This window comes from Panthera tigris, chromosome B4 (assembly GCF_018350195.1).
Source record: "Panthera tigris isolate Pti1 chromosome B4, P.tigris_Pti1_mat1.1, whole genome shotgun sequence".
Classification (NCBI taxonomy): Eukaryota; Metazoa; Chordata; class Mammalia; order Carnivora; family Felidae; genus Panthera; species Panthera tigris.
The window spans coordinates 88,365,296-88,942,011 of record NC_056666.1 but is presented as its reverse complement, the minus strand read 5'-3'; the positions used below and the strand labels follow the sequence as shown (position 1 = coordinate 88,942,011).

Genomic DNA, 576,716 nt, shown 5'->3' with positions numbered 1-576,716 from the left:
TCTAAAAAGGCCATTTTCCTTTTTTTTTAAGGGTAGAGGTGGCTACAATGCTGAAATTAACCTGTTTTGGGCGGTAGGCAGTGCCCCTAAATGCTAGTTTGAAACGTCTGACAGCTGACAGATGAATGCCCAAATATAACCTATGAAAATAAGTTTAGAGGTATCACATTCAATTATGAAAACTCAGGGCTACCAGTATACTTGGGAAGTCATTGATTATCTATAACTTCTACTAGGTTAAACAGGATAGATTTTCTCTCATTTTTAAGTTTTTTTTTGTTTTTTTTTTTTTTAACGTTTATTTATTTTTGAGACAGAGAGAGACAGAGCATGAACGGGGGAGGGTCAGAGAGAGGGAGACACAGCATCTGAAACAGGCTCCAGGCTCTGAGCTGTCAGCACAGAGCCCGATGCGGGGCTCGAAGTCATGGACCGTGTGATCATGACCTGAGCCAAAGTCGGCCGCTTAACCGACTGAGCCACCCAGGCGCCCCGATTTTCTCTTATTTTATCCTCACTGAAAGAATCTCTACACTGCTTCCAATGCCAAGTTCAAGAACTCCCACTAACCTTATGCCTTCTTTATCACTGGGCTTTACTCATTCCTCAAATACTGATTCATTTCTCTCCAAGAAGATATTATTCTCTTCAGTTGCTATATATATATTTATTTATTTGTATTTTTAAAATAGCTTTCTTGAGGTAAAATTCACATATAAAATTCAGCCTTTTAAAGTATACAACTGAGTAGTTTTCAGAAGAGTCAAAGTCAAACAACCATCACTAGTTTCAGAACATTTTCATTATGTCAAAAAGAAACCCCACGCCATTAGCAGTTAGTCCTCAACTCTGTCGTCCCCTCAAACCTCTGGCAATGACTTATCTGCTGTCTCTATGGATATGTCTATTCTGGACATTTCATATAAATGAAATCATATAAATACTGTGACCTTTTGTTGTCTGCCTTCCTTCACTTAGCAAAATGTATCCATGTTACAGCATGTATCACTACTATATTTCTCTGTTTTTTTTAATGTAAGCTCTAGGCCCAACGTGGGGCTTGAACTCATAACCCCAAGATCAAGAGTCACATGATCTATCACCTGAGCCAGCCAGGCACCCCTATGTCTTTTTTATGAACAGATAATATGCCATTGTATGGATATACCACATTTTGTTTATTCATCAGTTGATGGATACTTGGGCTCTTTCCATTTTGTGACTATTATGAACACTCGTGTCCAAGTTTTTGTGTGGATGTTTTTAATTCTTCTAAGTAAATATCTAGCAATGGAATTGCTAAGTCATATGTTTAATTTTTGGAGGAACTGCTAGACTGTTTTCCAAAGTGGCTGCACATTTTTACAATCCCACCAGCTATATAAAGTGCTCCAACTTCTTCACACCCTTGGCAACACTTTTGTTTTGTCTTTTTGATTTTGGCTATGCTATTGGGGATGAAGTGGCATCACTTTGTGGTTTTGATTTGCATTTCCTTACTTACTTACTTTTCTCCATTGCTCATTTTTAAATTGGGTTATTTGTCTTTTTATTAAGTTGTCAGAATAAAAGTTCCTTATTGGGACCTCATCAAAATAAAAAGCTTCTGCACAGCGAAGGAAACAATCAGCAAAACTAAAAGGCAACCGACAGAATGGGAGAAGATATTTGCAAACGACATTATCAAATAAAGGGTTAGTATTCAAAATCTATAAAGAACTTATCAAACTCAACACCCAAAAAACAAATAATCCAGTGAAGAAATAGGCAAAAGACATGAATAGACACTTCTCCAAAGAAGACATCCAGATGGCTAACAGAAACATGAAAAAATGCCCAATATCACTTATCACCAGGGAAATGCAAATCAAAACCACAATGAGATACCACCTCACACCTGTCAGAATGGCTAACATTAACAACTCAGGCACAGCAGACGTTGGCGAGGATGTGGAGAGAGAGGATCTCTTTTGCATTGCTGGTGGGAATGCAAGCTGGTGCAGCCATTCTGGAAAACAGTATGGAGGTTCCTCAAAAAACTAAAAACAGAACTACCCTACGACCCAGCAATGCACTACTAGATATTTATCCAAAGGATACAGGTGTGCTGTTTTGAAGGGACACATGCACCCCCATGTTTACAGCAGCACTATCAACAATAGCCAAAGTATGGAAAGAGCCAAAATGTCCATCAATGGATGAATGGATAAAGAAGATGTGGTATATATATGTATACATACAATAGAATAATATTCGGCAATCAAAAAGAATGAAATCTTGCCGTTCGCAACTACAAGGATGGAACCAGAGGGTATTATGCTAAGTGAAATTAGTCAGAGAAAGACAAATATCCTATGACTTCACTCATATGAGGACTTTAAGAGACAAAACAGATGACCATAAGGGAAGGGAAACTAAAATAATATAAAAACAGGGAGGGGGACAAAGCATAAGAGACTAATAAATATGGAGAACAAACAGAGGGTTACTGGAGAAGGTGTGGGAGGGGGTATGGGCTAAACGAGTAAGAGGCATTAAGGAATCTACTCCTGAAATCATTGTTGCACTATATGCTAATTTGGATGTAAATTAAAACAAATAAAATTAAGTATTATGTTGGAAAAAAAAAAAGTTCCTTATCAGATAAATGATTTGCAAATATTTCCTCTCATTCTATGGGTTGTTTTTTCACTTACTTGATGTTGTCCTTTGAAACACAAAGTTTTTAATGTTGATGAAGTTCCAATTTATCTATTTTTTCTTTTTGTACTTGTGCTCTTAGGGTCAGATCTAAGAGAGCACTGCATAAAGGTCTTTGGTTTTGAATAGATTACTTTTTAAAAATTCTTGTATGATTAAATTGTATTTACACAGATCTATAAAATCATGTAAACAAACGTACCCACATCTCGCAAAACAATTAAAAATTCAGACTCTGGTAGTCCATAGGCATTAGATGGCTCTTCTAAAACAGTGTATAAACTTCCGCATGGACAAAATTCCATAATAAGTACTTTATGTCTTGTTGTTGTCTGAAAAAAAAAAAAATCACTGATTGGGACTCAATATAAAAATAAGTTTTTATTATATGCCAATAGTTATCTAATTTCACTTAAATGTGGAATTTATTACAATGATGAAGGCACTGTGAACTGCTTTACCTGGAATTTGTTAAATATTTACTGACCATATGCACATAACAATCAACATCTTGTAAATTCCTACTGGATTTATGTTTGAAGACAATGAAAGCTGGCTAAATCTGAATTAGAAAAATCACTGCTACACCGTTATAATGGTTCTTTGAAAACTATCTTTAATTCCTAATACATAATAGTACATTTAGGACACTAATCTTCTAACAAATCTCTTAACACCTGAAATTCTTCTCAGGACAAGTACTTTTACTTCAAGGAATAGAGTTCTAGCCTTAAAAACAAAAAGATGGCAGAATGGCTGAGTGGTCCCTCTTGTAGCAAAGTTCTAGTCTGCTCATTTGTTTTAAATGTTGATTTTCATGTACCACCAATTGTAAGATATACCATCAATTTCATAACAGCTTCAGAGGGAAAAACAATTCATAACAATTCATAACCAATTTCATAACAGCTTCAGGAACTTGAAAATGTGATTATAAGTCTTAAAATCCAGTATTTATCTCTAATTTTGTATCCTTTTTTTTAAAATTTTTTAAAATGCATTATTTTTAAATTATTTTTAACTTTGTTGTTTTTTTTTTTTTAATGTTTATTTTGAGAGTGCGCAAGTGGTGAAAGGGCAGAAAGAGAGGGAGGGAGAGAATTCCAAGCAAGCTCTGCACTGACAGCTTAATCTCACAAACTGTGAGATCATGATCTGAGCCAAAATCAAGAGCTGACACTTAACCGACTAAGCACCCCAAGACTGTTGTTTTTAGACAATGAAATAATATATGTTGATTGTTGAAAATCTGGGAAATATCCATAATTCCATCACCAGAGATAATTACGCTAATATTTTGGTGCACTTCCTTTTAGCCTTTTTCCTATATATCGAACCACACTATAGATACATAACACTATTTGTACATGATACCTACCGTACATTCAGGATCATACTGCATGTATGTTTTAATCCTATTTTTCTCACGTAATATTATACACAAACATGTTCCCAGGTGATTCAAATTTTGGTAAACATCTCTTCATTACTGCTTAACTACTGTGTAGCGAAGAATAAATTCTACCCCAAGAAAGGTCAGGCCTTTGTCTGCCCTTGGCAACTGGGAGGTGATCACTAGACCTCTGGAGTATCTTGTGTGCCAGAAGTGTCTTTCTTTGGGAGCTCTGGCCACATAACAGTCTAATAATGTAATTTATAATGGGGGTTTTAGGATGCACACATCCACTTCAACTTCCAGAGGAAATGGAGACTGAAGGGGTTGGCCTGAAACTCTGGAAAGGGCAGCCACGTAGGCAGTATGTGATGGAGTCCCAATAAAAAGTGTAGACATCAAAAGCTCTAGTGAGTTTCCAAGGCTAGCGACGCTCTGTGCATACTGTCATACATCAAGGCCAGGAGGGTAATGTATCCACGAGGACAAGGAAGACTCATGTTTGGAATCCGCCTACGAATTTCTTCCTGTGACTAGTTCTAAGTCGTATCCTTTCGCTACAATAAAACGAACTGTAAGGATAGAGCTTTCCCGAGTTCTGTGAGTCCTTCAACCTTCTAGCAAATTACCAAACCTGGGGACAGTCACGGGGAGCTCCAGACTTGACCCGGTCAAGTGATGACCAAACAGCCTCAGGGACCCCTGAGTTCACAGCCAGCGTCTGAATGAGCACAGTCTTGTGGGGACTGTTCTCTCCAACTGTGCAGTATGCCAAACTCTTCTGCAGCAGCTGGGGTCAAAAAGTCTTGAACAGAGGAGGCAGTCTGAAGGGCTACGCTCTTAGCATGGAGTATAGCAAACTGAGTATCTATCATATATTCTAACTTATTTAACCATTCTTTATTATAAACAGGGCAGTATGAACATCTTTGTGCATAAAACTGTAATTTACATTTCTGATTAGTTCCTAAAAGGAAGTACTCACTAAAAATGAAATCACTATTATAAGGAGTATAAACTGCCAAACTATTATTCAAAAAGTGTGATTTTATTGATTACCCATGTCTAAGGGGATTAAACTAGATTTCTATTTCCATTACTTCTAATTTTCCTAACGACATTCTTATTTTCATTGTTTCTCCCTAAAGTCAGTCCTATCCTTAACATACTGTATTAATATATATAGTATATACGCTCTATGTTATATAAATTACTGGATTCCTAGGATTTTTATCCTTTTACAAAGCCTTCTTTGTATTGACTCGTTACTTTCAGAATTATGATGATTTCATGGGGCACGTGGGTGGCTCAGTTGGTTAAGTGTCCAACTTCAGCTGAGGTCATGATCTCAGGGTTCATGGGTTCGAGCCCTGCATCAGGTTCTGTGCTGACAGCTCAGACCCTGGAGCCTGCTTCGGATTCTGTGTCTCCCCTTCTCTCTGTCCCTCCCAACACTGCACACTCTCTCTCTCTCTCTCTCTCTCTCTCTCTCTAAAATACATAAACATTATAAAAAAAAAATAGAATTATGTCAATTTAACTTCACTTAGTTTTTAGTAAAATGCTGGTAACCATATTCTATACTCTTATTTCTTATGCCACCTTTTCTGATTCCATGATACTTCCATCGTTATATCTCCTCAAGAATCTTTGAGGACACAGTATTTGGTTATATGAACTGTAATTTTCACCATTAACAAAAAACTCATTGTTTATAAAACAATTTTTTACATTGGGTCATTTCTAAATTGCAATAACTACAACAAACATGAGAAGATTAACTAAAGTGTTACTACTTACCTCCTCTTCAATAGCAAATAATTTGACAATATTTTTGTGATTGAGTTTTTTTAACACTTCAAATTCTCTCATTTGAACATCCACTGGACGAAGGAAGCTTATGTTATTAAATACTTTGATAGCAAATAAGTCACCAGTTTTCTAAAAAAAGAGAGAGAGAGAGAGAGAGAGAGAAAGGTTTTATTTAAAATATAAATATTTAAAATATAAAATATAAATATTTTATTTAAAATATAAATATTAAAATAGAAATAAAATATAAATAAATAAAGCTGCCATCAGAACTAGATAGCAATTTACCTTTCTTATAGAACACCTAAATATATATTTTTTATTATTTTTTTTTTTTGAGAGAAGGGGAGGGGAAGGGGCAGAGAGAGAGGGACAGAGAGAATCCCAAGCTGCCAGCACAGAGCCCAAGGCAGGGCTCAATCTCACGAACTGTGAGATCGTGCCCTGAGCCGAAATCAAGAGTCAGATGCTCACCAGTGGAGCCACCCAGGTGCCCCATAGGACAGTTAAATATTTTTAAGCATAGGTAATTCTATTAGGGCTCTTCATTTGTTTTTATTTTTATTTATTTTTTTGAGAGACAGCAAGTGAGTGAGGGACAGAGAGAGACAGAGAGAGAGGGAGGGAAGGAGAGAGGGGGAGAGAAAGAGAGATTGAGAAGCAAGGCTCACCAAAGTGGAGCCTGAGCTCACCTGATGTGGGACTCAAACTCAGGAACTGTGAGATGGTGACCTGAGCCAAAGCCAGGTGCTTAATGACTGAGCCACCCAGGCGCCCACTTCACTTGTTTTTAAAGCTAAAATCAGTCAATCAACTGCTCCAAATCTCTTTCAAATGGTATGCTTTGGAATGAAGAAATGGCTATTTTCTTTCATATTAAAAACACTTCCAGAGGTGCCTGGCTAGCCTAGTTGGTATAGCAGGGAACTCTTGATCTTGGGGTCATGAGTTCAAGCCCCATATTGGGCCTAGAGCCCACTTAAAAATGAATGAATAAATGAATGAATATTGGGGGGGGAAAAAGCTTCTGTTATGATACATGAGGCAAAGATAGTCCTTCACATGTAAGAAAAAAAAGAGCTTTAATAATACCAAATGTGAAAGTATATTTTAGATAAGAAAGTGGGGGCAGGGGGCGCCTGGGTGGCTCAGTCAGTTGAGCATCCAACTTTGGCTCATCTCATGGCTTGTGAGTTCGAGCCCCACGTCAGGCTCTGTGCTGACAGCTCAGAGCCTAGAGCCTGGAGCCTGTTTCAGATTCTGTGTCTCCCTCTCTCTCTGCCCCTCCTCCACTCACACTGTGTGTGTGTATCTCTTTCTCTCTGGCAAAAATGAATAAACATTAAAAAAAAAAAATCAAAAAGAAAAAAAAGGGGAACTCACAAGGGTTTCTCCTGGGCCTCATAATTTAAAAACTAAACAAAACAGAAAAAGAGAGATTGAAAACCACATTCCACATAGGAAATTTCATTAGGATCTCAAAGTAATGAAATTAATTGTTAAGAAACACCCCCTCTATGCAACACTGTGTGTGTGGATATGCGAGTGGAAGTAGGAGTTGGAGTCGGTCGGGTTCAAGTAGAGTATCGTCATTGGATTGCACCACTGCTGCCTTGGAGAACTTTCTGCGACTTCACCTAGATGACGAGGGCAGATTGTTTCTTCACAAAGCCTTCTCTTAGAGGATCAAAGGTATTTCCTCTTCTCTGTGGATGTACCTGCAGCACCCACTCTCACAGCACACTGAAGTAGATTACACAGAAAATGACAATGCACCCTTCTGGCTGGGAGGGACTTTTCGAGGTACAAACATAAGCTTCATTTCAGATACACATTACCTATGTTCTTCATATTAACCTGACTTTAAGCTCTCTTCCAGACCCTCCCATCTCCTTCCAATCACTCTAATCTAAGCAATCTCCTTGGTGGTCAATCCAGATTCTCGGAGTTAAATCTTACTTTTCCCATAATGCAAGGTTGAACTTCCCTGGAACAAGTGGAAAGATCATTTCCTCTTTGAATTTGGGGTTTGAGCACCACCTGCCTAAAGATATTTCATGGCTTCCCATCTGTCAGGATCTCTGTGCTCTCTCTATAGCTTTCCCACTGCTGACAGCCACGATCACCTCAGAACCTCATGATCTTTTTTTTTTTTTTTTTTAAGTTTTATTTATTTTGAGAGAGAGAGAGAGCACGAGCAGGAGAAGGGCAGAGAGAGAGACAGAGAGAATCCCAAGCAGGCTCTGCACTGCCAGCACGGAGCCCGTTCTCACCTACCAGGAGATCATGGCCTGAGCCAAAACCAAGAGTCGGATGCCTAACTGACTGAGCCACACAGGCACCCTAGAACTTCTTGACCTTTTTCTCACTCAGAACCTCATGATCTGTTTCTCACCTCAGAACCTCATGATCTTTTTTTCTTAAAACCATTTAACTGCTTCACAATCTCTCTTCAAGATCACTATTTGGAGACCACCATCTATGTGCCGTGATCACAACTCCCTCACCCTTGTCCTCCCCTCACACCAAAGACACATATATTTTTTTCCAGAGAAAACGTCCACTGACCATTTTCAGACAATATGAAAAGAGAATAACAACTGAACCACAATCAAATTACAGTTTTTCCATTTGTTCAACCAGAATAAGAACACTGTCAAATCTATACGACCCAACGTGTACCACCAAGATTTTGCTTGAGGATTCCTGTCTTCAACGTAGTCTAAAATTAGGATAATCCTATCAGAGGAGCAATCAGGGAAAATAATATAATGTTGCAAAGTGCCCACTGAGTTCAAGGCTAGCATTTTCCAAACTTCTGTAGTCTATATCATAACTGTGAGATTATTGGCACAACAGTTGGGAATCTATTGTTTTCCATTTATTCAACTGCACAGTCATCTATCATTCACTGTCCCTAAGTCAAAGGGAATATGAATAATATTTAGAGATCTACGTGTATATATAAAGTTGACCTCAGAAAGACATGAGGGTTAGAGGCGTCAACCCTCCATGTGGTCGAAATTCCACGTATAACTTTGACTCTCCAAAAACTTAACTACTAACAGCCTACTGCTGACTGGAAGCCTTAACAAAAACATATATTTTGTATGTTATGTTTCTATAACATACGTTGTATGTTACATTCTTACAATAAAGTAAGCTAGATTAAAGAAAATGTTACTAAGAAGTCATAAGGAACAGAAAACATATTTCCAGTACTATACTGTACTTATTGAAAAAAAATCCACATGTCAGTAGACCCACACAGTTCAAACCTATGGTGTTCTCGGGTCACTTGTACACACATATGCAGATCACCACATCCTTCCTACAGCTCTCTTCCCTTTAGCTCCCCCATGGGTATCACACACACACACACACACACACACACACACCCGTCACACACATTAGTAACTATAAGCAACTCCATGAAAAAGACAAAGTAGGTAACATACTCTGAAGGACAAATAGTAAATTTGGAAACCTGGTCATTCTAGGCAATAACATGAAAGGGCTTACCTAATATCATGGTTAAAAAATCCTTAAGCAGTTATTAAAAGCAAGTAGGATTTTCGGGTATAGCCCTAATTCTTTGAAATTAATGTCACTGAGAACAAACACGGTTTCTTAAAATATATCCCTGGGAAGAGTATTATGGACTGAATACTAAACTGAGTCTTCACAATCTTTTAAGTAAATTCCTATGCCTCTCAAATCCTTATTTTAGGCTTTCTGACTATATTGGATAAAGTACATTTTTGTTTCCTTTGAGGAAGAATTTGGGTTGTTTTAGGGTAGTCTAATCTGTCCTCATTCATTCATTCAACATTTACAGAATGCCTACTATATAGAGGAACTTAAAAGGAGGGCACTGAGTATCTAAGTAGGGAAAGAGGACCAGAATCAATGAAATATTTACGAGCACCAGGCACTTTAAATATGCCTCACCCAATCTCTATCACTATTGACTACCTATCATTCTATCAGTCTCCAACTGACAACCTTGCTACTAAACCCAAAACTCTCTGTGGGAAGGAACTGTGCATCATTTGCAGTTATGTTCACCAGGTTCATCACAGTGCCTGTCACATACCAAGTGACTATTAAAATCTGTTAATGTGGGTCACAGGAAGACAGACAATCAGATGTAGTCTCAACGCTAAACCTTGTGTCGCCAGCCACCTCTTCTTCTTCTTGGCACAGGGCACAAAGCAAAAACAATCTCTAGGATAGGAATACCCAAAGTTGATCACAATGGACACAAAGACAACAAATTTGATCAAGGACTCAGTACCAGTGGATAATTCTGGAAGACAGAAAAAGGCTAAAAGCTCTCTGTAGGACACTTCTGATTCATTCTCTATGAACCACAGAGACTGTTTACAGTCATAATCTCTCCCCAGAGGAAACAGTCCCTCCCCTCTGAATGCTTATCTCACTGTTACTGACAGAACTGATTGGTAATCACCAAGGCTACAGGAAAATATGAAGAAATTCCTCCTTACTAAAATACTTAAAGCTCTGGTTTCTCAAAATAAGAATTTAAAAGGCTCTGAAAATCAAGCTCAAAACAAATTCAAAGTGCTGAAAAATTTGTGGATTATTTGCATTATAAAGGAATTTTCTACTCCAGCTTCCCTCCCAGAACAGCTCTAATGATCTTAAATTTCTTCAACTTCTTTATTTTCTAATTTTTAAAAATTAGCATTTATTTATTTTTGAGATAGCGTGTGTGCGAGCAGGGGAGGGGCAGAGAGAGGGAGATACAGAATCAGAAGCAGGCGCCAGGCTCTGAGCTGTCAGGACAGAGGCTGACGAAGGGCTCGAACCCATAAACCGTGAGACCATGACCTGAGCCCAAGTCTGATGCTTAACTGACTGAGCCACCCAGGTGCCCCTTACATTTCTTCACTTTAAATTATGTTAATTATCTTTAATTTCATCCTCCAATATCGAATCTGACAGAAAATCTTTTTGGTTCTTTAAGTGCCTCCAAGATTAGCCCTCTTATTCTATTTTCACTTCCACTAACAAGTTCTGGCTACCTCATACCTTTTAAACGTGGACTCCTTGCTGATAATCTCATTTGATTCTAAGCTACCTTGCAGGGTGCTGTTTACCGGGGCATGAAGCTATAGGACAGCATATCAGCATCATCTGTGGATTCCCCTCAAACCATACATCTGCCTCCCAGTATTTCTCCCTCATCTGTAGTCCAGTCCGGTACACCGACATACCCAACTTGTTAGGGAGATCACTCACTACCACCGGAGGCCTAGGTTGGGAAAAGAATCAGGAGGTAGAACATGAATCTTCCTAGTCTCTTTATTTTCCCCACTCTCAACATATAACCTCTGCCACCACTGGGCAGACATCACTGACTCTGACACAAGCTATACTTGAAATAACCACACGAACAGGTACTCTCTTTAGACAGTATGACCAAAAACATCAAGTCTTACATCTTAGTACAAGAGTGCTTCTCAGAAGAGTACATACACAGTGCTAAAAAGTCTTCAGGGTTTTCTTTGAACCAACCTTATGCCTTCCACGAAAGACATTTGCAGTAGCTCCTTGGCCTAAAATATCAGATAAAAGCCACAGATGATTAGAGGTGCTCTGCATCTCGGCTTGGTCAGGAGATCCTCTTATTAAACTAAGAGAAAAAAAAAAAATTGCATGTTTGTTTTAAGGGAATAATACATTTGAGGAACAAATGTTAGATCCTTTTAGTCTCAAGTAAGATCACCCCTTAGTTATTGCTAACTTGAAGCACACAGTCTAATGTAACAATCTAAGTTTCCAACAACATTAAAGGCTAAAATGCTGGCTGGGCTCTGAAAAGAACATTAATTGATGACATATATTCACTTTAATTCATTTATCACAGGGCTACAGAAACATCTATTTCCCTTCTAATTTTACCTCTGTCAGAGTGATACTGGCCACTTCTCTCCTTCAAATGTTTTGAAAGATTGATCAATGATGAATTATAAAGTGTTTTAAAATAAAGCAACAATGTACAATATAACAGACAGTAAAAGAATTACTTTGTTTCCTTAAGGGCAGGGTTACACAATGAAAACAACTGTTGCCATGGCATAACATTTCCATAGCTTAAAATTTCATCTGCATAGCACCTGACAATCAAAATGGAAAGGTGCAAGGTTTTTTATACCTGAAAAGTTACTAACTCTCCTGAAATTAATTTAAGGATAGTTTCTCCAATCTCCAAGTATAAAAACAGACACATACTAAGTGTATATTATCAAGTCTTAAAAAATGAGCAAGTGGAAGCTATCTATGCATGCAAGTGCAGGCTATTATATATTAAGTAAAATCTCTGTAACTTCTGCTTAATTTTGCCATAAACCTAAAACTGCTCTAAAAAGTTGACTTAAGAAAAAAGCAACACCCCTAGCCTTGTCCTTTAATACTGGAAAGCTATATAACTATAAGGATATTAAAATATTGGAGCTCCCCATTGGAATAAAAATCAGGTATGCTAAGTAGCATAAACCCTAGTCTCACCATGCCACCTTAAATGTGCTGTAATATCAGATCAAAAGGGATCTTAATACCCCTCTGAACTCCGTTAGAATTCGGTGATGAACTAATGACTGTCAATATTCCAAGAAAGATTAGGAACATAAAGAATGGCCAATTTTCAACAATCTTTGATATACTAAGATATATAATTTTACCACCCATCTAATTTAGATAAGGAATGTTATATACAGCACTTTACTGCAAATAAGCAATAAAAATAAGATTCATTTTTTACAAGTAAGGGATACACCTTTGTCAGCTGAGGTAGTAACAATAACCTCCTCAACTATCTTTTCAATATTTACAAATACTTGTCAATAATGAAAACCGTTCCCTAATTGCTGTAACTGTGCTGAGATAACTGTAATGGAAAACAGTGTCATTAGGTACCTATATGTACCTAGTGAATAAATACAAACACATTGATCAGCTCAGATATCTGCTTCTCTACATGAAGATAGCAGACTAGTTTCACAGTCATCAGGGGGAAATGTCTTTTGGTGACTACCTTCCAATAAACCCACAATAACAGCATGCTAAAACATGACTCAGCACATCCACAAGGTGTATGCTTTATAAATCTTGATACACACAGGCAAGCACTCAACAAGTATGTTACTAGTGAGTGACTCTGCCTTAAGCCTACTTCCTTACACCGTCCAAAAACGAAAGTTATTATTCGTCCATAGATGAGAACAGGTTTGGTGACAGGCATGCGGACAAAGTTCAAGGATTTTCAAACTCTACCACTATGTTAAATAATTCAGGGTTCTAGAGTGGAAAAAACAAAAAAACAAAAAAACAACAACACTCGGTTTTTGGTTATGTACTGGACAGTTAACGGGTAGACCTTGTTTTGAGGCCACCTACTGAAAAACACCTGGGAAACGGACTGGAAAACAACCCCGTAAGGCATTTCCCAAAGGGAATGTTTGGGAATTTACATTATAGGTGTATATATTAATAAACGTCTGCTTCCAGCTTCCGGTTAGTCAATCCCCGCCGTCATCATCACTAAAACCCAAACGAAACGTCTCTTTTGAATCATCTGAAAAACCAATCCATTCAAACAGTGACGATCGTGTCAACGCTCATAAAGAGGGGTAGAAGCGGTCCAACTCCAAGGAAAAGAGGAATCCGTCTCTGCAGCGCGGCCAGGGCCCAGACCCGGTAACGGGCACGGCCTCTTTCTTCCTGCCCAACGTCGCTATACGCTGACCCGGGAGGGCCCCGGTCAGAGGGCCGGCCAGGGGGCGAGGAGTAGAGATGGAAGGGACCGGGCCCGCGCGACCATCCCACCGGGTTTCGGACGCCCCAGACACCCGGGGTGGGGGGGGCGTCCACCTAGTCGAGGTCCGGGGAGGGCTCGGCCTCGGGTCGTGCAGGGCTTCTCGGGTCGCCCGCCCCGCCCCCGCTCTGACTCAGCATCCCCGCTGCCCACAGGGGGCGGAAGCGCTCGGCGCGAGCCCGTGCCCACCTCGCTACCCGTGCCCCGCGCGGCTCGGCCCCTCCGCCCGCGCCAACCCCACTTACCGCGCCCGGTCTCCGTCGCGCCACCGCCAGCGGGCTCCCGCGGCCTCCTTGCGCCTCGGGACACTTCCGGCTTCGCGAGCCCTGGCCGCGGGCCACGTGACCGACGGCCGGCGCGCGCCGGTGCGCGTGCGCACGCCCGCCGGACCGGCCCTGGCCTCGGCAGCCTGACGCTGGTGCTGTGCTGTGTGTCTGGTGCGGCGGCTGACTTCCCGAGCCTTTCTAGGGAGGGGTGGGGAGGCCGGTGGCTGTCTGGAGTCCGAGCCGGTCCACACCCTCTGCCTGTCCCCCCCTTGCTCTCCGGGTGAAGCTGGGGGGGGTGGGGCCTGCGCAGTGAGCAGTTTCAGATTCCTACAACTGCAAATCCCGCCCAGTTCTCGAGAGCCAACGGCAGAGTGCGGCGTGCGGTGGTAGTAGGGAAGACAAACAGCGAACTCCTGATCGCAAACACTCAGAGTCACAGGTGTGCAGACTGCTAGACACGAGAGAGGCTGTCACTGGGGAATATCATCGTCTGGAGGGATCGATCTGGAGCCGCTTTAAAGACCGTAGGCAGCCGTGGAGCCCCGTGATCGCCTCAGAATAATCCGGGCGTAATTCTTAGTGTAAATGAGCTCACTTCTTATATATTTGCCGTTGTGGGGTGAGGGAGTCCGCAATGTCTTCATTCTCTCTTTAAGCGGTATTTTGGAAAATGGCGATGTATTTTGGAAATTAGCAGTATTGGAGAACTCGGCTAAAATCCGGTCCTGAATATTCGTGCCTCCAAGATCTGAAGCAGCGGTTCCCTAAAGAGTGATCCCCTCTGCCAGCTGACTGCATCGCAGCCTTTCTCAACAGATGGAGAGGCCACAGAGACTCCTGATGATCCAGGGCTAAACTTCTGAGAGAGGAAAGAAAAAGGACTCTTCCCCGGATGAGAACTACGGCAACCGGGAATGAATTAGGAAACCAAGGCAGAGTGGTTAAGAGCAGGGTCTTTTGAATGGAACAGATCTGGGGTCGCAATCTCAACGCTCCCCACCAAATACTGACTCTAAGCATGTTTTTCCAAGTCAGTTGTGTCCTTTGCACAATGGAGATAACAAAAGCCCACAGTAATGCGTTATTACAAAGGAAGTTACTTTATTAGACTTTTAAACAATGCTTAAGTCATGGAACCATTCCAACAAATGTTTACTGCTTACAATTGCAACCAATTTCAGTTCTCTTGTATCTAATGACAAGAAGGGGACCTGTTCAGGTTCCTTAACAACAGTAAAACCCACAGCTCAAAAGTTTTATGGGAGAAAATGTGATTAGCTGAGCCAAAGGCCTTGATTCACATATTTACCACATAAGTGATGCATATTGATATACAACAGTATTAAGTGAGCCAGCTTATGGTTAACTAAATTTAAGACTTTAAATAAACTGTTAGGCACAGAACTAGACCAGGTATCTTAAAATCCTTGTGGTTCTGTAGTCAAGTCACACAAATCTGTCTTTTGGCTCAATGACCCCATCTGTTAAGAGGTGAGATTCACTCTTGTGACAATTATTTGGGTGCTTGTTTTTGGAAACTACAAATAAGGTAATTCATGATGAAGCAGAGGTACCTAATTGCTATGGTACTCCCTAAATAAAGTGCTCTGGATAACTTCAGGGAAAAAATGGGAATTATTATACATGATTATAGAACATGAAGTTTAACTTCTGTTGCAGACTCTTAATTTCCATGTCTTGATTTTGCTTGGCTCTGAACACACGGGAATCTTTTGAAGGGCTTTAAAGAGACAGGGGAAAAAGAGGTGTCACCTTCACATATACGGAACTAATAGTACAGTGGCCATAGCTAGCATGAAGCCTTCATGAGCAGGTACCGTAAGCTCATTTCACACTTTCACAGATGCAAAAACTGGGGTAGGGAGAAATTTAACTTGCTTAAAACCACTTCTAAAAACCAGTGACTGGCAGAACTGTTACCTGAACCTACTTACTCTGGATCTGGAACCGGTCTTAACTCTTAACCACTACACTATGTGACTTGTTAGTACTTTGGAAAATTAGTGCTCTGATAACAGATGCCAATGGTCTTTCCCACCGTATAGGAAAACTTATCAATGAAACACTCAAGCTTTCGCTTTTTAACTTTTATGTATTTTTTTTTTTTTTAAGTAATCTCTATGCCCAACATGGGGTTTGAACTCATGACCATGAGATCAAGAGTCATATGCTCTATATGACTGAGCCAGCCAGGTGCCCCTCACTTATCTACTTTTGAAGATATTTTTATTGAAATATACATTTCACCGATCTATTCTGACAACTGTTAATTTACTTTAGTACCTTTGTCCTATGATGAAGGAAAATGTTTAAAATCACTTATGGAATTAACCCTAGAAAAAGATTTACATATATCATTCAGAATAGTTTAAGGGAGTTTATAGACTACACTGAAGCCCATCGTGAAAACCATAGGGGAACCACATGGGCCAAAGTTTGAAAAGAAAAACCAAACCAACAATCCCCTAAAATCTTCCTTAGGCTTTTAGAATTTAAACTTATGACTGCAGCAATTTAATTCTCCTGTTCAGTTTGTCCCTCCTTTCTTAGTTTTCCAATACTACTTACTACTGATACTTTTCCTCTTGCTTTCTTGCATAGCCATGAATAAAAACAGCGGTAAGTACTTTTAGTAACTAAATGGGCAGCTACTCGTAAGCCTCATTAACACATAGGTATAGTGTCCTAAGTAAATCCAATAAAGGAGGGGGAAATTGGATTTTAAATTCTATCAACAGATTGAAACATGCTTTTTCTAGCATCTTAAAAAAAGTCTAACAGGCACCTGGGTGGCTCTGTTGGTTAAGTAACCAACTCTTGATTTCAGCTCAGGGTTTGTGAGTTCAAGCCCCACAATGGACTCCCATGTTGACCATGAAGGGCCTGCTTGGGATTCTCTCTCTCCTTCTCTCTCTGCCCCTCCTAAACTCGTTTTCCCTCTCTCAAAATAAGGAATATAAAAACAAACAAAAAAAGAGTCCAACAGAACTATGCTGCATATAACGTTTTGAGAGCATAAATAAATCATCCATAAGCCTAAATGTGCAATCTTTAAATGGGAAATCAGGGAGAGATAAGAAAATAAGACTATTTATAATAATTCCAAAAAAGACATGGTAGATTTCACTACGTAAAATTTATTTTTTTTTATAAAAAGTGTGTAACACTGACACCTACTCTTAAATCAGTTAATTTATGAAACCATTCTCTTTTGTAGAACACACATTGGCATCGAAACAGTTTAAAGAAATGTAATGGCTATCTACAAAAAATTAGTTTTGATTTGTTGTATTCTCCCAATATTTGGAGTCTGCACACATAAAAGGAAATTAACATGTTCAAACATATTTAGCAATTGAAAAAAAGCACAGTTTTCCTGCTATGTGGTCTTTATAAAGGATTTAACATTTCCAGTAAAAAAAAAAAGGGGGGGGGTACTAAGATAACCGTGCTGTATCTTTTAACAGCATTTTTATATAGAACAATTTGAACTGGCATGCAAGCAACTTCTCTTGTTGTCACATACCTGTATTCAGAGAAAATTACACCCATTTTACAGGAAAAGTTCCAATACATATACTGCAATAAGCTTAAAGCAATGTTAAAAAGACCAGTGTGAATGGCACACAAAAACTGCTTCTTTATAAATTATTAACTGGAATTCTTGATCATAAAGTAGGCACAGGGAGATCCAGTCCTTAGGGCTTTGCTCTCTGGAAGAATACCTGGAAATAAAGTATCAGTACAATTAGCACTGGTGTCAGAAGGTATCACGTGAAGAATGGCTCCAAGTCAGTAAGGCTAGTCACTCTTTTACGAAATAGTCACTACTCAGAACATTTTACATGCTTCATAAATCCACACATGGTACAAGAACTTTTTTTCTGGACAATTTGACCAAATCTAGTGGTAACTTATGTTGATGTTGGCCGGGAAATTAGTGAAACTATGGTATGAACTCTAAGGCTAGGAGAATCAAGTGTGCACAAGAAAACATGCTCGGACACCGTTTGCTGACTGGCACACTGTCAAAGGCAACGCTGGGAAATTAAATTCTTAGGAAGAAATAAACACATCAGAGCTAAAGATAACAGCTGTTATCCCTTAAGGAATTTATTATTCATTGGATTATAAAACAATACTTGCAATTCACCATTGGAGACAATGAATGAATAGGCTAGAGGCTGCTTTGGGGACTGGCCCAATAGTACATACTACCTTCCATATTCCACAGTCAGGTACATGCTAAGTGAGCACTAGACAGACTAAATAGGCAGCAAACTCACTAAGGATAAGGACTGTAGTCATCACTGCATCCTTAGCACCTACCAGATTGGGCATTCATTGAACAAATCTATTGACTAAGTGAAGAGAAGGATTGGTATATGAGCAAAACAGAGCCTTACAAAGAGGCCATGCTTGAGGTAAGCCTAAAAAAATGGGTAGAATTCATAAATGAGGAGGGTTGCTAATAAGGCAGAACTGTTGAAGAACAGCAAAGACCACTCCTGCAAGAGAAACTAGAAAGACAGTCTGAGATCAGAATATAAGAAAACAAAATAAAAAAACAAAAAGCCTGAATGTCAAACTAAGAAACATGAACTTGTTTTGTAGTCAACTATATGGTTTATGAAGAATGAGGGGAATGAATTTCAGAGGACTATTCAGTGTTTCAAATAGGCCTGGCTACAAGGGAAGGGAGATCAGTGTGAGGTAACAACACATACTGGAGTAGCAGCAGGGGAGACAAAGTGAAGAGTGAGGAAGAGAGAATCTATAAGATATAACACCTAAAGAGAGTAGGCACACAAGAAGGAATCCACTTTTCCCAACAAGAATAGTGCTCTCCCAGAGATAATACTAGCACTGAAGAGATGTTGGGCTTGGGAGCAGACGTTGTATAAATGCAGCTGCATGAATTAGTATTTTTGGAGCACAAGCCTGCATCTGCTTACAGATACCTTTAATAGCCAGTTACAATTTGTTTTAGTCCTTTTATCCAGTTTGATCAGTTATTTAACAGAGATTACCTCTACAGGCACTTTGCTTTTACAGGGACATGGGAGTGGGGAGGGTTCCCAATGATAACCAGTAGCTCCCGATCATCTTCTCACAAAACTCTCGTCAGTTTAAGCTGACAGACCACTACTCTAGGGAAAAAAGTGGCAAGGGAAGATGTTATAACCGGAGCCCAAGCATGACACACTTTACTTCCTCGGCAAAGGCCCTGACTTAGGAATTTTACTGAATGCCTCGGACAAAAAAAACCTGGTAGCCATTCATTAAGTCACTTGCTACTAACATATTTAGCATAGTGTTCTGGCCTCCAATTTTCTGAATGAAGGTAATAAAAATAAAGAACACGTCTTCATCCTGTCACACTGGAATTTTATTTCCAGAGCACAAGCTCTTTATAGGCAAGAGAAGTCACTCGTACAGATATCTGCAGCAGTTAGCACAGTACCTGTTACGTGAAAAGTCATGATGCAGTACTGAATGACTACCTGGGTGACAGCAAGACAGTTCTGCCTTACAAATTTAAATTGTCAATATGAATGCCAAATAAGCATTTGGTACTTCTTGCCAACTTGGCGAGTTTTTTAAAAAATTCACTCATTTTATGAATGTAAAAAGAGCCTTGACTGCCAAATCAGAGAATTTGTTCTGTTCGTTCTACAACTCAGAAGTTTCAAAATAAGATACACCAGGTAATTCTTACTTTTTATATTTTTAGTTCCTTTCTTTCATTTCAGTAGGGTCACACGTTCCTTTTTTTTTTTTTTTTTAATAATATATTTATTTTGAGAGAGAGAGAGAGAACGAGAGAGAGAGAGACAGAGAGTGCGCATCCCAAGCAGGCTCCATGCTATCAGCACAGAGCCCAATGCGGGATTCGAACTCATGAAATGTGAGATCATGACCTGAACTGAAGTCAGGAGTTGGACACTAACCAACTGGGCCACCCAGGCACCCTGGGGGCACATGTTCTTAAACATGACTTGTCCCAATCCTGTAGCTCCTATCTAATTACATCACACACTATAAAAGGAAACTGGCATTTTCATAGTGCGTTCAAGCATATACACAGTGTGCTTACCTCACTTTTTATGATCTTTTCTAAGAGCTTAGTTGAAAGGGACTTTATAGAAAACTCTGAAGTATTAACATCCAAAACCGCAAATTCTTGGAAGTCGGTTTCAGAACAAAGAGATCCCCAAACAAGTAATAACTGGTAAGACTACAGTATGACACAGTATCCTGTAATATGTATTGTCTCTCAGCTCTAAAATATTACCTAATGATATGAATATGTGTAAGTTTTCCAAATACCTACCTTTAAGTAATTTTTAAAAACTTTAGCATCAGGCTGCTGAAGCGCTTGACAAAACTCCTGGGGGGCCCAGATGGGAGGGGAGAGAGAGAGAGAGAGAATGAATTGTAGTTGTATTAAATTCACTGTAAATCAAATCCAGTTTTCTTTTTTAAACTGTGATTTAAAAAATCTATATAACTGAGCATCTTAACCACCATAATGCTATACATTAGCATTAACTATCTGCACACTGTTGTGCAGCAGATCTCTGGAACTTTTCATCTTGCAGAATTGAAATTCTATACTCACTGGACATCAACTCCCCCTTTCTTTCCCTACCAAGCCCCTGGCCACCACCATTCTACTTTCTGTTTCTGAGAGTTGGACTACTTTAGGTACTTCATGTAAGTGAAATTATGCAGTATTTATCTTTTTGTGACTGGCTTATTTCGTTTAGCAGAATGTTCTCAAGGCTCCCTCAAGATTGTAGCATGTGACAGGATTTCCTTCCTTTACGGCTGAATAGTATTCAATTGTATGTAAATACCACATTTTACTCATCTACTCATCTGTCATAAGGTGCTTCAAATCTACAGTAGTCAGATAACAGGTCCTCAGCAAAAAAGGTTCTATGGCATTTCAAATGTGATAGTTTTCAGAGACTGCTTTCACTTTTGAGAACATGGTTCTCCCACAAGATTGACTCACGCCTGAGAAGGGAGAGTGGGACAAAAACTGCACTGCTGTGGCTGTTCTCACCCAGTAAGAGCAGTAACTGAGCAGAGCTAGACCAAAAGAAAAAGAATTAAGGCGCTCTAACAGAATTCTGAAAAAGTGTTGTCACGAGACATATGAAAAAAAAGGAAAACTGGGGATGCTTATCTTCTATGATCAAATTATTAGACAGAAATATAGTTTTCCTTTACTTAACCTGGTATATTTCTATTTTTGATGTGCAAGAAAGTCACTGCTTTCATTAAAACATTACCTTATACTTATATAACAAGTTATAGCTAAGAAAATTCATTAATACCTCTAAAGTTAAAGATAGCATGTTATGAAATGAGACCATAAATTCATTAATGATTACTCTTATGTGAGATCTATCCTATTTTTCATTCAATTTTTTCAATGCCTTTCATAAAATAGCATGATAAAAACTTTAAAAAAACATTTTTTTTAAACGTTTATTTATTTTTGATACAGAGAGAGACAGAGCATCAACGGGGGAGGGTCAGAGAGAGGGAGACACGAATCTGAAACAGGCTCCAGGCTCTGAGCTGTCTGCACAGAGCCCGACGCGGGGCTCGAACTCACAGACCTTGAGATCATGACCTGAGCCGAAGTCGGACGCTCAACCGACTGAGCCACCCAAGCGCCCCTAAAACTTTTAAAAAACACTGTTGCTGAAGGAATTCTTAGAATCCCTTCAAGAGAGTCTAACTCTAGTTGTAATCAAAACTCTGATACCTCAATTAGATCTATGTGCTACTAGGTAAGTTGGGGTAACTACATGCCAAGAAAATAACTGAATACCATTATAAAAATTACTTTGTGATATATAAAAATGTAAGACTGCATTCCAGATACTTACTTCAAAATACAGTTTCAGGTTTTAAAAATTAAGCATTGATAAGCTTGGCACATGTAAAATGAACCACCCAGCACAAATCTTCAGAACAGGTTTGTGTGCTAGGGTGCCCTTTGGCAGTCTGGGGAGCCCACTGGACTTTGGTAGTTTTTTTTTTTTTTTTTTTTAAAGCATTGTGTTTTTGTTTTTAATTCATTTTGAGCGGGGGGTGAGGGGCAGAGAGAGAGAATCTCAAGCAGGCTCCACACTGTCAGCATGGAGCCCGATGTGGGGCTCGAACCCAGGAACCAGGAGATCATGACCTGGGTTAAAATCAAGAGTCGGACACTTAGCCGACTGAGCCATCCAGGCACCCCTAGAATGTTTTTTAAAATACTGGGTATCTCAGTTGGTTAAGCGTCTGACTTCAGCTCAGGTCATGATCTCACGGTCTGTGAGTTCAAACTCTGCATCGGGCTCTGTGCTGACAGCTCAGAGCCTGCAGCCTGCTTCAGATTCTGTGTCTCCCTCTCTCTGCCCCTCCCCTGCTCACGTTCTGCCTCTCTTTCTCTCTCTCAAAAATAAACAAACATTAAAAAAATTTAAAAAATATATACATTTATAACACACGGGATTAGAAAGGAAACTAATTATAATGACTTCTGGTTATCAAAAATATTTTTGATATGTGGTGGAACAGTAAGAGATGCTGAGTGAGACGACAAGGTCTAGGGGTGTTAACTTAAAATTTCAAAATCTTGGAGCGTACACAGTATTTTGAGATTCCTGGAACAACTAATGTGAAACGAAAACATCTGTGATTTCTACCGGGGACAAAGTCACAGACAATGGGAATGGTATTATGATTTGTCACCTACACCATGGTAGGAAATTAAATTTCTGGTTAAAGTTTAGTGAAAATAAAAATACAATTTTTTCCCATTCAATTTCACATACCCCCGAAGTTTCAACTCTTACTATCCTGTATACAGTAAAACATCAAGTTGAATGCAGCTTGACTTTCTTGAATCCAAATATAAATTGAACTACACAGTCATATTTCTTTAATTAAAGTAAAAGGAATCTGCTGGGACAACTCTTACCTGAATTATCTCTGGAGCTACTTGCAAGGAAGGCAGGTATTCTTGTTGAAGATACTGAACACATTCTGGGCCCTAAAAATTAAGATAATTATAACTCAATTATTTTCTTCCTTGATATTAAAATAATGCATAAAAATGAATTAGAACAACACATGTATACTTCAAACACAATATGGCATTGTGATTAAGAACAGAGAGTCTGGAGTGAGATTGCTTTGGTTTGAAGTCCAACTCTGGCAAACTTCTAGTAACTTGAGGTTACTTAACCTCTCTGAGCCTCAGTTTTCCCATATGAAAAATGGAAGTTATTGTGAGGAGTGGATGAGTTAAGAAATATAAAGCTTTTGAATAGTGCTTGGCGGAGTGCTTGGGGGGGGCTCAAGCATCCAACTCTTGATTTAGGCTCAGGTCATGATGCCAGCATTGTGGAATCAAGCCCTATGTCCAGCTCAGCATTAAGCGTGGGGCCTGCTTAAGATTCTCTCTCTCCCCCCTGCCCCTCTCCCGCTTGTGCTTTTCTAAAAAAAAAAAAAAAAAAAAAACCCCAAAATGTTAACAAATCTATGTGTAAGATGAAAATGAAGGGGCACAGAGTACAAAGCTCACCCGTTTGAGATGAATTGTTTTCAATGTCACCGCACATTCAGACAAAGCCTATAAACAACAAGGTTGAGAATTTTAATACAGTCAATTTTTGGTTAGTGATCCCACTTGTCTTTTTATTTCCCTGGCCACTGCTCATTAACAATTACTTCCAAACAAGAGACAGAGGAAGGAAGGTGACCAGCATGTGGAGTAAGTGGGTTGGAGAGAAAAAGGGAAAAAATACAAAAATGCTGTCTTAATGCAGTAAATCAAATGACAAAAACTAGCTTTTACTAGGTTTTGGGGAAATGGTTAAAGGGCACTGCTTGAAATTAAGTATTTTGAAAGTAAGAGCTAGGGAAACTATTAGTTGAGCAAGAGAAAGTTACTTTTAATGGTTAGGAAAATACCATTAAGAGCAAGGTTTAGAATGAAAGCAGTGGAAAAGTGTAACTTAACCAAGCTTTAAAGAATGTTTGTATAATGTATCCTTTCCCAGTCCTTGAAAAAGGACTGTTAAAGTTGAAGGAGCTGTATTTTATATTCTAAACTTCAGTATCAGGATTCAGTAAGAACCCACAAAAGATCCAGAAGAGATCAACCTTTTAAAAGTGAATCCTAATTTGAAATTTAAAAAAAGGTGGGGGGTGGGCCAATGAGACTAATATAGTCAATCTGGCATTAAGTAAACTGTAAATTAGAATACATGAGATGTACACAAGGTGAACAAAGATTCCGAGGTGCTTACCAATACTGTTTGTGCATCTGCCAGGTCAAAGGTCTGTTTTAAAGGTGCTAGGAAACATGCAGGGACAATGTGCTTATAAACAAAATCAGCAAATCCCACTGGTCCATCTTTACCTCCTGTCAAGAAAAGTCATATGTTCATCTTGCATAAAAAGAAAGTCAACTAATTTTCATGAGGGGAAAATCAACTCCCAGCTCTCGTCCATGTTAATAGCTGGGGTTCCACTTTATCTCTAAGAGTCTTAGGAAACAAGCTGTGGAATGAAGTGTTTTGTTTTGCTTTAATCATCTTACCCCAGAGTTCTACCAACTTGGAGAGGATGATAAAACACGTTTTCTGGGCAATTGGATCTGGATATTCGACTGCTCCTTGGATAACAGTAACCAGAACTCGTTCTACATTTTCTGCACCTGAAGCAAAATAAAAACTTGAGTTTAATTTTTAAAAGACCTAGAAAAGCAACCTGAAGCTTTCACTTCATATAGTGTAACAAGACAAAAGCATTTACAGAATTGGTAAGATCCCTCAATTTTTATTAACTTGGCTAAATTTTAAGCATAAAACATTAAAAAGTAATTATTCTCTTGTTATCCTGACCTCTGGATTTCTTATATAGCAAAATTCTCTATGTTGATCCATATAGTCCCATTTATTTTTAATTTCAAAATGGCAAGCTGGCCAGTGCGACTCAATTGTCAGATCAATGCTGGTAAGTTGCCACCATGCTATTTATACTACTAAAGAACCAATTAAAGAAGACTGCCCTAGGGGGCTCCTGGGTGGCTCAGTCAGTTAAGCATCTGACTCTCGGTTTCAGCTCAGGTCATGATCTCGCTGTTTTGGGGGTTTGAGCCCCGTGTCGGGGTCTGTGCTGACAGTGTGGAGCCTGCTTTGGATTCTCTCTTCCTCCTCTCTCTGCCCTCCCCCGCTCATACTGTCTGTCTCTCTCAAAATAAATAAATAAACTTAAAAAAAAATAACTAAAACTACAAATCTTAAAAAAAAAAAAAAAAACAAAAAAACTGCCCTAGGAAAAGGGGAACTGAATACAAATTAATTTTAAGGTCCTGTGCATGAAATAGATTTTCACCTTGATGATAACGAACTGTCAACCCAGGTGCGAACATACAACCACCTTAGAAGTTTGGTATTCACTTCAATGAGCTCTTACTCCTACGGGCGTGCAACTGCAACTGTGACAAGGCCTCGAGCAGACAGTATCAGCACCCCCACCTTGATTTGCTATGACTTCGCTCATTCCGCTGCCTGTGACTGTTTGCAGGAAAGCAAAGTAACTCCTTCGCAACATTTGCTTCTCTAACGCAGCAGACTGGTCATTTTCTTCTGCTGGTCGGAGCAACACTTCAAAAATTGCATGAAGCAGAGGCATGAACATTTGCTGTAAAAAAGGAGATACCTGTATCTGAAGATAAAAAAAAAACTATTACTACTTCAGAAATGAGTAAGATAATTAATATGAAACAGAAAAAACATGTTTTACATAGTCTTTATCCAGAATTTAATATATTTACATAATTTTGTTAGCAAATACCAATGTCAAAACAAAAATCTACATTGAACATGTGTATTATTGAAATCTTGAAAATTGTTAACTCATTGCCTACAGCCCAAGATTCAGGTTAAAATAATAGGGACTCAGACGTATTTCACCATCAAGTATTGCCATGGAATATATTCAAATTTAAATTCTCAAGAAACGAATTCTATTTTGCTAAATTTTTAGCAGAATTTATATGATTGGGCTTTCAAGGCTTTACATGCTTTTTGGCAAACTCCTTAACATCTTCGTCTCAATTTCCTCATATATAAAATAGTTATCTCTAGGGCTGTTAGGATTGAATGAATGAATGTACAAAAAAAGGCTTAGAATAGATTTTGAACACAGAAAGCACTGTTAGTAAATTTTATTACGCGGCTTATATTTGCCTTAAATCTCCTTGTACAATAAAAGTGACTTTAGTACACTGAATTAATTTCAAACTCCTGCTTGGGTACCCAAGTTACAATCCTTTTTATTTACCCCTAGACCGTTAGTACTCAATGTCATTTTTATTTGCTCTTCTAAAAGAGCAGACTAATAGTTTTCTTTTGCAAAGAGCAGAAAAAATGTTTTTACTAAAACATTTATTAAGGATGTCCTATGTGCCAGGCAGTGTGCTAGACAAGGGTTGACAACAAGACCTATGGCCCATGCCCTCAAGTGACTTATATTTAAAGAAAAAACAAGCTAAGGGGCAAATGCCAAAGTATGTCTAATTTGTAAGTCAGGTGATTCTCTGAGCTCTGAAGGTCTGTGGTACCTTAAACTTGGCTGTAATCTGGTTGATAAGAGGAATGAACTCCTGGAGGTCTTTTGCTTCACAATCTTTGAGCATGTGTTCTGAGGCAGATGGGATGAATGGAAGAACTTCTTCCTCTAGGCAAATAATCATGCGATGAAGGAAAGTCCGAACTCCACTTCTGAGAATATCCTTTTGTAAGGGGCAACTGAGTGCTGGCAAGAATGTCTGTAAACAGTCCAGATAAACTTCGGAACAGCCACATTGTTTCACAGTCTGCTTGTTGCTGAAAGCTTTGCTGGTTCGACTACATAAGCAAAATCAAGCAACTAGTTTTAGCTTTATTCTTTGGAAGTTTTATGGAGTAATTAAAAATAATGCACAATTGGGGCGCCTGGGTGGCTCAGTCAGTTGAGGGTCAACTTCAGCTCAGGGCATGATCTCGCAGTTTGTGGGTTCGAGCCCTGCATCAGGCTCTGTGCTGACAGCTCAGAGCCTGGACCCTGCTTTGGATTCTGTGTCTTCCTCTCTCTCTGCTCCTCCCCCACTCACGCTGTGTCTCTCTCAAAAATAATTATTGTTTAAAAAAAAAAAAACACCCAATAAATCACACAATTGACAGAACTAAGAAGCCAATTCTTTTTTTTTTTTTTTTTTTTTAAGTTTATTTATTTATTTTGAGAGCAAGCGAGCAGGCAAGCAAGCAGGGGAAGGGCAGAGAGAGAGGAAGAGAGAGAATCCCAAGCAGGCTCTACGCCGTCAGCACAGAGCCCAATGCGGGGCTCGGACTCACAAACCATGAGATCATGACCTGAGCAGAAATCAAGAGCTGGACACTCAACTGACTGAACTGCCCAGGTGCCCTGCCAATTATTTATTTTCTATGTCACAACTGCTTCCATCTTCGGCTAATACAGTTATTTGTGTACTATCGCTTCTAGCTACCATTCCAGAATAGGCTCAGGTTAAACGAATGACAGGTCATTAATACAAGCTTTCTAATGAAAATCTACTTAAATGTTTTACTAAAATCCTGATAAAGCAAGCAGAAAAGAGAAAAAAAATACACTTACTATGACTGGGCTATATTAGACAATCTGCAAACTACTGACTTAAATTTAGAAAACAGTCCTTAGAATTCAAGTTATTTATATATCCTAACATTAGCTTTTACACTGAAGTATTCTGTAGAGCAATTTCCAATTAGCAACCACTCCAGCTTTCATACGTTATTGTCTGCCAATAAAATATATGGGCAAAGAGGAAAAAAAAGGCAGTTGGGGTGGTCTTCAGGACACAATGCAAGAGCTAAAAAGAAACCTCAAGACTTCATCTTTAAAGAACCAAGACTGATCCAGGGGTGCCTGAGTGGCTCAAGTTGGTTTAAGTATCTAAACTGATCCAAGATGTCTCCACATGTCATTAGTATATAAACTCTTCAGTTAACCCCCCTAAATATACAATCAATTTATACCAAAGAAGTGAGATGATCAAGGATTTGGATAGTTATCAAACCAGAAATGCAAAATGTTATGTGACCTAGTCCCTTCTTCAGTTAAATCTTCTACTTTATTGGATATAGAGAAGAAAGGTTTAGATAATTTTCTGGACAATCCAGTTTTCAAAACATGGATATATGTGCCCAATTATTTTGTGTGTGTGTGCGTGTGCACCCAGTGCTAAAAGATCCAAGTAAATGGTTCTTGATGTATGTTCTGTGTGTGCATACTCACTTTACAATCTTAATTGCAATCACACTCACCTGGCAAATCCAACGGCATGGTTGAGACAGTCTGCTAGTGATGCCTGCCTTTCTTCATCTTGTGCCAGCATCAACTTTTCTAACAGAATTTTAAACTTCTCCATTAGTGGGGTCAACAGATTTCTCATTAATGCTTGTTTCCGTTCGGCAGGATATTCACTATTAACAATCAGCACTCCAGCTGTCTCATAAATAAAGAGTTGATCATCGCTGCTCAACAAAGACTGGTAACCATTCTCCTAGAAAGAAATTTAATCCTACTGGTGTTTATCGTTGTTCAGTTCCCCTCATTTAAGTACAATTAGTGCGATAGGGACAGGAGATACAATCTATCACATCAACTCATTATTAAAAAGTAGATCAAGTACTTACCAAAAACAAATTTTCTCCCAGCACCACATAATGGAAAGAGAATGGAATTTGAGGTCAAAAGATCAAAGGTCTAATTCTATCCTTGATAAAACAGTAAACTGTCATATAAATTATTAGTTAGCCTTCTAACTTGTTCTCTTTTGAGAACAATCTTATTTGTAAAACTGTTATGAGGCGAATGAGATGTATAAAGGTGTTGTGAATGTTAATACAAAGATCACACAGGTAAATATTTTGAGGAGTATTTAAGAATTGAGTAACAATAAAAACCACACAATAAACACACCACACACACACACACACACACACACACACACACACATACACACCAGTTGTTACTTTAGAATGTATGAAAATAAGACTGCATATGGAAGAAATAGTTCTCATTCATGCACAGGTAAATATCCCATACACTGGTCAATTCTTACTAATGACTTTTATTATTTTTTTACATTACATTAATGACTTTTATTACTTTTTACTTTGGAAGGGATCAAAAGGAGGGTGAAAATACCAGAGTGCACTCTAGATCCAACACTAAAGCTCCCTGTTAAAAAATCACATGGGGCACCTGGGTGGCTCAGTCGGTTGGTTAAGCATCAGACTGTTGATCTCAGCTCAGGTCTTGATCTCACAGTTTCGTGAGTTCGAGCCCCGCATGGGGCTCCACACTGACAGTGCAGGGCCTGCTTGGGATTCTCTGTTTCCCTCTCTCTCTCTGCCCCTCTCCCTGTCTCTGTCTCTCCCAAAATAAATAAACCTAAGAAAAATTACATAAAAAGGGTTCCCGGGTGACTCAGTTGGTTGAGAGTCTGACTCTTGATTTCGGCTCAGGTCATGATCCCACAGTTTCATGAATTAGAGCCCTGTGCTGGGCTCTGCACTGACAGTGCAGACTGAGAGTCTCCCTCTCTCTCTGCCTCTCCTCTGCTTGCACTCTCTCTCTCTCTCTCTCTCTCAAAATAAATAAACTTAAAAAAATTTACATAAAAATCTAGTTTTAGAACAAATTATGTGGTGATTTTATATAAAAGAATACCTCATTTATTAAAAGAAGCATGTCCCCATATAGAAGTAGCTAAAGCATTTAAGTACCACTAGGACTAATCACTGCTTTAAGGGTTAAAAACACCAAGATAAAGCAGCCATATGGATATTAGGTCCTGGGGCACCCGGGTGGTTCAGCTGGTTGAGCATCCAACTTCGACTCAGGTCACGACCTCACAGTTGGTGAGTTTGAGCCCCGAATCAGGCTCACTGCTGTTAGTGCACAGCCCACTTCAGGTCTTCGGTGTCCCTTACCCAACCTCCCCCCCTTCATGTTCTCTCTCTCAAAAATAAATATTTAAAATAAAAAATAAATGAGTTAATTAACGGTACTTAAAAATGGGTACTCATGACCCTATTAAGCAGACAACATTCAGTAAAAGCCTCTAAACCAAGTGTTTTTATATACTAAAAAGGGATTGCAGCTATAGTTTAAGCCCTTATTTATACAAACAGTATAAAAAAAAATCAAAGATTTCTAATATGTATAAGATGATATTGCTACATAAAACTTTCTGAATGCCTAGGTCTTATAAGGTCACTGTAAAGCTGCCAAGGAAAACTGGCATTAATTAGGTGAAGTTCTTTCATATATAGGTTTTTGCAATATGCCAAGACAATTTAAGCATATAATTCATTAATAATCTTTCATTTAGTGAAATTATGTAACCACTGAACCCTAAGTTTTGATATTCAATGAAAAGAACAAAAGTATTATTTTATGTTTAACACTTCTCAAGTGGAAGCTTTAGTAGGAACTTTTATCAAATTGAAAAAAATGAGTCAACGTCAGTATACAAAAACATGTAGAGGTCAAAATATACTTACAAAGTATCTCAATTTAAATCTTTCTGATGAAATGAATACCAAAATATCAACCAGCATTTAAACATTTTTAGCCAAAGCCTTAAATTACTCAAAAAAAGTCACTCTACTGGTAGTAGTCACTTAGAATGGCTAATATGATCATATACTAAATAAGAAATAATTTAGAAATTAAATTTTTCCTTCTCCGTAAGATACTTCCAACATTTAACAGTGAGAACAGACCATATCTCATTCTGCCAAATTTATCAGTCAACTCCTGATTATTTTCTATCATTATTTTATTAATTCTAGTACTATGTTTACTAATCCTAACAGAATTTTGGTAAACAGAAGTAATTAACCCTTGCACACACCCTCTTCCTCTCTGCCACCCTGACCCTTCATTAAGAAAACTGCCTACAAGGCATTAGCATTAAAGGCTAAAGGCACGTATGGCTTCAATGATATTTGGAGAGAATCTGTAATTTGGAAAGATAGATACTTACAGGTGGAGAAAGCTCTAATAAATCTTGTATCCTATTCAGAATATCCTCAATGAAAGGATTCATTTGTTTACTGAAAAAAGGCAAAAGAAGAAAAAAATCACAATTATGTAAATAGTGCTCAAAATACCAAATCCCCCTTTATAAAGGGCAGAACTAAAAAAAAAAGTTCCGTTCTATGTTAGTCAGTGTAATCATTAAGACTAGCTATGATTTTTTAAAATTATAACCTTATAAGCCTTAGGATGAATTTTCATACGCCCCCCCAAAATGGTACTAGTAAAAAAAAAAACAACAAAAAACAGATTAGGTTAGAAAATTTATTTCTAAGAATAAGAAATATATTCTTTAGAATTTCAAAGAAGGCATACAGGTATAGCACCAATAAAACTGTTGGCTAAATAAATAATGCCATTACATCTGACTTCAGCTCAGGTCATGATCTCACAGCTCATGAGTTTGAGCCCCACATCAGGCTCTGTGCTGACAGCTCAGAGCCTGTCACTTGCTTTGGATTCTGTGTCTCCCTCCCTCTCTCTCCCTGCCTTGCTCATGCTCTCTCTCTCTCTCTCTCACAAGTGAATAACAAACATTAAAAAAAAAAAATTAAATAACTAATGCCGTTAATGACGACAGCTGTTCTATATAAAGGTATGCTTTACTTGCAAAGTACCTGGGGCTAATGAATAGTAAATGAAGTCATTATGATACCAAAAAAGAACATTTCATTAAAAAAAAAGCCTTAGAACAAAAAAGAACCAAATCTACACTAGGTTTTTAGAAAATAATTTATAGGTCGTATTTAATAATCTTAAAAAGGACACATAACAGCTGATATTTCGTACTTACTTTAGAGACTTGACAAATCTGGAAAACAGGTAAGCAGCTCGGCTCCGCACTTTGGCACTAGAATGCCGCAGACCCCTATGATCTAAGAAGGCCATCTAAGGAAACGGAGACACTTTCACTACTTCTGCACTTACTTACGGCTTTTATTGTTATTGTCACAATACATGTTTGTTCCCATCAAATTTTACTTCTTAGCTCCCAGAAGGCAGGAACCTGGTATATTTAACAAATAATTCTTAAGGACACCAATAGGCCCTGGAGGACTTGTTTTAGATGACTGATTAAGCCAGAAACTGTCTATTTTAAAGAAATAGAGGAGGGGTCGGTTTCAGTGTATTCAAGAGTTTCTGAGAGCTTCTGGCTCCAAGAAAATGTATACAAATAGACTACTATCTGCTCATTAGCAGAAATACCTGGAAAAAAACCCAGAAACTGAGGATAAAATATATACTTACTAGGACACATGGAATGTGCTGAGGTTCAACTGTGAAAAACTTTTCATATCTAACAACAGTTTCGAAGAACTCCAATGTCACAGATGTATGCTGATAGGAACTAACTCCTGATGTTACCAACTGGAGCAGAAAAAAGTTAAGACATCTGTCCTTAATTCATTGTAACATCAAAATACCCCAGTATTAACAGATGCTAGTTAAGGAACTCCCATTAGCTTGCAGTGAAAACAGAAAATTATGTTCAAAATAAATGATCTGTAGTATACTTACAGTTCGCATCATATCCTGCAAAGCACTAGCTTTTGAAACATCACCTGAGAAGTGAGCACCATGAGATACTGGAAGAGCTTCTGCCAACATATACAGCAGTCTTATTGCTACTTCAACCTCCATAAAACGTGTAGTCTGCCAATTCCTACCAAGAGAGAACATGTACATGACATCTGCATATAAACATTCTATAGAACACCAACAAAAGCCTCTTTAGTTATTAAGAAATCATAGTAATGGTTAATTTTAACAGGCAACAAAATTACATCACAAAATTAGAGATGACTCGTGATACATTTCACTGTTTATGTTCCAAAAGCAGTGTTTTCCCCACAAGGATCATCATAAATGGAGACAACAACGACACGGACGGAGCTAGAGAGGATAATGCTAAGTGAAATAAGCCAGAGAAAGACAAATGCCCAATGACTTCACTCGTATGTTGAATTTAAGAAACAAAACAGACACAGGAAAAAGAGATAAAAAGAGAGAAAGACAAACCAAAAAACAAAAGAGAACTAGAGAATAAACTGATGGTTACCAGAGGGGGGAGGGGGAGGGGATGAAATAGGTGAAAGGGATTAAGAGTGCACTTATGGTGAGGAGCACCGAGTAATGTGTAAAGCTGAATCACTATAATGTACACCTGAAACTCATATAACACTGCAGGTTACCTATACAGGGATTAAAAAAAAGATAATTGGAGTCAAATGCATTGCTTCAGATACAACATAAGACCTTGGTAAATAACAAAGATTAATAAATTACACGAATCATGCACTGTAGACCATCATCACGGAGAAAAGGGAAGAGGGAGACCACTTACAAAAACAGGCACACACTTACTGCAGTGTAGAACTAAAAACTCTGCGAACAGAAGCCAGCAGTAGCTCCGGTGAAACTTGAGCAAGCCTGTCCAACAACAACTTCAGTTGTTTTCTGTATTCTACAAACATGGCTTCATCTTCACCCTAAGACAGATTTTTAAATTCTCGTTTTAAAACTTAAAAGACCTTAAAATTCATGTAAATGGTTCATTCTCATACAGTTTTCTGCATTTGTAAATTTAATATGTACTTTTTTCGTTAATATTTATTTATGTAGGAAAAATTACTACGTTTAGTAGCCTTTCCTCCCCTGCTCACAACAAACATTTCTGAACACAGCCCTAGCCCTCAAAAGCCTAGAGCCAGAAACAGTATAGGGAGGAGGTTAAGGACAAGAACCTAGAGGCAGAATGGATTCACAATGGGCTTCACAAAAGGTTCACCACCTTATTCATACTCCTTGTATCTTGTAATATCTTATAAAGATATTGTATATAACAAGTTTTGTACTAAAGTGTGCAATTTGTTCATTATCATCACCATTACCTTTTTATAGTCCAAAGTTTTTGAAAGCCTCAGATGGGGAATTGAACACTTAGCACATTGCAAAATAGTATAAACCACGCTTGAGTTGATAGAAAGTACTTGACGATCCTTGTGTGTAAAATAACTCACTGGCAACCCTGGACAAGACTTGTAGCTACAAGAAGTCCAGAGAGTTAAGTGCTTCATTCCCACTTTCCCATAGACACTTATGATCTGAGGTCCACTGACAAGGTCTCAACTCATCACTTCTATTAAATACAAAGTGAGATATGATCAGCAATTGTATTGTCAATATTTTACGAAATTCAGTGCTACAATAAGTGTTTTAAAAAGGGATAAAATACCAAACAGGCATTTTTTGAGGGTATTATGAAGGATTATGAGGCTTCTATTAATTTCACCTAAGGTGGAGGTCAATATAAGCAAGAGTGTTAAAATGTTTGTTTTATTTAAAGAACTCTAAGCAAAACTGAAAATGTTAATTTGAGGTAAGCGAATAAAACTGATTTCTTCCCAATGAAAATTCTTACCTCATTTTCAAAGTTATATTCTTCATCGTAAGTCAGTTTTTTCATAACGGCCAACATGATTGCCTAAAATTAAGAATAAATATCTTGGGTCAGTTTCCTTTGACATATTTTGAAGTTGTTATATTTCAAGACAGACTGCAGTCACAAATTCTGGTATCACTTTATAAGAAGCAAAAATAAGTCAATTACCTCTACATTAGCTTTTTGCTGATCCGAGAGCACTGTAAGCTGTTTAAAAAAAAAAGCAAGCAATAATTTATTAGGTTTCCTAAAGTCGTACTCATCAAAATGTTTTTTTCATCAATTAAGACCTTTTAAAACATGCACACAACTTTTGTGGAGGGCAGTTTGGTAGTACCTTTCTGCATTTAAAATGCACCTAACCTAAGATCTAGCAAGTCCATTTCTAGTAAATAACTTGACACATAGATGAATTTCAACTCTAAGGATTATTTATAATGTATTCAGCAAAGAAGTTTACAGGACAGTAAAGTATGGTCTTCCCTTATTTTCAAACAAGGCAAAAAAAAAAAAAAAATGCTAGAAATCCATTAAGAGACATACAGTGGAATTACCAATAGTCATTTTAACTTTCTTCACGTCTTTCCGTTACCTAAAATTTCTTAAGGTATGTATGCAGACATCTGTTATGTTTTCAACAATAATACAGAAGCTAAACTCAGTTTGGAAAAAAATCATTTTAAGCTGGACTTGATTCAACTAATCAAATGTAAATAAAATAGCAACGGTTTTCTCATCTAATTACATAATGAGAAGTTATTAATTTGTTTTTAATAAATCTGCCCTGCTGTGTGATTAAAAAAAAAAAAATTTACTTATTTATTTAGAGTGAGAGAGAGAGAGAGAGAGAGGGGCAGAGAGAGAATCCCAAGCAGGCTCTGCATTGTTAGTGCAGAGATGTGGGGCTCGATCTCAGGAACCATGAGATCACATCCTGAACCAAAATAAAGAGTTGTATGCTTAATCACTGAGCCACTAGGCACCCTAGGGCCTGCAGCCTTTTAAAAATTACTAACTTCTTGAGGAGCTGGGTGGCTCAGTTAGTTAAGTGTTCGACTCTTGATTTCAGCTCAGGTCATGATCTCACAGTTCGGTTCGTGAGTTCAAGCCCACTGATAGTGTGGAAGCTGCTTGGGATTCTCTCTCTCCCTCTCTCTCTACCCCTCCCCCTGCTTGTGCTCTCTCAAAATAAATAAAATTAAAAAACCCTTTAAAACAACAACAACAAAAAAATCAGCAACTTCTCAGGGCACCTGGGTGGCCCAGTAGGTTGGGCGTCTAACTCTTGATTTCAGCTCAGGCCATAAACTCATGGTTTGTGGGATCAAGCCCCATGTTGTAGGGCTCTGTGCTGACAGCACGGAGCCTGCTTGGGATTCTCTCCCTCTCTCTACCCCTCCTCTACTCTCTGTCTCTCAAAAATAAACAGGGGCACCTGGGTGGCTCAGTTGGTTAAGCCTCCAACTTCCACTCTGGTCACGATGGCACAGTTTGTGAGTTTGAGTCCCACATTGGGCCCTGTGCTGTCTGTCAGAGCCTGGAGCCTGCTTCAGATTCTGACTCCCTCTCTCTCTGCCCCTCCCCATGCTTGCATGCATGCTTTCTCTCTCTCAAAAATAAATATTAAAAGAAAAAAATGAACAAAAATAAATAAATGGCTACAAGCCCTAACATGGAGACTATTACTGTCTACATTTTAAGTCCTTATTGGAAACAACTCTGTAAGGAGAGATTTTTAATTGTAAAAAATTATTTATAAGTAACGTATATTTAGTTAAAATAATGAATGATGTTTAACAAAATTTCTACTATATTTAAAACCAAGCACAGGGGCACCTGGGTGGCTCAGTCGATTAAAGTATCCGACTCTTAGCTCAGCTCGGGTTTTGATCTCAGGTTCTTGAGTTCAAGCCCTGAGTTGGGCTCCACGCTTGGCATGGAGCCAAAACAAACATACACAGATTCAAAATGAAAAAATAACGTAAACCTACAGCTAATTCTGGAGCTTGTTAAAATCTAGCAAATTTTAGATTCTGGCCATTCTCGTTTTCTGGCTAAGAAGTTGGAAAAAAAAGAAGACGGAAAGACATTAATATTTAACAGTAAATGTAGCTAGCTAGTAGAATGACAGGTATTTTCTTTTTTCCTATATTTTTCAATTCTCTGTGGCTCTTCTATATTATGTACTGGACAAAAAGATTAAAACAAGGACTTACCTGTTTCAAAATATGAAGATAATCATAACAAAATCCAATAATATTAGAAGAGATGTCATCATCTTCATGAATTAGTAGCTGCAGCATCAGGGCCACTTTTGTTTCAATAGCTTGTAGTGCCTCTTGAGCATTCTTGATATCCCCATTCTTAATTAATTTAGTCCAACTAACTATCAAGGACTGTCCCATTCCATTTACCAGTTTAGAAAATCTGGCCAGGAAGTCAACATCTTCTTCCTACAAGCAATCAAAAGAGACCTCAATTTAAAACCTCCCACCTAAGAGTAAGAAGAAAAACTCTATCAACTTTAGTATGAGTCAAGTGACAATTCTACAACTTGATTTTAAACTTAACAGAAATTTAACTATTCTACTACCTGGACTGGAAACTCATTGAATTCTTCTACTATTATTGGCCATTGGTACTCTTCCAAGCAATTCTTTCCAACGGTTGTGTGCTTCTACTGCCAACGTTATAAAAGCTTAAAAAAAGAGATCTGTGGTTTCAAAACCTTCTGTCTAAATTGTTTGATTTAGTAAATATGCTATAACAGTTAATGTCACACTACAGTATAACAATCTGTAACAGTCCTTTCTGAAACTATGTGAGCCTCAACTATGCTACAGAAAGATAGAACTGCCATTATAACCACCTGCCTAAGGTCATACCAGTGTTAAGAGTCAGAACTTAAACTTCACATTATTTTCATTAATTATTCTTACGATGATTCTTTAGAGATTTTAGTTTCATCATTTTAGGTCTTTTACCGCAGACTAAATAAGACAATTGTTAGCAATGTAAGAAAACACTACTATTCTTCTGTCGGCAAGGATAACGGTAGAGCTGTACTACTGACATACCAGCAATTCAAAGATTCCTTAGTAATTTTTTATCACTGTCACAGGCAAAAGAGAAACCTTCATGGGGCGCCTGGCTGGGTCAGTCAGTCGAGCATCCAACTTCAGCTCAGGTCGGGATCTCACGGTTTGTGAGTTTGAGCCCCACATTGGGCTCTCTGCTGTCAGCACAGAGCCTGCTTTGTTTCCTCTGCCTCCCTTTCTCTGCCCCTCCCCCACTTGCACTCTTTCAAAAATAAACATAAAAAAAAATCTTAAAAACAAAACCCCTCCATATTCTGTTTCTAAATTACTTATTTACCACACTCAGAGCCCTCACTCTGTTGGGGCTACAACGTACATAGCTCAAATGAATAACAATCAAAAGTATGGTGAAAATATAACATTTATAATGGGGTATAGTTTTGGTCAAAACACACTGCCATTTATATAGGATATTCCTTGCTATTTAAAGGACAGACCAATGGTATCAGATTCAACTGGGAGTTTGTTAAAAATGCACAACTGCAGGTACCATCCCAGGTCTTCAACTTTAAGAACTGGTATAAGTATGTATATATATATATATATATATATATATATATATATATATATATATACACACACACACATATATATTATAGATATATAAGTGTGTATATTATATATGTATTATATATATATTATTATGTATACATTATAGTATATATATTATATATATGTCATAATAAGTATTATTATATATGTAATTATTGAACATAACAATATAATTTACTGTCCAAGGCAAATGCTACAGCGAACATTATGGCTTTCTGAATACAGTGTTTCCTTATTTACAATCTCAAGGAGAGTTTACAACATTGGGGAAAAAAGGAAAAAAGAAAGCGTATTTAAATTAATACCTGTCCTACTTTGTTCTAACAATTTTGAAAACTTAATACGTAAATTTACCGACCTGGTCAATGCTGAAAAACCCAGCAGACTGTAATACTTGACACAAAGATTCTACTAGTTTCATTTTATCAACAGGATCCATTCCTTTATTTACAATTTCAAATAAACAGTCACATGCTTCTTCCCGTAGAACTTCTATTGACATATGACCTAGCAGCATATTTATAAACCTGGCAACAGCAAAATAAAACTGTTACAACATTTTCAAACACATGAGTTTTACACACTGTATTTTGTAGACTTAAATCCTGATAATATATGTATACTTACCTATCATTGGCTATAAGGGATAAGTCTATCCAAGAGACGTAAGCCCCAACTACCTCAAGGCACTGACATGTCACTTCTGAATTAGTATACTGATAATTTTGTAAGATTTGGTACCATGATTCCACTAAGTTTGGAATGCACTGCTCCCTCATGGTATCTTTTATTAGAGTATTCCTACGAGCCTCCTAAAAAACAAAATAAAACACCTTATGCATCGAGTAGATTACCACACAAAATAATTTTTGACATCTGAATAGTTACACAAATTTCCTCACTACTAAACCTCCAGACTTGTTAACACATTCCCTGCCACTATTTTCTATTTCTCAACTCTAAAATCATATCCTGTGATTCTTTTAATTTCCTTTTTCTGTTGCATTCCACAGCGCCAGATTTCTTATTAGACATAAACCATAGGGGCGCCAGGGTGGCTCAGTCAGTTAAATCAACTTTGGCTCAGGTCATGATCTCATGGCTTGTGAGTTCGAGCCCTGCATTGGGCTCTGTGCTGACAGCTCAGGGCCTAGAGCCTCCTTTGGATTCTGTGACTCCCTCTCTCTGCCCCTCCCCTGCTCATGTTCTGTTTCTCTCTCTCTCTCTCTCTCTCTCTCTCTCTCTCTCTCTCTCTCTCTCACAAATAAACATTAAAAACAATTTTTTTTAATAAAAAAAACCCAACTATAAATAAGCATTACTTAGAAATCTAAAGCGTATGATAAAAGGTACTTATCAATATTATACAAACATGATTATTTAACCTATGTAAGAGAGTGGAAATTTGTTCTTAATTAAAATTTTTTTGAGTATAGTTGACTTACAATATTACAGCAGTTTCAGGTATACAACATAGTGAATCAACATCTTTATACATTCTGCAGGAATGGTAATAATTTAAATGCATAATAATAACCTTTACAGTTTTAAGTATTTCTGACATATGACTTTATTTTATACATTTGAATCAAGCAATTTTTTTTAATGTTTATTTATTTTTGAGATAGGGGCAGAGAGAGAGGGACCACTATAGTGCAGAGCCCAATATGGGGCTCGAACTCACAAACCGTGAGATAATGACCTGAGCCAAAGTCGGACACTTAACTGATCCACCCAGATACTCCTGAATCAAGCAATTTCTATTGTGTCCTTTAAGAAGGTGAAGGGTGCCTGGGTGGCTCAGTCAGTTAAGTGTCCAACATTGGCTCAGGTAGCGATCTCACAGTTCATGGGTTCAAGCCCCATGTTAGCTCTGTGCTAAGAGCTCAGAGCCTGGACTGCTTCAGATTCTGTGTTTCTCTCTCTCAAAAATAAATAAACATTAAAAAAAAAAAAAAAAAAAGAATAAGGAGAAAGTGTGGTGCCTGGGTAACTCAATCAGTTAAGCATCTTACTCTTGATTTTGGCTCAGGTCATGATGTTGCTGTTTTTTTGTGAGATCAAGACCTGTGTCAAGCTCTGCACTGACATCACAGAGCCTGCTTGGATTCTCTCTTCTCTCTCTGCCCTTCCCTGCCCACGTGCTCTCAAAATAAATAAACCATTAAAAAAAAGTGAAAGAATAAGGAGAAAAGTTATATCAGATAATGAAGAAATAAAGACTAAGGTGATGGGCTGTGTAATTGAGAATACAGAAGAAAGGGCACAGATTGATAAGCAACGATACCTCACTAACTATATAGCAGGAGTAAATACAGACTGCACTGCTTCAAAAATTCCTAAGAGAACCAATTTGTGTAGTTCATTGGAGAAAGTACTTGCCTCATTACAAAACAAATGAACAAAAAAACCCAAAAACCACCAAAAAAACAAAAAACAAAAAAAAAAACCTCTAAAGTAATACTCTAATTTCAACATACACTTGGGGGAAAAAAGCCAGTTCAAGTTCCTTTGTAGAACAAAATTAAAAATGGGTGAATTTATAATCATTGCAAAAATTTGGGGATACCTGGCTGGCTCAGTTGAAGAGCATACAACTCTTGATCTTGGGGATGTTTGAGCCCCATGTTGAATGTAGAAATTACTAAAATAAATAACAAAAAAAAAAAAAAAAAAGAAGAAAGAAAAAGAAAAGAAAACGTGTCTCCAGGGATGCCTGGGTGGCTCAGTGTGTTAAGCATCTGACTTCAGCTCAGGTCATGATCTTACAGTCCATGGGTTTGAGCCCCATGTCAGGTTCTGTACTGACAGCTCAGAGCCTGGAGCCCAGTTCAGATTCTGTGTCTCCCTCTCTCTCTGCCCTTCCCCTGCTTGCACTCTGTCTCAAAAATAAACATTAAAAAAAAATATTTTTTTTAATTAAAAAAAAAAAGAAAATGTGTCTCTGAATAAAAGAGACATCCCACTCTTTTTTTATTATGTTCCCATCACCTCCTACAAAATCTTCATTAAAAACTAACAATTACAGGCACTTGGGTGGCTCAGTTGGTTGAGCATGCAACTCTTGATTTCAGCTCAGGTCACGATCTCACGGTCTTGGGACTGAGCCCTGCATTGGGCTCAGCACAGAGCCTGCATGGGATTCTTTCTCTCTCCCTGTCTGCCCCTCTTGCGCTCATGAACTGGATTCTCTCACGCATGCTCTCTCTTTCAAAATGGATAAACTTAAAAAAAATCAACTAACAATTAATGGGAAGTTACTTGCCTCTGATGTATGCACCACATCACGATCCACCAACTCGGAATCAATTGCCATGAGGATTCGGAGGTACAGATCTACTCCCCTTGGATTTAGGTCCACTACTGAGAGAATGTCAAAAAAAAACTTGGGCCATCTAGTGAGATATTCTGTAACAAAAAGCAAGGCGAAGACTTGGGCTGCTTTATTTCGTATAAAGGTCTTCTCTGGTTGGGGATTCAGCATCTGACAAACAGAGAAATTGTCCTTGAAATCAAATGTAAACTGGAAACTCTCATACTGTTTTCCTATTTATCATCGATAGGCAAAAACTCACCAAACCTCTACACAGTCTAGATTAGCTATGCAACAAATATGCTTAAAAATTACCAAAGTATTTAAGTGATTACCCAGGTGGAAAAGAGTCAAAGATGGTTACTTCTCTTTCTCACACTTTTAAAGTTTCACATGTAGAGTTTTACTACTTACTCCTTTTACTAACTGCTTTTCTTCTAGCTGTTTGCTCTTTAAGGAAAATAAAAATTCCACCTACATAACTACTACTTTATATGTTAAGATTAGTTAAAATTAACAAAAAAGAACACAACATGAACAAAAAACTCTAAGATTCCCCCCCCCCCCTTTGTAAAGAGGCTGTCCAGGAGGGCTCATGTTTAAAAGTAAACAAGTATCTGTTTCTGTCAAGTAGTTAAACAACAACAAACTATTTTAAAACCAAGTTTCAACAATGTGTCATGGAAAGCATGACAGTTTCAGTTATTGATATAATTTTAAATCATTGCTAGGCTTTCTTATACCCATGATCTTTGAAATCAGCACTTTCTAAAAGAGCTATGGGATCAAATGGAGGATAAATGTCCAACATTTTTGAGGTAAAATTTTAAACTCTTACAAAACTAAAAATTTAAATATCTGGCAATTTGAGGTACGGAATAAAATTACTAGTTTACCTGAGCTTGAAGCCAAGAGATGAGCGTCTCCCTAATTAGTTGTTGCTGAACTGTAGTTAGTTCTGAGTATCTGTCCAAAATAGAGAAGAAAAATAGTAACGCCTGTATTTGGTGTCTGTGGTTTAAAAAGTAACAGCCTCATATATTTGAAAGGGAAAATCTATGTAACACTCAATTACTTAAAACTCCCTAAAATAAATTGAGAATGCTTCTCATCATGGCTTTAAAGAAAAGACGGGTGGGCCTGGTAGGTAGTATATCAACCACTGATCTTAGTTTAAGGTTCAGCTCATGTGAAAATAAAATGGGAGCTGTGGAATTTTTCAAATGGAAATATGGCTATGTTTTGAGGTCTGTGACTTACAAAATAAATCGACAGGCAAACCAAGGGTCCTCTGAGCAGTGATTCACTGTTTTCTGCTTAATTGAGGCAGGTTTCTAAATGCAAACGGCCACACTGCCACTAACCTCCAACAGAGTTATCATGTAGAAAACAGGTTTGCTGTTGCTAGATCTTCTGATTTTTCCAGAGAAGCTTGAAATCTAATTTGTTGTGTGAAATGTCTGGATTTTTTATTGTAACCAATGAAGTCAGTATTTTTAAAACACTTTGGAATAAATCAAAACACATCTATAAACTGGATGTGACTTATGCACTCTCAACCTACAGCTTATATTATGATTTTCCCAGAAAAAAACTAACTTAGAAAATGGTCTCTCCTCACAAATTTCAGAGTCAAAACAGTGAGAAAAGCCTTACTTGTATTTAACTTGATGTTCCAGTACTTGAAAGCAGAAAAACTTTATGTGATCATCACTGAAAAAGAAAAAAGGAAAACCAGGTTAGAACAGAATTTAGAGAAAACAAATCAAAAGTAAAATACTAGTGAAACAGCTGAAAAGTTTCTCAAAGGAGACCTTTGGCTTCCTTTCTACCTCTTGATCTCATATGTTACACAGATATCCATTTGTTTAGAACTTCAATATTATACAATGATGAATATTTCCATTAAATCTGATAAGCAAAATGATGACAAAAATTAAGATGCAGCTTAAGTATACCGCTTTGCGAACAGAAGGGATTCCCCCTAAATTCTAGATGTTTGGATTCCTGTAACAACTCCTACACTTTACAACAGAAAGGCTAGAATAGGGGTAGAATAACAAATGGTCAAATACCCAGAGATTGATTCCAACAGAGATTAGTAACTGAAATCATACTTAAAATTCAACCCTAGACAGCTCCATTGCACCAAATCCAAAACGAGCAGTGTCACTCGGACTGGTAGTTCAGCCTCAAAATTTCATACAGAAAACCAAGTTACAGAGATACACTGCCCTTGTAAGAAGGGAGCAAAAATCAGTTATCTACCAGTTTTCTACTCTCAAGGGTCTCTCTAGGGGTGATGCAGAGCTGCAGTGAGTCAACTACAATCTCTAACAAAATCCGTTTAGAGAACAACAGGGGTGCCTAGGTGGCTCAGTCGATTTAAGTGTTCAAGTGGGTTTCAGCTCAGGTCAAATGGTCTTGCGGTTCGGTTCGTGAGTTCGAGTCTCCCATAGGGCTCTGCGGTGGCAGGGCGGAGCCTGCTTGGGATTCTCTCTCCCTCTCTCTGTCCCACCCCTGCTCTCAACTCTCTCTCAAAATAAATAAATAAACAAAGCAAAACCAAAAATACCAGCAATAACAACAATCTGTTCATGTAGTGTAGTTTGTCTGGGCCAGCCTTAATCATTGAACAATTTTTCATATCTAAAGCTAACTGGTAAATACAAGGATAGGCAGTATCTTAATTTAGACTACATGAATTAACTAAACAAAATAATTTCACACACAAGAAGTTGAAACAATCTTTTAATTAAGTTAGGTTTAATTACCACCTCTTCTGAGAACTTAAGGTTTCTATCCTTACCATGGATGACACTGAAGCCTTAACTGAACTATAAAAGACTTAGGTTTCCACTGGAAAATATACTACAGAAATCCTTTTAAAAGCCAGATCTTATATCCTCTAAGGCATATAGATGTTCTCGAAATAAACTCTAACGTGGAGTACTTGGTTCCAACCGTCAACGGTGGCAACTCACAGCCACAGCACGTCGACTATGCCAGCTAGAAGCCATCACTAACACCCAGGGGCATCTACTGCCACCAGCAAGTTGTCTGCTTACCCTAAGTCAGCTGGGTTTCCCTACGCCCTACTATGTCAATTGTATGTCTTTTTCAGTTAAGTAACTTAGTTAACCATTATATAAACTAATGAAATGAGTATGAAAGTTCCTATTTTTGTAAAGATTAAGCTGAACGCTTTAAAAAGACTTCACAGGAAGTCACACTACAAAAAGGAAAAACCTTAGGACACTAATTCAAAGGGATACATGCACCCCTGTGTTTATAGCAGCACTATTTGCAATAGCCAAGACATGGAAGCAGCCCAAGTGTCCACTGAGAGATGAATGCATAAAGAAAAGGTGGTATAGATACACAATGGAATATTATTCAGCCATAAAAAAGAAAGAAATCTTGCCGTTTGTAATGACATGGATGAAGCTAGTGTATATAATGCTAAGTGAAATAAGTCAGTCACAGAAAGAGAAATACTCTGTGATTTCACTCATATGCGGAATTTAAGAAACAAATGAACAAAGGGGAAAAAATAAAAGCGAGATACATAAACCAAGAAAAAGACTTTTAATTATAGAGAACAAACTGATGATTACCAGAGGCGAGGTGGCTAAGGGAATGGGTTAAATAGGGAATGGGTTAAATAGGTGATGGGGATTAAGGAGGGCACTTGTCATGATGAGCACAGGGTGATCACTATATTGTACACCTGGAAACAATATAACACTGCATGTTAATTAACTGGAATTAAAATAAAAATTTTTAATAATTTTTTTTTCCTTTTTAAGTTTTTAAAATTTATTTTAGAGAGAGAGCATATGCCAAGCCAGGGGGAGGAGCAGGGGATTGGGGGGAGAGGAGAAGAGGGAGGGAGGGAGAGAGAGAAAGGGGGGGGAGGGAGGGAGGGAGAGAGAGAAAGGGGGGGGGAGGGAGGGAGGGAGAGAGAGAAAGGGGGGGGAGGGGGGGGAGGGAGGGGGAGGGAGAGAGAAAGAAAGAAAATGAATCTGAAGCAGGCTCCACATTCGGCACAGAGCCCGACACAGGACTCAATCCCCCAATCCTGGGATCACAACCTGAGCCAAAATAAAAAACTGGGACACTCAACTGACTGAGCCACTCAGGCACCCCTAAAATAAAATTTTTAAAAAGGGGGCACCTGGCTGGCTCAGTCAGTTAAGTGACTGACTGGCTCAGGTCATGATCTCACTGTTTGTGAATCTGAGCCCCAGGTCAGGCTTTGAGCTGATGGTTCAGACAGCCTGCTTGGGACTCTCTCTCCACCTGTCCCCCACTTGTGCTGTCTCTAAGTGAATAAACAAACAAAAAGAAAAATTAAAAAAATTTGATTATAAAAGGAAAATCCTTCTGCATATTTGATGTGGGCTAGATAACTAGAAGACTTGGAGAGGTGGGGCTAAGTAACTAAACCATCTAACTTCTTCAATCCACTGGAGAGCCAAAGTGGAAACTGTAGAGGATGCATTATAGGTGTGATCAATGTAAGAATGATGAAGTGAATGGTAGTGGCATATACATAAAGGAAAGAGCTTGATTTAATATAAAGAAGCTGCTAAGTGAATGTGTATACACTCTAAATTTTTTTTATACTTTAAATTAAAATAAAAACTTAAGATACATACAATTTATGACTACCTCCTCTGCCAACCTTTTAGAAAACCATCATAAGGAAGTTCTTACTGCACTGTATTCCTGCTGGGATCTGCTATCGGGTGCAAAAAGCATACGGCAAAAGACAGACTTACTGAAAAGTCAATCCTGGAATGGCCAAATTTTTAGTTTACTATTTTTCTCATTTCTACACTGATTGGTTTTCCAAAACACAAGCCATAAAATGTTTTTATGGAAACGTTTTCCAAATACAGGCAAATTTAAGAGTCCTATCAGGTTCACAGAAATTTAAATTCCTCTAAGTCATGCAAATTTTGTTTTAATTACCTGTATGTCCTTTGGGCCAGAGCTTCAGCACACACTTGCCAGGCATCTGGGGAAATCTTTAACTGCTCAAAATAGGCCAGGGCCTGCAAGATTACAAAGCCGAAAACACATGTGGAATGGTCAATCTCAGTGACTTACTGATACTAAAATATTTTATGAGTAGCAAACCATAAACAAATCAATCCACCTAAAAAAAAAAAAAAAAAAAAAAAAGCTAAAATACTGGCTTCTAAGTATGTGCACCTTAGTGATCATTCCTAGAAAAAAGGTTATGTAAAAAGCAAATTCTATTAGTTAGATACTGTTTCCTTACAGCAAAGAAGACAACACAAAAATGCCCTGCAGACCTCCGTGAATAATTAGGAGCATTAAGAGAAAAACCACAAGTGCTTTGTCAAGTGCTGTGTTCCTGAGGTATATGTAATTATAAAATGGTACATAAAGGGCATTTTTCCTATTTAATAGCAAATATGCTATTAAAGAGGTGATTACAAAATGAGTCTAATTACATGATATGAATTTTGGAGAAGTACTAACAATTGAAAAGCTTTAGGAAATGTTTCATATTTCTCTGCTTGGGAATTCAGGGCTTTGCTCAAAAATATAGTCAAGATGGATGAAGCACCAAGTCCATGTGCTCCTTACTAGATTGCTGGGAAAATGGGAAGGACTTCTGCCACTCTTCCAGTAGCCTGTTTCAAATGGCATCAATGACAGATACAGATGTCACGTAGGACAATGGACAAATAGTAATCCTAGCGAGCTGTGAAAAGTACCTCAAACAGCCAAGAAAATAACACAAAAACAGTGCTAGATAATTTTAAAGCTGATATAAACCTTGAAATGACTGATATAAACCTTGAAATGACGTAGAAAGAACATTACGTATTAGAGGAACCTAATTTTAATTAGTAAATATTTTTAAAGCTATGGTTTGTGCTCCAATAGTAATGAAATAAATTGTATAGCTCTTGATCAGCAATAAAAAAAATGACAGAATATCAGTACACTGCACATATTAGGTTGCGTAAATTGTTTTAGTTATATATATGAGTACATGTGTGTGTATATATGTGTACATGTGTATACTGTGTGTATGTATATATATACATACATATAAAATGTGTATATATGTACACATATATATACATACACACAGTATACACATGTAAAAAATATATTTACTTGGGGCACCTGGGTGGCTTAGTCGGTTAAACAATCCGACTTCGGCTCAGGTCACGGTCTCGCAGCTCGTGGGTTCAAGCTCCACATCGGGCTCTGTGCTGACAGCTCGGAGCCTGGAGCCTGCTTTAGATTCTATGTCTCCCTCTCTCTCTGCCCATCCCCCACGCATGTTGTCTCTGTCTCTCAAAAATGAATAAATGTTAAAAAAAATTTTTTTAAATAAAAAATGTATTTATTCATATATGTCTGTACACACACACATACACACAATCAAGATGTAAAATTTTTCCTTTAGGTTAGAGGTTTAAAAAAAAAGCCAAAAAGCTACCATATTTAAGTGATATTCTTTTATTATAATTGTATCAGTGAGGGATTAGGGAATGGGTTTTCATATGTGGTCTCACTGGCTGCTCCCACAAGTATAAATAATGGCTCTCTTTGAAAATTAAGACCAGAAGAACCCAGGCTGCTGCAAAGAATCTAGTTCAGTTGTTGTCTAACAATATTCCATGAAACGTTGGGTTTCCTTTAGGAACATTTATTGTCCCATTTAAGGACAAGGTGGAAGTCAATCATGTACGTTGCATTACCACCTAATGTATCACTTACCAAAAAAAAGGCGGGGGGGATTCAGTATATCACTGACCTACCAGTTTCTTTAACTAGTAAGTTTTAAGCCAAAGACAGCGATTCCATTAAAAAAGTGAAAATAACTTGAAAGTTTTCAGTTTTTAACTGAAGTCTTTTAACTCTGAATCCATGCATTACCAACATTTTAAAATAAAATTTTGTGGCAATGATGAACAAGTCAAAGCTTTTATCACCTATTTCTTTTATTTCATACCTTTTTTCTAATGCTCTAGATTGCTGCTTCTAAGTGGCAACAGAGGCACTTCAGCTACTGCCCCTGTAGAAAAACAGAACTATAGCCAGACAACTAAGAAATGGGGTTGGCACACAGTTATCTTACAATCAAACTGAATTAGTGTCCCAACTACTCATTTCCAGCATCAGAACTATTAGAACTCACTTTAAGATTCCTTCTTTTTTATCCTAATTAATTCCATTACTCAGGATGGCTTAAGGGGATCAAATTAAGCCTGAATTTGGATGCTTAATATATGCCTATGACTGATGGAACTCAATTTTATTGATAAAAGCGTAACTTTATATTAAAACTACTAACAATGCATTAGGTTTACTTCTCCAAAAAATAAAATAATTACACATTTAAAAAATGTGTTGGGAGAGGGTACCTGGGTGGTTTGATCTGTTAAGCATCTGACTTCGGCTCAGGTCATGACCTCTCAATTTGTGGGTTTGAGCCCTGCTTCAGGCTCTGCTGACAGCTCAGAGCCTGATGCCTGCTGAGGATTCTGTCTCTGTTTCTCTCCGCCCCTCCCCTGCTCACACTCCATCTCTCTTTCTCTCAAATATAAATAAGCATTTAAAAAAATTTTTTTAATCTGTTGGATTGTGGTATTTAATAAAAAATGAATAATTTCCAAAAGGGATCATAAAAAAAAAAACAACACAAAAGACTATAATAACAAATACTAAAAGGCTTTTAATCATAGCCATACAATACCAAGGTAAACATCTATGATACTTCAACTATGTGACTAAGGGTTTGAAGATAAGGCAGCTTAAACTCCTGTGGAAAGAAATTTGTCTACACAGAGAAAACGTGATTTTAAATGTCTTTTGATGTCCTAACTAGTTTGTTAGGTATCTTGTAACTAGCCAGATATTTAAATCTCAATTCCTGTTATTGCCCTCAATGTGGAGGGCTTGTTACTTATTCAACAGCAGAGGCATGAAACTGTATTAGAAAGTACTTGGTTTTTTTTTTTTTTTTTTTTACTACTGAAGAAAATTCTGCTTAAAATTTGTTTTGTTTTTTTTTTTTTTACTACTGAAGAAAATTCTGCTTAAAACCACAAAAACTGCAATACTATTTAGTGAGATTGTTAACCTCATTTAGCTCATTTGTAAAAAATATCCTTTGCTATGAGAAGTGGAAAGAGAAAAGGATTCTCCTTCCACTTACCCTATACTTCAAAACACCCACATCTTTAACAAATGTAATTATAGGCTTGCTCTTTAGATTCTTCTTTTATCATTCAGCTATAGCCATGATTACAGGTGTAGCCTACATTATGTTTAATTGTCCAAATATCCCAGCGCCCCATGGATTCCTTGTCATCTGACCATTTTATGTAACCTAAGACATGGCATATTCTAACTGCTAATTTACATGTCTGCCTGGACTAAATAACAAGGATGTTAAGTATCATTAACATCAGACCAAGCCAGGCAATAGAAAGATAAAATACGCATGTCTGTCACTATGGAAAGTTCTTCGAAGAGTCTTTGCATTACAACTTTTAACTAAATAGAAACAATGACTGATGTGACATAAAGAGCTGCCTTGAATCACACATGGGATTTCAATACTTGTTAAACCAACTTTTAAAACACAAATCACAATGCTCACTGTTTGTATATTCAGAATATATTCAAGTACATCAAATTTGTCTCCATTCATGTCTACTCAAATGAAATCTTCATCAGATGTATTTTTTTTTTTAATTCAAGTTCTCTAAAATGCAAATCTATAGTAACCTTTAAAAAATGATTAAGCTGACTTAACTTACCCTTTGTCTGAAGTCTGAATCAGCATTTGGATTTAGCCCTAAAAGAGCCTGTTCATCCATCCCTGCTGCTATTCTTGGAGTTTTCTGATTACAATAGACGTGCCCTCTGATCCCACAGAAGAATCCACAAACATCTGCACAGACACACAAAAAGTTGAAAGAAAACATTTGATAAACAAAATTAATGCTTATCCAGAATATCACAAGTGGATAACATTATGCAAAGAAGTTTAAATGTTAAAAGAACTTTTGAAAACTATCCAAAATTACAACTAAAGGAGCCCGTCTTAGAAGAAATACTAAATACTCCACAAATGTGTAATTTCTAAAAATCTAACATGTCATTGATGTTCTCAAATTTTTCTTTAAGATCATGAATATAGGAAGTAACTCATCTCTAAACAGAAGTATCTAATTTATGCAATATTATTACCTCCAGTACTTAAAAGTACAACTGTGTGACTACACCAAAAAATGACAAGCCTAGATTATCTTATTATACTAATTTGCCCCTTTCCATTTGTCAATATCACAAACCTTAAAAAAAAATACAGAACTCAGAATGGCTAAATAGTGACCTCAGAGTTCAATATCCTTACTGGAGTGTCTACCAAGTACTTCAAGAGAAGTCAAAAGAGAAGTGGAGGAGTGAAAAACCAGGCATTTAACTTTTAAACAACAGACTCTCTTGACAGCCACTTTTAGAAATGTTATTTCACAAAACATTTTTTAATAGTAGCTATAAAAATTGATAAAGAACTTAATACTGACTAGTCTTAAGAATATTTAGTCTCTGGAAAGCAATTCACTTTTTCACAATATATGGTCTAACGTTCTCAAGTAAGAACATGATTAAGTCCCAAAAGGCTACTTGGTTTTTGATACAATGTACAGTTGAGGAAACAAGGAACAAATTCTAAATAATGTGAAAATCACATTTATCCTCTCAATACCTATGAGGTAGAAAAACCAGGACTACTGCTCACATAAAATGGCTGTAGGGCTTTTTTTTGGGGGGGGGGGGAGGGGTGTTTTAATTATCATAAACCAAAGAGAAGATCAGAGCCTAAAGAAGCCAAGAGACTAAAGGCCCGGGATGGGGGTGCACAGCCTTTCTGGGAGTGGTGAGGCCAGGATCTGATCTAGGTTAGAGGACCCAACTACAATATGCTTTTCTGTCTTCCCCAGGGCCTGCCTGCAACAAATGATAAATCGGGTTATGTGCTGAGAGCCCTTGGAGAGTAAAGTCCAGCCCCTTCTTATTTCTAGATACTTGCAGACTACAGCAAGGCAGTGTAGCACCGCCCCCCCCCCCCCCCCCCCCCCCCCCCCCCCCCCCCCCCCGCCCCAGGATTAAGGTGCACACACTTTTGAATGACTATTCTTCAGCTGAACCCAGCAAGGCCAGTGGTATTTGGCCTTTCATCTTTGCACTCACTGCTCTTTTCTTGTTACTTTGTTAACCCCTGCCTGTCCTTCAAAACTCAGCTTAGATGTCACCTCTTTCCAGAAAACTTCTTTGATCCCTATTGTCCAATTCTCCTAAACTGGATTAAATGCCCCTCTTAAGTGCTGATATGTTGTCGCTGCCTCCTTGTTTTCTCTCCATAATCTTGAAGGGAAAGAACTGTCTCAAATATTCACCATTATGCCTCTAAGACATAGAACATAGGCTTTGGGTTTGGAAATACCTGGATTTGTACTCCAATCTAGTAATTTTCAAACTGGGGCCACATGGACAACTAGGAAATCTGAAAAAAAACAGCCCTTTCTATGAAGTGGGAAAGAGACCATCTACCTCATAAAGCTGTTAAGACTTCAATGAGATAAGACATGTAAAGCATGCCTGGCACACAGTGGGCCCTCAACAGGTTATTTAGAATTCAGAGCTTGCCACATGGGGGAAGGGGACTACTTGGAGTAGTCTAGATTTATCATATACTAAAAAATGGGCATTTGAACAGATTGGAAAACACAGGTTTTCTTCCCTCACCCCTGCAAAAATGAAAATTTAATGATTCCTTGGAAAACTGCATACTCAGAAAATCTGAGTTTCTGTGAATTCCGTATTAAAACGTCCTATAAAATCATCTTGAATTTAGGGAAAATTGCTTAAGCTGAGTCGCTTTAGTTCTATCAAGTGAAACAGCACTGGTCTTAAGAAAAAAACTGGCCAGTAAATAACCTAAGGAAACATAAACTTGTTACCGTTGTCGGTACAGAAAGAATCCCCCATAGAGAGGCACTTGGATAAAAATCAATATGCAGTAGAACATAAATAAGCATAAAATGCTAAATTACCTACGTGTGTGTGCAAACAACTGAAAAGTTACAACCTGTGCGAAAAGGTAACCATTCCCTCAATTAAAGGTTGTGCATGAACACTTAATGTTCTAACAAGCCACGGACGTGCAGGCTTAACATTTGTTACAATGCGATAAACATGTCAATTACGCATCCAGCAAATGTTGTGGAGGGAAGCAAGCAACATACTTAAAATACTGAGCCCTAACTATTCCTTGATAGCCATTAAAAAAAAAAAAATCAAACAATCTGGGAAAGTTCCTCCACACCTACTAAAGACTGTTCAAAGACCAGGACTGAATCTTTCCAGTCTTTTACCACCACACTGACAAGTCGCTTTAATAAAACGTAACTTCCCCCAGTAACAACTAATTAGCACTTTCAAAAAGTACTTGTTTCTTCTAGTTATAGGGAACATCACGCTTGTCTACTCCTGCAAAACTGTGAAGGGAAGAGAAGAAATGGCGTGTCTGTGCTGGCAAAATTACTACACAGAAATACTACTTTTCTCCTTTTTGTCCTGGGGCTGGGGGGTGGGCAGCGAAGCAAGTTTGAGGTCTCCGCAGTTGAAACTGGTAGGACACGCTATTACAAATGAGGCTGGCCACCTTTAGTACATCAGGGGCCACAGATGAAGCCGACCCTCCTCGGCCGGCCTTGCCCCCTCCTCCCCCACCCCGTCCCTCCCCGAAAGGAGCCTCGTGGCAACTCGGGTGATGAAACACCGGGCAACGGGCGGCCACGCATTCGGGACGCGCTCCGCGGCGACGGCCGCGGTTCGTACCCACCCCCACCCAGTCCGCCCAGCCTTGGGGCGCATCTCCCTGGACGGCCCCCGGCCCGCACCCCAACCCTGGCGTGGGGGCTCCCCGGGCCAGTCCGCCCAGACAACTTCCCCGCATTCCCGAGCGGACCGAGGTGGATCCGGGTCCCGCCGCCCCCAAGCTTCGAGTCACCTTCCCTATCACTCCATCCCGCCTCCCCGCCTGCACTCCCGAGGGCTGGTCAGCGGAGCGGAGCGACGCCGCACGCAGGGAGCGGGGAGAGCGGCCCTCGTCCTTGTCGCCGTCGTCCTCCGCCACGGCCGCAGCGCTAATGCCGGAGACAGAGCTGGCTGGGGCCGCGCGCCGCTCCGCGTCCCCTGACGCCTTCTCTTGCGTGGCGCCGGACCGGCAACCTAGCAAGCAGGCGGGCGGGGTCGGCGCCCCAGGAAGGGAAAGAGCGCGAGGGGCCGGCTAACGCCGCCGCCGCCTCCGTCGCCGCTGAGTCAGCGCTAAGCGCGCTCCCCGCGTCGGCGCCGCGCGGGCCAGCTCCAGCAGCCTCATGGAGAGTGCAGACGGCAGCCCGCGGGCCCGGGCCGGGAGCCTACAACTCCCGGCATGCACGGGGCAGGCGGCGCTTCCGGGCGCTCGCCGGGCCTGCGGTGCATGCCGGGATGGGGTGTCCGGCGCGAGTCCCTCCCGCGCCGCTGAATCCTGGTGGTCCTAGCCGCAGGGTAGGGCGCGCTTAGCACGCTCCATAAAGGCCTCCTCACGTTAGCTGGTGGATTCGAGTGCGGCGCTCCTGAGATCCAGATGACGTGATCCAAACCGCATGTGATTCAGTTTAATTGCTCTTCCATGGTCCCACGTGTTTAGCGTCTAGGAGCGTGAGGATCCTCTCAGGGGCGCTGAAAATTCTTAAATTCCACTTGAAACGTACTAATATATTGTCATTGGCGAAAAGGAGAGCATTCTTAGGGAGTTCTGCTCTGCTCGTAGGTTACTTTTCTGGTAGTTACTTCGTTTATTCGGAGGCAGTATTGGTTCCAGCTGCCTAGATTTGAATCCCAGCCACAACCCCAACCTCTCCACCCCACACACTTGTTGACCTCAGTTTCAGGCACTTGACATTTTCTGTGTTTCAGTTTACTCATTTGTAAAATGGGGACAATAATAATACTGACCTCAAAGGGTTCTTGTGAGTATTCAGTTAATATATGCTTTTGCACACAATAAGTGCTCAATATTTAGGTTTCATTGTTGATTATTCACTATTGAATACAGACTAGGCAATAGTCACTCAGACTGAAGTGACAATTTGGGAGGGGAAATTCAGAAGAGATGTATAATAAAATTAACGTAACAACAGCTACATTTATTTAGTGACCCACTAGGTGCAAGACACTACACCACTCATATATACAATATTTTCTATCACTGTTGCATCGCGTTTGTAACTTTAAAATGTCCTGCAAAGATTCCTGTCCTAGTTCAGCGTATATCTGGAGTTTAGCACATAGGATAATGCCAGCCTGTAGTTAAAACTCAGTGAGTAGATTATTGCATAGATCCTTATATTACCGGTGTTGGTCAACTATGGACTATGGGGACCCGATACTAATCCTAGTCCAAGTGGCTCCAAAGTCTTTAATATGTTTGGTTTATTCCACTTACCTACTATCTACAGCTTATCTAAAGTTTATCTAGTAATATTGACCCTTTATGGTAGTTCAATAATCTAGGATTTAAAGAATCTCTCAATTTTGAAAACTCACATTATTTTGAAACCAATAAAGAAGCACCTATAGGGAGGCAGGCTGGCTGGTTCAGCTGGTAGAGCATGCCACTTGAAGCCCCACATAGGGTGTAGAGATTACTTAAAAATAAAAATTAAAAAAAAAAAAAAAGCACTTGGTGGAATCTAATTGAGGAGGACCCAAAAGGGTTATTAAATCTGACAACTTTATTTAAAAAAATTTCTTTTTAGTATTTATTTTGAGAGAGAGACAAAGCACAAATGGGGGAGGGGGAGGGACAGAAAGAGAGGAGGGACACAGAATCTGAAGTAGGCTCTGGGCTCTGAGCTGTCACCACAGAACCTGACGTGGGGCTCAAACTCACAGACCAGGAGATAGTGACCTGAGCTGAAGCAGGATGCTTAACCCACTGAGCCACTCAGGTGTCCCTAAGTCTGACCACTTTATAGTCTAGTGTTCTCATTTCAGACTAACATAAAATGACAGTTATCAAAATGTTGATAAATAGGGGCACCTGGGTGGCTCAGTCGATCAAGCAACTGACCCTTGATTTTGGCTTAGGTCATGATCTCACAGTTCGTGAGTTCCAGCCACACACAGGGCTCTGAGCTAACAGCAAAGAGTCTGCTTGGGATTCTGTCTCCCTCTCTCTCTGCCTCTCCCCTGCTTGCACTCTCTCTCTCTCTCTCTCTCAAAAATAAATATATATTTTTAAATGTTGATAAATAACACCATCATTATTTTAACTTAAAGCATGTATGCTTGCATTAAACAAATTTAAAGCACGTATGCTTGCATTTGGCAGTGTTTTCACAAATTAATTGCCAACATTTTGGAGCATTTATTATGTGGCAGAAACAGGTTCTGTTTTGTTTTTTAAGTTTATTTATCTTGAGAGGAAGAGAGAGTGCTTGTGAGCAAGGGAAGGGAGAGACAGAATCCCAAGCAGTCTCCGAGCTGTCAGTGCAGACTCAGGGCTCCATCTCATGAACGATGAGATCATGACCTGAGCCCAGATCCAGAGTTGGATGCTTAACTGACTGAGCCACCCAGGTGCCCCTGTGCCTAAAACAGTTTTAAGTGTTCATATGTTAACCCTCACAACAACTCTATGAGGTAGGTACTGTCATTATCCCTATTTTATAGATGAGGAAACTGAAGTACATAAAAGGTAGCAGAGCTGGGATTCAACCCCCCCTTCATATGTACAAGAAAGTTATTGCTAGGTGGTGAGATTGCAGAGGATTTTTTTTCTCCCTTGTACATTTTTGGAGTTTTAAAAATCCTCCACAGTGACCAGATAGTATTTTCATAATCAGAAAAAACATTAAAAAAAAACAACCAACCTGACTCTAACAAAAGGAAAAATGAAATTGTTTCATTCACTCTTTGAACATTTATTGAATGCTGTCCCTTATGAAACTTTTCCAGATTTTTTCAGCCAGGTTTGTTTAATTTCTCTGATGTTGCTTTTTCTTAACCTCTTTTGTCATGAATATATTTTAATATGTTTTGTTTTGTATTAAAATTGTGTGGTTGTCTTACCTATGAGTCAATTCTTGAAGACGGAAAACTCTTATCTTGATTCTGTGTATGGATAGTAATTTCTCAGTAAATATCTGTGAAATGTATTGAGCTGAGTAAAAAATAATACAATTGTGAGCTGCTAACCACAGTGTTCTGTGTCAAATTCTGTTCTTCATCTGCTTCATCCCGATGCTTGTTAAGCCCGGTGCCATTGTCATCAAAAGCTCATTCATTCATGATGGGTTTCCTGGCAGAGAAAGAAGTTGGAAAATAGGTCAGGTAAGCTGTCTTTACTGGTCCTAGTGCAATCATTGGTTTCTTTTAGAGGAAGTGGGTGTGTAGCAGGAAGCCTGAGGCAGAAGAGAACATTGAAGCATTATTTAGTAAAAGAAGCAGTTTTTAAATTTTTAATCCAAAGCACTGTAGAATCCCTTAGGCTTCATTATAATGACATCTCTCCTCCATGTCAGTTGATTGCTAATTGTTAACAGATATTTAAACAGTCAGTATCCACTGATACCGAGTAGAAACACCCAGAGATTCCTAAATGACACCTTCAAAAATTCAAGTTTTATTTTCCTACTACAGATTTCGAGTATCTTTCTATGCATACTGTCTGTCTTTAGTTTGAAACTTGGAGATGGGAACACCTGGGATTCCCTAGATTGAAATGTATTTCTAGTCTGAAATCCTTACAGGGTTTTTTTTTTAATTTTTTTTTTTTAACGTTTATTTATTTTTGAGACAGAGAGAGACAAAGCATGAACGGGGGAGGGTCAGAGAGTGGGAGACACAGAATCTGAAACAGGCTCCAGGCTCTGAGCTGTCAGCACAGAGCCCGACGCGGGGCTCGAACTCACGGACCGCGAGATCATGACCTGGGCCAAAGTTGGCCGCTTAACCGACTGAGCCACCAAGGCACCCCTCCTTACAGTATTCTTATGGCCTATGGCCCACTGATCACTTATCCACCAAAAACACAACTAAAAAAAAAATGACATTCTTTTGTCTGTGTATATATGTAGATTAGATTTTTTTATCTTGAGCCTTAAAGTTTAAAAAGTTAGGCTAGCATACAACAGAGAAGAATTTGGTATTATTTTGTACATGGGGAACCAAATGACCATATATATACCAAGAAATGACACACTAGTTCAATTTATTTATTTTTTTAAGTTTATTTACTTTTGACAGAGAGCTAGCATGCTTGCATGAGTGGGGGAGGGACCGAGGGAGGGATACAGGGGATCTGAAACGGGCTTCATGCTCATAGCAGAGCCCGATGCCAGGCTCAAACTCATGAACCATGAGATCATGACCGGAGACAAAGCTGGACGCTCAACCGACTGAGCCATGCAGGCGCCCCTCAGTTCATTTTTAAAACACTTGTATAGTGTTTACTCTGTTCCAGGTACCTGTTATAAAGTACTTTAGAAACATCCTTATATTAATCCTATGGGGTTGGTACTATTACCCTCTTTTCACAGATGGGGAAATTAAGGCACCAAGAAATTAAAGTAACCTGTCCAAGATCATTTAGCTACTGAATGTGAGAGATGAAAATGGAACCCAGGTCATCCGGCTCTACAGTCTTGTGCTCATAACTACTGTCCTTTCACACTAATTGAATTGACCATCCCTCAACCTAAGGCTACTCTGTTCTGGTGAAAGTTCTTCTGGTTAAGAGTGCCTCTGGGGATTAGTTCTGGGTAAGTAATGTTCCATTACTTTTGAAAGATTCATCAAGAAACATCTACTAAGCGCTTGATTGCAGCGGAACTGTATTAAATGCTTTTTGAGTTTAGATGGACTTAGAAGATAAAGAGTAATTGCCTATCTCGGATGTATTTTTGTTAATTATCCACATAAAGCTTACCAAAAGATAAGGCAATACAAATATGAAAACATGTCTATAGTGCTTTTAGAATTCATAATTCATTGCATTTGATCCTGACACCAACTTAATGGTTGGCCAGGCAAGTATTGATAGTTTCATTTTATGGATGATAAAACTGAGGTCCAAAAAGGTTAAGAGACTTTGCAGAAATCTCACTGATACTGAGCAACGGGGTTCGTGCTGTAATCCAGTTCTCCCGACTCCAAAGCTAGTGATCTTTCCCCTATCTTAACCCTGTTTCCTGCAATCTGAACTTTGTCGTTACCTTGGCAACAGTATAGAACACTAAGTGCCTGGAAACAATGATACTGCCTTTTCTGTGTACAACCAACTCAAAAGTTCCACTGAGGTCACCTTAACCCTTGATCCTTTTGTCAGAATCCCTTCTTCATGTGCTTACCTTAATGTCTGTTAAGTCTGAGAGCCCTTGTCACCAAAAGTGCATTTATAATGGGTTTCTCGGCAGATAGATCAGGTACGCTGTCTTTTCTAGTTCTGGTGCAGTCGCTCTGTTTCTGTTAGTCCTGAGGCTGGAGCAGAAGCCTGACAAACACCAAACAGCAGCTGGCAGTGAGGCCTTTTCCCCTACTTGGGCCTCACATTTCACTTGCCATGTGGTCATTTGCCTCTGAACACTCTTGTGAGGCAACTATTTGGCAAAGGTAAAAGGCCTTTGCCTTCTGTTGGTTTGAGGCGACAAATTGTTCAGAGTGGTTTAGATAGGGAATAGTCTTTATTTTAGACGAAACAGCCATGCTTCTGGGGCTCCCTTTTTACCCAGCTATGAAGTTATGAAGGTTCTGACAGATGTACAAACAGATTCTAAGAAAACTTGGAACGCTAGCTAGGTCATTTATGATTTTGTCAGCAGGTGGCACTTCTCTCCTTAGGCACTAAACACAACCTCTCCAATAAAAGAAATACTGTTTTGTTTTGTTTTGTTTTGCTGCTAACCTCAGACTTGGTTAGCCACCCAACCATTTCTCCTCTGTTCCTTTTTTGCAGTGTTTTAGTCCACAATATCTGTGTATTTTAATTTGTTTATACTTTTTCGATAAAAGACATGAAGTTGCTTACAGCATATAGTATACAACAGTAAAATATGAGGAGGAGAACATGAACTGCAATAAAGAATATACAATTTGATTCTGAGTTGTTGGTAGCTGGAACAAAAATACACATAAATGTGTATCATTTCTTTGGGTTAATGAGCAGGGAGAGAGAATGACTTCCCCAGAATTTGAAATTAAAATGAAAGTTACTGCCTAGGGTTATGAGAGGCAGGTGTCTGCTATGCCCTTCTCATCTCACTAACCTAAACCGATAAGTGATCTGTAAAAACTACTCAGTACTTTTACTGTCATGCAGCTTCAAGGCTGGGCAATCAGCATTCCTCAACCCCTCGTGTTCCATTTCCTTAAATGCAGGCCTCACCCATTCATTTATCCTACACAGACCGGGCTCCGCCGGTCTACGGGGCTTTGTCCCTGGACACGGGGAACACAAGCATCCCCATTAGGCTCTGGCGTGCCAAATTAACGTATAGGATTTACTTCAGAGAGAGAGCTTTCAATTAGTTGGACAGAAAAGGTGTGTGTTTATACTCATGAAACACTAGAGGACTGTATCAGGCAATGTTATAAGCAAATGCTAAATCCGCGTGGTTGCTCTTAAGAGCGTCCTAGGGGTGTTCTGCCTGTTAAAAAATAAATCGGTAAATTTCCTCTCGTTTCTAACAGAAGAGCAGTTTAAACTTGTGGATTCCCTCATCAGTACAGTCTGTTAGGAACGGCGCGGTCCCCCAGAGCTGGGGCAGGCGGTGGGGAGGGGGGGGGTTCGGGCTGCTGTGAGCAGAGGGCGAAGAGAGCCGCTAAATATCCGCCCCGCAGCCCCCGGGGATGCGTGATGATGATTCACCTGAAGGACCAGCATCTCGCCCGGTCCATTGTTGTCTGAGGTTGGCACGAGGATGGGCGGGAGGCGGGGCCGGGGCCGGGGAGGGTGCTCCCGGGAGCCAGGCCCCGGGGTCGCGCCCCGAAGTTGGGGGCCCCGCGCACTGCGCCCGGGGGAGGTGGCCGCGGTAGGGCGGGCGGCTTTGTGGCGCGCGCGGGTTCCACCGCAGGCGGCGCGGAGGCGGGGCCCTGCACAGGCGTCCGCCAACCCCCCGCTTTCGGCCGGGCCGCGGCCGCCGCACATGGCCGGCTCCGCAAGGGCCGGCTTCCCTGCGCACACTAATAGCCGCCTGGACGCGTTCCTGCGGAGGCGGCTGCCGCCCGAGGTCTACGACGCCATCCGCGCCTACGAGCCGTGCATCGTGGTGTCCGACTCGGAGAAGCACACCTTCAAGTACGTGGTCCTCAGCGATCGGCTCATCTACCTGACCGAGAACCCGCCCAAGTCCATACGGCGAGCAGTGGCGCTGCGGGACGTCGTGGCCATTGACCTGGTGAGGAGCGCGGGCGGGCAGGCGGGCTTGCGGGAATCCCTTCTTGGGTACCTCCCCCCCAGGTTCCAGGCCTGCCGCACGCGGGAAGAGGGAGGGGAAGGCCGACCTTCCCTATCCCCCTCTGGACTCCCGTACTTTTCTTTAACTTACTTTGGGACTAGCAGCCACACAGGAAAACGGTGGATTGCTGTATGGACGCCGAATAAAAATGCCCTGCCCATTCTCATCGTGTGTAGCGGTCAGCCCTTGTACCCCCAAATAGGGATACAGGTTTGAGAACATAGCCCCCTATCAAAACTACGCTTTAAAGTCATTTTTTTTTCATTAAGCATCTAGCCTGTGCCAGGCACTTGTTCTAGACACTGAGGATGCACAAAGGAAATAGGGCCCCTTCCTAGAAACTGTTGTGGGAGAGATAAAAAGCCAAAACCAATGCAAATAAATGCAGTGTGCTAAGTACTTTATGCCTTGTTTATTTTTTTTTAAATCAGCAGTGCTTAGAGCGTGTTAGGTGCTCAGTATGAGTAAGTGAATGGACGAATGAATGAATGAATGAATGAAAGAGATGTACACAGGATGCCCGGCAATCTCACACAGGTCACTTGATCCAAGCTGGGCCCAGGCCATGCTGGGAAAACTTCTCGCAGAAGATACAATCTGGCACAGCCACCCCTTGTCCCAGTTTTAGTGTTCTGCTACTGTATCCCTTCCCTCCAGGAATAGATATACCTTATAAATCAACAAAAGATTGTAAGCAGTCTCCTCTCCAATTACTGTTTTTCTCCCCTTGGCTCCCTTTAGCTCAGCTGCTCTCCAGGTGTGTTCTTTTTTCCACTGGGGACAAGTGTCTAGCCTAGTTTCCCCCCCCATCCCCACCCCCCCTTGTCTGAGTCTCTGCATCACCCAAGGGAGAAGTTGGTGAACTCTTAATGGGGCTGTTTTGCAAAGACAATCCTAGTTTGTTTGGAACACATCTGTAAAAAAAAGGATAAAATTAACTGAGAAAAAAAAAAAAGCTTTCTTTTTTTTCTTTTTAAAATAGCCCTGTGGGCTAATATCACTGTGCAAATTTATTTGCTTTTTTTTTTTTTTTTTTTGAGTAAAAGTTTGAAGCAAAACTGCCTTCTTCCTTACTACCACTATTTTCATTCTCTTGAACTAAAATTTAAAAAATTTCCTTTACCAAATGTCTTTAAAACATTAAATGCTCAGCTTTGAATACTGTCTGCAGTGTAAACATTTATTGTTTTGACAAAATGTAATGATTTTAGGATACTGTGACTCTCCCCAACAAGAAATACAGTATATATATTTCAGTAGTTGCTATAAATCTTTCTTTTTGAGCTGTTAGAATCTGAAAAGTGCAATAAAGTTCCCTAGGCCTCCAAGCCAAGAATCCTACAAAAAGGCATACCAATTTATTTGGTCATGCTTTATGTACATAATTTACCTTTCAGGCTTATAGAAGAATGTGTAATGTCTATAAAGGTGCTGAACAGATCTATGATTTTAGCACTGCTGACAGATTGAAGGTCCATCTTTCACGATATAGTTTAACTGCGGTTAAAGTTGTGGTAGGCAGAACATTGCTGGAACCTGTGAATATGTTACATTACATGGCAAAGAGGAGTTAAAAGTTGCAGATGCAATTAAGGTTGCTTGCTATCAGATGACTTTCAAATAGGGAGACTGGGGCATCTGGGTGGCTCAGTTGAGCATCTGGCTTCAGCTCCGGTCATGATCTCACGGCTTGGGAGTTCAAGCCCCGCATCGGGGTCTCTGCTGTCAGTGCAGGGCCCGCTTCGGATCCTCTGGCGCCCCCTCTCTCTGCCCCTCCCCAACTTGTTCTTTCTCTCTATAAATAAACAAATAAATAAGGATATTAAAAAAACCCCAAACCTGTCCAATAAAAAGCAAAAAAAAGAAGCCTACACAAACAAATAAAATAGGGAGGTTATTTTGGATTATCTGAGTGGGCCCAATGTAATCACAAATCCTTCAAAGTGGAAAAGGGGGGCAGAAAGAGGCAGGCAGAGCACTGCAGCAAAGAGACTAGTGGTTCTGAAGGAGGAAGGAGCCAGGAGACAAGGAATGTGGACAGCCTCTAGAAGCTGGAAAGGGCCTGGAAACAGGTTTTCTCCTAGAGCCTCCAGAAGGAATGCCGTCCTCCCAACACCTTGAGTTTAGCCCAGTGAGACCCATTTTGGACCTCTGACCCCTAGAACTATGAGAGAATAAATCTGTGGTGTTTAATGCCACAGAGTTTATGGTAATATGTTACAACAGCAAATGAATACAGAATTGTTTTCCTCTTAATATTTTTTAAAAACAGGTAATCATTTTTTAAAAGTATTGTTTCAGTGAGAAATATAATCATGCCAAGTACAAATGCCTTAACGATCCCTTTTTCTGAGGTTTTATAAGATAATTCTAGGGTTATTATAGTTCAGTGGCTTGCATAGCTTCACAGGGTGTATGAAAATGGGTGTCAGTCACAGAGTTGCTTTCTCTAGCACCAATTACTGGCCACAGATGTAGCTAATTGTCCCTCTATGAACATTAAGTCCGAACTTAATACCATAATATAGAGAATTTTCCTGATTTCTGTGTTATATCTCATATAGTCATCTCCTATCCGTGCTAAGTCAGTAGTTTCTTAAATCACATGATTTCGGTGCCAGGCACCTTTGTTTCTTAGAACTGGTTTCTCCTACCTTGAAAGATAAACTGTTTAATCTTTTTTTTTTTTTTTTTTTTTTTTACTAGGGTGCTGTCCTCTAGGGCCAACTATTTAGACATCCTTTTCCATTCTCAAAGGTTTTCTCATTTTACTGTAAAAGTTTGTCTTCTTGTTATTTAACTTTCAATTGGCTCAGGTTTCCATTCTGCCTTTGTTCTAGCTGTCACAGCAGTAAACTCCCAAGCAAACCAGTCCTTTATGCCTCTGGGCCCCAGCCTTCTTCCCATGTTCAGTCAGATTCCTTATTTAGTTCATGTCTTATGTTACAGTTACACCTCAGAAAAAAAAATTGCAAATAAAATTCCATTTTCTCTCCTAAAGAAAAAAAATGGAGGGGCACATGAGTAGCTCATTCAGTTGTGCTTGATTTCAGCTCAGATCATGATCTCACGGTCCGTGAGTTTGAGCCCTGCATCAGGCTCTAAGCTGATAGCATGGAGCCTGCTTGGGATTCTCTGTCTCTCTCTGCTCCTCCCCCCATGGCCTCTCTTTCTCTCTCTCTCTCTCAGAAATAAATAAATAGACATTAAAAAATTTTGAAGGTAACAGCAGCAAAAAGTTACACCAGAACTTGGATTGGATACAAATGAGATTTCCCTTCCAGCAAAGATGTGCTTAAAATCCACCCGGAGATCTCAAGTGTTTGATATGGTCCATGTCCTAAAAGAGAGTTTCTAAGGTTGCTTGGGTGGAGCTTTTATAAAAAGGCTGACGTTTTCTTTAAAAGTTCCTTTTGGGGGGCGCCTGGGTAGCTCAGTCAGTTAAGCATCTGACTTCGGCCCAGGTCATGATCTCAAGGTTCGTGAGTTCGAGCCCCGCGTCGGGCCCTGTGCTGACAGCTAAGAGCCCGGAGCCTGCTTCAGATTCTGTCTCCCTCGCTCTCTGCCCCTCCCCCACTGTTTCAAAAGTTGCTTTTGGAAGAATACTCTAGAGTTCTGCTCTTGTTGTGGGCATCAAAACACTTCTTCAAGCTCTTCCAAGATTAAGCACATATTTTTCAAGTGTGAGAAGCAACTTTCCAGAAGTGAATTTCCTATGAATTCACTCTCCTTCAAAGCCATCCCATCACCTACAGAGAAAAAAAAATCCATCAACTCCAGCAGCCTTGCCTGTAGTCTCTTGCCTGTCTTTGTCTTTTCACCACCCTTCCCAGCGAATATTGGCTCTCCAGTCGTCCCAGGCTCCGTGTGGCTTCCTCAACCGGCCACAAACGCACCTTTTACAGCCTGGCCTGTTTGCTTGTCTTGAACATTTTCTCCTCCTTCAAGGTTGTTCAGATCATCATATTTATAATTCTCTTCCTCTCCTCCTTCTCTCTCTCCTTTTAAAACATGTAAAAACAGGGGCGCCTGGCTGGTTCCAGTGAGTAGAGCATGCGACTCTTGATCTTGTGGTAGTGAGTTTGAGCCTCACGTTGGGCATAGAGTTTACTTTAAAAAAATGTAATATTCTTAGCTTGAAAAGAAACAGGTCACGGGCTGTGCTGCAGGGGCCGCAGTAGTTTGCCAACTAATCCCTGCTTTCCCCACTAGTATGTTCAGAGCCAACACATCTTCTAGGCTAAGCCCCAGTCATTCTTTCTCTGAGCTGTTTTTCCTCCTCTGAGCTGATGAGGGCAGGCCTTTTGGTCTGTTTTCTTCATTGCTGTATTTCTTTCTGGCTCCTAGATAGACCAGATGGTCAATACATATTTGTTAAATATTCAACATAATCTGTTTCTTCTGTTTCTGATTTGATGATCTGCAATATACATTGGGCATTTCATAATATATACATTTTTAAATGTTTATTTATTGAGAGAGAGAGAGAGAGAGAGAGAGAGACAGAGACAGAGAGACAGAGAGAGAATCCCAAGCAGGCTTTGGTGTTGTCTGCACAGAGGCTGATGCGGGGCTCAATCCCAAGAACCGTGAGATATGTCCTGAGCCAAAATCAAGAGTTGGATGCTTGGGCGTCTAGGTGGCTCAGTTGGTTAAGCATCTGACTTCAGGTCATGATCTTGCAGTTCATGAGTTCGAGCCCCGCATCAGACCCTGTGCTGATAGCTCAGAGCCTGGAGCCTGTTTCACATTCTATGTTTCCCTCTCTCTGTCTGCCTTTTTCTCTCTCTCTCTCTCAAAAATAAATAAACATTAAAAAAAAAAGTTGGATGCTTAACCGAGTGAGCCACCCAGATGCCCCTAATAATACATTTTTATTTTTATTCAGGTTTTGCTGTCTACCTGTATAGATATGGTCCAGTTATTTAACATCTATTCTGTGCCTTCCTTAGATTGTTTTTTTTTAATATATGAAATTTATTGTCTAATTGGTTTCCATACAACACCCAGTGCTCATCCCAAAAGGTGCCCTCCTCAATACCCATCACCCACCCTCCCCTCCCTCCCACCCCCCATCAACCCTCAGTTCTCAGTTTTTAAGAGTCTCTTCTGCTTTGGCTCTCTCTCCCACTCTAACCTCTTTTTTTTTTTTTTTTCCCTTTCCCTCCCCCATGAGTTCCTGTTAAGTTTCTCAGAATCCACATAAGAGTGAAAACATATGGTATCTGTCTTTCTCTGTATGGCTTATTTCACTTAGCATCACACTCTCCAGTTCCATCCATGTTGCTACAAAGGGCCATATTTCATTCTTTCTCATTGCCATGTAGTACTCCATTGTGTATATAAACCACAATTTCTTTATCCATTCGTCAGTTGATGGACATTTAGGCTCTTTCCACAATTTAGCTATTGTTGAGAGTGCTGCTATAAACATTGGGGTACAAGTGCCCCTATGCACCAGCACTCCTGTATCCCTTGGGTAAATTCCTAGCAGAGCTATTGCTGGGTCATAGGGTAGGTCTATTTTTAATTTTTTGAGGAACCTCCACACTGTTTTCCAGAGCGACTGCACCAATTTGCATTCCCACCAACAGTGCAAGAGGGTTCCCGTTTCTCCACATCCTCTCCAGCATCTATAGTCTCCTGATTTGTTCATTTTGGCCACTCTGACGGGCGTGAGGTGATACCTTAGATTGTTTTTGAGAGGATTAAATTAAATAAATGTAACTCACTTAAAACAGTACTTGGCACAGGTAACAGCCACATACGTGTTATTATTGATAATCTTTATTCACATATATTAAGTCTGTTAGGTTCACTATGAGTCTGTAAGATAGATATTATCTTCTCTTTTCATATTAGGGCACTTGACTTTAGAAGATTTAATAAGTTTGGAAAGAAAATAACTCTTTGAGCATTGATTATGTATTAAGTGTTTAAAATTTTGTTTATTATTTAGAGAGAGAGATAGAGTGTGAGTGGGGGAGGGGCAGAGAGAGAGGGAGACACAGAATCTGAAGCAGGCTCCAGGCTCTGAGCTGTTAGGCTCAGAACCTAACGTGGGGCTCAAACTCACAAATCGTGAAATCATGACCTGAGCCAAAGTTGGATGCTTAACTGACTGGGCCACCCAGGCGCCCCTGTATTAGGTGTTTAAATATACTGTCTTGTTTATTCTTCTTGAAAATCTGTCCAGTAGGTATGTCGAGTTTAACGTATTCAAAAACAGAATTCCTGATCTCTACCCCTAAATTTGTTCCTTCCTTGGCTTTCCTTATTTTAGGAAATAACATCATCTACCAGCCTTAATTCTTTCACTCCCTACATCCAACAATCACTATACCCTCTTGATTTGTGTAGAGGAGGAAAAAGTTTCCCTTGACCCTCTCAGGGTCCCTGGCTGAGTCTGAAAATTAAACTGACAAAGACAGATTAACAGGAGAAATGCCTACACATTTATTTCATATAAATTTTACATGATATGGGAGCCTCTATAAAGGTAACAAAGACCTGAAGAGACAGGTCAATCTGTGTGTGTTTAATATTAGGATAAAGAAAAAAAATGGGATAGCACAAAAAAGGGGGTATGACTAAGGATAATAACCTAGGGAAAACTAGCAAGGTCTGTTTGTTTGGATTTCTTTCTCTCAGTGTCCTTCTCTGGGTATAGGGAGGGCACCTCTCCCATGAGGGTCTTATGACCTGCTTCAAGGGAGCAGGGTGGAAAAAGATCAGAGAGAGTTTCCTGCATCTGCTGTTTTCTCAAATTCCTTCAGCTCAAAATATTCAGTATACCAAGGTGCCATATTTTGGGATAGTATGTTCTGATCCTTGTCACTTCTCTTCCAAAATATATCTGGCCAGGACCTTTCTTACCTTTTTTACTTATGCCACTTGTGCAGTCCCTTACCTCAACTATTGAAATTACCTCCAAACTCATTCCTCTTCATCTAGCAGTTGGGATGATCTTTTTAAACATGAAGTGTGAATTAAGTTATATCACTCTTCTTCTTTGTATTGCCTATAAAAGCCTCCATGATATGACCCCTCTATCTCTGACTCATCTCCAACTCTTCCCTGAGCTCTTTTTGCTCTTCCTTCTTTCCTCAGGGACTTTGCACGTGCCATCCTATCTGGAACACTTCCTCCAGATCTTCGGAGAGTTGGTTCCTTCTTGCTAGTCATGTTTCCAAATTCAGTTTCACCTCCACAGGGATGCCTCTGATGACCCCTCAATCTAGAGTACCACTACCCATCACACTTACCACATCTGTTTGTTTCAAAGCACTTAACATTACTGGCATTATAAGATTAATTTGTTTGATGACTTATTATTGTCCATCCCCCATAGTAAATGCAAGCTCCATGAGACCTTGTCTGTCTTGTTCATCCCTGGGTCACTGTGCATTATGTTGCCTGACACATAGAAGATGGTTAAAAACTATCTGTCAATGGGAAGAACTGGAAGAGTAAATGGATGCTCAGATACATCATACAGTTTACCTCTCAGAGGGAAAGATCCTATTTCCTTATTCCAAGTGTTGAGGGACCCTGGAGACTTGACAACTCATCACACATAAGCAGTTAGCGGAACAACCAGGGCAAAGTCTCAGAGGGTCTCCTGATGCTCAGGTTCAGCTTTTTTCATGCTTCCTTTGTGCTTGTATGAGATGATCTCTGTGTTGTTTACCTGAGTCGTGCACTTTGGTAGTAAGAGTTATGGAAGATGAGACTATATTATGGATGCTTCTTTTCTTCTCTAGCTTTTTTTTTTTTTTTTTTTTTGATTCATTTGCAGCCTTTCAAAAGTCTCACTGTGGAAGGAAGAAAGAGGTGGTAAACTCTAATCCATCCTTTTTTTTTTTTTTAAGTTTATTTATTTTGAGAGAAAGAGAGAGAGCACGAGCAGAGGAGGGGCAGAGAGAGAGAGAGGAAGAGAGAATCCCAAGCAGCAGAGCCCAACATGGGGCTCGAATTTATGAACTGTGAGATCATGACCTGAACCAAAATCAAGAGTTGGACACTTAACCAACTGAGGGCCACCTTTGGTTTCTTAATAGTTTGCACAAAATAGTTTGGATTTTGCATTCGAGTCTTGTTCTTGGTTTGTTTGTTTTAATATGAGGTCTATGCCAAACGTGGGGCTTGAACTCATGACCCTGAGACCAAGATCTGCATGTTCTACTGAATGAGCCAGGCAGGCACCCCTGCATTCAAGTCCTGAGAAACTTCATGAGGGTGTGCATTTTGTCAGTTTGATTCACTGATGTACCCCCCAGTGCCTAGAATGATAGTGTCTTGGTCGGGATAGCCTAGGTTAACTGCACTAACAAACAACCCCAAGGTCTTAGTGCTTTAACACAACATAAAGTCCATCTCACCCAAGTTACTTGTCCACTGTGGATTAGCTTCGTTTCAGTCACAAGATATGTGACACTTAGTCACCCATCTTAGTATCAGGGACTCCATCTCAGCCATATGCTTGCTTAATCACCAGGCAGAGGGAAATTAACTTGGAAAATTATGTACTTATTTTTAAGCTTCTACCCAGAAGTGACACATGTAATTTCTCACATTTTATTAGCTAGAGTCAGGCACATAGCCCATGCCTATCTTAAAAGGGGGCAGGAAAACGTGATCCTACCATATATGCGTTCCACGTGTCTGAAAGAGAGAAAAGGAGTATTTGAACAGCTCTAATGTCTACCTCAAATTGCTGACATTTTATTGAGTGCTTACTATATGCCACTCAGCCTCTGTTCTAAGTACTTACCCTGGAACTTCTTTATCTTTACAACAACCCCAGATAATATTGTATCTAGCTTTACCGATAAAGAACCTGAAGTACAGAGAACTTAGGCAACTTGCCCAAGGTCATCCTCTAAGTGGCAGAACCAGAATTTGCACTCTTGGAGTCAGCCTGCGGCATCCATGCTTTGATTCTCTAAGCTTTGATTCTCTAAGCTATACCTGCCTCGGTCATAGCAGGTCATTAAAAAAATAATAATAAGTTTTCATTGAATATCCAGAAGACTCTAAGCTTTTTGAAAAGAGAAACTCCATCTTACATTTTGCATCTTTGAGTTTTGCACTTTGCAGTAGGAACTCAGAAGTATCCATGATGAATTGAACTGGATAAATTAGAAACTAGATGCTCAACTGCCAAAAGCCTAGGGTGCGTTTATTCTCTGAAATTAAAGCTGAAGGAAGAAATCTGAATCGAGACTATGAAAACAAGACTAAGGGATAAGATAAATATAGAATTGTTCACAAAATTTTCAGAAACAAGAAAGAAGTACTATCAACTTTACTTCAATTGAAAAACAAAAAATAAGGGATCTCCCTTAGGATTTTAAAAGTAGCATTTTAATAAAAGTAAGAGAAATCAGTAATCAGTTGCACATATAAATATGGCCCCAAATGATGTAGATACATTCATGAGTGATGTATTATTCTTAGAGGTGGTCAAAGAAGTAGAGATATTTTCACATAAAGCCTTATTCATTTGAGGTAACACAAAAGAGCATTCTCTTCTCTCCCCAAATGCCCCTTGCTGCCATCATCAGAGACAAATACCACGCTGAGTAGGCCATGAATCTAGCCAGTATTGCATTACTGAGGTTCTTAGGAAGAATCAAAGGTCATTAACTGTAATAGATATCTATTGGCTATGCACTAATGTGTTAGCCTTGTGTCAAACACTTTAAATCTTATTTAATCTTATTAACTCTATGAGGAAGATGATATTGTCTTTTTTTCCCCCCTGGATGATAAAATGGAGGCAGACAAAGGGGAAGTATATATATATTTTTTTTTTTAATTTTTTTTTAACGTTTATTTATTTTTGAGACAGAGAGACAGCATGAACAGGGGAGGGTCAGAGAAGGAGGGAGACACAGAATCTGAAACAGGCTCCAGGCTCCGAGCTGTCAGCACAGAGCCCGACGCGGGGCTTGAACTCACAGACCGGGAGATCATAACCTGAGCCGAAGTCGGACACTTAACCGACTGAGCCACCCAGGCGCCCCAAAGGGGAAATATTTGCACAAGGTCATATTCAGAAAACATTGGAGCTGGAATGTAAATTCAGGTCTTTTGACCTTACAGCCAGCATTCTTGAACCATTATGCACACAGTAACAACTGACTTTCTACAAATTCCTGCTTTCCAAATTCCTTCCTTTTCCTTCTTTCTTTCTTTCCTTCTTTCTTTCTTTCTTAAATTTTTAAAAATTGTAGTTAACATACAGTGCTATATTGGTTTCAGGAGAATTCAGTGATTCATCACTTACATCCAAATTCCAAATTGCTTTAGAAGTTTTTAGGTTTTGCAATAGAGACAACATGGTCACCTCAGTTTGCAGATTACCTGGCTCCTGGGCATTGGCTGTCAGGAAGGAGAGGATGAAGTTATAAATAAAACACCTTTTTCATTCCTCATACCACCCCTCTGTATTCAAGATTGTTGTCCTTCAAAGCTCACACTGGTGTCATTGCTGTTTCTGATGCCGTTCAAGGACAGGTCTGGTTGCAAAAACGCAGACGGATGTCGTATCCTCTTCACAGGGTCGAGCCTTGAAAGCTTTTTTCCTTTTAGTCTTAGCTGTGGCTCTTGTCCCAGAGACAATGATTTTTCAAGCCGAACACTGAAATAGTCTAGGGAGTCTCCAGTATTATGGGGCTGTGCCCAATTCTCCAAACTGGTTATTCTTTTTGGCATATGTGGGTGGATCATTCTTGCCAACAATATTCATAGATCCCAAAAAAAGCTCATCTACTTAGATGTCCTTAGGGATTGATACACTAAAGCCCAGGTAGAGTATAATGGAAAAAAAAAAAAAACCCACCTGGTGGAGGCTGCAGTTTTTTAATTATGTCAGTGGAAGAATTTGCCAAATGTTAAATGTAAAAATAGCTTCTACTAAGGAATAAGTTTGTGTACAGCCTGACATAGGTAATTGCTAATGTGGTTTAATTTGAGGGAAATCCATTCAAGATATCTCCATACATTGATAGGCTATCTCATCAATACCTTTAATCCTACCACTGGCCCTCCTTCAGATTTGCTCTGAAATCCTCGTGGAACAAGTAATTCATTAAATTGAAATTTGAGTGAATTAATTTATTACTTGCTTTCCTCCAGTTTTTGGAGACAGAGACGGGAGAGTTAGAGCTTGCTGTCAGAGAGGAAGTTAGGTCATCAAAGGACCATGGAAGTTGAAAGATATCTCACAATTTAGCTCTTTTGGGGACTTACTTCCACTACTTAATGTCCTATGAAATAAAATGATCTCCAAATTGTGGTCCAGTACGTGGTGTCTACCTTCAGATTTTCCCTTTTGAGTTTTCCTCTGGTTTATGTCTTTTTTTTTTTTTAAGATTTTATATTTAAGTAATGTTTACACCCAACATGGGGTTTGAATTTACAACCCCAAGATCAACTGACTGAGCCAGCCAGGTACCCCTTAAAAAATGTCTCTTTATAGTGGGTTTTTTTTTTTAATATATGAAATTTATTGTCAAATTGGTTTCCATACAACCCCCAGTGCTCATCCCAAAAGATCCCCTCTTCAATACCCATCACCCACTCTCCCCTCCCTCCCACCCCCCATCAACCCTCAGTTTGTTCTCGTTTTTAAAAGTCTCTTATGCTTTGGCTCTCTCCATAGTGGGTTTGTTTGAATTAGGATTCAAATAATGGTCCCCACCAAATTGTGTTTGGTTATCTGTCTCTTAAATCCCTTTTAATCTATGACAGTTCTTCCTTCCTCTTTCATTTTTCTGTCAGTTATTTGCTGGAGAAATGAGATCACTTTTTCTGGAGAATTTTCCACAATCTGGATCTGGAATCCTTGGGCATGTCCTTCATCCACTATAGTTGCTTTAAACTGGGTAAGATCCAGGGGCAGTGTTTTGACAATACTCCTAGCTGGTGCTGTTTATTTCCTATTACTTCCCATCAATAGTCACATCTTTTTATCTTTTTGTCTTTTTGTGCTGGTCAAATGTGTGGGTTGTTCTGTCTCCTGGACCCCTTTTTAGACTAAGAGTATCACCACCCCTCCTTGCCTTGTTTTTACATGTTGAAGAGATGGCCCTTTTTTTTTTTTTTTTTTTTTTTTTTTGTAGAATGTCTCCTCTGGATTTGCTGATTATTTCTTCCTGGGGCTGTTTTCCTCGAGAATACATATTTTAATCAGGTCTTATCATAATAAAGTTCCTGTCTGCCATCACTTTTTAAATAGAGAAACTAGGGGCGCCTGGGTGGCTCAGTCGGTTGAGCGTCCGACTTCGGCTCAGGTCACGATCTCGCGGTTCGTGAGTTCAAGCCCCGCGTCGGGCTCTGGGCTGATGGCTCAGAGCCTGGAGCCTGCTTCCGATTCTGTGTCTCCCTCTCTCTCTGCCCCTCCCCCGTTCATGCTCTGTCTCTCTCTGTCCCAAAAATAAATAAAAGTTAAAAAAAAAATTAAAAAAAAAAAAGAAATAGAGAAACTACTAACTTTGTAAATTAAACAAACAAAAACCCTACCTTTCCTACTGAATATGGAATAGGCCAGGTGGTAAATGAAGGGATTAGAGCAATTCTAATAATAATAATCTCTTAAACCTGTATTTTCTAAATAGGGGGGAAAATGACATCATGAAAGTCAAGTGTCATCATTTCTCTCAGTGATACTTTATTTAGAATTTTCTTGAACAAGGGAGATAACTGAATGGGTAAATGCTTGTGCTAAGGTCTTCTGTTAGATCTATAACTCTCAACTCCAGTGCCTTTTAATCTTTTTTAAATACATTTCTGTGGATTTGGTTTGTAAGCATTTTGTTGAGGACTTTTACATCTATATTTACAAGAAATATTATTGGTCTGTAGTTTTCTTATGATGTCTTTGTCTGGTTTTGGTATCAGAATAATATAGGAAGTGTTTGGTCCTCTTCTACTTTTTGGAAGAGTTTGTGAGGGATTGGTGTTAATTCTTTAAACATTTGGTAGAATTCACCAATGAGACCATGTATTACTGTACCTTTCTTTGTGGGAAGTTTTTTTGTTACTAATTCAATCTCTCATAGTTCTATTCATATTGCTGTTAACGGTCTACTCATATTTTCTACTTCTCTTGAGTTAGTTTTGGTAGTTCCTGTCTTTCTAGGAATTGGTCTATTTTATCCAGGCATTTTAATTTGTTGGTATTCAGTTGTTCATAGGATTCCTTTATACTTTTTATTTCTGTAAGGTTGATACTATCTCCTTTTATACCTGATTATAGGTATAGATTGAGTCTTCTCTCTTTTTCTCTTGGTTAATCTTGTTAAAGGATTGTCAGTTATGTTGATTTTCAATGAATCAATTTTTGGTTTGGTTGATTTTCCTTATTGTTTTTCTATTCACCATTTCACTAATTTCTGCTCTAATTTTTAGGTAGGGTATTGAAGTTTCCAGCTGTTATGGTTGAGTTTATTTCTCTCTTCAATTCTTTCAGTTTTTGCTTCATGTATTTTGGGGTTCTATTCTTAGGTACATATATGCTTATAATTGTCATAACTTCTTGATGGATTGAACTGTTATCATTATAAATTGTCTCTTGTACAATTTAAAATATATATATTTTAAATATATATATATATTTTAAATATATATATATATACATACATATATATGTATGTATATATATGTGTGTGTATATATATATATATATGTTTTTATTAAGTAAACCCCATGCCCAACATGGGACTCGAGCTCACGACGCTGAGATCCAGTGTTGCATGTTTTACAACTAAGACAGCCAGGTTCCCCTCTAGTAAAATTTTTTTTTGCACTGAGTCTTATTTTGTCTAAGAGTACTATCACCATTTCAGCTGTCTTTTGCTTGCTGTTTGCACAGTATATCTTTCCCATCCCTTTACTTTCAACCTATTTGTGTTTTTGACTCGAAAGTGAGTCTCTTGTTATAGTACAAGTGAATCATTAGTCAAATCATGTTTTTAAAATCTATCCTTTCAATCCCTGACTTTGAATGGAGTGTCTAATCCATTCACAGTAGTATAATTACTGATAAGGCAGGGTTTACATCTGTTCTATTGCTATTTGTTTTCATATGTCTTTTTCCCCCTATTTCCTCCCTATTACTGCCTTCCTTTGTGTCAAATAGGTATTTGCTAGTATCCGATTTGAATTCTCTTGTGACTTCTTTTATACTATGTATTTTGGAGTTTTTAAATTAATGTTTGCCCGGGGTATGTACAATGTACATCCTACTTTATAACAATGTAGCTCAGATCATTATCAATTTCAATAGTATACAAAAATATAAGTCTGTTCCCTCCCCACTCCTTTGTGCTGTTATTATCATACACGTTACAGTTTCTACATTAAGTGTCCATCAACACAGATTTATAATTACAGCTTTATACAATTATCTTTCAAACTAGACAGGAGAGGGGCACCTGGGTGGCTCAGTTTAGCATCTGACTTTTTTTTTTTTAAGTTTATTCATTTATTTTGAGAGGGACAGAAACAGCACAAGTAGGGGTGGGGCAGAGAGAGAGGGAGAGAAAGAGAGATTGAGAGATTGAGAGAGAGAGAGAGAGAGAGAGAGAGAGAGAGGGAGAGGGAATCCCAAGCAGACTCCACACTGTCAGTCTGGAGCCCAACGTGGATCTCAAACTCACTTAACCAACTGAGCCACCCAGGTGCCCCCGAGACCAGCTCTTGATTTGGGCTCAGGTCATGATCTCGCAGTTTTGTGGGTTTGAGCCCATACTGGGCTCTGCGCTGACAGTACAGAGCCTGCTTAGGATTCCTCTGCCTCTCTCTCTGCCCCTCCTGCATTCTCTCTCTTTCTCTCAAATTAAATAAACTTAAAAAAAAATTAGGGCACAAAATAATGAATTGATCTATAAGAATTTAATTAGAATAGTATATACTAATTAGTTCGCTGTCTGCCTAATGGCTTTGGGGGGACACTTTATTTTCTATTTATTTATTTTTTGACCTCAGTCTGTACTTTTTAAAAAAAATATTTATTTAAATTATCCCCACACCCAACATGGGGCTTGAACTCATGACTCCGAGATCAAGAGTCGCATGCTCCTAACTGAGCCAGACAGGTGCCCCTCCTTTCAGATACTTTAGTATCTTCCGCTCAGAAGTTTGCTTTTAAGTGATTTTAATCCTGATCTTTGTACATTATTTTATGATAAGTTCATTTTTTCTCAGGCTTTCTGAACCTGAGATTCTCTTTCATGTTTTAATCCCTCTTTGATGTCAGGCTTTTGATAGGAATTCTGCAGGTGGACAATTCATCAGAATGCGTAAGAAATGAGAGCCACTTGAACAAAATGGGTCAATTCAGGAATTAAGAAATTTGGAATTTTTGAGGGTTGTGTGACATTTGTTATGACAGGAATCATGTTTGTAAATAAAGTCTTTCTTCTTAGTGTCTCACAGTGAGAATACAAAAATCCACGTCATGGTGACACTGTTTTGCCTCCTAATAGAAAGAAACAATCTTATTTTCTGACCCACAGTGCAGTTAGTTTCTCGGCATATGCATGTTTCATTCTTTGTGTGTCATTTTGTATAAGTCAAGAGCACAGGTTTCACTTTGAATCTGGTCTGCCACATACTAGCAGTGCAACCCTGAGCAGGTCTCTGAGGATTCAGTGAAATCATATGTATAAAGCACTTAGAAGAACATATAATAAGTGCTCAATAAATGTTAGCTTTACTGTATTCTATGTGACACTGTTTGAACACTGAATTCTTCCTCTTCCCCCATCTTTACTCTGGAGAGGATCTGGCCACAAGGATCAGAATCCTTATGAATCCTTTGAAGGGGAAGAATGAAGGTGGGCTGGCCCTCTCTGACTCTTATCTTGGGGAAAGGGCAAAACTGCTAGTGCCCAAAGGAGGCAGAACCAGTAGTCTCAGCCAATGGCCTTATGGCTGGGTAAGATCGTCCTACTGTGTAGGAGGTCTCCAAGACTGCCCTTCATGCTTGATGATTCAGCAGAAGGACTCACAAGATTCAAATGGTTGATGATAAGGAGAAGATTCAGATTAAATTCAACAAAGGAAAAAATGGTGCATGAGATAAAATCCAGGAGAACCTAGTGCATGCTTCCAGGTGTCCTCTCCCATCAGAGTACCACGGATGTACTTAATTTTCCCAGCAATATGTGCATCGTACTACCAAGTTCAACTGAGCCTTGGTGTACAGAATTTGTATTGCAGATGGACACAGGCACATGCAGAGCCTACATGAGTGACCTCAGCTACTCAGACTCCAGCCCCCCTTCCACCTTCTTACCCTCACCCCCAGAAAAACCAGGTGTTTACTACAGATTACACTGTCAGAATAAATTTATCTGCTCAAACTGATACAGGATGGCCCAATACACACTTGTATCAGGCTGTCAGAATATTCCAAGGCTCATTGATTATCTCCTAAGATATTTTTAAAAGATTTTTCCCAAGGCCCAAATCTTACAGTTGGAGTACCACATGGCTCCAAGTAATAGTGATGGTGGTTATATAGTAGGAAACTTTCTCAGGGGCACAAAAAGTCAGGTCAGGCATTAGAAAGTGCTAGAGGGGTGCCTGGTGGCTCAGTCTGTTATGCATCTGACTCCTGATTTTGGCTCAGATTGTGATCTCTTAGTTCGTGGGATCGAGCCCCGCATCTTGCTCTGTGCTGACAGTGCAGAGCCTGCTTGGGTTTCCTCTCTCCCCCTCTCTCTGCCCCTCTCCCTGCATGCTCTCTCTCCCTCTCATTCTCTCTCTCAAAATAAATTAATACACATAAAAAAAAAAAGGAAAAAGGGGTACCTGGATGGCTCAGTTGGTTAAGCTTCCAGCTCTTGATCTCAGCTCAGGTCGTGATCTTGTGGTTCATGAGTTTCAGCCCTACATCGGGGTCTGTGCTAATGGTGTGGAGCTGGTTTGGGATTCTGTCTCTTCTCTCTGCCCCTCCCCTGCATGTGCTCACTCTCTTTCTGAAAATAAATAAACTAAAAAAAAATTTTTTTAAAGATAAAAAAGAAAGTGCTACAACTTACGAATGGTCTTAGAGTTTTTATAATATTGACTGGAAGAATTTAGGAGGCCATCTACATAATTCCAACTTGCCAACCTCAGTTTCTAATGAGAAAAGATAAGCTAAAGGTACAGTTTATATTAGTGGAGAAGTATAAGTATAGCACTGGGTCAATAGTAATTTCATGCAATTGTATTTAAAAGAAGTGATTTATCGGGGCACCTGGGTGGCTCAGTCGGTTAAGCGTCCGACTTCGGCTCAGGTCATGATCTCACGGTCCGTGGGTTCGAGCCCCGCGTCGGGCTCTGTGCTGACAGCTCAGAGCCTGGAGCCTGTTTCAGATTCTGTGTCTCCCTCTCTCTCTGACCCTCCCCCGTTCATGCTCTGTCTCTCTCTGTCTCAAAAATAAACATTAAAAAAAAAAATTTTTTTTTAAAAAAAGAAGTGATTTATCAAGTAAATGTAAATAGTTTGATTTAATTGTATATGAGACTTTGTATGTCAGCGAATCATAGAAAAAAGTCTATTCTGGGGCACCTGGGTGGCTCAGTCAGTTAAGCATCTGACTTCAATTCAGGTCATGATCTCACAGTTCGTGGGTTTGAGCCCTGCGTCGGGCTCTCTGCTGACAGCTCAGAGCCTGGAGCCTGCTTTGGATTCTGTGTCTCTCTCTCTCTCTCTCTGCCCATCCCCATTCATGCTCGCTCTCTCTCTCTCTCTCTCTCTCTCTCTCTCAAAAATAAATAAAAAACATAAAAAAGAGAGACCCAGCAATTGCATTACTAGGTATTTATCCAAGGGATACAGGTATGCTGTTTCACAAGGGGCACATGCACCCCAGTGTTTATAGCAGCACTATCAACAATAGCCAAAATATTGAAAGAGCCCAAACATCCATCAATGGATATATGGATGAAGATGTCGTGTGTGTACACACACACACACACACACACACACACACACACACACACACACACACTGGAGTATTACTTGGCAATCAAAAAGAATGAAATCTTGCCATTTGCAACTATGTGGATGGAACTAGAGGGTATTATGCTAAGTGAAATTAGTCAGAGAAAGACAAATATCATATGAATTCACTCATATGAGGACTTTAAGAGACAAAACAGATGAAGATAAGGGAAGGGAAGCAAAAATAATATAAAAACAGGGAGGGGGACAAAACATAAGAGACTCTTAAATATGGAGAACAAACAGAGGGTTACTGGAGGGGGAATGGGCTAAATGGGTAAGGGGCATTAAGGAATCTACTGAAATCATTGTTGCACTATATGCTAACTTGGATGTAAGTTAAAAAAATAAACTAAAAAAAAAACAAAAAAAGAAAAAAGAGAAAAAATTTCCTGTTTCCTGATTTGCGGTTCTAAAATTATTTTCATGGAGATATTCAGATATTTTTTTTAAACTTAAAAAAATTTTTTTTTAACATTTATTTATTATTGAGAAACAGAGACAGAGCATGAGCATGGAAGGGGCAGAGAAAGGGGGAGACAGAATCTGAAGCAGGCTCCAGGCTCTGAGTTGTCAGCACAGAGCCCGACGACGTAGGGCTTGAACTCACAAGCTGCAAGATCATGACCTGAGCCAAAGTCGGACGCTCACCCAACTGAGCCACCCAGGAGCCCCAATATTCAGATATTATTATCTGTATTAAAAGGTGTCTGGGTAAAAGCACTTCTTTCAACTTTGATAAATAGTCCTAAAAACATAAATTCAATGCTATATGATACAATGAATAATCTTAACTTATTTCCCACGTAAATAAGCTAAATATTTGTTTACAAATAAGATTTAAATTATTACTACTTAGCTTATTTTAAACTATTTAAAGTATTTAAGCTTACTTAAAATAAGCTACTAAAGCTTATTTCTAAGACATAAAGTTAGAAAATTTTAATTTTTTCATAAAAGTAAACTGTACCTCAACATGGGGCTCAAACTCATGGACCTGGAGATCAAGATCAAGATCAAGATCACATGTTCTACTGACTGAGCAGCCAGGCACCCCTAAAGTTAGAAAATTTTAAACAAAGTAGTTCTGTAGGAGCATGACATCTATCATCTACCTACCTATCTACCTACCTACCTATATCTTTTCTTGCTTTGGGGCAAAATAGAAACTCTGGCTTTGAATTTCCTAATGATGTCTCTGGTGTAAATGCAAAAATTTGCTTTTCAGATAACACTAGGTCTAAAATAAATTGCTAACATAGGATTGAGTTCAACTGTGTCCCACTGAAGAGCTTTATTTTCTTCCTTCAGGCACTGAAGGCATATTCTTTGGACCAAGTCTCCTTGCCTGACAGTGGAGAAGCCTCCTAGTCAGAAAACTTTTTACCTCCCATGGATGTGTAAATTAGCCTTGCTTAGCTCCTGGGTGGTCCTCTCATGCTTCACAAACATGCTGTGGTCTTTACAAAAGACTGATTTTTTTTTTTTAATTTAAATGCAAAAAACAGAGTGAGAGTGAGAAACGACCTTCCTTACTCTAACGTTGTCCTTGTAATTCAAGTCCAAGTTGAATTAAATGTTTCTGTAAGAGTTTGTTCTATCTATAGTATTGTAGTCATACTATAATCTCTTTATAGTATATATACATATATATATGCATATATACACTTTATACTATAATCTCTTTATTTGCAACTGAGATTGTGACTGTTAGATGAACCAATAAGAGAATGGAGCAAGTGAAAAGTGATAGATCATTATGGCACTACCACTGTTCACCGTTACTGTCCGTTTATCCGATGTCATCCACCCTTTTATAGAATACGATGTGTCCCCTTGGCTGTGTGGCAGTCATCACTATAATCATTTACCACCTCCCTTATAGTGGGAGGCCTCACAGTGTGCACAGAAATGCCTTTTTAAAAGTCATGTTGCCGTAGACTGCCTTCATGCATCATGCTAGATATTGTCTTCACTGCCCACCCCCCTTTAGTTCTTTGGTGACAGAGTGACACATTTGTGCTTTAGGACTATGAGATGCTAGGGCTACCAGCTGAAATATTTTAAATATATTTTTTTTTCAACGTTTTTTAATTTATTTTTGGGACAGAGAGAGACAGAGCATGAACGGGGGAGGGGCAGAGAGAGAGGGAGACACAGAATCGGAAACAGGCTCCAGGCTCCGAGCCATCAGCCCAGAGCCTGACGCGGGGCTCGAACTCACGGACCGCGAGATCGTGACCTGGCTGAAGTCGGACGCTTAACCGACTGCGCCACCCAGGCGCCCCCCAGCTGAAATATTTTACAAATCAGTGAAACAACTGTCTTTGTCATAACATGTAGATGATTCTTAGAATTAAAATAGGTAAAACTAAATTATGTACTCATTGTACTTACAATGTTAAAAGACAGGCCCCAAATGGAGACTTAACCTAATTCCATTTTCATCTCTCCCAGAAATGGAATCTTAAACCAGTGAATCAGGAACCTCCTGATGAGCACTAGTTGGGTAATCTGCCTGCTAGACACTTACTATCTCCTAAAGGAAAGTAACTTTGCAATAACTAACATTTTTGCCAACTATAACTTCCTTGTTCCCACTCCCTTCTGCTTAAAAGTCTTTTCATTTTGTACAGCCCCTTGGAGTACCTTTCTATCTGCTAGATTGGATGCTGCCTGATTTGAATCGGTTTTTGCCCAAACAGACTCTTAAAATTTTTAACATTGCTTCAGTTTATCTTTGAACAAATCTCACCACCCAGAGATAACCACAGTTAACCACGTAACATTCCAAACCGTGTTCTGTGCACTAACACATATGGAACCACATTCCACATATCAGTCTGTAATCTTATTTTTACTTTACAGCATGTCATGGATGTCTTTCCATGCCAGTGAATACAGAAAATATTTACACGAATAAATGCCACCACAGGGTATTTAAGGAAGGTATTATGTTCTTTTTTTAAATACTTTTTTTAGGGGTATGTAGGTGGCTCAGTTGGTTAAGCATCTGACTCTTGATTTCCGCTCAGGTCATAATCTCACAGTTTGTGAGTTTAAGCCCAGCATCGGGCTCTGTGCTGATAGCTCAGAGCCTGGAGCCTGCTTCTGATTCTGTGTCTCCCTCTCTCTCTGCCCCATCCCCACTCATGCTCTGTCTCTCTCTGTCTCAAATAAATAAACATTAAAAAATTAAAAAACAAAAACAAGAAACAACCTAAATGTCCATCAGCAGAAGAATGGGTAAACACACTGTTGGGATTTAGAAGCATTAGAGTAGTACTATGAGCAGATAAAGAACAGGAACCTCTTGGGGAGTCTGGGTGGCTCAGTCGGTTGAGCATCCAACTTCGGCTCAGGTCATGATCTCGCAGTTTGTGAGTTTGAGCCCAGCATCGGGCTCTGTGCTGACAGCTCAGAGCCTAGAGCCTGCTTCAGATTCTGTGTTGCCCTCTCTCTCCACTCCTCCACCACTCATACTCTGTCTCTCTGTCTCTCAAAAATAAATGTTAAAAAAATTAAAAAAAAATTTTTTTTTACATTTATTTATTTTTGAGACACAGAGCACTAGTGGGAGAGGGGCGGGGGGGGGGGGAGAGGGAGAGAGAGAGAGAGAGAGAGAGAGAGAGAGAGAGAGAATCCAAAGCAGGCTCCAGGCGCTGAGCTGCCAGCACAGAGCCCTACGCAGGGCTCAAACTCACAAACCGTGAGATCATGACCTGAGCCAAAGGTCGGATGCTCAACCGACTGAGCCATCCAGGTGCTTCCAAAAAAATGTTAAAAAATTTTTTTTTTCAAATGTTTATTTAGTTTTGAGGGAGAGACAGAGCATGAGTGGGGGAGGGACAGAGAGAGAGGGAGGCTCAATTTAAAGCAGGTTCCAGGCTCTGAGCTGTCAGCACAGACCCTGATGGGGTGCTCAAACTAAGGAACCGTGAGATCATGACCTGAGCTAAGTCAGATGCTCAACAGACTGGGCCACCCAGGCGCCCCAGGTATTATGTTCTTGAATGACAAAGCTAACCAAACTCGGTGACTATAGCAACTAAATAAAAAAGGGATCTGGCCCTACTTCAGTCTCAAGTGAAAGAATTAGCAAAATTTGACTGAAACTCCTACACAATAATGAATCCAGCTGTTTGATTACTGTTTGGATTCCAGCCCTGTTTTTTTTTTTTTTTTAATTTTCTAAAAATATTTTTAAAAATTTATTTATTTATTTTGAGAAAGAGAGAGAGAGAGAGAGAGAGCAAGAGAGAATTTGTGGGCGGAGGAGGGGCAGAGGGAGAGAGAGCCCATGCAGGCTCCACATTGTCAGCCCAGGGCCCTGACTTGGGGCTGGATCTCATGACTGAGAGATCATGACCTGAGCCATTATCAAGAGTTGGATGTTTAACTGACCGAGCCACCCAGGTGCCCCTAATTTTAATTTTTTTTAACATTTTTTTTAATTTTAAGTAGGCTTCATGCCCAACATGGAGATGACCCTGAGATCAAGATTCATTGGCTCCACAGACTGAGCCAGCCAGAAGCCCCTCCAGTCCTGCTTTTAGAATAGAAACACTTTTATTTTTCCCTGACAAAATCCCTACCTCTGACCACTAGTTAGGGCTGTGGTCTTAAACTTTAGTCGTTTTTATAACATTGGCCTTGGAAACCAACTGCCTTATCTCGTAATTCTAGTTCCACCTTTTACCAGTTTTGTAAACTTAACATCCTCTGAATGTTCGTTTTCTCATTGCAAAATGGGGTTTATAATAACTACCTCATATATATAGTACTATATTTTTGCCATGTTCCATAAACTGTGGAATTATTATTCAAATTATTATAGGTACTTTTTCTCCTCCCCAGACTTCTTTTTTAACGTTTTTTATTTATTTTTGAGACACGGAGAGACAGAGCATGAACAGGGGAGGGGCAGAGAGAGAGGGAGACACAGAATCGGAAACAGGCTCCAGGCTCTGAGCTGTCAGCACAGAGCCCGATGCGGGGCTCGAACTCACAGACCGCGAGATCATGACCTGAGCCGAAGTTGGCCCCTTAACTGACTGAGCCACCCAGGTGCCCCATCTCCTCCCCAAACTTCTAATAAGCAATTTGAGGCAGACATAATTACATATTTATTTATACTCAGTCTCTACTTGAAGCCTAATTATTACCAGATTAATATTAAATACACTTGGAATCACAGCCAGTTAGACAAACGTATGTTTTAAGGAACACTCTTCTCTATAGACTCCAGAAGGACTGGAAAGCTAACTGTAAAGGAAAGTATAAAACATAGGTGAGTATTTGATTTCAGGGTACAGAAGACATTTCTAAGCATAAAGGGAAAAAATAGGACAAAAGTTGACAGCTGTATCAGTTAGAAATTTTAAGTTTCTATTTGTTTTAAAAAAACACACAGAGGGGCACCTGGGTGGCTCGGTCGGTTGGGCGTCCGACTTCAGCTCAGGTCATGATCTCACAGACCGTGAGTTCGAGCCCCGCGTCGGGCTCTGGGCTGATGGCTCAGAGCCTGGAGCCTGCTTCCAATTCTGTGTCTCCCTCTCTGTCTGCCCCTCCCCCGTTCATGCTCTGTCTCTCTCTGTCTCAAAAATAAACGTAAAAAAAAAAAAAATTAAAAAAAAAAAACAACACACACACAGAAAAGTTTTCTATGAATTACAGCATTGTACCATAACCTCAAAGACAATGAAAGGCATAGATAGCCTGCATAGGTGAACTAAACTGAATACCTACTGATCCCCCTTCCCCATTTGAAAGTCTTTCACAGTTTTCCCTGACAATCTGTCCCACATCACCCATCGTAATAATCTCAAAGAAAAGATCACTCACTCACAAAAATAAGGCTCTTCAGGTTGACCTGATTATTTACATAGGTACAGCAAGAGTGTTAATTTACCAGATAGGCCTCCTTAAAAATACTTTGCAAAAACTTTTGTCTAGAAGTTTTTATGAATGTCAGGTTCGACTTTTAAAAGCCTTTATTACTTGCTTTTCCTAGGCTAGGAAATCAGGCCCAAGAAGCTCCACCAGATTTCTCTTGTAGTACGTATAAATTTGAGTGAATTTTGAGGTCCTGAAAATTTGTTGATTGCCTGTCTTGCTAGGAAGTGGTCTTCCTAATACCTGTAAGCCAGGTCTCTGGGCTAGTTTTCCTGGGAAGGCGTGTAAGGACTGGTACCATAAGTACAGCCAAGCGTTTGGCCCTTAAAATGGATTGCCATACCTGGTTAAATGAGTGTCCTCCTTCTTTTTTTTAATGTTTATTTATTTATTTTGAGACAGAGGGAGACAGAGAGAATCCCAAGCAGGCTCCATACTGTCAGCACAGAGCCTGACACGGGGCTCAAGCTCATGAACTGTGAAATCATGACCTCAGCCAAAACCAAAAGTCGGACACTTAACCGACTGAGCCGCCAGGTGCCTCAGAGTGTGCAGCTCTTGATCTCAGTGTTATGAGTTCCAGCCCCATGTTTACTTAAAAATAAAATCTTAAAAAATATAAATTGAAAAACAGGGGGCTCCTGGGTGGCTCAGTCGGTTGGTTAAGCATCCGATTCTTGATTTGGGCTCAGGACATGATCTCCCTGTCTGTGAGATCGAGCCCGGAGTTGAGCTCTGCACGGAAAGCACAGAGCCTGCTTGGGATTCTCTCTTTCTCTCTCTCTCTCTCTCTCTCTCTCTCTCTCTCTCTCTCTCTCTGCCCCTCCCCCGCTTGTGCTTGCATGTGTGTGCTCCCTCTCTCAAAGTAAATAAACATTAAAAAAAATCTTAAAAAAATAAAAAATAAAGTATTAGATGTTAAATTTTCTTATTTTGGGGGGAATTATAGAACTTTTATTCTTATATAAGTGCTTATCTCTATAGGTCATCAAAACAGAAGTCTGTTTAATTAATTTATTAATATCCTCTGGAAAGAGGAAAATGTAACCCACCAATGTAATCAGAGGTAAAGGCTTTTCTGAATTGCAGATACCTAGATAAAGAGCATATAATTTCACAAGAAACTATATGTAAACATAGAAACACAATTTCACTGGTTCAGATACATAACAACTGTTCTCTTTATCAAAGGGTGGTAATCAGTTGCATTTTACTGGACACAATCAACTTGTATCAGTATGAACTAATAATTTGCACTATTACCAGTTTTCTACAACTTAGCGTGTTGTTGGTTTTTTTTTTTTTTTTTTTTTTTTCAAAGTAACCTCTAGACCCAACATGGGGCTCAAACTTACAACCCAATGATTAAGAGTCACATGCTCTACTGACTGAGCCGGCCAGGCACTCCTACAATTTACAGTGTTTTAAAACAGCTCAAAGACAGTAAATGATGGAGAACAGCTAGATCATCTTTTTTTCCCATTTCAAAGCCTTTCATAATTTTTCCTGGCAAAGGCAAGAGACAAATATAATACAGAGTTACATAAAACAAAATCTTAGTCATATGTATAATAGGATTCTAATTAAAAAAATTTTTTTTTAATTTTTATTTATTTTTGAGAGACAGAGACAGAGCACAAGTGACGGAGAGGCAGAGAGAGATGGGGACACAGAATCTGAAGCAGATTCCAGGCTCTGAGCTTTCAGCACAGAGCCCAGTGCAGGGCTCGAACCCATGAATTGTGAGATCATAACCTGAGCCAGAGGCGAATGCTTAACTGATTGAGCCGCTCAGGCGCCCCAGGATTCTAACATTATAAGCATATCTTTGAAGGTCTCAAATACCTTAAGGTGTTTCTGAAAAATATTGCTCAGAAGAGGATCCTTTACTAATTATAAACTTAAAAAATTTTTTGAGAGTGAGAGAGAGAGTGGGAGGGAAGTAGGGGCAGAGAGAGAGGGAGAGAGAATCCCAAGCAGGTTCTACATTGTCAGTGCAGAGCCTGACAAGGGGCTTGAGCTCACCATGACCTGAGCCAAAAATCAAGAGTAGTATGCTTAACCTGTTGAGCCAGCCAGGCACCCCACTAATTATATAAACTTTTATTATTAACGAAAGCACATCCTTTGAACACCTCTACTGGACTATGCTTTGTTACCTTGGTTTGAATTACTCTATATATTTGAAAATAATTTCAAAAGTTAAATTCGAGTAGATCTTGATAGCTTTTCGTTAATTTATCTTCCTATTTTTAATTCCTCTGAATTAGATTTTTAAATTATTGCCATTATTTGATATTTCCTTCCTATATTTGTGAAAAGAGAATGATGAAATTGAATGATCACAGGAAACATTTTTATACAAATTGTAAGTGCTTGCAAAACATCTATAGAGGAGGGGCGCCTCAGTGGCTCAGTCCATTAAGTGTCAGACTTCAGCTCAGGTCATGATCTTGCAGTTCACGAGTTTGAGCCTCTCATCGGGCTCTGTGCTTACAGCTCAGAGCCTGGATCCTGCTTTGGATTCTGTGTCTCTGTCTCTCTGTCCCTTCCCTACTCATGCTCTGTCTCTGTCTCTCTCTCTCTCAAAAATAAATAAACATTAAAAAAAAAATTAAAAAAAAAGTCTATAGAGGTATTCCCCCTGATGCTTGGATTAAAGGTTTTAAATATGCCTCTGGTGATTCTCTGGCTCTACGCTTAGCTTCTCAGTCAGATGCTATTGCTGCCTACCTGTCATAAAAAGGGAAGTAGAGACGATCTAAAAATCCTAAGTATTTATTGAGAACTTTTCTCTTTTTAACCAAGAATAGAATTTCTTAAAAAAGAATAGAAAATGGAGTACTTTGGAGAGAAGAGAAAGCTATTTAGGAGCAGGAAACTTCCAATAATTCACACTTAGATGTTTGTATTCACAGAATCTTTGTACACTGTTCCCCGCAAATGGACATTGTGTACTACATAGAAAAATCCTAGGTTAAACCCATTAATTTTACATTTTTAAGATCTTTTAAAAAATCTATTTTCAAAATGAAAATGGGGAGGGATATATTTTAACACACAAAAACACAGTTTCTATTTATTTCACAATCCTATAGTGTAAACAGTTACTTGAGTTCTGCTGCTGAGCACATTTTTAGTAAAGACTAAAACAAACAGGGGAAGAATTGAGAAACCTGACCAAGAGAAAAGATATTCCAGGAGGGAAAAAAAAAAAAGAAAGAATGGAGTTTAAATTTGCCCTAAGCTTTAGGGGATTTATTATCACAGGATAAAGTTGTATTTGTCCTCAGTCAGTTCAATTTTTTTTTTTTTCCAGATTGATGATTACCCACAATTTCTGAGTCCACCAGACAGAGAAACCAACCAACATATTCGTATCATCTATTCTTCAACTGTTTTGAAAAAAGAGTGTGAAAAATCAAAAGGTGTCAAGAAATTCTCATTTCCATTTCATCCATCTCATTTCCATTTCATTGCCGCTTCTAACAACAAAAAAGGTATGTAATATATTTCTTAAAGTGACACAAGAAAAGATGTATTTCGTTATGAGACAAAAAAGAATGTTCTTTTTTTTCCTCCCCAGCTTTACTGAGGTATGATTGACAAATTACAATTATATATAAGGTGTCTAACGTGATGTTTTGATACATGAGTACATTTGAAATGATTACCACAATCAGGCTAATCATCTCACATAGTTGTCATTTTGTACGTGTGTGGTGAGAACACATTTGAGATCTATTTCCTTTGCAAATTTCAAGTATACACCATATTATTGTTAACTTTGTTCACCATGTTGTGCATTTTGGTCTCCAGAACTTATTTATTTTATAATGAACATCTATCTTTTGACTAACATCTACCTTTTTTCCCTAACTCCCAGCCCCTGGTAACTACTGTCTTACTACCTGTTACTATGAGTTTGTCTTTTTGTGCTGGTTTATTTCACTTAGCATGATGTCCTTCAGGTTCACCCATGTTGTCTCAAATGGCAGGATTTCCTGGTTTTCATATTTAATTTAATTTATTCATTTCTTAAGTACTCTCTACACCCAACATGTGGCTCAAACTCATGACCCCAATATCAAGAATCAGATGCTCTACTGACTGAGCCAGCCAGGCACCCCAGGATTTTTTTTTCTTTTTTTAAAGTCTAAATGTGTGTGTAAGGATGTCTGCTCCACCCCCCCAATTTTATTTTATCCATTCATGTATTCCTGGATACTTAGGTTACTTCCATGTCTTGGTTACTGTAAATAATGCTGCTATGAATATGAGAGTACAAGTATCTGAGATAATGACTTTATTTGCTTCGGATATAAACCCAACAGTGGGAATGCTGGATCATATGGTAGTCCTATTTTAGGTTTTTGAAGAACCTCCATACTGTTTTCCACCGTGGCCGCACAAATTTACATTCTCACCAACAGTGCACAAATGTTCCCTTTTCTCTACATCCTCATCAATACTTGTTATCTTTTGACTTTTTGAGGTTAACTATCCTAACAGTTGTGAGGTGGTATCTTGTGGGTTTGTTTTGTTTTGTTTTGTTTTGTTTAAATTTGTCTTTGAGAAAGAGAGACAGAGAGAGAGAGATGGTCAGGGAGGGGCAGAGAGAGGGGGAGACAGAGAATCTGAAGCAGGCTCTGCGCTGTCAGCGCAAAGCCCAATGAGGGCTCATGACCTGAGAAGGGGTCGGATGCTGAACCAGCTGAGCCACCCAGGTGCCCCTCACTGTGGTTTTGCTTTGCAATTCCATGATGATTAGTGAGCTGAACCATCCATTCTTGGCAGCATAGTGCCTGGGCAAAGCTTGCCATACATGAAGATATGTAGAAAATAACCAGAAATATTGTGAACCTGGCTTTAGGAAAACTCCTGATGGTCATCTCTTTGAATCTTGGCTCCCACAAGCAAGGGAAGCCACAGGGTCCTACCCTGAAAAATATGGTTTATTATGGTTATTAACAGCATTCAGTCTTCATTCAGAAGTATTTGTTGGGAACCTTTTCACCCAAGAACTATGTATGCTTCACACCTAGACAGAAAGATGAAAGGCCATCTTTAATTTTGTTTTCAGGGAGCTCAGCATCTGATGCAGATGATTTTCCCACTGTGCCCAAGGAGATCTAGAAAATTCACAGTGGGATGGAGCGAGAAGGGGAGGATGAGGAGTCAGGGCTCCTGGCGCTCATACAGCTCAACTAGAGCTTACTTGCTTTTATGCTTCACATTTTGGGCTTTATGTTAATGTTTCTGATGAATATGTTTTAAAAACCTAAAGATGAATAGATGAAAATAGAACATATAGTTCAGCATTACACTGTTTATTTCATGGTCTTATTTTATATATGTATATGAAATGTGTATGTACCTAAAGGAGCCCTTTAAACTATCAATCCCCATAATTGGGAGTTGGTAAAAAGCAGAGAAGAGGAGGATGGGCTTTGGACCGGCCAAATCCACATTTGAATCCTGGCTCCCACCTTTCCCAGCTGTGTGACCGTCTACAAGTTACCAGCTTTGTGAGCTCCAGTTTCCTGGTCTCCATCACTAGCTTCACAGGGTTGTTGTATTGCATGAAATGACGTGAGCAAGGCAGGGCACACAGCAGGAAAGCAGTCAGCTGTTAAGACGGCATCCTTAGCGGAGAAGAGGGGCAGAAGGAAGTCTGACAGGGCTCCTGGATAAGTCCTTCCACTTCTGGCCTCTAGCCAGAGTAGCCAGACCAACCCACACCAGCCAATTCATTCTTCACTAGACTTCACTCCAAGTCAGACTCAGAATTCTTAGAGTATTGAATAACTACAAAGTGTGAGAAAACTGTCCAGTGTTTGTACACTCTCATGGATAAGCACCTTTCCACACTGACACTCTATGGCATGGCAACAATTTGTAGGAGTTGTAATTAGTCTTATTAAATCCCTGGTTGCTCACCAGGTCTCTTGTCACACTAATTAGGGAACCTAACTGGCGTTGGTTGCCTTAAATGCATATTTATCCTTGTCCACGAGCATAATTATTCTTGGATTTTTTTTCCCCCAACATGTATAAGAAGATAAAAACACACATTAAAGAAGCTGATGACAGGTAAAAGTTTTATAAAATTTAAGTTCTTAGAAACTTCGCAAATGATGTTAAAAGCAGTGAAAACTTTTTAAAAAACTTAGCTTGTGTTCATGTGCATGGCTGGTTGTTCATAAACTTATAACTTTCCCCCTCTCCCCCTTCCTTACTTTATTCTCTAAAGGTTCCATCTAACACTTTATACAATGAGTTTTGAAAACACAAACTGCCACTGTCACAAGGAGTCATACACAGCCCACCTTAGAGAATAAAAAACGTCCCCCCTTTCCAGCATGCCAACAGTAATGTGCTCTGATTCCTGTTCTCTGCCAAGCTGCTTGTTCCCTGGGCTGGGTATGACTACATACCCAGGACCCTCATGATTCACCTCCCAGACAGTCTGTAATATGTGGTCCTGAAGCAAGAGAGAGGCTCAAACCTGTCTGACCATCTACTTGAAAACAGTCATTACTGTAGCCATTAGTGTTAATAATGATGATATCATGGCTAGAGAAGTAGCACACATTAACTACTGAGCATCTGAATAAAGATAATTATTAGAACTTACTCCAAACCTCTAGGGCGAAAGCCTAGGGAATATTTGTGTCATGTGGCAAAGGAGCTTGCACTCAAAGCAACTGGATTGTCTTAACAAAGGAAACTCAAAAGTGCAAATCATTTGTAGTAAAGATACTTCGTTTATTCACTGCATTTGCAACAGGATTCCTAATTAGGCCCTACTTTTCTGGAGATATATAGAAAAAGAGGCTTTTCTCTATGTGTCCTTATATGGGTCATAGGTAGCACTTTAAATTGTACTTTTTATGTGTAGCTGGAAGAGGATGGTTGTTTAACTCTAAATGAACAATGCTGATGGGAGTAGAGCGACAGTGGGGCACTCACTAGCTGCTAAAGCTCTAGAATGAATTGGGTTATTAGCCCTTTAGTTTCAGGTACATTCTTGAACAGCACCTTCTAGTAGAACTTTCTGCAATGATGGAGATGTTCTGTATGTAGTAGAATTATGTCTAATACAGTAGCCAAGAGCCAACTGAGCCACTGAGCACTTGAGATGTGAGTAGTACTAACTGAATTTCAATTTAATTTTAATTTTAATAGCCACAGCTGTCTAGTAGCTATAGAAATGGTCACTGCGGTTCTAAAAGCATAGAAAAGACCTTAATGGCTTTAGGGTGTATTTTGAAACACTGGCAGAGCATGAAGTAGACGAATCCTCAAACCAGAATGAAACATAATAATTTGATGAAACATAAACTGAACCTAGGTTTTATATAACTATATGAGATTTTGTTTTATACCGAAAACCTATATATTTTCTAAAACCAATGAGATGGGAAAAACTAAAGCGACAAGGCATTGATGAGTCTCTCAGGTTTAGTGGATAGTTTTTACGTAGGCTTGGCAGTCTTCCTCATAGGAATAGGGTTTTGATAAATATAACTGGACATCTTGCAGGTAAGAAAGCACTGTTGTGGTTTTGTGTGTGTTTGTAGCATCCTTTCTAAAAAATATTCCTCAGGGGCGGCTGGGTGGCTCAGTCTGTTAATCGTCTGACTTGATCTCGGCTCAGGTCATGATCTCACAGTTTGTGAGTTGAAGCCCTGCATTGGGCTCTGCACTGATGGTGCAGAGTCTGCTTGGGATTCTTTCTCTCCTTCTCTCTGCCCCTCCCCTGCTTGTGTGCTCGCTCTCTCTCTCTCTCAAATAATAAAAATAAACTTAAAAAAATGTTCCTCAGCTGACCAGCACTACTGAGCATGCCATCAGATATCCACTGTGCTAAATGGTGGAAAAACTTCATACCTAGGCTACTGAAGAAGACTGTAAACTGCTGTGTGCACATTAGAGAACATATTGGAACAGACAGAGGATAGGTCTCGTCTGTTATCTGTATTCAGGCTCTCTTGTCATTATGGCCTTGTATCTGCCAGACTCTGGCCACTGGCATCCAGGAGATCAGAACTCCTATCCGATGCAGACACAGAGACCATAGCTGTACTTCATTTCTCAGTGGAGATCACAGCTGATCCTGAGATTCTCCACACCATTGTTACAAATGAAATTTAAAACTAACATAAAGAGGCAGGGGCATAGGCACTAAAGTCATTTTTGGTCATAACCTTTTGATGACGTCACACAAAAAAGAGAAAGTTCAAGGTTGGTTAGTGAACTTGGATGAAATGATGTTTAAGAGACAACTCACGTTCATTGTTTAGGGAATACGAACTTCCTAATAGAAAAGCCTCAGTGATTTCTTGCCCCCTTCCAGTATGCTGACAGTGCTGTGCTCTGTTTCTTTCCAGCTCTCCTCCTAGCTGTTTGTCCCCTGCAGGAGGTACTGCTATATCTCCAGGACCCCTGTGGTACACCTCCCAGACAGTCTGTAATGTGTGGTCCTGAAGCAAGGGGCTCAAACCTGTCTGACCTCTGCACCACAAGCGCTAATATGTTCTACCTAATTCCAGCAATGACCAAAGGCATTATTTGTATCACATTTAGTACCCACGTTTGTGAAATGCCTACTATTAGAAGTGTCTATGATGACTGGGGTCTTAGACTTATGTAGAGGGTTTTCACTTGCAAGTAGAAAAAACTGACTCATTTTGGAGTCTATGTAATTAGTAAAAATTATTCACTTACAAGTAGGAAAAACTGATTGATTTTGGAGTCTCCTAAGGAATCAAGAGGGGAACAGAAGGACCCAATAGTGGAAGACCAGAAACCCAGAGGCCTGTTCCTGAGCCTGAACAGCCTGTGAGAGACTTTCTTCTGGATGCAGCTAGTTTCAAAGACTCCTAGCTCAGCCTCTCACATCCAAATGTCACAAGTCTAGAGGGAGACATTGATCAGCCTAACTTGGATCAGAGCCAACCCCTAGACCAGTCAGCTATGGCTTGGATAGGGGTGGATTCAGATTTTGTGGGGACTGAAGCTCATACAACGTGCAGAGCCTTCTTTAAGAAAAAGAGTTAAAACACCAAATAGAATGACTGCAGCACTCCCAAGATAGATAGGCAGAAGAAATCACAAACATAGAGCGTTTGTGGACACTCCCAAGAGAAGAAGTGAGACAGAAGGAAAACTGAAGTGGGAAGAGCCTGTGGTCTTGAATGACTGTGGTTAACATGTCTTCCCTTTGTTTATAAAGACATTTGACCATTGGCACACATGGTCAGGGCTTCTCCTAAGACTTTGGAAGGAACTCATACAAATGAGGGACCCTAGAGCTGAATCATCACTTACTTCATCAGAAGGAGCAGTCTCTTTTTTTAAAAGATGGGCACCCAGGTGCCTGGGTTGAACATCCAACTTCGGCTCAGGTCATGATCTCAAGGTTCATGAGTTTGAGCCCCTCATTGGGCTCTGTGCTGACAGCTCAGAGCCTGGAGCCTGCTTCGGATTCTGTCTCCCTCTCTCTCTGCCCCTCACCTACTCGTGCGCGCTCTCTCTCTCTCTCTCTCTCTCTCTCTCTCTCTCCCTCTCACAACTAAATAATTAAAAAAATTATTTAAGAGATGGGCATCCATACTGTGGAAGAGGACAGTTCCTCAAAGAAAGAAGGCTCTGAGAAGACCACATGACAGATGACCACTACAGTTTGGTCCTTCCCCTGCAGCTGCAGTTTCCTACTTTTTTTTTTAAAGATTATATTTTTAGGGGCGCCTGGGTGGCTCAGTCGGTTAAGTGTCTGACTTCGGCTCAGGTCATGATCTCATCGTTCATGGGTTCCAGCCCCGCACTGGGCTTTGTACTGACAGCTCAGACCCTGGAGCCTCCTTCAGATTCTGTGTCTCCCCCTCTCTCTCTCTCTGCCCCTCCCCTGCTCATGCTCTGTCTCTCTCTCAAAATTAAAATTTTTTTTTAACCTTTATTTATTTTTGAGACAGAGAGACAGAGCATGAACGGGGGAGGGTCAGAGAGAGGGAGACACAGAATCTGAAACAGGCTCTAGGCTCTGAGCTGTCAGCACAGAGCCCGACGCGGGGCCTGAACCCACAGACCGCGAGATCACGACCTGAGCTGAAGTTGGACGCTTAACCAAATGAACCACCCAGGCGCCCCGCTCTCTCTCAAAATTAAAATAAAAACATTTAAAAAAAATTTTTTTTAAAGATTTTATTTTTATGTAATCTTTACATCCAATGTGGGGCTTGAACTCACAACCCTGAGATCAGAAGTCACATGCTCTATAGACTGAGGCAGCCAGGCACCCCTCAGTTTCCCACTTTTTAACAGAATTTTTGTCTCAACTCCCCACGTGATCTACAAATCTCATGAACTATACTGCACCTCAAGGGGAATGTGTTGACATCTTATGTCTAGACCAGAGCAAGCTAGAATGGACTGTACCCTCCAGCTATCTTTTTATTTATTTATTTATTTATTTATTTATTTATTTATTTAATTTTTAACATTTATTTATTTTTGAGACAGAGAGAGACAGAGCATGAACGGGGGAGGGTCAGAGAGAGGGAGACACAGAATCTGAAACAGGCTCCAGGCTCTGAGCTGTCAGCACAGAGCCCGACATGGGGCTCGAACTCACGGACCACGAGATCATGACCTGAGCCGAAGTCGGCCGCCCAACCGACTGAGCCACCCAGGCGCCCCTCTAGCTATCTTTTTAAAGACCCCATCCAGCATCACCTTTGGCCCTCTGAGGTGAGAGGGTTCTTTCTCCCAGGCATGAAGGGGCCCTGGCTCCTCTCAGATCCATGACAGTGACGGAGAATTGTGCAAAGCGTTCAAAAGGAATGGGGTCAAACTCAGTGAAAGCACACTTAAGATTTTGGTTTCATATTATGTAAATTTTACCTCAAAAGAAAAATAAACTGACAAAAATTAAAAGGGAGGGAAGAGGACAGAGAAACAAGCAAACCGAGAAAGGAAGCAGCTGACAGCCAGCGAAATCCCCGAAAGGAATTCTCTGTGGGAGCAGGGCTTTCTCGCTTTTCCCTCCCTGGCTCTCTGTATGGCGTGCGCATCCCTGCAGGGATGGGGAGGTGGTTTGACGGGGCCACACCGAGGTTCCCTTGGAGCCTAGAAAGTAAGGCTAGTACTGACCTCTTGAAATGGCCTGTGGAAAGGCCCATTGGGTTCTTGTTCCAAACACTTATTACATACTGTTATTATTTGTTCCTCCAAGCAAGCAAACGAAATACACTTACATAATTGGGAGGACATGATAATTTTCTTGATGCAAGTTATGATCTGTTCTCTGATTTTTACTTTAAATTAATGTTTATTGTGTAACTACTCTGCCAGGCACCACGAGTCACTTTTATACACATTATCTTATTTTCAATCACAGAATTATCTTTCTTAATTAATTAATTAATTAATTAATTAATTTTTGAGAAAGAGATAGAGACTGCCAGTGGGGGAGAGGGGCAGAGGGAGAGAGAGGGAGAATTTTAAGCAGGCTCCAGGCTCAGCATCAAGCCCAACATGGAGTCAATCCCACAATTCTGGGATAACAACCCAAGCAGAAATCAAGAGTTGGACACTCAACCGACTAAGCCACCCAGGCGCCTTTCATCTTCATTTTTATAAAGTAAGATACTGGGTCCAAAATGATAAAGTAACTGGTAAAGTCTTGTAAATTGTAATGTTTTACAAGGGTCTGAAGTTGAGTACATGTTTTAACATCAAAGCCAAAGTTCCTTTTGTTCCATCATGCTGCCCAGCTTATCATTTGGCTTGTTTGTTTTGTTTTATTTTTTAATGTATGTTTATTTTTGAGAGAGAGAGAGACAGAGTGTGAGCAGGTGAGGGGCAGAGAGAGAGGGGGACACAGAATCCGAAGCAGGCTCCAGGCTCTGAGCTGTCAGCACAAAGCCAGATGTGGGACTCAATCTCACAAACCGAGAGATCATGACCTGAGCCGAAGTCAGATGCTCATATGACTGAGCCACCCAGGTACCCCTGCCCAGCTTATAATATGGGACTTGCAAGTTTTTGTGGGGATTTATGAGCAATCATCAATTCAGTACATGTAACTATATCTTCTTCATAAAATCAAATTATGTAAAGTATTAAATGATTTTTTTCTTTTTCTTTCTTTTTTCTTTCTTTTTAGTTGAAGAAGAGATTAATGGCCCTGTCTTTTGGAGAGGCAAAGAGCCCCGAAGTTTGAATGAATCCTCTCTCAGGTGAGATTTTGTTCAGAGCATGTTTTTAATTTGCTGACTAAAACTTATTTTATATTTCAATTTGCTCATTTTAATGCTTCTTCTCTACTAATGGCTTTGGACTGAGTTTTATTTCATATATATAATAATGAAGAAGATATTTGGAAAGAATGTTCTTCTAAATTCAAATCCAGTTAGTTTAGATAGTAAAGTATAACATTTCTTATGTCAATGAAATATATAGATTTTACGATATAAATAAATAATTTATTAAAATTAAATTCAAATACATTCATAATCTCTTGTTCTGTGTAGGGCATGATGTTAGGCCCTGTAAAGGATAGAACGATGAGTAAGGCATAGTTCCTATCTTTGAGAAGCTGATTTCAACCAGAATGTGTGACATTTGCATAAACATAGATAACACAGAGTACACATATTAAGTGTCTTCAGTGAGTTCAAGCCCCACATTGGGCTCTCGATTGTTAGCACAGAGCTCACTTCAGACCCTCTGTCACTCTCTCTCTGCACCTCCTCCCCTCTCAAAATAAATAAACATTAAAAAAAAAATAAAGAGGGGAAAGGTAATATTCAGTTGTGGGGAGAAGTCAAAATGCCAGAGTATGGTGAATTTTCAGTGCACACAGAGAGGGAGATCTTGCAGCTGGAGGGGATAAAAAACAAAAGAAAACAAAAAAAAGAAGATAGAGGCAGGAAAAGTAGAACATGTTTTAGGAAAGGTAAGCAGTCCACAGTGATTTAAAAATAGAATGGGGTGGGGGGGGGGGCTGGCAGGCTCTGTCAGTAGAGCATTCAACTCTTGATCTCGGATTTGTGAGTTCAAGCCCCACATTGGGTGTAGGGATTACATAAAAAATAAAATAAAATAGAATAAAATAAAATAAAGTAAAGTAAAAAAAAAAAAAGTAAAAAAAAATAACATAAAATAAAATAAAGTAAAAAAATAAAACAGAACAGGAATACCAGGTATAAGGTTAAAAAGTAAAACTGGGTCCATGCTTTGGAGAGTCTTAAAAGTCCAAGTGAAGACTTTATGTGTCATTTTGTAGATTATGAGGAAACTATTGACAAATCATCAGTTGTGCTGTAATCCATTTGAAGAAGGAAAAATCAGAGGTTGGTGGGAAGTAATGAGAATCTGAACTGGACTAGTGGTAAAGGGAATAAAGAAAAAAGGATGGATGGAAGACACATTTCAGAGGCAAACTCTACAAGACCGGCAACTGAACATAAGAGACAGAGACAGAGAAGCCACTGTGGTTTCAAGCCAGGGTTATGTCCAGGTGATGTCCTTCAGAGAAATAAGGATGACAGGAGGGTTCAAGCCCAAGTACTGGTTTAGACAGGTTAAGCTTGAGGTCCTAGTAGGCCTCAGCTGGTGAAGTTCATCTGGCAGTAAAAAATTTTAGCCTGGAAGGCAGGAGAGAAGGCTGGATGTAAATTAATTAATTAATTAATATTTTAGAAAGTGAGAGAGAGAGAGTGCAAGCAGGGGAGAGGGACTGAGTGTGTGTGTGTGTGTGTGTGTGTGTGTGACAGAGAGAGAGAGAGAGAGAGAGAGAGAGAGAGAGAGAGAATATCTCAACCAGGCTCCACGCTTAGAGCTGACCCGATGTGGGGCTCAATCCTAGGACTCTGGGATCAAGACCTGAGCCGGAATCAACAGTCAGATGCTCAACCGACTGAGGGATCCAGGTGCCTCCGGATGTAAATTTAAAAAGGATGTCCTGGGGCTCCTGGCTCACTCAGTCAGTAGAACACACTGATCTCAGGGTTGTGAGTTCAAGCACCACACTGGGCATACAGCTTAAAGAAAAAAAAAAATTACAAACAAACAAACATAAACAAATAAGTAAAAGGGAGCTCCATAAGCTGCAGAACCTGAAGTATGATTCTGTTGCACACCTTAAGTATCTAGACGTTAGGAGGAGGAGGGGAGCACAGGATCCGAAGAGCTGCAAGTCAGGAGAAATACTGGCATGGAGAAGATGAGTGTGGGTTGGGGACCTGAAAGGTCATGGCAAGGGGGAAATATCCAAGTTAGGAAAACATTGCAAAACACTATAAAGGAAACATGAAGCCCTAATTGGGAAGTGTCCACAAAGCTGTGCTTTTCCATACAGTGCATTAACTTAGGTTATTGAGGGGAGGGGGGTGTTTTTCCACTGCACTTTCTTTCAGTAACCTTTTCTTATTAAACAAGATGACCTACAAAATCTCTTCTAAACCCGAATTTCATTATTGTAACTTCCTTTCTCACACGAAAAAAAAAACTTGGCTTAGGAAGATGGATGCATAGATACGTATTGGTTGATCGACTGATGTATTTGTTTATTTATTACTAAGAACACATCACCAATTTACAGAATTTTAACTTTACGACCAACTATTCTGGACAAGAAAACTGGTGGAAACTTGGCTACAGTAACTAGCTCTCTTAAAGGTTTTTAAAGTTTAAGGAGTTACCTTCAGAAATGATCTCTTGTGTTCCTGTCAGTGTTCTCAAGGCTTTGGAGGTTCTGATTATATTTGAAGCTGGAACATCAGGAAAACTTAACTGGCTAAGACAGGACTGACCAGTAAGTGTTCTGTTCTGCATTGCAAACCTTAGCTCAGAAAGCACTCTGAGACCCCTTGTAATGCTGGGAGTCGGGGAGGGGCCAAAGAGCTTGAACCACTGAATCCCTCACCAGGGTTTCTCAGCAGAGTGCTGTCTGGCATTTTGTGTGGGACCCCTCGTTGTCATGCAGAACACCTGCCCATTGTGGGATTGGAGCGTCCCAGGCTCTTGTCCACCAAGTGCCTGTAACACTCTCCATTCATTGTGGCAACCACACATTTCCACTGGAACCACCCCTGCTACTTCCATCTATTGGCAAAGCTTGTTTGTATTTCCCCCAACCTCTTTCTCCCTTCTCTCTGCAATCCTCTCTCTCACCTTCCCTAGTAAGCATCCTTGCTCTTCCTAGAAATTCTGTGCGTGGGTTTTCATTGACACCCCAGTGTGATAACGTAATAATACAAATCTAAGATGGTTCCTCCTTAGGGGCACCTGGGTGGCTCAGTTGGTTCTGTCGGTTCAGTGTTGGACTTCGGCTCAGGTCATGATCTCAGGGTTCATGAGTAATAGCCTCACCTTGGGCTCTGTACTGACAGTTAGGAGCCTGCTTTGGATTCTGTTTCCTTTTCTTTCCACCCCTCTCCTGCTCATGCACACATGTGGTGGCTGTCTCTCTCTGTCAAAATAAATAACTAAACTTAAAAAAATAAAATAAAATGGTTCTCCTTTCAGTGGGACTTCTATTTTAGTAGGCATGGAAACCAGAAGCTCAAGGAGAAAAGCTTTATTAGTATTTTGTTTTATTGAGGTTACACTGACACACAGTAAAGTGCAATGAAGTATACAGTGTGATACATTTTATCATATGTATCACCATAATCAACATCTGTTGCTCCCTGGCTGCACTGTGGCCTGCAAACTTTGTCAAGGCAGGAAGCTGGAGCAGTTGTTAGGTCTCACCTTGTTTGTTTTCCTACCTCTCAGAGATGACTGTCTTTGTTGTCCAGTGTCTAGCGTCTTTTTAACAACATTTCTTTTTAAAAAATATTTATTTATTTTTGAGAGAGAGAAAGAGAGAGCATGAGAGCGAGCACAATGGGGGAGGGGCAGAGAGAGAGGGAGACATAGAACCTGAAGCAGGCTCCAGGCTCTGAGCTACTATCACAGAGCCCGATGTGGGGCTCGAACTCAAGAACCATAAGATCATGTCCAGTGTCCAGGGTCTTAAAAGCTGTTTTTATTTTTTTGTACGTTTTTCCCCCCAGTTTCTTTTTCCTTCCTTCCTTCCTTCCTTCCTTCCTTCCTTCCTTCCTTCCTTCCTTCCTTTTTCTTTCTTTCTTTCTTTCTTTCTTTCTTTCTTTCTTTCTTTCTTTCTTTCTTTCTTTCTTTCAGGTGAGAGGGCATATCTAGTCCCTGTTACTCCATCCTGTCCTGGAACAGAAAAAAACAACCAAACAACTAGTAGAATTTTAATCTTTACACTAGTATATACGGAAGGGGATGTGGATTGGTTTCAAATCCTTCCTGGAGCCAGGGATAGCTGCAGAATTTTCATAAAAGATATTCCATCAAAGAGTGCAGCAGAAGATGGGGGTGGTTAAGAAACTTTTCTTCCTTTGGTTTTATGTGGTAGATGAATTTATTTTTGGTGGTTTGCTGGGGCTGGGAAGCTTAGGGAATGAAGGGCAGCAAAGCCTGCTCTCCCCTTGGCCTCTGCCTTTGGGAGCCTGCTGTTTTAAGGCCAATTCAACTTACCAACTCCAATTCCAGACTATAATAATGAAGAAACCGTGAAGCTCAGAAGGACCTCAATTATTGGACTTGCAAAGGCCCACTATTCTGCCTTTTACAGGAAGGTAAAACCACACCCTTTCAGGCAGCTTTTTCAACAAAGCTAATGTCCAAAACAGGTTAGTTAGAGAGTCAGTTCTATAGGAGAGCTCATTTCCCTAACTACCCCTGCTGTTTGAGGTTAGATGGGCTACGGGGCTTGAACTTGCTTGTCAGGGAGCCAGAATCTGGGATGCTCATTGCTGCTTCCTGGTGTTGTTGCTGCTTTGAGATGAATAATACCCTCTTTTATTTTTTTTTCTTACATTTATTTATTATTGAGAGAGACAGACAGAGAGAGAGAGAGAGAGAGAGAGAGAGCACACAATCTAAACCATGAGCAGGGGAGGGACAGAGAGAGAGAGTGGGGAGAGAATCCCAAGCAGGTTCCGCACTGTCAGCACAGAGCCCGATGTGGGGCTTGAACTCACGAACCTTGAGATCATGACCCGTGCCGAAATCAAGAGTGGGGCCCGTAACCAACTGTGCCACCCAGGTGCCCCGAGATGAGTATACACTCTTAACGCGTGCTGGCTGGGCCACGTGAGGAGATAGCGCAGAGCAGGGTGTGGGAAGAAAGCTCACCTGGGATAAGAGCAAAAATCTATGGTTTTTTCAAGTCTGGCCTCAAGTCAGAATCTCTCAAGGGTTCATGGCAAGTTCAGACTTCTGGCCTCCACCCCAGACTACTGAGTCCTAAGCTTTAGGGATGGGACTCAGCAGTCTGTTTTTGGTAGCTCCCGAGATGATGCTGTTAGCTAGCCACCACAGTTTAGGAAATCTTGGCCTAAACAGTCAACGTACTCCTGAATTACTGAGATTCCTGCGTTCTGTACCCAGGACATGTCTATAATCCCTCAACTTCTGTTTTCACTGCCAGTCCTCTGGTATAAGCAACTCTCCTCTCACCTGGATTTGCAACACCTCTCTCTGCTCTCCCCCATCTCCACTGTCCGTACCTGCTGTGGTTGGAATGTTTGTGTCCCTCCCAAATTCCTGTGTTGAAATCCTAACCCCCAAAGGTGATGATATTGGTAGATGGGCCTTGGGGCAGGGGGGTGGGGGGTGGGGTGCTTTAATCTTGAGGGTGGAGGCCTCATGAATGAGATTAGTGCTCTTGAGAAAGAGGCTCCAGAGAGCTCACTAGCCCCTGCCACCAGGTGAAGACACAGCCAAAAGGAACTGGCTGGGAACCAGGAAGAGTGTCCTTACCATAAGGCAAAGGCACCCTGATCTTGGACTTTCCAGCCTCCAAAACTGTGAGCAATACATTTTCTGTTGTTTATAAGCTACCCAGTCTGTGGCCTAACTGCTTTGAAAGTAGACCCAAACAAGCTAAGACAGTACCTCTCCACCCCTGTCTGAATCCATTACTCACCTTAAAGCCGAAATGATCTTTTTGCAAATGTCTCTTTGCCCCAAAAATAAAACTTTTCACATGTCTGAACAGCCCAGCACGCCCTGGCGTTTGCTTATGTCTCCAGCTTTATCTCAAGTCACTTTACCCCTTGCTTATCACACTGTCTAGAGCACCTCAAGCTTTTTCCACCGCAGGGCCTTTACACTTTATTTCCCCTCTTAACACTGCTTTTCATGTGGCTCACTCTTTCTCATCCTTCAGGTCTTCGCTTGAATGTCCACATCTCAAAAAGGTCTTGCCTGATCACCTGTCTGAAGTATATTACCCTCCATGGGTCGCCTGGGTGGGTCAGTTGGTTAAGCTTCCGACTCTTGGTTTCGGCTTGGGTCACGACCTCAGGATTTGTGAGTTCAAGCCCTGCATCAGGCTCTGCACTGACAGGGTGGAACCTGCTTGGGATTCTATATCTCTCTGCCCTTCCCCTGTTCTCTCTCTCTCTCAAAAATAAACAAACATAAAAAATGAGGTATACTATCCTCCAACAGATGCACACAGGTTTTATCAGAGTACTCCCTTTGTTTCATAGCACTTTTATAAACAATTACCTATCAATTGTTTATTGTCTGTCCTCCCACTAGAATGTGAGCCTCACAAGGACAGGGACCTAGGTATTCTTGCACACTGTATATTTCCAGTGCTTGGCCTAGTGTCTGGCATATAGTAGCTGCTTAATATTTGTCGAATGATTAATCGTGTTCTTTACGACCTAGCCTGGCTTGCATTATATAGGCTTGGGGAAGCATGATCTCATCTAAATCCATGTAATAACAAAGCATGTTTTGAAGGGGTTGATGCATTTCCAATGTTGCCCTAAGTGCTGTGACTTTAATTAGTTCTGGGAGGAGGGATCTCTCTGCTGTCTCATGGTACTAAGTGAAATTCCTGACATGACTTTCATAACTAGAAATACTGAGGGAAAGGCAATGCCACTGATAGCCATCCACATGCTCTCGGACTCAATATTCTTCATTCTACACTTTGGCATACGAATGCCCCAGTTTTTCTACACCACTCTGATAGTCTCATTATTTTCCTCTAATTTAGAAAAATAGGTTTCTTTCCTTTCCTTTTCTTCCTTCCTTCCTTCCTTCCTTCCTTCCTTCCTTCCTTCCTTCCTTCCTTCCTTCTTTCTTTCTTTCTTTCTTTCTTTCTTTCTTTCTTTCTTTCTTTCTTTCTTTCTTTCTTTCTTTCTTTCTTTCTTTCCTAAGTTTATTTGTTTTGAGAGAGGGGCGGGAGAGAGGCAGAGAGGGAGAGAGAGAATCCCAAGCAGGCTCTACACTGCCAGTGCAGAGCCTGAGGTGGGGCTCAACTCGCAAACTGAGATCCTGACAAAAGAAGCTTCTAATTAATGTTTGCAGTAGTTGTTTTAGTTTATTGTGGGGGTCGGAACTCTATTAGAAGTAACAGAAATCCAACTTAGGTTAAAAGGGGATTTTATTGGAATAACTGGGACCAGTCATATAGTTCAATGCTCATTCAACAGATGTATATAGAAATAGACATAAATACAGAGACAAATGTAGATTTGTCTACCTACCACTCTAATCTGGCATGCTTTAATTGCTGGGCTCTGTATTCAATTTTAATTATTATTATTATTTTTTATAAAGGTTTTCACTTTTTAAAACAACGTTTATTTATTTTTGAGAGAGTGCAAGCGGGAGGGGGTCAGAGAGAGAGGGGGACAGAGGATCCAAAGTGGGCTCCACGCTGACAATGGCAAACCCGATGTGGGGCTCAAACTCATGAACAGTTAAATCATGACCTGAGCTGAAGTCAGATGCTCAACCGAATGAGCCACCCAGGTGCCCCTTCACTTTTTTTTTAAAAGTTATTTATTTTGAGAGAGAGAGAGAGAAAGGGGGGGGGGAGGCACAGAGAGAGAGAGGAAGAGAGAGAATCTTAAGCAGGCTCCACGATGTCAGTGCAGAGCCCCATGTGGGGCTCAGTCTCATGAATGGTGAGATCATGACCTGAGCCAAAATCAAGAGCTGGACACTTAACCTACTGAGCCACTCAGGTGCCCCTGTATTCAATTTTAGATGTTCAGTAGTGAGCAAAGTCAGCAAAGGTCAGAAGCCAAACAGCAGAATGTAGGAATGGTTTGAGATTGAGGCACAGCTGGAACTGGGGACTTGAGTGGGCACAGAACTTTGTATTGTCTGATGTAGGTGGATCAGCCTCATTTTTTTCTCACTGAATACTATGTCTTTTGAGGCACAATAAACAAAGTTATTAAATTCACATTTTGCCCGTCTTAAATTCACATGTCACAGCTCCCATCACCAGATAAAAGCTAACTCACACACCTTGCATAAAATTTAAAAATCCTGGGAAGGTCGCTGATGCCTAGCTTGAATAAATGACTCACTGATGAAAAATGGCCACCACAGCCAAGAGGTCAGTCTTTAAAAGCACAACAGCTTCTGTGTGCTCCATGTGTGGAGGGAAGGAGTAGTTTCCAAATAAAGGGGCTGAGGAGGGAGCTAGGTCTGCTATCCATCCCATAGTTTTCTAGCACTATCATCTCCATGATTAAGCACAGGAGTCAAAAGCATAAACAAAGAGCAGGCTGGGATAAAAAACAGTAATTAGAGGACTAAAGAATGTTATCATGTGCAGAGCTTTGAAACACCTCTGAGGTGTAAAGTTTTAGGCCTAATTATGAGAAGCTGCAGGTCATAAGAAGGATGCAGTTACCTTGGGACATCAGACTTACATAAGTATGATTGCTTTTTAGGGCAATAGTAAACAACAGGTGTTTTAACACCTAAGGGATGGAAAACAGATTAGTGATCTCTGATAATGAGATTCAGTATTTAGGTTTCTCTGTCTTTAGTGTAGCTCTTCATTAGTGGATAGTTCTGTGTTCTCATATGCATTTTACAGGAGAAAACCCAAGGAGATATTTCAAGTAGAAACAGAGTACTGTGACCTACTTAAGAGTTCCCTAAAGCTGCAGGGGGAAAAAAAAGACTGCATATTGCTTGCGAGTGTAAAGAAACAGAGAGGAAGGCTGAGATCAATAGAACACTTTTACAGTGCCAGCTCAGAGGAAGATTTATACAAATTTAATTGAGTTCACCTTGAATAATCCATGAGGAAAAAGAAATTGTGCCAATGCTTAGCCCTCAGATTAGGTCTGGTTTGCCCGTACCCCCTAGGGTGGATTCTGATCTGAATTTACATCTATCTATAGCTTCTACTGATATTTGGCTATTGGAAATTTAAAAGGAGAGTTTCTAACCACAGTCCATGGCAAGTGAAAGGCTGAGCTTTTGGAGAAACTGATCTGTTTAATAAACAGAAGTAGAGGGGCACCTGGGTGGCTCAGTCGGATAAGTGTCCAACTTCGACTCAGGTCATGAGCTCATGGTTTTTGAGTTTGAGCCCCACATCGGGCACAGAACCTGAAGCCTGCTTCGGATTCTGTGTCTCCTTCTCTCTCTGCCCCTCCCCCACTTGTGTTCTGTTTGTCTCTCAAAAATAAATAAATGTAAAAAAAGAAGTAGACCTGACAATCCAATGAAATGAGAATGTGCTACGCCACTAGCAAAACAGAACAGGGGATAAAACCCAAGAACATGAACCTTATATTTTTCTCTAAGAAGCAACACTTCTTGATAGAAAATAGAGAAAGGGAGTTGTGCAATTTCTCTCTGTCTAGCACATAAACGTGCAAGTTCTGCAGCTACACTGGACCTCAAATCTGGACTGTGCCTTCGGTGATTTAACCTTCCCAGAGTTCACTCCTCACGAGTAGGATGGAGCTCCTGATAGTACCCTGCTCACAGGGATGATATGTGAGGTCTAAATCATGTACCTGTAAAGTGCTTAAACTGTGTGTGACGCTTAGCCCTTATTAAGACTTAGCTCTTTTGTTATTGCTAATTACCAGTATGTCAGCCACTGAGCAATAATTTATTCAGCATCCTCAGAATGCTTGATCAGCTTTGGGACAGAATAGCTTTCTTCTTTTCCACTGTCACTAATAACACTACTATATGTATGTATGTATGTATCCTGAGGCGGGGGGAGGGGGGGAGAAGGGCAGAGGGGCAGAGGAAGAGAGAACCTTAAGCAGGCTCCATGCTTAGTGCAGAGCCCATGATCCTGGAATCATGACCTGAGCTGAAATCAAGAGTTGGACACTTAACTGACTGAGCCACCAAGGCACCCCAATGCTACTGTATTTAAAAAATAAAAATGCTGTTGTACAATAATTTGGCACAAGGTACCATCTATATTAGTTTTCTAAGAATTTCTTGCACAGTAGGTTGTTATAATTCTATTGGAGGACCAGTCCCTTGTCTATGCAAATATACTATATGGGTAAGTATATGAATCCAGAATGTTTAGAAACTCAAGAGAAAGGATTTGATCAAGGCCTCCAGAAATAAGGGTTTTTATAAGTCTTTATGTCTTCATTCTCAAAATTGGCTCTGAAAACATTAAATAGATATATTCTTGTGCACATAATTTGCTCACAGCTTATCATTATTAACAAAGATTCATTGCTCAATTACACATTTATAAAAACATAAAGATCCATTTATTGAGCATTGGGGTGGAATCAATATTCATTCTTCTCCCCCATCACTCTCTTCCTCTTCCTTTTCCCTCCTCCTTTATGGACTTGTCTGAAAACTTCCCTGGGATAGATACTCAGGAGCAGAATTGCTTTGTTCATTCTATATATGAATTTGCTTGTTGGTTTTATTTATCTTTTTTTTTTTTTTTTTTTTTTAGAGCGGTGAGTAGGGGAGAAGGGCAGAGACAGAGAGAGAGAGAGAGAGAGAGAGAGAGAGAAAGAAAATCTCAGGCAGGCTCCATGCTCAGCACGGACCCAACACGGAGCTGGATCCCATGACCCTGGGATCATGGCCTGAGCTGAAATTAAGAGTCGGATGCTCAACTGACTGAGCCACCCAGGCACCCCTATTTTTTTAAGGGTTTTATTTTTAAGCCTAAGGGTTTGGCAAGGGGTGGCTGTTTAAGTGGGATGGAACTTGGATGAATAAATTGGAATGACCACTTTAGATGGGTGTGTGCACATGTACCTGCAACACTGAGCTGTGGGCTGGAACTCAACACAGTTCATAATCTTGTACAGATAATAAATGAATTTTATACCTGTTTTAAAGTTAATTTAAGGACTAATAAAAACAAAGTGGCTTTCCACTTTCATGAAGGTTCCAATCTAATAAGGGAGACAATATATTTTAGCATAAAATGATAAACCAGTAATTCAAGGCCATATAGGGTAATATTAATAGCTAAGCACCTACTGAGTGTTTCCAGTGTTACAAACACATTGCATGTATTTTCTTATTTGATCCTCACAAAAAATTTTTGAGATTGGTGCTATTATAGGTTCCTATTTTAAAATTGGGACATTGAAGCTTAGGTCAACCCAAGTCACATTACCCCTGAGGGGCGGAGCCACGATTGGAACTTAGATCTCATCATATCCTACAACTTCTTAGCCTCTACCACTTGCTTCCTCATGCAGCAGAGTAGAGGAATGGTCATGGTAAGGTGGAGAGTGGGCACGGTGAGGGTGGAACTCAGGATTGATTCTGAAAAATGTGCTGACACTATTGGAAAGACACTGGAAAAATCAGAGTATTAGCAAGATGTGAATCAGAAAAAAAAAACTTAAGAAATCTCACTTCAAAAAAAAAAAAAATCTCACTTAATATCTCCATGTGAATAATTTTTTCTTCATAGGATCCACCAGAATTGCCCAATGAAAGAAGAGTCAGGTTTCAAAAGCAGAATGAAAAGTTCTTACATTGGAAATGTTGGGGTTTGGTGAAGGACAGGCACAATACTTTAGATATAGAAAGTGCTTCTTTAAATGACATTGGGTACAGTTTTATTTCTGAAAGCAGAAAAGTATAATGAAGTATACCCTACCTCCACTAGGCCAATGGGTAAGCAAGTGAGGTTAAATCACTCCCTTCTCTTAATAAGCATTCCTTTTGGGGCACCTAGGTGGCTCATTTGGTTGAGCGTAATCTTGATTTCAACTCAGATCATGATCCCAGGGTCATGGGATGAAGCCTTGTGTTGAGCTCCATGCTGAGCATGGAGCCTGCCTAAAATTCTCTCTCTCCCTCTGCCCTCTCCCTTCCTCTCTCTCTCTTTCTAAAATTAAAAAAAAAAAAAAAAAAGTATTCCTTTTATGTGAAAATATTTACTTACTTTCAAAGTCTTAAACTGCTGCAATTGGGCCACCAGATTCCCTTTGTCCCTTACTGTTAAGTTATGAATATTATGTTTACCGCTACATTCTACCTGACAGGTACCACCAAGAGGTCAGCACACCATCCACAGACTCAACCTTGTGTCTTCCTTCAGACCTCAAGGAGCCGTCTCTTCATGGCCAAAGTGCCTTTCGACCCTTACCCACCCCCTCCAGGAGGAGCTGTCAATCCACATCAGCTACGGGAAAGGTTGTCACCTTGCCATCTTGCACAACCAACACGAAAGAACCCAAGGCACTGTCAGATCACAACGGTTCTCTAAGTGAAGTCCCTTTAAAGGGCAATGGGAACGGAAATGAGTTTTACTCAGGAAATTCCTCCCTGGCTTCCCCTTTACAGAGCAACCCAAACCTAGAGAAAAAGGCGTTGGAACTTCATTTGTACATTATTTCTACAACCTCATCGATATTTCTGCACTTAAAAAGTTCGTGGACCAATTATATTATAGTAAGTGTCCTCATAAGGTAACTTTGGCTGGAGTAATTTTTAAAGCCAACATGCCTTTCCTGCTTTCCAAAATTTAGCTTTGGAATTTAATAATATTATGAAAGACAAACACACTGGACAATTAAGGATATGATTCTGTTCAGGCTATTGCAAGATGGAAAATGCTTATTAATGAGTGTCTTAAAGAAACAGGGATGGACCAGGGGTTTTACAGAGGCAGGTAAACAAGGGAGTCTCCTGGCAATCATGGAGAAGGATGGACAAGGTCTTATCTTGGAATATTTGTGAGCAGGGTGGTCTTTTTCAGTTAGCTGGGATGTTTTCTCAACCATTTCTGCTTTTAGAGAGCACAGAACTCAGATAAAGTTCAACACTGTCAATATGTCTCTGTATTTCTTAGCTGAGCTATTGAAAGGAGGTTAATCAGGGTCATTGTCATAGGAGCAGATAATTTTGGAGTGATTTCCTCCAAAATAAGGTACTTAGAATTTTACCTTATTTTAGAAATGAGGAAAATGAATATTTTAGGTGACTTACTCAAGATTATATAGTAGGTTTAGAGACAGAGTCAGAACTCTCATGTGTAATCTTTTTATTACACAAGGATCAGTTTAAAAATAAGTAATTTATTACAGGAATAACATGATCCTTTTCAGTTATCTTCAGTGATATATAATTTTTACTACTGACCTTATAACACAATAATATTAAAAAATATGACAGGCTCTTTTCATTCAGAAGAAGCTAAGGAAGCAAGGGGTTTGATAAATGGCTAAAAACTGAAAGACTGCAGAACAGCTCAAGTTTTTTCTCATAGCATGGTTCAGAATGGTCAATTTTTAAATTACATGTCAAATGCTCAAAATTTCTCCTTAAATTCTTACTTTTATTATTTTTTTAATATTTTATTTTTAAATAATTTCTATACCAAACGTGGGCTTCAACTTACAACCCTAAGATCAAGAGTCACATGCTCCAGCAACTGAGTCAGCCAGGCGCTCCTAAATTTTTAAACAGCTTTCTCCAAATTAAGAATTTAAACAAATCTTAAATAGAGGGGGAAACTCTGATCTATTAATAGGAAGCCACATATGTTCTAATAGAAAAACCAAATTTTGATCTATCTAAATGTTTCAAAATGGCCGTTTATATTTCCCTGAATTGACTAACTCCGGGTTTTAGTACTCCTTTTTAATTCTGCAGCAGAGACATGATTGGGGCAAGTCAGACAGGCAAACTCATAGCCCTTCTGATAGTAAAAGCAGTAACAATAATGGACATGTATTAACAGGTAGGATCTGCTTTGATGCTTTCATATGTTAATTCATTTAATCTGCACACAACCCTAGGAGGTAGAACTGTTATTCTCATTCCATAGATGATGAAATTAAGGCACTGAGAAATTAAATGATGTACGCAAGTTTGCACAATTACTGTGGAGCCAAGATTTAATTTTTTTTCTATGACCATTGAAATAAATGTCAGTGGAGGGGGGTTATCTTTGAGTTGGTAGATGCTATCATTAAAAAAAATTTTTGTTTTGATGTTTATTTATTTTTGAGAAAAAGAGAGAGACAGAGCACTAGCTGGGGAGGGGCAGAGAGAGAGGGAGACACAGAATCCGAAGCAGGCTCCAGGCTCTGAGCTGTCAGCACAAAGTCCTATGCAGGTGGGAATGCAAGCTGGTGCAGCCACTCTGGAAAACAGCATGGAGGTTCCTCAAAAAACTAAAAATAGAACTACCCTATGACCCAGCAATTGCACTACTAGGCATTTATCCACAGGATACAGGTGTGCTGTTTCGAAGGGAGACATGCACCCCAATGATTATAGCAGCACTGTCAATAATAGCCAAAATATGGAAAGAGCCCAAATGTCCATTGATGGATGAATGGATCCATGATGGATGAATTTATGAATGGATAAAGAAGATGATTACTCAACAATCAAAAAGAATGAAATCTCACCATTTGCAACTACGTGGATGGACTAGAGGGTATTATGCTAAGTGAAATTAGTCAGAGAAAGAAAATATCATATGACTTCACTCATGAGGACTTTAATATACAAAACAGATGAACACAAGGGAAGGGAAGCAAAAATAATATAAAAACAGGGAGAGGGACAAAACAGAAGAGACTCATAAATATGGAGAACTGAGGGTTACTGGAGGGGTTTTGGGAGGGGGGATGGGCTAAATGAGTAATGGCACTAAGGAATCTACTCCTGAAATCACTGTTGCACTATATGCTAACTAACTTGGATATAAATTAAAAACAAAATACAAAATAAAATTAAAAACAAAAAAACAAAGTCCTATGCAGGGCTCAAACTCACAAATGGTGAGATTATGACCTGAGCCGAAGTTGAATGCTTAACCGACTAAGCCACCCAGGTGCCCCAATAGATGCTATTATTAAAAATGTTCCATCCCTTAGGGTGCCTGGGTGGCTCAGTTGGTTGGGCGTTCGACTTTTGACTTTGGCTCAGGTCATGATCTTGCAGTTTGTGGATTCGAGCCCACTGTCGGGCTTTGCATTGACAGTGTGGAGCCTGCTTGGGATTCTCTCTTCCTCTCTCTCTGCCCCTCCCCTGCTTGCGTGCACTCTCTTTCTCAAATAAATACACTTAACATTAAAAAAATAATGTTCTATCTCTTGAAAGATGGAAAATGGGCAAGCAAATATTTCATACATATGATGAATCAGGTTAGCATTCATTCTAGTAAAAATAAAACATTAATTCAATATAAATATTTAGAAAGTTATGACTTTTGTGACACCGTTTCTTTCATCATGTTATTCTTGGTGATACTTCCATAAGTTTTAGGAAATTAAAAAACAATAATCTCCTAAATCAGTCAGATGTATCTTGGCTAACTGATCTCTTGTGCTTTGAGATCTAGAATGATTATTCACATTGAGGTAGGGAAATGCTACCGGGAAAAAGGAATGGACATGTTAACTCTCTCTGTATTTTCGGGGAAAATAAACCTAAACCATCCAGTGAGAAATTAGCACTCATTCTGATTTTAAGGGTTTCCAAAGAGCCAAGTCTCCTTCAGTGATCCATTTTATCTGTAACTTTCACCAAAAATAATTACATCTGAGTTCTTTAGCATCTCAAATTCTACAGAAACAATACATGGCAATTCTTTGCCATTTATATGTTGTGAAGATAGGTGCCAGAAAGCTAAATAACTAAGGAATATCCCCAAATTAAAATTCTAGATTTAAGGTAACCATTCACATTTAGAAAGGAAAAAAAGACAGCTTTTTTTTTTTCCTTAACTTAAAACAATGACAAAAGTAGTTAAGAACAGGGGTGCCTGGCTGGCTCCGTTGGTAGAACATTTGACTCTTGTTCTCAGGGTCCTGAGTTTGAACCCCACACTGAGTATAGAGATTTCTTTAAAAAAACAAAAGTAGTGGGGCGCCTGGGTGGCTCATTGGTTAATCGTCTGACTCTTTGATTTCAGCTCAGGTCATGGTTCAGCTCCTTTGCTCATGCTCTCTCTCTCTCAAAAATAAGAATAAATAAACATTTTTAAAAAATAAATAAAAAACAAAAGTAGTGAGAAAAAGCACATACTTACCCCACCCACTCACCATCCTGCTCTGATATTAAGGAATAAGAAAGGGGTAAGTTTGTTTGGAGTTGTAAATCAGCAACGTTTCAGAAATTCTTTCGAACCTGTCTGTTAAGCCTTAACATAAAATAAAAGATTATTTAGAGGACTTGCTGAACACTACATACCAACTTATTTTCAAGACCCAGAATGAATGGAAAATGGCAACACTAAAGATTTGAGGGAAAAAATAACCCTATTAATAGGGGAATAGTTAAGAAAACTATTGTATAATCTATGCTATGAAATACTAGGTAATCATTAAAAAGATTGAAGTAAACCTATATATAAAGAAATGGAAAATTGTCTACCATATATTAAGTGAAAAAAAAGTTCCAGATTAACATATGTGATGTAATTTAGCCAGTACTAAATATATATTATAAAAAGATATCATCTAATATGTATAAGATGTATGTCTTTTGTTAAGTTTATTTACTTTGGGAGAGAAAGAGGGTGCACTTGTGTTTGAATGCACACTAGTGCAGGAGGGGCAGAGAGAGAGGGAGGGAGAGAGAATTCCAAGCAGGCTCTGCGCTGTCTGCCTCAGAGCCTGCCTCCGGGCTCGATCCCACGAACCTTGAGATCATGACCTGAGCTGAGATCAAGAGTCAGACGCTTAATGAACCGAGCCACCCAGGCGCCCCTATAGATGTATGTTATAATTAATATGTTTTTATATACCTGAAAGGATATAAACCAAACTGATAATAATATAGTAAGGTACTTTGTTGTTGCTGTTGTTTTTAATTTCAGTATAATTAGCATACAGTGTTATATTAGTATCAAGTATATAGTAAGGTACTTTGACTACTGGGATGGGAGGATTAGGGAGAGACATGGAACTTTTATCTTTTGTTTATGCATTTTTGTACTGTTTGATTTTGATAGATAATTTCATTTTATAATGAGCAAGTGTCATGTTTAAAATTATTAAAAACTATATAAGGAAACAAATACTCTGTGGTATTATTTACATAAACAAATCATGTACTATAGCATGGATTAAGGAATAGATATACAGTATTGACTAAAAGTAGGAGAAATTGATTTTCAGTAAACAAAGATTCTAACTATTCCCACTTTTTTCCTCTTTCAGAAAGCTACTCTTTTACAAGACCCCCTACGTGCTGGTGAGCTCAGTCCTATCGGAAGTCAAAAGCCATATAGGTAAGGAGTGATGATATGCTAGAGTTGCGTGGGGGACTGTTCCCTCATCGCTGCCTCTCGTAACTCCATGTGTTGCTGACCAACTCTCTGCCCTGAATTTTAGGTCTGCAAACATAATTGCCCACTGGCCATCACCTCTTGTAGGTCTTAAAAGAACTTTAAAGTCAGTATATTCAGAACAGAGCTCAGCATCTTCCTTCTGGGACTGGACCTTCCTCTTGTGTTCCCTAACACAGGGCCTGATGTTGTTATCCCCAGATCACCTAAGCCAGAGTCCTGGAAGTCATCCTTACCTTCTCTTTCCCCTACACCACCACCCCCACACCCAGCCATTCACCACATGATTTATTGCTTTTCTCTAATATATTTGGATAACATCTACTTCTTTGACTGTCACATACTCAGCCCAATTACCTTTGTTCTGAGCTCCTCCAGTATTTTCCTAGCTGGCTTCTGCCTTCACTCTCTAAACCATTCTCCATAACAACAAAGAAATCTTTCGGAAGCACAAATTCGATCATGTAACTCCCTCCCTTAAAGTCTTTGAATGGCTCTCCATTGCCTTTAGAAAAAGGTCTAAACTTTACAGCAGCTTATAAAGATCTTTCTGATGTGTCTTTTCATCTTTCCATCTTCAACTGTTGTGTCCCCTCAACTCCTGCCCTAACCTCCTGATCCAAATGATCTCACAGTTCTCAGAAGGCTCCCTGGTTTTTTTGTTTGTTTGTTTGTTTTTTCCTCTATCCTGGAACCCTACTCTCTATTCTTCTTCTCCTTCATGAATAACTTCAACTCATCAAGACTTAGCTTGCTATCCCTTTCTCTAAAAATCATTTCTCAGAACTACATTAGGAGGGGCCCCTCTAGAACATTCTGTGCTTACCATCTTTTAGGACTCAACAGCCTATCTTATGATTGCTTATTTGATTATGTGCTGCCCTATTATGTACTATGCCCCTTAAGGGCCAAGACTGTACCTTGATCATTGGCACACAGTAGGCTGCCTTTATGGAATGAATGAATAAATTGTTAAAACAATTAAACATGAATCTGATTTAAAGTGTGGGTATATTAGCTTTCAAAAGGAATGCGGTCCTGACACATGTGGCAAGATGGATGAACCTTGAAGAAATTATGCTAAGTGAAAGAATCCACACATAAAAGGACAAATATTGTATGATACCACTTACTTATAGGAGGCATTGAGAATAGGCAAATTCATAGAAACAGAAAATAAAAGAGAGGTTACTAGGAGCTGAGGGGAGAGGGAAATGGGGACCTACTGTTCATTAGTACAGAGTTTCTGTTTGGGAAAATGAAGAAGTTCTGGAAATGGATAGTAGTGATGGTTATACAACACTGTGAATGCACTTAATTTGTATACCTAAAAATGGTTACAATGATAAATTTTATGTTATATATATTTTATTTCAGTTTTAAAACAGGTAAGGTGTGTGTATACGTGTTTACGGGAATAGATAAAACAAGATTGGCAAAATGTTAAAAATTATTGAATCTAGGTGATAGATGGGGTTTCTTATACAATTTTCTCCATTTTTGTGTATGTTTAAAAATTTCTATAATAAAAGTTTTAAGAAGGCTTAAGAAACATAATAAGCAAATATAACAAGTATCTTATTTATATCTTGATTTCAACAAACCAAAAATAAAAGACATTTTTTAAATAAGTTTTTTAGTTTATTTATTTATTTTGAGAGATAGAGAACAAGGGAGGGACAAAGAGAGAGAGAGAGAGAGACAGAATCCCAAGCAGGCTCTGCACTGCCAGCATGGAGCCCACCATGGGGCTTGAACCCATGACTGTGAGACCATGACCTGAGCCAAAATCAAGAGTCCGATCCTTAACTGACTGAGCCACCGAGGCGCCCCTAAAAAGACATTTTTAAGACAATGGAGGACATCTGAATGTGGACTGGGTATTAGCCCATAGCAAAGAATTATTGATAATTTTGACAGATGTGACAATGATGATTTTGTAAGAAAATGTTTATTTTGAGGTATGTTCTGAGGTATGTAGGGGTAAAGTAAGGATGTTTGTGATTTAGTTTTTAAAAGATGGTAATACAGACAGCTTAGAATTTCTATGTTTTCATATGTTTACTGCAAAAAAGTATCAGTTTTAATTTTAGTGCTTTATTTAAAGTGGTTTTAAAACTAACTGGATAATAAAATAGGCTTTATCTCTCTGTATGTGTGGCTTGAAATTTATCCTTGAAGGCCAGAAAGAGAGTTGAGTTCTACCACTCTCTTGACTCATGAAAAGCATATTTCTTACAAAGTTAATTCCCGAAGGCAACACATTTAAAATGCAGTGATTTAAAATGCACTATGAAGAATGTGGTCTATGTACAAGATATATAAGACAGGTCTCTGCCTGCAAGGCACCTTCAGTTTAAAAGGAGTAAACATTCTTTGGGTTTCAAATTAGAACTCTGTCACAAATGTGAGTCCTGTAACATCATGGATGTATAGGGACCATTGTGAACATACACACAGTGCTTCTGAGATAATGTATGAAAAGCCTTTTCCAGCTGTAAATCATTATAAAAATGTATTATTTATGTAGAATATCCCCTCCAAAAATGAAAACATATGGGAAAAATAGAGCTTATCATTAGATCAAGAATCCTTCTTGCTACATTATTTGAGTGAATTTATATTTTCTAGCTGATGAAAATATAGAATATCTGTTAAAATTAATGTAACATTTCCCCTTATTCCTAAATTGAATAATGGAGTCTTCTGGCGCTAGACTTTTTATTATTTAAATTAGCCAAGTAAAGTTTATCATCATCTATGTAAAAACAAATATTCTGGGCAGAGAAACTGTGATTATATCAATGTCTCTACAGAAATATAGACTCCTGAATCTAACTTGTATTTATGATGTATATGAGACCTCAATTTACATATGAATTGATTTTTAGTATGAAGAGATTAGTGTGTTTTTTCTTATGAAAAAAAAATTTTTGTAAGTTTGGTATTTCAGTCTATTATCATAGGTGCCAAAGGAAAAAAAACTGTCCCTATGTGAATCTCAGCAAATTGTCGACTAATGGGAAAAATAGGAAAGTCAATTGGAAAGTAATTCTGCTGGTATGCTTTCTGAGCTTGTGGTTTTCTAAGCTCACTTGTTTGTGAAAACTACATTTCTGCTGTTTTTGGAGTTCTCAGAGAACACAGGGATTTTATAGTATTTTTTAAATGAAATGGGATTGTAATTAGAAGTGGATGTATAGGGAAGTGGGGTCTCAAAGCTCATTCGTATTTTATTTACAAACTATTTATTAAATATTTACTGTGTGCTAAGCACATGTAGTAACCAAAGTATCAAAATGATGGGGTATGTATGATAATACCTATTTTACAGATGGGAAACTGAGGCACACAGAGAGTAGGTAACTTGCCCATGGTAATTACTCAGGTAAAGAGAGGCAGATTTAGAATCTGAACCCCATATTTATAATCATGTTCTTCTGCCTCTGACTTCTACCCCTGAATTCTTGATCATTTCTCTTGCAGACTCTCCACTGGAAAAGGACTGTTTTTCAGGAAGTCTTCCTGTTTTTGTTACTAAGAGAGGCTCAGTGATTGGATAGAAGAGAAAAGCATAGTGTTTTTAAATAAAAGGGGAGGTAGTAGGCAAGAGCCAAGATTCCGTGCAGTAGTATTGGGATAAATGGCTGGTATTAAGGTTGGAGTAGGTGGTAAAAATATTTTTACTTTGGGGTTCCTGGGTGGCTGGGTCTGTTAAGCGGCCGACTTCGGCTCAGGTCATGATCTCGCAGTTCATGGGTTGGAGCCCCACGTCGGGCTCTGTGCTGACAGCTCAGAGCCTGCAGCCTGCTTCGGATTCTGTGTCTCCCTCTCTCTCTGCCCCTCCCCTGCTTACGCTCTGTTTCTCTCTGTCTCTCAACAAGTGAATAAAAATGTTAAAAAAGATTTTTTAAAAATATTTTGACTTCAAGTCAGAAATTTTAGGAAGTTTCCACTGACCTACACAGAATATGAAACATCTCTTCTACCACTACTTTGCACCCTGCTCTTCTGAATCACTAGTTGTATGAACTTGGACAGGCTACTTAACCTTTCTAACATCCCATAAATGTAACAGTAATTCCCAGCCATACCCCCTTCGTGGGACTGCATGAGCTAGTCCATGAAAAGTGCCCAGGACAAGTACACGATCACAACAATGGGGCAAAAGATATATAATATATATATATTAATTATATTATATAATTAAATAAATACATATTATACAATTAAATAAATATAATTATATTTATATATTAATATATAATATATAACACATATATAATATATAACACACATATATAACATATAACATACATAATACATATTATATATTATACATATAATATATAATTATAATATATAATACAATATATAACATATAATGTAATAAACATAATAAATATATAATATATAATATATGTATATTATATATGTGTGTTATGTATAATATATATAAATTATATATGTGTGTTATATATATGTTATATATATTATATATACATTATTTATAATATATAAGACATGTGGGAAAAGTGCTATAGGAGAGGGTCCTCATTCATGCTGGAATTAGGGAAGGCTTTAAGGGGGAGGTGTTACTCTCTTCAGCAAAGCCAGCTTTTCCTGAAGTATCGAACGTATGCAGGTCAGTGACAAGAGATGAATGCATGTGGTACTCTGACATGGCAAGAAATAACTTTGAATTCCACAGTGGAACAGTGATTGCTTTTCCAACTAGTCCAGTCTCATTAGGGAGAACCTCTGGGCTTGGTGCCCAAAGCGGGAGCTCTCTGAGACATGCTCATCTGCCTTTTTGTCAAAGAGAGAGCAGGCCTCAGGCTGGGAATGTGGCGCATCAATGTAGAATCTGTGTTGCTTCCCTGATGTTTTTACAGTTACCTGCTATTTATGGCACATGACACTGGTTCTCCTTGTAAAGTAGTGATACAAAGTTTTCTTTGTGAATAATCTCTCTCTCTGTCTCTACACACACACACACACACACACACACACACACACACACAAAGGGAGTTGATTTAAAGAAAAAATATTAAGCAAATAATACTCCATTTGGCTCAGGCAGTATGGTAGATGGTATGTAGCAAACTCCAAGCTAGACTATGAAAGAGAGACAGAAGTTTGCTAGGGACACTGAGAGCATTGCTGACGTGGATACAGCTTGAGTAAAGGGGCACGGGCAAAAGTATGCCTGGAGAGTTATAAATAGCTCAATCTGGGGAAAGCAAGGTCCATTACTAATGAGTAATAAAACTAGAAGCACAAAACTATATTAAAATTCCATTAGAAACAAAGTCTTACAAACCTGTCAATAATTGTTGATATTCTTCAACTGCCGTTTACCATTTTTTACATGGAAATTTTTTTCTTGTGTTTCTGTAGATCTGAGGAGAAAATTAAGCACTTCAGTCAACTTAAATCTGAACTTTTCCTTAAAGACAATACGTTGAGGAAGATACTTTGTCTAATTACAGAACTTAAAGTAGCAGCCCAGAAAAACTTCATTCTGAAAAGGCTTTTCTGGAAAGTAGGTGTTTTGTTTTATTTTTAATCTTTGAAACTTGTTCCAGCTATTTATCGAATGCAGGATATTTGAGCATGTAGTAAAATACAAATAAATGTTGTCTTGTATTTGGAGGCTGTATTTTAAAATGTTGATGGAAATTTAATGCAATCATGACTCAGTATTTGAAATCTTGTGACGTAATCAATAATGTATATGTGTGTGTCGGAGGGGAGATGGGGAAAGAGAATGGTAGCAAAAAGTACCTTATGTGGGTTGGTTTGGCAACCACATGTATATGTGTGTGTTGGAGGGGGAGCTTCTGGGATGCAAGATGTATGGGTACAGAGAGTGAGATGAGAAAGTAGATTTTAAGAAGTTTTACCTTCAGGTAACCCTACAATATAAGTACAATTAAAACAAGTTACTTGTGAACGTAGGACTTTTTTAAAAAGGTGACTCCTGGGGAGTCAAATCAACCTAGCTCTCACTCAGCAAGTTATAGACTTACTCTGTAAGACTTACTTCAGTTTCATGGGCAGGTATTCAGAAGCCCTGGTGAGTACTGATATGGTGCTAACGAGGGGGTGAGCCCTGCCTCGGGTTGAGCTCCTCTTGATGGCTATATGTTGTATCCTAATTCTGGCCAGTGGTTTCAGAGTTGCCAACATTTTATTGAGCAGCTGTAAAGTGCACAGCTCCCCAGCCATACAAGACAGTCCTGGTCTTAGATTCGAAGGGCTTCACATGTAGGACGACCAACCATCCAGGTTTGCCCACACTTGGGTGACCAACTGTCACAGCTTGCCTAGGACTGAAGAAGTTCTCAGGATATGGGACTATGAGTGCAAAAGCTAGGATAGTCCCAAGCAAACTGAAATGGTTAATTACCCTAATTAGAGGGCGTATTAGCTGCATAGAATATTATGTCAAATGTCCCCCAACACTGAGACAGGCAACAATGATACTGTGCTACGTAAATGCTTGAACTGGATACACCCTGTTAGGAATATAACATCTGGGTCTTGACTCCAAAACTAAAGAGGATTGTAGAGAATATAGGGACAAGCATCGAAATGACCACACAAGGTGATTATGAACATGGAAATGCAGTTAATGTGAAAAGGCTAAGGAAACTGGTATTATATCACACCCAAATATAACTCTCCAGTCCATCCCACACGTGGTATCAGTTTAATCTGTAACTCTGATTTTGTGTCCTTGCGCACTCAAAAACTTGTGGCTCTCCCTTCGAAGTACAAACACGTTGGCTTTAGCATTTAAGGCTCTCCACTAAGGACTTCTGTCACAGATTCCAAATTTGGACAGGCATGGCCCATGCAAGGTGGGTTTTCAGGAAGGGCCAACATCTATATAGGGCAGGCACTGGGCAAACGAACCCAGCTGTAGATGCTCCCAGGGAAGGCACAGAGCACCGGCAGGGAGAGTGACCTCTACACAGAGAGTGTGCAAAAGAGATCAGGGCATTCCAGCACATGCGTAGGTTATACCCAAATGTCTGCAAAAACATTTGACACCAGGAAGATCTGCTTGTTGAGGGTCTGGCAATAGAGTGTTCATGGAATGAGGTAGGGGAGGTGGCAAGGATATAAAGATTGTCCAGAGTAAACCTAGCAGCTGGGAGAGGACTAGCAAAGGACTTCACACTGGGCTCACAGATGTCCACTTAGATAAACCAGACACAATCGGGGGACTGGATTTAAAGCAGATGTCTAGGTAGGAGAACTGAGGTACCACTTACAGGTTAGACTAGCAAGAAGGGTGTTGATGTTGAATATCAGAGCGTTGGCCTCGAGGTGTCTTCAGCATGTCCAATCTTCCAATGTTCCTGATGCAGATGGCCTTGGCTGTGGGGCCAAAGAAAGATACAAAGAAAGAGAATGAGGCTGGGCCTAACCCACTCAACCCCACACTTCCTTGCTTTCATCTCTTTCCTCTAAAAGCTCCAGCTTCGGGGGTGACTTGAACACCTTGTCCTTCCAGCCCCTCCTCGTTTCCCCTGCTGTTATCTCTAGGCTACTCTTTCTTCCATTTTCTCCTGTTAAAATCCTACCCATCCATTCTTCAAGGCTCAGCTCAAATGCCGTTCATCTGCCTTTCCTGTCATCCTCTATGGGGAACTTTGGAACCCTCCTCTTTCTCATCTGTTTTGGCAGTCCTGTACCATAGAACTTTCTTTGATGTTCTTTAATCTATGCTGTTCAATAAAGTAGCCACTAGCCACAATGAATGTGGCCAGTGGCTAGGGAAGTGAAATTTAAAAGAATGTTTATTTATTTTCAAGAAGGGGGGGGGGATTGTGAGTGGGGGAGGGGCAAAGGGGGGGGGGAATCCCAAGCAGGCTCCATATTGTTAGTGCAAAGCCTGACGCAGGGTTTGAACTCACGAACTGTAAGATCATGACCTGAACTGAAATCAAGAGTTGGATACTTAACCGACTGAGCCACCCAGGCGCCCCACCATTTTAATCGATTTAAATTTAAGCACTGCCATGTGACCAGTGGCTACTGTGTTGGACAATGCAGTTCTATGGTATCTCAGCACCTTCTAACAATTCAACAAATATTTATTACATGCCTGCTTAGGCCAGGAATGGGAATAGGCATTAGAAATGTGAGCATGAGTAAGACACAGTTCCTACCGTCAAGAATTAGCTCAGAAAGTCTCCTTTTTACTACAGTTTTTGGCAAATTTTTAAATTTACCCTTGTATGCCATAAGCTTCTTCAGGACAGGCATGTGTCTTACTCATCATCTTTGTATTCACCCTAAGGTCTAACGTGTGCCATGCGTATACCAGGTCCCATAATCAATTCGTATTGAACTGAAAGTTTATTGTCTTGTGAAAAAGTAACCTGATCAGAGATCTAGGAATAAAGCATTCATGTTCTGTTGCTTAACTGAAAATACTGCAGGGGCGCCAGGGTGGCTTAGTCAGTTAAGTGCTCAACTCTTGATCTCGGCTCGGGTCATGATCTCACAGTTGGTGAGTTTGGACCCTGCAATGGGCTCTGTGCTGACAGTGCAGAGCCTGCTTGGGATTCTCTGTCTCCCTCTCTGTCTGTCTCTATCACTCTCTCAAAAATAAATAGATACACATTAAAAAAAAGAAAATATTGCAGCCTTCTTTAATGTAATGTCCTTAGATGGATTAAAATAGGTCTTCTAATTCAGTTGTCAAAAATGAGAGGCCAAAATGAAGAGAGAGGGAAATAAAAGTTATATGGGCAGTCTCCCTATTTGTGGTCTCCCCACACTTAGTGGGGTACCTCGTTCTCCTCCCCACCATGCTACCAAGACCTGGTAGCCTTATGTTCTCTCTAATCCACAACCACAATCTTACATTCATTTATACAAAGTTAACATATATAACTAATAAAAGTCAACATTTTTATCTTCCTTTAGGAGCTTTTTTCTTTAAAGTTATTATGGCTTTAAGCTTAAGCCATTTCTCTTTTTATTAATTTTATTTATAATATTTATAATATTTATATTATTATAATATAAAATAAATTATATATAATATACATAATATATTTAAATATAATAATTATATTTAAATATAATAAATTATATATTATATATAATATAATATATTATATATTATTATGTATTATAATATATAATATAAATATAATATATAATAATATTTATAATATTATTTATTAATATTTATTTCTCTTTTATTTTTGCAACTTTGTGCTGGGCTCCCTGGTGAACATAAGGTTGTGTGAAACTTCCTCAGGAACCCACACTGGCGTGGGGAGATTAGAGGCATCTCAAATTTTTGGTTCCTGAGTAAGATGATAAAAAATCATACATATAATAGTTTCATATAAATAAAATTTTACAAATATATATAATTTTATATAAATATATTATGTACTATACACACACACACACACACACACACACACAATGTCCCCTTTTGAAATCAACTGTATGGGGTATAATTTTCTTTAAGGTAATCTTTTTTTTTTTTTAAACAATTTTCTTACAAGTAAATTTTAAATTATGAGAACATTTTTTCATAGGTCAACTAAATTGTAAGCTTTAGGATTATGGACACCATGTTTGTTTGTTTGCTTTGCTCAAGATATCTCATTACCTAGTACAGTTCCTGCTACATAGCTGATAATCCGTAGTTATGTGTTCAATCAATGAATGAGTGAATGAAAGAATTCTCTGTTCATGTTCCTTCCTAACCCTTTATTTTTTCTCCATGAAGTTTTTTTTTTCTCAACATTATTTTTTATTGTGGTACAATACACATAAACATAGAATTTACCATCTTAACCATTAAAAGAAAAAAATTTTAATGTTCGTTTTTGAGAGAGAGAGAGGGAGAGAGCACAAGCAGGGGAGGGGCAGAGAGAGGAGACACAGAATCTGAAGCAGGATTCAGACTCAGCTATCAGCAAAGAGCCCATGAACCGTGAGATCATGACCTGAGCTGAAGTCAGATGCTTAACGGACTGAGCCACTCAGGTGTCCCTATCTTAGCCATTTTTAAATGTATGGTCCAGTGATTTTAAGTAGGTCCTGCATACAGTTGGAGCCTCTCCAGAACTCTTTTCATCTTGCAAAACTGAAACTATACTCATCAAACAATAACTCCTCATTCCCCCACTTCACGCAGCCTCTGGAAACACCATTCTTCTTTCTACTTCTATGAATTTAACTTCTCTAAATATTTCATGTAAGTGGAACCATCCAGTATTTGTCTTTTTGTGACTGGCTTATTTTACTTATCATGTCTTCTAGGATCATCAATGTTGTAGCATATGTCAGAATTTGCTTCTTTTTAAGGCTGAGTAATATTCCATTTATGTATATAACACATTTTGCTTATCCATTCTCCATTGATGGATACTTGGGTTGCTTCCATGTTTAAGCTATTGTGAATATTACCATTATGAATATGGGTGTGTAAATACTTCTTTGAGACTCTTTCAGTTCTTTTGGGAGTGTACCCATTAGTGGGATTGCTGAATCATATGGTAATTCTATTTTTTTCTCTTTTAAAAAATGTTTTTATTTATTTTTGAGGGAGAGAGAGACAGAGCACGAGCTGGAGAGGGGCAGAGAGAGAGGCAGACACAGAATCTGAAGCAGGCCCCAGGCTCTGAGCTGTCAGCACAGAGGCCAATGTGGGGCTTGAACTCACGGAGTGTGAGATCATGACCTGAGCCGAAGTCAGATGCTCAACCGACTGAGCCACCCAGAAGCCCCTACACATACTATCTTATTTCAGCCCCACCAGGTGACATTAATTCCATCTTAGACATAACCTGAGTCATACAGTGTGTATGTAATTTGCCAAATATGACAAAGCTGACCCATGGCAGAGCTGGGATATGAACTGAAAGAACTAGGCACCAGAGTTAGTGTGCAGAGCCACCAACCGTGCTAATTTACCAGGGCAGTGAGTAAACAGCAGCCCTTCTGAGAGGGTCTGCTATGCATCCTGCTCTTTCTCCTCTGGTCCCTCTCTCCACCTGCCATCCTCAGCCTCTTCTCATGCCAGATCACCTATATACAGGCACCCATAATACCTGTCTAAACAAAGAGTCTAATTTGTCACTAGGAAACAAAAGTCCTGGGGAAGAAAACGAACAAGAGAGGGACAGAAAAGAGAAGCAATTACATTATATTTCTAATTAGTACCAACTTGCCTGATTTCATGGGCCAGTGCTTACTTCATGCTCGATTTATCTCAAGAGACGGCATAGAAGCACAAAAAATTTGGTTCCTGCACTCTTAAGTCTGTGTTTATTTTGGCAGAGATGGAAATATACTGTATTAACAGAATTATTAGTATCATTCTCCACCATCTTCATTAGGCTACACCAATGCTGTGAGTTTGCTTTTAGGTTAGTAAATATATATATTTATTTATTTTACATTTATTTATTTTTGAGAGACAGAGAGAGACAGAGCACAAGCAGGGGAAGGGCAGAGAGCAAGGGAGACACAGAATCCAAAGCAGGCTCCAGGCTCTGAGCTGTCAGCACAGAGCCTGATGCGGGGCTCGAACCTGTGAACCATGAGATCATGATCTGAGCCGAAGTTGGACGCTTAACCAACTGAGCCACCCAGGCGCCAGGTTAGCAAACATTTTTAAAAGTGTTTTTCTAGCCCTTATTTCATTGTATCCTCACAAAGGCCAAATTACTTTGGAAAGACAGGAATTAGAGTAGCCTCCATTTAATATATTATTCCCAGGTAAGTAAATGACTTGCCTGAGATTAAACACCTACTTCTAGAGGGCCTTCAATATTAACGGGAGAGCCAAGCCTATTAAGCATCTCTCAGCATCACCCCTAGGCTTTAGCTCTGGCTCTGTTCACCAGAACAGTGGTCTGTTTCCCGGTGGTAAGTAAAAGTGTTTTCAGTTCGGATTATGCTAATATTAATGAGAGATATTTTGTTCGTCCCCAGAGAATAATTTCTTCATATTTTTATTATGTAAAGATAGAGTTTTACCATCTGATACCTTATTTACCATCTTCTTTCCTGCTTGCTTTCACAGACCAGTGACCTTTTCTATTTCCTAGTGAACAAACTTCGTGAGTACTTGCCAGAGTCTAGGGATAAGAGCACACTTCAAAATAGAAGCCAAAGGGCTGATGAGCTGGTGTAAGTATTAACTGGATAATCATAGATTCTTTTCCCCCTACAGTGTTAAAGATGAATGGAAGGCACTGGACAAAATACGTACCATATTAATGATAAATGGCGCTGCAAGTTTTGCTTCACATAAATTTTTTAAAATAGCATTCGTTTTGTTCTACTTTTTTTAAAGTTTATTTATTTATTTTGGGAGAGAGAGAGCACAAGTAGGGGAGGGGCAGAGAGAGAGAGGGAGAGGGAGATTCCCAGGCAGGCTCCTCACTCTCAGTGTGGAGCCTGACTCAGGGTTCGAACTCATGAACCATGAGATCATGACCTGAGCCAAAATCAAAAGTCGGATGATTAACCAACTGAGCCACCCAAGCAGGTGCCCCCATTATGTTCTACTTTTTAAAGAAAGGCTATACAAGAGACTAGAATATTGGTTGTCCCAAAGGAAAAAAAAATGGGTGTCTGGAGGAAAGACACCTTTCACTGTCTGCCCTTTTTTACCTTTGAAATTTTGAGCCAAATATTACCTAGCTGAAAAAGTTAAAATTATTTAAAAAAATTTTAAAGTAGTGTGTGATTATCAGAAAAAAATGTTAAGGATAAAAAAACAATATGAAAATAACTTAATCCTGACATTCAGCTATTGATTCATTCAACAAATATTTCTGAGTGTTTACTATATAGCAATCACAGAGTGGTCAACCAACGTTGACAATCTGATATACAGAATTTCCTTCTCGTACTTTTTTTCTATATAAATTACCTGAGAGCAATTCTATCAAGGATTACTGATTTTGTGAAATTCTGGACTTGTAATGCAATCATGCCATTTCCGTGCTTTTTTTCCTCTTTGTTTTCTAGGGCATGCATTGAAATTATGCAGACTCTGGGACTGATGTTCAGAGAAACAGAAACTGAGTCATCACGCCTGAAGACATTGGCAGCTAAGAAGTAAGGTTTTTTAGAAGAAGACATTGGGACCTTGTAGTTGCAACCCATTAAGTACTCTATTGAGTGTCTTCCAAAACTGATAGCTCTTTTACTCTTGTAGTCAATCCCCTTGTAAGTATATGAAACTCTTTTGTCTTTCCACTTCCTTCTGTGATGAACAGATCAACTGGCACATAGTGAGCACTCTCTGTCTCTCTGGATTATTAAGGGCACAAAGATTTTTTTTGGCATAATTTTATATTTTGTCATTGTCTGCTGAACTTGAAAGAGACCAAATGCCCCATCATACATTTAAAGCCAGGGCTTCTTTACTAGAATTTTATAGAGTGCCCTTATACCCACACAACAGAAAGACTATATTGCAAATGCAGGAGTTATAGTAGCTTCATCTAATATATAATTGTGTGACTTTGAAGTGAATGATGTTGGGGGTTTATTAACATAGGGTAAGCTGCTATAATAAAGATATGCTAAAATATGTGGTCCGCAGAAGATAGAAATTTACATCTTTTCACATACTAGTCCAGAGTACATAGTCACGCTTTCCTCTATGAGATCAGCCAGAGACCTAGGTTCCTTCCCTTTTGTTGCTTGGACATCTTTTTTTTTTTTTTTTAACGTTTATTATTTTTGAGAGAGAGAGTGAGACAGAGAGCAAGAAGGGGAGGGGCAGAGAGAGAGGAGACACAGAATCTGAAGCAAGCTCCAAGCTCTGAGCTGTCAGCACAGAGGCTGATGTGGGCTTGAACTCATGAGCTGTGAGATCACGATCTGAGCTGAAGTCAGACGCTCAACCGACTAAGCCACCCAAGTGCCCTGCTCTGACTTTTTTTATTACACTGTGTTTGTCTTCATGATTGAAGCTGGCTGACCTCTGAGACTTCATTAAATCCTATGGAATGGAGGAAGAGAAGTAGAAGGCAAGCAAATTTCCTTTTTAAAAAGAAAAATGCTTATGGTGTAAGTTTATCTATTTATTTTGAGAGAGCGCACGCACAGTGGAGAGGGGCAAACAGGGGGGGAGAGAATCCCAAGCAGGCTCCATGCTGTCAGTGCAGAGCCCAATGCAGGGCTTGATCCCATGAACGGTGAGATCATGACCTGAGCCGAAGTCAAGAGTTGGAGGCTTAACTGACTGAACCACCCAGGAGCCCTGCACATTTCCTTTTTAAACAAGGCGTATATGATTTTTCTGCTCACATTCTGCAGATGAGAACTTTAGGCATAGGCCCATATATAGCTTCAAGAGAGCTTGGATGTGTCTGTAGTTACATGGCTATGTACCTAGCTAAACTTTGGATGGTTGGATGTGTCTGTAGTTACATGGCTATGTACCTAGCTAAACTTTGGATGGTGATAGGGATACCTATTATTAAAAGAAAGAATGAAAGAATGTAAAACAGGGGGACAATAGCATTCTTTGCCCCAGAAAGTACGTGTTTGCACATTTTGCATATTATCTGCTTGACCTTTTTATATGATTTATAGATTATGAATTACATGCTAGGCCAATGTTCTGACTAAAATCTTAATTTTTTTCCACCCTCATCAACTGTTTATCTAAATTTTCTCTAGTAGAAAGTAGAAGAAAAATGAGAGCATGGGCTCTAAAACATTTGAACCAGGGAAAAGAATAAGAACTCCTAGTAATTTTGTTCTGGCTATTTATTAGAGAACTTTATAAATTAATTTTAATGATTATATTCATTAACATTTCTTTAAAAAAAATTTTTTTTAACATTTATTTATTTTTGAGACAAAGAGAGACAGAGCATGAACGGGGGAGGGTCAGAGAGAGAAGGAGACACAGAATCTGAAACAGGCTCCAGGCTCTGAGCAGTCAGCACAGAGCCTGACGCGGGGCTCGAACCCATGGACCGCGAGATCATGACCTGAGCCGAAGTCGGACGCGTAACCGACTGAGCCACCCAGGCGCCCCTATTCATTAACATTTCTTAAGCAACTTGCTATGTGCCAAGGACTATGGGCATACTATACTGTATACCAGGGTGGTCAAACATTTCTGTAGAGGGCCATAGAGTAATCATTTTTGGCTTTTCAGGCCATATAGTTTCTGTTGTAAATACTCAACTTAGCCACTGTAGCAGAAAAACAGTCACAGACAATATATAAATGAATGGGCATAGCTCTGTTCCAATTAAGGAAATTTATAGAATTTCTATTTATAGAAATAGGCTCTGGGTTATTTGGCCTACAGGCTGTAGTTTGTTGACCCTGCTTTACAGTGAACAAGTAAGACACACTCTATTATTTTCTCTATTTTTTTTTTTAAGTAATCTCTATATCCAACATGGGGCTCGAACTTACAACCTCAAGATCAAGAGTCCCATGCTTTACTGATTGAGTCAGTCAGGTGCCCCCTATGTATACTTTTTTTTTTTTTTTGAAGTTTATTTATTCATTTTGACACAGAGAGAGAGTACAAGTAGGGAAGGGGCAGAGAGAGAGGGAGAGAGAAAGAATCCCAGCAGGCTCTGCACTATAAGCACAGAGCCCAATGTGGGGCTTAAACTCATGAACTCTGAGATCATGACCTGAACCAAAGTTGGCCACTTAACTGACTGAGCCACCCAAGCGTCCCTATACTTCTTTATGTAGTTGATAGAACTGCCATTTCCCCAATCTCCAGGACAGAGATCCAAGATTATTTCTTACATTTCTGTCTTTTGACATACTGAATTATTGCAGAATCACGTTACCTTTTTTATACACTTTTTGGTCCTTACCTTTCTCTGTCCAAGTTGAAAAACCATCACTCTTACTAACCTCTGCTGCAAAGTGTTGTTTTAATTGTTCTTTCTTAATTTGGTTTGGACACATCAGCCTTACTACAGCAAGTCTCTTTCCTGATACGACTAATTATTTTCATGTACACTGGTGCACATATATTGCTATAATACAGTCTGGTTGTAATACTAACTTTTAGATATGCATAGGGTCCTGTCATGTTACCCATAGCATTAATTAGCACAGTAAATGTTTAATATAACTGCATTAGTTTTCTATTACCCTGTAACAAATTACTGCAAACTCAGTGACTTAAAACTCTATAAATTACTTATCCTACAGTTTCTGTGGATCAGGAAATCTGGGCATAGCTCAGTTGGATCATGTGCTCTGGTTTTCACAAGGCAGTGGTCAAGGCATTGGCTGGGGCTGCTGTCTCATCTGAGGCTTGGGGTTATCTCCCAAACTCATTTGGGTTTCTGTTGGCCGAATTAATTTCTTTATAGCTGTACACTCATGATGGTTTGCTTCTTGGCAGGAGACTATCTCTGAGCTCAGGGAAGGCCTAAGCACTCCTTAAAGGGCTCAGCTCGATAATCAGGCTCACCCAGGATAATCTCCCTTTCATTAACTCAAAAGTCAACAAATTAGGAACCTTAATCATGTATGCAAAATCCCTTCACCTTTCTCATCTAACATAACATAATCACAGGAGTAATAGCTTAATATATTCACAGGTCCTGCCCATACTTAAGGGAAAAGGATTATTTAGGGTATATATAAAAGGGGGTAAGATATCTTGGAAGCCATATTAGAATTCTGCCTACCACAATAACATAGACTGCCTTATGAGACCATGAGTTTGCCTTTCAAAGTCTGTATAAAAATATATTACAATGCATTCAAAATTCTTACACTGGAAATAATAACAATCTAAACAAAAGTATCACAACTGTTGGCACCATTTTTTAAGACTGTAATGTCAACCCCATAAGTCGTCTTTGTTTTTGGGGATGAAACTACCATATAGATTAAAATTTTTTCTATTATTGACCTAGTGGATTTTAAATAGTGTTGGCAGAAGGAGTAGATTCCAAATTAAACTCCATTTGAGCAAATAAAAAAGCATTTAATCATTTCTGCATTTTCCTCTTAATTTGTTCCTTAAGTAGAGATTTTATTAGTTCAACTCAGTTCTGTGTATTTCTTCTCAAAATGTGCCATAATCCTTTCATATTTTAATACTGTCATGCTTGAATTCATATATTATCACAGCAAGTGACCCAGAATTTGAGTTTCTTCCCTTAGCCCTGGATATATGATACTTTTAAAAGAAGATACTGCTGAAAATAAAGGACTTTAATTAAATGTAATAGAAAATGGAATGCCATTTCAAACTTAATATCAAGAAAAGCTTCTAAATGGAATGTTTTGTTGATTTTGGAAGGATCTTCTAAAAGTAAGATTGGCTATTTTAAAACAGCCTGAATAAAACATTAGCAAATATCCTGTAGGACATATCCTACTTTTTTGAGAAGTGTGCTGACATGATTCTTCTTTTGTAGATATGAGAACTGACTTGCTCTTTGAGTTGGAGAAATGAAGGGAATCCTATTTTTATTAAAATTTTGGTTAATCATGAACTTGTAATCATGGTAATGATTTAAGTGATTGTAAAAAGGCTAAGAAACCTCAGGGTGCCTGGGTGGCTCAGTTGGTTAAGATCAGACTTCGGCTCAGGTCGTGATCTCACAGTTTGTGAGTTTGAGCCCAGCCTGCTTCAGATTCTGTGTCTCCCTCTCTCTCTGTCCCTCTCCTACTCATGCTCTGTCTCTCAAAAATGAATAAATACTATTTTTTTTTAATTTAAGATACAAAAAAGATTATGAAGCCTCAAATATTACCAAGCAGGGATTTTTTTAGTCTCCTTTATTCCATTACAAAGAGATGCTTATGGTTATAGAGGATTTTTATATAGTCCTAGCTGTAAATTCTTTTACTATTCCCATCTGTCGAAGCTACTCTGGCACTGTCTTCAGTTAGGCAAGTGATTTTCCTAATAGCCTGCCTTCAGCTCCTTTTCAACCATATATGGATTGCATGACACGCATGAAGATGGTGTTACCAAACCTATCGCCTCAGAATCCTTGCTTTGCATTGTGATTTTTTTTTTCGCCCTTTTATTTTCAAATAATAGTGTGTATTATTCAAATGTGTAGTAACAATTTAAGTGAGTTATTAGTGTAGATTAATGGATAGTACACCACTTTGGAAAGCAAAAGACTTAAAGTTTAATACTAGTTTTATTAACTAACAGTCTTCAGTGGAATAGTAAGCCTTTGAAATGCTTTGTTAAAAAAATAATTCTATCCTCATGCACTGTTTTCGGGAATATAAACTGGTGTAGCTACTCTGGAAAATAGTATGGAGGTTCCTCAAAAACCTAAAAATATAAGTACCATATGATCCAGTAATTCTACTTCTTGGTATTTATCCAAAGAAAATGAAAACAATAATCCGAAAAGATATATGCACTATAATTACTGCAGCATTATTTACAATACCAAGATATGGAACCAACCTAAAGATCCATCAGTAGGTGCATGAATAAAGAAGAGGTTATAATATACATATATATTATACTGGAATACTACTCAGCCATAAAAAGAATGAAATCTTGCCATTTGTAACAATATGGATGGACTTAGAGGGCATTATCCTAAGTAAAATAAGTCAGACAAAGACAAATATCATACGATTTCACTTACATGTGGAAACTTTAAAACAAAACAAATGAACAAACACAAATAACAACAAAAAGAGAAACTGAGTTGTAAATACAGAGAAGAAACTAGTGGTTGCGGGATGGAGGGGGGGATGGGTAAAATAGGTGAAGGGGATTAAGAGGTACGAATTTCCGGCTATAAAATAAATAAGTCATGGGGATGAAAAGTATGGCATAGGGAATATAGTTAATCATATTATAGTAACTTCTATGGTGACAGATGGTAACTATACTTATCGTGGTGAGCATTTGATGGTGCATATAATTGCTGAATCATTATGTTGTACCCCTGAAGCTAATATGTTAACTGTATTTCAACCCAAAAATTTTATAAAGGGTTCTAGAGTCAAAAAAATCTGTGTTCAAATAAGCATTTTAAGAAGTGTTTCATATGGTGGTTTCTTTGTCTCAGAGATATACAATGCATGTGAGCATATTAAAGCCTCTGAGAAGTCCAGTAGTAAAGATATGCAATGAATTTGGTTTAACCAAGTATTTACTATGCCTCTTTCAAACAAATAATCTATTTTTTTTACTATAATATTTCCTGGAATTAATAGGCCATAAAAAGCCCTTTGGCGGGGGGCAGGGAGGGGGAAGCCCTTTGGGAAATACTGATTCAACTGAACTCACCCAAATTTCCCTTAAGTCCAGACTTACTAAGCTTCCTAAGCTTTGTGAACTTCTAGACCTATACTTGCTTTGAGCCAAAAGACAAAGAAATTATATTTTGAATTAAATTTTTTATCACTACTTAATTGTCTGCATGTCCAAGGCTCCAAAAGTTCAGAGAATGGTCTTCAATGTTTTATACTTTTTTAAAAAAATGATATGCATGTGTCACATACACATGTGTTTTTTTTTTTTTAAAGTTTATTTATTTTGAGAGAGAGAGAGCACAAAAATGGGGAAGGGGCAGAGAGAGAGAGAGAGAGAGAGAGAGAGAGAGAGAATCCTTAGCAGGCTCTACACCACCAGCGCAGAGTCTGATGTGGGACTCGAACCCACAAACATGAGATCATGACCTGAGCCGAAGTCAAACGCTTAACTGACTGAGTCACCCAGGTGCCTTAATGCTTTATACTTTTAAATGTAATTATATTCAGTGTCTGCAAACTTGGCTTTACTATTTTTCTTTTCAAACTTTATTAATTGCCTTTTATTTTTTTTTAGGGGAGCATTATTTAATCTTTTGGTAATATTAATTAGTGAACCTCAGATTCCAAAATCTTGTCCTGTGTTTGATATCCAGTTGGTGGCTGATTCAACTTTAGTTGAGATGTCTTTTGATGCTGAGGTAAGATGATAAGATAAGAATTTTGGGGTAGACTAAATATAATATATAGGGGTGCTCTGGATTTCTGTCTTCTAATGTAGACCATGAAATGGTAGAGACTATAAATATAATTCAGAGTAAATATTTTACCATTAACCTCAAAACTTAGATAGCTAGTCTATCAATATTAATACATCCATTTTAGATGTTTTAAGTATGTATACTAAGGAAAATAATTAGTATTCAGCATGTATTAGATAAATCTGCTTATTTGTCTCTATACAAAATATTTATGTATATGTAATTCCATAGTAGGGTCTAATGGTAAAAAAGCACTCTCATTAAGAGATTTTAGGGTTAACTCTCTTGCTTTAGTTTTTCATCTCCTTAGCTATCTAAGTAGTGCAAACTCAGTGAGAATTACTTGTTTTTCTAAAGTTTTACTAAAACATTAGAAATATCAAACCACCTAGAAAGCACATATCCTGAGAGAATAAATCAGTTTATTATTAGTTTATTTCAAGCAGAACAACACATAATTTTTTTTAAAGGATGGGATACAGGGGTGCCTGGGTGACTCAGTCAGTTGAGTGTCTGACTCTTGATTTCAGCTCTGGTCATGATCTCATGGTTTGTGGGATCGAGCCCCATGTCAGGCTCTGTGCTGACAGTGTGGTTCCTGCTTGGGATTCTCTCTCTCTCGGTCCCTCCCTCACTCATGTTCTCTCTCCCTCTCTCTCAAATAAACTTAAAAAAAAAAGGATGGGACATGGTTTGATAGTTCTTAAACATACAGTTATGTTTTAGAAAACTCTTACATGTTTTCATTCACTCAAGAGATACTTGTTGAAAATCTGTTATGAGCTAAACAGTGTGCTAGCCTGTGGGGGTACAAACAAGAAGCAAAACAGATACAACCTGTGCCCTTACTGGTTTATAGTCTGGTTAGAGAGACAGATGTTAATTCAATATAACATGAATATAATATTCATATGTCTGAATATTATAAGTCTATAATGGAGTGTCTATAATACCATTTTTAACAGTGGAGTGAGTGGATCAGGGATTAAAGAGTGGGATAGAAACAAGACTCAGGCAGGGCTGAGAAGTTAGTGCAGGAGTCCAGGTGAGGAACGATAATAGGACAGAGGGAAGCTATCCTTGACCCCTGAAATGAGACCAGGCTTCTTTTTAGAGTTCTCCTAACTTCCTATTCTCTTCTTTCACAGCCCTTGTCTCAGTTAGCAACTACACATTTATTTATTTGATCATTAGATTATTGTTTGTTCTCCACTACCTTCCATGAAGTATTATCCATGTCCCTGTTGCTACCCATTGTATCCCCAACACTTAGTATAGGGTCTGATGCATATTTGTTGAATAAATTAATGAAGAAAAGAGATGGTAGTTGTAAAGAGGATAGATTCCAGTAATTTTTAGGAAATTGCACTCATAGGTTGATGTGAAAATAAATTGTGAGGATTAGATGAATTTTAGATTCTGGCCAGGGTGTCAAATAAGAATTATAGCAAGAAAAGTAGGTTCAAAGGGGAAATAATGAAGGGCACCTGGGTGGCTCAGTCAGTTACCTGTCTGTCTTTGGCTCAGGTCATGAGCCTGAGGTTTGTGGTTCGAGCCCCGTGTTGGGCTCTGTGCTGACAGCTCAGAGCCTGGAGCCTGCTTTGGATTCTGTGTGTCCCTCTCTCTCTGCCCCTCCCTGCTCGTGCTCTCTCTTTTTCTTAAAAATAAGCATTTAAAAAATTTTTTTAAAAAGGGGGGAAATAATGAGCTTGGTTTGGGATTAGTTGACTGGATTGCCATTGGCATTTTTTTATATTAAATATAATTTATTGTCAAATTGGTTTCCATTCAACACCCAGTGCTCATCCCAACAGGTGCCCTCCTCAATGCCCATCACCCACTTTCCCCTCTCCCCACCCTGGCATTTCCATATAAAAATATCTAGTGGGCAGAATAGATAGGTCTGAGTTTCCTGATTTTGAACTTGGTGATCTTTTGCACGCAGGCTATTCGTGAAGATCATATAAATTTTGGTTCCAAGGTCTAACAGTATGAAATTTCAAACTGGAGCTCGTTCTTGCAAAGAATACTGTCAGGGAAAATGTGTTGGCCTGTAGCATGCCCACACAGTTCTCATGCACCAAGTGCTAAAAGACAGCCTCACTAACTGGAGTTCTTGAGAGCAAAAACAAAAGTCTCTAAGCCCTATATATACCCATTTTACAGAGGGAGTTGTAGTTCACGTTGGGCATAAGGCTAAATTTCCTAGAGAATCTCCCACCTTAATTCTAGGGGGCATATTTTCAATACTCGAAAGGATGTAGGGTTGTTGATCTGAATGATTTTGCAAACCAAGTGTGCAGTTTTTTGGGTGTTAGTATTCTGTGGGCCATTGTATCTTCTTCCCTGACCCACTCTCTTAGAAATTCTCTAATGTGTAGTCTTTTTTGACAATAAATTACATTAAAAAAATAAACTTTAAAAAATATATACTTTTTAATTTTAGAAAGACAGTGAGAGAAAAAGAGAATGAGCATAAGTAGGGGAGAGGGGTGGGGGGGGGGAGGAAGGGAGAGAGAGAGAGAGAGAGAGAGAGAGAGAGAGAGAGAAAGAGAGACAGAAAGAGAGAATCTTAAGCAGGCTCCATGCTCAGTGCAGAACCACAATTCTGGGATCATGACCTGAACCAAAATCAAGACTTGGCTCAATCAAGGTTGAGCCACCCAGGCACTCCAAGTAGTCTTTTTATGGGAGCCTTTTTTTTTTTTAGAATGACTGAACCAAACATAATAGGAAAAATGACCACATTAATTATATTTTCTGTTAATCAAAAATTCTTTTATAAGTACCTAAAGGTAACCAGGAGAAATTACCATTTTCTGGCTCTGCCAGTGATATTGCGTTGACTATTATTTAAAATTCTAGTTACAGAACCTTATCAAGGAATATACAGATACAGCTACGGCACTTTTATATGAGATATTTCTTGTCTTTCAGCAGGTACGATATATATTATTATACATATTATATTGTATGATTATTATATATATCATATGACTATTATATTTCTGTGATTATATATCAAATGATTAATAATATATCTTTAATATGCTTGTATTAGAGATGGTCTCCAAAATTGTCTGACTTAAATGATACTACTTTTGCTCTTAAGTATTCATCAGCTTATTTTCCTAAATACTGATTTCATCAATCAAGATAAAATGTATTTGAGAATGAATATCATGTACAACTCAAACTTCATGAATGTAACTTGTTTATTTCTGTGAGTCTTTTAGGGAAATCTTGGATTGGGACCAGAAGAGTTTGCTATTAGCTGGATGATGTCCTTCCTACAAAGTCGTCCTCCCTTCGTAAGTACCAAGAAGCAAAAACGAAAGCACCACTCACAGTTAATTATACCGGTGCTCCAGTGCTTAATTAATAAACATAAATTTTCCCTATAAGTAGTCACAATTAGGAAATAGAAGCAAAATGTAAATCTGATGACTGTATTATTTAATTAAGGTAAAGCGCTTTTTAATATTTGGGGCCTGAGTGCTTACAGGACTGAAATTATATCTTTTATTTTTAAGTTTTTAAAATATTTATTTATTTTGAGAGAAAGCATACACGTGCAGGCATGAGCGGGGGAGGGGCAGAGCGAGAGGGAGACAGAAAATCCCAAGCAACAAGGGGCTCAATCCCACCACCGTGAGACCTGAGCCAAGATCAAGAGTCGGACGCCTAACCAACTGAACCACCTAGTTGCCCCTAAAATGGTATCTTAAGTATGATCTTTATTTCATGAAAAACCTAAAATATATCCTGTAGAAAACAGAACACATTAAAATATTGGCTGTATATGTAAATGAAAAAATGAACATTTATCTTAAACAGCAAGTATGAGTTGGCGAGTATGAATTAACACTTGGGATCACTGGGGCACTCTGTCCTGTCAGCCATCATCCTAGTCCCTAGTACCACTGACTCTCTCTCTTTGAAAGTACAATCACATCTATATAGTCTGTCCTACCTTCCCACCAGACTGGTTGGAGGGATCTATTTTAAAAAATCTGATTATGTCATGTTTTGCTTTAAATTTCTCATAATACAAATCAAAACCACACTGAGATACCACCTCACGTCAGTCGGAGTGGCTAAGATGAACAAATCAGGAGACTATAGATGCTGGAGAGGATGTGGAGAAACGGGAACCCTCTTGCACTGTTGGTGGGAATGCACACTGGTGCAGCTGCTCTGGAAAACAGTGTGGAGGTTCCTCAAAAAATTAAAAATAGATCTACCCTATGACCCAGCAATAGCACTGCTAGGAATTTACCCAAGGGATACAGGAGTGCTGATGCACAGGGGCACATGTACCCCAATGTTTATAGCACCGATTTCAACAATAGCCAAATTATGGAAAGAGCCTAAATGTTCATCAACTGATGAATGGATAAAGAAGATGTGGTTTATATATACAATGGAATACTACTTGGCAATGAGGAAGAATGAAATCATGCCATTTGCTGCAACGTGGATGGAACTGGAAGGTATTATGCTGAGTGAAATAAGTCATTTAGAGAAGGACAGATATCATATGTTTTCACTCATATGTGGATCTTCAGAAACTTAGCAGAAGCCCATGGGTGAAGGGAAGGGGAAAAGTTGTTATAAACAGAGAGGGAAACAGAGAGGGAGGGAGGGAGGCAGGCAAACCACAAGAGACTCTAAAATACGGAGAACAAACTGAGGGTGGGTGAGAGGGGAAAATGGGTGATGGGCACTGAGAAGGGCACTTGTTGGGATGATCACTAGGTGTTGTAGGTAAGCCAATCTGGCAATAAATTATATTTAAAAAATAACAATCATAGAAGTAGATTAAAACAAAAAAATAAATAAATCTCTCATAATAAAGAGATGGCATGGGGCCCCTGGGTGGCTCAGTCAGTTAAGCCTCTGAATCTTAATTTCAGGTCAGGTCATGATTTCACGGTTGTGACATGGAGCCCTGTGTCAGGCTCTGCGCTGACAGTGCAGAGCCTGCTTGGGGTTCTCCGTCTCCCTCTCTCTCTGCCCCTCCCCTATTTGTTCTCTCTCTCTCTCTCTCAAAATAAATTAAAAAAATAAAGTTAGAAGAGCCTGGCTGTCTCAGTCAGCCAAGCGTCCTACTTTGGCTTGGATCATTACCTCAAGGTTCATGGGTTTGAGCCCATGATGAGCAGCATCAATAGAAAAGGCAATACCTTTATTGCTACTAATTTAATGGGCATGCAAAGGGACCTGCTCATTAGAGCTTGAAAGGACACTAGTGTTCCTTTCTGTTCTCGTAGTAGCTTAACTAACTGAGCCACCCAGGTGCCCCTTTGGGGTATGTGTGTGTGTTTAAGTAATCTCTACACCCAACATGGGGCTTGAACTCATGATCCCGAGATCAAGAGTCACATGCTCTACCAACTGAGCCAGCCAGGCCTCCTTGGTTCGGTTGTAAATGACTTTTGTGTGTGTGTGTGAGAAGCAGGAATTCAAGAAGTTCACATTATTGCTACTATTTCCATTTTCATTGCCCCATCAGAAATGATCGCAGACATAGTCTCAATGAAAACCCCACCAGCTAGGGGCGCCTGGGTGGCTCAGTCAGTTAAGCGTCTGACTTCGGCTCAGGTGGTGATCTCGTGGTCCGTAAGTTCGAGCCCCGTGTCGGGCTCTGTGCTGACAGCTCAGAACCTGGAGCCTGCTTCTGATTCTGTGTCTCCCTCTCTCTCTGACCCTCCCTCCATTCATGTTCTGTCTCTGTCTCAAAAGTAAACGTTAAAAAAAAAAAGAAAACCCCAGCTAACAGTGACATCAACATCACTTGTTTGTGTCAAGCCTGGTTTTCCTGGGTTTCTCACTTGGTGTTTGTCAACGTGTTGTCTGTGGAACAAAGCCATGGGAATTGTTTATGGTAAATACCTTGAGGCGGGTCTTAGGATTCCACATGTCTAGTGAGCTGCCTAGGTGATTTTTATGCATACTAAATTTTGAGAACTATAGCCTTGGAGGAACCCTCTTTGAAAGTTACAGGAAATTTATTTCTGTGGGCCATTTGTTCTTCACAACAGAAGAGAAGAGAGACTATCTTCTCTCCTGGAGGAAGCCACAGGCCTTTCCAAGCTCCTCTTCTGTCCCCACTCCTGCTTCCAATGTTCTCCTTTTACATTAGAACCAAATTTCCTTGATGGTCAGCATTTATTCTGATCCTGCTTGAGGGGGGCGATCGGTAAACCCAACTGGTCTACGGTCTGGTGTTCTCTTGGGTACCGTTTCAGTGAGAAACAGTGCAGTATTGGTGTAAGGGCGGTGAGGACTTCAGCCTACTTGTATAGGTGAGGCCCCAGCTGAAACAGGTGCCTTATGGGTGGCATGCAGTCTACATTGTCACTGTTTTTTTCTTGTTTAGATCACCTTCCTGGCCAGTATTGTGAAACAGGTGGTAAAGGGGCTTGGAGCTTCATTTCAGCTGCTAAGTCCCAGCCAAGCCGTTCTGCTGTATCAGCAGTTTTACATCCTCAAGAGCTGCCTGCGGTACAGCCAGACTTTAGCTGAGTATATTAGGAATGACTACAGAGAAGAATTCAGGTAAGGAAAATCTGAATCTCATCTTCTTTCTGCAACACGGCCCGATATTTAGAAGATGGAAGTGATGAGGGCAATTCTATTTTTGTTTTTAGTAATATTTCACTTTGATCCGTGGTAAAGTAGGATTTGGGGGAGCTCTTAAACCACTGCCAGTGGAAGTGTATTCCCAGGCTAGCAGAGACTAAGGAAACCTCAAAGTCTCTTTGAAGAGCCGAGCCTCCCTCATTGTCTTTGTTGCAGCCAGTGAGCGCCTCACGGAAGTAGTAATGATTTTAACATGCTGTGAGTAATTAAGAGTAACAAACCCTACTGAAGGGGATGATAAATTAGGGAGTGTGAATTTAACGGCACATTGGGAAAAAAGCAATTGATAAAGGAGAAACAATTAATGAGTGTGGTTATTATTGTCTGTTTCCTTTACCCCTCTCTTGCTCAGTAACAAAACAGTAAGGGAGAGGAATAAAAGCGCTGGTTTCATCAGCCAGCTTGTTCTGCGCCTCAGGGGTTCCTACTTCTATTTATAGGCTGGCAGCCGCTCAGCTCTGCATTAGCACCTATCAAGGAAAAAACCCAGCTTGTGTCTGACTTAAGATGAAAAGGGTGCAGCAGGCACAGCTTTGCTACCAGTTTGGTTGCAGACATGAAAGGATGTGGAGGCATACATTATGTTAGATTGGCTTTTTAAAAATTTTCAGCCCAATTTGTGGACCCTGGTTTTCCTCCATGTGGTTTTACACCATAGGTCCCACTCTGGCTTCTATAAAACGGTTTTCTTTGGCCTGTCTGAATTGGTCCACAAAGCTTATTTTTTTTCTGTTTTTTGTTTTTTTTAACGTTTACTTATTTTTGAGAGACAGACAGAACACAAGTGGGGGAGGGGCAGAGAGAGAGGGAGAGAGAATCCGAAGCAGGCTCCATGCTCTGGGCTGTCAGCTCAGGGCCTGGTGCCCGGCTCCAACTCACAAACCATGAGATCATGAGCTGAGTGAAGTCAGAAGCTTAACCTGCTGAGCCACCCAGGTGCCCCCGCAGTTATTTTTTAAGGTATAGCATGAAATTCACCATTTTGAAGTGTGCAATTCAGTGGCTTTCAATACATTTCACAATGTTGTGCAACAATTACCACTATCTACTTGCAGAATATTTTCATCACCTCCAAAGAAACTTGGTACCCTTTAAGCAGTCACAACCCATGCTCCCCTCCCCCCACCCCTGGTGACCACTAATCTGTTTTCTCTCTTGTGGATTTGTCTATCCTGGACATTCCACATCAACAGAATCATACAATATATGGCCTTTTGTGTCTGGCTTCTTTCACTTAGCATAATGTTTTCGAGGTGCATGCATGTTGTAGCATGTATCACACAACCCAATTTTTAAATGATTAGCTACACACATTTAAAAATCTGCCAAAATGGCGTCACATTCCTGCATGACAAGAGTTGGCGAGAGCTCAGCAGCAGCTGCCCTCTGGCGTACTTGTACTTCGTTAGTGTGCTACTTGCCTCCTCTCTACTCTTAGCCGACCCTCCTCCTCATCGGTTACCTGTGGGCATTTAGGTTTGTGATCCTTGTTGTAAAGTAGTGATTTTCAATTTGCATGCATTAGAATCACCAGAGTAACTGAAAAAGTACTGACACTCAGGTGTCACATGCAGAACTTCTGTTCATTTTGTCTGCAGTGGATCCTGGGTTTTGACATTGAAAAACAACAACAACAACAACAACAACAAAGACTCCCCCAGATGATTCTCATGTGCACCCCCAGGGTTGAGAACCTATCTTTTAAGCCATCAGGGGAGGGCTAACGGTTTTCTCCTTCTCTTTCTTCCCTTGGCTTTTCCCAAACTTTCACAGAGGCCATGGGGATGAATCCTACTCTTCCCTCCTGACTGGGGCCTCCAGGTCACCACAACTTGACCCTTTCGTTTCAACTTCCTGTGTGTTGTCTGAGGAAACCAGAAGCAAGTCGCTCAGCACACACTGTGGCGAGGACAGTCCTGGCTTCCCTAGTAATGCCTTCAGAATGGATACATTATAAATGAAATCCACTTCCTTTGCTGAATGAAGTGAAGTGTCTCAGTCAGCTGAAAGGCACACATAGCAGAGATGTTCTAAGTCACAAACAGGGGAGATCAGACCGCTGCGGATACTGGCTGAGTCTTAGGTTTAGACCCCCATCCCCAACAGCCCTATGCCCAGTGAGTATGTGCATACTGCTGCGAGCAATGTGAAAATTCTTGCTTTTAAAGCTATTTTGTTTCTTTTCATGATTTGCAGGTACTTTATTCACATGCCAGCCTTGGAAAAAAGGCTCCCATTGTGGTATCCTATTACCCAACCTACCACTCAACTTTTTCATGAAGTTCTGAAATTGGTTGAACAGAAACAATGTGTGGAACGTTAATAAGAATCTCAAATGTTAATCAGGAGTCAACCTAATATTTACAAGAAGACTTAAAATTTTGACTTATTTAATATCTGGCTATCACTGTGTCTTACAAACAGATTTTATTTAAAGGTTCCATCAATACCCATAAGAGAAGTCTTTAAATAGTCGTTTATCTGCCACAAAAAAATAAACTTTAAATACGATGACATACGTAAAGTGATGCTAAAAAATGAGTGTTCCTCTCAAAAGAAGTTTCTAAAAATAAAAAACTATAAAGAAAACAGAGGCCTGTGGAGAGTAAATGTAGAAAGTGCAACCTGATGAGTTTGTTGGTGTGACAATGGAGAGTGGTGTGAACCCACTGAAATACCCAAAGATAAACCGTGTGGGGACTAGAAATTGCAAGGTGGTCATGAGAGAAATGCTGAGCAATAGGTAGACACCCCTGCCTGTCTACCTGTAAAAATCCCAATGAAGTAAGTATTCACCAGAGAAAGAGCAGAAGAACACAGGCACAGACTAGAAGAAAGGTCAGTTCTTCATTTATCACGGGGAAGGAAGCTTGGGCTTTCTTCACAATTAAATGCATTCTGGTGCTCAGTTTCAGGCACTCATGGGCTAGTGTGAGACTCTCATAGAGTCTCTGTGCAAGAGAAATTGTCTTTAAGCAGTTATGGCTCTCCCAACCATTTAAAAAAATGTCTTCACTTTATCTTATGGCAATAAACTAATCCAACAAAAACTCAACTTTGGTGTCACTGTGAGCTGTTGAACTTGGAATTCTAAGAACTTAGGAAGTGGGTTCTCTATTTTGACTTATCATGCCTTGAAAGAGGATCTGAGAAAAAACCCAAAAAAGAGCCCGCAAGCCAGATTTTTCTGTGCTGTGCATTAGAGAGAGAATTAAACTCACTGAAGACATCTTATTACTGGTTGTGGCTGAGCCATTAACCAGGTATTTGACCTTAAAAAAGGCAGGTCTCCTTTCTGGGCTTCCTCTGCTATGTGGAAGGGTGAGACAAGATGTTCTCCAAGCTCTTATCCAGCTCTAAACATTCTCTGCCTGTGACAAAATGCTTCTTAACACTCTGTGATGGGGTAGTGCATTTCTCTGCTATCCAGCTCAATGGGTGATTTCACGTTGGGATTCCAAATAATCCTGCTTTCTTTGGACCGAACGTTTCTCTTTCAGCTGTCACCAGCATCACCCCACAAAGCATCCAAGGCTCCTCCACTATCACCCATCAAAGACTACAAGACTTCTAGTTTCTAATCTGGAGGTGGAGATGGGGGGGGGGGGGTGCGGAACAGAATGGTGTTTATGAATGTCCTGAGCTCTTAGATGAGGGATTGCTCCCAAGAGACATTCAGAAGAAGCTGAAAAGATTCTTGGGATAAATGCAAGCAATACTTCAAACTGGACTAATGATGGACAGTGGGTTGACTGACCCCTGGTGAAGGGTGGAACCCACAGAATGACAACGAGAGGACGATCAGCTCTGCCTCAGCTTCTACAAAGTGCCCCAGCTCTGGGCTAACAGCAGTGCTGGCTCCTGAGAGGGCCTGGGATTCTCTCCTGCATGTCTTAGGTGCTTGAAGGGCTCCTTTCTCCCACTCACTGTTCTCTTTTCTCTAAGAGTATACTTAATCTCTGGGAGCCAAAGCTCTGTCAGAATGCATCTGAATCTCTCCATATAGGACTATGTCAGTGGCATTTTTGAAAGCTAATGGTTGAATAATTTGTCATCCTGATTTTCTTATGACATTTGTCTATGCGTGTGCACAATGTGGGAGGGCAACCCCAAAATTAATACATACTTTAAACGGTTATCTTTCCACAATTCTTTCCTACTGTGTTTTTTGCATTAATGCCAAAGCCAAGAAAATCACTAAATAATCCATCTCTGTAAGTAATCAGACACATTTAACCAATTAAATATGGACTTCAACTACAAAATAATTACTTTTAGGAAGTCTAATTGTAGAAACATTTTGAATATGAAAATCACATATATAACTTTTTACAAATACAAAGGATCACCAAAAAAGTAAGCACATAAAGCTAGTTTTCAGGCTGGGCTCAAAATTCTAGACTCTTTGACCACTTTTATAACACAGGCATTGCCATTTATCACCTGCACTAAGAGTAAACTCACAGTAATCAGCTCTACTGTTACACATGCACACACACACACATATAATAGGGGGAAGAGCATGGGTTTTGAGGCCAAAATGGTTGAGTTTAAATCTTAGCTCTGCAGCAGTTTTGGACATTGGGAAGTTACTTAGCATCTCTAAGCTTCAGTCAAAACAAAGATAATACAACCTATCCCACTGGATTGTTAGGAGATTTTAATGCGAAGATGTTTGTAATACACATATCATGGTATGTGGCATGTAGTAAGGATTTGGTACATAGTATTTATTATTATCATTACCATTATTATTACTAAAATAACACTGAAGCTGGCTGAGAACTTACAGACTAGTAAGTACTGGCCCTTAAAAAAATAAGTACTGACTTTATTATTTTTTTTGCACCAATGTGGGGAATAGCTACTATACTAGCTCCTCTACTCAGAGACCCCCTGATCAATATAGTATTGAAGAACAGATTAATTTAGTTATTTTTTAAATGTTTATTTATTTATTTTGAGAGAGAGAGGGAAAGAGCATGGAAGTGCAAATGGGGGAGGGACAGGGAGAGAGGAAGAGAGAGATTCCCAAGCAGGCTTTGCTTGTGCAGAGCCCAATGCAGGACTCCAACTCACAAACTGAGAGATCATGACCTGAGCCAAGATCGAGAGTCAGACGCTTCACTGACTGAGCCACCCAGGTGCCCCAGATTCACGTGCTTATTAAATAAAAACTTCAATTTTCCATTAGTAGGAGTGTGATTTAATTGACAAGTGACTATTTCTATTGCTTATCACCAGGAATAGTTGGCTCTAATTGACACTGCTAATATAAGAGCTATGTGGGAAATACTCTTCCCAAGGGTAGACAGAAAGCTTTTTAGTTATGGAAACTTTTGTCAGCCTTTGTCTTACACAACTAAGCACTAACGGATCAAACTGATATACTGTATTTATAGAGTTCCTAATTGATTCACACGTAGTGTTCACTTTAATGAAATCTAGATAACCTAGAAACTATGTAAAGAGGGAGAAGCTTGAAGACCCTATAATTGATAACATATTTTACATGTTTCCCTATTGAATCTCACTCATGGGCAGTATCACTTCTAATAGTGTATAAGAATGCTTGAGAGTACAGTAATAAATGTGCTCTGAGGCATTTGATAAAAGTGGTCAAAGCTTGTTGACTAGTGATAAGCTCCAACCTGTGACATTATATATTCTTTCTCTGAGGTTAGACTCACTTGTTTTATAGTTAATATTTTTGTAGCATAGAGAAGTTCAGTGATGATTATAGAAGGGAATATGGAAATTTTTGAAGAAATTGATGGGAATTTTTGAGAAACTTTTAATACTATTGACTATCTGATTTCTTTTTGTTCAGTGTATCTACTTGTAAAATGCAATGCTGGCTTGTAAGGTCCACTTGGACTTGGGTTTCTCCAGAAGGGAGACAGTCGGCAATTCTCCATCCAATCAGACCAAGCACTCTTGTATCTGCATATCTGTGTATGAGGTCTGAAGCTTTTCTCGTTTGGAAGCAGCAGGACTCCTTGGCTAGAGATCTTGGTAGTATGACTTTGTGGCTTAAAGTTCAGATGCTAGGGCAGAAAGACCTTGTTTTCATTCCTCCTTGCCTACTTTCTTGTCACCATCCCTGTGGCAGGTTAGTTAACCTCTTTCAGAACTTCCATTTTATCAACTGTAAGATAACAAAAAGCCTACCTTAAGGGTTTTTGTGAATATTTATTCATTCATATATAAAGAAATAATTCTGTGGCTACTATGTACTGGGATGAACCATATGATATTGCCATTTCAAGTTCAAAATTGTCGATATCCATAATTTCATATGGTTCAAACAAAAACCCTTTAACAAATTGTAGCTATTATCGTAACAGAAATACTAACTTGCTTGATGAACTTATACTTTAAATATTTACCATTTATTCTAATTTCCCAGATAGCAGGACACTTTGTTATAACCTGGCTTATTTTTGCAGTTTGGGTAAACCTCAAACCATCGAGTTCAATTACAAATTATTGAGGAAGCATAACATACTTCAACATGTTCAAATAAAATTTTATATTTGCTTCTTGCGTCACCCCAAATAAAAAATGTTCTTCTACAGTCTTCTCAGTGAATGGTATTTCATTCATCCCACTGCTCAGAAGAGAAACTTGAGAACCTCTGTGTTTTCTCCTTTCTTTTCATTCACCCAATGCAACCTATCAGCAGTGCTTACTGGAGATGCCTTCAAAATATATTTGGGATCTACTGACTTCCCAGAATTACAGCTTTCACCCTGTCCAAGCCTCCAGCACCTACTGCAACAGCCTATTTATTTAGTCTCCTTGTTTTCACCCTTGACCCCTTTCTCTAAGGCAAGAGTGATCTTTTCAACAAGAGAATTAATACATTTATGATTTAAAAACTTCCTATTACCCAGGATGAAATCCAAAGTCCTTAATGGTTTTCAGGGCCCTTCATGACCTGGCCTCTGACTAATTCTGTGACCTAACCCAATTGGTCTCCTCACTTACTTCTCCCCAAACACACTGGATTTTGTGCATCGCTTTAAATCCCCAAGTCCCTTCAAGCCCTGGAAACTTGCACTAGCAAATCCTTGTCCCCCAGATCTTCAAGTGTTACTTCAAATAGGACTTCTCTGATCACTCCAAAGTAGCCTCCTACCCACCTACATCACATCATAATGGATTTGTTTCCTGGGTATTTTTGCAATGTCAGAATTTAAGAATGTAAGCTGTTTGAGGGTCTGGCCTTCATTTGTCCTATTCAAGATGATAACCCAGCAACTGGAATGGTGCCCGGCACAGTGTGTGAAGGAAAGGACTCAGGGAATGGGCGAAGGAGGCCGAGAGAGGCAACAGCACCAGCCCCAGTGCTCACCTCCCATCAAAATCCTGAGAGACCCCGAGGGAGGCCTGTACGAGAACCACCCGGCCAATCTACAGAATTCTGAGATACAATAAAAGACTGGATTTTTTCCCAGTTTTATAGTAAAAGTATAATTGAGAAAACTGTAAGATATTTACAAGCTTACCATGTGATGATTTCACGTGCCTATACACTGTGAAAGGATTTCTCCCCACCCACCCATCTTCTCACATATTCACCTTTTGTTTTTTAGATTTTTTTATGTTTATTTATTTTTGAGAGAGAGAGAGAGAGAGAGAGAGAGAGACAGCATGCAAGCGGGGGAGGGGCAGAGAGAGGGAGACACAGAATCAGAAGGCTCCGGGCTGTCAGCACAGAGCCTGATGCAAGGCTCAAATCCACGAACTGTGAGATCATGACCCAAGCTGAAGTTGGACGCTTAACCAACTGAACCACCCAGGTGCCCCCATATTCACTTTTTTTTTTTTTTTTTTTTTACATTTATTCATTTTTGAGAGACAAAGAGAGACAGAGCACAAGCAGGGGAGGGGCAGAGGGAGAGGGAGACAGAATGTGAAGCAGGCTCCAGGCTCCGAGCTGTCAGCACAGAGCCCAACATGGGGCTCAAACCCACAAACAGCGAGATCATGACCTGAGCCGAAGTCGGATGCTTAACGGACTGAGCCACCCAGGCGCCGCCCACCCACCCCCGCCATATTCACCTTTTTTAATGAGAATATTTAAGTTCTACTTTCCTAGCAAGTTTCATTTATACAATACAGTATTATCAACTATAGTCACCATGTTATACATTAGATTCTCACACTTTCTTCATCTTACAACTAAAAATTTGTACCCTTGGGGCACCTGAATGGCTCAGTCAGTTAAGCATCTGACTTCAGCTCAGGTCATGATCTCAGGGTTCATGGGTTTGAGTCCTGAGTTGGGCTCTGTGCTGACAGCTCAGAGCCTGGAGCCTGCTTTAGATTCTGTGTCTCCCTCTCTCTCTGCTCCTCCCCCACCCACACTATCTCTCTCTCTCTCAAAAATATACATTTAAAAAAAAATCAAAAAATAAATAAAATAAAAGTTTGTACCCTTGAAAATTTGGAGAGGTAGTCCTCTCCCTCTCCCTATTCTCCCCTGTTCCCTAGCCCCTGGCAAGCACTTTCTACTCTGTTTTTATGAGCTCAACTTTGTTTTGTTTTTAAATAAGGGTTGTTTTAAGCTTCTGAGTTTTAGATTCTTTGGGGGTTTTTTTAATTTATTTTTTCACATCCAAAGTATTTTATTTTTGTTTTTGTACTTTACAGAAACTTTATTTTCAAATAGGATACATAATGCAGATAAAAACTTAAATACAAATATTTAGGTAGTATTAAGTACCCTACCCGTTCTCACTAATCTTCATTTGTTATCAATCATTAATTAATCTAATCCTTGCTATTTTACCAAAATTCAACAGAAAAATAATCAAGCTCACCTTCACAGGAAAGAACTCGTTTATTTTTCCAGTGTTTCCAGCTTTCTTTTCCTTTCCTTACCTAGAAGAATGATAGAGAGAAAAAAATTCATATCACAGTGTGATGCTGCTGGTATGAATAAAAAACCTTTCACAGCCATCAGCAGTTTCCCTGCTGGCCAGCTTCTAAGTCTCTCCTACTCCCCACTGAGTGGTTTACTAAATAGCAATAGATAAAACAATCAACATTTTCATTTATTTTAAATAAACTTACACATTATGTCAATGTTAGTGCAATTCCAAATTAAGTAATGTACCACAGTCAGGTACTCTAACTAGCTGAAGTGTTTCACTTGTCTCTATGTTTTTGCTATTTTTTCCTACTTTGTTAAAATCATATAAATTTTCCCTTTTGTCACTATAAATGGATTCAATAATCTTCTGAAGAGTTCTTCTAGTTCCTTTATCTTAAAAAAAATTTTTTTTAATGTTTATTTATTTTTGAGAGAGAGAGAGAGAGAAAGAGAGCATGAGCAGGGGAGGGACAGAAAGAGAGAAAGAGAGAAGAAGACACAGAATCTGAAGCAGGCTCAAGGCTCCGAGCTGCCAGCACAGAGCACGACTTGGGGCTCAAACCCACAAACTGTGAGATCATGAACTGAGCTGAAGTCGGATACTTAATCTACTGGGCCACCCAGGCGCTCCTCTTCTAGTTGCTTGAAAATGGGATTTGTATCTGCCTAGACACAGCAGGGTCCACATCGTCCCTATCCCTCACCACGGAGAGGCCCTCGGAATCACAAAGTACAAATAATAGCTGACTGCTTAAATGCTCCTGGTATGATACACACCAGGTACCATGAGACTGAGTGTTCCCTCAACCCTTCCTCTTCCAGAAGGGACTGGTAAGGGAAAGTTGTCAAGCATGGAGGAGACGAGGTGTTTGAAGGTTTACTGGTTAGATATCAGAGACTTCTGACTTCTGGGTTTGGGGAAACCTTGGGTCAAAGCATTTTCTTTTCTTTCCACTTTTTTCTAGTCTGCTTTTCCTTCCTTGTTGCCTTCTACTTGGAAGATGACTCTAACCCTGAAAAGCTAAGAGGAGCTCTGGGCAGGACAAAAGAAAAGGAAGCAAGATTATTTACCCCAAGATTTGGAAAGAAGCAAAGAGGACCTCTAAGTTTCCTTCTAGGTGGCCCATTCCTCTGAAGGCCCCAGGACGGGGACGGGTTTCAGGGCACAAGTTATTTCTATAAGATTTTGGAGTTGACAGAAGCACTAACTCACTTCCTCCCTCTTTCTACTCCGGAAAGGTATGGGGACAGAGTAGTAGTGGTGTTGGACAGTGACTGGGGACATGGTGATCTGTTTGTTTGGCCAGTGAGGAAGGCAGTGAAGGAGGTCAAAGGAGGTTGAGGATCAAGTGACCTAGAACCACTGTGGGTTTTTGTGGGCTATCCGGCAGTAACTGCCATTGTTTACAACACCGTTTCTACAGGGAAATTATTTTGTCGGCTGCACAGCTGATCTACAAATGAATCTGAAAAGGGCACATTTTATAAAGGGAGTATTTTGCTTCTATCAGCAACTACACCACCAGAGGGCATAGTTGGGTTAGGAAGAAAAAGATCTAATACTAAAACTGCTCTAAGCAGGAGAATGGACTCTTAAACTTTTAAAATTCCTGTGGACCTTCAAAATTAAATTATTTTTTGTGGTTATGCTTCTTTAATAGGTACTACATAAATATAGGTGTAAGAAAGCTCCTTATGCTCTTATTAAGTCAACACAAATTTATTTATTTATTTTTTAATGTTTATTTTTGAGAGAGAGAAACAGAGCGCAAGCAGGGGAGGGGCAGAGACACAGGGAGACACAGAATCTGAAGCAGGCTCCAGGCTTTTAGCTGTCAGCAAAAAGCCCGACGTGGGGCTCGAACTCACGAACGGCGAGATCATGACCTGAGCAGAGGTTGGACACTTAACCAACACAAATTTAGGACTGAAACGTTTGTAAAATTAAATACAAATTAATATTTTTAATGTAATGTATGACATTTTGCTGAAACTCCATCTCCTCTTGCAAAATGAATACGGTACAATATACAACACAGGCTCTTGAGTTCAGTATCCTGCTATCACACTTTACTCTTCTCTTTCAGAACTACTACATGTCTTTTTTTTACAGGCCATGCTGTCCCCTGACTTGGCTTGGCTTGGCTTGAACATTTCCCTATCTGGAAGTGAAGTCTGATTCTGTTCTCTTTTTGACGAGGGACAATTAAAATTTTCCCACTCGGGACAAACAATGGATTAGCGCAAACAATGCAAACACAGCCATGTCACTGAAATGAAAACAAAACTTCAAACTCTCTGAGAAACCCCATAGACTTTCAAGTTGAAAACTAGTCCCCTCCCCTGGGAAGAAAAAAAAACAAACACAAAAACCAGTCCCCAGTTTGAAAGGATCTGTTATAGAGGATAAGAGGCTCGGTGGTTTATGCCTTTTTCTTCCCAGTACCCGTTTCATTTATAAAAGTGTCTTCATTTGGATGATAAAGTGTAACATTAAAAAACCTGGTTATAAGCTAGTCCTGTCATGGAGTTTTAAGATCAGCAAAGACCTGTGCCTTAGCAGTAGGAATTAGGAAAGAAAACACTTCTTAACGCCATATACAGAAGTTTCATAGGCTTCTCCCAGAGGCTTATTTAGCCCAATATGAGTGAAGCTTTGAGGGTTAAATCAAACTTTAGACATGTTCTGATCCCTTTTGTGACTCAGAGGTCTCAGAGGTTCCCCCTGCTTCCCACTCTCCCAAAACACCACCTTAAAATTTAAGCAGGCTATAAGAAAGGAAATAAAGTAAAGGATTTCATCACACTTAGGATCCTCTGATATCTGAGAGCATATAAGGTCATTTTAGGGTAGGAGGAGTGAAACTTCTGAAAGAGTCACATTTACTCAGAAAAGCTGGAAGATAGGACAGGAGTTTTGTAACCGTATGACATAATTTGGCTAACATTGTGCATTGGGTTTGCTATACAAAATGATTCCTCACTGCCAAGTCTCAAGACCAAATTCAGTTGCCAACGTGACTTCAGATGGTTCAGTATTAACAATAATGAAAAAATGCCAGGAGTGCCTGGGTGGCTCAGTTGGTTAAGTGTCTGACTCTTGACTTCAGCTCAGGTCTCAATCTCAGGGGCGTGAGTTCAAATCCCATGTTGGGTTCTGTGCTGGCCGTGAAGCCTACAAAGGAAGGAAGGGAGGAAGGAAGAGAGGGAGGAAGTGACAGAGGAAGAGAGGGAGGGAGGAAGAAAGGAAGAAAGAAATGCCACAAAATAGTGAATTTTAAGGAGACCAAGAAACACTTCTCTAAAACATAAAGTATCCTGAGTGTGTGTGTGTGTGTGTGTGTGTGTGTGTGTGTGTGTGTGTGTGTGGTGGACCAGATCCAAGAACCAAAATGGTCCACAAACTGAAATTTGCTGAGATCGTTCTGTTGAAGCAACGCTGATGAGAGCATCCTGGCAAGCTGGAGTCCTCATGCCTTCAGAACACGACTATCACCGGCATTATTTCATACTTAATCAAGCCCCAACTGGGGCAACTTGTCATAATGGACAGGATGGGGAGAGAGGGAAAAAAGCACCATCTGTCTCTGGCATATGTGCCAGGGGCATTCAATGTGGGGGAAATGTCTTAAGTGGTCTGTCAGAAGGTTTAGGAGGTTCCCTATGATTTTCAAGGATCTTGCCCCAGAGAGAAATAAATTCAATTCAATAAGCATCTTTTCTGGGTTAGTTGGGTACTTAGAGCATACAAAAATAAACAAAACAAAGTCCCTGTTCTAACAAGCTAAGTTTTCTAAGCTAAATTATTTGAATACAATCTTCAAAATTTTTGCCATATCATCTATATTTTTATTTACTCAATAATTTTCTACTATCTCTACCTACTTTAACCATGTCCTAAAGGATATCTGGGAAATCACAGAGTTGGTGATCTAGATATATATTTTTAAACACTAGTATGTACATACATTTCTAATGTACATTTTTGTTTTATTATTTTTTATAATTTTTTTTTCATTTTTATTTTTTGAGAGAGAGAGTGAGTGCAAGCAGGGGAGGGGCAGAGGGAGAGAGAGGAAGAGAATCCCGAGCAGGCTCCGTGCCCAACACAGAGCCCCACACAGGGTTCGATCCCATGACCATGAGATCATGACCTGAGCTGAAATCAAGAGTCAGACACTCAACTGACTGAGCCACCCAGGTGCCCATCTAGTGTGCATTTTTAAATAAACACAATTTTGGAGGTGCCTGGGTGGCTCAGTTGGTTAAGCACTTGACTTCGGCTCAGGTCATGATCTCAGAGTCAGTCTGTGGGTTCAAGTCCGGCATCGGGCTCTGTGCTGACAGTTCAGAGACTGGAGCCTGCTTCAGATTCTGTGTCTCCCTCTCTCTTTGCCCCTCCCCACTCTCACTCTGTCTCTTTCTCTCTCTCAAAAATAAACATTAAAAAAGAAACCCACAGTTAAAATTTTTTTAAATGTCTTTTCATTAGACTACCTAAAATAAATAATCTTTGTACCCCTCCATGAGAATGATAATAGTGAGGAATACTCAAAATATTTTATAAGGGCAGAACAGGTCAATGATGGAGGTACATAGAAAGTGTTACAGGAAATCACAGGAAATCACAGGAAGAAGGCCTCAAGGAGGCCTACTTATAAGATTTTGTATTTAAGGAGGCTTTAAAAATAACTAACTCTACGATATTTTTTTAACACCACAGAACATGGAAAATGATAAGACTTGACAAAGCTTGGTGGTTGGTGAGTGCATAGATATTCCTATATCATTCTCTTTACCTCTCTGTATACTTGAAACATTTCACAGTAACAATAATAAAGTGTGTTTGGGATTTGGAGAAGAGAAAAAGCATTCTACGTAGAAGAAAAATAAGAATGAGCACAGAATCCTGAAATTCAGGCTGGGTGGTCTGGTTCAAAGTGCTGGAAGACAAGGTTGGAACATTAAGATGCTATCAGATCATGCCAGACCCTGGTTAAATGGTCCTAAGAGTCTGTGGATGTCGGAAACCCCTAGAGGTTTCTGATGAACAATATATGATCAGAGTGGCAGATTAGGAATAGAACTCTGGGAGAAATGTGTATGATGGGGAGAGCCCAGATTTGGAAGAATGTTATAATAATGATCCAGATAAAAATATATGGTGGTCTACCTAAGTTCCATAATATCCTGATGTGTTTCCTTATTCTGCCAGCTTGCATTCTATTTTTATTAAGGAAAAAAAATCCTGGGCTCCTGGCTAGCTCAGTTGGTAGAGCATATGACTCCTAATCTCAGGGTCATGAGTTTGAGCCCCAGATTGGGCGTGGAGCCTACGAAAGGAAGAAGAAAGGAAGAAAGAAAGAGGAAGGAAGGAATAAGGAAGGAAGGAAAGAAAGAAGGAATCTATTCTTACCAGGCAGTCATACTTCCTCCTTCCTACCCCAGATCCTTTGTAGTCGAATCCAACTATATTGTAGACCAGGGTTGGGAAACTTTCTCTGTGAATGGTCAGACAGTAAATATTTTAGGCTTTGCAGGCCATATGGTCTCTGTTGTAATTACTTCGGCGTAGTGAGAAAAGCAGCCACAGACAATACATAATGAATGGGTTTGGCTATATTTCAATAAAACTTTATTTATAGAGACTGAAATTTAAATTTCAGAAAATTTTCATGTATCATGAAGTGTTTTTCTCAACATTTAAAAAATGTACAAACCATTCTTAGTTTTAGACTATATAAAAATTGGCTGCAGATTAGAGTAATGCAAAACAAAACCACAAGGAGATACCACTTCTCACCCCCTAGGTAGCTATTATAAAAAAGATACTTAATAGCAATTCTTGGCAAAATTGGAACCCTCACACACTACTGGTAAAAATGTAAAATATCACAGCCGCCTTGGAAAGCAGTCTGGCAGTTCCTCAAATGGTTAAAGATAGAGTCACCATATGATCCGGCAATGCTACTTCTAGGTATATATACGCCCAAGAGAAATGAAAATATGTATCCATGCAAAATATTGTATACAAATGTTCATGGCAGCATTATTCATAACCAAAATGTGGAAACATCCATATAATAAATTATTTGGCAATAAAGAGAAATGAAGTATTGATGTGCTACAACATGGATGAATCCTGAAAACATGCTAAGTGGAAGAAACCAGGCATAAAAGACCAAATACTGTATGATTTCATTTACATGGAATGTCAGAATAGGCAAATATATAAAGACAAAAAGTAGATTAGTGATTAATTACAGTTAGGGGAGACAGGGGAAATGACTGCTTATGGGTATGGGATTGTTGGGGGTGTGATGAAAATATTATAAAATTAATTGTGGTGATGGTAGCACAACTCAGGAAATATATTAAAAACCAATGAATTGTACACTTTAAAAGGGGGAACTGTATGGCACATGAATTATATCTCAATAAAGCTGTTAAAGAAAAAACGTAACAGGCTCCAGGCTACTTGGTCCTGAATGTGGAATTTTGCCAACCTCTGCTACAGATACCAGATAAACTGGTTCCTTTCAGAAGCTTACTTCAGGTTCAGCTACTTAAATCTGGAAAATTCAATTTAGAAGAGCAGGAGGATGACTAGTCAGATAGGCTTTTGTTGTTGGGGCTTGCTGGGGAGCAGATCTACATGTGTTATAGATGTGTGATACAAACAATGATGAACTCCCTCCGACTCGGTGGTTTGTAATTAAATCCGGGAGCTCAGTCCACATGCTCAGATATACCCAGACTCATGTTATTTTCAGTATTGGCGTCTTGTATAGACACCAGGCTGTGAAGACCTTCACTTGGTCCCAGCCAAGCTTCTCAGGGAAGCAATCATTTTGTCCATCTCTCTTCTCTTACTTAGACCAGCAGGCTAGTTAGCTGAAATTCCTCAACTTCCCATGATTGAAAAACAAAACTTAATCTCATTACCTCTTTGGAGAGGTAATGTGAAGGGGTGATGAAAACATTTAATCTAAATGTTTCTTCTTCTTACTTAAAAAAAAAGTTTTTTTAAAGGGTACCTAGGGGCACCTGGTGGCTCAGTCAGTTAAGCTTCTGAGTCTTGGTTTCAGCTCAGGTCACGATCTCGCGGTTTGTGAGTTCAAGCCCTGCATCAGGCTCTTCACTGACAGTAGGGAGCCTGCTTGGGATTCTGTCTCTCCCTTTCTCTCTACCCCTCTCCCACTTGCTCTGTTTCTCTCTCAAAACAAACAAACAAATAAATAAACTTTTAAAAAGTGGGGGGGGGGCACCTAGCTAGATGAGTTGGTGAAGCATGCAACTCTTGATCTTGGGGTTGTAAATCTGCGCACCATGTTGGTTGTAGAGATAACTAAAAAAAAAAAAGAAAAAACCTTATAAATAATAAAATAGTAAAATAAAAACTAGTGAGGGTTTGACTGGAGAAGTACTTATTTTAGGAATAATGCTTTTTTTTTTTTAAATGTTTACTTATTTTTGAGAGAGAGAGACAGAATGTGAGTGGGAGAAGGGCAAAGAGAGGGAGACACAGAATCTGAAGCAGGCTCCAGGCTCTGAGCTGTCAGCACAGAGCCCGACGCGGGGCTTGAACTCACAGACTGTGAGATCATGACCTGAGCTAAAGCTGGACGCTTAACTGACTGAGCCACCCAGGTGCCTCTATGAGTAATGCTTTTAAGAGACTTGGAAAGTTGTATTCCAGGACTGCTACCCAGGCACTGGTCAGAATTAAGACTGTCTTAAATTCTGTAAAGGACAATCTTATCCACCTCTTTATATCTTTTGTCTTAAATCCTTAGAATTTCCCAAATGAGTTATTACCTTCTTCAGGAGGGCTAGACATTTTAGGAAATAAAGCATAGAGCAGGGTTTCTGCTTTCAAGAGGGAAGTTTCTCAAATGACTTCCAGGCTCAATTCTGGGATAATTTATGCTCCATTTCCTTTCTCTTTATGCCTTACAGGTGGTGATAGCTAATTTAAAAAAAAATTGGAAGAGAATCTTTGTTTTTATCATTATGTGTCAAGAATAGGTCATCAGTAGAAAGAAATGTTTAACATTATGCAAAAACCACAGCCCCAAGAGTCTCTCTGAAACCCTTTGCCTCACATGCAAATTGATGAATGGACGGAACTGCAGCTTTTTAGTAATGCAGGCAAGAACGAAGGAATGAATGATCACCGGAGTTAAGAATTTAACAATACATACATACTTCAGGAAAAAATACTCAAAAGATCTTCTTTGAGGAGAACAAGATATGACTTTTAATAATGCTAATGATGTCACTAAAAGAACCAAGTAAGTCCATGATCATTTAAAACACAATGAGCCTGGGTGGTTCCGTGGGTTAAGCATCCAACTTCAGCTCTCACGGTTTGTGAGTTTGAGCCCCGCATCAGGCTCTGTGCTGACAGCTCAGAGACTGCAGCCTGCTTCAGATTCTGTCTCCCTAGCTCTCTGCCCCTCCCCCACTTGCACGAGTGCTCTCTCTCTCTCTCTTAAAAATAAACATTAAAAAAATTAAAACACAAAGCGAGAGTCTGAATGAATGCTTCAATATCCAACCTGCAGAATTAACTAGAAAGAAAATGTTGACAAAGATACAGTTCTGATCTAATTCTGGAGCTCCAATAGTGTTAATATATGAGAACATTTTTGTTTTATTTAGAAAAATGATAAAATTTGCTGGAGTTGTAGTACAGTAATAGCAAAATTAATTACTAAAATTATTTCAGCAACTAGTAGCTATTGAGTATCAAGCGTGTGCTAATCACTGTAACGTTTAATAAGACCCAGTGCCTTTCTTTGAGAAGCTAACTTTATAGAAAGGGGAATAAATCAACCACAAAAATAATTATAACTTAAGATGGTTGATAATAAATGAACACGAGGTAAAGTTTTGTGAGCCATAAGGAGAAAAGGCTTATGTGTTATTGAAATAATCAGTAAAATTTTCATGAAGGACATGGCATTTGAGATGAGAAAACAGTCACATTTTCATGGTCTGGGATGTAAAAGAGCATGCTAGGCAGTGGTATGGCAACAGAAGTACCAAAGTGGAAAAGCAGGAGAGGTGTTTGGGAAACGGAACAGCTGTTTTGCCAGAGTGTAAACTACTGTATATATATTTTTTTTTTTGGAAGAAAGACAGTAGGAAATACAGTTGGAAAAGGAGGTAGGGAGCACCTGGGTGGCTTAGTCAATTAAGTGTCTGACTCTTGATTTCAGCTCAAATCACGATCTTGCGGTTCATGGGTTTGAGCCCCACAATGGGCTCTGTGCTCGCAGTGTGGAACCTGCTTGGGATTCTCTCTCCCCCTCTCTTTCTGCCCCTCTCCAGTTTGCACGTATGAGTGCTGTCTATCTCTCTCTCTCAAAATAAATAAGTATTTTTTTTTAATTTTTTTTTAACGTTTATTTATTTTTGAGACAGAGAGAGAGACAGAGTATGAATGGGGGAGGGTCAGAGAGAGAGGGAGACACAGCATCTGAAACAGGCTCCGAGCTGTCAGCACAGAGCCCGACGCGGGGCTCGAACTCATGGGCCGCGAGATCATGACCTGAGCTGAAGTCAGACGCTCAACCAACTGAGCCACTCAGGCGCCCCATAAGTATTTTTTAAAAAGTAGGCAGGAGTCACACTGTGACGAGCTTTTCATTCACTCACTCATTCAACAAACATTCACTGAGCACTTGTGCTAAACTCAGAGGTAAAAAAATCAACAGAGGAGACCTGAATGCTATAACCACATCAATTGTGTATTCATTGACTTTCACAACTAGAGGTCTAAACATTCCTTTGATAAAATGAAGTCACATTACTTGTATGCTCCCCAAATTTCATACAGAATTAGATCAGTTTATCAACAGTGGCGGTCTGAATCTATGCAAAGAGAAATGCCTTTCTCTCTGTCTCACAGGGTTCAAAAGTAATTTTGAGGAAGAAAGAAACACATTTGCAACCAATTATACTTTCAAGTTACACGCTAGTTTCGAAGAACTAGGGCAAATTCCTCAGCAGGTTTGGAAGGATTTAACCTGTTCCTCTCTGGGAATAGTGACTGATACAGCCCTTTCCACAACAGGCTGGTCCTGCATAGTTGGTCCCAGGGAGGGTGATAGCATTATAATGATCATGTCTCAGTGGCTGACCCACCAAACTGGTCACATTTGGGCTTTATCAACAGCTACTGCTAAAGAATTCCAAAGACAGGGTCACCTGGGTGGCTCAGTCGGTTAAGTATCTGACTCTTGATTTCGACTCAGGTCATGATCTTACATTTCATGATTTTGAGCACTGCATCGGGCTCTGTGCTGACAGCGCTTGGGGTTCTCTCTCTTCCTCTCTCTGTGCCCTTCCCCTGCTCGCACTCTCTCTCAAAATAAATAAATAAATAAATAAAAACATTTAAAAAAAAAAAAACTGCTTTAAAAAGAAAGAATTCCAAAGACAAATTCTTGCAGCTGATTTCAGTCTTGAACATGATTAGAATATCTATCCATATGGCGAAGGTGGCACAGTTTGAAGATCTGTTGAAAATGCAGGAACTCAGATTTTATTATTTTTTTATTTTTAATTTTTTTAACGTTTATTTATTTTTGAGAGACAGACACAGAGCACGTGTGGGGGAGGGGCAGAGAGAGAGGGAGACACAGAAACCAAAGCAGGCTCCAGGCTCTGAGCTGTCAGCACAAAGCCTGACACGGGGCTTGAACCCACGAATTGTGAGATCATGACCTGAGCCGAAGTCGGACGCTTAACCAACCAAGTCACCCAGGTGCCCAGGAACTCCGATTTTAAAGTACCAAACCTGGGCATGCTGGTTATTAAAATAAGGAGGTGTGTCCACGTTTAAACACTTTTAAAAGAAAATGTGAAATAACAAAATGTTAAAAAACAGAAAACGTAGAGCAATTACATAGATGACAATTAAAATGAAATGTGAAAATGTATTAGGGAAAAGGCCCTAGTAAAAGATTATCATTAATTCAAGGGACTATAATAAGGAGACTTCCCAGGCTGAGTGTGAATTGGGTATAAGGCGGGGCTAGGGGCTTAAAAAGCTTTCTCAGTTTGAAGCCAGAATCGGTGGAATGCCCTGTCCTTAGGGCTTTAACTCAGGCCTAATATCAAACACCACAGAAACTGCCAGAGTTGTGTTTGCACCCAGGAAAAAGTGCTGCGCGCAAGTCCTTACACAGTTTCCGGGCCTCGAATAGCCTCACTTTTCTACTTACCACTCACGTGTTAGTCTTTCAGTAATACAGTATCTCCGAGAACCTAATCACCGTCCCTTCACCCCCTCAACCTGAAATCCACACTGGGCCAGCCCAATCAAGAAAATGGCCTACTTTTGATCCCCCAGACAAATGTAGGAGCCATTTTTAAGATCAGATTTCTGCCGGGTGACATTCCCTATAGACTGGAAAGGAAGGCATAGTAGAAACACCATTTATTTAATTCAGTCAATCAGTGTACATGTTTGAGTGCCTAATATATTCCTAGCATTGTGCTTGATGCCATTAGGGAGAGAAGTGTCAGAGGCTAATAGTCAGGAATACGGGATGAGCACAACTAAATAAAGAAGGTACAAGACAGTACATGATTAGCTGTGATCTCTCCCCTTTGTATGTACTATGCTAAGAAGGCGCCCTTGTCAAACTGCCTTGCTACCATGGTGACAGTTACTAAGAAATGCACAGACCCACATATGAACTGGTTAGAGAGTTCTGGTTGTTGCTGTTGTTTTTAAATATGTACTTTCTCCAGTCAAATGAACGGTTCTTAATGTTGGTCTCCAATTTTCTCTATGGATTCTCTACATTTGAGTCCTGGAAGAAAAGTGAACCAAGAGTATGTGAACCCACTGTGCTGACCCTGCAGAGTCTGGGAGTTTTCCTGCTGCGTTAGATCAGACTTTAACCCTTCATGTGTTCTTCGGAGTGACCTCAAGCACCCCAGGCTTCTAAGAAATCCATCCAATCTGTTAATATATAGGTATATTCCCCAAAGTTAAGAAACAATTCTGGATCATGTCTTATTCTAACTTCTTGCTTTTGTCTGTCTTGTGGTTTCTATCTTCCCTGTGCCCCGCTTCATCCTAGCTGTGACCACTGTCCCCTCTTCATTTATTCCCCAAGCACCATTACATATAAGTGGTCATTTATTATTATTTTTTTGAGGGGGAGGGCAAGTGAACAAGGGGCAGAGACAGAGAATCCCACAAGGGACAGAGAGAGAGAGAGAGAGGAGAGAGAAGCGGGGTTCACCCCAAGTGGTGCTCGTGCTCCCTGAAAGTGGGGCTGAAACTCACAAACTGTGAGATCATGACCTGAGCTGAAGTCAGATGCTTAGCCAACCGAGCCAACCACCTATAAGTGGTTGCTTATAACGGACTGTTAATGGAAGTCCGGAAACAAGAAAGGAGGAAGTATAATACAGCACAAGGAAAGAAATATAAGTACCTAAAAGTTCTTTGGCCATTTTCAACATGGGGAATTTCTCACTGTATTTTCTTCTCAGGGTGCTGCCATTTTGCTCAGACTTCCTTCTCATCTCTTTTTTAAGTTCTTCAAGTCCAATCTCGGACGTTCTATTATTCAAGGCAACATAATTTTTGTTGTCAAACCTCCCCCCCATACCGACTACCCCAAAATGCCAACTTTTTTTTTTCCTTCTCAAAGGCTCCTTTTCCCCCAGAGGTGAATGTTGCCATTCCCCTAGTATGCAAATAGCAGCTAAGAATAGCTATCTTAAAAGTTATTTATTTTCTTTCCCTGGTCACATGCATTTTGGCTTAACTCTCTCATTTGATCTGTATTTAAGGTACTATTTTTCTTGAGGTTGTCTGAAATACAAATGTAAAGTCAAGGTTTCAGAATCATTTTGAATTGCACATAAGCCATTTATTGGTTTATTTATTGGGGGAGAATTCTAGTTCTTTTTTAACTCATTTTCTAATAAATAATTTCTCAAAGATTCAGAAAAGCTACTGAATGATTTGTGAGTTTCTGACCGTACTGTAAGAGATAGGGAGAAGAATAAAAACAGGTTCCCTGTAGAAAACTCCCTACTGTATCTGGCATTATCCACAGACCAAGAACCCTTTTACGAGTACCCAGCACAATTTTCAAAAAAGAAACCTTTCTTTATTCAGTCACAAATGTAGATGCTTAGGCAGTGACCACAACTTTGCCTTAAGGATAAGAATCTTATCTCAGACTACAGAAAAGCTTCCAAGGGTGCGGAGGGATGATTATCTCTAAGGTAGCCCTAAGTTATATTTGAATGTCATCTCCAAAGGAAGGTAACATATAACAATGAGTATGGCTTCTTGTGAAGATGGGTATTTCCCTTTGGATGGATCTCAATTTATATAAATTGATTTATATAGATGGAGATTTACAGAAATCTCCATCTATACCTCTATGAGGCTGTTACAAACTGTGCTGAGCACCAGACAAGGTACCATGTAGATATGAGCAAACACTGAAATAAAATCGAGATCCTATAGGAATCCTACTTAGAATTCAGAGGCTAAGAAGTAAAAATTATGGAATGAAAAACAAAGTAGAATTGCTTCACAGAGTTCTGGAATTTTAGAACTAGAAATATTTTAAAAATCATTCACTGATTTGCAGAGAAGGAAACGAGAGCTCAGAAGGGTTAGTAGTTTGCCTGAAGTCACACAGTGAATTAGCAGCAGAGTCCACAGATAATCAAGAGGTTTATCTACCTTACCACATGTAACAACCATTAAGCATCAATTCTTTGCAAGGAAATATATTGCTTAAGAAAACACATGTAAAATGCCGAGCACAATGTCTGGAACCACAGCTGTCATCACAATCAACATCATCGTCATCGTGGCTAAAAGTACAGATTTTGATATTAGACCCTGATGTGAGTCTCAGCTCTGTCACTAGGTGTGACTGTAGATAACATATTTACCTAAACCCCAGTTTCTTCATCTATAAAATGGGAATAAAAATAGTAGACGCTATTAGCGTCTACCTAATAGAATAGTTGCGGGGATTATATATATACTCACTTGAGCATATGTACATGTACACATACGTTGAAACTGTTCAAACATTAGCTGTTCCACAGTATTACTAACCTATGTAAGAATACAGAGTCAAATTGGAATACACACATATAGAGCATTGGTGGAGTTTCTCTTTGCTCCGACCAGGAAGTTAATATTTACTGAGCATGCACTCTGTACAGATACCAGCACACAAGAGTACGGAACAACAAAAACAGGAGAAGAGACGCTATTTCTGATGTTATATTATGGTAACTATTATTCTCAACAAATATACACCAATTACCTACATGTTAATGAGTAAGACTGAGTTTGTGCTTCCAAGGAGACTGCAATCTAGTGGAGGAAGGAACCAGGCTGTTATCATACGGAGTGGTACGTACATGGCTGAGCCAGAGCTTAGAGCTATGGGAGCTCACGGAAGGGCATCCTATCTAGGAAGGGAGGAGGTCAGGAAGGGAGCATCAGAGGAGGTTTCTCAGATAAAAGGATAAGGAGTTGGCCAAAGTGAGAAGGGTTGGAAAGAGCCTGAAGCCACAGACCAGCTGTGGCGGGTGCCCTCGGGTGGCTCTCAGCATCCACTCCAAACCCCTAGTGTGCTTTCTGATCCTGCAGGGGCTAAAGAAGGAAAAACCACGTTTCCCCTCATCTCCGTGCAGTTAGGGTTCTGCTTTTGCCAGTCAGAAGCACTTGGCAGGTGGATCTGGGGCTGGAGTCATTCGCTTTGTTGCTGCTGCAACAGAACACCTGTTTGTTTCACCTGTGCACCCACTGGGCTTTCCTCAGCATTAGTTCAGTGTCCAGGTGCCAACTCTGTGGGTGTTGAGAGGTCGTCACAGGGGAAGCAGTGCTTCCTGATCCTCAGATCACAGCTACAGTGACAGGTCTTTGAACTCTAACTCTACAGTACCCACGGAGTCCACTGACGGCCACCTCTCTGATGGTTGCAGAGGTATCGGCTCTCCCAGAATAGCAGTCTTGTGCTAGGAATCACTCCTGGAGACCCCCGGTGACCCAACCACCCTTGCCAATGATTTGCTAAACTCCTGACTCCCTGTATTAAATCCCTTTTTGCTCAAAATGGTGTGAGTGGTTCCTACTTCTTGCACCTAATACACCAAGAAAATACAAAAACTGTGAAATGGGCCATGAATAATACGGTTTGTGGGGTTAGTAAACTTCTGTAAAGGGCCCAGACAGTAAATATTTTAAGCTTTGTGGGCACTTATGATTTTCACCTCGCCTTCCTCCCCTTCCCTTCTCCAGGGCTAAGTATATTCACACTGCAGCGATCTCCAGAACATTTTCATTTTGGCAAAACTGAAACCCTACACTTCTTAAATAGTAATTCCTCATTCCCTCTCCCTCTCCCCTCTTGTCTCTGGCAACCACCATTCTACTCTCTATCTCTATAAATTTAACTACTCTTGATACCGCATATAAATGGAATCATACAGTATTTAACTTTTTGTGACTAGCTCATTTCGCCTAACATAATGTCCTCAAAATCCATGCTGTAGCATACGACAGGATTTCCTTATTTCCATTGTAAGGCTGAATAATATTCTGTTGTATGTCTGTGCCACATTTTGTTTATCCATTCCTCTGTTTATGACATTTGGGTTGCTCTCACTTCTTGGCTATTGTGAATAATGCTGTTATAAACATAGGTATGTAAATATCTCTTCAAGATCTTGCTTTCAATTCTTTTGGATATACACCCAGAAGTGGGATTGCTGGATCATATGGTAATTCTAATTTTTAACTTAAAAAAATATTTTTTAATGTTTATTTATTTTTTGAGGGGGAGAGAGAGAGAGTGAGAGAGAGAGCAGGGGAGGGGTAGAGAGAGAGGGAGACATAGAATCTGAAGCAGGCTCCAGGCTCTGAGCTGTCAGCACAGAGCCCGATGCAGGGCTTGAACTCATGAACCATGAGACCATGACCTGCGCTGAAGTTGGACGCTTAACCGACTGAGCCACCCAGGCGCCCCTCTAATTTTTAACTTTTTTGAGGAACCCCCACACTGTTTTCCATAGCAGCTGTACTACTTTACATTCCTACCAATAGTGCAAAAGGGGTCCAATTTCTCCCCATCCTTGTTGACACTTACTATTTTCTGGTGTTTTGATTATAGCTATCCTAATGAGCATGAGGTGACATTTCATAGTGGTTCTGATTTGCACTTCCCTAATGATTAATGATGTGATGTCAAGCATTGTGTCATATACTTGTTGATCATTTGTATATCTTCTTTGCCCATTTTAAAGTTGGGATATATGGGGGTGCCTGGCTGGCTCAGTCAGTAGAGCATGCAACTCTTGATCTCAGAGTCATGAGTTCAAGCCCCACACTGGGCATGGGTCCTACCTAAAATTAAAAATAAATAAAAATAAAAGGAAAAAATAAAATTGGGATATATGTTTTTTGTTGCTGTGCTATAGGAGTTCTTTATATAATCTAGGTATTAAGCTCCTATCAGATATGCGATTTCTTTAGGCTGCTTTTTCACTTTATCACTCATGCCAGTTCAGTTTTAGTCTGTGCCCGTGAATGGCAGTGTAGTCTGGAGCAAACTGGCAAGCAGTCTGGCCAGATCTGGAGCCATCTCCCATCCTAAAGACACTAGGAGGAATGAGCCAGAACGTCTCTAACTTAAGACACTCTCACTATGCTATCAAAAAGCATCCCCATGCCTTCACTTTGAACCAGAACCAGACAACCTGAGGGTTTCTGGGGCTGCAGAATTAGAAACAGTCTCAAGACCGGGTGAGTAAGAAGCAGTCACGGAGGTAGACTTACCAGATTCGGGTTTCACGTTGTCAAGTACCTGTCACTAGAAAGCTGGGATCAAACTCAAATACGATTTCGTTATCTAGTTTGCAATTTAACACTGCTCTTTTTACTTCAAATGGTAGTTCAGTTCAGCTTCTTTGACTCTCCATGTTCATTCTGAGAGAATAAAATATCCTAACTCTGGAGATACTAATGATTTCCAGTCAAATATATGGAGAGTTACTTCTTGACAATCTAAAATGCATCCCAGTTCACACAGTACATGCTCCAAAAAGCCCTGCAGATTCTGTATTAGTGGATATGACACCATGGCATGGTGCATTTGCCAAAATATCCTCTCTGGAGAGATAAGTTTCTCATGTATAAAAGGCCTATTTCCCCTTCCAACTACTATTGTTTTTTGGAAAAATTTGAGAAGACTTATGTGTGCTATTTCTCTGGTCTCCACAAGAAAAAGAAAGTGGGAAGGTTAAGCATAGAGCTGCATAGGGTCAAGAAGAAGAAATGTTGTAAACGCAGGATCCTAATTCTCTTCCTCCCTGATTTTCATGTTAAGTTGTTGCTATTCAGGTTTTTACATACAATGTTCATCACTGCGTTACCTCTAATCACAAATGTCAAGAACAGTTGACTTTTTTTTTAATTTTGGAGAGAGAGCGTATGAGCAGAGGAGAGGGGCAGAGGGAGAAAGGGAAAGAGAAAGAGACAGAGACAGAGAGAGACAGAGAGCGCGAGAGAGAGAGAGAGAGAGAATCTTAAGCAGGCTCCATCCACACTGAACACAGAGACCCATGCGGGGCTCGATCTCATGACCCTGGCTGAGATCATGACCTGAGCTGAAATCAAGAGTCAGATGCTCAACTGACTGAGGCACCCATGCACTCCAGGATCAGTGACATTTATAAATGATTTTAGCTGTAAATTACAGAAAATCCAAACACAAGTAGCTTAAAAAAAAGTTATCTTTCTCATCATAACAAGAAATCCAGAGATAGGTCATTGCTGGCATTGGTTTAAATGCTGAATTTTCTCAAAGTCAAAAGCCTTGAATTTTCTTGACTTTCCCTTCAGGGATGAAAGATGGCTACTACAGCTCTAGACTTTCCCCGGCTCACAAAGCAGAAAGAATAGACAACAAATACCAGTTTTGACTGTCTCATTTTATTTGGAAGGCAATACACGTATGCCTCCCTTTCCTGGAATTTCTCCCTCAACCTCAGTAATCTTCGGTAAGGTGAAGAAAACAGAACATTTGGGAATATTTGGTTTTCCTATCCTATAGGCAGGCAAGTAAGAGGAAAACTGGGAATGGGTGTTGGTCTGTTGAGTTCTAGGGTCTGCCACAGTGAAAACCAGGAAATACCAAAACATCTGAGAATACAAGATTAACGGAGTATGATGTGCCAGATGAATCCCAGGAGACTGTTAAAAACTGTGGTACAGAAACATACTTAGGTACATGCAAAATTATTCCTAGAAATGTTATCAACTAATAAACAAACATACAAAACACTCGATAAGAAATCATCAAATTTGTTGGGGTGAAAAAAGTTTAGACAGATTTAAAAAACTTGAACAGTTATATACAAAAAACCCGGAACTCACGTTCTGAAAATGCTGACTTAGGTTGGGTTTTCTAGGAAACAGACTGAGGCAGGGAGGTGCATGCAGGTGCTTGATTTTACTCCAGAGTGCTTTCAGGAACAGCACCTCTGAGGGAGGCAGGACGGGGCAGAGGGAGGTGAACCGCAGGGCACTTGCCACAGAGGCTTTAAATGGCAGGTCCCATGGGGAATTCTAAAGCTGAATGTCCCAGATTGTTACAACTGAGGGACTCTGCCTTGTACCTCACAACTGACCAGTCCCTGGATCTGAGTCGCCCCCAGGGACAGACTGTAACCCAGGATGAGGCGGTTTCCTTCACAGAAGGCAATTTTGGAGAGAAGCCACCGTGAGTCATTAGCAGCCGACACCCCTGGCAGCTACAGCTTGGGATCTGGGCAGCATACCACACAGCACCCACTAGAAATGTGAACCCTGATTATCTCCGGGTTTGGGGATTGAGCTCGGCTTTCTCTCTTTTTTAAATAGTTTCCAAATTTTCCACAACAGAGTATTGCCGTAAGAATTAAAAATGACTTAATTCATGTAAAGCACTTTGCACAATTCCTGGAATTTGTTAAGTATTCCATAAGTTTAGTTGTACTTATTTCTTATTTAGAAGTATATACATATAGGGGCGCCTGGGTGGCTCAGTCGGTTAAGTGTCCGACTTCGGCTCAGGTCATGATCTCACTGTCCGTGAGTTCGAGCCCCGCGTCGAGCTCTGTGCTGACAGCTCAGAGCCTGGAGCCTGTTTCAGATTCTGTGTCTCCCTCTCTCTCTGACCCTCCCCCGTTCATGCTCTGTCTCTCTCTGTCTCAAAAATAAAGGTTAAAAAAAAATTTTTTTTAAAAAGAAGTATATACATATAAAACACTATGAAGAGAAAGCATAAATGCGAATATTGTCAAGAAAAAAAGTATGAAGTAGGATTAAAATAATAATAGACTTTGCTGTTCATTTTGGCTTATTTTGTTTTATCCGTGAAATTCCTTCTTCTGATATCGCTTCTTCCTAGCATTGTCCCATAGAACTTTTTTGTAATAATACAAATTTTGGTATCAGTGTCATCCAACAGCCACTAGCCATGGTTGGCTACTGAGCATTTGAAATGTGGCTAGTGCAAATGAAGAACCAAATTTCAAATTTTATTTAGTTTCAATTCATTTAAATGTAAATAGCCACATATTGCTAGTGACTACCAAATATTGGACAATGCAGTTCTATACCAATACTAATCAATGGTTATTTAGAGAACAGATCTAAACTATTCTTTCTCTCTTGAAGCTTGGATGAGTTCCCTTAGTTCATCACCCTGTATAATCTCCTAATCTTGATTTCAAAATCACATTATATTTAGAAGTGTAGAAAAACAAAATGGGAAGAGTTAATTAAGTGTAAAAAAAAAAAAGTGGTTTTTTTTCCTTTTCTTTTGTTTTTTTAAGTATACTCTACATCCAGCATGGGGCCTGAACTCATGACCCCAAGATCAAGAGTCAGTCACATGCTCTACTGACTGAGCCAGCCAGGCGCCCCTGGTCAGACTTTTTTTTTTACATACAACAGAGAAGGTAATTTAGTTGAAAGTTAGATGCTAAAGAGCTATATAATGTATCGCTAATTGTCTGAAATTTTTTAGTAAATAATCTGAAAAGAAAATGAGAGGTTGTTCTATATGAAATATCTGATTCCTCTTGGTAAGCCAAAAAAGACTTCTCACTTAAATCATATCTTTTTTTCCTTTAAAAAAAAATGTTTACTTATTTTTGAGAGAGACAGAGAGAGAGAGAGAGAGAAAGAGAAAGTGCATGCGCACGCACACATGAGCGTGAGCAGGGGAGGGGCAGAGAAAAAGGGAGACAAAGAATCCCAAACAGACTCCATGCTATCAACCCAGACCTCGAGGCAGGGCTTGAACACATGAATCACAAGATCATAACCTGAGCAGAAATCAAGAGTCAGACGCTTAACCGATTGAGCCACGAGATGCCCCTGAAATCATATCTTTCAACCATATTGTCAATATAGTACGGGAGACACCTACAGAAACAATTTGAGAATGCCTGAATAACAATGTGGAAGTCTTACATCTCAGGTGGGAGGCCTATGCGTATGGGGATAACTCCCTAACAGCAGCCATGCTTGAGAAAGGAAAAAGACACAGATTTTGGCTTGCATTTCAGCCTTGCCACTTACTGGCTGTGTACTTTGGACACATTACTTAATTACTCCACAATAAAATGGTGATAACTACACCTTTGAAGGTTTGTTGGAATATTAGTGATATGTAAAGCACCTGGCACACAGTAAGTGCTAAATCAATGAGTTTTATTATTATGTCAATATTATGTCAATAAAATAGAACAGCAAAAGTGAAGTGAGTCCAAATGATTTAAAACTTGAGTGATAATTAACTGGCATAATCATTAAGTTGTAAAATTATTTTTGGTATATGTTACTTTATTTTTTTAATGTATTTTATTTATTTATTTTGAAAGAAAAAGAGAATGCGAGCATGAGAGAGGGAGAGGCAGAGAGAGAGACAGAGAGAGAGACAGAGAGAGAGAGAGGGAGAGAAAGGGAATCCCAAACAGGCTCCATGCTGTTAGCACAGAGCCTGATTCAGGGTTCAATCTCACAAACCTGAGATCATGACCTGAGCTGAAACCAAGAATCAGATGCTTAACTGACTGAGCCACCCAGGTGCCCTGGTATATGTTACTTTATGTGTCTATTGGCCACACATAAAACACAGTCCACTGTATCAAATCAATGACAAAAATGGATGCTTGACTAAATGAATGAGTCATCACCTTGCCTGTTCTTAATGGTCTTTTGCCCCCCAAAAGGGTTGTTGTCACTAAAATGGTTTTGTCACTGGTACTGTCAGTAGGGAAATTTTCAAGCTGTAAAGAGCTTGAAACACAACTGTTTTTCTAGACTTAATAGGAGAGATCATGGCTGAAATTAAGAAACAACTTCTTGAGCAATACTACAAAGAAGCACTTTTAACGGCTTCCATCCTGAGACATTTTTAAGAAGATAGACAATTCTCCAACTGAAAATGTCATCCTCACCTATGGGAGCCAGCCTCCGGGGTAGCCTCTACTGATCCTTCTTTCCTAGCATTCATGCACTTCATTACTCTCCTGCCCAAATTCAATCAAGGCTGGCCCTGAACATGGTCAAGGCTATGTCATAAAAGGCACTGCAGCTTCTGCTTTGGTCTTTCAGATCATCATTTCCTCTGGAATAAGCCAGTTGCCACGCTGTGAGAACACTCAAGCTATCCTGTGGAAAAGCCCCTGTGGCCAACAGACGAAGCCAACTTCTCAGACATGTGAGAGAATCACCTTGGAAGTGGATTCTCCAGCTGCAAATAAATCTTCAGATGACCACAGCCCTAGCCAGCAAGATCTGACTTCAACCTTCTGAGTCTGAGACTGAAACAGAAATGCCCAGCTGAACCCTTCCTGAGTTCCTGACTCAGAAATTGGGAGAGATAATACAGGACTTTTACTGTTTTAAGCCACAACATTTTGGGTTTGTTTTATTATTTTTAAGTTTATTTATTTTGAGAGAGAGAGACAGGCTGAGGGAGGGGCAGAGAGAGAGGGAGAAAGAGAATCCCAAGCAAGCTCCATGTGGAGTCTGGTGCAGGGCTTGAACCCATGAACAATGAGACCACAACCTGAGCCCAAATCATGAGCCACGTGCCCAACCCAGGCACCCCTGTTTTTTTTCCTCTTAAAGTAATCTCTATGCCCAACAGGGGCTTACACTCACAACCTTGAGATGGAGAGTTGCATGCTCTACTGACTGAGCCAGCCAGGCTCTCCAAATACTTTTTTTAAAAAGTAAACTCTACCCCAACGTGGGGCTTGAACTCACCACCCCAACATCAAAAGTCATATGATCTACCAACTTAGCCAGCCCAGTGCCCTGAAGGTGTAGTTTTGGGGTTATTTGATATGCAGCAAAAGATAGCTAACGTACCATCAATAACAAACATTTATCACTACTGTACAAAGTATCCTGTTTATAGGCTGAACCATACGATCATTCAAGGTAACTTCTTGCTTTATAATGTTTTAACAGGTTGACATGTCATTGATTATCTTTTCCTATAAAATTCTTATGAGACAAAGAGAATTAGCCAATCAAATGTTCAGCAAGTATCCATTAAGTTCAAGGTATTATACTAGGTGCTTTGCTGATGAAAAGGTATGATGATGCTATTGATAACAACAGTAAAAATAATGATAGATATTACTAACACCTATTAAGCATGAGCTTATCACAGACACTGTCCTAGACACTGTACATATATTCTCATTTAACCTTAATGTATACTGCCAAATGTTTTCCAGAAGGTCATACCAAGTTACATTCCCATCTGCAATGTAGAAACACAAACTCACTGCATGATTATCAGCACTTAAGAATTAAAAAAAAAAAAACAAAAAACAAACCTGATAGGGGAAAATTGAATAGTTCAATCTGCATTTCTATGATTACTACATCTTAAAATGTTGAGCATATTAAATTTTTGTCTGACATATGTTACAATGTTGGCATTGTGTTTTCTTAACATTTTTATTGTCAAGTCAATCTCTTCCTAATTTCCTCCAATTCTTTTATAATTAAAAGGCTCTTTCCTATCCCTAACTTCACTTGCATTTGTATTCTAGTTTGTTTATGGTTTTGTTTTTTACACATGTAGTTATTATTTTTTTAAGTTTATTTATTTATTTTTGAGAGAGAGAGCACACGAGAGAGAGGAGGCAGAGAGGAAACCAAGCAGGTTCACACTGCCAGCACGGAGCCCACACACAAACCACGAGATCATGACCTGGGTGGAAACCAAGAGTCAGATGCTCAACTGACTGAGCCACTCAGGTACCCCTGTAGTTATTTTTTTGATGTTTTATTTATTTTTGAAAGAGTGTGTGCATGAGTGGGGGAGGGGCAGAGAGTGAGGAAGACCGAGGATCCAAAGGGATTCAGCGCTGACAGCAAAGAGCCCAATGCGGGGCTTGAACCCACAAACCATGAGATCATGACCTCAGCTGAAGTGGGACGCTTAACCGACTGAGCCACCCAAGTGCCCCTGTCATTTTTTGTTGCAGGACACAGGAGTTTTTGTTTTGTGCTTTTTTTTTTTTTTTTCCCGTCACAATCATGTCTCCTTCACTATCAGTTGAGTAAGTTTTCCTTTCCCCTACTGATTTATGATGCCACCTTTATTATCTTAGATATTCTTATATTACTTGGGTATGTTTGTGAGCTTCATGACCCTCTTGCACTATCTGTTGGTTTTGGTGTTAGTACTACACTTTTTTTGATTACTAACTTCTACTCATTCATCGAGAACCATCACATTCTCCTCCTGGAAGCCTCCCTGATTCTTCCCAAAAGATATGACGGCTGCCTCCTTTTTCACCTTTATAACACATAAAATTCTGCCTTGTGTTGCAGTTAACATGGCTGATTGTACCCAACTATATTCTTGAGAGCAGGGAACAGGCGCACTATATATTCATTAAAACTAAACTGTTGGATTTGCATGAAAAGGTGGTGATAGCAAAATAGATCTAGTTTGACAAAAAAAAAAAATGAAAACAGACAATTCCCTCATTTCAACAAATATCACTGTACTACCCATTATGAAACAATTATAAAGGTGAGTGAACGTTAGATTCTGACTCCGGGAGTTCACCACTTAGGTCAAAGAGGCATATGAATACACGTGATTCAACAGTGTGACTAGTGTAAAATAATCATGCACAAGGAAGAAAGGAAAAAACTAACTGAGCAAGTAGTGGGCATAATTTCAGAGTAGTGGACATACCTATAAGCTGGGTTTATGGTGTTTCTTTTTTTTTTTTTTAATGTTTATTTATTTTTGAGACAGAGAGAGAGGGAGAGCGCGAGAGCAGGGTAAGGGCAGAGAGAGAGAGGGTGAGGGTAGAGAGACAGGGAGACAGAGAATCTGAAGCAGGCTCCAGGCTCTGAGCTGTCAGCACAGAACCTGAGGCGGGGCTCCAGCCCACAACCCGGGTGATCATGACCTGAGCTGACATGGGATGTCCAGCCGACTAAGCCACCCAGGCACCCTGGGTTTACGGTGTTTCTTAAATGTCAAGGAATTTGTAATTAATCTGAATGACACAGGGCTTGCAATTCAGAACCTTCAACAGAAGTTTCATTAATTTATCCTTCCTGGGGGCGCCTGGGTGGCTCAGTCGGTTGGGCGTCCGACTTCGGCTCAGGTCATGATCTCGGGGTCCGTGAGTTCGAGCCCCGCGTCGGGCTCTGTGCTGACAGCTCAGAGCCTGGAGCCTGTTTCAGATTCTGTGTCTCCCTCTCTCTCTGACCTTCCCCCATTCATGCTCTGTCTCTGTCTCAAAAATGAATAAACGTTAAAAAAAATTAAAAAAAAATGTATCCTTCCTGGAAGACCTTTTGAAGGAAGCCTAACGTAGATTGGGTAGCATGGGCAAGCTGCATAGCTCTGCTCGGAAGCTGTTCCCTTCGCGCGAACCTGAGATGCCTTGTGCAGGATACAGGTGCGAATTACTGCAAAGTGTGCGACTGGGTGAAAATGAAACAGGGGGATAAGATACAAACCTTTACCGGTATCAGGTACTATAAGCCACGTACTTGTGTTGGTTTAAAAGGCATGAGAACCGACTCCTTGTGAGAGAGCACACCTCGAGCCACTAGCCTCATCTTCGCGCCCCGCCCTCAGGCCCCAGGCGAGCCCAGGCCAGATGTTAAGACCAAGAACTACGGACGTCAAGTCAGCGTGACGTCACCAGCACTGACGCAGTCTCACAGGGAGGGGCCTCTCAGCTCACCTCAGAACGCAGTCAGGTCCGCGGAGCAGCGAGTTGACCGTCTCGTGTTCTGCCCTAAAGATCCGAATAGTCAGCAGTACGGGAGCCGAAGCGCCGAAGTTGCTCAGGAGCTGAAGACGGGTCACTTCCCTCCTTCCTTGGCCCTTACTGGTGTCCTCTCTAAGGCCCAGGCGCGGTCCAGGCGGCAGCGCGCTCACGAGCTCGCCGCTTGCGGCGTTCGCGCGCACGCACGCTTGTGCGCACGTTCCCTGAGAACCCGGAAGTGCGAGGGAGAGGAGAGCCACGTGGGTGGAGCTGGATCGCAGCTCGCATGGGGGAGTCTATCCCGCTGGCCGCCCCGGTCCCGGTGGAACAGGCGGTGCTGGAGACGTTCTTCTCTCACCTGGGTATCTTCTCTTACGACAAGGCCAAGGACAATGTGGACAAGGAGCGAGAGGCCAACAAGAGCGCGGGGGGCAGCTGGCTGTCGCTGCTGGCGGCCTTGGCCCACCTGGCCGCGGCCGAGAAGGTCTATCACAGCCTCACCTACCTGGGGCAAAAACTAGGTACCTCCGCCCCGCCCCCCGTGCCCTTTGAGGAGGAAGGAAAGGGGGTCTATTCCCCGATCGGCAGTGGCTTGGGTTCCCTGTCTCTGTCACTTCTAGCCTCAGGCTCAACTTGGCACTCCCAATTCTCCCACCGTTCCCTTCCTTCCCTCGGCTTCCACAAACCCCGCCCACTGGCCTCTGCTGCTGTTAGATTGGCCGCCCGGGTGGATGCTCTTTGCAGGGCTGTGCCACAAACCGATGGGTGTATCCATTTTGCTCAGTGCATGGATTGGTGCCATAAATGAGAAGTTAAGCAAACTGTATGTCTTCACTCTTCTGATCAGTGACACTGTGGCCAGAGGAGCAAAACTTGCCAACACAACCTAGTTATAATTAATGAACACTTTTATCCGGCCTCTTAAGGTTAAGGCCCCTGCGAGTTGCAAATGGAGTCCTACCCCCTCTTCCTAGGCTCTCAATAAATATTTAATGAATGAGGAAATGAATACTGGACAGGAAAGGCAAGAAATATGCCTAACACTAGCAAGAGGGGACTTACGGGGGAAATGGTAAACACTCTTACTCCGTCATAAATCTTGCCCCTGAAAATAAGATGCAAGAGCAACTGATTTTCACTACAGAAACAATTAGTATGAGTAGATCAGGAGGACATAAAATATGTGAAAGCCAAAGGCTATGCATACAGAATATTACGGCTTACAATTATCAGCAATAAATACTATAAATCCCAGAGCTTTCAAAGTTGTGTTAGTATTTTGGCCTATGTTTACACCCTTTCATTATCAGAAAGCACAGGGTTGGGTATGAGTGAAGAACACGTATATACAATGTAGACTAGAAAGGTAAAATTGAGTGCAGATTCCATTTTGATTGTTAACCCCTAGTTTCCTTACATTTCCTGAAAGTGGGCATGTACATACTGCTGTCAGTAAACACCCAAGGGGTAGGGCTTTCTCAGATCTTAACTTCTGCCTTAGCTGTTCAGGTAATGACTTATTTAGTATGTTGACGTATTGGCAAAAACTGGTCAGATAGATTCACCTTGTGTGTTTTTCCACCCCTTTTTACAGTGGTACTTCTCACAAATTTGCAGTTAATGTTGCAGTATTATTATTCCCCTTTCTACAGATTGGCAGATTGTTTGTGCTCACTGGTGCAGGTAGTTGACAGATCTCAAACTGGAATACCTGCTTTTGAAGTGTCAGATTGTGTTCTTATCCATGTGATTTATAAAAAATTGGCATATGTATTCTACTTTAAATTTACCTTGTATATACAGTTGACCCTTGAGCATTAGGGGCTTGAACTGCCTGGGTCCACTAATACGCGGATTTTTTCCATAAATACAGTACAGTAAATGTATTTTCTCATCCTTTATGATTTTCTTAACATTGTCTCTTCTCTAGTTTATTATAATACAATACATAATACTGTATATATATATATACAATATATATATGTACAAATAGATGTACAAATATAACATACAAAATGTGTTAATCTACTGTTTATGTTATCAGTAAGGCCTCCAGTCAGTAATAACCTATTAGTAATTAAGTTTTTGGGGAGTCAAAAGGTATACTTGGATTTTAGACTGTGTTGGGGGAGGTCAGCACCCCAACACCCTCCTCTGTCACCCCCAGCTCTGTTCAAAGGTCAACTGTATTTAGAAATGCAGAGGATTCTGGCTGTAAAATTGAAAGTGGGTAATTTTCTGGCAGTTTTTGTTATTTTTAGATTCCCCCACTTCATGAAGAATGGTAATTGACCCCAGTGCCATGATTCTTTTTAAAGCACATGTATGAGAATTTGATAAAACCCATGGACTTGTATATGGAAAATATATGTGTAATACAATTTTGCATATAATCTGAGAGGGTTCAGTGGATTTCCTAAAGCCTATTTATACACCCCAGCTTAAAAATCTGCTATTCTAGTTTAAGTTGTATGTGTCTGGTTGGTTTTTGGTAAACAGAACTAGCTGCCTGTGTGTAAGAGCATGTGTGAGACCATCACTGTCCCTGACTTGGTTCTTTGCAATGGCCCTTATTATGTAAAGTGACTAGTTCTGCACAGACGCCCAGCTTGCATGCATGAACCTGAAGGCTGCACCTTGAAACTGACCCAGGAGCAATTTACAGTATGAAACGTGCCCTGGCATGGCTCAGACTCCCAGGTGATCTGTCACTTCTGAGTAAATGTTCTGAAAATGGCATGTTTAATCTCAATGCCTCATAACTTATTCCCATGTGTAGTAATTGTAGGTTCCAGATTTAAAATTTTAACTTTGCAGATATCTTACGGTTTTTTTGATACTGAGAGTGTTTGTGATAATGTGCTTACAATATGATTTTGTGATTATTTTGTTGACTCCATTTTCTTAAAACCTTGGGGGAAAATTTTTGTGTTGCCACTTAGACATTCCCATGTTTTTCAAATACTTTGCTAATTAGAATGTATGGTTTTCTTTAAAAAGCAAAACAAAAAGTTTTATGTGTATTTTTAAACATTTAAAACATGGTTCAAAAAAGTGAGTCTTTCTGACTTCACTCTCACGACTAGTGTTCATCAGAGACCTTAGCAGAGAATCCTGTTTATACATGCACATGTCAGCAAACACTATAGGTAAAGGACAGGCCTGACAGGGAGCCTTCTGTTCCTGTATTGGCTCAGTTCTGGAAAACTTTGGGTGGAGTCCTTCCTTATCCTGGAGCTTTCTCTTTCCTTTGAGGGGAGAATATACCTGTTTGGGGATGGCTTAAAATATGCCATCTCAATGCCTTTGGAGAATTTTAGGTCATACTTTTCTCCCTTTGGTTTCATTACCAGAGGGTTTCCTCAACCTCTGACTGTTGGAATTTAGCAGGGTAGAAAATGCCTTAACTTGAGAACTGATGTTTACAAATTATCATTAACAAGAAGCTGTGGGACAAAATACTCAATTAGATATTTTACATACTCCTTTAATATATTTGTTATGTGAAATTTTATCATGTGCGATGGACCACTGAAATCTTGAGAAATAATGAGGATTCAATACATAGAGCCTTCTAGAAATAATTCAAAATAACTGTATTTTGTAAATTCAAAAAATTGAAAAGAGGAAGGTGTCTGATGTCTCTGATTCCTTGTTTCCCAGTATGAAGGAAGGCCCGTCCCCCTTGGATATTCCTTACCAGGATAGTCAACAATAGGATTGTGCTCCTGAGAGATTGGAGAACAGAGACCTGTTTAAAAGAAATGCATTGGTGGTCTCTCCCTTCCTTATAGTGTCCCTTGGTTTTACATATTAGTGATGGTGTTTATTGATAAGCTTTTCACAGTATTTTTGTATTTATGTGGTGTTTCCACTCCCTCAAATAAGGGTAATCTGACAAAGGAAGGTATCCCTTTTTCACCAAGGCCACACTGTTTAACAGCGGAGGGGAGTACAGTTGAAATCACCTAGCTATCTTTCAAATAGATGCTATTCTTTTTTACAGTACGTGAAGCTCCCAATTTACCATAGAGTTTTAGAAGCTCACTTAGTGGTTACAGTTTTCTTATATCAGGTATGAATGGAAGGGAAGGGGATTATGGTTGTGGAATATGTGCTTTGCTCCAGGCACATTACATACCAAATGTTATTTCATTTTGTCTTCTTAGCAACTCTGTTACTAGCTGCGTGTTAAAAAACAACAACGAAGGCTCAGAGTGGCTAAGTCATTTGCACATCACACAGCTTATAAATTCGGAAGCTGAAAGTTGGAACTAAGTCAGACTTCCAGAGCTTTTAGATTTTTTTTTTTTTAAGATTTTGTTTTTAAGTAATCTGTACACCTTACATGGGACTTGGACTCACAATCCTGAGATCAAGAGTCACACACTCCACTGACTGAGTCAGCCCAGGGATTTTGCTTGGTACTCTATTGCCTTCCTCAGCTAGGAGATTTTTTTCCTGAACTTGGACACAGAGGTCTATTTATTCCATACTGTCGCATCACAAAATCTGCCAAGTTAGACTGAATACAGGCAGGGAAGGAAGGCAAACCCTTCAGGGTACAGTCCTGTGTGGGATGTTAGGCTGGGGTCAATCCACCTGTACCGCATAGTTTTTGCCGCTATTAGCAGGAGGAATGATTTGAATGCTAGTCAGTTTGTTTAGGCAGTATATTGAAGAAAACATTTTTTAAGTATTAGTAGTTTATGGAATAGTAGGAAGGTGACAAAACTTCTGGGTTTGCCCAGGGCTGACGGGGTTCCCAGGACATGGGACTAAGGGTTTTCCGAGAAGCCAGACCTTGAGTGCCAAGACTTGGAAAGTCATGGAAAAACTGGGACAAGGTGGTCACAGTAGTAGGAAGGGATGTAAGATTCATTTCTTGAAACATAAATGGGGCCCTAAACTAAAAACAGCATTGTGAGATGTTTCATTTATTAAGGGGATAGTTTACAAATCCCTTGATACATAATTTTCACTCCTAATTGATATGTTTAGAATAGTGATAAATTTCTTCATTAAACTATTTTGTGTGTATCAATAGAAAATTTAAACTGTCACCCATTTCTGAGGTTTTTATATATTCCTGAGAATTAGTGTTTAAACTTGCCCTATTTCTTTTCATTTTCCTAATGTCTTACCTGTGACCCTTTAGTGGGGTGCAGAATTGCTTAAGAAAATATCTATGAAGCTGAAGCTGGCTCTATAATTATTAGAAATAGAGCTCATCATGCATTAATACAGAAGTAAGGAAATGCTGTCTGTGCCACTTGATTCTTTTTAACTATTGAAAAGGATGTATCTTTTTTTTTTTTCTTTCTGATTTGCTTTGGAACCCCTGAATTACACCAGCAGTTATTTATAATTGCTTCCTGCTCTTAATAATTCACAGCATGGTGCTTATTTTGTTATAACCTATAATGTCAACCTTGTCAAGAGTACTAAAGATTTCAGGGCACCTGGCTGGCTGTGTGTGACTCTTGATCTCGGGGTCATGAGTTCAAGCCCCATGTTGGGCATAGAGATTTTTTTTTTAATTTTTAATTTTTAATGTTTACTTTTGAGACAGAGAGAGACAGAACATGAGCGGGGTAGGGGGAGAGAGAGAAGGAGACACAGAATCTGAAGCAGGCTCCAGGCTCTGAGCTGTCAGCACAGAGCCCAATGCGGGGCTTGCATTCACGGACCATGAGATCATGACCCGAGCCAAAGTTGGACGGTCAACGGACTGAGCCACCCAGGCACCCCAGGCATAGAGATTATTTTAACAAAAGGACTAAAGGTTTTCTTTTTTCCCCTGGGACCCCAGTAGTCTGTGTTCTTGTGTAAGGGAGATACACATATGTGTATTTTCCATTTTCTGGTATGGCTTAAAAGCTAAGGCAAAGGAAAATGCAACTCTAATGCAGAAATAAAATTTCCTGATTTATCAGGAATAACAACAGTGTTTTCCGATCGGGTATTCTTTTTTGTTTTAAATATATTTATGTGGAAGGCGGGCTATTTAGATCCAGGTTGATGTCACTTACTAGGTCAATTATCCTCTGAAATAAATGTGAATCCTCATTGAACCGGGGTGGGGGAGAATCGGTACACGGGTAAGGAAATCATACACAGGTGCATTGCCACACTAATGAGTCGCACCAGGCATTCTTTCTTCTTCCTCGGTGAAATTACGAGTCGCAAAATATTTGAATTGGTGGCTGATGATAACTTACTGAGCTCAGTAGGCTCCACTCCTTTCCGTGTGGATGCTGGGAGAGCTTTTGTCCTGCTTTCTCTTCCTTACTTGTCATATGCTAATGTCATTTGCCTACCAGGGGGCCAGTCCTTCTTCAGCAGGAAGGATTCCATCCGCACCATCTACACTTCCCTGCACAACGAGCTGAAGAAGGTGGTGACTGGCCGCGGTGCACTAGGTGGGACCGCCCCTCACGTGGAAGAACTGCTTTCCCACCTGTCAGAGCAGCTTTGCTTCTTCGTTCAGGCCCGGATGGAGATCGCAGACTTCTACGAGAAGATGTACACCCTCAGCCCGCAGAAGTTCATCAATGCTGAAGAGCTCGTTGGCCTCTTGGACACCATCCTCAAGAAGTACAGCTCCAGGTGAGTGTAGGTGAGGAGGGAGGGAGGGACAGGCGTGGCAGCGTCTCCCTCCCATCAGACGAGGTCTTTCCCCCACACTCGTGAAACCCCGTCGTTAAATAACCGTGAAGCAGAGAAATAGTCGTTTTACATTTTATACGTATTAATTAAGCACCAGGTGTACCTTAGGTGCCTTCTTTAGGCGTCATTAAACACCATGCCGGGTGGATACTTCTCCAAACAATGGCCAAAGACCAAGAGTGGAGAAATCCTTAAAAGATGTATTATAACTGATTTTGCTGCTTATAGAAGAGTTCACACGAGCGAATTGTGTATAAAATAATGTGACTTCTTAACAAACCATTATTCAAATAAATGTCCCTTTCAAAATAATCACCTTGCTGAGTCATCCACTCATTCCTGAAATGTAACCATTACTTAACACGTGTTGGAAACTCCTTTATAATTGCTTTCAGTGCCTGTGGCATAATTTTGGTTTTGTTTTTAACTTCCTTAGTGGAGACAGGCATCTGTACTTTTGAGGAAGGCATACTTGAACTTTTTTGATAGTCAAAAAGCTATTTGTAGCCAACTTAATTTTTATTATTATCTTTTTTTTTTTAAATTTTTTTTTTTAACGTTTATTTATTTTTGAGACAGAGAGAGACAGAGCATGAACAGGGGAGGGGCAGAGAAAGAGAGGGAGATACAGAATCAGAAGCAGGCTCCAGGCTCTGAGCCATCAGCCCAGAGCCCGACGCAGGGCTCGAACTCACGGACCGTGAGATCGTGACCTGAGCCGAAGTTGGATGCTTAACCGACTGAGCCACCCAGGCGCCCCATTAATTTTTTTTTTTTTTTTAAAGACATTGACCAGCTGGAAAACCTGTCTTTGAAGGCAATTGCTACTTAAAAAAAAAAAAAAAAAAAAGAGCCTGGCTACGTGTAATGTATTGCTCACTTCCTACCCAAAAAGCAATACCCAAGGAATTTGAGAAGCATTGTGTATTATTATTCAACTGTAGAAAGGAATGGAGTACTGATACATGCTACGACATTGATGAATCTTGAGTAATTATGCTATGTGAAAGAAACCAGTCACAAAAGATCACATAGTGTATCGCTCTGCTTATAGGAAATGTCCAGAATAGGCAAAGTCATAGACACAGAATGTAGCTTACAAATTTATAGACACAGAAAATGGTTGTCAGGGGTCAGAGGGGAAGGTGAGAATGGGGAGTGACTGCTAATGGATATTGAGTTCCCTTTTGGGGGGCCATGAGACTCTTCTAAAATTAGATCGTGGTGATGGTTGCACAACTCTGATTAAACCATTGAATCCTATACCTTAAAAGAGTATATTTTGGGATGGCTGGGCGACTCAGTCAGTTAAGCATCCGACTTCGGATCAGGACATGATCTCACAGTTCGTGGGTTTGAGCCCCGCATTGGGCTCTGTACTGACAGCTTAGAGCCTAGAGCCTGCTTTGGCTTCTGTGTCTCCCTGTCCCTCTGTCTTACCCCACTTGTGCTCTTTCTCTGTCTCTCAAACATGAATAAATGTTAAAATTTTTAACAAGTGTATTTTTTTTGTATATGATTTAAATAGCAAAGCTATTATTAAAAAAACAAAACAAAAAACAATGATTTCATAGCATCATGAGTTTGAGCCCCATGTCAGCCATGCTGACAGTGTGGACCCTGCTTGGGATTCTCCCCCCGCCCCCCGTCTCTCTCTCTCCCCCTCTCTGCCCCTCCCTTGCTCTCCCTCAAAATAAATAAACTTTAAAAAATAAACAAAACCATGCAATAAACACACAAATATCTTTTCCCTGAACTCATATTATTAAAACATCACCATGTTTGTTTTATATCTCTCTCTATAAAATTTTATTTACCATTCCCCCCCCCCCCGGCATTGTTTGGAAGTTATATCATCATGACACTTTAACCCCAAATACTCAGATTATATTTTCTGAGAACTATACAAAACTGTAGCATAGTTTTCTCAGGAAATTCAGCACTGATTTTCTACCATCTGCAATAAATAGTCCATATTCAGATCTCTCCAATTGTCTCCAAAATGTCTTCTAGTTATTTTTTATTGTCATGTATTTTCTGTTTTATGACATTTAAAATTTTTGTTTTATTTTTAGTAGGCAATACATTAATATGGCTCAAAATTTATAAAGTACAAAAGAATACATAGTGAAACGTGCCCCTGTCCTTCATCTGATTCTTTTCCTAAAAGGCAATGAATGTTGTCAGCAAGTTCTTCCTACCCTTCTAGAGAGATAGTCCATGGATATAAAAATACACATTTTCTTTTTTTAAACAAATTTTACATGTTAACAAATTTTCTGTTTGGAAATACTTTATTTCTTCCTAAAACCTGATTTGTACTTTTTTAAATAAAATAGTTTTTTGAAATCCAAAAACAAAAGTACAGTTGGAGATAATGATTCTCAAGGGGAAGAGATCTCACGCGGTGATTCCCAAATGCTAACGTGAAAGTGGTTTGCTGAACCATTTGGGAAGTTTAAGAAAACAAACCATACCTGGGCCTCCCCACTACTTACCCCAAGAAGGTAAGATTTAATGATTTTGGACTGGTTGCCCAGAAACCTATGTTTTAAAAGTTCCCTGTGATACTGAAAATAGTCCACATGAAAAAATTGTTTGGATAAACCAGAAAAGGTTGCCAACACTGGGATATACTAGTACTGAACCTTAACAGAGTGTGTGTGTGTGTGTGTGTGTGTGTGTGTGTGTGTCCTAGGAGTGGTTATTACTATTTGCCTATTTTCATTTTTATTTTATTAGATTTGTGATCTGTCATCTTTTCAAAAAGTATTTATTTATTTATTTATTTATTTATTTATTTATTTATTTATTTTACTTAGAGAGGTGGGGGGAAGGGGCAGAGAGAGAGAGGGAGAGAGAGAATCCTAAGCTGATGTGGGGCTCAAACTCACCAACTGTGAGATCGTGACTAGAGCCCAAATCAAGAGTTGGAGAGGACTCAACTGACCGAGCCACCCTGGTGCCCCAAGATTTGTGCTCTTTGAACCTTCTTTGAAACATTCCACTTCCCAGAGCTTTGAGAATTTCTTCCATCTCCTGCAAAAGTCCAGCTTTCATTCTTGAAGCTCTTAGGGCAGTACTTGGCTGTACCTCTCATCTTTCTGAGTGGACATGGATGGAATCTGATGGATCTGGGTTGCAGTGTCACTTAGGGTCAAGGTGTTTTCATCCACAGTCTCCATCTTCCATCCGTGCTGCCTTTATCTAATTAGTAGGGAGTTACTGATTATAGATACATCCTAGCCTGAAAATTATCTCATTTAGAAGGTTTGGGTTACGTTTGAACAACATAAATTCCTTGGTTAAGAAATTCTGCAAAGTTGAAATTCTGTATAATATGGTGATTTGGGGAGGGAAGTAGAATTATTCTAGGTATAAGTTTAGCATGCTTTGCCCTTTGCCAGGATAATATCCATTTTTCTGTAGACTTTTTGATTTGGCATCTGTGCCACACAAAACACATTTCTTTCATGGTTCCATTGTTCTAGAGAAATAATTCATGTTTTGGTGTTCTGTTGTATTGAAAGAGTTAATCCTTTTCCCAAAAGACCCAGTTTATCTTTCAGGGAATGTTTATTTGTCCCAATATATCTGATTCATGTCAGAACGCTTATAAAATATTGTGTGAATCTTTTATCTTTCCAATGATGAAATGCTTTTGTATTAAAAAATTAACAAGCATGACGTATATCATAGAGTCTAAACCTCTGGCCCTGATTTGAGATGCAGATCCTATGTGAGTTATAGCAAGGTCCAGTCTACTTTCAGAGACAAATGAGAAGGATATTTTGTTTCTTTTCTTTGGAAGTCGGTTGTGTTCAGAGTAGAAAAGTGTTAAAGGTTTCCTTTTTTGGTGAACTTATTACAGTATTAAGCAAATGTAAATTATTCCTTCAGAATCACAGTCAGTTATGATGCTGCATTTCAAGTTGAATAATTAACATGAATCATATGAGTTTTTATTTGTGTGCCCTTTAGAAGGAAAAATATGAATTTAGCTCATGCAGGATCAGGATGTCTACTGATGAAGTTTTGGGGTGGTCATGTGGGTTCGTGGGGTCCAGAGCCAATGACCCAGAAAGAATTCTTGAAGATGACTTTGATGCAAAAGATGATGTTATTAAAGCATGTGGAGAGGACCCATGGGCAGGAAGAGCTTCATTGGGATGGTGATGGGTAACTTGTTATACACCCTCAGGTTGGGAGGGGGTCAGGGATAGAGTATGTCTCTATGGAATTTTAGAAGCAAGGTTTCCAGGACCTTGAGGGGCTAGCTGTTGCTAGGGAAATGCCATTTATTACTATTTAATAAAACCTCAGTCATGAGACCCTTTGGATGTATATCGGGACCATAAGCTTAGAGTATGATTGCCAGCATATATCTTGAGGCAGTTGAGATAAAGGAAGTTGACTTACAGGATCCTCGAGGTTGGGATAATGTTAAACTAAGGTTCTCTTTTGCCCCCAGCACAGTGTCATCCTTGAGGCAGCTGAGCTCCTAAAGGGAGGCCATTCTGCTGGTCTCAAGGACTTGTCAATGGACCAAAGGCAGTAAGGGAATTTAACTTTTCATTTGCCTTAGTTTCCCACATCACCATGGCAAGCACTTCAACCCCTTTCCTTTGTTCTTGGACAGCCAGGAGTATCTGGGGAATATCATACATATTCCACCCTGGGGTGGGGGGTGGGGGCAGTGTGTGTCAGCCTATATTTTGCCCTCAGCTTGCCCCAAGCTTCCTCATCACTACTATTCCTTGAATACTTTTGAGGCAAGGTAGAACTTGTTTTGTTTTTTTTCCCAAGGAAGCATCAGTGGAATATTTTTTGATTCTGTGGAATTCATTTTGAATTTACTGACCTGTGTTAAACAGTGCGCATAAAAGAAGATTCTGGCTAATTTTTCTGTTTCATAGTTAAAGTAAAACTAGAAGATAGGTTATAACTGCAAAATATTTACTCTCCTAAATCAAGAGTATAATTTTAAGAAGTAATTCTTTCAAAGGAGTAAGCAATTATTTATGCATTCTAGACTGCTTTAAAAAAATCCCTCTAGTGTGGCAGTAGTAATATATCATTAAGTGACTTACATCCTTTAATTATGATTTTACAGTTAGATTTTAAAGAACTTTTTTTTTTTTGAAGAGTTTCCTTTTAAGTAATCTCTACACACAACATGGGGCTCGAACTCATAACCCCAAGATCAAGAGTCACATACTCTACCAACAGAACCAGCCAGGTGCCCCAGAGAACATTTTTTTAAATTGAATTACATAAAATTTTTGTTTACATTTTAGGGAGCACATTTTTTTTTATCTGAATGCTTCAGATGACAGGATTCTCACCAAGGGCAGAACTGTGATTTATTTAGGCCTTGCACCCTTTTTCCTTCAAAAAAAGATTTGTGATAAGTGAAATTAACCGTTGGTTGTGTGTGTATCATTCAACAAGCTGACTTTTCACTCACTGAAAATTTCATGAACAGAACCACAGTGCAGTTTCTGTGGGACACATTCTACCCTAGGCATTCAACAAGCCTTTATTTTTTTTTTTTAACGTTTATTTATTTTTGAGACAGAGAGAGACAGAGCATGAATGGGGGAGGGGCAGAGAGAGAGGGGGGGACACAGAATTGGAAGCAGGCTCCAGGCTCCGAGCCGTCGGCCCAGAGCCCGACGCGGGGCTCGAACTCATGGACCGCGAGATCGTGACCTGAGCTGAAGTCGGACGCTTAACCAACTGAGCCACCCAGGCGCCCCATAACAAGCCTTGATTTTAACAGTGAGGACTACTGGCCTTCTGTGATCTTGCCCCAGTCTCTCTTTTCAAATTCATATACCTCCCATCAAATGCCTTAAATTGTCCCCCAACTTTTAGTAAAAAGGAAGAAGCTTCAACGAGAATTCTTTGAGGATTTTAAGCAGAAGCCAAAAAACATTCCATAATCGAATGTATTCCTGATAAGTATTTGCTATTTCCTACCTTGGTCCCTTATTTGTTTTGCCTGGAATGTCCTTGAACTTCGAGGGGAAGAACATATCGGTTCCTTCTACCCTTCTAAATTCTCAGCAGGGGGCCCTTTACAAAAGACAAATTAACATGAGGAAAACATACCAGTGTATTTAATGTAAGTTTTCCGTGGCAGGGAGCCTTCATAAAATAATGAAGACCCAAGGAAGCTGTGAAACCTGTGTTTTCATGGTACATTTTGTTATAAAACAAGATTCAGCTGAGTACATTTGAAGATGTAAGAGTTGTTGGGAGATGTGCTAGGACAAAAAAGGGAATGAGCCAAGTGTAGAAGGCTGGGGCAACCAGCAAGGCAAGGCCTGTTCTTTCAGATTCCTCTCTGTATCCCTGGTCTTTGGAGGTAAGGATGCTCCTTTGCTTAGGGTAGGGGGAGGGCACCTCTCACTTGAGGGTTTTATGACCTGCTTCAGGGGAGGGTCAGGAAGTCTTTCCTGCACATATTCCTCAAATTTATTCAGCATAAAATAGTCAGTATACCAAGATGCCATATCTTGGGGTAGTATGTTCTGAACCCCGTCATACTGCATCATGTATCAGTTGCTATTGCCACAATCATTCTGTATAACAGACCATCCTAAAATTCACACTTACAGGCTTGTGAGTCTACTGGAAGTTGGCCCGACAGGCCTGGCTTAGCAGGGTGGCTCTGCTTAACACTGTTGGTCTCACTGGGCTTGCCTTATTACTGTCAGCTTTGGGCTTAGTCTGCTCCACATGTACGCGTTCATTCTGAGCCCGAGGTTAGCGGGGAGGCAGCTACACGGTGGCTATGGCCCAAGTGCAAAAGAATAAGCCCAGCCAAGCTCATTTGAAGCCTTTGCTTGCATCACATCTGTTAACACGTGTTTCCTTTGACCAAAGCAAGTCATGTGGCCCAGGCCATAGTCCAGGGATGGGAAAGTGCACTCTGCCTCTGGCAGAAAGACTTGCAGAGGGTGTGGAATTGGAGGCGATTAAGAATGGGGCCAGGGGGGAACCTGGGTGGCTCAGTCGGTTGAGCATCTGACTCTTGGTTTGGGCTCAGGTCGTGATCTCATGGTTTGTGAGTTTGACCCCATATGGAGCTCCACGCTGACAGTGCAGAGCCTGGAATTCTCTCTCTCTCTCTCCCTCTCTCTAAATAAACTTAAAATAAATGAATGAATGAATGAATGAATGGGGCCAGAAATGTAAGCCCTCACCTTTACCTGGCTAAATCCTACCTGCTCTTTAAGCTTCATGGCTCAATTCAAATTCTGTCTCCCTTATGGGCTGCATAATCTTTCAACCAAAAGAAATTGCTTTTTCTAAAATCTCATTTTATTTTGTATCTCTCATAAGAGATGTATTACTTCCTACTTGTATCGATTTATAAGTACCTCCTCCTACCATGGAAAGTCCTATAAGGCAGACCTTTGGCTAATGCATCTTGATATCTTCAATGTATTTGTATCTAAAAACTAGTAGAAGTTTTTTTTTTTTTTAATTTTTTGTTTAATTTGAGAGAGAGAGAACGTGGGGGGGGGAGGAACAGAGGGAGACAGAGAGACAGAGAGAGAGAGAGAGAGAGAGAGAGAATTTTTTTTTTTTAATGTTTATTTATTTTTGAGACAGAGACAGAGCATGAGCAGGGGAGGGACAGAGAGAGAGGGAGACACAGAATCTGAAACAGGCTCCAGGCTCTGAACTGTCAGCACAGAGCCTGACGTGGGGCTTGAACTCACAAACTGTGAGATCATGACCTGAGCCGAAGTCGGACGCTTAACCGACTGAGCCACCCAGGCGCCCCGAGAGAGAGAATCTTAAGCAAGCTTCGTGCTCAGTGCAGAGCCTGATGCAGGACTCGATCTCACAACTATGAAATCATGACCTAAGGCGAACTCAAGAGTTGGATGCTCAACTAACTGAGCCATCCAGGAGCCCCACTAGTAAAAGTTTTAAATGAGAAGAGACTATAGATTTTTGTTCATTATGGTAAAATATACATACTATAAAATTTACCATTTTTTTAAATTAAAAAAAATTTTTTAATATTTATTTATTTTTGAGAGAGAGAGAGAGAGAAAGTGTGAGCAGGGGAGGGGCAGAGAGAGGGAGACACAGAATCTGAAGCAGGCTCCAGGCTCTGAGCTGTCAACACAGAGCCTGACGTGGGGTTTGAACCCACAAACCATGAGATCATGACCCAAGCCAAAGACGCTTAACTGACTGAGCCACGCAGGTGCCCTTGAAATTTACCATTTTAAAATGTATATAATTCTGTGGCATTCAGTACGTTCACACTGTGCTACAGATTGTTTTTAATCATTTTAATCTGACTCCTCACATGCATGGGACTTGCATACTTCTTTTGGAAGGAATTCCTTGATGTGGATTTGTGAAGGAGAGAGTTCTCTCTTACCCGCTTTCTCTCTGTCCCCACTCCCTTTCTCTCTTTCTTTTTTGGCTTTTTTTAGAGCAGATGTTCTTTGCAAATAGTTGTCAATTTATTCTGTATTCAGACTCTTCCAACCTCGCTGCCATAGCTGAGGTATATATTTTGGATTACGACAATTTAACAGATCCCCCTATAGTGTGAGTTGTAAATAGGCATGAGGCACAGAACAGAATGGAAATGGGGAAATGATACATCAGAATGCTAATCTCAAAGTCTTGGCAGAATAACTAACATGAATTTTTGGCTCTTCTTTAGGATGAAAAATAGCTTCGAAATTCACATTCATCCTAATAAATGTGGAACATATAAACAGTTTTAGTTTATGTTTGTGGAAGAGCTTGTTCAGAATTCTTTCTGAAGATTAGTACAGAGAATTCATGTTCTTTCAGAGAGAACGTTGGATATAAATGATGATTTCCAATGAGGCAGAAAAATGGAGTATTGTTATTTGTGGTAGAATTGTCTTCAATCTCATACCGTTTTCCTATTATTGACAGTCTTTACTATGTTCTGAGTTCCTTGGCAAATTTTCTCGATACCCATGATTATAGAATCTTGTGGTGTTTTAAGGTCATTAAGTGTCAAAGGGCCTAAAGGCTAAGGTGGTAGGAACATTTCTTACACTTCAAAGGTTTTGAGACGTGCTATAGTGGGGTTGTGTGTGTGCATGTGTATTAGACTTTCTTAATGTTTACTTCAAGCATGTAATCTTTGGAGAGTCCAAATTAGTTAATTAATTATTAATTAAGTATATGAGCTGGGGATTTGAAATCTGGTTTATGTCTCTGATTCCCGCCCCCCCCCCCGACTTTTTTAAGTTTATTTATTTCTTTTGAGAGAGAGCACAAGCTGGGAAGGGGCAGAGAGACAGAATCCCAAGCAGGCTCCACACTGTCAGCGCAGAGCCTGACATGTGGCTTGAACCCACGGACTGCAAGATCATGACCTGAGTGAGCTAAGATCAACAGTTGGATGCTTAACTGACTAAGCCACCCAGGCACCCCATCTTTCTGATTCTTTGAATGTATTATTAGACTAAAACCTTCCACTACCCATGTTTTAGCTTCCTTCTCTTGAAGGATATTGAAGGGAAAATACTGGCGATAGAAAAAAAAAAATAATGTGTGGTCATGTGAATAACTACATCCTACTTATCACATCAGTTTCTATCTTAAAATATCCAACCTAATATGGACTCTCTAATTAATTTTTAATAATCCCTCTAATTAATGTTTAAATGGATTTTTTAAAACTCTAGGTCTATTTGTGATGATTTTTTTCCTTCACTTTTTAATTGATAACCAGCATTTTCCTCTTCAACGGGGGCCAAGAGAGCCATATGAGAAGACTCTGCCTTGTTGACAGTGAAGCAATTAACTTATGTGGGTTCAGGCCTATAAATCATTTCCCATGGTGCCTGGGGCATAGGATATGCTCAGTAAATGCTAGATCTTGCCCACATATTTGAAATCAGGGTCACTTGCAGTTGCTTTGGATCTTTAGGAAGAGTATAAGGGCTTGGCGTTGGCTCCTGGAGAAGGAGAGAGCATCAGGCCAGAGAGACACTAATCACCCCCTGGGCATTTTTCAGAAGAAGACTGAGCAAGAAAGCTCTACATGGTCCATACAGAGAGGACCTTCCTTGCCATTGTTACAGAATTTTATTTAGATCACAAACAACAGAATCAATGAGGCAGAAAGTAAGATTCAAATCTTCACATAGTTGGTTTACCATGTTTACTGAATCTCTGCTCTGTGCCATATGTTTTAGAGATAAAGGAGTGTAGGAAGTAGGCAGTGTTGACTTGTCCTCAGGGAGGAGCTCAAAGCAAAGGTGACCATGTGTCCCAGTTTGCCTGGCAAATTATGCAGTGAAGCTACTAACGTGGAAGACAGGTATTAAGAAACAAGAAGAGTAAATTGGCTGACTAGTGTGGACGTGAACGGAGAAGACCTTTCCAAGGAAATGACTCTGAATAGGAAACCTGAAGCATCAGAAATAGGTATTGATGGGAAAGGGTCATGTTCTCACTTGCCTCAGGCTCTTCACACTTCGCCTTTTCCCCCTGTTCCTGAAGGGGACATACTCCCACTCCTCTCCCCTCCCGCTGCACAATTTTACTGTTAGAAAAAATGTTTTACAAACAGCAGGTAGCAGTCCATGAGTCGTAAAGTTAATTTAGTGAATAGTGATCCAATTTAAAACAAGTAAATATTGAAATATTAGATTTTTTTTAAATTTAGCTACTACTTTGTTTTTAACTGTGACTAAAATATGAAGGAGGGGCGCCTGGGAGGCTCAGTCGGCTAAACATCCGACTCCTGATTTTAGCTCAGGTCGTGATCTCATGGTTTGTGAGTTCGAACCCCATATTGAGCTCTGGGCTGACCGTGTGGAGCCTGCTTCGGATTCTCTGTCTCCCTTTCTCTCTGCCGCTCCCCTGCTCGTGCTCTCTCTCTCAAAAGTAAATAAACATTAAATATGAAGGAAATTTGGGGACTAGGATTGAATAAGAGCTTACCTTCTGGAGTTACTATGGAGTTACCATAATAGCTTGTGGAGTTACTAAGCACATTAAGTAAGTTTATATGTGTTACGTACACATTTAAGATATGTTTTAGTGACTTTGTTTTTCTTTTTACCTATGCTTCTTTAGGACTACATCCTGAAAAAGAGGATGCCTTGTTTTGATATTTATGTGAGTTATATAATTCCCAGAATGAATAAAATAGGTTAGGAAAGAAGTACAGCTAATTTCATTTCTTTGTATTTGAAAGGAAGGTAACCATGACTCTCATGTTCTGTTTAAATGTCAGGCTATTTCCACAGGAGGATATGATGCTGACATAACTCTGAGACAGTGAAGTTACGTCAGAACAACTTTTTAAATAAATCGGCATGCAGCCCTTCAACCTTTCCTTCCCCTGCCCCCAAACATAATGTTACTTGTCTGGCCACAGTGTGTTGTTTTGAGGGTAGAAAATGTCAATGTGGAGTAACATTTCCACTTATTTCTATTAATTTCCCTTCCCCTTTAGATTTCACCACCCCATCCTCAGTCCTTTGGAAAGCAGTTTCCAGCTGGAAGTCGATGTCCTGAGTCATCTCCTGAAGGCCCAGGCTCAGGTCTCCGAGTGGAAGTTCCTCCCGTCTCTGGTGAACTTGCACAGTGCTCACACCAAGCTGCAGACTTGGGGCCAGATCTTTGAAAAGCAGCGGGAGACCAAGAAACATCTGTTTGGAGGGCAGTCTCAGAAGGCCGTTCAGCCCCCACACCTTTTCCTTTGGCTGATGAAACTCAAAAACATGCTTCTTGCCAAGTTTAGCTTTTACTTTCACGAGGCATTGAGCCGACAAACGACTCCTTCAGAAATGAAAACGTTGACTGCAAAAGCCAACCCAGACTTCTTTGGGAAGATTTCCAGCTTCATCAGGAAGTATGATGCTGCCAATGTGTCCTTAATCTTTGACAACCGAGGTTCCGAGAGCTTTCAGGGTCATGGCTATCACCACCCCCATTCCTACAGAGAGGCCCCTAAGGGTGTGGACCAGTATCCAGCTGTGGTGTCTCTGCCCAGCGACAGGCCGGTCATGCACTGGCCCAATGTCATCATGATCATGACAGACCGCATGTCCGACCTGAACAGCTTGGAGAAAGTGGTCCACTTCTATGATGACAAAGTTCAGAGCACCTACTTCCTAACCCGCCCAGAACCTCACTTTACCATTGTTGTCATCTTTGAGTCAAAGAAATCTGAAAGAGACTCCCACTTTATTTCCTTCCTCAATGAGCTCTCACTTGCCCTTAAGAACCCCAAAGTTTTTGCAAGTCTGAAACCTGGCTCCAAAGGCTAGCAGGTGATTTGTGTGAAAGGTTTTCAAGACTGGAAATTGTGTTCTTAATTGCTCTAATGATCTACTGTGGTCTATGATTAGAATTTCCATCTATTCATGCTTCTCCCAGAGCTAAATTAGAGACAGATCCTCCCTAATTGTGTCGCACACTTTATAAGCAATTAAGGCCAATTGAATTAAGTATCCAAAGAGTAATCTAGGAAGTGATCATGACTACTGTGTATAACCGTGGTACAGCGAAGTTCTTTCGGTACTTTCTCCTATTTTCCTGTATTTCACGTAGACTGAATATTTATTAGCCTTTGATTTTTCTTTCCACATGTTTTATATTGTTCTAAACTTTCTGTTTTAATGCAATTCCAAATGCTTTCTCCTTTCCCTTCCTTCCGGGATGAGTAATTGGGATAAGATATTAAATGGCCTTTCCAGAATCAAGGACTGTACGTTTTCTATCTCATAAATTAGCAAAGTTAACATAAAATTATTTTATGATTCTCATCAACAAATTAATATTTTGGATGCCAAAGCTAGTGTCTTGGTGAAAAATAGCCATCAGTTATTGAAATTAAAGGTGAACCAGAGTGGTCCCATAACATCAGGTGTTTAACAGTTCAGAAGATCTGCAGAAAGTTTAATAGTCATGGGCTCTTTTTTGGGGTGATCTACACACCTAACTGCATTTCTTCTTACCCTTGAAAAGTTTGAATTTTTCATTCTGTTTGAAAGTTAGCAGGAGCCATTACGTGGGATTTCTTCATTCTTCAGTATATTATCTGCTTGGCTTTCTGTTTATCACCTTTCTGCTGAAAGGCACGTTCATGTTTGACTCCACTCTCTGCTTCCTCTTCGGCTGGAAAAGCATGTAGTCTTAGTTTTTCGTCCACTTTCAGACATTCATGCAACTCAGCCTGCTTTTATAATGTCAAAATGTTGGTCTTGATACCTTGTGCTTGCTAAAAATCAGTTGTGTGTGCCAAAGACCTCTTCATAGTTGAATAATCAGATGAGTACTTAAGCACATCAGAACTTGAGTTTCATGCCTGTCTCCTCCAAATTATTTTTAGAAGCGGTGATGTCTCTTAACACATGCCGCCTTCACACTTTCCTTCCGCAGGTGTTCCTGGGGTAGTAGATGGACCCCTAAAGGTATAATGGGCCCTGGAGGACTTCACTTCTAGGTTATTGATTACGAATAAAAATAAGCCACAAAGAGTAATTGAGTTGTTACTATCTGATAGTTCCTTCAAAACTTGTGTGTGACATAATCAGATCAGTCCTGTTTCTCACGATGGCACGGAGCCCCGGTTTTACTGGGCCGCCACAGCAGGCAAGCTGGCAACATGGGCAGAGCCGCTCCCAGTCTGTGCCAGGAGGCCAGCCCACCTTGGTTGGGACTACCTGGTGGAAGGACCTACTGGCCCATTTCCTTTTCCTTTTCCTTTTCCTTTTCCTTTCCTTCTCTTTTCTTTCTTTTCTTTTTTCTTCTTTTTTCTTTCTTTTCTTTTTCTTTTTTCAAAATAAAAGTCCTATGATTTATAAAAAGCCAGTTTGCTTTAAATAGAAAGCAGCGATTGACTCCTGCACTTTATTCACTCTGGTCATATAAAAATCCGAACAACACTGAACTTTTATAAAAAACTGGAAGGAAACAATTAGAACTAAAAATTCAAATCATTTTTCTTCCTTTTTGTATTTTTCCGGGAAAGTGAAAAATATTCCTTGGTGTTCACGTATTTTTTTTTTTTTTCTAGAAAACAATCACCATTAGCCTTAATGAAATGATCCCCCATGTACCTAAAGAGATATGCTTCAGTGGAACTTGGAGAAGAGTGTAAATAAAACAGACAATATGATATTTAAATAACCAGTCCTTGCCTGGGAAATGTATATTTCCTATGTATTTGAAATGTATATTTATTTTTAAACATATTTTGGTTCAAGCCAAGAAACAAAGTGATTCTACTCTGAGACTTGTCCTCTAAAATCAGTAATGAGATGATCTGTAAAGTCTGTGTTTTGGTAATGGGAAGAGTAAATCCGCATATTCTCTGAGGACTGTTTACCTGGAAATTGTTTCTGGGGTGCCTGGGTGGCTCAGTTGGTTGAGAGTCTGACTTTGGCTCAGGTGGTGATCTCACAGTTCGTGAGATCCAGCCCCATGTCAAGCTCTGTGCTGACAGCTCAGAGCCCGGAGCCTGCTTCAGATTCTGTGTCTCCCTCTCTCTCTCTGCACCCCCTCCTCCCCGCTCAAAAATAAATAAACATTAAAAAAAAATGAAAAGAAATTGTTTCTAAACCACAACTTGATCAGTTTTTATGCATAACCAGGAGTGTGGTCAACACTTACTGAGTTTGCCAACAAGCCCATCAAGGAGTGTTCATTTTTCGATGTTGTTTGGACACAGGGTGAACATTCACAGCTTTGTCCTCTTGGGTCCAACCTGGTATCTGACTATATCATTTCAGGGTTTTAGGGAGTGTGTGAAAATATAGCCATTGCCCCTTATAAACAGCTTTGCTTACCTCGGTCTCATTTATCCATGGTCACCCGAGGTCTGGAAGCTGAAAGCCAATTCCTCCTCCTGACGAATCATCAGGAAGTCAGTAGCAGCCTACTGCTACCTCACAAAGCCTGTGTCATTCACCTCACTTTATCTCATGGCGTTGGTATCGTATCATCTCCCATCATCACAGAAGGGTGAGGACAGCGCAATCAGATTTTTAGAGAGAGAGCCCACATTCATATAACTTGCATTACAGTACAATGTTATAACTGCTCTATTTTATTACTGGTGTTAATTTCTTACTGCGCCAACTTACAAATTAAACTTTATCATAAGTATCATAAGTATGTATGTAAAGAGAAAACCATAGTATATACAGAGCTTGGTACTGTATACAGTTTCAGGTGTCTGTTGGGTGTCTTCAGCGTACTTCTTGCAGGTAAGGGGGGACTACTGCACGGCTTCTTAACTAAGGATTCAATACCCCCGATATTGCTTTGTATATTTGAACACATTGTAGAAAATTTACTTACAAGAAAGAAAACGGTTGGTAACTCACCGCACTCCCGTAGAGTCACTCATATGATCTGTAAAATGCATCCACCTTTTGATCGAGCAGCAACCTTGGCTTTTGTTTTTTCTTTCTTTTTTTTGCTTGTCAGCCTCTGGGCTTACTTCCTTATCTGTAAAATGGGGATAAGAACATATGGGCTGCCTTTTTCAAAGGATATATAAGAATGGAATGACATCATGCATGTAAAAAAGGCTTTGGAGCTTACTTGGGTTTGAAAGCTGTATAAATAAAAGACGGACCATTCTTTCCTTAAACTCAGTACCTCTCCTGTTCTCGTCTTTCTCTTCAGATCTGTGGCATAAGTGTGCTTAGTCATTATGTCTGAACAGTACTTAAAGAACTCGCTTAGAAGAGGAGGCAGATAAATGCCTAACCAACTCACCCTCCCCTCTCTCCTTATTTAAGGGATAGGGTGGTTCTTTGTTTCCAAATTCTTATGCTTGGTTGATAGCATCATTCAGTTCTATATTCTTACTGATATTTTCGGGGGAGGAGGGGATCTAGGTGCTCTTTTAATTACCAAGAGAGGTGTGTTAAAATCTAACTGTGATTGTAGAGGTCTTCCTTTATTTCTGCAGCATTTTGCCTTTTGTATATTGAAGCCCTTATTAGGCCCATATACATTTACAATTCTTCTTTCTCACATATTGACCATTTATCATTGTGAAGTTTCCTACTTTATCTCCATCACTACTCCTTGCTTTGAAGTACATTTTGCCTGATATTTTTATGACCCTTCCAGTTTGTTTCTGCTGACTGTTCATATGGTATGTCTTTTCCTATCCTCTCACTATTTGTATCTTTATTTTTAAAGTGTCTACAGCAAGAAATAAAGAGAGAATACTGATTACAAAGAGCAATAGCCAACTCTGCTCTGCAATCTGACAATCTCCACCTCTTGACTGAAGTGTTTAGTTTATTTCATACCTATGAAGTTTTTACAGTCAGGACTTTGCTGATGGTATCTTTAAGCTATCAGTGATCATGCTTTTCTATCTTTTTTTCTTTATGTTGGAAGTTAGATCAAGAGGTTTGATCAGATTTTTCTTTTTCTTTTTTTCCTTTCTCTTTCTCTCTTTCTTCTTTCTTTCTTTTTTTGTAGTGACTATTGTGTATTTTATTTGGAGGTAGCTAATATGTGGCATTACCTGGATCAATTATATCACTACAGGTTACAAAACAGTGATATTCTAATTATGTCATTCCTTTTTCATTTGTTAGGTGGAATACTTCTATGAGAATAAACTTTACGTCTATTTGGTTATATTAAAGAACAGTTCCTATAGAAGGGCTTGATTCTTTTGCCAGTTTTTATCTTAATTTTTTTAAGATTTTATTTTATCATGGTTTTCTTTTTCAAAGATTTTATTAAAGGTCTTTACAGAGCAAAAACAAAACTCCAGATGCAGCTGCCATGGAGACCCTGTTAACATTGTGGGTACTGGCTGCGGCATGGCAGGGAGCTCTGACTTCCCACCCTTCTGTCCCGAGATGGGGTTGCTGGGGAGTATTTCATATTTGGGTTCCACAATGCTCACATGATCTGGCAGGGGATTCTTACCACTTGGTCAGACTTACCACTTGGGTCTGACGGAAGCATGCTCTTCACTTTGACACCCAGCACGCCCTGTCTGAGCAGCATATGGCACACAGCAGTGTCCATGTACTAGTTAACAGGGTCCTCACTGTGAGTCATCAGGCCATCCACAAACTTCATGGATTTAGCCCTCTGTCCTTGGAGTTTCCCAGACACCACAAGCTCACAGCCTTTGGCCCCACTCTCCATGATGAACCACAAGACACTATCGCGGGCCCTCCACACGGTGAGGCCTCCTAGGAGTTTATAACGTAGAGACTGCCTGGGCAATAGCACACAGACCTCCTGTGGCCACCTTTTCAGCATAAAGCTCTATGCTGCCCTCGGGGAAACCAAACCTCTGCTGAACTACAGGGATCACCTCTTGGATCTGCCAGCCTGTCTCACCCAGATCATTCCGTGCCCTGATAGCCAAGATACTGACTTCTGTCCTGGTTGATGTAACTTGGACCTCAATCCTGGAGGAGCCGCCTTTAGCCAGCTCCTGAGTGAGAAACTCGTTCAGTTCAGCTTCGAAGACGCCATCAGCGATGAACTTCCTCTTCTCGGAAATTTGCTCTGCCATCTTGCTGCTGTGTACCTCTGAAAGGCAAGGCAAGATTTTATTTGTAAGTAATCTCTACACCCAACGTGGGGCCCGAACTCACAACCCCAAGATCAAGAGTCTCATGTTCCACCGACTCAGCCAGCCAGGTGCCCCTCTTGCCACTTGTTCAAATAATGAGTTAGGGGCACCTGGCTGGCTGAGTCGGTGGAACATGAGACTCTTGATCTTGGGGTTGTGAGTTCGGGCCCCACGTTGGGTGTAGAGATTACTTAAAAAAATAAAATCTTAAAAAAAATAATGAGTTTGTTGTTTAGGATCTTCTACAGACACTGGGGAGTTTTAAAAGAAATGTCTAAGAATTTATGAGGATTTCTGCCTTTTGCCTAATTTGAAACAAGGCAGCCATCTTTCCCCTTATCACAAGACACTTATGTAAATGTTATGATCTTCCTTTATTTCTTCCTCATGGTTAATTTTCTTATCTCTTAATTACCGTTGATGATTTGCCTCTGCTTTTTCCCTTCCTCCCTTAGTTTCTCCCTTAGTTTCTAATATCTTTCTCACTAATTCCACTTAGTCACTTTTTCCCATGCCTCAGGAAGCCAGGGCATACCCCTGTGGTCTCTGACCCAGTTTTGAAAGCATTTGAAAGTATTAACTTCAGGTTTTTAAAAATTTATTAAATTTATTTTTTTTTCATTTTTAAAGTTTATTTGAGAGAGAGAGAACATACAAGTGGGGGAGGGCCAGAGAGAGAGGGAGAGAGAGAGAATCCCAAGCAGGCTCCACACTGACAGCATTGATCCCGATGCAGGGCTCAAACCCACAAACTGTGAGATCATGACCTGAACCAGAACCAAGAGTCGGAAGCTCAACTGACTGAGCCACACAGGCACCCCTCAATTTTTTTTAAGTGTATCCATTTATTTTGAGAGAGAGAGAGCGAGAGAGAGCACAGAAAGGCAGAGAGAGGGGCAGAGAGAGAGGGGGGGCAGAGAGAAAATCCCAAGAAGGTTCCACACTGTCAGCTCAGAGCCCAACATGGGGCTCAATCTCACAAACCGTGAGGTCATGACCTGAACCAAAATCGAGTTGGATGCTTAACCGACTGAGCCACCCAGGTGCCCCTCATTTCGATTGTTTTTACAACTAGTTAGTCTTTTTTAGGCACTGAGGAAGGAGGGGAAATATTCAGTATTGATACTAATGGGTGACCGTGGTTAAGCCCAGCCATTTCATGAGCACACGAGACATTTAGCCAACTACAGCCAAGGAGTGCCATATGTATCTAGCAGGCTGTTTGGCATTTTTTTCATTTTTGGTGTGACAGGATATGGCAGTGCGGACACCTCTTGACCCAGAGCCATCCTGGCCTCAGCCACTCCAGGCTAGGCCAGTGTTAGAGGAATCCCTAAAGAAGAATCAGAGGACATGAATGGCTCCTTTCTAGTATTCAACTTTCATTCATTTAACAACCATTAAACATCAACTATGCTAAGGATGGAGATACAGCAGCCAGCCTTGACAAACACGGGGCCTGCTGGGCTTGTGCCAGTGGTGAGGTGAGCTGGCTGCAACGCCCCCTGCAGGCCAGGAGTTGAGAGCGCTTAAGCAGGGAGGCAGTGAATAGTCTTCAAACTTGTTTTACTTGTGTACTTTTCTATCAATTTTGGAAAAGCCAGGACACCTCAATGAATTTTTTTTTTAAATCTGAAATAATCATTACATGTAAATAGTCTCAAAAGATTCATTTTATTATGTATTGTAGCTGTTGACATTTCAAATGAAAATGTTAATTGTTCTTTTAAATGTATCCAGTGAAATCTTGCTACAACAGAGGCTTGATAGCTACCATTTTCCCTATTTGAAAATATCTTAACAAGCTTTGTAATATTATATCACTCTTTTTGCTCCTTCAACTCCATTCTACTTCTCCCATAGAATTTTATCCTAATATGAATTTTATTTTCTTAAAAGTATTATTGATCACCCTGTTAAACACTGTCTCAGCAGATTACATATGTAAATGTTCTTTCTGTTACCACAGGGCTCTTGGAGTTTGATGACCAAATGACATATGTACTAGAGACTTTATTTGAACATTTTAGTTAAACTATCTCTTTCAATTAAATGAGTGTGTGTTTGTGATGACCTGGTTAAGGAAACCGATCGTCTAAATGTTCCTTTGTTTGGTGGGCAGCGATTTTTACACTCTGCCGTAATATCCCATGTTGAGAACTGTGCAGGGTTTGAGATTTTATAAGTTAGCCTGCCACAGTTTCATGGGTGCTGGCAGAAGACAAGAGACCATGACTCACAGCAGTAGCAATAGCCAGAATATGACCATTTTTGCACTGGTTCCCTGGGCCCCAGTTTCCTCAGGGTCAATGGGGATGGGCCCAGATGGATGTCTGCTCATGCAATAGGCTGCATTTCAGGAGAAGAATTCTGATCTTAGGAGACCAAATCTTATGTAACGGTCAGTAAGCATGCCTTCCATTTACCTGAGGGAAACATTATTATTCTGCATAGTCAGTATATTCGTTTGCTAGGGTTGCCATCTCAAAGTACCACCAATTGGGTGGCATAAATGACAGAAATGTATCATATCTCAGTCCTGAAGTCTAAATGTGTGAAACCGAAGTGTCGGTAGGGCCGTCTTCATTCTGAAGCCTGCAGGGAAATCTTTTCTTGCTTTCCTAGCGGTTTGCTGGCCATTTTGGTGTTCCTTGGTTTACAACTGCATAACTCCCATCTCCGCTTTGTCACCACATGCGACTCCCTCTGTCTCTGTCTTCACATGGCTGTCTTCTTATGAGGACACCAGTCATATTGGACTAGGGGCCCACCCTACTCCAGGATGACCTTAACTAATTACATTTGCAACGATCATATTTCCAAATAAAGTCACAACCCAAGGTACTGGGGATTAGAACGTTCACATCTTTTGGTGGGGAGGGGACATAATTCAGCCTGCAACGGTCATCATGTCTGCTCTTTGGTCTCAATAAAGGGAGACACTCTGTTCCAAGGATGTTCTTGAGGACACAAACCTCCCTGAAAGACAACCCAGAATCAAGGACAGTTAGCGCCTCGCTCTCAAGACCTGCGGAAGCATGAAAACCACATGGAAAACTGACTCTGAATATAAACTTCTGGGTGAGGAATGAGTTTGTTTTTATGTGGGAGAATAGCAGTTATGAAGAAGGAAGAAAGAAGTACCTTAACCTAGTAAAGGCTTCTTCAGAGCCTCATTCTGGGAAAGAATTTATACAAAAGCTGAGGACCTAAAAATGATTTCCTAAAAGTGATCCCTGAGCGTGCATATCTTGAGAAATAGTCACTACTTCACCCCAGGTAGTATAATCCTCGTCCGAAGATCACTATTACAAGAGAGTGGCATGTGTATCTGGGCTGCTGGTAGCCATATCCAAGTATAGCTTGAAGTCGGTGTTGGTGTTACGATGTCCCTTCCATTTTCTTGAACTCTTCAGAGAAGTCTTTCCTGAAGGTTGCAGTTGGGTTGAGCAGGTTTATCAGAGAATTAAAAGAAGGGTCTCCGCTTCTGCTTAGAAGCAGAATAGGAGGGGGCAACAGACAGTAGCTGGGGGCAAAGATTTCTTCCAGAAAGTGTAGGAGGTAGTTTATAGCAGAGTGATGGACAGCCTGTGCACATCCTGTGCATGGACTGATGAGGAGACAGACCTGTGGCTGAGGCAGCAGACAAGTGGGGTGAGGTCCCGACTCCCAGAAATTGTGGGGAGAGGAATTTGTCAAGACTCTGGAATCCCTGCAGTTAAGCAGGGATTTCTTCCTTCCTTCCTTTCCTTTTCTTTTTTTTTTTTTTTTAAGTTTATTTATTTATTTTGAGAGAGAGAGAGCACAAGTGGGGTAGGGGCAGAGAGAGAAGGAGAGAGAATTCTAAGCAGGCTCCACACTGTCAGCACAGAGCCTGTTGCGGGGCTTGAACCCACAAATCGTGAGATCATGACCTAAGTCCAAATCAAGAGCTGGATGCTTAACCGACTGAGCCTCCCAGACACCCCAGGAGTTAATAATAAATACGTGTGACTTCATTTTATGCTCCCATTGACAAGGTCTGGACGTGCTAGTTAAACTTTTCGACCAAATTGTAGATGGCTAGACTGATGCGGAATCATACAGTTCCACAGGAAATCATTAATGCAGACACAGTGACTTATTTGCATAAGTTTTAAAACTCTGCTGTCAACAACAAGGCCACTTTCTGAGATGTGCGTCTGTAATCATCCCGCTTAGCAAGTACAGGTGACCTTGCACAGCTGGAGAAGGTTATTCTCTATGTATTTTTTCATGTTATTTTTAGTTTTAACACCAGCGCCAATCTCCAGGAGCAATACTGTTTCATTTTATCAAAGCTGAGCCTCTGCAGTCTTGCTTACTTTTCAGAAGGACGATGATATTGAGGAAAAGAAGAGAAGTTTCTTGTCTCTGGCAAGGAATTAACTCCAATGAAATGGGATGTGCAGCAGCTAAAGAGATACCTAGCTTCAACAAGTTGTGTACATTTGTCAAACTTCAACTACCCACAAGTAAGAATCGTAACAATATGGGACAATTGTCAACCACTTAGATGCCGATAAAATTCTTCTTGGGGGAGGGGTGCCTGGGTGGCTCAGTTGGTTAAGCGACAGACTTCGGCTCAGGTCATAATCTCAGTTTGTGAGTTCGAGCCCCGCATTGGGCTCTGTGAGCTTAGAGCCTGGAGCCTACTTCAGATTCTATGTCTCCCCCTCTCCCTACCCCTCCCCTGCTCATGCTCTGTGTCTCTCTGTCTCTCAATAATAAATAAATGCTAAAAAAAAATTAAAAAAAATTCTTCTTGGGGGAAGTTACTAAATGTTTGGTAGGATGACTTTGAGAAGGTCTGTGGAGTAGAACTGGTCTGGTTACCTACAGGGTTTTCCTTTGGCTTCCCTGGAGGAAGAACTGGGGTGGATGGGAGAGGGGAAAGAGAGGTTCACTGGGTGTAACAGAGAGAGAAGGCAGGAGGCTGTGCCCTGCCCAGTAGAATGAAACAGATCCTTAGATGCACCCCTGCAAAGCAGGCCAGAAATGCCTAAGGGGAGGTCTTTCAGGGGACTAGTTGAGAGGCTTCAGTGAAAACCTCTCCCTTCCCTATGAAATTGTTAGTAACTCCTTATACAGACTTTTTTGAGAGGTCAGGAAGGGGAAGGACTTCAAAGGAAGGAAAAAGGACAGGTGACGTCTAAGTTACACGTTAGTATCGGCAATATTTTCTTTCTTCTACCTTTTGTTCCTGAAGGTATAATAAGAAAGGAACAGTGACATGTTCTTTCATTATCAATAAAGACTTCTTGAATTGTACATCTAATCAGGGCTTGTTGACTCATCAGATGATGATGGTGACTCACATTTATCATCCATATATATGGATTACATTGGAAGGTGATAACGGAGAGAGAGAAAGGCAAAATGTAATAGGTCTTCTATTATTTCCCAGCTCTATGGAGCTATAGTTGCAAACATATGCTAATTAAGCTTACTTGGAAACCACTTTCCACATACTACCTAACAAAGGTAATTCGTTTTAATAAAAAAGAAAAAGCAGCTATTTTCAAGGCTTTTACTTCCCTATTCAATCTGTGGCTACAACTTTTAAATTTCCTAATATCTTGGCCTCTTCTGATTATTTATTATCACTTTACATATATCACATTGAAAGTATTCTTTGTCTTAATTATCTGGAGTTAACAAATATTTAGCGAGGGTCAAAAATGCATTTTATTGGTGCCATTTGCAATGACCTGGATGGAACCAGAGTGTATTATGCTAAGCGAAATCAGTCAGTCAGAGACAAATACCATATGATTTCACTCATATGTAGAATTTAAGAAATGAAACAGAGGGGGGGCGCCTGGGTCACTCAGTTAAGCTCTGACTCTTGATTTCAGCTCAGGTCATGATGTCATGGGTTGTGAGTTTAAGCCCCATGTCAGGCTCTGTGCCGACAGTGTGGAGCTTGCTTGGGATGCTCTCTCTCTCTCTCTCAAAAAGGAGAAGAAGAAGAAAGAAGAAAGAAGAAAGAAGAAAGAAGAAGAAGAAGAAGAAGAAGAAGAAGAAGAAGAAGAAGAAGAAAAGAAAAAATAGATGAACATGGGGGTGGGGAGAGAGGGAGGCAAACTATAAAACAGATTCTTAACTATAGAGAACAAACTGAGGGTTGATGGTGCGGAGATGGGCAGGGGATGGCCTAAATGGTTGATAGATATTAAGGAGGGCACTTGTTGTTATGAGGACAGGGTGTTCTGTGTAAGTGATGTATTACTAAATTCTACTCCTGAAACTAAACAAAACAAATAAACAAATAAAACAACCTTGTTTAAACTTAAAAAAAAAAATGCCCTCTATTAGAAAATGCTAACAATGTTACTGACATTTTGATCTTGTTTTATTTTTGTTTTGGAGCTGACAGATTTGTGTTAAAATTTTTTTGACCTCTTTGGGGTCTGAAGTCTCTAGAGAGGCTCTATCAGAAGCAGCGTAATTGCAGAATCTTCCATCTGGCCGACCAAAGATCGGGAGGGAGAGTAACTGGAACTAGCCAGTAGAGGGCAGTACCGAAGCAAGACAGGACTCCTGAGTTGGCTCCCTTCCCATCCTGGCACAGTCAGTGCAGTTTGCTTCTCTGGACAGTGGAAAGATGAGCAGTGTGGGAGTTCTTGTAAAAATGACCATTTTTAGTCTTAAAAGTTGGGTTCTTAATGACTGCTCTTGTAGAGACAGGTATGCAGGAAGGATTTGGTTCAAGAGATGAGTCTCTGCTGTCATCTCCATTGAATTTTGACCAAGAAATTCCAAACTCTTTCCTCATCCGGTGACTGTGTGATGAGCTTCTCCTGACTCAGAGCCATTCACAAATGACTGTAATCTCGCTGCTGCTTCATTGCTGAGACTTTTGTTTGTTCTGAGACTCATGCCTCTTCCCCAAATCATCAGACAAGAGTATTTACCTTGCTTGGAGTGTTTAGAAGGATGAATAAGGAGTACTTCTTCACATTTCTGGAGGGGAAAGAGGGTCACATACCCCCTGAGTGTGTAGGGACAGTACATGCTTTCTCCCACAAAAATGCCCATGACCACAAACAAAATTTGCTTCCATAATGTCAAGGGTTCATGGAAACCCCTGTGTGTCCATGTGTCCATAAAAATCTCAGTTGGGGAAAAGCTCTTGCTGGAATCCAAACGAGCTATAATAAGTCTTGAAGGTTAGGACCATGCTCTAAGTAATTACCCCATGTCTTCACCTAGACATCCTACAGGCAACTCAGCACTTTCCTTGTCCCAACTTGCTCTACCTGGCACCCCTTGATCTTTTCTTGGTATGATTCCTGTTCCAGTGACCCTCACTTAAAACTTCAGAGTCACCTTTGATTGCTTTCTCTGCTGTACTCAATGTCAGTCTTATTCAACTCCTTCTTTATGTTTTCATTTTCACCCTCGTCACTTTGGGCTTTTATTAGTCAATCCTGGATTAGAAATTTCATCTCTCACCTCCCGTTTCTTTGTATTCCAGTCTATCCTTCTTTTACTAGGCTATTCTTTTATTTTATTAAGTTTATTCATTTTTGAGAGAGACAGAGACAGAGTGTGAGTGGGGAAGGGGCAGAGGGAGAGGGAGAATTCAAAGCAGGCTCCAGGCTCTGAGCTGTCAGTGCAGAGCCCCATGCAGGGCTCAAACCCATGAACTGTGAGATCATGACCTGAGTTGAAGTCGTATGCTCAACCAACTGAGCCACCCAGGAACTCTGGGCTATTATTTTGAAATTCTGGTTTGATTGGGTTTCTCCTGCTCTGATTCTTGCCCCCCTCCTCTTCTAAAAAATCCTAAGTAGCTTCCCAGAATCTGCTGAAAAAAAGTTAAGTTCTGATAATCAAGTTCAGCCTTTCTTCTTTTTTCTCTTCCATTGTTTCCTCAAGTTGCAGGCAAAATGAAGTACTTGTGTTGTCCTGTATTTTCTTACCCTTTAGCCTTTGCTCAGAGTTCACTTTGTCTAGAATCCTTCTAGGTTAGGGGTTCTTAACATTTGTGTACAATGGGATCTCTCTCGCAGTCTGTGACGCTAATGGGCACTTTCTCAGAATGTTTTCAATGCATAAAATTATATATTCAGAGTCGCAAAGGAAACCTATTATACTGAAGTATAGTTATAAAACACTTTGTAATCTGTGATATTATATGTGTTCTTATTTATTAAGGCATTTCTAAATACAGGTGACCGTGGAACAATGTGGGGGTTAGGGACCCCAACCCCCTGCACAGTCAAAAATCCACATATGACTTTTGACTCCCCCAAATCTTAATTGCTATAGCTTACTGTTAACCAGAAACCTTGCCAATAACATAAACAGTCAATCAAGACATATTTTGTATGAGGTATTATATACTGAATCTTTACAACAAAGCAAGCTAAAAGGAAAAAAAAATGTTACTAAGAAAATCATAAGGAAGAGGGAATACATTTATAAGACGGTCCTGTAAAAAGCTCACATATAAGGGGATCCACACCATTCAAACCTGTGTTGTTCAAGAGTCAACGGTAACAGCATCTAGCATTGGTCCTGATAATTACCATGGTCGTTCACTGCTCACATCTGCAATGGAAGAAGATGCTAACTTTTAGTTAGAGATTAATGAAAATAAAGATGTATTTCTTTCCCCACCCAATGTCGTAGACCCCAGCTTGAAAATCTCAAACTTAGATAACTGGTTTTCAAACTGGAGTAACTCCTCAGAATCAGCCGGCTCTTAACACGAACTGCTAGGACTTGTTTCCGATTCACCAGGTCAAGGGTAGACCCTAGAATGTGTGCTAACACGTCCCCAGGTGTTGTTGGGGTTGCAGGCCCAGGTTCTACATTTTGAAACCCTTTACCCCAGACTAGATTATTACTTTCTGCCCTCTTTACCTACCCAAATCCCATGCCTCTTTGAACCCAGGAAAAGGCCACCTTCTGTATTGTTTCCCTTGTCACCCCTATCAGAAGAGATCTCTTCCCCTTCAAGGACCCTTGCCCAATTCATTCATACCACTCTCGTGGCATCTGGCCTTCTGCTTTGCTTTACGGCCACTGGGGTACAATGTGGCTGGCCCCCACCGACAGCTCCAGTCTCCTGAACTATTTGTGTTACTGGAAATGCTGTATTTCAAACCGCCACGAAGATTCCTTCTTGCACTCATTAGACGGTGAGCTCTTCTAGGGTATGACACGTGTCCTATAATTTGTGGAAGGGAGGGAAGGAGGGAAACTGTAATGGAGAATTCTTCATCGGGGAAATCTATCTAGCAGCATAGAAGTTACTAATGGAAGAAACACCCTAGTTTACTCACATAATACCCTCTCTGGGTGCCATATGTTGAAATATCCTTTATCCTGACTTTAAAAGTTATGACATCTGGGGCCCTCCAGCAAAATTTCAAAAAGATATCCACTGGCCCGTGGCAATCACATAGTATAAGGCCTCACCTGGGTCGCCGGTAAAAATAAGACTGTTGTGTAAATCAGCGCTATGGGTGTGGGTCTGATTTTTTTCTACAACGGCTGCAGTGTAGTATTCTGGAGTTATTATTGATGACAGGGTGAGTCTATCGGGGCCTTTACTACAGTTATCTATACCTGATCAAACCTCCTATCCAATGAGTATCACTTGTTTAAAATCAGCCTAGGAGGAGACACAGAGTTGTTTGGCTAAGTGATGAGTCGCAGGATTCTGATTTCACCCGTCTACTGTTTAGTTTTTCACATTCTCTCTCTCCTTTCTCCTCTTTTTCCTCCCTCTGTCTTTCTTTCCTTTCCCCTTAAAAAAATTTTTTTTAATGTTTATTTATTTTTGAGACAGAGAGAGACAGAGCATGAACAGGGGAGGGTCAGAGAGAGAGGGAGACACAGAATCTGAAACAGGCTCCGGGCTCCGAGCTGTCAGCACAGAGCCTGACGTGGGGCTCGAACTCATGGAACGCGAGATCATAACCTGAGCTTAAGTCGGACGCTCAACTGACTGAGCCACCCAGGCACCCCCCTTTCCCCTTTTTTAAACCAGTGCCTAGGACAGTGATCATGTAGGCTGGAGGTTGATCTACAGGGGCTTGTAAGGTTCCTTCCAAATTGAAAAGCCTGAGACTCTATAAAACAGATCCACAAGAGGCATCCTCCCTTGCAAGGAAGAAATTGTGTTTGTGGTGTTAATGGTTCCTATGCTTCAAATTTCATTTATTTGGCATAGACGATGGCTTTGTGAAGCAGAATCATGTTCTGAGAACCCAGCTCAGGTTTTCTGCGTCTATCTTGCTATGTTTGTGTGAATTACGAAAGCTTACTCTGTTGCATTCAAGTCATGAATATGAAGATAGTACTTATGAACGGCAATATGATAAACATTTCAGGTAGTGCTTTTTAGCCCTAAATGGCTTTGAGAAGACAGAATGCAGCCTGTTAATTTTAGCCATTTTGCCTGTATTATTCCTTATCTTGCGTCAGAGGGTTTCCCTTGGACAGTAAACTCTGTTCTTGCTGTGGGAAAGGGCTCATTTTATTAGTTATCAAATTTCTTTTTCCCTGTGAGGTATAGTCTTACACATTTTACTCAGCATTTGTGGGTTACATATGTTCTCTCGGTCCTAGCTCTACATCAGTATCTATTCTCATGTATGCATTAAAAACTTTTTTTTAAGTTTATTCATTTTTGAGAGTGAGAGAGACAGAGCACGAGAAGGGGAGGGGCAGAGAGAGAGAGGCAGACACAGCATGCGAAGCAGGCTCCAGGCTCGGACCTGCCAGCACAGAGTCCGACAGGGGCTCGAACCCACGAACCGCGAGATCATGACCTGAGCCGAAGTCAGACGCCCAACCGACTGAGTCACCCAGGAGCCCCTCATGTATGCATTTAAAGTGAATTATCCTCTTAATTGTGGCCACACAGGAAACTACTATTACTGATTCTTTCCTAGGAGGGAGAAACTGAAATTTCCTGAAGGGCATAAAACAGATCTGAGAATAAATCCCTGATCTTCACGGTGGCATCCTGCCAGGTGATTCCGCAGCTACTTTGAACCCCTACTTTCCTGGGAAGGTGCAGTAACAAAGGTAGTTATGTTTACTGAGTGTTATGTATTAGGCAAAGCACTCGATAGGGCTTGTCTTAATCTGCCAACCATTATATGTGATAGGTAAGGAATAAATCCCATTTTTCAGGTTAGGAAACTGAGGCATGGTGTAGTTAAGTAGCTTGCTCAAAGTTTTATAGCTATTAAGGAGACAAAGCAGGGACTGGAATCTGCCTTAATCTGACTCCAGAACCTGAATTCCTTTCCGCTTTATTTCATTTCATTTTAAGTAAGGTCTACACCCAATGTGGGGCTTGAACTCACAACCTCGACATCAAGAGTAGCATGCTCAAAAGAATTTCAAGCTCTACCGACTGAGCCAGCCAGGTGCCCCTAAGCACCTGAATTCTTAACCACACCTTTATAGTGTTGAGTGGTCTAGCTTACAGGGAGGAGTAAGGTAGGTGGTCTGGACTTGGAGAGGTTTACCATTGAAGTCCTCAGCTCAGCTAGCTACAAACGCTCAGCTGAAGGTTGCCCAATGTATGTACCTCTCTCTTTGGTCACATTCTGAATATTCTAGATGGATCTGTAGCATTCCACGTGTATGAGTTGACTGTAAGGATGTGTGGCTGGGTCTGGGGGCTCTTTCCCAGTGCCGGGCAGAGAGACAGAGCTCAACTGTTTGTTGAGTTCAAACCCTCTTTTTTCTAATCCCTAACCAAGCCAAATTCCCTTTTACAATCGCTGACCCAAACCAAAAGAATTGTTTTCCATGTATAGAATAAAGTAAAACTCTATGACATTAATAAGGGAGCACAGTCTGCCTTACTACATGGTTTAATGACCTAAGGATTTATTTTTTGTTTTTTATTATTTTTTTTTAAATTAAAAAAAAATTTTTTTAACGTTTATTTATTTTTGAGACAGAGAGAGACAGAGCATGAACAGGGGAGGGGCAGAGAGAGAGGGAGACACAGAATCTGAAACAGGCTGCAGGCTCTGAGGGGTCAGCACAGAGCCCGACGCAGGGCTTGAACTCACGGACCATGAGATCATGACCTGAGCCGAAGTCGGACGCTTCACCGACCAAGTCACCCAGGCGCCCCAGGATTTAGTTTTTAGTAACTCCCTTAGGTCGAGTGTTGTCAGGGGTGCACAGCCCCGCCCCCTTCCCCAGCGGCATCTCAGACACCCTGCCCTGGGACAGCCCATGCCTTTTCCAGCATCCTGAATGCCCTTCCTTACCCTGCACCGTGTCACCCCCACATACCCTTTGTCCTCACCCTCATTTCACTCAGCACGTCCTCTGGCTCCCCAGCCCTTCTCATGCCCTGCCCTGCTCAGTTTCCTTTGGCTGTGGGCTCTTCAGTTCCTTTCCTTTGGTGCCCTGATCTCTCTTATAAATGGGTGGCCATCCATTTCTAAGTGACTCTGCCCTTCGCTCTTTCAACTTCCTGAGGCCAGGGGCAAGCCTTGTTTTGTTAACCTTTGTATTTCCTGGGATATAACACGCTGGGATATAACAAGTACCATGGCAGTGTCTGAGAATGCTCGAGGTGGCCCCCCACCCCCACCACTATAATTTCCATCATCCCACACAAAAGAAGTCTATTTTTGGATACAGATGCATGCCATTTCTCAATCTCAGGTAAAACCGAAGGTAAGCTCCACGAGGGCAGGGCTTGTTGTCTCCTCACTCACGCACCTCGAGCACCTGGAAGGCTGTCTTCCAGGTGGCAGGTGCTCTGAAACATCTGTTGAACTAACAGAGGCATCTTAAGAAAACTGCATTTTCATTGCTCTGTGATATTCAGTTGTGTGTGCTCTGGAGACAAGTCCCTTCCCTTCCCTCCCAACACCTCACCTTCTAACTACACTGTGCTTTTCAAGCCCTCACCTTTAGAAACTTCCGGTGTTGCCCACGTGTGGGTCTCCACGTATATTTTATGAGATCCCAGAGCTCGAAAATATCAAGGAAGTTTCCTGACAGTACACACGTGGTAACGGCGTGCTCCAAACTATAGAGAGGAGGGAGGCTGGGAGTGGAATGGGTTTCCCAAGGTAACTTTGCTTCTAAGAGCAGGAACTAGGAATGGTTTATGAATACATAAGCAGTTTGCTTTGAGCAAGTAACCAAGCAAGAATACGAGCTGGAAAATGTTTTTCTTTCAAAAGCTCCACCGCATTTTGAAAAGGACAGCATTTCTTCGAAACCATCGCTGCACTGAAAATCCCAGTTTACGTGCATATATAAATAAGAGCGCTGCCACACGCACGGATCTTTTTCTCCCTCTGTTATTTTCCAGGAGGGCCACTCCCCACCCTCAGAGTTTCCTCCCAGTTCAGCTTCTCAGTGGCCTCAGCAGAGAAGGCAGCTTGTTGTCATCAGCGACCAACATCTGGTTTTAGCTGTGGCTAGCGTGCCTTGTGATTGTAACAGAGGGGATGTCACAATTAAACTGCAAGGCATGGTGAAGGGCGTGGCTGTCAGATATTGCCACACTTCTGGAAAATTAGAAAATAAATGCTCTCAAATTTATCACTGACACGTGGGAGGGTAATTATTATACACTTCTTGAAATCATCTCATTCCAAAAACAGTATTTGGTTCGGGGAAGCACAGTGGAGAACTGAAACATACTGGAAGGCTGGAAATAGGTCAACGTGATTGCAGAACAGCCTTTTCAGCATTGTTGTGCGGCTTCTCATGGCTCCCGTTGGTCACCCAATCAGAGGGCTTGTCTTTAGACTATGCTATTCAACTCGTTACTATGGCAATGATGGAGTACTAGTTGTCATGGCGATGAAATGGAAATTTGGGGGACCAATTTCTTTAGAGGACGAGGATTCATTAAGCCCTGTCTTTCCTTCTCTCCTTAAAACTGGACCATATTACGTAGTACTTTCAAAGGGGGTACAATTTCAAACTCTGTGCATGCATTTCAGGATTTATATTACCTTTTCTTATTCTTGGGTCACATGGCTTAAGTCTTTTCAACTCTGATGAGAATAGACACCCTTCCCACCCCCACCCCTAGTCTTCTATGGCTTATATCAAAGAATGACATTGCAGAAGCTAGGTTTCTTTTCATCACTCCAAAAGTGTTTCTGCCAAACTCCATTGGATTCCTCAAAAGTTAATCTGGTATGAAATGGTATAAAGTCAAAATAAATATAACGGACTGTAAACGATAAAGGACATTTTTTTCCTAGCCTCACTGACGTATTATTGACATAAAAATTAGGTGTACGGTGTGATGATTCGTTATGGATATCCACGGTGATTAACACATTCGTCCGCTCACATAGTTGTTTTCCGTACGTGCGCGGTGGGAACACTTAAGATCGATTCTCTTGGCAAATTTCAAGTATGTCATACATGATTAGTAACTCTTGTCATCATTCTGTACATCAGGTAAGGATGAGCTTACTCATTTTCTAAATGAAAAATTTATACCCTTTGACCAACATCTCCCCATTTCCCCCATGCCCAGGCAACCCCTATTCTAGTCTCTTTCCGAGTTTGATTTTTTCAGATTCCACATAATAAGACTTACCAATGGTAAGTAAATATACTTTTGGAGGCAATAAGGCTTACCAGTGGTAATATAAATCCAGAAGGAGACTTACCAGTTCAGTCCAATCACCTCCTCCTCATTGACGTATTTATTAAAGTCATACTTTGAGAAGCGACCGCTGGCTCAGTTGGTGGAACGTGTGACTCTTGATTTCAGGGTCAGAGGTTTGAGTCCTATGTTGGGTGTAGAGACTACTTAAACATAAAATCTTTGCCAAAAAAAAAAAAAAGAAAAATCGTACTTTGAAGCAAATCCATTTGAGAAGCAGCCAGGAGCCTGGCTCTTTTTCTCTCCTGGTGCTGACAGAGGTTTCGTTCTTCTTTGTTTAGTCTACTGTACGGGATCATCAATGGGAAATATGTGTTGTTCTCCTGTTACATAGATATGATTGACCTTCTTCTTGAATGCTCCTGAGGAACTAATTTAGATGGTCATTTTGGATTTCTGGAAAAGAAAGAGTAGTCAGATTAATGGTTTGGCTCAAGTTGGGGCTCATTAGAGAATTTAGAGAAAACATATTGGAAAAAAATCTGAATTCATGGACGTTTCCATTTTCTGAGATTACTCTGACGTATAAACAAGAACTCTGTGTGGAAAAAGCTTTTTGGTGTATTTTTATTTGAGTTTGCTACTATAAAAATTTTACATGTTATCCTCAACTCTGTTGTGCAGGAAAATCTCCTGGTGAGTGTGTAAAAGGTAGGTTGCTGGACCCTATTCCAGACCTTTTTTCTTTTCCTTAAATTGAGGTATAGTTGACATACGACATTACATCAGGTTCAGGTATAGATGAGAATAATTTGATATTTACATATATTGTAAAATGATCACCACAATAATCATTCCAGACCTATTGATTCAGATTTTTTGGGTGGAGCCTAGGAATTTTTGTTTTAAATGTTTATTGATTTATTTTGAGAGAGAGAGAGAGAGAGAGAGAGAGAGAGAGAGAGAATGTGAGCAAGCTGGGGAGAGGCAGAGAGGCTGGGAGAGAGAGAATCCCAAGCGGGCTTCAGGCTCAGCGCAGGGCCCGACGCAGGGCTCAATCTCACAAACTGCGAGATCATGACCTGAGCCGAAATCAAGAGTTGGGCACTTAACCGACTGAGCCACCCAGGCGCCTCTAGGAGTGTGTATTTACACAAATAACCCAGATGGTTTTGAGGCAGTCTGTGGCCCAAATGGCCATTAATTAACTGCAGTGGGAAGAAGACTCTCTCGGGTGAAGAATGTGGAGGGAATCATCCTTCCTTTGTTGTTTCCTCCATCAGTCCACCCAGGAAGGTGAGAGCATCGTTTAATCTAGCCTGAGGAGAGCACCTGAGCTTTCGCGAACACCCACTGGGATCTTTACTCCAGATAATGGATGGAAGTGGTACCATTAGGTCTTCCTTCAGTGGATGTTGCCGGTGATACTTTTCTCCCTGACAGATTTTTTTTTCTTATAGGTTGACTGGAAGCCCTAAACACACCAAGTCTGCCCCACCAAGATGAGTAGCTTTCACCTCTTTAGTGCCTCTTCACTTCCTGCTGGAACCTTCCAGGCTGGCATCATACGGCCATCATTGGCTTCACCTCTTTTGGCTGAAGCCATTTGCCATAGGTTTTTTGGAGGCAAAAGAAGCTCTTTATATAAAGCCCAATGACATTACTTAGGATACAGATTCATCTCCTCTAATAGAGACAAAAAATAATAGTACTCCAGTCAGATAGAAATGGCTCTTCCTACCTGGTTGCTCTGCTATCCTCAAAACGTGGCTTTCACGTTAGGATCTAAAGATTCACAGTCCTTCCTTCCTTCCTTCCTTCCTTCCTTCCTTCCTTCCTTCCTTCCTTCCCTCCCTCCCTCCCTCCCTCCCTCCCACCTTCTTTCCTTCAAGTGCAGTTTTGGGGGGTCGTAGGTATGGGCTGTGAAATCTGGGCTCAGGAATAGGGGAGAGGTGGGTGTCTTCACCTCGTCATTTCTGTGGCATTACCCCGAGGAGACTCCTAGCTAGACAGCCATCAAGCCTAACTCTCTGGCAGGTTCTCTGAGCTAACTATTTAGTTTTTAAGAAAATCCCACTTTTGCTTAAGTTATTCAGAGTCATTTTCTTTCTTGGGATGATGAACTTCAGTACTCTTTGTGCTTTGTACGGACTTACTGATCACTGACAAGAAGAACCTTAAGGAGGGGGATGGGTCACAGGCCCAGGCAAACTGATATCCAAATTTCCAGGGAGATCCAGAGCCTACTTCAAGAAGCCCCAGAGGAGTCGGACCCAAGATTCGATCCATCATTCCCCTTGGTTATGGTTATCACTTGCTGGACTGAGGAGCTAGAAGTTTCCTTAAGGCAAACAGCTCCCTTCAGCAGCAAATTAAGCCCATTTCATTTGTTCTTTAGAAATGGAATATGCTCGCCATGTTTAAACTAACTTTAATGGAGTTTCCAGCTATCAGCAAAGTCTCATCAACAGCATCTTCTTCTTTTTCTGTAAGTAAGTACGAAAGCATTTACTGGAAAGAAGAAAGGAATTTCTCATGTTCTATCCTTTTCTCTTGCAAAGAAAAATACAGCACCAACATTAGCTTTGATTAGAGTACAATCATGGCCCATGTAGGAATAGAGATCACTCTGAAAACCACAGGCTTGGTAGATAATTTCAGAAACCATTAATGCCATTTCTCTATTCCTGGATTTTTAAAATGGATCATGCAAGTAACATGAGGGACAAAGGAGGCACGAAAGAACCCAGGAAGCAAAGCAGAAATTGGAGATTTCCAAGAAGTGTCCAAAGCCCTCTCTTAGATTGATCAAGTGTCAGTGACATTCCCTCTCTCCCATCCATATATTAAAATAATACTTTAATTTCTCTTTTATTGCAAAATTAGTAAATTTGTCATCATTACTAAAAAACAAACAAAACACAACACATATAAGCAGAAAGGGAAAACAAACAATCACCTGAATCTCACTAGTGAAGATAATCACTGTTAATGATTTGGTGTCTGTATTTTTTTTTTTTAACGTTTATTTATTTTTGAGACAGAGAGAGACAGAGCATGAACGGGGGAGGGGCGACACAGAATCGGAAGCAGGCTCCAGGCTCCGAGCCATCGGCCCAGAGCCCGACGCGGGGCTCGAACTCACGGACCGCGAGATCGTGACCTGAGTTGAAGTCGGACGCTTAACCGACTGAGCCACCCAGGCGCCCCTGGTGTCTGTATTAATCCGAACGCTTGCTAGTGACAGAAACCCAACTCAGACTACGTTGAGTTAAAAAAAGGAAAGGTATTGGCTTACAGAGCCGGTCAACCCAGGGTTGTACTCCATCTTAGGCTCATCTGCATTCAAGGGCTCACACAATTGCTTCAAGATTTGGTTCCACTGTCACTCTTTATTTCTCTCCTGATGTCTGTTTCCTTTGTATTGGCATTGTTCTCAGGCAGGTTGGAGGACGGCCCCTACAGTTCCGGGCCTATATCCTAGTGATTTAGCAACTTCAGGGAAAAGAGAGAAATGATTTTCCAAAAGTAACACCCAAGTCCCAGGATCAATCCTAATTTGGCCCACTTTGGGCCGTGTACCTACCCTCAAATCATTTAATCCTGTGAGAGGGGCAGGATTAGGTCCTGTTCCATCTACACTTTCAACCTGTCGTATGGACTCTCTACCTTCTCTATAAATCTTCCAACCTCCATAAAAGAACATCCAAGTGCCTCACTGTGCTCTGAAGGCCCTCCATCATCTCGCCCTTGGCTCGTTTTTCTGCTTCCGTTCTGCCCTCTTTTCTGTCTCACTCTGGGCTCTTGCTGGTTCTCTAAAATTTCATCTGCAGGTCTGCAGATCTCCCTGTGTTAGGCTCACCTCATAGTGCAGTCAATTTCTGAGCCTTGGAGAAGTTCTTTAGTGCATATGAATTTTCCCGCTAGAAGACAACTTTCTCCAGATGCTAAATAAGTTCCTCTTTGTCTTCTTTCTATCATCCAATACTTTGTTGCTATGTTGCCTCCCTTGACTTTGTTGCTATGTTGCTATGTTACAACTCCCTGACTCTCTCTAACCCTTGACTTTGTCTTTTTTTTTAAATATAAAAATGCCCCTAGGGGCACCTGGTTGGCTCAGTCAGTAGAGCATGCAACTCTTGATCTCTGGGTTGTGAGTTCGAGCCCCACATTGGGTGTGCAGCCTACTTAAAAAAATACCCTTTATTAGAGAGGTGTTAGGAGGTAGCAGAGGTAAATGTCTGTTTTCGAATCACCGCCTTTAAACAGAAACATCCTTGAGTGTCTTAAAATCCTTTCTGTTTAAATCACCCCGAGTTGGGTTTTGTGACTTTCAACTGAAGGCCCTGACTGATACATGTATTCAGAAAGAATATTCTTCCTCATAAAGGTAAAAGAGTTGTTCTTGTGGGTAAACAAAACCCTGAATGGTTTTTTTTTGTTTACTCATTCATTTATTTATTTGAGCATGAGTGGGGGAGGGGCAGAGAGAGAAGGGGAGGGAGAGAATCCCAAGCAGTCTCCGCACCATCAGCGCAGAACTGATGTGGGTCTTGAACTCATGAATCACGAGATCACGACCTGAACCGAAACCAAAAGTTGGACGCTTAAGCGACTGAGCCACCTGAGCACCCCCTGCCAAATGGTTTTTTCTTGAGTTTATTTATTTATAATTTGTATACCCAATGTGGGTCTCGAACTCACAACCCCAAGATCAAGAGTTGTGTGCTGTATTGACTGAGCTAGCCAGGCACCCAAAACCATGAATGTTAAAGAAGTGAGCGACGCTCTAGACCAAGTTACTATTTAACCAGGGAGAATCTCCCAAATTCTGCAGACCACAACGGTTGCCTATTTATATCAGAGGGATGGGAACATCACATTTGCCACCTCAAGAAGAAATGGCTTGGAAAAGACACAGCTAGAACTTAACCATGGTGGTTTAATCACTTCAGTCTTTAGGGGCAAAATAGGAGACAGTGTTTCATTTTCTCTTAAAAGTATTTTAGTTTTCCTTATTTTTAATGTATTCTTTTATTTTAGTGAGAGAGAGAGAGAACGAGCATGATCAGGGTAGAGGGGCAGAGGGAGAGGGAGAGGGGGTGGGAGAGGGAGAGGGAGAGGGGGAATCTTAACCAGGCTCCACATTTAGCATGGAGCCTGACAAGGGGCTCAATCCCATGACCCTGGGATCATGACCTGAGCTGAAATCGAGAGTCGGATGCTCAACTGAATGAGCCACTCAGTGCTCCCGGTTTTTCTTATTTGAACACCAGCAACAAAACCGTTCAAGGAAAAAAATTAATATGCTCAGAAATTAGGAAAACTTGTTTACCATGGTGTGAAGCAAAATACACAACCACGGGGTGCCTGGGTGGCTCAGTCGGTTAAGCGTCCGACTTCGGCTCAGGTTATGATCTTGCAGTCTGTGAGTTCAAGCCCCGCATCGGGCTCTGTGCTGACAGCTCAGAGCCTGGAGCCTGTTTCAGATTCTGTGTCTCCCTCTCTCTCTCACCCTCCCCTGTTCATGCTCTGTCTCTCTCTGTCTCAAAAATAAATAAAACGTTAAAAAAAATTAAAATACACAACCACAAATAGCTGACTAAAGAGAGAAAACACTGACCCAAACAAGGAAAATTACCACTCATAATAGCTCATGAATTCCCACTTAGAAAAAGAAAAGCAATAATATACTTGTTTAGGATAGAAGTATGCTCATGAAGAGTAAGTTTTATGGCCAGAGAACCAAGTATCCCAGGGATACAGGTGGGTAAAAGGAGGTTCAAATGTATCTGATTATGAGAAAAACCACCTATGGGCTCTGGGAATAATTCACATTAAATAGAGAAAATTTCAAAATAGGAATTCATATGTAGGGCAAATGCAGGTCATGAGTTTAAAAAGTCTAGTGGAATTGAGAAATACATTTAGAATGTTTATAATTGAGTCTTGACAAGGCAGGATGAGGGGGGAAAGTTTCTCTAAGACAATCACCAGGAACTTCTCGACACGGAACTATGGGTCACAGTGAAGAGAGAAGGTTACTGTTAAGCCGCCCAGTTAGAAGGTGGGATACATCCTTTCTCCAGTTCACTTGCCTGAGCCCCAACCCCCAGCCGCCAGACACAGTAGAATTTCCAAAAGTGGATCTATTCCTTTCCAGGCTCTCATTCTTCCCCCCCGATAGAGCTCCTTCTGGATTCCGAGTACTTACGGGATGTAGAAGTTGTCTGGCTCCTTCCAGTGTTCACATGCTGAGTGTGGCAGGCAGGCCCCAACAGCTGAGCAGTCGCCGGCCTCAGAGAGCTGTGCCCAAGCGCAGTGCCGGACCGAGGCTCTGCCGTCGAACCAGACGCAGGCGCTAAGGCAGCAGCGTCCTCTGAAGGAGCAGTGTGACAATGGTCACAGCTGACACAAGCAGACAAAAGTCCACGTTGGCACAGGACTCCGATGTCCCAACAGTGTCAGTGAAGGAGTAAAGGAGCATTTCAGTAAAAACAGATGCTAAAGGCAATATACTGCGATATATCTATTCCATCGCCGGCCTAATGGGTGAAGGAAATACCTTTCCTGAACTCAGCGTCTGTTTGGGGGCATTTGCCATCCTGTCCAACTGTTAGGACAGATGAAATCATTGTCTCGCTTCTGGCTATTCTAAGGAAAGCCCTAGAGAGTTGGCTTAAAATTCAATGTTATTTTAAACTGTGCAAGATATATCGACTTGTTAACATGTAACTTTTCTGTTTGTCCTTTCGCCATTATATCGTGGATACGGAACCCGAAAGGGAGAACGACGTAAGCTCAGGTCAGGATAAGCCCAGGTCAGGAGAAGCATTCCCACGAACTAGAGAATTCTGGTCTTCTTCCTGAGTTAAGGAATCTAGGACCAGGGAATGCATAATAAAAACAGGAATGTCAACTTTCTGCATGCAGCTGGAGGCAAGACTGAGTTCATAATGGTTCTAGGCCTTTGTGATTTACATGGGCGTCCTTTCCCTTTTCTTATTTGTAAACGTACCTAGTATGGACCTATCGTGTGACTTAGGTCTTCATGCCTCACTCAAGTTGGCTTGTCTTTAATCCCTGTGTAGCCACAGTTTTATTGGATCTCTGCTGAGAAGAGGCTTTTAGGATGGATGTTTACATTGTATTTATCAGGAATTTGGTCTGCTCTGATGAGCAAGACAGTTACAGACATTTTAAAAAAGCAGTCAATAATCTTCTAACATGGAAACACATCACTTCACTTCTCCACTCAACCCGCCTATGATGACTTCTCATGCCATGTGGAATAAAATCCAGACTCCCAACCTGGGTCTGCACGATCCAGCTCCTGTTATATCCGTTAACCTGTCTTGTTCATGCCCCCGCCCCCATTCGTGACATACCCACCACACTGGCAGTTTTGCTGGTCCTCCAACATGAGGAACTTATTTCCGCCTCAGACTTTTCCCCCAGCTCTCTCTACCTGGAATGATCTTCCCTTAGATTTTTACATGGATGGCTCCTTTTTTGATATTCAGATTGCTGCTCAAATGTGAACGCTACGGAGAGGATGCCCCAACAACCTGCTAAATAAGCATCCTGGATACAGGCTGATGGGAAGATAAATTCATACTGCCCCTTAGCAGGGCAATTTGGCAATAGCGACCCCGATCACAAACACACATTCCCTTTGGCCCAGTAATCCCACCCCTAGAAAAGTATCCTACAGATACATTTACATGCATGGGAAATGACATAAGTATAAAGCTATTTGTTGCAACATTATCTGAAGTAACAAAAGATTGCAAACTAACTAAATGTTCCTCAATAGGGGACAGGTTAAATAAATTATAGAACATTCATACAATGGAGTACTTACTTAACTTCACAGCCTTAAAGGAGAGTGAGGAAGATCTCCAAGTCCTGATATGGGAAATGTCCAAGATATACAATGAGGTAAAAAAAAAAAAAAAACAAAGTGCGTAACAGCATGGGTGGCATCCTACCATTTGTGCAAGGAGGGGCTAAAATAAGAATAATTCATGCTTGTGTTTGCTTGCTTATATAAAGAGACAGTAATGACACACAAAAAAGCATTTAGACAGGTTACCTAGGCAGGATGAGTGGGGAGATACAGGTGAATGGGGGGGCAGGGATGGGAAGGAGACTTTTGCTGACTATCTTTTAATATATTTTTGTCTCAGGTTCATGTGGCTGTATTGCCTTTTCTAACCCATTTTAAATGGTTTTATTCTGCAATAAAATAAAACAGCACTTCCCAATCTCCCTTTACTCTGTTATCCTGCTTTATTTTCTTCATATAGGATTTACTACTATGTAACAGGATATAAAAATGGAAGCTCCATCAAGGGACCAAAACATCATATTCCAACGTGTGAGACCAAATCAACATGCACATTTTCAAACAATTTCATTAAAAGCCTGTGAAAGCCTCACTCTCCTCTAGTGGTATACAGACTCTGGATATTAGGAGATTGATTTATGAAGAGGCTTTTACAGAGAAGCGTGGGTGTGCTGTGAGCACCCCTCAAAGGAGAAGATTGGGGTGCCTGGTGCTCACTTCTACTTTAGTGAGAAGGGCATCAATGGGCAACCCCCCAAAAGTTTGATACATATCCCCTACAGTTGAGGGACACTGTGGAGCGGAGTCTGACTTTCTTTTTGAGATCTCTGGGGTAAGGTGCTGATGAAGTGGCAGTGTGGGCTCTCTGCACTTCCAGGGGCTGCAGGGCATAGAATGCATGAAGTGGGCCAAGCTCTATGCAAAAGAAGGCTGAGTTAGCGTCACCTTAGGTCTTGGTCAAAGGACTGTCTGGAGGTGAGAAGAGAACCTAGCAGACCTGAGCTGGTTTCCCGCCTGTTGAGGAAGCAATAAGCAAACAGCCAGAAGAGAGATGCATCAGGGGACTTGTGGGGGGAGATCCCGCAGAGACCCATGGGGTCGGGCTTCTCCAAAAACTCACCAAAGCACTTCTCTAAGGAAAGAGCCCATGTTTGGCTCTGGTGTAAGCACAAGGCCAGTTGAAGCAGATGGTACTGATCAAGTAAGAACTTTCCTGCCCCCTCTTCTCTTCTAGGTCTTGGCTCCCCCTCTGTGGCTGACCCCAGCTGGAGCTGGGGAAGAGAATGTTCGTTCAAATTAAATGCAAGATTTACATGGGATCAAACATTATAAACGAGTGAATTAAGACTGTTTATAACTTAAAATGATCATAAGGATTTTTATCGCCTAATAATAGCCAGAGTCAGTGTCATGTCAGAGACTAGGGCAGGTGGCAAGGGGCATGTCTTTAGGTCGGGGGATCAGGAGAAGGCTCTTTGAAGAAGCGATCTCCATGAGGTGAGAAGATAAAGCACCCTGACATCCCAGAAAGTTCTAAGAATTTCCTAAGCAGAGAGGACAGTGCTTCTGGCCCCGATAACATTACATAACATACTATTATACCCTCCCGGTCTTCCCCTTCCTCGTCGGCTGCTCCTCCCAGTTTCCTCAGCTCACCCCTCATTCCACCAAAGCTCGGCAAGTTGGGGCTCTACTGCGGCCTGATTCTGGGATCTTGCCCCTCTTCCCTATTTCTAGGAGTTCTCCTCCAGTCTCACACCTTTAAATACCAAACTAGCATCTTCTGACCAGAAATATCTGCCCTGAGTCAGATCTGCTGCCCTCCTAGATGTCTCCCCTTGGAAGTCTAACAGCCATCTTACACATGTCCAATCCTGAATTCTTGGTTGCGCGCCTCTTGCTGACCTCTTCCTCTCCCTGATTTTTCCTAAGTAAAGGTCCCTATCGCCCACCCAGTTGCTCTGAAACGAAAACCCGGGAGTCATTCTTGCTTCTTCCCTTTTCTTTATCCCCACATCCAAGTTGTCTGCAAACCCTGTTGATTTAACTCTAAAATGTAACCCCAAATGCATCCCTCCTTCTCCATCTGCAAGGCTACCTGGTCCACGCCACTGCCATTTCTCACTGTCGTGCTTAACCATGCTATCCTACCTCACTCTTGCCATCTCCTTCCTACGTCCCCACCACCAACTGATTCCTACAGCATCCAGAGTGATCTTTTTTCTTACTGTTGCACAAAACACATCACATAAAAATCACCATCATACCAATTTTGCACGTACACTACAGTAGCATTAACTATCTGTACACTGTCATGTTTTCATCTTGCAAAACTGAAACTCTACACCCACTGAACAGCTTCCCCACCCTTCTCCCCCAAGCCCCTGGCCACCACCACTCTACATGCTAAGACTTTGACTACTCTAGGTACCTCACCTAAGTGGACTTGTACAGTATTTGTCTTTTTTTTTTTTTTAATGTTTATTTATTTTTGACAGAGAGAGAGAGAGACAGAGCGTGAGCAGGGGAAGGGCAGACAGAGAGGGAGACACAGAATCAGAAGCAGGCTCCAGGCTGTGAGCTGTCAGCACGGAGCCCAATGCGGGGCTCGAACTCACGGACTGTGAGATCATGACCTGAGCTGAAGTCGGACGCTGAACCGACTGAGCCACCCAGGTACCTCAGTATTTGTCTTTCTGTAACTGGCTTACTTCACTTAACATCATGTCCTCAAAATCTGTGCTGTAGCAGGTGACAGGACTTCCTCCCTTCCTTTGTAAGGCTGAATAACATTCCATTGCATGTATATGCCACATCCTTTTTTTTTTCTTCAAATTTATTTATTATTACTGTTTTAGTACTCTCTACACCCAACGTGGGACTCGAACTCACAACCCCGAGATCAAGAATTACATGCTTTTCTGACTGAGACAGCCAGGCACCCCGGACACATCTTCTTTATCCATCCATTTGCTGATTGACAGATTGCTCTCATGTCTTGGCTGTTGTGAACAACACTGCAATAACATGAATACACAAATAGCTCTTCACAATTCTGTTATCAGTTCTTTTGGATGTATACCCAGAGGTGGGATTGGTGGATCACACAGGAGTTCTATTTTTAATTTTTTGAGAAACCTCCACACTGTTTTCCACAGTGGCCGCACCACTCGGCATTCCCACCAACAGTGTATAAGGATCCCGGTTTCTCCACGTCCTTGCCAATGCTTGTTATTTTCTTTTTTCGTCCCTTCCTTCCCTCCCCTCCCTCTTTCCCTCTCTCCCTTTCTTCCTTCTTTCCTCCCTCCCTCCCTTTCTTTCCATGGCCATCCTAATAAGTGTGAGGTGATCTGTCCTTGTGGTTTTGGAGAGTGGGTGGAAAGCGGTGGGTGATGTTGCATTCCTTAGATCCTTCCGATGGCTTTCCTTGCACTTGGAAGTCTGTTACTTACTTTGGCTCCAAGGGCCTCCACATCCTGGTCTCTGCCCACCATCCATCTCCATCACCGGTTCCTCTCGTTGCTGGGCTCCAGTCGTGGTGACCTTCTCTCCCTAAGCGCTGTGACCCGGCAGAGGTGGAGGGCATGTGCACGAGCAGCTCCCTCTGGTGCCAAATCTTTCTTTTCACGTGGCTACTTTCTTCCCATCATTCCGACCTGAGCTCAGATTTTTACCACCTCAGGGGGGACCTCCCAGCCGTCCCATCTGAAGTTCCCCTCCCAGACGCCCTCAATCCTATCACCCTTGTCCGCCTCGCCTTTGCTTTCTACAGGTGTTGGCACCTGAAATTGTTTTGCTGACATAGTTGTTGGCTTGTTTATTCAGTGCCTGTGTTCCGACCAGGAAATATACCTCACGAGACCAGGAAGCGTGTGCGTCTTGTTCAGTCACGGCCTGTGGAGAGGGCCTGATGGGAGGAAGCATGGAGGAGAAAGGGACGGCCGCCCAGAGATTTGGGGCATGTGTCATGAAAGACGTAACATTTTAGTTGGGTTTTCAAGGATAAACATTAAGTCAACAGGCAGGTATTCGAGCGAGGTCGGGGACACGTTAGAGTAAGGAATGACGTGAGGTAGGCTGAGGGACAATGAGGCCCGACGCGTTCAGGGGAAGGTGCCGTGACTGGGCCGAAAAGTAAAGGTTCTTGAGAGGAAGTGGTGGGCAGTGGGGTTGACACGGCAGGCCGCAGAGGACGGCAGACAAGGAATTCATCGTCACTGTGGTTTCACCGATTTACTAGTCAGCTACGCGTTAGGTGAGAAGATACAGAGAGAAGAAGACAAAGTTCGGGGCCTGCGGTGGGGAGTCACGGGTGGCTTTGAGGAGGGGAAGGGCAGGAGCATCATCGAGGGGGCAGGATGCAGCAGTGTTACAGGCACAGCCCCCGGGGAAGCAGACGGCTCAGAACTAAACCCTGGCCCTGCCCGTGGCTAGAGTCTATGATGACAGGAACCCCTCTGTAGCTCTTTCTCTTGGCTTTCCTGTGAGGGCTGAACTATTTAGTATTTGTAGCATGGAGTCTGGCACTCAATACATGTTAGGTGTTATTAACATGTTTATTTCTAAATGAATTCTAATAAATTTTTAAAAATGTATTGAAACTTTTTTTATTGTTTATTAATTTTTGAGAAAGAGACGGAGGGGCACCTGGGTGGCTGTCAGTTAAGCATCTGACTTCGGCTCAGGTCATGCTCTCACAGTTCGTGGGTTTGAGCCCCGCGTCGGGCTGTGTGCTGAGAGCTCAGAGCCTGGAGCCTGCTTTGGATTCTGTGTCTCCCTCTCTCTCTGCCCCTTCCCGACTCATGCTCTGTCTCTCTCTGGCTCAAAAATAAATAATAAAAAACATTAAAAAAAAAAAATAAAAGGAAAAAAAAAAGAGAGACAGAGCACAAACAAGGGAGGGGCAGATCATGCCCTGAGCTGAAGTCGGATGCTTAACTGACTGGGCCATCCAGGCGCCTCTCAATGTATTTTCTTTTCTTTTTTTTTTTTTTTTAATTTTTATTTAAAAAATAAAATTTTTTTTTAATGTTTATTTATTTTTTGAGACAGAGAGAGACAGAGCATGAACAGAGGAGGGTCAGAGAGAGGGAGACACATATCTGAAACAGGCTCCAGGCTCTGAGCAGTCAGCACAGAACCTGACGTGGGGCTTGAACTCACGGACCGCAAGATCGTGACCGGAGCCGAAGTCGGACGCTTAACCGACTGAGCCACCCAGGCGCCCCACTCTCAATGTATTTTCTTAAGCAGCTTTCATGTCCAGTGTGGAGCCCAACATGGGGCTCGAACTCATAACCCTGAGATCAAGACCTGAGCTACGATCAAGAGTCAGAGGCTTAACCAACTGAGCCATCCAGCCACACCTATTAACATGTTGAAAACAATGCCTGGTAAGTAGTACATGTTTGCTTGTCCAATGATCGTTAGTTTGTTTTGTTTTGTAGAAAGCTGCTTAGCCAGAGTGTAGACAGTTGTTGCAAAGGGGAGACAACGGACCCCCAAAAACTATGCAGGAGGCTAATGCAAGAGTTGAGGCAAAAGGGAGTGGACACAGAATGAGGTTAACACAAAGCAAAAGTCAGTAAAACAGATCGGAAATCAGAGGCGCAGCATGTATTTTGGAATTAAAGCAAGTGGCTTTAGTTTTTAGGTCTGTCAAACTTAAGGTGCCCGAGGAAAGCCTCGTTGGCTGATGTTCAGCTGAAACAACAGTGATATATCTGACACTTAGGACAGAGAAGTGAGTAAAAGCGGGAACTTTTCACTCTGGAAGTGTGAGTGTGCACGTAACAAATACCCCGAAGAATGTAGGTCGAACCTATCATTTACCTGTTACATCGGCAAAGGGACACACGATGCTATTTTAAACTCGCATATCCTTTCATGTTGCTGGGAGTAGTGTGAACGTGTGCAGTCTTTCTGGCAGCATTTGTCATGAGTCTAAGGGAATGCTTACAACCTCTGGATCAATGCTTTCACCTTTTGGAGTCCATGCTAAATTTATGGTTCAAAAATGCAGACAATGACTGTGTATGGAGCTGCTCACTACAATGTAATATTCAACAGAAAAAATGAAACCTGCAAATAGGCTCACTCAATGATAAGAAAATGACAAAGTACATCACGGTATGTTCATATGTTAGAAAATTTTACAGCCATTAAGAAAAATCACATTCGCTGACACTTCTAATGTGAACTGACGTGAGGGAGAAAAACCGAACAGGGGTACACAAGTATATATAGAATATGAATTCAACTGTGCTAAAAATAGGCATCGTTCAAGATTAGAAGATAATGTGTTAAATGTCACTGTGGATTATTTCTCTTTGGGAAACTGAGGCATGGGTCGCTGATTTGATGAGGTCCAATAAGTGAGTTTGAATTAGGACAAGATAACAATTTTGTCTTACTTAAAATTTCTTTCCCTCTTCAAACGCATCTGCTGATATTCAGTTACTAATGCAATAATCATCTTTGGCTCAAAGACCACACCTTCTATTACAAATCCTGATCATGTTGCCTTTTTTTTTTTCAAATGGATGTAGTCCATAAAAGGCCTAGAACCCCAGATCTCATTTTCTAGTTAGTATCACATCGTTGTACAATTTCAAATATGCCACGAGACTATCGATGACGCTTTCCTCTCCTCTAGCTTATAGACAAGACCATCCACTTTTATTTAGAGGGACATGATTCGTACGCAAGATATTCCCTGGGTATGTCAAAGACAAAAGATTAACACGATGCATTATCGCTGAGAGGGTAATTCATCGATAGTCCTCACGTTAGCCGAACACCCAAGCAGCAAAAGAAAGGCATTCACCCCCAGGGGCACACCCGATAGAGAGCTGATGAATATGATGAATGCGCCTGCTAGCCACCAGAATTAGGTTGCAAATATCCTAGAGCTGGAGATGTTGTGGATCATGTCATAACTTCCTTCAAGACACTAACGCTGAACAAAGCATGTTGTTTCAGGACTCCAGGAGGAGTGCTCACTTGTGCTCTCTTTCTCATACATACATACACGCACATGGACATTTTGATATCCAGCCTTGTCCCAGATCTCCAGCTTCTTTTGTTGAAGACTAACCTTGATGAAATGACTGTTTTAATAAAAGGCAAGCTTTCTACTAGGTAGAAACACCTGAACGTCACTATGATTATTTCAAAGGTATATTGACCATATTTCCCCAAAGCCAAATGGAGACATATGGCCAGCAAAATGGAACTTGCCAATGGAATTTGCCATTGTTTTTGGCTTTCCAGGACTTTTTTTTGGCACTTTAGATCATGGTTAGGGAATTTTCCACATTAGGAATCCCAACTACCTAAGGCAAAAGCCAGAAAATGTCCTTTTTCTGCCTTGCTAATATTCTTACAGGGTGCTGGCTTATGAACAGTGGGAGCTGACAACCAGGCACAGCCACATTTTGGGACTCTAATTCTGGAGTGAGGGACGTGAGGAGGCAGGCGGACATGGAGAGGGTTGTGGCAGGTGGAGGCCTTTGGATCTGAGGGTGATGCAGGATAATGGGGTCTCTCCTGGAATAATCCTATAGTCCGATTTGCCCATTCATTCCTGTGGGGAAGCCTCTAAATCCAACTCTGGTCCTAAAATGGTTCTACCTGCTTTTGGGTAGGCCCTTCCAGTCAAGGGCTTAGTTCAACATCATTCCACAATGTTGTGGGACAATATTTCCTTTAACAGGTGGCTTTCCCCCCATTCATTTGTCCATGTTTAAAAAAAATTTTTTTTAAAAATATTTTTGAGAGAGAGACAGAGACAGAGTGTGAGCGGGGGAGGGGCAGAGAGAGAGAGAGGGAGACACAGAATCTGAAGCAGGCTCCAGGCTCTGAACTGTCAGCACAGAGCATGATGCTGGGCTCGAACTCACGAACCACAAGATCATGACCTGAGCCGATGTCAGACCCTTAACTGAGCCACCCAGGCGCCCCTCATTTGTTCTGTCCACGTTTAAAGATTTCTGCATCCAACACCCAAAGTTTAATCAGGAAATATACAAGAAATACTGAGCAAATTCATGAAATAGAATTCAATACACCAGTCAAAATGGAAGAAACTAGTTATATGTAACAACATGGACAAATCTCACAAACATTTCAACAGAAGGAACCAGGCACAAAGTGTATATACTATGAGGCCATTTATAGAAAGTTAAAACTATAGGCCAAAGCAAACCATGATGTAATTCATGAAGATATTACACTGGAGAAGCACAAGCCTGGCCAGATCTCCTCGGTAGGCAGTGGATACTGGAGATCTTGATCTCAGTAGGTGGTAGATGCAGGAGAGTATTACTCTGTGCAAACTCTTACACTAATGACTTGTGCACTTTTCTGTGTGTATTTTATACTCCAATAAAATCTTTTTTTCCCCTTGATTTATGTGTCATTAAAAAAAATTCCACATCTCTTACCAATATTCAATCCTGTACATTGCGAATGATTTTGTAAAACTCTTTATTATGTACTGATAGACCTCAAGGGTTAGTTTAAAAAAAAAAAGTTTGAAGGAAAAAAATACCAGCACGTGGGGCATTCTAAACAGAATCTCTACCTAAGGATTGCATTTCAGGATATTCGAATGAAACCAAAGATCGCCTTGACAAGGTCTACTATGCCAAAGAACCCTCTTCCAGGGAAAGGTTTCAATCTGGCTAGTGTTTAAGAGGCTTGCTTGCTCTCCCGTAATCCCCTTTCCTTACTGCACAGGGGTCTCCAAGCCATCCTCTGAAAAACTCTGGCTTCATGATCAAGGCCCTGTCCACGAAGTCTCATTTCCAAGTTCACAAATAAAAATGCAAGTGAGACAGAAACATTAAAAAAAAAAAAATGTTAGTTTCCCACCATTTAATGCAACTCAGCTCTCCAGGGGGCTAACAGTGATTAGAAAAAGAAAGGAAAGGAATGAAAACACCACGGAGAATCACTGAGAAGACAAAGGCAGCCAGAACTATCTTATTTATTATAAAGATACACCATGAAGAACAGACCTGACTGTATATTGAAGCCTGGAATGGTACATGCCAAAATGTACAGTACTATACATAAAAGTGCATTGTCACAACAGATTAACAAAACATTTCTTTTCTTCCAGAACTGTAAAAGCATCCCCCAAATTTCCGCCTCAGAGCCAAGGAACTGTAACGGAGGCAGCACAGATCACAGGTGACATGTGGGCTGCAGCAGCTAGAGAGACAGCGGGAGGGAGGACACAGGGACACTGTAGACGGGAAAGGCACAGTCACGGCTACCAGCAAAACGAGACAGTCTGATGACAGACAAGGATGCAAGACGGACGATACTGAGCACCGAGGTACAGGACGGGACACAGAGAAGCAGGGAGAGCGTGGAGGAAGTTTCCGCTCAGATAGGTAGTAGGAATTGGGGCAGGGGGGCCAGGAGCATGAGTGGAAGGGTGGAGGGGGCGCTCAATGGGGCGGTAGGAATTGGGGCAGGGAGGCCAGACGCAAGAGTGGAGGGGTGGATGGGGTGACAGTAAAAAGCAAGGCTAAAACTCCTCTAAAATAGAAAGGCACTTTCACATGTACATACTACAGATGTACATTGACACGATTAGTAACAGTCACAAGCAGGAAGCTACCAGTACTGCAATTGATCAAACCGACAGGAAAGGACAATACTGATTTAATTACGTGGGCAGGAGTTACCCTTAATTCCGTAGGTAAATTTTAGCAGTCTCTCCTGTTACACAGCCACTTACTATACTTTAAACATCTATAATAACCATCACACTACACACTGAACTTGGATGAATGCTCTAAAGGGGGCATTCACAAATGCACGGTTTATATATTTTCTTTTACTAAACAGTTTCTAAGATAAGCATTATGGAACCCAGTACAATTATTTAAACATACAAAAGTCCCTATGTAATTTAAAGATACAGGTACCCATCTCGATTATACCACATAGACTATTTTTTTTAAAGAAAGTATACTAGGGTAAGTGAAATCTCAATTTCCAGTTTGTTTTACTGATCTGAATAAAGGGGTGCCAAAGTCACCCTGCACCAAGCCTGACACCTCAGCCCAGCTGGAGGTTTGGTTTTCAGCTCAGGTGACTGTCTGGAGTAGGGAGCTCTATTGTACACACGGATGAGCCTTTGCATCTAAGTTGCTCCGGGACTGTGGCCTCAGCGATGGGCAACTCAGAGCAAGGCTCATCCGAGTGCTTTTCCCGCTTTTACGGTGTCTCACTACTGTGGTCAGGACGAGAATGAATGCGATCCCAAATCTGAAGTCTTCTAAATCCTCAATAGACCTATGGGCTCTTTACTTTTTTTTTTTTTTTAAGTTTTTAAATTCCAGTTGCTTAACATACAGTGTGGGCTTTTTGAATTTTAGAGGCTGTACTTATCACATTAAAGTTTCTTCATTTTGTAGACCTCGTGTCATTCCCAAATGCTGGGGAGACCACAATCCTTCCTACTCTTATCTTTTCCTTAAATTATAAGCCCTTTTTGGGAATGGCAAGAGTACAAAGAAAACTCGGTTAATACAATGTGACCCGTTTGCTCTACATCCGCTGAGAGCTATTCATGCTTCCTGCAGTAGATTAAGTGGGAGCCTGCTCTAAATTATTCTATGCATGGCTCAAGGGGCACCAAAGTCAGATCATGTTGTGTGAAAACGTGCAAAACGGTTGACTGATAGCATTGACCCTGAACATGAATACAGAGCTCTGCAAAGGGCCACTGGACTGGTTCAAATAATTTACAGAACACGCATCAGAAAATGTGTATGGAGTACCTTTTCTCTCTCTTATCAATCAGTCCTTTCCCAATACCCCTGACCCAAACCAAAAGGTCAACTTGTAAGCCTACTTAGTGAGTTCTATGGATGGGACATGAACAGAGTTATATCAGCTGTGAATATATATTCTTGCGTAAGCGGAGTCTGATCATCTTTGTAGAACCATCGTCTGCCCATCATCAAAATGACCCCCTTGCCAAACTGTGCACGAAGAACAATATGATCCTTGAAACCGGGGGCATAACATCTCAAGGATTCTTCCTTTCCTCCCCACCCTTTGCATGCTTCCTCCTCCCCACTAGATGTGTGGCTGTAGAGAAGGCCATGCACTAGGCGAATGCACCAGAAGCTTTTAATGAGCTTTCAGGGTGTTATTTTGGATCCTCTGTGAAGTGGCCACCTTGTCTTCTCCCTAGAATCTGAAGACTTTTACCAAAACAAAGAAAGAATAGGTGAATCCTTATTCCCTGTGAGGTCATGTCCTTCTATGGGAATTGGAACAAATAAAAAAGACTGGAAAAAAAAAAAAAAAAGAAAGACCTCAAGGTGTCACAGGGGTATAGGGAGAAGAGAGAGAGATGGGTAAGGCAGTGATGGGGGAGCATTAGAAATTTCCTGCAAGAAGGCACAGCCTCTGAGGCCCCAGAGCAGCCACCTAAGGGAGCAGAGTCCTAATTTGGTGGTTGGAAAGGCAACCCTCATTTCATCAGCGGTGTAAACACTGAAGAGGGGAGAGTCTGGGCAGGACTGCCAGGGAGAAATCCGAAGACATGAACTTGTAGGAGTAAGATCTAAGTTAAAACTTGTAGAAGACACCCCTCTGCCTTTTTGAAACCCTCTGTTTACATCTTACTCTTGCACCATCGATGGAAAAACCGTTTTTAACAATCCTTTTCATTTCAATTTCTAAAAGATTTAAAGTCTCCTCCTCCATTACTTCCGCCTTTATTCTCGGCTTCTGTTTCCCCATCTAGCAGCAGAGAACTAGAAACCCAAGTGGACTCTGGAAAGAACTGGGAGGTTATTCAGCAAGGTTTCAATTTCCTAGGAATTTGGGAAGATTGTTTAAAAGGGTGAGTGCTACTCAGAGCTCAATCCTGGCTGAGTCTCCATGGTGTCTAAAGTTGATGAAGGGCCACTAAAGCTCAAGGGAAATGGCAGGGGGGTAGAGAAGATGCTGGACTGGGCATCGTTTTCACAATGGGCAAAATGGATGCTTCAGAAACCTCAAAGATTTAAAAGCTTACCATACCTGGATACTTGGAAAAAAAATCTCGATTCAATCCATCTGTGAAGTTAGGCCACTGGCTGGCAATCAGAAGTGTGACTTTGAAAGGTAACCCTATGTCATTAATTTAATCTCTCTTTGCGTTACAATGATTAGACTGGCAAACTGAGGGAGAGATCCCAGGAATGATCTTGATTTTTTAGTACAGATCCTCATTCTTTCCTGCCTGAGGCATTCACCAGCGGGCTAACAGATTCAAGTCCATACTGTGCAACTCTTAGGTGGGCAGGCAAATGGCTTCCAGTTTGAAACCAAAGCTAGAAGGAAATCAATGGTGGTCGAGAGGGGTTAGTTCTGGGCCACCCATTTATCTAAAAAAAAAAAAAATTCTCTTTAGCATTAAGTTCAAGGTCAGAGCAGAAAACATGCTCCTAGGTTTACACACGATATAAGCTGCTGCTGGCAGGAGTGGTGATTTGTACCTTAGTAAAAACAACTGAATTCAAAGCAACCTTTTTAAGACAGTGGGAAAACACAGAGAAAATGGTTTCTGTGCCAGGATGTCAGAGAAAGAGGGTACCTTACGGAGCTCACCTGACTATCTGGGTTATGTTGAGACCACCTGAAAAGAAAAGAAAAAAGTCATGGTTCCAGGGTGCAAAATTGGAAGGAACTCCTCCTGGAACCATGTGACCCCCCCCACCCCCCCACCTTGGCCAGCATGGCTCTTACTCCAGTACCACAGCCAGTTCTTGGTTGGCTCAAAGAGGCCAATGGGAGAGGAGAGCTGGGGAGTCACCTTAGGATCGTCAAGCCTCTGTATCGGGTTTAAAGGAACCGAGGTCATTTAGTCAGGAGAGAAGGCTGAGCGAACCAAGGACTTGTGTGCTGCCCACGTTCTCCATTTCCACAGGAGAACACAGGGGTTTAGGGGAGCTGGAAGTATTTTCTAGGCAGTTTGTAACAGACCTCTGAAGGAACTTGTGGAGGAGTGTAACCAGGAAGTCTTTACAGTTAGACCGTTCTAGTCCTTTGTGAATGTAGGGGACGGACCTGGAAGTCTTCGGGGGCCTGACCAGGCTTGAGGAAGAAGTCACCTCGATAGCTCTGGAGGATTAGCTTTCCCCTTTTCTAGGTTCCGTTCAAGAAGTAACTGCAGAGGGTCCGACCCCTTCCTCTGAGCTTTTAATCCGGACCCAGGGAAGTGACTCGTATGAAAGAGGCAACCATGCAACTCATTCAGGCAGTGGGCTGAGAGTCCCACTGGGCACGTCCCGCCGTGACAACTGCAAGCCTGGGCACGAGTGGGACCTCGTCCCACTGCACGGACTCAGAGGTACTTGCTGTCAGCTACCCAACAATGCCGTTACCACTTTCCAGCCATTCCCCCCAAGCGCCACAGACCAACACTGGTTATACTCCACGGCCTGGGACTCAGACGCTTGTGCCTTTGGATCCAGACATTTCCGACTCACCCAGGCTACACTAAACCTGAAGCGCCGAACGACGCGGAGAGCAGAGTGGTGTGGCCTTCGTGACAAATGGTGCAGCATTGGATTTTCAAGTAAATCTAAGTGTTTCTATTGTCTTTAAAATGACATATGTCCAGTTACTAAGAAAAAAGGAAGAAAATTACAAAATACAAATGCCCGTGTTAATTTAGCTAGTCTCCGACATTACATTCAAGAACATAGAAAAGCCAAAAATCTCCAGTTATAAGCACAAAACTAAGGAAAGTTAAAGATCACTGACTTTTGTCAATGATCCGTTTTTTGTTTTGTTTTGTTTCTTAAATCACCGCCCCATAGGACCTTGCTCATCTGGAGTTTACATCGTGCAAGACTTGTCTGTTGGACCTTGGGAAGGTGGGGCCGGTCCCACGGTAGGGTTTGTTTTTGGAAGAACGGCAGGTTTTGGCCGAAGGGCTGGGGGCTTTAGCTGCACACCCATCCTGGGTGCCACCATAGGCTTGAAAGTACTCATTGTGTCGCTGGAGGAGCTCGTGCTGCGTCGGATCTGAGGCTCGGAGCTCCTGAAGGCAACGTTGTGCAAAGGGCTGAGAGACTCTGTGGACGTGGCGGGGGTGGGCGCGTTCTTCACTTGTTCCAAGGTGTCCAGCACCACATCGGGGGCGTGCTTTGCGGTACTCTGTCTCTCCAGTTCTCGGAGTTCGTTCAAAGCAGTGTTCATCGTCTCTTCAATATCCTGTTGACAAATCACCAGAGAGGCAGAACAGACTGATAAATTCGTACTAATGTATAGAAGCACACACACTTCAGCTCAAAGCAGACAGGCCAGCAAAAGCAATCGTGTGTTAAGTTCACAGTCTGTGGAATGTGTACGCATGATGATGGCATCTCACACGACTGTTTAGGCTCTGCATGTTCAGGAGACCAAGATGCCAGGGTGCCTGCAGCCGTATATCAGACATCTGCCGTTCTAAGGTGCTAGGTAGCCTTCTGGTGATTTCCACCTTACGTGCTGATTATACAGAATTCTATTCCAGCTTATGGCAAAAGACAGCTTCAATTTAGACACTGCTACAGTTTCTCAAGAAATAAATGGGAATGGGATTGAAAAGCAGGCTTCTTTCATTGATTTAACAAATAATTTTGGGCACTTACTATGTACTTGGCTAATTCCTAGCAGTTCTTCAAAATTCAGTTTAGGCTTTCCCCTGATGCTCCTGTCCGATGGTCTCACTGGAAGAGGTCCCGCCCTGCAGGAGGGCATTTTTGTGATATGGTGTGTGTGTGTGTGTGTGTGTTCAAATGTCACAATAAAGGGGTGGCATTATTGGCACTTGGTGGGCAGAGGTCGTGTATACTAGATATCTTGCAGTGTCCTGGATAGTTTATATGCAATGAATTATCCCGCATCTTGTTTGCCGTTTTTTTTTGGTTTTTGTTTTTCTTAAATTTGAAAGAGAGAGGATGAGCAGGGGAGAGGGGCGGGGCGAGAGAGAGAGAATCCTAAGAAGGCTCCACGATCAGCATGGAGCCCGACGCGGGGCTCGATCCCACAACCCTGGGATCGTGACCTGAGCTGAAATCAAGAGTTGGACACTCAATCAACTGGGCCACCCAGGCACCCCTTCTTCAACTTTTGAATGTCCTTCAGACATTCATGTAGGTGAAAATTCTGTTTACGATAACCTGAGCCCAGGCCCTGTCTCTTACATCAATATGCATTTTTAAAATGTTTATTTATTTATTTTGAGGCGGAGAGAAGGAGTGCAAGCTAGGGAGACAGAGAGAATCCCAAGCAGGCTCCACGTTGTTAGTACAGAGCCCAATGCGGGGCTCGATCCCGTGACCTGTGAGATCATGACCTGAGCCAAAATCAAGAGTTGGATGTTAACCTCCTGAGCCTCCCAGGTGCCCTGATCAAAACACATTTTTAATTGTTGTATTTATATGAGATTTACATGGATTATATATGTAGATGAAAGCACCTTACTATGTCCATTGTTTTCCAGTGTAGTCAAGCATTAAGTGAAATACATTTAATTGTTTTAATATTTATTTCCTTGTTTTTTTTATATTATATTTAGAGCTTCATATGTTTTTTTCAAATTAGGTATATCATCTATCAATGTATTTCAGATGGTAAAGAGGGAATTACAAAATATATGTTTCAAAAAAGTAGACTGTGCTCCACTGATGGATGAATAGAGAAGCAAAATGTGGTATATATGTCAATGGAATATCATTCAGCCTTAAAGAAGAAGGACATCTTGCCACACGGTACGATACGGATAACGCTTGAGGACGTTGTTAAGTGAAATAAGAGGCCAGTCACAAAAAGACAAATACTGCCTGATTCATTTATATGAGGTAGTCCCCCACTCATAGAAGCAGAAAGTGGAATGGCGGTGGCCAGAGGTTGAGGGGGAGGGGAGAGAGGAGAGTTGTTCTTCAGTGGGTATAGGTTTTCAGGTTTCCAAGATGAAAAAGTTCTGGAGATCTGTTTCATAAAATGTGAATATAGTTTACTGAACTCTAGAGTTAGAAATGGTTAAGATGGACAATTTTACATCATGTGATTTTTTGTATACGCAAACCCCAAAGGCAGAATGTTGTGTGAGACAGACGGGGTGAAGAACCACTGCCCTAGTCTGACTGACATGTCTATTCTCTACTCTCCCAAGGCTTTTTTTTGTTTGCTTAATTTTTTAATGTTTATTTATTTTTGAGAGAGAGAGAGAGAGAGAGAGAGAGAGAGAGAGAGAAAGAGAAAGAAACTGAAGCAGGCTCCAGGCTCTGAGTTGTCAGCACAGAGCCCAATGCGGGGCTCAAACTCACGAACCGAGAGATCAGTTGGACACTCAACCGACTGAGTCACCCAGGCGCCCCTCCCAGGGCTTCTTTCGCTCACCTGGAGCATAACCCTTACGGCGCTGCGTAATGGTAATTGATTTTCATACCCATCTCCCTCACAGGCTTGTCAGCACCTTTGGAAAGCAGCTGGCTATTGATTTAACGTTGCTTCATAAAGCCTAGCACAGGACCTGGCGCACAGTAAGTGCTCATAAAGGTTTGCTTAACGAATAAACCAAGATACAGTGACCACATATGGATATTGTCGTTTTAAAACAAGCCCCATCAGGGACTGCACTGATTTGTTTAATAAGAGAATCTGCATGTTTTTGGTATGAACGCCATGATGGCGGGCTTACTTGTTCTCATGGGAAAATCTGAAGATGAGATGGAAAGAGAAATAAAGGACACAGCTGGAGGCCATTTTGTGAGGATGACATCACTTTCCAAGTGATTATTTTCATATGTGATTTCTATTTGATGCTAAACATATGGATTTTTTTTTTTTTTTACACAAGTATTTGCCCCAGAGAGATGGCAGAGAGCCTGGTTTATCTGTTGAGTTCTGTTTTGATGATTTACAATAAAAGGATTTCTTGGTTCTAGAAGCAAAAGGGTTAAATAGATGTTGTTATGCCTTCCCACCCCCAAGCTCCTAACTCCCTACATCCTGTTTCACCTGCTTATTATAAGCAGTGAAGTTACAGATTTCTCAAATCGTTAAACTCAGCTGTAATCAAATATCGCTGGTTCTGTATAGATCTCAACGGGCCCTGTATGGTACTTCAAACAGAGGAAAACCAAAAGGTCAAGTCTTTTTGATTTTTACTGAGAAACTGTTGTAGATTTAAAATTGGTTTAATTTTTAAAAAACACATTAAACCCCTCACAATCTAATTTACATCCAAAATTTTCTTTAGTTAGGACAGTGAAAATAGCTTGGAAATTTGTCCCATCAGTGGTCTCCTTGGATACTCTTTATTAAAAATAATCCATTTTAAATACTTCCCCATGTTTGTTTCATTTTTTTCTCATTCACTCTCTTTTTTGATTAATTTAGTTCGCCTTTAAGCTTCAGATAGATAGAAGATGCTTTAGATTAAAATGGCAAACCCTGAATCTATTCACCTCTTTTGTCATTGGTGTTAACCATATTTTCTGATGGCCTATGCTGGGGGAAAAAAAACACTAGAGGAAAAATGGCAGAATGATGGAAAAGCCATTAATTTTGTTTCACCCTCACTCTGTCAATTCTAATCATTAAAAAAAACTACAAAGTCCTCTGTACTAACTGTTGAGAAGTAAACAATGACATAGGATTCAGACTTGATGTTCTTCAAACAGCTAACCATTATTTCTCCATTTATTTATTGACTAATCCATTGTTTGTCTTAAGTTGAAAGGGTCATATTTATCATACACTAACATTTATTTATTTCTGGGCTCTCCATTCTTTCTATCAATTTGTCTATTTTATTATCTTTGGCACGCATTCAGGATCCAGTAGGGCCGGTCCTTCTTCATTATTATTCTTTTCCAGACTTTTCTAACTATTTAGCAATGATATGTTTAAATGCCATGGGTCCTACATTTCTGCCATGTTTCTATTTAAATCAATATGAACCTGATCACCTGGGTCCTTCCAGTAACAAATGGTTCTTCTAAAGAGACCCTTAGTCCAGGCTTTAAAGAAGGAGCTCATTTCTTTTGTTTTCTTTAGCTGGTTCTGTACAAAACAACATGGCTACAAAAAGGAAATCCTGCATACCTCCTTCATCATACTCCAGGTACACAGCATGCACCATTCCATTAAATGCATCCTACCTGAGCGATCGTCTCTGGGTCCAATGGCTTATGGTCATTGAAGCCTGTGTATTGCCCTGATGATGTGGACCTTCTAATAGGAGGGCTGTCAATCTTCTTGAGGGAGTCGTGTCGGCTGATATTGGTCAAGCTCCCATGGCCGGGCCGGCGTCTCCTCTCAGGACTGTCATTGTTGAGGCCACGGTTCTGCAGCAGGCCCCGGGGGTGACTGCCCAAGTTTGGGGACCCCAGGTCAACGGAGGAGTTGGAAAGAGGATGTGGGGGGTGGAGGGGACAATGGCCATCACTGGTCCTGCCAGGACGCCTTACTGGAGGGGGTGGCTCTCCTCTTTTTCTCTGCCTAGACATACACAAAAAGAGAGAGAAAATAGGAGAGCTTATCACACTGGGTAATATCACAAAGCTGCGGGTCCTGTGGCTGCTCAAAGTCCTTGGAAAACTGGAGGTTCAGCAGCTTGATGATCAGATTCCACCTACCTGGCTAAATAGCCGTCCGGGTGACGGTCTGTTGGGGAGTTCATGTCCTTGGATGAAGACTTGTCTTCAGTGACTGGCCCACTGCTGGCCTCACTGTCAGCTTTCTGGCTCAGAGTGTCTGAAAACGTATCATCCCTGAAACAATGAGAAGCAAGAGTGAGGGTCTTTTGCTAGATGAATGGGAACAAAAAAATAAGTGATGGGATTTACATATTATAAGTCTTTCTTACCAACACTTTTTCATTATAAAAATAATACAGTTTCATTGGTAAACTGGAAGATTCAGATATACAAAAAAGAGCAGTATCACAATCACCCATAATAGGATGCAACAACCAGACACAACTACTGCTAGAACTTTAGAAAATATCCTTCTATACTTTTTATCTATGCCTGGGTACATATCTATGATGTCTGCATATATATGTATGGTATTTATACTATAGTTACTTATATGTTTATGTGGCTTAGATATATATCACTGCATGTATGTATAAAATGCACGTAATATTTCTTGGATTCCGAGACACATTTTAACATCTCTAAAATTAGGTTGAATGATTTAATCATAATATGCATTTCATGTGGTATATTTCTCTTTCCCTTGAAAAACTGCTCTTAAATTGCTGTACTAGGAAATATATTCACAAAATAGGAATTATATTGTACGTACAATTTTGCAACCTGTTTCTTTTACTTAATTGGTTATAAGCATCTTCTCATCTCTTTAAATATTTTTAAATTATAGCAATATTAAGGGGTGCCTGGGTGGCTCAGGTGGTTAAGCATCTGACTCTGGATTTTAGTTCAGGTCATGAACTCATGGTTTGTGAGTTCAAGCCTTGCACTACTGGGCTCTGTGCAGAGCCTGCTTGGCTCTCTCTCCCTCTCTTTCTGTCCCCCACCCCCAAAATAAATAAATAAACCTCCCAAAAAATTATAGCAGGGGTGCAGCAGTGGCTCAGTTGGGCAGCTCAGGTCATGATCTCATGGTTCCCAAGATCAAGCCCCATGTCAGGCTCTGTGCTGACAGCCTGAAGCCCGCTTGGGATTCTCTCCCTCTGTCTCTGCCTCTCCTCAGCTTGCACTCTTTCTCTTTCCTCTTTCAAAATAAATAAATAAGCATTAAAAAAATTACAGCAATATTGAAAAAAAAAAAAAGAAGAAGAAGGCTGGAGATGATTCTCTTTAGACTTTATTTACGTCAGTATCTTCCCTCTGGGGAATCTGAATTGAAACAGTGGTCAGACAGCAAGAGATGATAACCTCTGGTTTTGGAACCAGCAGTGGTTACTACAGCTCTATTCTCTGCAAGGATTATTCTTCTAAGAGCCTGAAAGTTTCAAAAGGCATCTCTCCCTAGCCTTTGCTCCAAACCTCCTGGTGGTGTTTGCAAAATGAAAACCTGCTGGTCCTGAAGGACCGTTAGCAAAGACCCAATAGCAAGGCAAAGAACTGTTCCCAGCTCAGAGGTCTGGGCTCTGCGATCCCTTCTGCTCTGTTCCTGAAAGACCAAGGTCAGTTTAAGGACAGTGGCTGGAATCTTCTGATGGGAGCACTTGGCGGTAGAAGCTGGCACTACTCACATATCCTGCACCACTATGTACTGATGAGGCACGAGCCCATCAATGCCGTTGTGTCTTCCTTCCCACCAGTCCTCAGACGCGCGGTGATACAGCAGCAGGGAGGCGCCCTTCTTGAAGGACAGTTCTCTGGCGGATCGCCCAACGTAGTCAAACTTGGCTATCGCTTCTATTGGCTCACATTCTACAAAGAACACACCGGGAAACAAAGAGGGACCAGAGCTGTTAGAAGAGCATGAAACACTAGGTGAAAGTTCCATATGAGGCCTTGGCAATAAACACGGCCATTTAAATATCCAGACTGAACAAGGTAATGAACAAATCATCAATGCAGGACAAAATATGGCTGTTAAAAGAGGTACAGAAAAACAGTCTCTTGCTGTGGTCAGTTTTTCAGGCAAAGAAAAATTGAACATTGGACCTTAATTTCCACAGTCTCTTACCAGAGGTATAATGACAGTTTAATAAAAAATATTTAAAACTTTGCAACATGATATATGAGATCTCTCCTTGGGCTGTAATATCCTCCACAATAGCTCCAATAGTATTTTGACAATGATGGAGTTCCTGTGTAACATGTTAATAACCATGGATAACATGGGAAAGTCAGTATCCCAGAACACGAGGGAGTTTAGGCTTTATTTGCTTATTCAAAGAAAAATGAGGTTTATAAAAATCAGTACATTAAATATTATGTGAGTACATTTAATTTCTTCCTGTACTTTTCTGGCATTATCAAATCTTCCAAACTGCCACCAACAGTAAAATAACTTTGTTTTCTCTAGTATCAGTAACAAATTCTAGTTACCTATGAAAAAAGCACAACTTAGACTGTCCTGTACCCAAATTAAGAGACCAGATTCAACAATTATGTTATCCAGAGATCAAAAAAGTTTTTTTTAAAGTTTATTTATTTATTTTGAGAGAAACAGAGACAGCACAAGTGGGGGAGGGGCAGAGACAGAGGAGACAGAATCCCAAGCAGACTCCACACTATCAACACAGAGCCTGACATGGGGCTCGAACTCACGAAACTGTGAGATCATGACCTGAGCTGAAACCAAGAGTCGCTTAACTGACTGAGCCATTCAGGCGCCCCAATTATCCAGAGATCAAAAGATATTCAAGGGAATTATGGTGAGTGAAAAAAAAAAACCAGTCTCAAAAGGTTATATACTGTATGATGCCACTTATACAGCATGTTTGAAATGACATAATAATCAAGATGCAGAACAGATTAGTGGTTGCCAGAGGTTGGAAAGAAATGGCCACGGCTATAAAAGGGAAGCGCACAGATGAGTGCATGAAAAACTGGTGAAACGTGAATATGGCTGATGGGTTGTGTCAATGTCAACTTCCTGGCTGTGGTATTATGCTACAGTTATGTAAGATTTTACCATGGAGGGAAGCTGGGAGGAGAGTACGTGGGATCTCTCTGTAATATTTCTCACAACTAGATGTGAACCTACAATGATTTCAAAATTAAAAATTAAAGCTATTGAACTAGAAATGGAATTTCAGTGCTGATCTAATTCTGATCACAACAGTTGAAGGCAATTAAGAGGACAAACTAAACAAAACAACTATAAGAGATGCTTTTCATCATTGAGATTTTGCAAAAAGCCCTTTGATTCGGGGGCTTATGATCTTTCCTCCCATCTTCTACCATCCCCCGCCCGGTCCTTCATCCCTGCTATCAACAACAGATAAGTAAACTTCTAATCAATTATACACAGAAAGGGCCAATACAAGTGCTAAATGTTTAGAGAAATGTATAAGCAATGAGCAATACCTCAATTTACTATAAACTGAGAGTGTATTACTTTCTAAATAGTCTAGAATACATGCACATGTAATAGATTAAAACCTGTCCATCTGTTAAATATTTTCTCAGGAAATTGTCTTCTATTTTGCTTGGTAATGTACATTCCCATTTAAAACAGTTAATTTTTCCCAAAAGATTCCTAAAGTATCTTTAATATCTTGTATGGAATAACTGCATAAGAAATCCTTGGATAGTCAACCAAGCTTCTTTCTCACTCAAATCCCAGACTTCAAGCTGTATTCAAAGCCGTAATCATCAAGACAGTATGGTACTGGAACAAGAACAGACACTCCGATCAATGGAACAGAATAGAGAACCCAGAAATGGACCCCAAAACATATGGCCAACTAACCTTTGACAAAGCAGGAAAGAATATCCATTGGAATAAAGACAGTCTCTTCAGCAAATGGTGCTGGGAAAACTGGACAGCGACATGCAGAAGAATGAACCTGGACCACTTTCTTACACCATACACAAAAATAAACTCAAAGTGGATGAAAGACCTCAATGTAAGACAGGAAGCCATCAAAATCCTTGAGGAGAAAGCAGGCAAAAACCTCTTTGATCTTGGCTGCGCAACTTCTTACTCAACACGTCTCCAGAGGCAAGGGAAACAGAAGCATAAATGAACTACTGGGACCTCATCAAGATAAAACCTTCTGCACAGTGAAGGAAACAATCAGCAAAACTAAAAGGCAACCAACAGAATGGGAGAAGATATTTGCAAACGACATATCAGATAAAGGGTTAGTATCCAAAATCTACAAAGAACTTCTCAAACTCAACACCTAAAAAACAAATAATCCAGGGAAGAAATGGGCAAAAGACATGAATAGACACTTCTCCAAAGAAGACATCCAGATGGCCAACCAACACATGAAAAAATGCTCCACATCACTCATCATCAGGGGAATACAAATCAAAACCACAACGAGATACCACCTCACACCTGTCAGGAGGGCTAACCTTAACAACTCAGGCAACGACAGATGTTGGCGAGGATGCGGAGAGAGAGGACCTCTTTTGCATTGTTGGTGGGAATGCAAACTGGTGCAGCCATTGTGGAAAACAATATGGAGGTTTCTCAAAAAACTAAAAATAGAACTACCCTAGGACCCAGCAATTGTACTACTAGGCATTTATCCATGGGATACAGGTGTGCTGTATCCCCACGTGCACCCCCATGTTTATAGCAGCACCATCAACAATAGCCAAAGTATGGAAAGAGCCCAGATGTCCACTGGCAGATGAATAGATAAAAAAGATATGGTATTTGTATACAATGGAGTATTACTCGGCAATCAAAAAGAATGAAATCTTGCCATTTGCGACTACGTGGATGGAACTGGAGGGTATTATGCTAAGCGAAATTAGTCACAGAAAGACAAATATCTTATGTCTTCACTCCTATGAAGACTTTAAGACACAGAACAGATGAACACAAGGGAAGGGAAGCAAAAATAATATAAAAACAGGGAGGGGGACAAAACATAAGAGACTTAAATATGGAGAACAAACAGAGGGTTACTGGAGGGGTTGTGGGAAGGGGGATGGGTTAAATGGGTAAGGAGCATTAAGGAATCTACTCCTGAAATTGCTGTTGCACTATATGCTAACTAACTTGGATGTAAATTTAAAAAATTTAAAAAAAAAGAATTTCAAAAAAAAAAAAATAAATTCAAATGTTCTCTGGGCCACATAAGGCAAAAGCATAAAAATCAAAAAACACATTAAAAAAGCTTAGGGTTTACCTTCTATGAAAGAGCCTAGATGAATTTCAGCTATGCATTTACAATAAAGACAAAAAATTGCTCCATCTTTTTGCTAGTGGTTAATGTTTAAGGGGAATATTTCATATGGCAGAATCACAATGCTATGATTTACATGTAGTATACTTCTCAGCAAAGTAGGTGTAAGAATAATTTTAAAACAACAGTTTAAGTCCTTTAACAACTGACTATAACTTTTAGATCGCATGTTAGCATGCTAGTATTCCCTCCTAAAATTATATTATTAAAACAATATGAATAACAGCTTTATTAAATATCTACAAACCTGCTTCATAGAGGAGGGACTATAACTTTATATTTAAAGAGAATGACTGTATAGTTTGTCCTCAAATTGCAGATAAAGAATAAGTCAGAGATGACTGATGCCAATTTTTTTTTAACACCAGTTCTCCTTTAGGAACAGAAATAAACATGCCCATGGTACAGGGGACATGAATAAACATATCCAGGGAGGAAAGAAGACACGCCCATTTGTTAAAAAGAACTTTATGACATGCAGTTCTCAAATTCCTATGTGAACATGCCCATGTAAAGTTGAATTTCATTTTACAGAAAAAAACAATGGGAAGATACCAGCCCACAAAATAGTGTACAGTTTACGTACTTGTCAGAGGGAAATGAAGAAAGAACCATTAATGTTCTTTAGACATTAATTAGACATTAATTAGACATTTAGTCATACACTGTCAATGCGGGCCAAGGGCTATTTAAGACTATTTAACAGATACTTATGTATTTTATCCTAATTTCATAATCATGCACTCTAATGCTTGTTATCTCTTTTTATTTCTTGAAACAACTAGCAACAGGATTATCAGACTGTTTATTTAATTCAAATGTGGAGAGATTATGAAAGAATGACCAGATGAATCAGAAGTACATTTTTATTGGTAATTCCATATCAACTAGTAATTCTGAGCAATTTCATTATTTTGACTCTTTCTACTCCTCAGGGAGTCATTCCAGAGCCAAGTGTGAATCAATAAGCTACTTCTACACATCTCAGTCTACTCACTGCAGAGCAAATCAATCTTAGGGCATGGCAGAGTCACATGGTCCTTTCGTAGAGAGTCACATGGTCCTCTAAGATCCTGCAGAGACTCTATAGAATGCTGCTGTTATCAGTAACAGTAAGAGTGAACACGATACTTCATTTTCCTGCATGGCTATTATAACTGTGCAATGGGGGGCGCCTGGGTGGCTCAGTCGGTTAAGCGGCCGACTTCGGCTCAGGTCATGATCTCGCGGTCCGTGAGTTCGAGCCCCGCGTCAGGCTCTGTGCTGACAGCTCAGAGCCTGGAGCCTGTTTCAGATTCTGTGTCTCCCTCTCTCTGACCCTCCCCGTTCATGCTCTGTCTCTCTCTGTCTCAAAAATAAATAAACATTAAAAAAAAAATAACTGTGCAATGGGGGACAATTCAGTACAGCTGATTTTTCTGACTGCCCAGAACTATCAAGTCTTAGATTTCCATTTCTTGTCATTTTATACAAAATGCTAGTACATCACATTTTCTCTTGGGCACCTGCTGTCCCTGGCACTGTCCCTTCTAGATCTGTTACCCACTGCCCTTGTAGGTGCTGGTTTCGTTCTATGACAGCCTCTCTTTCAGAAACAAAAACTATCCTTCTCTAGTGATATCATGACAGACAAAAGAAAATACAATACCCAGGGGATCACAAAGATAATCAATACGCTAGTTAATTTAGTTACAGAACTTTACAGGTTGGCTGTGGGCAAGGATATCTATCCTTTGTACGCAATGCTTTCTTTTCCAGCAAAATCAGGTGAACATGGTTAAAACATTATCAAAAACACAGAGCTCTCAGCAAAGCTTCTCTTTTGTAGTCAAGAGGTAAGAACAACTAACAGATGGCATGGTGGGGAGACTGATGTTTAGGAAGAGAGACGGCTGGGGCTTTGTCTTAGCTTTTCCTGCCACTAGGGAAATACTCTGAAGGAGACAGAGAAGTCATCGGTGAGAAAGGAATAAATCACACGGTGAAAGAAAGAAACTCGAGTAAAAAGAAGGGATGGTGGCAAGGGTAGGGCTCAGAGACTTTCAAAAGCAACATCACAGAAGTAGAAGCTCTCACTGTGAAGAATTTCTTCTAAATGAAGTTCTGAAAATGTCAGTTCATCCTACTTTTAGAAACAAACTTTTTTTTTTTTAAAGCAGAGGGTGGACATGAGACATCCTGATTACCCTCTTGCTGAAATGAATGAAAAATCTTGGGATTAAAAAGAAATCTTTGTAATTGCATTAAGAAGCTACCACCGTAGTGGGAATATCAAAGACAAAAAACTCAACGAAATGGGAACGCAGTGAGGTAAACAGAACACTAGAAAATGTGAGTCAGAGTTTGCCTTGAGGGCACTTTCCCTGCCGGGTTAACTTAAGCTTTCATTTTGGACAAAAAACGAAATCAAGGGTCTACTCAGTTTGGACAATGTAAGCCCCCTCCACAAAAGATCACGGCTCGCAGTGTCACCGTGAATTCCTAGTGCTAGAAATCATCCTCCCTTCCTGCCCTCCATACTTCTCCACAGACTGTATACATCACCACTGTCCCCTCCCAGACTTAAAAAAAAGAATCTATCTCAAACCTTGGAACAAATCATCTCCAAGAACCCCAACTACATTCCAGTCCTCAGGCAGGTTTGCAGTTAAAAATCACACAACTTGGGTGGCCTGGAAAACCTGAGGCTAAAAATTCAATATGGTCCCAAGTTGGTTATGCCCCAGGCAGAAGTAAATGAGAAGATTCTCTGGAGGAACACATAAAAATTTACAAAACACTCTGGAAAATAAGACTCAATGAGCAAGAGACAACAAAAACAAATCCAGGAAGAATGCAGATATTAGAATGATCAGAATCACAATTTATAACGATGGAAAGGATTAATATGAGGAAAGAGCGAACAGCTACAAAGAATGATTAAGCAGCAGATAGAAAAGTGAACCAAACAACTTGTAGAAAAAAACAAAAAATATAAATGCAATGGATGGCTTTAAAGCAGATTAGTCACAGCTGAAGAGAAAATAAAAGGATCATGCATATAGCTAAGGAAGTACTAAGAGAAAACTGACAGCTTTATATGTTCATATTAAAAAAAGTCTTGTATGGCCACGGCTGAAGCACCAAGCGGCCAAAATGATGTTCAATCTTTTGGTGACTTCTGAATGGAGCAAGAGCCACAAAAGGCATTCCAGTGCATCTTTCCACATTTGCGGGAAGATTATGTCTTCCCCTCTTTCCACAGAGCTGAGAGAGAAGTACAATGTTTGATCCATGTCCATCCAAAAGGATGATGAAGTTCAGGTTGTAGGAGGACACCACAAAGGCAAATTGGCAAAGTAGCCCGGGTTTACGGGAAGAAATATGTCATCTACGCTGAACAAGTACAGAGGGAGAGGGCGCACGACACAAATGTCCATGTGGGTGTTCACCCAGGCAAGGTGGTTATCACTAGACTCAACCTGGACAAAGACCTTGAACACAAAGCCAAATCTTACCAAGTAGGAAAGGAAAAGGGCAAATATAAGGAAGAAACTAATGAGAAAATGAAGGAATAAAGTAATCTTATACATGACTTTAAATAAATACTGTTAAAAAAAAAACCTGTTAAAATGAAAAAAAGTGTTGGGGCACCTGGGTGGCTTGGTCGGTTAAGCGTCCGACTTCGGCTCAGGTCATGATCTCACGGTCCGTGGGTTCGAGCCTCGTGTCGGGCTCTGTGCTGACAGCTCAGAGCCTGGAGCCTGTTTCAGATTCTGTGTCTCCCTCTCTCTCTGCCCCTCCCCTGTTCATGCTCTGTCTCTTTCTGTCTCAAAAATAAATGTTAAAAAAAAATATTTTTTTTTTAAATGAAAAAAAGTGTTGAAAAGTTATGTTAAAGATTAAACTTGTTAGAAAAAGGAAAAAAATGATCTGTAAAGAGAAAAATATAAACGTGTATTGAGAGACATTCAATATGTTTGTCGACTGGAAGACTGAATATTATAAAAATATCTATTCTCTCCACATTAACATACATAGAATCAGTGCAACTGCAATCAAAACCCAAGAGGTTTTCAATTTTTGTTTAAGAACTTGAAAAACTGAGTCTAAAATTTAAGTGAAGTTGTAAAGATCAAGAATTGCTAAGGAGAACAGTCAAAGGTCTTGATTTGCCAAATATTAAGATTTATTAAAAAGTATCAAAATTAAGAGAGGAGGGATAGACAAGTAGACCAGTGGAAAGGAGAGAGCCCAGAAACAGACTTGTTCAGAGAGGACATGTGATTTGTGCAGAGCTGTGTAGAAAGAACAATTAATGTTGGGACAATAGTGCATCCACATGGAGAAAAAGGAACGGACCCCAACCTCACACCATACCCCCAAAGAAATTCCTGGTAGATTAAAGACCTATGTGTGAGAAACAAAACCTGAAAGGATTTAAAAAAGAATATGGGGGAATTATCTTCATTACCTCTGGGCACAGAAGGATTTCTTAAAGGAGACACAAAGGGAAGCAACCATGAAGGAAAAGATTGGTAACTTCTTTAAAGTCTCCTTGTTTAGCAAAAGATGTAATAATAAGCACATGAAAGACAAATTACAGAGCACAAGATATTTGCAAAACATATACACAATACCAGACCCGATCCAGACCCACAAAGAACTCTTAGAAATAAGAAAAAAACCAAAGCCCAATCAAACTAAGACAAGCAAAAAAAAAAAAAAAAAGCCCAGAGAAACTGTCAGTGGGCAAATGGGACTTAAATGGGCAAAAGACTTGACAGAAATTTCACAAAAAAAGTGAAGCATGTAAAAGTTAGTAAAGTATAGCTACCTATATGAACTGTATTTTTTATTTTCTGAATTCTGACATCCAGGGCCTGGGTGCCGCTCGAGGGACTATCCCTCCCAAGGTTTACCAATTCCTACAGATAGTGTAAATCACTCGCCTGGTGTGCTTTTCAAATACAAACCCACCAATCCAGAGCCCCAACACCCCAACCACCTCCTTGGGGTCACTATCCACCTGTCCTAATCTCCTGCTCCAGGTAATCTCCTGACAAGAGACAACACCTATAACCCAGAGCCCGCTGAAATTATTCAAACTAGCCAATCCGAAACCCGCTTACCTTGCCCTGACTGTTGCTTCCCGTGGAAACCACAGCAAAGACTCCTGCCTACCTGCTCTTTCTACGGCTGCCTTCTGACCCACCCTGGTGCATTTCTCTGTGGCCACGTGAGGCATGATGTACCTTTTCTCTTGGGTACTGTAACAAAGTAGCTTTTCAGTGGTAATCACCTCCTGATCTGTGGCAGTTACTATACATCAAATTTTTTATTAATACTCTATATTGCAAAATAACACCTTCATCAGTAATCAGAGAAATGCAAATTAAAATCACAAGATACCATCACACTGACAATACTGGCAAAGATTATAATGTTTGATATTGATACAATAAAGTGTGGATGAATACATCCAACCGGAAGACCAACATATTGCTGGTGTGGTGTATATAATTAGAACTCTTTTCTTTTCTTTTTTTTTAATGTTTTATTTCTTTTTGAGACAAAGAGAGGGAGACAGCATGAGGAGGGGAGGGGCAGAGAGAGAGGGAGACACAGAATCCGAAGACAGGCTCCAGGCTCTGAGCTGTCAGCACAGAGTCCAAAGCGGGGCTCGAACTCACAAACCGCGAGATCATGACCTGAGCCGAAGTCAGACACCTACCGACCGAGCCACCCAGGCGCCCCTAGAACTCTTTTCAAAAATAGTGTGGCTTTATCCAGTCAAGTTGAAAACATGCTTACTCCTAGGTGCGTATATCCTGGAGAAACTCCTGTTTGTTTGCAGTACTGCGAAAGCATACACGTTCAAAATATTCATAGCAGCACTGTTTTTAAGGGCAAAAAATAGAGAACACCTCACATATTCACCAATAACAAAGGAAATACAATGGGATATCATACAGTTGTAAAATAAAATGATTATAACTGCACGCAACAATGTGGGTGAGTCACAAGAGTGTAATACTGAGTGGAAAATAATCATGACAAGTCTTTACAGTAGGATTCCATTTACAGAAAGTTCAGGAAAACAGAAAATGAGGGGCCCCTGGGTACTTCAGTCTGTTGAAAGTCTAACTCTTGATTTTGGCTTAGGTCAAGATCTCAAGGTTTGAGGGTTTGAGCCCCGCTGATAGCTCATAGTGCAGAGCCTGCTTGGGATTCTCTCACTCCTTCTCTGCCCCTCTCCCATGCTCTGTCTCTCGTTCTCAAAAATAAACATTAAAGGGGGCGCCTGGGTGGCTCAGTTGGCTAAGCATGCAACTTAGGCTCAGGTCGTGATCTTGCAGTTCATGGGTTGAAGCCCCGCATCGGGCTCTGTGCTGTCAGCTCGAAGCCTGGAGCCTGCTTCGGATTCTGTGTCTCCCTCTCTTTCTGCCCCTCCCCCACTCACTCTTTGTCTCTCTCTAAACATTACAAAAATTTTTTTACTTAAAAAAAAAATAAACATTGAATAAAAAAAGAAAATGAAACAATAAACCATGTAAAAACAAACATATAGTGGTTACCCCTGAGGGAGTAAGGAAGGCAATGGTAACGGAGAAGAGCAAAGGTGATGCTGTCTTTTTTCTTAAACTTGGTGGTGGTCTGTGGTGTTCACTGTAATATTATTTTTCATATCTTACATACATTTTATAAATATTCTTTTGTAGCTACTGAATTCTTAATATAAACACTTCCCAAAAAAGTGGGTATTAAGATTAGTCTTATAATGGTGTGGGTCCAAGGGCATACCGTCTTCACTGGTGTGGGGCTCCGTACCAGCGTCCTGATCCACTTCCTCCAGCGTACCGTGCTCACTGTATGGGCTGTCACTGCCAAGTGCAAACAGAAATTCATATAAAGCCAAAGGAAGAATTTCGAAAATGAACAAGTGCTACTCTACGTAAAGATGTAGGACTTTGGAATGGCAAAAGAGTCAGTTACTGGAGAGCCTTTCCATTAGACGCTGGAGCCTCCAAGGATTATCTGGTCTTATGGGAGTCTAGGTCCTTCATCTTTGGTCATTCGTATCCACAGAAGTGAAAGTTGGCTGAATTCTAGCGGAGTGCGATTATTGTGCTACGGCTACACCAGTTTTTGTAAATTCATGTCACTATTCCTTACTGCATATAAATTGATGGCTCTTTGATTTCTGCTTTGAATCGACTGTAGTATCTTTCCCATCTTCTGACACGTGTTCATTTTAGATTCGTGAGACTCACGATTTTATTCTTTTTAAAAACTTACCCTTTAACACTACCACACTCCTCAAATATGTGCTGGTGAATGGGATGCATCTACCACAAAGAGAAACCTGACATTGCTGTAAAAGCCCACTTAAGTTGCTGGTGTTGGCGAGAAAGAGTAACTGCTTTTTCACTGACTCTCTGTTTAAAATGAGCGATTGCCCGTGGAAACACTATGAATGGGAGAAGGACACAATCAAGCACAGGTGACTGGCTGCAAGCCTCCTTATTAGGGACTTTACCCTGTTTGTGGAAAAGCGGTGACCACAAAAGTTGTAGGATACAACACATCAGATAATATTGACCGGACCTCCACATACCGCTCTTTGATAAAAGGAGTAAGAGCAAAACTTACTGATACGGCCCTGAATATTTGGAAGTGCTAAGATACTGGCTTTGCAGTAAGTATGACTCTGAAGATAAAATTATGCATCTCGCCAGGGCTGAGTTTTATACATTTATCTTCCTAGAGCCAAGATCAGTCAGTACCTTGCACATAGGAAGTGCTCAAGTGAATATTTTTAAACTCGAATTTCACGTGTAAAATTACCGGCTACATCACAGAACAGGAATCTATCATGATTTGTTGTTAATTTAGAAAGAAGTGCTTCTGGAAATAGTTAATCTTCAGTTTTCTTAAGGCATAAGCCAATTGTAATGTGTTTTAAGCCCATTATTATGGTTTAGGTGTACTTTCAGGTACTTAGGATCTTTCAGCTACCTTCTACTTAATCCCTGGTGAGGCAATGGGATGTGTCCTGAGGAGGTCCAGAATGGGTTTACATAGGTCTCTTTCCAGCTGCTCCTGGATCTGAGCTGCACAGAACAGTTTCTGAAGTGGGCTGGGAGGCAACTGTTGAGTGGGAAGGGTCATGTGGGCTTTGGAATCAGACAGACCTGGGCTGCCTGCAGTTACAATTAGTCATTGGACAGGCTTCTTGGCCTCACTTTACTTGGTAGAGTGGTTAGTGTATAAAGTGATCACATGCACCAAGGAGCTGGCACACAGTAGGGGTTCAAGAATTAAAATAAATTTGCTTAAAACGACCATTACTACTATAATTGGTTAGGATAATATTTATTAGTAAGAATGGAAATAAGAATGAAAACATATTTGGTTGAGAGGGCTCCTTTAAAATGATAAACTTGAAATACTTACAGCTAAAACTATTTCAGAATGAAACTGAAATCTGTCAGTTCGATCAGTTATCTTTGATATAAAAGTAAAATTAGTACAGCTCTATATGATACGTTTCAAAACCACTATTCTCTACAGAAGTTACAACAGGGTGGATAGATCTTAAAGGATGTCATCCTTGAGGGAAAAGGGAAGGGATGAATAGGAATTTCCCTAGTGAGAGGCCATGCTGTCATGGGTCTTAGTATTCTCATCTAATCTAAAGAAGGGTTCCTGCTGCTTCTTTTTTTAAAAAATTGGAATCTTTGGCAACTAACAGTCAATTCTTTTTCTTAATTGGATTGATATGTATACTTCCATGATTTTTCATGGGAGGGAGGGGAAAGACTAAATGCTTGGACTTACCAGTAGTCATCCCCAGCCATACATTTCTCATAAACAGGGCCATCCAGCTCTTTAGCATCCGGGAAAATAGTTTCATGGTGGATGATGATGGTTTTGACAATTTCATTCACATGCGCCTGACAAGACACTTGATCCTGTATTTCTGGGACGGGCATCAATGTCGGGCCAAAACAAATGGCCAGGTTATAAGGGTCCATCATGTTCTCATCGCTGTACTGTGAAAGGCTATGAAAAAAAGAAAAGTTATAAAAGGCGAGAGAGAAAAAACAAAACTGATTTTTTTTTAACGTTTATTTTTGAGAAAGAGAAAGAGAAAGAGAGAGAGAGAGCGCGCGCGCGCATGAGTAGGGGAGGGGCAGAGAGAGATGCAGACACAGAATCCAAAGCAGGCTCCAGGCTGTAAGTGCAGAGCCCAACGAGGAGTTTGAACTCATGAACCACAAGACCTTGACCTGAGCCAAAGTCGGATGCTTAACCGACTGAGCCAACCAGGTGCCCTGAAAACTGATGTTTAATAAAACACTTTATATTTTGAAAATAGGGATCCAAAGCATTTTATTTGGTTTTTGTTATTAGAATAAGATGATGTTCCATACTACTTTAAGTTGGCTCAACAAATTCCAAAGGAAGTAAAGCAACTTATAAACTTTCAACTAGAAAGAAACTGAAAGGGGAATATAAATCCTACTTACTTAATTAAGTGGCATTTTTCAAAGCCACAAGAGTTTAAGATAATTTCTATTACAATGGAGACCAGGATCAAGTAAATGAGTTTCATTTGTAAACACTATGGTCAGGCTCTAAATGCTACTCAAGTAAATCCGGGAAGGTCAGTAGTGAGCTCCATAAAACTTGATGGATGTCGTCAAAATTGTCCTCCCACTAATCAAAAACATCTCAGATTTCAGTTTTTTCCCCATAAATCTTGAGGAAAGCCTTGAGGAAAACAAAGCCCCTTTTCTTTGTAACCACTGAAAGAAGGCAAACAACTCTGGGCTTTATGATGTGTTTTTGGGTAAGACCACCAACACTACCCTGTCAATGTCAGAAAAGACACTGTTCAGTGCAAGAGAAGGGGAAAAGAATCCCCAGTTATCTCATTCCTTTTAAAGCTGGCAAACAACAAACTTTGGGGAGATTTCTGGTTGCCTCAAACTAATTTCTAAATTCGACCCCATGGGTATCTGTGAGGTATTTTCCACAAGGGCCTCAAAATAAGTCCGCTCTTTTTCACTCTAACATGTGCACAAAGTGTTGTTCTAGGGAGAAGCTAGAGACGTTATCTTTTTGTGAAGAAAATGTCAATCTTGAAAGGACATGTAAAATCCAGGTGAACAGATGACAAATGGAAGAAGGAAAAAAGAGACTCAGCCACATTTGTGGGATGGTGACAGACACAAAGACATTGAAATACCACATGACCTGATACCTTACCCTTTTTTGGAACTGATAGCCTAGAAAGTCGAAAATACAAAAGCATTATCTCCTCGGCTAACATATGTCTTTCCCTTCTGCCATTTCTCAAGCAGACAGTCTTTAAAAAAAGTTCACAATAAAGGGGACGGTCATGTTACACATCATCTGGAAAACGGATGCACGGAGGACAAGTGAGATTCAGAGTAAGAATGGTCTAATTTTCAAAAGACACACGTAAGCTCAACAGGGAGAGTCACAATTCATCTTTCTGGGTCTTTCATTTAGTGCTGGCTTGAAGAGCAAAATCTTCATATAAAAATGTGATATCCAGGATTCAACTTTACAATTAAAAGAGAATAGGTTATTTCTTTTCTCAAAATTCCTGTCCCACGTGTCCTATCCTAGAGGCTGAGGCTGGTCTCTGCATGAAGGCAGGTGTAGCAAGCCAGGGGCATCTTTAGGCAGACATGCTGAAAGTCATGCCAGCCGGCTGACTCCTGGCACATTTGCTGTTCTGTTGAGATACATGGTGAGTTTGAGTCGGGTTTTGAGAACTTTCTTTTAAAAAAGTTTTTTTAAAAGTTTACTTATTTATTTTTAAGAAAGAGACCGAGAGAGCGAGTGGGGAGGGGCAGAGAGAGAGAGAGAGAGAGAGAAAGAGAAAATCCCAGGCAGGCTCTGCACTGTCATCACGGAGCCTGATGCAGGGGCTCGAACTCATGAACCATGAGATTGTGACCTAAGCCGAAAACAAGAGTTGGATGCTTAACCAAATGAACCACCCAGGCGCCCCTGGTTTTGAGAACTTTCTTGATTTATGGTCTGCTTTCCTAGTCTACTGTGGTTTTTTGGTTCATGGTGGGTTTTGCTCAGGTGTGTCTGGAAAATTCGGTGGGGACAGCATGCAGAGGGCCAACAGCAATGCAAAAGGCACTTCATACTGCGGGAAGTGAAGCAATTAAAGGTGAAGACAGCAAGCCTCCAGATTTTTGTTTTTTATGAATTTGAGGATTTAATACTAATGAGGGAGTAAGATTTACACACACACACACACACACCCGACCCAAGGTCACTGGGGATGGATCATGAACACCTTTGCTTCAACAATTCCATTTTCAGCAAAGCAGGTCAAATTCCTGAATTCATAGAAATTCAGGCTCCTGTCCACGTTTCCCTATTTCCAGCTTCATTATAGCAACAGGAGTGCGTATTTGAGCTGAGTGCCTTGGATGTGATTTGCCATCAACTCTCTCGTTCAGGCCCCGAAGCCCACTGTCCAACAGGCTCTGGCTCATGAAGCTCTCTTGAATTTTTGTCTTAGGCTCTTCCAGAGCTTGTAAATGACAGCAGCTTGTTGAGATGTGACCCCACCTTGCTTTTTGGTTTAAGCAGTCAAGAATGCCTCCAGCTGGTTGTCTACAGATGCAACAGACCTACAAATCCCCCTCATCTTCGCCAGAAAGGGGCAGAGCTCTTCAGGTGATGCCTCCACATAGAGCCGATTCCGCAGCAGCAACTCCGTGATGCCCTGGTGCCCGTGGAAAGCTTCCTAGGCAAGGCTGCTCAGCAGCCCGCTCAGAGGTTTGGAGCCCTCGAGCTTGCCTGCCATAGTCAGCAAGCCTTCAGATTTTTAAAGCTGCCTGGGTAACTAGGCTTATTTAAAGGCAAAATTTATAGCCATCTACTTAACCTACATATAGTGTATATCCATCTCTCTAGATACTGCTTATTTCCAGTGGCGACTTCTGTACAAATGGGTTCCTACTGTCACTTGTGCATATTTTACTTCCTTGCAAGCATTTCCCCATGATACTTGGTTTCCAGGGTCAATCTGACTGGGTATGATTTCAGAAATGGTTAGCAGGATTGTAGTAAGTCCTCATGGCTTCTGAGAACTTTAAACGTCTAATGAAGTAGAGAAGAGAACATATCCTAATTTTAGGAAGGGAGAATCTGTGCCACATGGAGAAGGCATTTCCCTGAGCTTACTCCCCTTAGATCATTGAATACCAAGGGGACTCTCAGATATGAATTGAGGAAGATAGTCTTATAACGGGGCCCATTTTTGTTATTATAAAGTAATGCAAATGAAAATCCAGTTGCCTAAATTATAACAATAAAGTTTCTTTGAAGATAAGGCAGTGATTCGGGGCGCCTGGGTGGCTCAGTCGGTTAGGCGGCCGACTTCGGCTCAGGTCACGATCTCGCGGTCCGTGAGTTCGAGCCCCGCGTCGGGCTCTGTGCTGACAGCTCAGAGACTGAAGCCTGTTTCAGATTCTGTGTCTCCCTCTCTTTGACCCTCCCCCGTTCATGCTCTGTCTCTCTCTGTCTCAAAAATAAACGTTAAAAAAAAAAAAATTAAAAAAAAAAAAGAAAATAAGGCAGTGATTATCTTAAGGGTTCTGTGACATTGTCTTAGAGACTTTTAGAAGTATCTTCTTCTTGATGAGGTCTCATTATATTGAATTTGCAGACACTCTTTCTTGGATCTGTATATAATTTGCACCTATAGTTGCACTCCTCCCTTGACTACAACATCAAAAATCACAGACATTTTCTGCAGTGAGCAGGTGGGTTGCATCATTTTGACAAAAACATTCATGACATTAGCTTTGGAAGTTGGAAAAACATGTATTTCACTGAACAAGTGTTCTTTTTAGTAATATTTGTATATTTTTGCATGTAAGGCCACAGTTTCTGCATCTTTCATCTATCATGCAATGACCTTGATCTGCTGAGGAAAAACATAACTTTGGTCTACATTTAATCATCTCCTCTTCGACTCTGCTGATAAATGGGACCTAATGTACATTTTACAGAATCGAAGAACAAAAACAGAATTCAGAGCAGTGCAAACGGAATGGAAGACAGGCATTTTGGCAGAGCATTAGGGTACTTACTGATTGAGGAAGGCAAAGAGGTACCTCATCACGATAAGGACGGACCTAGGCAAGGTCAGGAGGAGTTTGCGGATGTGAAGCGCCCTCTCATAGAGATTATCTATTCCTACAGACAGAAGAGAACATGGTCAGGATCCTTTCATCTGCTACATTTAAAGTAAAACACTGAGTACCAAATTTCATATCCGACCATAAGCAATCCTTTGGCCCTAGGTGGGATGTAACTGTAATCAAGACAGTGAATCCATGATCAGCTTGGGTGTAACACCATTTCTGAGTGTCTCCTTTGACCCATCACTGTTTTTTCTGATTTCCAAGGTCTCGAGCAACTTAGCGTCTTCTAGGTTTAAAAATAATTTTTCACTTGCTGTTATTTCTAGATTTTGCATTTGATATGGTTTCAACTCCTTTTTGCTTCATGTCAACTAAAGTAGCTTTTGGGGATATCTCCCTTATGATTTAATAATTTATCCTATATTTATTTGTCTATTACTATGATTCAGGCAATGTACCAGGCTTTGAATCTCTCCTTCCTCAAAATTATTGTAGTATTTTAATGATATGACTTTTTACCTTGTGTTATAATACGTCATCAGTTTTTCAAACATGTATTTTAGCAGAGCCTACTAGGTTTCAGGTACTGAGTTAGGCATTAGAAATACGTTAGTGATTTGAGGGGTGACCGGCTGGCTTAGTTGGTGGAATGTGCAACTCTTAATCTCAGGGTTGTGAGTTCGAGCCTCATGTTAGGTGTAGAGATTACTTAAAATTATGTTTTATATTAAATCTTAAAATAAAATCTTAAAAATAAATAGAAAAAAAATACATTAGTGGTTTCATTCTGGCTCTCACAGAACTTATACCATGGTGTTTACAATTTTTTATTTCCTTATCCTGTTTTCCCTGAGAGAGCTCCCTGAAGACAGGGGTACCTGGGACTTCCCAGTATTATTATATACCTCTTTACTAGGAATACAAATTGCCTAAAGCTTCTTAATACTAAAGTGCTTGTGAACAGCAGCAAAAAAATACTAATAATCCAGTATTTTCATAATGGTCTATATTTTACATTTTCACATTTGTTATCCAGTTTAATGCAGATGACAATACTAGGGAGTAGGTAAGCCATGTAATGCCATCCCCACTTAATGGATTAGGAAAATGAGAACTGGGTAAGTGGCTTACCCCAGGTTACCTGGCTGGAAGGGTGGAGCTGGGACTAAAACCTATTTTCTGTTTAAGTCTGGTTGTCTTTCTTGGATTTCGACGTACTTTAAAGTACAATATATTTTTTTAAGATTTTGTTTTTAAGTCATCTCTATACCTAATGTGGGGCTCGAACCCACAACCCCGAGATCAAGAGCTGTACGCACCACCAACTGAGCCAGGTGCCCCTTTATAAAGTATACCTTTGAACACATTCAATAAGCATATGTCTGAGAAAAATATTTATTTTTTATTTTTTAAATTAAGTACACTCTATTCCCAAAGTGGGGCTTGAACTCAAGACCCCAATATCAAGCATCACAATCTCTACCAACAGAGCCAGTCAGGCACCCATGAGAAAAATATCTCAAGGAATATTTCAGAAACATTTTTGAAGTTTACTCTAATTTCATATTACTACATTTACTCTTAATTGCGCTTGAGGTATTCATATATCCTACTCAAAAATCTCAGGCTGGTTTTTTTTTTTTTTTTCAGGCCTTCATTTCTGACACAATAGCCAAAAGACTCTCCTTCTACTAGGTTTTTGACCTTTGACCTTATCCCACCCACAAATGTGACCCTCTCTACTTGGTTCTCTTCAATGGCAAACGTGTCTGGTCTCGAGGTCAGGACCATCCCTTCTAGGAAGGTGGTATTTTCACTTCATTTTTCAATTTTCTGTGGGACATAAGTTCTGCTGCTTCTATCTCTGGATATCTCACTGCTGATTTCCTAACTGAAGTCTTCATTATTTCTAAGTGGGACCATGATAATACTTTCCTAATTCAGTTTCCCATTCCAATTCCTTTAAAAGCAGTGGTTCTCAACCTTGACTTGAAATCACTTATGACCTAATCTTAAAATTAAATATTGAGATTTCCTAGCATTTATTCTCAGGTCCTTAAAAAATTGCATGCATAAGTGACTTTCGATTCATGCCTCAAACCAAACAGTTACAAAGTTTAATATATTTATGCAAATTATAAATTGAAATGATGACTTATTCTGTTAATGGTCTTCTGACTGGCAATACCGTCCACTCTTTTCCAGCCATATAATGGTTATTCTTAAAAACAAAACAACAACAAACACTTCTGCCATTGTTTACTGAGGATCTGGGTTGTTTCAAGAGTTAAGTCTACTGATTCTCTAGGCTAATCCTCAGTATAAGGTTAAGGTCAACTGTCAGAGAGAGCTAGTTTTGGGGTCTTAGAGGGAAAAAAAGGAAGAATGTGAAAGAACTATATTTTTTTCTTAAAAAATTTTTTAAAAAATTTACATCCAAATTAGTTAGCATATAGTGCAACAATTTCAGTAGATTCCTTAGTGCCCCTTACCCATTTAGCCCATCCCCCCTCCCACAACCCCTCCAGTAACCCTCAGTTTGTTCTCCATAATTATGAGTCTCTTCTGTTTTGTCCCCCTCCCTGTTTTTATATTATTTTTGTTTCCCTTCCCTTATGTTCATCTGTTTTGTCTCTTAAAGTCCTCATATGAGTGAAGCCATATGATTTTTGTCTTTGTCTAACTAATTTCACTTAGCATAATACCTTCCAGTTCCATCCACATAGCTGCAAATGGCAAGATTTCATTCTTTTTGATTGCCGAGTAATACTCCATTGTATATATATACCACATTTTCTTTATCCATTCATCCCTCGATGCACATTTGGGCTCTTTCCATACTCTGGCTATTGTTGATAGTGCTGCTATAAACATGGGGGTGCACGTGTCCCTTCGAAACAGCACACCTGTATCCCGTGGATAAATGCCTAGTAGTGCAATTGCTCGGTCAGAGGGTAGTTCTATTTTTAGTTTTTTGAGGAACTTCCATACTGCTTTCCAGAGTGGCTGCACCAGCTCGCATTCCCAATGAAAGGAACCATTCTTAATGTATTATTAATCTTTAATCTTTGCCAAATCCCATAGGGGGCAAGTCATTTTCAGGCTGGAAGAGGACACAGGCAATTACTTCCAAGAGGCTTAATTTTAATTCACGATCCTCTGGTTTCTATCTCTCAGTTCTAAAGTTAGTTCCCGTACCCTTTAAAGGTAGTTTCGAAGCTTTATTAAAAAAAAAAACAAAAACAAAAAAACCCAAAACAACCACATCTGGGGAAACAGGTATTTGTTCATTGAGTGGTTAATTTTCTTTTAATTTGTTAATTTTTAAAGAAGTTGTTATTTACATGCCAGTTAGTTAACATACAGTGTAATATTAGTTTCAGGTGTATAACTCAGCAATTCAACAGTTCCACAGAACAGGTATTTAGATACCAACCTCACAGCAGCATTATTCATAATAGCCAAGAGGTAGAAATAACCCAAATGTTCATTGATGGATTACTGGATCAACACATGTGGTACATATACACAACGAACCATTACTCGGCCTTAAAAAAAGAAATGACATTCTGATACAACATGGATGAACCTTGAAGACAACTTAAGTGAAATAAGCCAGACACAAAAAGACAAAGACTGTAGGGTTCTACTTACATAAGGTACCTGGAATAGTCAGATTCACAGAGACATAAAGTGGAACAGTGGTTGTCAGAGGCTGGGGGAGGGGGGGGGCGAGGAGCGGGGTAGTTACTGCTTTCCGGGTATAGAGCTTTAGTTTGGGAGGATGAAAAAGTCCTGGAGATGGACGGCGGTGATGGCTGCGGAACATGTATTTAATAAGACCGAACCGTATGCTTCAAACGGAGAAGATGGTACATTTTGTGCTATGTATATTTTACCACAATTAACAAAATAGGTCAGGGGAGGGCACCATGAGATGCAAATGAAGGATTTCAGGAGAGAGAAGCTACAGGCATGTAAAAAAGTGACACCAAAAACGCCAGAGAAGATCACGGGAGGCAGGCGTACGTTCTCTGCAACTACAGGAAACGTAAATCAAAGCAAAGCGGAATCGTTGGCATCCCTGAAGTGGCAGCAGATCTATCTATCCCAAAGGCCTCGGAGCGTGATGGTTGTGAGCAGGACTCAGATATTACCTGGCTGGTTGCTCAACAGGCCTACGGCACACATCCTACAGGAGTCTCGCTCTGGCACAAATGACTCATTTACTCTCCCAAGTCCAGTTAGCAGGTCAAAATTTATGGTTGCTGCGGACGCTCTGATTAATGTGCATTCCCAGCTGGCTCTGAGCGCAGTAACTCATGATCTCTCACCGTTTTCTGCTGCGTGAAAAGACGGATCTTTTCGTCCCCTCAGAAGAGTTGTCAGAAAGGAAAACCAGTATTTCGTGTGGGTCTCTTTTAAGCTGGCCTTTGTTTCCACAATTCGGAATCTCATGTAATTAGGTAAAAGTGGCATTCGTCCAATCTTGGTCACAGGCTCAGAGCTCCCTAGGCTTATTTATGTTCTTTTCCTGGCACTGCACAGTTCCCATGTCAGCATCCCAACTTCACAGCATGGGGGTTTGACAGCTCTGTGTAAATGTGTGTGAAAAACTCACCACAAAACACAGTTACTTGACAAAATGGCAAAAAGCTCAAATGGCCATTACTCTGAACATACCAGTTCTCTGTGCGCTATGTGCAAAAGTATTTGTTTGTCAGTAAACAAGTAATAAATCACAAGATGCAAGCTTATCCCCAGGTATGACAAGAGGGAAGGAAATTAACGGCCATATTCAGAAATGGTTTATTGAAGAGCAGGTACACAAATATTTCTGAGCTCCACAGCTCAACAGGCAGTATTCAAGGTGAAATTCCCAGCCCAATGCCATTTTTAGGTTCACTGTCAGGTTCCGAAAATTGTCAAGGTACCAATCAATTGTGTGCACGTAATAGTGTATGTGTGTGAATGAAAGTGAAAGAGAAAAACAGAGAGATGTTCTAGTACATTTAGATGAATCTTAGCCTAGCCTTGAGATGAGTTACTGGCTGCTCTTCTGGGTGAGAAACGAAATGCTTGAAAATCTTCCTAATTAATCATTAATAGATTGAGTTCTGTGAATTAAACCATAACGTTCTCTCCTAAATAGCAACAACTGTAGAAATAAATAAATACAAAATGTTTCTCCTCCTGCTGAATGATCAAGGTTAGTAAAGAAACAGTCTTAGATTAGGAAGCTTCACTTACTCAGTTCAGAGACTAAGCCCGTTCCGTATTTTTAGGGGTAAAAGGAACCCCTAATAAGGCATCAAACAGAAATTTAGAATTCAGACAGAAACCATCACGTATGCTACAAAGCTGAAAGAATTTTCAGCAACAAAAACACACGCTGGAGAACCAGGAAGACAAAACAAGAGATTTTTTTCCATGAAACAATTAGAAATGGGCAAATAGATTTATGTACTAAAAGGCTCATCATAGTATTTTGTTTAATTGCAAAATCACTGGAAACAACCTAAATTTCTAAAACTAGGATGTGTTAAATAAAAGCCATTATATGGTCACTAAAATCTTACTTTATAAAATACCTACTGACACAGGAAAACGTTAATAACATCATTAAATTTGAAAAATGGCTTTTAAAGAGCAAATGATATAGTACCATTTTTAAGTAGATATATTGAGATATAATTCATGTATAATTCATATATGCAAGGTATACAGTTCAATGGTTTTTAGTATATTCACAGTTCATCAATCATGATCTCAGTCAGTTTTAGAACATTTTCATCATCTCAAAAAGAAATCTCACATCCATTAGCAGTCATTTAGTATGATCCCCTTTTATTAAAAGTCTGTGGTATATCCATACAATGGACGATTGTATTTGGCGATAACATAAAGTGCTGATACATGCTACAACATGGGTGAACCTCGAGAACATCGCTAGGTAAATGAAACCCGTCCCCAAAGACCGGAGATTGTATAATTCCATTTATATATTAAGTGGCCAGAATAGGTACGTTTATAGCAGGTAGATTCATGGTTGTCTGGTCCTGGGGGTGGAATGAGTAAACGGGGTATGGTTGCTAATTCTGGTTTCTTTTTGGAGTCATAAATATGTTTTAAAATTGTGGTTATGGTTGTATAATCCTGTGAATATACTAGAAAACATTGATTTGTACACCTTAATGAAGGAATTGTATGGTATGAGAATTATATCTCAGTAAGCTGCTTTTAAAAGTAGATAGGTGGAGCGCCTGGGTGGCTCAGTCAGTTAAGCGGCCGACTTCGGCTCAGGTCATGATCTCGAGGTCCATGAGTTTGAGCCCCGCGTCAGGCTGTGTGCGGACAGCTCAGAGCCTGGAGCCTGTTTTAGATTCTGTGTCTCCCTCTCTCTGACCCTCCCCCGTTCATGTTCTGTCTCTCTCTGTCTCAAAAATAAATAAACGTTAAAAAAAATTTTTTTATAAAGTAGATAGGTATAAAAAACTTAAAAGAAAAGTACATAGGTATACGTATAGGAAAAAAACTGGGAACATACCAAAAAGGTTTACATTATCTATATGTAGAGGAGTCACAGCTGGTTTATTTTCCTAGATTATTTTCTAATTTTTCTACAGTGATCACATATTAATTGCATAATACAGTTATTTTAAAAATGTACTGGCTGGTTATTTGATGATTTTAAGAAATTACTGTTATTTTTTGAAGGTATGATAATGGTATTATGGCTATGCTATATTAAAAAAAAAAAAGAAGAAGAGAAGAGTCTTCACCTCCCAGATATTCATACACACAGAGGAAGTGATGTAATGTCAGAGGGATGATGGAAGGGGTACAGGTGGGATAATTTTGTTCAAGAAATGAAAACTGTTCAAGTTAGGTGATTATTTATACTGGAGTTCATTGTAATTTTCTGCATCTTTTTATAGCTTTATAAGTGAAATTATGTATAATAAAAGAGTCAAGGGGTGTTTGGATGGCTTGGTTGGTTACATGTCTGACTTCAGCTCAGGTCATGATCTCATGGATTGTGAGTTCGAGCCCCATGTTGGTCTCTGTGCTGACAGCTCAGAGCCTGCTTTAGATCCTCTGTCTCCCTCTCTCTCTGCCTCTCCCCTGCCTTGCACACACACACTCTCTCAAAAATAAATAAGCGTTTAAAAAAAAAAAAGAGTCAAAAAGAAGGTTGACTATGAACAGAATGGATCATTCAGTTCCACTTTGGCTTAAAAAAAAAAAAAGTTGTGTGTGCCCACGAATACAAAAAGAGCAGAAGGAAATGCAAGAAAATGTGTACATACCATTGAGTCTCTGAGTAGCGGCATTACGTGGGACAATATTTTGTTTCACATGCTTTTTGTGTACTTGTCGAGTAGTCTCAAAGACTACATGTTGGTATTGTGGTAGGTAAAAGACCCCCTTAAAAAGGTTTCCTCATGCTCAAGTAGTCACCTGGATAACAACACATAACGTAAAATAAAGTGCAAATGTGTCCTCTGGTTTCCCAGCTCCGAGGCAGCCAGGAAAGACCACAAATTGCTTGAATAGCTCTTGTAGGGCAAGTCCAGTGGACTTCTGCCCTAGGGAATCTCAAGGCCATGGTTTATGGCCATTCTAGGAGCTGCCCAGAATGTGTGGGCACACTCTGGAGCATTTACAAAACCATTCACAAAGTGCATGGTTTAAAAAAAACCAAACAAAAACAATCCTCGGTGAGAAACTGAGACACTACCAAGTACGTCACTTCAAATTTAGATTGCACTGGAGTCGACCAGGTGTTCATCCGGGTAAGTAATTTTTAAAAAGAAATATGCAGCGAATTGGGGAATGAATAGTGCACATTAAAAAGAGCGCGTGCATGCGTGCTAATGCCAATTTTCTTTTACCGCGTATATTTGCAAGCTTCCAAGGAATGTAGTATTTACGGACATGGAAATGGCACAATAACAACTCACCATTAAAAAAAAAAATCTTCCCCCAAATTCTCCAAAAAATAAGCAAAAAGTAGTAGGTAACCAGACAGCTATGTAAACTCTTAAAAAAGATGAAAAGTGAAGATTTTTCTATACAAAGTAAATACCACATGAAATTACTTTAGTAGGAAAAATCAGTCCAATTATAGCAATGCCAGGAGAAGATGACACAGATATAAACTATCAACCTACATGAGATCTCTCTCTCTCTCTCTGTGCTTCTATTACATACTAACTTAGACTGCATTTATTTGTAAACACCTTAGCTCTCTTACTACTTTTTTAAACCTCTTGAATGCAAAAATCAAGTCTTTGAATCCCTAGAAAGTTTTGCACACTGAAGGCAATTAATCAATGGTTCAGATGATCAAAAACTGTAATGTCAGTGAAAGGATATAATGATGAATGACATATTATACCACTCTCAAAGAATTGATTGAAAATCCAGAAAAAAATACGGTATATACATCAGGGTCACACTGGTATGAGAAAAATGCTTGCCTAGAGATAAATCAATAATAGCTAGAAATCCTCTCCTTTTTAAGAGATTAGATGTTGGAAGAAAAGGGGTTGTTATAAACAGTGCCACTGTATGTTCTTGAAAAACCTCCTATTCTGCAAAAATGTGCACTAAAAATAACAGGACTTCTGGGGAAAAGTAGGGTTGGGACACACTGCTCAATACCTATGCAACTTTGTAACTCTAGCACTAACAGTAAGTAACACTGACAGTACTACCTAAATGACTAGCACAGTTAAATCTGTAACTAACCAGCATCTCTACTCTCTAGCATCCTTCAAACCTGGGACTCCTGCCTTTTTTTTTTTTTTTTTTTTTTTTTTTAATGTTTATTTTTGAGAGAGAAGAGAGAGAGAAGGGCAGAGAAAGAGGGAGACATAGAATCCAAAGCAGGCTCCAGATTTCGAGCTGTCAGCACAGAGCCCAATGCGGGGCTTGAAGCCACAAACCATGAGATCATGACCTGAGCTGAAGTTGGATGCTTAACTGACTGAGCCACCCAGGTGCGCCAGTTCAGATTTTCATAATCACAATAATATTTTTTGTTCAATGAAAGTATGAAGTGATTTTACAACACTAACTGACAGGGCAGTCCAACGCACTTTATCCCACTGGTACATGTAAACATGTATGTTGATAAGATGTATGTACCTAGAAAACCACCGAGCCTCGTAGAGTGCTTATTATTTTTCCAGATTTAACTTTCTGGCTAGGATATTAGGAAAGTCTCTGAACAAGGCCAAAGGAGAATTCCAGAAGTGTGACACCTCCTTTTCAGTTCTTTCCAGCTGGGTCATAGGCCTACTGTGGTGACTCAGGCTATGTAAGGGCCTTGGAATGGACACACAAGGCACAGTTCTGAACCCCACACAAGACATCAGGCTGTGTGAGGTGGGGGTGGAGACAGAATTACGCCTGGTGAGTTCATCCTCAACAAGAGCCAGGCTTTTAGGCCTGAATGCCGACAAAAGAATTCTGGTGAAATCTTGGTGGCATTCAACGACTATGAGTGATGTACTTACTGTGTACCTGGAATTAATGATGCCATGCATTAGGGCTACAAAACTGAATAATCTGTCAAGACCTCGCAGGCCTGTGCAGCTCACAGTAGGCATTTCAGTGAACATACTCTTTGCTAGGCACTCCTCCTGGTATTTCACATGTATAAGCTCATTTACTTCTCAGCCCTGTGATATGTGGTCTGCTGTTCTCCCTGTTTTATTTTTGTGAAATGTTTACTTATTTTGAGAGAGAGAGAGAGAGAGAGAGAGAGAGAGAGAGAGAGAAAGAGCGAGAGAGAGAGAGAGCGCGAGCACACAAGTTGGGGAGGAGCAGAGAGAGAATCCCAAGCAGGCTTCGCACCGTCAGCACAGAGTCTGACATGGGGCTCGATCTCACATACGGTGAGATCGTGACCTGAGCTGAAATCAAGAGTTAGACGCTCAACTGACTGAGCCACCCAGGCACCTTTATTCTCCCTATTTTATAGCTCATGAATCTGGGATGCAGAGAGCTTAAGAAACTTGCCTAAGGTCACATAGCTGGTGAGCAATTTGAACCCAGGCTATTTGAGTTGAAAGCCTACATTCTTAACCTCTTCCCTGAATTCTCTCTGTAGCACAGAGAAGGAGGGGTTAAAAAGGCTAATGTGGGGCATTAAGAAAAACGACAGACCTATGTACACAGTGGAACGTTAGTAGAGGAGACAGGGACTAATTCTGCGAGGGGGTATGGGAACGACGACATGCCGAAAGGGTGCCGGGCCAGCAATCCTTCAAGCAGATGTCACATGGCTACCAGGGACAGTAGACCACACGGCGTGGGCAAAGGCACGCAGATGGGCGATGGCCCGGAATGCTGCAGCTTGTGGCGTGCTGCTGTTGATAAATGAAGTACACAGCCCAGGGGTGGCAGAGGGAAGTGTGGACAAGCAGAAAGAGACCAGATAGAGAAATGACTCGGTTCTATGAAATGGTCACACCAAGGAGCTCATCTTCTGGTGGAAAATATTGAAAGAGGTTTTAAACGAGAGTGGTGGGAACAATACGACCAAATCTGCACTGTGGGGTCTAGCCACGGTGTGAAGGACAGAATGACACGGGGAGGCGGTGGGTAGGAGGGAAGAGTTGGCAAGATCTAGAAGTAGGGACTGACTCCACTTGGCAGACTGTTAACAGCAGTCCCAGTGGAAGCCAAGTCACTGGGACTGGGAGTGGGGAAGGAGGGATGAGCTGGGAGAGTTTCTGACGGTAGGAGGACTTGAGGATTGGGGGGCGAACCAAAGGGTGGGCTGGGCAGGTGGGGTACGGCGGTTTCTTGATTGTTTTTTTTTTTAATTAATTAATTTTGAGAGAGAGAGAGAGAGAGAGCGAGCACACGCATGAGGAGGGGAGGGGCAGAGAGAGAGGGAGAAGGAGAATCCCAAGCAGCCTCTGTGCTGACAGCCCAGATGAGGGGCTTGAACTTGAACTACGAACTGTGAGATCATGACCTGAGGCCAAACCAAGAGTTGGACATTTAACTGAGCCCCCCACCCCAGGCGCCCCGAGGCAAGCTTGATTCTTATGCAGGCCCTCACTGTGGGATTTGAATCAGCTCTAGACCCTTGCCTGGGAACTGGGGCTTTAAAAAGGCATCCTGTGGGGCGCCTGGGTGGCTCAGCTGGTTAAGCCTCCAACTTCAGCTCAGGTCACAATCTCATGTTTCATGAGTTCAAGCCCCCCATCTTTGGATCCTCCCTCTCTCTCTGCTCCTTCTCCACTCACACACACTCTCTCAAAAAGAGATAAACATTAAAAGCCACATGCATTTTTATTTTTATTAAATTTTTTTTAACGTTTTATTTTTGAGACAGGGAGAGACAGAGCATGAACAGGGGAGGGTCAGAGAGAGGGAGACACAGAATCTGAAACAGGCTCCAGGCTCTGAGCTCTCAGCACAGAGCCCGACGCAGGGCTCGAACTCACGGACCGCGAGATCATGACCTGAGCCGAAGTCGGCCGCTTAACCGACTGAGCCACCCAGGCGCCCCCACATGCATTTTTAGATGTACAGAACTCGGTACGGTTAACACCTAATTCTGGGCATCATTATTTCACCTTTCCTGTAGTGTCAACCCACCCCCCCAACCCCGCCTCTGCCGCCCGAGTAACACAGTAATGCTGTTTACCTGCTGATGATTCTCAGTTGTATGATACATCATTCATAGTCCCACAGCACCTTCGCCTATTAGCTGGGGATGCCCACGGACAGATAATTACCACCTGGTGTCTGCACTGTACTGATGGTCATTTATCTCATTTTACTTCAGTTCTCGACGTAATGTTCCAAGATGGGTAAGTTACTCCACTCTTAAGATTGGTGGAGAAAACCAAGAACCAAGAGCCAAAAAGAAGTTACATTCCATGTTACAACTTCCCCTTCTCCCTTAGCTGTCGGTTGGCACCTGCCTTTCTGCTTTATTCCAGTCACTAAGTGGGACGCTCTCGGGCTCTATGGAACTTGCACATGTTCGGGAGCAAAACCCACTCAGCTCAGGGCGAGGCCACAGCTGGAGGATGACTCACATCGTATCCAGAAAGAAAACAAACGGTCTCAAAAATCTGGTGGTCAAGGGGTAGTGGTTAGGGGAGGATACGCGGAGGGGGGGCCGCTGCCTTTCCAGGAAATTGGTGAGTGAAACAATTCTGGTGCGAAAAGACTTTAAAAAAAAAAAAATCCACTTACTGATACAAGAAATCAGATCGTTGAATCTTTCCTTAGGAAAGAGGGGTTTTCCAGCCCACGGAAATACAGCTTCAGAACGCCAGCAACGGAGTTAATATCATGGTTACTCTGGTCATCAGCCAAAGGGTTTTCACCTATATAAAAAAAACATCAGTTACATGCACAGTGCTTCTGTTTCTTCCTCTGAATAAAGATATATTTCTGTACTCACACATGTTTCTATATATACATGTATCTTTTAATTTCGCTTTATGAAAGATTATATAGTACTAAAATTAAACTAATTGGTTTAGATATCCCAACCCATGATTAACCTAAAAATAGTTGGTTAAAATAAAGCTTTTTAAAAAATCTCAGGCTACCAAATAATCCCTTACAAGTTACCCATATCTTAAAATAAAATATTGTGGCACTTATAGTTAAAATCTAATCCTAGCTTGACATGAATTCAAATACTACATTCTGTTTTTTATCCTACTGGAAAAAGACACAATATAGATACAATATCAGAAATATTATAGGATGCGCCTAATTGTGAATGCCTACAATTATACAAACATTTCCCAGTGGCACGGTGCTGTTCACGGCACATTTGAAAGCTGCCTTCAGCAGTGGGAGATTCTGAAATCAGATAGAGGAATTTGAAAATGTACCCTTACTAGTACCGAGGGATTTGTATAAAAAGTACAAATTTACAAAATATATCCCAAATATGAAATTATATCATTCTTTATGGTAAACAGTTTTAAAATTTACATAACTGGCCTGGCTATTCCACGTCCCTGAGAATTAAACTGAGATAAAATTCTTGAGAAGCTCAACATAACATGCAGCCTTAAGTCAAACTCCATTTTTTATTCACAGGTCTGTTCTGAAGTTCACAAAAATTGTACACTGCGTTTTAACTTTTTTTTTTTTTTTTTTTCGCCTCTTGGGGCAGTTTATTTTCAGGGACCTGGGATTCCTTTTATCTGGGAAATGATTGAACACAAATTCACAATTTTTTTTTTTCTTTCCCACAGAAAGAAAGCCTCACCCAAAGAGATCACAAACAAGTAACAAAATACCAGGGGGATTTCCAAGGAAATATAATAAAGCATTTTGCCTGTGGTAACTGGCACAGAAAGTGACGCTTTAGACACTTCAGCTTATGCTGAACATGGTTCATAGAAGAGACTGGGAGCATGTGGCTGCTGAGAGAGAAGGCTGTTCTGCTCCACACATCGTATCAGAGAACTTAAAACAGAAAAGACAATCTGGAGCCAAGTTGATCTCTTCCACCAAGATTTCAAACTTTCAAGGGCTCTGTGACAAAGGAAATGAGACTGAGAGAGAGAAGCCCTGTCTCCAGGCCATGATACCCCTCACTCTGCATGTTCAGCCTGACTTTCAAACAGATGAAGGAAGGTACAGATTTACCCAGGAGTCCAAGGACACAAATCATCATAATTGGGGAGCATCAGTAACTAAGAGCCATCACTAACGAGTTAGGCATTTGCAGTGATTATACCACATCCCCACACCAAGTTGGAATCTTGCAGATGAGGAACCTGAGACCTAAAGAAGAGATGAGTAGCTTGACCAAAATCAAATGATTAGTAAACGAAAGAGTCTGATTTGATTCTGGGTCTGCCTAACACTAACGTCTACGGCTTTGCTAATTATAATGTGTGGATTAACAGTTCAGTAGGATTTATTTGAAGCCAATTATGAACAAATGTAAGGTCACAGGGAAGGAGTCTGGGGGTGGTAGTAAGAGGGAGGAAAGCATTTCTGACAAAGGACACAGACATGTAGCTGGGATGAGTCACCTCCAACGCCTGCCAAGTAGGCCCAGGGCTATCGGGCTATTCTTCTAGAACCCTCTCACGTGCCACCTTTGAAACATGCTGAGGATACCAATGCCAGTCCTAAACCAGGATATAAAGCTCATACGTTTTTGTATACTTGATTACAAAATTTTATGATTTTGGCTTCATTTCTCAGCTATTCCAAATAGCTGCCTATCTCAGCATCCAAAATGAAATGAGAGGTTCCGGACATACGCAGAATGAGCATGCCACTTCACTCTGCGGCAAATGATGGCTTTTTAACATGGTTTCTTTGTAGGTATACACAGGCAATTACCTCTCTCAAATGAATTTTTAATATCATTGACTTCCACCTGGGAACCAGACACTCTGAAAATCCCCTGATGCTGAAGACCTAAAGAGAAAAGAAGAGGAAGGGGATGAAAAATTTCCATCACAGCCTCCAGGTTCCCCTTTCCCCAGTAATCAAATGTTTAACGGAGAGCACATTCACTGAAATATTTCCAGTGATTATTTTTTTTTAAAGAATTTCAGAGGTGCTTGGCTGGCTCAGTTGATGGAGCAAGTGACTCTTAACCGGGGGGGTTGTAAGGTTGAGCCCCACATTGGGTGTAGAGATCACTTAAATAAACCTTAAAAAAAAAAAAAAAGAATTCAATAGTTTAGGGCTTACCATAGAGATTGATGAACCGAATACAGCTTTCCACAATGAGGGGGATAATCTGTCCTGAGTCCTGGGTAAAGAGATGGAAACCACTTAACCACAAAAGAGAGGCATAAATCACACACAGTAATAAAGCTCGCAGTTTGACCCTACTTAAAGAGTGATTTTTACTCTTTTTAGATGATCATTTCCAAATACATCCCCCTCTAAAATATTCAACAAAGGCCAAAAATCAAATTATATTTAACCAAAGGTAGATTTCAGTTCTGGAGCAAACCAAATTAAATACATTTAAGGTAATTCTGTTTCAATCTACTCTGTTGTATCTGGAGATGTCAATGCTAATTCATCTCTTTTCCTTATATTTAGGCTCACACATCAAAGTGAATATGTGAATCATTCATTTTTTTTAAAGGTTATTAGAAGTAATTAATCTAATGGACATAAGAACAACTCTCTGTATTCTAACCTTAGCATCTTAGGACTATCTTAGGTGGCCATCTTACGGCCATCTTGGCCACCAAACACAAACATTCAGCCATTTTGGGATCCTCTCTGTGACATCCCTGAGAGTACACTACCATTTGGATGACAACAGTTATTTACAAAAAAAAAAAAAAAAAAAAAAAAGCTTATATGTTTCCAGATGCAGGATATGAGGATTGCTTTATAGATGATTATAATGTGTCATATATTTATTTGGTCTGCATCAGAACTTACTCATCGATTTTTCATCATTATTTTTACACGTTTTAAGGATTATGAAGAAACTGCACAAATGCACATCCCATTAAATCTTGCTTTCTTAGGAAGGGGCAGTTTTTTGGCCTTCTTTCCCCACATCTTGTAATCCAGTCAGTGCATTCTTCACTCTATAGTCAGTGAACAAATGTGAACTCTGGAACTTTTTAAAAACATGTACAGGATGACAGAGGAGATCAAGGAGCTGCTGAGGTCACAGTTAGACATGTATCAATGCCATGCACTCCATGTAGTTAAAGAAGGTTACGGGCTGTGGAGTTATTTTCTGTGTACTTTTAAAGACTATGCTCTTTTACGAATCAGATCTTTATAGGAAACATGGAGATTCAAAATGATTAGCAGACATCAGGTACTAATTCATGAGGAATTTTATTCTGAAACACAAGAAGAATTTGGTTGTCTTAATATATTAGAACAATTCAGAACCCACTAACCTTTCCAATTAAGCAAAAGGGGAAGGCTTGGGGACAATGCAGCTGAGCAATTTAAACTATTATTCCTAAAATAGGCAACATACTTCTCGAGGAATAGTTTTATTTTAGGTTTTAAGACCATCTAATCAGTCTGTAAACCAGTTAATGCTTCAATTACTTTTGGAGCCTGCATTAAGTTCCTCTAATTAGTTAAATTGTTTTAGGGATGTAAACTTTATTAATTTCTTAGAGAAGGTCCTTAAGGATAAAAACTCTTTTTAGTGTGACTAGTTGGCTCAAGAATAGCAATGTAATTACATCAAAACTTACTGAATATGTGAGGGGATTTTTCTTTAAGATATGTGTGCTTTAAGGGAAGTAACCCTTATATGAACAATTCATTTAACACCGTACTCTAGAAGAACAACAAATATTTAAAGGCAAGTGATAAAAGGAGAACATTAGTTTGCACCTCTGCTGAACTTAGTATTAAAAGCATAAACAAAGAATAAAATGTTATTAAAAGAAAAATGTTTGCACAAAGAGAGTTCTCCATAAAATGTCTTAAGTTTTTATATGATTCAAAAATATTTCCATCTTCACATTTACTCAGGTAATTGCTAATCTTGTGCTGATCATCTGTATTCTATTCTGATATAATGAATTTTGTGGTCAAAAAATAATTGTGTGTATTAATTTAATTTCATGGATGCCAAACGTGTTGGTAGAAAATATTTTATAAGAAGTGAAACAATGGGCTGTGCCCCATCTATCATTCAAATAGATCCCTTTGTGCCTCAATTTTCCCATGGGAAAAAGGAAAAGTGGTTTGCTCTTGTTGTCTCACGGTGGTATTGTGGGGACGTCAACTGATCGAGCAAGTCTCAGAAGCACAGAGATCTCTGTATCCATTGTTTAACTGCTAAGACCTAAGATTGTTTACATGCCACCTGGGACACCAAGGGGCTCACATAAGTGAATTTCCCATAACAGATGGTTTGCTCTTTCTTTAGTACCTAAATTCGGGTTCTATTAACTGTTCTTAATAAAAAATCTCTTTAAAAATGTAACAGGAGTTGTCCTATCGCCTTAAGCAGTCATTCTTGGACTGTGTTACCCAGTGCCATGGGATCACACACTTGTCTCTTTGAGCTTTCCTCTATCCTTCCTCTGCACATCTCAGCGCTCTCATCTCATCTGCCCTTTTCTCCATGTCATTTGCCCCCCCCCCCCCCCCCCCCCCCCCCCCCCCCGCTTACAGGCCACGGGCTCGGAAACTAGCTAATCAAGTTTGACAAGAATTTTATATTAAATTAGAGCCAATCAGGCTCTTTGGAGGCTTACGGCCGGCCGTGGGTTTGTGATTGTGATTTAGGTTGTCCGGTGGCTTCTCAATGCCAAGGTAAAGGGTTCAGTTTTAAGGCAGCCAGAGGTTTCTAATCTCTGTGTGTACGTGTGTGTATGTATGTATGTATGTATCTGTCCATGTGTACATGCCATATGCACACACACATTTTTTTAGCCATTAGTGCACATATTTGATACAAGATCTGTCTTAAAGAAACTAAGCCATCTGTAACATATTATCGGGGAGGTTAGTAATGATGTAGTTTCCTACCTAAGTTTAGTCTTCTGAAACTGTCGTAAAATGTTAGCCACGAAGAAGAAAGCTCTTCTCTTTTTTGTCTAATTTACATGAGGGTCCACAATCCAGTATTGCTGTGCATTTGGTATTTAACACTGGTTTGCCTTAACAAGAGCCCTTGACTTGAATTTGGTACAACTGACAAGTATGTAATGTAAAGACTATTTATCCAGTTTTGCTAGAGAAGACAATTCTTCCTCAATCAGTGTTTGATTTCTGTAATCCCTTTTGATAGTAAATAGGTAGGAATCTATAAAGAGTGAAGCCTGTCTTTAAACCTAATTTCCAACTGCAAACATTGTTCTTTTAAAGACCTTAAAAATCTAACTAAAGCCAAGCATGATGATGGTTTGAAAATGATACCAAGAGCAAAAGAGGCTGTGCCCTCGCCTCCCTTTGCACTATACCTGATGTCTCGTGTGCGAGTTCCTTCGTCCTCGGCTAGAAGCATTATCAGAAATACAGGATGAAAAAGAAGACAGAGTAAACACAGCAGAGATACAAGATATAGACCACAGGGTCTTACAATTTATCCAATATAATGAATTCCTCAAGTCATGGGAAATCAAGACTCTTGCTGTTCAGAGCTACCCTAACAATGTACTTTAAAAATATATTTTGTGCCATCTAATTTGTGCGAGTAAATATTTTACACTGTTAACTAACTCGAATTTAAATTAATTAATTAAAAAACACACAAGACCAAAATATTTTATCAGGTAGCTCTTTTCCTTTTTGCACAAATTATGGCTTTTTTTTTTTTTTTTTTTAAATAAAGAGGGCTTTCTCTTTTGCCAGCATAATGCTACCCACATTTATTTCCTCTTCTGAGGGCACTCAAACCAAATATTCTTTCCTCTCTGACTTCAGGAAATATTATATTGATTTTCTGGGAAAGCAAAGAGCCCCAGGACAGACTTGGACATAATGACCTGCCTCTTCTTACGAGAGGCTGAGACCATTATAGGCAAGAAGCGTGGAGATCAGCCACCCAAATGGCTGGTGCCAGTACCTTGACGAATGTTTCCAAATCCCCATTAAACAACTTAGCATTATACTGTGAGCGGGGTCTGGACTTCCTGTGTTTCTGGGGCTTAGGGGGAACATTTGGAGGCCTAAGGGAAGGGAATATAATTACTGAGCATGGCAGAAATCAAACAATGAATGAAACCCCCACAGGTGACATCAAAATTACAAAACAGGAATTCTTGTGTTCCCTCCCCACCCCCACCCATGGGGAAAACAGTTCTTCCCATTTCCCATTTACTTACTTTTACTTATGTGATCAAAAGCCATACAAACTATTCATTCAGAGTACTCTTTTCTTATATGCTGTATTTGATATTTGTTTGCTAGATTGTTTAAAAATGGAATTGTGAGCTATCTGGCCAAGTGTTACAAACTCCACTTGCTTACGGGTCACACAGAAGACACAATGAGTCATAAAAATTAGCGCTCTTGACAAATCCCAGTATGAGAAAGTAAATATAATTATTTTTAGTTACAACTAAAATATCGCATCTTTTCAATATTCCTCAGATATTAATGGGGTTTTAGTTTATGCAAAAGTTAACTATCAACGGAGTCACAAGTGAAAAAATGAGTTTGGTTTCAATGCTCTTTCAGGGCAGTAGATAGAGGCTCATATGAATTATTAGTTCTTTATAACAAACTGTCTCATCACTTAAATATTTGTAGAGCATTAGGATGCACCCCTTATTCTGTTCTGGACTCTCTCCATCTCCAGTCTGTTTGCCTTGGTGGCTAAGTTAGGGTCTCTAACATACACATGCAGTGTTCTGCATGCTATATTTAGACCCTGCCTCATCTTGCCCTGTAGTGCAGACAGGGAACTTCTTCTGTTCCTCTTCCTTAAGAGCAAAGAGAGCCAGAAGTGCCTGACTCAGCTTCTTCAGCTGTCCTGAATGGAATACAGGGAAAAATAGTCCCAAGAATTTTCTTCAGACCTTCCTATTTTAACTCCCTAATTGGAAGGCTTATATGAGGGTGTACATCACACTTGAAAATCAGGTCAAGTCCTTCATTATGCTGCCAACTGTCTGGGAAGAATTACCTTTTTGGTTCATCAAAGTTCAGAAAGGCCAGTTTAGAAATAAAATCCTAAGAATATGAGGAAGCCTGACTAGATTTGTAAGACATTACACCAATCTATCAAGAGAGGTAGGGGTATAAATTTCATTTAAAAAAAAAAAAAAGATGAGTACTGGGTGTTGTATGGAAACCAATTTGACAATAAATTTCATATATAAAAAAAAAGAGAGAGGTAGGGGAGCAAATTTGACAGCCTTCCACAGCCAAATTCTAAGACTCGACTAGCAGGCGGGCTCAGAGGACTGATGGGGTGTGCAGCAAGCAGCACCTGAAGCCCCATGTGCTTGACAGGTTACAAGGAGTCTTTGCAAGCGTCTAGAAACAAATATGGAAACTTCTATCAGGCAGCACGTCATGTCCTGCCCCAGTTGGCTCTTCTGAAATCTCATCTGCACACTGAATTGTGTCATTCGTGGGGGAAAGCATCACGTAGGCATGAAAACCAAAACAACTACCCATCAAGGAGCTTAACCTTATGTGCCTGGTTTCATCCACTCTTTTCATTATTTTACAAGTGTTTTAAATATAGACTATTTTTATTCCGTTGTGGGGAGGCCAACAGATCAGAGGTTAACTGTTACTGAAAAGATAGTGTGTTTCCCACACTTCCCAAGAGGAGGGGGCCATGCTACTACATGGGGTGGGGTGGGGTGGGGTCCATGGGGAAGCACTGCAGTCAGTGAGGAGGCAGAGGGAGTGAGAGGAAGTACGTGCAATGGTATAGGTTTCCACGGGAAGGAATGGGCAAGGCAGGGTAAACGGGTTAGGACTGGCTAGTTTGAATAAGTTTGGTGGGCTCTGGGGAACAGTTGTCTGGCACCTGGCTGTCACTAGGGAAGGGGAAGAGTCACCCTGAATGTGAAAGCCCCGTAAAGGATGCGGTTGGGGTTACGGGTCTGGATGAGTCGGCTCGGCATACAAAAGGCAGACGTGCAAGCACCACCTTTACTATTCCTACGAATTGGCTAACCTTGGGAGTGGCAGTTCCTCCAAGGTGAGCAAGGCCCCGAGATATCAGAGCATCAACTACTGAAACTGGAAAAAATGGTTACTACAGGGTCCAACAGAGATGCACATTTGGTAATATCTGGAGCAGCTGATGACGCTGAAGGGGTAAGAGCACAGGCTCATTCTGTTTGGTCGCAGATTCATGGGACAAGCAAATCTTGTAGCTCGAACCAAAGCCCCCTCGTAGGGCTAGACAGTCATTCCTGCATGACTGAGACATGAAGAGTGGCTCCTGGTTGGGGCAAATGAAGACCTGTCTTTTGAGTTGTCTCCCACAGGCCTGAAGATGGCCTCTCTTGATGAATCTAAGTTATGAGGCAAATGTGAAGACACTACTGTTGTGAGAAACTGGAGATGAAAACAAACTGCCCGAGGGCTTCTCAAAGTGACTTCTGTGGCAACGTGGCTCATCAGGAAGCCGGCACACGATGGCTCTGCTTCACCATGTACACATCAGGTGAAGAGAATCAGGACCAGGCCATTCAACATTTGGATTATCTGACCGGTTCTGGTTTGGTGGCTGCCACACAGCTTCCTTAATCTGGCCTCCTATGGAGGATGCCCACGTGAATGAGAGAAAGCACGAGTGAGGTTAATGTACGTATCTAGTCTGTTTGGCAATGACAGTTCTCAATGCAAATTGATACATTTGCATTTCTTCACATTTAAAAAAAATTTTAAGTGTTTTTTAAAAGCTTATTTATTTATTTACAGAGAGAGACAGAGAGAGAGAGAGAGAGAGAAAGAGAGAGAAAGAGAGAGAAAGAGGGAGGGAGGTAATTCCAAGCAGGCTCCATGCTGCCAGAACAGAGCTTGATGCACGGCTTGATCCCATGAACCATGAGATCAAAACCTGAGCTGAAATCTACAGTCAGAGGCTTAATCGACTGAACCACCCAGGTGCCCCTAAAACATCTTTTTGTGAAGTGCCTTACATTACTTATAACATAGAGACAACAGGTAAAAGAGTTGATAGTACAAAGAGATAATATATATGAAAAAAACTCCATAAACACAAAAGGCCGCGAATAGCCAAAGTAATATTGAAGAAGAAAACCAAAGCAGGAGGCATCACAATCCCAGACTTTAGCCTCTTCTACAAAGCTGTAATCATCAAGACAGTATGGTATTGGCACAAAAACAGACACACAGACCAATGGAATAGAATAGAGAACCCAGAATTGGACCCACAAATGAATGGCCAACTAATCTTTGACAAAGCAGGAAAGTGTATCCACTGGAAAAAACACTGTCTCTTTAGCAAATGGTGCTGGGAGAACTGGACAGCAACGTGTAGAAGAATGAAACTAGACCACTTTCTTACACCATTCACAAAAATAAACTCAAAATGGATGAAAGACCTGAATATGAGGCAGGAAACCATCAAAACACTAGAGGAGAAAGTAGGAAACAACCTCTGTGACCTCAGCCACAGCAATTTCTTACTCGACACATCTCCAAAGGCAAGGGAATTAAAAGCAAAAGTGAACTATTGGGACCTCATGAAGATAAAAAGCTTCTGCACTGCAAAGGAAACAATCAACAAAACTAAAAGGCAACCAATAGAATGGGAAAAGATATTTGCAAATGACATATTGGATAAAGGGCTAGTACCTAAAATCTATAAAGAAGTCACCAAACTCCACACCTAAAAAAAACAAATAATCCACTGAAGAAATGGGCAAAAGACATGAATAGACACTTCTCCAAAAAAGACATCCAGATGGCCAACAGACACATGAAACAATGCTCAACGTCACTCCTCATCAGGGAAATATTAATCAAAGTCACACTGAGATACTACCTCACGCCGGTCAGATTGGCTAAAATGAACAAACCAGGAAACTATAGACGCTGGCGAGGATGTGGAGAAACGGAAACCCTCTTGCACTGTTGGTGGGAATGCACACTGGTGCAGCTGCTTTGGAAAACAGTGTGGAGGTTCCTCAAAATATTAAAAATAGATCTACCCTATGACCCAGCAATAGCACTGCTAGGAATTTACCCAAGGGATACAGGAATGCTGATGCATAGGGTCAGATGTACCCCAATGTTTATATGCAGCACATTCAACAATAACCAAATTATGGAAAGAGCCTACATGTCCATCAATGGATGAATGGATAAAGAAGATATGGTTTATGTATACAATGGAATACTACTTGGCAATGAGAAAGAATGAAATCTGGCCATTTGCTGCAACGTGGATGGAACTGGAGGGTATTATCCTAAGTGGAATAAGTCAGTCAGAGAAGGACAGATACCACCATGTTTTCACTCATATGTGGATCCTGACAAACTTAACAGAAGACCATCGGGGAGGGGAAGGGGGAAAAAAGTTACAGAGGGAGGAAGGCAAACTATAAGACACTCTTAAATACAGAGAACTGAAGGTTGATGGGAGGTGGGAGAGAGGGAAAGTAGGTGATGGGCACTGAGGAAGACACTTGTTGGGATGAGCATTGGGTGTTGTATGGAAACCAAGTTGACAATAAACTATATTAAAAAAACATTTACTTACTTACTTACATACATACATACATACATACATACATTTATTTATTTATTTATTTATAGACAGAGAGAGACACAGACAGAGAATCCCAAGCAGGCTCCATGCTGCCAGAACAGATCCCAATGTGGGGCTGGATCCCAAGAACCGTGAGATCAAGACCTGAGCTGAAATCAAGAGTCAGAGGCCTAACGGACTGAGCCATCCAGGCACCCCTAAAAAATCTTTTTTTGAAGAGCCTTACATTTCTTATGACATAGAGACAACAGGTAAAACAGTTGATAGTACAAAGAGATAATATACATGAAAAAAGCTCCATAAACTGCAGAAGTAACATTCCTCTTTGTCACTGACGCAAGGAAGAAAAAAAACCTCAGTATTTTTGTGAAGTTCAGACAAGTCACTAGCTGTATCTTCCTAGTTGGTTCACCAAGAAGAGAAGCTTCCTTTTGAATAAATTACCCAGTAGAAACATACAGAGCCTTGAAAATCAACTTGCCAATTACTGCCCCCCCCACACACCCTCCCAGTGTTCTAAATTCTGCTCACCTTAAAGAGAACTCAGCTTCAAGAGTACAAAGTCTAGATACGCCAATTAGAATAATTTCTGGCTGTTATACAAATGCTGGCACAGAAAAATAAAAGTTGCACATTTTCCCCAACCCAGATCAGAATCTGCTTCCAAAAAGGCTTTTCTCAGCAGTGGCTTCAAAATCCCTTCATGAATGAAAAAAAGGGGGGAAAAAAAAAAGAAAGAAAAAAATGTGCAATACAGCTATAGTATTAAATTTTCATCTTTTAAGTGAAAGGGGTAAGAAGCTAAAATCCTGAGTATTCAGTAGAGTTCTAAGTTTTATAGGACATAAGGAAAAGTAGGAGCAAAAAGTAACTCATCATGCTTTTCATTTGCTAACACACTAGATGTGTACATAATGTTGCTTCTTAATTGAATTCTCAAATCAGACTATTTCCAGAAACTTAAAGTGTTTTGGATTAAATAAACCAAACCCATCTGATTTAGGTCTTTCTTAAGGAGTCTTACAATCACACTGGGAAACGTCCGATCGGCCAGAGCAAATTTGGTTTTGTGAGAACCCCAAACATGTAATGTTACTAGGTTTGGTCAAGTCAAAATGATCTTCCATGCTCATTGGCAAAGTATGTTCATTCTCACAGTGCTGAAATGGTTGCTTGTTGTAAAGGAAAAAAAAAAAGGTGAGACACAATGAGTGAACAATGATAAAACATTTGCTTACCTTGTAGTCATATATTCAGCTTTATGACCTGCAGAAAAAAATTAAAATAAGTAAATTGAATGGAATCAGTGGAATGCATTTGGTAATCTTTTGAATCACTTGTCCCTTATTTTAAGATGCTGAGTTTATAATAATTACAAATTTTATGGTGGAAAGCATTAGGATAGCATATGATAGACAAGTAAAGTCAATACAGTATTTCATAAAATCTATACCTAAAATTTAATAAATCCTATAGATTGGAGAAATATGTTTCACTTGGCAATTTGAGGCAGGGTATTTATTTATTTATTATTTAGAAAACATGAAATAGCTGTTGGATCTTCAGTGTAAGTTTAACGATGAAATACACAAATAAAACACACCCAAGATTCGAATGTTAGTTATTTCCTGTGTCGTGATTGATACCTGGGGAAAATAAGGTGGTCACATAGGGTTGGGAAAACTCAATTTTCTTTATATTAAGTTGGGGTTCTTTCTATATTACACCGTCAGGTGAGAAGCTGCCTTTTATAATCAGAAATGACATTTGCAGATACTAAGTACAAAGATATTATATTATGCTACATTCTACAACCTATACACTAATAGCATCTCACAGAGTTCCCTGTCATGTGAAACATGAGGTTCTTCTTCCATATTCTGGCTTCCTGACTCGATTTAAACATCGGATCTGTATTTTTGTCGTGCTTCTACAATCTATGCTAACTCCAAGTGTGAATGTGTCTGTGGTTGTTGTCTGCTCTTTCTCACATGTGGGGTGCAGCTGTGGAAGGGGTGTGGAGGAGTGACCCATTCCACCGGTTTGTTTGCCGAATGATGATATGGTCTTGAAACAGCCTGAAGTTAGAGCTAACAGAGAGAGGTCACGTTGCGGCACTCACAGGTACGCCCCACCCATCATATCATAACAGAATGATTCAGACTTGCGGGGCGAGGCCAACATAACAATTGTAGAGAAACCCGGCTTGTTGGAAATGGTGAATGAACACTCAGAGGCGACAGAGTCTTTTACTCTATTATCTACTTTTGAAGAACAAGCGACGAAGTATTTGAGGGGCGCCACTGAGTGGCTCAGTCAGTTGAGTGTCTGACCTTGGCTCAGGTCATGATCTATCTCATGGCTCGTGAGTTCAAGTCTCACACAGGGGTCTCTGCTGTAAGTGCGAGAGCCTGCTTCAGATCCTCTGTCTCCCCACCCAACTCTCTGCCCCTCCCTGCTTGTTCTCTCTCTTTCTCTCTCAGAAATAAACATGGGGGAAAAAGAAACCAAAGTATTTGATTAATATCTATTTACTAAATGGGGGGCAACAGTTAATATCTGAAAATACCTTCCTCAAAGCAGACTCAGGCCACTGTAGGTCTAGTAGAATTGTGGGCCATGACTTGGAGTCAGGGTGGGAGGAAAGGAGAACAATCTGATTTTCTCCCCACTACTCAACTCTATCTTTTAACTCTAAGCCCCTTCCCTTTTCCTACTTTGGGGGACAAGAAAAAGGAGAAGGTGGACAGAGATCTCCAGAGTAATTGGTAGCTACTCCTAAGTGGGAGAGACAGTCTACTAGAAAGTGGGGAGGGCAGTGAGCTGAGTGTGGCACGTGATGTCTTACTGGCTATCCTTTAGCACAGGGTTAAAGCACAGACAGAAGACAGGGCTGGAGATGAAGATTTGAGAGTCCCCACAATCTAGGTTGTTGTGGGGCCACAGGAGCTAGCTGAGATCACCCAGGATGAGTCGGTAGAATAAGCAAACGGTGGGGGGTGGGGGGCACCATTTGGTTAAGCTCGGTGGTGGCTCCGTCGGTCAAGCGTCCGACTTCAGCTCAGGTCATGATCTCACAGTTCATGGGTTTGAGCCCTGCGGTGGGCTCTGTGCTGACAGCTTGGAGCCAGAGCCTGCTTCGGATTCCGGGTCTCCTTCTGTCTCCCTGCCCCTGCCCCACTTGTGTGTTCTCTCTCACAAAAAATAAATAAACATTAAAAAAAATAATGAGCAAATGGCTGAAGGCAGAGAAACTAGCTGGCCTGTGCTGTAGTCATGTTGCATACTTTATTATCACACAAGTATGACATAAAGTGTATTACTAACAACAGTAAAAACAGCAATGATGTCCAATACTTATCAGACACTGTTCTAAGCACTTCCTGTACACTAACTCACAATTTTAACAACAACCTTAGGAAGTAGGTAATGGCTCTTTTTATTTTATGGGAGAGACTGAGCACACAGTAGGTAAGTGACTTGTTCAGGGTCACACTGCTAGTATGTGATGGGTCTGACCTGAGGGTCCAGGTTTGTTTTAAATCTAGACCTAAGCTCCCAAGTAATATATTGTAAAAATACAAGTCTTGGGACGCCTGGGTGGCTCAGTTGGCTGAGTGTCGAACTTTTGATTTTGCTCAGGTTGTGATCCCAGGGTTGTGGGATCAAGCCCTGTGTTGGGCCCCTTAGATTTTCTCTCTCACTCCCTCTCTCTCTCCACCTCTGCCCTTCTCTCCCACGTGCATGTGTTTGTGCTCTCTAAAATAATAACAATAAATAATAAAATAAAAATGTAAGTTTTATTCCCTAGCAAATACTTTGAAAGATCCTAAAAGAAAGGTACAGATTATGCCTTATGCTCTGTCCCACAGGGCTAAAGTCATATACAAAGCACTAAAAAGATTTACTGAAGTATATAATACATATTAAGTTAAAATTTTAAAGTATCTATAAAATTAAACTGGATAACAGAGGCTAATCACTTTTAAGTGATTCAGCGATGAAAATACTAATAATTCCTTAGAAATGAAATGTTTTATATAACTGAAAAATTTTGCTACTTTTGTTAAAATATCCCAACCAAATATTCTCTAGATTTAGAAAAAGATCACATATTAAATGGCTTAAAAACATTTTGCTCCACCCTTCCATGGTTAATAGTATGATATAAAAAATTAAAAACCTATAAAAGACACATTTCAATTAATGAACCAAGAGCAAGCTTCACAAAAACTATCATTCATATTGTAACTGCCCACCACTTCCATTGTTTTGTTCAGCTAATAGTACTGAGTGTGACTCAACTGATGAATGAGGTTTTATTTTTTAATCAGTATCATCATTAATAGATCAATAACACACAAGCTTAGAAGAAACTGCTTCCCAGAGAAATGTGAAAGCTTCCAGTGGTTTGAGGATTAGATTTCAATCACTTTGTCTGGAAGACTATTTAATTATTAAAAACAACAGACAACTTCTTCCCCTACCCCCACCCCATCCCACACTCTAAGCCATTTGGAGGGGAAAAAAAAAATGACCCATGACCCAGGATTATCTTGTTCTTGCTGAAACACCTATGTTGACTATTCTGACCATTTCACTTGGGAATTAAGAAGTGAATTATTTTTCACACTCAAGTGTATTTTATCATCACAGACCAAAATGGAAAACCAAAATATTGTTTGGTGGCGATCTGAGATTAAAAACAAACAAACAAAAAAACCCCAACTGGATGAAACATTTAAAATGTGCACAGCTCAAACTGAATGGAGGCACCCAGGATTGGGTCCCTAATGAATGACTGATGAGGACTCCTGGAGTTTTCAGTCCTTTTTCTTTCTTAAGAATACATTGTTTTTCGGGGCGCCTGGGTGGCTCAGTCGGTTGGGCTGCCGACTTCGGCTCAGGTCATGATCTCGCGGTCCGTGAGTTCGAGCCCCGCATCGGGCTCTGTGCGGACAGCTCAGAGCCTGGAGCCTGTTTCAGATTCTGTGTCTCCCTCTCTCTGACCCTCCCCGTTCATGCTCTGTCTCTCTGTCTCAAAAATACATAAACGTTAAAAAAAATTTTTTTTTTTCAAAGAATACATTGCTTTTCTAAAAAACATAATTATTCACAATCAGCTTCTCGTTTGAAAGTATGTTTGTACTCTTACTCAAAGACAGGAAATGGACTGGATGAGGATAACCCATTTAATTCCTTGATCAAGACACCTTATGCCCAGGTCTACAAACAATCTAACATGGAACTCAGCTTCCAGAGTCAAGTTTTCTGTGTTTAAGGGAAAACTGCACTGATACTTACACCCCCCTTAACTCCAAGGTTGCACACAAAGAAGCCAGTGTGAACACGAAGGCTCATTATAAGAAGAAAAAGAAACAATTTCAGTGCCTCAGTTTTGCGGATGTACACCTCATTTACTATATTGACCTAACTTCTCCGATTTAAAAACAAAGGACATCACAAAAGGATATAATAGTATTGCTGAAGGATGCTGAAGAAGGTGATGACTTTGGTCTTAACGACTCATTATGTGTTTGCTGTCATTTCAATAGTTTTCAAAGATTTGGAATTCTCAATTTTGACAGTACCCCTTTAAGAGCCCAGTCTAGTTGTTTTGCAATGTTGTAAATCAAAGGACTTACTGGGCCGCTGGTAGGCTGCCAAAAGCAAGCAGTAAGACAGGCCAAACACATGTCTGTAGTTACAGTTTCAGCTGTGTACGATCAACTGCTAAATCCCTGGGTTAGGCTCTATTTGTTTTACTATGAAGGCAGTTTTTGCAGCAGTGAGTCTAGCATAATTCAGGGATGTGAGTTTTATATAAAAAAGTCAGTACTGTCCCCAAACACACCATTGAATCCTGTGCTACTAACCTTATTTAGCCAAACCCAGACTTGGATTCCTTCGTAAGGGCTCACCGTTGGATTATCTCATTATGGGACAGGCGCCATTAACTCTCCCAGTCTCCTTTGGTATCAGCCTATTAACTCGAACGGGGCTTGCAGGGAGAGTCAGGGGGCTCACAACGGTCCAGCTAAAGGCGGGCACATTCTCCAGGCCCAGCTTTTCTCTGGGCAAAGCTGCCAGCATCATGGCAAGGCAGTGACCAACAAGTGGTGTGGAAGGCTGCCAAGCCCGCACGTGGGGTAGGGCCGGGGAGCATAAAGGTCTTCGACAAGTGGGCAGAGGCTGGTGTGTCTGATGCCACTGGAGGAGAACCATCCAGTTCCTGAATCAATCCAATCTGGGGACGGCCTGGTACACCCACACATGAGTGTCACTATGATACCGGAACCCACTGAGAGAAATTCCAAGATAAAGAAATCCTGGCTTCGAGTTCACAGGGTACAAAACGGCTTTACGCATTACAGCAGCTAATGACGGACTCTGGCATGTAGATTCAGCAAATTGGTTAAAATATAGCCCTATCCAATAATGGCATGTAAAATAATATGAACCGTTGGGGCTTTCTCTCCGGGAGACATAGGGGAATCTATGTAGAATGAGTATCATAAAAGTTTCAGAATGTGATCCCAAGTGAATTAACACATGTGTCCGTATGAAGTGCCAAGAATGAATTCACCCACTACTTAATTCCCTCCAACTCATGATTTCTAAAGTGGTACCAAGTCCTGTAGGGAAGGACTCTGTGCCTGTAAGCGTTCATCTACACTTACGATAATTGATGCTTCGGGACTGGCAACTGACCTTGGGGGCATCACTGAAATATCAGGCATTTTGTGGCAGATGGAAAAAATGATCTTATAGGATACTCTGAGGGAAAAAAAAAGCAACTCAGGACATGATTCAAAGAAGAAAAAAGGCCTTTTATAAAAAGTTCAAGCCTCTATTATAGAAGAGTCGAAAGCCTTGTACAGGGAACATTCATATTCCCTTCACTTAGATTTCCCATTTTGCCACACTGGCCTTATTTCCTTCTCTCTTCTTCTCTTTTTTTTTCCTGAATCATTTGAAAGTAACTTGCAAATGTTATGATACTTAGCAAGCATTTCTTAAGAATAAGAATCTTCCTTTATAATCTTAACACCGCTGTCATATCTAAGAAAATTAACATTAATTCAATAATGTCATTTAATATACAGTCTATACTTAAATTTCCCCAACTGTCCTTAAAATGCCTTTTGTTAACTTTTGCTTTTTTGATTTAGTATCTAATGACAGTTCACATACTGTATTTGGTGATTTTCTTTTTTAAGACACTGTCTAGTAGTTTAAATGTGAATTTTTTTTCCCTAAGTGCAATCAGCCTTTCATCTTAGAATCTGGCATCCTTACTGTCATACATGGGAGACTTAGGTCATGATGACCTTTCTCCAAGTGGTCATTCCCTGGAGGAAACCAGGAGATAAGGTGATGAAAAAAACTTGGTTGGTAGGAAGGTTCTAGAATGGTAGGAGACAAGAGTTTAGGTCAAAGAGCAGCAACTTCTTTTTGGTCTGAGTTACACAACTCAGTCCCCTCATTTCCTACTCCCATCCATATTCTCTCACTTTTTATAACTTGTAACAAGATCTAGTGTCAATAAAAGATAAAATTACAGACTATGAGGCACTTAAAAAAGGGACTTTGCCTATATTTATCTTTTCCTTTAAATTTCAAGAAGATGAAAAGGGAAACAATACCATTTACACTGTCCCTTTTGCCTAGAATCCCTTTTTTTCCCCATCAGTTTCCTCATCTGTAAAAATGGGGAAAGTAATAGCCCAGTTCAATACATAGTTTAGAACAATGCCTAGCACAGAGAGAGCCCTATAGAAGTGGTAGCTATTGCTGTTTTTGTTCCTATTATTAGCCATAGCAGTATACTTCATTAGGTTATTTCTCAAGTAACATCAATGTCTCTGGGAAGGAAAAAAACAAACAAACAAAAAAGTTTCCCAAACTGGTTTAACCAGTTTCTAGAGAACAATAAGGCATGAGATGTGACAACAAATACTGGCCCACTGAAACAACTGGGGTGGAGCTGGAAGGGTGGAGAAGTCCCAGAGGGTAAGGAAGAAGTGTCTGGGTGCAGGGGCAGCTAGGAGCATCACGCTCTGCCGATCCTTCCTCTGGAGCTCTGTGTTGGCTTTTCAGCCCTCGCTAGACTTCCCTACTCTTCCTCAAGGTTAGCACCAAGCTTATAAAGAAGACAGTTCCAGGGAGAACTTGATTTTTACAGATACAGCAAAAGCCCAATCTAAACAGTGTTCTCTGCTTCTTCAAACACAAATCCACAGCTCACAGTCTTTATGGAGCAGATACGTGACACAGTACGTGGTCCATGTCACCTTCCCATCTGTTTCAGATAACTGACCTTCTCCAAGGGTCCTCTGCAACAAGTCATGTTTGGCTTGAAGTTTTGTGATGAGATTACTACCTTCCAAATACTCTCGGAGTTTCTGCAAGAGGAAAGATTCGTTTTTAACTTAAAAATATATAGTTCTCAAGGAACTTCCCATAGGATACCTATAATCCAGCCCTTTTATCTTCTAGATCCTAGAACCTTGCTCCTTGGAGTGTAGTCTGAACAGAACAGCAGCACCAGCCATCACGTGGGGGCCCCATCAGAGAGCGGAGTCTCAGGGCCCTCCTTCCTCAGACCTACTAAAATCAAACCCTGCATTTTAACAAGCTCTCCTGGTGACCATATACATTAAAATTTAAAAGTAGTTTTATAGCAGGCCTCTTTAAATCTGTTGGCCTCTCAGAATTATCCAAGGAACTTTTAAAAAAGTGCTAACGCCCGGAGCACCTGGGTGGCTCAGTCAGCTGAGTGTCCGACTTCGGCTGAGGCCATGATCTCACAGTTTGTGAGTTCGAGCCCCATGTTGGGCTCTGTGCTGATAGCTCAGGGCCTGGAGCCTGCTTCAGATTCTGTGTCTCCCTCTCTCTCTGCCCCTCCCCTGCTCTCACTCTATCTCTCTCTCAAAAATAAAATAAAAACATTAAAAAAAAAAAAAAAGAAAGAAAAGTACTAACTCCTAAATCCTATCTCAGACCAACAGAATCAGAACTCTGAGGGCAGACGAGGGTCCATATTTTAATAAAGAATCCCGGGTGATCTGGTCAACTCTACAGGCTGTGTCTGGAGACCCCAGATCTGAGCCCTAAGAGTAGCTTGGGAAGTAACAGGCGCACCATGAAGTAGAACTGCTCAGTCTCCTGCTGGTTTGCTCTTCTCTTGGCGATGCTGGGCTTACTCAGGTAGGTCTCAGAGACAGTAGACTTCACAGACTCTGTGGACCGACTGTGCTGGAAGCATTCAGAAACATCATAGTCCTCAATGGTGACCATATCTTGTATGGTCTGCAAGGTGGCTTCAGTTGTTTTCTTAACCTGGGAACAGGAACATATTTCGCACGTTATGACATCGTTTCGTGAATCACACGCTCAGTGAGAATCTACTCTGTCAGGCAGAGATGAGGACACAAGTCCTGCCCCAAGAAGTTCAGAGTCTACTAGGAAAGACAGACAGGTATAACACCCTCTATCACCAATACAAAGACAAGCTCTCTTCTCCATTATCCTAAAGAGGTTATTACTTTGTATTTGAATCCTTATAAAACTCATGTGTCACTGGGTACTCTCTCAGTTACATTTTTTTTTTTTTCAAATAGCCTTTTCAATTAGAAGTGAAAATACACACAGAAAAATATGCATACCATAAGTGTATTGCTTGATAAATTACCAGAGTGAACACTTATGTGACCACCACTTAGATCAAGAAATATAGTACATTGGGAAGATCCTCTCATTTCTCCCAACTACCACACACCTCTTTTTCCTCCCCAAAGGTAGTCATTATCCTGATTTCTAACACTATATATTAGTTTTAGCCTTTTTGTACTTCATATGCATGGAATCCTATAGCATGTATAATTTTTGTCTTCCTTATTTTGTGCAACTTTATGTAGTAAGATTTATTCATTTCTTGGGAGTACAGTGTTTCATTGCGGAATGCTGGCTATTCATTGTAGGAATACCTCATAATTCATCCCTTTCACTGTTGATAGATGACTTATTTCTAGTTTTGGGCCACTGAGAGTAAGACTGCTATGAATTCATGCCATAGCATCCATGAGCAGAAGTGCTGCTTAAAGAGATTGTCAGACTGTTTTCCAGAACTGTTTTGATCTGTATTCCTACCAACACAGAGAATTCCTGTTACTCCACATCCTCAAGAATTGGTATTATCAGTTTTTAAATTTAAACCACGGTGTCGAGTATCTTATTGTGGTTTTAATATGCATTTCTCTGATGACCAAGACTGAGCTCATTATAATGTGTTTAAGGCAATTTGGATTTCCTCTTTTGGAAATACTTTGCTCAAATCTCTTGCTCAATTTTCTACTGGGCTATGAGTCTTTTTCTTACTTATTTGTAGATATGGTTATGAGTCTTTTGTTAGTTATATGTGTTGCAAATATCTTATCACACTGTGCTCTGGTTTTTCACTTTCTATAGTATCTAGATGAACCATTAATGTAATCAATTTACCGATCTCTTCCTTTATGATTAATGGTTTTTGTGTCCTATTTAAGAATATTTTCCTATCTCAGAGCCATAAAGATATTATTCTATGTTATCTTCTCGGAGTTTTTTTTTTTTTTTTTAATGTTTATTTATTTATTTTGAGAGGGGGAGAGAGCATGAGCAGGGGAGGGTTAGAGAGAGAGGGGCAGAATTGCAGGCAGGCTCCACACAGTCAGTGGAGAGCCTGAAGCAGGGCTTAAACTCATGAATCTGACCTGAGATCATGACGGGAGCTGAATGAAATCAAGAGTCAGAAACGTAACCAACTGAGCCACCCAGGTGCCCCTCTTCTAGGAGCTTTTTAATTTGCCTTTTAGTTTTGCTGGTTGTTTCCTTCGCTGTGCAGAAGCTTTTTATTTTGATGAGCATTTTTATTTTTTGAGAGAGAGAATGCATGTGGGGTAAGGGGCAGAGGGAGAGGGTGGAAGAGAATCTCAAGCAGCCTCCACGCTCAGTGTAGAGCCCAAGGCAGGGCTTGATCACACAATCATGAGATCATGATCTGAGCTGAAATCAGAGTTGGATGCTTAACCGACTGAGCCACCCAGGTGCCCCTATTCCTTATATTTTTAAGAGTAATCCCCCATCTTTAGAAATTGCTTTTAGCATGAGTCTGCGGGTGGTAAACTGTTTCTGTAGACTAGAAAATGTCTTTTATTTCACTTTCACTTATGAAACTTGTTGGCAGTTTATTTTCTTTCAATACATTGAAGATACCACTGTATTTTCTGATGGCTTCTATGTTCCTGTTGAATGAGAAGTTTGCTGTGAGTCTATTGTTACTTTGCATGCTTCTACAGGTGCTTTTAGAGTATCTTACAGTTTTACCATGATGTGTTTACATAAGGATTTTAAAAAATACATTCTACCTGGATTTCTTTGGGCTTCTTGAATTGTGTGATATTTTTCATAAACTCTAATAAATTTTCAGCCTTTATCTTTGTAAATATTGTCTCTCTTTTCTATCATTTTCCTTTCTGGGAATTTAATTAGTACATGACACATGACTGTGTTCTCTATATCTCTTACCCTTCTCTTTGCATTTTCTACCCTTTTGTTTTTCCATGCTGCATTTTAATTATTTTCTTCTGATTTGTCCTCCACTTTGATAATCCACTCTTCAGCTGTGTTGAATCTGATGTTAAAATCATCCACTGATTTGTTAACTTGGGCACTATAGTTCTCATTTTTAGAATTTCTATCCAGTACATTTTGAAATCTGTTCTTTCACTGTTAATAGGTTATAGTTCTCTGCCAAAATCTAAGCTTGACTTTTATCTCCTTGAACACAGTAAGTAGCTCTTTTACAGTTTGTTTCTGATACCCTCAATATTTGGAGCTCCTGCAGGTATCTCTCTGTGATATCTGTCTGCTGGACGTTTTGGTAGAGTTACTTGAAGCCCAGGGTGAAGCTACCATCTTCTAGAGAGAATGTCTGTTTGTTTTTCCAAAATAATCTGGGCACTAATAGTTCAGAATCAGTGGGTTTTATTCCTGTTCAAAAATATTTGATGCTCTTCCCTTTGGGAACATATGGTTCCCTGTGCCATGGGCTTCAGGCTTGGCCAGGCACCTTGTCCAGGACAGTGAAATGTGAAATGATCAGCAGAGTGACTTGGTTTACTATTACAGGAGGGAGAAATAGTTTCAATTACTCTTGTCTTTTAAACAAGAAAATACCGTTTAGAGAAGAAATAATGGCAACCAGTGTTAGTTCGGATGCTTAAAGAGGGCATGTGATAAAATAAAACAAAAAACACAAAGAAATTTAACAGACTTGTTCATTATTGCTGGGGATACGCATAATGCAAAGGAGAGATATTACTGGAAAAGAACAGATTAATGGTTACTTTAAAAAAACCCAATACTGTAAGTGGTTGCTTTAAGAAGTCATGATTACATATTTATAGGCTGAATGAAAACACTCACCACCCTAGAGGTGACATCAGCAAGACGAGAAAATGGGAGATCCCCTGCTATTCCCTCTTGCCCCACCACAACAATGATCTGGCAGCCATCTGTGGACAGAAGTGCATTTGTGGGAGCTTTGGGACCCAGGTAGGAACATGTAAAACCTTGGTGGAGCCCAGGACTGAGGAGGACCAATTTGAGAAAGTAGGCATGGGCCCAGGTGGGAGGCTTGCCAACCATAGTCCTGGCTACTGAGCCAGAAACAGCCAAGTCCCGCTGTGGGCTTCATAACAGTCTTGTTTGGCTTTGGTCCTGCGACCATAAGTACCTGCCAAGGGACCCATGAGGAGTCACACTTACCTGCGCCTCAGGTAACAGGCCTGCTGACGTTGGTCCTAGCTATGAACTGTGTAGAAACCCATGATGCAGTTCCAGTCCCTCTCAGCACTGGTCATGGAGCCGTCACGCATGTTCAGTGACTTGCTAGAAAGCATGATTCTCAGTGCTCCTGGAGGCAGACCTGCTGACCTCAGTCCATCTGCAGATCTTGAAGTGGCCCCATAACCTGGCTCCAGGTGGGAGATGTGTCTGTCTGTGCTTTTGGAGGCAGGCCTGCCTACCTTGGTCCTGGCTATGGACCCTGAAGTGGACCTGTGACTCTGTGCCAGCTGCATTCATCTGTGGTACAGGGCCAGTCCCGCCGGCCAGAAACCTGTCCAGGTAATTGAAGGGTGCCACACCCATTCAAGCACCTGGTAACAGACACACTGTGGACCAACCGTGGGTCTTGAAGTGAACCGTTGTCCCAGCACCAGACTTACTGACCCAGGTCTTGGAGGCAGTAGCATCCGCCCAGGGGCTAGACAGGATCCACACCCACCAGGGCCCATGGTAACAGGCCCACAAACTGTGGACCCAGCGGCAGCCTCGTGATTCCCTGCCATTGTTAACAACACCGCTTTTTTTTTTTTTTTTTTCCTTTTCTGAACTTTCTTTTCGGAAGCAAGAGTGTCATGGTTAAATTTGGAATTGTCATAAAAAATAAAGGATGTGACAGAAAACACCAAACACGATGGCTGGGACTACATATTATCCCATGGGATGTTCTCGACAAAGAATAACACCAGCTTCTGACACACTAGTCATGTTAATAAGTCACAGGAGGGAATATAATGAGGCAAATATGAAATAGCTGATACGAGGCTTGTAATGATTCCCCATCAGCAGCAGGAAAACGCAGTGAGCTTTGGCAGGAGAGGCCAAAAACGTGACAAGGAATGAAGAAAAACCTGAAGAATGTACCGCAGTGGAGGAGTGCCCAGGTGGCCTGGACTCTGAGATGACAATCCAAATGAACCGTGGAGAAGAGGGGACTGTCTCGGGCTTCTGCAGACTCTTTTGCCTTTTTACTCACAGGACCTTAACAATCATCGCAGAAGACAAAACAGTTGTTTTGGTTTCATTCTCTAAACACACTATTCGTTTCCTAGGGCTGCTGTGAACAAGTCCCGCATGCTGGGGAGCTTTAAACAACAGCAGTTTATCGTCCCACGGGTCTGGCGGCTACAAGTCTGAGGTCAAGGTTCTGGCAGGCTTGGTTCCTTGTGGGCACCATGAGGGAAGGTCTAGCTTGAAGATGATCATCTTCTGTGTCTCTTCACATGGCCTTCTCTGTTTCTGCGTGCAAATTTTCTTTTTATAAGGACACCAATCACGCTGGATGAGGGTCCACCCTACTGACCTCACTTTAATTACCTCTGTGAAGACCCTGTCTTCAAAGTCATATTCTGAAGTAGTGGGGGGGTCAGGACTTCAACATATACATTTTGGGGGAACACGGTCCAACCTCTAACACAAACATTATTTTATGACACCGTGCCTTGCACCTTCCTCAGGCCCATTCAACCTTTAAGACTCATCAATCCATGTGTGAAGATGGCTCCCAGCTCTGCCTTTCCTTCCCCACTTACCTACTTACTTCTTGCCATCACTGACCTCAGATGCATTTCACTTACAGCACTGTATCATTTCAGATGTGTGAAATATTACCGCACAGAGACCACACATGCATGTGCACACACACAGAGACCAGATCAGTGCCAGAGTTAACTAGCCAAGGGTATAGCGCCATACTGCCAGCACAGGGCACAGAAGGCAGGAGCAGAAGCAGAGCATCTTGCCATGACACCCCTCGCTCCTGGTACAGAGAGATGCCAGTGACCTCGCCTGTGCTGGATAATGAGGAGTGCGATGCCAAACCCATTTCTCACAAGCACCTACCTCACTGTTTAGAGGGCGATGTTGGCCATCTATAGGGGAAGCAACTTGAGTTTAGAGCCAGCTTATTAATCTTTGTATCTCTAGTCACTAGCACAGTGCCTGGGACAGAACAGATCATCCAAAGGCTTCACTAAATGAATGGTAGAGGTTGAAGTCATCCTCTTTGCAAATCCACAGTCATCAAAACAACACTCAGCACAAGCCAGCAACATGCACTTTCGTGAATATCAGCCATCCTGAGCTCGCCATCCTTTCTAGGGTGCCCTAGCCCATGACTCACTTCTAGACCCTTTCTAGAAACTCTCCTCACTCTGCTTGGTATTCTTCTGGATCAAGTTGCTTCCTGTGGGGAGTTAAAGCTTATCTGAAACCACACACACACACACACACACACACACACACACACACACACACACACTGCTTCTAAAAATATGTGTTTTCAGTGAAAGACAAATGATCCCTGTTTTCAATTTTGGCCCAAGATGATGCTATCGTTTAATGGATAAATGGCAGTTATCTTTTCTTAGGCTTCTACTGTTAACTTCATCAACAGAAGGTTGCAGGTAAGTTAGAAACATTTAAATAAATTAAAAAATACTTAAGCAAAAATGAAGTTAAAGCCACAGAGAAGATCAGAAATAGTAACTATGATTAAGTAGTTATCAAGCTCCACATCTTATACCAAGTCTTAAAAGCATCTGATAATTGCCCATAAGGGTTTGATCACAGATTTACATGACTTGGGATTCTGCTGTAGTCAATGATATTATGGGAATGTGATTCTTGAGGGAAATATGACTTTTCAACCCTGAGGTAGATAACCAAAACATCTCTTACTTCCCTCAATTACCCAGGTCATGAAAATTGTTTCAAGGTTTACGTAAAGTCTTGTTCATTACAGTTGAAAATATCCTGTGTGAGGAATATATTTTTAGAATAGTCTGTGAATTATTCCCTAGTAAACTGTCAGTGAAAGATTTTAAATAAAGCTAGGAAAATTTATATGGGGCTGTCAGTTTATTACACAGTGTTGCAAATTAATTGAGGAATCACAGCTTTCTCTCTTTTCCATTCCCTTCAAGGGGGTAAATCTACTATAACTTAGAAGAAACTCATTTTATACGTGAGATTTTAGTCATAGCACTGAAGTGAAATGCTTATGGAAACTATTTTCTGGACAAATATTGGGACAAATGGTCTGAAAATCGGGCAAACTACTTAAAACTAAGGCTGTACTAAAAATACGAAAGGTATAATTGTTCTAGTTCTACAATTCATTCTCCTTTTCTTTGGCTGTGTGTAGGTAAAGGACGGAAAGAGGAACTCTAAGGAAAGGGAAATGTAGTTGTATGGGGAATTACTCCAGAGCTAGCTTTGAAAGAAAGGAGCAAAGAGAATGTCCCCTAAGCTGAAATCCCTGTAACAGATGTTAAAAACGAACTTTAAGAACATGTGTAAGATGGTGTGACATTAGATTGGAACATGTCTGGAGAATATTTATAGTGACAAAGGTACAGATGATTATTCAGATGTAAGTTGGTTTGAAAGTGTTGTGTTTAAAAGTAATGTTTACTAATGTTTCAAATAAAAAACTTAAAGAAAACAAGGGACACCTGGGTGGCTGAGTCAGCTAAGCAGCCAACTCTTGATTTTAGCTCAGGTCATGTCACAGTTTGTGGGATGGAGCCCTAAGTAGGGCTCTACACTGACAGCACGAAGCCTGCTTGGGATTTTCTCTCTTTCTCTGACCCTCCTTTGCTTGCGTGCATGTGCACGCATGCACACACACACACACACACAAACACACACTCTCTAATAACAACTAAAAAAAACCAAACAAACAAAAATGGGAATAAAGCATGGGCAGCAGGCTCTTTGTTAATTCCATGTGCACAACCCACGGTGGCACTAATAAATATTTGTCAGCCAGCCGACTGGAACTTGAAATCGTGAAGATTGAGGTACCAGGGATATGAGAGTGTAGCATAATGAGACTGAAGGCTCATTTTAAAAGGCTTGCCCTGTAAAGTTGTGAAGTGACAAATTATAAACGGGTATCCACCCCAAATTCAATCAAGCCCTTCTCAAAACTTATTCAGCTTTTACTATGTGCGAGTATCCTGAGGTCATTTCACAAATGCTTCTCTTTGTTCTAAGGCCTGTGCTGCAAGCTCAGATATCTTCAAGGGCCAAGGAAGTGATGAAAATGAGGCAAGCGGGCTGAGTGGGGAGCATGGCAAACAGGAAGCACATGCTCTGCGTCTAAGGGGAGCATCTTAGCCCAAGCCAGTCATCACCTCGCAGAAATGCAGGTCTAGTGTGATCAGACTTTCTAATTGTTTAGAAGCTGGAAATAGATATTTTTACTCCCAACTTCTAATTTAAAATTTTTTAAATTTTTATTTATTTTTGAGAGAGAGAGAGAGAGAGAGAGAGAGAGAGAGAGAGAGAGAATGAATATGAGAGAGTGAGCAGGGAAGGGGCAGAGAGGGAGACAAAGAATCCAAAGCAGGCTCCAGGCTCTGAGCTGTCAGCACAGAGCCCAACACGGGGCTTGAACTCACGGACTGTGAGATCATGACCCGAGCCGAAGTCAGATGCTTAGCTGACTGAGCCACCCAGGTGCCCCCAACTTCTAATTTTTAAATGACAGCAACTAAGTTTTAAAAATCAAATGCTGTGGAGCAAACAAAACGTATCCATGGCCTGTAGGCTCTTAGCATGTAAATTCCCTTCTAAGAAGGCTTCCTACAGTTTTGAATGGTGCCCATTATTTGTAGTTGTTTAAAATTTGGTGAAAAGGTTCGTGTTCTATTTAGCTACACTGTCCATGCTTTTGTAAACTTGGATGAAATTCCCTTTCAACTTTTATCTCTTCGCTGGGCAGTCATTATTTTTAGTTAGCCAAACTCTCTCCAGTGAATTCTGGACTTTGTGTATAGCTGTTTGTGCAGAGGCAGAGAATTATACAGAATTATACATGCTTCTTTACTTGTATACTTTGATCTGATAGTGACAGGTCACTTTTCTGACCTCTATCAGTGGAGGTCTGCCTCCATCAGAGGCAGATTCTCTATTTCTGGTAGAGAAAAGTGCTATACAGGACTCCAAAGTCGGCAACGATTGCAATTTTGTTCCCACGTCCCGGCTCTTATTTTTTACATGATACAAATGACTTGTTATGGTTTGGCTCTCATGCTAGATAGATGCTAACTGTGACATTCATCTCTGTACTCTCCGCACCTGGCAAAATACGGGGAACGTACAAGTTGTTGAACAAATATTTATTGTACTGAAATGAACGGACCCACAGTAACAAAACCCCTCAAGTCAGCTCTCAAGGTCTCTCATCATCTGACTTGAGCTTCACCTTTGGCTCTTCCTCAGGGAGGAGCTGGACGATGACCAAATTGCTCTGGGAAACCAAGGTTCCTCCAGGGCATCTTGAAATATAGTGAAACATTGTTTCCTCCTTCTATACCAATGGAAATCTATCGATTGTCAAAAATTCAATTTAAATCTTCCTTTCAATGGGAATCCCATTCCATGACAATGAATTTGTTCCATATCCAACAGATCATAAACCACTAGTCATGCTCATCAGAAACCTCAAGACAACCTAATTCATTTGTTACTGCAATAAATCTTTTAATTCTCAGAAAGCACTGCCTGCCACTATCAGCAGGACACTGCTTTTCTACGTTGTGCCCAAAAGGGCATACGTGAAGGGTCAAAAACTCAAAGGCCTGCAGAAGCCAGACGGGCGACAGAAACGAACAGTCCAATGGAAGAAAACTGGGAGCTGAACGGCTATGGCAAAGTGGAACTCAAGTACCCCAGCTCTTCCCTTTGTGAGGCAATCCGGGGTCAGTCACCAGACTCTCATTTTTAACAGGGAAAAACTGTGGCAGGCAAACAAAACAGGTCTCTGGGCCGCCAGTTTTGACCCTGGGCACAACACGTTCTTTTCCTAGAGTTTAGAGGCTGTTTCCAAATAAAACAGCAGGAGGATATGCAAAAACAAAAACAAAAACAAAAACACCACCACAACAGGAAGTCACTAGACATACAAACTGTAGGTCTATCAGAAGCCAATAAACTGCATTAGGCAAGTATTTTGTGATGCCTCCACAAAACTCTAAGCTCTAAAACACTTCAAGAAGAGCAATAAAGGCTCATTTGTGGGACTTTACACAGCAACTGAAGACTTCATCACATGGCTGCATCTTAAACACACGGTTGAATAAGGGGTGGTTTGGTTCTTCTAGAAAGAATGGAAGCCAGAAAGCTGCAATGCATTTTGACCAAACTATACTGGTCTAGAAACACATCACTCTCTCTGAACAGAAACAAGTAATGTGTTCATGTAGCTAAAAACATCTCAGTGGGATTAAAATAAAAGAGGGTACACCAAAGTGAATTTTGGTTAATCATTTCATCAAGGTGAATTATTATTGTTTTCTTTTTCTATCTCACATTCCTTCCTTTCAGGAACTGTCTCTAGAAAAACATGTTTCTGTTGGAGCTGTCAGCCAAAGGGCTCTATGAATGAGCACAATATATAAGGTGATCAATGACAGAATCCCATTTCTTGCGTGTATTGGTTGGTCCAGAAGTATGCACGACTTAACTCAGGACAATAAAGGATCCTAGTTCAGGGATAAGGACAGTGGGATGAGGTGAGATGGCAAGCTATAGGACCATGTAGCTTTGGCTATCCCAATTTGAGGGAAAACTACTACCGACACATACGAAAATACAACTTCAGAAAACTAGAAAGCTTATGAAAGAAATTGAAGAAGACACAAAATAATGGAATTCCATGCTTATGAACTGGAAGAACAAATATTGTAAAATGTCGACACTACCCAAAGCAATGTACATATTCAATGCAATCCCTATCAAATACCTATCACTTACGCTAAGCAAAATTAGTCAGAGAAAGACACAAATATATGATTTCACCCACATGGGGAATTTAAAAAACAAAACAGATGCACATAAGGGAAGAGAAGCAAAAATAATATAAAAACAGAGGGGGAGACAAACCATAAGAGACTCTTAAATACAGAGAACGAACTGAGGTTTTCTGGTGGGGGTAAGGGCTAAATGGGCAAGGGGCATTAAGGAGGACACTTGTTGGTATAAGCACTGGGTATTATATGTAAGTGATGAATCACTAACTTCTATTCCCGAAATCATTATTATATGTTCACTAACTTGGATTTAAGTTGAAAAAAAAAAAATACAACTTCAAAGTAATGAAAAGAGAGATTCCTGATAATATCATCGGAACACAGATCCAATCATTCCCGAGGCTATACAAACATTGACCACTAAATAAACTTTCTGACTTGAGTAAGTTTGATTTGGGTTCCTGTAAATGATAGCTGAGAGCCTTAGAAACATATGCAGTTCATATTTTATTTAACAAGAATGTGGATCCAATTAAATTAATTTCAGAAACAGGCAGCTGAATTGTATGACTGCTTTCTGGTTCGACATATATTTATAATTCACATTTTATGTTCTATCCATTTAAATCCAGTAATGTCAGCAAATAAATAGTTTCCTATTCTCACTCAAGCGCTATTTTAAAATAGGATTTCTGTACTAATTGTATAAGTACTGCCATGTTCAGTACCAAAAATTTAGAGAACACATAAAAGCAAAGTACTAACTTCCAAAAAAGTTAGGATTAAATTAACACGTCAGTCAAAAGTTTTATTTCACACACTATTGTATATTCTTGGACACATGTTGAGTTTAATCATTTATGGGAACTGTTTTCCACATGAACTATGAATTTAAGAATAAAATGTGTGTTTTTTCATGAGTATGCAGTGGATCCCTGGTGAAGAATTGATCTCTGGTAGACTACAGAATCTTTGCATTCATCCTCTACAAGGAGAGTATTCTAGGAACTACGATTTAGCTAAAAATGCCTGATGAAGAGACGCATTTGGAATACTAAATATGCCTAGGTCACGAGCAAATGCCTTCCAGTCCCATTAGAATTCGGATTCCCTGCGGGGCAGAGAGTATACTCACCTCCTCATTCTCGATTTTCAGCGTGGCCAGCCGGGACTGCAGCTGCTGGTACCTGAGCATGAGCTCTGCCTGGACTGGTTGCTGAGCGCTGACCTGACACACCTGATGGGGAATCAGAAACCGCAGTTGTAACAGGGCCACCCTCCAGAGGCAGGGTTCTCCTGCTCAGATGCTGCACGAGTCACTCTGACCCGCTCAAGATTCCAATTACCTATTTCCTTTCAAGAGGCGCTTCGACACTTCAGTTTTAAACACGGACTTGCTATGTCAGGGGCAAGGGCAGAACGCAGCTGTGGGGCCTGGGGATGGATGACTGGGAAGACAGCAGCTGCAGGAAGCTTCGCTCTAAAAATGGGGCACTTGCTGGAGAGTGAGCTCTGATCTTGAGGTCTCACTTGTGGGAATTCTGAATGACGATGGGGCAGGGGGCAGAGGGCAGAGTGCAAGGGACGATCCAAACGAACCACACAGGCAAAAGGAGGGGAGGCCACAGAGCCTCCTAGTGACAGTCAGACGGGTACCCGTGTAACGTTACTAACCCTCAGCTTCCTCATCTGTAAAATGGGGATAACAGGAGTTCCTACACCATGGGGTTGTGGTGGGGATGGAATGAGTTAACATACACAAAGCACTTAGAACACTGTCTGGCACACAGTAAAAACTCAGAAGACGTAACTATTATCATCTTTTAACCATGGCTTGCTTTACCAAAATCGGCCACATCACGTGATTCATCATGAACAGGAAGAGGCCCCTTGTAGTCTTTGGCAGAAAGATATTTTGGCTATGGTCTCAATTACGGTTAAGGTCACAATTAGAGCCTTTTAATTTTATTATATTTAGTTCATTAAAATTGCACCAGAAGCAAAATCGTTTCTTTTCATCTTCCTTGTCATAGAAATGCTCCAGCAGATGGGGGTTTCCTTTAATGGAGTCTCTAAGACATCACAGAAATTATTGCTCCCTGGCAAAACAGGCCATAAAAAAAAAGGGCAACTGACTCATTTTATTAAAAATAATAATAGTAAAAAAAAAAAAAAAAAGGAAAAAGTACTAACCCAACTGAAGTCACTTATTTGTGATATTTTATCATTGTGTATATTTGACATATCCATAACTAAAAAATATAACGGTAATCATTTGGTTTTGGAAACACAACTCTGGGTAGGATAAGCCACTTGCCTATCAAATACATGTGCTATTGGCAGAAAAACTGCTCACCATTTCTAATCGAGTATTTTACTCTATCAAATCGAGCAAATATAATATTAGGTTAGAAATGCAGCATGCACACATATAACTTATAAGTATTAACACTAGGTGTCTCAGAAAAAAAAGATGACGTTGAAGAAATCTGTCATGGCTATTATATCTATTTTTAAAAACATACTGTCACCACAATGAGCTAAAATTGAGTTGTTAATCTTTGAGTATTGTTTTGCACAGCTGGGATACCAAGTGCTGTATAGCGTGCTCATTAATTGGGTCTTCTTGTTTTCCCAGCCGCAGATAATAAAATATACCACTGTAACTCATGAACGGATTAGGTGGATTTTTTTTCCCCTTGGGTAAAATAGGACAGAAAGCTAAATTCATATAAAGAACCCAAGATACAATATATCATGTCTAATGTTCATTTTACCAGTTTGGAGACAACTACAGTCTTAAATAAATGTTCTGCATTTTTTTCCCCTCTCTCCCATTCTCCTGCCATTTACAATTATTTTTCTTTGTGAAAATCTTTAAATCAAGATCACAGGGAGTCTTCAGGTAGATTCTACTGGGCCAGCAAAATAGTTTGTTTTGAATTTAAATTGGAATGTCTAGAGGTAGAGGTAGGATGAACTCTGAGATGGGTTAGTGCTTACAAAACACTGAGTTTGCACGTAGGTTTGGCCTTTGTAGGCATTTCACCCAAAGGTGGTAATGGCTGATATTAGCATATAACTATGCTAAGATCCCATGCAAAGGCAGGAGAGAGAAAACAACTGAGAGTTCTGACAACTGGTGGGATACAGCATGTGAAGAGTAACATAAGTAAAAAGACAATTCATTAATTTTAAAACAATCAATTACTGGGGCACCTGGGTGGCTCAGTTGGTTAAGCATCTGACTTCCGCTCAGGTCATGATCTCATGCTTCCTGAGTTCAAGTCATGCATTGGGCTCCCGGCTCTCAGTGCAGAGCCCACTTTGAATCCTCTGTCTCCTTCTCTCTCTGTCCCTTCCCCACTCATACGCTCTCTCTCTCAAAAATAAATAAACATTACAATATATGTGTGTGTGTGTGTGTGTGTGTGTGTGTGTGTGTGTGTGTGTCAACCACTGACCTCATCACCCATGTGAGACTGAAACTCAAACTTCATCGGTGGACAGAATGCTGCAGGGTACATCTCCATGAATCTCTGTTTATCACTCCGGGGCTCCAAATTGTCAACCGCATTCTCAATAATGTCTAAGCCTTCATGTCTGGAAGTTTCAAGATTATACTCTGCAGAGAGATATGTTCTCAGGGCTCTGTTCAGACTTGCATGGTAGCCAAGATCACAGCACTTAAAAAATAAAAGAACACCATATATGAAAATTAACTCAAAATGGATCAAAGACCTACACGTGACAACTACAACTATAAAATACTTAGAAGAAAACACAGGAGTAATCCTTGATGACCTTGCATTAGGCATTGGTTTCTTGGATACAGCATCAAAAGCAAAAATAAATTGAAGACTTTTGTGCTTCAAAGGGCACTATCAAGTAAAAAGATAACCCACAGGATGGGAAATTTTTTTGCAAATCATATCTGATCTAAAAACTTTGTATCCAGAATATATAAAGAAATCCTACAACTCAATAATAAAAAGACATATAGCCCAACTAAACAATGGGCAACGGAATTGGACAGACATTTCTCAAAAACACATACAAATGGTCAACAAGCACATGAAATGATGCTCAACATCATTAGTCATCAGGGAAATGCAAATCAAAACCACAAAGAGATACCACATCACACCCACAAGTATGATTATAATGAAAAAGACAAATAACAGGCATTGGGGAGGATGTAGAGAAACTGGAATTTTTATACACTGCTAATGGGAATGTGATATATTGTAGCCTCTTTGGAAGGGTCTGACAGTTCATCAAAGAGTTAAACACACAGTTAACATATGACTTGGCAATTCCACTTCTAGTAATACACACAAGAAAAGTAAAAAAATTCCAAAAAAACTGGTACATCAATGTTTAAAGCAGCATTATTTTTTAAAGTGTTTATTTTTGAAAGAAAGAGAGGGAATGAGTGGGGGAGGGGCAGAGAGAGAAGGGATAGGGGATCCACAGTGGGCTTTGTACTGACAGCAGAGAACCTGATGTAGGGCTTGAACTCACGAGGTCATGAGTGGGATCATGACCTGATCCAAAAGTCGTGAGATCATGACCTGAGCCAAAAGTTGGACGCTTAACTGACAAAGCCACCTAGGTGCCCCTAAACCAGTATTATAAATAATGGCTGAAAAGTGGAAACAACCTAAAAATGTCCAACTAATTGACAAAACTAAACATGATCCAGTCATACAAAAGAGCGAGGTACTGATAACATGCTACATCATGGATCAACCTTGAAACATTATTTTAAGTGAATGAAACCAGCCATAAGAGACCACACCTTGTAGGATTCCATTTATATGAAATGTCCACAATAGGTAAATCTGTAGAGACAGAAGGTATTAATGGTGCTAGGGGATGTAAAAACTGGGGTGATGGTGGTGGCTAAGGGGTATAGGATTTCTCTTTGGAGTAATGAAAATATTCTATAAAGGGCTGTGGTGACAGCTACACAACTCTGAATATACTACAAGCCAATTGTAGCCTTTTAATAAGTGAACTATATGGTATGTGAATAATATCTAAAGAAAGCTGTTAAAAAATAAAAGCAAAAGCAAATACTGAAAGGAAATAATAAAAAATAGCATTTAAGGTTATTTGTGCATACTGATCCTACGATTTTTTTGAAATCCATGTAGGATGCAAACATACTAACTATAATGTTTTGGATCTGCATAATTTACTAAACTCAATAATAATCTGTACTCTTTCAGAAGTGAGAAAACAGCTTTGAATCTGCCAAAAAAGTTCAGGAATGCCTTCTTTCTTATCCCCAGAACAAAATTTGTGAATAAGAAATGACTGACAAAGTCCTTTTATCAGAGAGAGAATTCGGGGATTCTTAAATCTTCACTATCTTTAATTTGTATTTGCATTTATTTTCTTCATGTTGCATTTTAAGAGAATACAATTTTAAAAACATAACTGTGGATGTGAGTGCCTGTGTGTCTCAGTCGGTTAAGTGTCTGACTTCGGCTCAGGTCATCTCGCAGTTCGTGAGTTTGAGCCTCACGTCGGGCTCTGTGCTGACAGCTCAGAACCTGGAGCCTGCTTCGGATTCTGTGTCTTCCTCTCTCTCTGCTCTCCTCCATTAATGCTCTCTTTCTCTCTCAAAAATAAAATAAACTTAAAAAAAATAAAAAAAAATATAACTCTGGATACTGGTCAGCTATAAATTACTGAAAGAATTTTAAATTTGTACATAAAAGCAATATAAATCTCCTAAAGAGGGAGTGGTTTTAAAAGGTACAAAACCGGGTCATCCCTATATTGTTCTAATGCAATCCAATCAATTCAATTTGATTCAGTTTAACCTAGTAATTAGATGTCTACTAGGTGCCTGGGAATTTGCTAGGCTCCAGGAATATGAAGACTGAATACAGTAAAATGTAATTTCCATTCTCAAGGAATTCGAATATAAGTTGTCCATTACTTTGCTACTAAAAGAACACTAGAGGGGCACAAAGGAAGTAACATCCACCAGGATATGAACCATCAGATCTGTTTGTTTTTTTTTAATTTTTTAATGTTTATTTATTTTTGAGACAGAGCATGAGCATGGGAAGGGCAGAGAGAGGGAGACACAGAATCCGAAGCAGGCTCCAGGCTCTGAGCTGTCAGCACAGAGCCTGATGCAGGGCTCAAACCCACGAACCACAAGATCATGACCTGAGCCGGAGTCAGACACTCAGGGGACTGAGCCACCCAGGCGCCCCCATCACTTCTGTTTTTATGAAGGTACAGATTCAATCACTGACCTGTCCTTTGAAATGTCAACATATTTACTTCTACCCTCACACTCCAATTTCAGAATTATTAAATTTGGGATTTTTCTATGAAGACATTATAAAATCTTGCTGTTCAGAGTGTGGTCTATAGACCATCAGCATCACCTGAAGCTGATCAAAAATGCAGAATCTAAGGCCCCACCCCTGATCTGCTGAATTATAATCTGAAGTTTAAAAAAAAAAAATCCACAGGGGATTAATACGTACATTAAAAGTTTTGAGAAGCACTACACTAAAACACTGATTTAAAAAAGGTCCTGTAGAGCACCTGGGTAGCTCAGTCGGTTAAGCATCTGACTTTGGCTCCGGTCATGATCTCACGGTTCGTGAGCGCGAGTCCCACATCAGGTAAGCTCCAGCTTGGGGTTGAGCCGTTTGGGGTGAGCATGAGCCCCACTTTGGATGAACACAAACCCCGCTTCAGTTGAGCCCCCCTTCTTTCTCTCTCCCTGTGCCTCTCTGCCCCTTGCTCACTTGTGCCCTCTATCTCTCTCTCTCTCTCTCTCAAAAAAAATAAATAAATAAAAGGGACTGTAACCCTGTCCATTGGTGGTTATTTCTACTAGTGGGCAAGAGAATATCCTTGATTAAATATTATTTGATTTAAAAAATCAGAAAAATGCTATGTCACATTTACAAATGCAAGCAGAATGCAGTTGTGAAATGCAGCAGTCTCATCATTGATACATTTCTAGCGGAATCGGCTACACTCAAATACAGAGAATGATCTTCAGTTAATTAAAAAATTCTAGTTTCAGAAGAACAAAGTCCTCTTTTATTCCTTTTGCGCCTCAAAATCCATAAAGGTTCTGTGTAGCCGTTTTATACACATCAGAGGGACCAAAAAATTATTCCACCTTTCAGTAATACCTCATCTTGTGAAAACAGGAATTAGGAAAGGAAACGGCCTCATTTCTTTGAAATGTACTTGTGCTTCAAAACATACCACTATTCTGAAAGAAGACAGATTCAGCTTGATTATAATGAAGCTGCTTTATTTTAGGAGTACAGATCTCAGTGGGAGTTCATGGAAAATTGATATTAAGAGGAAGAAACAACTTAGAGAAAAGCACCCTCCACACAAACCAAGTGTCTTTTCAACAGAGAAAGGAAGAGCAAGGGGAAAAGAGAAAGAAAAAATAAAGAAATTCAACCTCCAACTACCTAATTGAGGTAGAGTTCTGAAAAATACATGTTAAGTTTGTATTAGTCCCAGACTTAAACTCAAATTTCTAAGAGTTGCTTCTTTGGGGGAGTAAATGTCAAAGTTAGGAAAGCACGGTGCATGCTTCCGCATCCAACTGGGGCCAGGTGGATTTGGTAGGTCTGGACCTAGTAAGGCAGGCTGGCTTTCAGCTGCGGTTTCCTAAGAGGCTGGGGAGAAGTATGCGTGTGACTTCACACCCAATCCAGAAGGACTCCCCAGGTGTCTTCTGGATTTTGAATGCTATACCTCACCATGGAGGCTTCTGTGATGAACTTGGTGGACGAGAGCCTTCTCTGATCCCTAGGGAGCTTATCAATCTAGAAGATCACTTAATTAGCATGCTTCTGTTACTTCTGATACGCAGCATTGTCTATGCTCTAGGTTTTTCACGCACCCTGGACTTTAAAAGAAACAATAAAATTCTCTTTCAAGGTCTCCTGAGACAGCAAAGCCAGTCACAGAATCGTCTCTTTTCTAAACTGGAAGCTAAATGACACTGGATATGTTAAGATTCACGATACTTGGTTAAAAGGCCTCAAGTAATTCTATGGAGCTTATGAATTATTGATGACGATAAGAAAAGCCAGTTTCTGCACAAAGAGTTGAGTTATAACCCAAGTGCCTTTCATGATGAAAATACATAAGAAACCAGTAAGATATTTCATGAAAACAAAACAGTGCTGTTCTGATGGGTGGAAACCTGAATGGACACATAAAATTATGGATTAAAATTGGGGAAGGAAAGAGTGTTGGAAGTAGAAGAGAATTCGTTTTCTAATATCCTAAGAGCTGTCAAGATATATCCCACTAGGTATTAGTCTAAATCACCACAGTAAGCTAGCTTCTTTAGGCAAAAGGGTTGCAAATAGTATCAGAAGTAAAGATGAAATCCAGGTTTTGAGAACTGTGACAAACACTTCATCTTGCTCCAAAGGCTGAGAGGTTGGCTGATATATATACTTGGTGGTTATACAGTCAGGTATAAATGGATCCCAGGTATTCAGGGAGAGAATTTGTTTGTATAAACTCTTAGGACATGAGAAGCCCTACTGGGCAGAAATTTGGTCCTAGATGGGAGTGAAGATAATGGCACTCCAAAGGAAACAAGTCCTACACGTGTTTTCGGAATAGTAATAGCCAATATCATTCGCAGGGCAGCCCCAAGCTCCTAGGTGACTGCAGGTGTCATGAGAATGGAGAGAGAAGGAACTCTTCTGCAGAAGTATTCTACCTTAACTTCATCATTCCTGCCTCCACCAGAGAGGCTTCCTTGATCTTTTGTCCTGGGTCCCGTCTCTGGCTTTTTAATTAATAAGCTTCGGCTTTGACCATTCCAGAGTCCTGGGTATTGGGTAAAGACTTGGTCTACCTCTTACTTTGAGTCTTTCTACAGTAGTGCAACCTGAGCAAACAATTGCAAAAACAGTTTTCACATAACCCAGGACCAGAAATAGGTAAGTTCACAGTTTTTTCAGATGTCAAATGAAGAAAGTTGATTTCTTCTGAATAAATTATCTTTGTCCCTTACTATTTTCCTCTCTCTTACTATTCAGTACTTCACCTCAGAAACCACAAACTTGTTTTGTGAGAGATGGGCATCTTGTGGGACTGAACTGGATGATTAAAATTCTACAGGCAACTTTTGCACACCTGCTCTCATGTCTGGGTTCCTGATGGTCCATAAAGAGCTGACAATTTAATTCTTGCTGTGCTTTAATAACCTCAGCCACGCATTTAGCAAAACTTGTTTTGAGTTTCTTCTGTGCAACAAAAATGTCAAAATGGTACACTGAAATGGATACAAAGTAGGAAACAGGAGGAGAATGGAGGTTGCATATGCTTGAGCCACTGAGCAGGACCAATAATCCTTTGTGGCCTAATACATGTCCCGCTCCATGGGCAATTATTTTCCTCAGAGGAGCTGCCACCAGATGCATTTTATCTCCAGGACAAATCTCTGTAACCACCCGGAATCAAATCACAAAGAAGGAGAGAGAACAAAGCAAGCCCAGATAAATAGGTCAGGTGGTAAATGCTATGGAGAAGACAGAGAACTAGGGAGTGCTGGGGGAAAGGGTGTGGGTCTTTTATACAGGGCAGCTGGGTGCAACATGAATGAAAAGAAGGAATCTGCAAAGCTCTGGAAGAGTGTCCTAGACAATGAGTAGAAAGGGCCCGGGCAGGAAAAAGTTTACAGGAGTCTGGGGAATAGAGAGGCCAATGTACCCAAAGCATATGGTGACTAAAGAGGAAGTTGCAAAAGATGACATGGAGTGGCAGGTGGGCGCCAGTTCACATAAGGTCTTGGTGAATAGTTTAGATTTTATTCTAAAGACAATGGGAAGCCTTTCGAGAATTTTAAATAGGTATCAACAGGTCTGGCTTATATTTAATACTCTGGCTGCTTGGGAGGGGAATGGATTACTGATTAGAAGGTCTTAAGTGGAAGATGGGTAACATCTTAGAAAGCTAAGTGTAGGCAGGAGATGAAGAGCTTTGTCTAGGAGACAGCACAAGCAGCAAGAAATAGCAAGATTTGGGATATTTAGGAGGTACAGATGACAGGATTTGCCGATGCATTTATATGTGAGAAATGAGAGAACTGGGTTTTTGGTTTACGCAAATGGGTGGAAAGGCATGCCACTTGCTAAGGTGTAAAAAATGGATGAGAAAAAGTTATGTGAATGGAGAATGATGACGATGAAAGGGGAAATGGAGATAAAAAGCTGAGCGTACGACATGTTCAAGATGCCCATTAGGCATCTGGTCAGAGTAGTCCAGAAGGCAGTTGGATACAAATCTGAAGCCCTGCAAGATGATCAGGACTGGTGACAGAAATCCAGCAGCCATCAGGGCAGGGGACCAAGAGGTAGAAAGCCAAGGACCATGCCTTAGGCGACTTTCAACATTCACAGCCAAGATGGAACAACCAGCCCTAGAGACTTAGAGCAGCCTGTGCTGCAGGTGGAAAATAGGCGGGTGCAGTTTCCTTTAACAAAGCCCACGGCATCTCCACCGGAAGGAACTTTTAAAGCCATCTACTTTAGTCATCTAACCCATTTCAGTTTTTAAATCCCCTTTCAATCACAAAAGGATAAAAACACACAAATCAGTTCACATGATAACTACACTATCCTAACCCATTTACCATGATCTCTCTATCATCTTCCTAATAGGAGTTCAGGCCAAATGGGGGCTGCAGTATTCCAATTTGGCAGGTTTTCATGGATAAATCTTAATACTATTATGTGTGGGCATACGTCAAACTAAGAAAAATCTGAACTCTGAATAAGCTGCTTTTTAATTAAACACATGTCTCTAGAGACAAAAGGATAAGGCTAAAAGCTTTAGGACAGAGGATTACTTAAAAATGATAAAGTAAACACGACATGCAGTATATGATGTAATCTAATTTCAATTTCATTCTGTATAAATGGCTAATAAAATACATGACAGATATCTTTACCAGGAAAATTAGTTGCAGGAGGGGATTATTCTGTTGCAGTATTCCATAAGAGTAACAAAGATTTATCCTTCATATGACAAGGTGACCTGCAAACTTTTACAGGGAGTAATTTGAAACTGTGAAACTATACCAAAAGATGACAAATACCTTATTATTACCGGGCAGGAGCCATGGGACAAAGTACCAATGGAATTCTACTGTTGAGGACTGTGTTCCTCTGAATACCTTTTGAGGATGGACTGAAAGAGGCCACATCACCAGTTGTTTTAAGAATTCCAGATATAGGGGCACCTGGGTGGCTCAGTTGGTTAAGCGTCCGACTTCCACTCAGGTCATGATCTCACGGCCTAGGGGTTCGAGCTCTGCCTCAGGCTCTGTGCTGACAGCTCAGAGCCTGGAGCCTGCTTCAGATTCTTTGTCTCCCTCCCTCCCCGCCCCTCCCACGCTCATGCGCTCTCTCTCTCTCAAAAATAAACATTAAAAAATTTTTTAAGAATTCCAGATATACAGAAGGCTGAATTTGATTACAGATCTAGGTATTATGGGAAATGAGACTTGTACTCTCCTCTCTTTTTTCTTAGCAAATCATAATCACTTGAAAATCTCCACATTCAATTACAAATATTTGTTGCCTGCAGGATTTTACTTCTGGGTTGCAATGCATCCCGATTATAACAGAATTAGTTACAGTCTTTTGTTTTCTTGTTTTTTTGTTTTGTTTTGTTTTGTTTTGTTTTGTTTTGTTTTGTTTTTTTGAGAGAGAGAGAGAGAGGAGAGTGTGTGCATGTGTGTGCACAAGAGCAAGCAGGGGAGGAGCAGAGGGAGAGGGAGAGAATCCCATGCACATTCCACACCCAGAGTAAAGCCTGACATGGGGCTTGATCCCACGACCACAAACAAGATCATGACCGGAGCTGAAACCAAGTGGGAGAAGCTTAACTGAATGAGCCACCCAGGTGCCCCAGTTACAGTCTTTTTTGCACTTATTGTTGGGGATACTAATGATCATTATGTGAAATCTTTCACATAAATGTGAAATCTTTTATTTATAAAACTACAATCTATTTTCCTTTATAATTATGCCTTTATTCTCCCAAACCAATTAAATTTCCTTTGGCCAATATTTACAATATATTCCTTATAACAATATTTATAATATATTTCTTATAATTTACATTTATGCTTAAAGTAACATAATAAACATCCTTTATTGTTGTGAAATTAACTATATTCCATCTGCTACCTGATTTCAAGCTAAGAGATTGTTACTCTACAAACGAAAATTTACTTAGGACTTTCAGGGGAGAAACCATCTTAAACAGTCTTCTGCTTAAGTGACACTCTGGATTAACTAACAGTTCATTCTCTCAATCATAGGTCAGCAAGCTATGGCCAGTGGATTAAATCTAGCCCAAGGGCTGGATGTGGTCAATAAAGTTTGATTGCAACATAACCACACCCAACTGCTTACTTATCTATGACTGCTTTTGCACTACGTAATTGCGACAGAGACCATATGACTCACAAGGCCTTAAGTATTTACTACCTAGTCCCTTTCAGAAAAAGTTTGTCTACTTCTGCTCCGAAGCACAGTGACCAAGACCAAGGCCACTGTGAACACACACAGCCAGTAGGTGCTCTTTAATACTCTTGTACATTTTTTCTCCAACAATTCATCTATATGTTTCCCAGCCAATTGTAAAATATGTGCAATTTGTATTTATTATAAATTTATTAAATATTATAAATCTACTAAAATAGGTATTAAAGGAGCCTGGGTGGTATAATAGGTGACTGGGTGGCACCTAAGGGTTCAACTTTGGCTCTGGTCATGATCTCACGGTTCATGGGTTTGAGCCCCACATCGAGCTCCACGCTGATAGCTCAGAGCCTGGAGCCTGCCTTGGATTCTGTCTGTCTGTCTCTCTCTCTCTCAGTCCCTCCCCTACTCATGCTCTGTCTCTTTCAAAAATAAATAATAAACATTAACAAAATTTAAAAAAAAAAGATTTAAGAGTAAACAAAATTGATACCAAATTAGGCAAAAGTTGTGCCAAATGCAACATTGTGAAAACACTAAATATCCAGAGCATTTTTGTTCCACATTAAAGATCTCAGAAATAGAAACCACAACTACCCAGTAGATAAGCTTTGTACAAAAGAAGACTACTCAGAGCTCTATGAAAAGAAAAATCATAATATTGTAAGACTGGAAAGTATAAGTGCATTGGTATGCTTTACATTAATACTTAAGTCATGCTTTCATCATATTTTACTTTTTTCTTTTTTTAAATATAAAATGTGGCATACTTACGGAAAAGTGTGAAACATATATACTGCTTTTAAAGTCTCCAAATTCCTCTCCTAAATCACCTCATCCCTTCTCCCTAGAGATAACTGTATTTGCAGTACCCACAAATGTCTAAACCTTGTTTGGTATACTAGATTCAAATATTTCCAGTTGAACTAATACTTGGTTAACAACTGAGCCATCATTTTCTTCATTATATTACCTTCGATAAACTTTAGAGGTCTGATAGCTTACATTGTTAGTTTGAATTTGATCAAGTTCATTTACATACTAAATTTATAGAAGTGTTGTTTGCAGGGTAGAGTTCATCACAAAATTAAGTTAATAATTGCAACAAAGCACAACGGAGAATTTAAGATTAAAAATAAATTCCAGAAGAAATCCAATAGCTATTACTTAGAAATAGAATGCTTCCACATCGATAGCCACTTCTCAGAGAGACAGAGACAAAGGTATATTAATTCAAACTAACAGTGGTAGGTAAAGGTGAAGTTTATAAAAAATAGACAAATTGGAATTATTAAATATATTTGTAAAAAAACATTATATTATCTTCAAATACACAGAAAAGACTTGAACTAGTCTATCAAAGTGTTACATTAGATTTTTTAGAACTGTAGTAATTAATAAAAGAGGATTCCATTGAATAGGGTTTCAAACAGTACATGTGAAAAGTGATTAATCTGAAGTGCCTAAAAATATGTTATTCTTTAACTTACAACACTTTTTTAAAGGTTTATTTACTTAAGTAATCTCTACATTCAATGTGGGGCTCGAATGCACAACCATGAGGTCAAGAATCGCATGCTCTTCGGACTGAGCCAGCCAGGCGGCCCTTTCATTTACATAATTAATTTGAACTCTAAAGAAGCATTTTGGGGGCACCTGGCTGGCTCAGTCGGTTGGCTGGGCATAACTCTTGATCTTGGCTCAAGTCGTGATCTCACACCTTGTGGGACAGAGTTTTAAGATTTGGCTCTGCACTGGCAGCACAGAGCCTGCTTGGGATTCTCTCTCTCTGTCCCTCCACTTCCTCTGTGCACTCTCTCTCAAAATAAAAAAAAAAGCATTTTGCTAACCAAAAATAAGTATACTTCCAAATTAATAGGCTCTAAATTCAAGAAGTTTTAGAATACCCTGTTTGTTGCAAGGGGAAAACACTTAACTCTGATGGAGCCATCAGAGTCACATTACCCCAAGCCAGTGATCAATTTTAGCATCATTACTGGTGGTTTAATCAGATGTTGTTACGTATCTACGTAAGACACAGCAACATAACCTACAGTGTAATCTGCTGCAAAGTGCTTAACTTGAATTTATCAAGCCTTTATATAACATTTACTTTGTAGGAAATGCAGGGAATAGAGAAACAGGTTAACTGACACCATAACGAATGGACACAAATCCAGAAGCTGAGATGTTCTGAGGAACAACTGTCCATGTCTCCTCAATAGGGGCTTTGTTAGATTAAAAAAAAAAAAAAAAAAACAAAAACCAAAGGAACACATCACCCAGATGCAATGTGTGATCCTAAATTTGGTCTAGGCTAGACATACTAGCTATAAAATGTTTTTGTGGGGGGGTCTAGGAATATGGTCTGGCCATTAGAGGAGTTAAAATTTTCCGTTTAGGAAAAAGCCGTATAATCTAAAATCTAAAAGCCGTATAAAAATATGCTTTCATACTCTTCTGGTATAAAAATGTGTATGTGGACACAAAAAAAGTCTACATTTTAGCAGTGATGATCTGGGGTGGTAAGAATGTGATCATGCTATTTTTGCATGTAATTTTTTCTAATTTTCTACAAAGTACATGTACTAATTCTGTAATAATAAGAGACTGTTTCAAAATACAAATTCTATGGGAAATGTGTATGACTGTTTTATACCAATAGATCCATTCATCATGGTCTAGCGTAGGAAATTAATAAGAGAAGAGACATATTATTGACACAAATAGAACGAAGGGAGGAATATATAAAAAAGGTCTCAACTTGAATTCTTAATTATTTACAATGCTTTGATTCAGTAAAGATACATTTAGCATCTTCCATGTCATTTCATATATAAAATGTTATGCATTAAAAATGTCTTGACTTTTTCCTCACTAGAGGTATTCACAACTCTTCCAATAATTATTAGATAGCTCACTATAAAAGTGATTTTGCTACATAAGCTCACAAAGCATAAAGGATTCTAGATGCCTCTGCATAATAATCATTCTGTTTCTTTTTCATCAGTAAGGGTCAAGCTTAATGGTTTTTAGGATCACCACTATATATGCAAATTGCATTCCTACAAAATAAGCAGCCATTTTGGAACATATACATTCACACTCTGCCTCAAAGATGAGTCAATGAATGCATAATTTTTACTGAGAGGATTCAACTTCAATTGAATATGACAACAAACCCATTTCTTATTTCTTTCAAAATTCGTAATGAAGTTGTATTATTTGAGAATTACTCACAATTTATTATTTTTTTGAAAGTGGGGGGGAGGGACAGAGAGAGAGAAAGAAAGAGAGAGAGGGAGAGAGAGGGAGAGAGAGGGAGAGAGAGGGAGAGAGAGGGAGAGAGAGGGAGAGAGAGGGAGAGAGAGGGAGAGAGAGGGAGAGAGAGGGAGAGAGAGGGAGAGAGAGGGAGAGAGAGGGAGAGAGAGGGAGAGAGAGGGAGAGAATGAATCCCAAGCAGGCTCTGTCTGCACTGTCAGCGCAGAGCCCAATGTGGGGCTCAAACCCAAGATCTGTGAGATTATGACCTGAGTTGAAGTTGGATGCTTTAACCAACTGAGCAAGCCAGGCACCCTGAGAATTACTCACATTTTAAATTTAAGGCTGATCTTTTATTTTTTTTTTTTAATTTTTTTTAACATTTATTTTTGAGACAGAGAGAGACAGAGCATGAACAGGTGAGGAGCAGAGAGAGAGGGAGACACAGAATCTGAAACAGGCTCCAGGCTCTGAGCTGTCAGCACAGAGCCCGACGCGGGGCTCGAACTCACGGACCATGAGATCATGACCTGAGCCGAAGTCGGACGCCCAACCGACCAAGCCACCCAGGCGCCCCAAGGCTGATCTTTTAAAAGTCCATCCTTTCTTAAAATTGAAAATTACCTGATATATTTAACCATTACTTATTTACATCAGAGTTAATTAGTTTGGAGGTTAAATGTCTGAGTTTGAAGCCTATCATACCTCCTAACTGTGTAACCTTCGATAAGCTATCTGGCCTAAGCCTCAATGCTTTAATCTATAAAATGTAGAAAATAGTATTTACCTCATGAGGTTTGTGATGAATTGGTGAGATTATGTGTAGAAACCTGCCTGTCACAGACTAAGAGCTCTATAAATATCCACGACAGTGACTGTCGCAGACTGAATCTGGAGTTCTCTCCCGTCCCTCAAGAGAGCGGATGCAGAATTGAATACGAGAGGCTAATGTCCGGTTGGGGACAAGAGCCCTGAACAGGGGTTTCGGCTCTGTATTTACTGAGCTCGCAAGATATTACCCACATGGTGAACATGAGAAAACAAGACCTTACACACGTGGACACGGAGAAAACAATCAGACAGTAATCATTAACTTGTGTAAGAAGCAAAGGGTCTGGGGGGCAAGCGGGGTTTGTGATCAAAGTACAATATAGTACATTGGTGTCGGATGGAAAGTACTCATGATCCCGTTACAATATCTCGGCAGCTAACCTTGGGCGTTTTTCACCCCATGGTGGCAGCTTTCCACCCTAAGCTTTTTTTCTAACCCAGTTATGTAAGTAGAACCTATTTCCCCACAAGTGAATGTGACTTTCCTGAAATGTTAATCCTGTCCTATACATGCCCATAGTACTGAGAATGCTACTGCACATCGCCACACAGATGGCCGATGGCTATCTCAATCTTACTATATGTAACAGAACTAGGGCTCCCTGCCCTTCAACCCACTTCTCTCCAGGGTCCCCAACTCAGTAAAAAGCACCATTGTTAACCTAGTTACTCAGGACCTGAACCTGGAGTCCTGTTTATCCTTCTTTCCAACTACTATATCAAATTCTTACTAGCTCTACTTTCAATATATTTTGAATCCAACCAACTACTCACAGGTTTACTGCTACTATGCCAGTCCAAGTCAGCACCATCTCTAGCCTGGACAATGGCAAAAGATTCTAGATACAGCTCGCTGTTTTCACTCTTGTCTTCCTCACCCGCCTCAGTCTGCTTTCCACCCAGATGCCAGAATGAGTCTTCAAAATGTCAACTATGTGATGTCACTTCCCTGAGTAAAACCCTTCAATGGCTTCCCGCCACACTTAGAACACAATCTAAACCCCTTTTCCTGTCCAAAAGACCCTAATTGGGTTTCTGTCTACATTCTCTTCCAGAACCTTCCTCCTCACTTACTCCGTTGTTTGCTATTCCTTGAGCATCTTCAGCTTGCCAAACAAGTCACTGCCTCTATACCTTGAGCCTTACCAGTCCTTCTGTATGAGGGATTCCTTCCCCATATAGGCATAGGGCTCTCCAGCTCACTTCTCTGCTCAAATACCAGGCTTTTCCTGAATACCATCAAAAGAAGTAGACTGATGGTGGTTTTATTAATAGCACTGTCACTACTATATAATGTGTGTGTGCATGTAAATATGTTTATGAGCTGACTCCTTAATGACTACATAAACTCCATGAAGACAGGGACTTTTGTTTTGTTCATTGCTGGATCCCCGCTGTCAAGAAGAGTGCTTGGTACCCTGCAGGTGTTAAAGAAATACTTTTCAATATATGGAGACCTTTCCTTGCGTTAAACTCATTTGGGCCTAGCCAAGTACTCCAAAAATAAGCCCTAAACCAAAAAAATAAGCAAGTGGAGTAGTTACAAAGAATTAGCTCTATATTCTATATACTTTGCAGAATTCTTACAAATCTAAGTTCGAAAACAGGGGCCATAAAATCATTCATTTTTATTCAGAAAACCTAGAAGTCTAGAAGAAAAAAAATTCCTTTCATCAGAGTGCCATAAGAAAATTAATTACTTGATTAAAATACTTGTAAGAAAGGAAGAGAAAAAAGTTTTTCCTGGTTTTATTACTAAAGGGTTCTGTATAAAGAAATTATGACAGTAGGAGATAAAACTGTTTTTAGACTCAAATTAAAAAAAGAAAAGGCACATCAGGGGTGCTGGGTGGCTCAGTCGGTTAAGCATCTGACAGTGCAGAGCTCGCCTGGGATTCTCTTTCTTTCCCTCTCTCGAAGATGTCTGCCCCTCTCCTGCTTGCTCACTCCCCAAAATAAACAAACTTCATATATATATATATACATACATATATATACATACATATATATATATATATATATATGTATGTATATATAAAGTACATCAGTGTTAATAAACTAAAAAAAATAATTCCCTTACTTAGCAATTCTTTTGCAGAAGTCCCAAACTGTGGCTCTAAAATAGCTAACTCCATGAGACTTAAATTGAAATAAATAAAGTTGCTTTAACCTATTGTAGATCTACTAGGAGCCATAGGAAAAATTTTTATCATCTTTAAATTGTTGAATTCAATCAATACAAAGCAGCACATGAATAAAGTTCCCAGCAGGAAACTCTGTGAACCTCTATCAGTTCATCTGTGCTTTTCTTACGATATCATTTTTTTTCTTTTATTTGCAGATATGTGTGTTTTTAGACTGGGATTTCTGTCTGTGTCACCTCTGTGGTCTCCTACAGTGTTGGCACAGTGACCGTGCTACTCAGCGCAGGTTTTCTGAATGAAAGCATGATGCAGATGGGAAGTCACAGCAGTAATCACTGCATGAACCTAACACTGCATATAGACTTAGAGGGTTTGGAATGAGCCCCATTACCGCTTTTCATAGCATATCCTCAGATGGAAAGTATAGCGTTAGATAAATTTATAAACGTGGTTTCTGTCCACTCTATTTTGCTTACAGTATTTACCACAACTAGTAACAAAGCTATCATGCGTGTCGTCATTTGCTTAGTATCTGTATTTTCCACTTTCCATTCCTGAAGAAGTGTATATGCTTGGGGGTGGGGGATGGGTAAAATAGGTGATGGAAATTAAGGAATGCACTTGTAATGAGCACAAAGTGGTGTACGGAACTGTTAAATCATAATACCATACACTTTAAATTAATAGAATATTGTACGTTAACTTGAATTAAAATAAAAACTTAAAAAAGGAAAAACAAGTGTATATGTTTGTCAAAGCCTCAGCATCTCACAATAGTGGGGCCCAAGAAATGTATTTTTTTTTTAATGTTTATTTATTTTTCAGGAGGAGAGAGACAGAGTGTGAGCGAGTAAAGGACAGAGAGAGAGGGAGACTTGGAATTTGAAGCAGGCTCCAGGCTCTGAGCTGTCAGCACATAGCCCGATGCGGGGCTCGAACCCATGAACCATGAGATCATGACTTGAGCCGAACTTGGACGCTTAACCAACTGACCCACCCAGGCGCCCTAATAACCAAGAAATGTATTTGGAATCAACGAATGCATTTAGGGTTGTGCCATCGCATAATTTAAAAATGAGTAGGTCCCCTTCCCAGCTGAGTTTACCAGGCATTCATAGCTTCACGGAACTTAATAATTTGCTTTCTATTGGTTTTGGGATGCACACTTTTTCACATGCATCTTAGAATCGACATGTACAGTTTAACTGGCAGCATTTTTTCCTTCTAAGTATTACATAAAATAACACCGGTTTCAGAAATGACGGTATTTCAATTGCTAATTACATCTCAATATGGAAAACATAGGGGTGCCTGGCTGGCTCAGTTGGAAGAGTGAATGACTCTCTCTTTTTTTTTTTTTTTAAGTTTATTTATTTATTTTGACAGAGAGAGAGATGGAGAGAGAAAATCCCAAGCAGGCTCTGTGCTGATGCAGAGCCTGATGCTGGGCTCAAACTCACAAACCATGAGATCATGACCCGAGCCAAACTCGAGAGTCAGACACTTAACCAACTGAGCCATCCAGGCGCCCTGAAAGAGTGAGTGATCACTCTCGTTAGTGATCAAGTCCCACATTGGGCGTATGGGTGTAGAGATCACTAAAAAAAATAAGTAAGTTCAAAAAAGTTAAAAAAAAATATATGGAAAACATAAAAATTTCAAGTACTTACATCAATTAAATCTGAAAGATCATGAATATAATACTTGAAAACCGAGGCATTGGTTGCTTCAAGGGTTAAGAGATACTCATTCCGTGCCTTAATTGATTTTAGCTTATTTTCCGAATACTTTGCTTGTCTCTGGAAATGAAGAAGGTCCAGGTATTGGGAAAGAGAACAAAGTCACTTAGTCACAGAAACATACATGACTTTCTATTAATTTGAACAATGTATTCTACATATACAAATGAACTTTGAAGTCCTCTGAGAAAAGTACATTTTGAAACTGATTTAAAGAACTAAAAGTACCCAAGTATGTATTTGAGCTTCAGGACCATTTGCAATGAAATCTCTTTGTTAATATTCAAGTTCTCCACATTGTGTACTGAATACTTGGCATTCAATACTAAATGATGCCCAGCTGTTATTACATGATTTTTATATTTTTTAAACATTTTTCATTCCTGTTGGAGGAAATGTGTGTCATTTCACAATTTATAATGTGTGTCTATCAGTTACTGCAACTGTCACCTCAATGAGGTTCATAGTACTGTCACCTCAAGTGAGGACAGAAAGGCTCTGTAATGTTTTTACTTACCTTTTCTTTCATTTTCTCAATTTTCTTTACAGAGCTTCGCCGCTGATGTCTCTCTTCCAGTCTAATATGAAAGACCGGGTCACCGGATCTTCCAATTTGCTTTTCTTCTTGTTTCTCAGCCTCTTTCAGCTTGCTCTCTGCACTGATGCTCTCTGCATGATACATATGGTATGTTTTCATCACCTGTGAAAATGTGACCCAAATTGTTACAAGATGCCTGTCTATAACTCAGAGAGTGAATGGAAGCCATTATATGAGGAATACGTTAAAAATATCACCTTCCAACTGGCAGGGGGAGAGCCAGATTGCTAGTCAAACAGATGAATTATGGACGATTGCGTCTACATAAAGCAAGGAGAAATATGCAAATTCACCTGCCAGGAAGAGGCACTTAGGGGATAGGCTTTGATGAAAAAGTGATTTACAGAGTCTTACACATGCTTTCAGTGCACTTGAAAAGTTCCCTTAAGCTTAAAAGTGTTCTCTAAAATCTCTGCATTATTAATCTGCAGAATAAACCATTATTCATGGATAAATTTTACCCCAACCTTGGAATTATAAAAAACTCCAAATTAGCACAGATTTTACTAAACAGTTTTTTTGTATAAAATCTACTTGTCAAAATACAAAATGGAAATATTAAAGTTCGTACATACATAGTTAAAAATAATTGTTTTTCTGACCACAAATACTTTATGTTACAATGCAGAAAACATATGACACAAAAAAGAAAATATAAAAAGCACACAGAGATAACCACTGTTAAGATTTTTGGTCCAGCCACTTGGGTCTTTTTCCTATGAAAACACACAGACTTCTTTACTTGAAAATGACACGTTTCTCCTTTTAAAACATTTGTACCATACTGTGTTAACAATTTTTAATCTTCTATATCCTCTTTTCATTTGACAGATCAGAACACTTTTCTATAACACTAAATGTTCTTCTAAAAATATTTTTAAGGACTGTATAATATTTTTTTATATGACTGGGACACAGCTTGACTAATTTCCAATTGTTGAACATTTTAGGATATTTCAACTTTTTGCTTTATAAAGAAAGCTGTGCTGAAACCCTTTATATGTATCCTATTTCTTGTTTTATAAATGATACACCTAAGTTGCATTTTAATAACTTTAGGAATATATAGAAAATAAAGTTTTTAATGTATCCTTTCCATGTATGTTGTAAACTTACACAAACAATTCTCAACTAAAATTTTTGTTAAAATAAAATTTGAATCTTTAAACATTTGGATTATGTTAGTTACAGAAATATTTATGCACAAAATTATATTTCCTATGGTACATTTTCAGAGAATTACAGTTAGACAATCTGCACATTTTGGAAGTTTTGACACAAACTTCCTATTTAATACTCTGCTAATCTGAAAAAAAGTGATCTGTATAGTTATTTTCCAAAGCATTTAGAAAACAGAGATGCTTAACAAACATTTTGTCAAGTAATAAATAAGTATATTTACTCTTATAGTATCTATTATATCTGTATATAATCCTTGTTTTTTTAGATACAGAATAAAAGTTACAGATTTTCAAAGATTTTACCTAAAAATCACAGTTTTCCAATATAATTTCAATCTGCTATTTATAAGTAGAGTCAGACGTCTGGGCCAATTCTGAAACTTGTTGACTTTAAGCACATTTATACTCCTTAAAAGAAACAACATATCACAGTAGGACTCCAGTGCCATGGACGTATCAAGGCACATACCAGAATTTAGCACCCAATTATCCGTGGTGGCACTTTTCCATAAATTATGTCAAATTTGCATCCACATAAAATAGATTTTACTTCATTCGTAAATAACCAGAAGTTATTCAGAGCCACCTTTATAACTAAAATGTAGTTGTTAAGAAGAGATTTAAAGAGATTTTGAAGTAAGGAACTTGATATTTTTTTCATCTCCAAAGATGAATCTTAAAATAGTTTGGGAACCGGAAGCCTCACCGCAATATATTTACTTAGGTTGAAGCACATGAAATTGCTGTTTCAGTAGGTTATATAGAAGGTAGGAAGTCAGCACTTTCTAATGGTTCAACTTAATACATACTTCCAAGGTGACTTTTTGAAAAGGAAAACATGGGGTTAATGAAGAGTTTTTACTTATTTTCATAAAATCTGATAATGTCTTTCCTTAAAAACGTAAGCTAGCAAATCACATTACAGGCATTGTTGAACAAGAACAAAGTAAGGGCTAAAGTACAAAGCATGGCAGCTTTCTCTGAGCTGTGTGTAATTGCAAAGTTGTCTGTTTTTAGTAATTACCAAACCTGCCCAGGAAAAGTTTCGTTGGTTACTCCAGTTTAAAAGAAAAATAAAATAGCATTAAGAAGCAGCTGGGCAGCTGGGGAATGAAAAGGGAGTGACCCTACAGCTGGGCAAACAGCGAGGTCAATGAATTTACTACACACCTTGCATTTCTAGGCTTGGCTCTGTTTGTATACCCTGCCTGAAGCAAACCCACACACCATTTGGGTCCTGGTTCCAATTACATCTTTAAAGAGAGGGTGAAAAAAAAAATCTCTCTCTCTCTCTCTCTCTCTCTCTCTCTCTCTCTCTCTCTCTCACACACACACACACACACACACACACACACACACACACACACACACACACACACAGTTGCTTAGCTGACTATTCTTCTTGCTAATACCCAGGAAGAAATGAGAACATATGACTTCCATCATAGATAGATGAAAAGGCATTCCAGACAGCCCCGGGTATCTGAGAATTATTTATTTTAAAAACATCCTGAAGAAAAGACTTGAACTCTTGCTTTATTTAGATGCTGAGGACCAGCATAACCAAGTGATTTGCAGAAACTAAGCCTTATGAACTAAGGACACTGAGCTGGCTGCCAGCATGGTGATGCTTATAAACTAGCCTGGGTTAAAAGAAAAACATTCTCTTTTTAAAAAAAAATGTTTATTTATTTATTTTGAGGGTGTGGGGAAAGAGAGACCGAGAGACCAAGATTCCCAAGCAGGCTCCCCACTGTCAGCGTGGAGCCTGATGAGGGACTTGATCCGACAAAGCATAAGATCGTGACCTGTGCCGAAATGAAGAGTCAGAGGCTTAACTGAGTGAGCCACCAAGAAGTCCCAAAAAGGAAAACATTCTTGACCTAAGACTAGCAAGAAAAGGGTGTAAATATCCCATCATAACGTGGTTCAGTACAATAGCTGAGGGTTTTCTACCTAGTTTGATGGTAATTTCCAGAAGGAAATTTCTTTGTTCAGTTTTCCAATGTGACTTAGGGTTTCCACTATTTTCTAAAATGTTAGCAATGACAATGAATGAATTTTAAAAGTTGGGGAGAAAAACACTAAAAGCTTTTTAGAACTCTAATTGCAGATAATGAATGCAAGTACAAACTGCATTATTTAAAATGTAAGCTGTTGGCAGCAGTTAAATGTGTTTTGTATTTAAAATAAAATAAGACAGTTTTCTCTTTTTCAAAGAAGTAGAAGAAAGCTTTTATTTTTCAAAGGTGCCTTTTTTTTTTTACACATACTGCAAAGAAAATAATAGCTTCTCCATAAGCTTCATGCAAACACAAGTATTTGCATACCAAATGACATGATAGTCATATACCATTTAAATGTACTCCAATAACATATTTTCCTCTGTGAATTCTTCTCTACTAAAACCTCCTGCATAATTCTCCGTTGAACACACTCAATTTACCTCTCCTAATCCATCTTTTCGTAACTGTAGAAGAGTATCGTCAAACAGAAAGTGACCATATCATGGATTTCTTTGCACTTGTGAAATCCTATGCAAAAACTTTTGCACAGAAGCTATTAATATTTTTTTTCCTTATTGACAGAGTCATACAATGTATCCTACACTCCTCTTGTACTTTAAGTCAAAATAATTAAAATATCTATGGTAAATTTTAATATTTAGGGTCATGAAATCATTATGTATCGGAAAAGTAGCCACGTGTTTGGAGAGGATCAGTGGATTAAGGCTTTATTACTTTCCGACTTGTGGCACAGAAGTGAGGAGACATGGTTCCGGGAATGGATCTACCAGTTACCAGGTACAGGGAATTTATTTTACACTTCTGCTCACCTTACAAGGTCATTGTGGACACTCAATTGTGTGTTCCTAGGTGTGTGTGTGTGTGTGTGTGTGTGTGTAACAAACTTTACTGAGTACTTACAATATGTCTGTGTACATATATAATATACACCATTAACATATATGTGTAAAATGCATATATTTAGGGAAGAAGCATTATGTAATGCTTCCTATGTGCCAGACACCATTCTGAGCATTTTATAAATAATAGCTTATTTGGTCTTTGTAAAAACACTTAGGAGGTATGTACCTTTATTCTCTCTGTTATACAGAAGACACAAGAAAGGCAAAGAAAGGTTAATTAACTTGCCCAAGGTCACACAGCTGGCAAGTGGCAGCAACAGTTGAGACCTTGACAGTCTGATTCCAGATTTGGTGTTCTAGACTGCTATGTTGTAAACTTTGGTAACTCTAAAACACTGTACAAATGGAAGTCCTCTTTACCTGGGGGATAGAGCCATTCTTGGTTATATTTAGGAATAGTGGAAAAGAAGGGCTAACAGATAATTATTCACTCACTATTTGCTTGGTGCTTATTATCCATAAGGCAACGATGCCTGTAACTTTAAAGATTTGGTTTCCTACTTCTTTTTTTTTTTTAATGTTTATTTATTTTTGAGAGACAGTGCATGCATGCACATGGAGTAGAGGCAGAGAGAGGTGGACAGAGGGTCCAAAGTGGGCTCTGTGCTGACAACAGAGAGCCTAACGTGGGGCTCAAATTCATGAACCATGAGATCATGACCTGAACCAAGGTTGGATGCTCAACCAACTAAGCCACCCAGGCGTCCCTTGGTTTTCTTCCTCTAAGAGTTTAAATTTTTGGAGATTAAAAAATGGGGCTTGGAGATTCTGATGGACATGGATGAAGGGAGAAGACATTCAAGCTGGAAGGATAGTACCAGCAAAGGTATGTGGGGTAAGGGTAAAGGTATGTAGGTAAGGTGGACATAAGTAAATTATGACTTCAAGGAGGGGATTTAGGGAAGGGCTTGAAAAGTGGATGATTGGGTGAGGGAGCCAGAGAATAAGAATGCAGAAGTTGTCACAGGCCAGATTAGGAGAGCCTTGAAACCTTAACCAAAAAGTTTTAAATGGACTCTAGGGGTTCATGAATCCACAGAGCTATAAATAGCATGATCAAAGCAGTATTTCAGCAATAATCTCATGAAGATATGCAAGATGGTGTGGGGTGTGAAGTAACCTCATTTAGCATAAAACAGGAGGAATGGAAAGAAAGAGAATCTAGGATAACAGTTATAGGGCCTTTTCTCTTTTCTCACTCTCTCTCAGACTTGTCATGTCTCCTTCCACATGGAGGACCTCCCAGTGTAGTACTAACACCAGCCCAAGTACCACTCTGTACACTATTCTGAGTCAATCACTTAAAGCTCCCTCCTCAGAATGTGCACACTTTCCTGCCACAGTGGTCTCCTCCCAAGCCAATCCCACTGCCTGCCATATCCTCCCCCAGCACCTCGACCTAACCTTTTGACTCATCCTCTAAGGCAAGCTCAGATTTCACCTACTGCTATGTGTTCCCTGGTTCCCCAGCCATGGCCATCTTGTTCTTCCAACTGCCAGGACCTTCTTATTGATAGCACTTCTGACCCTCTGCCATGTGTCATAGACATCTATGTACCCACCCAGTATCATGGACCTAACTTTAGCTAGGGCACCAACAGTGTCCTAGGCACTTTTGGATTCTTAATATTGCTTTTATACAGTGAGAGTAAAATAGGCATTTGGTGAGAAACAAATGAAGGGCAGAAAGCCATTCTATAGTCAGCTTGTCCATTCATTTGTTCACTTAACAAATATTTACCAAATACCTAGCATGTACCGGCATTATTCTTCTCCATCTCCAGCATCCTAAATAGCACTGCCAATAAAATCCCTGGGATTGGACTAATGAGATGATAAATAGCTCTAAATCACTGTGAAATATAGTGAGCGTTTGGGGTTCATGGCCCCTGAAAAAAGACAGGCATGGTGGCTGGGGTGAGAGGAAATGAAAAGCAGTATGTTAGTGACAATATTTCCTAATTCCATACATAGCCTGCTGGTTTACTAAATCCATCAATTACTAATGGACGGTTAGTTTCTCTTCTGAGAAACTACATTTTTGGAGTTTCCTTAACATCCTAAGATAAAGGTCTCTTTTCTACAATCAATATACAAGAAGGCTCTAATTGTAACGGAGCTTCTGCAAGTGCCAGACCAACAAAACCACCAAGTTAGGGCCAGAGCCTCGGAAGCCCATTCCTGTTGTCTCCCAGCAAGTTCTTGAGTGCATCGGGAATGAAGGACCCCCGGGCCACCCTATGCTGAGCCCCAGCGGCTGTGTTGCAGGGAATCTGGCCCTTCCGGGGGCTGCGCAACCTCAGTGGAGGTTATGGCCTCTGCTTGGCCAAGCTGTGTCTCTGGGGGCTTATTTCAGACAGGGGCAGAGGTCAGGAAGTACCTTTAAGAGAGCACTCATTAACAGTGCATGCCAGGATCCTTCCATCTGCAACTTCAAGTCCTCTTGCTCTTTAGAATCCTGAGCCAACCTTGGTGTTGAATAGTCTCTGGAGCCAGGCCCCACTGGATCCGAGCTCCTGTGCTACCATTTACTAGCCAGCAAGTTTCTTAACTTCCTTGGGCCCTAGTTCCCCCCTGAGGTAAAATGGGGATTAAATGATAGAATGCAGGGAAGCACATAACAGAGTGGATAGTTTTTTGTTTTGTTTTCTAAATACTTATTTTTTGAGAGAATGCAAGCAGGAGAGGGGCAGAGAGAGGGGGACAGAAGATAGGACACTGGCTCTGCGCTGACAGGCTGACAGCAGCAAGCCTGATGCGGGGCTCGAACTCATGAACTGTGACATCATGACCTGAGCTGAAGTCACACGCTCAACCTACTGAGCCATCCAGGCAGCCCAGAGTGGACAGTTCTCATTCTTGACGGTTTCTATGTTCTGACATAGAAGTGAGTGTGCAGGCTCTGGGGCCAGATTGCCTTGCTTCATATTCAGGCTCTAAGCAAAGAGATACAGGCCACCACCTTGAAAAGGCAAAGCAGACCAGATGGAGGCCTTTCCTGGTATTTCATTGTGGAGACCTAGGCTAATCAAAACCTCTTAATAACTAACATACCAATAAGGAGTGCCTAGGAGTTGCCGGCATAGACACTCACATGTTCATAACACTCATGACGTGAATTCACACTTTGAAAAGGCTTCTAGCCTTTCTATAACGTACATCCCATAATTAGCACCCTTTCAACGTATGCTGACAGTTACTATAAAATTGCATGGATATTAGTCCAGGTTTCAGGAAGCAAAGTATATTGATCTGCATTTATTAATCCTCTGAATAGCTATTGAGTATCGTAAGTCAGGCACTGTGCTAGGCTTTCAGACCAGAGATGAGACACAATCTCTACTCAGTGGGAAGACAAAGTTGTGACTTCAGGGTAGGCCAATGGGCAGTAGGGGGGAGAAAGATTCCTAGGCTTCTTCCTTCCCTCCCCCCCATATCCATACATAACCATAAGAAATGTTTATTTTTCTACTTTAGTACAATGTGCAGCAAACAAACAGTAAGGAATAGGAAAAAGAAAAAAAGAGTCAACTACTCTGGAGATTGAGAGAACAGAAGAACATGTTAAACCACAGTGGGAGCTGCAATCAGCAAAATGCAGACTCTGGAAAACTCTAAAGGATTAAAAATCCAGCTTAACAAAAACATTTCAAGGAAAAAAAAAAAAAGAGAGAGAGATGGGGTCCCTATTCTCTACAGGGACCCCCTTGAGGGTAAAGGTGATTTAAAGGTCTATCCAACAATTGCAACGTGGAGATCTTGAGCCCTGATACAAACAAACTTTTTAAAATATGGATTTCTATGACAACTGGACATCAGAACATTGACTGCATATCTATAGCTATTAAAGAATTATAAAAATTTAGGGGTGATAATGGTATGGTGTTTTAGATACACAGACCAAAATATTTACACATGAAATAGATGCCTGGAATTTGCTTTAAAGGAATTTAGGAGTAAGGGAAGTGGATGGACAGATAGAAAGGAAACCAGGTTGGCCACAAGCTGGTTAACTGTTTTTGTCTTGTTTTGTTTTTTAATTTACATCCAAGTTAGTTAGCACAGAATGCAATAATGATTTCAGGAGTAGAATGCAGTGATTCATCCCCTACATATAACACTTAGGGCTCATCCCAACAAGTGTCCTCCTTAATGCCCCTTGCCCATTTAGCCCATCCCCCCACTCACAACCCCTCCAGCAACTTTCAGTTTGTTCTCTCTATATAAGAGTCTCTTGTGTTTTGTCCCCCTCCCTGTTTTTATATTATTTTTGCTTTCATTCCCTTATGTTCATTTGTTCTGTATCTTAAATTCCACACAAGTGAAGTCTTTCTCTACTTTTGCTTGGCATAATACCCTCTAGTTCCATCCACGTTGTTGCAAATGGCAAGATTTCAGTCTTTTTGATTGCCTAGTATTATTCTATTGCATGTATATACCACATCTTCTTCATCCATTTATCAGTCAATGGACATTTGGGCTCTTTCCATACTTTGGCTACTGTTGATAGTGTTGTTATAAACACTGGGGTGCGTGTGCCCCTTGAAATCAGCACTCCTATATTCTTTGGATAAATACCTAGTTGTGCAATTGCTGGGTCGTCAGGTACGACAATTGCTGGGTTGAGGAAACTCCATATTGTTTTCCAGAGTAGCTGCACCAGTTTGCATTCCCACGTAGGCTTCTTTTTAATCAGTTTACATTTAAGTCTGAGAGCTACTGTAAGGGGAAAAGTAGAGGGGGATGTACATATTTTATTTATATAAAGAACGTAACGATGGGGGTGCCTGGCTGGCTCCATTGGTAGAGGATGCGACTCAGTCTCAGGGTCATGAGTTTCAAGCCCCACTTTGGGCATACAGTTTACTTAAAAAACAAAAAACAAAAAACAAAAACAAGGGCACCTGGGTGGCTCAGTTGGTTAAGTGTCCGACTTCAGCTCAGGTCATGATCTTGCCGTCCGTGAGTTCAGGCCCCGCGTCGGGCTCTGTGCTGACAGCTCAGAGCCTGGAGCCTGTTTCAGATTCTGTGTCTCCCTCTCTCTCTGCCCCTCCCCCACTCACGCTCTGTCTCTGAAAAATGAATAAACCTTAAAAAAATGTTTTTTAATTAAAAAAAAACAAAGAAAAGAAGAATGTAAAGACAGTTGAAGCCAAACCTCTATATTAATGCTGCTCAGTCAATACCTAGAATGGATCTCTTAGTTCCTACCCTCAACCTCTACCTCTCACTTAAGTCCTATGAGTGACACTTGTCACTTTTTTAAAGTTTATTCATTTATTTATTTAGAGAAAGAGTGTGAGTGGGGAGGGGCAGAGAGAGAAGGGGGGTGGGGAGAGGGTGGAGAGAGAGGGAGAGAGAGAGAATGAATGAATATCCCAAGAAGGCTCTGCACTGTCAGCATGGAGCCCAATGTGGGGCTTGAACTCAGGAACCATGAGATCCAAAATCAAGAGTCAGACACTGAACTGACTGAGCTCTTTGTCACTGCGTTTTTCTTCTTATTCGTGGCATCAGGGCTGGAAAAGTTGCTGATCTCTGAGGTACTGAGTGATCTGTAAGATGGTCATGATGATGAACTCTTACAAATCATCTCCTCTTTCTAGGCTGATATGCTTCTCCATGGGTCTATGAAAGCAGAATTTACAAAATTCAATTATATTTGCAAAATAACAGGGAGAACTCACTTTGAGACAGAGTATACTGATGGTTAGAGGTCAGACTCACAGAACAGACTGCCTGGGTTTGAATCCTGCTCCTGCACTTAATTTACTATGTGATCTTGGGGAAGTAACTTAACCCTTCTGTGCCTCAACTTCCTCACTGTAAAACCAGCCTAACATTCTTACTCACTGCACATGTAGGGTAGTTGGAAGTATTAAACATGTTTACACATGTAAAGAGCACAAAAAGCATGACTTACAATAAGTGCACAGTAAATATCAGTTACTGATGCTTGAAAAAAATTATCACAGGTTATTTTCATGTTTTTTTAAATGTATTTTTGAGGGAAAGAGAGGGAGAGAGACAGACAGACAGACAGATAGATGGGGGGGAGGGGCAGAAGGAGAAGGAGACACAGAATCCAAAGCAGGCTCCAGGCTCTGAGCTGTCAGCACAGAGCCCGACACGGGAGCTCCAACTTATTAACCATGAGATCATGACGTGAGCTGAAGTCAGACGCTTAACTGACTGAGCCACCCAGGCGCCCCATCACAGACTATTGTAAAAACATGTAATTATTTCTCCAGACTGGAAAGATTATCATTCTGATAGAGGTAAAGGGAAGGAAATTGACGATATTTCCATTTATGTATGTATATGTTAAGAATTTCAGCAAAACTCTAGAATGAGCAAATAAATCAAGATTAACAATTAAATAGTATGAGATGCTGTCTTTTTTTTCTGAGAGAGAGGGAGAGTGTTCATGCACGAGGTGGGGAGGGGTGGAGGGAGAGGGGAAGAATCTTAAGCAGGCTCTATGCTCACTGTGCCACGCAGGTCTCGACTGCACAACCATGAGATCATGACCTAAGCTGAAATTAAGAGTTGGACACTTAACCGACTGAGCCACCCAGGCGCCCTGAGATGCTGTTTTTTTTTTTTTTTTTTTATCAAGGAAAACTTGGGTATGCTGTGGCTCCAGTGAAATGAAATCAGTACACCAGTCTGAATTTATCATCAAATTATACTTATAATCCAAACAAATTCTTTGAACAAAAGGCATTGTCTGGGACTCTGGACCCTGCGGGCTAGGGACTGCCAACCAACCAAAAGACAGGGCAAGAGAAATGCAGAGGATAAACAAAAGGAAGAACAGAGAATACATATATGCAAAGGGAGGAACTATGGCTAATGAAAATGTTTAAAAAATAATTCTATTATGTTCAGCGTCATGTTAAAGATTTTGTTTCAGGAGTAATTATATAGAGCACTATTTCAACGAAGAGCTTAGGTCTATGAAATCCAAAAAATCTGGCTTTTGGTCTTAGCTTTGCTACAAAACAGCTCTGTGACCTCAGCCCTTCTGACCCTCAGTGCAGGTCTCACCTATTAGAGCTGACAACATGAGGTCTCCCTACATAACCAAAATTAGGGGGATGATCAAACTAAACCTCTCCAACACCTTGATAAGTGTGGAATGAGAGAACAAGTGCACACTGGAGTCCAAATCACAGAAGGAAAAACTGATCATGTAACTAGAAGTCTTCTTTCCAAAAGGATTTTAATATATCCCTCTAAAAGGAGAGTATTTGATGAAGGTCAGAGGAATGAGATAGGATGGCATTTAGCAGTCTAGACGAAAACAGAATCCATACTGTCATTCATGTTTTTGTTTTCTGTTGGAAACTGTTTTCCTCTCTAGCTTCCAGAGCCCCTGTTAGGGGAAGGGGCACTCATGTCTTAGATTTCCAAGGGGGTGAGCCCTCAAGCTGCCATGCCCACCAGCGTGACCCGCTGGCAAGACCACTCATCTCCGCTGGCCTACAGCTTTCTCACCTTTTGTGAAAGGGGCGACTGGACCACAGGATCCCCCAAGCCTTCTCCAACTCTAAAATTCTGTGAGTTCACGATTTCGGGTATTAGCCTTGTGACAGCTAAATATCATAAGAATTTATGATTTGAGTGTGTGTGTATGTATATAAGATACTCCTCAGCAGCTAGAGGAATTGACTTTTTTCAGTGTCCAGGTAAATGGCAGATACATTTTAACCAAAAGGAAAAGCCAGTGTGACAACAAATTATACTAATTATTTTCTTCTGCTTCTGTTGATCTGAGGCAAGCAGTATACCATGCTATGCTGCGAATGTAAGATTCCTCCTGGGCTCTGAGGCTGTAAGTCATCTGCTCTGTTGCACAGAAAACATCTAGAAATGAACAATGCCCACATAGTCTAACACACCATTATACAGATGAACCTTATACCAGGATATCTATCACTCTAGTGACTTTAATTAGCTCCCAAGCTGATTCGTGATCAATCATCAAGTGCTCGCCAAGGAGGAAAACCCAAGAACTCTTTGATAGGTGTGGGGGTGATACACATATTTGCCACAAGCTTTCATTTTTGATTATAATTTTTAAGTTAAAGCAGAGCATTAGTCGTCTTTTTCAAAATGCTAAATTTAATGGTAATCTTAAGGTGGCAATATAAATGATTATTTTCACAAGATTGTGCTGCTTTAATAAAAACTTTTAATAAAAAATGACAAATTTATCCTAAAGAAGATAAATTATTTTATGCCTTATTAAAAAGAAAATGTTTCTATTTGTAACAAGAGTGACCTGTATTTATTAATCTTAATCTCGCCTAGCTCTGCTGTAGCAGTCACTAGAGGCAGTTTCTAATTTAAGTCTTTGAGTCATAGACAGGGGTTATTGGTTTTGTTTATGAACTCTCGATGAACAGTCACGTTCAGCAAACATTTCTTGAGCCCCCTACTATGTACCACAAATAGGCCTTGTCCTATTTGATTCCATTACATTCTATTACTAGAAATCCAATTACATTTTATTCTCTATTGATTGATATCGGTTCATTACTGCCTAAGAGTAATTTTTCATGAGAGCAATTAATGTGGTATAGTATCTGCCTACTTCACAATTATCAGAGATTTCTACCACGAAATGAATGTCACTTTATTTAAGAAATTCTGATTTTACTAAGGATATTTTCCTTTCTTATCTCTCAAGTACTTCATGTGTAGTGGGGTAAAAGGAGTGTGGTAAGGGCAGGGGATTTTTTAAGAAGTCCAACTTACTAACTCCTTTTATTTTTACCTCGATGATTGCTAATACTCTGGTAATATTCAAGTGCATGGAGTTCTCTGCACAGGTAACTGTGGTTTCACACATCTGTGCTTCACTCATGTGCTAAATGCTTTTTGGAACACCCTTCCCACCCTTCCCTTATCACTAAAAACAGGTGTCATGGTCTCCAGGAAGCTCCCAGACTGACTCTGGGCTTTGCACAGAGCTGTGAAGACCTGTCTCTATCTAGTCCAGCGTCCAACACAATATATGGAACTATCTCCCTAGTCTAGCTCATCGGTGACAGGGTGGCATGCTTATCATCAATGCATTTCCAGGACCTCTGTATTTGTTGAAAGGCCCTGTAGAGATGATCCTATATAATAACTTTAGAGCAAAAGGCAACAATGCTTTTAGCGCTTTCCCTTTAACGGATTTAGAGACAGGGAATAGGCCCTAAGACTTGGGACAAATGTCGAATAACTCCATAAATCCTAGGACATTACAGGTCACAGCCGTCCTCCACATATTTGCTAAGCATCCATGCCACTGAGGAAGGAGAGTGTGGTCTTAAAAGACCACCCATTCCATCTCTCACCAGTATAAATGGTTAAACTCAGGCACCAGAACGCCTGGGTTCAAATCTACGTTTTGCCTTTTAGCATGTTTCCTTGCCTCTAATTGGAAATAAGAATAGGACCTGTAAGGCTATTGTGGAGATAAAATGAATGAGTACATGTCAAACACTTGCAGTGATAAGTGACACACAGTGAGTGCTTAATGGATGCTGTTACAATTAATGAAACACCTTTCTTTCATATCCTTTAAGTCCACAATGGCCTCAGCCCCACTGAGGCTCACTTGTTTATTCTCATACCTGAGAGGCTGAGTGCAGAGGGATGGTCTTTGTTTTATGGATCAAAGAAACGGAGCTGCAAAGAGACTTAATCCTTGCCCAGTAAGTCAACAGAGAGAGTCAGTGATGGAGAAGGTCATGCAGAAAGCCCTTGTTTCAAAAGGGGTTTTCATACAGTCTTTAGAGGGAGTGAAATACAAGTTCAATCTCCTGAAAAAAATACCCAAGAGTTGGCACTGGAATACTTATTAACCAGGGCCACCCTGGGCACAGTGGCAGAAGTGAAAAAGGGGAAAGTTTAAAGTAGTTGGCAATGATGAGGGGGAAGGCAGATGTAAAATGAAAGGCCAAAGAATTTATGAGAATTTCAAAGTCTCCTGCAATATTAGATACTTAATTCTTTTCAGGAAAATGTTTCACATGTCTTCAACATTGCAAGAGGACTTCAGCTGCTTTCATTCTGACCTCAAACTCGCTAGCTGGGTTCTCCTTTCCAACCAGCCTCTTGGCTCAGGTGGAAGGCCCTAAGAGCACAGCATTCCCTGATGGGAAGTGAAACTATCTATCCCCTCAAGCAATAAGGGCTGCCCTGAGCCAGCAAGACCCTACCGGTGATCAACCCCAAGGCAAGGATGGATTTGACCCTCACTGCCCACTGCACATACCCACCCACCTCTGCCTCACATTTTCCTTATGTAAACCTTATGTAAACTCTGGGCACTTTGGAAACAGGCTTTGAGAGGTCAGTCCGCCATCTTCCAGGTGTTGGCCGCACTGAAATAAATTCCTTTCTTGTTTCACCACCTCTCAGTCTCTCAGTCTTTTGATTTTGTTAGTGGCAAGTGGCTGACCCTGGTCTTCTCGGACCCCCAGAGCCAGAAGCTCTTGCACCCCAACACTGCGGCTACAATATTACACGTGTGGGTTAGACATTTAAGTTATAAGGTTTAGTACATTAAATATTTAAACTGAGGACACAAGACACTTGGAATCATAAAATGAAAGCCCTATAATCTTGAGAATTCCAGCATCAACTAAAATGGAAAAGACTGATGTAGAATCCTTTTCTTTCGATGAAAAATGGGTTGGAATTTGACACATACCCTGTGCCTCAAATCTAGTATGTACTTCTCATTGCATTTATTTAAAAAAAAAAAAGAAAAAAGGTGCCGGGTAGGGGGAAGAACAACGAAGGAAGGTGAGAGGCCTTAATCTGTGCAAGGAAGCTTTTTGACAGTCTGATTAAGATGTTACTAAGCACTGTAACTGCTTAGAAGTCGTAATACTGTATTGCAGAATGTAATTGTTTAAATAAAACACTCTTTCAGAAGGATTCTCAGTATAACATTCTTTTTAAAAATTTTTTTAATGTTTTTATTTTATTTTTGATAGAATGACAGAGCATGAGAAGGGGGAGGGGCAGAGAGGGGGATAAAGAATCCAAAGCAGGCTCCTGCCGTTAGCACAGAGCGCAATGTGGGGCCGGAACCCACGAACTGCAAGATCATGACCTGAGCCAAAGTCAGCGCTTAACCGACTGAGCCACCTAGGCACCCTGGTATAACACATTCTTCTTTTTTTTTTTGGCCACTTCATAACACTTACTGCTTTTAGAAGACAGTCTTATTTGTAGTTCATAAGTGCCAAGCATAACTAAATCTCAAATCTCAGAGAGAAAATGAAAATTCCAAGCAGGCGCCTGGGAGCATTTGGCTTCATTAATTAGCAGGGTGTCCTTAAAGGCATCTACACATAAAGTTCTTATCAAACAGCCATCCTCAGGGATCCATGCAATGGAAATTTTATTAATCCCAATCATTTTGGGAGGAAAATGAAGCCAGGCTAAATTAGCTAACTTAGTCTCCAAAGTCAATCTATGTCAACCCCAAGATTAGAATTCAGAAGCTGGCAGTCATCTTGATCCCAACACCCTTCTTTCCTTCCATCAAAGTGTCTATTAATAATGCCAGCAGAAGGATATACACACACACTTTGTCAACCCAAGATCTCTAAATAGATTGCTTTTTTAAAAAGTATTCCAGGTGGCATCATGGAGAATGTGGCGCTCCCAAGAGGTTTTCAATTTGGGAGCTTTTTACATATCTTTTCTGCCTTATTTCTCTTTGTTCAATGTTTTGTTCAGAGACCCAGACCTCTTTGTAGTCTGTCTCAAAGGAATGAATTTTCATTTTCACTACAGGGATATATATATATTCCAAATACTTAAAATGCCTACAAGCTAAAATAAATACTTAGCCATAAATAAATAAATAAATAAATAAATAAATAAATATCCTCTTTGAGGCTCAGAGAAAAATCTTCTGATATGTGGTGGCAAATATCTTGGGCTCTTTCGGAATGACTTTTCAACCTTGCCTTGGGCATGTTTCTTTGTTACAGAAGAATGCATTAGCTCCTGGTTCGTGGGAGGCTCACAAGCCAGCCAAGAAAGCTTTCCTCAGCAGTCCTCTGAGGTGGAGTTTTCAAGGAAGGGCTTGAAATAATAAACAGTGTCTTCCCTCTCATCGGCTCTAAAAAATAATTAGTTGTGTATTTTAACATTTTAAAGAGAGAAGTGGTTCAAAGATATGCAAAGGCCAGGGTGGATATCTGTGTGCATTTGCAACTCCATTTTCCAAATCCCACACAAGATGCTTGGTGGCCTCTGGGTTTGTGCTAGCACAGCTTCCATTCTCTACTTAAATTTGTTAGGCAAACCGGAACTACAGTTCGGAAGGAAGAAACAAAGGTGAATGGAGTATCAGCTAATGAATACTTAGCAGTAATCACTGTGTATGAACACACAGCTGAACAGGTGGTGTTGACACATATAACATTAAAGCTAAATGAAAGATCAGATCTTAAAGTGGCACGCCCAAAGGAACATATCCCAACATTAAAGCTTAAGGCACAAAGCCATTTGGGTTTCCCATTCTGCAACCCATATGGACAGTCTGGAAAGCTCAAATGAGTTTTTACCAGTGTCCATAAGAACATGCAGTGTGACTTTTACCTATGAGTTTTATCTACTAGATCACATTCCGCCCTTCCTTCCCCCACCTGCTCTGCACATCTTTCCCGACAGCAGCTGTCAGGTGGGGAATTGATGGGCCCTGGGGACTGAAGCTGGGTTTAGATTTTGGAGCATTCATTAACTGTGTGATCCTCAGCTAATCATTCTGAGCCCCAGTTCCCATTTGTTACACTGGGATTAGGAATACCTGCCTCACAGGGCTGCTGTAAGAAATGAATGGGGTAACATGCTTGCCTCCTAAGAAGGGTTGTATAAATCTTCATTTTCTCAGTTCCTGCCTAATGTTAACGGAAACTCAGGATGGATTACCTCTTGACTCTGGCTAGCCATGTGTGTCACTGATGTATAGGGAGTGTGATAATCAATTACACATAATTAAGAATCAATTTCATGTGGATTTATCACGACCGTCTGTGTTCATCTTTGTTAGAATCTGCTTACTGAGGACGGTAAGCTCTTTGTTTTCTAAAATGCTGAGCATAATGCTGCAAAGCAAAGAGATATTAATATAGGACAGAAAACTGCAGCATAACCTTTTGCGAATTTGGTATTAGGGGACAGGCTTAACACTTTAACCCACTGTTTTATGGTGAGCCCTTTAGCAGACTGGTGAAGGTTGACTTTGGTTGGAGTGCTCCCTCTGACTCTCTCGGTCACCATCTTTCTTCTCTTTTTGCATTTCCACCTCTCCACTAATCCAATGGCAGCCCTGTTCACATCTACTATTGATCTGGTTTTCTTAGGGAAGTTACCTTCCTTTTTCTTTTCTTCTACAAAGCAATATATATCTATTATAAGGAAAAACCATACATATGTACATATACATACAGCTGTAACAACCATCTCTAATTACCATTGATATCAGCCCCCATCTCCACATTTACTCTGAGAGGCGGACCATCCCCTCTCCAACCCTACTCCACTGATGATGAAGGGGGGGGGGGGATGACACCACCAGGTGACACAAATAAGGAACATTTATTAAGTGTTTACTATATTCCAGGTGTTGTTCTGAACGCCTTATGTGTATCCCAGCCTTACTTTTCCTCGTAGCACTTACACCTGCCATACTCTACATTTGTTTACTGTTTCTCCTCACCAGAATATAAGTGCTTTGATAGGAAGCATGTAGTTTATTTTTATTCTCACCTGTATATCCCCAGTATATCCCAAAGAGCCTGGCACTGGAGTAGGCACTTTATTTAAAAAATTTTTTTAATGTTTATTTTTGAGAAAGAGAGAGACACAGAAACTGAAGCAGGCTCCAGGCTCTGAGCTGTCAGCACAAAGCCTGATGCAGGGCTTGAACTCACGAGCCATGAGATCATGACCTGAGCTGAAGTTGGATGCTTAACTGAGTCACCCAGTTAAGCCCCATGTAGTAGGCATTTTAAAAATGTTTACTGAATAAATCAATCAGTCTTCATAACGATGTGGGTGAGCCTCATCCAATCTGGTGAGGACCTGACTACTACAGGAGGGCTGAGAAAGAGAATTTGCTCTCTCTGCCTGTCTTCAAGATGAGACACAATCATCTTCTTTGGACTTGAACTTGGGCTAGAACTTACACTATCATTGGGTCTTCTGATTCTCAGACTTTCAGAGTTGACTAGAACTATACCCTCGCTCTCTGGCTTGCTGTTTCATGTCTGCAAATCATGGGACTTCTCAGCCTCTGTACCGCATGAGTCAATTCCTTATAATCAGTCTTTCAATCTCTCTCCTCTCTCTCTAAATCTTCTACCAGGTCTTTCTCTGAAGAACCCATGCTAATACAGATTCCCAGATTGACTAAGTGAGCTTGGATTCAAACAGATGTTTGCTGACTACTGGTACAATCCACTTTTGCTTTGTTCTAGCACAGCCTTCTCCCTGTTTTTAGAACCTACTTAGTTCTCTTTCAAATGTGAAATGCAAAAGGAAGTTAATTAGTGGATTAGACTCAGGGAGTCTGAGGATCTTGGCTCACCCTTTCACTTTTTAGCCCAATGAATCCATCTGTTAGATCATTTAAATGAACACTTCTAGGGGGTGCCTCGGTGGCTCAGCTGGTTAAGTGTCCGACTTTGGCTCAGGTCATGGTTTCACGGTTCGTGGGTTTGAGCCTCGCATCGAGCTCTGTGCCCACAGGCTCAGAGCCTGGAGCCTGCTTCAGATTGATTCTGTGTATTTCTCTCTCTCTGCCCCTCCCCTGCTCATGCTTTGTCTCTCTCTGTCTCTCATAAATAAATAAATGTTAAAAAAAAGATTTTTTTAAATTAATACTTCTAAGAAGTACAGGTTGCCATTGAGGCACATGTTCAATTTTTTTACCTATCTTTTTGTTGAAGCAACATTAATGCCACTGACTCTAAAAGTACAAATGAGCAAGTAATAAACTGCCTAGTGCTGTGTGTTGTTAGGGAGGTGTTAACATTTAGAGATCTTTGTTAGAAAATGGTTGTCCCCAAACTACAATAATAGAGATAAAATGACCAGAAGGCCAGACCTGGACTTGACATTCTACTCCATTACTTATTGCACAACCTGGGTCAAGCCTCTCTGAGCCTTAGTTTCCTTATCTGTAAAATGGGGGAAATGATAGTAATTACCACAGACAGATGCTATAAGGATCACATTACTTAATGCAAGTAATGTGCTTATTATTAGCACAATAACCAGCACATTCTTACTGAGCATGTGGTAAATGTTAGCTACTCTGACAGGCGTGGCTAGTTACCTATAAATCTCTCTCCCCCTCTCTCAAAGAAACAGAACCTCTGATCTGTAACTGGTTAGGAATGAGCTGGCCACCTACAAGGCTGTAACTCCCTGATTTCCCTAGGGCTGCTGGAATCCCATTCTAAGTTCTGGCCAATGAAACATTACATGAAAATTTCACATGGGACTTTCATTAACTCTCCTTAAGAGACAGGAGGCGTGCCTGCCCTCTTTTCCTTTCTCCATTCTGTTCGTGTTTCCTTTCTCCATTTCAGGAACACCTATGCAACGGCTGGGGCTCCAGCAACTACTGTAAATATAAGGACTAAGGTTACAATCAGATTTCTCAGAACAGTGGGTTAGGAGAAGCCGGATTCTTGGATGGCTTTATGTAACCTCCATGCCAACACAAGGCTACCAACCTCGGGACTGACTTCTTTTATGTGAGAGAGATTATAAACTTCTAATTTGCTTCCACCATTATTTTGAGTATCTCTGTTCCTCAAGGCCAAACTAATCCTGACTGCTTTGGCTGGCCCTTGTGGTGGTGTAAGAATCCAAATGGAGGCTCAAAGCCATTTTGAAGCCATGTTTCTGCAAATAAAGGCAAGGTTGAGGAAAAAATATGGAAAAGGAGATGCATGTCCTCAAAGCCTTTGCTCCCCTTCCAGAAAGCACCATCTCTCTGCCCCCTCCCTGCTCAGAAGTCCAGGCATTCATGCCCGATGCACACAACCTGTACTCAAAGGATCTGATAAAACATGGTTCATTCTAAGCTATAAATGATCATAAGGCATCTCTTTCTACTCTTTCTGGGTGTCCGTATTTTATTTAAGACAAACTCTTCCCACAGGATGTTTGGAATAACCAAGAGGCCTCTGGGAGAAATATTGTTGGGAATCAAAGTCCACAAACAAGGCTGCAGCTCACCACTAAGGTTGACTGTAATTTCAAGTTAAGCTGGTATAAGGAGGTTAAGGTACTTCTCAAAATATTTTTGACACCCAGGGAATATCAAGAAATGAAAAAAAGGGAGGAGTGAAGATTTGTCTGAAAAGGCACTTAAACAGCAACCTCAATTTCTAAAGGCTATGTATTTTATACTTGTCGCTTCACTGATCATTATTATACCATCAGTTGTACAAAATTCCATGCACAATGCAACTCAGAAGGTCATCTGTGCATGACCAGTCAGTGGCTGCACAAGGACCCTCAACTACATTCCCCCCAATTCCTGGCCCACTGTACAAACACGCCTCACATTTTCTTTATGAATGTAAACTGAGTATGTATAATGAATAGATTTTATCAGAACAAGACAGAAATTGTGTATCTGAATTTAAAGTGCAGGAGAGACCAAACATCCTTCTTCTTTTATAGTAAACACTGTGGGTGTGTATGTGTGTGTGCGCACGTGTGTAAGTAATGTGAAGGTCTTTTCCTATGGAACAAGACCTCTGATCTTGGATGAGCACGCTCTCTGCTTAAGATAAAATTTTTTCACAAGAGTTCAAAGTGATCTACAGACTACCTAATTAAAACCTCATCTCCTCTACCCCTTAGGTCCTTAACTGACTTTGAGAGGTTAAACGACCCTGACAGGGTCATTCAAACTCCAGTGGTCTTTTCTAGAACCTGGCTCCTTCAGGCTTTCAGACTGACAATGATGAGAGTTTTGAGGAGTCAGCTTACTTGATTCATCTACACAGAGTCTGATAAATGTCTAAGTACATTTGACAGTCTGAGCCCAGGAGAAATTTCACCATACACATCCTTCATGGAGAAAAAAATTTTCACAGCATTCTACTGGTTTTCCTCCTGTTCAACAATTAAGCTTGTCTTTGCCATGGTTGCTTTGATTAGTACTACTTGTTTCACACCATCATCAGCAGGCACCTGTCTATGATGTGACGACCAGCAGATTTATTTTTTAAAGTATTAGAGAATGATTTATATTTCTAGGTAAAACAAACATCCAAGCAAAGGGAACCACAAGGAAAGTGTCACAAAGCTCTCATCTTAAAACAGTTCAATGAAAGACGATAGAGTTTCTTCTTTGGATAGCTCAGAGGCATGATGCTCACTAACCTTTTAAATGCTAAATCTAAATTCTGAATTCTAAATATAGAAATGGTTGGCTAACTTAGGTTATCAGAAATTAACAAATCACACAAAGCGTGGGCTAATAAATGGCCTTTATCATCAAAAACTCCCTTTCATTAGGAATTTGTTAGAGGATATGACCTTATAAAGAGGCTTTTGCAAGCAAAGTTAAAAGTTCCTTAAGGAGGAACTAACAAATAGAAATTGTCAATTTAATTCCTAAGTACAGGCGTAGCAAATGTGCCATTAAAAATACAAATTTATCACACATGTACAAAAAAACTGGAAAGCGAATTTTATAAGACTATCACTCACTTTATGAAAGCTTAAAACTACAGTGTCTTTCAATTAGCAAGTATCAATGGAGCATTAAAAACAATTTACGTGCGGCGCCTGGGTGGCGCAGTCGGTTAAGCGTCCGACTTCAGCCAGGTCACGATCTCCCGGTCCGTGAGTTGGAGCCCCGCGTCAGGCTCTGGGCTGATGGCTCGGAGCCTGGAGCCTGTTTCCGATTCTGTGTCTCCCTCTCTCTCTGCCCCTCCCCCATTCATGCTCTGTCTCTCTCTGTCCCAAAAATAAATAAAAAAGCGTTGAAAAAATTAAAAAAAAACCAATTTACGAAATTGTATTTCACACACATGGCTTTTTAAGAACAAATGCAACCTGTAAATCAAGAAACATGTTAGTAATGTTTCAGGTTTGATTTGCCTATAAATAAAAATTCAAATAATCTTGTGCAAAAATGCAAATATCTATAGCTAGAACAAATTAATATTATTCACTTCTCATTATGTGATTCTCTCTTATAAAATAAAAACTCATCGACTTCCTCCAGAAGGAATTTTTATTTAATAATGAAAGATCATTGCCCATGTGGGCCACCGGACCAGCAGCTTTGCGTTCTAAACCCAATCTCCTCATCTAGCTTGAAGCCCAGCACCGCCAAGATGCTGGCTTACCACTCTTCCCTCATGGACCCTGACACCAAACTCATAGGCAACACGGCACCGTTGCCTATTAGAAGTCAGTTCAAATGACCTGCCCCTGGAGACACAAATGATACAGAATTTGTGGATGAAGCCATCTATGACTTCAAGGCCAAGGTGTTTCTCAAGAATGAATGAATGAATGAATTCATTAAGAATGAAGCTGACAGAACCTTGATATATACAATCTCTACATTTCTGAGTGTCTAAAGAAACTCCAAAAATGCAACTCCAAAGGCCAAGGTGAGAAAGTAATGTATCTGCTGGGAATCACTAATTTCCCCGTTCCTGGAGAGCCTGATTTTCCACTTAATGCAATTTATGCCAAATCTGCAAACAAACAGGAAGCTGAGGTGATGAGGGCCTACTTATAGCAGCTGAGACAAGAGACTGGGCTGAGACTTTGTGAGAAAGTTTTTGACCCTCAGCACGTGGTGGACTTGCTTTGTGAAGAGACAATTTATGAACAAGAGTCTTTCAGGACCTGAAGAGTAAAAGGAGCCTGGGAAGACCCAGTTTTTCCACAGCCTTGGGCAGCATTTTACAGCAAGAGGTACACGGTAATTCGCCTTTATTTCATAAAGTTTTATACAGAAGACAGAAGAGAGCATGTCTTCACTCGAAGAGCTCTTTATCAAGAATTTGGGTAGGGGAGGGAAGAATGAATTGCCAAAGGGTGATTTGAAATTTTCTGTGGTATTAAGCTGGTGCTTAATAAGAACAGGTAATAATAAAGGAACTTCTAATATTCCTTGTAAAAAAAAAAAAAGATCATTAAGCGTAAAAAATTTTACACAGACATATGACTAACTCCAACTTGCAACCTCACTGTTTTTTTTTTAAATAAAATAGCTTTAAATTATTTAATTTCTTATGATTATATACAGCAACCTGAATAAAATTTAAATTCAAAAAAGCAAATTATTGCCAAGAAGGAAAACCGATACCTCCCCAAAAGTAATTTTAATATATTAGGTCATCAACCAAACAATTTAACTGAAATGGGAATAAAAATTAAAGTAACAGAATAAAAGCAACTCTAAATTGCTCAAATCCTGGGATGGCTAATGCAAGAATGGTAACAATTTGGGATGCCTCAGGGGCTCGGTCGGTGAAGCGTTCGACTCTTCCGTTCGGCTCAAGTCATGATCTCATCGTTCTTGGGAGAAAGCCCTATGTTGGGCTCTGTGCTGACAGCATGGAGCCTGCTTGGGATTCTCCTTCCCTCTCTCTCTGCCCCTCCTCCACTCACACTCACGAGTTCTCTCTCAAAATAAATAAATGGGCATTTAAAAAAAATGGCAACAATTTAAATCAAAATATTCTGGCATTAAATCTACGTATAGATCACATATAATCCAACTAGTTACAAACATAATCTTACAGGGACATCTAAACTCTAGTTTCTTAAAGTGTGCTAACTGCATATACATATTTACTTGAACACAGTCTCCCCAACGGAGAGAGTAGCCTAAGACCGTAGTAGTGTGCATCTATCCACTTGGATCAACATTTCAACCAGAGAAGCATCCATCAACACCCTAGCTTAGAATGAATTCGAATCAGAGCACTGTTTCTGCAAACCAAAATTCCCAAGCAAAGATTCTTTCAAAAGAAGAAAGATTATGTGCTTACCGTATAGAGTTCATTAAGAACCTTCATCAAATCCTCATGAAGCTGGAATGCAATCTCTTTGCTCTACAATTAAGAAAAAATTAAGAATCTTTAAAAAGGTAACAGAAACTTGTTTCCAAATTATTTACATCTTAAAAAGTCCACTAACTGAAAATAAAACAATGTATATAATACAAGAGAAGGCCAGCATAGCCCCACTATAAGAAACAGTTTTGACCAAACTGCCCTTTGTTTTCAATTAAAGTATAGTTGACACACAATGTTACATTACTTTTAGGTGTACAATATAGTGATTCAACATCTCTAAAAGGTTATGCTATGCTCACCACAAGTGTAGCCGCCATCTGTCACCTCACAATGCTATTACAACACCACTGACTACATTCCCTATTTGTATCTTTCATTCCCCACAACTTATTCATTCCATAACTGGAAGCCAGTATCTCCCACTCACCTTCACCCATTTTGCCCATCTCCTTCCTGTCTCCCAGGTGGCAACCACCAGTTCTCTGTATTTATGGGTCCATTTCTGCTTTTTGTTTGATTCTTTTGCTTCTTAGATTCCAGATACAAGTGAAATCATAAGGTATGTGTCTTTCTTTGTCTGACTTAATTTACTTAGCATAACACTCTTTTGGTCCATCCATATTGTTGCAAATAGCAAGATCTGATCCTTTTTATGGTTTAGTAATATTCCACCACACACACACACACACACCCCCCACATCTTTACCCATTCATCTATCAATGGACACTTGGGTTGCTTCCGCATCTTGGCTACTGTAAATGATGCTACGATAAACACAGAGGTGCGTATGTCTTTTCAAATGAGTGTTTTCATTTTCTTTGGGCAAATAACCAGTAGTGGAATTACCAGATCATATGATAATTCTATTTTTAATTTTTTGTAAGGTTTTAGTTTTAAGTAATCTCTACATGCCACGTGGGGCTCTAACTCATGACCCCAAGATCAAGAGTTGCATGCACCACCTACTGAGTCAGCCAGGTGCCCCTCCACTTTTAATATTTTCAGGAACCTCCACATTGCTTTCCTCATTAGCTATACCAATTAGTATTTCCACCAACAGTGCACACCTTCTTCCACATCTTGTTAACAGTTGTTATTGTCTGTTTGATTCTAGTTAAATGGCCTTTCTAAGTACTAGATGTGTGCACCAATTGTCACCATAGGCTGGACAGAGGCAAATAAGTAGAGAGTCTGAATGGCTCTTGTAAACCATCTGAATCAGACTTTATCAAGAAGAGAGAGGAAAAAGTAAGCCGGGTGAAGCATCGTGCTTGCTCAGAAGTTGAGTTGCAAAACTAACATCACTAAAAAAGATGAGTTCCAGCATCCTGACAGAGATGTCACAGAGAAATCTTGCAGTGTGAGTCCCAAAAAGCTAAGTTAGAAATCAAAACAGAAATTAACTCTTCCTTTCCAAGGGAACTATGTGACTAACTACAATTTTAGCGTTAAGAAAGCATTTTCAGGGGGTGCCTAAGTGGCTCAGTTGGTTGAGTGTCCGACTGTGTCAAGTCATGTCTGTCAGTTGGTGGGTTCAAGCCCTGCATCAGGCTCTGTGGACAACTCAGAGCCTGGAGCCAGCTTTGGATTCTCTATCTCCTTCTCTCTCTGCCCCTCCCCTGCTCATGCTCTCTCTCTCTCAAAAATAAATATTAAAAAATTAAAAAAATAAATAAAAGAAAGCATTTTCAAAGCAGTGCAATGGTAAGGCCACTTACAGTCCATATACCTTTGCTTCTGCATTTTTTAGGTTTTTATTTGAATTCTAGTTAGTTAACATGCAGTATAATATTAGTTTCAGGTGTACAATTCAGTGAATGATTCAACACTTCCATACATCACCCTGTGCTCATCTGCACTTATTATTTTCATGACAATGAAAAAGAGTTCTCCTTTTCCACTCAATTGGTAAATAACCAGCATTTAAAATAGTCTTCCCTAGGCTAATTCTAAGAGTTTGATATAGGAGTTTTTGAATCTTTTTTTCCCCCAGCAAAATCTACAAGCTATTTTAAAGGCATTCATGTATCCAAATTACTTTTCTTCCTGTTTTGAGTTCATTATGTAGTCTGCTACAGAGAATGGAAAAAAACGTAGTGTGGCTTAACCTACAGTTTGAATCAAGAACGACCACACCCACTGGATCATTTATGTGTCTCCCACTGGACTGCCAGCATCAGGGGTAAGGGCCACATCTTTATCAGCTCTGTGACTCTGTTGTCCTGCACGGTGCTTGGCAACCAGGCTAGGACTAGGGGGAGGCAGAGGAGGCACCAACGGTTTGGTATTTAAGGTGACATTCCCTCCCCCACTAGACCAGGTCCTGCTGGGGCACATGGGAAGCTTCCAATGAACACTTGCTAAATGAATCTGTAAAGAAGCTGAAATACTGCATCTGAGTAAGAGCTGAATTAGTTACCACATCTGCTGAAGGTTGGCCACTGGGGAGAGGATGGAAAGGAAAGGCCCACAGGCCACTTGTAAGGAAATATTAGGACTTAGATGAAATACAGCCCGTCTGCAAATGCAAGGTCACTGGGTCAGGCTTCCCTCAAAAAAGGCCAAATGCGATGAAGCAAAATCTCCGAAAGATAAAACAGTGTGGGAAGATGACATCAGAGCAGTACCTGAACTTGGGGAAATGCAAATTCATTAGCAGCCTTTGTCACTAGGTCTTTTTACGTGATACAGTACTGCTGTTTATCAAGCTCTGCCAGCTTCTAAAATCTTTAAATTGGAGTTAGAGACTTTATGTTTTGCTGTGTCCCTGATACGTGAAGAGGTGGGTTAAGAGTCACTCAAGAGTGAAAGGCAAGCCACAAGTGAGCAAATGAAGCCACCTGAAACTCGTTTTATTTTCCCCAAGTCTTGGTTATTCTGACTTGTATACATTACACTGGAATCTCCTAGGACTTCAGTTTGGTATTATTTTAATATCAAATTTCACTCAAGGATCTGGGTCACCGATTCAGAACCCTCTAATGGGATCAAAGGCCACCAACAGACTCTGCTCAGCTGACCACATTTCAGGTAGGAGGTCCAAAAATAAAGTATTTCTTGGCAAAGGCTCAGGACAATAACAACAGAAAGTCCCTTCGGTCTGATTGGCCCCGAACAAGAATATTTAGAATCAGATTAAAGACTGAAATTTGGGGTGATAGGAGTCCTCCCAAGCTATCCTAGGTCATGTATCTTAGAACAAGCAAGAAGATTCTTTGTGTATTTCACATTTTACAAGATTTCAGGTGGTGAGGTAGAAGAAATCTGGCATCACAAAATGTGCTCTCCCAAGCATACTCTTAGGTTTCTCTTTCACCTTTTCCCAGAGGCCCTGAAATATAAAAAATTTGTCTGAGAGGTAGTACTGCATAACACTTAAAAGCAAGGGCTCTGGAGTCAGAACGCCTGGGTCTTAAGTTTCAAAGACTTTGGATTCCCTTGAGCCTCAGTTTCCAGATCTGTAAAATGAATATAGTCATTGCACCCATCTCATAGGGTTGATGAGAGCATTAATCAGATGACACGCACATTGCATTAAGAACGATATCTAACACACAGTAAACTCTCCTTAAATATTACAATTATTTCTTTCCCAGACACTATTTGTAATGGCAACTTCCTTAAGCGTAAAGGCCACGTCATATTTCTCCTTCTTTTGGTCTCTAAGGAGACTTGCTGCATTGACTTTCATGTAGAAAGAGCTGGGCAGACACTGGTTGATTTGATTTTGATGTCCCTCTGCCGTGGTTATTAGATCCCTCCAAATGGCGCCTCATTTGAAAGGGTCCCAAGTATTGTGCTCCAGCCATACTCCCTTCCCCATATGTACGTTAAGTAACCTTACCTTTCCGTATTCCATTTTCATGGAAGTCCTACCACTAGTAACACACGATGAATTAACAAAACATCTGCTAATGGGGTGTCTGGGTGGCTCAGGTGATTAAGTATCTGACTCTTGACTTCAGCTCAGGTCATGATCTTGCAGTTTCTGAGTCTGAGCCCCGTGTCGGGCTCTGTGCTGACAGCGCAGAGGCTACTTGGGATTCTCTCTCTCTTTCTGCCCCTCACCCACTCATGTCCTGTCTCTCTCAAAATAATTAAATAAACTTTAAAAAAATGTAATGTGTGCTAGGTACCACCCCTTCCCCCCAAATAAAACATCCACTGGCAAATGGATATTTCCTCAAGCTAACATGAAAAGATATATACAAATCATGAAAGAGGCCCTTAAGGATCCTGGTTCCCATGGGGAATTTTAGATTTTTCTCAAAAGTTGGCGGGGAGTGTCTTTCAGGTCGGTAAACCCCTGGCTATACCCATGACACATCACTAAAGTTGCTACCTGTTGGTTTTAAATCTTTTCGGTCTAGTAAATAACTTCAAAATTAACTACTGTCTTCCCACCATGACTTCTTTAGTCAGCAAAGATGGTTAAAGAACTGGACTGTGCTCTGAAGCCCAAGTTCATGTGACTAATGAGTGAAGCATGGATACATGGGCTGGACCCAACATCAAGTCCTTGTCTTGAGTGCTGGGGTCATGGTGCTTGTGCTTATGGCATGTTAACAGTGATTGGATCACCTCATGTTAGCCCCACCTCAACTTTAAGCATGTCTCCAAATTATTATACAAACAGTGAATAACAATCCTTTCTTCAAAATACTACCCTGGACCCCAAAAGAAATAATCTTAAGCCGCCTACTGTGGCACACAGTTAGTGCAGTGGCAATGTTAGACTAATGAACTGAAACCCTCCAATTAGAAAATACCTGGATTTTCAAAGCCCATAAAAATTCAATAGGTTAAATATGCCTCTGGTTTCTTTTTCATTAGAAATTTGAAAACAATGAAGCAGACCCTTGATCCTTGAACAAGAACTACTAGGAAAAACGATACCTCAGTATTAAGAAAAGCAATCAGTGTTCCCTTACAAGAGGAAAGAATGACTTTATATAAAAGGATATACATTTGAAATCAGGTATTTTCTACATTACTTGAGATTGGTGGATTAAAATTACTTTTGCGCAGGGCAGGGGAGTCGCTTCATCTGCTTCAGGTACGAAGTTGGGAACATGAAGAATTGGTTCCCACCCTCCACCGCCCCCCCCCCCATTAATACGAGTCTATGTAAGTTCCAGTGATGGTAAAACTTCCCATACATTACAACGAAACCCTGACGTTCTTACCCAAGGGGATGGAAAATGGTTACAGCTTCAATACAGTTGACATTTACTGAATGTCTCTGATGTGTGTAGAATGTCTCTGATGTGTGCCTCTGTGAGTAGAATATCAAGCCTATTTCTTTTCTGTTTGTCACTTTGATGTTTCAGATACATCAAACATGAGTTCAAGCCATCCCCAAGTGTTTACCTTTTTCCATATAAAAATTGAGTATACTGAAGAATATTAAAAAATAGAGAACAGAGGTACACACCTACCACCATTATAATTTCATTTCCTTCAAGTTTATTTATCTAAACATAGGTCTGCAGTGTAATCGTTCTGTAATAATGACGTATCTTTTTCTACTCTTTTTTCCAATTACCATACACTTCTCCATCTACTTACATACTTTCAGAACCATCATTATTGGATTCATAATAACTACCCAGTGAATGTATATTAACCATTCTTCTATTATGGTTGCCAATATTTCCACTATTTTTCACTAATCATTCCATCATTTATTTACTTAGTCATTCAATTTCACCAATCTGCTTTAAGCACTCTGAACTATTATCAAAAATGCTGGTCTAAGGGCATAGCTTGCATTTTACATTGTTTCCTTAAGATCAATTCCCAGACATGAAATTAGTAGGATAAAAGTATTGACACTTCTAAGCCTCTTGATACATACGAGAATATTATTTTCTAAAAAGGTTCTGATGAATTTATAGTTCTTTCAGGGCAACAGTGTCACTCAAGTCAGAATCTGGGGTTCCTCCAGGATTCATTTCATCTCTCTAAAGGAGAAGTCACCAATCCTATCTATCCTGGCTGATCTATTCTTCTGCATGCCATTAGAATTAAAAAAAAAAAAAATCTAGTTATGTCCTTTCTCTGATTAAAGCCTTCCAAAGGCTTGCTATGTATTTGCAGGATAGAGTTCAAAATTCTTCAATTTCTCATAACCTCCTCTGCCTAACTAGTCTACTTCACCTTCCACAAATTTCAAACTACATCCTTCAGCCTGGCCATAAACTGCCACCTCACGTGTCCTGCTTTCAATCACATCCCCGCACTTTTCCCAGGCTGGCCCCTCTGCCAGGACTCTCCTTCCTTTTTGTACCTGATAGAGTCCTATCACCTACTTTGAAAACTTTCTTGTAACTTTGTCTTGTCTCCCAAAGAAAGAAATTATGTCCCGCCTTCTCTGTTATTTCAGAATACATTTTTCACCACTCCCAGGCAGTATAATTTAGCGGTTAAGAGTTCATACTGTAAAATCAAACTGCCTATTTTCAAACGTGTTATAGTCTGTGCGTAAGTAATTTTGTGAGACCTCAGTTTTTCCAATGACAAAATGGAGACACAAGTACTCTCTATGTTAAGAGTTTTATTGCGATGGTCCTTATCAATACTTAACACAAAACGCGGCATATGGTGAGTGGTAAGCTGATGCTACCCAACTAATATTACACCTATCACATTTCTTTCTCTCCTCAGAGTTTCTCTGAGAACAGAGATTATGTGCTCCAGGACCTGCTTGGGTGCCTGGCACTCCATAGGTTCTAGATATGCATTTGTTGAATGGGCCCAGACCTGAGTGAATAAAGCACGACTTCTGCCCTCCACAGCTTAAAATCTCATGGAAGAGCCAGACATGCCCAAACAGCTTTCTATGCAGAGCACTGTAATCAGCACTACACTGTGTGGTCCCTGGCCAGGATCTCTATTCCTGGAGGCCTGCAGCCTTGCTCCCTGGAAACTCCCAGAAATGAGAGAGAGAAAGGCAGCACAAAGAGCATAATTAATACAATCACAGGTGAATACACTGAGCGATCAATCAAGTGATCTATGTGGTTGGATTAAATGACCAATTCAGAGGGCTTCTGGGCTCACACAGAGGCATTTTTAAAGTAAATCTATTGTGATGACCAGAATCCTGACCTTATGCTGAGTCAGAGTGGGAATAAGAGAGAAAGAGGAAAACCAGATTAAATATTTAATAAGAAGGTTTTAAATGTTTTTAGTGTCTCACGCTTGGTGAGTTTTAGATATAAATTTTGGTTAAAAGGGTCAACCCATATTTCCACAGTATGTGTGCTTTTAAGTTTCCAAAGCTCATGTTCATATGTATTTACAATAATAGATTCTCTTGAGTCACGAAAACTCTGAAGACAGAGGCAACAGCATCCTGTGAAACACCTAATGCAGAAAAAGCTGGGATGGTCTTAATGTCCTGAACCAAGCTTCTGGATAACATTTATGGTGTTTCTCTACATTCCCTTCTATCCATTAAGCAACATGGTTTTGTATTTATGACAATGCACAACTAAGTATCAGTGCATGGAATTAGCCTCATTCCTGAGAAAATCAATCAGTGTTCTCTGAGACAAAACTCCATGCCATTAGAAAATGTGGGAAAATAAGAATCATAGACGTACAGGAGAAAGAACTTCCATTGTGGAACAAGACAAAACTGAATCTTAAAGGAGTATCTGGAACATCTCCCAAAATACTTACTAATAAATTGCTAGGCAAATGTGGCATTTGCCATCCAGGTGAAAAAGGCCTGCTATTGCTATGTTGAGCCCATATGCTGATAACTTGAAAGGTGCAAAGTTGGGGCGCCTGGAAGGCTCAGTCGGTTGAGGTTCAACTTTGGCTCAGGTCATGATCTCATGATTCATGGGTCTGGGCCCCACATAGGGCTTGCTGCTTTCTACCCAGAGCCCACTTCGGATCCTCTGTCCCCCCTCTCTCTGCCCCTCCCCCGCTTGCGTTCTCTCAAAAATCAATAAAAACATTAAAAAAAAATTGGAAGATGCCAAGTCATGTATACCAAAGTCACTTATAACCTCCCAGGTATAAACGCACCAGAACAGACATGTGAAGTAACCCAAGACTGAAATTTAAAATCCTACAGGGAATAAAAGAGATGTGACCACTATTTTCATTTTCAGCTTGCATTTCCTTAACTCTTCAAGAAACACAGTTTTTCGTGCTAGGGTTATTTCTCTACTCAAAATGGTGACAAATTAGACATACCTTTTCAGTGTCACTAAATGAATAATCACTCAGGCATAAGTCCTCAGTAGCTGATATAAACAAACCCACCCAATTAAAATCAGAATGTGTTATGAAATTTTGGTTCAGACTGTAATATAATTAACTTTTTTAAAATGTAAGAAACGTACTTCCAGACCATTTTTTCTTTTTAAAAATGTTTATCTTTGAGAGAGAGACAGGGACAGGGAGAGAGACAGAGAGAGAGAGAGACAGAGACAGAGAGAGACAGAGACAGAGACAGAATGAGCGGGGAGAGGGGCAGAGAGAGAGGGAGACATACAATCCAAAAGCAGGCTCCAGGCTCTGAGCTGTCAGCACAGAGCCCGATGTGGGTGGGGCTTGAACTCAGGAACCACAGGATCATGACCTGAGCCGAAGCTGGACGCTCAACTGACTAAACCACCCAGGTGCCCCTCCAGACCATTTTTCAATATGCTGCTTTACAAAAATTTACTAACTCAAACTTTATTAACATTTCTTATTGTTAGCATAATAACAGATATCCTATAGTACATGAACCTGAGTCTACAAATTTCTCACTGAAGCCAACTGTCTTTCTCTCCTATGGCAAATGTGGTGTGCAGGGATCCTAAGCCACACTGCCTCTCTGTGTGACCAAAAGCTTAGGTCTATGACACAGTTGGCCAGGTTATGAGCATATTCTGTGTTGAAGCAAATTAGACCACACTGTGTAGAGAACCCATGATCTTAGTCTTAATAGCACTGTGGTAAGAAAAATCCAGACTATTTACAAAAATAAATCAATTAAGTAGATTTGCTCATTTATAAGTAATCTATTGAATTAGTAAGCAAAAGGTCGAGATTCTCTGATACTAATAAAAAGTTCAATCATTCTTGTACTCACTCATTCTATGAGATTTTATGAGTGCCTTCTAAGTGCCAAGGTTAGAAACACAGCCTTACAGTTTAGCGAGACAGATAAACAATTTCAATCCAATCTGACTTATGCTTAGTCAAACAATCTAAACCAAGTAAAATCTCTATATACAGCTCTTGAAGCAAACTCAAAATTTAATAAACTAATCAATCTTCAAGAATTTAACCTAAATCATAAATCAGGGCTGCTTGGGTGGCTCAGTCGGTTGAGTGCCCGCTTCTTGATTTCAGCTCAGGTCATGATTCCAGGGTTGTGGGACTGAGCCGTGGGCCAGGTTCCGCACTAAGTGCGGAAGCCTTCTTGGGATTCTCTCTCCCCCCTGTTAATACCTTTTACTTCTCTGAACTGTTTGCTCATCTGTACAATGGAGAATATTACAATATCCAGTTGACTCTTGAACAACATGGGTTTGAGCTACCCGGGTCCACCTACACGCAGGGTTTGTTAAAAATAAGTATGGTACAGCAAGTGCATTTTCTTTCCCACATGACTTATTTTTTAAAATATTTCTTAAAATATTTATTTTTGAAAGAATAAAATGGGCGAAGGAGGATCTGAAGCAGGGTCTGCGCTGACAGCAGTGAGCCTGATGCGGGGCTCGAAATCACAACGAGGTCATGACTTGAGCCAAAGTCGGAGGCTCAACCGACTGAACCACCCAGGCACCCCTTATGACTTTTTAAGTAATATTTTCTTTTCTCTAGCTCACTTTATTGTAAGAATACAGTATATAATACATATAACATATGTGTTAATGACTGTTTATGTTATCAGTAAGACTTCTGGTCAACAGTAGACAATAGTTAATTTTTTTTTCTTTTTAATTTTTTATTTGGGGGGGGGGCAGGGAGGGGCAGAGAGAGAGAGACAGAGCCAGAGAATCCCAAAGCAGGCTCCACAGCGTCACCGCAGAGCCCTATGCGGGGCTTGAACTCACAAACTGTGAGATCATGACCTGAGCCAAAATCAAGAGTCAGAGCCAGGTGCCCCTGTTAGTAGTTAAGTTTTAGGGGAGTCAGAAGGTATAAGCAGATTTGCAACTGTGCAGGAGGTTGGCACCCCAACCCTCACATTGTTCAAGGGTCAACTGTGTACTCCTTAGGGTTCTTACAAGGATTAAATCGTTAGGTGCGTAACAGAGTATCTGGCACATACTAAGAACTCCATGAATATAGGCTCTGTCATGATGCTATTATCAGCTCAAGGTCATTCCTTGCTTCATTTCATGAGGTCATCCTCCATTTCTTGAAATGCTGATGCGACAGTGTATTCATACTGACTTTCAACTCAGTATGTCTCAGATGGTCCCTTCAACATATTTCAAGACTTTCTAGAATACTTCAATTTTGTTTGAGGTACTACAGCAGGAAGGATAAAGTCCATTCCAAAGCCACAACAAAGCAAAACTCTTAACTGTAAGCTCCCCCTTGCTGACTTCAGACTGTAGTAACTGCTAGATAGTCCTCCTTAGATTAAGGAACCTGTCTCCACCTACGTTCTATCAATTGGTCTTAACTCCTGTAGACTTAGAGAGCTAGACAATGCAAACCATCTTCTATACGACAGGTCTTCAAATACGTGAAGACAGCTACTCTCTCCTAGCGAAAGCTGACTTTCTTTGTACTAAGTATCCCCAGTGTCTTTATTCCTTACATGACACAGTTTAAGGATATGAGAGCACATTCTCCTTGCCACGCCCCCATCGTTGCCTTGCAGCTAGAAGTACCATAGAGATTCTTTCTTTATATCTCAAGGAGTGGAGGCTAAAATATTGAAAGGATTATCAAGAAGTAACACACACCTCCCAGTGACTTGCAACCACCCCGTTCTGTGGAGACAGTCCAAACCCATGTCTACGTGGTTACAATAAGCCCAGGAATCCTGGAATCATTGTTAGATTCTTTTTCTTTTCCAACAGGGTAAAGAGGCATCAGTTAAAAGAGTAGAAGCCTTAAGAAAATCTGACTAGGACAGATCTTTTGTAAAACCACCACCACCACAAAGCATTTAGTTAATTCTCAATCTATATAAATGCAAGCTTTATGAAGACAGTAGAAACATGGAACTACTCTCTGATCATAATTCACGAAACAGAAAAAATTACCAGCCAGATTACTAATGCAATAGCTTTCTCACTAGTTTCTTTAAGACCAGTTTGTTCTCATTTCAATTGACTCTTCGTAGTGCTTTCAACAAACAAAGCTGATTATGTCATATCCCTGATTAAAAAGCTCTCTTGAGGGGCACCTGGGTGGCTCGGTCGGTTAAGTGTCCGACTTCGGCTCAGGTCATGATCTCACAGTCCGTGAGTTCGAGCCCCGCGTCGGGCTCTGTGCTGACTGCTCAGAGCCTGGAGCGTGTTTCAGATTCTGTGTCTCCCTCTCTCTCTGCCCCTCCCCTGTTCGTGCTCTGTCTCTCTCTGTCTCAAAAATAAATAAACGTTAAAAAAATTTAAAAAAAAAAAAAAAGCTCTCTTGGCTTCTTTAGTTGCTTAAATGACCACCTACCAATTCCTCAAACAGAAAATTCTTGCACTTCCACCCCCTGCACCCCCACCAAATATGCCTTTCTAAATCTCAGCCAGCTGTTACCCTATTATGTATGCTTCACCATCCTACAGGCTACATTCCTGAGCTTGGCCAGCTGTATAACTGATGGGAGTTTTAGGTTGAGGCAAAAAAGGAGGCCCTAACCTATCTTCACAGCTCACTGCTGTTAGGAGTCAGGTAGACAGGGCCACCAGGAGTCCCACCTACCATCATCTTCCCCTACAGCCATTTCCTAGATACGTGCTAGGCTTGATCAGAATCCCAGGACCTTGTCCTTTACTGTTCTCTCTGTATAAAAGAATACACTTCCCCTAATTCTTCTGTAAAACCCAAGTTTAAGACAATGATCAAATGCCACTTCAAAGACTCTGTGGAGCCTTTCTCCATTTTCTTTTAATCTGTTTTTAATGTTTATTTATTTTTGACAGAGACAGAGCATGAGTGGGCGAGGGGCAGAAAGAGAGGGAGACACAGAATCTAAGGCAGGCTCCAGGCTCTGAGCTGTCAGCACAGAGCCCGACGTGGGGCTCGAACTCATGGACTAGGAGATCATGACCTGAGCCGAAGTTGGATGCTCAACCAACTGAGCCACCCAGGCGCTCCCATTTTCCTAGGCAATATGTCTTACAATCCCCCCTGTGCTATAGCAGTTTTAGGTCCTTTCTCTGTAAGAGCAGTTACTGGTTTGTAACGTAATTTTTATCTCTACACTTCCTTTTCTTATTAGGTTATAAGCTCCTTTGGGGTACTGAGGATTTGGGCCTTACTCCCTTTTGTAATCTCAGAATGCACCCTTGTGCCTGTCACATAATGATAATACATGTTTGTTGAATGAAAAACAGAATGTCCACTTTGTTTTGAAAAGGAAGCTGATTTCAGTAAAGTTTCAGAAAAAAATGAAGAGAAAGAAAAGTGAAAGTCACAATGGATTTGTTATGATTATTTTCAGTGGAATTATAAGACCTTGCCAAATAATAAAATATTATTTTATTAGACCCCTGCAATCTCCATTTTAAGAGCTAAAGAGATGAAATTTTTGTGGGCATGTTTATTCAAGCCAGTGCACTAAGCCAAATAGGATTCTTGTTCACTTAAAACTATCAAAATTTAAAAAGTAAAATGGTGCACGTATTTATTTACTATCAATTATTAAACATTACTGTTTTTTTCAATGTAAATAGTTCATATATTCAGTGTCAAAATTTATTATTTTCATAACTTTCTAAGGTTCATCTGACAATGTATTTAAGTTGGTAAAATACCTGCTTGTCTCTAACTACTTTTCTAATAATCTTTTCCTTTCAGATTTTAAATATTTTATAGTGTTTATTTTTAAGAGCGCGCGCGCGAGAGAGAGGGAGAGACGGAGAGAGGGACAGAGAGAGAGAGCACAAGCAGGGGAGGGGCAGAGAAAGAGGGAGACACAGAATCTGAAGCAGGCTCCAAGCTTTGAGCTGTCAGCACAGAGCCCGACACGGGGCTTGAACTCATGAACCATGGGATCATGACCTGAGTTGAAGTAGGCTGCTTAACTGACTGAGCCACCCAGGCACTCCCTTTGATTCAGATTTTAAAAGCACTGAAATCGATCTGACAGCCACAGTCAGTATCTGTTTGCAAGTGTGTATTTTTGGGTTGCTATAATTCAAGGTATCACAAGTGTTTCTTAATTCAAATATTTACTCTATGTGCAATACCCCCCAATATGGCATTTCTTGCAGCTGCTAGAAATCTTTTAGAATCCTACCATGTGAAATTAAATACAGTCTTCAAATGGTAAGAAGGCTTGGCTAGCAACCAGAATACGGTTTTCAGGTTGCTTTAGACTTCGTTGATCTCAACTGCAGACACCTCGACATATGGTAGGAATGTTCTCTCCTCATCAGTTCTTTTCTTAAGGCTGCAATTTCCTCCTTGGATGAGGAGAATGGTACGGATTCAGTGTCTACAGCTCTTTGAAGATGGGTTTTATTAAGTGCTGATCTTTTATAAATAAATGAACCTAAACAAACCTGGTACTGAATGGTATTTTTTATCCTTCTTTATGGGAGGTGAGAGGCTGGGTGTCTTTTGACTTACTCCATGTTAATTTAATTAAGAGTTTTGTAAGCCCTGTAATTGAAAAATCAAATTACACATTTCTTTAAACAACAACAAAAAAAGTGTTTGGGAGAATGGAGGACTCAGTAAGAATCAAGTGTTCTCAACTTGGGCCAATTCTCTCTGACCAGGGACATCTGTTAATATCCGAATACATTTTTGGTTGTCACAACTGGTAAGGGGCTACTGGCATTTAATGCAGAAAGAAATCCAATCATCCAATTCTTGTTCTCCAATAAGTAAGGTATCATTTTTTCCCTGGCTGCTTCCTATAATTTTGCTACTTTTCAATCTGATTATGATGCATCTGTGTATTGACTTCTAAAGATTCATCCGGTTTTGGGGCACTTGCGGGGCTCAGTTGTTTAAGTGTCCAACTTCGGCTCAGGTCATGATCTCACGGCTTGTGGGTTCAAGCACCCCGTTGGGCTCTGTGCTGACAGCTCAGGGCCTGGAGCCTGCTTTGGATTCTGTGCCTCCCTCTCTCTCTGCCCCTCCCTCTCTCCCCGTCCTCCAAAACCAACCAACCAAACAAACAAACAAAAGATTCATCCAGTTTGGATTTTACTAAGCTTCTTGAATATGTATGTTTATCTCATTTGCCATGTTTGGGAAGTTTTCTTGCAATTGTTTTTTCAAATATTTTCTCTGCACAAACTCTTTTCTCCTCTCCTTCAGGGACTGTGCTGTCTACTGATACAGCTGTCAGACTTTTGGTATTGTCCCAAAGGTCCATGAGGCAATGATCATTTTCTATTTCAAATTTTTCTTTGTTGTTCAGATTGGACAACTTCTATAAATCAGTCTTCAAGATTAACAGAAATTAATCTGACTTTTCCCTATATTATTTCCATTCTGCTATTGAACCCATTTAGTGAGTTTTTTTATTTTGGTTACTTCCTATCTTTCCCTTCACTTCAAGAGTGTTTGTTCGTACTTCTTGGCACATTTTTATCATGGTTGCTTTAAAAATGTTTGGTAGGTAATTCCAACATTTGCATCAATTCAGAATCATCTGTTGATGGTCTTTTCCCATGTGAATTGAAGTTTTCATGGTTCTTTATATGCTGAGTAATTTTGGATTGTATTCTGGATATTTTGAATATGATATTATGAGATTTGGAGTCTTGTTTAAACCACATGCAAAATACCGATATTGTTGTTTTATCAAGACATCAAGCTGGTTCAATTCAGGATGCAAATTCTGACCAGCCTTCACGGTTGTGGTTTCAACATCAGGTCTTTTTCAAGCATCTTTGTAACACTATTTGGATCTGTCCTGTACATGCATCATCCAAAGTTCAGTCTGGAATCCAGGCAGTGGTCTATCCCTTAGCTCAGTTTTCAAAATCTTTGGTAGGTATACTCCTCAAAATCAGACTCAAGCCTATTCAGCTCAGAGATGAACTGAGGAGTTCATAAAGAACTTTATAGGGGGCACCTGGCTGGCCCAGTTGGTGAAGCATGGGACCTCTTGACAGTGGGGTTGTGAGTTCGAGCCCCATGTTTGGTGTAGAGATTATTTAAAAATAAAATCTTAAAAAACAAAAAGAGAAAACTTTATGAGTTTTTTTAATCTTCACCCGTCTATAATCTCCCTGGTCCTTTTTGGTTCTTTGGGAAACCCTTTTCAGTCATCTAACCAGAAAGCTGGTACTTTACTTATTCCACTCTGCCACAAACTTCCCATAACTGATTTTCCTCTGAGTTCTCACTCCTGGGAAGTAGACTGCACATAATAGTGCTACTTAAATCCAGCTGTCAATACTGGATCTTTTTGAAATGTCTTGAAATTTCTGTTATGTAGGTGACATTCACCTCTGGTTTCTAACATAAATGTAAATATTCATTATCTACTCACTCAATAAAAATTAACTGAGCATCTAGTACGTATTAGTATTTCAATGAATGATACAAGGACACTTCCCTCAGGAACTTACATTTAAATTGAGGGGAGGGGTGCCTGGGTGGCTCAGTTGGTTAAGCGTCCAACTTTGATTCAGGTCGTAAGTTCAAGTCCTGCGTCGGGCTCTGTGCCGACAGCTTAGAGCCTGGAGCCTGCTTCAGATTCTTGTTTTCCTCTGCGCCCCCCTCCCTGCCTCTCCCCCACTCACACTCTGTCTCAAAAATTAATAAACATTAAAAAGATTTTTTTTTAATTTTAACTGAGGGGAAACAAAATGAATACATATTAAGTAAATATAGAATATGTCAGAAAGAGAGAAGTGCTACAGAGAAAAATACAGTAAGAGAAAAGAGGTGGGGGTGCAGACTTTAACTCAGAGTAACATGGGAGATGAGAGAGTGAGGAAAGGAGTAATGAGATCTGCCTGAAGTTAAAAGGATTGTTCCAGTTTTTCCTCTTTATATATTTGATTAGTCATTTCAAAGATAACTTGGCAGGTAAGACACTTAGAGCCCATGTGCAAGCTGCTATCTTGCTCAGAAATTCCCTGAGTTCATGTCTTTTCATCTTAACCATCTGAATTTTATATGTTCAAAGCACAGCTTTCAAGTGTACCTGGAGCACAGGCCAATTCTCCATTAACAAACAGCATTTGGAGCAGAATTAGTTACTGTTTGTAGTCCCCCCCCCCCTTTTTTTTTTTTTACTATGGACACTGGTATACTCTGGGCCAAGTTTCTTTAAGGTTTTAGTTTATAATAAATAATTCTCTTCTTCTGTGTCTTACAAAATGTTCATCGTACAAAAATCAGAAATCACAGATAAGCAAACAGAAGGGAAAAAAAGTAACTTAGAGATGTCCATTTAAATTTTTTTTTCTTAACGTTTATTTATTTTTGAGACAGAGAGAGAGCATGAACGGGGGAGGGTCCAAGAGAGGGAGACACAGAATCTGAAACAGGCTCCAGGCTCTGAGCCGTCAGCACAGAGCCCGATGCGGGGCTCGAACTCACGGACCGCGAGATCATGACCTGAGCCGAAGTCGGCCGCTTAACTGACTGAGCCACCCAGGCGCCCCGAGATGTTCATTTAAAATAATTTTGGTTCACACACTTCCATTTAAGTTGTTTTTTTTTTTAAAGTTTGAAGTAATCTCTACATCCTATGTGGAGCTCGAACTCACAATCCTGAGATCCAGAGCCGCGTGCTCAACCAACTGAGCCACCCAGTTTTTTTAACCACGAAAACGTTTCAAGTGTTGTCAACAACTGTTTTGAATGTAATGATGGGTTCAAACGCTAACATGAGAGTGTCAGTACCACCGCACCATGCTGCATGACAAAATGTCCCAACTTAGCTCCCATCAGGTTTCTAATTACATCATTTTCCAAGGAGACACACATCTACACTTGGTTAGTGTCCTCGGCTTCTGAACTGACAGTGAATACTCTTATCTAGTAACTCACCTGCTAAGTTTACAGCCAGGACACATGTCCTTTTGTCACCAAGTAATTAAGGCAAAACATCAGTAACAGCAGTACCAACAACCGCTATTTATTGAGCGCTAGCCACACTGATCAGCAACTTATAAATACAAATCCAAAGCATTTTCTAAAATATTTCAGAAAATCGCATCATTGAAAAGGGTTTAATGTTGACTTATTTCCAGAAAAATCAGCTAGCCATAGGGTCAGTAAAACTCAAGAGAACCAGATAGTAGTGTTAGCTTGAACTATTCTACTTATTTATCCAGGTCCCATCAATAATTAAACTGTCCCCTGATGCCACCAGCATACCATTTAATTCTTCTGCTACACTGCACTGAAAGGCTCTGGAAAAAGTTCCTCTTGTTATATTATTTACTACTATTGCATCAGCATACTAAATTACATGTGGTGGCTCTCTGTTAATAAAATAGGAAATTTATTTTTCAGAAAATGAATTACTCATTGGTAAATCACAACCATGACCATCTTTACTCCAGAAAGGCAAAAGATAAAAATTTCACCCAAAGCATGACATTCTAATACCACCCTCTGACCTAATCATTCTACTTCAAGGAATATAGCATAAGGAAAAAATAGATGCGTGAAAGCTTTAAATGTCCAACAACAGGAAAAGAACATGTCCACGCAGATGGTGAAAACACAATGTGGGCACAAAGTATCCTGTTTTAAAAGATTATTTCCACACATGGGAAATGCTAACAACTTTTACATGAAAAGGGCAGGTTCACAAGCTACATGCAACAAAATCTCAATTTTGTAAAATAACATTTATGTATGTTTGTATATTACATAAATATGTTTATACATACAAATACTGAAAAGATACAGCCCAAGATACTAACCACAGGTGGTGTTCACATGGAGAATTAGTTCTGTTTTTTAATGTTTTCTGAATTTTTACAATGAATATGTATTTTTATATTCAAAAAGAAATAGATTCTTTCTCTCCCATAGATTGGTTGTTTTCAGATTTTTTTTTTTTTTTAATTTTTTTTTCAACGTTTTTTATTTATTTTTGGGACGAGAGAGACAGAGCATGAACGGGGGAGGGGCAGAGAGAGAGGGAGACACAGAATCGGAAACAGGCTCCAGGCTCCGAGCCATCAGCCCAGAGCCTGACGCGGGGCTCGAACTCACGGACCGCGAGATCGTGACCTGGCTGAAGTCGGACGCTTAACCGACTGCGCCACCCAGGCGCCCCAGATTTTTTAAAACAAGGTTAGAGCGTTAGAGATCTGTAGTAGACTAGTATCTTTTCTTAATTTACATTAAAGCCTCTGAATGTTTTCAATGGTCTAAATGAAAACACATGTATTTCTCCTAAGAAATGATTTTGTTTTCTCTCTTTTCATGCTGGGGTATGTAAGTAGAGTATGACTGGCCTTAATCACAAACAAAAATGATTCCAAATTTCACTAAGAATGTGAAATTTTTCTGATTCCTTTCAGATTGGGCCACACAATCAATAATATCAAAACTGGGATAATTCCCAGTCTGAATCTGATAACCTCTGGCATTTATGCCAAAGTGGAGTAATTCTCAGTGGCCTCCAACTAGTCTCTGCTGCTTTGAATCCCCACCTATAGCTGGATGACTGACAGATTTTGCTGCCTCATCCAGAATTGTCATTCTTCAGGATTTTCAGAAGAAATGGAGAGAGCCAAGACCACAATGTCCCATTCTAAGAAGTGTCTGACCTATGCAACGAGTAACATCTCCAGTTACCACGGAAGAACACCAACAGACTCATTGTAACTATGAGCTAAGACATACAGGCAAAGACAAAATACGTCTCCGCTAGCCTGGCTGTGCAATTTATATCTCTGAGTGTTTTATTTCCTCCTCCCTGAAATGTGGATTATAATACCTGTTAACTGGGCAGCTGCAAGGATGCATGAGCTAATGTGTGAAAAACACCGAGCACCATGCTCGGTGCACAAAGTTCCCTAAGTGGTAGTGTACGAATATCATTTATTGGTGAAGAAATAAACAAACCTGAATGCATATTTATGCAAAGCAAGGGAGGATAAAAACATTAATAATCTGAAAATAATCCATGGGGAAATGATAGCTTTGAAGATAATTTAAAACACACAAAGATAATTCAGGATTATGTAACTGCTACCATTTTGCTGTGCTCCCTCTAAACGACACACTTCTATTAACATTCTTAAAATTGGGAAATTAGATCATGTGATAAGGTACTTAAATAAAGTGATTGCTGCAAGCTGGCTTTGTTGTTTCCTGAAATTATGACTGCTGACGTTAATTACATTTTTATGTGTAGCATATGAACTGCACATTTTCTGGCTGCAGCCCGAAGCCCGATGCAGGACACTCTCTTTCAGCACGAATAATGGCGAGAAGAAGGCAAGGTCTCAATCACTTCGGGAGGCAGAGCTCCAGAATGGGGCAAGAAATACCTGACCACCTCTTGTTCTTTGGGAAAGAAATAAGGGCTGATAATGAAACAAACCCATGTGTACGAGGAGGCTCCAATTCCTGACCTAGGTGAAGCAGAAGCTCACAGAGTAAAAGCAGAGTCCTACCCTGTCCATATCTAACAGAGGGTCTGGAATTGAGTACTTTTTATTGTTGAATGAATGAATGAAGAAATCAGTGAAGCCTCAAAGTTATGACTTTCCATGTGAAATAGCTGTGAGGGACCTCAGAGGCACGGGGGAGGGAGGAGTTGGCTGACACAGGTATTCCTTGGGTTATTCCCTGATTTCCCACTAACCGTTGAAATGTGAGAACCAAAATTTTAATTTGACTACAAGCAAGGACACTGGGTAGACGTTTCCCCGGAGTGTGCTTACAAATACGGTTTAGAACTTCATAATAAGTGATATGCCAATGCAATGGTTTGGATGTGTTTATCACAGTTGTGCCATATACTCTCCTTAAATAAGGACATACTTAGTATACTGGTTTGAGGAAACATTTAGTACAACGGTACAGAGTAAGTGTTTACAATACAGACAATAATAAAGATAATAGCTAAAAATTACCTAGGACTTCTTAAGTCCAGACAACTGGGCTAAGTGGCTTTTCATGGATGACTCATGAATCCTCCATACAATTATCTAAAATAAAATGTTACATATTGACTTTACAGATGCAGAAAGTGAGGCCTAAAAGGTTTACAATTATTCCCAAGTCCACACAGCTACCGACCGTGACAAAGCCAAGACTCATACCCAAAATACCAGATTTCAGAGCCTAAAAGATGAATCACTGTTATTCTCACCAACAGGATTCATTTATAGTTCTAAGGCCTAAATCTAAATAATCAATATTTGAATAATTTGGTACTGTTGTTTTAAAAAAGCTTCACTTCTTCTACCTGTAGAAAACTATTACTGGTTCTGATGTGACTAAAATTTAAGTTTTAAAGTTGTTGCCTATACCCATGTACGGAATTAGATATTCTTATAAGTGTCTTCCTGATTATTATGTTCACTTGGGCACAAAAACATTCCTAGAATTACCTGCTCCCAGCTCTATTTGACAGAACAGTCTGGGTACAAGGATTTTCTACCACTGGCTAAACTGAATACAATACAGCTTTGTAAGAGGCTGAACCTGTCAGGCACCCGGTATCTCTCGGGATCCCCATACAGACTTGGGGGTATTTTTGAAAAATGAAGAAGTCTCAAAATCTTCTCCCAAGAAAGACAAGCATTGTGCTCACTAAGGACTCCATAATAGTTTTAAAGGTCACTTCAGGCTGGCTCTGATGATTTCTTTCCATTTTGATAGAAAATATGCTTCTGGCACCACAATAATGGAAGAAGAGCTAGACGGAAGAGAAAGGTTTGATAATCAAAAAAGAAAAAACAGGTGGGGGAGGGGGCAGAAAAGACTAGTCTTGCTTTCTAATCTAAAGGGACCTAAAGTTCTCTGGACTTGATAGGTAGGGTTTAAGCTTCCTGTTCCTTTAGCTGACAAATGTGTCCCAGGGGGCTGATCTGGCTTCTCAGTAAGTTCCAATCTCTCCCTTTTGCTCTCTGCCTCTTGTACTTTCTTTCTCTAGTAATAATATGCATGGAAAGGTGGGGTGGGTAGTGTGCTACATTTGGTTGAGAAAGGCAGCACTGGATACCTGTAATAGTAACGACAGTTAACAGTTACCTACAACCCGGCCCAGTGACATCGAACTCTTTCCTTTCCCTGAACATGTCACGTGACTGCTTTCCGTGGGACAGCTGTCTTTGCCTGCTCGATGGACACCTCCTTCCCCAACAGGTCTCACTCCAAGTACTCCCTCCTCTGTGGAGAATTTCCTGACCCCCCAGTAAGGTGAAGATCTCCAGCTTCAAGCTCTCACAGCAGGTTGTGCGTCCCTCTAGCGGGGTGACTGTTAATTACTGTAATGAGTTCCACGCAGGCAGGGATGTGTCTTTTAACTCTGCTTCCTTAGGCCTTTTAAAGATATTTTGTCAAATAGACAGATAAATGAATTCAGCTGGGGTGCTGGCCCCAGACACACTAGCTGAATGGTTGCCAGCCTTCCTGTCACTGGAAACATCATACAGCACCATCTAAATCTGGATAGAATGGGACCTTCTTGAGCAGGAGGACTGTTTTTTCTTCCTCTATGCAGCCTTTCCAAGACCTAACACCATCTCCTCCCCAGAGAAGATGCTCAAAAAAACCAAACCAAAACAAACCAAAACAAAAACAAGCCAGTGAACTAAATGAGGCCTCGGCTGAAACGGCTGACATCTGAGAAAATTATTTTACTTTCATGGCTCCATCTAAACTATTTTTCAGATCTCTATTTTTTTTTTTTTAAGACACATTGGGTATTTCTCTCCCTGTTCTCTTCTTAATATGTTCTTCCAAGATTTTTTTTAAGATCCTCCTTTGTTTGAAACATTTTCTTCCCCCTATTTCACAGAGCAGAAGAGGACCCAGGGTCCACTAAATTCCATTTCTAGGTCAGAAATAGAACCTAATGTGGATACATCAAACATGGCTAAGAGGTTTTCCAGCTGGCCTGCCTAACACTACATCTTTGTTTTCAAGGGTCCCTTTGAAACATAAATATGTCATTAATCAACAAGGGGGTTCTTTTCCCCCACTTTCTGAAACTAATGCTTGTCAAATAGAGTACAGATATTGGTATAGGCAGCAAATACCACTAGCACAAAGCTGAGGAGAGATGGGGAGAACTGATGTCCTATAAATATAAACACTAAAATCTACTCTCATTGGGAGAGTAGCTGCGTTCTCTACACAGGATATGGTCCAATTTTGTTATTGTTCTCAACGAAAATAAAATTACCGAGAGCTGGCTGAGAGTAGTAACAACGATAAGAAGGTTTAAAAGCCCAGCTCCTATTTTTAAAATGGATTTGGGAAGGAGGAAGCTCTCTGGCATGTAAGAGACTGAATTTTTTGTGCCCAGTGGAATTTTCTTCATTGTCACCCTCTCACAGCCTCGGCTGCTAGTCTGGTGAGAGCAAGAAAAAAAAAAAAATCACAGTAACATTTTTCCAAGAGAGCAGCACATCTGGTTATCTTGTTCTTCACAAGTGTCTGATCATGTGTGAGCCCAAAACACAGAATTGAAGGCTTGTCCTTTCTGGTCTATTTTTTCCTAACTGCAGGCAATGCGTTCCTAAGGACAGAGGTACAGTCTACACGTACATCTCATTTCAAAATTTTGCTCACATCGTTCAGGTCACAGATTCAGTGATTTACAACTTGACAAGCAGGCCTGCTCAGGTTAAACTTTTGGTTCTGTGTCTTTAAAATATTCTTTCTTTTATTTTTGTAGCTAAAACTTAACAGAGTACCATGAAGTAATGAAGACACTAGACTCCTTCTCAGTCGCGCTCACGAGAAAGCACATTACGGCAGGAGTGACGGAATGTACCTTTTTAAACATCCTGGTGGAATCCTCACTTATCTGCATGAATCGCATAATCACGTTGTTCAGATAGATGTCACTCAAAGTGGCATGGTCTTTGCTTTCTCGTCTCACTTGGTTCAGAAGCAAATACCAGCAGTTCACTGGAGACAACAAGTTCTGGTCTTTCCTGAGAAGTGAAGAAAAACAGAATTACCATCAATTTCAAAGCTGCCCCAACCAGCTGAGGGAAGTCAGCAAGGCAAACCAGGAGCCCCAACAGATGGGTATTGTCGCTATTCTTCCTACTCCGGGCATTGCTCATAGCGGCTACTCAAGAGCCAGCGTATCAGCCTTCCAGGCCGTGATGGCAGAAAGCCAGCAATTGCCTAGGCTTGGAAAGAAAACCTTGGACCAGAACACCAGTCAAAACCCACACTCCTGACAAGGGCCAGGGACCCTAATACACACAGTACTCAGGCAGGCTTTCAGCCTTAAACACCCCATTGAAGAAAGTAGTTGATATTTACATAAAAATCTATTGACTACTGTCTCACAGACAGACTGTGGTTTGCCACTGCTTACAAAGTCTGCCTTGAATGTTCAGTCTGCTGCTGGAAAAGAGAGCTGGCTAGGTACGCTTTCCATGGACATCCGTTTGAGGATTAGTTATTAATCCCCTGATCTATAAACTCCAGCTTCCCAAGAAGTGTTCCTGGGAATCACAGCTTTATAGCATTGTCTGAAGGCCCGTGAATAGAACCAAGAGGTTTACTGCCTTGTGACCTGTCATTAAACTAGTTCAGATTTGTAACTACACCTTGTTTTATTCTAGAGAATAAAGCTAAACGTGACTATAAACCACAAAATATGACTTGTAAAAAAAATCTTAAAGGAAACCTCCAAACAAAACAGTAACCAACTGGCCTTGAAAAAAAGGACATTGCTTTTCTTTCTTCCTTTCTTTTTTAAGTCTAACTGAAAAATGACAAAAAAGGCACAAGAATGCTTATCCCACTCAGGGGCACTGGTGCCATTTGTAATGGACATGTTATCTTATTCACACTCACTTATGACTCTGAATATTCATTAAATTAGGAAAGAAATCATAAAGTCAACTCTTTCCGCCTCTAAGTTCCTCCAATTCAAGATTTGACACTGAATCAAATCAAAATCCTCTCTGGAAGGAAGGGGAAGTCTCAGACGGAAGTAGGAACAGTTGTAGGGGGAAAATCCTCTGTTCTAGGGCCCTAGCATCGGTACCAACTAGAAAAGCCTCCTGCCACACTAGAATTACACCCCCAACCTAGAGAACCTTTTTTTTTTTTTTTTTTTTTTTTTTTAAATCAAAGCCATCAAGCAAGGGGCATTGCTTCTATGGCAGACAACAGGAGCCCTTCTACTGACATTCTCTATCTAGTCAGCCTAAGAGGTATACATTACATTAATATATTAACTTTTATGTATATCCTTTATGCTGAAGTAACCCATAAATTCTCTGAGAACATTTCCTACTTTGAGAATGTTTCCTACATTTTTGCATCCTGAGTGCCCTGCCCAGGTAAGCATTAAATAAATGTTATTTCACTCACTGAATAAGCATATATTATTGCCTTAATAGTAAGTGACAATAATATACAATAACAATAATAGCAGCTGGCCTTTACTGAGCACCTCCTATAAGAAATACTACACAAGAGCATCGAATATGGATCTATACTGTCCAAGTTCAAGTCCCAGAACTACTTACTAGCTATGTGATCTTGGCCAAATTATCTAAACTTCTCTACGCCTCTGTAACTTCATTTGTAGAGTGGGTAAAGTAACAGTACTTGTAAGATTATTATGGGGATAATTTCAGTTAATATATAGCTTTTAATGCTTACTATAATGCCTTAGATCCATAGTAAGTGCTATACAAAGTTAGCTATTTTTATCTAGAGGCTGATCTAAAGATTTTACACATATTAATTCTACGTAATCCTTACCACTACAATTTAAGGCAGAAATTCTTTGTATCCACTCTATCAGTGAGAGAGGTGAAGCTTAGTGAGGCATGCTGATTTTCTGAAGACCATAACTAGTATCAGAGTCTTTGAGTTCAAGAAGGCTGATCTAAGCCTTGGTCATCTGTCAGTGGTAAATTTAAGTGAAGGGCTGTTCTACACAATGAGCATCCCAAAGCTGAGAACTGCCAAAGATTTAACATTTGTTTGGTGAGGAGGAGAAGGGACACTGAGTGCATAACTCATGAGGGCTATCAATCTCATCAAGGACTTTGTCATGTTTCTCATTTAATGTTCATAAAATCTCATTTCACAAGTTAGGAAGCCAAGGCTCAGAAAGGTTAAACAACTTGACCAAAGTCACCCAGGAAAGCCAGTATTCAAGCCAGGTCTGTCCAAGGCTTTCATAAAGTCTGTCTTTGATTTTCTTCCTACTCCTGGTTTGGCCCTTCTGTAGACTTATCTTCAGTCCCAAATTCAATAAGCTCAAGTCAAAGAAAATTCCACACTGTTTACCTTGACCAAAAACCATCTGAACAAACCAAGAGAAAGAAAAAAGGGGCAGCTGAACCACTAAGAGATCAGACTGAGGCGCATGGGCCCATACAGGTTTTCAGTTCACAACCCATTACCAAGTGCGGAACACAGAAGACATTCAAAAATATTTACTGAATGGATGAATGGGCTGTCTTCTTATTTGTAATCACTTTACAAAGGGACAGTTACTATACATGTGAATTCAGTACTGGCTCCAGCCTCCTTTCCAACTCTAGTCTCGGTCAAGTACATTTGACATTTGTCCACCCTGGGAATCCTAAGATTTATTTCTACACTGGGCCAACACTAGAGGTTAGCCATCAAAAATATTAAAAAATTAAAAAAAATAAAAGCATTCCCTATCAAGATTGTGCTGCAAAGCCAACAGTGAAGACAAAGAGAGGCTTCTCTACATCCCCCTCCAGTCTGGAGCTCAGCCTGAGCAGACTGCACTCCGTGTTTCTGCAAGGGGATAGGAGATTTTCTCTTTCACCAATGTACAGAGATAGTTCTGCTGCTCCGGATTTTAGGCTGGGGCAATACGATAGGGCTGGTGATGGGAGGTCTTCCATTCCACCTCTCTACCTTGCACATGCTTCATCCTCTGCCCCACATGGGACTTAAGGGCAGCTATAACTGTCCCCTTGAGTTTAGAGTCCCCTCTTCCTTTTTTGGCCCCTGGAAATTTCCCTTCCTTCCCTATGAGTTCAGTTACACATTTACAGTGATGCCCATTATATTTTAATCAGCATTTCTGGGAGTTTTACAGCAGAAATACTTTTCAGATTGCCTAGTCTACTATTTTTCCAGGAAAGACAGACTGTGCTCCCTTTTAAATATCCCGAGACAAAAGCCTATTTCTTTCTCCCTGCCGCATTGCTAGCTCACGCCATTACTGTGAGCGCCCCCTACGTGGTCTCCCTCCCTCTACGATGGCTTCTTCCAGTCCACAGTTCTATCCGTGGTCTTAGTCATCATTTAAAAATGAGGTCTGAGTTGGTTCACCCTTCTAACTAAAACTCTCCAAATGCTTCTCATGCACTCAGGACAAAGTTCAAACTGTCCAGTGTGACCTACAGGCCTCCTGGAGATGGTGAAATTTACACCTGTGGCCACAGAGCTCACCACCTCACTACTCACTCCCACTGGACTCCTTCTGTTCGACAAAACTGCCCTCCACGCCCCCTTCCCTTCTGCTCCCTGATACAGGATGTTCCCCTTGCCTGGAACACCTTGCTCTGGTCCCCTCGATTTGCCAACTAGTCCTGCATGTCTTCACTTACATATCACTTCTGCCAGGATCTTTCTTTGGCCTTCCCTTCCCCACCTCCACTATAAATGGATTTCCATCGGGTCTGCCCATGGCATCCTGCACTTACGCTGTCACAATACTTATATACTCTCGTAAAGTTGCCTACTGCTCTTTCTCAGTCTCTAGGAGCTAAATTACAGAGTAAATTTCATTATCATAAAATCTGTAGGTATTTTTTAAACAAATGAAGTACAATTAATTCAAGGTTTAATTACACTTGGTCCTAAGCAGTTTACTAAAAACTCTTCCTTTAAGTCAGTCTCAACTGTAGTGATCACAAATGCGACTGAGGTGTGGGGAGCTAAACGTAAGCGGCCCTTATTGCTTATTTTCATACAAAATCACGACACAAATCTTGAGGTCTTTGCTTGAAGAAGCAGCCGTTGTAAATGTGCCCACTGAAATATCTTCCTGGGGTAGAGACCAACTCCCACTTTTCTGTAAGCAGGAATTTTATAAACACACACCTTTTCTTCCTATATATAAAGTTATCCACAAATATATATTTACTGGAAAGAAAAAAATGTCAAGAGAATACTTTAAAAATGCGATACACTGGTGCCCACAAATTATAAATGCGGAGAGTTGGCTTTCATCCGTGGGGATATGCCAATCAACAGCTTATCCACCAAAGATGGAACATTCCAAAACCAAGAAAGGTGGTAAGGTGGTAGGCTATCACCTTGGAAAAAAGCATTTGAGTCAAGTCTCTCTTACTTGTACTGCTGATGATCCTTGGTGCTTCTTGTTTTTGCCATGAACCTTTCAGCTAACTTCTCTAAGTTCCGAGAATATTCCGTCTCAATTTCAGCTTTTTTCCGGAAGAAATCCTGCAGGTCCTGGAGAAGCTGAACTCGCATCTCTGTTTGCTGCTCCAGACATTTTTGCTGTTCTACCAGCTGAGCTCGGATTTCTAAGGAAAGAAGAGAATCCATTTGGCGATTTTGTGAAAACTACTGAGGTGTGCAGTTACGTGCAAGACAAAAGTAACAAATCCTATTTTATGTTTAGCTCTGTATCGGACCTTTAGGAGACTGCTGGGTCCAGATCGGTTCTTTACATAATCTGTTGACCCTTTAAAAGAATGAGCCAAGTCCCAGGAAAGAATGTAATAAATGAGGGTGCAAATATGGGTTACATCTTCAATGCCACAAACATGCATGGAGTCATGAGGGCAAATAAATTAAGGCTTTTAAGATAACAATTCGTAACCTGTGACATCTTTGGGTAGCTAAGTACATTGTAATTTTTTCGACAGCGCTTTACCTCAACTATCCGTTTCAAGTTTGAATGGCAAAGATGTGAGCATCATTCCTTCCAGACTTCTGAACCACCACATATGTGCCAGTTGGTAGACACATACAGACACTGTCATCTGGTAATTTTTATTTAGTGCATGAATTTCTAGTTTGTGAAACTCACAGCTTCTGGGTTTATAGGGATGCCCTGCCTAAAAATAATTTCTTTCTATATTCAAATAATCCGTTCATAAATGGGATCCTCAGATTCCACTTTATTATTCTGTTCCAACATCAAAGGCGCTTCACTTGGCCTTCAGTTTTTACACATTGTTCAAACTAACAGTTCTATTGACACATATAATCCTGAAAAGAATCCTTTGATGATTTTTAATACATTAGGAAGGTGAAGGTTAGTCTTTTACTGATTTAGGGGAAATAAACCACACACACAAAAGCAAACGTGTGTCATGCAAAACTATCGGTAAATGACTGTAACAAAGGAACCTGTGTGTTTTGGAAAATGAGATACAGTAATAACTCTGACTTGCTTTTGTCTGAGAGACCCAGCGCTAACCTCCAGACAAGAAAACTCATACTGGAAAACTTTATTTCATCTTTCCCAGAGTCAGTGAGTATTCCCTAAAAGCCCTCTCTTTGGGAAAGATAAATGTAGTAGGATATAGAAATGTGTCCGGGGCGCCTGGCTGGCTCAGCTGGCGGAGCATGCAGCTCTTGATCATGGGGTTGGGAGTCTGAGCCACACACTGGGTGTAGAGATGAGAGAAAAAGACAGAAAGACAGACAGGAAGGAAGGAAGGAAGGAAGGAAGGAAGGAAGGAAGGAAGGAAGGAAGGAAGGAAAGAAAAAGAGAAAGAAAGAAAGAAAGAAAGAAAGAAAGAAAGAAAGAAAGAAAGAAAGAAAGAAAGAAAGAAATGTCCAAATAACACCTCCTCAATCCCTTTCTAATTTATCCTTCTTCAACAGCGAGAAACTGAGCTCACAATATGTGTACATACATTTGGCCATGTTTAATCAAGCTCAAGTTTAATCAGCAGGCCGGTCAAGTTCTGAATGGGGAGTCAGGAAACTTGCTCAATTCAATAATGGCTACCAATAATCAAACACTATTATACACCCTATTAAAGTAGGTACGAATATTATCCTCATTTTACAAAGAAGAAACTGAGGTTTAAGGAGATTAAATACTTTATCCTGGCAAAAAAGATACAATAACTATGAAACAAGGCCCTCAATAATGTCATGTTCTAGGCAACGAGGCTTTAGGGGGAGGACTGGGAAAGCACAGGAAGCATTTCTTTTTTTCTTTTTTTAAGTTTCTTTTTTATTATGAGAGAGAAAGCAGAGAGAGGGAGGGAGGGAATCCCAAGCAGGCTCTACACCATCAGCACAGAGCCTGACACAGGGCTTGAACTCACAAACTGTGAGACCATGACCTGAGCTGAAATCAAGAGTCTGATGCTTAACCAACTAGGCTACCCAGGTGTCCCACAGGGAGCATTTCTTAAGTGTCCTTCCTTGGTTTCTCCACCTCTAGATTGCAGGATCCTGTTATTAATCTCATAGAAGTGTGGTGAACACCAGAGTGAAAACATTATCACAGGCTTTTAACTACCATGAACAGCATCTTTTTTTTAGTCAATCAAAGTAAGTGTTTTTCAATACAGTATTATAATCACTGTGTCTGCCAAGCTCTTTCCCCCACAAATATAGAACTATTTTTGTCTCATGAAGAAAAAAGAAATCAAGGGTGGGGGGATTTCTCATTCAGGAATCTCAGTAAGCCTTTTTAAGATTTGGTAATTTTAGCACATCTTGCTGTGCTAAGAGAAAATAAATCAATCGTCTTGGGCTGTCAGCTAGGGTTCCCTCCCCCCCCCTTTAAGCTGCTTTGGTGCCAAATAAAAAGAAAGAAAAGTGGCTGAGAGTACAGATCTCAAGAGAACTACACAAATATTCTCAGGGGTTCCTTCTTCATCCCCATTCTTAGATTTTCTCTTGCTTGCCTCTTTCAGGGTTTAAAATCAAGAGCCAGGGAATTTTGAGAAGGAGGACTGTATTTAAACAGTTAAAAACCTCATCCTCTTTTTGCTGGGAGTAACAGTTATTTCGTATCATCAGTAATTTCCCCTTCAAAACAGGACACTAGCAGCATTTTCAATAAGGAAAATGTGAAGGGACAGAACCTAGGGTATGGTTTTGAGAAAATAAAATACGCTCTAAAATCTGGAGGAGAATTTGTTTGATTACCTCTTTACTTTAGACAAGGTGGAGACAAATGAGGAAAAGATCACAAAAAAAGATCATATACAAGTACTACCATAAGACATGTCTTGTTAGAAAGGGAAAACCTTTGAGTTCCTTACACCATACCCGAGCCACAATGTAGCACAATGTTAGAGTAGGTCACTTCCCAGTACATGTGGTATGGCTTTATTCACGTGACCTCACTAGATGTGATCTAACATTACATGGCACTGATGAATTTAAAAGAATTTTAAATAAATGAATAAAATAGTCCTATACATTTTGGTCCACTGCTCAGAACATATCAAAGAAGCCACTGATGCACTGTGCCCCATACCATATCAATCCTTGCAATGGGACCACAGGTGGCTATAGGATGTAGCTGTCATTGGAGGTACCAAAGAATCATTAGGGCTGGAACCAGTGAAAGTATCACATTAAAGACTGATTTCTAGAGAAAGTTTGAGTCTTATTTCTGTAGGAGGGATTACAGCTTCCTACCCACCTGCAGATGCTTTAAAGACAATCTTTCAGAACCCCTTCTATTATTTTTTTTATATTAGTATTGATCTGGATCCTTTTTTTTTTTTTTTTTTTGGTGATTCAAGCTCCATTTTAATTTAGTTAATCAAGCTCCTATTTTGTGTTAGGCAGGGTCTAACTGGAGTTAGGAGGATTTCTAAGACACAACTCATTCCAGTAGGAAATACAGATCCTAAGTTGATAGTATGAACACATTATGCTCTCTGCTATAATGGAGAAACGCACCAGGAAGCTATGGAAAGAGGAGCTGACCCAGACGATGGAAGAGCCTACAAGACTTAATGCCCTGAAGGATACGTACATTACAAGGTATACAGCTATAACCACTAAGAAAGTGGGAGGACGACACATAGAATGGAGAAATATTTGCAAATTATGTATCTAAGAAGGAACCTGTATCTAGAATATATAAAGAACTCTTACAAGCCGTTAATAAAAACACAAATAATCCAATTTTTAAAATGGGCAAAGGATCTCAATAGACATTTTCTCCACAGATGATCTACGAACGGCCAGTAGCAGATGAAAAGTGGCTCAACATCATCAGCTGTCAAGAAGAGGCAAACACCACTTCATACCTGCTTGGATAGTTATAATAAAAAAGACAGATAATAAGTGTTGACAAGGATGTGGAGAAAACAGAACCCTCATTCACTGCTGGGAGGAATGCAAAACAGCACAGCTACTTTGGAAAACAATCTGGCAGGTCCTCCTAAGGTTAAACACAGAGTTAACACACATGTAGCAAACCCACTCCTACCTAGGTACATACCCAAGAAAAATGAGAACACAGAAACTTATATACAAATGTTTATACTAGCTGAAAAGTGGAACAACCTACATGTCCATCAGCTGTTGAACAGATGAATAAAATGTGGTCTAGGTATAGAAGGTTACTCAGCCATACAAAGGAATGGAGTAGCGATTCACGCTACAACATAGATGAGCCTTGAAAATATAACCTTAGTGAATGAAACTAGTCATGAAGGGAAACTGCATTATGACATGTCCAGAACAGAGTAATGCATAGAAAGCAGATGAGTTGTTACTATGGCTGGAGGAGTTGGGAGAAATGGGAGGGGATTGCTAAGGGGTATGCGGGTTTCTTTTTGGGACGATGAAAACGTTCTAAAAGTGACTGTGGTGATGGTTACAAAGCTGTGAACGTACTGAAAAACAGTGAATTGTACACATTTAGTGGGTGAGTTAAATGATGGGTGATTTATAGCTGTTATATAAAAAAAGACAGGGACGCCTGGGTGGCTGAGTCAGTTGAGTGTCCAAGTCTTGATTCCGGCTCAGGTCATGATCCCAGGGTTGTGGGACTGAGCCCCCTGACAGGCTCTGTGCTGAGTGTGGAGCCTGCTTAAGATTCTTTTTCTCTCCCACTCTCCCTCTCCCTACTTCTCTCCCCCTCTCCCTCCCCCCTTTTTGCCCCTCTCCCTCTCCCTCCCTCTCTCTCCTTCTCTCTCCCTCTCCCCCTCCCTCCCCTCCTTCTTCCCCCTCTCCCTCCCTCTCTCCCCGGCTCATGCTCTTGCTCTATCTCAAAATAAATAAATAAACTTAAAAGAGAAAGATAAACTATTGCATCACAATTTCATGAAATTTCAGTTGCTGAGACATTTCTAAGAATGATGATAATCGTAATAGCAACAAAATAAATCCTCGTATTTCCATGTCTAATAATTTCTGGTAGTTAATCAAATCTGACAACATAAGGGCAACCACTTTAAAATGATGTTTTCATGGTGGCTCTTGCTTCAGTATTATTACTTCATCTTCTGAAGCCAGAACAGTAAATGAACTAACTGGCTAGGATCACTGGTACCTTATTAATTGCTATAATTTCTAATGGTATAGAAAAGATTTACCTAACAACATCAGGAGGGACTTATTACCATGACTCCCCAACAACTGCATGAAATACTGCAATCTTTTTTAGGCAGAAAAATGCCACCTCTGAGGAGGCTCTAAGCAGTCATTATTTAAATCTGGGTCAGGACCTCCTAAATAATAATAATGGCCATTTTCACAAGGCTAACATTTGCTGTGTTTTAAAAAACGACTCTTATTTCATTTCTGTCCTGCCAGAGCATTACCACAGAAGGAACCAACATTAATAATCCAACAACAAGACACAGAAAAGTGTGCTTTCAAACTACTCAATTAATTTGCAAAAAGAATTGAAATAGTTCCTCTAAGCTATAAAAATATGCTAATACTAAAGAAAATGGAATTGACTCGGAAAGGAGGAAACAGAGGCATTTCTTCCTATTGCTCTGCTAAAAAGGAAGTCCTAATTCTTAAAATAAATTTGTGTGAGGCCACAGGCTGATGCATATTTCGTGGAAAGACTGAGTCTATGGGACTGGCTTGCTTCTCTGGTATGTTACTAAATGACTAGGGTTAGTGCACAGAACTGATGGATGGGGTGTAACACTCATAATCGTCCAGCAACATTTCTAAGTTATCACAAACCATCTCAATTTTTTCATAGTCTTGTTTGCTCAGATTTTCCTTATGATAATAAGGCTGTTAGGCTTTATCAGTACCTTCACCCAATGGATATAAGGTATTTCCCCCAAATGATAGGGGAGAGCGGTCGGAACGTCTCAGAGAACTCAGTGGGACTCTGACAGGTTCTGTCGATTGCTCACGGGCTCGCTGTTCATGTGAGTATCCATACAACCTTGCAGCTGCTGATTAAACACCAGCTGCAAACTCGGGTGAAATATGTTGTTTAGTTAGAAATTTGGAGCAAAAAAGAAAAATCCACAAAAGTAAACAAAGGTCACTTCTCCATTTCACCAGAAACCTGAATCCAAGACCTGTGCTTCTCTTACGCTCTGCAAGGAAATTAGGTGACATCAATACGGACCCAGACTGGAGTTACGGCATTATCAATCACAAGTCATTGGACGTGGGGCAAGTCACTTAACCTCTCAAATTTCACCTTGTGAAACAACAGTCCCACCTCCAGAGACCGGTGAGGATTAAACAGGAAGATGGGAATGCCAGGTACACCACCGCCTGCAAACCACCACGAAACAGGTGAAGATGCTACGACTCGCATCAGCAGGCCCTCGTTACGGTCACTGACTATTCCCGTGGGTGTGGGCAAGGCTCCTTCAGGGGCTACAAGTAACAGACTGAAAGTCAGGAGCCCCCTCCTGTGAGAAGACAGGCAATGCACATGGTGAGAGCCGCTGACCTTTAGGGCCTTAACGTATGAATGTCAAGGAGTAAGGGGAGGTGTGCACAAGTTTACACGGTTGGGCAAAGGGGTGGGCCCTGAGGAGGTGATCCTGAGGCTGACTTGGCAGCTTGTTGACATGGGCAGAGGGAAGGGTCCCCCGGGCCCAAGGACTAGCACACGCACACGCAGGGCCTCTCTGCTGCGGCAACCCAACCCAGGATGGCTAGGGGGGTCCAGTTAGGTTCCTAGGGCAGTCCCATGGCTTACTTACAAGAAGTAAGAAGTAAGAATCTTACTTACAAGAAGTAAGATTTTATATATCTTAATAGCCAGTTTCCCAAACTGGTTTCAAGACAAGAACCACTGGGGGTGCTTACTAAAAATACCATGTCCAGTCCCCTGAGCTCAGCTGGCTATTTTTATCTTGTTGGTCTGGCAGGACCTGGAATGGAGGGGACTTTAATTATGTGCCCAGGTGAATCTTTCCAGTGAGCAACTCCAGGAGACACAAGTGAAGAAGAACTCAACAATTCTGAACAAGGGAGATACATAATCAGACGTGCATTCCAGAAAAACCACACAAATAACTAAATAAGTGAAACGCTAAGCATCCTACACTTCACGAAATAAGAGCTGGCTTTGTAAACCGTATGGTTCCCTGTCTGAACTATGAATTTCTGGGCAAAACGAACTAACAACAATAAAAACACTCATAAGATTGAATGGTATCCACGTTCTCCCCTAAGCCTATTATTTTAATCAGTTATGAATCCCTCATTTCTGTCATCTGGTGTGGAACTAATGAGAATTTCCATTTAATCTGTTATCAGAAAGGAGAAGCTGATTTTCAAACACATTGTAGAGAACCTTTTGAGCTATGCTGCCTGATAGGTAGCCATTAGTCACACTAAGCCCTTCCAATGTGGCTAGCCCAAACTGAGATGTGCTGTAAGTGTAAACTAGAGGCAAGATTTTTTTTTTCTTTTTTTCAGAGACAGCTTGCACATGTGTATGTGTGTGTGTGTGTGTGTGTGTGTGTGTGTTAGAGCAGGAGGGGCAGAGGGAGAGAGAAAAGTCCCAAGCAGGCTCCACGCTCAATGTGGAGCCCAACCCAGGGCTTGATCCCACGACCCTGGGATCATGACCTGAGCCAAAATCAAGAGTCAGACACTCAACCAACTGAGCCTCCCAGGAATCCCAGATTTCAAAATCTCAGTACGAAAAAAGAAAGAATGTAAAACGTCTCACTGATAACTACTAATGTTGAAGTTTAAAAATTTAGACTTTGGGTTACATAAAAGACATTATTAAAATTAATTTCACCTGTTCATGTTTCTTTCCACTTTTCAAAACGACTATTAAAAAATCTAAAATTAAAAATATGGTTCAGGGCACCTGGATAGCTCAGTCGGTTAAGCGTCCGTCTTCAGCTCAGGTCACGATCTCGTGGTTTCTGGGTTCAAGCCCTGTGTTGGGCTCTGTGCTGACAGCTCAGAGCCTAGAGCCTGCTTCATATTCTGTGTTTCCTTCTCTCTCTGTCCCCCGCTCATGCTCTGTCTCTTCTCTCAAAAATAAACATTAAAAAAATTTTTAAAGAAATACCGTTCATGTATATGACCATATACTGGTATATACTGGCCATATATGGCCAAAGCTCCTGTAGGATACGAGTAGATTAGCAACCAAGTTTCTCGTAAGTAGAATCTGAAATGTGGAGGTCTCATCAGAAAAGGCTTTTGAAGAATTAGCAGGCTTGATTAGAAGACAAAACTTAAGCATAAGGCAAATATAGGATAGAATACAGAGTAGCAAGACACTAGCTGCAGTGAGAAGTGTGACCTTGGAGGAGTAACTACCTCTTGGAACTCACCTTTCCTCAACTGCAAAATGGTTACTAATTATAGATGTTATATCCCCCCTTTCAAAGACGATGAAAGGCTTTAAAGAGAAAAGACTTTCTCATCTTGTAAAACACTGTATCATATAAAATATGTAATGAAAAATAAAAAAAGTTCTAGATTTGATCATGCTGACTACACAGGGCTAAAGGACTTTCAGAAAAGGAAAGCTCATGGACTAACGGGTTATCATCAGTGATCCCTTTAGAGGGCAGGCACTGGCCTGCACTGCCTTTAAAGAATATGCAGAATTTGGAAGGCTGTGCAAATTGGGGGGATGGAAACACAGTTCCTTGAACTAAAAATGTTATTTTCGATAGCGTGGCCCAGAAGAGTTAGGTTCTAGGGAAGGAGATTTAGGGTGGCTGGACCAAACCTAGTCTTTTTCTACTTCCTAATTTTATTTACTTATTACATTTATTTATTTTTGAGAGACAGAGAGAGACAGAGCATGAGCAGAGGAGGGGCAGAGAGAGGAGGGGACACAGAATAGGAAGCAGGCTCCAGGCTCTGAGCTGGCTGTTTAGCCAGACACGGGGCTCAAACTTGTGAACTGTGAGATCATGACCAGAGCCGAAGTTGGACGCTCAACCGACTGAGCCACCCAGGTGCCTCAACTTATTTTCTTTTTTTAAGTTCATTTAGTTTGAGAGAGCATGAGCAGAAAAGGGGTAGAGAGGGAGGGAGAGAAGGAAAATCTCAAGCAGGTTCTGCATTGTCAGGGGGGAGCCCAAAGCGGGGCTTGAATTCATGAACTGTGAGATCATGATCTGAGCTGAAATCAAGAGTCAGATGCTTAACTGACTACACTATCCAGGCGCCCCTTTTTCCTACTTTTAAATTAGGATATCACCAACAATTTAAGCAAATTAAATAGCACAGACATATATGACATCAGGTTGCTTCCATTCTAAGCTGAAAACCATGGCCTGATCCTAGAACTCTAGAGATGGTTAGAATAATTTGAGGGGAGTAGAATTATGATAAAACCTTTTGGAATAAAACAAGGTAAGAAACTCCTCTCAGTACAGTTATGCCTCATTGTTTTGCATATAAAAGTAAAGTCAATTTCACAACATTTCTGACACTTAAAGAGAGGCCATATCTACATTCTTAAGTTTTCATCACAACATCTCCATTTGAAAGGACATTAATGTCAGTATCATTTGAGAATAAAAGCTTAGTACAAAAGCATCCATTTTCATAGCTTTTGAAAGCTAAACATTGTATTTTGGCCTAGATAACATCTTCAGGTGAAGTATGGAAAACAAATTTGCACCTTTTTTCCCCCCAGATGAAAGCCAGCTAGCCAGGATAAAAGGCAGTAAATTAAGGTGATCAATTATTGCTGTTTAATACACCTGCAAGAAACACCAGTTTAAGGAAGTACAGATCTAAATGATTCACTATCGTGCCTGTATTTGGAATGCAGAAGAGGTAAGATTTAATTAACTTCTCCATAATTAAGCAAGCACATTTCAGCCAGTATTAGATTGACTTTTACTACCAGAAAAAGACCATGTGTGGAAAACACTGGTCTGTAGAAAGCACAAGGATTTACATTTTGGAATGGCCTGTGTTGGTGATCTTTCAAAGGTTCAAGGCATTTTCTAAACGTTGACTTTCTTTCCTGATATAATTCCACATGAAGCCTCATGGAGTAAATAGAAAAGCCTACACATTTTTGTGGAGTAAGTTTTAAGAATGAAAAACATTTAAAGTAGTTTAATCTTTTGTACTGAATCACTTGCAAATTGAGGCTTTTTCTTTTCTTTTTTCAAGATTTTAAAGTAATCTCTACACTCAATGTGGGGCTCGAACTCACAACCCCAAGATGAGGTTGCATGCTCTGAGCCAGTCAGGCGTACCAAATTGAGGCTTTTTCAAATTAAGGCTCTTCTCTTTATTGCAGTAATGACAATTTTAAAGTGCACAGTTTAACCTCCCAAGCAATTTACTATTTACATGGTAAATATGAGACAATACTGAATTCCTACTAAATTCCTGATTCTGTGAAAGGTACTGGATACAGTTTGGCTCATTTAATTCTGACAACAATCCTATTATTTAGTGACTCCACTACATAGATGTGGATATTAAAGCAGAGAGAGGTTATTTTGTCCAAAGTCTACAATTATTAAGTACTAAAGCTTGAATTCCAGCATGCTACAAAATGGTAACGTTCAACAATTACACATAGTATATAATCAAACGAAGCAAGTCCAAGTGATCCAGACCTGGCCTTCTAGATAATCTGAAAGAATGTATATAGATAATGTATACAACTTAATGTAGCAAATAAAGTTTAACTGCCAAGTATCTAGCATCGTTTAGAAAAGCATTTCTATACTTACTTAAATCAAGAAAGCCAAAAGAACTTCCTCTTCCCCACAAAATTCAAATATTTTATAAAAACTAGCTAAGTGACTAACTCCCTGGTATTTTCTGAATGTTGTGGCTTTATGGGAAATTATGTATTTAGGTCAACTATTGCTGTTTTTTTAATTGTTTTTAAGTCGTAAATTGTTAGAAATTGGTACTATGTTAAAATTATTGTAAAGCTTTGAACTATACAGATTATAAATCCCTTTAATACAAATATCATGTCTCTAAATTTCCATACAACACATAATAGATGCTCAATAACCATCTCTGATATACGTTTGCTTCAGTAAAGATAACAAGGTATCAGAGGGCTTAGTTATGTACATATGGACCCAGGACCCACATTTTGCTAAATCATAAAATGGTTTTCCATTTTCCTCTCCCCACAACCCATAGTCCCATCACTACCCCTTCTTTATTTGCTCCATGTGGTCCTTCTGGCATCCAGCCCTATAAGGTCTTTCCCATTAACCATATTCTATTTGGTCAACGGTGGAAAAAGACTCCCGTTAAATCCACGGACTGTCGTGTTCTACACATCTCATCTCTCAATTAAAGATATTTTCTACGTCTACTTCTACTACAGACAATACCTTAGTCTAGGAAAATGACAAAGGAAACCCTAATCATTTCACTTAGTTATCTTTAGGTCTCTATTAGAGACTTTGAATGGATCGCTATTGGCAAATTTCCATCTTTGATTTAACTACAGTTCAATAAGTGAGAGCTCCAATAACGTCTGGCTTCAAAGTGAACTGCAACTCTGGTTCAGGAGCTGATACAAAAGAAAGCAGAACGCGGTCAAGTACTTATGCTTCCTCAACATTCATTTTCCATTTACTGACAGTCACAGTTCTGGAATATGGAATCATTGCCTTTGAGGGTTTAGGCTACAAAATCCTTAAAAGAGATCATATTAAAATACATATATTCATATCTATTTACATTTATTTTTCAAGATTTTTCAGGCCTAAGCAAATACTGAACATCAGCTTGTTAAAACGTCAGAAACATTAATTTTCTTCATTATTTTATCTCTTCAAAGTACCAAAGAAAATGTCCAACTTGATTGACAACCTATGTATTAAAAATAACATTCTTTTATTTTATCCTCAGATTGGAGCCAAACTCTACAATAAAACAATATTTCTAGTCCTGCACAAATATCCAACTTTTACCCACATAATCTGCAAAACTTGAAATCAACAATGTTCACCTCAACAATGTCCACTCAAACAAGTGAGGAAAGAAATGCTTTTAACTACTCATCTGACAAACCAAGCGTGTGCCACGTGCTGAGCTCTGGGGAAACTAAGATAAACCAAACTGCTTTGTGCCCTCAGGGCCTCTCAGGCTAGCTCCAAGTCTGCAGACATGAAAACAAGTAACTTATTTTTATAACGATCATCATTTACAATGCAGCGCACTAAGTCCTGTAAGGGAAGCACGAAAAAAGTGCTGTGAAAACACACAGGAAGGAACAACAAAGTGCCCAGGGAAATCGGGGAGAGCTCTGAGGGGACACCAGAGTTAGCAGATAAACAGGCAAGTGCTGAGCTGGGAGCAGTGAGGGGAAGGGTATTATGGACAAAAGCACAGGCAGAAGACTACCTGGAGGGTCCAGGGCATTACACGGATTGCAGTCTGTTCCATTTTGCGGGGGGATAAGGTAAGCAGGGGCTGGGCCAGTTATTAGGGGAATTTTAAAGGAAACACTCTAAAAAGGTAAGGGATGCTTTTTTTTATTCAGTTCCTATTCATTTACTATAGCGAATGTTTCAATTTGTTTAATAAGTTAGAAACAAATGCTGATTATTCACTTTTAGAAAAGATAGCTGTAGGACGATGTCCTAACTGATGAAATTACTGGAAAATGACATCTCCTGCCAAATTACTGACAACAGATTTCTTAAAATTATTTTATGCTAATTTAGACAAGGGAGAACAGTGTCGACTATATTCAATAGACTACTGATACGGAATGGAAGGATTTATAAATACCATATATGATCAGAGTTGCCTTCTACTTCACCTTTTTAAAAGTTTATTATATTTTGAGAGACAGTGTGTGTGTATGTGTGCACCCAAGCATCAGCAGGGGAGGGGCAGAAAAAGAGGGAAAGAGAGGATCCCAAACAGGCTCCATGCCTGGGGCCTGATGTGGGGCTCAGACTCATGAACTGCGAGATCATGACCTGAGCCCAAATCAAGAGTCAGATGCTGAACCGACTGAGCCACCCAGGTGCCCCATTTCTACTGCACTTTAATTAGATATAACTTTCAAATTAAAGTAGCTTAAAATGACAAATTATTCAAAATACCTATCTTCTACCTTTCTTATCTCTTTTGTGGCCCATCCATTTTATAATTTACCTTGAAAAGGTACACTTTTTAAAAGATACTGTATCATTTCATCTTCAAACAAAAAAGCAGTTCAGAAATACTAATGTAAAAATCCTAGCATCTTCTAACCTTATACCTCTTTATAAGATCTCAAATACAATATTAGCTTTATGACCTCTGCCATGTCCACTTTTTTCAAAAAAAATTTTTTTAATTTTTTTTTAACGTTTATTTATTTTTGAGACAGAGAGAGACAGAGCATGAATCGGGGAGGGGCAGAGAGAGAGGGAGACACAGAATCGGAAGCAGGCTCCAGGCTCTGAGCCATCAGCCTAGAACCCGACGCAGGGCTCGAACTCACCGACCGCGAGATCGTGACCTGAGCTGAAGTCGGACGCTTAACCGACTGAGCCACCCAGGCGCCCCTCAAAATTTTTTAATGATTATTTATTTCTGTGTGTGTGTGTGTGTGTGTGTGTGTGTGTGTGTGAGAGAGAGAGAGAGAGAGAGAGAGAGAGAGAGAGAGAGCGAGCGCGAGCGCACGCACAAGTGGGGGAAGGGCAGAGAGGGAGGGAGACATAGAATCTGAAGCAGGATCCAGGCTCCGAGCTGTCAGCACAGAGCCCGACGCAGGGCTCGAACCCACAAACTGTGAGATCATGACCAGAGCCGAAGTCGGTCGCTCAACCGACTGAGCCACCCAGGCACCCTGCCACGTCCACTCTTTTACATAGCTACTCTTATCTGGAAGACACTGATTTTTAAATATGATCAGATAGATGAGTAGGCCAGTGCACTGTTGTGAAATGCTGTCCTTCCTCCAAATCCTCAGCACCAGTGAGCTTCTCTCCACCTCTCCCCCGATGTTATGCATCCACAATCTAGACATTGCCTTTTACTTGAACCTTTGCTCCCCAGGTCTCTACCCACACTGTGTACTTCCTCTGTTAAATCTGACTCTGTTAAATAGCACTGTCGTGGGGTTGCTGACAGCAGTGACTCTCTCTTTGGCCCTGCATCTTGTTCATGTTTGCTAGATGACTTTCCTTGGAAGCACGTGTTCCAGGACCCTTGGAGATTACCATACGCACTTTAGGAATGTTCACCAGGGCCAGGATGGGAGGAGGCATGTTTTGGCCTCCCGTGAATCTGTGAGAGAACATAGTCTTTCCCCTTCCGGATGCACAGGTGGTAGTGCTACAAGATCTAATTATAGGTTAGCTGTCAATTAGGTGTATACAAACGCTCGAGGTGCATGTGAACGCTCTGATCTCACTACTGTGCCCTCCCAGACGACCCCTTGCTTGCTCTCTAAACTGTGCGGACTAAGGTCCAGACTTTGCAGAGAATCACGGTGCAGCTGGACTGTTGTCTGCCCGATCCTCCATCAGTAAGTTACCCTGAATAAAACTCTGTGTCAACTATGTGGAGTGGCCTGCTTCGTTTTCTTATCTCTAAGTGCCTTCTCAGTTTGGGGGATACTATACCGTCCCTCCTCCACTTTCTAATACTTGTGTCTTATGTAAGATGCAGAAGTCATCAAAAGATGAAGATGAAAAACGATGAGCTGATAGACTGAGTTTGGAAAAGAGGGAAGGTTGGAGCAGGAGAAGGATAAAGGGAAACAGCTTAAGGAGAAAAGAATTGAGAAGAGGGAGAGAGATAAGAGAGGAAAAATGAGGGGTATTTGAGGAAATAGGGCAGGTGGAAAAATGAAATAAATGTGAAGGCACCTGGCTGGCTTGGTCAGTTAAGCATCCGACTCTTGATTTCAGCTCAGGTCATGATTTGGAGGTTTATGAGATTGAGCCCCACATGGGGTGTTGGGCTCCGGGCTGATGGCCCGGAACCTACTTGGGATTCTCTCTCTCTCCCTCTCTCTGCCCCTCCCCATACATACACTCCCTCTCAAAATAAATTTTTAAAAAAATGTGAAGTGACAAAGGTGCTCAAGAAGTCACTGAACCAGTCTTGGGCACCGGAGGGCCCTTAGATTTCTGAAGAGTACATCTGCTTCTAACAAATCCCAGATATCAGACTACCAGGCTGCAGTCTTAGGCCAGCATGAGAACAAAATCTCAAGGTCAAGCATAACTTCATTTTCGTATTAAAACCAAAGTGTAGGGGTCCCTGGGTGGCTAAGTCAGTTAAGTGTCCAACTCTTGATTTTGGCTTAGGTCATGATCTCATGGTTCAGGAGATCAAGCTCCAAGTTAGGCTCTGTGCTGACAGCATGGAGCCTAGTTGGGATTCTCTGTCTCTCTGTCTCTCCCTCTCTCCGTTCCTCCCCTCCTCTTGCTCCCTCTCTCTCAAAATAAATGTGTTTTTTGTTTTTAAAGTGTAAGTTGGTCAGAGTCATAAGATCTTCCCCTTTTAAACCTTTAGAAACCTAGGTGGAAGCAAAGTTGGTCATGAATGGTCATGAACGTGGAAGTTCACGTGTGATGGAACTTCAAGTTCCGTGGTTGAGCATGTGACTAATCCATGCCCTTCTTTCACAGTACCCCAATACTAATTGTAGCTCTGAGACCAAGCAGAAGTTCTTTGTATTCACTCTATTGTCATGGTTCAATTATGAAGCTCCTGGAGCATTTTAATTATCTGGCACCTCAGGGGTGGAGTGGAAAGGCCACTAAAAGCAGGTAGAATCTCTCAGAATTCTTGTACCATCTTCCTTCTCAGTAAAAATGAGACCACTTCAATAAAACCAAGAGCTTTCCACATTGACCCAAAGCACATTTTTCCCCTTCCTTTTAATTTAGATGTTTCTGGTGAGAACTCACACTACTTCACAGGCACAGCTGATGTTCTCTTGCCTGCCGGCATTCAGAAAGCCGTCTGAATGGATGGCACTGAGCCTTCTGCCATCCACTGGATTGTTCCCCAGTGCAGGTGCCAAGGAGTCCTGAGTTCGGGCAAGCGACAGACCGCAGGACACTCCAGGCTCCGTCTCCTAGTCAGGGCTCTCCTGAATGCCAGCAGCACGGCACAGGATGAATACACTTTTTCTTCTTCACTCTGGTTATAGGGTTGACTAGCTGGGATCATCCCAAAGGCAGAGCACTCTGCCCAAATCCAATGAAACACTTTACATTGTTCAGCAGTCCCTTCCTGAGACTGAAATAAATAATAGCTACTTACAGTCTTAAGATGTGCATGGGAGCATTAACAGAGGAAGGGTCAAAAACTCAAATGCCCTCAGAGGCAGGATAAGTCCCATCAATGAGTGAAGTGACAGGGTGTAAAATACCAAGGGAAGGTAATGACCATGCTGAGTGGGAACACACACCTCATCCAGCCACCAAGCTCCAGGTCACAGTTGCTGCATAGGAAGCTTGATGCAGTTATGCCAAATCTGATTTTGTGTTTTTGAGAGAAGCCTGAAATCTGGATTTTTGGGCAAAATATCCAAATTTTTCAGTATCAGCAACTAATTAAATTAAAACAGTGTACAGGCCAAGCAAAACCCATCTCTGTGCCAGGTTTTGCCTCCAGACTACCACTGTGTGCTCTCTGACGGACAGAAATTCTGAGCTTTTTGGACAAGATAATACCCTCAACTGTCATAAATATAACAGAAACAAAATGCAGATTAATGACAATTTGAGGGACCTCAGAAATGAGGCAGCAATGTAAACGGTGTGTGGAAAATCAATCAAAACAAGGTGACGCTAATATTATTTCCCAGCTTTTAAGTGAATTTATATGTAACCTGGATGCCAATGGCTTGACTTACTCTACAACTCACGCTAGTTTTCTGGGAATTGAAAATACTAGAAGTTTCTCCTTCTCACCATTCTCTCCTGGGGCTCAGCCTAAAACTGGAAGATGATCTGAAGTCCAATCTTATTGGAACTCTTTCTCAAGAACGGTTCTTGCTGACTCAAGAAATGAGAAAAGCACTTCTCCCAGTGCTGGTACAAATCCCATTAGCCATCACTGCTATCAAAGGCTTTCCTGAATAATCTGTGTTCCCATTTACTTTTTGTGTCTCTCTTCTTTGGACACATTAGAGAAATAAAACAACCACAGAATCTCAAATTTACAATAAGCCTTAGGAATCATTTAGTCCTGGGGCACCTGGGTGGCTTAGTTGGTTAAGTGTCCAACTTCAGCTCAGGTCATGATCTCACAGTTTGTGGGTTCGAGCCCTGTATCGGACTCTGTGCTGACAGCTCAGAGCCTGGAGCGTGCTTCAGCTTCTGTGTCTCCCTCTCTCTGCCCCTCCCCAGCTCATGCTTTGCCTTTCAAAAATAAAGAAACATTAAAAAAAAAAAAAGTCGTTTAGCCCTATCTGGTGTCTGGTGATCAAATTCTCCCAAGTTCATGCCTGCCTGGAATTCACTGTCTCCCCAGAGCAGCCCGTGCTACTATCTGGCAACTCTAACCCTTAGAGAAGTCTCCTTGAACTAAAACAAGAACTCATCCATTGGTTGCACAAATATGTATCAAAATGCCAATGATATGACTCACACTAGCTGCTTTTATATAAAGATGAATAAGCTGGGACATCCCTCCCCCTCTGCAAAGAATTCACAAAAATACTTTTCAAATTAAATTTCAAACTTCCAAAAGGGTACTCTGTACAAGTGCACTCAAGAGACAAAATAAAGCCAACCAATCAGAAAGTCTAGAATGTAATAAGACAAGTCATGAGAAGCGAATACAGAAATACTTAAAAGAAAAGGTTTAAAGGTTAATAAGGAAATAGGTATGACTACTCAGATATGAAACTTCCTTCAAAATTAACCTAACATCTTTTCCTAATCACTCTGGGAACAAAAGGCTAAATAGAAGACTGTTACCACGTTCATTGTCCACTATAAGAAAATTTACTCACCCATAACCTCCCATACTTGGGAGCACTACAAAAGCAGGTTTCCGTATCACTACTTCCCTTTTTGATACCTGTACCCTTTTTCTGCTATGCTGTCCCTTAAGCCTAATTCAGGAAAAAGATATTCAATCAATTCCATCTCCATTCCCCATCCACTCCTGACCTGCCCAGTCAAGAGAAGCTTAAGAAGAATTCACTATATGGTAGGTTAAGGTTTGCATGACACCTTACAGCTGAGAAGACTGGGTCCAATGAGAACTTAGTCATAAATTTTATAGAAAGATTTGTTTCCTCAGCTGAGTGTAAGGGAAAATTTCCTCTGTTAGTATAAGTGAAATTTTCTTTCCTTTGAAGTTCTGAGTCCTGACCTTGGGTAATTTATGTAAACTTAAACCTCCACTGGAACCAATCTCATTTAATTGTTATGAGGATTAAATTAGATAATACACGTAAAGAATTCAAATAGAGCCTCACACAGATAATTCCCAACAAATGGTACCTATTGTTATTAGTATCATTTTTACATCTACTGGTCCTAAAACATGTTGACATATTTCTTAAGAATCGGTATTTTGGAGACGTCTGGGTGGCTCAGTCAGTTAAGTGTCTTACTCTTGATTTGGGCTCAGGTCATGATCTCAGTTTGTGTGATTGAGCCCGGCACTGGGCTCTGCACCGACAACACGGAGTCTGCTTGGGATTTTCTCTCTCCTTTCTCTCTCTGCCCCTCCCGTGCACTCTCTCAAAATAAATAAATAAACTTAAAAAAAGGCACTCTTATTTTTTCCCTCATTCATGCAAACATATTCATTTTAGAAAATTAGAGTGGAAGGAAGAGGGGGAATCGTCCATCTTGGGGAACACACCTGTTAATATGGTACAATTAATTTTTGTGTTTTTTTTTAAAGTATGAATATTTTTTTTAATTTAAAAAAGAATAATTTGCTACAAAAGCAGACATACATGCTGTAAAATGTTAGAAAATGTAACTTAAAAAACCCACTTGATTTTCTATCATGAGATTACTTTTGATAACATTTTGCTGTATATTCTAAATATTTTTCTAATACGGAAAGCTTTAGGTTATATCCATTTTGACCTTTCAACCTTTAACGGTTTATTCAATGCCTGTACACAAGTAGATTTTCCAGAGCATCAATAACCACCGTCACTGGTCCCTTCCTAAGGGCCACACTCTATCAGATTACCACTAATCCTTACAACAGTCCTGCCAAATACATTCCAATATCCCTGTTTTGCAGATAAGAAAACTAAGACTCATAGAGATTAGGTGGTCAGCCCAAGGCCTCAAAGCATTAAGTGACAGAGCTAGGTTTCAATCCATCTTTGTCAGACTTCAAAGCCTGTAAGTTCTCCCCTAGCCCCAGCCTAAAGGGAGGGACAGCTAGATTCTCTATGGGAAAATAGTTAAAGGAACACAAAAAATCCCGATCCTTATTTGGGGAGCAAAGTAGTATGACTCTCATTTTACAAAAAGACAACAGTGACTCAAAGTGACACAGTGAAGTCGGATAGAGCAGGACTTTAAATACCAGTTAGATGAAGACACCATCATTTCAATACAAGATAACTCTCTTCTATGTGATGTTTAAATTTAGAGTTTGCTCGGATTTTGCATAAAATAAACATACTCTCGAGCCACCCACAAGTACTCACTGGTGAGCTGTTCCTGGGGTATAATTCAAGGAGGGAAAACCCAAAATTAATTAGGGAGTTACACAGTGTTAACGTATACCACAAGAAAACTTACCCCTGAGGTTTCAAAGTCCTGCTTATCAGGCTGCTGGGAAGGACAAACGGGTATTTAGAGACCTGGCTGAGACTCCCAGCTCTGTCACTAAATACCTGTATGACCTTGGGCAAGTTACTGACTCTCTTCTGGGCTCAATGACTCCGTCATGAAAACAGGTAGAATACATACCCACCCCCTCTCCATGGACACACTGCTGCCAGAAGGATAAAGGTTATGAATGATAAAGGATTTAGAAAATTCAAATTTTCATTACTGTATAAGATCTCTAATAAAAGTAATGACAACTGCAATAATAATGTATTACTATAGCTACATTTTGGCTGAGTGCAAATTATGTCAGGTTTTGCTGGTTTTTAAAATTTTACTGTTTGTTTACTTTTGAGAGAGCGAGCATGAACAAGGGAGGGGCAAGGACACAGGAAGACAAAGAATCTGAAGCAGGCTCCAGGCTCCAAGCTGTCAGCACAGAGCTCGATGTGAGGCTCAAACCCACAAACTGCAAGATGATGAGCTGAAGTCAGACGCTTCATGGACTAGGCCACCCAGTCTCCTCTGTTTTGTTTAAATGTTCGCTTATTTTTGAGAGAGAGAGAAATAGGGAAAGAATGAGCGTGCATGCAGGAGGGGAAGAGAGAGAGGGAGACAGAGAATCCAAAGTGGGCTTTGCACTCTCACCACTGAGCCTGGCTCAGGACTCAAACTCAGCAACCATGAGATCATGACCTTGAACTGAAGTCAGATGCTTAAGTGACTGAGCCACCCAGGTGCCCCAGGCATTGTTCTCTTTTACATGAATTAACTCATTCAATTTTCGTGTTATCATTACCTCAATTTTACAGATGATTAAACTGACAAAAACAGGTTAAGAACTTGCCCATGGTCACTTGGCTAGTAGGTGGAGCTAGGTTCTGAATCCAGAAAATCTGACTTGAGCCCATGCTTTTAACTACGTGACAGGGAGGTTCCTAAAAATCCTTTACTACTTCTCCCACCTCCAACAGCTTCTGTGCCACACTCCTTCCAAGGGAAAAACATCGAAACATATTCTACTTTTGCTGTTTCTAATTATACAATTTTCTTTACAAAACCAATTAAAAAAGAAAATAATTTTGAAGCTATTCTGACAAATCTGTTGATTAAAAAAAACAACGGTTTTGTCTATTTCGGCAATGTTATCTTCAGTCATATCAGGTAATTTCATAAGAAAATAATTTAAGGGTTTACAATTCTTTCAAAAATGGTTCTCAACCTAAAATGAAGAAAACTATGCAATGGAGATAAAATTCTAAAGTATGTAACAGTCATATTTCAAAGAAACTCTAAAGTATATAACAGTCATATTCAGAATCTACTGAACAGTAACTATCTGTTGATTCCTCCCTCTTAACTAGTGGTTCCTGTGGGGTTAAATATTATATGACATAGACATTAGTCCGTGGCTGACGGTCCCCCTCCCCAGCATTCTTACACATCCGAATGATAAACCCTTGTCTTCTGTGTAGACAAGAAACCTCAGAAAATAAGCAAGTGGGAATAGAATATGAGACACAAATGCAGGCTCTGTATGTGATTTTAAATTTATAAAATCTATAAATCTATATTAAAGAGAAGCAGATGAAATTAATTTAAAATATACTTTATTAAGTCATAATATTAAAATATTGTAGCTTCTGGGGTGAGCACTGGGTGTTGTATGGAAACCAATCTGACAATAAATTATATTTAATATAAAATATTATAGTTTCAATGTGTAATCAATATAAAAACATTAATGAGATATTTGGCAATTTTTTGTATTAAGTCTTCAAAATCTGGTGTGTATTCACCCTTACAGCACATTGCAACTCGGACCAGCCACTTGTCAGGTGCTGAACAGCCACATGTGGCTAGTAGCTGCCTTACCAGACCACACAGTTCTATATAGTGGGGTTTTCTTTGTGTTTTTTTTTTTTTTTAAGTTTATTTATTCATTTGAGAGAGGGCAGGGAGGGGCATAGAGAGAGGGTGAGAAAGAATCCCAAGCAGGTTCCAGGGTTAGCACATAGACCGTGATGTGAGGCTTGATGGAGCTCATGACCAAAAAGATCATGACCAGAGCTGAAACCAAGAGTCAGATGCCTGACTCAGCTACCCAGGTGCAGCTAAAGAGTGGTTTTGGGAGTAAATGGGGATTAGACAATCAGCCAGTTTCCTACTCTCAAACAGCAAAGCATAGGTCAAGGAGAAAAGTTACAACAGGTTGGTAATTCCGCACCGTTTTGAAAAGCACACAGTGTTTTAGTGTAAAGGTCCTCTTCAACTAGCACTTAAATAACAGCTCCGATTGTAAATGTGTGTGTGTGTCTGTGTACAGAGACACACAATGTTCAATACCTAAACAATGATCAGTAAGATAATACAATCTTGGCCAGTATGGACACCCAGTGTGACCATACAAAGGGAAGCATGGGAGACAATGTGGTAAGTGCACTGCTGGGGCACATGGAGTTCTGAACAACAGTGATTAAAACTGAACACCATATCAACTAATTTCCCCCGTTCTTCTCATCTCCCCTGTCTTCACTGAAGTTTATCCTCAGATGTCACTACTCCTGAAAGGTTTTATCCAAGTATCTAAAATATACCCACCAGGGACGCTTGGGTGGCTCAGTCGGTTAAGCGTCCGACTTTGACTCAGGTTATGATCTCATGGTTCCTGAGTTCAAGCCCCATGTCTGGCTCTGTGCTGACAGCTTGGAGTCTGGAGCCTGCTTCCAATTCTGTGTCTCCCTCTCTCCCAAAACATAAAAAAATTTAAAAAAATTTTAAATATACCCACCAGCTCCTAGCCCCCACCAATCTATCCCATTACTATAGGTATTTTTCTTCATAGCACTCATTATTCCCTGATATTAGAGTATACAATTATTGGCTCTTTCTTCCCCTAAAATGGAAGCTCCATGAGGACAAGAAAGTTGTTTTATTCATTGTGACATCCCAGTACTCACACAAAACAGGGCATTAGGTTTTCAACAAATTTGTTTATTCAACAATGCTATGCACCTACCATCCATTCTGACAGGTGCAAAGAAGACACCCTTAGACTCGGGCAGTGGCGCCCCTGTGCCGGTAAGAAGTCCTGGGGGCAAGGCAATGCCTTCACACAAGTCCTGCTCCACATGCAGAGTATGCTCTAAATTCCCTCTCCAATACAGCCTGAGCCTGCTTCCTGGGCCTGCCCAGTGTCTGCTCCAGATCCACCCAAGAGCTTTTGCAGTGAGAGACAGAATTGAGGGGTGAGAACAGATGGGATTATACCTAGGTACGTAGGCACAATTCTTGTCCTAAGCAGCTCTGTCCAACAGGATGCGCTGCACCTATGAAAAAGTTCTAGACCTACACTGTCCAGTGTAGTAGCCCCTGGCCACATGTGGCTAATTAGCACTTAGAATGTGGTGTGACTGAGGAACTGAAATGCTTACTTTTTCTCAAAGTTAAATTTAAATAGCCACCATATTGGCAAGCACAAGTCTAGTGGAAAAGAAAGTCAATGATTAAAGAACAGGTTTGTACTAGTTTCCTATTGCTGCTGTAACAAATTACCACAAACTCAATGATTTAAAACAATACAAATTTATTCTGTTAAAGTTCAGAGGGAGGTCAGAGGTCCAAAAAAAATCTTTAGGGGCTAATATCACAGTGTCAAGAGGGCTAGTTCCTTTTGGAGGCTCTAGGGGAGACTCTGTTCACTGCCTCCTCCGGTTTCTACATCCTGCCTACATTCCTTGGCCCTGGACTGTAAGCATACTCCAATAGCTGCTTCTATTGTTACACGACCATCTTCTCTCTTGTTATCCCTCCTGATTCCCTCTTAGAAGGACCCTTGTGATTGCAATGACCCCATCTGAACAACTGAGGATAACCTTCCCATTTCAAGATCCTTAACTTAATCACATCTGCAAAGTCCTTATCACATGGGGTAACATTCACATGTTCTGGAAATAAAGTTATCTTTGACAGATTATGCAGCCTACCACAGGTTACTGAGTGATACAGGAGATAAGGAGACCAAAATAAAGAGCCATAGGACTACTTTCATCAGGAAAGTGACTGAAAAGATCACTCTGATAGCAGAATAATTGGAGGAAAGTCATGGTGGGGCAGGGAGACCAATGAAGCTACTTAATGAAAGGCTAGAGTACAGGTGAGACGAGAAGATGCCTAAAACTAGTCAGTGGAGGTGGGCAAAGAGAAGAAAATACGAGGCTGAGAAGTAGTAAGAATACAGAATCCACACAAGTTCCAGAAGGGAACCTTGGCTGGTGGGAAGGACAAGGGAGAATCTGAATGTTTAATCTCTCAGAATTCCAGGTGGTGATTTAGAGTATTTGTGTCATTGTCCTATCAATGTTACCTTAAATGATTCTACTCATGAACCAAAACACAAGGGTATTTTTCACAATATGAAGTGTTATAAAAAGTTGGTCCATCATGCAGACACACACCATGTAGAATTTTCAACAGCTGTTCAAAGATGTGGATGCATAACATTGGTCAGTCTGACCTCCAGATGGGTGGTTTTTTTTGTTTTTGTTTTGTTTTGTTTTGTTTTGTTTTTGGTCATTTCAGCTTAGCACCAAGGCATATACATTAGGGCTCAGAATTTTTTTTTTTTTTTTTTAAAGGTATAGTGTAGGGAGCTTGCAAGTTTCAAAACCAAAAGATAAATCTGGTGGATTCTTCTCAATGTAGTATGGTAATTAAAGCCTGTATGTCAGGGGTTTGATATCTCAAAGACCTGCGTTCAAATACTACCTCATCCATAATACTAGCTTTGCGACATTTGAGGAACTTACTTAGCTCTCTGAACACCAGCTTCGTCATCTTCACAGGAGAGATAATAATGCAGATTACAGGGTTGCTACAAAGGTTAAATGATATCCTACTTCATGTCCAGTACAGTGTAGGTGATCAATAAAGGCAATTATTGTTGACTGAAAGTCTTGTTTGGAAGAATCATAATCAGAAAAACATACTGTTTATTATTAATAAATCTAATAAGGTCTCCAAACAGATTTTTTTTTTTTAAAAAACCCACACAAATAGGAATTTCAAACATGGAAAGAAGCACATCAGCAAATCTTCGGAGAATAACTGTGGATAATCTAATCACATGGATTTGAATTTTCAGGACACATACCAGATGAACTGAAATTTCCTCAGCTTCTATCCCAGCTTTAGAGGATCCATCAGGCTTCACTACCGTTTTAAGGAACAGAGTAAAATACTCCCAGCTTAACCAACTATCCTGGTACCAGCACTGAACTCAAAAAAAATTAAAGAAAAAAAAATTTTTTAAAGATTAAATATACAGGTGTCCTCAATTTAAGGACAAGCTCTGTCCCTGAAGGAATATGTATGTTATTAGATTTTGGTAATCAGAATTTATTTTCCCAATGACAATTTCAGAAACTTGTTTTGCTAGAAAAATGCAGTAACTTTTTATTTTTTAGGAAGTGGCCATAGGATTAGGATGGATGGTATTTGGCATTTTGGCAGGGGTGAAATTAAACAGATTCTCCATATTAAATTTTGGATCTTGCTAAGGTCATGTTTTGATTGAAGTGGCAAAGTAATCCCCATCGTCTGGTAATGAAAAATACATCCCGTCCTGTAAATGACAGAGTGCAAGATAGACTGTGTAAAGTACAACACACAGTATTACCTTCCTGGGGCAAGACATTTCATATACATTCAAGAGAGCAATTACCCACCTTCAATAAATGCTTTAGATAAATGGGACAGCTTCGTGAACAGACATACCATTAATCTGACACAGTGAAAAAGAAGGCTAGGGAGGGGAAACTGGAGATTCAACACAAGAAATCACTAAAAACAAGCATTCTGTTGATAAGGGCTGTAGTAAGGTGTGGTAGATGATTTTTAGGACAGGATTCAAATTCATAGTTGTTGGGTTTTTTTTTTTTTTTAAGGAGACACCCCAGAAAGCAGGTAGACAACTGAAGATACAGACTGCCCAAGTAACACAATTTGTCCAACCAGCATCCTATCTGCAAACCCTAATTACCAAAGGACAGCAAATTAAACACTAATCTTCGCTGTCTACAAACAATATTTTTAAATGATATCCTGTGGACTCTACTTCACCTTATTTAACACTCCGTGAGGTTGCTCATAAAGTCAAGTCATTCAACAAGGACAATCAATCATAGTTAATGGTCACTATAAAAGCTGGCCTTGCATGCTTACTAGACAACTTCATAATTAGGAGTAAGTGGAGGCCGCATGCTCTCCTGTGGGAGGAGAGCCCTAATTCCTAAGTCTTCCGAGGAGTGATGAGGATTAGGCCAATGCATGGCTGAAAACAGCTGAGCCTCTCTGCATGCGTGGGAGGGGGCACAGCACTGATGACTAGACAAGCTTAGCTTTTTGGGTGTCTTCAAAGCTTCTGAGAAGGAACCCAAGGGCCATAATACCACTGAGTGCCAAGGTGTTTTACCTGCCACTCACCTTATCCCCTACCAAGCGTGTTCTGAACCCATTTGGTGATATTTTGGGAAAACTCACTGCCTGCATTGTCCCGGCACAAATTTTGAGCCACAAAAGGAGCTAGGCTCAAAACACTTCAAATAGATCCTTGTAGACTGCTCTTCATTCCTCTGGTGGCAGCATTCCCTTCGTCCACTTGGGGGTTCACACTGGCCACAGTATTTATTAATTATCCCCAACTCAGTGCCCACTGAGTCACACAGAATGAGACGCAGTTCCAACCAACCAAGGAACCATTTCTGGAGACTTTTTACACCATGGCTCATTCAAGATTAAATCATGCATAGGCCAAAAAAAAAAAAAAAAAAAAAGGTAAGCCTTCCAAGAAGAAAATTGATGAGAGGGAGAACACATTAAGAAGCCGGCAGACAAAGACAGGCAGACGGGTACTACAGCCCCATCTCCATCCGCCCGTATGTTTTTCCTCACACCCATATGCTCACTCTCAGTTCCCATATGGTTTCTCTTTCTCATTACGAAACTAGAGGTGGGTGGGGGCAGGAACGAGCACACATCTACTTGGTATAAAAGTTACCAGAGACACCAAGTACCCTAGGACATCACAGACAGGCAAGCGGAGCTACAGAGAGGCCCCCGGCAGGCTGTAATACGCCCGGACTCTCGTCTCGCCTCTCCGTCTTTGCTCCAAGGTCAGGCACTAACGGATGTTCTACCATTGGCATAAGCACTGGCTCTCTGGTCCAGCTGTGGGCATTTGTTCTGGTTCATGGTGGTCTCCTGCCTGAGGCCTGAACCTAAGCAGCAGATTGAACAAATGGAGTTTGCCATGGAGCAAGAGGCCGAAAAAGCTCATCAGCGCCAATGTGCCTGATGATCAGCTCCTCACCTGGACCAGTCAGGGTAGCAGTGAGGACCCGTGACCTGTATCGTTCCAGCAAAGTGGGGCCCTGCGTTCATTATCCTCAGTGATTACATGACCTGGCAAAATACTGTGACCTCCAATGTTGACAGCAGCATTATTCATACTAGTTATAAAGGGAAAACCACCCCAATGTCTACCAACTGATCCATGGATAAAATGTTGTGTATCCAACATAATGGAATATTTGGAAGTATAAAAGGAATGAAGTACTGACATATACTACAACGTGCATGAACTCTGAAAATATCATGCAAAATGAGAGAAGCCAGTCACAAAAGGACAAATATTAAAGCTCATACCAAAAAAAAATGCTGTCCCTTATTGATCTTCAAAAGGTAAACATATTCTATCAATTGAAGGAGTGTGCCCATAACCTTGGGCCAGATGGTGGAAGCTCTCCTTATATTTTTGTTGTATCAGTAAATAATTTTTTTTTTTAAAGACTCTAGTTTTTTAGAGAAGTTTTAGGTTCACAGGAAAACTGGCAGAAAGTACAGTGATTTCCCATATCCTTCTATCCCCAAATAGGTGTAGCTTCCCCCTACTGTCAACATCACTCACCAGAATGATACATTTGTTATAATCCGTGAACCTAGAGTGACATATCATAATCGTCTTAAATCTATAGTTTATAATAGCGTTCGCTCAGTGCTGTACAGTCTATGGGTCTGGACAAATGAAGAGTGACACGTATCCATCATTATAGAATCATACACAGTATTTTCATTGCCCTAAAAATCCTTTTTGCTCAGCCTGTTCATTCCTTCCCCAACTCAACCTGCAACCACTCATCTTTTCACTGTCTATAGTTTTGCCTTTTCCAGAGGTCATATAGTTAGGATCGTACAATATGTAGCCTTTTCAGAATCTTCACTCAGAAATATGCACTTAAGGTTCCTCTGTGTCTTTTTATGGCTGGATAGAACTCATCTCTTTTTACTGCTGAATAATGCCCCATTGTCTGCAGGCACCAGAGTTTATTTATCCATTCACCTACTGAAGAACATCTCTGCTTCCAAGTTTTGGCAATTATGAATAGAGCTGTTATAAGCATCGTGTTTTAATTTTTTGTAATTTTCCTATTTCTCTTTCAGTGTATCTTGTGCATATGCTTCTCTACTATTAAGCACCTGATATCTTGAGTTATCCTTTTTTTCTTTTTAAATGAGTTCATGACAGTGAGAACTGGATTTTCATAGCCTTGCTTTTGACTGACACTGACGACTCCTTAAACAGTTTATGGACCTGCATCTTTAGAAGTCTGATGGAAGCTCTATCTTATATAATGGATCAGATGTTTAAGGATAATTTATATTGTGAAAAATATAAGTTATAAACATACATTTAATAAAGTATAAAAAATAAAATAAATATAAATACGTTTTGGACCATGAAAATCAACAAATGTGACACTATAGTATATTTTTGTCATCTGAGATCTTCCCAAATGGAATACTGTCTCTGTCTGATATTCCCATTAACCTTCCTTTGGATCTCTATGGGGGCCCACAGTAAAGCCACTGTGGGTTCAAATTAATGTGCATGTGTCTCTACTCCTGCATTCTGAGCTCTACAGGCAGCAACTATATCTCAATTATCCGGATGTCTTCCATATTGAGCACCGTCTCTGACAAAGCGATAATTCAGCAAATGCTTGTTACATTGACATGGCTGTGTCACTGCTGTTCATGTAGAATGCACATTCTGTTTAAAAACTTTTTAAGTTTTTGGGGCGCCTGGGTGGCTCAGTCGGTTAAGCGTCCGACTTCAGCTCAGGTCACCATCTCGCGGTTCGTGAGTTCGAGCCCCGCGACGGGCGTCGGGCTCTGGGCTGATGGCTCAGAGCCTGGAGCCTGCTTCCAATTCTGTATCTCCCTCTCTCTCTGCCCCTCCCCCCTTCATGCTCTGTCTCTCTCTGTCTCAAAAATAAATAAACGTTAAAATTTTTTTTTAAACTTTTTAAGTTTTTAAAAAAACTCTGAAAAATAAGCTCTTTTAATCCACAAGTAAATCATGGAATCTTGACTGACCAAACCTAATAAACAAAGACCTTTGATTTCATTTTATTATTTCCTGGACTTTTTTAGAAATGGTAAATCTGAATTTCAAAAACTGGCAGAATTTAGTTCTTTAAAAAAAACCTTCCAGGAAGTCTTGAGGTCAGTCAGACTCAACTCTTACATCTTCTCCCTATGCCATATCCATGACTATCTCCAGAGCTGACATAAAAATTGAACAAACAGGGGAGCCCAGGTGGCTTAGTCAGTTGAGAATCTGACTCCTGGTTTCGGCTCAGGCCATGATCTCACAGTTTGTAAGATTGAGCCCCATGTCAGACTCTGCACTGACAGAGCAGAGCCTGCTTGGGACTCTCTCTCTCCCTTTTTCGCTGCCCCTCCCCTGCTCATGCTCTCACAAAATAAATAAAAAACTTGAACAAACAGATGCTTGATGAAAACTGGGTTTCAGCCTGATCATTACAAGGCACTGCAATTTTTTTAAAGAAATTCATTTACCTATCCTGAAAGATGCTTCACTAAAAAAACTGTTTTTACTAAAATTGTACTTAGTAAAGCAGAAAAGTGTCCTTGCTCCACAGAGCCTACTTTAAATACAAAGCCAGAGTGATGATTTCAAACAGAAAATAAAATCATGTCCCTTCTCTACTCAAAATCTATACTACTCAGGTGAAAAGCCAACACCTGTCTCATCCACGGTCCTAACATACACTTTTGTAGGTGTTCTTTCTCCATCGTTGGTCCCTACACCAGCATTTCCAGGGAAGCTCTGACCCCAGGCCTCTCTACCAGCTATTCCCTCGTCTGGAAGCCTCCTCCCTCAGATGTCCCCAAGCTTGCCTCCTTACCTCCTTGACGTCTCAACCCAAACTTTACCTTCTTACTGAGGTCTTTACTGATTATCATAGCTAAGTGCAGCAATGCTCCCACTTCATTTTTCTCTATAGCACTTACCACCATCTGACACACCATACAATTTACATAGTTATTTATTTACTGTTTATTTACTTATTTCCTCTGGAATATAATCCAACGAAGGCAGGATTATGTATCTATTTTTATTTAGGGATTTTTAATTTTTTTTTTTAAGTCATCTCTACACCCAATGTGGGGCTTGAACTCATAACCCCAAGATCAAGAGTCCCATACTTTTCTGAATGAGCCAGCCCCAATTTTGTTTTTCAGTTAAGATTTTATTTTTGTTTTTACTTTTTTAAAAAGTTTATTTTGAGAGAGCGAGATCGGGAGGCAGGGAGTAAAAGAGTGGGGGCAGGGCAGAGAAAGGGAGAGAGAGAATCCCAAGCAGGCTCTGCGCTGACAGTGAGAGCAGGACGTGGGGCTCGATCTCACAAAGCGTGAGATCATGACCTGAGCCAAAATCAAGAGTCAGATGCTCAACAAACTGAGCCACCCAGGCACCCCAAGATTTTATTTTTAAGTAATCTCTATACCCAGTGTGGGGCTCAAACTTCTGAGTCCAAGATCAGGGGTTGCATACTCTTCTGACTGAGCTAGCCAGCTGCCCCAATCATGTGCCTATTTTGTTCCCAGTTCTCTCCTCAGAGCCAAGAACACTGCCTGCCACATAGTAGGCCCTCAAATATCTGAGTAGTTGAAAACTACATTTTATAAGGAATTTCAACAACTAAAGTGTTCCAGTAGTCAAAAGAGATTTGGGGTTAAACTCCTGGTCTATAGCTAGTATCAAAATTTTTCAAACCATATTACACATTTGCAAAATATCATACCCTTTTCAGTGGTTTCCATTTCTTACAGACTTAGGTTGCCTAAGAGTGTGAATCATTTCTATGTCATGCAAATGGAGCTAAGAGGCATCAGTAACTTGTCCAAGTCACATTACACAATCAGTGGCTCAGTCATAACAAACGCCGAAGCACATGTTCACTTCTGGACGGCATCTTTTTAAAGAGGCCACTATCTCAGCTCATCATCTGCCTTCATTAAATAGAGAAGAAGTTCTCTTAGGGCAGTGATTTATAATCAGAACTGTACATCTTCAAATGATTTTAAATACACGCATCCACTTATTTAATAGTCACCAAAAGAAATGCATTTGCTAGTATTCTTCGTTTTTTTTTTTTCTTACCCTCAACTCAAATGTCCGTAAGCAGCTCATTATTTTGCTTCAAAGACAACTCGGTTTCAGGCACCACTTCAAGAAAAGAAAACCAACATTCAGGACTGTCGCTCTTTCTATGAGCGGCTTTTCTCTTGTACCTCGATGGAGTTTCTCGAAAAGTTACACTTTAAAGGACTCGATTTAGTAGGTACTTATTTAGCCCCTTGCACAGAACTGACTATGGGGGGTTAGTAGACGTCTAGCTAAGTCAAGTACTTAGACAGAAGGGAAAGAGGAAGGAGGAAACAGTACTAATGGTTACTGACACGATATATATCACCTCACTTAAAACAACTATGAAAGTAGTTACTATAATCATTTTGATGAAAAAAAATCAAGGCTCCAAGAAGATATAAATTACTCAAACGCCCCACAAACTAGGTAGTAGCAGAGCTAAGGTTTGAACCTCCATCTGTAGGGCTCGAAAATCTTTCCATTATACCAAATTGTCTCTACTAACTGCATATTGCTTTTTTTCTTTTTAATGAAAAATGGCGGGGGGGGGGGTTGGAAATCTCATCAAAATAGAGCAAAGGATAAAAGAAAATCAGTCTAATGACTGCTAGGCCAAGAAAAGCTTTTCAGGAAAAGTAATTAAATAAAATGCTAAAATGTTAAATATCCTATGACACTAACATACTGACGCTTTAAGGCATCTTCCTGATAGAAGTATATAGAACTACCTTCTTTTTTTTCTGAGGTGGGGGGGGGCCACTTAATATGGTGCTACTCTGAAACCACAGCTTATTGATAAAAGACAGGAGAAAATATTTCTGCAAAATTTTATAGAACATTGAAACTAAAGTATGTGAGGGCCTGTGCTAGCAAGAGGCTATGTCAGCAATATATTAAAAACAATTAGTGAGGGGCACCTGGCTAGTTTAGTTGGTAGAACATGTGACTCCTCACCTCGGGGTTGTAAGTTTGAGCCCACACTTGGGTATAGAGATTATTTAAAAATAAAATCTTAAAAAAAAAATTAGTGAAATGTCTTATAAAACAAAAAAAATTTAGATAATGAAAAGATTATGCTCTGGAAGGACCAGGTTCTCTTTAGCTTTATAGTTTATCATCTCCCAGATGAAGGGTATAAACTAACTCAAAAATTTAAATGAAGGCCAGTGCAAAAATGAGGCAAAGGTTTCACAAAGTGATAAGGCATCTCCTTCCTCTCTACAAACAGAGAAACTGAAGTTTATTTTATTTATTTTTTATTTAATTTGAGAGAGAGAGAGAGAGAGAGAAAGAGAGAAAGCACAAGCAGGGGAGAGGGACAGAGGAAGAGAATCTTAAGCAGGCTCCATGCTAAGCATGGAGTCTGATGTGGGGCTCAATCCCACAACCCCAGGATCATGACCTGAGGTGAAATTAAGAGTTGGACGCTTAACTGACTGAGTCCCCCAGGCACTCCAAGAAATTGAAGTTTAGAGAGAAAGTATAAAATGTCAAAGTCTCCACATGTGGCTCACCCTTGGTCTCCCTTAGCCCTGTGGCAAACATCACTAATTGACAAGGGCATTCTTTCCTCCACTTCCAAAGATGGTCTGACCACACTATAAACCACCACTATGAACCTGGCAGTCTGGGGTAATGCAAGGAGTACTGGCTTTGCATCCACAGGTCTGTATCCCACCCTGCCACTAACCAGTTGGCTGACTTATCCTCTTAGTGTCTGGGTTTTTCTTCTGTAAAATGGGAATACCTGCCATCAAGGTTATAAAGATTAAACGAGATATATGCAAACTGTATTCAAAATGTTAGCACCTTTACTCTCCTTTTCCTGCCCCCTCCCCAACCTCCTCCTCCATTGAACATTTAATTTAGCATTACTCGATACTCTAATACTCCATATTGGGGCTGTTTGTAAAGGCTTCATCGATACATTTCCATCCCTAAAGTCAAATAACACAAATTGTGTTTGTAGTCCCCTAAGTTGATCACTATGGGTGACTAACTTCCATTTAGTGTTCCAAATGCATTATGCTTCTTTTTCTCATCCAGAAATCAGAAGGCAGGCTCAGCAGTATGGGTTTTACTTCTCCATCTTGATTCATCAATTTTGGTTACCAGGGCAACAGAAAGCATTAGTGTATGTGCGCGTTCGTGTGCGCACGCGCGTGTACATACGTGTGTGTGTGTGTGTGTGTGTGTGTGTGCACGCGCGCGCGCTTAAGAGAGATAGGAGAAAGTCTGTTTAAAATGAAGAGAACACAAACCCTAAAGGTGGTAACATGTCCCAGGTGATAAAGATGCTAAAATATCTAGGCCAACAAGTCATGTTCAGCATGAGTTGTAGGTTAGCAACTTGTCCCCTGCATACTCCCAGGTACGTAGAGAAAAGTTGCCTAAATCCCACATAACTTAAAAAGCAAAAATGCCGGATCCACTGAGTAAAGGTATGTTCTCTAGGAGATAAAATGTTAATCATTTCTACCAATAGTTAACAAGTCACTAAGTTCAAAAAACAGATCCTCCTTCCGCCAATAGCAAGAGCCTTTAAATGAGAAAATTAGGAGCATGCCTAGGAACCAAAATGAAGTGAAGAAAATTAATCTTCATACCATCAACATAAACATTCTAAAAGTCAAGCCAAAAAAATTCTGGGGTGCCTGGGTGGCTCAGTCGGTTAAGCGTCTGACTTCACCTCAGGTCATGACCTCATGCTTTGTGAGTTCGAGCCCTGAGTCAGGCTCTGTGCTAACAGCTTGGGGCCTGCTTCAGATTCTGCATCTCCCTCTCTCTCTCTCTGCCCCTCCCCTTCTCATGCTCTCTCTCTCAAAAATAAACATTAAAAAATTTTTTTTATAAATAAATAAATTTCTGATAAAATGAAGAGCAATGGTGAAAGGAGCTTTTCAAGTTTAATCTATTTTTGTGAATCAGATGTACACTCTTAAAAATATCTGCCAAAATTGGGGCAAGAATACTATACTAATTTGATAAACAAAATTATGTTTTTCAGATTAGGTTCACTGCTGTGGCTGCTAGAATATATATTATATAAAATATCATGTATATAATATAAATTTTTTTAAAGATTTTATTTTTAAGTAATCTCTACACTCAACATGTGGTTTTGAACTCACAAACCCAATGCCAAGAGTCGCACACTCCACCAACTGAGCCAGCCAGGCATTCCTGCTGGAAAAGATTTTTAACCCAGCATACAAAATAAGGGCAATAGTTAAATGAGTTATAAAAGGTATGAAATGGTCCATTCAGAAACATGAATTAAATGCCTACCATGTGTCAGATACTCAGATAAGACACCTGAGATTAAAAAAAAAAAGGAGGAATTGTGAATGGGTTCTTCTCTGAACAATGGGAGCTCACCTAATTAAAAAAGCCATCAGTCAGATAACTGTCATACAAGAGGGTAAGTGCCACCACAGCAACAAGCAGGGAAGGGTAAGAAAATACAGATGCAGGACACCTAATGCAGAGAAGGGGTACAGGGGATGAGGGATAGACGGGTAGGTCATTCTAGAGGAGAGAACACTGTAAGGGAACATTCAAGAACAGCTCACTGTTTGAAATGATAAATCCCAGGCAAGGCTTCCAACAGATCTCAGATGTTCCTGCTACATTCATAGAACTTAAAAAAATTCTATAGAATATGAAGGCTTGTACAGCTTTTATCACCACCTCACTTGAAAACTCAAAGACTTTGGTTAAGATGAACTCTGGGGTGAAGGGAGGGCATGGAGAGATTCAGGAAGGAGTAAACCTTTTTTGAGACCAACAGGATGCTGTCTCAAAGTAGTGGTGTGGGAGAAAGCCTCATGCAGGTCAGGAGCTGATGATATGGGGCCACCTAAGGAAGCATACAGTGAACATTAAAGCCATTATCCTGCAAGGAATCAGATGGAACGAGAGTCCTTGTCAAGTCAAAGAGAAAGAGCTGAGGTCCACAGAACACAAGGCTTGTAGGATTTGCACAACTCCTTAATCAGGGAGAGATCTGAAAGAAAACCATACTCTTGATGTAGGGATTTCACAAAGAATAAATCTCTAGGATGAGGATTACAAGGGAGCAAGAACTGTCTAGTTCTTTTCTGAGTTTCTCTCTGATACTTGAAGATGCTTTCAAAAAAGGTAAGTAGAGGCTGGGGCAGGCAGACAGAAAGGAGAAAGGTTAGTAGGTTGAGGGCTTTATTCTCCTCCTTTGAGAAGATATGTCTCTCTTTCAATAGGAAGTTTATTCACATTCTAACCAGCTGCAAAACAGTGCTGAGAGCCAAGTTCCTTTTGCCAAAGTTCACTCTTCAAACCGGCAGCCTGAGGTTTGATAACCAGTTAAAATGCTCAACACAATCACTGCCTTTTGGTAGAAAACAGAGGCTCCATTGTTTAGAGATACATTTTCAAGCTTAACTCTTCTAGAATTATGAAATTCAAAACAAGAGCTATTAGGTTCAATCAGTATCAAAGTGAAGGGAATTTTTGTGTGTGTATTAGTTAGGATTCCTTTCTTCTTCTTCCTGCCCACCACCCCCCCCCACCCCAAAGAATAATTGGATTACTCTGGTAATGGTCAAAAAAATAAATTATAACTAGAAGCACTTTGCAAACTGAAAAAGTGCTTCGAAGTCATAATATCCCATGTATATGATCCACCACATTTCTAAAATATGTTATATCCTTTCAAGTGAAAACATCTGATCCAAGACTCCATGTTTCCCAAAAACCAGTGGTAAAAAAAAAAAAAAAAAAAAAAAAGCACTCACTCAGGAGGTATCACAGTCAAAGAGGACTTACAGAAGTGGAGGTGACAAAATATTCTCCATTTGTACCAAAGATATATTCTCTTATTTGATATTAAATATTCATTTGTGGAAATAATATAAGTTATGTTCATCCATTCATTCAATAAGCATAATAAAGCACAGTGCCATACACAAGGCATTATATAAGGGAGGCATGTATAGGTATATAAAAATAAACATAACACAGCTTATATCCTCAGCTACCTATTATCTTGGAGGAAATATAAAATAAACAGATCTAGAAAAAAGTAAAACATACAATGTGTTAAGTGTCCTAAGGTCTAAGAACACAGCCATGGGAAATGAGATATATAGACTAGATCAAGAAGGGTAGGAAAAGATGGATTGTGGAAGATACTGACCCCACCCCCACCCCCACCCCCCACAACGAACAGATGAACCTTATCCTAAGGATAATGAGGGGCCAGTGATGATTTTTGTCATGAGAGCAACTAACAAAATGACCAGAAGTGTTCTTCAGGAAAATTTTTCTCAGACCAAGACAGGAAGGGAGAGAGATTGGGTAGAAAGAGCAGTTAAGAACTAGTCTACTAATCCAAAGTAGAGGTAATTCAGGCCAAAATTAGGACAATGGTAACTAAAGGAGAAAATGGAATCTAGGTTTTCTCCATTTAGTTAGTTATTCTTGGTTTTACATTATGGAGACTTTCATTTCATTATTCAGTTTAGGACAAAAGAAACCAAGTGGTATTCTCAGTTGAAATGATTCCTTGTACTGCTAAAGTGGTATCTGCACAATAAAGTAGAAAAGACATACAATCATCTTAATAGATGCAGAAAAGAGGGGCACCTGGATGGCTCAGTCAGTTAAGGGTCCGATTCTTGATTTTGGCTCAGGTCATGATCTCACAGTTTGTGAGATCAAGCCCTGCATCAGGCTCTGTGCTGACGGTGAGGAGCCTGGTTGAGATTCCCCTCTCCCCCTCTCTTTCTGCCCCTCCCCTGTTCACATGCTCACTCTCTCTCAAAATAAATAAATAAAGATTTAAAAAATAGATGCAGAAAATCTGACAACATTCAAATACATTCATGATAAAAACTCTCAGCAAACTAGAAATAAGAGGAAACTTCATCCTGATGAAGGGCATCTATGAATAAGTTATGGCTAATACTACACTTTTTTTTAAGTTTTTCATGTAATTTAAATTTAAATTTTATTTGAGAGATAGGACAGAGGGAGAGAGGGAGAGAGAGAAAGGGAATCTCAAGTAGGCTCCACATTTAGCACAGAGCTCAACGTGGGGCTACATCTCACGACCCTGGAATTGTGACCTGAACTGAAACCAAGAATCAGACTCAACACACCGAGCCACCCAGGCACCCCAAGCTACCACTATATACTTAACAGTAAAAGACTGCATGCTTTTTCTGTAAGATTAGGACCTCTTGCTGTTCTCACTGCTTCTATTCAACATCGAACTAGAGGTTCTAGCTGGTGCAATAAGCTGATTCTAAAACTAATGGGAAAAGATAAAGGACCTAGAATAGCCAAAATAATTTTGGGAAAAATAAGTCGAAGTTCTATACTATGTAATCTCAAGACTTCTTATAAAGTTCTAGTCATCTGTAGTGCGTTATCAGCATACAGACACATAGATCAGGAGAAGAACAGCAGAGTCCAGAAATAGAGCCACACGTATATGGTCAGCTGAAGTGCTATAAAGTTCAATGGGTAAAGGAAAATCTTTGCAACAAATGGTGCTGGAACAACTGGTATCCACGTATAAAAAAATTAAACCCTTATGGAACACCATAAACCAAATCAACTCAAAATGGGCACTGACCTAAATACAAGAGCTAAAAATATACAACTTGTAAAAGAAAAGAGAAGATTTTTAGTGACCTTTGAGCTAAGGAAATGCAAAATAAAAACCACGATGTGATATCACTACACACTATCAGACTGACTAAACTTTAGAAGACCCACAACCAAGTGTTAGTGATGGTGCACAGCAAATTTAGCTCTCTTACTACCAGAGACATCGTAAAATGGTACTACCACTTTGGAAAAGAGTTTGGCAGTTTCTTATCAAGTTAAATGCAGTCCTACCATGTGATCCAGCTAAGTACCCGAAGGCAAAAATGGATGTCCACATAAAGACTTGTACACAAATGTTCATGGCACCTTTGTCTGTAGTCAACAATGGAAACAATTCAAATGTCCATCAACTAGATCAATGGAAAAACAACTTGTGATATATCTATCTATACAATGGAATACTACTCAACAACAGAAGGAAACTACTCATAAACATGACAACACGGATGAATCTCAAAATAATTGGGTCAAGTTAAAGAAGCCAGACCTGCCCTCAAAAAAAAAAAAAAAAAAAAAAAAGACTACATGATTCCATTTATATTAAACTCTAGAAAATACAAACTAGAGACAGAAAGCAGATCAGTGGTTGCCTGCAGTGGTGGGGCTGAAAGGCATTCAAGGAAGAATAAGAAAGTATGACAAAATTTAGGGGAGATGGTGGTAAAATGTTTACTATTTTAATGATTTCATAGGCATATGCGTATGTCAAAACTTATCAAATTGTACATCTTAAATATGTGCAGTTTATTGTATGTCAATTATATCAAAACTGTAAAAAAAAATTTTTTAAAGATGGGAGGAAAAAAGAAGCCATACCATGAATCCAAACAGAGGTAATTAAGCCCAAAATTAGGACGGTGACAAAAGTAGTGTAAAGGAGAAAATGGAAAACAGAACTTCCTCATTATTATGTTGGCTTCTTTCTATTGTTCATCACAAAGAATTTCAGTTCATGATACAGTTTAGGGCAAAGGAAGATAGGAGGTATTTTTAGTTGAAAAGGCTCCTTATGTTGCCAAGATGATTTCTGCAAAAGAGACGTCAGAGCCTGAAGAGATCAGGGTGCGGTGACTGGACAGAAAAGCTGTTGCAGAGGATCCTGGGATTCTGCCCAGATCTCTGCTCTGAAACTTAAGTGTTCACTCCTGCCAGGAGTGCTGGCTGGGAATGGCTCACGGCTCCGCTCCTCCCCAGTCAATGTCCTTGGCTAAAGGGAGCCACCTCACTCAAGAGTCTGTCCCCATCCCTAGGGCCACCCCAACTCCAGAGCTCCCTATGGGATCAGCACAACCTTCAGAAGACGTGCTATTCTCAAAGCACTGCCCAATAAACAGCCTGCACTCAAATCTCCATCCGTTTCCCTGAGGACCAGACCCTAAGACACCTCCCCAAAGCAGAACAGAGAAAGCTGAAATATGGGCCAGGGCTCATGGAAGCATTCTAGTTTGAAAGGAAGAAAATTTCTAAGTTGGCTAGGGAAAAGGAACAGCATTCCAGAAAGCATCATTTTCCACAGAGAAAAGAGGATTATAATGGACAGACAACAACAAAGCCCACAAAAGTAAGCGTGTACATACCAGTGACATCATCCTACAACATTTAGACGTCCCTAGAGTAATAATGATGATGATGATAACACTTTGAAGGTGTAGGGTCTATAAGCTGACTCAGCTGAGTTGTGAAGCAGTAAAAGTACTGGGGAGAAGATGGCTATTTAAACACCAGAAATGAGGGGCGCCTGGGTGGCTCAGTCAGTTAAGCGACTGACTTCAGCTTAGGTCAAGATCTCATGTTTCGTTCTGACAGCTCAGAGCCTGGAGCCTGCTTCAGGTTCTGGGTCTCCCTCTCTCTCTCTGCCCCTCCCAAACTTGTGCTCTGTCTCTCCCTCTCTCTCTCTCTCTCTCTCTCTCTCTCTCTCTCAAAAATAAACATTTAAAAAAAATTTAAATACCAGAAATGATTAAAAAAATGGTGGGGGAATGGGAAGGAAGGAAGAGGGAAAGGAAGAGGGGCAGGGAGAGGGAGGGAGAGACACAGGAGCTGTCCTCTCCCAAGAAGAATCACCCATTAATATTAATGGCAATAAAGAGTTAAAAGTAAAAGTGCTGATTCCTAATCTCTGCTCTTTCTTGGTGGGGGAGGGGCAGGCAGAAAGAGGATGTCAAAACGGGGGAATAGGAAGAGTTCTGTTTGTTTTGTTTCCTGGGGCTGGGGTGGGGGTGCTTCCTGAGGGCTCCGCCAGGAAGTCATCGTTTCTGCCTCAATCACTGAGAAGTGGATCAGTGACCTGTCCACGTCACTGCACAGTCTTGGGGTTCGGGGGGGCAGGGTACGCCTAGAGGCAGCTTACCTAGGAAACGGTGCTTGCTGCCTGAATAGGAGGGCAGTCGCTGGGGGACAGGTGAAGGAGGTGGGGGTCCTCTGCTGCTCGCTCATGCAGCTTGCACCTGGGTTCCCACCCTGCTCCAAAGCAACTCTCCCATTACTGCTGCTGTTCTAGGGGTCTTTTGTGAGAACGAGGAAGCGCCGGTAACCCTAGTCCCCAACATCTTTCCAGACTGGATTATTTCTTCTAAGCACTGTCAAAGGCAACTATGGACCTTCAACTGTATGCATGCATGATGGTAAGGAGAGACAGATTGACTTCCCCAGCAAAGCTTTCACCACTGCCGCTGGCCCTATACCCAATGTGTGGAAGCAGGAACAGAAGCACAGGGCAGTCACAAAGCTCTGGCTTGAAACTCAACCACTCGTAACTGTGTAAACCTGGGCATGTTGCCTCATTTTCTGGGCCTCCGTTTCCTCCACTGTAAAATGGGAAGATAACAGCACCCTCCTGCACAGAGCTGTGAGAGCTGAGGTAGGATATGCCCCAGCACGTGGCTGGCTACTACCCAATGAGAGAAATGCCTGCTGCCCATTCCTCCGTATTAGCTGCATTCAATCCCGGCACCTAGCATGCACATACACTTCCACTGCAACATTACGTGAACTCCCTGTGGTGATATCTTTACTGAACTATTTTGTGCGTGTGTGCATGTGTGTGTGTATTTTTTTCCTGGACCTTTTTCCTGAGAGATTTTTAAAACTTACTCATTTTATATTCCATAGACTCTCCTTATGGCTTCATATACCAACCATGTGCTGCCGACACCCAAGAATCACCTAATGTTGGTTCAGCTCTGCCCCACTGCAGATCTGTATATCCCCTAGCCTAATGAGCATCTCTATTGTGGATACTTTCAGGCAACTCAAAGTCAGTGTATTCCAAATAAATCATCTCTACCCACCTCCAGCCCCTATAAATCCATTCTTCTTCCTTTTCTTACAGCCCTAGAAAAGAACAGTTGTTAAAAGGGAGGGCTTGGGAGCCAGTCAGGGTGACTTGGGTTCAAATCCCGACTCTTACCACTTACAGGCTATTGAATCTTAGACAAAGCATTTAACCTTACTTTACACCTCAGTTTCTGCAAGTATAAAATGCAGAAATAGTACAAATGTTATAAGAACTAACATGCTAATACATAAATATGCTTAGATAGCGGCCTGAGACAGCTAACAGTTCAATGAATGCTAATTTTTACTATTAACTTTGTTGAAGGAACAACCATACATACAGAAACGAGCGCTAAGAAAAGAATAGTTTCTCCTGGTGCATTGGCATGCTTTCTTTCACCAGACAATGAGTGATGCACTGCTCATTGTGCTTTCTTTTCTGAAACCTTCAAGAAACACAAAGTTAAATTTGGAACTAATTTGTTGTAACCAAACTTAGTGTAGATTTTCTGGTACCTATGGTCCTCCCCCGGCCCTCAGTTACTTTGAAGGGCTCCTCCTTTTTTGTTTCTAATTTTAATGTTTTTACTGGAAACTAGCTAAAATAATTTTTCGATGTATCCATTCATTAAAAATATCTATCTAATGAGCACTTTTATACGTCAGGCATTGTGCTAAAAACAATGACCAACGATGAACAATGGAATGAGTGCCTGCTGGGAGCCGGCACGGGGAGAAGAGACAGATGGAAGGCGGTGTGGAACAGCGCAGAGAGGAGACAGGATAAGTTCAGAGGAGAAGAGACAAGCAAAAGTAACGTGCACTAATAGCGCTCGGTGGCAAGTTTCAGTGATGGCAACGATGGCTCATTAAGATATTCAATGAAGCAGCCAGTGAGGAACTATGACATGTATCGCAAAGTGTGGAAAATTTTTCTGAAGATCCAGCCCAGTTGAGGCAACCAGCAAAATCACCATGGCCCCACTAGGACTGGAAACGAACAACAGCATCTGACCAGGAATCAGAAGAAATGAACAAGAAAAAAGACTGCCATCATACTTAACAAACTATTGCCAAATCTTCCATATACTTTGAAATGGCCTGGAATAAAAGGCAATCAAATTTTAATTCATAACTGTATGCTTTATTTAGAGATGTCACTAACTTAATTGCTTGGAAAGTCTATATAAGTCATATTGTGTATGGTTATTCTCAAGTATGTTCTTTCTATTTAATTAAAGAACTATCAAGGGCGCCTGGGTGGCTGAGTCGCTTAAGCGACTGACCGACTTCAGCTCAGGTCATGATCTCCCAGCTCCTGAGTTTGAGACCCGCATCGGGCTCTGTGCTAACAGCACAGAGCCTGGAGCCTGCTTCGGATTCTGTGTCTCCCTCTCTCTCTCTGCCCCTCCCCCACTCGCACTCTGTCTCTATCGAAAATAAAAACATTAAAAAAAACCAAACATCAGAAGGTGTTTTCCTTATAGTATAAATAACAGTCTCAAGGACTGTGAGAATTATCTGACCATCACTTTGATGCCCATAGAGAATCTTTTCAACAAGATTACCTTCAATTTTTTCTTACTTGAGTTGCACATAAAGGGAGTTGAGAAGGGGAGAGATTTGCAGAATCGATGGTATGGTTGTAAATGCACAGAATTTTAGGTTCCTTATTCAGGTTATTATTAACATGTACTCTTATTTTACAGAGAATTTTAATACACTCAGAGATCTGATGTACAAACCTACAATGGAGGCAACAGGTTAAAGGCAGAAAGAGTCAAGAACTGCCAATAAGTAAAGGTAATACAATAATACATTTCCTAAGAAAAGCAAACAGAAAAGCTCAGAAATCAGAGCCATGTAGGGTCATTCTATTCAATGGAATCCAGGCTCAATAGCATCACTGTATCAGAGAAAAGCATTATTTTCAGCAAAACTTAAGATATTAGGCAAGAAAATGGCTAATATGCTAGAAAGGGCTTTCACTCAGAGGAGTGAATTTTTTTTTTTTTTTTTTTTTTTTGGTGTATTGGGAAAAGGAGCTGTATATCCTTGTCTCTGAGAACACGGGACGACATTGAAGATTTATTAGCAAAGAATGTCCAACATATTTTACCGTTAAAGGCCACATTTGATAAAATCTAGGTAAAATTCCGAAATAAAATCTTAATTATGATTTTAGAGAACATCATGAGCTTCATCCTTTATGTACTTAGCTTATTGTATTAGCTACAGATCAGCACAGACATTGTCAAGATAAGTCACTAGTTGAGCTGACAGCCAAATCCAATGGACCCGACTAGTTATTTTTTTTTAAGCACGAAAGCCCTATCATGCAGGACTCTGATTTAAAAAAATAAGTACTTCATCTTTTGGCATGGTGACAGCCATTCTGTTTTATTCAAACAGAAGGACAAGGGATTACAGTTAATCTCAGCAGAGGTACCAAACTGCAAAAGTGCAAAAAGTGGGAGAAAAAGATGTTTGAGGGAAAGAAAGTCTTGTAATTTAATATGTATTTATCAGGCATTAACTCTGCCTCAAGTATCTTACTTTGCACAATAAAGTTACCTTTCATAGACCAGCAATACTAAATGGTACAAAAGCATCACTGCCATTCAGAAGCCATTAAGCTCTGACAGTCTCTAGGGAGCACTCTGAAGAAATAATCACAGCCCCAATCCAGAGGAGAACTGCCTTTTATCAGGTCTGAGAAGGTAAGGCACAATGATGGCAATGACAATGGGTCTAGTGCTTCCTTAGGCAGGCTCCATTCTCCATATGTCAAATGTGCATAATTCATGGGGGATGTGCCACATGCTGACGAAAGCAGGTGCCCTTGTGAGCCTTTATGGTGACACCCTGAGGCATGCTGCCTCCAATCATGAAAACACTGGAATGTTAGAAACAAACGAGTCACAAACAATTTCCCTAAACACTGTTTTTAAGCTGATACTGTAGTTAGTGGTCTGCTGAACACAGAGGAATACAATTAAGAACAATTAGCCATTCAGTGGCATTACCAGAGACCGTTCTCCTTGTGGCCTATATTTTAAACAAAAAGCCAAGCTTCCAGGCGGAATGCTCAGCCACCCTGCAAGTGAAGGAAGTCTAAAAACTGCTTCCTGTTTCCTGGCAGACCTCCATTCCAGACGGTGCTCCGTGGCCCCAGGGACACACGGCCATCCCTTCCAGGGCCCCTCCTCCCTGGAGGCATAACACTCCAGGCTCACAGCTCTTCTGCTAAGCTTTTCCTTTCTTTCTCTTTTTTTTAAGTAGGGAAAATAGATAAGCAGCCATCTGAGAAAGACATTTGATAGACTACCAGGTTGGGCAACAGCGAAAGGAGGGGTAGAGAGAAGGTAGAAGGAGTGTACCTACGTTCACTCAGAAGAAACGGGAGACATAAAGAAAAAAGAATGTTTCACTTTCTAGAAGAAAAAAGGATTCGGACTGAAGAGAGCACATCACTCAACTTGAGCGTTGCAGGGACTTCGAAGATCTTTTAGTTCAATCTCTTTGTGTCATAGAAAGGAAATAAAAGTTTAGAGCCATTAAGCTACCTTCCCAGGGTCATAATGTCACAGGCAGTTAACTAATTGCAGCTTCTCTAACTACGAGCACCCTTGGGAGAAAATGCTACCTTAACAAGGATGAATAATTATTCTTCCCCCGAGAAAAACACGTGTTTTTCACTTCATGGTTGCTGTGAGGTGTTTAACAGACCAAGTTTCCCTTTTCACTGGAAGAAACAAACCTTCCTGCGAAGCCTGGGGCCTGCTAGTTAGCTAAGCATTCTGAGCTGTGCTGGTGTACTTTTCTCAACTCCTCTCTAGCTCCCTTTTATGTTTTTCAACCTTTCTTCCAGGACTTCCATTTCATGTCTTTGTTCTCTTGTATTTTATGGATTCTTGCAAATCCCCGAAAGCTCTTCTGGAACAACAAAAAACACATTACAAATACCTTCTATAACTTCTGCCCAACAACTCTGTGCTGCCCTGAGCAGAGGTCAAGCATTAGTGTTCTACTTGACATGGTCGCAGCAGGAGCCTGAAACCAGTCTTGAGATTGGCACATGTCCTTCTTGCTGTGGAATATACTTCCTCCCGAGCAAGAATTCTTGGTAAAAACTCGGGGCACCTCAGTAGGTTAGGCGTCTGACCAGCTCAGGTCATGCATGATCTCACGGTTTGGGAGTTCGAGCCCCACATTAGGCTCTGCACTAACAGTGCAGAGCCTGCTTAGAATTTTCTCTCTCCGCCCCCCCCCCGCCCCTCCCCTGCTCATGCTCTAAGTAAATAAATAAAACTTAAAAAAATTTAAAAACTCAAGTCAGACTTCTATATATAAAAAGTATATTTTGTTCAGATTAAATTGAGAAGTACATTAGCAAATCTTAAGCCTTTAAGGCACCTTTTCATTCAAATAAAGGCATTTCAGACAAAGAAAAAATTAAACACATTCTAAAGGAATTTCATAAACAGCAGCAGAAGGTGCCAATGTGGTGAAAAGTACTGTTTCAGTGTATTTCCATACATTTTCAAATAGCATCATAATTTACAGCAACTTCCAGCTGTTCAACTGCCCAAGATTTCATTTTTACTTGGACAATATTACACAGAAAGGAATAAAAGAAGACAGAAAGAAAGAGAAAAAGCAATCAAGTATTCTTTTCTACTCTATTTCCCATAAATTGTTACAGGGCGGGTCGTCATGAGGCCGTGCAGCTCCCACCTCCAATCTCCTGGGCATCCCCACTGTTCTGTCTCCTTGAAGGAGGTGTTCTCAGGACGAGTGGCCCATCTGCCACCCTCTTGGTGCACTAACCTCAGTAGAAAGCACTCAGCATCCCTTTCTGGAGACTATCACACATCACTTGGTCCACGGGTGTCGTGTGCTCATGCGCAAAACACTCAACTTACTTTTTGGCTGACCTGGTAACCTGGGGCTGTCCATGGCTGTGTGGGGATATCCCTAGAGACTCAAGGCTAAGCATACCAAGGGGTGCTGTTTCCACACACTTGGGGGGGGGTGCTTAATACTGGGAAAAACTAAGGCTGCAGACGTGGCTGAACAGAATAAAGAAAAAGAACGCACTCGTTTTATTAGTGATTAGGGAAGGAGAACAGTTTTAGGCAAGCTCCCATTGTCAACATAACATACTACATGTCTCATTAAGAAGCTACAAAAGGCTGTTTATTGTTCTCATGCTAAAGGTCCCTGTACACAGAGAAATCAAAATGTCAGGATTTTCCTGTCTTAGTCCTAAGGGAGATCAGTCTTTGAACAGAATATCAAACTATCCCAATTCAGGATCTCTGCTTTAATTAATCAACCATATGGGGCCCAGATGTCCTAGACAAGTTTGATTTGAACTAAGTAATGCATAAAACGATAAATTTCTTTTGAGGTGTGGATAATGCTACATTATCCACATCTAAAAAGAGATGTTCTTGATGGTTTTTTGGATCTCCTTTACTTCAAGTTCTACGGTAGACTATATATAAAATTATATGTGACAAATTAGAAACTGTCACCAACATGAAAGGCTTTTAAATTTTTTTTTCTGTCCTATAGGATTCTAGAACATTGTCATCCACAGCACAGCTTTCCCGCTATATAAAGAATGATCAATTAGAATTCTATTCCAACCAGGGGTTGCCTGGGTGGCTCAGTCAGTTAAGTATCCGACTTCGGCTCAGATCATGATCTCACGGTTCATGAGTTCGAGCCCTGCATCAGGCTCCATGCTTCAGATTTTGGGTCTCCCTCTCTCTCTGCCCCTTCCCCGCTTGTGCTCTCTCTCATTCTCTCTCAAAAATAAATTAAAAAAGAATTTTATTCCAACCAAATTATAATTAACATAAACATGTTTTACAGTCATTTTAAAAAAGCACATATGGATAAAGCTAAACTCCTTCTTGTCCACTGTATCCAATCACAGAACTACCTCTCTCTAAAATAGAGATTCCTTTTGTCATTATGATGGGTATGGTTTCTAAGTATTTGTCTACATAAATAAAGCAAAAATGAACTTTAGAGAAGAATTAACTCTTTAGCCTTGAATTCCCAGGTCCCCACAATCTGGTCCCAACTTAACTTTCTGATTCACCAACCACCAAGAGCAACATCCACTAAAGCCAGTAGAAGATTCTTTAGCCAGATACTGCGCACATTCTCATGCTTTACTGGCTGTCTCTTCCTCCCCCTCCTCCACACTTTGGATCCTGGACTTCTAGGACGCCGCTTGGCATAGAGCAAGCATTAAATCCAAAACCGATGGAGCATAACCACCATGTCTCTTCATTCACAGGAAGATTTAAACTTAGTAAACCTGGATTTGAACACTTAGGCCAGTGTAACCTCTTAACTTTCGTCATCAGTATATGGGAATAATTATCGTCAATTTTATGTGTCAACTTGGCTGGACCATGGTCAAATATTATTCTGGAGGTTTGTGTGAAAGTGTTTTTTGGGTGTAATCAGTTATATTGGTGGATTCTGAGTAAGGCATAGCGTTGGTGGGTCTCGTCCGATCAGTTGAAGGTCCTAAAAGAACAAAGCCTGACCCACCTCCCACGTCTCCCAACCCCCCCACCCCTGCCTGCCAAGCAAGAAGAAATTCTGCCATCAGACTTGACTGCCTTTGGACACAAAATGCAACTATGTCCTGAGCCAGCCAGCAGCCTTTCCCATCAGATCTTGGGCTCACTAGACCTCCATAATCCCATGAGCCAGTTCCTTACAATCAATCTCTCTATGTACATGCACACATGTACGCGCATGCACACACACACCCTGTGGGTTCTGTTTCTCCGGAGAACCCTGATGAATATGTTGTCTTATGCATTTCACAGAGTTGTTCACATTACAGTCAATATGAGACATGCACAGGACAGCAAATTGTAGAACTGATATATCAGTGACAATGCTTTTGGCCCAATCGAAAAAGGTTTTAGGCAATAAGAAAGTTCGTTCAATTATAAAATTTATAAGTGGAGAATAATAAACTCGTTTGCCCAAGGCATAGAATAATGGTGTTCATGACTCTGGTTCCTTTGACCTCTACATTCCACTGTCTGGAGTCTGAGTGGTTCTTTTTATGATTAGAAAGAGGTTTCCCTCATGCTGCAGCTCCAGCTACTATACCAGACCAGATCAAGTCCACAGGTAATAAAGGGTCATCTCTTTCAGTGTCCTAAAAAATGTTCTCAAAAGCACCTGAGCCCACTTCCCTTTACCATCGCATTGGCCAAGACTGGGCCACATGCCCAACTGTGAACTAAACAATCCCTGATATCTGGAAACAAAACTGAGATTCTTCCAACAAAGAAAGGGAGGATGTTCACTGAGGAGGCGACCAGTCTGATGCAGAAGTAACATATACGTTCAAGATACCATGACTATTATGGTACTTCTAGTCTTTAAGACCTCGCACAGGCCCCCAACTCTTCTGTGTATCCTCACAAGGCAGAGGCCCAAGTGAGTTCAAGCTGCCCTGGATTATTCTAGCCCTTTCTATTCATACCTCTCATTACGTACTCACTGCACAGTGTTAAGCAGTTTCTTTTTAAGATAATTTCTAAAAATTTTACCAGTAATATATGTTCATGGAAGAAAATTCAGAAATATACAAAGATCACTCCTAGTTGTGAGTTGAGAGAAAATGGTTATTAGTATTTCAGAATACTTTCTTCCACCTTCTTCCTTTATTCTATTTATGTGTGTTTATGTATGAGAGTAATGTCTTTTTTGGTATAAATGTTCCTGGCTTCCCCAACTAAAATTCAAACTCACGGATGGTGGGGATTCCCTGTGTGTCCTCTCATCCTCCACAGAATTATAGGACCTTAAAAAATATATGTTGATTCATACTCTGTAGGTCACACAAAGAAAGTTTAAACAAGCTGTTCTTTTTCTTTGGGGGATTAAGAAAGAAGACTTAATAAAACAACATTCCAAAACATGTCCACTAATCTTTTCAGATGTTCTTTTTTACCAAGACTTTTCAGAAAGCTTATTAAACTTCCTGGCAATAAGATATACTGCTTTTTGTGAGTAAGTGTTGTTTTCGGACAAGAAAGTATTGTGTAATTTCCCTAGTGTTTAGCAATTTCCTTTATACTTATAATTAAGCTAGTCCTCCATTTAAAAATATGACCCCAAACTAGGTAGGATCAATATAAATTCAGAAAACAGGATTCTCAGATAATTCCCTTCCTAAGAGAGAAGTTCCCCAACATGTTTGTGTAAAGCAATGTTTCTAAACACCTAAATCACATTTTCAAAGAACTGAAGTAGCTATTTGAAGGAAGTATGGCATAAATACTGTAAAAAATAATCTAATAACTTATCTGGGTTTTGGTCTCTGATTTTACTGACAAGGTTTTCTTAAATTAAGGCACAATTCTCTGTGGCATAAAACCCAAATGATAAACCCTCCATTGCTCAAATCCTGGGCTTGTTATTATTTAACAAGTATTTATTTACTTAATATCTACCATGTGCCAGGTCATATGCAAGTCACTGGTGATTGAGTGGTATGTAAAAACAAAGCCATATTCTGCTCTCTTGGTGTTCACAGGACAGGCGAGGACCCAAAGACACTGCTGAGACGGCTCATAGGCAATTGAACACTTCGTCCCAGTAACAATCTCCAAAGTCAAAGCATCTGTTCTCACCATCTTCTTTTTGCCTATTCTCCATCTCTGCTCATGAAACCAGAACAAAGAGTGAAGTGACACCAAAGGAAGTCAGATTAAAACACTTACTGGGAAAAAGTAGGGGGTGAAGTGATGTTAAAAATGCTTAAGGATGTGGTAGGACCTCCTCAAGAAACGCATGAAAATACACAGAACAACATGAAAGTCCAGGGGGAAAGGGACACACAGTGGCCAAGATGACCCCTCAAATTCCCTTCTACCTTTATTCTTACCACAGTATCTTCAAGGTATCCAAGGAATCTGTCAGCCTACAGATACTTATTGAGCACATGGAGGGGGTCTATGCTCAGATCTTAGAAGAATCATAGATTATATAGAGCAGTAACGGGCAACATAAGCTTGAAATCACAATGCACAGGAATAGACAAAATGTAAGAAATGTTGCAAGGTGGGTAATGAACATGGCAAAAAATGGAACAGTGAAGAGTTCTAGGAGTTCAAAGGTAGGAAGGACTCCAGTGAGCCAGTGCATATTCCAAGGACTTAATGAAAGTGACGGGGGGTGGGCGTGGGGGGGAAGGGGGCGGCACATCTGGGTGGCTCAGTCAGTTAAGTGTCCAACTCTTAGTTTCAGCTCAGGTCATGATCTCGCAGTTTCATGGGTTTGAGCCCCACATCAGGCTGTGTGCTGGCAGTGTGGAGCCTGCTTGAGATTCTCTATCTCTCTCTCCCCCGCCCCTCCCCTACTCATGCTGTTTTTGTCTCTCTCAACATAAATAAACTTGAAAAAAAATTTTTAAAAAAAGTGGTGGGGTAGCCTCTGGGTCTCTTAGGATGGGTGGAATAAGGAAAAGAGATGGGGAAGCCTCTTCTGGCTGGTTGAATGTCCCTGGGAGGCTAACCCAATGGAATAGACTCAAAAGCAAAAGGCAACATGAGAACAGAGCTCAGCCCAGAGGTCAGGCCTGGGTTTAGAGACTCAAGCGTCATAGACAGGGGACAGCTGAAGCAGTACAACAGATATACACTGAGTGTTTTGTGCCTTGTCAAGTGCAGGCCTTCCACGTGGGCAGTAATTAACTGACTTTAGTAGAAACTGTCTCTTCCCGGGGCGCCTGGGTGGCTCAGTCGGTTAAGCGGCCGACTTCAGCTCAGGTCATGATCTCACGGTCCGTGAGTTCGAGCCCCGCGTCGGGCTCTGTGCTGACAGCTCGGAGCCTGGAGCCTTCTTCGGATTCTGTGTCTCCCTCTCTCTGACCCTCCCCTGTTCATGCTCTGTCTCTCCCTGTCTCAAAAATAAATAAAAAACATTAAAAAAAAAAAAAAAAAAAGAAACGGTCTCTTCCCTCTCATTTCAGGTGAAAATTTCTACCCTTATGAGGGTCAGATCTGATGGCAGAAAGACAGTAGTTCTAAGGGCTTTGGACACAACTTCTCCACCTTAAGTTCTGCTTTTTCGTAAAAGTTATTTCAAGTGGCAATGATGGTTTTATCCTTAGGTGCATTCCCACATATGCCAGAATTACTTACATTTACAGTAGATGGCTTGTCCTTTTTGCTAACACTGCTGTGACACCACTCATTTCCATTTTATCCTACATAACACTAAGAACCCCTGTGACTTACCATTAGTTCACTTAAAATTGCAAGACTGCCTCGTTAAACCTGGGGCTACTTATTAAAATTTTATAAGCTCCATGAGTTTGTTCACATTAGATTCAAGCTCTAACTACTCAAGCTTTTTGTTCTAAGTAGTTTACTGTTAGTGTACTTGTGCATAGTTTTTAATAAGGCATGAAAGAAAATGATGGCTTTTTTTGCAGAGCCTTTCATATAATCCCTAAGTGCAGCAGAATGTTGTCTTCTCTTCTGTTTTTTCTTTTTTTTAAGTAAATTCTAACCCCAACGTGGGGCTCAAACTCACAACTCTAAGATCAAAAGTCACACATGCTAGGGGCGGCTGGGTGACTCAGTCGGTTAAGTGTCCCACTCTTGGGTTTCAGCTCGGTCATGATCTCACGGTTTTGCGGCTTTGAGCCCCATGTTGGGTTCTGCACTGACAGTGTGGAGCCTGCTCGAGATTCTCTGTCTTCCCCTCTCTCTGCCCTTCCCCTACTCACGCTGCCTCTGTCTCTCTCAAGATAAATAAATTAAAAAAAAAAAAAAAAAAGTCACACACTCTACCAACCGAGCCAGCCAGCCAGCTGCCCCTTTTCTACATCTTTTAAACAGCATTGACTCGACAGGATATTCTCAGTGCTAGTTAACTAGGTTTTTGTTTTTACGTGTTCTAATCCTAGTTGGGGATAGAGTTCACACACATTGCTGTGTGCCAATTTACTGAATGGACAATAGTCCCCTTTTCCCTTCTCCAATACTTACATCCTAGGTCTGTACCTGTATTACCCCTCTACTTGTGCAACCTGTGTGTGTCAATGAATCCCTCTTTCAAAACACAGTCTCCCAAGAAAAGCAAACTACTGTCTACAACTAAGTATGCTTTCTAGTAATAACACAGGCATATGATTGGCTGCTACGTGATTATCTAGTTCATCCAAGATTAGATCAGAATGCAGTAAGAAATGAACACAGGGAAAGTGAATAGGAGCAAAGAATTTTCCCTTATACACCCGAGAAAGCATAGTGCAAGTGCCATCTTAAACTCCAATGATAAAATCATGTTATTACCTGGGTCTTCTGCTAACAAGAACACTACTAAAATTCATCAGTGTGGTAGGTCCCTAGGAGTATTCTTCAAGGACTGTGGAACACAATCCAAAGATTCATTAAAAGAATTGTTATTTATTAGAAGAATTCATGGTAAGTATTTTTTGGTATGACCACCATTCAGACCATCAAAAGATTGAAATTTAATTTCAATTTGTTTAAGGTTGGCTGGAAAATAGTCATACCTGCATATATTATCCTTTGCAGGGACTTTTTGCAAACCTAAAATAAATTTAGAGGATCTAAAGACAAATCTCAGAACTATGTATGGTTAGAATAAATCATGTGTCTGATTTGACAGAGTCAACTGTTTGCAAACTCACAACCTAAGAACTTTTCTGAACAACTTGTTAGTGCCTGTGTCAGTGTCTTAAGTTAAATCTCACAAACACAGGGGGACATTTATCCAAACACTTTGGATGGACAACATTAAAGGTATTCAATAGTCTGGCCTTCTCCTATTTTCAGACCTCACCCTACGTGGTTCTACGTATACTCTAAACCCTAAACTAGACCTCATGATCAGGAACTGGCTTTCCAGCCCTCATTCATTTGCTTATGCTTTTCCTTCCTCCTAGAATGTACTTTTCATGGTACATGTAACAATCTTACCTACTTTAAGGCATCACTCAAACATCTTCTAGTCTGCAAAACATTCCCTGATCTTGAGCCTTCCTTAATAAAGTATGATCTCCAATTTCTGAACGCTCATAGCATTTTTGCCTTACTCACCTTAGTAAGACCCATCATCATGTCTTATGTACGGTAGGAACAACAGCATCCACTGCATAAATGAGTAATTTTAGTCATCTTTAAGCAGGAGTGTCAACAGTTAATTAAAGAGGAGAAAAAAAAAAAAAGGAAAGCGACTGGTTTCACCAACTGGTCAACGGTACCTTGGCCATTACCTTCTTTTATTCAAAATGAAAACCATTTCAGCGATGCAGAAACCAACACCCAGAGTAGTTATGAGATGAGGGAAGGGCCACCGGTCTCATTTCAAGTATATTATTCTACATATGTTCTATCACTTTCTGCCCATTAATGGTGGAATTTTTCAGTCAACCCAGACACAGCACAAATGTGAATCATCTGCCAAAGACTACAAAAATAAAACTACCAACATTACTTCATTATTGATGAAGAAACACACTGTGATAATTATAAAAGATTTCCTTTTCACAACTGGGTTATTTCTCTCTTAAAAACAAAAGGTGGGGGGAAGGGGAACACGGACTATACAAATACACTGGAATTATGTTAGAAACATAAACCAGACATTAGCTACTAATTAACAGTAAGAGGCATACGAATATAGGGGCACCTGAGGGGCTTAGTCAGCTGAGCTTCTGCTTCTTGATTTTGGCTCAGGTGATCCCAGATTTGTGAGATCGAGCCCCGCGCTGGGCTCCATGCTGAGGGTGGAGCCTGTGTTAGGCTCTGTCTCTCTCTCTCTCTCTCTCTCTCTCTCTCTCTCTCTCTCTCTCTGCCCTTCTGCCCCATTTGCGCGCTCTCGCATGCTCTCTCTCTCTCTCTCTCTCTCTCTCAAAATTAAAAAAAAAAAAAAAGGCATACAAACATAAACCAAAAAATCTACAGAATATTTGGAAAACATTTAAACAAAAGTCATCTGGCTACATTCATCGTCAAATGCAAAAATGGCATTACGTAATACTCAAAAGTGCCTGTCTAGTGCCACATGCTGCTTTCTCATCGGCGACACTCTTGACACTCCTTTTTTTCTTATCTCAATGAACATAATCAGCTTTCCAGTGATGCAATCGCAAACAATTCACTCAGTCACTCCCAACAAAAGTGAGGTACTTTGATTTCCTTCTTCTGAGACACTAAAAAGTGGATATAACCTATTTCCTCACAATTCATCAGGGACTCCTGTTCTTCCAGCCTGACTGCGTTCACAACTAAAAAGGGAGGAAAGTGACACCTAGCATTTAGAGAGCTCTGAATAGAAAGGCCTCACAATTTTGCATTTTGGGTGTTTTGAAATTTCTATTCTTTATCATCTCAACTTTGAGGAGTGCTTTCCCCCCCTGGAGCATTTTAGATATGCAATATTTCACTCAGAAAAAGAAAAAAACGATGTGAATAAAAAGAGGTAGTCTCAGGGCTCCCTCTTGAATGTTAGGATTCTGTTACTTCTCCATGTAAATAAAACAAAGTGAACAATTTTTATGGACATTCACTACTAAGTTGATCTTTTCTGCTTTCTCTGGAAAGGCATCCAGTGCTACTGGAAATGGAGAAAATAAAGTCCAGCCTGTTACACAGCACCATAATTACTGGAAATTGAGAATATTATAATACCATACAGCATTGCTCATCGAAATATCGTTTTTTTAAAAACTGATGTATTGGTGATTTTGAACTTCAGCGACATATTAGAATCATTTGGGGAGCTTAAAAAAACCCCTGCAATACCCAAACCCCACCCCAGACCCATCATATCAGAATCCCTTGGAATGGAGCCCAGGTATTGTTAGAACTTTTCTCAGGTGATTCTCATGTGCAGCCAGGGACAAGAACCTGGGGGTACTGTTGTGAAGGTCAGAGTGTTTTATTTTAAAATTTTATTTAACAAGAACTTAAAAACCACTACCAAACAATCTAACTCAATTCTCACAACCACCTTATAAAGGTAGACACAGATTTCAATCCCATTTGACTGATGAGGAAACTAAAGTAGACGTTAAACAATTCACCAAAGGTCCCAGGGGCAATGAACTGTACAACCAGGAGTTGCATCCAGGTAATCTGGCTCCAAATCCCAGCTCTTGAATGCTGTGCTGGACTCCTTCTCCCAGAGAAAATTCATCTACAAAAAATCGCACAGATCTTAGGCATTCAGTTCAACGAGTTTTGACAGGTGTATGTACCCATGTACCTGCCAACCACCACAGTATTTAAAACACTTTCATGGTTGGGAGGCCTAGGCGGCTTAGTTGGTTAAGTGTCCGACTCTTGATCTTGGCTCAGGTCACGACCAGGGTTGTGAGTTCAAGCCCTGTGTTGGGTTTAAAGCCAAACTTTAAAAAGAGAAAAGGGGAAAAAGAAAAAGGAAACAAAGTTGGTTAAGTGTCCGACTCTTGATCTTGGCTCAGGTCACATCTCAGGGTTGTGAGTTCAAGCCCTGTGCTGGGTTTGAAGCCAAACTTTAAAAAGAGAAAAGGGGAAAAAGAAAAAGGAAACAAAGCACTTTCATGGTTTCAAGATTCATCCATGTTGTTCCGTACAGGAGTATTTCTCTCTCTCTCTGCTATGATAGTATGGATACACCAATATTTGTTTATTCAGTTATTTGTTGAAGAACATTTTATATCCACTGTTTCCATTTGGGGCTATTATGAATAAGGCTGCTATGAATATTCTGATTCAAATCTTTTTGAGGATATGTTTTCTCATGGTTAAATGCACAGGAGTGAAAGTGCTGAATCATATGATAGGTATATATTTCACTTTATAAGAAAAGGTCAAATCACTTTCCAAAGTTGGATGTACCCTTTCACACCCCCATCAGCAATGCACAGCCCAGAGTGCCTTTTAGAGAAGAGCATGCTGCTATCTTCATAGCACAAGGCATCCCGAAGGAGAAGTCGTTTAGAATTGGACAATGATTTGCTATTTGACAAAAAAATAAATAAAAAAGAGAAGGAAAAGGAAAATACAACCTACACACCACCATCATCACCACCAGTATTTGTCCTACAGGAGCGTACTGAGAGTAGGCATTTGAAAACATCAGTGTTCCTAGACATCAAGGCAAACAAAACAAGGGGAAAAACCTATATATCTTCAAGTGAGGCATATGTATAGGCCTCACAATGCATTTTAGCATATTAAATGCATACAGGCTCTGAAAAGCCGAAAGCCCAATAGTAAGGAAACAGTAGGGAAATCAATCAACTAGTTAGCCATGTTTAACCCAGCTGATCTCACGGGTCCCCATCCCCCGGTTCTCTAAGTAAAGAAATACAATGCAGGTTATGGTGTTTCCAATATTATAATGTTTGGGAGAGAATGAGAGCAATTACCTCTGAGAAGACTGGGCAGGAGTTCATGAAGGAGGTAATATTTTACATGGCTCTTGCTGGACAATAAGGTCTTGGGCATAAATGAACACTCTGCCGAAAGGACTGGGTCACTGTGAGTTCAGGAAGAATGAGGTGAGATATGGGGACTCTGCAGTTTCCCCTGTAAATAGGAGGACGGGATCTCTAAACATGTCGGCTGGTTGGCCTGCTGGTCACCAACAGTACCACAAGTAGCAATCCAGTCGGTCAACAAACTATGTTTACCAAGTACGAACTATGAGCCAGCCAGCGACCTAAACAAACGTTTACCAAGTACAAACTATGGGCCAGCCAGGGACCACACCAGGCATGACAGAACAGTGAGGCCCGCTCTTGTGGATCTTACAGTGCAGTAGGGGCGTGCGGCTGCTTAGAGAGAGCAGGTTCTAGAACTCTAGAATTGGAATGGATGACCATCGAGTCTCTTGAGCCATAAGAGCAGAATCCATTCAAGAATTCCAGAAAAAAATAAGAGACATGAAAACGAAATATGTATGTATTTGGTCAATGATCCCTCATTACTATATAATATATTGGGTGCAGGTAGAGTGGAGTTATGTGAAAAAGAGAAGTGTGAGGTGTTAGAAAAATATCCAGGGGGGGCACCTGGCTGGTTCAGTCAGTAGAGCACACAACTCTTGATCTTGGTGTTGTGAGTTCAAGCCCCATACTGGGTGTGGAGCCTACTTTAAAAAAAAAAAAAAAAAAGTTGGGGGGGGGGGTGGTGCCTGGGTGGCTCAGTCAGTTGAGCACACAACTCTTGATCTTGGTGTTGTGAGTTCAAGCCCCATACTGGGTGTGGAGCCTACTTTAAAAAAAAAAAAGTGGGGGGGGGGTGGTGCCTGGGTGGCTCAGTCAGTTGAGCATCCAGCTTCGGCTCAGGTCATGATCTCGCAGTTTGTGAGTTCGAGCCCCACGTCGGGCTCTGTGCTGACAGCTCAGAGCCTGGAGCCTGCTCCGGATTCTGTGTGTGTGTGTGTGTGTGTGTGTGTGTGTGTGTGTGTGTGTGTGTGCGCGCGCGCGCGCTCCTCCTCCATTCATGCTCTCTCTCTCTCTCTCCTCTGGAAATAAACATTAAAATATATATATATATATTTTTTTTTAAATATCCAGGTAGATATGCTTGGGAAACAGAATGAAACTTTAGATGAAAGGTTTGGGTTCATTAATAGGCAATATGATAAATGGAATAATTTCAATATTATTGGCAACTCTATTTCAATCCTATGAAAACCATGACAACATTAGATTTGTAAACCAAAACAAGTGTAAATCTTAACCCAGAAAGAAAGCAGAGCTCAGATTCAGGAGGTGGACAAAGTTGGTCTGAATCTCAGCTGGACCACTTGCAACTTGGGTGACTGTGGTGAAGGAACTTAAGCTCTCTGAGCCTCACTTTCCTCATGTGTAAAACTGGGATGATTATATTCACATCCTCCCCAGGGATGTTATCCAGATTGAAGGACACTGAACAGCAAGCAATGTGTCTAACACACAATCCCAGCTCAGTAACTCTTAGCTATTATTATTATTTATTTAGAAAAATCCACATTTAAATTAGTGTGAGGGAAAGAGAATCATGTACAACACCAAGGTACTGTCAATATACACTGTCCAATTTTTAGCATGTGAAATGAAACTAAATTTGGAGGAAAGGATTACAAGGGAAATCCTTTGAAACTTCAGCCAAGTTGATCCAAACAGAATTTTCACTTGCCACACAGACCATCTTAGTAACACATGCAGTATTTCATACAAAAAATAACTCCTTTCTTCCCCCTCTTGACTTTCCTCCCTTCTCTTTTCTTCCTTGCTGGATTTTCTTATTTCTGTTACTAACATGTTGGCGACTGTGAAAATTAGGTAACACAAATTCTCAGTAAATGTTAGCACTTCCCTTAATTTTTCTTTGCTATAACACTTTCCCAGAAAATTTGAATTCTAGGCCACTGAGAATGATATGAGGTCACTTATAAATTTTAATTTCCACAGTGCAGGGATATCCTAATTGGCACAATTTTAATAATGAAGGTTTTCAAGGTATGCAAATATTAGCAGTATTTTTCTTCCAAGATGCTGTATATCCACTTATTTTTCCAAATGATCATGCAATAAAAATGGAAAGGCCTAGCATTCAACTGCCTTGATGAGAAATGAAGTTGTTCATGTGGGAAGCAAATAATTCATAATAAAGAATGAGAGTGATGTCAACAGTAGATTCAACTGGAATACATGAATGCTGGTATGATGTGCATCTAAAGCAGCCCATCTTTGACTCTGGACTGGAGAGGGCAGGCCACTTAATCTGAAACAGTTTCTGCTGCTAAATCAAGATCCAGGCAAAAGTCACACCTACTTTAAATCATCTGTTCTTTCAACCATTATGGACACACAGGATAACATCAACTACAGTGACAGTCATCCCTCCTGTCCCATGCCACAATGATACCACTTAAGAGCTATAAATAGCTCTCAACCAGATGGGATGGCTCGGCTCAAGCTGTGATCAGATTTTTTTAAACAATAGTTTAAAAATAATTAATTCCTCATTTCAGTCATTCATCTGGCAAATATTTATTGCCTCAGTACTGTGCACCAGGCACTGGAAAGACAGTGCCGAAAAACGCAAAGTCCCTTGGAGGCATTCATACATTTTACAAGTTTCACATCCTCAAAAGAGTGGTTCTCAAGAAGCCGCAAAGCAACCAAACAACATCAATGGGGATGACCCCTCTGTGAGCTCCCCAAATTGCTCCCTACTCAATCCTCAGTAACAGGTGGCACCAGCTGAAAGAGTAACGTCAACAAAGCCACTACTCATTTAAGCAACAAAGTTCATGAAGGCATGATTTTGTCAGTCCTATACACTTTTGTTACCAGAACAATTTCAAATATTTTTATAAGTTTATATAATATGAAATAATGTAATAGGTGTATATTATACTAATATAAAACAAAAATATCAGCTTCTCCAAAAAAGTGTTTGTGTGATGCCTAAGTTACAAGATCTACGAAAATATTTAATCAGGGAACACATCATAATCAGGAAAAACTAGAGAATTAGTGATCTGCTTAATTCCTGATCACATGCAGCACTAGGTGGAGATGGAGGGTGCCTTACAGAAACCCAACTTAAAAGAAACAGGATGCCTACTTTATCCGAGGCTTAATCAGAAGAATCTAATACATCGAGGCACCTCACAGGTAAAATTAGCATGGCAACAAAAATCTGAGGACAAAGGAGCTCACACTTTGTCATATATCAGATTGTATAATAGGAGTCTCACACTGTTAGGGAGTTCACGTTCCCAATTAGTTTAGCTGAAGAGCCAAGGGTACAAACTGTAGCCTTTTCTTGAGACTTTCCCTGAAATTAAACTTTTGACAGCCATCTTGTATACTTTTTCTGTAACACTAAGAAACTCAAAGGAGACTTATCAAACTGTCTTAGCCTAATAAGGGAGGAAATTATCTTGATGATATTATTCAAGGAATTTAAAAATGGGCATTTGGAGGTACATAATTTTGATTAGAGAGACAGAATGAAGCTAGCTATTAAATACCATCATAATTATGTACGCAAGAAGCTAAAATCTCAAATTTTTCTCTCCTTTACAGGAAGTAAAATTTTTTTGATATGACTGGTAAAAAATATTGAGAACTATTTCCATATTCTAATCATCCCTTGAAAAAAAAAATACCAAAATACAAAGGTGTGAAGATTTAGAAGCCTTTATAAAATAATGTAAGCATAGAATATATAGGAACATGGATAAGATATACATGTAAATATATCTATATCTCTCCACAAGTATATAAACCTATGAATAGAAAAAAATGTTACCAAAAATGTGGCACAGTTTGATCTCATTTTAGGAAAATTATACAGGCACAAATAAAAAACTAGTGGGGTTCTATAAAATATTAACAGTGTTACCTCTGAGCGATGAAATTCACATTTTATTTATGGATTAGCCAATATAGGATTTCACACTTAAGTAGATGAAACTTCATGAATTAGAGTAGCAAACACAGTGCAGGTGTCCTACAGCAGATACCATAAAATGTTCTATTATCCGGTTACTCTGTGGGTTGCCCCAGTTGATGGGATTTTTTTTTTCCACCATGATAAGTGTATTCTTGAATCCCCATCTCCTATTTCACCCATTCCCCTCCCCACCTCTCCTCTGGTAACAGCAATCAGTTTGTTCTCAATAGTTAAGAATCTGTTTCTTGGCTTGTCTTTTTTTTTTCTTTGCTCATTTGTTTTGTTTCTTAAATTCCACATATGAATGAGCGCATATGGGATTGGTCTTTTTCTGACTCATTTATTTCACTTAGCATTATACATTTTCTCTATCCATGTCATTGCAAATAGCAAAATTTCATTTTTCATGGCTAAATAATATTCTCTCTCTCTCTCACACACACACACCCCACATCTTCTTTACCCATTCATCTATGCATGGAGACATGGGCTGCTCCCATAGTTTAGCTAATACAAACAACATTGCAGTAAACAAAGGGGTGGATGTATCCCTCTGAATTAGTGTTTTTGTATTTTGGGGGTAAATAGTACTGCAGTTACTGGATCATATGGTATCTTTAACATTTTGAGGAACTTCCATACTGTTTTCCACAGTGACTGCACCAGGTGGCATTCCCACCAACGGTGCAGGAGGGTTCCTTTTCCTCCACATCCTCACCAAAACTTGTTTCTGGTATTGTTAATTTTAGCCATTCTGACAAGTATGAGGTAGTATCTCACTGTGGTTTTGATTTGCATTTCCCTGATGAGTGGTGTTGAGCATCTTTTCCTGTGTCTGTTGGCCATCTGTAGGTTTTCTTTGGAGAAATGCCTGTTCGTGTCTTCTGCCCCTTTTTAAATTGGATTGTTTTTTATGTGTTGAGTTGTATCAATTCTTTATAGATCTCAGACACTAACCCTTACTGGACACATCACTGGCAAATACCTTCTCCTATTCAGTAGGTTTTCTTTTAGTCTTGTTGATTGGTCCCTTCGCTGTGCAGAAATTTTTTATTTTTATGTAGTCCCAATGGTTTATTTTTGCTTTTATTTCCCTTGCCTCAGGAGAAATAATCTAGAAAAATGTTGCTATGGCCTATGTCAGAGAAATTACTGCCTGTGCTCTCTCCAAGGATTTTTATGGTTTCAGGTCTCACATTTACATCTTTAATCCATTTTGAGTTTGTTTTTTGTGTACAGTGAAAGACAGTAGTCCAGTTTCACACTTTTACATGTGGCTGTGCAGTTTTCCCAACACCATTTGTTGGAGAGACCATCTTTTTCCCATTGGACATTCATTCCTCCTTTGTCAAAGATTAATTGACCATCTAGTTGTGGGTTTATTTCTGGGTTTTCTGTTTGATCTCCTTTCTAAAAGGAACTCACAGCCCAGAGAAAAGGTTAACCTCAATGACATAAATGAGAGGAGTAGATACAGACAGAATATACAGGAGGTTCTTGATTATTAAGTCTTCAGTGAAGTATTGATCAAGTGGCAAGTCTTAACATGTATGCCCCCTTTTAGTAATCAAATGAACCTACTCCTAGGGCTGACTAGAAGTTCATTCACTCACTCATCACACATTCACTAAGTTCCTACTCTATAGCAGGCTCTGTATTACTGGGGCTGAGTATTAAAAACGACATCATGTCTTTCCCTCAAAGAGCTCACAGTCCATTTGGAGAGACAAGTAAACAGATGCACACCAGGCAACATATGCCCAGAGTAGCTCAGGAGCACAAAGGAGGGGCACTTGATCTAAACTGGGGCGACTGCAACCAGCTTGGAGTTGCTGGAATGTGAAGGTTAACTTGAGAAATGTTGAGAGATGATGCCGGAAAAGTAGGTTGGGGTAGAATCATGGCAGGCCTACTCTATCTTGATAAAGAATTAACACTTTTTCATTGCGTGGATAATAGGAGCATATTTAAAAGATTTTACTGGTCAAGTTACATGCTGCATTAAGACAGACTTCATTCATTCTAGGGCATCACTAATGTAAAAAGTCTGTAACCTATAAATGCTATTGAAATGCTTATGATCTCCTACCATCCTCCTTTCTATTTGCGCATTTGCCCTGGAATGATGAACAGAATATTCTCGGTTGAGTTAAGAGCTATGTCCACAGATTTCTTAGACTAGATTAGAAAGTTTCTTAGATCAGAAATAATTTATTCTTGATTTCATGTAAACACTGAATGCGAGGTTGTGATTGATAAGGAAGTCTAAAACAGCCCTCCCATTTCCTCCCATAATTCATAGAATAGAGCCTAAAACAGTGTTGACCATGGGCTCCCAGGCCTAGGAGACCTAGTGCCTGCCTTTCTTCCCCACCTCATCTCCCCTGGCTCACTTCTCTCTCTTCACAACTGTCCTTGCTGCTGCTCCTTGGATAGTCTCTACCTCTGAAATGTTGCCCTGACATGTTCTACTACCACAGTCTGGCATGGCTTGCTCCTTCCTTTTATTCAAGTTTCTCCTCAAAAATCACCTTCTCAGAGACTCCATCATTATTGGGGAAATGCCAATGGAGACCACATGGAACATATCACTCGTGACCACGAATGAGTTACTTAATTTCATTGTGTCTTAGTATCCTCATCTATAAAACAGGGTAATGGGGCGACTATGATTACTTAAGAAAGAACTTAATTACAGAGCACTAAAGGTTGATGGAGGGAGGTGGGTGGAGATGGGCTAAGTGAGTGATGGGTATTAAGGAGGGCACTTGTTGTGAGGAGTACTGGGTGCTGTATTACTCTAAGTGATGAAACACTAAATTCTACCCCTGAAACTAATATTGCACTGTATGTGAACTAACTAGAATTTAAGTAAAAACTTGAAACATGAAGGAGGGAGGAATTTAGCTGTCACAAAATTATTATTATACAATAAAAATATCATTTCCCCCCATAAAAGATGCCCATCTCAGTGGCTGTAAGCAATTGGAATTCCTTAGGCAGTTTTTCTACGACCCATTTCCTCCACACCCAATTTTAAAACATGAACCAATTTGGAATCCTATAGTTATTTCTGTAGTTTGGTCAAACTAAAGATGTGCTAGGAAAATCTTGCAACCACCAAACTTCCAGTGAGGACAGCACAATTTAATCTTGCCTTGGCCCTAGCCACCAACTTAGAGGAGACCAGCCAGATGAGAAGAGTAAAAATAGCCCCTGCCATCTATTGAGGGCTTCCTCTAAGCTAAACAACTTAGACACATCATCTCGCTGATTCTTCACAACTAGCTTGGGGAGTCAGCATGGCCAAGAACTCCAGCAAGCAACTGTTGTATTGTGAACTGTTTTGAACTCTGGGCCTGAGCAAGTCTTGCTGTGGAGATGATATTCAGATAGTAATTAGCAATTCTTGAGAGGAGATTTGCACTGCACTACCAGCTATAATACATCCTTCTAAAACAAAACAAAAACACAAAAAGCAGAATCTGTCTTTCATATTCTAAATGATGATTTTACAGTAAAAATCCTAGGCCTTTAGTGCTGTGAAACCCATGTGGTCCCTTCTAAAAATTACTATAGCAACACCTCTAACTCAAAAGGATCAAACTCTGCAGTGCTGCTGGCTCATGATGATCCCAGCACACCCAAAATAAAGATGAACCTTTCACTGAATTAACCTGTGTTTTCCATCTGGACTATATAGCTAGGGACCCAGGGCATCATTCCCTCCAAAGGGTCACACCCTCTTGGAGAGCTCTCGGTCCTTCTGAGAGACCTGTTCTAGCTCTGTATAGGCTAGGGATCCAGAGACAGTCCAGGTGCTCCAATAACTTGAAAGAATCCCAGATGAGCAATAATACCGACTCATAACGATGACCCTTTATACAGTTCTTACTATACACTAGGCAGCATTTATTCTCCATGTTTTACACATATTCACTCATTTAATCTGCATAATTACTCCATGGGGTAGACATTAGGCTTGTAGTCTGACCAAATCCTGTAATTGAGACTTACAAACGTGAACACGTGAGATCTATGTGCAAACTGTGCACAACAAGGTCAGGACCAGAGCAGAAATCCCCAAAGGTCCCCACTAGTAAGTCAGCGAATCCCAGGGGCCAGACCTCCTGAATTTGATCAGCCAGGACACCCCCTTTTCCAATCCAAAATGCTATTTCCCAGAAGTAATAAACGAAGCAGAAGAACGCAAAGGAGTACTTAAATTTCATCACATCCCACACCTGGACTACTTCTCATCAAGTTTCTCGGCCTGCATGCAATTCTCAGACCTATCTTCTATCCCATCACTTATCATCCAAGGCATCCTACGCCTTCTGGGCTTTCAACACAGCCAAAACTTCCTCTTGAAACTTCTTCCTGTCTCCGATGTCTCCTGGTCATCTCCCTCTAGTCTCCCTATGTTTATAACACTCTGTGCAGGTTTCCTATCCCATGCAATTACTGGCTTGGTTTTTATTTTGTCCACCTCCTCTTTGAACTTTTAGCATCTTGAGACCACGGGCAACATTTGCTTTCCCAATGTCTGATAAAGAGCTGACTGGACTGCCACAGACAAGCAATAATGTTTACTCACTGAATGACCTAAGGAAACCACCACCCCCAACAGCATTTCTCACCATCCACCTAAACAATGCCCTCGTAGCACCAGTGGGATCCGGGAAGGATTAGAAAGGGAGGGGTCCCTGAACCAGAGGGAGCTGCCTGGTTAGTAATGAAGAACTTAACAAGAGAACCCTTTCTGGGAGCTCTGCTTCCAGCCCTGGAATTTAAACTTGCATCCTGTTCATCGAAACAATAACCATCACTACCACCTATGACCAAAGCTTCCATTTAATCCTTGGGGACTTCTCACTTCATGAATATCCAAGTTCCTGAATAGCTTTTGAAGTTCAGTGAAAGGCTGCTCACAATGTTTTGAGCAGAGTTTCTGTTCTGAGAGTTACTTTTTCTCTTTGGGGTAAATCACATTTGGTTTTCCTTTATCCTTCTAATAAATGCTGTTTATAAGGCTAGAGGCATTGAAGGTGAAGAGAGAAAGATACTCTAGAAGTTGTTAATCAATCCGGAATTTCTCCGGGTGCTTGTATGACCTCAGCGTTTTTCACATTTCCACAGGTCTCCTTGGAGACCGTTGCCATGATCACTCAGTGTCCCTGATGAAAAATCTTCAAAATGTGGATCGCTGCTTTCATGCTCTTTTAGCTCCTCTTTATTAGCTGTTTTGCCTTCACCCATAGTTTATTTCTCTATGAATGCAATCTGCTCATTTTTTTTTAATCCCATAATATTCCAAACAGAATACCCCCCTTCTTTTGGCTCCTCTGAAAATGCTCGTATTTGGAGTATGTTTGGCAGTCCACTAGGTATATCATTATACTTTTAGGTTTCCTGATCTCCTGAATGAAAATTATTCATAGGACAGTCCACCTCTTTTCCAAAAATACTAATTTGCTCTAGAAGAAACTAAGCACCAACAATGAAAACACTTGACCTGTTGCATTATGTTGCTTATTTAACAAGCTTGGCTTGGAATATTTCAAGTTTTTTTTTTTTTTAATGTATATACCTTTTCTATTTCCCCTTTTGACTTAAGTTAATGTAAATATACTTTTATTTGGCTCTACATGCATTATTTCCTGGTGGCTGTTTCTTACAAATATATGAAAAAAGACAAAAAACCTCAAAATCCTGAGTAAACTGTAACAAACCTGCCGAATAAATGGGGAAAGCTAAAATGCAATATCAGAAAACAGTTTTAGCACTGTCCAAGCAAGGTTAGCTGCTTTTACTGAAATCTAGCATTCAAATGTAAATTACAAAACGGATCATTCAGAGGGTTTCCCAAATCCTCATTAGGTAATCTGCAAAATAGGGAACCCATCTAGAAGAAAAATATATGGTAACTGGATCACAGACAGATAGTTGCAGTTTCCCTTAGCTACCCTATTTTTGAAAAGAGAAGCAACTCACAGGCAAAGACCAAGTCTTTGAAGGAGGGAATGGCTGTGAACAGGGTTACTTACGATCATGTGAACAACAGGATACAAAGGCATTAGTACAGGTAACAAGTTAGAGAATGGAAATATTCTTTTCATATGAAAAAAACAAAAACAGTGCCACCTCAATTTTGGCTAGTGATTTTTAATAGTTAGTAATATTAAAGTGTAGATTTTAGGGGCACCTGGGTGGCTCCGTCAGTTAAGTGTCCGACTTCAACTTGGGTCATGATCTCACAGTTTGTGAGTTCAAGCCCTACATCAGGCTCTGCGCTGATGGCTCGGAGCCTGGAGCCTGCTTCAGATTCTGTGTCTCCCTCTCTCTCTGCCCCTCCCCTGCTCGTGCTTTCTCTCTCTCTCAATAATAAACATTAAATTTCAATAAAATGTAAATTTTATAGTTAAACATTAGAAATTAATTCTTCTAAACCTATTTTAAACATTTCTTTAGCATATAGGGTTAAATCATAAGGGATCTAGGGAGACTGTATTAATGAATCAAGTGAGGGGCGCCTGGGTGGCTCGGTCGGTTAAGCGTCTGACTTCAGCTCAGGTCATGATCTCACGGTCCATGAGTTCGAGCCCCGAGTCGGGCTCTGTGCTGACAGCTCAGAGCCTGGAGCCTGTTTCGGATTCTGTGTCTTCCTCTCTCTCTGCCCCTCCCCTGTTCATGCTCTGTCTCAAAAATAAATGTTAAAAAAAATTAAAAAAAAAAAAAAATGAATCAAGTGAGGTAGCTAAACACAAGAAATAAATAGCTGGAATTCATCACTTGTTCACTCAATCAGCAACAATTATCAACCATTCATTTTGTACCAAGCACTAGGGTGGGCATTTGGGATGCAAAAGTTAATGACCCTCAAGAATTTAGTGAGAGGGTACCTGGGTGGCTTAGTCAGTCAAGCTTCAGACTCTTGATTTCTGTTCAGATCCTCATCTCATGGTTCACGAGACTGAGTGCTGAGTTGGGCCGTGCTCTCCCTCTCCCACTCTCTGTTCCTCCCCCACTCATGCTCTCTGTCTCTCTCGCTCTCTCAAAAATAAAACAAACAAACAAGAATTTAGTGAAAAAGAACCACAAAAGTACAAGTAAAACCTTGGATTGTGAGAACTTGTTCTGCGAGTGTTCTGCAAGACGAGCAAACATTTCTAATAGATTTTAACTTGATCAACGAGTGCTGTCTTGCAATACAAGTAGTATGTGATGCCACAAACATCACGTGATCACAACTGAGCCCATGGTTCTTGAAATCTGCTTTGAAATACCAGTGCTTTGGGTTACAAGCATGTTTCTAGAACAAATCACGCTCGCAAACCAAGGTTTTACTGTATAATAATTGAGGCACAAAGCAGAGTATAATTCAGTGTTTAAAAAGGGACAAGCATTGGGGCTCCTGGGGGGCTCAGGCAGTTAAGCATCCAACTCAGCTAAGGTCATGACCTCAAAGTTCATGAGTTCGAGCCCCACACTGGGCTTTCTGTTGTCAGCACAGTCTGCTTCAGATCCTCTGTTCCACAACCCCCCCCCCCCATCCCTCCATTGCACTCTCAAAAAGCAATTTTTTTTTTTTTTTTAAAGGGACAAATAACTGATATGAAAGTTTTATGAAAGTTGCAGTTTCGCTGCTGTGGATGTGAAATTCATTACTGTTGACACAAAAGTACTCTTCATGCAAAGATGAACCCTGTTCTCCAGGTGCTTCTAGTCTAGCATAGCGGAGAGATAAGAAACAATGACAACTCATAATTCTCAAATTATCATGGGGAGGGGCCAGGTTCTTAAAATTTGAATCCTTCACAGACTGATACTTTTGAAAAAAAAGATATCTAAAAAAATGTAATAAGAATTCAAAATGCTTATTTTCAGTTTTTGTATTTATTTCATGGAAGAACAGTAACATCTCAGTCCATGCACAAGCACTGTAATAAAGGATTATGGTGCTAAAACCAAAGTATATAAGCTACTGTCACATAGAAAGAAATGAATGATCAGTTGTAAGGAGAGGCACAAACTTAACGTAAGGAAAATCTTTATGGAAGATGTGACCTTTGAACTAGGTCTTAAAAAAAATGGAGGATTCCCCAGAAAAATGCAGTGAGGAGTAGAAAGAAAACTCCAGGCAGAAGGAACAACACATAGAGGCAGGAAAAGCAAGTATTTCCATTAAACTGAATGATGAGGGAAAGGCCAGTCAAGGAGGGGTTATAAGCTGAATTTGAACATTAGAAGCTGAATGGCCCCCATTTGGTGAAATTTCATAAAGACTGAAAAAAGAAAACAATGGATTCCCTTACCAGGTGTTTAAAATATTATTACAGAAACAGCTCCAGTGACCATCTCAAGTGAATTTAAGCCCTTTCGGTGGGACTCATTAAACACCACCTTACATGTATGTATCTTCCTCTTTAGTGTTGCAGATAGCGAACCTTTGTCACAGCTTTAAAATGGAGAAAAATCGCCATCATGCCAGACCTAGAGTCTTCAGATGTGGAGGGAGAGGGTTTATATTCCTCGTCTAGGTTTTGGTTTAGATTTTTACTTCGCCAGTTTTCCTTGCAGATGGACAAAGCAGATAAGAATGTGGGCTCTGTCTAGTGCTGACTTTTACCTGCTCCCTGACCTGCGACAATTTACTCACCCCTCCAGTTTCCTCAACTACAGAAGAGGGATGGTGACAGTCCCCCCCCCCCGCCCCCAGGGGTTACTGTACTATGAGGATTAAATTAATACAAGTAAAGCACTCATAAGAGTGATCCGTGTCAATGAGTTAGTATCACAATAGCACTAAAAATAAACTAGATGGATGTGTAATATCTCACTGCCCCCCCAAACCCCACAGTGCCATTCATATAAGTACCCAAAAGTATTATCCCCAAATTCTAACCCTGTACATCATCCACTATTTCTTCAACATCACTGTAAACCTAAACATGTATTACAGGTAGAGAAAATAGAGCTAATTATAGGCTTCGGAGTAAAATGACTAAGGCAAATCAATAGAGGAGCTTATTTTCCATCCTGATCCTACCTTAGTTATCCCTAAAATTAGAAGCCAGTAGTTTGGGGTTATTGAAAGACACTTCCTCTGAGAGAGGAAACCGGAATGAGACACGACTGTTTAGGCAGGCTTTATTTGAAACATTTAGCACCTCTTCGAAATGCAAAGTAATCAAGGCGACGAGTAACTATTTTAAAGTCTGAGACGGTTGTCCAGAGTTCACTGAGAGTTTGACAACAACTGGGGACTACAGAATAAGAAATGTGGGGCCACTTCACACAGAAGCTCAGCAAGAGGATGGAGGAGTTTTGGGTCAGGAATGTAAGACTTTATCTTAATTTAGCAGCTGTTCAGCTGGTAGCAGCCAAATCGAGTGAAGCCTTTTCAGGGAGAGCAGTTTAGGCCACAGCCGTCTAGACGAAACACCACCACTACACGGATGGGCACAGAGGCTCCCCAATATCGGCACAAATTCCAGAGATACAGCCAAGGCTACTTTAGACGTCGCTGGCAAATCAGCAGAAATGTGGAGAACTCTAGAGGCCAGGGAGTTCCCTGGGCCACCTTAAGGATGGTAAAGGCAATTTGCAAATGCTTTCAGTATCCTGGGTAATATTAAGCTTCCCCCTCCCCCCTCCCACCCCTTACACTTCAAATTATCGTCAAGTGTATTGTTTCTGGGGCCTATTCCTTTTTCCTCTGTTCTCCAAACACATCCACATCTTCACCCTGTATTTGTCAGGGCAAATAGAAAAGGTCTTTGACCCCAAATGTGGCCCTTTGAGACCAGTTTAGGCTGACCTCTCCACCATTCTCGCCTGCCCAAGAGCTAACCTACAGGAAGTAAATACAAGCATTGTTCCTTAAAGGCAAAAAATCATACTGGTTTTACCATCACCTGCAGAGAGAATACAAAAGCCCAAGAGAAAATATTATGACGTCTACAACTATGACCAACAACCTCACCACCACATAATTGCTATCATTATGTTTTTAACCTCTTAATTCTGCTTTGCTACCATGTCTCCTAGATATTGCTAAGACATTACCGTAAGGCTCCATCTATTTTTTTTCCCCTCAAAAATGTGCCATGACTTCAATGTGTTTCAAAATACCCAGTATTACCGTACCTGAAGAGAGGCTGCGGACAGTGGCATCTCAATGTTTACAAGTTCAAAATGGGGCCAAAGAGGGTAGGGAAGGAAGATAGCTACCTGCTATCTGGAATGATAAATTTAATAATCAAGTAGTTAGAAGTATAGTCAACTAAAGAAAATAAAACAGGTTACATACCAGTGACTAGGAGGTAGGAATAAATGCAGAACAGAAAGCACAGACGCTTTAGTTAAAATGATTAGGCTGCCAGAGATTGAGGAAAACAATTTCCTGCTAATAATATCTGACTATATATCACTTCTCAGCCTTCTGGCTAAGATCAAGTGTAGTATCTGTTCTTATCAGTTTAATATCTGACTATAGAAATCACCTACTAAGTAGCAATAATCTTACCAAAATTACAACTTCCAAGTCTTCAGGTTAGATTTTGAACTTAACCTTGTTCAAGTCATTCGATCACCCAATCAAGCATTCATAAAACATCTCTTAATTATGCAACACTGCATCTGACTTCCTGGAGTAAATAAAAGATTCAAACCCCCTTCCTACAGAAACTTATACTCTGATGGTTAGTTTTGTGACAACTTGGATAGGATATAGTACCCAGTAACTTAATCAAACACTAATCTAGGTGTTGCTCTGAAGGTATTATGTAGATGCTTAACATCTATAAACAGCTGACATTAAGTAAATGAGATTAGCCTCCATAGTGTGTGGGCTGCAATTATTTGAAAAGCCAAATGGGCAAATACTAAAGGTTTCCCAGAGAAAAGAAGGAATTCTGCCTCAAGGCTACAGCGTCAATTCCTGCCTGAATTTCTAGCCTGCTCTCCTGCCCTATAGATTTTGAACCTGCAGAAAACTACACCACTATGGATTCTGTTTCCCTGGAGAACCTGGACTGATATGCATTCTTATAAACAATTAGAAGCAAACAGTAAATGGGAAGAACAAACTGCTATAAAGATGCCTTATAAAAGCATGTCCAAGAGCATACACTCAAGTATTTCCAGTATAATAGGATAATTTCTATCATGGAGCGAAGTACAAAAGACAGTAAGAATATAGAAGGGCTTATGTTTGCCTAAGGTAGTTACAGACAGTCCAAAAGACCTTTCTTGAAAGAATACAAAGAGAATTTCTTACAGAAAAGGAAAAAGCACCCGCAACTGAGAAGAAATGCTGGAATGCACAGTATATGTACTGAAGCATAAACTAAAAGATCAGAATGAAGGTCAAGGAATGGAGCAAATGATAGGATAGGAGATAAAGTGGGTTGCATACAAAAGGCCATGTCTGCATGTGAGAAAGAAAAGATCATGGAAGACAAGGCTTAAAGTGTACTAAGCCCTAAAAAGTCATAGCTGTTCAATTTTTGATTTGATAAATGCATAAATGAATGCTGTTAGCTTACATTAAATTGTTACTGTAAAGATGCAGCTAAAATGAGAGGAAGAACAAGTTCGGCAATGTGGCAGGATACAAGATCAATATACAAAAATCAATTCTGTTTCTATATACTAACAGTGAGCAATCTGAAAGCAAAATTAAGAAAATCCCATGTACATTATTACACAGCTAAAAGAATCTCTGGGAAAACTTTAACAAGTTTAACACTTTTGTGCCAAAAACTGTAAAACACTGTTGAAAGCTGTTAAAGATCCAAATAAATGAGAAAACATTGCTTGTTCATTGATCTTAAGACTTATTATCTATAAGAAGGAAATACTACAGATTCAACACAATCCACATCAAAGTCTCAGTTTGATTTTTTGCAAAAACTAGTAAGTTGGTCCTAAAATTCATATGGAAATGAAAGCAACCCAGGATAGGACAAGAAATGAACAAAAAAGAACAACCTTCAAAAAAACGAAGTTGGAAGACTTACACTTCCAAACTTACAACAAAGCTATAATAATCAAGACAGTGTGGTACTGGCATAAGGATATACATATATATCAATGGAACAGAAGAGTCCAAATACAAATCCTCACATTTGTGGCTAATTGATTTTCAGCTGGGACAAGACAATTGAAATAGTCCTTTCAACCAATGGCGATGGACAACTAGATATGCACATGCAAAAGAATGCATTTGGACCTCCACCTCACATTTCACACAAAACAAAAAACGGATCAAAGACCTAAATGTAGGAACTAAAACTATAAAACTCCTAGAATACACAGTAAATATTTAGGACCTCGGTTTAGGCAATGGTTTCTGAAATATGGCACTAAAACCACAAGTGACAACAGAACAGGTAAGCTAGACTGAGACCCATCAAGAAAACGAAGACAATGCTCAGAATGGCAGAAAATATCTGCAAGTCATACATTTTACAAGGGATCTATACATAGAACATATAAACAATTCTTACAATTCAACAGTAAGACAAATAAGTCAATTTAATAATAGGCGAAGGGAGTGCCTGAGTGGCTAAGTCAGTTGAGTGTCTGACTTCAGTTCTGGTCACAATCTCAGTTTGTGAATTACAGCCCCGCGTTGGGCTCTCTGCTTAGAGCCTGAAGCCTCCTTCAGATTCTGTGTCTCCCTCTCTCTCTTCCCCTTCCCTGCTCATGCTTGCGCTTGCTCACTCTCTCAAAAATAAAAACGTTTAAATTTTTTTTTTAAATAGGCAAAAGAATTTGAAGAGACATTTCTCAAAAAAAAAAAAATTTATATATACACACACACACACACACACACACACACACACACACACACACAAATGTCCATTAAGCACATGAAAAGATGCTCAATATCATTAGTCACCAGTGAAATGCAAATCAAAACCACAAAGAGATGCTACTTCACACTCAGGATGGCTAATATCACAAAGTCAGATAATACCAAGTGTTGATGAGGATGGAAGAAAATTAGCACCCTCATATATTTCTGGTGGGAAAATAAAATGGTACAGCCACTGTGGAAAACAATTTGGTGATTCCTCAAAATGCTAAACACAGAGTTACCATATGACTCAGCAACTCCACTCCCAAGTATATGCTCAAGAGAATAGAAAATTTATGCCCATAAAAAAATCTGTACACATATGTTCATAGGATCATTCCTAACAGTAAAAAAAAAAAAAAAAAAAAAAAAAAAAAAAACCACCAAAATGTCCATCAACTTATGGATGGATAAACAGTACTGGTATAGCCATACAATGGGATCTTAGTCATAAAAAGGACTGAGGTACTGATGCATGCTACGACACAGATGAGCCCTGAAAACACATGCTCAGTGAATGAAGCCAGTCACAAAAGATCAAATATTTATAGGATTCCATTGATAGGAAACATCCAGAATAGACTAATCCACAGGAACAGATAGATTAGTGACCGCCTGGAGATGGGGTGGGGTTAGGATAGCTAATAAGAATTTTCTTTTTGGGGTGTGGAGAATGTTCTGAGTTTAGATTGTGGCACACTCTGAATATACTAAAAACCACTGAACCACTTTAAATGTGTGAATTTCATGGAATGTGAAATGTATCTCAATAAAGCTGTAAAAACAGGGAGCTATGATGCAGTTGGATAATCAAACTTGCTTAAGCAGAAAACCTTTTCAAAATAGAGAAGATGTGTTAACGGGAAGGTGCTACCAGAAAATGAGAGAAATAAAGTGTGAGACTTTGATGTTTCCTCAAGGGGGTCGGGGAAGGCTTGTGACCACTCCATGCCCAACCTCCCAGGAATAGGATTTTGAACAGTCATACAAGGACTAAAGGCATTTGGAGTGGAGTTCCTTGAATGTTAACACCTTAGAGACCCTGTCTTTGGATTCTTACAACTTGGTTCCCCAGGACTACCCCAGATTCTGGTTGTTCAATTCTCCTTCAATTCTGTCTCCCATAATTAGAGTTCTAGAATTTCAGTAAGTTCTGTCTTCCTTGCTTCGGTTACCCAGAGTCAGTTTCTGCTAGGAAAAAGATGGACTATTTTTGAATATTTAGGGAAGGCCACTGGATATGTACAAGCATCATGAGATTTACTGAGGCAAAGTGTGAGACTTAAACTAATTTCCTCTGAAGAATTTCTGACACAGATCATTCCTTTAGGAATTCACCTAGTGATACTGATAGGTTACTGTAACAAATTGTTGTTCTGACTTCACTAGGCAGAGACCCAAGAGATTCTTTTCAGTGACCTAGTGTTCCCTATGCTTTTAAGGAAACCAGATAGATATATAAATACTGTTACATCTAACACTTTTTTTTGTTTCAAATGTAATGTGTTAACACTTTAAAAAAAGGTAAACCCAATCACTAGGATACCGCTGACAAATCTTACATACCTGAACAGTGTTTTCTCAAATTTGAATAGATGATTTTTTTTTTTTAATATGAAAAGGTCCTGGAAAAATCGAAAAACCTCAAATTGAGAAAACTTGTATCACCATTTTAGCTTCATAATGATTATTAACATCCATTTGATTACAAAAGCCAAAGTCAGTTTGACTGCAAACAATTCAACATCCATCAACAGGTGAATGGACAAACAAAATGTCAGGTCCAAACAATGGAACACTCATCAGCAATGAAGTGAAATGAACTACTGACCTGCTACAACCTGATAAACCTCAAACATCATGTAAGTAAGTAAAGAGACCAGATCCAAAAGATCACAGAGTGCTTGATTCCATTTATGTGAAATGTCAAAAAAGGGCAACTTTATAGGGCCAGCCTGCAGATCAGTGGGTACTTGGAATGGCCAGCTAGACCAAGGGTGAACAAAATAAAAACAGGAGGGATTTCTTTTGGTGGGGGGTAATGGAAAGGTTTTCAATCTAGACTGAACCTCCACGTTAGCCTGGGAAGAGCCAAACCACAAACCGTAGACTGCCGTGTGATGGCTGCACAACTCTATAAATTTACTGAAATCACTGAAATGTACATGTAACAACAGGTGAATTATACGGTATGTGAATTATAGTTGAATAAAGTTTTTTTTTTTTTTTTTGGAGGGGGGAGTAAACGCAAGGCAACATTATGTTGCGAGATCATAATCCAAAATACACCCCTTTGGGAGCACAGAGAAAACTTTTAAAGCATTTAAATACAAATTTACAGAGAATTCAGGGACCTCTGAGAATGCCGTCATAGATCCCGACACAGCTAAGAAAAATTGCCCCAAGGGTGTACAATAGTCTTGACAAAGTTTTCTGGGGACCTAAACATTTTTACCCTCTTTTGCATGTGCACAAAAAAGACAAAACAAACAAATCGGAAATGTTTTATACTCATTTTAAGGACAATCCTTCTAGAGGGACTTATACAAAGTCCTAGTCCTTTCTGTTATATTTTCATTTATCATCATATGCATTTATTAAAAACAAGACTGTAAAAATACATGTTTTCACAAATACCCTATAGTTCTATACCTTTGTATTTTTTTTTAAGCCTATCAACTGTAGGAACTCCCCAGTCTCTTCCAGTAAAACTCTGGAACCCCTCTCTAGGTTGTATTAAGTTTTGCTTATCATAAATAGCAAAACTGATTTTCCCAGTTTGTTCTTTTCCTTGTTTTATTTTGGTTTCTGTTTTTTTTGTTTTTTTTTTCCTGTTGTAGAAATTACTAATTGTAACACAGTTGAATCTTTCAGTCTTCTTTCTAGGTTGTTTATCTTCTAGTTTCAAGGCTGCAAGTTATCATTCTTCCATTGGCCTGATTATAATCTTTTAAAACACAATGCACTGAGCACACTATCTCGATGACTCAAGCACATCTCCCAAACGCGAAGTATCCCATTTTGCTGTGTTACTGTGCCAACACAGCAAAAGAGCTTACTGAGGTATGTGGGAGTGTCTGTCACCCATTAAATGGCCCTAGGCTGCCAAGGCCAAAATCTTTCCTCTGTTGTCATCCTGTCTGCTGTCATTTCTCACATCTGTCTGTGGGTCTGTTTACAGCTAGCACTGTTTCTCCTTTCCATGTACTGACTCCATTGTTCTAGGATTAGGAAGCAGACTTAACTTGCTGGTTTAGAGGTGTATATAAATCAAAGCTGGGGTTTGAGGTTCTGAATAGAGGTTTTAAATTCCCCAGTATGTAAACTGCAGGAGCCCCAGTACCTTCACTTGGCTTTTTCAAAAACATGCTGACGTGGGGCACCTGGGTGGCTCAGCCAGTTAAGCATCTGACTTCGGCTCAGGTCAAGATCTCGCAGTCTGTGAGTTCAAGCGCCGCGTCGGGCTCTGTGCTGACACCTCAGAGCCTGGGGCCTGCTTCAGATTCTGTGTCTCCCTCTCTTTCTGCCCCTCATTCACCCTCTGTCTCTCTCAAAAATAAATAAAACAGTTTTAAAAATTTTCAAAAACATGCTGGTGCTTTACCAAGATAACTGGAGCACCACATACTACCGCGCTGGGACTCCTCTGCTTGGCCGTCTCCAACCCAGCTCTTAAGGAACTCAAAAGCAGTGACAACTTAGTTGTCCGTTAACTTGGACACAGGCAGCCCCTACCTCCTCCCCTGCCCAGACTTTGGTAAATGAGAACATTTTCTTTTGTATTTGAACATAGCATGCTTCAGAGTTCTGACAACCCTTTAGCAAGAACCTAGCAATGCAGAATTGTCGCTTCAGGTAAAATCCACAACCATGGCCAAAAGCAGATGTCCAAAGATGTTTCAGGATTAGGAACTATAGCTATTTTCAAATTTTAATAATCTAATTAACTGAATTTAAAATACATAATACTACGTAAATTTCCCTGGAAGGATAGGAATGAAATTGGTGCTACTGTTTCCTTTGTGTGGAAGGAAGGTCAGACAGCAGAAGGGCAAGGGGGAACTTTTCATTCTACATTAACACTTTTTGGATATTGAATATATGACTCTATTCCTTTGACAAAAATAAATGGAAACTTTTTAACAACTGCATTATAGAAGTAAAGCCTACCAGGGCAAATTAGAAGCCAACTGATCAGGAAAGCGCCAAGCATAGTCCACTGTGGGCCAGGGAGAACAAAACCTACTTCTTAAATTATTTCACTTTCTACCCTCAACATCTAGGTTCTGTCTGATGGTCCCCAAGACTTTGTTTTGGCTCCTGCCATCATATCCACATTCCAACCCAAAGAAGAAAAGAGCACAATCCTTCTAAGGACATAACAACGAAGTTGCACAGATCATTTCTATTCACATCACAGTGGTCAAAACTTAGTCACATGGCCATACGTAACTGCAAGGGAACGTGGAAAATAGTCTTTAGAAGGCATAGGTCCAGCTAAAACTTGGGAGATTACAAAAGGAGAAAGTAGTACAGGTGTTGGGATACAAATAACTGTGGCAACTTCAGCCACAAATGAGTTAACACACAACTTAAGGGTAAGAGTTGCCCGTGGTGGGAGACAACAGAACACAACCCAGGGGCGTCAGGTACATTAATAACATTTCTTAAGTGATTACAACACAGGGTCTCATTTTTCACTGTTATTCCTTTAAGAGTGTATGTGTGTACATCACATTCATTATGTGTATTTCACAATTTAAAAACATCAAAGTTGTTGAGGCAGTGTATGGGCACATGGGGATTTATGCTATTCCCTCTACTTTTGAGAATGCTTGCAAACCTCTAGAACAAGAGTTTTATACGCACACTTTACACACGTATACTTTTATCTTGATACCCTCTCAGACACTCTCAGACACAGAATACTTATTAAAAACCTACTTTGTAAAACGCACTGTCCTAAACAAGGTTACATGCCTCCATGCATTTGTTATATGGATGTCAAAGAAAGGACTATGCAATCTTTAAAATGCTTACTGTCTAATAAGGAGATCACTATTAAAATAATACAGTCTATGATGGAGTGACAGAATGAGTACAGACAGAATCCAGAGAAAGGAGCAGTTTGGTTTAGGGGAAAATGAGGTTGCTATCCTTGGAAATGAGCAAATGTGACAAAAATAGTAAGTAGTTAATAAAAATAATAAACATGCAAACTAATTTTAAGCAATTAGATTTGTGCAAGCCTCTTCATGCAGCTGTCATTTTGTCTCAAAGTTAAGAATCCAGTTAAGTACAATCTGAGGAAGTGGAAAGAAAAATAAACTGCTGCTCTACTTGGACACATTAAAATCCACGTTGTTACTTTATAACCAAGTCTTGTCAATCACTTTAGGGAGCCCTTCTGGACGGGCGCCCCACTCTCTCTGAAGGAGGCGGGGAGGCGAAATGATTGTGGACATCTGCAGTGAGGCTGCTCATGTTTGGATCTCCAGTCCACCCTCTGCAAGCTGTGGGATCATGCTATAGATGATGCTTCACCCTTCTGTGCCTCAGTTTCCTTCTCTATAATATTTGGATAATGACAGTATCTACTTACAAGAGATACTGTGAGGCTCATCCTGTTCTTGGAACAGTGTCTGGCACATAGTAAACACCCAATACATGTTTGTTGCTGCTGCTGTTACCCATGGCTCTTGAAATAGGAGCTCATCAAGTGTCCCCTATAGTTCACCGGGGTAGGGGAGGTAATTTTGGACAAACTACAGACCTGAATTTTTGTAAAATATCCTGATGATTGTTACAAGACCACAAAGGCCAAACAAGGCAGCTTTGCAAGCTAAATCTAGTGAGCCACCAAAGCCCAACTTAAATTTTTACGGAGAACCATGTTAGGCAAGTTGCTGCAATAAGAGGTTATGAAAATAGAATTTTGGCAAGTTACAGGGCTCAAATGCTTCTAACTTACACAGCTGATTATTTCTCATATGGGTTACCTTCCTTGATGATTATCTGGTTAATTTTTAATCTCAGGCTCTCCTGTGTCACCCCTCCCATGCTCTAGTCCAGCTTTCTTCCTAAAGCAGCTGGAAATCGAAGCCGTGGTTAGAAAGAGCTCCCACCAAAGCTCAGAGTTGGGGGGGGGGGTGTCTAAAAACGTACTGCGCACACCCGTAAGCGAGAAATGCTAAACTGTGTGATGCCAACGGTGGATAGTCTAGGATTATGGAGAGCACACCGTGGGGCAAAACAAACAGAAAAAAATGGCGTTGTACGTGGATGAAGCAAACTTTTGCTCCGCCTTAAAGCACAAGTACAATTCAGATAGTCAGAGAGGGAAAGGAAGAATCAACAGTGAAAGCAGAAAGATGGGGGAGCTCAGCACAGGCCATGACGAGACGAGACAAGATAACACAGCAAAAAGTCTTTGTTTTGGAGGACTGGGAAAAATAAACTTGCATGGCTAAACATGGGGCTAGACTATGGATGGCTTTTTCTTTAACGATTAATCCACTATTAGAATTATTAGTCCAAGGGTTCTCATTCTCTCACTGTAGAGAAGAAAGTAACACACCATATTAGGAATAGTGCTTTTGAAGAACTAGGAAGTTTCTCCAGCATAAGGACCTTATCTGCATTGGTCTATAAATTCTTAGCACCTAGGACAGGAACTGGCACACAGTTTAAGTGTTTAAAAAATGCCCGACAGCAGCGCCTGGATGGTTCAACTGGTTAACTTTTTTTTTTAATGTTTATTTAGTTCTGAGAGAGACAGAGTAGGAGTCGGGGGAAGGGCAGAGAGAGAGGGAGACACAGAATCTGAAACAAGCTCAGGTCAGAGCCTGACTTGGGGGCTCAAACTCAAGAGCTGTGAGATCAGTGACCTGAGCTGAAGTCAGGTGCTCAACCGACTCAGCCACCAAGGTGCCCCAAGGTTCTGGCTCTTGATTTTGGCTCAGGTCATGATCGCCTGGTTCTGTTGCTTCGGGAGATCCAGCCTCCATCAGGGTCCATGCTGACAGCACAGAGCCTGCTTGGGTTATTCATATTCATTCATTCATTCATTCATTCATTCTCTCTCATGCACGCTGTCTGCCCCTCCACGCTCACACACGTGTACTTTCTCAAAATAAATAAAACTTTAAAAAATAAAAATGCCTGACAAGGAAATGTCTGAACAATAGCCACATGGCAACAGACAAAACCAGCAGGTCATGACTGTCTAACAACAACAAAAAAAGTGCCTAAGTCTGATTGAGAGTTCACATTCTGTAAATATCAAACAGACGTGTTTCATTACCTCCATCACTTTCTCCTGTTGTTTTTAAGCCTCCTCTTTAGCATGCATGGTTTTTTTTTTTACATGATTTCTTTTTAAGCTTGATGGGGGCAGAATTCTAACTGTAATTTCTTCCTTGTAACTTTATTTTTAATTAGAAAACAAAACAAAACAAAACAAAACAAAACAAAACCCAAAGGCAAATGGAGATATGAGGCATTGCTTAGTTCACAACAACAGATGGAGAGCTGTTCTCATCACCATTTATTTACCAAAGGAGAGAGAATGGTCCACTGGAGGTAATGGGGAATTCCTTAGTTTATCTGGAAAATCACCTTGAACCATCATTTATTACATAGCTTTTCCCCCCCAAGCTTCCTCCCAACACCTCAATAAAACAATAAACAAGACTTGCTAAGAACTTCTACACCAGTTCTAGAAAGTCCTTTAACACTAATACCCCCTTGGTATGAAGTTCGGCACTTCATGTTTATCCTCAGTTATTTCTAAAGTCGGATGCATTGCAACAGATAGGTTGGGGGGGTGGGGTTTAGAGCAAAGATAGTTTAAATGTAAAGAAACACTTCACAGCTACTTAGAATCTAACATACAGAATATAGATTAATAAAAAATCATGGGTATACACCAATAAATACACCATTTATAATATTTTCATTATGTAGCCAACCTGGCCCCATTTGAGAAAGTCAACTTGATACCTAAAGAAGTTTTAAGGTATAGACCATTATATACTGTAGTAATTTTCATGTATTCATAGTAATTCAACTGGTTCTAAATAAACAGCAAAAACTACAGTAAGACTTAACCAATGACACGTGGTCAATAAATGAAATCCATATATTCAAGACTCTTCCAACTAAAGTGGCCCAATTTGAAGCAAAAAAGTCAAGTAGGTGTGGCTTCCTCAGCATTGCTTTTGCCAAAAGGTACACCTCAATTCGATCTTACTTGATACATTTGCCTCTTTTTTAAAACAGATTTTTTTCATGTTAATTATTTTTGAGACACAGAGTACAAGCGGGGTAGGGGCAGAGAGACAAACAGAGGATCCCAAGTGGGCTCTGTGCTGATAGAGAGCCCGATGCGGGGCTCAAACTCATGAACCCTGAGGTCATGACCTGAGCGAAAGTCGGAAGCTTAGCCGACTGAGCCACCCAGGTACCCCAATACATTTTTTTCTTTAAAAAAAAAAAAAAAAAAAAAAGTTTTAGGTGTTGTCTGGGTGGCTCGGTGAGTTGGGCATCCGACTCAATTTTGGCTCAGGTCATGATCTCAGTTTGTGGGTTTGAGTCCTGAACTGGGTTCCGTATGACAACGTGAAGCCTGCCTGGGATTACCTTGCTCTCTCCCCCTCTCTGTGCCCCTCCCCTGCTTGCACTCTTTCTCAAATAAATTTTTAAAAATTTAAAACAAAGTTTTAAACCACTATCTAACAATGGCAAATATAGGGGCAGGTGGCTCAGTCAGTTAAGCTGTCGGTGTCAGCTCAAGTCATGATCTCATGGTTTCAGGAGTTCAAACCCTGTGTCCGGTTCTGTGCTCACACTGCAAAGCCTGCTTAAGATTCTCTCTCTTTCCCCTCTCTCTACCCCTCCCCCCACTGACACTGTTTTGGTCTCTCTAAAAATAAATAAACTTAAAATGGTAAATACGAAGATTCCAAAAAGATTAACTAAAATACCAACATGCATTTATTAGCTTAAAACTGTTGCTTTGAGTCTTAATTTACACATTATCACAAAGGATTCTCACCGAGTATTTTTTGGTATCTATTTCAGTTCTATAATATTTACATAATGTGACAGAAATCTTTTAAAAGTTTTAACATACCCTGCTTAAAACTCTGCAAAATATAAATTTTAATTTGAGGAAATTTCCCATACTGGAACAGAGACTAAAGTGCCCAATGAGGTGTCCATTTATCTGGCAGAATTACATTTTAAGATTATCATAAAAGGATTACATGAGATGTTCAAGGAAAATGTTCCCATTCGAGATAACATTATGAGTATTTGGAATGAATACAGAATGAATATTCTTATAAATTAACAATGGGATGTACTGGGCTGACTGTATTAGATTCCGTAACTGCAAAACCAAGCTCTTCACTGCCATATTGGTCTCCACATTTCTGAATGAATTAAAAGGCTTCCAAACAAGCTTCCTTTCCAGCACAGGAAATCCTGTTGCCCCCCCACCCCCACCCCACGAGTATGCGTCATGCTCACAGATTTTCATTTCTCAACCCTTTAAAGGCCAACATTAGCCGTATTTCACAGGAAGTTCTTCCTTAATTCCTCCAATAGTTTGTAGGATACACTTTGGTTAGACACAAGGTCAGCGTAAATTGAGCTCCACTTTCTTATCACAGAATAGCAGCTGCGAAGAGGATGAGACACCACCACCCCATGTACCCAAACCTTTCTTTTTCTCAGGCTCTGAAATATATTAAGCGGCAGGTGGGTGGGCCTTCTGTGCCTTCTTGTTCTTGGATTTCTATATTAATATCTAGAAATACCTTTGCAAATCATCAAGGGACAAAATTCTATTCCCTGCCCCCAAATCTAAATGCTAACCCAAATGAAATACCCAGAAAGATTTCTATTAGTTAGCTGTGTTCCCAAATTGAATTGGAGGCTCAGAATAACGACACATGAAAACGCAATTAAATGAAACCTAATGCAGAAACATTTTACTAAGTGGAGAGCACCATATTTCAATAGGACTGTGGCAAATCATGCTATTTTAAGACACATCTGAAAGAGCAGGCAAGGTAAACTGAGGGGGTGACCAATGGGATTCTGAAGAGCATGTTCAAGCATTGCCGCCTAAATAAAAGGCTAATTCCTTTTAGAGGAATTTTCTTTCACCTCCTCCCTAGACTGTACACAGATTTCATTGATGAGGGTGAAAATATCCCTTTGCTCCACATAACCAAGCCATTAAAACAATGTAGTGGTAGTACATTTGAGACCACAATTGGCATGCCCAAACATTATTCTCCTAAGTACAGCTCTAGTGGCCTTGGTTCTCACACTATTATCTCCCCTAAATTTGGCTGCACATATTGTTATGGAGCACATTAGCCTAATTCCCCAAACAAAAGTAATCTCAATATTTATTCCTATGGAAACCAAATCAAAATAGCACATATGTTCTAGTAGCAGGCTTTTACTGTGACCAGATCTTTTATTTAAAAACAGAAAATCTGACCCTGTCAAAAATGGACAATTCAAGGGTTTCATTTACATTACAAAAGAGTTAGTAACTTAGAATGATCTCTTCAATGTTAATTAACATTCAATTGACATCTGTTGTATAAAAAGAGGTCTATCAAATCAGTCTGCTCCTACCACCATTGCCCAAAATACGGCCACCCACGTTGTGTGGTAACAAGAGAGGTCCATACGTGTTCAATGGGAATAGGGTTCTCTGATCAAGCAAATCAAATCCAGTGTGAAGGATTTTCTGAATGTATTTGGAACAATCAAGGCTCCCCAAAGTTGTCTGACTACAGAAGCTTATTTTCAAGTAATTCCAAATTAACTGAGAGTTAGCATTCTTCAGAAGACACTGGGAAATGTTGCTTTCAAAAAAAGATCCTCATTCCTATGCACAGACACAGTCCCCATAGTATGTACAGAGGGTTCAACAAAACGAGCCATCTTTCTGTGCCACCATATTGGTACTCATGAAGGTTTTGGCAGATGCTCTAAAGAGTATTAACACTGCAAAGAGAGGCAAATGCCAACTTATTAGGCCATTCTCCAAAATCATCATCCGGTTTCTGACTGTGATGATGAAGCATGGTTACATTGGTTTATTTGAAATCACTGCTGATCACAGAGCTGGGAAAATGGTTGTGAACCTCACGAGCCGATTAAACAAGTGTGGCGCGATCAGCCCCAGATTTCGTGTACAACTCAAAGATCTAGAAAAATGGCAGAATAATCTGCTCCCATCCAGCCAATTTGGTTTCATGGGACTGACAACCTCAGCTGGCATCATGGACCATGAAGGAGTAAGATGAACGCACACAGGGGGAAAAGTCCTGAGATTCTTTTCCTAGGGATGGAATATATACATGCGAATAAAATGCTTCCATTGGGAAAAAAAAAAAAGAGCCAGTGCTAGAAATGTAGCAATTTCACAAAACATCTAGACTTACTAACACTCTGTTGCTGTAGGGTCATAACTAGCTGAAGGTCAGCAGTGGAGTTAGACCACTTACACAGGGGACAAACACTGATTTGTTTCTGAGAGAGAGAGAAAACCCACAAAGTTGTGAGATCACGCCCTGAGCCTAAACGGAGTCTGCCGCTTAACTCACTGAGCCACCCAGGCACCCCAAGGGGGTTGGAACTTTCATTTGCACCCCACCCCACCCCCACCTCTAGGGAGGGGAGATGAATGGAGGTTGAATCAATCAATGGTGCCTACGTGATGAAGCCTCGATGAACACTCCTAGGGAAGGCATCTGGCCAGCTCCCAGGCTGCTGAGCACGCAGAAGTGCTGGAGGAATGATGTACCTGGAGAAGGCATGGAAACTCCACACCCCTCCCCGTACCAGGCTCTGTGCATCTCTTCCAACTGGCTGTCTGAGTTGTGTCCTTTCATAATAGAGCAGTAATCTAGAAAATAAATGGTTTTCCTGAGTTCTGTGCACCATTCTAGCAAAGGACCAATTGTTTGCCCTGAGGGGGTGGGGCGGGGGGGGGGGGTGGAATTGGAACTTACAATTCATAGCTGGTTGGTCAGAAGCCAAGGTGACAACCTGGACTTGGAATGGACATCTGAAGTGGGGGCAGCCTTGTAGGGCTGAGCCCTTAGCCTGGGGCATCTGACTATCTCCAGGTAGACAGTGCCAGAATGGAGTTAAATCCTAGGACACAAAGGAGTTAAACTGTAGGACACCTAGCTGCTAAGAATTCCTTGGTGTCAGAAAAATCACCACACATTTGGTGGACAGAGGTATTCTGAGTTGAGTGTAGAGGAAAGAAGAAAAACAGAATTTTCTCCTGCACTGCTGAACTGGGCAATGCAGGGCCGACAGTTCCGTAAACCTTTCCAAACATACTTCCTATATATGTGCAACATTAAACCTTTCCTACAGTGGCTTAATAATTTCCACGTGGGATAAGCAAAAGATCGGAGAAGCCAAAGAAAGACTCTGGTCTTGGTTTAACATTAACTTTCATATTAAACTATCCTATCAGGCCAGATCTTAAAAAGTCACAACAGAGTGCCTTGAACACAGTAAATGCTCAATAAATGTTTTTTCAGTAAACAGATGAAGGCTTTCACTTCCCAGTGCACAACAGAACTCTCTATAGTAGTGATGAGGGAGCGTGGGGCAAGCGGAGGGCAAAGTGCAGGCTAACAGCATCCCACCCCCCCACCCCCACCCCCGGTGACACATGTAGGATATTCCTTGGACACTCCAGGCCACCCAAAAACAGCAAAGGACAAAAAAGCAAATGGTTTAACTGGTTAAGAGTCTCCACCAGTCTACCAGAAAAGGCAATCCCATCAATGGCCACTAGGAACAACCTACTGTCATTAATGTTAAGGCTTTGCTCTGAAAAACCACCTTGGCTTGACAGTAGTCAGGCCTCCAGTAAGTCTTTAGCATGTGCCAACTCTCCTTGGAAACTCCCTCTTGACGTTATCTCCCCAACTCGGTGAAACAGTCATACACTGCACCACCACCCCCCCCCCCCCCAACACACTTGCAGCACAGCTCTTCTGCCCATGGGTCCCGTCCCTGTGCTTTAATAAGATCACCTTTTCGCACCAAAGACTTCTGGAAGAATTCTTTCTTGGTTGTCGGCTCCAGACCCCATGCACTGCCCCCTGCCATTACCCCCCAAATTCATCAGTAGCATCAGATGTAACTACAGTAAGAAAGTTCTAATGAATATTGAAATGTTTAAATGTTCAGAGCTAATAAAAGTAAAATGTAGCACCTGGGTGGCTCAGTCCATGAAGCCTGACTCTTGCTTTGGGCTCAGGTCATATCATCTTGCATTGGGATTCTCTCCCCTGAGCTCTCTCCGCCCCTCCCCCACTCACACACATGGGTGAACACGTGAATGTTCTTTCAAAATGAACATTTTTTTAGAAATCTAAAATGTAGCAGACTTATGTGAGGATTTGTCCAAGGTCACTTACGTAAGTCACTGGGCCTCTCGAGTTGGTTTTCTCTTCCGTACAATAAAGGGATTGGCCTATTTGATTCCTATCCATTTTCAGCTGTCAAATTTTAGCTGTCAGGCATGTCATGGGTACTCAGGAAACCTCTTCTACTTAATAACTGTAGCAGAGGACAGCTTAAAATGATAAAAATCAGATCTAGAACCTTATTTTATTCTTTTCGCTGAAACCCTCTGCCACTTTGCAGAGTTATTAATACAGAAAAGTACACTTTGATCTCTTCTTAGCCAGCGATGCCCTGCTGCCTGCCTACCACACGTGTAAGCACTTCTGAGCCCTACATTGGCAAAGCCTGGTTTTCTTACATTAATGGACCCGGCACTGCTCTGCTCAGATCTTCAATTTCTGTATTCTTTCACTTCAGTCTAAAATAAAATCCTCCTCCATTGAAGTCCCAAAATGACACCCTGTTTTTAGTTGACACATACAACATGTATTTTCCAATAAACTAAATAATGTCTGACTGGGGAGTGGGCAGGGAAAGTAGCATAATCACAAAGTAACTATAGCAGCAAAAGACTGGATTCCCTTTGCAGTAGCTTGAGTATGCAGCACAGAGTTCTAAAGATCCTAATTTGGACTGGGGTTTACTATGTTGCTCTTCTTCTAAATGCCTACGTAACTGAACAGCCCAGCTCCATCTGAGATGGCATGCAATCAAGGAAAATAATGGGCCACAGCAAATAACTTCAAAGCCTTGGCACCTCTTAGGTTAATAATATATAATTGCTACAATTTCTTTCAGCACAGTACTTTAATTAAGTGCACTAAAGTCTCTACCTACCAACTTATTTTCAACCACAGGCAGCCATTTTGCACTCTAAAATGAGGTAGCTAGAGTGTTTTTTCAAAAAGTACGCCTCTCCTCAGTAACCTTTCCTGTAACAGTGGCTTAGAGACGAGACACAGGCTCATTCTAAGCCCACCTTCTAAGATTCAAAGAAGAATGAGCTGTACCTTTGAAGAGCTACACAAAGTGCTTACCAAGGTTTTATAAACGAGGTGCCGTAAATTTTCCATACTGGACCCTCATGCAATGAAAAAAAAAAAAAAAAAAAATGGCCTCAAGAGCCAAAAGGTTAAAAAAAAAAAAAAATAGGGTTGGGAAAACATCAACTTTATGCTATTAAAATATACAAAAACAATACACAAAATATACTCTAGAGTATATTTTAAAAATTCCATTCCTAACACTGAAAGAGAAGGTGGGAGGTGAAGGTTTTTGACTCACTACCATCATGACTTAAAGGCATTTATCTACAACAGTTTTCAAAACTTTCATAATGAAACTGGCAGCAACAATTCAGTGTTACTTGTGACTTCATTATTTCAGAAACCATTTTTCACTATCCCTATTTGAGATTTAACTATAGTATTTAGAAATATGGCAGTAACCACCAGAGAAACTAAATACCAAACATTTAAAAATGATTGACACTGCAGTTCAAGGCTGGAGGTGAAAAACGAAAGGCTATTTTTCATTATACGCATGTTTATTCTATTATTTTTAATTATGTGCATATACTAGGTTGGTCATCTTTTTTTTAAGTTTATTTTGAGAGAAAGCAAGTTGGGGAGGGACAGAAAGAGAAGGCACAGAGGAGCCAAAGCAGGCTCTGCGCTGACAGCAGAGTCCGATGTGGGGCCTCAGGAGCTGTGAGATCATGACCTGAGCCAAAGTCAGACGCTTAACCGACTGAGCCACCCAGGCCCCCCCAGGTAGTTTTTTCCCCTATCATCTTCATCGCTGCACTATACTTTTTTGAGGGGGAGGAAGGCACAGAGTCAACCTCCTTTGCCAGTTTATTATCTGAATGTACTAATATCCTCCAAATGTTAGCCCAGGGGTACAGAGGAGGGAATGATAAGCTTTGATGGGGGTCAAAAATAACCTCAAGAGAAGCAGGTGAACCAAAGACCATGGGGTGTGGGGATGGTGAAAAGAACACTGAGGGTCAAGTGACTGAGTAGGGCCATCTCTTACACAAGTCTACTGGAAACACGTAAGCAAGAGGACGGGAAGGACAAGGAAGGACAAACAAGGACAAGAGAGCAGATATTTGTCATCGGAAAACTTCCCACTGGTAACAACTCAGGTGTGGGAGTGAAGGCCACTGGACGTGGGCCATGAGCATGCTAAGAGAGAGGTACTGAAGGACTCCCAACAGTGTGGAGGAGCGACCCAGAACCAAGTCCCTGAGTGTCCCAAGGAACGAGAGAGGGTGGGGTCCAGCAGGTGGCCTCACCCCACGGAAGAGGGAGGGCTTCCGTACGAAGAACGAAAAGGTGTCTGGAACCAGCAAAGCGGAGCTGAGCAGGGGGTAGAGCTTCCTCTAGGAAAGGCCCCCAGGGATGTATTTCTCCTTGGAGATGAAGAGGAAGAAACGCAAAGTTTTGGAGGAGCAGCCTATGAAGGCTGGGGTGTTGACTTACAGCAGAACCAGTTTTCCACAAGGCCCAGGAGAAGAGGACAGGAACGGGGCAGAACAGAGCCCGGAGGAGTAGTCGGCTTCCTACCTTTTCTGGCTGAGGACGAAACTGACCAACCACGCAGACCTGCTGTAGGCCAGGTGAAGAGCTTCTTTATTTAAATCCCAGTGAACAATACAGTGTACTATTAGTTTCAGGTGAACCGTGTCATGATTCAGCCCTTGCATACGTTCAGGTGAACAGCTTTCATTGTGCAGCCGCGGGTGCTCGGGCAGGCCTGGCCTGAGGAGTTCAGGCGGTAGCACTTACGCCTGGGGCGCTCCCTCCTCACCCCAGGTGCGGCTGGGCACTGCAGAGGTGGACGGTGAGTGAAGGGGTGTGGGGGCAGAGGCCACACCCCTGGCTTCAACACACACTGCTCACACCATGTTCCTCTAAATAGTTCCAGTTTCAACTTCCCACAGTCAGAAAGCACAACCTTTTGCGTTAACTCGGGTTATTTTTTCCGCCATGAAACCAAAACTCAAGCGTTGGTTAGTAGTCACTGCAGCCAGCATCATGAAGGAGGAAAAAACACACACCTGAACAACATCCACTCATCTACATCCTCCCTACCAGCTTACTCTCCCCTAACTCTTGGCCTGTCAACCTCAGTTTCTAAAGTGTAAGCGTGGCTCTAAAAAACCATGCTACTCCTTTCTGGAAAAAAAAAACAAAAAACAAAAAACAAAAAAACAAAAAAACAAAAAAACAAAAAAACCCAGCACTGGCTTCTTGGGAGTTGGGGAGGAGAGGGGTGAACGAAGATTAATGCTGTTACTCTTATCCAGGGCAGGCATCAGAGCCTGGAGTATTCCGGAAGTACCTGCGAGGTCGAGAGATGTCAGCAGTGTGAACCTGCAGCCATTTGTAAAAGTGAAAGAAGGGAGGGAAGCCACAGGTCAGTCAGGGAGAAATGGCATTTCATGGAAAAACTACACAAAGCAGACAAAAGAGTCGCTCATGGTAAATACACAATAACCATGAGACATTCTTATACTTTTATTTCAACTCCCTGTGACTAAGAAACATTTAGTATTTACCATATTTATTCATTCAACAAATATACAGTATGCACCTACGATGTACCCAGCACAGGTTAGATGCTTGGACTAACTCTCTGGGGGAGAAAAAGACGTAACTATTTGGTATGACACACACCAGGTCTCAGGATCTTTAGAGGGAAAAGCCAGTTCAGTTGTTAGCTGTCTCTTATGGCACTACTCACTCACTCCCAAATAACAAAGATCTTACAAAGGGAGAAACAAACCAACTCTGAGGCCATTATTATTTTCTTTATAGGACAGGCTCTCCTGCTTTGCATTCCATTGTTTTTACAGAGCAGATCTCTAAAATGTTGTCAAGTGGCATTAAACCTCTAAGAGCAGCAGCCGTGGCTGCCTGTGTCACTACTTGACTAGACAATTCACACGTGCTATGCTCTTTTAAAACCTACTTAAGTGGAGGACAGGGGAGGGGAGAGGAGGAAATCAGGAGCCCAGGCCAGAAATGCCACCACCACCTCCCAGTTGAGAATTCTCAAAGGAGTTTCAAGCTCTCCTAAAACCCTCTGCTGAGTCAGGAGGGCATTATGTGTGTGGCTTTGCCCCTCTGTCATTCACGCACTCACTCCTTCCTTCCTTCCACCAACAAGCATGGAGCACTTAGCATCCACTCTGCACCTGGCTCTGCCCTGGGCACTGTGGTCACAGGGATGAGGAAAATTACAGGATGGATACTGTTCCCACGCACACGGGGAGGAGAACGACTTTCAAGGCAGAAAAAACCACACGTGCACAAAATGGGAGTGGGGAGGGGGCCTCTAGGGTCACAGAAAGTAAAATTTAAGAGAAGGAGGAGCCATGGGCAGGGCTGAGGGTGTGTTTTTCTTGGACCAGTCCTCCATCCCCACTGACCCTCTCCATTCATGATCCATCCCAGGTGCCAGGCACAAGCTTGGTTCTGAACAGAACCATGTCCAGTGTTCATCAGGCTATGCTGTGACCTAGCTGGACATGAGGGCTGCAGAAAGTTCTGTGGCAGCTTAGACTACCTTGGAGGGGCTTCATTCTGCCATGAGCTGTATTTCTGACCAAGATGGTAGACGTTACACTGTTTTGTGGCAGAATTACCCAACAATGTGAGACCATGGTCATCCTCCCCGGGTAAAAATGGAAGATAGTGACATGTGCCTGGATAGTTGGGAAGCTGCCAATTCTTTTAGTTTTAAAAGAATTTTCAGTCACTGAAAAAAAGCTTTTTGATACAGACAAGAAACATTAATAGCTCCTCACAGTTCTAGAAAAATGTAAAGCTCCTGTCAACGTTTATCCTGTGGTGGGAGAAGATGAAAACCCAGAGTACGCAATGCCTTGGACGTGTTAATCTTGTGATTTGGTCCATCTTGTGCTTTACTTGCAAACCAACTCGGAAAAGAGAAATCTCCACGTTCTAAACAAGAAGACCCAACGTCTGATACTGCAAGAAAAGAGACTCCATACAGAAACTAAATAGCTACAATAAACTCAATGCTACTCAGGGCAACAGATAAAAAGCCTCTGGACTCCATACAGAGTTCTAGAGTCTCTGTGGAAAGTCAGCCCAAGATGGAGGAATGAAGCTGGACCACTTTCTTACACCATACACAAAAATAAACTCAAATGGATTAACAACCTAAATGTGAGACCTGAAACCATAAAAATCCTTGAAGAGAACACAGGCAATAATCACTCTGACATCAGCCGTAGCAACATTTTTCTAGATAGGTCTCCTGAGGCAAGGGAAACAAAAGCAAAAATAACTATTGGGACTACATCAAAATAAAAAGCTTCTGCACAGTGAAGGAAACAATCAACAAAACTAAAAGGCAACCTACTGAATGGGAGAAGATATTTATAAATGATATATCCAATAAAGGGCTAGTACCCAAAATATATAAAGAACTGATACAACTCAATACCCAAAAAAACAAATAATCCAATTTAAAAATGGGCAGAAGACATGAACAGACATTTCTCTAAAGAAAACATAAGGATGGCCAACAGACACAGGAAAAAGATGCTCAACATCACTCATCATCAGGGAAATGCACATCAAAACCACAATGAGGTATCACCTCACACATGTCAGAATGGCTAGAATCAAAAACACAAGAAATAACTAATGTTGTGAGGATGTAGAGAAAAAGGAACCCTTGTGCACTGTTGGTAGGAATGCCAACTGGTGCAGTCACTGTGGAAAACAGTATGGAGGTTCCTTAAAAAATTAAAAATACAATCCGATAATTGTACTACTGGGTATTTACCCAAAAAAGACAAAAATGCTAATTCAAAGGGATACATGCACCCGTGCATTTACTGCAACGTTATTTACAATAACCACATCATAGAAAGAGCCCAGGTGCCCCCCTATAGATGAATGGATAAAGAAGTGGTATAGGTATACAATGGAATATTAGTCATAAAATGAATGAAATCTTGCCATCTGCAACAATATGGGTGGATCTAAAGAATATAATGTTTTTTTATAAATGTTAACTTATTTTTGAGAGACAAAGAGCAAGCAGGGGAGGGGCAGAGAAAGACAGAAACACAGAAGCCGAAGCAGGCTCCAGGCTCTGAGCTGTCGGCACAGAACCCAATGTGGGGCTTGAACTCACAAGCAGTGAGATCATGACCTGAGCTGAAGTCGGACGCTTCAACTATTGAGCCATCCAGCCTCTATCAATATTTCTAAAGGAGAGAACACAGAGCAGACCTGAAAGATCATCTTAAAAGTCTTCCTACTGTGAAAGCCTCAATTCAAAGTGCAGTTTGCAGGCTGTAGGAGAGGGGAAATAAAATGACTGTTGTGCGTGCCTGGGTAGCTCAGTCAGTTTAGCATCTGACTTCAGTTTCAGGTCATGATCTTGCGGTTTGTGAATTCGAGCACCGCATTGGGCTCTGTGCTGACAGTGGAGAGCCTACTTGGTATTCTCCCTCTCTCTCCCTTTCTCTGCTACTTCCCTACTTGCTCTCTGAAAATAAATAAATGAAAAAAAAAAAAAAAAGACTGTCCTTAGTCAAGAAGAAACGGAGCTTCTTGGGCATTACCTTCCAGACAAATCATGATATGGAAAAAGAGGGGGAAAGTTCCGGTGCAGATGGCAAGATGAGATACGAGGACAAAGAGCTGGAAACCTTAAGAAGCCATTCAAAAATCTCAAAGAAAATTTGGAAAGAGCCATTTCTTCTTCTCAAAGCAGACTCTGTTCCTTGAACTGAAAGCTCGTGGTCACTGGATGAGAACATGGGAAGCTGAAAGAAACCTTCTCCAGACAAGAGGCAGCTGCAGACCTGAGACAGCTCAACCGTAATTACACTCAACTTCTAAAGTGGATCCTCCTGCATCTGATGAGTCAAACCTTTTTCTTCCTCCTCTATTGCCAAATCCAATGTTTCCAATGGATCTAAATGGGGCGTTTATAGCAAGAGGATTTCCTCTTCCTCGCCCTTCTCCAGAAAGCATGGAGAAGCATAACCCCCAACTGCCACCTCCACACACCCCCCGCCCCCAGCTGGCTATCCATTCAGGGTCTCTTTTCCTCATCCTCCCTCATGTGTTGGGTTTTTCCCTGTATGCTCCTGTGCGGAAAATAGAAGTGAGATACCTTTGGCGGGGGCGGGGAGGTCACTGCGCCTCCACACAAATCCCCTGATCAAAATCCTGACACACACAGGGAGGGCCTTAAGTCATTTTGCATCTTACTTTTTACTGTGAAGTATTTTTGAATTATTTATGGTTAGTTAAAAAATTTACATAAATGTTTTTACTTTTGCTCAAATTGCAACTCATTTTTTTTATTTTTTTAACGTTTTTGCTTATTTTTGAGAGACACAGAGAGACAGAGCACAAGCAGGGGAGGGGCAGACAGAGAGGGAGACACAGAATCTGAAGCAAGTTCCAGGCTCTGAGCTGTCGGCACAGAGCCCGACGCAGGGCTCAAACCCACAAATGAGAGATCATGACCTGAGCCAAAGTCAGACGCTTAACCTACTGAGCCACCCAGGTGCCCCAACTGCAACTCACTGTAAATTTTAGACAGTTTTTAGTGAAAAGAGATAGTTCAAATTATTACATCATATCATATATTCTAGAAAATATAAGCAGCAAATCTGAATCTGATGAGCCAGACCACTGTTCTCTCAACAATACATTATCCACAAGCAGTTAGTTTCAGCTCCCAGGGATGTTTGAAGTAGCAAATGCTTTTCTTCCTGCCAGTGGCTCTACATAACACAGTTGTAGGAAAAAGGGGAACGCTCCCTGTTGGGCTCCATTTTAAAAATCTACTCCAATAATGTGGGAATCAAAACTAATGACAATATTCAACTATTACATGTAAAAATCTCAGTGACTAAAGCTCTACATACTTCTTACTGTATGCATTCAAAAGGATTTCCCTTTACAGGAAATGTCAAAATAGGGGTATGTTTTAAACAATGAATAAGCCCTGGGTAGGGCTGTCAGCATGAAGACACAGTCTGATACTAGAGGCATTTTTACAAGTTCAACAATTTTGTATACGCAACGTCATCTACTTTTAGCCTTTCTCTCCCTATCTCTCCCTCTCCCTCTCTCTCTCTCCCTGTGTGTGTGTGTGTGTGTGTGTGTGTGTGTGTGTGTGTGTGTATGTATAATTTTTCTTTAATTTTCAATTTAGGAAGATGTTTGGTCGTAAGAACAAGAGCACTTGCAATGAGAGATACTTCAGAGTCTACTACCTAGAGGACTTCAAAAAAGGAAAAATGGCTTCCTTCTAACTTCAAGGGAAAAGACTTACCTTGGTAAATTACCTTTGCTACTACAAAAATGTGTTTTGTTTCAAAAGAGAAGCTTTGGGGATAGACTGAGAGAGACAAGGGCAGGCCCATCTATAACCGAAGAACAGTCTTACAATTCCATAAACTGGGGTGTGTCCGATCTTACTACCACTTGCCCTGCTGAGTCTTTCATTCTCCTTTGAAAACCTCATGGAAATGAAGACATCCAGGGTTAAATGAGAAAGGCCCCTGCTGGCCTGACCCCAAATGGGAATAACGGCCTTGGCAAGTGGGCTTGAATGTCCTGCTAGGCAGGTGGTGGCTTGGCAGCCTGTCACCCAGACTGAAGGCTAACGATGCAACTGCATGATGAACCAGATCTGCACTTTGTCTGGGCTGGAACTGGATATCCCCGCACATGCTTCAGGAACCAGCAATGATCTCTGGGCAGCCCCTTATTGGGTCACAGAAGTTTCCGCTGCTGACTTCTCACTGGCCTTGAAAAGTTACTTTATGAACTATCTACAGAATGTCATGACTAAGAGTTTTAAGAGAGCTGTCTTGGTCCTTTGTAGATAACTAATTAGTATTTGGGTACAAACATAAAACTAAGAGACCCTGTTTGTTCTTACACATCTAAGAAGTTGATTTACAAAACAGACTTTAACAAACATTTTGTAAATAAATTCAATAAATTGGCTAACTATAATAAAAGATTTAGGTTCAGTATGATTTTTTTAGTATCTATCATTTTGAGCAAATAGCATTTTGTCTTTTAAAAAATTTTAAGTTTATTTATTTATTTACTTATTTATTTAGAGAGTGAATGCAAGTGGTGGAGGCAGGGAGACAGAGGGAGAGAGAGAAAATCCCAAGCAATCTCCACACTGTCAGTGCTGAGCCTGACGTGGGGTTCGAACTCATAAACTTCGAGATCATGACCTGAGCCAAAGTCAGATACTTAACAACTGAGCCACCCAGGTACCCCAAAATTTTTAATTATAAAAACCTTATAGCAACATTATAAATATTGGAAAGTGGAGAGAAAAAAAAAAGAGTTATCCTTAGTCTCAACACTACAGCTTCACTTTTTATCTATTCATCTAAAAATGCATATTTAACTTAATTATATTCATGCTGTATAAGCAACTCTATAATTTTCCATTTGTTTTTAACATTGCTTACTTTCATAATATTTCCTACTATTTTATTCCATTAAATTACAACTTTTTAAAATATGGTTTGCTTATTATTTGTTAGGGTTTTCATCATTTATTTTACTTTATTTTTTTTAAGTTTATTTATTTATTTATTTATTTAGTAATCTCTACTCCCAAAGTGGGGCTCGAACTCACAATCCTGAGATCAAGAGTCACAAGCTCTTAATACACCATATATCACCTCTCGATATTGTGTTAAAAATTTAAGACAGGAAACCAGAAATAGCTCCAACCAGACAGAAAAACTGAATGGATGAAAAAGTACTCACTCTAAAAATCATTCTAAAATTTAATTAAGATTAAGTTATAGAGAAACCATCAAAAAAAAAAAAAGAGAGAGAATATAGTATTTATCAGATCTATGGGGAAGTGATCATTCAGTTTATAAGCAACAGAAGATACGGTAAAAGGAAAGACTGACAATCTCAAATATTAAACATAGGTAATTCAAATAACAATATTCTGACAGTTGACAAAGTCAACTGGCAATAAAATGTAAGCTAATAAGAAAACCACATTTAAAAAAAGTTTAAAGTAACTTTTATTTCAAGAAGGACTCCAGAAGAATAAATTAATGTATATAAAATAGTTTAAGGCAGAAATACATTAAAACAGCACTCTGGACATACACTTGATTTTCAAATACAACGGCTACGGGTACTCTGAAGCCTCTTGTTTCTTTCAAAAAGTGTTACTACACCAACAAAGACTCTACACACATTAAATGGTAATAATGAGTGCTAAAGAAATGATGAACACCATGAAATGACTTACATGAATTATGTTTAATCCTCACAATAACATATGCCTCCGTACTATTATTACCTGCATGTTACAGGTAAGGAAAGTGAGGTAAAGAGGTCAACTAACCTGAACAAGGTCATGGAGCTGTGATGGGAATCTAAACACCGTGATCCAAAGCCAGCATCTAGTCAATATGCTATAAACTTTACTGGTCCTCCAAACAAAATGTAACTGCTAAAATCTATCACCATAGGCTATCAACTTAAAATGATAAATTCTTTCTCCTTACGAATGATTATTACCATGCAAATGAAATTCTGATAACCTTTTCTATCCCCGTGATATGGTAATATTATTCCATAAGTGGTTTACTGTAATGTATCAATGATCTAGATCCCATGCAAGCACTTTGATGTATACCAGCCCAGTCATATGTTCACACACCATTGTGTCTACTGCAGAAAATTACTATCTGTAATCTCAAGAGCTCAATGCCACTGGATTTCAACTAAGGTAAGGTGTGACCCTGACAGTTTCCAGAAAGTCAATGTGACTTTGTAGGTGGTAGAACCGCTGTTGGCTGCTCTCCTGCAATGCTATTACACAATCGGCACCAAAAAAATGAAGGATAAGAAAACAGTCAACTTCCCGAAATACACAGTACCTGTCCTTTTGGATTATGGGCACTGAAAAAAGCGTTGACAGCAATGTATGGCTCTGGAGTGACGCCCTCCCCACCCCTCCCCCTCCCAATCTGGCTATATTTTTGAGAGGGACCCTAGCAAAGTGAAGAGCATACAGATAAAGGATGTCGGTCAGGCTGCTGAGAGGCCTGGACAGCACCATGCACTCATTCATTCACACATCAACACATTTTCAAGGTGCACCCAGGGTATCCCAGGAGCGGCAAACCAAAAAAAGAATCAGAGTCCCTATCCTTATAAACCTGCAGTTCTACAGAGAGAAACCAGAGAAAATAATGAGAATATAACATAGAGTGTGGTTTAAAAGAGGTCACAGGAGGTGCTTTCAGATTTCAGAAGATGGAGAAGAAACTGGGGACCTGAGATACCATACTCTATGAGGTCTGGGCTCTCAGGATCAGTGCTGGAGCCACAGGTTGGAACCTGGGGATGGGGATGCTCCAACTGAGGGTCTTGGCCCAGAGCAACATCAAGGCTTAATCCCCTAAGAGGATCTCCAGTTACCTCAAACCAGATCACCTTCCATTGGCGGTAGTGGGGGCTGGGTTAAATTTGGGTAAGTTAATAACGTTCACTTACAGTTGGTCACTACTTTTTAAGAAGAAGAGACAAATTCACTATTTAGTAACTGATTCTATTCAAGAGTGACTGATCTGGGTATTTTAAAAGAATTCCCATGAATTTGCTTCTGCCCACACCAGTGCCCCTCAAAGTATGACTGTGTGGGTCAGAGCTACCAGTCTGCCATATCTTTATCACCAGTCCCCAAAGAAATAAGCAGAGAGATTAGATTTAGAAATTTTACGTGTTTACTAGATCTCATAAAAAAAAATGGGGCTGTGTATATATCTATCTGCCTTTGTTTATTTCATTTTTGTAATAATTCACTTTAGTGTATTTTATAAAAACATTGATTCATGACACGTTGGAAAAAAAATAGCCTTTCACCACAGATAGTTTGAGAGGCACAGTTCCAAATAATTTTGAGTGTGTAATTACACAGAAGTGTATTTCCTTCCAACTCTTAAAAAAACCAAAGGACGTAAAATAAAAAAGTTTTTAAAAACAAAAAAAGCTTTGATGTAGCCGTCAAGGTAAGATTCTCACCTAAGTTTTTAAGAACTATCATTTATTGGATTTATCTTTTTCAGGCACTGAGGCTTACACTTTATTTTTTAATTTTTATTTATTTTTATTTACTTATTTATTTATTTGAGAGACACAGAGTGTGACCAGGGGAGTGGCAGAGAGAGAGAGGGAGACACAGAATCCAAAGCAGACTCCAGGCTCTGAGCTGTCAGCATAGAGCCTGACGTGGGGCTGAAACCCACAAACCACAAGATCATGTCCTGAGCCGAAGTCAGACGCTTAACCAACTGAGCCACGTAGGCACCCTGAGCCTTACACTTTATATGCATGGGCTCATTCAATCCTCATAGCAACCCAACAAAGTAAAAATTGTCACTATTTTACCCGTGAGAAAACTGAGCCCTAAGAAAGCCACGTCACAAAACAATAACTTGCAGGTAGTAAGGGGTAGAACAACAGGTGAACTGCAAAAGATTGAACTGCAAAGCCAGAACACAATCCTAAGATAACTCAGCATCTACTTACTTATGAATCAACAGGTGTAATGTCTAACCTCTCAGGCAAGCAAGGCACTCCCCATTCCCCCTGGCTCTGTTCCAAGAGATGTGAGGGAACCTGACTACCAAAGTCAACTGTCATACAAACTGCAACTTTGAGAACAAGAATTTGTCTCTGATTTTTAAAAAGGCCACCAACAAACTCTTAATTCTCTACAGTAGTATTTGGCAAACTACAGTCCATGGGCAAAATCCAGCTTACCTCCTGTTTTTATAAATACAGCTTTCCCAGAATACAGCCATGCCCATTAATCTACACATTGTAATTTATAGCCAGTCTTGGATACAAATGGCAGAGGAGAGTAGTTGTGACAGTGACCATAAGAGCTACAATGCCTATAATGTTAACTTCCTGGCTTTTAACAGAGAAAGCTTGTCAACTCCTCCGTATCAGTAAGACCGGCAACAGCACAGATTATGAATCAATAAAGAAAGTTCCAATCTCATTTTAGACATTAGGATTCGGTGTCTGACATAACATAACTTCTCTCATGTTGGCTTTAGAGCTGACTTGCATTCTGGATATTTTTTCCCTTTGTCAAATATTTATTTACTTGTCTGTTTATTTATTTATTGTTAAAGTTTATTTTTGAGAGAAAAAGATGGGGGGGGAGGGGCAGAGAGAGAGGGGGAGAGAGAGAATCCCAAGCTGATGAGGGGCTCGAACTCAAAGTACCAAACGGTGAGATCAAGACCTGGGCCAAAATCAGGAGTCAGACACTTAACCGACTGGCCATCCAGGTGCACCCTCCCCCCCCCCCCCGCCCCCACCCTCGGTCAAATTTTTAAAGGAAAATGTACCAACTAGCAAATTCTCTCAAGTGAGGGTGGCAGAAAGGTGAAGTGTTTTAAATAACCTACAACATAAAGAGGCTCTGTCATCAACTGGTAGCAGCAGTGTTGTAAGAACCACAGTGGACTTCAGGCATACATTCTTAACACTTTCCACATATTTGTGAGGATTTCAGGTAATCCTTCTAATGACCCCAGGAAGGTGAGGCCACCAGGTCCCAGTGAGATTTGGTAACCTGATTAGGACAGGGCTGAGAAGCTAATAAGTACTGAATCTACAATCTGGTCCAACACTCACTCGGACTCTGAAGCTCACCCGGCACTTCTCCCTTGTGTTGACAAAGAACGGCAACATGCAAAAGAATCTAAATTAATCTAAATCTACCTCAAAATGTAAAGTAACAAGATATAACCAAATTTTTTAAAATGAGAATTTGTTAATATTATAGACCATCAAAATGAAGTAACCAGATACTTGTAACACTACCATTAACCTTTGAAAACAAATGTTTCACCCGACAATTTTATTTACTTAAATGAGTCTGAGTTTCTGTTTTAACAAAAAAGAGAAAAAAAACATGACAGAGACACATCTTAATTACAGGCTTTTTTGGTTCTGATAGGAATGGTATTTTCCTATTAGATTATACTTTCCAGAAGAACAATGCCATTTAAATCCTTCTGAAGGGAAAAATGCCTTCCAGTGGATCTACGTTTGCAAAAAAGAAAGCATTGGCAGAGAGTCAAGTTTTCCCAAAGTACATATACATATGCCAAATAAGTACAGTCAGAAAACTAAAGAGGCATTCCCATCTATTATTCTCATTTTCAACATTACTGCTAGTTAAGGAGGTGCCATTCAATTCCTAAATCTGGTTCACTGGCTCGCTAATAATTTCTAAGCAGAAAATGACACAGCCAACCAAAATCACATACAGTAAGAAAATAAATTGTATTTGATCCTAGAAAAGTTAAAACACTCTAGTTGGTTACCTATTTGCATAACCAATAAATTCACCAAATCACGTCTGTCTTCTAAATTGATTTTGACATACACCATTCTGCTTGTCACAGTATTTTAGTCAGAAATACTTGTTGCATAGTATATAGACTACTTCTAAACGGTAGAAACATCTTGAACTGTGTAGTTTTTAAACATAATTCTTCATCAAAGGGTTATATGCTTTTTGGAATTTGAGTTCCACAAACACTGTAATTTCACTGTTAAACATATTTACAGGGTCATACATATTCAAATTATGTAATAAAGATAGTACAAACGGCTGATAAAATGCAATTAACATTCATTTACAGTAGCTTAGCAGGCTTTGCCAAATGCTACTTCCCGTAACAGGCTATGAGGCTCTGATTGCATTAAGCTTCCCAATTATTCTTTTCTATCCTATGGTATTTTAACACTATTTCTGAGATTCCAAAAATCATCAGCAAGTGGATTTCAAGGTCTTTCGGAGTTCACAAGGCCTCTAGTCCATGATATTAAAATATTTTTCCCAGGTGCCTATGTCTTCCAAGTTCATATTTCTGAATTTCTTATATTTTTATAAACGATGGTTATTTTCGAATTCTGTGATCTTTCCAGTTTAAGTCTATAAAACTGAGACCTCTGATAAAAGGTTTTTCAAACTTTTCATGTTGGTTTCATATAAATAAACACACATTTTTGAAAAAGCACATTACTCTCAATTTCCTCTGGTACATTTCAGATATATTCTGTCTTAGAGATACAATAAACATGATTATTATGTTTTAAGCAGTAAACACTGCTGTCAGCACATTACTTTCATTAAGTGAATTTTATCATTCGGTTTCATAAACAGCAGCTGGTTATTCTTGCTGTCTCATTACTTCCTCATAGAGATCAGCAAGCCTTGGGAAGTGACTATTTACAATTAAGAAACTTTGTATATTACAGAGACCTCTAAACTTGTAATCAACTAGAGATTCAAATTATGTCCTTTTATAGAATTAATGGACCTTTGTATACCAAACACACTCCTACTATCCCACCAAAAAACGTTTGAGGCTATGAAAAATGTGCCTATTTCTTGCTTAACCTTGTAACCTTAGGACAGGTCAAAAAGGATGTCTGAGATAGAAGCTTTGTGATAATCTTTTTCAAGTCCTTCATGTTCTAAAGTTTTAAAACTATAACTTTAGAAATATATTTAAAGAAATCTCAGTGCCAATTTTACATAAAATATGCCAATACACATTTCTTTTTTTTTTTTTTAATGTTTCTTTACTTTTGAGAGAGAGAGAGAGAGAGAGAAAGATAGCAAGAGCAGGGGAGGGGCAGAGAGAGGGGGAGACAGAGGATCTGAAGCCGGCTCTGCGCTGACAGCAGAGAGCCCTAAATGGGGCTCGAACCCACGAACCATGAGATCATGACCCGAGCCTAAGTCAGACGCTTAAGCAATTGAGCCACCCAAGCATCCCACCAATACACATATTTCTGATTCAATAACATGCTACTTGACAGTGCAATTTCCTCATTTACATACATTTTAAGACTCATAAGAACATAAAAATTCTCAGTTGGGAACAGCTAACATTTTAACAGCTTTCTCACTGGAGACCTTCCTGCTAGGAAACTGAAATAAAAGAAAATATTAGAAATCTGATCTTTAAGAGTCCAAACAATTATTTATGGAGCACTTAACTCTATACTAGGTAAGTGCTGGGGCATATATATGATAGATAACGGAGCACAGTCTATGGGAAACAGATGTTGAACAAACATCTGTCTGTTATAAAAATAATTAATTACAATTAGAGGGAGGTTAAAAGTATTTTTCTTATTATAAAAATAAATATCACAACAGTAAAAAAAAAAAAAAAGTATTTCAAAGCTCACTATGGTGCCAGGCATCATTTTAGTGCTTTACATGTGCTCATATATATGTTTATACATATAACAAATACATATTTGCTATGGAAAATTTGGATAATACAGGAACACACAAAGAAAATTTTAAAAAGTTGTCAGTCCCATTTACTCAGAAATGATGACTATGATATTCTGGTGTATATCATATTTTATTCACCATAGATTTTTTTCCCGCACTTACTAGCATATCTTGAAAGGTTTCTTTTGGATTTAAAATAATCTTCAAATTCATAATTTTAGTGGTTCCATAATACTCTAATCCCTGTACATACCATAATTGATTTATTTCCTGACTCTTAGAGATTTATATGGCTTCTAATTATCATTTTTTAAGGCTTATTTATTTATTTTGGGAGATAAAGAACGTGTCAGAGGAGTAACAGAGAGAGAGAGAGAGAGAGAGAGAGAGAGAGAGGCAGAATCTGAAGCAGGCTCCAGGCTCTGAGCTGTCAGCACAGAACCTGACATGGGGCTCAAATCCATAAACCATGAGATCATGACCCGAGCTGAAGTTGGACACAACCGACTGAGCCACCCAGGGGCCCCTCATTTTTTTTTTAAAGAAAACTATGATGACGATTCTTATGCATTTTGCATAAGAATTTAATCTTATTATTGATTAAATATGATTATGCATTTAATCATCTCTGATTATTTCCTTTGGATAGACTTCTAAAAGTGAGATTACAGGGTCCAATTACACTCCACAAAGAGTGTATCAGTTTATATACCCTCATGAAGAATTGTGTTTATCATGCCACACCCTTCACTGAATCAAATATTATCCACTTTCCAACTTGAAAAGTACAATTACATGTCACTCTGTGTGGTCAACCTATGCAGCAAACATTCCTTAACTATGGTTATATGTAACATATTTTTTCCAAGAAGACAACTTAATCACATTGAATAGCATTAATCTTTTGAAAACCTCAACTGGCAAACACTATATATATATATATATATATATATATATATATATATATATTTTTTTTTTTTTTTTTTTTTTTTTTTTTTTTTAGAACTTAAGGAAAAATCATTTATGCGAGCTCCCTAACACAAATACTTCCTGCCAGAAGTCAGGACATTAGGATTTTTTCTCAGATTAAATTCATGTTGAGGCAAAAATTCCAAAGTAGTGTTAAGAAAATGTAGAGACCTGTGATTCGGCATACAGAACATACTGATTTAGAAATAATGACTAAAATGAAATAAAATGAAGAGTAAAGCAATTACCACAGAGAACTGACCACAACGAAAATTAGAGATACAAGCAACTCCACTATGGACAAAAGAAATAGAATGCATAATGCGTCATTCTCAAATGAGTCATTACAATTTTTGGAAAAAAGTCAAAGTCCTAACTGGAGAGAGATACCCTCACCCACAATGTCTGGCCTTGAATTCTTCTCTGCTTAATAGTCCTCAAGGGCCCCGGAAGTTGCTAGAAAATGGATACAACAGATAAGAGACTCCTTGCACAGCTGGACTTTAAAAACTAGAAATGGGGATAGATTTCATCTTTGCAGAAATGCGCTAATGGACGAAATTTGAAGAGGACACATAAAAAGACCTTTGGAATAAAGAACCAAAGCTCTTCATTATTGGCTAAAAGTAGTGAGAGTGGGACTGGAATTCTGGACAAGCCATCTGATATGTACCCTGGACTTAAGTTCACTTAGGGTCCATGGCACCAGGCCCATCACCAAAGTGTTACAGGACAAAACCAAAATATGCCTTCCTCAAGAGGAAATATTACAAGGAGGTCCAAAGAAAAATTACCATCAATAACAAAGCATTTCCCACATTTATACTATCTCCATGTAGAGAAAGACATTCAATATAATTCTGCGTGTTTGTGAAAAAATATTTTTTCTGAATTTTTATTTTTTTCTATAGAACGTGTTTCTGAACTAAAAGATACAGCAGCGAACTCCCAAGATGTATTAATAAATCTTCACTCACTAAATTTCAGCGGACATAACAATAAGTAACACTTCAGTCAGCAAACAGCTATTCAGTCATTATATGTTCTAGGCACTGTGCTGTGTGCCAGGAACAGAGCACAAAATTCTCACAGGATCCCAGTCCTCAGAAAGCTCACAGTCTGGCAGGCTAAATACACACTTAAACATGAGCCAGCAGTTGTCAAAGGGCTTTCGAATCTATCAAGATTTAAAACCCCTGAAAGTGACAGAGTTCTCAGAATGAAGATGAAAATCGTTATTTTTCCCCTCCAGACAGAACATGAAAACAGGATGAAATCAAGTCCAATGGAACTAACTGATCCTCTCTTTCCAAATATTATTTCCAAAGATACACATATGCATTTATCACATGACTCCATAAATGAAAATTTTCAAATTAAAAAGAAAACCTACTCTTAGTCCTTCTTATTTAGTCCCAACTGGCTACAATGCAGCAAAGTAACCCAGCTGATGTCATATACAATTAAGTGTTTTTCAAAGAGTCAATGCAGATTTAACTTTTTTTCTCAAAATGGAAATAGCTTAAATTTCTTTGATAATGCATCTTTCTATGACTTTTGAAATAATCAAATAAACTTTTTAAAAATCAAGATAATATTAATAATCATTATGAGGTAACTAAACAGACAAATGACAGGATTAAGTTCTGAAGTAACTTCCATTAGTTCCTCAAAAAATTAAAGTATATGACCCAGCAATTCCACTTCTAGGTATATATCTGAAGGAAACAAAATACTGCCTCAAAAAGATATCTGCACCCCCACGTTCTGCATTATTTAGAATAGTTATGGTATGGGAACAAACTAAGTGTCCATTGATGGATAAATGGATAAAGAAAATGTGATACATACACGCATGTGTGTGCACACGTGTGTATGTATATACACACACACACACACAGGAATATTATTTATCAATAAAAAAGAAAGAAATGTTGCCATTTGCAACACGTGTATGGACCTTGAGGGCATCATGCTAAGTGAAATAAGTCAGAGAGATAGACAAATACCATATGGTATCATATGGGGAATATTTTTTTTTTTAAAGCCAAATTCATAGAAATAGAGAATATAATGGTGGTTGCCAGGGGCTGCGGGGTGGGGGTGGGGTGGAAGAGGAGAACAGAATATTAGTCAAAGAGCACAAACTTCCATATATAAGATACATAAGTTCTGGAAATGTAATATACAGAATGATTATAACCATACTGTATTATACACTTGATAGTTGCTAAAAGAGTAAATCTTAAATGTTCTCACCACAAACAAAAAAACTGTAACTATGTGAAGTGATGGATGTGTTAACTAACTTTACTGTAGTAATCGTTTTGTGATACATATGCATATCAGCTCAGTATCTTGTAACACCTTAAATGTACAGAATGTTATATCAATTATTTATCAATAAAGCTGCAGAAAAAAACATTAACCTCTATTAGCTGATAGTATGGAACTAAACCCCTAGCATAAAATTTAACAACGATAAAACATCATGCTATATACAGATTTTTAAAAACTTATTTGAGACCAGATAAGCAAAGCAAGGAAATTCTTCTGCAACATTTGTTTTGCACACCTAACTCATAGCCAGGCTTTAACAATGGTTTTAAAAATTATCTAATTTAATCTTCCCAGCAGCACTGAGATGGAGAGCTATATCCCTATTTATAAGCAAGGAAACTGAGGCTCAGAAAGGCAACATAACTCGCCCAAGGTCTTGTTACTAGAAGGTGGTAGGATCAGACCTGAAACTCAAGTCAGATGGCTCCTAGTACCCTGATGCCTCCTACACAGAATATACAAATCAGACATGACAAATACTTGTGGGGAAAATTACCAGAATGCTTCTCCATGGAGCCATAATCTCAACTGCCTCCTTTCTTTTTTTTTCCTTAAGTCTATTTTATTAAAAATTTTTTTTGTTTTAATGTTTATTTTTAAGAGAGAGCGAGCGAGTGGGGGAGGGGCAGAGGGAGAGGGAGACACAGAATCTGAAGTAGGCTCCAGGGTCTGAGCTGTCAGCACAGAGCCTGACACGGGACTCAAACCCACGATCCATGAGATCATGACCTGAGCCAGAGTCGGACACTTAACCCACTGAGCCACCCAGGTGCTCCTATTTATTCTATTTTTCAGAGAGAAGACAGAGTGCATGCACAAGTAGGGTATGAGCAAAGTGAGAGGCAGAGACAGAGAATCCTAAGCAGGCTTCGCACTGCCAGGGCAGAGCCCATCGAGGATGAGGGGCTCGAACCCAAGAACCACGAGATCATGACCCGAGCCGAAATCAAGAGTCTAACGCTTAATCCACTGAGCCACCCAGGTGCCCCAATTGCCTCAATTCTGTAATACGAACAAACATATGCCTTCATAGAAGAACTGTGAGCATCAAATGTGACTGCATGTATGAGCGCCTGGTAAACTGTAAGGCACTATGTATGGTGTCACTGGCTCTGTAATGGTTTTAAGGGAAGGAAAAGAACCAGTGTAGAGATGCCGCCTATGGGGCAGCAAACCATGCCTTATAAAAGGAAGAACTTTCTACCAAGAAACCTCCTTGTGTGGGACTGGATGCTTACCTCAAAGAGGCAAGAGCCCAATGGCCACCTGTCTGAGATTCTGGATGGGTGGGCACATGTTGGATTAAGTGATCTTCATGCCCATTCCACTTCTAACATTCTCCAATGCCAAGACCAGCTTAGAACAGACTCAGTCCCATAGGAAAGGAGTACTTTAGTATCATTAACCCAACTTTAGAGATGTTTTGGATTTTTCTGACACGCGAAAGACAAATGGCTGGGGGCACCTGGGTGGCTCAGTAGGTTGAGCTTCGGACTTCAGCTCAGGTCATGATCACGGGATTCATGAGTTAGAGCCCCATATCAGGATCGCTGCCGTCAGCCTGTGAGCGCAGAGCTCACTTTGGATCCTCTGTCACCCCCTCTCTGCCCCTCCCCTGCTTGTGCTCTCTCAAAAAATAAACATTAAAAAAAAGGCAAATGGCTCAAAAAGAAAGAACTTGAAATAATCACCTACAGAAATAAAAGCACAGAAGTCCTCTTTTCACCTCACCTATTCACTCTTTTTAGTCTCAGCGGATGGGGACACATCCCGTGGATACATGTGAATCAGCAGCCTCCAAACTTGCTTGATGGTACACCCTCATAAAGAAAAAGCAGAATCTCAATGTATGTTTCCATCTCTGCATTTACAAATTATGTACGTGCACTATTGTGCTAGCATATTTTTGAATTATACAGAGAGAAAACACAAGGTCTGAAAGGCGACAAATAATACATGACATTGTTTTCCACCAGGTCACTGTGCATCTTGTTCTCCTCTCTGTAAACCTGACTTATTCCTCCCACAGGTCATCAAGAACTCGAGATTCCACTTCTCAGATCTCCTTCTCTCTCAATGTTTCCACCCTCAAGGTCAAGGGCAGAACTGAGGCCTTCAATATGCCACAGTAGAGTACAAGAAGACTTTTAAACTGGCCTCCCTCTACTTAGGCTGTTCCAATCTATCTGGTACCCTAGCATCTCAGGGTATCACCCTCAATGGCTTCCCACTGTCTCCAAAGCGTAAACTGCTAATGCCACGTAAGCACATAAAGCATAATTGCTATCCTCTCACTATGTCACCTCTGGCAAAATAAACTTTCCTCATTTTCTAATCTGGAGAACGTGTTTCTTGTGTGTTTCTTGTGACATTCAAACAAAATAATGCATGCAAAATACAGTTACACTGCCAGGCAGGTAATACATGTCCAATAGCTATCAAGCTATTGTCAGCATTAGCTTTCTATTCTTATCTCTTTACTCTGCTCAAAGCGTTTAGAACACTAAGCTAATGATTCCTAAAAAGGAAAAACACAGAATAACTCACTTGAAGAGATTCTCCTTTACCTGGAATGCCCTTCATTTCCTGGAGAACTCCTACTCATCCATCAAGACTAGTTCAAACGTCTCTCTCGTGAGTGCGCATTGTTCTCTCCCAGGCAGAACTAATTTCTTCCTGCACAATGTTCTCATAAATTTAAAATACCTCTAACGTATATTATAGCAAATCTTCATTTGCTTCCACATCTCTAAATCTGGAACACAAACCATAAAAAGACACAGGCTGTGTTTCATTAGTTATTAATTCAATGAACACTGCCTGAGCAAATACTATAAGGCAAAGCAGGTGCCTTGATTAAAAAGACCTCTACTCTTAGAGAGTCTACAGTTTGATAAAGGAGGTATTCAATAGCTGTTTGTTGAATGAATGATATTTAATTCCAACATGACTGTAAAAGAATTTAAACCAATGACCCAGATCAAATGTTTAAACTATCTTCTTTGTTAATGTTTAATAATTTTGAGAGAAAAAGTGCATGTGCATACACCCAAGTGAGCAGGAGGAGGCAGGGGGAGAGGGAGAGAGAATCCCAAGCAGGCTCCACACTGCCAGCACAGAGTCCCATGCAGGGCTTGATCTCACTGACCATGCGATCATGACCTGAGCCGATTATCAAGAGTCAGACACTTAACCATGAGCCACCCAAGCACCCCAAATGTTTAAACTATCTTAACAATATAATAGAGTCACATTATAAGCACATTTAATTTATTGGAATTGAACTATATATCTGTATTTACTTATAAAGACCCGGGGAGGAAGTGAAAATCTTTTTCCCTCAACATTCTTTTGTTCTTTCAACTAGACCTTGGCCACATGAGAGGGTGAAGACAATAATCTATAACCAAAAACAAACAAAAGGGTGAAGCCATAGTTTATAAGCAAAAACAAACAGGAGCACCTGGCTAGCTCAGTAGGTAGAGCAAGTAACTAACTCAAGGTCAGGAGTTTGAGCCCCACGCTGGATATAGAGATTACTTTAAAAACAAAAAACAAAACAAAACAAAAAAACCAGTAACACATAAGTTAGTTCTCTGGCTTTTGAGCTTTCATAGACTTAATTCTTGGTAACACGGTAACTTTGGGATTTTCAAGGGTAATTTTGTTTAATTTTTCTCCTTATTGTTTGACTTGAGAGCTTAACCCTCACATAAATTAAAATTCCCATGTAACTATAGCAATTTCATTAATTATCAGTGAATCCAAGATTTTAAAAAATTTTTTAAAAAAGCTCTCATGAAATATAATAAACTTTCCTGTTTACAGAAAAACTCTGTCCTTACACCAGCCGGGAATTAACCATAACTCACAGTACTATATGCACGTCAGTAAGTCCCACAGTTAGGCCTCAAGTCTCGGGACCATCCTAAGAGTTGGTAGTGACAGTGGAAAAAGGAAATGTACTACAGGAAGTCCTAAAAAGGTTACTTGCCTTGTGTTCTTCCTTAGTTCAAAAGCACATGCAGATTTGCAAGGAAACTGAAGCTTTATTCCTTCAGGGCTCATCATGTTCCCATTTTAGTTTTCAATTTACCCAGATGTGATGTGAAAAGGTTTTCATAATTTAAGAAACTAAGAAATTACGAAAACTGGGGGAGGGTGGGAAGCAAAAGCAAGAAGCAGAGGGCTGCACACATTTTGTATATTCTTCGTTTAAACTGCCATGATTTGATGTCCATTTACAGGAATTGTGAGCAATTCTAAGAAAGCTAAAGATCTTAGGGAAATTGGGAGTAAAATTAGCATCTAAATTGACTAACTTAAGGAAGTTACAAAATTGCTTTGCTTCTAACAGCAAGGGTTCCCAACTCCTAGTCGTTGACCTACAGCATCGAATCACCTGAGAACTCTTTAGAAATGCAAATTCTAGGGCTGGGTGTGGGGCCCAGCGAACTGCTTAAACAAGCCCTGCAGGTGATTCTAACTTTTGCTGAGTGGGTCTACCAGAAGTCTCAACACCTGCTCAAAGAGGAACAATTTAACAAAAAGGGAAGTCTTGCATAAATCTAGAGAACTAGCCAATGAAATACAACTTCTTTCCCAGGAGAAATCAAGACAGGGTGGGGCCCCTTCACTTGAGAACCTGAAAGGCTTTCTGCTGGAAGTAACAGGGGAGCTGAGGCAACCATTCTTACCCCTAGGAACAAGGCACGACCATTAACCAAGAGTATTCCACTTTCGATTTTTAATACTTACCCACCAAAATGCCTTTTCTGTTACAAACGAAGAGCCAACGTTACAATGAGTTTCCTCATCAAGTAATCCATTGAGATAATAAGACAATTTCGTATTCCTACGTAATTGTTCAACAACAAAAAGACTTTTATCTGACTTGATATAAACTCTATCAAGACAAAAATGGTAATCACTCTTTCTAGCTTTCTGGAAGTTTAAAAGGAGTGGGTGACAAGAAATCTAAGCATTTAACCTTCCATAAGGCAGTGTCCTTACATAGCTCTGCATAATGGATGGCCTACAGGCTTGAACTCTGGTGACTCCAACATTTGGTAGCTGTGTGATCTTGGGGAAACTAAGTCTCTAAGTTTTGCGCTTCATTTCCCCATCTACAAGGTGACAGCAATATGACCTCCCTTAAAAGAAACACACTGTAAATGTCAGCTGCTAGTACTGTAAGCAGGGCCACTAATAACCGCAGGTGACATTTATATGGTAAACAGGCATTTTGCATCAGATCACAAGAGTAAGAGTGGACCCAAGCTTTTTTTCTGATTCATTATGAGGGGAGACTAGATCTTAGCTCAAAACAATCAAATGATAAAGACTTTTTTTTTCTTTTAAGAGAGAGAACATGAGTGGGAAAAGGGCAGAGGGAGGGAAGGAGAGAGAGAGAGAGAGAGAGAGAGAGAGAGAGAGAGAGAGAGAGAGAGAGAGAATATCTCAAACAGGCTCCACAGTCAGCACAGAGCCTGACATGGGACTCGATCCCATGACCCTGGGATCATGACCTGGGCCAAAACCAAGAGCCAGACGCTCAACTGATCGAGCCACACGCTCAACTGATCGAGCCACTCATGAGCCCCAAGTGATAAAGACTTTAATGGCACAGTGAATACCTACAGGCTAACACAGAGGAGAAATCAGAGTGTAATTGTGGAAGACCTGTAAGCTGCCATCTATTTCAGGTGTTCTTTAGGAAGGGTGCTGCCATGCTCAAAGGGAAGAAAGAAACAGGACACATCCAGATACGATACAGATACATTCTATGTGGAAGCAAAGGAGTGCATTAGGCCTTTGACAGCGGCTGGAAAAACTATGGTTCTCTTCATCTGTTTGATGGATGGTTTATTTTTGGCAACTCTTAATGAACAAGTAACTAATGCAAGTTAATGGTAGAGCAATCTACATCTATAGCTGCAATCATACACACGGAAAAAGCAGAATTCATTACCCTCAAGTTTCTCTAGCAATGATGATGTAAAGGAAGAACTATAACAAAGTACCTCTTTGTAGCTAAACACTGTAAGAAGTCTATCAATACAATTCTTTTAAGATTGGACCCAATATACCTTCTGGAGATGGGCTAAATATCTCCTATTGCGCTTCTACAGAACCATTAAAATTTACTTATTTAGTGTTTGCTTTGTAAGTTTAAGTCTGTTAAGTAATTTTAATCTCTCTGGAGATGAGTGAGTTTTAAGTCATTTCAGGAAAAAATTGCCACTAATTAAGACAAGAGCTTCAGGTAGTAGTATAAAATTATTATTAGGGCACCTGAGTGGCTTAGTCGGTTGAGTGTCCAACTTTGGGTATCAGCTCAGGTCACGATCCGAGGGTCACAGATCAAGACCCACATCAGGCTCCAGTGAGCGTGGAGTGGAGCCTGTTAAGATTCTCTCTCTCTCTCTCTCTCTCTCTCTGTCATTCTCTCTCTCAGCACCTGGGTGGCTCTGTTGGTTAAGCATCCAACTTCGGCTCAGATCACAATCTCATAGTTTGTGGGCCCGGCGTCGGGCTCTGTGCTGAGAGCTCAGAGCCCGAAGCCTGCTTCAGATTCTGTGTCTCCCTCTCTCTGCCCCTCCCCTGCTCACACTCTGTCTCTCTCTCCTTCAAAAATAAACATTAAAAAAAAAAAAAAAGATTCTCTCTCCTTCTTTCTCTGCCTCTCCCCTTCCCGTGTGTGTATGCACGCGCTTTGTTTCTCTCAAATAAACATTAAAAAAACAATAATCATTATTATGGCAGTTCACTTTAGCTGAACCCTTACCATTTGCCAAGGGCAGCACTAAACTCTTAACAGGTATAAACTCATTTATTCCTCACAATAATCTTATAAAATAGATGTAATCATCACACCCATTTTCAAACTGGAGAAGTGAGGTTCCAGAGGAACTACAATTTGAATTGTATTTATCTAGGATATTAACCTGTATACCATGCTGCCTCCTTAAAGGAAGCCCAATCGCTAACAGTGACGAATATTCAAATACAGAGGTGGCCATAGAATGGCCACCACTCTTACACTGAAGGATGATCTTGTTTTCTAAATCAACAAAGAACAAATAATGGTAATAGCCTTTAAAGGAATTAGGCAGGGGGCCCTGGGTGGTTCAGTTGGTTAAGCGTCCAACTCTTGATTTTGGCTCACGTCATGACCTCATGGTTTGTGGGATCAAGCTCTGTGTTGAACTCTGTGCTAAAAGCATGGAGCCTGCTTGGGATTCTCTCTCTCCCTCTCTCTGCCCCTCCCCTGCTTATACTCTCTCTCAAAAATAAATAAACTTTTTTTTAACAAAGGGATTAGGCAGATCTTTATACATTACTGTGGAATGGTGCAGACCAATAACCACTCAAATGAAGGTCAATGAACTAATCATTCCAGGTCCATAATGAGATAAAAAGCTCGTGCCAGAACCTAAATCATCACATCACTAAGCACTGCTTACTTCAGCTGACATTCATTTTTAGCAAGAGTTTTGGGATAAAGAAAGCAGTACCACGATACACTTTATCTCCTCATGGACTGGTAACAATTAGTTTGCTGTCCAGCACTGGTCTAGGGACCAACTCTGAGCAGCGCTAGTATAGATGATATATTGCTGAGCAGTATTAACTATTCTGCAAATGATCACATTCATTAACTAAGTAAGTAGATTGATGTGTAAATATTACGAATGTAAATACAAATAATGCCACAGGAAGTATATACACCAATCCATTTGAGAATTTCCATTTTTTGTCTTACCAATTCTGTACTTTAGCCAATAAGTTCTGTATAGTCATACAAGTTATGTAAGTGGGATTTTTTTTTAAATAAAACAGCAAATGTTTTATTTTCCTACTCTTAATATTTTTAAAATTATCTGAAGCCCATACATTATTCAGATTTCTGGAGTTTTTACCTAAATGTCTTTTTCCTGTTCCAGGATCCCATGCAAGATGCCATATTAAATTTAGTCCTCATATCTCCTTAGTCTCCTTTCAGCTACTAAGTTTTCTGTACCCTTTAGTTTATTATTATTGCTTCCTGAGCCAGAGTTCATAAAGTGGCAATACACTAACATTTTTGGAGCACTTACTGTGTGCCCGCTCGTTTGTTCAACACTCTGTTTGTCTTAACAATGCTCTGAGGGAGGTGTGGAGGCCGCTTTTAGGCACCAGGCTTGAGCAATGGAAACTTAAGCAAGGCAAAAGGGCCCACAGATCACAGTTAGGCCACAGGCCCTAACTGACCAATAGGCTACTTACAACCAGGCACAGTTCCTAACATTACCAAAACAAGGGAAAATTCCGTATGTCCCTGTACTCTTTCACTCCGCCCTATAACCGCCCTCACCACCTCCTGGTGTCGGTCTCTCCTTTGCTGCCCTGCCCACTGGCAGTGTATTCAATAAACTTCTATCTCCTTTGTTCTGCCTTGGGTGAATTCTTTCACTGGCCTCGCTGCCAGCACCCCCCCCCCCCCGCCCCACAATCACTATTATTGTATCTCCATTTTACAGGCAAGGAAAGTGAGACAGAATGGCAGTAAGTAATTTGCCCATAGTTAAAGAGCTGGAGAGTGGCCTGGCCAGGATTCAGACTCTGGCAATCTGATTCCCGAGGCCATAAACTATAAACTACTACGCTACATGAAACATATCAATCTATTCAAGCAAGCACATTTCAGAGTATTATGTGGTAATGGAAAAAGGGACGTAACAGGGATGTCCGGGTGGCTCAGTTGGTTAAGCGTCCAACTCTTTTTTTTTTTTTTTTTAACGTTTTATTTATTTTTGAGACAGAGAGAGAGAGACAGAGCATGAACGGGGGAGGGGCAGAGAGGGGGGAGACACAGAATCGGAAGCAGGCTCCAGGCTCTGAGCCATCAGCCCAGAGCCTGACGCGGGGCTCCAACTCACAGACCGCGAGATCGTGACCTGAGTGAAGTCGGACGCTTAACCGACTGAGCCACCCAGGCGCCCCTAAGCGTCCAACTCTTGATTTTGGCTCGGGTCATCATCTCCCGGTTCATGGGCTTTCATGGGATCAAGCCCCTAGTCGGACTCTGTGCTAACAGTGTGGTGCCTGCTTGGGGTTCTCTCTCACCCTCTCTCTCTCTCTGCCCCTCTCTTGCTCGCACACTCTCTCAAAATAAATAAGCTTAAAAAGAAAAATAATGAAAATGGGGAACATGGCCAAATGAGAGTGTCAGAAACACCCGAGAGATGACTGACCACAAAGACAATAAAAGTAACTTTCATTGTATTTCATAGTGCACAGAGCTATTTGTACATTATTGCACAGTTTAATTCCAAGACCGCTGAGGAATTGCAATGCCTGACAGAAAAGAGTTAAGTTAGTATTATAGTCTAACTTAACTCTGGTATGAAGCTGCAAGGCCCCAGCTTCAAACAAGAGATACCTATTTATAGATAGGTATTTGGAGAATGCAGGAAAATGAGTATAATTAAAACCCTAAACACTAGAAAAATAGTGTGGAAATCTTCCAAACATAGACTTTCGGTGACACGTGTATGAATTCCTGTAAACATTGTTAATACAACTGCAATAGAAGTTCAATTTAAAAAAGGAGTGGTCATTTGAAAAGGCATTCATCAGCTCCTTCTTTTTGTAGTAGTGTACTCGGAAAACTCTCTTTTCTAAGGGACACAAGATCTAACAAATTCCTTTTTTTAAAGTTCCAAAACTTGCTGGCTTTCTGTGCCATTATTAGTAAGGAGTGCATCAACTGTCTGCAGTGATGAAGAGAAAAAGGAAACGTGGGCGCAAGGAAGAAATGAGAGCAAATTACTGGAGCTCAAAGGTCAGCCTGAGAACAGCCCTCCACTTTTATGCTCGACCTGTGCCTTCCAAAAAAGGAGGCTCTTCTGACCTAGCTCTCTTCACCTTCCCCTCAGTGAAGGACAGGCAACAGGCAACAGGAAGTCCTACGACAATGGTCACACCTTTGGCCTTGAGTTCCAAACTTTCTCTTGACGCTTGGAGATTATAACGTGAATGCACTGTGCTCAAACTGTAGAATATTAATATGAGGCACAAGAAGAGGCACCTGGGTGGCTTAGTCAGTTGAGCATCTGACTCTTGGATTTGGCTCAGGTCATGATCCCAGGATCGTGGGACAGAGCCCCACGTCAAGCTCTGCACTGAGTTTGGAACCTGCTTAAGATACTCTCTCTCTCTCTCTCTCTCTCTCCCCCTCTGCCCTCTCCCACTCGTGCTCTCTCAAAAAAAAAAAAAAAAAAAAGAAAGAAAAGAGAAAGAAAAACAAATTAGGCACAAGGAAAAGCCATCACTAATCCTCACATAACTTTCATGAACTACACTGACAAGACATCAAAATATGCCATACTGTCATGACCTATGTCAAACAAGATGAGCAGACTGACTTCTTCCCACGTGCTCTCTATGGTAAATAATGTCTGGAGGCTTAATTCCATTTTTCAAACATGCTAATTTCACAGCCAGACTAAAATGTGGACTTCCTCAGAAGGGAAAATCGGCTGACTTAAGTAAGATAAGCAGACACCTATTGTTCTATCTTAATTGCGGGAGGTCTAAGGGAGAGAGCTGTTTTTGTAAGCTGCACCTTCAAAATAATAAAAGCAAAGGGCAAAAGTCCAGAGGCCTTCCACAGACCAACTGAGAAAGGAGTTAGAAATGACAGATCAGAAACTAGCACATCAAGCACTTTGAGAAATGCTGGAATCTTTGTAAATGCTCTGGTTATGCCAGGTCAGCTACTCTGCTGTGGTGCCAGGAAGGCTGGCGGGTGCTATCTCTGACATGGGGCCCTGAGTTATAAAGGTCTCTGCAGCCAGCTTTAGAGTGGAACTCCAAAGGATAAAATGAAGCAGTTCCACAAGAAAAGAGACATTACCACCTGCAAACTGCAAGAATGAAAGCAGAGTCTGGACGATCAGAAACAGCAAAACCCCAGAGCCTTTCCAACAGCATCTCAGATTATCAATAAAATGTGGATGCTGTCACACTCTGCCCACTATAGGAGACCTCAGTACACATTTTCATCCCTAAAATCCATACATCCTGGATTTTTCTAGGTGCAAATGCAAACCTACATATGAAGAATTTAAAACTAAGGCGCTTGGCTGGCTCAGTCAGAGGAGCATACAACTCTCGATGTGGGGTTTTAAGTGTGAGCCCCACGATGGGTGTAGAGATTACTTAAAAGTAAGTAAATGAAACATTAAAAAAAAAAAAAAAGTGCCATTATCCAGAGGGTGAAGCATTAAAAACAAAAAAAGAAGAATTTATAACTGTTAGTGTAATATTATTTGCTCTCTTATATGTATATCCTCCCCAGGGTGCTGAACTTAGGTTATAAACATTATTCTAGATGGTAAGGACCAGGCCCTGTAATACTTTTTAGGAAAAAACACAAGACTAAATTCTTCTCATAGTATCTTCAATTCTATAATCTATAGAACTGTCATACTAAAATAGAAATCAATAATGGAAAAATCTAAAATAACTGTCTGAAAGGGATTAAGAGAGTAGATATTAAAAGTTCTCATCACAGGGCACCTGGCTGGCTCAGTCAGAAGAGCATGTGACTCTTGATCTCAGGGTCATGAGTTTGAGCCCCAGGATGTGAAAGAGTTTACTTTAAAAAAATAAAATAAAAAAATAAGTTCTCATTACAAGAAAAAAAATTGTAACTGTATGGTGACGGATGTTAATTAGACTTACAGTGGTGAACATTCTGCAATATTTACAAATATTAAATCATTATGTTGTACACGTGAAACTAGTATTACGTCAATTAAATCTCATTACTAAAAATTATATTGATAGGCTCAAAAAAATGTATATTAGACTTCTATTTCCTATACCATAGTAAAGTTAGAGAGATACCACTGCATGAGCTATCTAGTTGAAACTAGAATGCAGGCTAAAGTATTTTTAAAATATGATTTTAATCACATCATCAGCTTTCACATAAGTAAGGAATTTAAAAAGCCCCCAAAGAAGATAAAGTCAGTATAAAATAGACCAATGATAATAAGTGCTATGGAGAGATATAAAGCAGGGGAAGGGAGATGCAAAGTGCCAGGAGAGAATGTGGCTTATAATCTTCAATAGTGTAAAAGATTTATAACAAAGAAAACTGTGCAGTTAAAGTAAGAAATCAGTAACAAAATGATAACTGAAATAACTCTACATATCTGGAAAATTTTAAACACATTTTTAAACATATCACGGGTGGCAGGCAAAAATCATAATAGAAATTAGAAAACGTGATAACTGGAAGATGACAAAAATACTACCTATAAAAATTTGTAGAATCCAGGTGTGCAGTGTGTAGAGGAAATTTTATTAGCTTACATATTTACATTAGAAAAGAAGAAAAATAAGAACTTGGAAAATAAGAAAAAACTTAAAAATTGGCAAAACAATGCTCACCAAAAAAAAAAAAAAAAAAAGGAAGAGAATAATAGGAAGAATAAACCAGTGAAACAGAAAACAAATATACAATAAATCAAGAAAGCAAAAATATTGCTCTTTTAAAAAACTAATAACTCTGGTGAAGTCAATCAAGGAAAAAAGGGGAAAAGGCACACAGACAATTGTTGTTCATAGAAAAGAGGCATCACTGCAGATGCTGTGGGATTAAGAAGATATGAGAATATTATAGCCAATGTTATGCCAGTCAATCAAAAAATATGTAAATGTGCAAGCAATGACAGATACTTTTTCTTGATGAAAGCACTAGATCTAGATAACTGTAGTGATGAGTTCTACTAAACATTTAAGAGTCAGGTAATTCCAATCTTACATGAAATCCTCCAGAGAATAGTAAAAGAGGAAACAATCCTCAACTAATTTCAAACACTATTACTTTCAGATCACAATGTAATTGTATTTTTTTAAAAAAAGAGAAATTAAATATTCCCACTTTTTTTGTTTTAATTTGAAAGTGTATTCCTATATGCCTCTTGGGTCAAAGAAGAAACCAATTTGATACAAATCAAAACCACAATGAGATACCACCTTACACCTGTCAGAATGGCTAACATTAACAACTCAGGCCAACAGATGTTGGAGAGGATGGGGAGAGGATCTCTTTTACATTGTTGGTGGCAATGCAAGCTGGTGCAGCCACTCTGGAAAACAGTATGGAGGTTCCTCAAAAAACTAAAAATAGAACTACCCTCTGACCCAGCAATTGCACTACTAGGCATTTATCCACGGGGAAGAGGTGTGCTGATTCGAAGGGACACATGCACCCCCATGTTTATAGCAGCACTATCAACAATAGCCAAAGTATGGAAAGAGCCCAAACATCCACAGATGGATGAATGGATAAAGAAAATGTGGTATATATATACAATGGAGTATTACTCAGCAATCAAAAAGAATGAAATCTTGCCATTTGCAACTACGTGGATGGAAATGGAGGGTATTAAGCTAAGTGAAAGTAGAGAGACAAAAATCATATGACTTCACTCATATGAGGACTTTAAGAGACAAAACAGATGAACATAAGAAAAGGGAAGTAAAAATAATATAAAAACAGGGAGGGGGACAAAACAGAGGAGACTCCTAAATATGGAGAACAAACTGAGGGTTGCTGGAGGGGTTGTGGGAGGGGGGATGGGCTAAATGGGTAAGAGGCATTAAGGAATCTACTCCTGAAATCATTGTTGCACTATATGCTAACTAATTTGGATGTAAATTTTAAAAAAATAAAAATAAAAAAATTTTAAAAAGAAACCAATTTGAGAAACTGAAAATACTTAGAACTTAATTCTAATGAACTTTACATATAAAATCTTGTGAGATGCAGCACAGGTGATACTTCAAGGGGAATTATCATAAATAATTATTAGAATGAAGAACAGACACCTTTGTTAGGAGTAACACACTTGTCAGAAATAACATTTATATTAGAAAAGAAATTTGTCTTAAATGCTTATAGTAGCAGAAAAGGATAAAAATGAATAAGCATCCAACTTAAGACAATAAAGAACAGAATAAACCCAAATAAAATCACAAAGGTCATAGTAAAGATAAGAGCAATGATCAATAAAATAAAAAAGAAAAACCAGCAAAAATAGACAAGCCCCCTTTAACATTCAGCAAGAAACAGAGAAGAGAAAAAAATTTTTTTAAGTTTATTTATTTTGAGAGAGAGAGAGAGTGCACACAAGCAGGGGAGGAACAGAGAGAGAGAGGGAGTGGGAGAGAATCCCAATCTGCACTATCAGTGCAGAGCCCAATGCAGGGCTTGAACTCAAGAACCATGAGATCATGACCTAAGCTGAAATCAAGAGCTGGATGCTCAACTGACTGAGCCACCCAGACACCCCAATGATATATTATATTCAATACAGATCAGCCACTTTTTAAAAAGATAACAAAATACTATCAGTAACATACCAATATATTTGAAAACATAAAATAGACAAATTTCTGGAAAAATATCACTTATCAGAACTGATGCCAGAAGAAATAGAGATAATAAATAATCCTATAACTAATAAAGGAAATGACTAACTACCAATGAGCGGTTAAAAAGTTCTTCACATGGGGTTCCTGGGTGGCTCAGTCAGTTGGGCAACCAACTCTTGATTTCCACTTGGGCCATGATTCCCAAGGTCATGGAAGCCAGCCCTGCATCAGGCTCCATGCTGGACATGGAACCTGCTTTGGGTTCTCTCTCCTCTCACTCTGCTGCTCTCCCCTGCTCACGCTCTCTCTCTCTCTCTCAAAATTAAATACATAAATAAACTTTAAAAAAGTTCTTCAAAGTAAATAACTAGACTCAGATAAATAGTTCTTCCAAACTTTCAAGGAAAGGAATATTCCAAAATGTCAAACTCCTCCACAAAATAGAAAGAGAAGTAATACTCTCCAACACATTATGTGAGGCTAGTATAACTTAGATATGAACCCAGACAAGGATATTATCATAAAGGAAAACCACGGGCCAGTTTCATTCAGGTATTGAGAGGCAAAAAACCCTTAATACTGGCAAACTGAATCCAATTGTTTTTGTTTTCAAAGTTTATTTATTTATTTATTTAGAGAGAGAGCGCGCAGGGGGAGGGGCAGAGAGAAAGAAGAGATAGACTTCCAAGCAGGCTCTGAGCTGTCAGCATGGAGCAAGACATGGCTTGATCTCATGAACCACAAGATAATGACATGAGCTGAAACCAAGAGCCTGATGCTTAACCAACTGAGCCACCCAGGTGCCCCTCCAACTGTTTTTATATACATAAAATACAACAGTGAAGACAGTTTAATTCTAGAATGCAAAGATGGTTTAATATTAGGCAACCTATAAACATTACTCAACACATTAACAGATTAAAGAAAAAGCATTAATAGACACAAAAAGAAAATAAGATAACATTCAACCACCTATTAATGATTAAAATCTCAAGTAAACAAGAAATATAAGAGATTATACTTAACCTGATGAAAAATGCCTATAACAAACCGAAAACAATCATCATCCTTTAAGGGAGGACAAGCTTAAAACCAATCCCTTTAAATCGAGAACAAGAAAAGAATGCCAAAGTCACCACTTTTATTAACTTTGTACTCCAAATTCTGTCTAGGGCAAAAATACAAGAAAAATAAATTAAAGCCATAAAGTTTGGAAAGTGGGAAATAAAACTGTCTTGCTTTGCAAATAATTTTTTTACAAAAAAGAAAAAAAAAGAATTAGACATAGTAATAGACCAGCAAAGTGGTGTGATATGAGACCAATATGCAAAAATAAACTGCATTTCTGTATAACAGAAAACAATTTTAGAAGAGATCTCATGAACATTAATAATAAAAATATCATGAAATAAATCTAACAAAAACATAGAAAATATAAAACTTTATAGTAAGACATTTTAACAAGAACTAAGTAAATGGAGAAATATTCACATTAATGCATAGGAAGAACTAATATTATATAGATGCTAACTCCCTTCTAGTTGACTTACAATGTCACACAATTTCAATCAAAATGCCTGTAGGTTTCCCAGGGAAGGAAAAGCTGATGCTAAAATGTATATGGAAGAGAAAAGACCAAGATCCCCAAGGTAGTTCTGAAAAAATAAGTAAGGAGGATTTGGCCTATCAGATATAAAGAGTTATTATAAAGCTACTGTAATTCAAAGAATGTAATACTGGTGCAGTAACCTATAACTAACCAATGAAACATAACAGTACCCAGAGATAAATTCATGCACATATGAAACTGTAATCAGGACAGAAGGAACTGGGGGGCACCTGGGTGGTTCAGTCAGTAGAGCATGCAACTCTTGATCTCAGGGTCCTGAGTTCAAGTCCCACAATAGGCACAGAGCTTACTTTAAAAATTACACAAAATAAGACAAAACAAAATCAAAGAAAGTAAAATAAAATAAGAAACTATTTAGCAAATAAAACTAAAAAAATAAATTTGGCCATTCATATGAAAAGAACTGAAAATATATCCCTAGCTCACAGTATGAACAATAAACTTCAGATGAATTAAAACCCCATTAATTTGTCAAAAACAAAATTTTAAAACATTTAGAAGAGGATGTAGACAGATATCTTTCTGACTTCAAAGTAGGGAAAGAATTGCTTAAACACCAAACAGGTTAATAATTGATACATCTAATAAATTTAAACAACCTCTGTTTATCAAAAGATACCTTTTATAATTGTGAAAGTATAAGCTACAACCATGATGAAGATATTTGCCATAGTTATAATTGGTAAGAAATTAATATTGAGAACATACTAAAAAGAAAAACTAAAAAATCAACAAGAAGACAAACTAACAGATAAATGGGCAAAGATATGAATAAGTATTTTAGTGACAAAAACACACAGCCAGCCAAAATGTGAAAAGATGCTCTTTTTTTTTTTTAATTTACATCTAAGTTAATTAGCATATAGCACAATAATGATTTCAGGAGTGGCATTCAGTGATTCATCCCCTATGTATAACACCCAGTGCTCATCCCTACAAGTGTCTTCCTTAATGCCCCTTACCCACTTAGCCCATCCCCCCTCCCACAACCCCTCCAGCAACCCTCAGTTTGTTCTCTGCATTTAAGAGTCTCTTCTGTCTTGTCCCCCTCCCTGTTTTTATATTAGTTTTGCTTCCCTTCCCTTATGTTAATCTGTTTTATATCTTAAATTCCACATATAAGTGAAGTCATGATATTTGTCTTTCTCTGACTAATTTCACTTAGCATAATACCCTCTGGTTCCATCCATGTTATTGCAAACGGCAAGATTTCATTCTTTTTGATTGCCCAGTAATACTCCATTGTACATAGATACCACATCTTCTTTATCCATTCATCCATTGATGGACATTTTGGCTCTTTCCATACTTTGGCTACTGTTGATAGCACAGCTATAAACACTGGGGTGCACATGCCCTTTCAAAACAGCACACTTGTATCCTTTAGGTAAGCACCTAGCAGTGCAATTGCTGGGTCATAGAGTAATTCTATTTTTAATTTTTTGAGGAACCTCCATACTGTTTTCCAGAGTGGCTGCACAAGTTTGCATTCCCACCAGCAGGGCAAAAGGGTTCCTCTTTTCCCACATCCTCACCAATATCTGCTACTGCCTGAGTTGTTAATGTTAGCCATTCTGACAAGTGTGAGGTGGTATCTCATTGTGGTCTTGATTTGTATTTCCCTGATGATGAGTGATGTTGAGCATTTTTTCATGTGTCGGTTGGCCATCTGGATGCCCTGTTTGGAAAAGTGTCGATTCATGTCTTTTGCCCATTTCTTCACTGGATTATTTGTTTTTTTGGGTGTTGTGTTTAGTAAGTTCTTTACAGATTTTGAACACTAATCTTTATCTGAGATGTCATTTCCAAATATCTTCTCCCATTTCATTGGCTGCATTTTAGTTTTGCTGATTGTTTCCTTTGCTGTGCAGAAGCTTTTTATATTGATGAGGTCCCAATAGTTCATTTTTGGTTTTGTTTTCCTTGCCTCCAGAGACATGCTGAGTAAGAAGTTGCTGTGGCCGAGGTCAAAGAGGTTTCTCCTCCACGATATTGATGGCTTCCTAACTTACGTTTAGATCTTTCATCCATTTTGAGTTCATTTTTGTGTATGGTGTAAGAAAGTGGTCCAGGCTCATTTTTCTGCGTGTCGCTGTCCAGTTTTCCCAACACCATTTGCTGAAGAGACTTTCTTTATTCCATTGGATATTCTTTCCTGCTTTGTCAAAGACTAGTTGGCCATATATTTGTGAGTCCATTTCTGGGTTCTCTATTCTGTTCCATTGATCTAAGGGTCTGTTTTGTGCCAGTACCATACTATCTTGATTATTACAGCTTTGTAACATATCTTGAAGTCCAGGACTGTGATGCCTCCAGCTTTGTTTTTTTCAGGAGTGCCTTAGCTATTCAGGGAAGATGTTCTACCTTATTAGCAATGAAACACATACAAATTAAAACAAAATACCATTTCGCCCCCAAATAGATTGCCTCTCCAGAAAACCTATCTTTATTGCTGCTTATTGTCCACTAAAATCTTCCTCTCCTTGGAGCACCTGGGTGACTCATTTGGTTAAACTTCAGACTTTGGCTCGGATCATGATCTCATGGTTTGTGAATTCAAGCCCTGTGTCGTGTTCTGCACTGATGATGCAGTCCCTGCTTGGGATTCTCACTCTCTCCCTCTCTCTGTCCCTCCTCCACTGACACTCTCTTTTTCAAAATAAATTTTTTAAAAATCTTTTTTTTTCTCCCAAATTTGTATTTAAATTCAAGCTAGTTAACATATGGTATTGGTTTCAGGAGATTTAGTGATTTGTCCCTTGTATATAATACCCAGTGCTCATCACGAGTGCCCTCCCTAATGCCCATCACCCATCTGGCCCATCCCCCACCCACCTCCCCTCCAGCAACTCTCAGTTTGTTCTCTATAATTAAGAGTCTCTTGGGGTACCTGGCTGGCTCAGTTGGTTGACAGTCCAACTCTTGGTTTCAGCTCAGGTCATGAGCTTATGGTTCATGGGTTTGAGCCCTGTGTTGCACTCTGTGCTGACAGCTCAGAACCTGCTTGGCATACTCTCTCTTCCTCTCTCTGCCCCTTCCCCACTTGCAGGCACACACTCTCTTGCTCTCTCAAAATAAATAAATAAACTTCTTTTAAAAAATGTGTTATGATATGCCTCCCTCTCTGTTTTTATCTTTTTTGAATGTTTATTTACTTATTTACTTACTTATTTACTTATTTTTTGAGAGACAGAGAGAGAGAGCATGCACACAAGTGGGGAAGGGGCAGAGAGAGAGGAAGACACAAAATCTGAAGCAGGCTCCAGGCTCTGAGCTATCAGCACAGAGCCTGATGTGGGGCTCGAACTCACAAACTGTGAGAACATGACCTGAGCTGAAGTCAGCCGCTTAACCAACTGAGCCACCAAGGTGCCCCTTATTTTATTTCTCCTTCCCTTCCCTTCATCTCTTTTGTTTCTAAAATTCCACATATGAGTGAAATAATATGGTATTTGTCTTTCACTGACTGATTTATTACGCTTAGATTAATATACTCTAGTTGTATCTATGTTGTCGCAAATGGCAAGACTTCATTCTTTTTGATGACTGAGTAATATTCCATTATGTATGTATAACATCGTCTTTCTTCATCAGCTGACGGACATTTGGGATCTCTTCATAGTCGGGCTATTATTGATAATGCTGCCATACACACTGGAGCGTAGGGGTGCCTGGGTGGCTCAGCTGGTTGCATGTCCAACTCTTGATCTCAGCTCAGGTCATGATCTCATAGTTGACTTCAAGCCCTGCTTCAGGCTCTGTGCTGACAGTGTGGAGCCTGCTTGGGATTCTCTCTCTCCTCTCTCTCTGCCCCTACCCCACTTGAGCTCTCTCTTTTTTTCTCTCAACATAAACAAACTTAAAAGAAATTGTTTTTGAAAGATTTACTAAAAAAATGTTGGGGTGCATGTGCCCCTTTGAATCAGTATTTTTGTATCCTTTGGATAAATACCTAGTAATGCAATTGCTGGGGTCATAGTGTAGTTCTATTTAAAATCTTCCTCTCCTTCTGCCATGGTCACAGAGTCATAGCAGGAAATCAGGCTGTCCAGACAGACTATGTTTGCCAATCTCCCCTATAGCAGATGTGGCCATGTGACTAAATTCTCACTCGTTCAATGAATGAAAATTGTGTGTGCTACTTGTGGCCTGGGTTTTAAAACACTGGGGCACGTGCTCCTCAAGACTCCTTTTCCTTCCCATGAGCTAGAACACGGATATACTTAAGACCCAGTTTCAACCAGGGAGACAAGTTCAGTTCCCTAGGTGACAGCAGACCAACAAGGTGGAGAAAATTCCAATAATTTAATGAAGCAAAGCAATTCTGATGGCCTGGATCACACACCTTCAGAACGTGGTACAAGAGACAAAGGAAAGAAAGGAAATAAGGGAAATAGGGAACAAAGGGAAGGAAGGAAAAAAGAAAAATCTCTATGTTTTTACATTGCTGTCTTCTAGGGTTCTCTTTAGTATAACAGTTTAGCATTTACCTTAAATAATCCGTTGCTCCACAGTGTTTCAGGATGCAGAGTTCTGATCCATTCCTGGGAAGAGTGTAAATACCCAGGATTTTGAGAAAAGTCTGACATTACCTAGTAAAGTTGAACATGCTCATTCCTTATGACTCAGTAAGTATACCTAGAGAAATGTACACCAGGAGACACCTATAGGATATTATTATTCATAATAGCTAAAACTACAAATAACCCAAATGTCATACCGAATGAATAGACTATTTTTACACACTGGAATAAATACACCAATGAAAATAAATTAACTACAGCTGCACACATTCGTGTGGATTAATCTTAATATCATAATATTGAGTGAAAAATGGAAGTCGTAAGAACACTTAAAATTTTTTATTAGGAAAAATTGTAAACACTCTCAAAAATAAGAGAATAATATAGTGAACCCCACATACTCAATGATTATTAATTCATGGACAATCTTATTTTATCTGTATTCCTACCTATTTCACCTTCCCCCAGATTATTCTGTAGCATATCCTAGACACCATAATTTCACCCATAAATATATCAGCATGTATACTCAAAATATAAAGATTTTTTATACATGCCAAAATACTATTATTTTAATTTTTTAAGTAATATCAATTTCTCAATACCATGAAAACATCTGGTACATGTTCAAACTGCTCTGTATTTTTTTTTACATAATCTCTATGCCCGTTATGGGGGCTCAAACTCACAACCCCAAGATCAAGAGTCGTATGCTCTACTGACTAAACTAAGACTGGTGCCCCTAAACAGCTCTGTATTCTTCATGTACAAACACAACATACAACAAAACCATAAAGGAGGGGCGCCTGGGTGGCTCATTTGGTTAAGCATTGGATTCTTGATTTCCGCTCAGGTCATGATCTTGAGGTTCATGGGTTTGTTGGGTTTTTTTTAATGTTTATTTATTTTATTTTTATTTTAATTTTATTTTTTATTTTTTAAAATTTACATCCAAATTAGTTAGCATAGAGTGAAACAATGATTTCAGGAGTAGATTCCTTAGTGCCCCTTACCCATTTAGCCCATCCCCCCTCCCACAACCCCTCCAGCAACCCTCAGTTTGTTCTCCATATTTAGGAGTCTCTTCTGTTTTGTCCCCCTCCCTGTTTTTATATTATTTTTGCTTCCCTTCCCTTATGTTCATCTGTTTTGTCTCTTAAAGTCCTCATATGAGTGAAGTCATATGATTTTTGTCTTTCTCTGACTAATTTCACTTAGCATAATACCCTCCATTTCCATCCATGTAGTTGCAAATGGCAAGATTTCATTCTTTTTGATTGCTGAATAATACTCCATTTTGTGTGTGTGTGTGTGTGTGTGTGTGTGTGTGTGTGTGTGTGTATACACACCACATTTTCTTTATCCATTCATCCATCTGTGGACATTTGGGCTCTTTCTATACTTTGGCTATTGTTGATAGTGCTGTTATAAACATGGGGGTGCATGTGTCCCTTCGAATCAGCACACCTGTATCCTGTGGATAAACGCCTAGTAGTGCAATTGCTGGGTCAGAGGGTAGTTCTATTTTTAGTTTTTTGAGGAACCTCCATACTGTTTTCCAGAGTGGCTGCACCAGCTTGCATTGCCACCAACAATGTAAAAGAGATCTTCTTTCTCCACATCCTCTCCAACATCTGTTGTTGCCTGAGTTGTCACTGTGACAGGTATAAGGTGGTATCTCAATGTGGTTTTGATTTGTATCTCCCTGATGATGAGTGATGTTGAGCATTTTTTCATGTGTCGGTTGGCCATCTGGATGTCTTCTTTGGAGAAGTGTCTATTCATGTCTTTTGCCCATTTCATCACTGGATTATTTGTTTCTTGGGTGTTGTGTTTGATAAGTTCTTTATAGATTTTGGATACTAACCCTTTATCTGATATGTCGTTTGCAAATATCTTCTCCCATTCTGTCGGTTGCCTTTTACTTTTGTGTATTGTTTCCCTCACTGTGCAGAAGCTTTTTATTTTGATAAGGTCCCAGTAGTTCATTTTTGCTTTTGTTTCCCTTGCCTCCAGAGACACGTTGAGTAAGAAGTTGCTGCGGCCAAGATCAAAGAGGTTTTTGCCTGCCTTCTCCTCGAGGATTTTGATGGCTTCCTGTCTTACATTGAGGTCTTTTGTCCACTTTGAGTTTATTTTTGTGTATGGTGTAAGAAAGTGGTCCAGGTTCATTCTTCTGCATGTTGCTTTCCAGTTTTCCCAGCACCACTTGCTGAAGAGACTGTCTTTATTCCAATGGATATTCTTTCCTGCTTTGTCAAAGGTTAGTTGGACATACGTTTGTGGGTCCATTTCTGGGTTCTCTACTCTGTTCCATTGATCAGAGTGTCTGTTCTTGTGCCAGTACCATACTGTCTTGATGATTATAGCTTTGTAGTACAGCTTGAAGTCTGGGATTGTGATGCCTCCTGCTTTGGTTTTCTTTTTCAAGATCGCTTTGGCTATTCGGGGTCTTTTCTGGTTCCATACAAATTTTAGGATTATTTGTTCCAGCTCTGTGAAGAATGCTGGTGTTACTTTGATAGGGATTGCATTGAATATGTAGATTGCTTTAGGTAGTATCGACATTTTCACAATATTTGTACTTCCTATCCAGAAGCATGGAATCTTTTTCCATTTTTTTGTGTTTTCTTCAATTTCTTTCATAAGGTTTCTATAGTTTTCAGTGTATAGATTTTTCACGTCTTTGGTTAGATTTATTCCTAGGTATTTTATGGTTTTTCGAGGTTCATGGGTTTGAGCCCTACATCAGGCTCTGAGCTGAAAGTGCAGAGCCTGCTTGGTATTCTCTCCCCCCCTCCCTGCCCCTGTCCCCCTTTTTGACACACACACACACACACACACACACACACACACACACACAATAAAGGAAACTATAAAATGGTCATAAATTGTAAAGAAAATAAGGGAATGACTTTAACACTAAATTCATCAGAATTGTTGGGGGGGGGGGCAGTCCATGGGATGAAGGAAGATTTGTCAGGAAAAGGGCAACATGGGATTTCTAAGACACTGAAAATGTGTCTAACAGCTGAGCTAACAGCTCAGGTATTCATTTTATTTTTTTAGTTGTGAATAATCATTGTCTATACCTATTTGTATATACATTTCACCAAAAAAAGAAAAGAGAAGTTGCTATTCCTAACACACACACACACACACACACACACACACACACACACACTAGCTGAACTCAAAGCAAAGCAAAACCAAAATATATCACTAAGTTGTAAGCAAACCAGAAGTTTGAAACTGTGCTGTGGACAAATGTGATCAGCAGAGGTTCAAGCCAAAGATCAAGTTTTGCTTGGATTTACTTTGTCCCATCCCCATCCTGAAAGAGGGTGGAGCTCAAGGTGAGATTCTGGCATTAAACCAGTTGACTTACCAAGGTATACTGCCAAAAACACAGGAAGTACAACATATACCGAGAAGGAAGAGAACCAGAAATTCCTTCCACCATGCATTACAGCCGACTATGTGCATGTGAAGCTCAGCCCCACTCATGCAAAGCAGCCACAACAGTGACCTGCACACCACGAGCACTCTAACTGGTAGCTGCTGGTGTGATTATTTTTCATTCTTATTTCACCATCCTTTTATAGTCTTTTTTTTCAACTATTATATTTCTCCAGGTGCACCTGGGTGGCTCAGTCAGTTGAGTGACTTTAATTCAGGTCATGATCTCCCAGTTCGTGAGTTTGAGCCCCATATCGGGTTCACTGCTGTCAATGCAGAGCCTGCTTTGGATCCTCTGTCCCCCTCTCGCTGCCCCTCCGCCACTTGCACTCTCTGCCTCTCAAAAATAAATATTTAACAAAAAATAAAAAATAAAAAAAAATAATAAAATATTTCTCTGTACCAAAATGTTCTTCAAAAACTGTTGGGGCACCTGGGTGGCTCAGTCGGTTAAGTATCTGACTCTTGATTTTGGCTCAGGGCATGATCTTACAGCCTGTGGGATTGAGCCCCTCACTTGGTATTCTCTCTCTCCCTCTCTCTCTCTGCCCCCCCCCAAAATAAATAAACCGGAAAAAAAAAAAACTACTGTTAATGACTGCATAACATTCCATGTGTATAAGTTAGTTAACCATCCCCAGTGGAATTTAGTTAACCATTCCCCACTGTTGGACATTTAGTTTGGTTTTAACTTTATGACTTTCTAAAGAAGTTACACACTACTTGAATTCAGTTTAGTTCTGTGGTAATACTTTATTGGACACCCTCCATAATTTTCAATGATCACCATGTTAACTTATACTATAAAGGAATGATAATCCAAATATCACTCTACCCACTCAAGAAATATTTAATAAAGCCCTGTACTAAAAGGTATGAAAGATACATAAATAATAAATTCTATTGTCATAGTACTTTCTGTTATATGTCAATTATACTTCAATAAAACTGGAAAAGAACAAAGTACTGTCTCATGAAGAATCAAATTCACAGTTATAAATTAATTCTTCATTTCCATATTGATTTAAAAAATATATTTTTCTCAAGACCCTGAAATTAAACCAGTGACTTGATCCGATGTCATAAGAATCCTTTTTACCACCAGTAAATAAAATCTGCTGACTGGACCACAGTTTTCACTTCCCATAAAATGTCACTGAACAAAGGTAAAGAAAATTTAAAACAAAAGTTGCAAGCCAACACACAGCAGCTCAGGAAATAGGCTTTTAGGCTCTGTTACTTGGATGAAAAATGACAACAAAAAATCCACTTATAAGCTGCTGGGGATCTCTCTGGTTTGCCTACCACATTTCCCTTTTTATATACGCCATTCCAAAAGTACATGGGACTTTATCAGAATGATTAAAGATTCGCCCACTTTGGGATTTATTCCGGTAGCAGGCTGGTGATTACTTATTTGAATTTCAAAAAGCTCATTTAAGTCAGAATGTAACAAAGAAGCAGTTGAAATATAAAGAAAACTAAAATTAAACAGACAAGGACTAATTTTTACTGACTATTTATTATGTGCAAGCCTGTGACAAAGCTTTCTACAAATCACCTCATCGAAACCTTAGAAAAACAAGAAGGTAAGTACTATTATCAGCCCCATTTTACAGATGAAGAAATGGACTCTCAGAGACCATGCGTGTGATCAGTGGCAGGGCTGGATGACTAACACCAAAATCTGTGCTCTTAAACATGATGTTCTGGGGAGCCTGGGTGGTGCAGTCGGTTGAGCGTCCGACTTCAGCTCAGGTCACGATCTCACGGTCCGTGAGTTCAAGCCCCGCATCGGGCTCTGGGCTGATGGCTCAGAGCCTGGAGCCTGCTTCCGATTCTGTGTCTCCCTCTCTCTCTGCCTCTCCCCTGTTCATGCTCTGTCTCTCTCTGTCTCAAAAATAAATAAACGTTAAAAAAAAAAAAAATTTAAACATGATGTTCTCTTTCCTCCCATGCTGAAATATCAACAGGAGTGCATATATATGTTGTCAACAAAGTAGAAAGTAACTCCAGACCAACAAACAAATACTTTCAAATGATTAAAAGTGTTCTCAAACAACGATCCCTGATCCCACCTTTTACCTCAAAAAATGAAAACAAAAATAGAGTAAGGAGATATACAGTTTACTCTCTTTACCTTAATTTTTAATTGTCTGAACAGAAGTGAAATAGGTAGCATGAATGAAATCAGAAAAGGGTCTGGTGAAGCTACAAAGCAGACTCGCAAACCAGAACCAGAGTTGAAAACGTGTGCCCCCCATATTGGTCAACACTTCACAAGAGTAAGCAAACCAATCTCGATTGCCAGAACTGAGATTTATCATGCTGTAGCACATGCCAACTTGCATCTGTATTTCAGAAGGACGTGTTCTGCTCAAAAATTTCTCCCAAACTATTCCTTAATAGATTTTGAAGTTCATGAAACTAATCAGGGTTTCCGGGCAACGTAACAGGGCTTACTACACTAGCTGGCATTAGTTTGACCAAAATTTCAAGGAAGTTACAATTGTACATATTCACCATATTTTTTCCCCTGATCTTAAGGCAAGCATGTGAAGCCGCTGCCCGCGCATTGTGGTTTCTTGAAATGATCTTGGTGAAAAAAACAACTTAGTTACGGCTAATCAATTTAATTAACTCCTCCTGTTAACAGACCAGAGGCATTGCTGTTCTCTTCTAGGTCCAACTAGGATTCCTTCAATGAATGTAAAGTCTAAATAGTGAAGTGTTCTATCTCCTGCTGTACTTTGTGAGGAATCTAAAAGTAAATCATTGTTCCTGAAAACAAACGACCTGGGTTTTTAGCCCCAGGTATGTTAATTGTGTAACTCTATCATTATGCTTCCTTGCATCGTATAAATGAATGGGTTGGACAGGAAATGTTTCATGTCCCTCCCAGCTATAAAGTTTTAATTCATAATTTAAGTTGTTGCTGTTTTCTATTACAGGTTACGTGAAAGGACATCAGATGCAGACACAGGTTCCATATTAGTGACAGCAGCACTTTTTCCTGTTGAAACCCACTGCATGACATGGGGTCATATCAAATTGAATTGGCATTTCCTTGTGTTCCATCTGCTACCAAAATGTACTATTTGTAGTTCAGGCAGCAGAGTGGTCGAAGAAGAACAGATTTTCTTGGCACTTCCTGCACATATGGCATGTAGATGAGTAGGAGATTATCCCTGAGAAAATACTGCAAATAATAGTTGTCAATTCTTAGCAACTAACAACATGCATTATTAAAAACAAACACAACCTCTCGTTCATGAGTTCCACCTCACAAAATGTGTCTTTTGATTCTTTTGGCTCCCATATGGGAGCTAGTAGTTTTTTTATGTGAGCCACAATACTTTTGCTGCAGAATTCAAAAATTGCATAGAATACTAAAATCCAGATAATCTCCAAACCTTCTGTTAGCCAGTTGTTATGATCTTTTCTACTGCTAAGCTTTTTGCCAGAGATGCTAACAAGTAACAGTCAACTGATAGGAGTTTCATACACTTCTCCAGACAAGTAGCTTTTTAAGAGCCCCCACAAACAAGAGATTAACTTCTCTGGATTCTAAATCTTTGAGAAGTTGACTAACATGCATGAAATAGTCTTTCTTCTCCTAGCTAACACACTCCTTTTAAATTTAAGGGGGGGGGGTGCCTTTTGTCCCTGATTTAGACCAATCTGTTCTTTGATAATGTGTATAATTCACAATTCTACCCCCTCTTACAATTGTGTGCTATGCTTTTCTGAACACGGTTTTATTATTTTTCTGTATTCCCTATTGCATTACATTTTAATTTTCTGAGAACTCAAATAATGTATAGTGTTTGTGAACTGATTATTTTTTTTAAAAAGTGAAAGCAAAGGTGATTCCCACCCCCGCCCCACCAAACCAGGTAGTAAATGAAACACAAAAGGCTTGAAAATTTTTCTAAGTTATTAATTGAATTGAATTGACACGACATCTTAGAAATGAGGGAATCCAAACTCCTTATCTTATAGGTAAGACAACCAAAAGTCAGAAACTAAGTGACTTACCATGACATATCTAACTAGATGTATTTATGGTTTTATACGTAAAATTACACACTGTCACCTATGATGGTTCTTTCTACAGTTGAGAACAGCTCTGGGAAGTCTGTTCCTAAAACATGTGCAGGCAGCCACACTGGCAAAATCCCACATCTGGAGTCACTCCTTGAGATCAAATCATTATCTCAGAAATTCTGAGATATGTGCAACTGGTATCAGGGAAACGGGAGAGAGAAAGAAAGAACAATACTCCAGAGTATTAAGTTTTAAGTCAGAAGGTTAAAAAAAAAATCACACATAATAAAAAATGACTCTTGAAATCACCCTTACCCAGAGAGTCACCCAGAGTCCAATATATATGACTTTATTCACAGGGAACAAACCTATGTCTTCTGGGTCCAGCACAGCTGGTTTTCTGTTAGCAATCAAACAGGCCACATTTCTTTTGTTTATCATCAGATGAAATAGTTGGCTGGAATTAAAAGAGGTAGTTGTTCCAAAACCACGTATCTTTAAACAGCACACTAGCACTCTGCCAGGGTAAGATGTTCACCCTTAAAGAGGGACTCAGGAAATACAACAGAAAATCAGAGTCCTGCATTTCACATCCCTCGTAAGGAACCTACTGTCACTGCATGGGACAGCTTGGCCTCATGCACTATTTCACGGTCATTTTTGTCCCACTTGATCTTGATTTTGCCTAGAAGTGCAGGTGTACTGGTGCCCTTAAAGGTGTACGTGATCCAGCTCCACTGTATTACCCTATTCCCATAACTGCATATGGGTAGGATGATGTGGGTTAGACATAGGATGTGTGAAAGCAGATAGTGTGGACGCAGGTCCTGATGAGAAGGGCAGGTCAGGTGTCAGAGTCATACAGCAGCCTCTTTCAGGCTGTAGGTCTGTGTAAATGAGGAAGGTTGAGAGGACTAGGGATCACTTTCTATGGGGCTGAATTTGTTCCAAAAATAATCTTCACCGTGTTCATAATTTTTCCTTGCATTGGATTTGATAGACGCATTGTAAACATTGCAACACATCCCATTTTATTGATTTTTAATCAGTGTAGAGGGCCTGTATCTCAAGCACATTAGTAATCATGTAACAATAGAATTCACATTCTGAAAGAAATTAACCATGAAACTATTTTTCATATAAGGACTTGATCATGGACAAATGAGCTTAGAACAGAAATAACTAAGCCAATACTTGAAAGTGCATTCTGCCAGCCGGTGCTCCAGGCAGCAAGAAAGCCAGACTACCATCCCTCCATGATCTACCACAAAGAGCCATGTGCAAAACCTTGCACAAGGAATGGTGATGAGGAACAAGAGTTCCACCTTAAAATGAAAGGTTGTTCAGGCCGTGCTGGAGTAACATTGAGAGGTTCTGCTTATGAAAAAGTTTACCTGTCACTAAGGAAATAATTACTCCTCTGCTATCCTAACTTCCATGTCAATGTAACCAGTTGCTGTAAGTAGAAATTATCTTAATTACAAGCAGTTAAAAATCGGTTCCCTGAACAGTGTTTAGCTTACATCCTTTATAGGGGTTAGCCTAAAGGAAAGCATGAGTCCCTGGGCTTCCACACGGCCTTTGTTGGTGGCCTAGATGAGTGGGTCCAAATCCACCCTCAGGGCATGGAGGGTCCACCAGGTCCTCGCATAGGACTCTGGGCATTTCCACAACTGGACCACACAAAAGAACACCCAGGCTGCTCCTGCCTTTCCCAAGGCAAGTAAGGAGTGCCTCTCTCAGCAGCCCTTTTAGAAGACTGTATCAGAAAAAACACAGGTGTCTGCATAGCAATTGTTATGAACTTTGCAGTGAATATTCCAAAGCACAGGATCAACCTCAACACTCCATCCATTGTCTCAATAGGGAAAATCCACCCAGGAGAGACCACAGAAGATGAAAAAAACAAACAAACAAAAAAAGACAAAAAAACAAACAGCAGAGATAGATGTTCATTAAACACTTCAACAGCAACACAAAATACTTGTAGCAGAGAGAAAATCCATTTTTAAAAACCCAAGGTACATTAAGTAAAAATGCTTAATCAACCTTAATTAGGTTCCTTCATTAGTTGACAATGTAAATGGACTGAAACTACCACTTAAATATCCAAACCTTCATTTTACATGCAAGTAGCTTCCAGCAAATGATAAAGCAATACTCCCGGGTGAGTGTGGAAGATGGCACTGAATTCTGGCCCATTGTAAAGGAGGAGTCAGATTCCACTAGTCCCCGCTTGGTTTAACAGCCAGGCTTTCAGGGAGCTGTTTTCTAAACGGCGGACTCGCCCTAATAAATTAATAGCGAACAACGTAAAGGTCTAAAATCGTCTGCACTCAATGAAGCTCCGGACCACTTGATGTCCAGACTTCAGGAAAATGATTCCTTAAAAATAACGTGACAAAGATACCAGTTAAAAAGAGTAACGAGGAGGAGGAAAAGGGTAACTGGTCAGCAACCACGGCTGCCGCCTGCCTCCCGTGTTAAGTTGCCCGGCTGAAGGTGGTGGTTAAGTTACAGCCAGTTCTCTCTCTCCTGGAGGTGCGCTCTAGGAGTCGGAGAAAGCCACCCGGTTTCCAGCTTCCCGTGGGCTTGACGGGACTGGGACGGGGATGGGCTTGCATGAAGCCCAGGGTGGCTCAACCAGAAGCTCTGGCTGTCCCTCACCGCCTTCCTCCAACGCAGACACCAAGTTAGAAATGCAACTCCTCGAGCACAATGACAAGAAGGCACACAAAAGGAGCAAGGCAGCCGCTCCCATCCTTACCTTTGACTTGACTTTCATACTCGGCTATGATTTCTTTGTCCTTCTTGAATCTGCTCGGAGTGGACATTATCCAGCTGTTCTGGGTCCGCTTTCAATGGGCAAGTTCTGTTCGGTCGTCACAAACCAGTCTCCTTGGAGAGGCAGAGAGTTGTACTCCCACACACGGGGAACCCGGAGGCAGCACCCACAGGAGGTAAAGGAGGAGGAAGACGAGGAGGCGGAAAAGAGGAGCGAGCCGAGGACTAGATTAACCCGGGCGCCGGCACCATACTCTCCGCTTCGAGCTGCCGTCGGTGATCCGAGGGGGGGGAGGGGGACCTCGGGGCCGGAGAGGCCCGGCGCGCAGGCAAACTCCCGCGAGCCAGCGGCGGGGGGCGTCTCCCTGCCCACCCCACCCGGAGCCGGCCACTTCCTCTACGGCCGCTGGGCGGACGCGGGGTTCGCGCCGGCGCTCCGCACCATTGTTACAAACCCGCACCGGGCGCTCGGGGGCAGGGCCGGCTCTGGAGGGCGGACGCCGCGACCCTCCCTTCCTGCTCCAGCCGCCGGCTCCGCCGCTCGAGGGTCCCGCCCGGGCCGGGATGCTGCCGCCGCGGACGCCGCTCCCCCGTCGGCAAAAGCTGCCGCTAGCGCCCGGGCGGACGAGAGGAAACGTAATCCTAGAGCGAGTCCCTGCTGCCGGGCCGGAGGGCGGCCGCTGCGCGGTCTGAACGCGTCCTGGGCGCAGCACCGGCGGAGTTTAGATCTCGACAGCCGGCGCCGCGAGGGGCCTCTGCCTCCTTGGCCGCGGGGCGCCGACGCTACCTCTTTCTCCCCGTCCCGCTCTCCGCTGCTGCCCCCAGGAGGCCGCCGCTGCCTTGCACACTCGCACGCGCACCGGGAGGAGCCGCGCCCCCGGCGGCCGCAAAGTTGCCGGCGCGCACACGGCCCGCGGCTCCCCGCGCCCAGAGAGCGAACTGCGGGCGGCGGCGGCGGCGGCCGGACGGGTCCCGCGGGGCCTGGCGAAGAGGGGCAGGGCTCGCGGGAGGGGCGGCGCCGTGGCCCGTGCCCTTCGCCCTCGCCCCGCTTGGTAAGGAAGCGCAGGCTCGTCCGGGAAGATGGATGCCTCTCCCGGCCCCCCGCGGCCCCGCCCCGCGCGCCGAGCCCTGGCGGCCGTAGGCGACGCCCCCCGCGCCTCGCCGGGCTGGGGCTAGGCTCCTCTCGGCGCGCGGGGCAGACCGCAGCCTCAGCAGCTGGAAAGCCCCTTCCCCACCCGGGGCCGCCTGGGTTCGAAGCAGGGGGTTCTGGAGGGGCTTTTTCCAGAATCCATCGGAGAAATCGAGAGTTGGAGCTCTCCACGACGGGAGGGGATGTGACTCCAAGACGTTGCACCCCAGTAGGAAAACTGGAGGCTCACTGAATTGTGAATGACTTGGCTGCTGAAAATCAAAAGAGGGTGAAGCTTTTCAGTGGAGATGGAGAAAAATACTCATCTGGAACACAATATTCTCCCCATCCTGGGAGTAGCTCTAGGAGCTAGGGTGGTGGAAAAGGCGTGGTCCAGCTTTCTCACGGACACATTTACCACTTGGGACCTTTCCTTTCTCATTTCCAATCACCTCGCACATAGGGAGGGTCTGGTTTATCAAAGCGATGTGTTCAGAGGCGTGTCCAGTATACAAATGTTTTCCCTGCAAGATCTAAACAGAGTAGGGATTTTTTAGACTTTGATCATTCATTCACGTATCCCGTGATAAACTTTCACGTTCTTACTGTGGGCCAAATACCAAGCTAAGAGCTAGGGACTCCGAGGTCAGGTCCCCGCTCTAAAGGATCTCAAAGTATATTGTTTGTATGTATGTATGTATGTATGTATGTATAATAATACTGTAAGAGAAACACTCCTGGCTTTGGGAGTCCTGAAAAGGAAAAATGGGCTGCAAGAGGTTTGGCAAAAAGTGATATTTAAACTGGATTTGAAGGATAAATAGTAAGCAGTTTGCCACCTCAGAGAGGGAAGGGGTTGCGTTCCACGGGGAAAAAGGAACATCATACTTTGGGGCAATTGGAAATACAGTTACAAGATATCTTCCACTAAAATACCAGATCTCTGATAGGTGAAAAACATTTTGAAAATTTTTATATATTCCAACTGATAGTCTGTGCAGGTTGTTTTTAATTGTGCAGCTTTTAAAATTTAATTTTTAAACATCTTTTTTACATTATAACAACAGAATACAGGAATAAATTGTTTTTATTTTTTTAGAAAATTTTTAAAAGGCACCTAGCTGGTTCAGTCAGTGGAGCGTGCAACTCTTGATCTCAGGGTTGTAGGTTCAAGCCCCGAGTTGGGTGCAGAAATTACTTAAAAATTAAAATCTTTAAAAAAATGTAAGTTTTTTTCCACAGTGCCAAAACAAGAGGTTAACTGCAGAACCCCTGACTGTCCTAATTTCATGTGGAACTGTCTTATGTAAGAGTTGGGTGAAAAGCCAGAATATCTAAAGCAGAGAGGCTGGGAAGGAAGGTCAAGGTGAACTGGGAGAGGCCTCCTATACTGAGCTTTTAGACACAGTTCTGCAGACAACAGTGAACCTTTTAAGTAGAGTAGTGTCATGGTCACATAGGTGTTCTATAAAGATAACTGTTGGCAGTGTGGAAGGATGGATTGGGCATAGGAAGAGAGAGACCAGAGATAAGCAGCTTACCTTGGTGATTATTGCAAGGCAAATATAAATGTGATTCATATCATCCATCCATGGTGCTATTGGATTTATCTTATATTTGCACTTGGGAAGTACAACTTGGCAATACAAAATGCAGCCCCTAGAAATGAGTTATTAGCTGGAGGTAGACCTGAACCACTGTGGTAGGCACACGCCCCAAAGACTGAGTGCTCAGAGATGAATCCTAGCTCTGCAGTTTTCCTGAGTGAGCTGATAAAAATTACTGCACCTCTCCAGGCCTCACTTTCCTGTCTGTACAATGGGTTAATGCCTAGCTCCCGGAGATTTGATAAGGACTTACTGAGATCATCCTTTAAAGTGCTTATAGCAACATCAGACCATTGTACAGACCCAGTGAATGTTAGTTATCTTTGTGATTATTATCTCAGTTTTAATCTTCTTTGAAAGAAAGGTATTTAAAACTCAGAGACAGAGGGGGCAGGGCACCTGGCTGGCTAGGTCAGAAGAGTGTGTGACTCTTGATTCCTGGGTGGTGAGCTCAAGCCCTATGTTGGGTGTAGAGATTATTTAAATAAATACAACTTAAAAAAAAAAAAAGACTAAAAAAATAAAATCAGAGATAGTCTCTTAAATATCTTTGACTTCATCATGTCCAATAAATCATCAATAAATGGTTTTGAGTGTTAATGCCCTAATATTAGTAAATCACCGTCTTACTGTTGTTGGAAATTGGGTCCCATCCACTAAAACAAAGCATTTTGCATACATTCTTAAAAGAACCCTATAAGGTAGATACCATTGTCCTCATTTTACAGATGAGAAATTAGAAAGCCCAGTGAAGGCCTGGCTGGGCCAGAATTCCAGCCCATATCAGCTTGCCTCCAAAGTGGGTTTTCCCAATTGTTTACTCTGCTTCCTGTGAACTGACGGTTCTTTAAACTTATGAAGCAGGTTCATGTACAGTGAAATGCGTGTGACTAATTCACGGTTTGCCCTCTGTGGGTCTTCTGATCCCGCCATGCAGCGTGATTAACAAGTCAAATGTTCTTTTCATAGTTTTCTTTTTTCAGGTTCTCCTTATCTTTCCCATACTCAAGAGCCCACTTAGTTCACAAAGCTGAATATGGAGACTGCCTGGGACTTAAAATCCAGAAAGCCAGGGTGAGCCAGGCTTGGAGACCAGCAACTGTGATTCTAATTCTGTGACTTTGCTCCACCTTGCGGTAGCTGTTTTCTTAGCTACACAACAGCGACGGCCCCAAAGCTCACTCCTCCCCTGCCACACTCCTCTGTAGGGGCACGTGAGGAGAAATGTACAGTGCCTGATAGTAGGATCCCTGCTACATATTAATCCGCCCTGTCATCTAGTATTTGCCTTTCGGAACCACTCCAGATATCCCGAAGTACTAGTTAATGGACCATCTGAGCATATATCCTGGGAGTAGTTAGGAATATCCACAGGGTCCTTGCAACCACAAAATAAACCATGCACCTTGCTACAGTACCACTTTGGCCCAATCCTAAATAACTTAAATCATTTTTAAAAGTTCAATACAGGGGCGCCTGGGTGGCTCAGTCAGTTGGGCGTCCGACTTCGGCTCAGGTCACGATCTCACAGTCCGGGAGTTCGAGCCCCGTGTCGGGCTCTGTGCTGACAGCTCAGAGCCTGGAGCCTGCTTCGGATTCTGTGTCTCCCCCTCTCTCTGGCCCTCCCCTGCTCACACTCTGTCTCACTCTCTCTCTTAAAAATAAATAAACATTAAAAAAAAATTTTTTTTTTAAAAAGTTCAATACAAATGCAGTAAGGAGTTAATGCCAAATTCACACAATTCTTTTAGCTATAGTTTCAGTGTCTAAGAATTTCATGTCTGAAGTAGGCCATCCTACCGTTCCCCTTCATGGAAAGGATACCTTCTCCTCTGCCTGCCGAGATGGAAAAGTGGGTGAAGCCATGCCAACATCCTAGGTTTTAGGCTTGGATCCAGCCAGAGCATCAGAACAGCAACTGTTGGCCATGCACGTCTTATGTTGTCTTAACTCTGGGACCCCTTGGCTTCTCAAACTGCCTGCAGTGTTTTCAGTGAATCACATGTTGGTATCATGCCCGGGGCAGTGTTTTATAAAGTATGATCTTACCATTGATCATCTTCATCAGAATCACCTTAGGAGTCTATTTGGAATTCAAATATTCTGCACTTAAAGACATATTTCTCAACTTCAATATGCGTACAAATCACCTGAGAATCTTGTGAAAATAAGGTCCTAATACTTTCTGGAGTGAGGCTTGAGATCCTCCATTTCTAATAAGCTCCTAAGCCATGCCAATAATGCTGTCATAAAGGCCACACTTTGAAGAGCAAAGTCTCATAGGGTCCGAGTTTTGGGTGAGGAGGAAGTCCCCTGGTAATTCATATGCATGAGAATCTTTGCCCAAGGTCGAGGGACATTAAAAGAATATCCTTACAAAACACTAGCTACATTTACTCAAGGAATGTTGATAACATGGTCAAGGTTTTGTTTTGTTTTTTTCAATTGAATGTATCTCTAAGAAACTACTGTTTTGGGGGCACCTGGGTGGCTCAGGTCATGATCTCACAGTTCTTGGATTCAAGCGCCACAAAGGGCTCTGTGCTGACAGCTCGGAGCCTGGAGCCTGCTTTGGATTCTGTGTTTCTCCCTTTCTCTCTCTGCCCCTCCCCCACTCATGTTCTGTCTCTCAAAAATAAAAAAGGTTAAAAAAAAATTAAGAAACTAGACTCTTTTCTCCTCCAAGATAATAAACATTTTGTTTTAACTTTTTCATCCGTAAAATGGGGCTGATTATTACCTTAATAGGTTTGTGGTAGGGAATGAATGCAAAGTGTGTATAAAGCACTTAGCACCAAGCTGGGCACATAAGTGGTAAATAAACGTCATCATCCTTATTATTATTTTGGTACCAAAAGCTAACTCCCAAGTTTACAGCAAAAACACTGCAGTTATGGAGGATCTTTTGGTGTGTTTATGTGTGTCTATTTACCTCTTTGTTTAAATCTCCTATGTTAATTGAGAATTTTTTGGGTTTAAATGGGATTGTTTTGTAATTTATTAGTTTAATGTGTGTCTGCATTTCCTATACACTACCTCAAATCTTTTATAGAATGGTCTCTACAGTCTCTTCAATTCTAACCAACAAATATTTATTGAGTATCTATTAAGTTGAACCATATGACATTGCCGATATTTGACAATTTTTGACATGAAAGATGGCAATGTTATATGATTCCGTGTATGACTATGAGCCCCACAATCTGCAACTGGCATAAATTACATTCAGCAACAAAAACCCACTTCCCAATATCCAAGTGAAGGCTCAGTTGAACCCTACCCACGTCTAGGGAAATCTCACTCATTCGCAAGTTGGAAGAGTCCAGCAGAGTTTGCCAGGTATTCAATCAAGAAGTATTAATCATTGTTTTAAAGGAAACTTGGCCCATAATTTAGCAGCAGCTTGTGGAAATGGACTGTATAAATAGCCATTTTTCCCTTCCCTGGCAACACAGTAGTAAAGACAAGCTGTCAGAAGATCTTGCCAATTTCATTCTGATGCACTTCCCGGGTAGAGAAGAGGGTAGAATGTAACAATAAAGGTGAGTTTAGATGAGGCCCTGGAAGGGTCAATGCGAGAGATCCTAAAAAGAGACAGCAGGAGAGAAAGGATAGAAGAGAAAGAGAAAGAAACTGAAGGTCACAGGGAGAGAAAAAGTAAAAGAGCAACAAAAACGAATGAAGCTTCTAAAATGTTCAGTTGTGTAATTTAACTCTTCTCCACCCAAAACCTTCCTCTCTGTTTTTCAAGAAAACTCGTTACGGCTAAAATACATGAGGGCTTTTAAACACCTTCAATTTTCTTTGGATAAAATTGCCCTAGAAAAATATTATCTGCTTAAAATCACCTGTTCCCATTTTGCACAAATCGTTATTAAAATAGAATTTGCTTTGTTTAATCTCATCTTCATAACTTCCAAACACCCACACATAACAGTCTTCTCATCAGAGTTACTATTTTCTGCATTGAAATTCTACTACAACTTCCCATGTGGCTGCCGCACAGTGTAAGCGGAATATGAATATTCAATGAGCCCACCCTGATGAAAGTATTAAATCCCATCATTTATACAAAAAAAAAAATGGTATTATTACTCAGAGGAAAATAGCCAAAGTTAGACAAGAAATGGCAGCTGCAATTCAGTTATCAGAATCAGAGATGGATTCGTATGTAGAGCAAACCCTAACAAAAAGATTTGTTATACCAAGAAATACATGTATCTCTAATGCTTGTATTTTAGGAAATGAATAACAGACCCCTCCCCTTCTTCCATTATACTTTAGCAGCAGACGTTTTAAGGCTGCCTAATTTCATCACCTCTTTTACAGAGAAACAAGTGTATATATATGCTTCTCAGGAGCATACCAGAGAAGCCAAAGGCTGGTAAACAGAATCCTATTTAAATATAATGGAGACACTCGCCTTTAAAAGGGTCTCAAGGTACATAGTCTTTTGTACAAAGATGATTTTTGAAAAAGGATTATCATCTGGGAACAGGAAGTCCACAGATAGTCAGGCAATTGAGGGTTATATGTGTCTAGAGCTGAGAAGCTAGGGTCTGGGACCTCAAAGGGGAAAAAGGACAATTCACAGGAAGATAAAAAGAGTAAATACCTGGCAAACAAATATTTGCTGGGCCATACACAATAAGAGAGAGGTATTTTAACAGATTTAGCTAAATTCCTCCATGTCTACCCCACCCAGTTCACATTATACTGTAGTTATCTATGGGGATAACTCCCGTCCTGGAGCAGGTCCTCTATCTAAATTCCTTTTGGGATAGTTAGGGGGAAGAACAAAGGTTTTTCTGGAACCTTCTGTTTCTTAAAAATAATCAATCTAAAATAACCCGCCAGCCAAAGAGACATATTTGGGGATGACAAATTTTGCCTCTCTACCCCCCTTCTCATGGCACCCTAACATCGTGTGCTTCCTTTGGCCAGAGCACTTGCTAGGCTACTTTCTCATGTATCTGTCAGATCCCACCTGTGGGATCGCTTATCTGTGAGTCGATGGACTATGCTCGCATTAATACTGTTCCTGACATAAACTAGATGCTCAATAAATGTCTGTTGAAACACATGACATCCTTTGACAAATTGCATAATTTGGAAATTGTTTTGCTTTCAGAGGGAATTCCTTGTATTTAGGAATCTTGCTTAATTATTTTTGATGAGGCGAAATTATTAAAATGATGCATGACCAGTGAAAGTAAAAGACAAAGAGCTGTAGACACTCAGAAGAGAGGAAGATTACCTTTTTGCTGAGCCGCCTTAGCTGAGGTCTCTGAGAGTAAGAGCTGTTAGGTTTGAAGCAGCTGATGGGTATTTGAAGGAGTCCTGGGTTTAGAGGCAGAAACCTGGGCTTGGGTTCCATCTCTGTCACTGTACTCTTTGACCATTGTTTTCTTGGCTAGGAAAGGGGGGGAAGAATATGAGACTTCATAGCTGTAGAGAGAGAGAGATAATGCATTCGAAATGGCGTCATGAGGTTCAGAGCTGTATACAAAGTGTGATCAGGAAAGACAGCCTGGAAGGGCCGGACTGAGTCAGCGACAGAGGCTCCAGGCTGTCCAGGCAGTAGGGCATCTCCTGTGAGGGTATATGACGAGGCAGCAGACCCTTCAGCCACCCACGCTGGGTGTGCACTCACCAAATGCAAACTGGAATTGCTGGTTTCCTGAAAGTTCCAGTCCAGTTGCATAAACCCAGGGCAGCCTATCTAGGAGGCACTAGGGTTTCCAGATCCATCTGTTTCCCCACTCTAGGTGCTGCCATAGCTGTGGATGAGTGCCAGAGATCACAGTGGGGTGCAGGGAGGCAGAGCAAGTAGCCACCCAAGTGGTGGGACTGAAGGGCCCCTGAGAAGCATTTTTGGCCAAAAAGGATCCCTTACTGGCCTTTCTTTCCTCAGTGCTTGGGATTCCTGCATTAGTCAATCTTTTTGATGGGACCTGGAATCCAGCTTGGAATAAAACTGTGACAAGGTCTGTCTGTTATTCTTTTTTTAAAAAAAAATGTTTATTTATTTTGAGAGAGAGAGCATAAGCAGGGGAGGGGCAGAGAGAGAGAGAGGGAGAGAGAGAGAGAATCCCAGGCAGGCTCCATGCTGTCAGCGCAGAGTCTGAATTGGGGCTCAATCCCACTAAACATGAGATCATGACGTGAGCCAAGATCAAGAGTCAGATGCTTAACCGACTGAGCCACCCAGGGACCCCTGTATGTTATTCTTTAAAAATTTTTTTTTTTAATATTTATTTATTTTTGGGAGACAGAGTGCAAGCAGGGAAGGGGCAGAAAGAGAGGGAGACACAGAATCCGAAGCAGGCTCCAGGCTCTGAGCTCCAAGCTGTCAGCACAGAGCCTGACTCAGGGCTGGAACCCATGAAGCTCGGGATCATGACGTGGGCCAAAGTCGAACGCTTAACCCACTGAACCATCCAGGTACCCCTGCATGTTATTCTTTTTAATGATATATATTTTTTTAACGTTTATTTATTTTTGAGATGGAGAGAGACAGAGCATGAGTGGGGGAGGGTCAGAGAGAGAGGGAGACACAGAATCCGAAACAGGCTCCAGGCTCTGAGCTGTCAGCACAGAGCCCGACGCAGGGCTCGAACTCACGGACCGCGAGATCATGACCTGAGCCGAAGTCAGAAGCTCAACCGACTGAGCCACCCAGGCGCCCCTGTATGTCATTCTTCACTGAGGCTCCTGTGGTTTTTTTCCCCAGATCCACAACAGCGATAATAATAACGGGCACCTGGCTGGTTCAGTCGGTAGAACATGCCAGTCTTGATCTCGGGGTATGGGTCCGAACCCCATGTTGGGTGTAGAGACTACTTAAAAATAAAATCTTTAAATAATGATAATAATAACAGGGAACACTGCTTCAGAGGTGCACGGGTGCAGTTCCAAGCACTTTACGGAAATAACTTATTTAATCCTCATCACAACCCTGTGAGTTTGGCACTATCACTATCCTTCCCATTTTATAGTGAGAGTATCAAGATCTAGAGGGTGACAATTCTTTCCCAAGCATGTATAGCTACTAAGTAGCAAAGCTGGAATCAGAACCAGGGCAGTCCAGCTCCAGAGTCTAATACGTAACCACTATGCTGTTGACTATATATTTGTGGCAGTGGAACAGAATATGCAATAGTTTTCCACTTCCCTATTAACAAATTGTTTTTTACTTTAAGAAATTGTGTTACTTACTTTTTTAATGTTACTGTTATAGAATAGGGGGAAGCCGTGCCTGGGTGGCTCAGTCACTGAAGCACCTGACTCGTGCTCTCAGCTAAAGTCATGATCTCACGGTCTGTGAGATGGCGCCTGGCCTCGGGCTCTTCACTGACAGTGCTGAGCCTGCTTGGGATTCTCTCTCTCCCTCTTTCTTTTCTTTTTTTATGTTAAATATAATTTATTGTCAAATTGGTTTCCATACGACACCCAGTGCTCATTCTCTCTCCCTCTTTCTCTCTGTTCCTCCCCCATTCAGATGACTTCTGGGCAGACCCATGCAGGTCCTTGCGGGAAGAGAAGCTGACAGCAGCCTTCCCTCTTCTCTCTCTCAAAATAAATAAATAAACATAAAAAAAAAAAAAAGAATGGGGGGAAATAACCCCTCCCCTCAGCGGTTCCTGTAAGATCAGGGAATCGTGATAGATGTCACTATTTAGCCCACAGTCTCCTCTGAAGAAAGCAAAAAAAGAGGCCAGAAAATCTCCCAGTCCCTTCCCACAAAGAATATTATGCCTTCTTTTGAGGGATCACCCATATGTGCATACAGTGGCTCAGAGGCAGATGGAAGACAGCGCCTCTCTCCTCTGCCCCCAAAGACTATGTGAGTGTAGCCAGGTCCGAACGCTGGACCACTTGGACCATTGCAGGCAGAGAGTAGGAGAAGAGCAGGTAATACCCAGGGTTCTTAGTGCTCTTATTTCAAGAAGTAAAGGAAAACTGAATCCTTTGGCTAGTATCTGCCTTTTTGTGTCCCTTAATTTCTATCTAATTATAACTGAAAAAAAAAAAAAAAGTCTGGGTTTGTGTGGGAAGGCACCCCTAAATCTGGTGGATTCTGAAATACTTGGTTCCTGCATTAGTTACGGTTCTCCAGAGAAACAGAACCAACAGGGTACAAATACAGAAAGAGATACACTATGAGGACAAGGCTCATGTTGTTACGGAGGCGGAGAAGTCTCATGACCTGCCATCTGCAAGCTGGAGACCCATGGCAGTGGCGGTGAAGTTCTACCCCAAACCCAAAGGCCTGAGAACCGGGAGCACTGATGTCTGAGAACAGGAGAAGATGGTTGTCCCAGTTCAGACAGGAAGAGGAAACTTACCCTTCCAGCCAGGATAGATCTGGGGTGCAAGCCTTTGCCTGTGAGAGCAGATATGGACAGACTCTTGGCTTGGTGGCAGCTGGTTGGTGACTGCAGGACAAGAGCCCTGTAGAGAAGACATGTACTCAGTATCAGGGAAAGCTGCTGTCAGCTTCTCCTCCGGCAAGGACTTACGTGGGCCTGCCCAGAAGCCATCTGTTGAAGAGTAATCAAATTAAATGAGATAATGAACATGAAACTCTTCGTAAAGTTGTCACTGTTACTATCAACATCAAATAAGGCTTAGAATATACAGATTCACAACAACATAAAGGGGAGGTTCAGGGATATATATATATATATATACACACATATACATGTATATGGTATATATATATATATACACATACACATATATGTAAATACAATTGGAAATTAGATTTAGACAGGCTTAAAATTTTGTTCTTTCATTCTCATTAAAGGTTTTTCTTTTAATGTAGGCTTAGGGGTGCCTGGGTAGCTTAGTCGGTTGAGCGTCCAACTCTTGATTTCTGCTAGGATCATGATCCCAGAGTTGTGGGATCAACCCTGCATTGGGCTCTGTGCTGAGTGTGGAGTCTACTTAAGATTTTCTCTCTCTCTCTGCCCCTCTTCACACTTGCACTCTCTCTAAAATTAAAACAAATTTTTTTTTAAAGAAATAGGAAAATTGGGGCGCCTGGGTGGCTCAGTCAGTTGAGCTTCGGGCTTTGGCTCAGGTCATGATCTCGCCGTTCCCGAGTTCAAGCCCCACGTCGGGTTCTGTGCTGACAGCTTGGAGCCTGGAGACTGTTTCGGATTCTGTGCCTCCCTCTCTCTCTGCCCCTCCCCTGCTCGTGCTCTGTCTCTCAAAAATAAATAAACATTACAAAAATTAAAAAAAAAAAAAAAAGAAATAGGAAAATAAAATGTGGGCTTAGTGGGGCACCTGGTAGGCTCAGTTGGGGTAGCAAGCAACTCTTGATCTGAAGGTTGTGGGTTCCAGCCCCACACTGCATGTAGAGATTACTTAAAAGTAAAATCTTTAAAGTAATTAATTAAATAAAATGTGGTCTTAGAATTACACTGCACATTTAAGAAACTTGTATTATAGACAGGGAAGTATAGTCTGGTACCAGAGGATTTGATGACAATTTATCTTAGCTATTGAAGGGGAGAGGGAAAAGAATCTTCTCCTTCCATTCCCTTTAGGTTCTTGGCTGGAGTTCTGTACCAAAAGATTAACAAGAGAAAAGCCTACAAATTTATACAAGTTTTCTGTGACATGGAAGCCTTCAGAAGGAAAATAAGAGCTGGGCATTTTTATGATAGGTTTGATGAAGAGTGGAAAGTCATGGGAAAGTGTGATAGATAAAGTGTAATAAACTGGGAGACACTTAGCAAGGCCTGTTCCTTCAGATTCCTCTCCGAGATCTTTGGGGATAAGGATCCTCCTGGTATGGGGAGGGCATCTCTCATATGAAAATCTAAAGACCTGCTTCAGGGGGAAGATCAGAGAATCCTTCCAGCACCCCGCCATTTCTCAACTTCCCTCAGCTTAAAATATTTAGTATGCCAAGGTGCCATATTTTGGGGTAGCACGTCCTGAACTCCATCACTGTTGGTTACATGTACAATCCCTGACAGTCCAAGTTCACCTGTAAACTTGGAGCTGAAGACTGGGGAATAGTAAAGCGCATTTTTCTTCTTTCATTTGCAAAATTACCAAATTTATCCATCATCTTAGTGTTGAATATATTACAGAGGGAGTAAAGAAAAGGAAGACCTTTTTTTTCTTTTATTTTCTTAATGTTTATTTTATTTTTGAGAGAGAGAGACAGAACATGAGCAGGGAAGGCCAGAGAGAGAGAGAGAGAGAGACAGAATCTGAAGCAGGCTCCAGGTTCCAAACTGTCAGCACAAAGCCTGACATGGGGCTTGAACCGTGAGATCACGACCTGAGCTGAAGTCATGCTTAACCGACTGAGCTACCCAGGTGCCCTGAAAAGGAAGACCTTTTAAAGAGGAGGGAGAAGAGGAATAAAAAAAGGAGGAGGTGGGGTCATATGAAGGGTGCTTTAGAATTCTTTTCAACAGTCCAAAACGGAAATGAAGCATAAAAGCCTGAAGAACCTTTTTATTCAAGGAAACGCCTGTCACATCCTGCTCAAATCCATCAATGATTGGATTAAAGATGATGTCTGTTACAGTCTGAAAAAAATTCATTCATCCATTTGTTTATTCTGGAGATATTTATGGAGATTTTAGTATGATTCAGGAGCTATAATAAATGCTGGGGCATATGTAGGTGAATAAAACAGATACAGTCCCCAAGGAGCTTACAATCTAGTGCAGAGATAGACAAATATATGAGCAAAGAAGCAAATACATCATTCCTAACTCATATAAGCTCCACAGGGTTCTGCAATGGAGAATTACGAAACTTTAGGTAGGCTGTTTGTGGAAAGACTTTTCGAGGAAAGGACATTTAAGCTCAGACCAGAAGCATGGGTGATAAGCTGGTGGCAGTTGGGTGGAGGGGGCATCCCAGGGAGAGGGAATGATGTAAAACAAAGCTAGGGGGTTGAGAGACACTCGGGGAAATACATGAAGGTTAAAATTGACGGAGACCTTGTCTTTGGCATTAATCAAGAAGCAGGGCTCCATGAACGCTAAAGTGCTGGCAAAAAGAAATGTTTTCCTACTCCTGGGAAATTTAGCTAACTCGTTAGCAAATTCAAGTGACCCATTAGCAAAGAAAATGGATTTCTGGAGAGAGCGGAAACTGCTACAACCATCCTGCCAAATAAGTTGACGTTATCCCCATAGAGACCAATACCCTCAATACCTTAAGACCCAGCAATGCTACCCTAGAGCAGCAGCCTTCGGAATTTTTGCTTTTGTGCCCACTATGGTAATTTCGTAAAACTCTCTACCCCTCCGAACATTTTTGGATTAATATCTACAATGTTTTGTCCTATATGTAAACAGTTCAAAAGGTAAATTCCATCATAGTTTAAGTTTTGGCATATTAAAATTAAACTATCATTTCCATATTTTAAAATCTAGCCAATGGATTAAATCTCTATGTTGCACAGTTAAAACTAATATAGCATTGTTTGTCAACTATACTCCAATAGAAAATAAATAAAATGTGTTCAATGAAATCTAACTATCAGTGATTTGGTACTCACCTTTCTTTATTAAAAAAATGTTTTTTAACGTTTATTCATTTTTGAGACACAGAGACAGAGCACGAGTGGGAGAGGGGCAGAGAAAGAGGGAGATACAGACTCTGAAGTGGACTCCAGGCTCTGAGCTGTCAGCACAGAGCCTGATGCGGGGCTCAAACTCATGACGCGAGATCATGACCTGAGCCAAAGTCAGATGCTTATGCAACTGAACCACCCAGGCTCCCCTGGTATTCACCTTTATTAAAAGTGTCCTTGGATGAACTCTTTTTAACAGACAAGAATTTTATATTATTCTTTTATCTCTTTGAATCCATGTTCCCATTCTACTTTCCCCACAGAATTTTATCTTAACAGAATATATTTTTATCCTTAAAGATGTTTTCTTGTCATAAATATTCTCTTGTCATAAATCCATGTGATAAAAAATATATAAAATAAGTTTTAATTTATTAAAATTTATTTTCTTTCTTTTGAGCACAGGACTCTTAAGTGCTAAAAAAATTTTCTTGAATTATTATTAAAATTATTAATACTACACAATAAATCCAACAATAAATTACAAATCCTGCCAAGTAATTATTAAACTTAAAGGTAAAATTTTATTGGAGAAGTATCTTTTTTTTTTTTTTTTTTTTAAGTAATCTCTACACCCAGCGTGGGGCTAGAATTCACAATCCCGAGATCATGATTTGCCCTCTCTCTCAACTGAACCAGCCAGGCACCCCCGGAGAAGCACCTTTTAGGGAAATGAATGGAGCTTTAATTTCTCAATTAGTTCCTATTTCTTTGGATGATGTTTACTTATTTCTAAAATAAGACAGGAGTTAGCATGGAACCTCTTTCCATTTTTCTTTTGTTTATGATAAATGGAAAGTCTGAGAACCTTTTTCACGTAAATAGGTGTAGAGGAAGGAAATGGGTTTTTCTTTGTATTCTTTACAAATTGCATGACAATTTTGTGATCAGCGGGACATTTGATAATTTAACAGCTGCTCACCAGTCATTTGAATCATCTGCTTCCTCAGCCCGTGGCACCTGTGCTCCAGTGCCCCCCTTTTCGGCCCCAATGCACTAGGGGCGGGCGCTTCAATGCACCAGATCCTGGAGGAGGGCAGGGCACTTCTGGCTGGAGAAAGGAAGCCAGCCCTGCTGACACTACCGAGTACCATTTCAGAGTTCTCATTTCCAGAAATGGAAGATAATAAGCGTGTGCTATTTTAAGCCATTGAATCTTCGGTAATTTTTTTATACCGGCGGCAGAAAACGAACACAAGATTAATACACATAGGCTTAAATCGTTCATTTTAACTGCAGTGTGCAATGTCACTTTGCAGCGTGTGCTCTCTGAGCATTGCTTCTCAAACTTACACCTGAGATTTGGTCATGATTCTGTACACACCTGTGGTTTGCAGTTTCCTTAGTTTTCCGTTGAATGACTCTACCACACATATTTTATCTCACTATTTATCTGTCGATGAGCCTTTACGTTGTTTCCAATTTTTTGCTGTAGTAATGTTGTGAATATCTTTGAATTTGTTTCCCCATGCACATGCGCAAGAGGTTCTCATAGGGTGGTGGGTCGATAACCCACGGGGATAACAAGCCTAACATGCAGCCCGTTTTCAACTTAAGGGCGGCAGATTTGCATGGTGTATGCACCGTTCACGTTATCACTTGTGCTAAATTGCTCTCCGATGTGGCCACACTGATTTAAAACCCTCCAACCGTGCATGAAGGTGCCCATGTTCCTACACACTCACATGTGACTTTACATTTTTTGCCAGTATGATGAGTCTAAAATGCCATCTCCTTTTTATTTCAGTTTGCATCTCCCTGATTGCTAGCAAGGAGGACCATGTTTACATGTGTTTACTGGCGTCTGTCTCTCCTCTTCCTTGAATTGTCTGGATAATGAGAAACAACATAGCAGACAGATTTACTTGCACAGCACATGCCACATATGAAAACATAACTGTATCCCGACAGGCCTTGATGGTTATTTAAGGAGGATTTATTTAAGTAACTTCAAATGAAATGTACATGAGGAATTAATGAACATACTACATTTAATAAAACGAGTAAGCATATTTTGTCTTTTTACACTAAGAAGAATTAAAAGCTACTCAAGTTCTGGCAAACTTGAACACTGCTCTTTTCACAAAAATTTCCTGCATTTATATTTCTGATCGTGCAAACTTCAATAACACAAACCCATTTTTCATTAAATGCTGAACACATTCCAGACTCTTTTTTATTTTTTTATTTTTTTATTTTTGGCTTCGGCTGTTTTATTTAAGGGCTTGGACCGACAGCTATCCTCCGCCCAGCCTCTTCCTCCTCTACAAAAGCAGCTAAACATGAAAAGGGGCTGTTCTGCCAGGACCTGGCCAAGGGGCCCGTGGGACTGTGGCTTTGAATCTCAGGCCACAGGCCTTGGAAGGCAGGGAGGGAGGAAGGGCGGTCCAGTTCAAACGGGCAAAGTGTCAGGTGGGTGAGGAGGCTGGAGAGTCCCTAGGCAGCCTCTGCTGGGCTTGTCCTTGACCAGAACGTAGTCGAGAGACACAGGCCCCGAGGAGGAGTAAGCGAGTTAAAGGCTTTCAGAGCCAAGGGAAGCACTTCAGGCCCCCAGGGGACCCAACAACCCCCACTCAACTCCAGTCCGTGCCCACAAGCACACTGTTACTGCCACACTTGCAGCCGCACACGCTCACCCCCACACCCACTCCATATACCTGTGAAGGCCCTGGATACACAGCCTCCTGGACGCTGGAACATCTATGGATCGGGCCGCAGTGGGGCAGGTGCACGGCAGGCAGGACAGCCAAGTGGGTGGGCCTTCTGCTTCGCTAGTGATTGGCTGTCTCGCAGGCATCTATCCAATCACTGTACGCACCCACTGGTTCTGACTAATGCGAGACGGGCATCTGAATTCTCCGGGCACTAGGTGTTAAGAGATGACTTCTGTCTTGCGGGCATGGTCCATTTTCACGTCCCAAGACTTCTCATGGTTGCAGAAGGGCCAGGTGAATGCTTGTCATCTTCTTCTTGGGAGGTGGCTTCCGTTTTGATTTTCTGCGCCTTGTGTCTGTAGGAGGACAAACACTTGCCTCCCCTCATTGCCACGTTCACCTGGGAGACAGTCTTTTATTTATTTTTAGTTTTACTTATTTATTTTGAGTGGGGGGGGGGAGTGGGTAGGAGGAGAGAGAGAGGGAGAGAGAGAGAATTCCAAGCAGGCTCCACACTGTCAAGCCCAGCGTCCGATTTAGGGGCTCCAACTCACAAATCGTGAGACCAGAAGCCCAGGGGAAACCAAGAGCCAGAAGCTTAACAGAGCCACCCAGGCGTCCCACATTCTGGATTCTAACCAGTTCAGGTGGAAAGAATGAAAACTAACACTGAGAATATCATCTCGATTCCTAGGTTGTAAAGGAAAGGGGCCCGACAGAGTATCATGCCTTGGCAGTGTGGCCAGATGTTCTGGTGGGTGGCCCCAAAGCAGTGGTGTGGGAGACAGTGGCTCACTGCAAAGACTTGTCTGCCCAAATGCCAATAGCCTCCTTGCCCCAACCCGGACTTTCCTCTGGCTGCTCAGTAGGGAAATGCCGGAAACAAGTTACGAAAAAACCATGATGCCATTTATAGTTTCACACCCCCCTCTTCTGGACAAAACCTGAACTTGCACCTGTGAAAGCCATCAGCTTTCCACTGCATATTATAACTAAAAATTTCCTTTTCCGCATTTCTACTTTGTAACCAAGGTTTACCAAATATATAATATGTATATGTTATATACATAAAGATTCAAACTGAGTATCTTTTATCTATCTGGCATCTAATGTATGTGTCACAGGTGGATATACATAGGTAGGTGATAGCTTGCTTTGTCTTCCTTCCTTTAAAATTTTTTTTTGTTTATTCATTTTTGAGAGAGAGAGAGAGAGAGAGAGAGAAGAGAAGGAGAAGAGAGAGAGACACACACACAGAATCTGAAGCAGGCTCCAGGCTCTGAGCCGTCAGCACAGAGCCTGATTGGGGCTCAAACCCATGAACCACGAGATCATGACCTGAGCGGAAGTCAGACGCTCAACCGAGACACCCAGGCGCCCCCTTCCTTTTCTCTCAAGTCTTTGTTGATATGGAAATCCCTTCGATAAAGTATTTTAAAATGTTATCAATTGATAATTTGCCCTTGACTTGACGTCTTTCCTTATACTCTGTTGTGTACATTTTGATCCTGATATTCATCTATTTGTTGTCCCCGCCCCCCCAACTCCCTGCCCTCCAAGAAAGTGAAGTTGATTCAGCAGAAATCACAAACTTTATTACACCTGCCCATATTTCTTTGCTTTCCATTTCTCCCTCCCCTCCCACTTACCCATCCTCCTTTCTTCCCTCATTTTTTTTTTTATCATTTGTAACTGTTTGAATGCATTTTACTATAACATAAGAAATATTGGGGAACCAAATATGGGGAAGATGATAGTCATACATAATATATTCAGAGGGTTTCTCTATTACTATGGTTACTCATAAATTGAGCCAAGGTTTTGTTGGATTTACTCTTTTTTGTTTTTTGTTTGTTTATATGGATGCGGTGTAAAATTCATGCAGTACCAAAATGTATATAGTGGAAGTCTCTTTCATTCAACAACTTCCCTCCTGGGAGCAATCTCTAAAGTCAGTTCCTTAACACATGTATTTTGAAAGCATATTTTTTTAAAAAAAGCATATTTTAAAAGCATGTATTTTAAATGCATATGGCTAACAAAATGCAGTAGATTTTCAGGTGGTGAGATATGTTCCTCATTTCACAAAAAGAAAAAAAAAAAGCATATGCTCTCAAATACCCTCCTGGCATTTCCTCCTAATCTTTTTTGCACATACTGTACTTTGAGTAGTTTTCCAAGTGGGTAGGTCCTCAACATCAGCATCTCCTGGGAACCTGTTAGAAATGCAAATGATCAATCCTGCTCCAGATTTACTGAATCCGAAGCTCTGGGAGTGGGCCCAACAGTCTCTGGTTTCACAAGCTTTTCAGGAGATTCTGAGGTTTGCTGGAGTTTGAGGACCCTGAGAAGTAAACAGAATCTCAAAGGCAGGGTGGTTTAAAAATCTCCCCAGGTCTTCTTAGTGGGCAGATAGCATTAAGAACCTGGGCTGGCCTAACTGATAGACAACCCCAACCCCACCCCACCTCAAACCTTTCTCATTCTCTGCCTTTTCATGCTGGATGCCCACCCTTTGCTCCCATTTTACAGATAAGAAAACTAGATTCAAAGAGATTGAGTTACTTATTCCAGAAAAGTAAAGGGGTATTGGCAGAGCTAGGTCTCAAAGCCAATATCCTTGGAATTCTTTGTCAGTGCACTTTCTGTTTTTCCACGCTGCCACTCCCAACTACTACCCTTTATTTCTTTTGCCCATTTTCTGTTAATTGTTTTGTTTTTTTAATCACAGTTGTTCATATGTTCTGAATTCTGATATTTTGTGTTATATTCACTACCTATATCTTCTATTGGTTGATGATCTGTTTTTTCTTTATCTACTTACTTGTTTATTGTTACTATATTTAAAAAAATTCCCATATAATTGGGGTGCCTGGGTGGCTCTGTCGGTTGAGCATCCAACTTTGGCTCAGATCATGATCTCGTGGTTTGTGGGTTCGAGCCCTGTGTCAGGCTCTGTGCTGACAGAACTGGGAGCCTGCTTTGAATTCTGTGTCTCCCTCTCTCTCTGTTCCTCCCTCTCTTGTGCTCTGTCTCTGTCTCTCTCTCTCAAAAATAAAAAAAAAAAAATATTAGTTATGATTTGAATTATTAAGAAATTTACATTCCAGGGGCACCTGGGCGGCTCAGTTGGTTAAGCATCCTACTTTCGCTCAGGTCATGATCTTGTGGTTCGTGAGTTCGAGCCCCATGTCAGGCTCTGTGCTGACAGCTCAGAGCTTGGAGTCTGCTTCAGATTCTCTGTCTGTCTGTCTGTCTCTCTCTCTCTGCTCCTTCCCTGCTTACACTCTGTCTATCTCAAAAATAAATAAACATTGAAAAAAATTAAAAAAGAAATATTAAAATTCTAGTATAGTTAACATACAGTGTTATGTTGATCCCTTTCCCCTTTCCTTATGATACCTTTTGTTACTGTAAAGTTTATCGGTTTTCCTTGTAGCTTCTGCTCATTGTACCTTTAAAAGAAAGTCCTTTCCTATCTCAAAGTTATAAAGTTATTTTTCCTATAAATATTTTTAAAGAGTTTGTAATTTTGCTTTTCATACCATTTTTTTTTTTTTTTTTTTTAAGTAAGCATCACACCCAGCGTGGAGCCCAGTGAGGGGCTTAAACTCATGACCCTGAGATCAAGGCCTGATCTGAGATCAAGAGTCAGATGCTTACCCAACTGAGCCAGCCAGGTGCCCCTCATACGTTTTTTAAATAGATTTTATTTTTAAGTAAGCTCTTCACCCAACATGGGGCTTGAACTTACAACCCTGAGATCAGGAGTTGCGTGTTCTATCAAATGGGCCAGCCAGGTGCCCATTTTTCATACTTTTATATTTAATCCACCTGGAATTTATTTTTGTGTGTGCTGTGAGGCATGGCTTTAGTTCATGTTTTCCCACATGGATAGTCAGCCCAGAACTACTTACTGAAAAGTACATATTTCTGATGATCTGCAATGTTCCTGTGTCACATAACTTTCCATATATCTTTTACTTCTTTCATTTTTTTTAACGTTTTTATTTATTTTTGAGACAGAGAGAGACAGAGCATGAACGGGGGAGGGTCAGAGAGAGGGAGACACAGAATCTGAAACAGGCTACAGGCTCCGAGCTGTCAGCACCGAGCCCGACGTGGGGCTTGAACTCACGGACCGTGAGATCATGACCTGAGCCGAAGTCGGCTGCTTAACCGACTGAGCCACCCAGGTGCCCCATTTTACTTCTTTAAACAATTTTTTTTTAATGCTTACTTTTGAGAGAGAGAGAGAGAGCTAGAGCATGAGCTGGGGAGGGGCAGAGAGAGAGGGAGGCACAGAATCTGAAGCAGGCTCCAGGTTCTGAGCTGTCAGCACAGAGCCCAACACAGGGATCAAACCCACAGACTTCGAGATCATGACCTGAGCAGAAGTCAGATGCTTAAACGACTGAGCCACCCAGATACCCCCTTACTTTTTCCTTCTTACTCATTCATGTCTTCTTGGCTACTCCTGACCCTTTGTTATTTTAAAGAATGTCCTTCAATTTGGTCCTTTCTATGTTTCTTCAGGAATACTTTCAGGGTGTGCATTTTTACCAGTAATATCACAGAAATGATATGTCCTTCATAATGCATCCTGTCAAGAGGCATATGATACTTACTTATCTCTTTATCCCATAATATAAATTCTATCATTTGGCTAAGTTGGTGTCTATCAGGTTTGTCTCCGTAGGTTTCCTTTTTTTTTTTTTTTTTAAGTTTATTTATTTATTTTTTTTTTGGGGGGGGGAGGCAGGGGGAGGGGGAGGGACAGAGAGAGAAGGAGAGAGAGAGTCCCAAGCAGGCTCTGCACTGACAGTGTGGGGCTAGAACTCACGAACGGTGAGATTATGACCCAAGCTGAAATCAAGAGTCAGATACTTACCTGAGCCATTCAGGTGTCCCAGTTTTTTCCCTGTAAAACTTACTATTCTTTCCTCTGTAATTAATAAGTATTTTATGAGGAGATATTTTGAGACTATGCAAATCTCCTCTTTCTTATCAGACTTTCACCCACTAGTTTTAGAACCACTGGTCTAACCTATCAGGGGAGAGCAGTTATTGTTTGCTTCCTAGAAATGCCTATGCCAGACAGGAAGAAGGGGCACTGTCCCTGGATGTGGAATGTGCTAGTCAGGTGGGCTAGGTTATGCCGCACGACAACCCTCATATCTCAGTGGCTTACCATAACAAGTTTATCCATGTCGTTCTCCATGTTCATAGTGGGTTGTTAAGGGGTCTGTTTACTCAGGACACAGGCTGATTGAGGTTCCTCTTGACCTAGGCTTTCATAACTGATGAGGTACAAAGAGGGAATGAGGTTAATTATGCATCGTCACTTAAAGTTCCTGCCTGGAAGTGAAACATCACCCCTACTATCCTCCATCAGCCAAAGTAAACCACCTGGACATACCTATCCTTTTTTTTTTTTTTTTTAAGATTTTATTTTTAGGTAATCTCTACACCCAACATGGGGCTCAAACTTACAACCCAGAGATTAAGAGTTATGTGCTCTACTGACTGAGTTTGCAGTGCCCACACATGGCTATATCTATCTTTTTTTTTTTTTGATGTTTATTTATTTACTTAGAGAGAGAGAGAGAGTGAGAGAGGAAGAGGGGAAGAGAGAGAAAGAGAAAGAGAATCTGAAGCAGGCTCTGGGCTATCAGCTCAGAGCCTGATGCAGGGCTCGAACCCATGAACTCTGAGATCATGACCTGAGCCGAAACCAAGAGTCGGATGTTTAACCGACTGAGTCACCCACATGTCCCTCGGTTCACCCACGTGTCCCTCAAAATGAGTATTTTCATTCAATATTTGTTTTAAATTGTCAAAATGCAAAAGAACCCACAATGAACAAAAATATCAAAAGTTTGAATACAGACAAGATGGGTAGTATAACCTAGCAAAAGCTCACCAAAGAACTGAAGAATTATTTTATTATTTATTTATTTTAATGTTTATTTATTTTTAAGAAAGAGGCAGAGCATGAGCAGGGGAGGGGCAGAGAGAGAGACACACACATACAGAATCCAAAGCAGGCTCCAGGCTCTGAGCTGTCAGCACAGAGCCTGACACGGGGTTTGAACTCACAAACTATGAGATCATGACCTGAGCTGAAGTCAAAGCTTAACTGACTGAGCCACCCAGATGCCCCAAGAATTATTTTTTTTTTTTTAAAGAAAGGTTTTGATGCAACTAAAATAAATCCCAGCTGGAGTTTAGCAACAGGTAAGGAATAGAAAATCGGAAGGACATAATGAATAAAAGGTCAACATCAATTAGAAAACTGATTTTGACTTACTGACCCATTATCACATTTTTTGCTTTGTTTTTAGTGAGTTTTAAAAGGCTTTAATTAAAACGAGTATCTCAAACAACAGACTAGAAAAGAAGAACAAATCAAAAAGAAAAAACACCAACTTTAGAAACTGAGGTCTGACTGCATTAAGGAGGCCCCTTCTGGCCTGGCAGGAGATTCCTCTGTGGTTTTCAAAAACAAGGCTTCACTGTAGGTATATCCAGGAAGGTAAGTTGCAAGGATTGCTTCCATTTTCATTTCAGAAAGGTAAATAAGATAATATATTTAAAACAGTTCAAATACATTTTAAGCAAGACAGGCTGTAGAAACCATGCTTGAACCTAAGATAAATTTAAACAAGTTGATTTAGCCATCCAGATATTCTGACTAAGTGCAGCTTGTTTGTCTAACTTCTTTCAGTAAACAGTCTGAGAATCTATCATTTGCATTCGGATTGATAAAACAAAACATAATCCCTGTTATTATTTGAAAGAGGCAAGTGTGAACTCTAGAAAGCAAATAAAAGACAAATGCAGCAGCATCTGAAAATATTTCCAAGTGCTTAATTTGTAATTTTTTAAATTTATTTCCTTTAGCATTACCGGCTTTGCAAAATTTGAAGGTCGGCAGTGAGATTAATTCACAGAATCTGCGGTCCACTGATTAGCAACACAGTAGGTATTCAACAGTTATTGTTGAGTGTGTTAGTTTTGCCACCGTCAGTCCCACATCAGAAAGTAAAACATGCTATATTCACTTGCACTATTTACTCCTTTTGGCAAAAGTTATTTTAATTGTAAAAGAGGGCACGTAAGAACCATTGCAATAGAATGATTTCAATAGAAGTACATCCTGACAGGTGAACAGCCCAGAGTGTAACTTCCTCTGTGACACTGCTGTGGTGGCCGCCTCACGTCCAGTACAAATGTAGGACCCCTAGGGACTGAGATTGCAAGTTGAAAAAAATAAAAAAAGAACAGGGGCACCTGGGTGGCTCAGTTGGTTAAATGTCCGACTTTGGCTCAGGTCATGATCTCACAGTTCGTGGGTTTCGAGCCCAGGGTCAGGCTTTTTGCTCACAGCTCAGTCTGGAGCCTGCTTTGGATTCTGTGTCTCCCTCTCTCTCTATGCCCCTCCCCCACCTCTCAAAAATAAATAAACATTAAAGAAAAAAAGAACATAGTTTTGGGGCACCTGGGTGGGTCAGTTGGTTAAGCATCCAACTTTGGCTCAGGTCATGATCTTGTGGTTGGTGAGTTTGAGCTCCGCATTGGGCTCTTTGCTGTCAGTGTGGAGCCCGCTTCGGATCCTGTCTCCCCCCTCTCTCTGTCCGTCCCCTGCTTTCTCTCTCTCAACAATAAATAAACATAAACAAGAAATTATTATTATTTTTATTGAGGTATAATTGACATATAATGTTACATCACACTTAGGTGTACAACATAGTGATTCAGTATTTGTATATATTAGTAAATGATCACCACAATAAGTCAACATCCATCCCCATACATAGTTGCAAAAATTTTTTCTTATAAGGTCTATATTAGAAATTATTGATACCATAAATAAACTTCATACTTCATAAGTTCTATTTGCCAGATATAGCTTTCATTTATTTTATAGATCAAATAATGTATCTTATATGTAAGGTTTTCTACATTATGTTTTCCGAAATTTGGAATTAATTTCAGTAACATCATATTATCTCTGAAGCAGATACTTGCTACCTGAAAAAAGATTATTTTATTACAAAATGTGCCTGAGCCAAATATAAATTTGAAGAGCCATAAAAGTATAGAACTTGGTAATTAATTGAAAGGCTAGGGAGAAATAAATAGGAATTTGCAGATTCTAGTTTGACAAACAGCATGGTTAGTGACACCATTTACTGAGATTAAGGTTTGAGAGGAAGTAGGTGTGTGTGTGTGTGTGTGTGTGTGTGTGTTTTGGAAGAGGAAGACAACTAATTGTGTAGTTTAAGATGTTTGAAAGACATCTAAATGGAAACAAAAAAGTCACTTTAGGACCAGTGACACTTGGAAGACACTATGGCAATAGGCCAGACAACTTGGCATCAAGTGGGAGTGCAATTCCTTCTGGGAACTACCCTCTCAATGAGCCAGCTTTCAGTGATCCCTTCTGGGATGAATCCCCTGGGGGATGCATTCACTTGATGGATGGAGATAACTGAAACCCTTTGCCTGCGCTGATGGGTGGTTCCATAGACCTAGTGGCAGTTAACCTGAGTAGCTTATAACCATCCCAGGAACCTGTCTTCTCCTCAAGCAATGCATCAGGAAAGTCTTGGTTCCAGCTGATCCTAGAGGGGAAAAAATTCTGCCCCAAAGTCCCTATGCTGGTACTAAAAGATGCCATGAAATCTATCCTTTAAATTCCACTCTAGACAAGTTCGGATGCTTTATCCATGGACAGACAGGTCTTTCTCTGAATTCCCATAGTTCTTTGTAAATATGTCTACTGGAATTCTTAGCACGAATGCTCTGTAATATTTGTGTAATTCTCTCTTCCAGCAGGCTGTGAGCTCTTGAGGACGGGACACAGTTTTTGTTGCTGTTGTCGTTTGTTTTTTAATTCCTTACATATAGGTACATTCCTGGTACATAGGGTATGTTGCAAAATATTTAATGTATGAATGCATTCAGCTGACTGGCTCCTTCTCGAGGTGTAAAATTCTGTATAAGTGACAGAAAAGCAACCTGAAATAGTGGAGTTCCCTTCCAGCATTGGCCTCAAAGCCTGTATTTCTGGTTTAGTGAAACTTTGAATTCAGACCTTGATGCGTTCTGGAGCTTCAAGCTTTATGGACTCCAGTTTTGTCATGCAAATCGCCAGAACTATGTAGGCAGATTTCCAACTAAGCCTAGAGTCAACTGACAGCTTGGAGTTGCCGGTTAGAAAGTAACTCACAAACTCCGTAGAGTAAGGAAGGATGTTGGAAGACACTGGAACATTTCTTTTGATATGATTCACTTGTCTGTTGCCAAGGTCTTGACATTCCAAAGGCTTTGCTGGCAACAAATGGATCAATGAATGCAGAAAGTATTCTTTGGAAGGTTGACAAGCAGCACCAAGTACCACATAAAGAGAAAGATGGTACCATCTTGTGGTAAAACACAGTACACAGGTGGATGAGTTTCCTTAGAATTGAATAGGGTTGTGGCAGGCACCATGATTCTCCAACGTGATGTGAAGATGAGGTCCTTCACGAGCAGGCTGCCAGACCTGGTGATATGGACACCCCTGTGGGAACTCCAGGTCTAACAAAGTGTGGGGGAAATTTAGACCTGTTGACTATCTAGGGCCATTCATATAATGAGGAGACAAAAATCTCCTGGAAGGGAACAATGATGTAAATCCCCTCATTTCACGGGAGTTAAGCCATACGATTCCTGAGAGAATAAAAAGCGAGGTGTAGCAACAGACTGACCTCAAGATTGCTTGTATCCATTCAGGAGCCCAAGGACCTGAAGATGTAAGACTACTCACGCAGGCCTTACAGAGCCACTGCTCTCAGGCTATCAGCCAGGCTTCACGTGCAGCGCTCCCCTCTGGGTGGGCTAGTTTTACTCTGTACTTCAAGGACAACTTCTGTCCAGTTTAGGCACTAATTTTCTGGCTCTGTTTCCAGTATATGTCTTGTATGAATTATGACCAAATTGTACATCCAGGCACCTACTTTGACACAATCCAACAAAATTTGAGTAACCTGAAGATATAACTCTGTAAGATTTTTTTAAACTTTTTTTTTAATGTTTATTTTTGAGAGAGAGAGAGAGAGAGAGAGAATGAGTGGGCAAGGGGTAGAGAGGGAGTCACAGAATCCGAAGCAGGCTCCAGGCTCTGAGCTGTCAGCACAGACCCCGATGCAGAGCTTGGACTCATGAATCACGAGATTATGACCTGAGCTGAAGTTGTGTGCTTAACTGACTATGCTACCCAGGCGCCCCTCATATTTAAAATTTAACCTATGAGGTACCATGATCTTCATTTCACATTGAAAGGAACTGAGACTCACAACACTCAGATGACTTGCTCAAGGTCCCCAGGTAGTAGGTGCAAAGTCAAGGTTTTAACCTAGATTTTGTCTGACTCCAAAGCCGTCTTTCTACCACACAATGCTGTGTCCCTAGGATGGGTTTAAATGGGCGAGAAGAGCTGATAAATGTTAAATCACTGACTTTGTGAGTTTGAGTAACATTTAATTTCATTTTTGGGAGTGGCCTACTATGGAAGCGCTTGGTCAACATTACAGACATAATCTGTGGTCTACAAGTGTATCTCAAAGGACATTTATATGCACACACACACACAAATACTGCCCCCCCCCCCCGACTAGACATGATTTAAGAAAAATCAGATCTTTGGTCAAAAAGATAATTCACAGTTACCCTTTATTATTCATTAAAAATGAACTTTCTAAAATATTCGTAAATCTCATTTTTAGCTCTGTTTTGAAGTGCTGATACCAGTGAAGTAACATTTTTCTTCTCTGAATCTTTTCTTGTAAAATTAGAGTTTTCTCTTTCTCTAAAATAGCAGGAAGTTCGTTCCAGTTCTTAATAAAGATAAAGGGAGCGTCCATGGACTTGAGTAGCTGCAGAGGAGCGTTATGGTTAACAGACGTATTTCCACAGCTGCCAGCTGTCATTATGTCTTCTACCACAGGAACAGAGCCATAGGAGCAAGCCTCATATATTCTGTAACATTCTGTGTTTACTCCTACTGGGCACAATGTGAGGTCACTCTGAAGCAAAGCATCTTGATAATTCTTAAGGCTTTCATTTGTTTCCTGAGGCTGCCACCTAAACAAATCAGAAAAATAACTGTAGTTTTCACTTTACTAAAGCAAGTCTTTTGTGAAAGCAAACGTCAGTTGTAAGAAATGGTAAACACATTTTAGAGATGACGGGCAGAAGAAATAGATAAAATCTTGCCCAAGTAGATTTATTGAAAATATTTAAGAATGTGAAAAGTTTACAGCTGGTCATGTTTAAAATCTAGTAGTCACCTTGAAATTTCTGAATGAATGTGTATCCCGCCAATATTTTCTGTGTGCCAGGTCTCCTTTCCTTACCTCCCCCTCCAAAATTCTGCCTTTATGGAGCTCATATTCTAGGTCTAGTGGTGGAAATGGATAGTAATCAAGTCAGGTCAGTATCTTGCTTAGGTGTTAATTACGTACCATGAAGAAAAATAAAGCAGAGAAGTGAGGAGTGAGTTTCTGAGCCAGCAGCATTGCAGATTTAAATGGGTAATCAGGGAGCATCTCATCTCAGGGGCCTCTGAGTACAGAGCTAGAGGTGAGGCAGCAAACCACGCAGATGTTGAAGGGGTGAATCTAGTGAAGTGCAAGCATAAAAGCCATGGGACAGTGTGTGCCTGGCAAGTTCAAGGACCAGCAAGGAGGCCAGGGCGGCTGAAGCAGAGTGACTGAGGGGGAGAGGTGTAGAAGATGAAGTCAGAGCATCCCATCAAGCAGGGTTGTGATCAGGGGTGGCTGACCTGACCCATGTTTTATCAGAATTAATCCGGCCCTTGTGGTGAGAACAGACTGTCCAGGGGCAAGGGTAGAAGCTGAGAGACCTGTCAGAAAGCTAGACCTTCTCTCCTGACTGCTCCCATCTTCTCAGTGAAATAAGCAATAGGGTCGGAAGGTAATGGTGACTGGGAAGGGAGAAGAAGGTACGAAACAGTCTTGTGGGAAAGGTGGAGAATACACAGACAAGGGAAATGTATGACTGCAGGGCACTTGAGAGTCAAGGTCATGTATTTAAAGCTATGTCTACTGACACAATTCTGTGTGTGTGTGTGTGTGTGTGTGTGTGTGCGCACGCATGTTGTGTGTGTTTGGCTGCCTGGTACAGGTATAGAGCAGATAGGAGAGCTGGATTTAACCACAGTTAGGGTTTGCTCCATTAGGGAACTAGGGAGTTGAATGTATACCAGTCATAGTTGACTATGAAATTTAAGTGGGGAAAAGAAGAAAGCAGAGATGAGGTGAGCAAAGGACAATGAAAAGTAGCAGGAACAATGAATTATAAATCTCAGCCAAAATGTTGGAGTCAAATATTTACAGGGACTGAGAGGGAATAACAGAAAATGGTGGTTACAGAGAGACATGCTGGGACTTGAGATCACAGAGAAGACACAGTATGTGCTATGACAAGGTCTAAGAAACGACCATGACACCGAATGGCCAAACCAAATGGAGAACCGGATCACTGGATAAAGGGGGTAAGAAAAAGGTGATGGAAGGGCCATCTGTATAGATTGGGCATCACCAAGAGTTATGTCAGAGTAACATCAGAGAGAGTGGGAGTGTGCCAGAACTAAACTCTTCAGAGACTGAAGGAGATAAACCCCAGGATCAGTAAATGATTTCAAAGAGGAAGAGCAATGAAAGGTTTTCTCTGCGGGCATGATATTTAAAACGGGAGATTTTAGGGAGGAAAAAAGGGAGAATGGTCTGGAAGCAGCAATGAGAAGCAAGAAGGACACCCACTCCACCTCCTGGCTCAATGCTATGAGAGGAATTACAAGAATAATTCTATTCCTACAATGAACTCTGATATTTTCACTGCCTTCACTCATTCCTTTCCTGGTATGCTGTCCCTTTTGGCTCTTTACATCTGCGCTCTCTCTGCCTTCACTACCTTTCTCCTAAATAGACACGGGAGCCCCCCCCCCCCTTCTTCAGGTCCATGTTTGCATGTAATCTTCACACTAGAGCTTTCTTTGGCCATTCTAGAACATCCGATGCTCTACTCCTAATTCCCAGTCCTTGCTACATCTCCCCTCTGCTCAACTCGTTTTACACGGCATTTATCATCTTCTGACACACAATATATTTTATTGGTTTGTCTCTTCCAACAAACATGTGAGTTCTAGGCGGGCATGGACTTCTCACTGTTTTGTCCACTGCTGTATCCTTCATGGCTAAGATAGTTTCTGGCATACAGCAGTTGCTTGAAAAATATTTGTTGACTGAATGGATATAGTATGGTTACACTAACAGTAGAATTGGGAGTTATGCTTTCAAAAAGAGAGTATCTATTACAATTAGTATATTTCTAGATCTGGAAGGACATTTTTTAGGCAGTTCTTCGATTACACACAAAACCGCATTTATTTAAAAACAAAATGAATAATTCCAAAGTTCCTTCCTTCACTCCATGAACATGTGTTTCATGACTACCATGTAAAAGATGGAAGAAAGTTAACCTATTAAATTCATCCATCCATCCATCCATCCATCCATCCATCCACCCACCATCCATCCACTCCCCATTTATGCTTGGCCTACTTTGTGTAGGATCCTATGTTGGATCTGGAGATTCAAAGAATAGCATGTCCTGTCCTCCTGTCCTCAGGGTGGTGTCAGGTTCTGAAGATGAGAGGAGTACTTCATGCCAGTCTTGGAACACTGAATCTGGTCTGCTGAATATCTCAGGGATGAACCTAAGATCTTACTGGCACTCATAATGTCTTGTGTGTCAGGTCTAGCTAACAGATACTGTTGTGGAATCTTAAAAATTGACATCTGCATAGGACAGTTACTAGTATTCCTCTTCAGGATGGATGATAGAAACCCAGTTTCTACACAGCTTTAACTACCAATATCTCTTCTGCAGAAAGACTGGTATGAATGAAGTTAACAAAGTCTCCTTGGAAACCTGTGCTGCTACATAGAGCAACTCTCAGATCTGAGAACAAAGTGGGTGAATCAAGTAAACATAGAACTTACTGTTCTCTTGCTGAAACCCAACAAAGCTTAGCATTCCCATCTTGTTTCAAAATGTTTATTAGTGCTTGTCTGGATGAATTTTCATAAATGGTTCCTAAGAAATTACATAAGTAGGGCCTTTCATTATGCAGCATTGACCAGCTTGCCTCCACCACAGGAAAATTCCTATATCTACAAAAATAAGTACATAGGAGTTAACAACGTATGACGATCAGATTGGCAAATTATCATAACCTAACATCTTAGGTAGCATGAGGGTACAGAGAGAAGAGATTTCAAATATGATCTTCTAAACTCCAAACTGTAATTTTCCAAGCTTACTTGGGAAAAGTCCCTTAATCTACTGACTTAAGAAAATAACCTCACATTGGAGTGTGGGACTCTTGATCTTGGGGTTGCAGGTTCAAGCCCCATGTTGGGTATAAGAGATTAAAAATAAAATCTTAAAAAAAATTTAAAAAGAAAATGCCCTCATGCTGGCACCTTTTACAAAATTGATATAGAGGTTAAGTGCATGAAGTGCTTTTGTTTTTTATATTCCTCAACTTCCATACGCTTGTAGTTATAAGGAAGGTTGAAATACCTTCAGAGTATAATCTACATTCATAATGATCATGATTTAATGACTATTTTAGTTATATTTTTTGTCTTATTTTTATTATCTTGAGAGACAGAGAGAGCGAGCGAGCGCTGGGTAGGGGCGGAGAGAGAGGAAGAGAAAATCCTAAGCAGGCTCTGTGCTGTCAGTGCAGAGCCTGATGCGGGGCTCAATCTCACCAACCGCAAGATCACAACCTGTGCGAAGTCGGTCGCTTAACTGACTGAGCCACCCGGGTGTCCCTTAATTACTGTTTTAGCCAGGTGATGGAAAGATTACAGAACACATACTGCTGTAGTAAAGAGCTCCAACTCCAAAGGCTTTTAAAGTAGATTGCAAAGACAAACAAATGAAAAAGCCTTGCAGCCATGCAGGAGAGGCCTGTTGCAATCAGCCCATTCTTATGGGCATTTGGAATAGACACCAAATTGTGCACCTGCGCTACAACCGTACCATATTGCCATTTTGGGCCAGTTCACTTTTTGTTGTGGAGACTGTCCTGTACATCGTAGGATATTTCACACCATCACTGGCCTCTGTCCACCAGATACCATTGTCACCTCCCCCTTCCACTTGTAACAAGTCAAAATATCTCCAGACATTGCCAAATGTTTCCTGGGGGGCAAAGGTGCATTGGGTTGGAAGTCACTGATCTATAAAAAAGTACTGGCCTAGTCCAACAATAACAGAATTACAAAGAGTTTCCATTCAATGTACGGAAACCGTATGAATAGCCCATGTAGTGTTACTGCAAAAGGGTAATTTTGTTTCAAAGCATTTTATAAGTATGAGCTCTACTCAAGGGATAGATTTTTCAAAGGGTCTTATACCCAGCTATACTTAATATAAATCTTTTGGTCTGGTTCTACCACAAACTTAGTTGAAATACTGCAGCATGGGCCAGGAAATAGGTCTTGTGAATATGCTTATCTGATGATATTTGTGTAGCCAACCAAGTAGCAGTTTAAGGTCACATTTGGTAACAAGTGATAGTAATGAACAATGAGTATCTAATTCAAAACGCATGTTGGTGAGATTTCTCCTAATTCATCCATTTGACAAGTATTTATTGTCTACTCTGTGCAGCCTTGGTTGGTTCCAGGCTCTGCTGGTAGTGTGAGCAAGAGACAAATCCCCTGCTCTTAGGAAGTTTATGCAGCAGTGCTTGATCTAAGTTTAACTTACCTTAAAGTCAACTTGATTAAAAGCCCTCTATTAACAGAAAGATAAAAAATAAGCTTTCCATTTTATAAAGACTGTATAGACATCTTCAGAAGCCTTAGTTAGCTATTACTTAATTAGCCCCTCTTATTATAGAAGAAATTTGTGCCAGTTCAAGCAGTCTCAGTGGCAGATCTGAGCATATTATGATCTTCTCAAACCCTCAAGATACCATATGCTCCTGATTTCATATTGTTTGTCAAGTAAAATTTTGTTTTTACTATAAATTATATAGATTCTGTAAATTGTTTTAAGAGGTCTGCTGTTCTCTGTTAAACAATTCACCGTCTTTTTTTTTTTTTTTTTAATTTGAGAGCGAGAACATGTGAACTGGGGAGAGGGGGAGATGAGCACAGGGAGAGAGGGAGGGAGAGAATCTTAAGCAGGTTCTACACACACAGCATGCAGCCTGACATGGGGCTTGATCCCATGCCCCTGGGATCATGTCCTGAGCAGAAATCAACAGTCAGACACTCAACCAACTGAGCCACCCAGCTGCCCCAGTTAAACATCTCTTTAGGGCACTACTGATAAACTTGAAAATTCATCCTATACATTTGGAGTTTTTAAACACATTATTATTATTACTGAAGCCTGAGACCAAACCAGATTTTTTTTCCATGGAAAAGATTGTACGTGGCTTCCCAGATGATTCCAGAACTATGTTTATTACAAATTTAAAGCACCGTTTTCCTGATTCAGAAATTCAGGTCTTAGGGTCTAGAAATATGTAATAATATTTGTACTTACGTTGCCACTCCTAAAGGCCACTGAAAGATATCCATGTCGTTAATCCAGGGGCTATCATATATTATGAAAAGCAGCTCCACAAAGCCTCCATTTCTTTTGAGGAACTGGCTTATCCATTCATTATGACAATGTTCGTTTCCAAGCAACACAACAGCAAGATGCTGGAGTTTCTGAGTTTGCACTAAATTTTGTGCATAAAGTAACCACTGGGTGGCATAAAAGACCTTCGCTTTTTCTCTTCCGTTTAGGATGAGTACCACATTATTCACATCAACAGGAAAATACCCTGGGACTACAGCTGGGCCAGTGATGAAGCTGTTAAAAACAAACAACAAAACAAAAACAAGAGACAAAAAAAAAAAAACAGAACAAAAGTATTTGATGTCAGAAGTTTTATTTTTTTAACTATTTTTTGTTTTTACTTTAGACAGAGATGCGTGTGTGTGTGTGTGTGTGTGTGTGTGTTTGTGCATGTGCCCATGAGTAGGGGAGGCAGCAGAGGGCGAGGGAAAGAGGGAGGGAGGGAGGGAGGGAGGGAGAGAGAGAGAGAAAGAGAGAGAGAGAGAGAATATCCAAAGCAGGCTCCATGCACCGTGTGGGGCCCGACATGGGACTCATTACCATGACTCTGGGATCATGACCTGCTCCGAAATCAAGAGTTGGCTGCTCCATCAACTGAGCCACCCAAGTGCCCCTGATATCAGAAGTTTTAAATCATTTTATATAAAATCTACAATGAGATGTAACCTACATTCTTTCTAGAAACATAATTTCTCTAATACAAGTTTCTTTGAACATGTTTGAATGATAGAGCATGGCTGTCGATTAATGGGAAGCTTGGTTGTATGCAGATCAATCGCATATGATAATCAGAAATGTGGTGGCTTTGGGGGTGCCTGCCTGGCTCACTCAGTAGAACATGCAACTCTTGATCTCAGGGTCATGAGTTCAAGCCCCACAGGAATGGAGCCGTCATGAGTTCAAGCCCCACAGGAATGGAGCCTACTTAAAAAAAAAAGACAAAAAAAGAAAAAAAAATGTGGCAGCTTTGTTGTTTTTAACCACATTCAAAATAAGCACTGGCTAGAGTTTGAGTCGTTAAGCAAAGAAACACAGTTGAACAGTATGAAACTCCGTGTAGTTTACACTGGAAAGGTGTTTAGGTCAGTAGTTCCCATCCTCTTTAGGGTGTGAGTTGCCATTATGCCTTTATCTGAATGAATTGTAAGTGATGAACTGAGAAACGGATGCTGGTGTAAACATCCATGGAGGTTAAGTCTCAAAAACACAAGGTTAAGGGAAAAAGCAAGGTGCAGAATACCCACAGAATATGATATTTGTGTGCAAATTTGAAAGTATAATACAAAAATTATGTTTAAACTTTATAAGTATAAATATAAAAATCTGAATGGGAGGATACACACCAAATTCATTACAGTGGTTGCTTCGGAGCAGGAAGAGAAAAGAAATGGGAACAGTACAAAGAAAGCTTCCCTTTTACTGGGAATATTTAATTCTTTTAAGAGGGAAGTTAAATATCTGAAGCAAATGGGAATTTTTTAGTCCTGGGCGATGGGTAAATGAGAATGTGCTCCTTAGCATAATAAAAAAGTAATAAAAGGAACAGACATGTTTCATAACTTACATTTTTATATTATGTGCTCCTTTAGAACAACCAACAACACTGAATTATTTTATTTTTTAAATTATTTATTTATTTATTTATTAAAAAAAAATTTTTTTTTAATGTTTTATTTATTTTTGAGACAGGGAGAGACAGAGCATGAACAGGGTAGGGTCAGAGAGAGGGAGACATAGAATCTGAAACAGGCTCCAGGCTCTGAGCTGTCAGCACAGAGCCCGACGCGGGGCTCGAACTCACGGACTGCGAGATCATGACCTGAGCCGAAGTCGGCCGCCCAACCGACTGAGCCACCCAGGCGCCCCATAAATTATTTATTTTTTTAAAGGATGTGTCTGCTGTGGGTTATGTTTTTGTTTTTATTTTTCAAGCTCCACATGCTAGGTGTGGAGCCCAATGCAGGGCTTGAATTCACAACCCTGAGATCAAGATGTGAGTTGAGATTAAGAGTTAGATACTTAACTGACTGAGACACCCACGTGCCCTTGCCTCTAAATTATTTTAACCTAAGTGTTAAATACAAAAAATAGCTTTAAGCTATGTTAAAATTAGTCACAGTGGTCCTGGATTCTTTATAACCTGCTAAACCATATAACCTGCTAGAGTCTTTATTTTTAAAAAGATTTTATTTTTTATTTTATTTTTTCCATTTGAGGGGGTAATTTATTTAAATTTTAATTAATTAACATACAGTGTAATACTGGTTTCAGGAGTAGAATTCAGTGATTCATCACTTACGTACAACACCTGGTGATCATCACAAGTGCCCTCCTTAAAAACCATCCCCCATCTAGCCCATCTCCCACCTCCCTCCCTCCATCAGCCCTCAGTTTGTTCTCTATCATTAAGAGTCTCTCGTGGTTTGTTTCCCTCTCTTTTTTTTCCCCCTTCCCATGTGTTCATCTGTTTTTTTTTTTCTTAAATTCCACATGAGTGAAATCATATGGTATTTGTCTTTCTCTGACTTATTTTATTTAGTATAATACATTCTAGCTCCATCCATGTTGCAAACGGCAAGACTTCATTTTTTTTGGTGGCCATGATATATATATACATATATACATATATATATGTGTGTATATGTATATATATATACATATACACACATATATATATGTATATACGTATATATATATATATATACACACACCACATCCTCTTTATCCATTCATCAGTTGATGGACGTTTGGGCTCTCTCCATAGTTTGGCTATTGTTGATAATGCTGCTTATAAACATTGGGGTGCAAGTGCCCCTTCGAATATGATTTTTTGTATCCTTTGAGTAAATACTGGATATTGCTGTACTGTAGGGTAGTTCTATTTTTGTTTTTTTGAGGAACCTCCATACTCTTCTCCAGAGTGGCTGCACCAGTTTGCATTCCCACCAACAGTTTAAGAAGGTTCCCCTTTCTTGGTATCCTTGCCAACACCTGTTGTTTCTTATGTTGCTAACTTTAGCCATTCTGACAGGTGTGAGGTGATATCTCATCATGATTTTGATTTGTATTTACCTAATGATGAGTGATGTTGAGCATCTTTTCATGTGTCTGTTGGCCATCTGGACGTCTTCTTTGTTAAAGTATCTGTTCATGTCTTCTGCCCATTTCTTGACTGGGTTGTTTTATTTTATTAAAAAATTTTAAATATTTATTTTTGAGAGAGAGAGAGACAGAGTGTGAGCTGGGGAAGGGGCAGAGAGAGGGAGACACAGAATCCGAAGCAGGGTCCAGGCTCTGAGCTGTCAGCACAGAGCCCGATGCGGAGCTCAAACCTACGAACTGTGAGATCATGACCTGAGTCGAAGCTGGTAGCTTAACTGACTGAGCCACCCAAGTGCCCCATCTTATTTTTAAAAAGGTTTTATTTTTAAGTAATCTCTACACTCAACATGGGGCTCAAACTTACAACCCTGAGATCATTAGTCACATGCTCTACTGACTGAGCCAGTCAGGCTCCCCATAACCTGATAGAGTCTTTAGTACAAATATGCTGAAATCCTGCTTTTATTGCTTACTATTGTTGGACAAAAAACCTAACATTTATTAAATGCCTTTTATATAGATGATAGGCATTTTGCATAGGTTGTCATTTAACCTTTATCAACTCCGCAGCACATTAATCCCCACTTTGCATTTGGGAAATCAGGCTTAAGTCACACAACTTGTAATGGCAACACTGAGTTGTAAGTTAAGACCTATCTACTTCAGAGGTTGTTTCCATGGCACTATGGTTAATAAATACTAGAGTTAGTAGATAATATTAAAAACCCAAGACCTAAATATATATTTTGTTTGTGTGTACGTATACTGTGTGGATTCTATGACTTTATTACACAATGACAGTAACCTATGAGAATGAGAACTGTGTTTTGTGTTGGACAGTACCTAGCATTGAGATGGCCAATGATTCAATGATTCTTTAGCAATTTAAGAGAATCTGCAAAATCTGCGAGGTAAAGAATACTTTAGGGATCATGATAATAGTTATGACAGGGTTAAAAATTTATTATTGGTAGTATATGAACATTTAATTTCTCCTTTAGATTTATAGGGAGGCCTAATTCCTAGAGCACATGAAGTCTTCCAGTCTTGCTTCCCTACCCTAGGTCAGTTTTCCAAAGGAAGAAAAGGAAATTTTGAGAAAGGTTACATGACTTATATAAAGCTAGTAACACTAGATAGGCAATGGTAGAGATGGGCCTCAAGCTTAGTTATTTGACATTTAAGTACATATATATCATGTGCCCAAACTATTTTAAAGAATGTCACATAGACTTCTGTACTATTTTTTTTAAAAAGACATAAAACATTTTACTAAGGATAGTATTGAACTTATCTAATATTTCATTTCAATTTCTAACTAGATAAGACTGTGTCTAAAAATGTTTTTATCAGGATAATTTATAATAAGAGTATCTAACAATACCAGGAGCCTTTATGCCCTGAGAGATAATATCTTTACCTGTCATTGCTCATCCTTGATATAACTGGTTTAAAGTATTATTTATAAGTTACAGGGGTGCCTGGGTGGCTTAGTTGATTAAATGTCCAACTTCAGCTCAGGTCGGGATCTCACGACTCATGGGTTTGAGCCCCTCTCAGGCTCTGTGCTGACAGCTCAGAGCCTGGAGCCTGTTTTGAATTCTGTGTCTTGCTCTCTCTCTGCCCCTCCCTCACTCATGCTCTGTCTCTCTCTTTCTTAAAAATAAACGTTAAAAAAAAAAAGCAATAGCGTTGTTTAAAAGCACAATAAAATAAGTAAATTCAGTATTCAAATTTTGCAAGTTCATTTGTTTTTAAAATTACATCTTTCTTTTTTAAGATAGGTTTATAATTAAAAAAACCATTTATTAGTTTGGTTATTAATAACCAAACGGTTATTATAATAACTTGGAAAATTCAAAAGATGTTTCCATCACTCATAATTCTGTGCCCATAATTCCAAAAACAGGGTTAGACAGAATTTTGTCATGTCTACTTCCAGTTTTTTTCTATTTATAGTATTATGTAATTAAAACTGAAGTACAGATATAATACTGTTTCCTGCTGTTTCGCAGATTAACAACATACACTGAGTGAAAGCTCCATGACCAATATTGTATTAAGTGCTTTACAACCATTACCCTTTATCCTTACAATCCACTGTTTCTGACTAAATTAGTTCCACTCCCCACATGTAATCTCATTCTCCCATACACCCTTAAATCACAAACTTATCTGCCTCTCTGCCTTTGTTCATTACTTATATTTCCTGGAACACATTTCCACCTTTACCTTCCTCTTCTGATTCCCCTTTAATGTAAACTACTATAGCAATTTTATTCTGTATCACTTAATATAGCATTTAATATGTATTCTCATGTTAGTGTTTATTGAACTATAAAACACTGTGCAAGTGTTTTATCTATTACAATGTTATATAAAGAAATAAATATATATCAATTGAAAAATGCTTTATACCTCAAAGCCATAACCTGCAAATACTTAAAAAAAATTTTTTTTTAATGTTTATTTAGTTTTGAGAGAGAAAAAGAGAGACAAAGTGTGAGCAGGGGTGGGTTAAAGAGAGAGGGAGACAGAATCCAAACCAGGCTCCAGGCTTTGAACTGTCAGCACAGAGCCCAACATGGGCCTTGAACCTATGAGCCATGAGATCATGACCTGAGCTAAAGTTGGGCGCTTAACTGGCTGAGCCACCCAGGTGCCCCAACGCTGTTGCTTTATTAACTACCAGCAGGACTGGCCTGCAAAAGGGTGGTGGATGCTCTGGGCCCAGGGTATGTGTAGGATGTGAGGAGGAGGTGAAGATTGAGGCTTCTTTGAAGGAAAGGGGGTGGTCTGAAGTCAGGCCCGAGAGCCCCTTGGATTTACTTCTAGAAATGGGTGGACCTTGCAAAGGAGTCATGACAAGCTACGGCCAGGCTGCCAATAAGGTTAACACATTCTTGGAGATTTAGCTGCCCATCAGAGTTGAGGTCCAGTTTCTTCATCGTGAGGTCAAGGACACCAGGGTCCTCTGAGTGCTTTGTGAAGGCAGCCAGTTCTGTATTCAGAAAGCTCAGGGACTCTGTCTTGGAGAGTGTACAGTTGTTAATAAGCTCCTTTCCAGGATACTTCTGGAAAACAAGAGACTCGATACACCACTCAGTCCCCGTAAGGCTGGACATCTTTTGCCTTGTCTGTGTGGAGCCAATGCAGAGGCGGTGACATGGGCACTGCCACAAGTTGATTTTTTTATCTTCAAGTAATCTCTACACCCAACATGGGGCTCGAAAGCAGAACCCTGAGATCAAGAGTCGCACGCTCTTCAGACTGAGCCAGTGAGGTGCCCTGGGTGCTGACTATTTTAAATAAGTTAAAAACCTTAAGCCAAACAGAAACAGATAAAGACAGAAGACATTTTATAATTTAGCCAGAAAAGGTAAACTATATTTACCTAGCTTATAAAAATTTCAGTAACCCATCATGTTTTGGGCCTTTCTATCACAAAGGTCTCCAATAACTAGAAATATGCCGTATCTGTATAGGAAGAAACCAAAAGATAACTTTGCACAGTATTAACTTAGATGGACATTGCAAAACTTTTGTTCATATGTCATTAACTTGGGAGCTTACAGTAAGTGTTTTAGTACCTGGTTTTAGTTGTAAGTTAAAATAAAATAGTACAGTAAGCTGTGCTCAAATGTCACTTTCATGTGAAAGGAATACTTCTAATTTTATTGACTCACATAAACTAACGAAATGAGGTCTGATTCACTTGGGGCTCATTGGACTAGTCTTGGAATCTCCACAGCTCTCTTTTGCAGAGTGCTCTTATGTTCCAGCAGCAGGAACGTGGCTCTCATGCTCTGACTAATCGGCTTTCCAGACCTCGAGGTCATGTTTCGGTAATGGTGTGAGCCACAGGGTCAATGATGGGGAGCTGAGGTGTAAATTTGAGGTTCCTAAACTTTCCTCATTCCCAGCACTTTCAGTAATTTTTTTTAGCCAAAAGAAATGAGTAATGGTTCAGTATGGTAAGTCATTAAGTCCAGGGGTGCCTGGGTGGCTCAGCTGGTTAAGCGTCTGACTTTAGATTTTGGCTCAGGTCATGATTTCATGGTTCCTGGGATGGAGTCCCACATTGGGCTCTGCACTGACAGCGAGGAGCCTGCTTAGGATTCTCTCTCTTCCTCTCACTCTGTCCCTCCCCTTCTCTCTCTCTCTAATAAGTACACTTAAAAAAGTCATTAAATCCAAACTACTTAGTATTTGTGTCCTAACTGCCCAAAAGTCACTTAGAAAAATAACAGGCACACACTGAAAGAAAAAAAACTCCTATTTCATTCTTAACTAACCACAAATACCTTATAATGAGATGGATGTGTGCACCTGTTGAGGACTACACACCTTTGCAAACTTTTGAGTCAGAATGGACACTGCCACTATCACTCCCTGTCCCACATTGATTTTTGCACAGTACTTGAATTTTAGCACAGCAACCATGGAAAACCCAGCTCCACAAAGACATGACATCACTGAAATAAATGTAGGGGGATCTAATGTTGAAACTGTGAATTACTTCGAGCCAGTAGTTTGCATGGTATCTGACAGATATGAAGTATAACCGTATTTCCCACAAATATTTAAAATATTTTGTGGTGCTGGGGTGCCTGGCTGGCTCAGTCGGTGGAGCATGTGACTCTTGATCTCTGGGTTGTGAGTCTGAGCCCCACGTTGGGTGTTGAGATTATTTAAAAATAAAATCTTTAAAAATATATATTTTATGGTGCCCCAGGGTGCCTCCGTACACAGTCTTGGAAACACAGACCTGGGTAAAGAAACTTCAGGGGTAAAAGAAAAATCCTATAAGATTCAAATAGTTTTGTGTGTGTTGGGAGGTGTGTTAGTCAAATTGCTGTGGGTTGAGAGCGAGTGAGAAGTGAGGAATTGGGTATACTGAATGCAGACGCTCTTGAAAGTTTGGATGAGAAGGTGGGAAAGCAATAGTGAGTGAAAGATTAAAGATGAATGAGAGAGCAAGGTCTGGGAAGGAGCAGAAGGGAAGCACATGCGGAGGGAATTAACCTTGAACCAGGAAGTCTCAGAGCTAGGGAAAGACATAAGGTTAGGTGAGGGGTCAGATGGAGATCAGAAGGTGAACATTAGAGAATATAATCATGGATACACTCAATTTTCTTGAGGAAATAGGAGGCAGGGTTGTCTGTTGAGAAACGGGGAGTCAAGCAGGTGCTGTGCAGTGAGCTGGAGAGGAGTGGACAGACCTGCTCCTATTCCTGTATTTGCTATTTTGATCGCACACCAGCTATCCTGTCATGCAGGCTAGAAACGAGGGGGTTGTCAGATTTGCTTCTTGCTCTCATCCTCACATCTAATAATCCCTAAATTCTGATAGTTGGGCCCCAAAATATTTCTCAAACTTGTCCCTGGCTCCAACTGCGCCAGCATATTCTTATTTCACCCCTTACTTATATATCTGTTGGTCTGTTGGATACTCATAGTCTCCTAACTGGTCTGCCTGCACCCAGTTGTCTCCTTGAAATCATTTTTCCACATGGCTACTAGAGAAATCTACACCAAAAACATACACGACAATACCACTATCTTGTCTAATCATCTTCAGTTGCTTTCACTGCCCAAGAGTAAAGTCCAAGAGTCTTAACGTGGCACACATGAGGTCCACCATGATCTGCCCCTTGCTCTGAACTCCCAATCTCAGGTACCCCACGCCATCATGATGCCCCAGGGGTTCTGAATGGTCTACAATTCCATGACCAAAATGGCTATTTATCAGTTTTTAGTCTCTGATGTTGCCTCTGTGGGAATATAATCTCTCCTCTCACTGCTTTGCTAAATCCTACTAATCTCTGAAGACTCAGCTCAGCGGTCACCTCCTCTGGGAGGTCTTTCTTGATAGGCATCATACCCCCAACTCTACAACTCTACTTAGACTGGGTTAGTTGCCTTCTTCTGTATTTCCCTACCTACTAACACGATAGAGTATTCACATCCTTATCAATATGCTTTATATGGAGTATGGAAATTATTTACGTATTTGTTTCAACCACTAGTCTGTGAACTCCCTGGGGCCAGAGAAAAGTATTTTGTTCACTTTGAAATCCTTAGAGCCTAGTATGAACAAGTAGTATAGGCCTTGGTAGATGCTGGATGAATAAGCATAATTCTCTCTCAGGGAGTTATTTGCCCTACCAATTTATTTAAATTCTCTTGCTGCATGTAAAGTATGAATCAAGTTACAAAAGTTCAATTTAATCATAACTTTCCAGCTATACATTTATTATATAAAGTAGGACTTATTTATGAGATATTATAGTATATTCACACGTGATGAAAAGTACATTTTCATTTTCTAAGGTTATTAGTCAAGCAACAATCATAAAATTCCATTAACTGAAGAACAAGCATATTTAAAGAGCTCATAGACAGAATTTTTAGAACAGTGATTTACTCTTCTGCATTTCTTAGCATATATTTAATAGTCAGGACTTATAATTTCCAGTATTTTTTCTCTTCTCCTTGGCTTAGTTAAAATATCTCCTCCCAGCAAGTACTTTTTTTTAAAAAAAAATTTTTTTTTTTTAACGTTTATTTATTTTTGAGACAGAGAGAGACAGAGCATGAACGGGGGAGGGTCAGAGAGAGGGAGACACAGAATCCGAAACAGGCTCCAGGCTCTGAGCTGTTAGCACAGAGCTTGACGCGGGGCTCGAACTCACGGACCTTGAGATCATGACCCGAGCTGAAGTCGGCCGCCCAACCGACTGAGCCACCCAGGCGCCCCCCAGCAAGTACTTTCAACATGTAGAAAGGCCAGAGAAATCATTCAAATTTTGAGTTTTAAGCTGAGTATGAACCGAATATATTTTTTAGAATCCAATGTAATTATTATTGTTTCATTTTTTCTAAATTCAACAAGTACTACTGAACTAACACTATATACACACCACTATGATATTAATAGAATTATAGATAAGACTACTAATTTGCCAGCTATGAGTCTGGCAAATGCCAGAATAAGTAAAAAATTAAGTAAAATAAGTAAATAAGATACGAATCAGTACAGGGGTCCCTGGGTTGTTCAGTCAGCTAAGTGACTGAGTGTTGGTTTCAGCTCAAGTCATGATCTCACGGTTTGTGACCCTGAGCCCCGTGTCAGACTCTGTGCTGATGGTGCAGAGCCTGCTTGGGATTCTCTCTCTTTTCTTTCTGTTCCTCCCCGGCTTGTTCTCTCTCTCAAAATAGATAAACACCAAAAAAAAAAAAAAAAGAAAGAAAGAAAAAAAAAGAACAGGGGTGCCTGTGTGGCTCAGTCAGTTAAGTGTCTGCCTCTTGGTTTTGCCTCAGGTCATGATCTCATAGTTTTGTGGGTTCGAGTCCCCCATCAGGCTCTGTGCTGCTGGTGTAGAGGCTGCTTGGGATTCTCTCTCTTCTACTCTGTCTCTCTCAAAATAAATAAATAAACTTAAAAGAATTGTAAGTGCTGGGGCACCTGGGTGGCTCAGTTGGTTTAACTTTCAACTCTTGATTTTGGCTCAGGTCATGATCCCAGGGTCGTGGGATTGAGTCCCGTGTCAGGCTCCATGCTGGAGCCTGCCTGGGATTCTCTCTCTCTCCCTCTGCCCCTCACTCCCACTCTCTCTAAAACAAAAACAAAAACAAAAACAAAAACGTGCACAAGATGGGGTGCCTGGCTCAGTCGGTGGAGCACGTGACTCTTGATCTCCTGGTTGTGAGTTTGAGCCCCACACTAGGTGGAGAGATTACTTAAAAAATAAAATCTTAGAAAAAAAAAAAAAGAATACACAAGCTGTACTGTCCACACGTCTCTTAGGCACTGAATTTTATATCAATTTTGATTAATAAACAGTTTTTAAAATTTTGGTTTTACGAACTAGGTATACTGAATTCATGAGCGGCCTTTACATTTGAATAGCTGCTGCAATTCACCCTGCTTTTGTGGTCGGCATTACCATCATGACTCCATACCTTGCCAATTCAACGTTTGTGATGGAATAGTCCCACTCTCATTCTCGCATGGCTAGAGTGGGAGAATGCGAATTATGAAAGATTAACTACATTGTCTTTGTTTACCAGTGAGAATGTTATCTGAAACCCTCACTGATCTATGGTCCAGTGTTTGACTTAAAGGTAGTCCCAGTAACCATTAATATTACATATAAAGCTTTCACTTACGTAGATGGTAGCCACACTTGTGGTGAGCACAGCATAACATACAGAGTGTTGAATCACAATGTGGTACACCTGAAACTAAGGTAACACTGTGTGTCGACCATACTAAAAAAAAATTGAATCATATACTTAAAATGGGTGAATTTTTAAAAAATCTTATTTATTTTTTATTTTTGTAAAAAAAAATTTTTTTTTAGTGTTTATTTATTTTTGAGGGAGAGATACAGAGTGCAAGTGGGGGAGGGGCAGAGAGAGAGAGAGGGGGACACAGAATCTGAAGCAGGCTCCAGGCTCTGAGCTCTCAGCACAGAGCCCAACACAGCACTTGAACTCACAAACTGTGAGATCATGACCTGAGCTGAAGTTGGATGATTAACCGACTGAGCCACCCAGGCACCCCTAAATCTTATTTATTTTTTTAGAAACCTCTATGCTCAACATGTGACTCAAACTCGACTCTGAGATCAAGAGTTCCACACTCCTCTGACTTAGCCAGTCAGGTGCCCCCAAATGGGTGAATTTTATGAAATGCAAATTAAAACTTAGTAGTTTTAAAAATCCTCTTTTAAAAGAAGGTTTCACTCATTGTGATGAGTAGTGAGCTCCCTAACTTCTTATACTAGTAATGTCTAGAAATTCTAAAAATAGAATCAGACATATTTATTCTATCATGATCTTTAGAAATAAGTTCAACTTTTTCTTTTTTTCCCCAACTTTTCCTTTCCTTTCTCTTTCCTTTCCTTTTCTTTCTTTTCAACTACGCTTCATGTCCAGGGCAGAGCCCCAACGTGCTGCTTGAACTCACGACCCTGACGTCAAGATCTGAGCTGAGATCAAGAGTCGGACGCTTAACCAACTGAGTCACCCAGGCACTCCATTGTTTTCAACTTTTTCCTAAGTAGCAGATGCTCATTGAAAATACCATAATTGAGCCCTGATGACAATAAATTAAGTAATTTAGCATCTAGCTTTCATTTTATCAAATGGATAGTCATTTATATATCTTATATAATGGCTGCACATGGATATTATAGGGTCTTGAATGCAGTCTTTTAAGGATGAGCAAAGGCCATGATGAACAGAGGTAAGATTCCTCCTAAGAAATTAAAAATGAAGTTGCCTCATGAAACGAAACTGTAAATCAATCTATGATAGCTATGAGTAGAGACAGGCAAAGTTTCTTCAAGAGACAGATTGAGTCCCAGGCTGGCTTGTAACCTAATTGAAGGTATTAATATAAAGAATGTATCTTTATATGTATCATGTGAAGGAACATGAAGGTGAGATAATATTCAATACTGGAAACACAGAGAAGGAACTGAAAGGTAGGGAGAGGTTGCAGTACCTATTTAAGTAATAGTAAAAATAATAAAATTAGTAACAACACAAGACTTCTTTAGTGATTACTATGTGCCAGATACTGTTCTAAGCACTCTATATCTGTTAATGTTTAAGCTTCAAAATAATCCTGTGAAATAGAAACTATTATTTGCCATATTTTAAATTTATGGAAATCCAGGCAGAGAGGTTAAGAGATTTACCCAAGTTCAGACAGCTAATAAGAGATAAAGCGGGGGGCGCCTGGGTGGCTCAGTTAAGCAGCTGACTCTTGATTTTGGCTCAGGTCATAATCCCAGTCATGGGATCGAGCCTTGTCAGGCTCTGTGCTGATAGTACGGAGCCTGCTTGGGATTCTCCCTCTCCGTCTCTATCTGCCTCTGCCCGGCTAGCATGCTCTCTCTCTCAAAACAAGTAAATAAACACTAAAAAATAAAGAGGTAAAGCTGGAATTGGAACTCAGATATTTTGGCTGCAGTACATGCTCTTTTTTCTTTAATTTTGTTTTGTTTTGTTTTGTTTCAGAGAGAGAGAGAGAGAGCATGTGCACAAGTGGGGGTGAGGCAGAGAGAGAGAAGAGGAGAGACAGAATTCCAGGCAGTCTCTGCCCCATGGACACTGCGGTGGGGTGGGGGTGGGGGGGCGTTGCTCAAACTCACAAACTGAACTGAAATCAGAGTTGGATGCTTAATAGACTGAGCGACCCAGGCGCCCCCGCAGTGTGCAGAATTTCATCAGGCTGACTCAAAAATTCAGTTTACCATAAGTGTATTCATATCCTGAGCACAGACCACATGTGTTATTGATTCATGGTGAACAGAGTCATTTCTTCCCTCTGAAACAGAGACCTGTAGTACTACATGTAGTTAAACCCCATATCTTGATTCCATATTTAATCAAACAACCCTCATATAAATTGGGTATTACTTATAGTCCGTCTTTATTTTTCAAGAATGACTACTTTGAAAAGATACATGAAATGAAATTGTTTTCCAAGTGTGTATAAAGTCAACAGAGAATGAAAGGAGCAGTGAAAATGCAAATGAAATTGAGATTAACCATAGCTTTTCTTCTTGATTTCTGTGGGAAATAAACGGAATGCTAATACAAACCTGAATCTTTGGTTGGCATTTTTCCCCCTAGTAGTACAATTTTTATATGGAATAAGCATTTAAAAATAATTATTTTTATTTTTTATTTCAATAAGAAAGCAAAATCTAATAGAAAATAGCACTCTTTCATATAGCAAAATGATCACATTTTTCCTAAATCAAACAATCTTAATTCTACCTGTTTAAAAATCTTTAGGGGGTGCTTGGGTGGCTCATTGGTTATGGGTCTGACTCTTGGTTTCAGCTCAGGCCATGATCTCACAGTTCATGGGTTTGAACCCTATGTTGGGCTCCACGTTGACAGTATGGGGCCTGTTTGAGATTCTCTCTCTCTCCTTCTCTCTCTGCCCCTCCGCCACTCATGCTCCCACTCTCTCTCTCTTTCAAAATAAATAAATAAACTTAAAAAAATCTTTAGAAAATATGGAATCATAGATAAAATTTTATGCAATCTAAAAAAAGATTTCTTAGTATTTCATTAAAATGGTAACCTATACAAATTAAATCATGATAGAACTCATATACAAATACATTTTTATAAAATTTTCAAAGCTCATAACAACAGCTTTGATACTACTTGAGCATTATAAATTTTTTTTTAATGTTTATTTATTTTTGAGAGAGAGAGACACACACACCCAGAGGTAAGCAGGGGAGGGGCAGAGAGAGAGGGAGAGACAGAATCCAAAGCAGGCTCCAGGCTCTGAGCTGTCAGCACAGAGCCGGACATGGGGCTCGAACTCACAAACCATGAGATCATGACCTGAGCTGAAGTCAGATGCTTAACCGACTGAGCTACTCAGGCACGCCCACTAATTGAGTATTATAAAAATATGTGAACATGACTATTATATGAAAAGAGAAAAATGAGAATATTTTTAAGTTTACATATTATTCCTTCAAGATATGGAATGTTAAATGCTTATCAACAATCAAATGTTACAAAATTTGGAGCATGAGCTTTCCCATATAATCAGCAATGTTTCAATAAAAATGAAACAGACAAAATTTTAAAAAGGAAGCATTTTGTAAAACGTTCAGATAAGCTTTAACTACAAATATATATTCATGAGTTTACTTCTCTATTCTTCACAAGTTGAAGTGCAAAAACTGTCTCTAAATATATTTTCCTCTTATTTTATTTTTCTTCTAGTATTTACATAAAACATTGCACAGAAATACAACAAAGGTTAATGTTGCACAGTTAATACCTGTAATGTGTTCTTCCTACAACTGAATTTCCTTCTCTCCACTGAGCAGTCACATCAGTGGGATCAAGTAAGCCTTCAAAAATATGCTCCCAGAGATACAAACCTGGTAATTAAAAAAAACAAAAACAAACCCATTTACTGTCTGGTTTACTCTGGTGTGTGAGATGAGTTTATGCTCTGCTCATTTACATAAATTTGAGCAAGAAACCAGATTTTATTCCTCTTTGGTCCCTTCGTAGGCAGTTCTACCAGGCAATAGCTCAAAATCATCAATATGGCAGTTAATGTGTGAGAGACAGAATTCAGAGGTTGACAGTGTGACATGTGGCAAAATGTGGGTTATAATGAGGACAATAATCTTCTTACCCTAAATTTGAGAAACCCCTAATTATCACTGGACTTTTACTACCTGTTTTATCCTGAAATGTGTTATAATATAAGTTACTATATGATTAGAACGGTTTCTAGTTTCTATATCATAACAAACTAGGGGGATTCACGATTTTGTGCCAAACACAACCACAGAGGCTCAGGTATGCATGTATACAGTCACTACATCCAGGAGATAGTAACCCCTCCTCACTGGAACACACATTCCTCACCACACGATGCCCTCAGCAGACAAATGCCATTGTATCATTCTCCTTACGGCAGCCCCTGGTATTTTACCATGATCTCACCTGAATGAAAGCTCTGAGAGGAGAGGAAAGCAGTGTCACCCAATGAAGTAACCTGGGAGCCCTGGTTTACTTACACTGACAGATGTGTAAGAATGCCCCGGGGAACTAGAGGACATACACAAAATAACCGTGTTTCAATACCTAGCCAATCAGATACAGCTTTCCAAAAGTGGTAGCCAAATAATGCCTCCCTGTCCACCCAGTATGTCCTAAGATGTGATCTCTAGAATCTATGAATATGTTATCTTACATGGCAAAAGAGACTTTCTATGTGTGATTAAGGATGCTGAGGCAGGGAGATTATCCCGGGTTATTTGGATGGGCCCTATATAGCAAAGGGTCCTCACAAACAGGAGGCAAGAGTGTCAGAGTAAGGGAAGGAGGTCTGAAAATGGAAATAGAGGTCAGAGTGATATGGAGCCATGAGCCAAGGAATTTGGGTAACCTCAAGAAGCTGCAAAAGTCAAGGAAACAGATCCTCCTTGAAAGCCTCTAAGAAGAATACAGCCTTGTGGACACATTTTAGTCTTCTACCCTCAAAAATGTAAGATTCTAAGTTTACGGTGACTATAGTTAATAATACTGTTTTGTATATTTGAAAGTTTCCAAGAGAGTAGATCTTAGAAGTTCTCATCGCAAGAAAAAGAAAGTACACGTATGTGTGATGATGGATACTAACTAGACTTATGTTGATAACTTCACAATATGTAAATATATCAAATCATTATGTCGTACACCTGAAACTAATATAATGTTAAATGTCAATTATTTCTTAATTAAAAAAAATGAGAAATTTGTGTTGTATAAGCCACTCAATTTTTGGTAACTGGTTATGGCAGCTATAGGAAACCACAGATTATGATACCTGGGAATGGAATGCTACTGTAACAAATACTTAAAAATCTGGAAGTGGTTTGGAATTGGGTAATGGGGAGAGGCTGGAAGAATTTTGAGGAGCAGGACTTAAAAATGCCTAGATGAGAAGGGTGCCTGGATGGCTCAGTTAAGCATCCAACTCTTGGTTTCATCTCAGGTCATGATTTCATGGCTTGTGAGTTCAAGTCCCACGTTGGGCTCTGTGCTGACAGCGTGGAGCCTGCTTGGGATTCTCTCTCCTTTCTCTGCCTCTTCCCTGCCTGTTCACTCTCTCTCAAATAATAAATTAAAAAAAAAATGGCTAGATAAGATTGCCTTGGACAGGTTATAGGTAGAAGTATGGGTGTTAGTGACTCAGCTAGTGAGAACTCACATGAAAAAGTATAGTAGAAAAGAACCCCTATGTTGGTTTTTATAAATATCTGAGCAGACTGTTGGTAGAAATATGCATGTTAAAAGTGCTGCTGCTGAGGGCTCAGAAGGAAATGAGGAACATGCTATTAGAAACTGAAGAAAAGGGGATCCTGGTTATATTAGCACCAGAAAGCTTAGCTGAATTGTGTCCAGAAATTATATGGAAAGTGGAATGTATAAATGATAAACTTGGATATTTAGCTGAAAAGATTTCCAAGTAGTATTGAAGCTGTGGCCTGGTTTCTTCTTGCTGATTATAGTAAATGTGAGAGCAAAGAGTGATTGAGGGAAAAACTGTAAAGCAAGGAGCCAGGACTTGATGATTTGGGAAATTCTGTCTATTCAATTGCAAAAGAGGTGGAAAACTAGGAGATTCACTGTCAGGAAGGCATGCTCTGGAAAAAAGGCCAAGGATGTAGGTGAATATCTTTTTTGCTAGTGCCTCAGAAGGGATAAAAAGGTTAAAATATTCAGTCACATAGAGGGCTCTTTGAGGATATTAGGTGTGTCATTTATGGATCTCCTCAGCCATCTCAGTAGAAGGCAGAAATAGAGATGGGATTACCCAGGAAAGACCTGTGGAGGAGCTCTTGTGTAATGGAGTGACATACATGGGAGACCCACAAAGACTTGAGAATGCTGTATCAGCAGAAACACTGCTAGCTTGGATTAGAGGGGACACAGAAATGTTGAAATGAAAGAAGGGTGTTGGACTCCCAAAATCCTATCAGCAGGCTGAAAAAAACCATTGAGCTGCAAGCATATGCTACCATTCATGAAAAAGAAAGGATGGCTCTACAGAGGTAGAGCCAAAAGACTAGAAGCAACTTTGAGCCACAGATTATTCTCAGGCCTTAAAACCTAATGATTTGCCTGGTTGGATTTAAGAATTGCTTGGACCATGACTTCATTTTCCTTTTTTTTTTTTTTTTTAATGTTTACTTATTTTTGAGAGTGAGAGAGATAGAGTGTGAGTGGGGCACAGTCAGAGACGGAGGAAGACACAGAATCTGAAGCTGGCTCCAGGCTCTGAGCTGTCAGCAGACAGCCAGACGCGGGGCTTGAACTCACAGACTGTGAGATTATGACCTGAGCTGAAGTTGGTCGCTCAACACCCAACTGCCAGGTTGGGTGCCCCCAGGGACCCAGGTGCCCCCCTCCTTTTTGAATAGGAATGGAATTACAATCCTTTATGCCTGGGAAATAGGTTGATGAAAAGTAGTGTTTGATAAAAACTCGGCTGGCCATTTTGTGCTTATTGAATTGAAAAGAGAAAAGTCCAGGGGTGCCTGGGTGGCTCAGCAGGGTAAGCATATGACTCTTGATCTCAGCTCAGGTCATGATCTCATGGTTCATGAGGTCAAGCTCCGACTGGAGCTCTGTGCTGACAGCACAAAGCTTGCTTGGGATTCTGTCTCTCCCTCTCTCTGCCCTTCCCCTGCTCTCTCTCTTTCTTGCTCCTTCTTTCAAAATAAATAAATAAACTTAAAAAAAAAAAAACAGAGAAAAGTCTAAAAACATGAAAACCTGTTAAGATATAGATTTAATTTAAAAACTAGAATGGGGAAGTGGTAATTTACAGAAAAATTAATATTAGAGATTTTATAAAGAAAAAATTGCTAGAATTTGATTGGAGCTTGGGAGGTCAGGGGTGATCTTCAAGGATGTATATTTGGATGCAAGGGCGAATGAATTTATGAAACGCTAAAGGCAAAAGCATCATTCTCCAATTACTTTCTTCCGGTCTGGCCCTTTCTATCCATATCCCTTACTGTACATAAATCCAACTTATGTTTAAAGGTCCAGTAAAGTTTCTTTTAATTCACTAAATTCTTTCTGACTCTTGTAACTCTGAGGATCCCATTCTTTAATTGAGTGTAATATATAACTTGGAACACTAGACTCTTATGATAGAGCAAAAATACTTTTGTGGGCATTCAAGTTTAATCAACTATATACCATATCCCCATTTTACATATGTATAATGAACACAGACATATTAAAGGCTCTGAGATTGTCCTGCAATAAAGAACCTTGTTTAACTTTGTTCAGTTCAGTGTTTCCCAAACTTGTTTGGCCATCAAGTACAGAGGCCACATCTTATACTTGTGCATCAAGTATCCCATAAACACATAGATTCATGAAAATTCAGAGGACATGGGCATTTCTACATAATAATGCTTACATTCTACTTTGTGTCCACAAATAAATCTGTACTCTGCTAAAGACCAACAATAGGATATTTATGTACATGTCTTTATATTTACACAGATATTGTTTAACAGAAAGGAGGAATATTAAGTAAAAAAAAAAAAAAAGCACCATGACGCCTTAATTAACAAATGAGGACATATCCTAAATGTATTAAGATAAATTAATTTAATATTAATAAAGTCCATTTTAGGATTCTTTTCACATGTCTTAGCTCTATACATTAACTTACCAATGGCAGCTTTGCCCCAGATTTGTACATGGAAGTCTGTTTTCCCTTTTGTGGATTTATTTAATATTTGAAGACTAGTTTTAAATCTGTGTTGTTGCTCATTTTTTTCATCTCCTTCCCAAGGATTCCATTCTTCACTTCCCAAAGTAGATTGCTCTGTGTTTTAAAAAGAGTGACAGTGTTATCAGTAAGGTAGAGCAGTCTTGTAGATAAATTCAAGCCATTTAAATTAGATGTTAGGGAGTGCTAAAAGCAACTGAATTTGAACTAGTTAAACACATACAATTAAAAAAAAAGGAAGTCAAAATTTAATTTTTATTAAATCTTTATTCTGAAAGATCTTAGAATGTTAACAGGAGACACAAACTTCTCTCTCCCAAATAAAACCTACAATAACTGGATAGCACGTATCAAGCTACAAGTTTACCTTTTGCAATTCTTTATAGGTTGTATATACACACGTATCCTACACATAAAAACTTGACTTCGGAATGTAAAGTGTCCAACAGTTTTAGACACTATTGTGCAAAATTCTGGAAAAAGGGAGAGAGAAATCTGAGTCGGAATCTGACATAGGTCAAAACACAGGACAGAAGATCACAATTTGGAGGCAAAACGCCCAGGCCTTCCCAAGTCACTGCATGATTAGAAAAGGCTCTTTGTTTCAATGAGGAAATAGAGGTCTTAAACCCAGCTGCATCTCCAAGAACTGGGCGACTAGCCACGCCTTGCGTACTCCAGACGTGCTATACAGGAGTGCGCCCCTGCCAGCTTTGGGGGTGGGCAGTGAGGATGGCGTGCGAGATTCGGGCGAGGACTGAGGCACCCGCACACGCCTCAAGCCCGAGCTCACGGCAGGCAACCGAGGGCGAGAGGAGGCGAGAGGCACCCGGGAGCCCGCGGGCACTCCCGGACCCGAGCGCCAGGTCTGCGGCCACCCAGTGTCCTACCTCGGCCGCGCCTCTCCCGCGCCGGGGCCACCCCCTTCCTTAGGCCCCGAGAAGACGCGGCCGGCGCCCGGCGGCGGCGCCCGAAGAAGACGTGGTAGGCGGCGTAGAGGGAGAAGAGGCAGTACAGGGCGATGAGAAACGAGCAGAGCCGCTTCCGCGTCAGCCGCATCCCACTCGGGCTTCCCGTCGGCCACCGCCACCCGGGAGCCGGGCGGGAGAAGAAGCCGCACTCAGCGCCCGGGCTCCGGCCACTTCAGGTGCAGGCCCAAGCCGGGGCGGAGCGACTCACCAGAATCGGCCTCGCCCCCGCTCAAGCCCCGCCCAGGGGCCGCCCCGGCATCTCCGCCCCGCCCCCGTGCCCGCCCCGCCCAGGCCCCGCCCTCAGCCCCTCCCAAGCCTCCCCGAGGGCTCTTTCGCCCCGCCCTCCGCAGGCCTAGCACCTTCACCCGCTTCCCTTTGGTACCCTGTTGGCCTCGGTCTTTGGAATTGGGCGTTGGGAGGCCACGTCTTCCTGCGAGCTGCTCCTTGACCTCTGAAGTGTATCCGCGGCCTCTTTCAACCCTGCCCTCCTCCCTGCGTGTATAAAAACGTACCTGTTATCTGACTGTAAAGGAAACAAACAAACAAAACACCGAAACAGCGCCCACCTTGATCCACGAAGTCCATGTGGAAGCACGGTCCCATGCCAGTTTTTGTTCTCCATCCTTAGTATAGGGCCTGCAACTTTATAGATGAAGGAACATACATGTCCATTAACAAAAGGTCAGGGGCGCCTGGGTGGCGCAGTCGGTTAAGCGTCCGACTTCAGCCAGGTCACGATCTCGCGGTCCGTGAGTTCGAGCCCCGCGTCAGGCTCTGGGCTGATGGCTCGGAGCCTGGAGCCTGTTTCCGATTCTGTGTCTCCCTCTCTCTCTGCCCCTCCCCCGTTCATGCTCTGTCTCTCTCTGTCCCAAAAATAAATAAAAAAAACCCAAAACGTTGAAAAACAAACAAAAAAAACAAAAGGTCAGTGGTGGGGCTTCTGGCTGTCTCTGTCGCTTGGTGGAGCACGGCCCTCTGGATTTCACAGTTAGGAATGGCAGGACATTGTGAATGTAATTAATGCCACTCAATGGTACACTTAGAAATGGTCAGAATAGCAAACTTTGTTATGTATGGCTCACTGTAATAAACATATTTGAGAAAATTAAGTTTTGTTACTTGAGTGGAAACGGGAGTACAGTCTTTTGTCTAATAGGGGCCGTAAAATTGAACTTTGTCAATAAACTCTGTCAAGCCCTTGTGAAATTTTTTGTCAATTGGGTTCACTATTTTTTACAGTAAGCTCCATGCCCAATGTGAGACTTGAACTCATGACTCTGAGATCAGGGGTCACCAGCTCTACCAACAGAGCCAGCTAGGCGCCCCTGTGTCTAACACTTGTTGTTCAACTTGGTAGTCTTGGTAGCCAGACAGCTTGTAGGATACAAGAGTGGAATAGGACCTCACAGCCCTCACTGGCTATGTCCTGACTGATTGAACTCTCCAACTTGATGCAGTTTTCTTAATATTTCTGGATAAAGTTTCCATCTCTTCATTAGTAAAAAACAAACAAACAAACAAAAACAAAACCACACACACAAAAAAAACAAAAAACAACTCACCTTTCAGAGTGCCTCAGTGGCTCAGTGGGTTAAATGTTTGACTTTGGCTCAGGTCATGATCTCACCCTCCCTGAGTTTGAACCCTGCATCTGGCTCTGTGCTAACAGCTCAGATCCTGGAGCCTGCTTCAGATCTGTGTCTCCATCTCTCTCTGCCCTCCCCTACTTGCGCGCGCTCTCTCTCTCTCTCTCTCTCAAAAATAAATAAACATTAAAAACAAAAATAAAAACTTACCTTTCCAGAATTTTATGTTCTTGGGGTCTGTCTGGTCTCTGTCTTCCCTAGTGACATCCAGATAATTTGATAAGGAAAATTTTATGGCTGGAAGGAAATTTGGGTCCAGAGGGATGAGGTGACTTGATCAACATCTTATACTTTTTTTGGTGTCTGAGCTGGGCTAAAAACCCAGCATCTGTTTTAAGTTCTGTGTTCTTGACATTATAGTAACTATGTCCTGGTCCCTCATCTCATTCTGTTTTTTTTTTTTTATTGCTTTTTGTTTTGTTTTGTTTTGTTTTGCTTAACAACATCAGATCCTAGTGATGAACTGCTTGAGTTTAATCATAGATCTTAATGATCCAATTTCCAATTTGACTTTGAATACATAATGTCTGATTGTTCCTCCATATTAAATCCATTATCAAAGGATGACTCTGCCATAGTTGAGAATATAAAACAAGGTAGTACAAACTTTAAAGGCAGTTCCAAAGAAGCTCTCAAAGTACTCTGAGCACAATCAGTGGAATTATTATGTATATCCAACCAATATATTTATACAAAATTAGATAACTGTCATCAAATGAAGGGGTGAAAATTCCTTTGCTTACAGATTCTCATTTTTGGTCTTTTCTCCTAAAAAAATATATGTTTTTGTTTCTTGCTTTCCTATGGCTATTCTTCTTAGCCTAATATTAGCTTTAGCATATATTAACTATATAACCTTAAGTCAAGTTACTTGCTATCTTTCAGTTTTCTGTCAAGTGGGGTTAATATGATTTTTGAAAATAAATAATTTCTTTTCTTGCTTCTGCTCACTTCCTTTGCCCAAATAAAATATTTCAGATTTGGCTTTTGCTGTTGTTGTTAAGAATCTTTAGAGTGACATTTTGAAAAAGAAAACAAAGCATTTTTAAATGGAAATAAATGCTGATAATGACTGTGAACTTGAAGATATCATTGTTTAGAAGCAGTTAAGGCACAGTACTGAGGAAGTATCAGCTCTGAGCCATAGTGAGGAATCAAAGAAAACTTCATAGTTTTCTAGATGGAAGGATGGTGTTACTACTTTTTTTTTTTTTTTTTTTTTTTTTTTTTTTTTTTTTTTAGGTAGGCTTTACACCCAACAAGGGGCTCAAACTCATGATCCTGAGATCAAGAGTTGCATGCTATACCGACTGAGTCAGCCAGGTGCCCCTAGTGTTACTACTGGTATAGAAGGAAAACATGATATGAAGAGACATTTTTTTTTTTTTAGAGGTGGATGATTTGCCTTACTGTGTTTTTGGCCCAGTAAATTTTATTTTATTTTATTTTATTTTATTTTATTTTATTTTATTTTATTTTATTTTATTTTTTTAATTAAATATAATTTATTGTCAAATTGGTTTCCCTACAGCACCCAGGGCTCCTCCCAACAGGAGCCCTCCTCGATGTGCCCAGTAAATTTTAAAGGAAACTCAGTAATTGAGGCAAAAATGAAATGTTTATTATCAGGATTAGATGAGACTAGGGCAGCAAGAGTACATTGTCTTCAGTCACTAATCTTTAGTGCATCGTCTTAAGGCTAATAGATGCTTAATATGTGTTTGTAGATGATAACGCATCACCAGCCTTGGGTCACTCTACAGATATACTTTTAATAGTGTCCCTTGTGCCTAGTATAGGACCTGGCATATTTCAAGTGTTCAGTAAATATTTTCTGTTGAATTCTTATCAGTATTAAAAAATGAATTTATGGGGACGACTGGGTGTCTGAGTTGGTTGAGTGTCAGACTTCAGTTCAGGTCATGATCTCACTATTCATGGGTGCGAGCCCTGTGTTTGGGCTCTGTGCTGACAGCTCAGAGCCTGGAGCCTACTTTGGATTCTCTGTCTCCCTCTCTCTCTGCCCCTTCCACCCCCCCCCCCTTAAAAATAAATAAACATAGGGGCCCCTGGGTGGCTTGGTCGGTTAAGCGTCTGACTTCAGCTCAGGTCATGATCTCACGGTCCATGAGTTCAAGCTCCGCGTGGGGCTCTGTGCTGACAGCTCAGAGCCTGGAGCCTGTTTTAGATTCTGTGTCTCCCTCTCTCTCTGCTCCTCCCCTGTTCACGCTCTGTCTCTCCCTGTCTCAAAAATAAATAAACATTAAAAAAAATTAAAAAAAAATAAACATTAAAAAATTAAAAAAAAATTGAGATCAACTGTAGCCACGTTGCTTAAGTGTCAGGACTGAGAACTCAGGCCATCTACATTAACATGACTTTTCTCTAGTTTTAGTAAATTCTTGCCCAAGAGCATAAGGCCATAAACTAATAACTAACTTCACTGTTTATTTCAGGAAAATTTCCGCAAACTAATTGATCTAAAAAAATACTTGCTCTTCTTGGCAAGTATCTCTTTTAGCTGAAACACACGGTTTATCTGGGCAAATACTTGGCGTATAAAACTTATGAAATACTTTACATATGAAAAAACATCTTAGCTATCAGGACTTGCTTCAAAATCATTGTACTGGTGTGCTCACCCATTAGGATGTTCACCTGTCTCGATTTGTCCAGGACTGAAGGGTCCCCAGGATGTAGGGGTTTTAGTGCTAAATCTGGGAAAGTGTTGGAAAACCAAGGACAAAGTGGCCACTATACCACCGGCCCTAAGCTATTATGTCAAAAACTTTGCTCAATACCCAAAACAATTCCTTGTTTTAAAAGAGCTGTCCTGGGTACCTGGGTGGCTCCATTGGTTAAATGTCCAACTTGAGCTCAGCTGGTGATCTCATGGTTTGTGAGTTCAGGCCCTGCATTGGGCTCTGCGATGACAGTGCAGAGCCTGCATCAGATCCTCTGTCTTCCTCTCTTCCTGCCCCTCCCCGGCTCAGTTCCTCTCTCTCTCTCTCTCTCTCTCTCTCTCTCTCTTTCTCTCTTTCTCTCTCTCTCTCTCTCTCTCTCTCACACACACACACACACACACACACTAAATAAACATTAAAAAAAAAAAGAGCTGTCCTAAACCATTTGTACTCAGACTCCCATAGCCTATGAAGTATCACCTGCTATCTTCCTCCTTCTGAGGCTACTAAGCCTCTGTCAAAGAGCAGTGTTCTCCCTTACGGTAGTAGATTTAATAAATTTGGCTTTTCTTGATCACCAGGTTATTCTGGTGGTCTCTTGGGGAGGTAGCAATTGTTTTATGTATATTTTTATTTGGCCTATCTTTTCTGTGGGAATGACAGTTATTTAAGGAAAGGGAGTATTTATTTTATAAGTACATAAAACACCCACTGTATCAATGTACACTCAGGTGCTACTATCTAATGGTTTTACTATTGAGAATAATATGCAAGATAAAACAAGTATGGGGTTGAGGTTGTCTTAAGTAGGGAAGAAGACCATACAAATTGAGGTGTTGTCTTCAAACTACCAATGTCTGTATAATTTGAATATAAATTTTGGTTGTGTATTTAGGTTACAAAGGAAGGAATCTTCTTTTCTTTTCTATTTTATTATTTTTTTTAGTAGGCTTCATGCCTAACGTGGAGTCCAATGCTGGGTCCAACACGGGGCTGGAACCCATGACCTAGAGATCAAGACCTGAGCTGAGATTGAGAGTCATTGTTTGACTGTTTGAGCCACACAGGCACCCCACAAAGGAAGGAATATTCTAATTGATCTAAATATAGCGGTATTCATTTTTCTTTCTCTTTGTTTTTAATGTGCGAGCTATGGCTGAGAGCCTCTTTCTGTGTATCACTGTAATCTCCTTAGTCTGGGATGGGTGAATGAGAGAAGGAAAGGGAAAGAGAATTGGTGGTGAGTGGAGCAGTGTGGAAGAAGGGACTAAATAAATACTGAGTTTGGAGCTCCAGAGATAGGGAACCAGCCCAAGGAAGATAAACCATGGGAGGGAGTACATAAAGGAACACGAGATAAATTAAACTAAAGCAAGTCTAAAAATTTTGTTTGGTGAAATTTTCATCTCTGTATGCAAAAGGAAGAATTATTAATCAACAAAATATAAAGAAAGAAGTCCTAATGCCCTAATGCCTTCTGCCAACTGCCTGAGAAATATTACACATTTATTCTTAGAAATCCACAGTACAAATTTCTTGTGATACCTGGCCAAAATTCTCCCCTAAGTTTATTAAGGTGTAAGTAATACTCAAGAAGGGCATTAACTACTTTTGAGAGATATTTTATATCTTGGCCAAAACCCTTTGTTTCAAACAAAGTTTGTTTTTGTTTTTAATAGATACTTCTAGTAGGGGTTGGCCATGTAACAAATCTTTAAGTCATTAGCTATAGCTATATTAAATTTACAAGAATCAATCCCAATAAGATACATTTTTTTAAAGTTTATTTCTTTATTTTGAGACAGAGAGAGAAAGAACCAGCAGGGGAAGGGCAGAGAGGGGGAGACAGAGGATCCAAAGCGGGATCTATGCTCCCATGGGGGCCTCAAACGCACAAACCACGAGATCATGACCTGAGCTGAAATCAGAGGCTCAATTGACTGAGCCACCCAGGCGCCCTGAGATACATTTTTTTCTTTTTTAAATTTTTTTAACGTTTATTTATTTTTGAGACAGAGAGAGACAGAGCGTGAACGGGGGAGGGTCAGAGAGAGGGAGACACAGAATCTGAAACAGGCTCCAGGCTCTGAGCGGTCAGCACAGAGCCCGACGCGGGGCTCGAACTCACGGACTGTGAGATCATGACCTGAGCCGAAGTCGGCCGCTCAACCGACTGAGCCACCCAGGCGCCCCACATTTTTTTTTTCTATGTAAGTATGATGATGATACAAATAAGTGAAGAAAATCTACTGAAATTTATTGACATTGGGAAATAGTGAGCACATTGTAATGTTTTTTTCAACAACCAACCAAACAGCAAATAAAAGCCAAACAGATACAACTAGAATACGAAGGTTAGAGACAGCAGAACCATAAGGTGACATGGAAGGTACAGATGAGTAGAAACAGGTTCTGCGCAAACTTCGCTTCCTTTGCCAATCTTTCTCTCACTCATGCCAGGCCCCCAGCAGCCTCTGAGCTCTGTACACAATTTCATCACTGCTTTAATGTCTCATCACAATTTTTGTTTACGTATTGCACGTAATCCACTAGCTTTAGTCAAAAGCTATTTAAGATTATTACTTTTATATTCCTAAATGCTATGGATATTCGAGGACTCTATTTTACTATAAGCTTTCTCGGTAGGCGTCACAGCCACTGAGAGTGTTTCAAGGCAGCTGGACCCATGTGGCTCCATTTTTAATTTAGTATCAATTTGGTATTTCCTGGTTTTCTAATAGCTGGGAGAAGTCTACTGTAGGGCCCTAGGAGTGACACAAGTGTTTAACACTTTTAGAGCTGTTTAAACCTTGCTGTGTTTTTTTGCTCATCTCATTTTTGTGCTTATAAGAATGTCCATATTTGGTATATTTCTCAACTTTGACATCCCATCACTAGGTCTTGATGGCTTGTACATATTCCTTTAATCCATAATCTTCAGACATTTGTATTTCTATTAACTCACCCTGATAGAAAGATACCCCAGACTAATACTGCACATCAGTAACTGAAGTTTACTTTTATTTTTATAAACCCAGTTGTGTTTATTTTGTACCAGGGTTACTGCTGGCTACCTGGATTGGATAGCATTCCAGTTTTTCTACGGCCCTAGAACTGTTTATACAGCACAGAAAATACTTGATCCTTGAAAGCTTCATTGTACTTTTCACTAATATTCACTGGCCCTAGAACTATTTTTGGAGACAGTTCTTTAATAACATTTAATTGGCGTATTCATGTTTGTAATACTTCATGAGTCTGTTTTGGCAATTTTAATTTTCCAAGAGAATAATTTACTTCAATGGGATTGAAAAATACTCAGATATATCCCTTATCTAATTTCTAATTTCCTTTTGGGGGGTATTTCTTTTATATTAAAAATTTCAGATTTTCTATTTTATTTTATTATTTGTTTTCCCCTTCCTTTCCAACCATCTTCAGATTTATTTATCAGTTCTGATTTTTTTCTATTTTGCTATTACTAGATTGTGCATTATTTGTTTCTTCCTTCTGTTTTCCTGTTTGACCTTTTCCCTAACTTTCTCAATTGGAAAGTTTAAAATTTTTATCAGTCTTTCTTAATAATGAAATCATAGAAACCTATTAATTTACCTCTACAACACTGGTCATTTTCTGAAAGTGCAATGTTTTTACTCTTTGTTGTTTGGGTATTTTTAAATCTAGTAGTGATTATAAAAGAGTGTGGGGTATTTTAATGACCAAGTGATAAACATTTAATTTGGCTTTTTACTTTTACCAATGCAGTGGCTAAAATGATATTCTGTTGTTTTAATGAGCATTTCTCTGGTTAATAGTGAGTTTAAGTAACTTTTATTTAATTAATTAATTTCTGTTTTCCTCTTCTGTGAATTGTATGTTTTGAACAATTTTCTATTCATTGCTTATCTTTTACTTTTGATGGTGGGGCTTTTTTATTTACTTTATATTGCAATCATTTGTGTTTTTTTTTAAGTTTATTTATTTACTTTGAAAGAGAGAGAGAGAGAGAGAGAGGGAGAGAGAGAGAGAGAGTAGGAGAGGGGCAGGCACAGAGCCTGACATGGATGGGGCTCGATCCCCAAAATATATTGTATTCTTCTGATTTTTGGCTGTTCTATTACTTTTATTTATATTGTCTGTTATTGTAAAGACATTCTAAATTTTAATATAGCTAAATTTATCAATCATTTCTTTTATAGTTTAGGGAGTGTGTGTGTGTGTGTGTGTGTGTGTGTGTGTGTGTATGTGTATGCTTTAAGAAAAAGTTCTCTGGATAATTCTGTTGCTTAAAATTGTATTGGGGACATGTGTGTGGCTCAGTTGGTAGAACTTCTGACTTTTGATCTCCGCTCAGGTCGTGATCTAGCAGTTCATGAGTTCAAGTCCCACATGGTGCTCTGTGCTGACAGTGCAGAGCCTGCTTGGGATTCTCTCTCTCTCTCTGCTCCTCCCCAACCTGTGCACCCTCATGTGCATGTGCACCCCCTGTCTCTTTCTCAAATAAATTTTAAAAAGTTGCATTGGATTTATAGAATAATTTGGGTAGAGCCGACATGTTACAATATTGCGTATTCCCACCACTAGTGTTACAAATTATCCCAGTAACAATTATTGATAGACCTCCTCTGCAACATCAGGGTTTCTTGTATATGTGGGTCTTGGTCTGATTTTTTGGACTTTCTTGTGTCATTTACTACAACCATAATCATCTCAGTTACTATATGCCACTGTCTCAGTCACTATAGCTTCATACTAAGTGTTCATATTTGTATGGCAAGTCTCCCTAACCTGTTTTTTTCTTTTTAATACTGTCTTGGCTATTCCCGGCCCTTTGCTTTTCTCTGTACATCTTAGCATTAGCCTGCCAAGTTTCACTAAAAACCTCTCCTGAATTGTAAATGAAATTTTATGGCATTTATAGAGTAATTTGGGGATAATCGAGTTTTTATGAAAAAACTTTTAATGTTTATTTTTGAGAGAGAGAGAGAGAGAGAGAGAGAGAGAGAGACAGACAGAACATGAGTCGGGGAGGGGCAGAGAGAGAGGGAGACACTGAATCCAAAGCAGGCTCCAGGCTCTGAGCTGTTAGCACAGAGCCCGACTCGAGCTCGAACTCATGAATGGTGAGATCATGACCTGAGCTGAAGTGACGCTTAATCAACTGAGCCACCCAGGCTCTGTTTTGTTTTATTTGTACTTAATAGTTACAGAACTATTATTTTCATTAATGTTATTTGTTAATAATTTATATTTTAATAACAATGTTTATTTACCATTTGTTGTTAATTTACATTTTTACTGTGTTTATAGTTTTTTGCATTTGAAAATATAAATGTTTATATCATTTTTTGGTATTTGAAAAGATCATTTGTATTTTAATGTTTATTTATTTTTTTGAGGGAGAGAGAGAGAGAGAGAGAGAGAGAGACAGAGTGTGAGCAGCAGAAGGGCAGAGAGAGAGGGAGACACAGAATAGGAAGCAGACTCCAGGCTCTGAGCTGTCAGCACAGAGCCTGATGCAAGGCACGGACTCACGGGAGCGTGAGATCATGACCCGAGCTGAAGTCGGACACTCAACTGACTGAGACACCCAAGCGCCCCAAGTTCATTTGTATTTTAATATATGTCTACGTCATTTTGCAT

The 576,716-nt window shown here is 40.3% G+C and overlaps 7 protein-coding genes, 2 long non-coding RNA genes and 6 pseudogenes across 21 annotated transcripts in view; 7 read left to right on the top strand and 8 right to left on the bottom strand.

Annotated features, from left to right (window-relative positions):
- Nucleotides 1-14,090, bottom strand: part of TBK1 (TANK binding kinase 1) — a 50,023-nt gene extending 35,933 nt beyond the window's left edge. The window contains exons 1-4 of one of the 2 annotated variants that reach the window (XM_042992679.1): nt 13,991-14,090; nt 11,447-11,564; nt 5,894-6,034; nt 2,903-3,032 (exon numbers count right to left, since the gene is read on the bottom strand). In XM_042992679.1, the coding sequence (XP_042848613.1) occupies nt 2,903-3,032; nt 5,894-6,034; nt 11,447-11,533 (358 nt within the window). In that variant the 5' untranslated portion in view covers nt 11,534-11,564; nt 13,991-14,090. Of the gene's footprint in view, nt 1-2,902; nt 3,033-5,893; nt 6,035-11,446; nt 11,565-13,401; nt 13,928-13,990 lie in introns of those variants that run through there. The other variant, XM_007082214.3, reaches the window with a different exon arrangement.
- Nucleotides 14,091-17,149: 3,059 nt separating this feature from the next.
- XPOT (exportin for tRNA) lies at nt 17,150-54,051 on the bottom strand. Of its 3 annotated transcripts, XM_042992673.1 has the most exons (26): nt 53,683-54,051; nt 52,114-52,173; nt 50,423-50,556; nt 46,581-46,663; nt 43,260-43,316; nt 42,500-42,569; nt 41,556-41,774; nt 38,918-39,102; nt 38,649-38,817; nt 36,857-37,093; nt 34,809-34,847; nt 34,620-34,682; nt 33,563-33,687; nt 32,717-32,861; nt 32,447-32,566; nt 31,992-32,086; nt 31,146-31,215; nt 28,414-28,652; nt 26,673-26,958; nt 25,585-25,774; nt 24,645-24,761; nt 24,352-24,467; nt 23,625-23,672; nt 23,019-23,090; nt 20,367-20,423; nt 17,150-17,757 (listed from the first exon to the last, which is right to left on the bottom strand). In XM_042992673.1, the coding sequence occupies exons 3-26, from the start codon at nt 50,480-50,482 to the stop codon at nt 17,731-17,733; spliced, it is 2,889 nt and encodes a 962-aa protein (XP_042848607.1). In that variant the 5' UTR covers nt 50,483-50,556; nt 52,114-52,173; nt 53,683-54,051; the 3' UTR covers nt 17,150-17,730. The 3 variants fall into 3 exon arrangements, with proteins under 3 accessions (XP_042848607.1, XP_042848606.1, XP_042848608.1); XM_042992672.1 differs by lacking the exon at nt 52,114-52,173; XM_042992674.1 differs by lacking the exon at nt 52,114-52,173 and having other exon boundaries at nt 53,688-53,957.
- Nucleotides 54,052-56,636: 2,585 nt separating this feature from the next.
- LOC122240384 lies at nt 56,637-175,791 on the bottom strand. Of its 4 annotated transcripts, none has more exons than XR_006220034.1 (6): nt 175,531-175,791; nt 150,176-150,236; nt 121,980-122,085; nt 120,020-120,098; nt 68,678-68,988; nt 57,006-57,018 (listed from the first exon to the last, which is right to left on the bottom strand). It is a non-coding gene; the product is annotated as an uncharacterized LOC122240384 (long non-coding RNA). The 4 variants fall into 4 exon arrangements; XR_006220033.1 differs by lacking the exon at nt 57,006-57,018 and adding an exon at nt 62,933-62,969; XR_006220032.1 differs by lacking the exon at nt 68,678-68,988 and having other exon boundaries at nt 56,637-57,018; nt 175,531-175,769.
- CB4H12orf56 (chromosome B4 C12orf56 homolog) lies at nt 60,600-143,861 on the top strand. Of its 4 annotated transcripts, none has more exons than XM_042992678.1 (14): nt 60,600-61,114; nt 88,393-88,573; nt 97,243-97,315; nt 109,433-109,583; nt 109,734-109,841; nt 114,569-114,639; nt 120,097-120,241; nt 126,770-126,876; nt 127,723-127,812; nt 134,519-134,642; nt 137,568-137,642; nt 137,939-138,013; nt 141,085-141,263; nt 143,544-143,861. In XM_042992678.1, exons 1-14 carry the CDS (start codon nt 60,638-60,640, stop codon nt 143,668-143,670), a joined length of 1,983 nt encoding a protein of 660 aa, XP_042848612.1. In that variant the 5' UTR covers nt 60,600-60,637; the 3' UTR covers nt 143,671-143,861. The 4 variants fall into 4 exon arrangements, with proteins under 4 accessions (XP_042848612.1, XP_042848611.1, XP_042848609.1 ...); XM_042992677.1 differs by having other exon boundaries at nt 109,433-109,628; XM_042992675.1 differs by having other exon boundaries at nt 109,433-109,841.
- Nucleotides 175,792-175,814: 23 nt separating the features above from the next.
- Nucleotides 175,815-194,956, top strand: KICS2 (KICSTOR subunit 2). Its single transcript, XM_007082213.3, has 3 exons — nt 175,815-176,075; nt 181,878-182,163; nt 193,709-194,956. Exons 1-3 carry the CDS (start codon nt 175,841-175,843, stop codon nt 194,523-194,525), a joined length of 1,338 nt encoding a protein of 445 aa, XP_007082275.1. The 5' UTR covers nt 175,815-175,840; the 3' UTR covers nt 194,526-194,956.
- Nucleotides 194,957-197,700: 2,744 nt separating this feature from the next.
- On the bottom strand, nt 197,701-199,765 carry LOC102950984 (annotated as a pseudogene).
- Nucleotides 199,766-231,227: 31,462 nt separating this feature from the next.
- Nucleotides 231,228-513,160, bottom strand: SRGAP1 (SLIT-ROBO Rho GTPase activating protein 1). The gene is given in 23 exon segments (XM_007082210.2): nt 231,228-236,505; nt 240,444-240,783; nt 240,921-241,055; nt 242,507-242,687; nt 252,920-252,999; nt 254,957-255,181; nt 259,273-259,378; nt 271,555-271,596; nt 271,599-271,688; nt 273,682-273,759; nt 274,039-274,099; nt 277,862-277,964; nt 283,738-283,765; nt 290,820-290,904; nt 291,644-291,841; nt 303,281-303,382; nt 305,610-305,831; nt 322,573-322,701; nt 323,159-323,341; nt 347,416-347,478; nt 370,521-370,683; nt 375,066-375,261; nt 512,625-513,160. Coding segments are annotated over 23 exon segments (3,255 nt in total). The 5' UTR covers nt 512,692-513,160; the 3' UTR covers nt 231,228-236,127.
- On the top strand, nt 249,272-249,693 carry LOC102958817 (annotated as a pseudogene).
- LOC102949797 lies at nt 257,515-257,981 on the bottom strand (annotated as a pseudogene).
- LOC122240382 lies at nt 345,742-346,275 on the top strand (annotated as a pseudogene).
- LOC122240383 lies at nt 432,194-471,061 on the top strand. Its single transcript, XR_006220029.1, has 4 exons — nt 432,194-432,275; nt 450,394-450,498; nt 451,511-451,699; nt 470,324-471,061. It is a non-coding gene; the product is annotated as an uncharacterized LOC122240383 (long non-coding RNA).
- On the top strand, nt 446,200-446,315 carry LOC122240701 (annotated as a pseudogene).
- Nucleotides 459,631-459,969, top strand: LOC102949495 (40S ribosomal protein S15a-like). Its single transcript, XM_042992671.1, has one exon. The coding sequence runs from the start codon at nt 459,631-459,633 to the stop codon at nt 459,967-459,969; it is 339 nt and encodes a 112-aa protein (XP_042848605.1).
- A 16,602-nt stretch (nt 513,161-529,762) lies between the features above and the next one.
- LOC107179625 lies at nt 529,763-530,659 on the bottom strand (annotated as a pseudogene).
- A 9,688-nt stretch (nt 530,660-540,347) lies between these two features.
- RXYLT1 (ribitol xylosyltransferase 1) lies at nt 540,348-567,433 on the bottom strand. 4 transcript variants are annotated; one of them, XM_042992668.1, is made up of 7 exons: nt 567,310-567,433; nt 567,126-567,235; nt 565,713-565,868; nt 561,300-561,402; nt 546,287-546,601; nt 543,718-543,888; nt 540,348-540,775 (listed from the first exon to the last, which is right to left on the bottom strand). In XM_042992668.1, the coding sequence occupies exons 1-7, from the start codon at nt 567,363-567,365 to the stop codon at nt 540,358-540,360; spliced, it is 1,329 nt and encodes a 442-aa protein (XP_042848602.1). In that variant the 5' UTR covers nt 567,366-567,433; the 3' UTR covers nt 540,348-540,357. The 4 variants fall into 4 exon arrangements, with proteins under 4 accessions (XP_042848602.1, XP_015393046.1, XP_042848601.1 ...); XM_015537560.2 differs by lacking the exon at nt 567,126-567,235; XM_042992667.1 differs by lacking the exons at nt 567,126-567,235; nt 567,310-567,433 and adding an exon at nt 566,663-566,938.
- Between the last annotated feature and the right edge of the window lie 9,283 nt (nt 567,434-576,716).

Bases quoted from the DNA above. Each gene is read 5' to 3' on its own strand.
- XPOT (XM_042992673.1), bottom strand. From the start codon at position 50,482: ATGGATGAACAGGCTCTTTTAGGGCTAAATCCAAATGCTGATTCAGAC. The intron at 41,775-42,499 runs GTAAACTAGTAA...TCTGTTTGTCAG, and splicing joins TCTCTTGGCTTCAAGCTCAG to ATGCTGAATCCCCAACCAGA. The intron at 34,848-36,856 runs GTAAGTCCTTGT...TTTTTTAAACAG, and splicing joins ATCTTCATATTTTGAAACAG to CTTACAGTGCTCTCGGATCA.
- LOC102949495 (XM_042992671.1), top strand. From the start codon at position 459,631: ATGAAGGTTTTGGCAGATGCTCTAAAGAGTATTAACACTGCAAAGAGA.
- KICS2 (XM_007082213.3), top strand. From the start codon at position 175,841: ATGGGGGAGTCTATCCCGCTGGCCGCCCCGGTCCCGGTGGAACAGGCG. The intron at 176,076-181,877 runs GTACCTCCGCCC...TTTGCCTACCAG, and splicing joins CTACCTGGGGCAAAAACTAG to GGGGCCAGTCCTTCTTCAGC. The intron at 182,164-193,708 runs GTGAGTGTAGGT...CTTCCCCTTTAG, and splicing joins CTCAAGAAGTACAGCTCCAG to ATTTCACCACCCCATCCTCA.
- CB4H12orf56 (XM_042992675.1), top strand. From the start codon at position 60,638: ATGGGCGGGAGGCGGGGCCGGGGCCGGGGAGGGTGCTCCCGGGAGCCA. The intron at 126,877-127,722 runs GTAAGTATTAAC...TTTGTTTTCTAG, and splicing joins CAAAGGGCTGATGAGCTGGT to GGCATGCATTGAAATTATGC. The intron at 137,643-137,938 runs GTACGATATATA...TGAGTCTTTTAG, and splicing joins TATTTCTTGTCTTTCAGCAG to GGAAATCTTGGATTGGGACC.
- RXYLT1 (XM_042992667.1), bottom strand. From the start codon at position 566,831: ATGCGGCTGACGCGGAAGCGGCTCTGCTCGTTTCTCATCGCCCTGTAC. The intron at 561,403-565,712 runs GTAAGTTAATGT...TTTAATTACCAG, and splicing joins CTGGGGCAAAGCTGCCATTG to GTTTGTATCTCTGGGAGCAT. The intron at 546,602-561,299 runs GTATTAACTGTG...TGTTTTTAACAG, and splicing joins GTAGGAAGAACACATTACAG to CTTCATCACTGGCCCAGCTG.